Genomic DNA, 576,716 nt, shown 5'->3' with positions numbered 1-576,716 from the left:
GGATGGTTCCTGAATTAATGCTTTCATCTCCATCAGGGTTATAATTTCATTTATCTGTAAATGGAGATAATATTTACATTGACGTCACAGAGGTCTTGCAAGGTTCACTTCATTAAAATTTGCCAAATGTCATAGAAACATAGAATTATAGATCCATTGGGTTGAAAGGGACATTTTAAGGCCATCTAGTCCAACCCCCTGCAATGAGCAGGAACATCTTCAACTAGATCAGGTTATTCAGAGCCCTGTCCAAACTGGCCTTCAGCGTTTCCAGGGTTGAGGCATCCACCACCTCTCTGGCCAAGCTGTTCCATTGTTTTACCACCCCCATTGTGAAAAATTCATTCCTTACATCTAGTCTAAATCTACCCTCTTTTAGTCTGAAACCATGACTCCTTGTCCTGTCACAACACGCCCTGCTAAGAAGTCTGTCCCCATCTTTCTTACAGGCCCCCTTGAAGTACTGCAAGGCTGCAATAAGCTCTCCCTGCAGCCTTCTCCCAGCTGAACAACCCCAACTCTGTCAGCTTTTCCTCACAGGAGAGATGTTCCATCCCTCTGATGATTTTGGTGGCCCTCCTCTGGACCCACTCCAACAGGTCCGTGTCTTTCCTGTGCTGAAGGCTCCAGAGCTGGATGCAGTACTGCAGGTGGGGTCTCAGCAGAGCAGAGTAGAGGGGCAGAATCGCCTCCCTCGACCTGCTGGCCACGCTGCTTTGGATGCAGCCCAGGAGATGGTTGGCCTTCTGGGCTGAAAGCACACATTGCCATTCATGTTCAGCTTTTCATCCACCAGTACCCCCAAGTCCTTCTCAGCAGGGCTTGCTCCCAATCCCTTCAACCCCCAGCCTGTATTGAGGCTGGGGGTTGACCCGACCCAGGTGCAGGACCCTGCACTTGGCCTTGTTGAACCTCATGAAGTTCACACAGGCCCATTGCTCAAGCTTGTCCAGCTCCCTCTGGATGGCATCCCATCCCTCAGATGTGTCAACCTCACCACTCAGCTTGGTCTCATCTGCAAACTTGCTGAGGGTGCACTTGATCCCTCTGTCCATGTCATTGATGAAGATATTAAAGAGTACCTGTCCCAGTACAGACCCCTGAGGGACATGACTCGTTACCAGTCTCCATCTGGATATCGAGCCATTGACCACTACCCTCTGGATGTGACCATGCAACCAATTCCTCATCCACCCAACCATCTATCCATCTAAGCCACTTCTCTACAATTTAGAGAGAAGGATGTTGTAGGGGACAATGTCAAAGACCTTGCAGAAGTCCAGATAGAAAACATCCATAGCTCTTCCCTTGTCCACTGATGTGGTCACTCCATCAGAGAAGGTCACTAGGTTGGTCAGGCAGGACATGCCCTTGGTGAAGCCATGCTGGTTGTCTCAAATTACTTCCATGTCCTCCATGTGCCTTGGCATAGCCTCTAGGAGGATCTGGTCCATGATCTTCCCAGGCACAGAGGTGAGGCTGATGCGTTGGTATTTCCCTGGGTCCTCCTTAATACCTTTTTAAAAAATGCATGCAGTGTTTCCTTTTTCCCAGTCTCTGGGGACTTCACCTGACTGCCATGACTTTTCAAATTGGCAGCTACATCGGCCAATTCTCTCAGGACTCTGTGATGCATGTCATCAGGTCCCATAGACTTGTGCATGTTCAGGTTCCTCACGTGTTCATGAACCTGATCTTCTCTCACATTGGGGAGGATTTTTCTCCTCCAGTCCATCTTGCAGTCCATCTTGCACCTCAAGAGGTGTGGGAAGAGACACTGCCAGTGAAGACTGAGGCAAAGAAGTTTTTGAGTAGGTCAGGCCCTTGGAAGGAAGATGTGATAGAATTATGAAGAATTTATTTTTAGTATTCAGAAATGAATCTTTTAACCTGCCAAAACAGATGCGCTGCACCTTTCTCTGTGCCCTCCAGGCTACCGAACTCTGGTGATTCATGAGCAGAAATTAGTTCCAGACTTTGCCTGCAGACATGGTAAGGATTGCATCAGACTTCATGGAAATAACATTATGTTCTCAAGACCTGTTGGAGTCCTTTTCCATCTGAAGACTGTGTTGAACAATTTCATAACTGACTGTGCAGCTTTTAAAAAAATTGTGCTGTTTGAAGTCTTCCATTGGAATTGACAGCTGTTTAGCCCACTGAAATTTTGCTTTGTTTTCTGAATTCTGCTGATTTTTCTATCGTTTTCCCATGTTCAAAATCAGTAATTTTAAAAACTGTGATTGCAGAGTTTTCAAATGAAAGGTAAAACTGTAGAGTCAACAACAAAACAAAATTAAAAAACCAAAAAAATAAAAACCAGACATGCCCTGAAAAACTAAAACTAAAGTAAAAAAAGAGAAAATGCTGAGGCTTTAGGGTATCTTAAAGGGAAAAATGCATAAAGAGAAAATAGGGGAAGATGATTGATTTAAGCTTCAGTTCTTTTTCTTAATTATGTTGTAAGAATGTTTCATTTTAATTATGAACATGAATCGTTCAGTAGCTCAACTTACAGACCTCAACAATTATAGATCAATCACATGCAAAAACTGTTCCTTCCACTATCTTTTTTTCTGATACTTTACCACTGCTGCTGCCATGTTTCAACTCTGCCTGTGTAACCAAAAATGGGAATGTTGTGGAGAAAAATGTCTGGAAACACTAAAATTTGCATTGCTGCACCATGGAGGCCTGCTATGAAAAACGCCACACTTCCAGTCGCTTACTGTACTGGCCACATTACAGAGAGCAGCTCTGTATAGAAATCTTGTGGACTTCATTGCTGCAAGCTGTCAGTACTTCTAGCTCAAGAAGACCCTGTGCCAGAGGTTGCCAAGATGACGTGATCTGAAATAACATCACTGTGTTCTTGCCCATTTCTTATACTCTTTGACTGAGCATCCACTGGCCTCTGCCATAGACATGCTAGTGGTCTAGATGATCTGACCCAGTCCACTCACAACTGCATAGCACCAGAAGTGGAAACACTGTGGTAGGGATGAGTGAAGTTCAAACCTGAGACCTGACCATCACACTACCAGGGATCACTTTGTTCTTCAGTGCAAGTTAGTGCCTCTGTGTAATATTGTGCTGCATCAGATAGACACAGCAGCTTTCTCAGAGTTAACTTGGCGATTTCAAGTATAGAGCTGCACCGTATTGAAGGTGCACGTGGCTCTGTGCAAGCACCACTATGCTGACACTACTGGTTGCCAATGTGGCATGCAACTGTAGAGTTACCATGGAACATAACCAGTCAGACTTTTCAGGTAAAAAGAGATAATGGAGACGTGGTTCAGAGAAGTGAATCATCTAATTTGCGCTGCTAAAATGTTGCTAATAAAATGTGATGACAGTTTCAATGTTAATACTGTGTGCACTATCTCTGTGATCAGAAGAATGTTTATTTTAAAGAACGGTGTTTATTTCTTCCATTGCCTGTCGTAGTCATTCAAGACCGAACAAAAGATTATTTGTGTAGCATAGAACTGGGTTTAATCCTACAAAGGGCTAAGCATTCTTGCAGCAGTGGACTTAATCACATGCTTAACTTTAAGCATGTCAATAGCCCCAGTGAAATTGGCAAGACTAATTACGCCCTCAGAGTTAAGCATGTGCTTAAGTGCACTTTTGGATCAGAGCCATGATACTCAGCACCTTGCAAGGCTGATATTCCAGTGACTGAATCTTGTTTTGGAAGGATATTTATTCAAAGAAAACAAAACAATAAAAAACCCCAAACCCTTGCATCTTGCTGTAAGTATTATCAAATTGGATTCAGGCCAAAACTTTACCATTCCCACCAGCACATGCAGCTGTTCTCTGAGAAAAGGGTGTAATTCCAACCCCTGGATAAAAGTGTACATTTCAGTGCATTTGCCATAAGCAGAAGTTTGCCATTTTTCACAGTAAAAGCAACTTTTCCTGGGTATTGGTAGTTTCCTTGTCTCCAGTGAAAATTGCCTCAATTCCCTAGGGAATGTTTACAGGCAGGAATAGGAAACAGTTCCATTTTGTTACAAACCCAAAGTATATTTCCCGTTTCATCAAACCTGAGAAGCACGCCTTTCAACCCTGCAGGATGACCTGTGGCTAGGAGAACACTGGGGACAAGCTTTCAGGTTCTGCAAGACTTACATCAAGACCTCAACAAGCTTAAAAGAGAGATTCCAAGAAGCAACTTGCATTTCCAGGGAGGGCAGCATGGTGAAGTGCTATGAAGTGCCACTGATGTACCTTTATATACTCTGCCTGCAGGAAGAGACCTTACCGAAATAACATTGAGCCCTTTTCCAAATGCAGTGAAAGATGTTCCTCTGGCTCGGGACTGCTCCTTCCTTGGTGACAGCTCCCAGGTTCTGCAGCATAACAAGACCGACCCACTGTGCTCTTTGTGTCTAATGCCCATGTATGTTAAAGATCAGTCTTCTGGATCTGTAAAGAGTTATATTTGCAGGCGCAGACCATTTTGCACTGAAAAACAGAGTAATAAAAAGTGAATATAGTTTAAATGAGATTCAAGCCCATTAACTGCCCTTGCATGAACTGGAGTATAGTACCCCAGCACATTTCTCTCCACCTGTGTCCCTTGTGCCTGAACAAACTTCCTAATACGCCACTGTTTAAGTGTGTATGGACTTTAGCCACAGCACAGAACAAAAATAGTATTTGCTACGCTTGGCATGAGTCAGAGTAAAAGTCACTGTATTTCCAGTAATCCACACACTAAAACACACCACTGGGGAACTGCATTTCCCCACTGCATGGCTTGCCATCTCTTCCAAAATGAATTTGACTTTCAATTCGTACTCTGATATCTTTTTTCTTTCAGTCATGTACACATTTTTTCCCATTTCAAACCAAAATTTTTCCTTAGGTTACTTAGATTCTCAGCTTTTCTCCTACTACTTGATGCTGCTTGTTCCTGCTCCCTTCCACCTCTGGAAGTGAATGTATCCCAGCACTCAATTTCTCATATATGGAATTAAATAACTGCTCCTGTGGAGAGCAAATGGAAGAGGGGAGGGAAGCAGGAAAGGAGTACGTCCCTTGGCTTGGGCTCTGTATCTGCCAGTGCTTTTCTAGCAATGCCCTCCCAACTTGCCAAAACCTGTCAGTCTAGCCTTCCTATTATCACTTCCACTTTGAATTTCTGCTGGAATGTACTCGTTTGTTGATTTCCCATTTGCTGTTCAGCAAGGTTAATGAGGAGCAGCTGCAATACCTGTCCTAACTCCTTCATCTCTCTTCCTCCCCCCTGCACCCCTCATTTGAAACCAGTCACAAACGTACAGCTGCTCTGGCTTGGAGACCCTACACAGAGCTTCCAAGCAATGTTTGTTAAACAGATCTTCAATTACTTCTGAAATCCCCAGGTTTAGCTCTGGAAACACTAACTTAGCATCTGAGTTTTCAGTTTAGTCCCCTACCAACTAATTTTTAAACCCTGATCTTTCTCTAAACTCTCAGCACTGAAGGAAGCTCTTGTTTTCTGCATCCACCTTTGCTAAATCACACAAGAGTGCATGAGGTGACATTGTTTGCTTTCTAAGAGGCCAAAAGACTATTTTGTTATAATATGTTCAGTCCTGCTTTTAATGCTTGCCACCTTCAGGTTCAAGTGACTTCAGAATCCACCCCTGTCCATCATCTCTCCAAGTCATTATATTAGGCCCATCACAGTGGTACAGGAGAAATGAGGTCACTTTCCTGGAAGGATAATAATTGCTGATTTATTGAATAAAAAAAATAGTCTGTAAGCACAGCAAACTGCGTAATGGAGTGGGATAGTGTGAGTGCCTCCCTCGCTTGATAGATATTCTTCTTCATTTTAAATGTCAGTGATTACTTTTTTTTCCCCCAGGAAATCCCATTTGCTCATTTATTGCTTGTATGTGACAAGACTAAAAGGAAAATCTGAGGCTCATGTTTGTATATGACTGTATTCAAGATTTTACTGTTTTACTGTGTTGCTATGTCCAAGCATAGGTCCTCTTCAGTCCCATGTAAACAGGTCTAATCATTTAAATATGGAGCACAAATTCAAGCAGTCTGGAAAAAACAAGACTTTAGCGGTGTAAAATGTTGCAGAAGGTTGTGTGTAAAAGGCAAAGAAGTAAGGTAGTAAAGGCAAACTTGCTGTAAGACAGCACTCTTTGAGCTATTTACTTTCACAAATGCACACTGGCAAATATTTTATTTCGCCATTTAAAAAAAAAAAGCATAAAATAATTTCTACAGCCTACAAACTTGTTTATCTAAGTTGCACAGGCTTCCTAGGCATTCTAACACTGCTAATGCTATTTCCTGCAAACTCTAAGGCTTTAATGTTTCCTCTATCTTAGTCAGCAGTAGAAGGGTGCATAGTAATCTGCAGATTTTTAAAGGAACAGGAATCTGAAATCATTTTTTGTTGCAATGAATATTTTCTTCTAAGATTCAGCATGCTCCCTTCCTCTACACACATCAGTGACTGTGTCCTCATGCTAAGCAGAGTGAAACACTTGCAGTTCCTGGACAGCAGATGCACACAGCATTTGAACGCCATGAGATATCTGAAACATTCAAAGTCTATTTAAAAATAAAGAGAGTAATCATGAAAAATGTGTGTTTACTTCCCACTGAAGGAATTTGAGACAGTTCTGAGGAAGTAGCACTTAATAACAGTGCAACATTTTTGCAGTCACTGTGACATGAACTCAGTTTTTCTTGAGAAATTTCATGGTCTGGTAAACTATCATTGCAATGGGACATGATAGATCTTTTCCTGTTCAGAAAATTATGCTTTTTAGTATGGCAGAACTGCTATATCACAGGGATATTTTAAGAGCAGAAGGTGTCTTTTAACAGAATTACAGTGAGGAAAATCAATCTAATTCATTATGGAAAGGGCAACAGTAAATGGAGTCAAACTTTTTAGAACTCTAAACCAAGAACATTCCAAACATGCTTGTAACACCATATTGTCATCTTTGTATCTAGTAATGTCACATATCCATGCACCCTCATTCAAGATGAACATCTCTGTTGAATTCAAGTAAAATTCTGGTGGCTTGCAGAAAATTTGCTTACAGAAGGAGAGGCCAACCTTGCTGTGTAAACTGTGGTATGAATTCGTTATCAAGCTCTATTGAAAATATTTATCAATCTTTGTTATTTAGGCACTTGTTATGTAGTTTCTGAGTGCTTTACATTTTTAGATCTTATCTATACATCTCTGCACAGTACATCAATTTTCAAGATGAGAAATTAAAACAGAGAGATTGTGGCTTACCTTTACAGAGAGCTTGGAGGCTACCATAGTCATCACTGCAGGATCTTACAGGCAGGTGCATTAACTCTTGCAAATAGGAGCCACAATAATTTTCTGTCACCTAAATTTTCTAGACAATATATCTAAAAGGATTTCAGTGCTATGATGTGGGATCACTTCAATTCAAGGCCACTTCACTTGTATGGGAAGCCATCTAAACAAGCATATAAGGAAAAGCCATGGGAAGGAGTAAGCTGTAAGTCACATACAAACACAGTTGACATTAGGGACGGAGAAGGTGCTTTGCTTCGCAGCCCTGAGCCTCCTCAAGAAGAACAGGTACAAACATACAGCTGCTCTGGCTTGAAGACTTTATACAGAGCCTTTTTATTCAAACCTGATGATGGGCTACTCTTTCTTGTGAAAGGGCAGCTGTAGGATGAATATGAAATTACAGTGGTACCTTGTGTCTCTTTGCATACAGTAACCCCTACCTGAGGGGTTCCAAAGTCCATCTCCTACTTTCTGTGAGAGTGTCTTAATCACCAGCTATAAACTAACTATTGGGAAGTGAAAAGGCATCCAAGGCTCTCCTACAGTAGCTGTTCCACTCTGGTTCATAGCTCTCAGTTCCCCTGCTAGCTGGTAGGTTTCTCTTTATACATTTTATCTAATGTGAAATATAATCAGGAAACAGACTAACAAGATAAAAAGTCATACTCTGCCTATGTATATATCTCTGAGCTCAGTGAATTTTCAGTTCTTTGCTATGGACTGCCATAGGTTTTCCAAGAGTGTTTTCCTTGTACTTGAAAAGCTATACACAGCTGGATGATTAAGATACTCTGCTGGGAAGTTGCTGGGTCAAATGCTGTAGGGCAAACGATGACATTCATCTTGGGTTTTCCACATCTGGGGAGGGGAAGCTCTAAAGCACTGAGGTCCTGAACTGAAACAATGAGCAGCAAGAACTAACAAAATGTGTTTTGCCATATAATGCTACAGCTACACCTCATCACTACAATGATTTCAACTCTTCCCGCTATCAGTTCTGTTGTCTTCCAAAGCATTTTTGAACGTTTGTGATACATGCAAATGATGTCCTTTACTTTGAGATACGAACTGGAACAATTTTTGTGGGATAAATGGATCAGGACTATCCAAATCAGATCAGAACAAGTACTATTTCTTTTCCTGGCTTAGAAGATGTGTCACCTTTTTCATCGGATCATCAAGTTGAGTTGTAAAACCCTGGCTCATGTTAGAGAAATTTGACTTGAGGCCAATTTTTTTTCTCATCAAAACTGGGGCTCAGTTAGCACACAGGAAAATAACTTTTTAAGGTGTTTAGCAGCTGGTGAATAAATAAACCAGAACAATCAAGTCTATGAATATAAAATGTTAGAAAGCTTGGACAAGATAACCTCTTCTTAATTACAGACTGTGAAACATCACCTCTTTGTGGTTGTAAATAAGGGTGACATTTGACCCTGAATCTGAAGGAATATGGCATCTGCAGAAAGCACATTAGATACCTATTTTTCTTATTTATTTTTCTTCACTTTTGCTATGACTAGTAAAGCAGATCTGGTATATTCTTGGGCTTGGTTCCTGTTCACTTAATTTTTTACCAAGTTTTCACTGTCTCTGACATCCTCTACAAATTTCTTCAGATATAGTTAGGAGTGGCTTGTTATTATTGTGTGTCAGGAAAGCTTTGGTGATGGGGAAGCCATTATGTTCTTGTACTCAGTTGTTGAAAGGAATTTGGTCTGCTACTGGCCAAAGAACTAAAAATTACTATCTCAGGAAATGAATTGTATATGATTACTAATTTATCAGGCAACAGAAGAAATCCATCTCCCATTGATTCTGGGACATCTATAAATGGACTTTTGCTATTCTAAGTAGTGCTGAACACTAACCATTTAAATTGTTTACTATATTGATTACCAGAGTAATATATGATACTGCCAGGCTGGTGAACTGGCAGGATCTCTTGCCACAACTCTACAATTCAAAAAAAGCATTCCAGAAAGTGGAGGAAGACTCAAGATGAAACCAGAATCCCAGGTGCAGAAAACCGGGAAAAATGGTAAAACATACAACCATCAAAGACATGCTTCTGTAACTCAAGAGAAGCAACTGAAAGAAAGAATGGTATCCTATTCTTCAGAAAATAAAACAAAAAAAACCCCCAACCTTTACATTGTAATTAAGAACCTAGGCAGTTTGGTTTTGCAGATAGAGCAATCAAGAGGCATACATTCTCTTTCAAAGAAAGAGATGACTGAAGACTTAAATATGGGGTCATAGGAATGGGAAAACCAGTGGAAGCTAGGGAAGGAGCAGAAGGAAGGACTACATAACTTCCTAGGCATTCTCAATATTGACGAAAAGTCTGGTATTATTTTCTAAACCTCATTAAAAGGGAGAATTTCCCAATATGCTAACAGAAACCATATCTTTCAGTAGGCAATGCCTTATCTTAGATTTAAGCTACGTTGCTGTATATTGATTTGTTGACTCTAATCAGGATGTTCTTCTAAGCAATTAAATCTTGTCTGAATATGTAGGAGTTGCTGCTTGCCTCTACTAATCCCGAGATTTCAATCATTATTGACATACTCAATCCAAACACTACTAGACAGAATGTGCTGTTACTGTCCGTTTTAATGGACACTCTGTCCATTGTAAGACACATCCACTCCCACACAAACTCTTATCTTCTAGTGTAGTCTCCTGCCTTGAATCATGCCCTGGAGGAATCTGTCCTCCTGCACAGACTGCAGAGGGAACATGCACTGCCTAGTCCCTGATTCTAGTGCTCAGTTTGATGTTAGTCATGCCGCTTCTTTTCATCCCTAGAAGACTACCCAGAGCAAGTCCACATGAACAGTGATGAGGGGGAATCTTTTGTTTCTTTGGCTTCTGTAGCATGGTGGGAATATTATCATTTACGTCTCCAAGGCACCAAGCAGAACATCAGTACCTCCCCTGGCCAGAGGAAGGGGAGGGAGAAACTGTGACTCAGATGTGCATCTGAGTCACAGTCCTCGCAGAAAACATTAGGGTGGTGCCGCTTTCTTCTCCTCTCTCAGAGCTGCACTTGTACTCGCAGCCTTGCTTGCTCCCTGTCTGCGTGAAACAGTTCTCATGAGGGAATGAGGTACCTGCCCTTGTGTACCCGATTTTAAAATTTGGACCACATTCTCTAAGCCGTGGAATAAATGGATAATCATTTCTTTGAAAGAAAAAAAAATGTACCCAATAAATCCTACTAAAATGTACAAGTCAGCCCTTAAGCTGAGTCTGGCTAGGCTTCAGGTACTAAACAAACACTTCTGCATGCCAAATAATCCTCTTTCAAATTGGAAAGAGAATGACACAGAAGAATTTTATTTAAAATTGTTGGAAAATCCAAAAACAGAGAGCTGGATGTTTCCCAAACTGTTCTTTCCCTTTCTTACATCGGAAGCAGAGAGTGACATAGTGACATTCTTAGACAACAAATAAAGACCAAGCAGGTGGTCAGTATAAAGGCAGTGGTCATCCTCACACTGTCTGCAATAGCATGTACTACAGATAACACAGTTTTTATAGTAACTAAAGGCAAGAACTCTTACAGTTACCCATAGGACCTTATTTTCTTTTCATGTTGAGTAAAATTAAAAAGACATTTAAAAGGTATAAGCCAGGCATGAAGGATACTTGTACTGCCTTAAAGATTGCACTGTTTCTGCAGCATTGTTATGAGCAAAGCTGGGAAAGACTTGGATTTGGATCAGACCCATTAAAGGGAGAATTATATTTAATGCAAGAAGATGTTCACATCTGCCATTGATCTCAAGGCATTCAGACCCCTATGCAGAGGCTTGTACTTCTAGCATCTCTAGAGCCAAAACATCCCTAAGACCCAGGAGTGATTCTGAGCTTTGTATGAAGATTCAGAAGGAGGATAAAAGTAATAATTATTTGACAGCTTGCTGCAATTCAGATGTGTGTGGTTCTGGTGGAGTTTGAGGTGCTCCTATAGGAAATAGATTTATTTCTGCCTCAGAAGACTTCTGTGTGTATTCTGAGATCTGAACAGAAAAAGGAAAACACTTGCATACAAGCACCTTTGACAGCAATTTCCTCTGTTTTCATTGCAATTTACTTTAGGAATTTATATAAATTTTTCTAGTTAGTCAACCATTACCATATCCCCACAGCAATGTTTTTATTCCCTCACATTTTGAAATAGTCTTGAACCAACATAAACATGAAGTAAATTTAAAATAGCAATTCTGCTAAGATACCATAGGTTATGTATGATAGGTGAAAAAATGCTGTGTTGAACTGAAATTATTTTCTTCATTAAACTAATTTAATTTCCTGTGTTGTTGCTGACATTATTAAAGAAGAGAAGAGAAGAGAAGAGAAGAGAAGAGAAGAGAAGAGAAGAGAAGAGAAGAGAAGAGAAGAGAAGAGAAGAGAAGAGAAGAGAAGAGAAGAGAAGAGAAGAGAAGAGAAGAGAAGAGAAGAGAAGAGAAGAGAAAGGAAGGGAAGGGAAGAGAAGGGAAGAGAACAGAAGAGAAGGGAAGGGAAGGGAAATTCAGAAAGTTCAGGTTTATAAGAATCAGTCTGCTGCATCATCATCTTCAGAGTCATTATGCTTGGCTTTTCATTTATACAATACAACAATATTTACAGTTAGGTCATCCCTGAAATGTGTATTTATTCACATGTGCCCCCTTTTTTTTGAGCAATATCAGTTCACATGCTAGCAAGAATATGTATTCTGAAAAAGAAGTAGAAACAGAATGCATCCATGTTTGCACCATTTGGACCCAATAGAAAGTGTATTGAAAAGGGGACTGCCAACATTCTGGATTTCTAGAGTCATCTGAAGACAATTTTTTAAGCACCTGAGGGATGACATGAAATGTCGATCCTACTGAAAGCAATCACAACAGCCCATCAGCCACTTTGGAAGTCTTGCTGATGTGCAGGAGATGCACAGAAATGCCAGTGTTGGCTCCAAGTGTGCTGCTGCCTCGTGTAAGTGTCACCACGCTCCACTGGGAGGGGAGGCTAGCTCAGTCCTGCAAGTAGCGTGCCAGCAGCTGCGCGGCCCAGTGCCGTACCCATGGCACTCGTTTCGCCACAGGACTTAACGGCAGCGGGGTGCTGCCCTGCTGACCCAGCTAACTTGCTCCAGCTCCGGATGCCCATTAGTCAGAGGTAGTTTAGGGGTTTCTGCAGGGCACTCAGCAGGAGGTGGAGACGAGACCCTGGTGCTGCACAGGATTGTCGCTGATGCGTGTCACCAGAAAGATCAAGTTAGGCCATATAAGGATTAGGCTTGGGACAACCACTTGAAAAGCAGGACCCTTGTAAAGCAACTGGTGAGCCAAGATTCAAGACAAGACATATGAGGGGGAGGTTAGCCAGGCCCAGGAAGTCTGTATCAGATCACATGTGTATCCCTCCTAGTTCCATGTCCTATTTCTGACTGCAGGCAGTGCCAGTTATTTCAAAAGAAATTCAGCTGTAGACTATTGTAATTTATCCCTAGGGAAAGCCTAGTTTTATATTTATGGCTTGTGTCTTGAACAGAAGATTTATATCTTTTTGAAAAAAAGCTTGATAAACATTTAGGTTTTTGGACAAGACACTCTCCAGTCCCTGGGGAGAAGCATTTTGAAAAGCCCTGGAAGGGGTGATGGGAGCCTCAGACAGACTGTTTAAGACCCAAGCCTCAGGGGTATGGGAGGAGCTTATGCAAGAACAAAGTCGCTTTAGACTTTGCAGGCTTAGGCTGGAAACAGGAAAATTTCCAGGGAGATGTGAAATTCACATCTTCTACCAAGGAAAGTTTCTTTTTCAGGCAGCATTTACTCCACTTTCAGCCTCAGGACTGATAACCACCTCAGTACCCACTGGTCTGCAGTGCTCTGCACTTCCCAGTGGACACCCAGCAACTACCAGTAAGTTTGGTTCACAGTCTGTTCCTCTCTTCCCTGCCAAACCCCATCCGCCCCTGTAAAGTAGCAGACCTGTCTAATCCACAGCTGGATGAATGGTGGTACGCCTCAGATGAATCCTCTAAAGCTGCTTCCTCCTTCAGAAGCACTCAACTAACTAAAGATTTACTAGACTGTCAGGGGAAAACAAGGGATTCAGGAGACCCTCCTGATCCCATCCTCAATCTCATTAACTTTCTGCTTTCCCAAGTGCCCTGGTGGCTGCGTGTTAACGAAGAGCTGTAATTGATAAATGAAATTGATTACACAACTCTTTGAATGAAGCAAATTGTCCATCTCTAGAGAAAAGGTATAATTTCCTACTGCGCATAAATCAAATGCAGGTCTCTTAAAAGCACTAGTTAAGTAGAGAGCATTTCAAATTGGCTAGAAAGTGCTGGACAAAGCACTTGGCAGAAGGAAGGGCATGGACAAAAATGACCTTAGCAGCTCTTTTCTACCTCCAGTTTCTGTGATTCTATGAATTTTAATTCTATGTTGCACAATTTAATTACCACTTGCAAAGAGCTGCGGAAAATGGATAGCCATTTTCTACTGTAGGCAGACCTTTTCTGCCATCTGTTAGCTGTGAGGATGCTTAATTATTCCTACAGAAATGTGGACGTAAAATTGATTCGTGTCTGTCCAAAGGACTGTATATTAGGGCATCACAGCTAGAAAAAGCTCTCCGAGGTAGTCCTAAAAAAATCTAAACACTTCTTCAGTAAAACAATCTGAATCCTGCCACATTGCAGGACTAGTCAATATCTTGTCATTTAATCATCCTAGTATCTTCATATGTCTTGTTCTGAATTGCTGCAGAGTAAAGGAATCAAAAGGGAATCGATTCCTTTACCCATTTACTCCATTTGTAATAGCCATTTTACTAATGCCTAGCTTTGCCTTTTCCTTCTTAGTTAGAGGAGAAATGTGTTTCTAGGCTATTTTTGGAAACAGGGAATAATTCTCTATCCTTGTGACATGCCCTTGCAGCAGCATTAATGTCACACCTTCCACTCTCTACTATTCTTAAAGAGGTCCTCCAAGCCTGGTGTCACTTTTGATCTGAATATTCTTCATATTATGCAGTTGCTCCCGAAGCTGTAATGACAGTATAAGAAACAAAAAGGTCCCAGCGTCTGGTTATATAAAATCCTAAATTATTACCCCGTGTATTCATGAGTTCATATAGTTTACAGTTTATTACCTGTGTATCCCTTAACATTTCTGTTTGCTGCATCACGATTTTCTGATTTTTTGGTCATTTTTACTGGTTTCAGAATTTCAGATGTTGCTCTTTGCTGTTGTATATTTGACAAATATCTGCCTTGTCTATTCCAGTGCTTCAAACTTGGTGCATTCTGGTGCACAAACCTGATGTAGTCCACTGGCAGAGCTTTCATTCCTAGGCCAGCCAACATTTCTTTCGTAAGTGACAGGTTTAATTATTTAACATTTTTTGTGCGTAAATATGCATCTTATTCTCATGCTACACCTGGGAATTTTCATCTCACAAATTCTCTGTTATGGCAGGAATTAAGGAGCTGGTGGTATCTTTGATCTTCCTATGGCACGTCATACTTTTGGGGTTCGGTCTGTGCTTGTTGTAAGGTAACAGAGTGCTCTGCAATATGTGATGAGTAGTGCTTGGTGATTCATGTTTAGGGTGCTATGTTCTTTCACTCCCGCTAAACTAAAAGCCTATCACTTGTGACAGTTGTGAGATAGGTTTTACAGCCCAGATGACACCCCCAATTATTATCTGATTTTTTCCAAATGGAGCTATTACTTTTAAATGATTAACTTGTGCTCAGCAAGAGCTTCTTATATTGTGCTCCTGTTGATAATTTTTTCTCTTGTTTGCATTGCGTTGAATTATGTACTGTTTGATATGTTATAAAACCTAAAATGATCCTAGACATAAAGTCCCTTCATCTTCCAAGATTTCTAAAAATGCCTAAGGATGGCAGGTGTCTAAGATTTTCATCAGTATTACGAGTTTAACTACATTTGATAATCCTAATAGAAATTATTAATTCATCATGATTCATTAGTCCATAAAGGTAATCATTAGTCCATAAAGGTAACTACCCCACCATTCATTATAACACATATTTAGACAAGAGGATTAGGACCTTAAGTAGCTCAGATTAGCTCGCAGGAAGATAGAGTGAATAGTTTTTGCAATGAGGCAACAAATAACCATTTGTATTCAAATGCTCTCACTTCTGGTGGCCTGATTTATTCCAACTCCCTGCACCAGAAAGGAAAGCACTATGTTCTGTGAATGTTCTGAATAATGAATTCTTCCTAAGAACCTGGTGTAACAGACAAATAAACACTTTAGCCATGGGAAGGCAGCAGCAGAAAGATGTTGAGACTTGCCTAAAGCCACACAGGGTGTTAGTGTCAGAGCCCAGATTAGGAATTTGCAAGTCACTCATCAGCAATCTGACTTGACTTGGTATCTGGGAGTTACTCACGAAGAAACTTGGCAAGCTTTACCAGTGCTCCTACCATTGGCATCGAGGTAGGTTCTGAGGACAAATACATGTAGGATAAAAATTCTGCCACAGCTTCCTTTCCTTGAAGTGTGTATGTGAAGACAAAAAGGATCTGGCAGAACGGTGCAAAAACTTTAGGTAGAAGCTGTAGCATACATTCTGTGAGACTGTGAAGTAAAGTAAGTTGTGATGGGTGGGGACTGCGGTTTGCCAAAAAATCATGGTGAGCAGGGACGTGGCTCTGCAATATGTTATTGCTACCACCCTGTTGTTTTGTTTCTTTTTTGGTTTGGTCAGAAAATGGATCTCCGGGATCCATCTGAAAAAGGCAAAGCTTGCCAATTGTCAGTCACTCTTACTCTCTTTTGGACAGGATCCCAAATCTTATTAGTCTAATAAGTTCCCTGGAGCTAACTAATTACCATCATATCAAACTTGCCAATACAGTTCCTATCTCTGATACCACTCCTGTATTTGGGACATCTACTCCCTAATTGCCCTTCAGGAAGACCCACAGACCTAGGCTTGCCAAATTGGTTTCTCAGATAATTCCCTCTAACACAAGAGGGAACCAGGAGAATTGACTCTGGGTTTTTTAGTTACTTTTTCTAAAGATATTGTGCCAGATAAAATAATGAAGATAAGGATTTCTTATCATATCCACATACCTTCACACACATATACCATACCATTCCTAGAATCCCTGAAGAAAGTTACCAATCAGGTGTAGGGGGATAAAGCAAAACTTTAAGAGCATTTCTGCCCTCCTTCATAATTCTTGTAACTCTTAATGACCTATGGATTTTGATCAGTATCTTCAAGACAAAAGGCAAAAGTCCCTTTTCATTTCACTCTCCAGCATTTGGTAACAGTTCAGTACTTGTAGCTGAAGAACATATGCCATTTTTAATGCCTATTGCAATGTAATTTTTCTCCCCACATTGCAATAGTTTGTTTTCCCCAGCTCTTTTTGTGGATGAGTGGGCAAGGATTGACAGCAACGGTTACCATAACTAGTGGCATTACCCACTATCACACCAGAATAGCTTGAGGTTCATGAGGCACCATTCCAGACACAGGACTTTGAGACCTGCCAGTTTCATGCTGCTCAATGAATGATTTAATTCACAGTATGTGCAACGTCTAAAACAATCTTCCCTAACCCAAGTGGAATTCATAATTGGACACAGACGTATTCCCCCAGCTGCACAATTCCTACAAAAGCACTATTTAAAACTAATGGGTCAAAGTAATTCTCAGTGTAATTCCACTGAAACTGATGGTGTGAATCAATCTGAAATTCAGTAAGTGGTGCCTAAACCCCTTCCAGCTATGAGCATCAAAGCCTGTGATGTGGTACAGCAAGTGGGAAATAGAGGCAGCAATGAGAGTGTAGGAGCAGAAAGTCTAAATGAGGAAAATCTAAGCCTGATCAGCATTTTTCTTTGTGGTCCAGGAGTGTTTGTCACACATATATTACATATATATATTATAACTGCATATCACAATGCAATTATACTGTTGCACATAAACATTTGGAGGGATTTTTGCTTCATTTCAAAGGTTTCCAAAATGCAAACCTGGGACCCATTACAGATATGTCATGCATATTGGGAGCCACCATAGTTTTGAAAATCCTTACAAATACCTTTATGAAACAAACACTTTTTTTGGCTAGATTAGATCAAGAGCCATAATGGAAATCTAGAAATACTAGATAATCAGAGTGCATTTCAAATAACAAATGTTTTGTCACGTCTACTCCAGCACCTGTGCTCATTGTCGATATTTAGTTTGTTTGGAACTAGGTGCATTTTACTCTGGTGGCACGCACTCTGTGCACTGACACAATGGGCACGTGGAAGATAAAAATGAAGCTGTTTTCACCACTAAAATGACGCTCCAGTGAGAAAAACAACTGAAGCTCTAGAGAGTGCTGAGATTTGTGATTCATGCCCAGGGACAAGGTAAGCAGCAAATGTCCCCAGGAGAGACAGTGGGGACTTAGAGAGTGCTTTTTCTCAGAGTCATTCCACATATGAGGCTGAAAAATCTCAGCAGCAATTCTCTGACAAGGTAATAGAGTCATCGATCACTTATGATCGCTAAAAATCTACTGCCAGCTTTCATAAGACCGGAGTTGGCAAAGAGATTTAGGAGATTCAGTGTAGTTAATTATATTCTACCTGCTTAAATGTAGATAATTACATTCAACCTTCTACTTTACATTTCCAATATTATGCCGTATGATATTTCTGCAAATTGCTGGGTATTTGTTTTAGGAACAATAAGGAGAGCTACTCAGTGGTAGATGACTATCAATTGTCACTTATAAGTTGAGGATAATGTTTATATCTGCAGCTGGGCAAATACTGCAGGATATTTTTAAAATTATATTTCGATTAAACATTTTAGGAGCAATCATCTGTTCTTAGATAAAAAGAAAGAAACAAACATATAGTTGTTCAGCTATATGTCAGGTGGATATTTATATTGCTCTTTTGAAATTTATTTCTTTTTCTGCTTGTAAAAGTTTTCATTGTCCAACCAAGCATATTAAGTGCCCTTTTGCACAACAGAAAAATAGATAACACCAAACACTTAGACATTAGAGAATTTAGTGGTAAATGTAGATGATTAAAAAAATTCTCAACATGTTCATTGAACAATTACGAGCAAAAAAGAGAAATCTGAAAAACAATATACAAAAGGCTACATTTGTCCAAAAAAAATTGCAACAAGATTTGCACGCTTGTTTCCATGCATGATCTTGCTCTGCTTGTAAGGACTGTAGAGATCCTATTGGGATCAAAGATATGACATAAGTCTGAGGATTTGAATTAGAATTAAAATTCTAAGACTTTTTGTTTCAAGTGCTGCAATGTCTCAGTGACAGCACTAAGTAGAAAATCCGCCTCACACAAAGACTCAAAGGGTCCTCCCACAACAGTGTCACAGAGAAACACAGCATTATTTCGCACCATTATGTTCGCTGTCTGGAATCTTGCCACAGGGAGCTGGGTAGTCTTGTCATTGCCTTAGCTTTGACCCTAGTAACAAAAGTTGTTGATATCACATACATGCTTAGTCCTACCAATCAATCAACTGAACTAGCAGCATGCAAGTTACCAGACCAGTTTGGAGTTCCAAGCCTACAGAGCTACTCCACTGGATTTTTTTTCCACGTTGTTCATAAAATGTTGATAAAATTCCCCTGATTTGGCGCTTTCCTAGGCTGGATACTCATTTAAGCAGTTTAAGCTAAGACATATCATTACATTACATATTGTGTTGAATGAATCAGGGCTTTGGTTCAAACAAATATAAGCAGCTGTGTGTAGTTCTACTTTGAGGCTGATCATTCTCTAGGAGGTTTGTGAAGGCAGATGAATCACTGTGGTTTGAAATATTTCTCTTTTTTTGTAGACTTTTGAGTTTTATGTAAAATGCAATGAAACATCAAGCAAAGCCAAGTCCTGGGTGGAATCTCTACAAGCAGAAACTGGAAAACAGTGCCTTTGAGCCAAACACAACTTTGCTCTGGTGCATTCAAAACCTACACATAGGTCAGCGTTTTGCTTGGGACTCCTCTTCTTTGTAGAAATGGAAGCAAAGTCCCAAACCTACATGGTCCAGAGTGTTGCCTTTTTCCAACTTCCATTATTTTTTAGCTTTGGCCTATATCTTCAAGGCTGGTATACACAGCATCACAGACTGTTCCCTCTGGGGTATTTTAAAGTGGAATAGCTAACTGTGTGGGTAGGTTGGTAGCAGATAGGTAGATAGGTTGACACAGTAGTCAAGATGTGCTTGAGAAAATTGGGAAGGCAAAAAATAAAAACAGCCCAGGACACTTGCCTCAGAGACATATCATGGCTGTAAACCAATCAGTTTCCAATGAATGTAGATCTCTGCCAAGCGTTTGCTTGAATGTTTGGTCCCACAATCTAGGTCTACCTTGAAAAAAGTTTGCCATTAGGAAAACTTTTTATCATCCAACTGCTTTATTCCTTCTAGTCTTTTATTTTGTTGCTCCAGTTAAAGTTGTTTTTCATTTAAATGTGGTAAACATAACAAACCCTTTCATGAAATGTTAGAGGTCAAGTACACTCCCCATTTTATTTAGTATATATTTCTTTACTTCATTTAAAAGAACAATAGCAAAACCGCAAACTGAAACCAAATATCATCAAGCAGTGAAAACAAAAGGGTGTTTATGGGATTGGAGTGCTGGAAAAAAATCCCACATTTTATTTCCCAAAGCATTCAGAAACGCACATTTGACCTTCTTATTTCATTCTTTGGTGCCTGATATTTCAACCATCCATCCTGGGTTTAATTCTGTGTGGTTCTACCAGCAAATCTGGAGTCTGTTCCTGATTGTACTGCCTATCTACTGTGTGACATGGATTAAAGCATATATCCTTGTGCTGCCTAGAGACACTTGAATTTAAAATGGCTGTAGAAGTGTATTTAAGAATATAGCTTGACGCCAAAAGGCTTACACATAAACAGTCATAGTACCTAAATGGGAGATGGAGTGGATTCACTTTGTCTCAGGTGCAATTTTTGGAGTTTGGTGAAGATGCAAGGTATGTTCTGGGATTGTCCAATTCAAGTTACTCTGCATCCACCCTTAGGTGTTGGAGCAAGAGCTGCTCAGACTATGAGCATCACTTCTGTGGATTCTCCATCAGAGGAGTCCCCACTCCTACTGCGCATGGAAGGCAGAAGGCACCCTCATTGTCACCAAGCTCCTTAAAGTAGGTCGTGGTTTAACCTGGCAGGCAGATAAAGACCATACAGCTGTTTGCTCACAAGGAAGGAATAATAATAATAATAATAATAATAATAATAATAATAATAATGAAAAAGGAATATATGAAATAAGTGATGCATAGTGCAATTGCTCGCCACCTGCTGACCAGTGCCCAGCCAGTTCCCGAGCAGCAGCCCTCCCCGGCCAACTCCCCCCATTTATTTACTGAGCATGACAGCTCCCCGTGCGCCCCCAACTTTCTTGCTGGCAGGCCAGCATGGGAAACTGGACAGTCCTTGACTGCTTAGCAACAACTAAAAACATCAGTATGTTATCAACACTATTTTCATTCCAAATCCCAAACACAACTCTATACCAGCTATCAGGAAGAATATTAACTCTATCCCAGCCAAAACCAGGACACAGTATCACAGACACTCAAAGATATTCTGCTCGTTTTTTCTTGCTTCCTCCATCCTCCATGCCTGAGCTCAGACCTGCACTTTGATTAAGTACTTTATCAGGTGTTCCTCTGCCTTAACTTTCCTCATTTCCAGATTGTAAGTATAATTTTTCATGTCTCCTCAACATTTCTGTCTCCAGACTTATCATCTCACACTTGCAACCATTACTTTTAAACAATAATTCTAAATGAAAATAAAAATACAGGCCCCAGGAGGGGGAATAAAGAGAAATCCAACCTCCTACAGCACTAATTCCCGTCCTTTTCTGGTTTTGTGCTTCCTAAGATCTGCTGTATGTCTGGACTCTGTGTTCTGTTTTGTGTTTTGTCCACTCTAAGTCTAAATATGGCATATTTATTTGTTTGAATTTTGTTGTGCTAATTTCTGGTAATACTTTCAAATTCAATTTTTATCTTTTTAGAGCCCCCAGTTCTGGAATGTCCTTTGGAACTATTTCTGCAGGAAGGACTGCTGGACTGCACTGTTCTCTCACATCAGAAGCCTCTAGCGGATATAGCTACTCCATAAATCAATGAAACAAATAAACAAGATGAAGGATGTTTTGCTATTATAACTGTTAATTAACATGATATACCATGTTTGATGTTTTATAATTTTAATTTGTGGTGACCTTATATGTATTCCTATACCTTATATATTCAAGACAGGGATGTTTATGAGTTTCTGCCATTGTGTACTTTTTAATAAAAAGACATCAATTCATAAACTTTCATATTTCAAATGTTAAAATACATTAATTTAAAAAAATACATTTTAATGCTTTTTAACAGAACTATATCTTTAAAAAATAGAAACATTTTAATTATCCAGTATGTTCCTTTATAATTAGCCCTAGAGTCAACCGGAACACTACAAGGAAGACATTAAATCTAAGTCAATTTTGGTAGTTTGCTGTGTGAAAATGTATGTTATATCCACAGAAACAAGAATCATCCAAACTTTTTTGAGTTAATGATGAGGTGGAATTATTCAGCATCTTGAGAGTTGTAACTGCGAACCACTTCTATGTCCTTGCTCAGGTATTGTCTGGTGTGCACCATTGGAGGAGGAGCTTTACATTTCTCTTTCAGGGGTAATATTAAATCACCAGAAAAGATGAACTGCATCTGGATAAGTCACAGTGGAGAGATACTAGAGAGCATCAGGGATAACAAGCCCTTCAGAGAAGAAATAACAGAGAAGATTAATAGAGAAGGGTTTGTCTGGCCCAGTAAAATGAAGACAGAGAGGGATTGTGATTACTGGGTAGAAATATGAAAGGAGCTAGAAAGCCTGTGGGGGAATAAGAGGTATCTGAGCAAAGGGACAGAACAACAAATGAATTTTAAGAGGCGCTGAGGACACTGAAGCTACATCAATAAAGAATATTTGTAACTATTTGAGCACTTAAGTTTTTAGCCTTGTTTCCAGTAAAGCAAAGTAGCTATGAAAAATGAATTATTTTTGAGCTAGACCATGGTCAATTTATGTAGAATATTACATGTAACTGAGTTGCTTGCAATAGGAGAGGACTGGGCTGTTGGGCCAACATTTCTATAGACTCAGTGTCTTGAAAAAGCTCGTAGCTAATGATGAGAAAGGATGGGGAGTTAAGTGAAGAAACACCTGAAGAGTTAGATCAGATGCTAACAGCAAGCTGCTTCTCTCTTGTACTCAAATGTTTCCCATTTAGACCTTTCCGTAGATGACTGCTTTGAAAAAAAGGAGGAAAAAGATTCCTCCATCAGCCTAGTAACCACAAATTAAGACCAAGAGGACCAATAGCAGCACCTTAGTGTTCTGCTCTGAAAATATGGTAGTACGCCACTGTTATTTTCCAGCAGCTTCAGTTCCACATTTATGGAAAAACAATGTTTCTTCATTTTTTTCCTGCCAGTTCTGCTATGTATCAACTCTGACGAAAAAGACCTTAAAGTCTGAGTAGCCAGTAGGAAAAGAAAGGCAAAATTATCAAGCAAGGAGGTGCCAACTACTCACCTAGGATACTGGAACATGCCAGGAGTTATCCTGTAATAACTACTGAGTATGGAAAGATGCTTTCTCATGGGAAAGGAGTCGCCTACAAAGAAATGTTGGCAATAGCAGCTGAGGCATCTGTTGAATCATTTCCAGGAAGAAGGAGAAAAAGCGCACAAAGACTATAGGTCCATTGTTTCCGAGAGAAAACAAAGATGAGGAGAAAAAAATGGACAATAACACATTTTGTTAATGCTCTAAGAAGTTATATTATAATTTTTGATAATCTAATTTCCTAAGGAAATGAAATGCAATAATATGTGTTAGGAGTTCCTGAATCTGGAAGCCGAACAAAGGCAAAGCTGTCACAATTGGATGACTCCAAATCTAGCCAGCAGTAAGGCTGAGCATGTATTCTCATTAGGCACTCTCATATGTATGCATGATATACACATACATACACATACAGACATATGCACATATACACATATATTGATGGCTGGCCACACAGATCAACACAAACAGCATCCATGCAAGTGCAAACAGCACCAAAGGCCTCATCCAGTCATCAACTTGCCAGACATCTGCTGGAAATACAATGCAGTGGAGAGGAAACAGACTAGGAAGTTCCTGGAGTGTGTGTAAGGCAACTTCCTGCACAGCCAGTGAGTAAGCCAGCTAGGGAAGGTGCCTAGCTGGACCTGTTGTTTGTGAACAGAGAAGGACTTGTGGGTGATGTGACAGTTGGAGGCCATCTTGGGTATAGTGATCATGAAATGATAGAGCTTTCGATTCTTGGAGAAGTAAGGAGAGGGGTCAGCAGAACTGCTACCTTGGACTTCTGGAGAGCAGACTTTGGCCTGTTTAGGGGCCTGGTTGATGGAGTCCCTTCGGAGGCAGTCCTGAAGGGCAAAGGATTCCAGGAAGGCTGGACATTCTTCAAGACAGAAATCTTAAAAGTGCAGGAGCTGGCCATCCCTATGCGTTGCAAGACAAGCTGGTGGGGAAGAAGACTGGCCCAGCTGAACAGAGAGCTTTGGCTGGAACTCAGGAAAAGAAGGAGAGTTTATGACCTTTGGAAGAAGGGGCAGGCAACTCAGGAGGACTACAAGGATGTTGTGAGGTTATGCAGGGAGAAAATCAGAAGGGCCAAAGTCCAACTGGAAATTAATCTGGCTGCTGCCATAAAAGACAATAAAAAATCTTTCTATAAATACATTAGCATCAAAAGGAGGGCTAAGAAGAATCTCCATACTTTATTGGATGTGGGGGGAGATAGTGACAAAGGATGAGGAAAAGGCTGAGGTACTTAACGCCTTCTTTGCCTCAGTCTTTTAATAGTAAGACCAGTTGTTCTCAGAATACCCAGACCCCTGAGCTGGAAGACAGAGATGGGGAGCAGAATGAAGCCCCCATAATCCAAGTGGAAATGGTTAGCAACCTGCTATCCCACTTAGACATACACACATCTATAGGGCCAGATGGGCTTCACCCAAGGGTGTTGAGGCAACTGGTGGAAGTGCTCACCAAACCACTTTCAATCATTTATCAGCAGTCCTGGCTAACTGGGAAGGTCCCGGTTGAGTGGAGGTTAGCAAATGTGACCCCTACCTACAAGAAGGGCCAGAAGGAGGATCTGGAGAAGTACAGGCCTGTCAGTCTGACCCAGATGCCAGGGAAAGTTATGGAGCAAATACTCTTGAGTGCAGTCATGTGGCGTGTGAAGGACAACCAGGTGATCAGGCCTAGTCAGCATGGGTTTATGAAAGGCAGGTCCTTCTTGACTCACCTGATCTCCTTCTAACACAAGGCGACCCGCTTAGCAGATGAGAGAAAGACTGTGAATGTTGTTTACTTGGATTTTAGTAAAGCCTTTGACACTGTTTCTCACAGCATTCTCCTGGAAAAAAAAAACTGTTCATGGTTTGGGTGGGTGTACTCTTCTCTGGGTAAAAAAATGGCTGGATGGCCAGGCCCAAAGAGTTGTGGTGAATTGGTCAAGCATTGGAACAGGCTGCCCAGGGAGGTGGTGGAGTCACCATCTCTGGAAGTATTCAAAAAACGTGTGGATGTGGCACTTCAGGACATGGTTTAGGGGACACCATGGATTAATGGTTGGACTTGATGGTCCTTTCCAACCTTTGTGATTCTGTGATTCTGTGAATGGTGTTAAATCCAGTTGGCGACTGGTCACAAGTGGTGTTCCCCAGGGCTCAGTACTGGGGCCAGTCTTGTTTAATATCTTTATCACGGATTTGGACAAGGGGATTGAGTGCTGCAGTAAGTTTGCAGATGACACCAAGTTGGTGGGACTGTTGATCTGCTTGAAGGTAGGAGGGTTCTACAGAGGAATCTGGACAGGCTGGATCAATGGGCTGAGGCCAACTGTATGAGGTTGAACAAGGCCAAGTGCTGGGTCCTGCACTTCAGTCACAACAACTCCATGCAATGCTACAGACTTGAGGAAGACTGTCTGGAAAGATGCCCAGTGGAAAAGGACCTAGGGATGTTGGTTGGCAGCTGGCTGAATATGAGCTGGCAGTGTACCCAGGTGGTCAAGAAGACAAAGAGCATCCTGGGTTGTATTAGAAATAGTGTGGCCCACAGAAGTAGGGAAGTGATTGTCCCCCTGTACTCAGCACTGGTGAGGCTGCATCTCAAAGACTGTGTTCAGTTTTGGGCCCCTCACTACAAGAAGGACATTGAGGTGCTGGAGTGTGTCCAAAGAAGAGCAACAAAGCTGGTGAAGGGTCTAGAAACCAAGTCTAGATTGCTTCTAAGGAGTGGCTGAGGGAACTAGGGTTGTATAGTCTGGAGAAGAGGAGGCTCAGGGGAGACCTTATCACTCTCTACAACTACCTTAAAGGAGGTCGTAACGAAGTGGGTGTCAGTGTCTTCTTCCAAGTAACAAGTGATAGGACAAGAGGAAATGGTCTCAAGTTGCACGAGGGGAAGTGTAGAATGGATATTAGGAAAAATTTCTTCACCAGAAATGTTGTCAAGCATTGGAACAGGCTGCCCAGGGAAGTGGTTGAGTCACCACTGGAGGTATTTAAAAGTTGTGTAGGTGTGGTACTTAGGGACATGGTTTAGTGGTGGACTTGGTAGTATGAGGTTAACAGTTGGATTTGATGATCTTAAAGATCTTTTCCAACCCACATGATTCTGTGATGCTATGGTTCTATGATCCTGTTCCCCACTCTGGCTGATCAGGATGAAAGTCCATTAGTGGAAAATATGTACTTGTACCCCTATAGTAGCTGGTCCTGGACACCCAGTCTTTCTTGTAGCTGGCCTCTGGATCCCCAGGTTTTCCCACTTAATAGCACCCGGGCAGAAAAGCCCTAAGACATGCATCTCCACTCCAGCTGTTGGTACTCAGACCTACACACACACAGACACACACACATGCAGGCACAGGACATATCACACCAGTAACTGCCCTCAGGCAATCTGCGTATCCAGCAGCTGGCCCTTGCATCCCCTTGTCTTCCAGCTACATCGTGTACAGACACACACACACGCAACATGGCGCTCTGCTAGCTTGTCCTGACCTAGTAGCTGGCATTCCCAGGAGCTGTCTTTCAGACTCTCCGGTCTCCTCAGTATGAGGCTCAGACTTAGGGTCACTCTGACACGCCTGAGGGACGGGGTGGCATCCAGAAGGTCCTGGACAAGCTTGAGCAATGGGCCTGTGTGAACTTCATGAGGTTCAACAAGGTCAAGTGCAGGGTCCTGCACCTGGGTCAGGGCAACGCCCTGTCTCAATACAGGCTGGGGGTTGAAGGGATTGAGAGCAGCCCTGCTGAGAAGGAGTTGGGGGTACTGGTGGATGAAAAGCTGGACATGAGCTGGCAATGTGCACTTACAGCCCAGAAGACCAACTGTATCCTGGGCTGCATCCAAAGCAACGTGGCCAGCAGGTCAAGGGAGGTGATTCTACCCCTCTACTCCACTCTGATGAGACCTCACCTGGAGTCCTGCGTCCAGCTCTGGAGCCCTCAGCACAGGAAAGACACGGACCTGTTGGAGCGGATCCAGAGGAGGGCCACCAAAATGATCAGAGGGATGGAACACCTCTCCTGTGAGGAAAAGCTGACAGAGTTGGGGTTGTTCAGCTGGGAGAAGGCTGCAGGGAGAGCTTATTGCAGCTTTGCAGTGCTTCAAGGGGGCCTGTAAGAAAGATGGGGACAGACTTCTTAGCGGGACATGTTGTAATAAGACAAGGGGTAATGGTTTTAAACTAAAAGAGGGTAGGTTTAGGCTAGATGTAAGGAATAAATTTTTCACAATGAGGGTGGTGAAACCCTGGCCCAGGTTGCCCAGAGAGGTGGTAGATGCCCCATCACTGAAAACATTCAAGGTGGGGATGGACAGGGCTGTGAGCAACCTGATGTAGTTGAAGATGTCCCTGCTCAGACCTCTTTAAAGGTCCTTTCCAACCCAAATTAGTCTGTGATTTTATGATTCTATGAATACATATCCTTACATAGACACCACAAAATAGGAACACTTTCCACTTTCTCCAGTTACTAACACCAGAGACAAATGGGACCGTGTATCTTGTGGTGTCTTCTCCAGTGGCTGGCACTTAGGCCTCCATAGACACACATGCACGCAGAATAGAGAGCCCGTTACTCAGGAAAATGGTAAGAAATAGACTTTACAAGATGATGGGACAGAGTGTGGTGACCAGGAACAGGGCGCTGACCAGCAACTTGTTTACATGTGACAGCTGCTTTTATAATCTTTTCTGTTTTCCCGCACTAGTTACCAAAGATCCCGAATGACCTTGATCCTTCCATTTCCCAGACCTCGGTTTTTCCCCATCCCAAAAATGCTCTTCCTGGCATCCCATGATGATGGCGGGTTTTGGTGGTTCTCCACACATCATTCTGCTGTGGTCTGCGTGTCTGTGACTCTATGTGTCTCTGTGCATCTGCTTTTTTCTTTCTGTCCTTTCCCCTTCCCTTCCAAACACAAACCTTTTAAACCAAAGATTAAATCTCAACCATATTTTTCAGAGACCAGAGATCTCAGAAATGCCGAGTCCTGAAACATTTTGTAAAAATGTTGGACAGCAGAAAGAGACTCTATTAGCTCTTCACTCGGGGAAAGGATGGAGCATCAGTCCAGCCTTTATTAGCTACAAGAAAATCCACACCAGGGATGAAAGGATATAAGGCTATGGGAAAGTGGACTGTGTTAACTTCACTATAAATAGAATGATTTTGAGCAACAGCTAGAGGCTCCTTGACAGATTGAAACATTTCATGCTGTATGCATGAAGTTAGGAGCTCTGGAACCAATATTGCCATAGTAAGAAATGTTTTTCCTTGCAACTAGAAATAAGAAATATGAACATAGATAATGTGATAAATAGCACATTGACTGGGAACCTTATTGCTTGGGAAGCCTGTGATTAAAGGAAAAAAAACCACAAAAGCTGTAACTGTAAATGGTATAAAATAAATTTGTGTGTGTAATAATATTAATGTAAACCTAGATACATCTAATAAAAATATTGAGCACTGAAAAGAGAATTAGTAACTTAGTCTGATAAAATGTTTCATGTGTGCTTCAGTGTCACATGATAATAGACCAAATACCATGTCTCTCACTTTATTTGAAGCCACATAAAGCAAGTATTGCTTTTAAAATGTAAATTCTAAAATAATCAGTTTAATACTTCAGGATGTCCCTTTCGGTTTGTGTAAAATTATTCCTGTGTGTATTTCTGTATTCAATGATAAATTAAAACAGTACATTTTAATACTTATGTGCCATATATGCATTTTCTTATTTGTTCCATTCACACTGTTTGGAAAGATTGAAGGGGATAGTACAGAATGACAAGATACTGTGTTCTTGTTGTGCTATGATTTTACCTGAAGAAGCAAGATTTTCCACAGCAAGGAGGATTACAGTAACAGAGGCATTTAGAATTGAATTCAGAAAGGATGTGTACAGATATGCTTTTATAAATTTGATTTCAATGGGACAAGTTCACGTGCAGGATTATATTAGATTCAAAGCAGTATGAGCACATCCTTATATGTCAGTGTTACAAAACCTCCACAGATCATTTCCTACCACACAGCACTGATAAAAACAGCTAAGTATGGTTGGAATGCAACAAATGAGAAGAGTTGTTTTTAAAGGCTGCTTGCTATACATTAAGTGGGAGAACAGCAGTTTTTCATTTATTCCTTTGTAGAATTGCAGTGAAGAATTCCAGGGAAGGATATAGATTTAGGAACAAATAAATGAAGTGGTTGGGATGTCTTGGTCTAATGATATTTGCATGATTTTTTTTTTTTTAAAGTAGAGGAGTGTATTCAAGATCCTTATCCAAACATTTATTTGTTTAATCAGTTTCCACAGTAATTGGCCATTGCAAACACACAGAGTCTTCTAGGGCTGGCATAATGGGCTTGCTCTTAGTTTATAAAAATAAATCACAACTTAGATGTCACTTCACAATTCCATGTTGGGAACTGATAGGCAGCTGGAGAATGTTAACAATATGGTAGTTCACTTTTTGTTTTTCATACAGTGGCAATGAAATTTGTTTTCAAGATTGACCAAAACCCTAAGACAACATAACAGAATCACAGAATCACTAGGTTGGAAAGGACCTTCAAGATCATCAAGTCCAACCATTAATCCAGCGCCACCATGTCCCCTAAACCATGTCCTGAAGCGTCACATCCACACGTTTTTTGAACACTTCCAGAGATGGCGACTCCACCACCTCCCTGGGCAGCCTGTTCCAATGCCTGACCACTCTCTCAGTGAAGAAATTTTTCCTAATATCCAATCTAAACCTCCCCTGGTGCAACTTGAGGCCACAGCATCAAGACAGGTTAGTACAAGCCAATACGCCGTGTCCTTCTTGTTTCCAGTCTGGAAAATGGCTTTTGGTGAACTGTACACCACAGAACTCTTCAAATTACATACAGAGATGCCATATAGTTAGGTATCTTTCCAATGTAAGGTTATTACCTGCTGTTAATTTCCTCAAGCTGTATGAGCATCTTCCCCAAAACTGGCAACAGGCAACAACTAGAGATGCCTGGAAAACAAGAATTTCCATTTTTATTAACATCTTAAAGGCTTCAGCATTTATTTTATCCTGCTGTTTTTGGATGAAAAAGCACATTGGAATAAAAGTTGCACTGGAAAAAGATTTTCCCCTCTTAAGAGAAATAAGAAATACCAGCCCTACCATTGCAATACTGCAATACGTATTGAGGGACAGACAGTACAACTGTGTCATTGAGGGAGACTAAGGTTCAGATCCCTGCTTTGTCTCCTTTGGCCACCTGGATGACTGCTGTGGCCTCTGGGCTACCAAATCAGCCTATTGTGCTCATTAATAGACTTTAAATTATTCATATACTAGCAAAACCAATGCCAATCAAAACAAATGTTTTTTGTTGAAGTAGTGATTTCCCAACCTAGTGAAAATACTCCCACAACCACAATAATTAGTAGTTGCTCACAACAGAGCCACAGAATCCATGAACCCTATATTTGTGCATGTAAAATAAGACAAACTTTATCCAATACACTAAAAGCTAGTTAAAAAAATAAACTCCTTTGCACCAGAATGAACTTTTAAACAACAGGTAAAGGATAGGAACATCCATTATTGACAGAACATTTTTCACTAAATAATAGTTCTATTTCTGAGCTGACAGAGCCGATTTTCCAGGGAAGCACATCTTTAAAATCTGCATTTGGAAAACTGACATTTGTTATTCTATTAGATATTAAACCACCCTGGCCTGATACAGATACTGGTTTTATAGCTCATTACAATCTTGTAGCCCACATGTTGATCTCTCTCTGTCACACACATAGCAAAATAACCCTCGCTTCTAAACAAATTAACTACTTTTTTCATCTCAAGTCAACTGAATTATCAGTCCAAATGGAATGATTTAAGAACTTTTAAAACCTATATTTGGCTTTAAACTTCATGCTTTTACAGACCAAATTATATGAATTTTTTTCAATAGCTTGTTTCTCTTTTCCATCTATGCCTTCTGGACTACGAAGGTACTATATTTTCATTCAAAAACATATGAAAAGAAAGCCTGCTGCTGTCTCTGCACTATCATGTCTCCCCCGTTACCCTTGCTTGTGTTTCTCCTCAGAATATTAGTTACAGCATTCCTACTATTAAGTTGTATTCTTCAGATGTCTTTTCAATTTCTGATTGTTAACAACAAAGGTGAAATCTAGTGTTCGGAGCAGATTATGCTGTATCATCCTCCTGAAAGGGTCTTGCAAAGCTTTTCCATCGCTGTTAGTAGTTGCTGTCATGTTTAAAACACCAGAAAATGCCACGTAACTTGTCTTCTATGTAATTCTTGAGTACTTGGCTAACTGAAATGGTCTTTTAAAAAAAAAAAAAAATTAAAACCATCTGCCCATTCTGCTGCTGCTCCAAAGATGCTGTTCTCAGATGTACCTCCTCCTACTGCATGTGACATGTTATTGCTTGGAAGGCACACCGTCAACACCTTATTTTGACACTTGCAGAGACAAAGGGACATCTGCAAGACAGACTGGAAATATCTAAAATAAGTGGATTTTAGAGAGGTGAATGAGAACAAATGCACCAGAAAGGACTGGCGTAAGGAATGCAAACCATCCAGGTTTGTTTATTTTGACCTATAGTTCAGTAGCAGAGAGAAAGCAGTAGAACTAAAAGTCAGTAAATTTAAAACTGGTAAAATGGAAGGGATATTTCAGCTTAAAAGAGTAAAAACCAGGAACAGAATACTACGTTCTTTTCGTGTTAGTATAACTGAATATACCACAGAAGTAGCTATCTTGAGAAAAAAATGTAGCAGACTTATGAAGCTACTTTAAAGCTTACTAAGACAGTTAATAGAATTGTTCAATTTTAAAAATACATATTCACTAGTATTTAAAAAATTTGTTGCATAGTTTATAGTTACTATGAAGAGACAACTCTAAGTCTAATATAACCTTTAAAGTCACTTGTTTCTGGACATAAAATGTTCAGAATAAGGAACAGTCAGGATAATAATCAGTCAAGACAATGATGGTTTGCATGCACTTATATGCATGTAAGTGGGAATACTGTCTGTGAGGAAACAGAGGATTAGGCCTCATCCACTTTTAAAGTATTTTTAAAGATTAAAAACTGTGATTTTAAACAATAGTAAAAAAAATAAATCACTCCCTCTTTGAGTGTAATTGAGATAAGAAGTAGGCTGCCATAGACTTTAAGAGGTCATCCAGTCTGTTCTCCTACCCTAGGCAGGGTTACATATAAGCAAACTTCAATCTCATAACTCACCTGGGAAACATTTGTTTAAATTGCTCTTTAAATCTCCAGTGAAAGACTCCACAGCTTCCTGAAGCAAGCTAATCCAGCACTTCACTATCTCGCCATTAAAAAGCTTTTTTTGCTAATGCCCACCCAACCCATTGTTGAGGCAATTCAAACACATCATGTCTTGTCCCGTTCATAGTGGCTATTATCATGTCTCTTCACATTCTTCCCTCCCGTAGACTAAACAAACCCAACTCTTTAGATCTTTTCTGACAAGTCATGTTTTCTGGACCTCTAATAATTCTTGTTGTTCACCTCTGGTTTCTTGCCAGTTGGTACAGACATTTCTCAAACTATCATCTGCCCTTAGCTGGACACAGTATCCCAGATGAGGCTTTATTCATACGGCGAAGTATTACTTCCCATACCTTATATAGCACACCCTGATTTATATAGCCTGTATGAGGATTCCTTTTTTGCAGCATGATGAATCTGCTGACTCACATTCAAATTCCCTTTTGTAGGTCTGCTGCCTACTCATTTTTTCCACACTTTGTATTTGTCCCCTTGACTGTTCCTATCAAGGTACAGCACTTATTTTTCCTCACATTTTTCTTCTCATTGGGGCATTTCTTTGAACTCCTGAATTTAAAAAAAGAGAGCAATTTCTGAATTCAAAAGATGAGACACTCCAATCTAAAAGAGGAATTGTATATAGTTCTATAATTATGGAAAGACAGGGAAAAAATGTTGCCATACAAAATTAGATGCAGTTTCACTACTCCGTGTTTGTCACTAACACAGTCTCTAATCTGTTATAAATGGTGGCAGTAAAGTGATCTCTGGTACAAATTACTTTATTCTGGCAACATTTGTATTTTGACTTAAGAAAAGGAATCTGTAACTTCTTACTTGTCATTTGTAAATAAAAAAAAGTATGTGATCATTAAGCAAATGAATGAGTATAAGGACTTCAGAGAAAGGTGAATGGATGTGTGGGATTTCCAGTATTGTCGAGAAAATTCAGGAAAAAACCTGCATTTTTTTCACTTCCTCTTAAGTTTTTGGAGTAAAAGTTTTCATCATCTTCAAATAAAAGAATGAAAAATAGTCTGTATCAAAGAAATACTTCAGTCACAACTCATTTTCTTCCCCAGGGACACAAATTGTTCCATGATGAGCAGAATGCATGAAGGCTAATTCTCTGGAGCTGCAGGTTTCGTGGTTGAGCTCTCCTCTGAATAACAAATTCTGGCCAAAGCTGTTTCATTACTCAAGCACTAGCATTGCCTTGCTGCTCCATTGCTGCTCTGGTTTCAGATATTATATCTGAGCTTCTGCTCCAGATTTTCTCTCAGTAAAGACTGCTTTGGATCTTCTGTCCCAATCACCAATTTATTGATTTTTGCAGTTTAGTGCCTCTGAAAACTGGAGTTGTCTGTCAGATCTAGCTGAAATTGGAAAAGGATTTAAAGATTATGAATAGAGAGGATAATAACAGACACCAAAACTGGTTGTTAACAATCTTATTTCGATATGAAATAAAGCTAGAAAATCTGCTGCTGTCTATGCATTATCACATGTCTTCCTACAAAATACAAACTGCTTTGTTCAGGCTTTCTAGAAATAAATGGGACAAAACCAAAGTCTTGCTACAAAAGAAACCTTTTGAGGAACTGGATGTGACACAAAACCAAGGAAAAGGTTCCTGTTGGCTGGAGAGAATTTGGTTAAAACTCATACAAACACTGAGAACAATGGGTAAAATGAAAACTGAAATTTCATGCTTAATTGCAGCTGGCATCAGTGAAATCCCCTCTCCTAATTCACTCTGCAGAAACAGCAAAGACTTATAATGACACTGTCATTTAAATACCAGTGATAATAATGCAGAAGAACAGACATGTTAGAATTTGAGCTGGCTAAAGCTTTTAGGTTTTCCATTTAAAAAAATTTACACATTTCTTTTACTTTCCCTTCTTCATTTAGAGCTATTGGGAACTCCTAGGTGTCAAAAGCAAACTGTGGAAAACACTATGAAAATTTATGTGATCTCAGCCTAGATGTTTTTTATAGTCATATATCTGAAAAGTGAAGCAATAGCCTGCTTGTCAATTTTCAGTACTGATGTATTTTCTTTTTCAAAAAGTAAACAAAACCCAGTCCTCCTCTCCTCCCTTCCAAACCAAAGAACTAACAGGGTCATAATTACATGTATTTCCACTTAAACATTTTTTAGGAGAAGGATTTTTAAAGAGAGAAGAAACAAACTAGTAAAAGTATCTCTGATCTGTTTTGAACTTGATCATCAAATTGATAATTTTTCCTACCTTCTTGCTTTTCCAAGGTTCCCTCTGTCTTTCCTTCAGAAATTCCTTGCATTGTTTCAACAGCAGTTCCTAGTTCATTAATTCAGGCTTAGGCATCCAGTTCTTTTAAAACGGGGTTCCCTCAATCATTTACTGGTCATGCAAGTAACCTTCTCTTCAAATAGTACTTTTTTTTCCCTCTCAAAAACAAATCCACCAGTATTATATTTCCCTATCAGTGAACAAATATATGAATTACAAATTCTTCCTTCTCCCCCCACCCCGCCAACAGCCCATTGATTTCATGCACACTTTCCCAGAAAATCCAGCAGCTTCACATTCTCCCTGCCCCCAAATCCACCAGGTTTCCCATTCCCACAGTCTACTCTGGCCCCTCTGAACACACCATGCTTCTTATTCCCAAGGACTCAATAACAGCCCAGAAGCGGGGTTTCTTCTCTGGCAGCTCTTCCGTATAACCACACCAGCATGACAGTGGCAGCAGATGGGCTGCCTTACAAGCCTCTGCTAACAGCACAACGTGACAAACCAGTCTTCCTGTGGGGCTCTAATTTTTGGCTGGTTGGCAGGCTAGGAAGTGGGAGAATCCAACCCCCCTCGCTTCTGTACATTAGACAGGAAAAAAAGTCTTCCCCTCCCTCACTGTTTTCAGAGAAAGGCAGGCTTAAGACCTCCACATTGTGCAGACAACATAGAGTGCCTCATCCTCCTTTACTGAGCTGGAGAAGGTAAATTCTTCCCGCTGCTACATCACCTGCCTTCCCATGGCATGCCGGAGGGATGATTCCTGCTGTATGCACCTGCCTCTCTTGCCTCCAAACCACAGAAAAAGGACAGATTGCTGTTCCCTTGCCTCAGTGATGAGCAAAGTATAGTGTGTGTGTATGATAAAGCTCCTCAAGCCTTTTCGAGACGCTCTGTTTGAAAATAATAATAATTTCTATCGTGATACCTCAACTATAAGTAATTAGTGAATTTCCAAGTGTTCCATTTCCTTAAGTTGTCTGCTTCTTGGATTTATTATATTCAGCCCTCTAAACATTTACGAATGTTTTTATGTTACTAACGTTATTATACGGAAATCAGTTCAGGCAAGTTCACACAAGTCAAAGAGAACAGGTGTTAGGAAATTTGCAAAAATCAAAGTTATTACAATGAAAGTGGAGCTCTTTCATTTACTTGCATGTCAGAAACAAAAAGAAGATCATTATTTGCAACGTTACTTTGAGGAACAACTCCCAAAAGATGCCATTACAAAGTAATTAACTTAAAAATTATTTGGTCATCTAAATATAACATATGGGACTCCATAATAAACCAAGGGTGATATATTCTGTTAATAAATATAACTTAATTAACATTTATATCACAGTAACACTAACTACTTAAAAAATGAAGAATTATTTAGAGTAATACCCTAAAATAAAAATAACTGATTTCTCACAACAACTGATCTATTACAAGTACCAATTTGCTCTCTTCTTTCTCTGCTTTGGAAATACAGTCTAGTTTTAATAAACTGACAGCCCATAAAATAGTTACCAGCTAATACCTGTAAACTGAAAGCTTCCAGGATTTCTTGCTCCCCTCCCCCTTGGCAAGAATTAAAGATTTCCTCTTTCACAAGGCAAATCTCCTTTCCCCCTATTTGCTATCAAAGCTGTTTCACTAGGCCTTTTACCTTACAAATCCAAATTCTTTCTGTTCTTTTATTTGACTGAAATATGTATGTACAGGCAATAGGAGTAGTAAGCACACACAGACTCGTCCTCCTCCTGTCCTCCTCTTTCAAGGCACCCATCCCTCCCATGTCCAGAGGTAGTTGCATCCTTTCCTTGCATCCAGTACCATACAGAAAAGAACTAAAAGCCTTATAAGTTCATATATACCTTGCATACATACAGGAAAAATGCTGCGATTCCTGTCAGATCACTCATCCATGTCTCCTCTTCCCCCACAGACCATTTTAGCTCTATGCCTATTTCAGTTGCTCCCTTGCTGCTAGCCCCAAGGGAGAACACCACAGATGGGGAAAAATATGGGGTGGGGGTTGTTTTGCTTCAATGGAGGAAATACAGGAAAACCAGTATTACCCCTAGTTTTACATTACTTCAGAGCTGCTAGAAATCCCCTTGTTCCCTCAGTTGACACCTCCTTGCATCAGTGAGGCTTAAAACTCTAACAGTCCACCTTGCACATGAAATCCATCTGCAAACATTATTTCTTCATGAACATAGCTCAACAGTTTACTTATAGCACTTCCCATCCTTTCCCTTGGAAAAATATGCTCATGTGTTACCGCTCCCACTGCACATTCCTAGTTCTCCAACTGCAACCTTTAAGAATCCAATTATGTACAGACCTATATAGCTTCATTATACGTTGATTCAAAACTCCCCCATAAAATTGATCACAGTGTTTGTAATGGACTTGCAAAAATTTCTATCAAGTTCCTGACTTTTATGGTGTAAAATGTGCATTAATTGTTTGCTCCATGACTCACCTCTGTTGTGATGAAGCTGGGTAGAAGTTGAAAGCTTGCACCTTCTGCCACTAACCTAAAAAGAGAAAGAAGAGTCCTTCCAAAGCAGCTTTATGAATGGGAACCAGTAGAGATCTTAAAAGGGATGTCAAAGTTGACACGTCAGGTGGGAGATGTTACCCTATCTGATTGTAAATGCCAGCCCTAATGTGGAAAAAGCCTTGCCTTGAGGCTTTTTTTCCAGGCTGCTACTCACCTCTTCAGTAACACTTTTGTAGAGAGTTTGACCTGGTGTTAAGACTGCACTTCTTTCAGAATGGGTTGTCATGTCTAAGCTAACAGTGGATTTTGCTGTAAGAAATTGCCTTACATCCTGCCTTCTGCATTAAGACTCTCACAGCCAGCAACGACAGAATACCTCAAACCTCCACCTGGCAGCTCTGCCACACCAGAGCTGCTCTGTGGATGTGTCCTGCACAACATGCTCTACAAACTGTGAGTGAACTCATTAGCTGTAACATAAAGATGTTGGCAGGGGAAATCTTCAGTTGCACTTTTTAAAGGACTATGGCTGTACCAGGGCAGGAGCCTTAGGATGGAATACAGTTTAATCTGTCATTGAAATGTCTGCTTTTAGCCCAGTTGTTTCTTATTAGAAAGCACTTTCATTTCTTGTCAATCATCAGCACTTTTGTTCGAACCATCGACTTAAGACATGAGTTTTTTTCTATTAAAAAAAAATTCCTTCTGCATTGAAAGAAATAGTATGATGTCTGAATCTTGAGGATACATTTTTAAAAGCAGCATTTTGTTTTATGTATTTTTATGCACCTTAAAGCTGCTTGATCAGATAATGTATATCCACTTCATGTGTTGCTCTCCAAGTGATATGTATCTTTACTAATTCAGGTCTCAAAAGTCAGCCAAGAATCCTGCAGAACTATAGGCCTTAGTCCAACTGTTGTCAAATTACTAAGGACTTATGTAGATGAGGATCAGGACACTTTTGCAAACTGGTGCATAGATTGAGAAGATTATAATCTAAGGATATAATTCAGAAAATATTTAAAACTCTGCTTCATTTTATGCGTGTAGGCAGTCTCAAACAAATCAATGGGATTATTCATGTACATAAAGTTAAATGCACCCATAAATCTCTGTGAAACTATGACCCAAGGGTCCAGTCTTGCATTTATCTTCAATATAGATTTTTGTACTGGAAGCAATTTCATTGATGACTTGACTTAAATATGATCGTACATAGTAGTATCTCATATTCATGGCTGCATGTATCTGGTTGATCACGTCCTTGGATAATACATGGAGTGGCAGAAAAGAGAGAATTTTTTTTTTGTCTTCTCACTTTTAGTGTTGTAACCCCAACCAGCTTTAAATACTTCTCTTTCCTTGCATTTTAACTCTGAAAAGACAGAAAATATTCCTTAATACTAAGTTAATCCATTTCTTCAGTCTTCGTCACGACTCCTGATTCCATCACCCATGGTCCTTAACTTTAGTTTATAATTAAATTATTAGTCATAAATTGGTCTCCCCCTTACCCATGTTTGGACTAGATCGTATTTGATTCTTTTATTATGGTTGGTTTAGTGTTCCCTTTCTTGTAGGAATTCCCTTTCTCTTTATCTTGGCAAATATGATCTACCCTCACGGAACTGCTTTATTTTCGACCCTTTGACACTCACTGATGTATATTCAAGCATCTTCAATTAAATATAACTGGGCTAAACATAGGGCTGACCTCATATTTTTACAGCTGTATCACAATTTCTAATCCCCAAGGATTTCAAATTACATGTGTTACTATTCATCATTTCTCATTAAAGATACATCAGAAAAATCTTTTTTCTACTTATTGCAGGTCTCCTGAAGTATACACTTATCTGCCCTAAAATTCTAAAATTTCCACTATGTTTATTCACTCTACCTATCTTCAAAGAATTAACTGGATTCTGATCACCCTTCTTTGAAGGACTGTTGTCTGAAAATTTTCTGTCTTCCACATTCTAATTCTGAAAACCTGAAAGATAATTTTTCCTAATGAGCTTCTTCATTAATACTGATTCCCCACTCTGCCATTGAGTCTTAACACAGTATAGCTCCACAGACTACAATAAAATGATGCTAATATGAAAACATCGTAGAAGTATAGGAAGAGACCACATCAATTTAAATCATATGGTTTGGAACCATGATTCTAGTTTTCCTTCAGGAGTTACACAACAAATGACATTACATAACAGCAGTACAATTATATTAGTCCGATAACTGTAGAAGATCAGAATCAATCCTTACATAATATGGTCAGACAGATGGAAGCTGGAAAAAATGTAATTGTTGAAACTTACAATTATCTGCCAATCCCTGTATCCTCTGAAAAACAGATAGTAACCTGAGTTTAACCAGTTAATAGACGTCTACATATGTTTGGGCATATATTGTCCACAATGCTTTAATGCAATGACATATTACTTTCTGAGTTAGCTAAGCTTGACTTCTGTAACATTACTCACCACTTTTAGCTAGTCCTTCCATTCACCAGTGTCGTGGTTTAACCCCAGCCGGCAACTAAGCACCATGCAGTCACTCGCTCGCTCCCCCACAGTGGGACGGGGGAGAGAATCAGAAGAGTGAGAAAAGTGAGAAAACTCATGGTTTGAGATAAAGACAGTTTAACAGGGAAAGCAAAAGCCGTGCACGCAAGCAAAGCAAAACAAGGAATTAATTCACAACTCCCCATGGGCAGGCAGGTGTTCAGCCATCTCCAGGGAAGCAGGGCTCAATCACATATGATTTCTTGGGAAGACAGAGGCCATCACTCTGAACGTCCTTCCACCCCTTCCTGTCCCAGCTTTATATACTGAGTGTGATGTCATATGGTATGGAATATCTCTTTGGCCAGCCTGGGTCAGCTGTCCCAGCTGTGTCCCCTCCCAGCTTCCCGTGCACCCCCAACCTTCTTGTTAGCAGGCCAGTGCGAGAAGCTGGACTGTCCTTGACTGCTTAGCAACAACTCAAAACATCAGCACCTTATCAACATTTTCTCATCCCAAATCCAAAACACAGCCTCACACTAGCTGCTGGGAAGAAAAATAACTCTATCTTGGCTGAAACTAGGACAACCTGTTACAATCTGGGTTTACTATAGCAAGGAGGCTGCTATTGCAAAGGCTCAATGTTGAAATGGAGATCGGTGAGAAGTGGTGTTCCTCAGGGGTCTGTACTGGGACCAGTACCCTTTAATATCTTCATCAATGACATGGACAGTGGTATCAAGTGCACCCTCAGCAAGTTTGCAGAAGACACCAAGCTGAGTGGTGCGGTTGACACACCTGAGGGACAGGATACCATCCAGAGGGACCTGGACAAGCTTGAGCAATGGGCCCACGTGAGGCTCATGAGGTTCAAAAAGGCCAAGTGCAGGGTCCTGCACCTGGGTCAGGACAAGCCCTGGTCTCAATACAGGGATTGAAAGCAGTCCTGCTGAGAAGGACTTAGGGATACTGGTGGATAAGCTGGACATGAGTCAGCAATGTGCACTCGTAGCCCAGAAGGCCGACTATATCTTGGGCTGCATCCAAAGAAGCATGGCCAGCAGGTCGAGGGAGGTGATTCTGCCCCTCTGCTCCACTCTGGTGAGACCCCACCTACAGTACTATGTCCAGCTCTGGAGCCTTCAGCACAGGAAAGACATGGACCTGTTGGAGTCGGTCCAGAGGAGGGCCACCAAAATGATCAGAGGGATGGAACACTTCTCCTGTGGGGACAGGCTGAGAGAGGTGGGATTGTTCAGCCTGGAGAAGACAAGGTTGCGGGGAGACCTTCTTTCAGCCTTCCAGTACTTCAAGGGGGCTTCTAAGAAAGATGGGGACAGACTTTTCATCAGGGCCTGTTGCGATAGGACAAGGGGTAATGGTTTTAAACTGAAAGAGGGTAGGTTTAGACTCAATATAAGGAAGACATTTTTTCCAGTGAGAGTGGTGAACCACTGGCACAGGTTGCCCAGAGAGGTGGTAGACGCCCCATTGCTGGAAACATTGCAGGTGAGGATGGACAGGGCTGTGAGCAATCTGATCTAGTTGAAGATGTTCCTGCTCATTGCAGGGGGCTTGGACTAGGTGATCTTTAAAGGTCCCTTCCGACCCATAGATTCTATGATTCTATGAGACCAAGCATTTCTTGTACTATTGTACAATCTGACTAAAAGAGGGAAAAGGCAGGTACACCTAGAAGTCATAAAATGCCTGTCTTCCTAGTGAACATTTCAGATGCCCAAATTATTGTTAGTTGTGAAGAATAGTATTCCTTTTTGACTAAAAAAACCCACCTAAAAACCACAAGTAAAAAAGAGAGAGAGAGAGAAATTGAACAAACTGATCAGTGATAAAACCCCAAATCCTTTATAAATACACAGTTAAGCCTGTTTGGCAGTTCAAATCACACAGTTCAGCAAAACTCAAGCCCACAAGACCTAGGAAATTAAGACTGATGGTACACAGCTACAATTTTGCTGTTCCCAAACAATCTCCCTAAATCCATGTGCTCTCCCTCAGTGTTCATAGTGCCTAGACAGTTGGGCATATAGCCACAAAGAACAGACACAGTGTGCAGGACCTTCACCATGCTAAAGCAAAGCTGGTGTTTGAAAGAAATGCAATGAGCTGCATTTGCTGTACACTTTGAACACATGCTCAAATAAGAGCTCCTTTCCTACTCCATTTTAACACCCTTTCATACAGGTTTCCATCTTTACTTGCTCACAGCTGACATCTCTGGTAAAATAACTCCAGGCATCACTACTGAAATGGACACCAACAACATCAAAACACAGTAAGCTGAACCTCTTGCAATACCCATGCACCTGTTGCTTTTTATTCAGTAGCAGTGAAGGGTTGCTAGACATGACCCCACATAACCTTCCCTCACAATCCAAGCACTGTCAAGGTTTTGCCGTTAATGCCTCCCTTCACCGTCAGTCCATTTACACTTAACTCAGTGAATGCAACTGGGTTACATATTGGTAGTTTTTAGTAGGAATTGATAGCTTCTAGGTTGGAAGAACAGACTTATGGTTCATGGAATGGTTCATGGATGTAATATTGCACTCCCCTGCTTTCAGGGGAATTTGAATTTGAATTACTGTAGCTGTTAAGTCCTTAAATTAGTATGAAAGGAAGGAGGGAGGAAGTTTATTTACTTCTTAGGAGAAAAAACTTCTTAGGAGAAAGACAGACTGTGGAAGAGACTAAGATTTAGGAGAAGACACCTTAATGTTTGGTTCTGCTGTAGTGTTTTTGTAGTTTGCATCATTTACCTTCATCAAGTCACCCAGATGTTCAAGGTCAACATAACCTATCTTCTGCCTGTTTGTTATGCCTGCTGCTGACAAGGAAATATAATTTCCACCCCTAACAATCAGTCCATGGTTCAAAATTTGTTTCAGAATCTCAGTGAGGTTTTAATCTGATGAAAAAAAACCTCTAAAAACTGTCAAGTAAGAAATAGTCAAGTGTTTCAGTTGGTTAATGCCAAATGCTTGTTTCCAAAAATAATAGGTAGAATCACATTAAGAATTGCATTCACCTCACATAAATTCAGGCATATAGGTATGGCATTTAGGGCACACTGGCTGCAAAGACTTGTTCTGCAGCTGATGGAGAGGATACCTAAAGAGGTAGCTTATTCCATTTGCTTGGGATGAATGAATGTATTCCTGGAGGTGCTGCTTTAAACACAAGGGGTGCCTAAATATCTAGCATTGACTGGATACCTGTAAGACACAAATGTGAAATAAAGTACAATCTACACCAAGAGAACTTAAAAAGCTCATGAAATGGAACATAACTAGAATATGAGACCTCCAAATTTTGACATTATGTGAAGGAATAGGAAAATTGACGGTTTATGTCTAGATTTGAAATGCCATGGACATGCTTGTTTAAAAAAAATAATAAAATGCTGCATCTTCTTCAGTCACACTGCCAGAAAAGGGTTTGACAACATTTTTTGTCCAGTTCTAGTTACAGCCATGTATGCTGGCTTGACAAAGGTCTCTGGTCTTTTCATGCTCAGCGCTTTAAGAGTGCCTAGTCCCAGGAGCGTTATTGTTCAGCAGGGTTTGTAGGGCACTATAGCTTTAAAACACTATTTAAGTTTCACGTCATTGCTTCTTTAAGCAATTTTTGGATGCTGTAGTGAGCCAGGGAGGCACATGCCTAGACATTTCAGGAAAAAAGCTCACATTGTGCAAATTTTTCTGACTCACTGTCTTATTAGACTATAGCTGAGGTTTAATGTGGTCTGCTTCTCTTAGTGATGCCAGCTGTATTACTATTTTAAACAACTGTTTCATAAAACTATCTATCACCAATGTCCTATGAATCATTAACAATGTTGTCTGCAAGATGACTTTCATCTTCCTCATGTTTTGGTGTAGTAAATTCCCACTTTAATACAAGCCACAACTACATCCTTAAGTAGACATTCATTACCCTTAAGCTGAGTGGAGATAAATGCAAACACAGCTTAGCTTTTGTACTTGATAACTATTAACATTTAATAGGTTCTGACAACATGTTTGACCAAGTGCAAGACAGAACTGAAGACAGTCTTTTTACTCTTAGTAATTAAAAAAACAGTGACAGTAGTATCATGTTAATTCAGACATCTAGGGACAGAACCTAGAGTTACAAGTACCTGTGGACTTCATTCAGATACTGATTCTGTAGGTGACAGGATCCTGAGAGAAGCAGAGATAATAAAGCTGCGCTTGTGGATACATTTTTATAGCTCCAAAATGTGAGAAATAGTGTGAGAAAATCTCTTCGGTAGCACAGAGGAGGAAAACTGGGATAGGGGCATAACAGGAATAGACAAGTCCATAAAGTGATCCACTGAATTACTGGTTCTGAGTTGGCCGCATTCGTGTTTTATAGATGCTTGGGCTGCCAGCCATGATTGATGGCTACTTATGAACCGCACATGGAGTAAGCTATGACTGTGGGCTTTTCATCTAATACTTTGTCTGATGGCTGAAGTCACAGCCATCATAGATAGCTGCTATTGTGTTTTAGACTATATTGTTTGGTCTGTCTTTTGCTGGCATCATACCATCCTTTCATTTTACCCTGCTGACTGGATTGTAACAAAACACCCATCATCAACAAGCCCAGTAAAGGGTGAATGCTCCCATTCTTAATCCTGAAGAAAGATTCTGAACATTGAAGAGGAGAGATAGTGAGAAGAGAAATTGGATATGGCAAGTAAAGGGATTTGTGTTGAGGCCACAGCAATTCTATATTTTTGAAATGTTAGCGTGTCTTAACAGAGAACAAAGGACAACATAATGGCAGGTAGCTTAAAGCAATGGAGGAGCTTTGCAATAATTTTTCAGGCGTTTCTGCAATTTCACGAATAAAACACAAACTACAAGCAAATCTGTAACTGGTTAAAAACAGTTTCTCCCATTTATTTTTCTGAACTTGAAAAATCAGTCAAAATGTAGATAATTTGAAACATTTTACCAGCTTTCGCCAGTACTCTTACTGATGTCCTTATTATTTGCATTACAGCACTAGATAGGAGTTCGAATTATGGACCTGACCACACTGTGTAAATGCAGCCTTACCTTAGTTCTATTGTTTCTGTATAAGACAAAAGAAAATACCACTCAAGAAAAACAAGGTGCCACAAGGAAGGAATGCAGCAATGCTGATTAGTGTAGCAGACAGATCAGAGTGTTGACCACTAACTTCCCTGTGAGGATCACAGCAAAGGAGAGGCTAAAAGTGGAATGTGAAGAAAAGTGGCAATATTTTGCTAGAGGTAACTCCACCAAAATGGAGGAAACTTTGAGAGAAGGATTAGGGATGATTGTCAGCCAAATTTTATTAATGTTTTGTGGAGACTGGCATAAAGGAGAAATGGAAGAGTCAGAACTTACGAGAAAATAAGAAAAGAGAGTCTGAATGGGAAAAGGGCACAAAATGCACTGAAAAAAGTAAATTCAACACTTTACTTAGGAAGACAGGAGATGAAAATAAAGAAACAACATTCTGAGAACATGTTCTGGGGATTGAGAATCTCCAGAAAAGAAAAAAACCAAGATTTCCTACAACTCATTCCCCAAAGAAAACCAAGGAATGTATTGCTGCGAGACATGGAATAAATAAATGACCCAGCAGAGCATGTGCACTCAGTGGTTAGTGCAATATAAATGCCTGGTTTGCCTTAACCAAAAGCATTTACATTTGTCACTTCTGAGAGAAGTTCTGGGAGGAGTATCTGATAGCAACCATTTTTTGAAGTTGGATAGCATCTTCCAGGTGCTCCTAGCAGAACCAGACTGTACAGTCTCTCCATACACAGGTTGGAAGATGTTTTTTCATAACACCAAGGGGCAAAAAGGAGCACAGGTATTATAACACTACTGAGCTCAGTTTGCTAAGTGGGTCAACGGAGGGATAGGCTGCCTCAGGAAAAGCTTTACACACAAACACACAAACACGCAGTTACAGTTAAACCGAGACCTTCCCCAGTCACTGCTCCCGTGAGACCGCACTGTCAAGCCTGAGCAAAACGTGACACTTCCTCTGACTGGTCTCAGTGTTGGGATCTTGGATGGTGGCTTGACCCCAATGTGTGGTTCCACCTTCACCTTCACCACTGCTTCTATTCAGCATCAGACATCTAGGTAGCAATGTTCCCCCCACTGAATGCTATTACCTAATATGATTTCTTAGTCTAGCTGATTTAGAAGAACCATTAGACACACCCCCATACACTTTAGCTTGTCTTCTGAGTAGAGCCTTCCTTCTAAGCTAGAAAAGTTTATAGTCCCTCTAACTTTAAGAGTCACTCCATAGTTGCAACATCATGAACAAATGAACAAACTGACAGGCAACACTTGGAAGAATCCTTCGAACTCAAAGCAAAGGCCCTGACAATCTCTCTTGTCCATCCAAGACTTTTTCTTAATGATTTTAAACTTGTATATTTACATGAAATTTTATTTTCTGCATCTTTCCTTGTAGATATCCTTCTTAACTGGGGGGAAATCAGGTGAAATAAGAGATGTTCCACTGTGCATTCACAGGACAGATAGAGATAAGGTTATGGTCATTGAAGCTGTACAGTTTGGGCACTTTTGGGCACACATTCGTGTTTTTTATACTTTTCCTCATTTGCATTCCCTCCTTTTTCTGCATTCAGTTGGCAAGTGTCAGAACAGGGATGCTTCTACTATACTTCAGAACTGTATCATTCTGTGTGAGATTCACCTTTATTGCATGTACCATTTTCAGGGTCTTGTTCTGTGATTCTTCTGCACTCCAAGGCTCCATTCAATGCAATGGATAGTTTGGCTTTGCAAAGAATTTAGTTTCAGGTTATAGATGTTTAATATCCTACAGCAGAGTGATGACAGGCATTGCTGTAGATTCTGCAGTTACCGGTCCCAAGCTTCAGAACAGCTAAACCACAAACTGTCATAACCATTCACTTTGAGTGAATGAAGGCTAGAAGGCTAGATGTTTTTTTCAGGTTTTAAATCTTTGGGGCTGAAATTCTCAAAATATCTATTTTAATCAACAGAAAAAATGATTCCCAGTGAAAAATTATTATGAAGAAAAGGCTTCCTCTTGTCTCTGGTCATGACATCAGTTAAGATCATTAGAAGAACCTCGGAAATTTCTTGCATCACTGGCAATTTCCATGTGTTCTTCAGAAAAGGGAAGCAGAGAAAGGATAAAAAATTTGTTTAGTTCCAAACAACAGTTTGAAACACTGAGGTGCATTACTAGTGTTTATTAAAAAAAAATAGATGAAAATCATTCTTCTGATGTGTCTCTCAAATATTCCATAAATTAATATATTTCAGGTAAAAACAATACAGATAACTAACACTTGTGATCTGCCTCTTATTCCATGGAAATATTTTGGTGAATATTTATAAAGCAAGCATATATTTGATGATGCGAATACTTCATAAACACTTCATGAGTAGCCATAAAGAAACTCAAGCTAGACGTAGGTTTTTTACTTAAAAAAAAAGGTAAAGCTTTTTTTCAGCTAAAAGTTTTGTTAAAAGGAAATGCTACTGCTTTACTCTATGCTACTATTTAATGAACAGGATATTATAAATCTTTCTTTCTGAAAGTCTTTTAAAAACTCATTTTATATTTCAGAATTTTCTTATGAAGGCCTCAACATATTTATGTCTGTAGCCAAAGTAATAATAACAAAAAAGACATAAAATTGTAGAAAGGACATTTTCAATTTAAAATAGTTCTAAAAGTCTTTTAAAAATTCTATCTAAAAAGGTGTGTCTGTCAAAATTTTGATTTGAGGTACACTTTTCAGCCAGGCACATTTGTATTCATATAAACCCTGTGTGCCCTATGTTGAGTTGTATATAACCTGAAGGATGGAGTGTCAGATTTAGCTTTAACATTCAAATAAACTCTGTGTAACGGCCTTCTTTCATACTGTTTTCTTGTCTAAGGTTTCTATTCTGAATTTGAATATAGCATGCACAGGTTCCTTCTTATAAATGTAATCAAGAAACAATACTAACTGTACTTTCTGGGGTGAAAAGAATTCAGACAAACCTGTAGGATGGGATGGATTCTTTAACTTATGTCAAGTTTTAGCACTCATCTTTCTCTGTAGGCTAGGATAGGCATTGGATTAACTTCAGTGGCACCACTTTTAATTTAAAACAGCGGTAAAACCAAGTCAGGTGTCTGTGTGCAATGACTCACCACAGCTATTATAACACATTATCCTGCAATCTGCCTGTTAGGTCAATAGAGTGGCTATTGATTTAAGTTGAACAACAGTCAAATTGGTCCTTACTGAGTTAAAAGTTGTTGAGTGCTTTTAAGAAAACTGTCTGATACTATTTAATATTAGGGGAAACATCATGATAGCAAGAGAGACAAGGAAACACCCAAAACTTCTCACATTATAAGTTTCTGTCATTCATTCATTCATTCATTTGTTCATCTTTCCTTTAATATAGTCCTCCTGGTTTTAATTATTACTTAATTTAAAGGCAGCAAACCCAAAATAGTCTACAGATGAAGGCTACTGTGTTTATTAGCTAGCTTTAACCTGGAACTTTGTATGAAATTGGTCATGAAACATAAATAAGTATTATTTAACTGTCTTTACAAATCACCAGCTATAGTCAAGGAGATTACTGTTCTTTCACATTAACTTGTGGTTAGACTATAATCTGGTTCTACTGTGAATGTCCCACAGCTTTGCCCTGAAGGAAATTTTGTTCACTGCCACAGACAGTAATCCCAAATCTCCTTGATTCCTTTTTTCCCCAGAAAATTAGAGAAAAATAGAATGGCTTGCAGTCAGGTTTGGTGTTGGTATTTAGAAAGGGGAAAACTGTACTTTAAAACCTAACACTGCAACTTGTACATATGAGTAGACTAATGTTTGTGCAGAAATGAACCCTAAGCCCTGCTCAGCCTGAATATTTGGCTGGAGGTAGTTAAACAGAGAAAGAAAATGGGATACTGACTCTGTACACATAGAGAAATCTCCAGTAAACCTCATTTACCTGGCAGAAGGAGTACCTGCATGAGTAAAGGCTACAGTACGTAGACTATGAATTATATACAAAACACAGGAAAAAAAATAAGAGGAAACTGTTAGATAGTAAGACCTGAAAAACTTTTTTTAATCTACACAGAGACCCAACTCGGGCATTTCTTACAAGTCTTCTGAAACTAGCCTCATGTACACAAAAAACTACATGAAGACATGTGTGAGAAAAGGGAGCTCAGTTTCTCTGTGAAGACAGATGTGCTCAGGACAATGACAAAGCAGGGGCTGAGTCAGCTCACAGTATGTAGCAGCAAGAAAGGGGAGAGCCTTGCTGGATTCCCAGATGTGTCACTGAGGTATTCTCAGCCTACAGGAGTCTAGATTGGCCTCAGCAGTTTGTAGTCTACAAATAGGTTCATTGCGCTGTTAGCTTGAATGCTTTCCTGTAATACGTTGAGACCAAAATATTTCCTTGACTACAAAGCGTATGCTTCAATTTGTGCAATTGTCCAGATTAAAACTCTTCTGTTACAAACTCTTGTTTTCACATTTTCACTTCTTCCTAGGGGAAGCCTGTTTAGTATTAACTTTTCTTGGAAAATCTCTATGTGCAGTTTAAGCGTAACCAATTTTGAGTTCATTGTGTGAAAAGAAAAACTTTGGCTGCAATACTGCATATAGCCTGACAAATTTTTATTCTGATAAGTGCAAGAACACTGAATGTGGAAATATGGAACTGAGCTTGCTTGTAGTTCTTAGACGGCTGGTCTATATTTGTAACCGAACTGGAAAAAAACACTGGCTAGGCATTATAAAATTCTGACTGTTTAAGAACTATGTACCGAGTAGTTACAGCAAGAAATGCTAATTTGAGAATTTGCATTGGGAAGACCATACACAAGAGACATTTCCATTCAGCTGAGTGAAAGATGCAGGGATAATCTGAGGAGAACCTTCTTGGGTTTGCATATGTGAGGGTCTAGGAGCTGAAAGAAGAATGTGGGGGCCAGAGTGATTTTCCAGTGAATTAAACATGACACTCTTAAAGTGGCACACACATTATACTCCACAAGAACCAAGACTTCTTTCCTGTGGCAGAATAATCTGCCCACTCTAATGAGCAATGGGGGAGAGGGAGGTGAGAGAGGAGGAATCCAGATATTCATGGACAGATCCCAAAGAAGAGCTTTTCAGTATCTTGAAAGCCTGTACTGCTCCAAAAATCACCCAAGGCACCAGAGGATGAAAACTGTTTCTCAGTCCACTTTAGGAAGTGAAACTGGGCATTTAACAAAGGGCCAGTCCTAAGCTGCCAGAGCTTTGAGATAAAGGACATATTAGTCCAAAGTGTCAAAGTGTAGGTTATGAGCTGGCATGCTCCACAACAGGTTGACTAGTCCAATCTTTCTTGTCCAGAAAGGCTGGACACCCTTGGTGTTTTCTCCGGCTGCTCCAGTGCCTGTTCATGTTTGGAATGACCCTGAGGACACACCATGGTAAACAGGCAATCTGATGGATAGGGTACGTCTGTGAACCAGCGCACTTGTCTTTCTGTAAAAGTAGCTACAACCTTGCTCACTCCTCAGATCCAACTGCCGGTGTATAAGCAAGGGCGAAACAGCCAGTTACACACCGTAAACATATGAAGTACAGCCATCATATCACTTCTGAATTTGGAACTACTTAGAGCTGCTAGTGGCCCTTTTCCATGTTTCCTAGGCACAGTGATGCTGGAGTTGCTTTTTAAAGTTCTAAGTAAATGTTTCCTTTCTTTTTGTTGATCAAAATAAAAACAGAGCGGAGTGCAGCCAAAGCTAACAACAAGGTCTTTGTGAGCTCACTTTACCCTGTACTTGCTTTTTGTAATTGAGAAGAGCTGTAAACCTTACCTAGAAAAGCTTGCCTAGGAAGAAAGATTTCTAAGAATAGTGTTCCTCAGACAATGCTGGCTGTGGTTTTCCCTGTGGGATGTAAAATAAGCTTAGACGTTGCCAAACAAATAGGGTTAACAGTGTTGTGTGTTGCATCGTACATCCAGTAAGATTTCTCGTCTCCAAAGTTCGGAGGCTGGGTTCTGATTCAGAAGTCAATGGAAAAATGCCACTGATGTCCACAAATACAAGCACATTCTACCTGAGGAGAAAATTAATTGTTCTAGTTGTATGTAAAAAATTCCAGCCAGCAACAAGATGAATATACTCCAGTGACAACAGCAACAAATATCAATTCAGTGATTTAAGACAATAAAGCAAGCTGTGTGTCAGTCACAACAAATACAATATGCCCGAGGGGGAAAATTAGTTTCATGAGCTAAAAAAGGACAATTCTATTGGATGACAACAATTCTACTAGTTGGAGGTGACGATGATGCACAAGAAGTTTGAAGTAATAATATGCTTTAATCACTGTTCTGATTTTTTATTTTGTCATTTCAGTTTGGATTGGGTATGTAATTTAAGTTTCTAATATTGACGGCTTCATAAACTCACTTGACGTAAATCAGCATAGCCCTACTAACTTCAAAGCAGCGAAGTTGATTTACATGAACCAAGGTGGTGGCCTAGCCTTTTTTAATGTGTTTACATAACCTTGTTCCTGCACATCTCCAGTCTCTGACTGCCTGTCCGTGTTACATACACAATAGATTTCAAGCCCCAAATAAATGTTTATTGAGAGTAACATTAAAAGGTTTATTAACTTAGAGCTTGTATCGGAAAATGATAACCACAGACTACCCAAACAAAATCAGTTGAACTTCATCAATTTAAAACAGTGAAAAATCTGACAAACAGTGACCTCTTTCTTAAAAAATGTTCCAATTTTTTTCCATTGAGAAATCTCTTTGGTTTCTGTTTCTACTTCTTCCTTTAAATATAAAATCTCTGAGGACTGCACAGTATAGAACTCTGTTATGTTAGAGAGATTTAAGTTCTTTTTCTTTTCTTCTTTTTTTTTATTCCAAGTACAAAGGCTGAAGTGCTAAACTTTATGAGGCCTATAATAGGTTCTTGGCCTGAAAAATAGTAAGGAATGAAAATAATTAATAATCATCTAATACCAAGCACTTATGTCATGCCTTTCATCTGAGGAAGTCAAACCACTTTATAAACAGCAATGAATTAATAGAGGAATGTTTTGCCACAGGCAAAGAAACGAAACAAGAAACCATCCCTCTACTCCCTGACGCCTCCTGAACTCCACAAAGGCAATAATTCTGTGAGTGAAAATTATACTGCTTTTTAGTGCTTATTTCTTAGCACTTCTGGAAACTTGGATCATGCTGTTCCTCTACACAAAGCCTCTCAGTATGCAAGGAGCCACATGGCAGGACCAGCTTAAGTAAATGTCGGGCCTCTGTAATTTGCTTTTCCTAGTTTTTCTGTTGTGCCATCCAATACCAGGGAAGGATATACAAATCACTGATGCATTGATTTGTTACTGGTTTGCTCCTTTTTTGCTCTTAGTTGCACATGGGTGAAAATAACCATTTCGTGCTCATGAGAGAATGGGGGGAAATTGAAGAAAGTCCAGAGTAGAACAGTAAGAACAAGTGGATGCCTAAAAGACATGACCTGTGAACAGAGACCGAAAGAGCTGGGCATGTTCATCCTAGTGAGGAGTAAGGGCAATCATGGCAGCAACCTGTAAAATTTAGGTTACTGTGAAGAAGACAGACATAACCTGTTCTCCCTGGGCATTGTAACTAGGATGAAAAATAATGGACTTCAAATACAGAAAAGGTGGAACACTATCAAAACAATGATGAAGTCTACAATAACTAAGCCCTGGAACAGACTGCATTTACTGTGAAGTCTCCATTATTGTGAGGTTCTTCAGATTAGACAAATACCTCTTGTGAGGTGCTACTGGCATTACTAATCTGGCCTTTGAGCAGGGGAATGGCTCAGGTGGCCTCTTGAATACCCTTCCAGGCCCTGCTTTCTATGAATCAGCTTTTAGTAAAATAGTGAGTTTTGCATCCGCGGTCAGATTGAACACAAGGACTCTAGAGGCTGTAATCTTCCAATTTCAGAGTGCTGAAGTAACGTAGGGAGATTTTGTTAGGGAGCCTTTTCTGGGACTCAGGAAAAAAAGCAGAATTTATCACCTTTGGAAGAAGGGGCAGGCAACTCAAGAGCAGTGCAAGGATCTTGTTAGGTCATGCAAAGAGAAAATTAGAAAGTCAAAAACCCAGCTAGAACTCAACCTGGCCATGGTCATAAGGGATAACAAAAAATGCTTTTACAAATATATTAACAACAAGAAGAGAGCCAAGGAGAATCTCCATCTCTTTTATTGGATGTGGACGGGGACATTGTCACCAAGGATGAGGACAAAGCTGAGGTACTTAATGCCTTCTTTGCCTCAGTCTTTAATAGCCAGACTAAGTATCCTCAAGGTATTCAGCTTCCTGAGCTGAAAGGTAGAGATGGAGAGCAGAATAAACTCCCCATAATCCAGGAAGAAGCAGTTAAGGACCTGTTAAGCCACCTGGACACCCACAAGTCTATGAGGCCTGATGGGATCCACCCAAGAGTACTGAGAGAGCTGGCGAAGGAGCTTGCCAAGCCACTCTCCATCATTTATCAGCAGTCCTGCTTAACAAGGGAGGTCCCAGACGACAGGAGGCTTGCCAATGTGATGTCCATCTACAAGAAGGGCAGGAAGGAGGATCCAGGTAACTACAGGTCTGTCAGCCTGACCTCGGTACTATGGAAGATTATGGGGAGGTTCATCTTGAGGCCTCTCACAGGGCATGTGCAGGACAACCAAGACATCAGGCCCAGCCAGCATGGGTTCATGAAAAGCAGGTCCTGCTTGACCAACCTGATCTCCTTCTATGACCAGGTGACCTGCCTGGTGAATGAGGGAAAGGCTGTGCATGTTGTCTACCTGGGCTTTAGTAAAGCCTTTGACAGCATCTCCCACAGCATTCTCCTGGAGAAACTGGTGGCTCGTGGCTTAGACGGGTTTACTCTTCACTGGGTAAAGAACTGGCTGGATGGCCAAGCTCAGAGAGTCATGGTGAACAGTGTTAAATCCAGCTGGCAGCTGGTCACAAGCGGTGTTCCCCAGGGCTCAGTTTTGGGGCTGGTCTTGTTTAATATCTTCATCAATGATCTGGATGAGGGGATCGAGTGTTCCCTCAGTGAGTTTGCAGATGACACCAAGTTGGGTGGGAGTGTTGATCTGCTGGAGGGTAGGAGGGCTCTGCAGAGGGATCTGGACAGGCTGGATCGATGGGCTGAGGTCAGCTGTATGAGGTTTAATAAGGCCAAATGCCGGGCCCTGCACTTGGGTCACAACAACCCCATGCAATGCTACAGGCTTGGGGAGGAGTGGCTGGAGAGATGCCTGGCGGAAAAGGACCTGTGGATGATGGCTGACAGCCAGCTGAATATGAGCCAGCAGTGTGCCCAGGTGGCCAAGAAGGCCAACAGCATCCTGGCCTGTCTCAGAAATAGCGTGGCCAGCAGGAAGTGATAGTGACCCTGTACTTGGCAATGGTGAGACAGCACCTCAAATCCTGTGTTCAGTTTTGGGCCCCTCACTACAAGAAGGACGTTGAGTTGCTGGAGCGTGTCCAGAGAAGGGCAACAAAGCTGGTGAGGGGTCTGGAGCACAAGTCTTATGAGGAGCGGCTGAGGGAACTGGGTTTGTTCAGTCTGCAGAAGAGGAGGCTGAGGGGAGACCTTATCGCTCTCTACAACTACCTGAAAATAGGTTGTGGTGTGGTGGGTGTTGGACTTTTCTCCCAAGTAACTAGTGATAGGACAAGAGAAAATGGCCTCAAGTTGAGCCAGTGGAGATTTAGATTGGATATTAGGAAAACTTCTTTTACTGAGAGAGTGGTCAAACGTTGGAACAGGCTGCCCAGGGTGGTGGTGGAGTCACCATCACTGGAATTGTTCAAAAAAGATGTAGCACTTCAGGACATGGTTTAGTGGGTGTGTGGTTGGGGACTTGATGATCTTAAAGGTCTTTTCCAACCTTAACGAATCCGTGATTCTGTAGATGAGAATTAGATGCTAAGTCATTAGAAATTTGGGGACATTTGTACCTTTTCCATATGAAAATGCTTGAAAACACCAGAAGCACTTTTGAAGATGTTGAACAAAGTTACATTGAATCATAAAGCAGAACAGTGCCCATGTTTTTTTGAAACATACAAAGTTTTTAGCTAACAGCTTAACAGAAAGGCTCTGAACATACTGTGTCTATGGACCTTCCAATAGGCAGTCAGTCAATAGAGTATTCAGCACATTTTGTCCAGTGTCCTGCAAAGACAAATGAATCAAATCTAGGAAGATGTACTGAACGCATGTAACAATGCTTCCTTCTTGCACAGTCAGAAAAACAAATCTCCCGGTTTCACAGAAGGGTGACCTTAGTTCATATTGCACTTAGTTCAGTGAAAGTCAGGTGAGTTTTGCTTGCTTATACCCTCCATATCTAGTGAGGCTCTTTCAGGGGCAGACAATGATCATCTTGGTAATGCTAGATAGTGAAACTTTAGGTGTAGTTTTCACTTCAGACAATATAATACCTAAAGTGTTGCACGCAGCTAATCACACTGTTAGAATTTTCTCAGGTGGTTCTCTTGAAAATAAATATCTCAATTATGCCTAATAAGCTACTTAGACTCTGCTGAAACTTCATGTGTGGATATTGTATCTGATCTATGTTAGATATGCCATACAATTTAGAAAAGAAAAAAGGCAACGTTACAGGAAGGGAAAATAGGGCAAGAGATGTACATAGCAAATGGAGACATTATTGTTTAACTAAATGGGAAAAAGTAGGACATGATACTGGGGTTGTTTAGTCTGGAGAAGAGGAGGCTGAGGGGAGACCTTATCGCTCTCTACAACTACCTGAAAGGGGGTTGTGGCGATGAGGGTGTTGGCCTCTTCTCCCAAGTAACCAGCGATAGGACAAGAGGAAATGGCCTCAAGCTGCGCAAGGGGAGGTTTAGATTGGATATTAGGAAAAATTTCTTCACTGAGAGGGTGGTCAGGCATTGGAACAGGCTGCCCAGGGAGGTGGTGGAGTCACCATCCCTGGAAGTGTTCAAAAAACTTGTGGATGTGGCACTTCAGGACATGGTTTAGGGGACTTGGTGGCGCTGGATTAATGGTTGGACTTGATGATCTTGAAGGTCCTTTCCAACCTAGTGATTCTGTGATTCTGTGATACTACGTTGCTTGGGTAAGTATAAAGGATTCAATCTAGTGACTGATTCCAGCCCTTTTTCTCCAGTCTACTTGGAGAAGTTCAATGTGGCAAAAGGTTAACTGAAATTTGTGACTGCAGAGTTTGTGTGTGCTTAATCTGCCAAGGAGCAAGAGAGTCAAACCCCTTGTGTAGCCTGTATAAAGCAAGGTGTTTATTTAAGTACCACTAGTTTCCTCTAGGTCCTCTGCTTAACGAGTGGACAGATTAACACTTTCCCAAAGAACGGTTTGGAGTATATAACACCAACAGTTGATGTAAGTCATCCTTTAGGGGAGCCTTTTTCTTTTTAATGACTATGGAAGAAGAGATGACTAGCTTCCTATTTTAAACACCTGAATGAGGGAGAAAACCTAAGTCTAAAATCATCTTTGTGCCTGTAAACATGACATATCACAAGCAAATTTGCTACTGTATAATTAAAAGAATTAGCTAGATACAAACATTATTTTTTGCTCCTAGGTTTGATGAGAAGTTTATTGCCTCAGCAAGCTTGGGATACTAAGCTGATCACAATGCATGGAACTAGGACTATGAAAATGTACTTGTGCTTTAAGGGGTTTCCAGTCCCGAAATCAGGCCTGCTCCTTTTGGAATCTTTTATCAGCTTATAAAAGCAAGGAGAATTTAAAGCTGCATTTTCAAAATCTGTTACCCTGTTCAGAAAGTGAAATATACATTCTTATTTGCCACTTTGTGCCGTGCTGTATGCCATACACAGACATTAGGGAAACTCCAGATACAAACCTCAGTGGTATAGAATTTTTTCTGCTCACTTGTAAGAAGTGAGGCCCTGATCCTGTCTCTCAAATACACTAGCTCTTAACAGACAAACTAAAGAAGAACCTGTTCGGACACTGACAGCCCACAGACTGCGAAATGCTAATGAAATATTTCCATTCAATAACAGATTGAGTGCATTTTTACCTAAATAATTTCCATATATGTAGCTTCTCAACGCATAGAGTTTTTTCCTTTCAGCGATTCTAAGAGCAACTTGATTGTGATTTCTAACATCTTTTATTTCCAATGCATGCATCCCAGCACTTCCTACCAGCTCTGAGATAGTCACGTTTTCTGAATTGCTTAAAAATTCTTCTAATTATGCAGACACATCTACATTTTCAATATAAACTTTTATTTTTTATTTCCTCTACTGTTGCATGCTTTACAGGAGACATGTTTGAGCCCAGTTGTCAAGGCTAAGACATGCATTCAAGATGTCATTAATTTCCATGAGAATGAAGGGTAAGGTTAATAAGGGAGTTGCTCATGGAAATTAACAAAATGTTCTTTTTTTTCAATATTTAGGGGATTTTCATTTTGTCTAAAAAGTGCATGATAAAAATTTGTCTTGGCGGGCATGGCAAGAACTGCACATAACCTGAACCTGAAGATGTATTTATCTCTACCTTTTCCTTTGAATGGCCATGCTGAAGTCAGTAAGGATTTTCAGACCTAAACTTCAGTGTTATCAGAATACATAACTAGTACAAAGTCACTTTTTAATAGAACAGAAAACTCTCTAGATAAGACAAAATCAAAATTTAGGGCAGAATAAATAAACCTCCCTTGGCAAATTGACCAGTTCTTTATGAGGCAGATTATTCCCTTTGGACTTGTTCTCAGACCAGCAGATATTGATATCTTCCTGAGTTTCCATAAACTCTTCTCAATTCCCTGGAAAATCTATGCCTTTTGACCACCTCTGAGGTCAGACTGCCTGCTGGTCCCTGCCTTCCTCGGGTTTTTCCCACCTTTTTCCTCCTACTTGAAGCTCCTTCCCTCTCTTTCATGGCATTATAGATGACTTCCAGCCATAGACTTGTCATGCCTCTTATCAAGGTTTCAAATTCCTCTCCTTTCCTCTGATACAGAGTGCAGAGGCTGAAATAAGATGACCAGAGTCATGTCCCTACTTCCTGCCATAGTCTGTCAACACAGCAGGTCATACAGCAAATGGGTGAACACAGAAATAAAACAGATACCATTTCACGAGAAACAAAACACAATTTTTATGAAAAACTTCTTATCACAACCCTCACATTGCCATTTGTTGGGGTGATTGTTGAGCGTATAAGTTATTTAGAGAAAACTTCCCACTAGTCCTAATCAAAAGTGCTCAGTTCCCTGCCATTCGTGATATGAAAGTGGGAATGTCTGAGGCCCCAAACATGTCATGACAGATTTTGGAAAGCGTTGGCTAAATAAGCCCGTATAGAAATCACCTCTAACATTTAAGAGGTCCATGCTTTCAGCACTTTCAATTATAATATTCAGGAAATGAAATGAGAATTGAATGTTGCATATCACAAAAAATAATCCTCCAACAAAACGTCCACATTTAGTTAATAATGGGCAGGGAGATATTTAGGCACTTTTTTGAGCATAAAAGTCAAGCCAGTTGTATTTGTTCAAAAGGCAGGATGGAGAATTAGTTTGCTTTATGACTAATATAGGCTATCTCCAAAGGATGAAGTGTGCAGAGCTGGATATTTTATCTCTGATTGTGGTAAGAAAGGGTCCTGAGAAGGGCAGTGAAAAATCCCTCGGATTTACTGGGAACCTCCCTGAACAAGTCAACACATGTGTCTGAAATGTCACCCACTACTCAAGGGTTGACACACCTGAACCAGCTGTAACCAGCCTGTACTGAAGATTTTTTCTGGCACTGTTTTCTTCCAGATGAGCAGAATGTTTGCTCTATTCAACGTTCAGCTTTCATTGACATAAGAGCAGTCCTCCACAAAGTAGTGGAGTGGAGTTCTCTGCTTTCAATTTGTATTTCTCACAAATGCTTCCCACTCATCAGTTTAAAGGGACATTCTGTCCCATTTTCAGAATTATCTTTGTCTTTTGCCAATTGTCTTTTACCAATTCCATGTTCAGTGTGGATAGAAACCATCCATTAGCCAGACACATGTATGAGCAGGAGTCTCTAGAGTCTTGTTCCCTCCTGTAACAGCCTGAACCCTATAAATCTCTGTACAACTACAGAGCTTTAAGAGAACAGAAGAACTCATTCCTGCCACTGCTTATAACTTAAATAGTGCTCTTTTCTGAGCTTGTGTGGGTTTGAGTCTCTTATGTTGAGGCAGGCCTTGGAGACAAGTCTTTGGCTTCCTGGGTCAATGTGCTACTTACCTGCCTATATAAACCGAACCTCATACCACCGCCTTTGGATGACATAACATTTTGATAAGGGGACGTCTACTCCTGTCAGTGTTTGGAATGTGGGGTGTAGGAACCACACTGCATGTTACCTGGACCTTAGTAGTGCTCTGATGGCAGCCAGGTCCGGACTGTGGCAACTTCAGCTCCATGCAGACCAGCCGTATGCGTTGGGGGTGTGTAGGAGGTTTACACAATTTGGCATCTGGACACCTGCACCCTAAGATTAGGGTAGCTGTGTTACACCACAGCTAGTTGAGGCTAGGCAAACACACAAAGGTACTCCTGCTGATACCACCTTTGTAAGCACAGAGTTTTTCAGTGGTATTTTCTAGCACTTTTATTCCTCCTTCTGGCTATGTGCCCCAAAAACACGCCTTACACCACAGAAAGATAATTTCACTCTGCCATCAATAAGATGTGTTTGTTTTTTTTTTTTCTTCCAGGAGTACCAAAGCCTACTAATCAGGAAGCTTTGTTCATCTGTGCCTCAAGCAGTGAACAGAGGTCAGATATGAAGTAGAGTATGTTGAGTACTTGATAGCTGTCATTGAAAGACAGACTTAACATCACCCAGCCAGCCAGGATCTTGACTTGACTAAACATAAAAAGGTATTTCACCTCCCCTCCAAATCTTCTTTAAGGCTTTTACTCAGCAAAACACTGAAGCATGCCAGCAAACTCAGGGTTGCACTTGATCCCATTGACTTTACAGGGATTATTCAGGTGCTTAACACTGTGCACATGGTTGAGCACTTTGCTGCATTGACACTTAATTCCTATATAAGCATTTCAAGAGCTCATAAAATGATGTTCTGAACTGGTGGGGAATAGAGTGTACAAATATCTTCTTTTCCATGATAGCAAAAGTAAAAAGCTTTATAAATAAATCATGGTGTGCCAGAATAATTTCTCCAAGTTGGTTTCATGGGTTATGAATGGTCCTGTTTAACTAGCTGACTTCCTGGTTTTGTATGAGGAAAAAAAAATTAAAAATTAATTTTTGTTTTCCTGAACCTCAGATGATTTTTTAAAATTTTCTCCCCCCTCCCTAAAAACCCTGAAATTTGTTTACTTTAGTTAACCTAAGCTGCTTTGTTAATCCTGAAATAAGGGATTTGTCTTCCAGTTTGGATATTTAACCATTTTAAAGGCTCAATTAAATTCAATTTTCAATGAAAAAGCCCCTCAAGAAGCCAAAATATTTTCTATTAAAAAAAAATCTCAGCAACACATATTTTTACAAATTTATTTAATTTTATTCAGTTCTTCATTCAGAAACTAGTTCTTATGTATTACATTAGTTACATGTTACTATGTAGTATATTTTAAGGAAAAAATCCCTTCTTTGCCCTATTTTTGCGTGTAGTCCTCATTCTAAGTACTAGCAATTTCTTTAATGCTATTTAAATACCATATAAACAAATATTTTTCCCCATTCATGTAAATATTTACAAAAACAGAGGCTGTCTTTATGGTTTTCCTTTTGTCACAGTTTTGATGGCTTTTAGAATTCCATCTGCCACTTCAGTCTCTGCAATAGAATTAAAATGGGGGTTTTTGTATAATTATTATGGGATTATTACCTGTCATTCATGGACATTCAGATTAGGATTGTTTCTTTATTAATTTATAATGGTATTTTTCAAACTATAGAATTATTTGGTCTGCAAAATGCCATTAGTACTACAGATACAGGACATGTTTTATTGGTTTTTTTCTCACTCAAGTGTTCTCATTGAAGCTAGAAGGGACTGCTCACACAAATAAAATTTCACAGCACCTGCCTTTTATGTGTAAGGCACATATAAAATGATATATAAATGCAAAGAACACAGACATAATGCGCAAGAGAATATGTAGAGATATGAAGAGGAACTCACTCTATTTGTCAGATGTTTTTTTGATTTTGTATCAAATCTTATACATGCGCTGCATACTTCAACTGCATGTAATGTCTCACTCGAGTGAAAGTTTCACTCACTTGAAATATAGTTTCATGAAAGAATCAAGAGGCCAGCAGAGTCCCTAGTAGCTGTGCTGTGCAGTAGGTTCACAAATGATCCAGAAGTGAGAAGGCTGACAGGGAGAAAGGTTGAAATTAAATTTGGATAAACACAAATTAATGTACATGGGAAAAATTACATTCGGGATTCATAAATCAAGGTAGGCTCTTACCTGGTGTGACCAACATCCCCTGCTCCTGATCCCAGGTGAGATACCTGGGTGACACTGAGGGCATTATCTTGAAAGGAACAGAGAACACCGAGGCGGAAAGAGAAATTTTTATTCCACCACTGTGTATGTATCTGATATACTGTGCACCATTCAGGTCACTCCACCTCAGGAGGAACTCCACAAGGACTAGGACAGCTCTGGAGAAGGCTGGCAAGGGTGGTCAGAGAAATGAAATGGCTTCTGCATGTGTAAAGATTGACCAGACTACAACTCTTCAGCTTGGAAAGCAGATGTCAGAAGGGAGTTATGACTGAGATCTATAAAGTGACGAATGATGTGAATGAGGTGGCTGGGGAATGATAATTCATTATTTCTTATAGAACAAGAACTTGGGAATACCAGAGGCAGAATTCAAATGAAAAATAGGAAAGGCACACAACACACAATCAAATTACGGAATTCCTTATCACAGCAGATTATGTACACCAAATATTTAGAAACACTTAAAAAGGTACAAAAGAAATTCTTGGAGGCTAGGCAGATATTAACCACCATCTTATAGATACAACCTCCAGATCTGGAAGTTTTTGCTTATGGTTGTAAAATAATACAGCATCTCAGAGTAGAAATTACTGTACACATCACTGTACTTAAACACTTTCCCTGTATATTGGGCCAGATGGATCCTTGGTCTCCCTTAGCACATCGTATCTCATCTTTCATGAATATCTATCATCTAAAGTCCATTAGCCAAAATACAACTTCTGGGCTTAACTGATGCTTGGATTGCCTAGTTTTAGAGAAAGTGTATTTTATTTGTTCAGGAATAACCTACATCCTTTTATAGATTTAATATAATCTTCCAAAAATTCTATGAAACCTTGTATGAAAATATCTTACCAGGTAAATTCTCCTTTCTGATCATGTATCTGTCATCAGAGGATGTTTAAAATAGGTTAAATCATCATGCAATATAAGGACCACTAATATATTTTTATTGCAAGTTGTGATTTAGGAAATTGTTACCTCAATAGATAAAGTTACTATTAACACTGATACACCAGAAATTAAGTCTACCTTTTTACGGGTTATACCTCAGAGAGTTAGCAAAAAAAAGTCATTGCCATAGTAAACCATTAAAAAAATAAAATAGCCAGGAATGTCTTAAACCATTAGATTGTAAACTGGAAGACCTGACGTCAGTTCAGAAGAAATTGCTTAGCGTTATCATCTGAAAAAAATTTCAAAATAATTGTGTTCCAGAATGAACAGGAACTAGGCTTACTGCATGATTATACTTTGATAAGTGATGTGGCTGATGCTCAGCATTGCTTTCTGTTAAAAATACCCAAGACAGGCGTAAAAGTAAGGAATCCAGTAAGAGTAAGGTAATAAATCTGTCTGGGAAAACAAACAGGCTTGCCTAAACAGAAGTAGAACTAGGTATCCTGACAAAATGAGATCTAAGAAGATCTTGAGCATGTTCACTATGTGCCTGCAAAAATGCTGCTCTAAACAGCTGCAGGCACAAAACTGCATGTGCAAAAATGGAGGGAAAATTAAGAAGCCTTTAAAAATAAAAAGAAAGACGCTGAGACTGCCTCAGGCCGTTTGATGCTCCTAGCATTGTACAAATTGTTGTGAACAAGACCCATATTAGTACTGGGAATCTTTCTTGGCATAAAACAAGGACCTTGCAGCTATGCCAGAAAGAAGAGAGATGTTTGAGGAAGAGGACAAGCGTAGGAAGAATTTGGTTACATGTCACATTATAGCTTATATGACATGGTTTGGCAGCAATTCCCCAGGTGACCTCCTAAGTCAGGGTGAGTTAGAGCTGGCCAAATGAGTTAGGAATAAGAAATAAGGCAAGAGAAGAAGTTTACGTAAAACCTGATTCAGATATCAAGCCAAATCAAGCCCCTTTGTAAAGTGCTTAAAATATAATTGGAAGTCAGAAGGAAAAAAAAAAATACATCAAGAAGCAATATACAAAAAAACCCAGGAATTTAACATTTTTTAATTATTTGAATATAATTAGGGTTATAAACTATTCCCCAGGCTCTGGTAATCATTCAGGGAATGTCACTTCCATTTCTTTTATTCCATTAGTTTGTGAAAGACGCATCAAAACATAATATGTCAAATCTACCAGATATGTCCATTTCACACATGCAAAATGTACAAAGCCTTATGAGCTCTCGCACAATAATTTATCTTTACTCATACAAGTAATCCTAAGGAGTTTGATGGAATTACTTTAGGGAGTAAAGTTAAACCCTGTGTGTTTGGATGGGAGAGGAAAGTTTTAAACATCCTGCACATAAGGTAAGATACGATTGCTTATAGCAATCTTCAGCAAAATTAGTCATTTCAATCTTTTTTCTTAATGTATTCCAGCTGCACAGCATTCAGACATATTTGCAAATCTGCAGTTAGGTTCCTTTGTTAGTTGCTGGAACCTCAGTCTACCAATGTACCGGAGACGAACTGGATGGAGTTCGGAGGGAAAAAACAACATTGATCAAGGTGCTGGAGATACTGACACATCATGAGGAGATAGATAGTTTAAGTAAAAGTTGACTGAGGCAGAGGTAATGGCTACCTGAAAACACAGAGTTTACCAGAGACTGAACCATAATTCAGGATGCTATAATTGAGGGGAGCATTCCACAGAAAAACAGAAGTCAGTTAGGTTTTCTATTGCTTTGACTGTGTTATATGGAGATATCCAAGGTCTTCCAGAGATACACTTTGGATAAATAGTTGTCTCCCAATTTTTGGTGAAATCTCCTTACAAACAAACTTGTAATTATGTACCATTTAATTAAGAAGCGAAGCTTGTTATTTTCTTTCTGACTTTTGAAAATCCTGTTTTAACAACTGACTTTCAGATAATTTTCTCCTTTTTTTCTCTCTGTTTTCTATTTTTCCACTTCCAGTCTGCATCAAAAAATGGCATTTGGGGAGACAAAAAACTAAAACAAGCAGAAAATTCAAGCTGGGGTTTTTTTTCAGCTTAAACAGAAATTAGTAAAAATGTCAATTTAAACATACACACTCACACACCAAGAAAAATAGCAAGTATAGAAAATCACCAGAAATTCTATAACAAAACTAATTTTGTACTGCTTTCAGTATAATACTTCTGATTTCAATGAGATTTTATCTTTCCAGTTTTTGTGGATTCAAGTTTTGCTCTGCCCCTGACCTGATGCAAGCAGAGCTGCACAGCTGTGGTTCTACTGGAGCAGGCCAAGAGCAGGTCTGGGCTCTCTAGTCATAACCTGCTCCCAGGTCTCCATTAGCTGTGATGGGAAAGGTCTCAGCACATCATTGATTATCCTGCACGCTGAGCTGTATGGACTTCCTTTCCAACGTGTTAGGGAAAGAGAAGCAAAGCCTTGCCTGTACCATGTTCCCATGATGTCCAATATCTAGGAAGTGATACAGTAGGTCAGCTGGATCCATTTTCCTTTCCACACTACACTGCCCAGCAAACAGTGAGAAAAGAGTAAAATACGAGGAGAGTGTAGTCATTGCATTCAGTGAGTGTCTGATATCAGTATCTGACTTGGTTTATGCAGACCAGTGCTGTATTTGTTCCTGATCATCAGCAGAAGATGCAGCACCAGCAAGCAGAGTGACTCAAACTGCCATAGGAAACCATGATTTGATTCTGTTACAAGTTGTTGGCCTATAAGATCAATTTACTGTTCACTATTTTTTAAAACGGTTTGTTGCCTGAAAAACATGTGGTCCAGCAGTAACTCAGACAACAGCATGCACAACAAAATTAAAAGCAGAAAAGGCAAATCAGGTCTAAGAACCCAAAGTATTTTATTAACAGAGGTGTCTGCCTTTTGCTGAGAATGGGGATTGTCAAGCAGTGATTTTATTGTTCTGAAGCATGTCAAGTCTCTTCTTTAAAGTGCAATTTATGGAGAGCAGCCCAATGTATTTCCAACACAGTCTCTCTCCCCCTCAGCCCCTCCTCCCCATGGCTAAGTGGATGTTTACAGCTCTAGAAGAACTTTGGCTGTTATGTGGTAGGTGATAAGGTTAATGGAAAAATCAAAGCCTGATACATGCCCAGAGGGTACAGGAGTGACGCTGGCCAAAATTTTCCTCCAGCTGCAGACAAGCAATTCAAGCCAGTAGGAATTCCTCCCTTTGGCTGAACATCAGGATTGAACTCTTCCCTGGGTAGCACCTTCCGCAAGCCACTAGCTCAATGATATGGCAATTTCATCACAGCTTTGCAGCTTTTACAGAATATTTAATTACTTTCCTACGCCCTGTCTCTGTTTTAAGATTTGTTTAATCATTTGTGTCTCTATTTCTAATGGGGATTTCAGTTTGAAAATGGGCTTGAAGCCAGAGATGTAAATGGAGGGCACAATATATTGCTTCCTGAAAGACGACATGGCGTGGAAGGGAGGAGAAGAGAAGAGCACAGAAGGAGAAAGGAGGGGGGTGTAACATGTGGGAAAATATGTGTTCTTTTCAAGATTCAGGCTAATTGAACACACCAACAGAAGAAGATAGATGATCCTCCTGGGCAATTAGCAGACTAAGCAATATTAATAAAAGAGTTTCTCAGAGGAGACCTTCAACAGAGATAAAGTGGCTCAGGTGGAGGAGCTGAAAAGAAGAGCTCTGGAGAGTGATGTGGGAGGGAAGTGAGAGGCACAGAGGAGCTGTTAAATCAAAATAGCTAGATTTGTAGCATTAGAGCAAAGTAAAAAGAAAGGTGATGCTTGACAGACAGGGTGGCCCTTCTGACCATTACAAGGATGCAATTCAGGAGGGCTTAGCCTTCCTAGAGATCAATGGCTTCCAACACGCTGTGCCAAGATGCAATGATAATGGTAGATTCGGAGTCAGCATCGGGTGTCTTTACTTAAACAGTTCTTCCAGTAGCATTTATTCCTGCCTGGAGCCCACCAGCTAGTTTTTCACCTGTTCTTTTTTTTTCTTTTTTTTTTAACTCTGAATTCCCTTTCTTTAGAACCATCGGACAGAGGATTGAAAGGGATTTTCCAGGGTCATTGAGCCCTAACTACTGCAGTCTCAGCGAACATCATGCAATCTCAGTAACAAACCCATGGAACTCTATCTTAAAAAGAGCTTGGACTATTGCCTCACTTCCCCTTTACTCCTGCTGAATGGCTGTTGCAAGAACCTCTGTCCTTGAAAACTTAGGAATGGTTATCACATTTCCAGCCTAGATGTATTCCTGTCTAGGTAATACCCATTTGTTCTTGTGCCAATGTTTTCCTTTAGTTTAATCACTCTTCTCCCTCCCTGGTGTTTACTTAATTGCTTTTATCTTCTTGATTTAAGAGCTTGTTATGAAGTGGTTTTAACTGTCTTTTAGTTTGTTTCTAACTAGACTGTACAATGCCCCAAAGGGTTTGGCAGGGGCTTTCTGTTGTCATAATTCTCCGATTATTTTTAATCCCATGAGCCATTCCTCTATCAGGGATGGTTTTGATGTAATTAGAAACAGCACTGTCATGATGTCACTGCTTGGACCAGGTTACTGAATATTCTCTCAACCAAAACCCAGACCCATTTACAGCCATGAAAATTCAGAATGCAGACTCATTGGGGTCTATGGGGGTCCCATAGACATGATTCTAAGACATTTTTCAATTTAAAACACATGGCTTCTTGGTCCAAGGAATAATTGGACACTGTTCAAATGGCTAGGGATATTATTCAAATATGACTGGGGTCTAAGTAAAGTGTTAGCTTTCAACAGATAGTTTCAGAAATAAATATTATATAATAGATAATATTCCTGCAACTGTTTAAACATTTATATAAATAAATATACACTTAGATCTGTTAGTGTGTACAAGAACCTCCTGTTCTTTTCTCTCTCCATCATATTGCCATTTCTTTATCAAGCAGATTTTGTACCAGAAGATAAATACCATCTGTCATATTCATGCACATTTTGAAATATAATTCCTACAGCTAGATGGAGATGACTATGTCTTTTACACCCTGCGTACCTAACCCAACAGCAATTTAATGGAAGTGTTTTACATGTGGAAAGCATCAAAACTATAATATGTCTACAAGACTGGTGTCTGCATTGAATTGTTAGAGCAGTTCCCCGCACAGTAAGTCCCTGGTTGCCTCCCCTTTGCTGGGACCCTGCAGACTGACAACGCTCGGCTAGGCAGCACCAGCAGGTGAGAGACAGCTGTAAGCTTTCCATGTACCTGTTTTGCTACTTCCGAGCCAGCAGACAGCATCTGTATTTGATTTATGTAATGAATGGAAGTCTAATTATAAAGCAGAGGAAACCACCAAAGCATGAATTTATGGGCTCCTTGCAATCACCTCACATGTTGACAGGAATTAGTGATGGGAGATAATGTTGTGGCAGCCGCAAAGAAATAAGGAAGGAGGTGTTTACCTGCAGGCTTTCTGTGACTCCTGGGTGGAGGGGGGACAGGGCTGAGGATGTGCCAGCAACAGAAGAGGCTCAGCTGGCAATGGCTTGCAAGCAAGCATCTCCGTGAGTCCAGGATGTTATGACAAGTGAAATATGGAGACTTGGATAAAAAGTCCAGCATGTTCTGACACAGCCTTTCCAACTGTTTGGATATAACATGAAAAACTGAGTCATAAAGGACTGAAGCTATACAGTGCAACTTTGTGCCCATTTTTGGCTACATCTTGAATTACAAAAATTACAATGACTTCTTAGAAAGGAAAACCTTTATTTTCTCCTAATACGCTGTAATATTCCTGGAAGGGAGCCAATGTGTCAATTTAAGTACCCTCTCAAAGTGCGAGGGACTGTGATATTTCCAAGTCACAATGTCAGCTTGAGCCCTTCTGGAATGTGTGCCAAAGTCTTTCCACCAAGAAGAATGCCTCGCATTAAGCGTGTCATCCCTGGGCTGGCCCTCTGCTCCCTCCCTGGCCCTGGGGTCTCAGCTTTAACCTTCATTCTCATATCCCATTTCTCAGCCCCATGGAAAAAAATGCTGTGGAAACACCCCCCACCTTCCTTTTACACGTTAATGTGAAACAAAAAATTCTCATGGATGGCTGTTGAACACGGACAAGGCAATCCTGCATGGGGAATTTTAATGCCACATTTTTTTCATAACCTGGATGCTGTTGAGCATATGCAGACTGTACTCATCAGTACAATTTATAATTTGTAGGTGTCTAAGGAACCAGCCCTGCAGAGGCATTCAGGACTATGCAAAGGTCCACCTTTGAGCTGTCCCGATAGAAAGCAGCGCAACTTTTGTCTGGGTACGACTTGATTCAGAAAGGCTTTCTGAGACAGGAGGATATGTCATACACAAGAGTATCTCCAGGCTTGTGTTACTTTCATTGATACATCAGTTATTTAGAAATCCAGCTAACCATCATGCACTTGTAGTTTAATGGAAATAAAAGGACAGGCCATTTCAAGGCCCTTTATCTATAATTAGATATATTTTCAAATGAAACTGAATTTTTTAGGAGGTCAAACTCCCAACAACTGATAATTTCTGACTTGGACATCAAGAAATTTAATCTACTTTCTATGGTTTTTAAATACAACAAGATATTAGTCTGCGTCTTGGGCCTCAAATATTGTCAATTTTTTCAAAAACACTGGAACCAAGGTGTTTGTTTATGTGTGAGAATAAAAGGAAAGAGCACAAAAGAAACATCTTGCAAGTACACAGCAAGGAGATTTTATGCTTTTCCTGTAAAAAGGGGAATGGCAATTGCCCTTCCAGATCACAGAGCTGTAAAGATGGAAAGGCACAAAGGAAAGAAGCAAAAGCAACCAAATCAAACCACTGTCACAACTGATGTTTCTAGTGTCCCAATACTTGAGCTGATCCTTGGCCACTGTCATTACAGGCACTGCTGATTTCCTTGATTTCAGTTTCAGTTTCCCTAACAGTCTGGGTGTCTGTTATAGTAAGAAGATAAATTTGAGAATGTCTTCATTGGCAATTAATTTTAAGTAACTTTCTACAGTACTAAAGTGGGGAAAAAAAACCCAAACTGCTCTAAAAAATTAGAAGACAATGACTAAAAACAATAGGCTTTTAAAAATATATATTTTAACTCAGTTTACAATTTAGGGAAGAAGATTTTTAATATTTTACTTGCTGCAAGAGTGCTGCAAGATCAGTAGTTACAGAAGAGAAGAAAGCCTTGATCATTTTTTATCTAGATCTTTCTTTTTAAAATGGATTGGGGCAGGAAATGATTTTTCCAACCCTACACATAGTGTAAGAAAATAACTAAAGAAAAGACCCGAACCCTACTTGGTATTAGGGGATATGTTCAGATTTTTCTTGATTAAAGTGAGCTGCATTACTCACTAACTTTAATTTGGAGACTCACCTGAAAAACAGGAGACCTTGATCTGAACTCTGTGCGTTTCCCACACTCCAGGAGAGTCCCCTAACTAATGGCCTATGGGCTGTATTGCATGTTTTGATTGTTTTGATTGCATTCCTGTTATAGCCTAAAATATAGTCACCAGTAGACTGCTTTTTTAACTATAAAAATTTAAACATTCGTCGTATCTGACCCTTCTAGGCTTCAGCAGTGATGTTGTAAAGAATTCCTGTTTGAAAGTAGGGTATGCAGTTGTAGGATCAAGGTTTCTAGCATACATAGAGAAACAACACCTGTTTCAGTAAGCAGTTTCAACAGTCTTGCTGTCAGAACATCGTAGATTTGGAAAAAAGTGCAGGATATCACAGCTTAATAGCAGTGGGAAATTCACAGAAACGTCACGTTGGTGTGAAATTATTAGATAGGTAGAAGTCTCCTAGGAAAATGGGACTAGTAATCCCAATCTTGTAAAAATCATCAGTTTAATGGCCCATTTGCCCCCCCAGGAAGGCCCATGTGACACAGAGTGCTTATTTTCAGCTTGAGTGTACATGTTCTGAGGTCTGAAAGGTGAGACCCACCACAGACATCAATCACTGTGATGTTTCACCCCATACTTGGCCATGATTTTATTCCCAAGGGATATGCCTTGTTCTTTAGAGTACAAGGGTTTTTTTGGTTTTATTTTCAGAAGAAGGAGAATTTGGAAAGAGAAAGAATTAAGTACCCTGGAGCTCTGATACCATTATAGACACACATCTTAAAGGCAGAGGTTATTCAGACGAGATGAGGAAGGATGCAGTTCTTGCTTAGTTCCCAAGTTCCAAACCTTGAATTCTGGTCAGCTAAGTCCCACCTAGAAATGCTCTGCTGGGGAAAGGGGTCTTGGTAGGTCTCATCAGTCACTTTTCTCAGATAAAATTTTTATAACACAGGGACAAAAGCTAATTCTGTACTGGATTTTGCACATACAGCCCAGAAGAACTGATTTCAGGTGTTATGTAAAAGATTAAAAAATCTAAATCTCATTTAAACACACCCATACCATATACTCACATTTGCATAACTCACATATTCATGTGACTCACAGCATTTTTACTACCTCTGTTGAAAGAGCTGTGAAATCCAGGCAATTTGCATTGGGTTTTTCTGTTTTGTTTTGCCATTAAATCTATCGCTTTTCTTTTACAATCAACATGGAAATATCAACTTTCCCCCTTAGTTAGATGTTTGGAGATTTTTGTTTCGTTTGTTTGTTTTTTTAATTAAGATATACAATAAAGGAGATCCTCCACTGCTGTAAATGAGGATAATGCCAGTGATTTAAACAGTCTTTTTAAGATTGACTTAGGACCTAGTGTTTAGTTCTCTTTTAGCTGGATATGGCATAAATTAACACAAGCAGATTTCTGCAATTGCTTAACCTCACAGAAAGATAACAGATTATGCTGAGAAAGAATACATACATATATACATATAATTTAAACGTAATATATATGCAATAATTGCATGTTTAAAAATAAATATAATAAGTAATAAGTAACATAAAAACATTGTTAATACATTTATATTTCTTAATGGTTGAATTTACTTATTAATAACATTTAAGTTTATTAACATTAATATTTAATATATGTACATCAAGATAGTTGCTTATTTGCTGGGGGGTTTTTAGGACTTAGGAAAAAAGGAATTTAGGCTGACTTTATAGGCAGGAGAAGCTAGCCAGACTAACACAGATCAAAATTTGGAAACCCCCATGGGCACAACAGGCTGACCATGAACAACCTTGGAGTGTCTTTTGTTGAACTTTCCTCAGGCATAATTTGTGATCAAGTAGTAAAATAAAATAAAAAAAAGTATATGTTGTCAATTAGAAATCTTTGCTTAGAGAGAAAAAAAGTCTTCCCTTAGCTTGGCTTCTCCTTGTCCTAAGGATAACTGCTCTGAAAACTGACTTGGGACTCACCCCTCAAACATATCACAGTCTCAGGATTAGGGCTCCTACAGATGAGGGTCTGGGAGAACCTTTTCTTTTCAAGTGAGAGGAGCAAGTTGCTTGGAGCATCCACAGAAGAACTCTGAGTGCATTTCCCACACATTTGCATTGTTCCCGTCTTTAACCTTAGGCTGTCATAGACATCTCGCAGTCCCTCCAGAGAGGGTCGAGCTCTTTTCTCAGTTATGCCGGTGAAAATCCAGAGACCGATTTGGACGTACGTTGGCTTTTAATCTACGTTTGGCTTTGGCTACCACGGGAGCTGATCCCGTAAGACGCGGAGTCCTGCTATTAAAAGTAAAGGTCTTGGTTGTGGTTTTACGCATGCTGCTTTTTCCCTACCGCAAACCCACTGGTTTAATTGGGCTTGCTACTGTTTTACACCTGCGAGGGACCTTTACACAGCCAGAGCAGCAGCTGAACGAAGCGACCTCCTCGGAGGACTGGGCCTGCGGTTTGTTTATGAGAAACCGATACGGGGCTGAAAGCCGGAGCGGTGGTTGCAGAAACCGCTCGCCTGCTTCGGCTCCGTCCCGCGTGCCAACAACAACAGTGTCACGTGCTTCCAGAATCAAACCTGCGCCTGAAAGCTGGGGGTGAAGGGAGGCGGCAGCCGACGAGCGGGACTCCTGCCAGCTGCCGGCCGGCGCGGGCGGTCTGCTCCTCTTTAATTCACTCGGTAGCCAGGTCACTCTGCGCTCTGCTGCCGGGTGCAGTTCTGAGGTGCCGCAGGAAACCAGTGGGAACGTTTGGAGAGCTTTGGCACTGTCCCCGCTGGCGGCAGCTGAAACCAGGCACTCGGCGTTATCTCCTTCCTTTGTTCATCCCCACGAGGTTTCCCAATTCCTCCCAGCTCCTAATTTATTTTTACCACTGAGTAACGTACTGCAGCTTATTCGACTATGTCTTCACTTTTAAAATTCGAATGCTTGCAGCTCCTTACTTATATCGATTCATGAGCGTGAGACACTCTTAATTTTGGGGGGAAAAGTCAGGAATACAAATAGTGGAGATGATAGTATAGAAAGATAGAATTAAGCATAGTTACCTTTAATAACTATATATATATATTTGCTTCTATATTGAGAGAGAGAGATGTATATATATATATAAGGTCCCTATAAGTACTGTCTAGAGAGATGGATGTTTTAAAATACATAAATGCTTGTTGAGGGACCATACAACACTTAGGTCTTCATCACTGAAAGATGTGATAGAAATAGAAATGAAACTTTGAAAATCAGTGGATAATTTATATGCTATACTGCTCACCTCTAAAAGAAAACAGAAGTCATTACAGTAACAAGGAGTTCAGGGGCCAGCATGTTAGAAAAGCAAAGATGATAAAGGCCAGATCCTCACCTGCAATAAACCAATATGCCTTTGACTGAATCAACAGAGCTTCTTTAATTCCATGCTCTTCCTGTGAAGTAAGTAAGTGTTTCTTTGTGAAAATTCTCCAATGCATTTAGGGAGGGAAAAGGTTAGACAGGTTTTTTTTTTTTAGAGAACACAAACAAAAAGGTGTAAATTTTAATGTTACAAATTCTTGTAGTTCCACTGAAACAAAAGAAACAGCTGCTTACACCTGCTGTTGATCTAACACAGGTTAGCAGCTTTATAAAACATCTGTTAATGTCTCCAAGCACTCGCTTCAGGTTTTGTCATTTTGTTTTAATTAGATAGGGGAGAAAAAACAAACGAGAAAGATAAAAGGAAAGGCTTAAAGGAATGGAATGCAAAGATCTGTGGGCTCAGAGGACAAAACCAGATTAAATTAAGTTTTAGGCCAAGACAAAAAAGGCAAATACTTAAATTTAACTTGTGAATGTATTAAAACTATTTAGAAATTGCAAAACGCTTGAAGTGTAAAACTTGCTAAATTCTGGAACAGATCCTAAAAAGGGATAAAAATAAATATATATGGAGAAATGCATCAGAATTACTATTATTTGCAGGATTTTAAGAGAGTATATGATTTTATAAAGGTGGCATTCATAAGATATGTTTTATGTTTTTGCAAAGAGACAAAACACTACTCACCATCTCTCATACAGAATCACAGAATCACAGAATCATTAAGGTTGGAAAAGACCTTTAAGATCATCAAGGCCAACCACCAACCCAACACCACCATGCCCACTAAACCATGTCCTGAAGCGCCACATCTGCATGTTTTTTGAATACTTCCAGTGATGGTGACTCCACCACCTCCCTGTTCCAATGCTTGACCACTCTCTTGGTGAAGACATTTTTCCTAATATGCAGCCTAAACCTCCACTGGCACAACTTGAGGCCATTTCCTCTCATTCTATTGTTAGTTACTTGGGAGAAGACACCAACATCCACCTCACCAACACCCACCTCACCATAATGCTGCTCAGGTAGTTGTAGAAAGCGATAAGGTCTCCCCTCAGCCTCCTCTTCTGAAGACTACACAACCCCGGTTCCCTCAGCTGCTGCTCATAAGACTTGTGCTCCAGACCCCTCACCAGCTTTGTTGCCCTTCTCTGGACGCACTCCAGCAACTCAATGTCCTTCTTGTAGTGAGGGGCCCAAAACTGAACACAGGATTCAAGGTGCGGCCTCACCAGTGCCGAGTACAGGGGCACAATCACTTCCCTCCTCCTGCTGACCTTCCCTACACTATTTCTGAGACAGGCCAGGACGCTTTTGGCCTTCTTGGCCACCTGGGCACACTGCTGGCTCATATTCAGCTGGCTGTCAGCCATCATCCACAGGTCCTTTTCCGCCAGGCATCTCTCCAGCCACTCCTCCCCAAGCCTGTAGCATTGCATGGGGTTGTTGTGACCCAAGTGCAGGGCCCGGCATTTGGCCTTATTAAACCTCATACAGCTGACCTCAGCCCATCGATCCAGCCTGTCCAGATCCCTCTGCAGAGCCCTCCTACCCTCCAGCAGATCAACAGTCCCACCCAACTTGGTGTCATCTGCAAACTTACTGAGGGAACACTCGATCCCCTCATCCAGGTCATCAATAAAGATATTGAACGAGACCAGCCCCAGAACCAAGCCCTGGGGAACACCACTTGTGACCGGCCACCAGCCAGATTTAACGCCATTCACCACAACTCTCTGGGCTCGGCCATCCAGCCAGTTCTTTACCCAGTGAAGAATACATCTGTCTAAGCTACGAGCCGCCAGTTTCTCCAGGAGAATACTGTGGGAGACGCTGTCAAAGGCTTTACTAAAGTCCAGGCAAAAAACATCCACAGATAACTAGAAACTAGATGCAGATAAATAGCATTTATTATGCTTTAAAGACTGTTCAAAACTGAAATTCATGTGCTAATATTGTGAAAAGTTTGTCCTACATGGACATACGAAACCAAAATATCAGTTTTTCATATATATTTGTCACTTAACATTCTGACCAAATAAAAACAGTCCTGAGCAAAGTATTTGGGAACATATTTCTTTTCAACTTTGTTCAACATAGTCTTCCTTTACTCAAGGTCTCCTTAGGATTTGTAGAAACTGTATTTTAAAGTCTTCCTGTCACCATTCTTTTGCAGTCTTGGGTTGAACGCTGTTTCCTGAGATTCATTTTGCTCCTCTGGCATCTGTGACTGACACTTTTTAGACCTTGAGATTAAATGTGACCCGTCATGCAATGAGTTTGGCCTGCACAGGAAACTAGTATTATGCGACAACCTGAACTGCAGCTCCCAGGAATATTGTAGAAGAAAGAGAGAACCTGGTTAGTGTGAAACTACCCCAAAAGAAACAATTCTACTTGAAAAATATTCCAGTGTAACTGATATCAACCCAAAAGGAGTTTCTTAGTTTCCCCTCCCCCCTCCAGTGAACAACAAAAAAATTCAGGGAAAACTCTAACTTCTTTCCTAAAAAGAAATACAGTGGTTTTTATAGAATCTCAGACAAGTAGTCCAAGGCAGGAGTCCAATTTACACTGCAGTCACTTCTATATCACTCTTGGGTTCATCATCTTTATTCATTTTGTATTCATCTGGATGTAAAGCAATTTTATTCTCAGTGGGTTTTAAACACTTCGACGCTAACATTGGAGGATAATGAGAGTTTCTGAACTGCCTAAAAGCAGTTAAAGGATCAGTATACATACTCAATGTTCACAAAGCTGGAAGATTTTCATAATCATATCTAGTGGAAGAAAAAGGTCTTTTTGCTTCATGTCTTTCCTCCAACAACCCAGAACAAAAGCAAGGACATTTCTCAGCAAAACAGCCACCTACCAGCAAGGGATTGAAATGTTTATCCACCTCTCTGTGGGCTGAAGTGTGCTTTTCCGTTCTTGTTATGTTAACCCCTAGCACCAAGTGTTAGTCTTGCCTGCCTTGTGTATGACGTGAGCAGGCACAGGGGAGTTACCAAAAAAAAAAAAAAAAGTTTTTGGCTCTTCAGAGGAAAACAACAAAGATAGACCATTTGTGCATACTTTCAGATGCTGTTCTGTGATAACTAAATGTTTTCTGGCTGTGCTGTCTCAGTCATATCCATCCACAATACCAGGTCCAGTATTTAATCTGTGTTTGTAAAGTTGTGGATATTTTGTTTGAATCTTAGATATGGCATGCCCAGGAGGCAAGGTCAGAAGAATCATTGTACAGGCCAGAAAACCCCAACTGCACTTCCCTAGAAGTTATAAGCAAAAATATTCAGGATCAGATTCCCTACATCATTTGCACTGTGTTACACCAGAAGACAATCGTCAAAGGGTGTTAATGTTCTCACGCAAGCTGGGTGGAAATCTATTAATCAAAATACAATTTTTTCAGTAAATATATAAATATAATGTAAGTATTGCAGTAACATGTTATTGTCATTTAAGTTTTCCAATTTTTTAGCTTGAAATAGTCACTGAACATTTTTTGAATATCTAATCCAAACTGTTTTTACTGATAACTTGTTTGTTAAATGGACTTTGAGAACTTTTCAAGTACAAATGTTTCAATACCAAAATTATCTTTTAAGTAGAGATTTCAGTGTTTTTTCATCAGACCTCAACATACATTTTTCTTCAGTTAAAATGTTAATAAAGTCATTTTAGTGTTTCTTTTTCCCACAGAAACAAAACTGTTGTACATTTTTGTTAAAATATATCTCATCTGAGATCTTGGAAACTTTCAATACCAGCACCGACCGTTCATAATAATCTGGGACCAGTGGCAAAGGATTATGTTTTCATGTCAGAGCTAGACTCTGGGTGCATTTCTGTGTACAGAGGATGACTACTCAATTGTAGCTTTTAAAATTGGCCTGAGTAGGTGGTAGTGTGAAATAATTGCAAATGGGATTGTGCCTCAGGCCACTGTAGAAGCAGTGAAGTCACGTCTTATCACCTTCCTCTGCCTGTTGACATGATTTTGTACCCTGTGTGCACAAAGTGTTATCTTTGTTCCTCTAAATTCCTCTACCTGCATTTATTCTTGTGCTTTTCAGTACTATTTACTTTTCCAACTAGCTATTCTATTCCCTTGTCTTCTTGTTTGCCTCCCACTTCCTACACACTACTGCTGTACTTCACTTTTTTCACAAAAACCCAGAATCAGTCTTATGAAAGGGTAGGTGATGTGTTAAACACCTGGTTGGGACCACAGTATGTGTGTTATACACACAGTCCCATGTGTGCAGAGCACAAGGAGGTGAAATTGTTTATAAATAGGAGTCAATGATAGCAGACTGCACACTGAACAGCAGTTGCAATGATAGACCAGCACTTTAGAAAGAAGTCACTGTAGATCACACAGTACTGGCATATCCAACTCACCTCTGTTGAGAGAGGAAAAAGAGTCATGAACTGAAAAGCAACGAGGAGATTTTAGGCCAAGGCACCAATTAAGTGCAAGCAGAAATTCATAAGCACGGAGTGCACCACGCAAACACCTTAAAAACACAGACCATACAAGCCCACCAGGCACCTGAGCAATGAGGACATCTCTGTTGGCATGCAACTTCTTAAAAAATTCATACTTAAATGTAAACTCCCATCTTTGAATGATTTTTATATCTTCCTTTCACAGAGGCAGCATGACTATCCCCTCTTTTCCTGCCCCACACATCAATCTCTGCATCCCACACAGCCATACACGAGACTGTGATACAAGCATTAATTGCTAACCAAGCTCCACAACAGTAGGGGATATTTTGACAGCACAAACCATTTATGTGTGAGCAGGGACATGCCTACTGCCTTTTAATAAGTAACCCAAGGATAATTCCATAGAAGTTTTGAATGTTCTTCATTTTATTAAGCTGATTCAAAATACCATCCCTGGGAAAAACACAATGAAGCATGGAAATTGCCTTAAAGAACTTGAGACAGGACTGCAACAGAAATGACATGTGGCATTTCTCTAAGTGCGGAGTAAGGCATGTTGCATGGTTATTTTTTTCCAACTGAAACAATTACAACTTGCTGTAGGTATCACATCACAGGACGAAAGCCTCTGTGTGTGGGTAGGACTTAGAACTGCATCGCATGCTAGGAAACATGTTGGTCCTAGCTGGGCATTTTTAGGAAGATTTTCTGAAATGTATTCACTTGCACAGTCAGAACCCATGTCTGTTACCTTTTTAGATACTGTACAACATCCATTCATGTCTTGACATATTTTGAAAAAGAGAAGTCTTGCATGGAAGAAAGGAGGAGGTTGCAAAAAATAAGGGAAAATGCAGGGAAGGTATCAAGATACGATGAAGAAAGTGAGCTAATCACTGAGGATGTGGAATTTGGTATGGACAAATTTAAACATGTGACTATTTGTTTAACATTCAGGGTCTGGCCCAGTATAGCTATGCTTCCATAAAGAAATCAAGGATTCCTAGAGTTTTGCTTTATTTGGGATTGATGGGAGCCAAAATATTTGTCTTTATCAGCTGCATTTTGACTGCAACACTGACTAATGCCTTGCTGCAAGCATAATCTGTAATTTCAGAAGAACTAGCCATGCAAAAAGTTTTATTTGCTCTCAGGACAAAAAAATCATCTCATTCACTTCATAATGTTTAGGCAGAGATCATGATAATTAAGGGAAAGACAAGATGCATACTTAGACTATAAATAGTGTCACGAAAACTGTTATTAATACCTTTAGACTGCAGCTACTTACACACATTTCAAGCCATTATACAACATAATGACGTCTTGCTTTATATTAAAAGCAAAGCCTGCAGGGATAGAGCCTGTCTTCAACAAACACTGCTGGCTACTGAGAGAAGCCATCCGTACTGGGGAATTACCTTCAGATGGAACTTCTCAGCAAGGAGGAAAAGCGTTGAATTAAACACTAAAGCAAAGACTAAAATTAAACACAACATGTGTATTAGAGGGAACATGCATGCAATAGACTTGTAACAGTCGTAAAGTCCCATAAAGTTTCCTATTGTTGCTTGTGTGACCAAGCTTGCATGACTCATGCATTAGGTTTTGCCAGTCATGGACAATTGTGTGACCATGCCCATCTTGCTGTAATAAACACTCTCTGTTGTCCTCTGCTCAACACATGGTTTCTTCATTTTCCTTCCTTGCAGGGCATTAACCTCAGTTGCTATTCTGGTCCTCGTGGTGCTTGATAAAGAAATGGCTCAACTACAGAACTGGAATGAGACACATGACAGACAACAAAACATGTGAGTAGGGACCTTTTATACAATCACAGGCACGGTCAAACATGGATGGTATTTGGGAAGAGAGATTTGCCATGACCATGTAGCAGAACAGTACTTGGCATGAGCTGCCTTAGAGGGTAGAAGGAAGTACTATTCAGAGTAAGTTATAAACTAAGTACTTAACTTGAACTTAACTTCAGGCATGGACAGCCTGAAGCACAATCAGTCTCAACTGTCAGTAGTACCATTCAATCGAAAGAATATGCTGTATTTTTCCATGCAGCCTCTTTTTTTCCCCCTCCTCCTATGATGAGAGATGGGGTCAAAAGCCTAGCAATGCCATGTTATAAAGTCTTCAGACTGAAATGAAATTATAATTTTAAAATCCTCTATGCCTTTTCCTCTTTCATTCTTCACCCTGATTGCTTACAGCATGAAATTTTCCTTCTCTCCTTCCAATTAAAAGTGGGGAAGGATATATCCTGGGGGAAAATTGTTCGTCCATTTACTTGGTTGAGAGACACATGGCAATGGAAAAAAGGGATTCTTTTCCTTTGAATTGAGATTAAAAAGGCTCTGAGCATGCAAATAACTCTGCTGCCTGTTCACACAGCTCCTAATGAGTGGTCTTGACTGTAAAGCATAGTGCATCCTTGATCGGCCATCCTCATAGGTGCTTCTTACACTGCATACAGACCACCAGCAGATACCTTGCTTGAGCTCAGCACTGCATGATGCCACCAGGTTCTGGTTCTTGGAGCCCCACCTTTTCCAGGGAACAATCTGTGGCTGTGCTGGAAGCTGTCCTTACAAGCTTGCTATCCATATAGAAAATGATTCTGGGCTTAAGAGCAGGCTCTGGACTTGCATGGTACCATTTAAGCCCATGCCACTTGCTCAATCAGGACTCTTGCAATAGTGCGTCTCAAAGAAATCGCTTTGGGGTCCTGCTCCTACAATGCATGGAGCAATCCTACAACCTGTTGAAGTCACTGCTTACATCTAATAACAATAAACTACACATTCCTGGGCACTGAGGCCAATGGGCAAGGAGCATCCCACGTCCATGCTAACGACCTGCCTACAAGAGGGTAGGGGCATGCAGACTGCCTGCTGGGGATGGGCTCTGGAATGGTCCAGCTGCCAGACCTGCCTGGCAGCTGCCGGGGAGACCATTGTTTGAAACAATCCCAGTTCAATCTGGGGACTTCCTAACAGTTCACTAGCGCACACAATCACAGTGAGCTTAAACTTGTTATAGGCAGATACGTTAAATGTTTTGTCTGTAGACATTTAAGGAGTATTTAGGCAGATAGATGAGCATACTGCTTAAGATTGGAAAATATCCTGTTTTTTAAAAAAGATAGACCAGGATTGACAGAGAGCATAGTTTGTCCCAGAACTGTTTAAACCCCCCTGCCTGTACATCTGCATTAGCTCAAATAGGACTTTCAGTTTTAGGCTGCCTGAAAGTCGATCCATGCCGTATTTGCTGCTCTGCCCCTCCTCCAGCAGATGTGATTTCACACTAAGCTTTTAGAGAATTAAAATGTAGAAGCTCAGCCAAATGGGCATCAGCATCCATCAGATAAAAAATTTGAATTTAAATTACTTTAATTCAAATAAAAGTGACTTGTAAGATCAGAACACACAAATATTAACCACAGGATATACAAGCCACTGCTGAGAAAAATCCCACTGGCTTCAAAAGCTGACTTCTGTTACTAAACACACCTCGTCAGCTGTACTTTGAATCAAGACTTTTTCTGTTCTAGCAAACATCTAATCTCAGAATGAAAAGAAGAACCACAACTGAAATAGTTTAAGAAAAATGTCATTGCTCAATTATATTTATACCATTACACCGACATTTATTGCTGCTTGCAAGTGAGTGAGCAAGGCTGGGGAGCATTTCTTTTCACAGTGTTTTGCTGTTTTACCTTCCTTTCTTTGCTTTGCTTTCTTTTCTATTTCTTCCAGCAGGGGAAACTAACAAATGAGAAGAACACTTATTTTTGACACTAAGATTAGGAATATAAACACAAAAGTCAAGACACATTTTCCTGTGGTTGGACTATTATCAGATGTATTGCGTGGAACTGTGCCTTTCATTTCAGTGATGGGTTACCTGCTTGAATTTAACAGACACAGTTGATGCCATGCTGGCAAAGCACCAATGCTCTGAGGCCCTTCAGTTTGGAACTGCTTTACTTAATTGCAGATTTTTTTTTTTTTTTTACAAAATATATTTGTCTTCTCCTTTTCCTTCATTCTCTTTCAACTTGCTTCAGATATTATACTTGCACTGGACCTCACAGATACAGAAGCTTCAGCTGAGGAGAAAAAAACAGTACTGAGGTTTACCTCCCTGCTGGGGAAATTTTATTGTGTACTAGTCTTTTAGTAAGCAGCTCTGTCATGTGTATCAGTCAATTCCCCTAGTGATGAAGTCCCCTAAGTGTCCCAAACCAAGGCATATGGATATCTAAAAGAAAATTCCTGGGGAGTTTTCTTCAAAAGCTAGGTCAGAGCACAAAGTACATGATGTTCCAGAAAATACTTGTTTTCAAAGATGATGTAAGTCAAACAGTCATGGGAAAGATGACTACCTAGACCTTCCCTTGTCCCAGTGTGGGATCAATTACCGCCTTGTGGGTCCTGGCAGATTTCTTTACCCAGCTGGTGAGGACCTTCAATGAGGCAGATATTACAGCAGCCCCAGGCAACCAATTCTGGAGGTTGGGCTCTCCAGTTTTTCCTCATGTCTAACTTGAACCTGTCTTGCTGCAACTTATCGTGTCCCAGAGTTGGTCTTTTCTATGCAGAAGCTTTTTATGAGCCTGAAGTATTCAACCATAACACCTTGCAAGTTCTCTCCTCTTTGGTAAGCAATTCTGATTTTTCATTTTTCATCATGTTTTAAACTATATCACACACTTAATCATTGCTTCTGTCATTTTCCAGGTCTTCCCTGACTTGAGCTTGGTCAGAAATGGATCCTATATCCCAGCTGCTGACTTACCAGAGTACTTGCAGGCTAGGGGACTCTTCATATGTCCCAGTGTGGAATTTATCTTCCATGCAGAAGAATGGTGCTGTGATTCCAAATATCTACTTCCTCATCTAGGATCATTAAAAGCTGAAGGTACCTCTTCCCAGTTTCAGCGTAAGTACTGGAACCAAACTTCTTCATGTAGCTTTAATTTGACTTTTTTTCTTAGCATTTAAGTAAGTAAGAAATAGCTTTTTTACTGATAGTCATGAGAGTTCTCTTTAACTAATTTGGTAATCATAACAAATGAGTAGCAGCTAAAGGTATGCCTATTGTTACGAGGAAGATTTTTTTTGTTTCCCAAAATGGTGCCTATCATCAACTTACCTTGTTCTGCTGCAAAAATTCTTAATTAGTCCTGCAATAAAGACTGTCCCTGGGAAAAATAGATGCCATGAGAAAAAGGTAAATACTACATAAATCCAAAATATATACTAAACTGGTAAGTAACGTAACATGTCAGTATAGTAGAGAGATTTGTAATGACCCATAACTCTATTGCCAAAACATAGGTATATATTGGCAAGTGTGAGTGCTTACTTTTATATTACTTAATATATAGCTTTATTTTGATATGGGAGAACAGATCCCACATTTCATTAAACAGTGAAACCCTGAAATGAAAAATATTTGTAAAACTCTTAAAATTTTTGACTGACTACTGCTATGTTGTGTGTGTGTAAAATATTTCACACAAGACAGTGCTAGTAGTTGTACTTACCAGGTACAAAATAGCCTGTTACTTATTATTTTATTTAATACTATAATTATAATCCCATTTAATCTCACTTTGCTAATTCTCAGTCAAGGAAATAGGTTTGCAGATGAACTACATAAAAGCTAACTCTGTAAAGTGTATTGTTTTTAGGAATAGCTCTGAAGAACAATGACTTTCAGGGTGTGGCCCTAATTCATGGTTATTGCCCTGCATTTTTTCCATCCTGCCTCTTGGAATGTCTAGAGCTCTGGGTACATGTTTTTCACTGTGTCATCTTTGATCTACCATGTTAATTGTTATGAGCTGTTGTAATTATTTTAAGAAATTATCAGATTATTTTTTAATGAAAGAGGAAAAACTGCAGAAGACAACTTTCGAAGAATTGTGTATCATAACCAATTTTCACCTCATTTGTGAATCTCTCTTAGAATGTCTTTTTAATACTTCTAATTTCTCTATCCTGGGTGCAAGAGTGCAAGGAAAACTCAAATGTGAGCATACATGAGGCTCAAGTTCAGCACTAATACGAGTGTATGGAAGGTCAATGCCAATGAAGTTTGAGCAATTCTTTCAGCTCTGAAATGGTACCATTTGTATTCCTAAATCAATATTTAATTAATGTTTAAATAAACAATTTCTAAAATAACCTATTCTTTCCCAACGACCATTTTCACCAACTAAAGCAAACCATACTCGGATTAATTTTTACTTTTAACAAAATATTTGCAACACATGCCAAGGAAAGATCTTTTCTAGAGATATTGTCAGACCCTTTATGAAACTCTGGAAACTTGGACAAAAGTGATTTTGACATTTCAAAAGCAAACAGCATCCTGAATTGAAGTCCTTAGCCAAAATGTTCAGAGCTAGTCTTCTGCTTCCACTTCTTCTTCTTTGTCTTTACTTCAAAACTATCATCTCTCAAATGGAAGACCATATGACTGAAACATATTTCCATCGCAGGTAAGTGTCTTTGTCGATGTATATCAAAACCACCATGGGAATAGCACAAACTTGCTGAAGCTCATGTGGTGTCCCTACAGACATTCCCCCTTTCAGTACCTGTTTGGGACTTCAACCACAAAGTGGTGCTGTTGCAAAAGCTAACAGTTAATGGGGAAAACCAACTCCCTGCTTTTATAATGACCCAAGGCATGCATTAAACCCAATAAAATTTTCATACATTTACATACTCACATGCATATATTCTCTATAAATATTCAATTGTTTAACATCAAAGGCCATTATAGTGGTATCTGTTAATACATGGAGAAAAATGCTGGTCTTCGAAGTATATAAAATGTTACATATTTTGAAGTCTGATCAAGGGCCTAATTAATCAGACCGATGTCTAGTAATTATTCCAATTAAAATCCCCAGAATTTAAAGATGATTTTCTACAGCATGCTTTGAGCAATATTTCAAATTCTTCAAGACAGAGCAGAGACTTGTTCAAAGTAACTTTTTTGCCATGTCAGAACCTCAGATCCAAAAGCTACATGTGAAATAAGATGACCATTTGAGGGCTTTATTGTTTCTCATCAAAAACTCAGACACATATTTAAAGTGTAAAAAAAATCACTTGTACTGAGGGTTAGCATTAAAAAAACCCACACATCCAGAATAACAGACAAAGATGTACAAATATCTAGAAAAAAGCAGTTTCAGAACAACAGGAGGAAAGGTCGGAAAACTGCAAGGACCAAACATGTCTCCATTTTCTATAGCTGCGAAAACATCCTGTCTACAATGCTTTTTACAGCACACACATATTTGGCAAGATTAAGGTGTCACATATCAAATTACAAGGCGTCTGATTGCCCACAGACCCAGACACAAGTACAGGGCAAAACCCTTCAACTTCTGCAAACTGCCTGGCTCTGGTAGATTTGCCTCCCATCAGAGGTAGGCAGCCCCTCGCCTAGGACATTTACGTGTAGCCTGCTTGTTTTCCTTCTTTTTTGCTGGGCTAGCTGCAAATGCGAAGTTCCCGGGCTAGGGCTGCCTTTAGATGCTTAACCCTTTGCCTACCTCTCGGGGACCATTCACCAGCCACAGGAAAATTTTCTATTCCTAGCACTGTTTGTCTACTCTAGGAGATTAAAAGCTGAGTCATATTCTAGGCATTTCTCAGATCTGACTACAGTGCTGGGGCTAGGGGGGACAGGATTTAATTCTGATTGCCTCCTTTTAGCTGAAAAAGCTCTAAAACTGCATTCAGGCAAATGGGGAAGACAAAAAGGCGCTAGAGTTATTCAAGGTTTGAGTGGTTTTTTGATTGGCAGAACAGCAAGTTTTAGTAGAGAATTCTTAGGAGGCAATGGTGGAAGATGACTCTTCCCTTCTCCATCTGGGAAGTTAGAGGAAATAAGCAGCTCAGGCAGAATTTATGAGACACATACAATTTGTAGAATTCAGAGTTTCCTAAATAGGATTATTTTATGGTTGAAAAAAGTCAAGTAAATGACAACCACAATAAACAACAACGACCATATTTCAATCCACAGTGGAAAATATTTCAATAAAACTGTGACAACTATCTAGGTAGAATACAATGTCTTAAAGAAGGTGGTACAATGCTTTGACAGCATGAGAGGTCTAATCGTCCTTACACAAGGAGGGGAAAGAGGAAAAATTACTTGGTTAAATAACAAAAGAAAAACTTCAAGAGCTAGTAAAGGAAGTATACTTTAAGGAAACAATCTGGTGACTCTTAAGATTTAAGGTGTTGTATCATATCTTACGTGACCACGTTCATATGGTTATGACTTGCTCAATTATGCTTGAATCAAATAGAAAAGAAAGATGACTTAAGCATGTAAATTTAGAGGGAGACTTAGAGGCATGCAGCTAAATTTATCAGCCATCTCTGTGAGCGATCACTCTAAATAAAAAGTTTGGAAACCAGTCGCTGCTGGTTGCTGATGAACTTTCCATGTTTTTGGCACTCACCATCCTTTACTTAATGGACTAATCTGCAAATCAAAACAGGAGGAGTATCTGAGCACAAATCTATCCTGAGGTCTGTTCTTAACAGTGTATATTTCTCCCAACACTTATTTTTTGTGTCATGGGGGGTGACTTGGTTGACAGAAAGGCTGACCAAAGAAATAAATTTGCCTAAGATTTGGAAGTAATGAAAAAAAAGAAAAGAGAAGGCAGAGGGAGAGAGCAGAGGCTTATGGCATTCTGGTTCTGTGTCTGTATTTCACCTGTTTTACATGTCCTATAATGACTTCTGAATATGGGTAAGAATAGCAACACATGCTGGCAGTTTGACCAAAGGGTGTGCGTGTGTATGTGTGTGAGTGTGCATGTGGGAGACAGAGGGAGTTTGGGGAGGGTGGGGGAGAGAGAGAGGGGAGTGGATGGACCATTAGAGTGCAAACACAGAGACATTCCTGCAATAAAATACTTGTCTTCTGAGAATCGCAGTCCGGAAGAGATGGTTATGATTTAACAAAAGAATTCTCTAAAATGTTCCCCGGTGCTAATACTGTTCTTAATAATATGAAAAGATTTTGCCAGGAAGAGGAATAAAACCATCAATCGGATTAAAAAAAGAAAATAGGCACATGATGGTTTTTTTAGAGCACTCAGGGGAAAAAATGACCTTTACAACGGTTTTGTCATTTTCAAAAAAATGCCTCATTCTCTGAAATTCCCCAACCAGGCAAGGTTATTATAAATGGTAGGTAGGGAGAGCAGAGCGTGGCAATAAAGGGGTTAATGTGCAGAGCACAGAGCCATCTGGCTGAGCTGGTTTGTTATAATCGAGCAGATTATGTTCACGGGACTCAGAGTTTAAGGCTCCTCTCCCATAGAGCAACTCTGCACAACCCAAGCAGACCAACTTTGGGACTTTGAATGAACATATTTACATCCACCTTTCTCTTCATGTCGACTTTTCTGGAAACATTCACACGGATGCCATGGTTACTCCTACCACGGTAAGGGAAATTTGACGTTTTCTAATAGGGTCCTAAGAGGGCGGGGAGGGGAGGGGGGGGAGAGGGGTCCTTTAAAGAAGTATGGGGGGGGGTCTTGTAAGCAGTAGATCTGTCCCAAATGTTGTTGCCTTTCCCATTGTGCCTTCTCCTTCCCCTACCCCTGCTTGCCCTATAGCTTGCTTTAGTCCTGAGGTACCTCTCTCCTCCTGCTCTGCATGCTGTTGTTCAGGTCCCTGGCAAGAAAACAGCAGAGGAGAAATATGAGGTGCTAAAGGAATCTGACTTAAGAGGCAAAAGCAAAGGAGACTCTTGATTTTATTCTAAGAGGGAAACCAGCAACTTCAGATATAACAAAAGGGGTTGCAAATCTTGAATGTGGATTGCAAGAGCCAGCCTCAGCATACGTAGCATGCTTGCCCTTAGGGAAAGTTAGAGCCCATGACAAGCAAAGTCAAAATTCCCAACTCCCAGTCCTCGCCTGCCTCAGGTAACTAACTTCACTGGAGCTTTCCTTTTTCTGTGTGTGCCAGACACTGGAAACCCTATTCATGACCTTTGAATCAATCCCCATTCTCCTTAAACCCAAACACTAATTCTCTGGGAGGAACTGGAGATCAAAGGATTCCCTGCACATCTGTGTCTAGGTGAAAAAGAGCACTCACTTTGTGCTGGGATGGCAGGAAAACTATTCTTACGCTGCAATTTCCAGCGTTTGCTAAGTGCCTTCTAGGAATGCAGAACACAGAACTAATCAACACAGACGCACATATAGAGAGCAAAATAGAAAGCTGTTTCTCATCTAAACAGCTGAAATGCAGCTTAAAGCGTCAGTTACTGGCGAGTCCTTATGGAGACACCAAACTGCTATTAGCCAAGAGGGGAAAAAGTCCTTGAATGGTTTAGATAGTTTTCTGATCAGTTCTTAATCCTTCATTAAAATAAACGGGAAAGCTCTGTGTTGGTCCTCTCTCTTGAACTATAAATATGCAGTATCCGCAGAGATGGATATTTTGGATTGAATAGGGCTGCTATGCACACATTCTCTGGTTCCTATATTGCAAAACCAGTTATTTAGAGATGACTCTGTGTGTGTGAGGGGGGGTGCTCCCCCCCTTTTTAAATAGACAGGGATGTGTGCTATATGGTCCAGTCAATTGTTATGAGCTACAACCTTTCAGAAAGCACTTTGCTGTTAGGCTCATGTGATTTGTTGCATGAGGAGTGCAAATGGTATGTAAAGTTTGCCTTTACATTGTGCCTTCAGGAAAATACCCAGACAAATAGGAGAGACATTCACAGGCACAGAAATACCTGATCTGTGCAAGCCTGTAAGTGGAGGAGTGGTGAAAGAAACACCAATAAGTAAGACGTAAGAAAAAGGAAAATCTAATAACAAAAAAAAGAAAAACTCACTTTGTGGCAAAGCAGACAAAAGCAGTAGAGAATGGAAGAGAGTTCGGCATGGTTCCAGATGCTGGTAGTAAAAAGACTAGTCTTAGATACACGTGTCAGTACCAGGAGCTCTGTGTGTGAGCATGGCGGGGGGAGGAAAACTAGACATGATTGCAGGTGGTGGACCCAAACTATGGGGAGAAGAGGATGTACCAGCAGAGCCAGGAGGGGAGTGCTTTGTGTAGAAGGGTGCTATATGTTGAGTTATGCAATACGTGTAGGTTTAGGATTATTTTTCTTTTACAGGGAAAGAAGAACTAAATGGTACGTAGATAGATATAAAGAGTTTGGAGGGAAAGTGTTATACACTGAAAATAAACTGCTATGTATTGTGTTGTGCATTGGGGTAATAATGGCAGGTGAGCCACGCAAAGGTGATCAGCTTAAAAGGGGAACTGCTGCAGGTCAACTGGAAAAAGAGGATCTTTGTGGGTGGATAAAAAGTTTAGGCGCTCAGAAGGGGAAGTAACACTTGAGAGGGATGGGAAAAGGTGCAGCCCGGAGGCTGGGTGAGGATATGAAAGGAACATGGACGCGTGCTAGGGTCTGCCACGGGGACGTAGGGTATGGAGTGGGAGTGGAGGGAGAAAGGTGAAAGCACAGGGCACAAAGGATGTTTGGAGGAGGAATAAAAAGGGGAACTTTGTCTATTCGGGAGAAGGTATGGAAAATAATCAGCTACGTGGTGCTTGTGGGCGATGTCTAAAGGAGACACCTTTGATTCTGTCAAGAAATAGATATGAGGATGTATTTGCGAGGAAGGTGTTAAAGTATGAAAGGGAAAGCTTGTGTGGTGATGGAAACACATGCCAAGAAGAGGAATGCAGAGGAAAAAATGAGCTGGATGGAGATAGGGTGTGGTGATGAGAAAAGGGTATAGGGACCCATAAAGGTATGTGAGGGTGTAGTTGCTTAGAGAAATTTCAGAGGAGGTTGGAAGCCTGCTGGAGTGTGCTGCCTAGCTGCAAGGGAGAGACAGAAGTGGGGAAAAAGCCATGTGAAGGTACTGTGAGGAAATGCAAGATAGCGGAAACCATGGGGGCAGAGTGAACTGTGACAGAAATACAAAGGTATGGCAGGTCTTGAGAAGCATGAGAATAAGGAAAAATGAAGAATGTAGGAGGCAAGAGGATGAAATTAAGAGCTAGGTTTTCTGTAAAGATGCCTGGGCAAAAGGTGGTTTAGTAGACATATAGGTCAAGAGAGCACAGGGTGAGAGGAAATTTAGTTTTGTATTGCTTCATAGGCCAACAGAGAAAGAAGTGCAAAGGTGCAGGAGTGGCTTGGCCAGCAGAAACGGAGGATGCCTCCTTACTGGGTAGTTGGGATAACATAGGGGAAGAACAAGAAATATGTTACAGGGGAAGCAGTTGAGGAAAATAATGGAAAGCAAGGAATAATGTGAGGGATGTGGGAGGAGGAGAACACATACACAAACATAAAGGAGTGATATTTTTGTTAAGAGAGATGTAACAAATGTGCTTATATCTCCGTGGTAGGTACTGGCTAAGTGAAGCAGCAAGAGGGAATGGAATAAATGTGCTAGTGGAGAAAGGACTAAAGATATAAAGGGGTGGGAGGAGAAGGAATGGGAGGGATAACTACCTGGAGGGTTGTATAAGCCACATGGCTGTACTAAGGTCAAAAGAAAAGTGTGATGTGTGTGGGGAGGAGTGTGGAGTTAGGAGCTGTAGGGCATGAAGTGGAAGGCAATGGGAATGACAGTTCATGTATGAGGGGTGAGAAATTTATCGTGGGTTGACAAACGATGGTGTGTAAGTGAGGAAAGTACCTGCCAGTTCATGCCTACTTATAAGAGCTGTGGAAGAGAAGGTGAAAGGAGTGAAAAGTTGTGTCTGATAAGAAAGAGTTGTGCACACAGCATGCTCAAAGTAAATGAGAGAAGTACAGGTAAGGATTGCAGACCTGGGTGTGGGGCCTGGGAGAAAGAAAACAGCTTATTGGGGAGGGAAGAGTGATGAGGAGTGGGAAAAAATTTATGATGGCTTAAGCCATCTGTAGTTATCTGACTCTTAGTTTAAGGGAGTCTGTTTAAGCATGCAAGTGGCTGTACATACATGCGTAGCAACATAAGAACAGTTAAGTGCAAGGGGAGAGCAAGTAGGAGGCACAGGTAAATGCATATAGTCAGTGAGGATAGGTGCACAGGTATATGAGATACTGGCTTTGTGTGCAGGTCAGGGACAGATGTATTCAGCGAGTGTTGTGCTTACACGGAGAATCACATGTTCATTGCATCGTGGTACAACTCTCCGTGTTGAAATAAGTTATGTGAGACACACAAGAGGTGAGTTTCAGGACTGCTAAGAGGCAATGTTTGCATTGAGAAGTAGGGTAGGGAAAGATGACTAACTGAGAAAATGGTCTGGTGCGTGGGTAGTGATAGGACCGAACGTGTGCTAAATGTGCTTGCCTTCGTGATGTGAGCAGCTGGCAGACTCTCCTTTAGAGATTTTGCAGGCTTTTTCTAAAGAGCTACAGAATAATCCTGAGAAAATCCCAGGATGTCTGACTAAAATATTTACACCAGCTTCATTTGGAGCCTTATCAATGGACCTTATTTTCATGCCTTAAAACTTCAGTATACTACTGCTGGCACACAGTGGCAAAGAGATTTCTCTAGGACCATTTAACTTTAACAGGGCTACTAGGTAGTTAACAGGGCTGTTGGATGTACAACCATCGAGTTGAAGTACACATAGGGAATTACAGATGTCACTCAAAGCTTTCTCCATGGCTTGAAGAAGTACTGGAGTAATGTACAGCTGGTTGAAGGTTGAAAACATAAGATACACCTTGGGTGTGAGAGAGGAACACTAAGGATGTCTTGCCCATCAAAGCAATTTCATATATTGATAACTGTTCTTCAAATCTCTTCTACAAACATCTTTAAAACGTCCCACTTGCCTAGGCCTTCAGTGTCTTTTTAAACACTGTCCTTGTGCTTGTTTCCATCCATAGCCGATCAGGAGATTGTGAGTAATCCTGCTAAACTTGCACTGGGAGAAGACAGTCTGATCACAGCAAACTGCTAGGCTTTAAGGCTGAAGCCTCTGGGCCCAGACCTTACATGGCATCAGCCACATGGACGTTCATGGATCACTTTCTTGTTTATTCTAGGGATCAATTCCTGCCAAAGAAATAGGTAGCCTGTAAAATATTTAGCTAACAGACAGTTATGGCTTGTGCAGCCATGGGCTGTGTCGGGAACCCGTTGTCCTACTTTATGCACTGGTTTCTCACCGTGGAGTCCAGTTTAAGCTCTCCAGTTGGATAATTTTTCCAGACAGTGCTTGGAGCTGGTTGTATTCAGTGGAAAGCCCCTTTCTCCTCTCGTGGCAGTGAGCTTCCCACTATGGCAGGCTGCAGGCGGTGGGGACAGTGAAACGGTTGTCCATGAGGGGGAGATGCATGACCACAGCCAGCGGTCGTGGCCACTGGGATTCAGCTGGGCTGAAACCACAGACCGCAGCCTGCTCAGACCACTGCCACCAGCGCGGCCCAGGATAACGCCCTGGAGCCTCCGACCGCTCCGTTTCCTCACCTCCTAACCACTGAGAAAATGAGAAAGCAAACGGTGGCATCAACCTGCCAGGTGGCTGGGAAAAGAGAAAGGGATTAATGGGTACAGTTAGTGCTAGACTGCTGCAGGAAGGGGATCAAAGCACGAGCGACCAAGGTGTGTTCAAGTGCAAAGAACACGGGGTATTTGTGCCCACCTGGACTCTTTTGTAGCCATGACACAGCCAGAGAAATGTGTTTGCAAGTGCTGAAACATCTGGGTGTCCCTGCAGATGTTTGCTGGTGCGGGGCCATGTGTGTGTCGCCTCGTGGTGACTAAGAGCGGACAGTGGAAAGAAGCGGCGTGTGGGTAGGGATGACAGAGGTGGATGGCAGCTGTTTCTGTGTGGGAGACAGCTATCCCTGTTCGTACATCTGTTGGTGGGGGATGTGGGGATAAGTCGCTTTCTGAGGGGACAGATGGGATGTGCGTGTGAAGAGAGAAGCGGTAAGGGTGGATATGGAGTAGTTTCAAGGTTGTAAAATGAGTGCTAGAGGGAATATACAGGGCTATGCTTTAAGTAGCTTTAAGTCCATAGGGGAAGGGGACTCCTCCACAGGAAGCCTCAAGGAAGATTATACTTCCCCACGAATTAAAAAAAAACCAAACACACCCAAGCATCCAGTTCAATTAAAACTCTCCTTCTCTCCTTCATGTGGTACAAGCATCTTGCTGTGTGAGCAAGATAAGCAAGGTGGCCTTTCCCTTCAGGGCAGCAAACATTTGGAAAGATCAGAACAAGGCCGTATACTCCTCCCTCTCTTATCTTTCTTTACGTCTCTCTCCACCTCTTCACGCACATGCAGAAGGGTCTTTCCCAATTTGGCTTCTAAGTTTGCATTTGAAATTTCCCTCTGCAGAAATGTGCAATAAAGATATGTGTATGAGGACGCTGGTGTGTTGGGGAACGTTGTGTGTCAGTACGTGTTGGAACAAAGTTCATTGGTAGTCATCTGGAGCTCAGAGAAGTAACGTGTTGGTTGCATTTCAATGCACATGGAAAGGATAGCTGGCAGTTCCACATTTCCATCAGGCAGTGCTGGGAAATCGGTGTGCATGACTCATTGCCACTCTGCCTGTACTTTAGAGGGAGTCACCGCCTGCCTAGCAATGTAAATATACAGATTCCATACAACAAGCTCCATTTTTGTTATCTGTTACAAACCTGTACCAGAGGTGATGAAAACATTCTTGGGGGATTGCATCCTATGGGGTAAGATTTGCAGCACTCCTCTAACATTTTCTGTGCTTCAGTTGTGTGTTGCCCATAACTGAACCACAGCAATAAATGTGCTTCTTCTCAGTTATCTTTTACACCTTCCAGCAATAAGTTCCTTTATTTTGGGTTTGTCCCTGATATAGATTTTACATGTTTTATCTTACATTACCTGAGTTAGCTTGTGAGAAAGTGTCAACCTAGTTAACTCAGAAATACATATTTCTAGACTATGCCCTACAAAAATTGACCCACATTTGCCAGAAGTTTAAATCAATATCATCAGAGGTAACTGACAGTTAACTAGACAATTACAGAAGGAAGAAGTACATTGCAAGCTACACCTATGTTTACAGGCTCACCTACACTCAGAAGTGAATTCAGGTTCTAAGTATGAAATTTAAATCCAACAGCTGCTTCTGAATAGCTCTGTGGTTAGACCAGTTCTAAGATAGCATCCTCTCCTGTGGCTTCTGCCTCAGCCAGGAGGTGGACAAGCACATTTGCAAGACGAAAGCAGCTTTTGTCCCCTTGAGAGATGGGATTTGGACAGTATTTGGTTTCTGCTCCAAACCAAGATCAGATATTATGGCTTTTAGCTATCAAATACAGACTTCATAAATCTGATGGAGGCATTTAACCCGCTTCCCCAGGATGCTGTATTTGAGGTAAACTTGTAGTACCTCTAGATGCTGACATCTGCGATGAGCTTGGTTTCAGAAATACTGAATGATAATGATAAAACCAATGCCTTAGGAGAATAAAATAGATAACGTATAATCATCTGAGTGAAAAAAAATTGTTCCTTAGATGCAAAAGCTATAGTGGAAATAAATTTTAAGAAATGCTTTGGAAGAATATGGAAACATGTCTCTGTGTGTCCTCTCTCTGCTCTTCCCCACACTTTCCTACCCATGCCTAGCGCATAAGTGGTATGCACAAAACCACACTGCAAGGTAGCAGCAAAAATAAAGTCCAGTGACACCATCTTAGAAAACGAGAAACTTTACCCTGTTGTGGATTAGGTAACAAAACCATGGTCATTAAGAGGGACAAGTCATTTCATGTGCTGGGGGTCTTTCCTGGATTTGAACATTCAAAAGTTAGAAAAGTTTATTCAGTTTATTCTTTTCAGTTCCTGTAATAAGTACAAAACTATTTCCTCCACCCATTTCTCAAACAATTTGCACAGTCTGATTTTACATCATCAACTTCCCAAACAGCTGATGCAGATAACTCCATAGCATAAAAAATCTTCCTGAAAGGATAGGTTTTCTTTGGTGTTTATTGACATTTGCATGTTCTCCCACTTAGATCCCCCAACACCTTGAGCAACTTTCCTTCCTTGTTACTGTTTACTAAATATATTCCTCAAATACTTGACATGAGTTGTCCTTTGTTTAATCCCATTGTTTTACAGAGTGCATATGATTTTTTCTTTCTTTAAGCTTTTTCTTCTTTTTTCAATCATGCTTTTTTCAGTTTTCTGACTTCCCTCAATTTCATTCACATCTTTGTGGCACTAGAACATCCAGGAATAAAGGTGATGTTGCAAAAACAGGAGACCTCTTTCATCTCTTTGTCTGCCTTCTGTAATTATACTGACTTTTTGCACTCTCTAGTTCTTTCTTCTCTTTCTCTCTTCTACTGTAAAAGAAATTCTGTGTAATAAATCCAGCACTAATTTATTGTTTAAATCATGGCTAGCTAATTTTCAATATTATGCCTTTCCAACTTCCTCCCCGACATTTAATAAAGGTACTTTGAATTGATTTTCCCTAGACTTATTATCTTAGGTTTTTTCCCTCTGAGTCTCTTATTTTCTGCCCATTTTTCTAACCACTCTCTGTCCTTCGAAATAGCAATTTTTTTTCTATCTTTTCCATCTTTTCTATCCATTTGCAGCCCATTCCTTCCCTACTGTTCTATTTTTCTGCAGCATTACCCCTTAATGCTTTCAGACTGTTCAATGACACAACTGAGAAGACTGGTAGGTCACCAGACACTACCATCATTTGCCAGCATCCTGTTTTATGGCTTACATCCAGTTTTCAGACCAGGTTTGTTTTGCAGCGCAGGTGGGAGACACATATAATTTGAATGTACATATGTGTGGAGATGATGCATGCATGCATGTGTGCGAATGGAAGAGGAGGGGTTAATATGTGACTGCACTGTGAGAACACTGCATCCTATTTATTTGTCCTCCTCTTTGTAGCCTTCCTAGCACTGTCCTTGCCCTCCCTTCAGGCCATGTAAGGCTGTAATATAATCACTCTTCATTGCATTGACCAACTCATTGGCCCTCTTGGAATTTTTCTACAAATTTGTGCCCACTTTTTCCTGTCAGGGAGTCAGGCATCTCATCATCACATCAGTGTGCTGAGTAACTCCTTCTCCACTTCACCTCTGCCGTTCACACAAGCAGTACCTGTTCACAAGCCCGGCTCCCTCATGGTGCTTCCACCTCATCCTTCCTGACCACTATGGACCCTACCCATTAGCCCTCTACTTTCAGTTCTCTCTTAAGTAGCAATTTCTTTTGTAAGAGGAGAATAGCTGACTTAGACTGGGAGAAGTGAGATCCCTCAAAACTTTGGACAAAATATACTTCTTTTAAAAAAAAAAATAAGGAAAAGAGATTTTCATGTGATGAGGAATACATGTTATTAAAATATTTCCTGCTCACAGGGACTACCAAGCAGCTTCTTCAGAATTATACAAAGTTGAAAGCATCTATAGTTAAAAACTCCTTGGTACTAGTACTAATGAGGTTTTCGAATTTTTGAACCTGGTGGCCCTAAGGCCCAGAAAGCAGGATTTTCAGAACGAGAGTTGACACAGCTTTTCAGAAGTGAATGGAAGTTTTAGCATCAAAAGTAACAGAAGCACAATTAATTCAATAGTCTGAGGATCTGAAAGTCCTACAAATTAGAACACTTTTAAATATCCTCAGCCTTATAAATAAGAATATGAATGCTTATGGTTTACAAGTCTCTGTGTTAAAGAAGAGTAACTGTTTCTGCTGGGGCATGTGTGGTGAGTACCACCATCTGCCAAACACATCCCTCTGTTCTTCTCTGTGGCACCTGCACATAAAGCAGCCTACATGAAGCAGGCTTTGCATGCCGATGCTTCATGCCATATCCTGGCCCTGCTTTATTCATTAGTATAGATGCCACCTGAAAGTCAGCCCTGGAGGGACTGTATATTGGTGGTATAGAGCAGCTGGTATAGTCTGGCTGCTCCTGTTGGCAGGAGTGATTTGCAACACACAATTTTACGTAGTGAAACTCTTTCTGGGAGGTGGCAAATACCTCACCATATCAGAACACCTTTAGGAAGTATTGCCTTAGTATGGCTTTCCTCCTGGATGGGTTCTGTATGTGCTTAGAAAAAATGTTGAATCAATTTATCAATACAAAATCTATTCATGAAGCAATCTGGACAGAGACTTTATTTTTCTTCTGAGAGGTTGCATTTCCTGTATTCAAACTGCTTTTACAGTTTTGAAACACTCAAGAACAATGAGTACCTTTTGTGTTGAAAGGGTAACAATTACAGGCTCTGAGAAAAGAAAAACAATCTAAATATTACTACAAGAAGAGTTTGGTTTTTTGTTGTGTGGTAGTGTTTTGGGTTTTTTTAAACAAAACAAACCAAAAACAAACAAAAGCTTCATGGAGTTAAATCTTGCCCTCGGAGGTTAAAGCTGCTATCCACATCTGCTAGGATAGGGAGTAGCCTCCCTTGGAAGAGTTAGCATTTTGGGGAAACATATGTTTTTGAAGTCCAGTGAAATACTCTGATTTTTCTCATTTTTTCTGACTTTCCTCTACTAGGAAATCTTCCTTTTCATTTTGCTTTTTTTATCTCTTAGTTTGTTCTCATCTTCCTCATTCCTCTGAGATAAAAGCTGGTGACTTTTCAGTGTTTGCTGTCCTTTGAACATTAATTAAGCAAATCTGATTGGTTTCGTTTTCTTTGGGGAGTTCATTTGTTTACCTTAATCTCTGTGTCTCTGGTTCAGATTGTGCCTTTGCTGACTCAGCCTCTGATGACAGGTTTGACACCAGCACCCCCACTGGACTCAATGCATTTATTTCTGATTTACACAGAAGCGGGAGTCCCCAGCTGAGCAAATGTGGAAATCCACCTGATTGCAGGCGAAGTTCTAACCTCAGTTGTACCCAGACAATCCTACTAAAATTAGTGAGACTGTAACCAAACCTTAAATTTGAGTCTTGTTGTTTGTTTTTTTAAAAACCATGGATGCACATCCAAAGCATTTTAGTATGTTGAATCATAGAAATCAGAGAGGGGAAGAGAATATGCCTATATTAGATGACTGCTATACTTGATTGGAAAAATTGTAGAAAATCCATTTCTTTGCTTAAATTTTCCAGTTCCTCAGAAACAAACCATTCCCCTCTTTGTTCTACTAAATCTCAGCTAAGTAGATTAGTTAAGCCCTGTCTCCTTTTTGACCCCTCTGTTGGCTGCTAGAGACACCAGCCATCCACAGACCAGAAAACTGGTCCTTGCAGCTACAAGGACAAAGCCAGTGAAGCCTGTTGACCTGGAGCAACCCAGGGCAATGATACTGTCCCCTCACAGGGGACTCTGAAAGCTGATAGGCTTGGGAGGTCAAGTGGAATTCCTCAGAACTGCAGAATTAAAACCAACAAAATCCATCTCCTAGCACAGTCTAATATCTCCTAATATGGTCTGTGGTCCTAAGGTCCCAGGCAGCCAGCTAGCATATTCTTCAAAGCTCTGTCATGTCTAATTTTAAATTCATCAAGTGACTGGGCTTCCATCACTACACTTAAAATCTTCATACCATTCCTCATCCAACTTGAGTGCCACTCATTACTACAGCATTGAGTGCTTTTCCGTGTAAAAGTTTTTAGTAACAACACAGTCCTGGGTGGTAGTAGAACAGCTGGCTAGAGATGTTTTTAGAGTAGAGGTTTGGTTTCAATTTTACTTTTTCATTAGTTTACTTCTAGTGGTCATTTTTTATGATGGCATTCTTTAAGGAAGAAGTGAAAATAAAGGCTATCGTTGAAAATAACAGAAATATTTTAATAAATAATGTGTTCTTGGAGAATACCTCTTTTTCAAGAGAAAGGTTTAGCAGCATATCCCAAAGATATGCCTGTCAGTAACCTGTACAGAGATCTGGAAAGTAACTTTATATAAAGTGGCATGCCTAACACAATACATCACCTTGCTCAAGGAGAGTCTCCTAATCCTCTAATCAGTTAGCGAAACTGTACCAGGATAACCAGCCTCATTTCTACTCGGATGGCATTGCAAAGGTCTCCAGAAACAAATTGCCTAAAGACACTCCGTAGATTGGTGTTAAGATATCCTCATGTATGAACAGGCTCAGGTGGAGCATGAGAGACAGCACTTTATGAGCCAGCACCCTGCAGTGCTTGCAGCGCAAGCATGGACAGCCACTCGCTCTGTCGTGTCCCTGCAAAATACTGAGGCTCCTCTCAGGTATTCAGGCTGTTTGGTGGGGCAGGTGAACAAAGATACAGCCTTTTTCCAGTTCCTTCAGGAACTTCATTTTAGGATGACTGGAGTAAAAAATCTTCTTGGTCCTCTAAGCGAAAAGTGCCAAATCATTGGCAAGAGAGAAGTTACAGACTTCTTGCTAGTATAGCTACTCAAATGTATGCACACAGGTACCACAGCCTTCCTTCAGCCAGGTCCATAAATCTGATTATTTTAATTTTCATTCATAAATATCCCTAGAAACTTTTTTATTCTAACTGCTTTCTGCATTTTCTCCAGATTGGCTGATATTTTTTAGTAACACATGGAAACTTATAGACTACAAAGTAGCACCCAAAATGACTTCCTGGTTACCTGGCAGATTTCCATTGATGGATTTCAGTTTGGTTTTTTTTCTTTCTTTTCCCATCCATCAGCCTCTGTTGTCCTCCTACTGAATTTTCTTGAATAGTCAGTTTCTAGCTCTGGTGACAACTGTCTGAACAGAGGCCTAATTCTGACCCCACCTATATGGAATAAGCCTAATGGACCCCCAGAGAGTAAGTTCATACTGAGGCAGTGAAAATTTAGGCCAGAGTAAAGACCTGAGAACCCATCAGAGAAACCATTGGGGGGAAAAAAAAAAAAGTAAATGAGAGTGTTTTTTTCTGCGCAAAAATGTTTTCTTAATGTAGAAACAGTTTTCCAAATATGAACTAGCAATTTTTTACCTGAAATTCTGCTCTGACCTGTCTACTGCTAGATGGCATCAAATGTTATCTAACCACAAATCTGATACCACTCCTGTTTGTTTGATTGCTTACTTGCTTTGTTTACTCTTTTTGCAAGTATGTGCCGATGTGATTACTCCGGCTCTTTCAATTTTTCCATTTGTGATTTTCATCCAGATTAATTATCTCAGGCAAAACCTGAAAAATTAAACCTGGCATTTTACCTTTGATCTGAGGCAAATAATCGTAGGTGCCATCACCAGCCTTCCATTGGAACATGGTCCAGAATAAAGGACTTGAAAAGAATCTCAAAGATCCTTCTAAAAGCCATGAAATGTTTTAGTGATTTCATTTTTTCCTTCCTTTTTCTTACTTAAATGGAACAGATGGGAACAGAAGTGAACTCTGCCATCTGGAAAGACTGATAGATTAGCATGAAAAGGACCAGGTGTCAAGTTTGCTCAGCACCAGCCCATCTTTGCCAATTATCAACATCAAAACCTAGTCTCAACAAGGGCTAAATTATGCTAAAGATAAATGATTTTGGAAAGCCACTTTTTCAGTATCTTTCTGTCATCTAATTGTTCAACTGTCTTGAAAATGACAAAATTATGCACAGAAACACAAAAGAAATTAATTTGAAGTTTTATCTCCTACATCGCAGGAAATTATGTGCCCTGGTCTTTCCTACACTACATTTAACACTGCAGTCTGGATTCCAGTTAAAGTCCGTTAGCTGTGTCATAATCTTTTAATATTATGCTAATTAGATTTTGTTTATGGGTAATTTGGACCTTGTTCTTATAACAATTTGAAATGGAAGTATAGCACCTGTAAATCTTTGAGTGGGAAATCAGAAACCTAAAATCCATCATAGTTCTGCTCAGTCTCTCAGTGGTGTCTGATCCACTGACTTTTCTGCTTTAGATATTGGAAATGACATGCCAATATTTAATACATATATATATATGTCTTATATATGTGCATATATATGTGCACTGACTGTACATAGAACAAGACTGAAGATGTCCTCTTCCTTATCTGAGTAGATTTTCTATTTGGTTTTTTTATATTACAATTATGAGAATTCACAATGCCTGCGATTTTAATCTTATGATTACATAAGCAGGTATTCTTGCTTTAAACTTTCCACTGAAGGACATTTGAGCAAATAATATAACTTCTCCATACTAATGAGACTGGTAATACAGACTCCCAAAAATATATTTTCCCCAAAACCAACCTGTGTCATCTCTGGACCATGGATCTAAGTTCTGGCAAATCACCATCATTGGTGGTGTGAATTCCATTTTTTAAAGATTTTTTTGTTTGTGTTTCAATCTTTCTACAGTCCTTTAGGGTAAACATATTGCACCTCTGTCTCACATCTTCCACTTGTGTGTACAGTATCTCTTAATTTAAATTTAGGGACAGCCTTGGAATAAAACACTGTCACATAACACCATAACATTCCTTGATGCTTTCCCATCATTTCAAGTTTCACTTAAAAGTGGGCACAAAAACATAATACATGTCAGAAAGTTTTAATTTGGATTCAAGGTAATGTTCCAGCTAATATATATAAAAAGCTATTCAACAGTTCCAACCAATACTTCTTTTCTTCAGCCATGCAGAATGCATACACACTGAGTTTCTTGGTAAATGTACTCAGCCCTGTTTTGCCATCTTTTGCAGAACAATTTTGCTTCTTAGTTGCAAAACAATTCTTTCCAAAAGCTAGAGCTGCATAAAGATGGTACTTTTTCCATGCATAATGCTTCTTTATGCTTCTTTTACAAGTTGGCTCTGATTGCCATTTGTCAATTTTTGCTTGTAGTCCTCAATTTTCTCCTGTGTCTGCATGTTCCTGTGGGTTTGTGGTTTGGTAACCGAGTCAACTGTGGCCTTCTCTTGCTTTTATTTTTGCTGTGCAATTTTGCAATTTTTCTTTTTTTTTTTCCTAACATTATATCAGGAATTCATAATTTTTTTTTCTCAGTTTGACACCTTTGTGCCCCATCGCCATCTGAGCAGAGAGGGTCCACAAGCTCCCCTGAAATTGTTTGTTTGATTGAAAAATTCTCAAATATGTTGTGTAAGAAAGTTTTGTCCCCATTGTGTTTTTCTTTATATGATACTGATGCCTTTCAAAATTTCCTTACCACAGTCTGCTAACAGCCTTGCTCTTCCTCTCTTAATGCCATGATATGAATCAAATCTAGGAACTCTGACCAAGATATAAAAGACAAAATTATTGTTGCTTATCTTCTTTTTCAATAACATTCCTCTTCTTTGTGGAAGTCAAATTCTTGTTTGAATCTCTCCTGCCTGACTTCAGGAAAGGTTAGGCTCTTTTAGGACCTTTGGCATCTCTATTTTCTCACTCATCATCATCTTTCTGCTCTTGATACTCTACATATATTTTTCTTTTTCTCATTTTTCTCCTGCTAGAATGTACTGTACCTTGATGATGATTAGACAACTCAGACAGAAAAAGGAATTAAGGGAAAACGCATCTCCTCATCCCTATCCCAGAAAGACAGAAAATGAAACTAGCTTTATCAGAACTTTTTAAGCTATTTAGAGGTACAGAAAAAGGATAGTTGCATCAGACTTCCAAACCACATGTCCAGTAGTGCATCATATCAACCTACAGTCATGATTCATCACAACAGTTTGATCTGAGGGACTTTAATGAACCAGCTGTTGGAGATGTTATCCTTCAGGGGGCTCAGCCCAGAAGGAAAAGCCATGTCTGTGAATAAAATTACTACAATACAATGTTGTATACAGAGTATTGTTGTGTAACTTTCTATTGAGTTGAGGGAAATAAAATGTGTTGAGTTTGTTAAGAAAATATAAAGGAAATATCTCATTTGATGCAAATCACATGGAGTGAAATGTTTACTGTTAGCATTTAAGATTTAATGGTGCAAATGAAAAAAATACTGCCAAATCATAAATATCTGATAGAGAACATAAATTGTACAGGAAGAAAGTTTTACATAAGCACAATGAGAAATTTTCAGCCAGTTCTATTTCTAGAATTGCTGAACACACCTGGCTACAGAGCTTTAACCCTTAAGGATAGTTTTCAGTCTGTATTAATCCACAATTTGATTTGAGAGAAACGGGCAAAACCACACCGCATCATTGCCATGCAATATGGCTGTACTGCTGCAAATATATTCTCTGCTGTATCTGGTTCTAGTTGTAAAGGAACGTCAATATGCTTCTCAACGTCAGAATCGTAAACTAATCTTCTATGAATGTGCTATTTTCTTTGGTGTTGGGGGACATAAAATAAAGGAGATGGAAAATTCCCCCCTGTTGTTGCTCTTGCACTGACGAGTGCTGTAGATGACATCAGCCACATCACCACTGTGTTATCTCACCATATTTAGAACACGTGGAGACAACCTGGTGGTGAAAACAACAATGACTGATCTAAATTAATCTTTTCTTCATTGTTGGCACTGCTGGAATCACTGCTTCCCTCCCGTATGTGAGGGATTTTTTGTGCTTTTCAAGAAAATCAGTTTCTAAGAGATTCAACTGTCGCTGGAATCACTGATGCCATTTCGTTATAAAGTGGAAGAACAAAGCCAATTTCAGCCCCTAAAAGTTGTTTTCAGTTAAAATCAAAACAGTTAACAGTAAGGTTATTTTAATTTTCTTTTTCTTTGTTTTTTTTTTTTTTTTTTCTGAAGGAAAGGTTGTGAACATTGTCATGAGATTAATGGTTCATCTCAACAGCACACTGGTACGACATCACAATTTGCATCAGAAATCCTAAAAGTACCGTTCTAAGAATTAATATAAAAATGCCTTTCACAATTCCTCTTCAACCGAATGGGTGTTCCCAATTATGATTTTTTTATGTAACTCATTTACAACTTGCTTTATTTTTTGGCAGACACAAATTTTAAAGAGTACCTCCTGCATTTATAAGGGTGATTGTAATCATGTTTTTTTAGTAGATGCAGTTCCTACTGGTAGTTCCATCTTTCTTTGCTTCCCAGCCATTCCCACATCTCATTTATGTCCCTAATTTCATATTTTATCTAAGAATGCAAGCAGGTGAAAGATTTTATGCATGCAGACACCTCCTTATCAAGAAGGGAAGGAGGCTTGCTAGGTTTCAAAGTCAGTGTCCCACTATAGCAAATATTAGAGAAGTGGAATCTGCAATAAAGCAAGCAAGAATCAAAATTTAGACTATGTCTCACTGACAAAAACAAAGAAACAACTTTTGCAAAATGATTCTAACCAATTATAGGGAAAGACAACTCTCAGGAGCACAGGCCTGATACTTCCAGCTGTCCTGAATTAAATTATATTAAAATCTGTATTCTGAATACATAACCTTGATGTTATTCAACAGCTTTCAAAACAGAAGACATGTAGAACTTCATCAGATGATGATTTAATTGTTTTGTTTACTTGCCTTCCCCTTTCTTAAAAGGCTTCAAGTAGCTCTGACCTTTGTTAGGCGTCATCATTTGTACAAATTTAGTATAATTGCTATGTCTTCACTACAGGATTAGAGTAATTTATCCACAAACAAAATTATGTCACCTTTTCTTCAAACTTTTTCTTTGCAATATCTAATTCACATAGAGTCAAAGTTCTTGTTCATGCAAAAAAAAAAAATCCCAAAAACTTAAAGAAATACTTTATTGTAAATCCTAAAGTGTGACTTTAAAGCAAGCTATGAATTTACCAGCATGTCCATGTGTGCATAATCTGCTTCTGGTGTATAAGTGTCTGGTTTTGAGTTTAAGACAAAGTATTTTCCAAGTAACAAATACGAAACCAAAACAAGTTGTTTGCTGGCAGTTACATGAATGAAGCCTGGTTTCTTATGAACTTGTGTCTTGTGCCTGTACTCCCTCCCGGAGTTTCACTCCCTTTCATTCTGCAATACCTCAGCTTCCCCCCACTCTCCTACTCTTACCTCCCTATCCCGTAAGCACCTACACAGTTTTTTATCTCTTTTCCATGTTCTCAGACTACTAGCTTGGCACAATTCAGCATGCGCTTTCGCTATTTGAGTGCACTGCCTATGCTAATGCACAGCCTAAAACCTACTGAGCTTGCAACACTTTGCTCTTTATGAGACACTCACTAACCCGAGTGTCTTCTTCCACCAATTATCATGAAGCTTGTAGGAACTTAAGATTTTTATGAATATTGCACATCTACAAATTTGTTTAAAATAAACTTGCAGATTTAGAAATTACTAGAACAGGCTAAAAAGGCACAGTAGGAGTACACAGGGCGAGTTGCAGGGTAAGACAATACCTATATTGCTGAAGAGTATTTCTGTTCCACTAAATATTTTTATGTTTATTCTGTGATCAAACATAATTTTTTACATTTAGGAGCAACTGAGTGTCAGTCCAGACTGTCTCTGAGTTAGGGAGTTCTGGAGAAGCAGCAATCTCTTAATTCTTTTTTGTTTTCTGACATTTACTTGCCCCGAAATAATTGAGAGATGGCTTTACCCTCTAGTTCACAAACAAGGTCAATCTGTCCTCCTGATTCATTTTTTTTCAATTGTACATTAGAGTACTGGAAGCACTTGATCACAGCCTAGACTAAGAGCTTCAGTGCTGATATCCCAGTTCATACAGTTGTCTCATTCAGTGTCTCTGTAAACCCAGTGAATTCAAAGATTTATAGTGGTGCTGGGTATTGCTCTGGGTCCTAGTACTGGAAAAGAAAAGTAATTGTCTGACTACCTGGTCACTACAGCTGTTTCAGAGGGATCAGCAGTCCCTGAGAGTACATAATCATGCTATAGCAGAAAATTGGGACCAAAGCTTTCAGGCCTTTCCCCCACAACAAGTAGGAACTTGTACTAGCACACAGCTTTAAGTTAGTAAATTCCTTTTATTACATGATTGTAGAAGGGCGTGCACCTGAAAAATGCAACCCTTCTCACTGGGTATGGGCATGCATTTTTTCCCAATTGTGTGCATCCCAAAGAGGAAGGTACTACTTGAGAGGCAGCACATTGCATCATATTATAGTGTGAGATCTTGTCATAGGACTTTGACATCTGTCAAACAAACATCAGCTAAGTATCCCATTTAACTGGGTGAGAGTCTTCAAGTCATGGGCTGAAGATACCACTTGATAGACAGTTAGTGAAGAAGCCCTGGATTCTTTAAAAACAATTGGATCAGCTTGTTCATGACTTTTTAAACCCCTAAGTTCTACTAATATCAGCTCACTGGGATACGTATTTTCCTGTTGAACTCTTGCCTTACAAATATTTTGGGGTGGGAATTTGTCAGGCAGGATGCATTCACATCCAAACCAGTTTGAATGAATGCTTGAAGGAAGATTTCATGAGCTGTTACTAGTAATGCATTGCTAGAACCTAGATACTGCATGTTTTAACACTCTTCCATTGGCTCTTGGTAATGCATTGCTAAAACCTAGCACAGACTTCTGTCATTCACTCACTCATACATTTGTTCATTCATTCTTGTTTCTTTTATTCTTTGGGTTAGGTTAATTTCTTTCCTTTATATTTTTCCATTAATTTGTTAGATACTCACCTTTTGGGGTATAAGCTGATTCACTCAGATGAACAGAAAAGTTTTGAGTGATTTCATTTGGAACAGATTTCTTCTTTCATGTAGCAAAGTTCTCTTAGGCCTCTCCAAGAATATAAATTTTGTGGACTCATTGATATGCCCCTTCTTGCTTTTTTAGATATAAAAATGCCATTTGTACTGGCCTGTGTAATTTCAGGTTATAGATGATGCATCTACTTAAAAAAATAAAATTAACAAGTACAGTCTGAGAGAATAGAAACATTTTTTCTTGAACAGAAAGAAAAATTGCCTATCAAAATGGTTTTCTCAGTATTCAGTACCCCTTTCTGTTTTGTTTTCTATAATCATTCCTTCAAGTTCATTCACTTTTAAAGGAATTTTGGACTTCGAGCCCACAGTGGTTATTGCAAATTCGTAAAATAGTATCTGCATGGGCACTTCTTGAAAGTAGAGTGTCTGTTGGAGAGAATGGGACAAGCCCATTCCATACGTGAGTGATGCATCTAGCAGCACAGCCTGACATTTAAGCAGTACGTATACAGCCAAAACAAGGGGCGGGGTGAGCAGGGCCATCACTTCAGAGAGGCACCAAAAAGGACACATGTTAGAGCTGTTGTTTTTCTCCAAAAGGAGGGCCTGCAGATCTCTGGGGATGCAGGAGTCTGCTGGCAACAGTTGGAAGGAGCACAAAGAAGAGAGAAGGGAGGGTGAAGGGTTGCCAAAACAGGCTCCAACGTGTCTTGCTGTGACTCTGACCAAGTGCTTACAACAAACTGTCCAGGAATGAGTTCCAGCTCAAAAAAAGCAGTCACTTAGTGGAGGTTATTTGGCATTCCTGAATAACAAATACGCTGGGGTGGGAGCAGGGTTGTTGTAATCCACTTAAAACTAGTTCTCAGAGGCTGAACCTCACCCCTTACAGAGAGCTGGCAATGGGCACTTCCACCACATTGATCGCACTTATGTTCTATTATCCCGAGAGCTTAACCTGATACCAGCCTCCTTACTAGTCCTCTGACAGAGTGAGTTTCAGACAGAAGGAAGAAGGGAAATTCATTGAATATGTTCCTTTTTTGAACATATTCATTCAGTTTTCCATACCTTAATGTTCTGCATTGATCCAGTGGTATCTGGGCCATGTGAGGTGCTGCCAGCAGTATCCAAATTTGTGCAAATACCCATGAAACATGGCTTTTTATGCATAGTTTGGCAGTTCATTGTAGATAGTCTGCCAAAATGAGACAGGAGATAATGGAGCCTTATCAGAAGGAGACAGGAAATTCTCAAACAAATTTGGGAGTTGACTTTTGAGTTAGGAGTGTTGACAGCCACAGATCCCTCTGTCTGGCAATTATCAATTCTCCCTCTCATAGCTGCAGAGCAAATCCAAGCGTCTTCAGATTTTGGCTGGGAAGGAGTTATGTTCAAGATTTGGTTCTCCAGAGCCATTATAGTTCTGCAGTTCTGGTTCTGACTTCATATTCCCATGCTCCAGAAATCTCAGAGCAGCATCTGTTGCTCCTGAAAGATTTTTACCCAACATGGTGGAAATTTCAAAACATATCTGATAAGACTGTAACATTGTCAAATCAGAATATAAATTCAACTCCAGACTACATTTAATTCTGACCCAAAAACACTGCCTAGGAAGTATTAAAGGTGCTGCTGCAAATCAGTAGGCTGTTTTCCCTCTCAGGTATCTGCGGTATTTTTTTTTCTTTTTCTCATGCGTGCATCACTTGGATCTGCCAGATAAAACTAACTATCTGTGATTAACTCTAATCGTGAGGATACTCATGTCTTTGTGTTGGTAACTTGTATGATTGCTTCAGCACCAAACAATACATTCAGATCCTAGTAGGAGTATGATCGGACACAAGGTGAATGACAGTTTTTCTTGAAGTGGAAAACTTACTTGATTTTCTGCTAAATTATTCTGTCCCTATTGGCAGTTTGTTATTTCCACAGACTTGGCTCATAATTATTGGATGTCTGCCTAGCTGGGAGATTGTATTTCCATTCTCAACACCTGCTATGTGCTAGACTTCTATGAGAGGTCTAGCTAGTTTTCTGCGAGGATGGGATACTTACAGTTAGAATTGTAATCCGGGACTATTGTTAAAAAGATTAATGCTCATCCCAGTTTTACCTTTCCTGCAAGATGACTTCAGTTTGCTACTAATTTTGAAGTATGTTTGGGATTCTTACTTGATTTTGTTGTTCTTACGATGCAACCACGTAACCATATCCCATGCAGTCATAAAGGATTCTACATTCTTCCTTATAACTTTACGCTCTGCCTCATATTGGCCTATGATTTTCTTGGCCAATATCTCCCTCCACACCTAGTCTTTCACAGTGTGTTTGTTAGTTACCGTTTAGCAAGATGCAAGCATTTGCATTTCATGGCACTGTATCTATAGAGGCTGCAGATCTACTGAGGTGTTATGTAAACAGAGGACATTTTTGATAATTGTAATTATACACGGTTGCACACAATTATTCATGGAAGCTCTGAAACCTTTGTTATATATTTTGTTTACTAGATCTCAATAACTATTTTAGTAAGACAGACAGATTCCAGGCTAAATCTAGTCTCTGTCAGGCTGGCAAACCGGGATTTCTGCCCATACACAGCATGGGTACAGAATCAGTACAGTATCTTGAGCTTTTCCTTACATAATGATGCATAAATATGTAAATGATGAAATATTTCCCCCCAGCCTTACCAGAACACACTGAAGGACAGTGTACCCTTAGTGCTATACACCATGAACATATCCTTCCCTGCCTCCTACTTACCTTTACCCTAAGGCTGAGACCTGCAAGGGCAATACAGGGGCATTCCTTCACAGTCTCAGTAGTGTCGTCTCGATAAACGAGACAAAACATGCACACAGGCACGTGTTGTATCGTTAACATGGCAGATCAGTGCATACCTTGTAGCCTAATGCAGCCTAAGATGCTGTTTTCCTTTCCTATAGTTTAGGAAATCTAGCAAACTTAAACAGCTTGTTTTGGTTGGTTGGGTTTTTTAGGATCTTGAACACATGTGCAAGTTGTGTCATCTATTAACCATAAGTCTGTGAACAGATTCTCATACATGAGATACACTTCTCTCTCCTCTTGCAGCAGCCCTAGATTTCTCAAAAAGAAAAAGATCCAGTCAAGAAAGTCACACAGACTCATAAATGGACATGAAGAGATCACCACTCTTGGTCACAGACTCTTCCCTGTAAAAAAATATTCGTTTATCTATCATGTTCTCAGTGGCCTCCAGTGATGAAAACTGTACATGTTTTCTAAGCAATCTGTTGCTGCGCTGTAGCATTAATAGCTGTTAGAAGGACATCCTGTGCCTGTCTGACCCTTCAGCCAAACACTGCTGATCTTGCTTCACTGTCATGTAAGAGGGTCAAAAATCTGTTTTGGCAATTTGAGCTCATCATCAGTGGGGGAAACCCACATGGCAAGATCTGGAAAACACGAACTATGACTTTCCTCATGTAAAACACCTTGTCAATGCCGCATGTATATACTATCAAACCATAAAGCAAGAAGATTAGATACAGGCTACTCGTTGCAATCTCACTGGGATTCCTCATGAAAAGGAATAGACAGGAGGCGACAAATTCACTTTTCTCAATATCTTAAGAGGCATTTGAGATGCATGAAACATCTTGTCTTAGCTTATCAAAGACTGGATGGCCTTCTAGAGCAGTGTGCCTTATTGGAGCCTATGCAAAATTCCTTTGGGCATGTCAGATGGAAATAGACACCAGTGTGTGAGCACCTGAGTAAAGCCCTTAACTTCCTGTGACAGTTACAAGGCAAGTGCTCTTTACTAAACTGTCTCCTGTGTTGAGAGGCTTCTGTAAATATCTACACATATCTACATGATAAATATTATCATGTTTTCTTGGCTCATATCTTATTTTTTCCTCATGAAATAACCATTTAGAAACACAGGTATAAGTACAGGTCTTAGTGTGTAGCCAGATTGTATTAGTAACAGGATTTGGCTGGAAAGATAACACAAGTTTTCTGGACAGGTCATTAATATCTTTTTCTGCATCTTATGATCTCTTATTCTCAATTGCAACATTCAGCTTCGTCCTCAGGTAGGCACTTGAGGTTTTTCTCCATTTCTTAATGCTTTAGTAGTGTTGGTACCAACAGCACTGTGCAAAGCCTCACCTACTAATTCTCACAGTTGCATCATGTAGGCAAGGCTTCTCAGCCAAATGGTACAACTGTGGAAAATAAAGGCACGGAGTTAAAATGACCGATGAGAACAGCGGCAGGAGAGTCCTGTGTTTAATGCATTTGTTGGTACAGCCTTCAAGTATGGGTTTAGCTTACAGCTGGCAGTAGAATAAAAGATGAAAATGTAATTCTCTGCCTCCCAGACTGAGTGAAATGCACCTGGGAATGAACAGGACTAGGGAACACAAATGTCCAGAGTCCTTGAAATGGAGGTTGGATGGCATATAAGTTTCGCTGTGTCACTTTCCATAGAAGCACATTTATTTGCTGTGTTCATTCCTCTGAACTATGCTAAAGGTTATCACTGTTCTAGCTTTTATATTAATTTCAAACATTTACACATTAATCAACAGACATATGGCACTGAACTTTTCTGCATATTTACTGTCTTGCATGACATATGTATATATCATTACTGGATGTTGATAAGAACAAATGAGAAGGAAATATTTAACAGACGCAAACAAGCACTATACTTAGTGTATGATTTATAAGTTTAAAATGGAGTCCAAATGCTAGTGGTGGGAGCCTTGTAAACTGCATATGCAGTATTATGTTCTGCATCACCACTTAAAAATGAAAAATTAAACATTACTTCCATTTACTTAGGCTACAATCAATATCTTCAGTGCTTTATGAATTACTGGGATGTGCTTTCATGTCAAACTAAAAGCAAAAAATAAAAAAACCCAAACACCCACAAGAAAACTCAAATCTCTTCACTTTACAAGGCTTTTCAAGTCAGCAACCAACATGTGCTTATGCCATCACAGTGCAGTCTGGCCCAAGACAAGACAAAACAAAGCATTGCAGAGTACATGAAAGCAAATTAATTCACTGGGAAAGTCCTTTGCAGGTCACTCCTGGAAGGCAAAGAAAATGATCTCCATTTTCAACCGTCTCCAAAATAATCATTTAGCAGCATTTCAGAAGGTCGGGTCAAGTGGTCTCAGTAGGAGATGGAACTAATGGAAACACTTTCCAGTGTCAGACTTCCCTCTATGACATTTAAAAATGGGGATTTTGGTGCAGAACAGCAGTGAAAGAGAGGAAAGGGAGCTTTCATATGAAAAGAAAGCATAAACAGAGAGAACATTCCTTCAGAGAAAGCAAAGCAAAGAAAAAGTAATCAATTTTTTCTTCCCACTCTTAAAGTGAAAACATTAGGACTCATAGACCAATCCAAATGAAGTTAATTGAGAGATTCCTAAGGACTTTGGTGGACTTTGGAGTTATATTGAACTTGTGCTGTTTCATGGACATGTGGGTAGGAGGGATCCAGTCCTGTCCATCTTATTCAAGAAATAACACAAGCAGTTTATCACAGACGCATGGGGTCATGCCCTGCTTGTCCCATGAGAAAAACTAGGTAGGCTTTTGTTGTGGTGACAGTTTTCTTTCTCTCTCCCCTTCACAATAACTGTGAACTGAAAAGCAATCATACAAAGCAAGACATCACTGTTGAGGCAGATGATAGAAATCAAGAGCTCAAACAAGCTATTGCTAGCTGGTGAAGTTATGGTGCTTGGGGAGACATGAAGCATTGCTGAGATGGAGTGTTTACAGAAAAAATCCCACAGCTCATATTTGTATTATGTATTTATAAATTCCTGGAACTCAATTTTATAGGGTTTTTGATTAATGGCTGTACTGAAGTTTAGCTCCAAGCCTATTGAACTTACTGTACTGGAACTGAGCAGGACACACACTAGCCAAATATGAACACTACTACTGGACTGTGATTTAAAGGTGGTTCATTGCTCAAAGGCGTTGCTGTGGAGGCTCTTCTTATTGTACATGTAGAGTTCAAAGTTAAAGGAGGCCCTCAGAATCTTTCTTAAAATCAAAGTCAGATATGTGTTTGTGTCTGATATCTCCATGGCAGAAGAGGTGAAGAACAATGAAAAATGCTGTGATTTCCCCATCGCTTTTATAATCAAGTGGGTGCAGCTCTTGTTGATGTACAGATTCCCCTAATTATATATTTATGTCACTTCAATGACAGTATCTTCCAGGAGCATGACCAAATACTCAATTTTCTTATGCTGGTGGTGTACGCCAAGTGTTCCCACACTGTGGTATTTGACATTAGTGCTGTTTCTCCCACACTTCAAAGAAGACATCTGTGGTTATGGCTGGCAAATGCCGACTTAATTGTTGATTATCATAATAATATAGTAAAAGCAGTCTCATTCTGTTGAGGTGGGAGTAACTTCATTAAATACAGGCCTTATGGCTATTATGATTTGTGAGGCGAAACTTGATGCCTGTAATCTCTTGGTGTGCCAACTGGAGTCAAATGAAGGCAATGTTAAAAAAAAAAAACCTGGATGAGAAATCGGAAGATTTGCCAACATTGAGAGAAACTTCTACAGTCCCTTGGGTTGTGGTCTTCCCAGACAATGCAACTGTCAGCTGCAAGGTGGAATCACTTTAGAAGGTACAAACTGTTCGATTCCAGAGCTGGTATGTGAGAACAGGATCACTGGGATATTTGACCCACCCTCTTACAATCACTAGTGAAAAATAAAACAGGGGATTGCTAATCAGTGTTGATAACACAAATCTTTAGAAAACACAAGGAACATTTATACTCCCTTTAAAAGTGCAGGAGTTAAGGCAACTAAATCTGTTTCATTTCACTTCTTTCTGAGTATAGGATAAAGATGAAGCTGCATGTGAAATTTGGAAATGCTCAGACTCTCTCTGTTAAGAGAATAGTGTCTTCTTCCACTCACTGTGTAACAACAACAGCAAAAGCATCCCACCCCTCTACACACAGGGTAAATCCTGGAAAACTGAATTTGCAAGTGAAAATTAATACTGAAGAACTGGTTCTAAGAAAAGTAGATTTATTTTTAAATTTAATAATTTAAATTACTCCTTTAGTAGCTTGGCTTTGTGTTTTTAAAAACACAAAAGAGTTGCAATGATGCTGGCTTATTAAATAACCCCAGTCCAAAAAAATGAAGAGGTATAACGTTGCTGAAATTCATTTAATTACACTTTTGCAGCATAATGGACTTAGTCTGTTTTTAATGAAAATGTTACTAATTGTTATGACTGCTTGTATTTGGATGAATGTCCTTTATTTCTAAGTTTAAAGTATTATACATAGGCAATTAACATGATCTATTTATGGCAGAATTACATCTCTTTTAAAATTTTCATTGTACTGGGTTTCTTCAGTATTTGTCTTCAATTAGCTTCATTTTTACTTACCTCTTCTTATTTTCTTTGAGCTTGCATGGCATAGGGGCCGTCTTTTCTTACTCATGGCACTATTTTGGAAGATAACTGTTTGGAGTGACTTGTGTGTTTCTTTTTAAAGAAAACTTTCATTCATGTCTGTTGAAGCCCTTGATTTCCAGATGGTTCAAATATAAAGCAGCATTTTTCTTGCTGTGCCACATTCTCTCTTGCACTGTTGTGATGGTTTAGTCACAACTAATGGCTGTCAAGAAAATGAGACTCTGATTTGTAATTTCAGAAATCCCTGCTGCATGATTTAAGGGTGCGAAGTGGGTCAGCCACCAGTCAGACATTGCAGCAGACGGTCAAGCTCCAACAGGAGTGACAGACAGTCATAAAGTTGCCATTTTAATGGGTGAATACTGGAAAAAAAAGTTACAGTCTGATTATGTTAGCTCTGGAGAAAAAAAAAAGTAGTGCTTTAAAGAGGAAAGGCAAAGACATCAAGAGCATGTTTGTATATCTATGGAACACCAAGGTTTTACATTCAGACACATTCCCGGGCTTCCCAGGATCTAGGAATGATGTGAGGTAGTGTGAGTGTCTTTGAAAGTATCAGAAGTTAGTGTTGAACCTAAGGATTCGGATGAATGTGGTACATAGAAGACCATTCACACTGGAGAGTTAACTTATTCACAAACTGGTGATCTGGCCATCTTGGATGTAGTCATGTCTGGGAGTACCAGGGACCAAAAGGGTGGTGGAAGCCATGAGTGACTTCACTCTTCAATTCCCAGAACTAACATCTCTTCGACACAGTACTTAGATGAACGGTGTAAAGAGGCGACAGCCCCCGCTGTTTAGTATAGCTGTGGGTATAGTGGATTTAGAGGATAAACCCTGGTCTCCAGTGTCCTGACATTCTGTATTACTGAAAATATGAAGGATTAGGGAATACCAGATGGATCATGTACTTTCATCCAGACTCATTAAGTAATTTTGAATTAAGTATTCCCAAAGGTTTCCCCAGTGTTTCTCACAGCTTTATCAGTCCAATTCCATCTCACCAAAAGGAGACAGACAGACTCCCACTGACTTCTTTTGGAGCTGGATTGGTCCTGAAACGTGCTGCATACAGTATATACATCTATTTGTTTAGGAGCCCAAAAATAGCTAAAAGCATATTAACAAAGTGCATGGGTGATCATTAGTTTAAGTTCTTTTTGCATAAATTGTGTGCATTTCATGGTTCATATTTCTGTCTGTCAGATTATAAAACAATCACCAGTAAAAAAGGCATAAAAGATTAAGAAAACCACAAGGTCACAGCCTCTGATTATGTCACGTACCCTGTGTGAAAGGAGAACAAGGACAGTCTGCCTTTGGGACCAGTGAAACTATGACCACTTGACAGTATTCATGCTTGTAATTCACTTCTGTATGTCCATTTTTTAGGGTGGTACCTTTTTTCTTTACTAACATATTTTAGCAACTAGAAGCCACTTTTATGCTTTCTTTTGTGAAGTTAGTGTGAAAATTGGAGGAAAGGACTTTCTGACATATATTACAGTGATTCTACACACTAACCAACAAACGTATTTGTTTTTTTGCATAACAAAATTATCAACAGAAGGTAATTCTACAGAAACTTCACATGCTAAATCTCATAGTGGTACAGTTTATCTGTGTAGGGAATATCATGCCGGATTCTAGTTTTTATCAATTCCGCATTGCAGGAAAGCTGTGTCTTTGTCAGACAACGCAGTATCAGGACTTGTCCAGATGGGAGATGCAGAGCACAGAGGCAGAGCACCCATCTCATTAATACTCCTCGAGCATCTATACTGTTTAAAAATGTTAAGCCATTTTCCAAAGTCCATCAAGGGACAGGGACTCTAAAATTCTTGTCACTTTCTGAAGTGTTACAGAGCTCTTTGGTAAGCTATTCTGAGATCTGCAAAGATATCAAAACGCTTTTGGCAACTAAAGGAGTGGACACCTCTAGACAAGTTTGAAAATCCTACCCATGGTGCTGGTTTTTCCCCCTTGTTTTCAGAAGTGATGACTCACTGGAAGGAACTGAATACGTTTATGTTCTTTCTTGAACTCGCATTTTGGCTAAGTCATCACTATGATGTTTCACTATGTGTAGGAGGTACACATCCACAGTTTTCACTTCACTGATATTATTGTGATTACCGCAAACATTTTCTCATTGAAAACAAAAAGGAGTCAACACACATTGTTTCTAGTGCTTACACATGGTCATGTAAACACTTACTGAGAATTAAGACAGGCACATTTTGATTTAGCTGTAATTGATTCTACATGTCCTTATGTAAAATCAGATAAGGATCTGTGATCAAGAAGTAGTCTCTGGGTAATTTTTATTAGCAAAATCAGTATCATGGTTTATGTTAACAAGCCCAAATACATGATCCACCACACCATGATCGAAAAACATTGTTAGTATCCCTCTGGAGGTGAGGGGTGAGTGGGTTCACACCTTTCCCAAGCACTGTTCAGGCTACCCACAGACCACTTGATCACTGTCTACATCAATCATGAGTCTACCAGGTCTGTGTCTAGCAATACCATTTACAGCTATATTCTTGTAAACCTTTATCACAGATATTCTGCAGCTAAGAAAATAGTGGCAAGCAATAACCTAGCTTTCCCCAGGTTTTATTTTTAGTTTTTGTGACACAGATGAGTGAAATGTGCAGTTGAGACAAATATCTAAATATATTTTTGCCCGTACATGAAGAAATCCAGGGAGCCTTGGGTACAAGAGATGTCTTTGTCTCCCACAGCAGCTCCCACAACAAATAATCTCAGTTTTTACAGTATACTCAACAGTATCATTGAGACAAAGGTAATTAGTACTATCATTCCCATGTAACAGGTAGAAAAGTAACTTTAGAAAGCTGCATTATTCTTTTACTTCAGAACTACTAAATGCACACTAGCTACCCCAGGTCAAAACTACAGTGAAGGTGAAGCAAACAGAAAAATTCAGCTGTGCTACTAAGAGTCAGCTTCAGCAAATACTAAAACTAACATGTTTTGTCTGTACTGGCGGCAGCTACATGTTAATCAGTAATGTTACAGTAAAAACATGAAGTTAATTTTAGCAGCATAAACAAGTTCTTAATGTCTTTCCCAAACTTATAAAGGCAATTCCCAGGGGAGTTAGGAACTGAACACAGGTTAGTGACCTTAATAATCAGACACTTTTTTCTGAATAGCTGAACACTGCAAAGAAATCCTGAAAAATTTCTGGGAACTGTCAGCTTTCAGTTGGCCTCAGCAGTACTTGAAGCCATGAGCATTTGCAAAGCCACAAACACAGTCTGCATGATGCTGAAGGACAGTTCTGATAAGACTGCAGATGAATATTTGCACCGTTTTTTCTAAAACTGTATGAAAAAACAGATTTTAAATGTATTGTACATTATTCAGTTAGTTATGGCAGATTTTTAATTATTATTGCTATTGCAATAACATCTGGAGGCCTTCACCAGGATCTGGCCTCACTGCCCCAAGACTGTGTAAGACACGACTTTTCTGAGTTATAGTGAATGAGACCCCGCAGACTTCATCCTGTAAGGGGAGAGGAAGTGGGGACATGTTTCTGGCATCTGGGGTTGGCAGGCAACCAAGATGCTCTAGGATTGTCCGATGGGCAAATGTCCAGTCAAGAGAAGGGCCACAGAACTAGGCTGCAGCTGAAAATAAAATCTTCTCCTAACGCTGCTTTCACACGCAACCCCATGAGGTGAAACACTCAGCTGCAACGCAGGCACATGACGTTTCTCCTGCTCCATGACCTCAGTTAATCCAGCGTGTAGGTTCACAGAGCAGAGGAGAGGCCACAGCGGTGTTCGATAAACACAAGAGGTTTGGCCTTCCCGGCTCAGGAGCGGTAGGAGCCTCATGCTTAGTGCTCAAGATCTGACAGAGCTTACGAACAGGCATGAGGTAAGATGTCAGTCTCCATCCCACAAAGCTCAGAACCCAATGGATAAGATTTAACATGTGGCTTAAGAAAACAAGGCGGGGAAGGGGAAAGGCTGACAAGAGAAAAGGATATATTTATGTACGTAGCTGGGTGCTCAATTCACAGACATGCCCTCAGGCAGTCTGTAACAGCAAACACAGCAATAAGATGTACTTGTAAATATATATTTTTGCTTACTCAAACTGTAAACAGTGATGACAGCTGGGAGAAGAGCAAAGACGGGTAGGAAGGAGGAGAGGAGATTTTTTAAAAAATTTCTCATGAAGAAATAAATTTGTCAGTCTCAGAACTGGTGAAAAAGTGCACTGGCATCAAACCTTGAAACAGTTTCTGCACCACACATGCTGACAATCAAGGTTTGGTGTTTTTTTTTCACTGAATGATATTGTTTCACAAAGCACTGGAATATTTTCAGTTAAGGGCCAGATCCTCACACCAATGCAGACCAGAGTAATGACACTAGTCATGATGCTATACTACAGACGATCTGTCCATCTAGGTAAAATTCAGATGCCAGTATTGACAGACAAAAAACACTTCCAAGGTTTTTAAATACTTTTCCCTCGCATCTCTTGAAAATATTGTTCATTCTTATGATTTTACTGTAATGATATTATCCTTCAGGCGACTGACTTGCTATTATCTAGCAATCAGATGAGATTCTCACTTTGTAACAACCACACCATAACATCCCAGTCTTCCCAAATTCCTGAAAACATTTTGAATCCAAAAAGTCCAATAAATCAAATTCAAACAATGTGGAAGGAAAGCCTATTCACTTCAAATAATTAAACAATTTGTGTTTCTAAACATATTTTTTGTTTGTTTATTTCCTTTAAAGTTCAAGTCAAGCAAGCTGTTTTGATCTGTTGAACACAAAATATTTTCAGATGGTCAATTTGTAAACTTTTTGACATTGCCTCATGTTTTTTCTTGCTGAATTCATTCCTTTTAACTCTTTGAGACTCCGTCAGCTTTTGGGATTCCTCTCCTCAATTTTAAATAGTACTTCAAACCCCATTTTGTTTCATCTTTGCAACTGAAATATGCTCCAGTGATTTTAAACATTTTTGACCTTTTGTAATCCCAAGACTTAGCTTTAAGAAGAAGTTACCACTTGCTTTGTTTATTTGTTCTATGTGTTTAATCTCGTTTCCTTCTCTATATACAGTTCTACTCAAAATAGATTCCTACACTCTCCTCATCAGCAGAGTATGTGACTGCATTTTGATTTGGTGGGATTTTTTGAAATATTCTTTTATTTCAAATTTCTACTCTTTTTATGTTAAAGACAACTGGGGTGTGAAGTAAGCTTTTTTCTGGGCTTAAACAGGCTGACAGGGTCCTGCAGCCTACACAGAAAATTTGGCATTGAAGTAGACATTTCTGCTGAGTATGAAGAGAGGATTTCTCAGCCCTTCATGAAGGGTTTTGAATCTAATGTGTTATAGAAACAAAACAAGATAATGATATAGAACAGAAATGCCCAAACACCAATTTGTGCAGAGTCTGATTATTACACCATTCAAGCTGGAATGAAAGTGCTAAATCAAAGCACAGGCTCTCTGTACCATGGCATGCTGAATTCAAAACTGAGATCCTAATACAAACTTTGGCTTCTTGATCTTTATTTACACCAGAAAGCCAATCTGCACTCAAATGCAAGATGTGCATTATTCCTGAACACTACACAAGTGGTGCATCAGAGATCATGTTTGAGGGGATGTCAGACTGTTGCTTTCTCACTACCAGAAAAATTTTAATACAAGTAACTAAAATCCTAACACCAATTTCTTTTGTACACCTTAAATAACACCATCTCACCTTTGCAGAGCTCTAAGTGACTACACATCAGCTCAAGAGCCTGACTTGACGTATAAACCTCAGTTGTTCCCCTTTGCTCACCTGGGCTAAGCTTTTCAGGAGCTTCTTTGGAGTCAGAAATTACCTGCTTAGCAACACGGGAAGAGGGGCTTAGGTTCTGCAGCTCCTATCCTTCCCTCTGGAAGCAGTTCTGCAGAGATGGCAGAGAGGAATGTTTTCTACCGTTTCTCAGGAATATTGGTAGAGTAGACGTCAGGAGGAACTGAGGCTGTGGCAGAGAGAATGAAACAACAGTTGTGTGCTACAGAGACACAGAGGCTACAACAATGATGATGGGCCAAAACCAGAAGTGCTTCTCCACGTCTTAACCACACATAGCCCGTTTCAGACAATTTCTGTCAATCTTCATAATACCCACTCACTCCCCCTCCTCCCCTGGTGGGACAGGAGAGAGAATCGGAAGAATAAAAGTGAGAAAACTCGTGGGTTGATATAAAGACAGTTTAATAGGGAAAGCAAAAGCCACCCACGCAAGCAAAGCAAAACAAGGAATTCATTCACCACTTCCCATGAGCAGGCAGGTGCTCAGCCATCTCCAGGGAAGCAGGGCTCCGTCACGCGTAACCGTTACTTGGGAAGACAAATGCCGTAACTCCAAACATCCCCCCCTTCCTCTTCTTCTCCCAGTTTTATACGCTGAGCATGACGTCACATGGTATGGAATATCCCTTTGGCCAGTTGGGGTCAGCTGTCCCAGTTGTGTCCCCTCCCAACTTCTTGTGCACCCCCGGCCTACTTGCTAGCAGAGCAGTGCAAGAAGCAGAAAAGGCCTGAACTCTATAAACACTGCTCAGCAGTAAACTAAAACATACCTGTATTATCAATGCTGTTTTCAGCACAAATACAAAACATAGCCCCATACTAGCTACTCTGAAGAAAATTAACGCTGGCCCAGCCAAAACCAGCACAATAACTGCAGACTGACTTTAGCCATCAAGAGCTCAATGTGCAAAAATCTCAGCAGGTCCAAACCCAGAAGCTGCTCTGGCTACTGCTTATATTGGCTCATTTCAGTCCAACTCGCTGTCATACCACAGGCCTCCTTGGTCAGCTTGTCCCTTTGCCTGACAGTTTTTCACCTGCAGAACAGGAATAATTGGAGCATAGTTCAGGTCCATGGGATTATCATGAAAGTAAATACTATAATGATACCAAATCACAAGTTTTTTAAAGTTGAGGAGAACAGAAGGGGTTGCCTAGAGCCACAATTCTGCTGTTGCCTCTGCCAACAAAGCTCTCTAATGGGATGACAGCACATGACAAGAAAAGGGATTTTGCTACCAACAGAACCATGTCCTTTCCCAAGCATAAGCTGTATAACACAAGGACTTTGCAGCAACTTCTCTGTGTCAGTGCTGTACAGGTAGAGCTTGCTTTACAGATACTTTTATGTTAAAAGCAAAAGAATTATGCAGGAAAATCTTTAGTGTAGATCTGGCCCAGGCCTACAGTTGAGTGTTTGCCAGGTTGACTCCATCAGCCCAGTACTCCTCATAGTCAACAACCAGGAGAGACAAGACCACACTTTGTATAGATATAGCTACCTTCCACAAGCAAAGCAGACTAAAGGAGTAAGATTCTATTTTTGCCAGGACAAATTCAGAGAGTCTTCTGCCCATATGGTTTTGTCGATGGCAAGAAGAATAGTGCAATCCCTGACTGATCCTGCTATAAACCAGTGCATTTTTGAAATAAGCTCAGTCAAAATTTCATAGCTGAACTGGTGCAACTTTTCTACGTGGTCCATTTTAAAATTGTTTCTTTACATTTTTTTCCACCTGTAGAATATGCACAAGCTAACTGAAAGCAAGTAGATTAATGCACTGAAAAGACATTGTGTCAGGATTACAAATTTGACTATTTCAAGAACGTGAATATTGGGAGAACAGAATCAAAAAGAGAGGGCCCCCTTTTTTGTCACTCGTGCTTGGTTTGCACAAGTTTAATTGCCACAGCTGCAGTGGAGTTTCCCCTAGTCTAAACTGATCTTAGAGAGAGAGGTGAGGCACAGAGAACATTAAGAGTTCATTGTGAGAATTTTTGAATTAGCTAGTGAACTGAACAGTTTGGACAATTTTTAAGTGCATGCATTTCTTACACAGAAGTCTGATGGGAAGACATAAAGAAAACAATGTTTGTGAAGATGCTAAATGCAATTTATTTCATGTAAAAAGTATCAGAGGGACTATTTTACCAGGAAGAAATTTATATTGTATGCAAAGCATAGAAAAATACTTGGGAAGCCACTGTTAACAAAAAAAACCCCCTTCTACTCCAGAGAATAGCAACCAAGAAAAAAGTAGATAATAAGCTTCTGTGTTGCATTACTTTAAAAATTCACTTGAATGAAAGCATATAGTATAATAATGAACTGAGTCAGAGAGCACTGTTCAGTTACATGTAGAATTTAGGGGAGTTTATAATAGCAACACTTACAAAGACTTGGTTGGGCTTATTGTTATGAAAAGGGGAAAAAGTTGTGATGAGTTAAATGACATTTATAAAATAGGAGGGTCTGATCAAACTGATCCAGGTTAGTCCTCCACACCAGTAAGACCTTAAAATTAGGTCATGGGGATGAAAGGAGAATTTAGTCTAAAGTATTTCATACGAAGGCTATGTGACATATGGAACATGTTACCCTAAAGACTAACTAAATCAAGGAGCATGAATGTTTTCAAGAAAGAAAATGACAGGGAAATGCATAAGGAAATTTCCAACCATGGAAGCTTCAAAAAGAATACAATTCCTATGTATTTTTTAATTTATTTGGGATGGTCAACCATTATCTGTGTTCTGAAAGGAAATTATGATAAGCATTATGTCTTTTTCTTTCCCCCTTCCTAACTGTGGTGTTTGTGGGATTTATTTTGTTTTGTTTTCATTAGAAGGGCTGCAATTTTGCCTTCCCAGAACACAAGGAAAAAGAGATAAAATGTTAATGGTTATGTATTTTCTTTCAACATTTAACAGTTTAAAATCTTCATTCTTTGTATTCTCTTTTGCTTTCACTAGAAGTTTTATGAGTGTGAAGATTTTTAGTACAAAATTGGCAGTTTACTTCTTTTTACATATCTGGAAAAACTTCATGTCCTGAAAATGGCTTAGTCTGTCTAGAATTAGACATCGTCAAGCAATCACCACAACAAGCCATGGGACAGTTTGTGATAGTACTGCTGGTCCTATCCCGCTGTATTTGAGTTCCTTGAACAAGTCCTTACTCAACTCCCCTGCTAGGTATCTCAGATACTGTCTCCTGCATTACACATTGGGCTAAAGAGGTACAGTGCTTTTTTGATTACTCTATATCCAGTGCCAACCTGCAATGTAATGTTTTAAGACTGATGCAAGGACTAAGTAGAAAAAGAGAAAAGCCCAAACCAGGCCAAAATAGCAACCTCTTATCTGAACCCCTTCAGCCTGTAGGAGAAACCAGATTTCAACCACAGTCTCAGAATAGTTAATTCACAGTGGAGCAGATTTACCTCACCTAACACAAAGCATATCATTTAGACAACTCAGCACAGTTACGCAGGATGGATATTTACCTTCAGTGTGCACACTGGAAATGATTTAAAGTTAACCCTCAGTGATGTGAGGGGTTTAAATCCCTTAACGTAACTGTGGGGTTTTGGAACTGAAATTTAAGGAAAATATTGAAAATTAATCCAGAAATTTAATTTCAAATCTTGAAATTAAGACCTTATTGTAGTATGAAAATTTCTCTTCAGCTAGAATCAAATAAAAGGAAATTGAGAGATCATTGTCATTACACTGTGAATAAAACTCTCTTTTCCACTGCCAAAAATTGCAGATTAGGAAGAAAGCAGTGAAATTACAGTATATTTTTGTGGAATTATACTTGTTTTTAAAAGTATTTCTTTTGCTAAAGTGTAGACAAACTATCCCCCTTCCTTGCAGTAATGTTATTTTCTTCCTTTCACGTAACTGTAGACCACATGAGCCAGCAAAACAAATGACTCCAAGTTTCACAGAATAGACTCATGTTTTCCCAAAATTTAAGGGAAATGCAAGAATTTGGAGAAATTACAATCTTAGTTTCAGCTTGTACATGGAACACAGAAAAAGAGGACAAGAAGATAATTTCGTTTTACCACCTTGTTCAGAAATTTCCATATGCTTCTTTCTTTCCCTTTTGTTAGAGATCTGACATAGAAAGATCTTCTAAACACAGAATGATATTTTCTTCTAATTGTACCAAGGTAAATCTGAAGTAGCACTACGTAAGTCAATAGAGTTATTTTAAGTCTAAACAAGCAATTTAATCATAAGACACAGCATTGTTTCTTAAATTCCTCCAATTTATTTGGAATCATGTTTATTGTAAGCATTAACACCTGACCCATTCCCTATTGGATTTCCCCATAACAACTTACCAGTACTGACATTAGCTTAGTAGAAAACGGAGCCAGCTCAGACACTATGCCAGATTATGACCTCAGTTATATGCAACTCAGTCTGCAGTCGCCTGCTTTCTGCGTGACCAAAAGCAGAATTTGGCCTGGAGCTTTAATTTTTAAGAGTTGCATATGCACAATTGTCTCCAAGCATAATACAATTTAATAATTTAAAATGGGAATAAATGTTCTTTGCAATTTTCCTTAATTTCTAGCAGTCCCAAAATATGTCTCTTATCTTTTCTAAATAACTCTAGCACAGGGTTTTGCTTGTAAATCCAACTTCTGCACGTGCACTTGAGTCCCATAGTCCAGATGATCTGAATCATCCAGTCTTGACCTGCCACGTCCTTTTCTGCTTTTCACTCACCTGTATCTTAATTGAAGCTACACTGAAACTGAAGTCACAAACTGTACCTCCATATGTATGCTGACAAGAAAGACGCCTTCATGACATGATCAAAGAAGACATTTCAGAGGCTTGATGTGCCCTCAGCCCAGAGATGTAGGTTTAGGGTGAGATGATGGGAGCATGGGACAGAAAAAGAGGTATGTGTGTGCTTTTGCCTTTTTCTGGGAGGGCACAGGAGATATTTCCTGAGTATGTGCAGGCTTCCCATCAGTGCCAGACACAGGAAATGGTGCCTTCCATTGGAAAAGCCCTTTACTCCTACTTACAGCTCAGCAAAGATCTTTATGTTCCCATTGCCAAAAAAGGCCTGAGAACTTATTATCCCCTTTGCATCCAGTTATGCCAAGACGTTGACTGACCTCTCACCTTTAGTAAGGTTTCCCCACGTTTGCCTCCCAAAAGTTCCCAAGGATGTGATTGCTTTGTTTTGTTTTCGCAATGGGGTCCCTTCCGTATTTTCTTGTAACAGACTGAGATCAGGTCAGGAAGATGCTGGTCTTCCACAGGTTTCAGTGAACATGCTCCCCCATTTCCTAGAACTGGTAATATCCTGTATCATTTTAACATGGGCCTTTAACTCAGAATCTGTACAGAATTCACTTCCTAGGCTAAACTCACCACAGATTGCCAGGGGCAGTACCTAGTCAGAGAGCAATATAAAAGTGAGGGAGAGGTGTCCCTTCCTCCCTTACCCGTGACCACCCCCCCCCCCCGGCTTTGTTCCCATGAGTGTTCAAGTTCAGCTTGCTCATTGCAACTCTGCCTGCAGCAAGGAGAGCAGGGGCTGCTCACCCAGTACTCCCTGTTGAGAGGAAGTGGGTGGAGGGGGGGTGTTAAGATGACAGAAGCGAAGAGAGCCCAAGCTTCACCCCGCTCCCCTTCCTTGCTAGCCAAGGTAGCTGGCTGGGAGCATGGGAGAGTAAACTGCTCCACACACAAGAAAGAAAAAAAAAAAAGAAAGAGAGAAAAAGAAAAGGATGAAGTAATTGACTCTTGTAGCAGAGCGAAGGGAGTGCTTTTGGTGGTGGAGGGAAGATAGGGAGGAACTGTGACTCTGAATCACAATATATTCTGTACTCTGCTCCTGGGGAGATGCAGCTGTGCATCTCCCCTTGCATAGGCTACACTGTAAGGTTACACTGTCATCCAAAGTAAGCATCCCTAATTCTCCCACTTCCTGAAGCACAACAGCATTTGGCTCCTTTTTAATCAGGGATTTCTACTGTGCAAATTGAAGCCTAGGACTAAGCTTTTCCTATGTGCAGAATTAAAAATCTCTCCCTTGGTTGTTTTGTTGGTTCCTGGGGAAAACTACTGAATGGTTATGGCCGATTTACATTGGCCTGCTCCTTTTTTAAGGCTGATTCCAAGTTATTCTTAATCCCTCAAGGCACCTGAGCTCTTCTACATGGACACCTTTGACAGTGTTTTCTACATCCTTTTCCCTCCCTCTGCTTGCTTCCCAGTTACTTCTGACTTCGCTAGAGTAAGGACTGTTTCCCTTTACTACTGCTTCAATAGGAATAAATATGGCATGGAAGTACTTCTGATTTTGGCCAGATGACTCAATGGACTTTGCTTGAGGCCAGCAGAGTGTTGGGAAGAACCAGAAGGAAGAGGCTAGTCCGGTGGGTAGAAGAAACCACACCCCAGGCCTCAGGAGAGGAAGGTCTGAATGCCCTCTCTCTCATTCTCTTCTCACATGACCTTGGGCTCGTATAACCTTGGAAAAGTCACATAACCTGTCTGGGCTTTAGTTTCCAAACTGTAAAACATCATCAAAAGCACTTGATCACCAAAAGCTTCATACTGCAGTGTTGCCACCCCTGCAATAAGGCTACCAGCAGCCTTCCCTTACCCTTTGTCAGCTCTCATGCACTCACAGCATCGGCTCTTGCAGCGGGGATTGTGTGTCCAAGCGTGATTTCTTGCCTCTTAACAGCAGTGAACACCTGATCTCTCACAAAAGGAGTAAACTGCGGCAGTATATCCATAGCTCTGTTCTAACCTATGAGTCCATTATCCAGTGATGTAACTAACCTTTGTGGTGATTAGATGTCAGTAGCTTTCTTTCATGAAATGTATAAAGTGTGCATACAACAAGAGGTGAACAAAAGTCTATTTAAAAAATCACTGTTTCTATTCCTAGTTCCCATACCCTGACAGTCACTTTACTCCTGCCCTTCTATAGATAAACTTTCTCACAACCAGAATTTCTTCACTAGGAAGAAATTTTCTAAAAAAACATTCTAGTTATTGACTGTATAAGGAGAGGCAAGGCCAGCTGCTGTACATTTCATTTGTCTCCTTCCCATGCCCAGCTTAAAACATTGCTTTTTCTATCAAATATCTGGAGATTATATGCCTGGCCAGAGACAGCATGTGTTAAAGTACTCCCAGTTCTAAAATTCTTGTTTCAAAGATTTTTGGCAAGAAGGAGGAGGGAGGCATTGTGTATCAACAGCAAAATGGCATCTGGATCGAAAGATAAGAAAAGCATGGTGGTTTCCAAAACTCAAGGCAGTTTTCAGATGAGTTTTGGACCTGGCAGAGGTGCAGAGCCTGCATTAGAGAAATAGGAGAACAGAGATCACTCTGACTTTGGAAGGCAGGGCTCAGTTCTGCAGATTAGCAGACACTTTGGATGCAGTTTAGCAGAGCATTCAACCATGAGCTTAACGAGCGAGCATTTCAGTGGGGGCAATTCGCAAGCTTAAAAAACATACATTCTGCCAGACTGGGGCCAGAATACTCTCACCATACTTGAGCATTAACCCCTAAATATAGTTGAACTCACAGCAAAGTATTAACCGAGAGTTAAAATTAGAAAACTTCTGTGTCTCAAGAAGAACTGCATACTGGAAATTTTATCCACATGAACGTTGATGAACTAGGGGACTCACAAGCAAAGTTCCACTTCAGGCAAATTTTTACAAGGAAAAAAATGCGGAATAGCTAGATTTACCGGAACAGTATTTACCCTCAGGACAGGCCTTCATGTAAACAATTAGCTATAAAGTAATGCCAATTAGTAGAATGCCTTTTTTCTCTAAATGGACAATGACTTTTTAAAAGATTCATATTCAATGGGAAAAAGCACAACAGTCTTTCATAGGCACACACTATATGTGTGAGCTCTTCTCCATAAGAAGGATTCAGGTGTCTCACTGTGCAGCTGGGAGCAGTTCTAGGAGAGCCATCATGATTTCAGTGTAAAACCAAGCAAGGTTTTTGGGAGAGGTGATCTCTCATATTAGGTAAGTTTAGTGAGCTTTTCAGAATAGACTTCTAGGCATATAAGCTCTTTTTCATCTAAAGGCTTACAGTTTATATAATGAAACAAACTTCTAACCTTACATTTCCCATCAAAATCCTTACCTGTTATTGCATCAGAAATACAAGACTGCTTTTTATCTGAGAATGACTTTAAAAACATAATATTAAGCTTGTTGCGAGCAAGCTATTGCACCAGTCCGAAGACCACGGAAAAGGTATTAATTATATACTGCAATGCTAATTTCTCACTGTGGTCCTGATGTGAACAATTCAGTTGCATGCTACATGTGTGATAAAATGCAGATCAAACATCAACTATCTCTAGTCATATTGTCGTTCCCTCGCAGCCCTTACTGTGCAAAAACTTTGTCCAATTCATGCTGAATTCAGTGAGATCCTACTGGCGGTTTTAAAGTGTTTGGATCAGGCCTGGAGTCCTGTTCTCCGCATCAGATCCTTTGCACCTGCCCGTCTAACAAGATCTTCTATTTGGAGGTTTGTGAACCTTTGAGGACAGGGACGGGCAATGCAGAAAGCGAACTCTGGTTCACCAAGTGGCCATGGATGTATTTCTGTACGGCTTTAAAGAAACCTGGAGTCGTGGGCTTTTGCAAAGTCAACAGAGGTGCAGCTTTGGCTGAAGTGAAATGGGGCTTCCCCACCAAGCCTCTCGGGCCATGGCTGGCCACAGTCCCAGCCCCATGGAGCACGCACGGGGTGGCAGTGCGTCGCATGTGGAGGCGAAGCAAGGCTCGTGCCTGGTGCTCGGGGGAAACTCCCAAGCAGCAGTGCTGTTCCTTCTAAGCAAATGGTAACTTAAAATTTCGCCTGGGCCTCTTAAGAGGCAGTGCTGGCCTAACGGTGTTCCTATTCTCAAGGCAAACATCTGTATTCAAGGGTCACGGTAGAGCTGTCAGAAAACCAAAGAAATGCTCTTTTTTTCAACAGAAATATCTCAGGTTCTCTTCAGGAGGGTTTTTTTTTAATTTATTCAAAACAAACAAAGCTCATTTTTATCTAGCGTTTCCTACAACTGTATTTCTGTTTCCTTGTGGGTGTGAGGTCTGCCTATACCCATAAACTAGGTTTAGGGATGCAAGATTTTTCATACTGAGGCTACATTTTTGAAGCTGTAACCCTTATTTTCTTCAGTTTGCATGCTTGATTTCACTATTTCCTTACTTCATAAAAGAAAAAAGATATTGGAAGGTATTAAAAAAGATGGAAGAGGAAGTTTTCAATTTCTAAACTAAATGAAATATAAACCCTTTTGTTTTCAATATAAAATCCAGTAAAATAATGCTCTTGAAATTCAGTTTGAACCAGCTTTCCTCTTGAGTTTCTTAACATCAGAAAAACTAAAAAACAGCATTTAAAAAATCTCTCAATATTTTTCTAAGAAATTTTTCTCCTACAAAATGAGTTGTCCAGTGGGAATGTGAATGTAGAAACACATCAGACCATCCTACATCACAGGGTCTCTAGAAGACTGCTCTTCCATAGCCTAACAGGAGAGTGGCAAAATTCTGATGATCTGAGAGTTGTTTCCCTTTCTCCTCCTGCTACCAAGTTAGCGAAAACCCACCTCTGGCATTGAAAAATAGAATCACCAGAGTAATTTGTTATAAATGTGGACCACCATTTGTTATAAATGGACCACCATTTCCTTTCCAAAAGGAAATCACCTTTCCACGCTCTTCCCAGAAACATATACCAAATAGAGTCACTGGCTTTGATATACCCAGAGGCCAGGCTTGAACCCCCCAGAATTGTGGGGAGGTGAAAGAAGTGAGTTTCATCTGGAGGACTGCTCTCAACTTTAATTACGGAGAGCTTAAGCCCTCAAAGCATCAATCTGATGAAAATAAGAGGAACTGCAACTATTGCCTGACTTTAATACAAAACAACCAATCAGCCCTGGTTGAGCCAAAGTAGGTCCAGGTTGACTTGAAAGGTTAATGGATCTTCAAACTGTTTTAAAAAAAAAGACTTGGATGGAGTTTCAGGGCTGCAAAGAAACATGAAACCAGGCCTCTTTGGTGTGGCTTTGGTCTTGTTACAAACATCTTGCAGAGCTTGAAAACTGCTTTTGATGAGCAGCGTAACTTCTCTTTCCTTAGTTTAATCCCATTTTTCCTGATTGCACTTCTTTTTGCCCCACCCTAAAGTGAATGCTCTCTTTCACCAATGCTTACGCTTTCCAGATCTTTGCACTGGGTTTGCTGTTATGCCCTTTCTGCCAGCTCATAGCAAAGGCTTGCATGTTCAAGGCAATTTCCTCAAAGGTCAGTTATACAGCCTTTCTAGTAATTTTTGCTGTTCTTTCCTAATATTCTTTGTGTATGACAATACCTTCCAGCTGTCAAGCAGCTTTCCTGATTTTTCTGCTGGGCGATAAAAAGCGACAATTCTTTCCTAGCACTGCAATGCAATGCCCCAGTATTTGCATTTATTAAATACTATGCCTTTACAAAGTTTTAGATCATTCCTGGGTCTGATCAGGTATTGCTCCTTTCTAAATTTCTTTTCCCCTCTGCATATCATTGCTCAATACCACTATTCCCCCAGCACACTAGCTTGTAATTTCTACTTTGACTCTCATTTTGTAATTTTCTGCCAATATTTTATGTCTCCATCTCCCCAGCAGAGATTGTATTTCTCTTTGCTCACTGCTGTTTGCATCCCCTCCAAATTCAGCTGCAAAGTTAATTGTTTGCTGCTGTCCATGCCGCTATTAACAAACAGTAATGGAAAGATTAACTAAGACACGATCAGTTTATCAGCTTAAATTGTCCACTACCACAATTTAGTTCTGGCACTTTCTACTCTTCTGTTTGCAAATTACTTTAAAAAAAAAAAAAAAAGTGCAAAGCTCTGGACCAACTTTCTGTTTTTGTAAAATAAGGACAGGTCTAGTCAAGTCATTGGAATTTATTGATTTAGCTAAGGATATGACCTTTAGATTTCTTGTTACTTTGGACAGTTTTCAGAGCTACACGGTGAATAATATGTAGAAATACTTCAGCTTTTGTGGAAATTGGTTACCCAACTATGGCTTTAATTCTTTGTCATGACTGAGATGTGGATAACTGCTCATCTCAGATGGCATTGTTTTTATTTCCTTGCATTTCATGCTTGTCACAGATCAATCAAACTTCCATACAGCATTACAGATGAACTTTCCTGTTCCATGCAATGCAACATGAAAACTCAGGGGCTGTTCCCCAACTTGCAGCAGAATACCTGTATAACCTTGCAAACATCATCTGACTTCTGTGTATTCCAGTCTCTGCTCTTTGAAATGGGAACAATGGCACTCTTCCTACTTTGTCAGTATTAACCAAGATAAATACTTACGGAGTGCTCAAATATCAGTGACATGAGAATAGTAAGAGAAAACAGAGGATGATTTACGCTGAGAACATTTATGGAAATACATTTGTTAAGATGCCTCATTATTCTCAAAACAGACAGGCATCTCCCACACAGCATGCAGGGCATTGTACTGCAATGCTATCGTGCCTTGTGTGGAGAGAGGAAATCTTTATTTTTGCTTTCCTAGTAGGGCAACAACAACCAGGTCTTTGAGGGAGAAACCAAAGGATGTCAGGGTATATATCTAGGGTAATAAAACCCCAACACCATTCCACAGAGTTCCTTACTTTGCAGATGTAAAAATAATGAACAGAGACTTTGAATTCACCAAACTCTTCCAACAAAACAGAGGAATCAGGATCTCAGCCTCCCAAACCTTGCCCTGATCTTCTCAATACACAGATTAATTAGTCAACTGTTTAATGCAAATTACACTATGGCAGTCTGGGAAGAGACAGAGAGGTGTAAATATCATGTCAGAAAAATACTAGTGAGGAAAGGAATTAAAATAGAAAAAGACCTAATTGTGACTGAGGAAAGCCTGCCTACTTCTGTAGTTGATTATAGACCTGGGGATGCAGCTAGTGCGGTTGATATTGTACCGGACATTATTAATAGTTGAGTCCCTCAACGGGATTGCTAGAGGATGCTGGGGAGTGTCAAATGCCTCCAGGGGGGTCTCGAGTGCCCTGAACTCCAGACAGTGTCAGTGGCGGGGGAGGAAGGTGCAGGGCCAAAACCTAACAGAATTAACTTTGCACAAGGTGTGAGAAGCAGCTGCTGTTCCAAGTAGTGAGGTAAGCACTGAGGAACTGCTCCTGACCTTTCTCTTGGAAGCGGGCAGGTATATGTAAGGCGATCACATTTTGATCTCCAAAAAGATATATTTGTGGAAAGATCAAATGTAGACACACATGCCTTTGCAATCAGCTGTGTCTGAGATGAATGGACGTTGCCGCAGTTTTACACAGTGCATTTAACTGTTCAGAAAACAGATTGGTCCTTACAGCAGATGTATTATTACAAAACTGTCCCTCAGAAAGATGTCACTAGTCAGGAAAGCTGTCCTCAATGACTAGTAGGGTCATGGTCACAACAGTAATCATAAATAGTAATGCATATTTGTTCGAAGTGTAGATGAGGTTTTCATACTTGGATGAACAGCTGTCTTACTGTGCTGTGCTCAGCCAGTCATTTAAAGAGGAAAAGGAAACGTCAGTGACTCAGTAGGCTAAACTCCATGTCCATAAGAGATTAGGTATATACCATTCACTGGAGGCTGTTGGGGCTCAATGCTTAGATGTGTCTTCTCTTTTGAACATGGCCTTGAGTAATGCATGATTAAAAGCAACTGACCTGCTGCAGATACTTAAGAAACTTTGGTGGCCTCATCCTCAGATATGGTGTGTAGCTGCGCTCCCCAGCCCATCTGCAAGAGGAATGAATTAATTTCAAATTCATTCACTCTAACTTATGGTATGGCCCCAAGGATGGGAGGGTTAACACTTAGAGCTGACATAATGCAGTCCCACTTGATTTTTTCTCTGAATTCTTCGGCTTCTTAGTGGGTCTGGCTCTTGTGAAAGCTTTAGCTTCAATCGGTATGTGTTGAAATTTCTGTATCTTGAGAAGTGGAAATGTTCAGGACGGTCATAGCATCTCTAGGGTCATTCAGCCCTCCGCAGCAATCTAACTTAATAAATTCTTCTACAGGCATATATTGTACAAATAGTCTATTACTATTCCGAAATATAGTGCAAATTTTCATATGCAATTATTTCATCCTCCCATCTTTCTGAATATTCAGAATGCAGTGATATTTTTCTTGTTCTGTACTTTTTCATTGTCCCCCTAAGCAGAGAGGAGAAGGGCTGCATTTCTTCTCAACATAGTTATCAGGATGAGGGAATCAACAGGGCATTCTGCTACTTGTTGCTTTCTGTGAGTTTGTGAAAACAGTGCTTAGCAAGCAATGAGAATAATTACGCTGTCGTCTTTGGCAAAAGCCTGAATAAGCTGTCAGCCACCACAAATGATCATTAGTTGCTCGGTCTGAAGAACAAAAACTGCTCCTAAATTTTTCAGAAAGTGCCAAATAGTTCAAGCTGACTTACATAAATCATGTTGGGTATTACAATGCTGAATGTAAAATTCACCAGTCACTTTTCCTTCTATGCCAGTTCCTTTTAGCAATGTCTTAAAAGTAAATACTTAGGAAGTATCTCACAGTACTAAAATTTAATTATTTTCACAGAACATATTAAATGACACTTTGCTTTTCGGCTGTGTAGACTGTTCAGAGACTGATCAAAATAAAACAATACAGTTTTTTTTTTAAATCACCACAAACAAAACAAAACTAAAAAAAGCTTTCCAACACTATGCGAAGTGTTGAGTCTGTAAAGAGCAGAAAGCAATTTGCCAGAGTCTGTTGGAGATTTCATTTACTGATGGAAGCAATAGGTAAGTTTATCTACTTTTAAATTTAGGCCTTCCCTGAAACACTTAGATTAGACAGCTTTAATACCCCGCTAACACTGCAATGATAGGCAGGAATGCAAACTATTAAAATAAAGTAAAACTAAGCTACAGTTGAAAGATCAAAAAATTTTGCAATGAGTGAGTTTTTCTTTCCTATGGTGTTTGTTTTTACCCACTGTGCCACAAATGTCAGTAATCCCTAAGTCAAACTTGTTTAGTGCAAATTAACAGCTGGCTCTGTATTACCAGGATATGCTGGTTTTCCTGCCATGTTGTGATGTGTGTTCCCACAAACCCTCCGGACCATTCATAATGCCTAATTGTCACTTAGTTCTACTCCTTGTTCCTTTAAGGATCTTCTTAGCTTCTGTTGCCATGTTTGCAATCACTTTTGAAAGCTGGGGTAGTATCTCTGAATAAGGGAGCACTATCACTATGCAAAGGGACCAACTTGAAGAGAATAATATGTCTTCCTACCTGAATGTCCAGTGCTTTTCCAAATTGCACATAGCAGAGTGTTTTCCAAGCACATTTAAAGACTTATTTGAAAGCCTTGCACCCTCTGACCCTTTTTTAATTACCTCTAGCAGGAGCTCAAAACATCAAAGGTGCATCCCAACATTTAGAAGGACACACAGAATAGCACAGCACAAAAGCAGAGCTGGTCCAAAGCTTCTCAATCACTCAGGAAAAACAGCTTTCTGGAATATGTCAGCAGCCCTTGCTGAAGTCCCAGTATATGGAATAGAAAAGGAATTGGGTGATACAGGAGGAAAGAGACAAAAACCAGGAGGGATATCCTAGCAGCAAGACCTTGTCAGGCTGCTAATCCCACTTTAGGTAGCTGTGTGCTGTCTTTGTGGTACAGGCACAAAGTGAGACGAGTAATCCACCAGTCCAGCCGCTGAGTCCCCAATCAAATGATGAGTTCGCCATAAACAAGTAGGTCAACAAGGGACACCTTTTGATGTGAATCCAGAGAAAGTGCTGGATCAATTCTTCTGGATTCACACTATGTAAAGTGTTCTACAACCGCATGGCTTGGAGGACAGGTGTGTAGTAGGTACTACACAGTAAGGTGATTATACCGGTTCAAATGGATGTGTCATTATAACCAATATATACTGAAGACCCATTTAAGTCATGTGCCATCACAAAACCTTAATGTTGACTAGACTGTGTGTCACAGCTGACCTGACAGTCCGTGGAAACAGAAACTGAGTTCAAGTAGCAGCGTGAACACTCTCACACAATTGAGTATCCGTCAGAAATGAAGTAGGAGCAGTCACCAATTATCGTCTTCTCTATTTGTATCTAATAACATTACTTCAGCTGATACTGGACCAGGGAGCGTGCTGCTGGGCTGTGCTCTTATTCTGAGGTCACCATGGAAATGTTTGCCTATGGATATTTGGGACCCAGACCCAGGCCCCAAATATAGTACCCTAGCCTGTAATTCCTGTAGGAGTGTAAATAGTATTGTGTCCATTTCTAGGACCATTCATCACACTTACTTGACTGCAAACAGTCCACAAAGACAGATGAAATGAACCTTTTCAGGGATTTACATGTGGAAAGAAGAACCTTGAAGAACAACAAAAATTTCTCACAATATACAGCTTACTAGAAAGTTTGGCTTGAAAAAAGTCTGTTTTTCTAACTGAAATGAAAAATTTTAATTTTAAGAATTTTTAATGAGAGAACAGAAAAATTAATGGGAAGGACTGAACTCTTGGGGATTTTTATACCATTCTCCAAAAGGCTGAAGAAAGAGCTACTGTTACATGTGCTGGCATAGTTTCTGCTAAGGTCCATACAAGCCTGTGCCCCAGGATCCTGGAAGTTAAGTCAGTCTTCTCTTGGACAGGACACCTCCATTGATATCTTGCCTCTGATTGCAAGTCTTCTCTATAGATAACTTATTCACTACCTACTCACTCGCTCTACTGAGTAAGCACCTTTTCTGTTTTGTGAATTACATTGTGTGACTTTTGAAGCATGTCCAGAAACATCAGAGTGATTTGTTTTGAAAATATGAAAACATAAACATTTCAATGTTTTACATTTTTCTCTCCTTTGTATTGCTTTAATAACAACAAAAAAAGAAAGTAAAAAGTACAAATTGCAAATTATCGTCAATGTATACAGGCACAAAGTTCCATTTTGGGCAAAGAGCCATTTATCGAAAGCAATATTGCCCAGCCCTGCAAACCAATACACTTTTAAGGTGTCATATTCAAAATAGAGCCAAGGCCATAAACCAGCTGCAGTTTCCCAGTGACGTCCATTTCTCCTAGCTACAATAGTGCCTTAGGTGTACTCTGAGGTGCTGAACTTCACGGGTGGCCTAACAATTTCAAGTCATGAACTGGAATTTCTGAACAGCCCACTTATGAACTTCCTAGGTGAACTGTCTTGGAGGGACTCCCTGAAACTGTAATCTCATCAAGCCTTTGCTTTTTCTTTACAAAATTTGCACCCCAAAACATCCCAGAAAAATGTAAAGATTGGTTCTGAAACATTTTTATTTTTGCAGAAAATAATTTGCCAAGTACAAATCAAACTACAAGTCAAATTTCAGAGTAGTTTAACACACTTCCCACCAAATCTACAAGACGTTTTATGTTGGGTTCAGAAAAATACTTTTGAATAATTTTTTCCATTAATGGGGTTTCTCCACGGAATGAGGAAAAATAGTTTATTTGAACTGCTGTAATTCTGAGGATCCTAGCCGTTCCTTTTTGTGTGCAGCATCACATTAAAGAAAGTCTGCAGGAACTCCAGTCTTACTTTTCCCACCTCATCACCTGCTCCAACTTGTGTATTTTGCTAGTGCCACTTAGTTTTGAAACTAAGCAGACCAGTGATTACATGCCGCTGCATGTTGGCATGAATAATGCTTTCGGCTTTTGAGCTGAGTGTTGTCAGAGCCTTGCTCACCATCCTATGGACTTGTGTGTCATGCTGCATGTGGGTTAGCCTTCTGAGTGCTGTGAGAAATCTGCTGAATGACGTGTCTTTTACAATATTTTTATTGTTTTAAAAAGCATATAATTTACTGAGCGAAGACCAAATTGCACAAGAAGAGGTCTTCGCATACAGCACAGTCTGGGCTCTGAGATCCATCTACATTAGGTTAGAATTTGTTTAGGTACGACAGTAATTGTATGGTAATTGAAAATCTTATATTTTTTTTTCCCAAAGCATAACATTGCTGCAAGCAACGGTCTAGATTTAGGTGAACTCATACTGTGACAAACTGAGAATGGCGAAAACACATTTCTTGTCCATAAAAGGACAGATCACACATCCACAGAGGGTAGCTCTCATTTTGCTGCAGTTCCAAACTATGAAGTGGGGACTCACTGTTGCTAAAAGGAGTTTTGCTTAGAGCAGATAGAAGATTCTCCAGTAAAATTTTTTTCTTTTTTTCTTTGCCTGCTTAAACAAAAAAATGGTGATTTGAAGAAGTGGAAAATTTTCTGTTTAAGAGGTCTGTCTGGTTTCTCTGCAATTTCGTCTTGGAAAAACACCGAGTACTCAGAGCATCACCAGCAGGTTGAGAGAGGGAATCTTTCCCTTCAACTCAGCACTGGTGAGGCCACGTCTGGTGTGCTGTGTCCCAGTACAGGACACGGACATACAGGAGCGAGTCCACGAAGATGAGTAAGGGACTGGGATATCTCTCACATGAAGAGAGGTTGAGAGAGCTGGGTCTGTTTAGCCTGGAGAAGAGAAGGCTCAGGGGGATCTTAGCAAAGTGTAGAAATACCTGATGGGAGGGAGTAAAAAACATGGAGCCAGACTCTTCCCAGAGGTGTCCCAAGAAAGGACAAGAGGCAATGGGCACAAATTGAGATATAGAAAATAATACTGAAACGTGAGTTGGTTTTTTTCATTGTTTGGTTATGTTGTGTTTTACTGTGAAGGTGGTTAACACTGGAACAGGTTGCCTAGTGAGGCTGTGGAGTGTCCATCCATGGAGACATTCAAAACCTGACAGGGCACAGCCTTGTGCAAGCTGCTCTAGCTGATCCTACTTTAAGCAGTGGGGTTGGACAAGATGACCTCCTGAGGATCCTTCCAACTCCATCTATTCCGTGTTCTGTAACTCTGTGCCTTCAGCCCAGAGTGCTAGTGGCCTGACATCTTTGCAGTGCAGGAGAATCCAGGTCAAGACTGTTTTGAGTCACTTGAAGCAGTACTACAGCCAGGGCTTCCCACGTGGTATGAAGAGTGCTCTAACATGAGTTTAGTATTTTCTCCTTCAATCCACTGCTTGTGCAACAATTTCATTAAAATAGGTATGCTTTGAAGTGATGCTTTGCTTCTATGATTTTGTATTTTATGTTGAAAATTAATTTAATTTATATGTCTATATATGTGTATATACACACGGGAAAAAACACCTCCTTAGACAAATGCTCACAGTTCTCAACTACACAAACAGGATGACAGAAAGATTTAGCCAGAAATGACAAATGAGCTTCTAGAAGATGTTCAGAAGCTAGACTTACAAGGACACTACAAGAATCCATAGAGAGCAGTTCATGGCAAAGTACAGTACAGAGAAGCAGCATACTTTTAGGTCCGATTTTCAAAATCTTCTTCTTGAGTTCATTTCGATCGTTTTGAATAAGATTCTTCAGTTTTAGGGTAGAGAGGTCCTCTGTTTGTCCTTGAATATTTCTAACCACAATCAGTTTTGTTCCACCTCATATAAATGTAATGAAGGAACTTCATTAAAAACAACAAAAAAAACAAACCCCAACCCTGCAAACAACCAGTATCAAATGGTCTGTGGATCCATCTGAACTTCTCACTTGTATTACAGAAGTCTAACTACTGCTTTCTGAAGTTCAAAATAGAAGAAGCCCCATTTTGCTGCTTGACTGCATCCTTTTCCTTCAGGAATACTTTCCCTTATAGCACCAGAGAGAGAAAGAGAGAGAAAAAACTACTGAAACACAGTATTTATTTCCCAGTGTATGATGATGCTCCTAGGGTAAAGTTAAACACAAGCCATTCAATGAAAAGGGATTTGAGGGATCCATGAGATATCAACACACAAAAATTTACAACACTTAGCAAAGTCAGAACATCTTCATTTTACAACATTAGATAATCTGTTATTCTGCATAATCTTGCATTTTTGAAACTAAACCACTCTGTAGAATAGACCCTGCGAAAGTAATTTGGTCACTCTCTGTTGCCAAGACCTGGACATACTATCTCAAGAGTAGCTACCTATGTCTGTAGAGAAAGGACCTAACTGACATATCTGCCTCTATATGTGGAAAGAGGAGAAGCGAGGTCATCCTGAAAAGTGCATGAAATATAGATGAAACATTGGGAAAAAAAGGCAGAAAATGATTGCATTCATTATAAAATATAATTAAAATTATCTTAAAAGAAACACATGGCCTATATGCATCTATAATGTGTGGAAGACGTAAGGCGTTAAAAAAAAATCCAAATTTTCATGTCTACAGCATCTAGTAAACTTCCCTATTTAATTGCCTTTATGCTGACTTTCTGTTTCTTTGCAGGTCTTACAGGTGAACAAGGTGATGTCCATCTTGTTTTATGTGATATTTCTCGCTTATCTTCGTGGCATCCAGTCTACCAACATGGATCAAAGGAGTTTGCCAGAAGATTCAATAAATTCTCTTATTATTAAACTCATTCAGGCAGACATTTTGAAAAACAAACTTTCTAAGCAGATGGTAGATATTAAGGAAAACTATCAAAACACAGTGCAGAAAGCAGACGCTCAGCAAGACATGGATGGAGATGAAAATGTGAAATCAGACTTCCAGCCAGTTATCTCAATGGATACAGACCTCTTAAGGCAGCAGAGACGCTACAACTCTCCACGAGTCCTCTTGAGTGACAACACGCCACTGGAACCGCCTCCGCTGTACCTCATGGAGGATTATATTGGAAATTCAGTGGTGGTGAACAGAACCTCCCGGCGGAAAAGGTACGCAGAGCACAAGAGCCACCGAGGGGAATATTCTGTTTGTGACAGTGAAAGTTTATGGGTCACGGACAAATCATCTGCGATCGACATTAGAGGACACCAGGTAACTGTGCTGGGAGAAATTAAAACAGGCAACTCTCCAGTTAAGCAATACTTTTATGAAACGAGGTGTAAAGAAGCCAAGCCTGTAAAAAATGGCTGCCGCGGCATTGATGACAAGCACTGGAACTCCCAATGCAAGACATCCCAAACTTATGTCAGAGCACTGACTTCAGAAAACAATAAACTGGTAGGCTGGAGATGGATAAGAATAGACACCTCCTGTGTGTGCGCATTGTCAAGGAAAATAGGAAGAACATAAATCTGCATCTCTTTGCTATATAAATTATTACTTTAAATTATATGATATGCATGTAGCATATAAATGTTTATATTGTTTTATATATTATAAGTTGACCTTATTTATTGAACTTCAGCAAATCTACAGTATATAAGCTTTCTCTCTCAATAAACAAGAGCAAAGGGTGTGTGCCTCTGCTGTGGGCAACTCCGGGTTTTTTTAGACTATGTTTGTGACACTGCTTGTTGGCAGCATACCGTAACCTTACTGTAAAATCTGTGTAAAATCAGTATTTTTCATTCAGTATTGTCAAGCCAGTGACTGTCATTTAGTAAACTTGTTAAAAATCAGATCAATGTCAAGAGTTGTGTACATATTTATATTCCCCACTCTATACATCCACATTTAATTGAATGCAGTGTTCACTCCTTACTGCCAAAACAAAAATGGATCAAAATACGTGTTGTAGCCTGCACTCGATGTCAGTGTTACAGGCATCAAGTAGCCATAAAATACAATTTCTATGAATTATGCCAGTTTTGCCAGTTAAATAACCCTTTTCCCTCTGTTAGCATTTCAGAACAACTGCTAATAATCCAGCAACTTTCATTTACGTTTTTGAAGCACATTTGTTTCACAAATGTTTCTCAATGCTGCCAGTTTGTCGTAGAAAAAATATGAAAAAAATCTAAAATATTTGTAGAAGTTTACTGAAGCCAAGAACCAATCTAAATTGATCATTAATATAATATATAAAAGATGATTTCTTCAGAATTTACTATTTATTGTGATCAGCATCTTCCTTCTCACATGAATCAGTTATCTTCTGTTTGCATCGTTACATCATTCCCCTCTGTCTGGGTTTTTACAGTAGAAACAAAGCTGGTAGTTTCTTAACATTAAAAGAGTCCTTGTCTTAAAAATTATAGTTAAAGAAAGTTACGATATCCTGGAGTGGATTTCAAAGCCACATGCCCATACAAAGCTGTTCTTCTCCTCAGCAATCCATTCTCCATTTTTCACAGAGGGAAAAATGTGTAGATCTGCTCAATAAACCTGTTAGCTTTCACAGGGACATGAAATAATGCATCTTTTTGAGCAGTATGGTGGCTAAAATCCAGGTAGTCCATAGTTATAATGCAGTTCCTCAATTATACAGGTGAGTTGTTACCTAGGACAGACAAATGTCATATGTATACCTCAAACTCTTCTTTGTATTGTTATATAGCTCCACTGGGTACAACAATAATTATGCTACTTGAAGAGACAATCTATTATACATTAGCTGTATAATGCCCTGGATGGGATCCCACTCCCATAAAAGTAAATGAGAGTCTTGTCGTGGATATCAACAGAATTAAGACTGGACAGCATATGTTATCTATGTCTAGCTAGATCTTAACACATAGTCAGGACTGAAAAATGCCAGCCATTCAAAAGGCATTACAGCTGTAGTGGTTTTTACAGTACAGCTTTCACTGTTGTAGCGTGTCCAGCATCGCAAATGAGAATATCAGAGCACTCAAAACCAAGGTTGCAAGATGCCTTTGTTCATAGAGTTTTCACTACTGGAGAACCAACTTCAGATCTGCAACAGGTCGTCAAAGGCAGCAAATTGTGTGGTCTCTCCTAATCCCTTACAGAGAGCGTCACACATCATAAAACTACCGGAGAACCGGACAGGTTGCTCATGAGGCCAAGCACTGGAATAGCAGTGACTCTGAAAGCCAGGTTAGAGTATAATTCTGCAGGGGAGGCCATAAACAAAGGTTTTGGTACTTTTAAAAGTCCTGTCGCACTGAAAATTTTTTCAAGTTAAAATCTTGATTTTACACCCTGAATTCCCAAATAAAGATCATTTTCAGATGATGTGAGTAATTGAGAGTAGATATTGTCATGGATCACTAAACTTAGAGATCATGCTTCAGTATGCCGGACAGTCTATCTCCACATGAGAAGAGGAAGTAAGAAAACTAGCTGAGCTTGGTTAGTCACTGTTGCTTACACACCCTATATCCCATTAATTGGAAACTACTTTGTTCCTACGGTGTGGGTGCCGCGCACTTGTTTACATCACTGTAAATCCAGAGAAATTCTATTGAAGGTGGGCAACAAAACGTAGGTTTATAGCAATGTAAACAACATCAGAGTCCATGCGAATGCATTTATTTCTGCTCACTGAAAATCAAGGGAGGTTCATTATTTATAGGTTCAAAGAAAAAATTTTGTTATTTTCCACTGTAAATCCAGTAACAGGAGGAACTGGTCTTTGACTCTTAACTTTACCAATGCACCAAGTATTTTACGTGTCCAGCAAAAATGTGTCAGAGTAAATACAAGGTCCGTCATGTGAAACACGTTAAACAAGAAAGAAGCATGGTGCATCAGGTTATTAGATCGGCTGCCTCTTTCCCGCACCAGTATAACAATGAACGGAAGTGTTATGCTCTGGATCTGATCCAGTTTCCACTAAAGTCAATAGAAAAATTCTCACCTTCTCCAGTGGAAGCTGGATCAGGCCCCGAGTGAAGAAAAACCTGCAGATCTCAACCAGAGAGCGGAGCAATCCCACGCATCAGTTACGCGTTCTTGTAAATCCTGTGTACGCATAAGATGCTGTATAATTTTGTAAGAAGTCTGTAAACAAGCCTGTAATAAATTTGTTAAGGCCTAATCCTTTTTTCGCTGTAGCTGGGGATGGTTTTATTGTCAACTTCGGTCATGGCACAATGAATTCAAAGTTCCTATCCAGACTTTTTGTACGTGTTTTAAGTAATTAAGCAAAATATTCAGTTCACAACCCTAGCTTAATTTCAGTATTCTAAAACTCACTTCCATTAGGCAGCTCAGATGCTCTGTCAATACTGTTTTGCCAATAGATCATTATAAACACACATTTTATTTAGCTTTTCTCCCAAACGAGTGAATGCTATTCTGAAATTGCCTGTCTGTGTCAAACTGTATTTCCTCCATTTTTACCCTATTTTTTTTACAGTCCATTTAGTAACAGTAAAAAATGCTCCGCTGAGGTTTTGGGAAACCATCTGCATTTATTTTATCACCTTTGAACATGTGTTCAGGAATGAAGTCTGTGCAGCTAGTTTACTGCTACCAAGAGATTTGTGTGGCTGCACCAGGAAGAAACTTTGACTGGACTATACAGAGTGTGTGCTCGAAACCACTCTGCTCGTACTCTGTTATTTCGATGATTTAGCAATCAGAGTCTTTCTCTCGGCTACACATTGTGTATCTGCAGACAATACCAAACAGGAAACGAGTCTGATTGGGAGTTCCAAAATTAAAAATTTAATGATAATGACCTGCGATTTCTGACCTTTCAGCAAATGCGGTTGCACAGCGAAGTAAAGCGCATAACCGTTCATTTTGTTTAATAGAAACATTGTGGCAAAATCAATGGGATTCTGTGTTCTTCAGGCTTGGTACGCGCATGTAATTCATCACGCCTGTGGTGGGGGGGCTGAGGGAGGAGGAGGCGGAGGAGGAGGAGGAGGAGGAGGAGGAGGAGGAGAGGATAATAAGCACTACAGCTTGTGAGAAGTAAAGGGCTGTGCTCCGGGTTGGAGCATTTTAAAGTGTGGAGGGGTTGTTTTCTGAAATGCTTTGCCTGTATTTTGTTACAGCAGATGGCGGAATGACGAGGCAAGCACAGATGTGGTGTAAAAAAGTCGAGCAATATAAGGATAACAAAAAAATATCCTGGGAGAGTCGGCCGTTCGCTACCGCTGTAGGTCTGTGCAGTTCTGTGCAGGTTATTGCAGAGCACAGCAATGACATTTCCAGTTAAATTATTTAACTAACCTCTGTGGCAAAAAATATACTTTTTCCTGAAACTTACTACATTCATGAGCTGGATAATTTTGGGGTTTTTTTCTTTTTTTTTTTGGTAATTGCTAGCTGCTTTGGTACCTCTGATGAACAGCAAACAGTAATGCTTTCCATGAAGGTCCCCAAATACAGATTTCTCCTTTGTTTTACTGCTGAGCTTTGAAGCCAGCAGCACCTGAAAGACCTACTTTCACTACAGAACTGGCCTTTTGATGCCATAATGTCATGTTTCTGGACATTTTCATCACAGTGTCCTATTTTGGAGCCATTAGCCCCACAGTTAGGTGAGGTCATGAGCAGGCTGCTCTAAATCATGCTTGAGAAGTGGCTCTGTGCATGGCCAAGGAGCAAAAAGAGAGTGAGGCAGCCCTATGCCATCTTTACATCCACCTTCCTAAATCTCCTGCTCTGCTCTCAGTCTTTAGCTGCAAGTTGCGTGATCAAAGGCTGCATAATCAAGGGTTGCTTCCTGCATGTCCAAGGGTTGAGATGCCAAGTAGACCTTTGACAGAACAGTTTCTCAGTTAGGATTTTTTGCCTGCCTAGAAGCATGCCTTATGTGAATCTGGATGGACCTTCTGTAAAAGGGTGCTGCAGCTGCAACATGTCAGTTGTCCCCTCTCTAAAATACAGCATGTTGTTACCATTTTCCTGTGTCCCAAGGAGGAGAGAGCATCATTGGTAGACAAGCTCCATTATTTCTAAATCACATTGACACCATTTGACAGAAAACACTAACGCGTTCAGGGAAGGCTGCTAAGGAAGAAGGTAGGATGATCCTTTTCTCTAAGAAAAAATATTTCCATGGAGGGTGAGAGAAAAGGAAAGTGCTGAAAAAAACAGGGAGTCACAGCTGTTGGGTGGTAAACCTCTTACAGAGATTTAGGAAAGCAAGGGAGAGAGATTGTTTTACTATAATCTCTGATGAAAGACTCTTTCCTGCTATGTTAAGGGTTAAAGAAATGCCATTAGATCATACTAAAAATGAATTCAAAAGGAAAATGAACCTCTATTAATTGGGGTCAAGCCCACTGCATTGATTAGGGATTAACTATACTCACTGAGGGCAGATGATGAAGTCTTGCTCTTGGTTAGATCTATGCAGCCCCTGTTGTCAGTGCTTAGGACTGTGAAGCTGTTAAGCGAGGGCAGAATTTGACTTAGAATGTATTAAATCCAAATTGAATGCAACCCTGAGTTGAAAGCGTTATCCACCACACAAAAGAAGACAAGGTTTTAACATTGATGTCACAAAAATTGTTCATTACTTTGTCTAGTTCCAGGGATTTAAGTTTTAAAATATGTTTTGAGCTGTCTGATATGACCAATGCACATATATTTAGCAGAAATTTACAAAAGAAAAAAACCCATCAAACTGTAAATTGAAGTATGCAGTAAAATACTGTGTGTAGCACTGTAAATAACTTCTGTTGATTCCCACTTATGTTCTCAGTGTCTGAGAAAGGAATCTTAATACAAATATTGGGTTTGTTTTACACATAGTATTTTGTATAATAAGCACCTCAACTTACTGCTTGTGCAGATTTGCCATGTGCAATCTTTGTTGATAATGGAGCAGGAATATGGCTCTAAAGTTTCTGGGCAATGTAAAAGTTTTAAGTCTCACATTTGTGCAGTGGATAGTTAAACCAAACATGTGACTGTGACAGAATCTGCTTCTCAAGCCCAGAGATTAACTGTGTTTTAAAATATTGAACAGCAACTTTTGTCAAGTTATTACAAATACCTTGAGTCAGATTCATATGTGACATAACACACTGCTCATATGGGCTACAATTGTTTTTAATCTTTGTTATTGCAGAAAGCTACTAAATGTGATTCCCATTAAGTTCAGAAGATAGAAAATTGTTCATTTCTACACTGCGGACAGAGCATACACCATAACTCCAATATATGAGCCAAATAACAGGTCAGAGCATGAACCCTGAATTTATGTCCTGAGGAAAAAACTTCCAGGAAGAAAATTTTTCCATTCTGCATAGAGTGAGAGCTCAGTTGGCACAGTCACAGTGTCTAAGCCATGATTTCACAAGGACCTATGTTTGAAGTCTTGAGGAGTTAGAAACTAGCTGACTGGAGGGCTGAAGGGTAGAAGAAGTAGGATGTTGTGGGCCAATAATTATTACATTGGTTCCTTGAAAATTAGACCACTCAAACACATAAAATAGACTGTACAGCCATCATGGTCTTCCTGATCTCAGGATCTGACTCAGAGGCACATATGCCCTAGGTCAATAAACTTGGCCGTCTCCAATTCCTGAGACTTGGCGTCAGGACATGGTACTTGTCCTAGGCGGGGGTAAAGGTGAAAAAAAAACATTCTCCCACCATAATCAGATAATGGTAATTATGCAGAAGGGAGTTCTCATGGGAACAGTTTTGTCTCAGACTCCCATAGTTTGTTGTTTTTGGTTTTTTCCACAGAAATGGAAGACATGGGTTCCTGAGAAAGGCCTGCTGCATGTAGTTTTCTCAGAGGGATATGAGGATGCTGCAGAATAGAAGCTAGACAGAAAGAGGAAAATTCTCCGTTAGTAGATTCATTCAGCTATCTATTTTCCCTACAGATTTCCTCTTACCATGTTGGTGGTTCACTACAAAAATGCGTGGTGAGGTCTTCTGACGTAGATCCTGCTGCAGGGAGCATTTGTACGTGAGTGGGAAAGAGAAGCACCCCAGTATCATGACAGGATTTGGGAGAGGGGTTCAGCAGTCTCCGTGGCTCCTTCCTCTCTTTTTCTAAATGCCGTGGAGACTGGGGCGTGTCCGTGGCACAACAACGGAGGGCACTAACAGTATAGCTGCACAACACACTTCCCCATTCACAATAGCCAGGCAAAGAGAGCATGAGGTCAACTCCACCATCTCACAGGTTGATCCTGGGACAGTTCCTTCATCTCCTCCTGTGGAATCTTTGAGGAGAAGAATCCATGATGACATTTCCTAAATCACGTTTAAGAAATATCAAGGCAATCCTGCAATGGCTTGGACCTGAGTCACACAAAGTGAATGACTAAAAGAGGAAGGCAAAAGTGGATGGAGGATTTTTAGCAATATTTACTCTTGAACTGTTTTAGTTGCATCCAGAATATACAGAAAAAGTCATTCTGAAGAGTAGAAAGTGTTTAAGTTGCCCATATAGTTTTAGGGGGAACCACTACAGACACAACTAATAAATACGTAACTCTGATCTGACACAGGTTTACTGTCTGACTTCAGTAGGATTAGTCCCAGTTTTTACTAATACAATAAAGCTTGGAATTATGCCTGTGACATTTTAAAGCAGGTGGTGAGCTCTGTACTTGATCAGACTCTCAATTTCTATATATCATGTACTGCTGCCTGCACAGCTACATGATGAATACCAATCAAATTATTTAATGTGATAGATTACAAGAGACCTACACTTCTGTGCTATAGCAGCTTTAAACTACATCTGCCTTGCATTCTTGCCAGATATCAAATTGATTCAATGCAGTTGACCAGGTAAACCCAGAGGCTTTCCATGGCACCAGCTAAATAGTTTCCTCTGAGAACCATCATGCAAAGCATTCAAAATTAACTTTAATTTTTACTTCAGATGTAACTTCACTGGGCCTTGTTTTACTTGAAGAAATTATGAGAAAGAAGTAAAAGCAAGATTTGCAGGTACTGACATTCAGAATTAAATTCTGAAATCCGTAACTATTGTCAACACAAGAAACACTGGAAAATTATGATAGCATGTGCATGCTACAAGCTCTGTGAAGATGCTTTTATTCAGAAACAAAGCTGACCTAGACAATAACAATCCAATCTCAGCTAAGATGAAGAACTCAGTCCTGCTGAACAGAGATGCCCACCTGAGTTTCTTTTTAATTCACCAGAAACTTCACATTTTGGTTTTCCCAAGCATTTTTCAGTAAGCAAATACTGAATATAATTAAGACAATAACTTTTACTGCATCAGAAACGCTCCAGAACTACAATCTGAAATCAACTGAAATGATTAATTTTGGGTAAGCATCACATACTGAATTTTGTAACCTTTTTCTGCCTTCAGTAATGACTTGATTTGTGAACTAGGGCATACAGCTTGACTTTGTTGGCTTGGAAAACTTTGAGATTTTTCTCTTCGTCTGCTTTTCAATAAAGTCATCATAAATGCCAAAGATTTTACAATCCCTAAACATAATCTGAAGTGTCTGCCTCTGTCAGCCCTAAGGTCATTTATTATTCCATGAAGTGTTTACTAAATAGTCCATTGCCCCAAGCAATGACCTACTCAGTAGGAACAGTGTAGGCTCCAGAAGTGAAGGACTACAGCTCAGGAGGTGTGAATACAGCAAATAGCACAGAAGAGGATACCAAGAAATTCACTGGAAAGCCAAAACTGGAGTTTAACAGGGACAACAATAGGCGAGAAAAGCAGCAACTGAGGCAAAAAAATTCCAAAAGTTTGTAATCTGAAGAAAAAAAGATCATCTGGCCTTTGATAATAGCAATAATCAATATTTTTTTTCTCATACGGATCATCTTTCTCTGATTCTGATTACTTTGTTGTAAAACCCATTCCTTTCCCATTAAAGTAAAATATAATAGTTTGAGCTGAAATTCTGCTGTCAGGGAGAAAATGTTTAAAACATTTAGTGGGTCTCTGCTAATAATCAAGGTAACCACTCCTAACAAATTCCTTGCTTAAACCTGAAATCCCACTCTATCCATCTGGCTGTGGGAGTGGTTTAGAGATTCATTCTTAAAAAAAATACACTATCAGGATTTATTGAGAGCCAGTTCCATAGCCTGGGTTGCATTTAAGTGGATTTAGTTCACTCAGCCTGCTTGCAGAGGTCTTGATCCAAAACATCCCTTAAGCATATGCCCAATTTTAAAGAGAAGAATAGCTGTCCTGAAGTTGGTAAGATGAACCTTGTGCTTAAAGCTAAGCGCATGTTCAAATATTTTTATGGACCAGGGCAATAATAAGGTTCCTTAGTGATTTTATTACTGGAAATAATAGTGATTCACTAAAAAAAAAAAAAGAAAAAGAATATGAGCAATACTAGTAATTCCCGTCCCATAAATTTTTCTTAAATTTCCTAGGAAAAAAAATGCACAACAAGTAAACTGTAAACATTTGAGACCTGTTCCAAGGTCCATGGAAGTTTGCAAAAAGCTCCATAAATATCCAGTGGGTCCCGGATTATGTGCTTAATAATTGAACCATGATGAATACAATGTCATGAATTTATCGGATATAGAAAAAACACACCAAAAATAAAGAACAAAATTAACAGATAAAGTAATATCTAGAGTGCAGTAAAGGATTTGGCAGTACTTCACACATTTTTACTTGAAAAAGTAATTCAAATAGACTTGGATATGAATTCAGCTACCTGGACGGGGGGCTGGAGAAAGGAATATGAATTACATGCAAAGATAACTGGAAACATGTTGAACCAAGGGAAGAAGTCATTCAGTGGGTAACTGTAGAAACAGCTTTAGATCTGGGGTGAAATTATAAAGACCACCTCAGTGACTTAGGTGCCCACGTTACTTGTTTGAAGGCACATGGGACACTTCCCTTCAAATGAGGGGCTTGAGACCAGCACTCTCTAAATGATGCTGAGGAAAGAGAAGACAAAATGTTTTGGGTGATATTTTGAGACTACTTTCTCCTTGCTTAGTGACTCTTACTCACTTAGCTGCTCAGAAGGTCTAGTCATATGCCCAAAGAAATTTCCTTGCAATTTCCTCTGTATTTATCCCTCCTACCATTAATATACCCTATTCAAGTTTTAAGCAAGTTGCTACATGTGAGGTTCAAGCCTTTCCAAGTCCCTGGTAGACAGCTCCAGCAATTTATGGAAGATTTAAAGCAAACCCATGAAGAGATGAGGAATTCCTCAGCTTAAGAAGGCCAACCCATATCCTGGGCTGCATCAAAAGCAGTGTGGCCAGCAGGTCAAGGGAGGTGATTCTGCCCCTCTGCTCTGCTGAGACCCCACCTGCAGTACTGTGTCCAGCTCTGGAGCCCACAGCACAGGAAAGACATGGACCTGTTGGAGTGGGTCCAGAGGAGGGCCACCAAAATGATCAGAGGGATGGAACACCTCTCCTGTGAGGACAGGCTGAGAGAATTGGGGTTGTTCAGCTTGGAGAAGAGAAGGCTACAGGGACACCTTATTGCAGCCTTCTAGTACTTAAAAGGGACTTTTAAGAAAGGTGAGGACAGACTTTTTAGGAAGACCTGTTGTGATAGGACAAAGGGTAATGGTTTTAAACTGAAAGAGGGTAGATTCTGACTAGACATAAGGAAGACATTTTTCACAATGAGGGTGGTGAACCACTGGAACAGGTTGCCCAGAGAGGTGGTAGATGCCCCATCCTTGGAAACATTCAAGACCAGGTTGGATGGGGCTCTGTGCAACCTGATCTAGTTGAAGATGTTCCTGCTCACTGTGGGGGGGTTGGACTAGATGATCTTTAAAGGTCCCTTCCAATCAAAAATATTCTATGATTCTATGATTTACCACTTATCTAGAATTTGGACTATAAGGGTCCTTGGCATAGAAGTCACGTTTCTTCTCCCAACATAGTAAGTTACCTAGGGGTACAGTCGCCCCAGGCAAGGACCAGCACTTTTGCCCTCTCATACTACTTTGTTCAATGTACATTGTATCCAAAAGGGAAGAAACTAAGCATCATCCACTTACAAATGGAGTGTCTTATATGCAAAACAGGTCTTATTTTTCTGTCTTTTGGTAGCTGGGACCAGCATTGCCTTAAGTCAGAGTTAAAAAAATTTATTGCTTCCACTATTAGAAGAGATTGTTGGTACAACCTGGGTCGCAGAACGTGGGACACATGTCTGCAGTTTGGCCACTCCAGTTCATATTCATGAGCACTTTGCATCAAGGTGTTTGACTAGGTGCTGTGGAGCAAAGGCACATGCATCCCTTCTAGAGGGAAGTGGGAAAAGGTCTAAAGTGGCCTCACAAAGTAGGGTATCAGTTGTGCAACACGATTGCTTGCAGCCCCTCTCCCAGTTTCACACATATGGGAGAAGTTTTACAAAAGTGATAAAGTAAATGTAGAGATCCTTAAATCTAGATCCACTGCTACAACCAACAGGGGAACCCTGCCAAACACGTCCTAGAAACAAGCAGTGGTGTGCCACCACTTGCACTAAAAATAGCCGATGCCAGCCTTCCGTCTTGCTGGAAGTGAGTACCACGCAGACGATCAGTGCAGACTTAGTTCTGTGCCCAGTCCTTGCTCAGCCACAGTTCTCGATGGCTGTTGGAAGAGGAACATATAACTTGCTCTTTAGGAGCAGAAAGGCAAGTGCTCGTTAACGTGGCACTTTGGAGATCTCCCTACCCAGGGCAAAATACTCCAGCTCAGACTTCACTGGCAGCAGATGGAGGAAACGGGCAAAAAGACTTTGCAAACATTGAACACAGAATTTGGTTAGGATCATGACAAGAGATCCTGGGAGATTCATGGTTCTTATCAGCAGAGGACACTAGATACTGGGAGAAATTGATGAACACTCACCTTCTTCTGTCTCATGTGATCTGACTAGTAGTCCAGATGCTTAAACTTCATGTGGGATAATGAAAGTACTTGGGCTATTTCCTTTCTACATCTTCCTGTGTGGCTCCTTTCTGCACTTTTGACTTAAATGCTGTTTTGTGTCATCCTCTCTGTCAGGATAGATGAGCATCCTTCACATGGAGATCCAGAGGTGTTAAAAGAAAAGGACTAATAGCTGTCACTGAAGCTGACAAACTGCTCTTAAGATAGCACTAACACTTGCTTTCACATGTCTCTTCCCTCTGCAGTTAATTTCTGGTTCTGGATGGAAGTGTCTGTTGTCCTGGCTGCCTTGGAGAGACTGGACAACTGTCACAACTAATACAGGGATCTCTATGAGATTATATGCCATGTAGTTAAAGAAGAAATTACTATCTCGGACATAAGTAACAACTGATTCTCTAAAAAAAGCCAGCCAATTCTAAATGAAATTTGAACTATAGGGTGCTACTCAGGGTGAGGCAGATTGCTCTTCCTTTCCTTCCTAATTAGTTCTCCAGATTCATTTATTAGTCTGTCACCCACATGTGAGGGACTCTAAGCAAAGGTGGCCAAAACCAGACTGTAAGATGAATCATTTGGCCAGCTGGAAACAGCTTGTTTCAGGCTGGGCATCCCTGTCTTAGGGAGTGATGGATTCCATCACAGACTTTAAAAGAGGGACAAAATGAAGTTATATTTCTTTTCTGCCAGGATCACAACCTCATTTGCAGACGACTTTGTTTGTCTTCCAGCCTGATGTGCACCAACAGATTAAAAGTAGGAACTACGTATGAGGAGAAAGGGGATTGGACTAACTGAGGATGGACTTGGCACTGTCAAAGTCAAGGGCTCAGAAAACATGAATTCAGCCCATGAAGAAATGAGTTTTCCCTTAAAATAATGAAAGATATAATAGCTCATCACAGGTAAATATACATTTATATACTTATTGATTCCCATTTGCCCTTGGTGCTAGACTGACTGAGATGTCTGTGATTTTATTTTTCTTTACAGATGTATTGTGCTCTGCAATTCCAGAAGCCTCCCATGGGCTGTGAGACTTGTCCCTAGTATAGTTTACCTTCAAATCCCAGCTAGGTAAAGGAAAGTGGCATGGATTGAGAAGCACAAGACCAGCATTTTGACATAAGGTGTTCTGTGAAGAGGAAGTCCCAGGTGTTTTCAACAGAAGTGTGAGCTCTGAAAAGGAAGTTAAAGCTGTCAACACTGACCGAAAATGAAAGGGGTCATGCGACAGCATACATAGGAGATGAAAATCCTAGGCCAGACAGCTTCAAAGAGTGAAAAAAGAGAGGGGGAGAGAGAGGGAGGGTGGGACAGAGCAAGGGAGGAAGGGACAGCTTCTTTGGACATTTTGTAGTGGGGAGAAAATGCCAGTCCTCAAATAAAAATGTGCAGTTTACAATAGAGATGACGAATTGGGTACAAGGCAATCAACTATTTCTGGGCTGGGCAGGGGACAGGATAAACTAGCAAGAAGATTGACTAAGGTTAAGGAATAGTTGAGGCCAAAAAGCTGAAGGCCACCCACGCAGATCAAATACGAAAGCGCTAATGGGAAAGACATTTTGCAAGTTAAAAATATAACCGATTCCTTAATCTGGGAACACAGAGCAGTAAAATAACAGCTGTACAGCAAGGCAGAACAAAGTTTTCTTCGGTGGTTGAATGAAAGGTGGTTGAATGGAAAGATACCCTCTGCTTTATCAGAAGAAAGACAGGGTCGCATTCCTCTGAGATGGCAACACAGCTCTGTCCCACAGGCCAGTGCAGCAGTCTTCAAAGTAACAATGAAATATTAGACGTTTTAAAAGGATTTCCCACTATATTGATGTTGTTCCCATAACACAAGCCAAGGAGTAGGAAGGCAGCACATCAAAACACATTTGCATGCACTTGGAAACAGGCATCTCTTCTGTATCAGATAATGCTTTCTACTGCCTGTAAAAGCAACATTTGGACTGTGAGTCCATGGAAAAGCTTCCTACGGCACCTGCACCAAAGGCAGGATGCTGAGAAAGCAGCCTCCATTGCTGATGGTGTTTGAAGTATTTAACAAAACCCACGGGCATGTCAAACCCTGTAGGGATGAACACTCTGGTTCTGCCCCAGTGTCCAGCCTAACCACTTCCACTGCTGTGAGGACAACACCTGCCTGGCCCTACAGTTTAGGATTGCTATGACTGCAGTGGTTGACCCAATATGGAGCATAGGCATGAAATATACTATGATTCAAACTAATTGCATTACACTCGTGTACTTCAGTTCAGAAGTACAACTGATGCAGTGCAGGCAAGATGTTGTGACGGCTGTTGCAAGGAGTTAATTGTTCATCTGCCAGTACCACCTCTGCTTGAGAGTGACCACGGATAACACTCAAAGCACCACAGAAGAACCACAGATCACAAGATGCAGAGACTGCAACCTCAGGAGCTGAAAACACTCTTTGCACTTCCCAGCCACCACATTTTGTAACAGCACAGGACACTGTCTTCCTCTCTGCACTCTTCTTTCTGTGTTCCCCGTTATTACAGCTCTTAATTTTTTCTTTCAAGCTGCTGTACATGACTAATGCAAAACAGTGACAACTTGTGCAGTTTTTTATCTTACAGTCTTATCAGCTCTTCCAAAATCCCCTGCAGAGCTTGGAAGAGTCATGAAGCAGAAAAAGACCATCATCTTGCAGCATAATGACTAACTGCTTTATGACGTAGTAGCTACTATTCACTCCCCTGGGATAAGGTGTTGGCATGCTGGAAGAGGAGAGTAACTTGCTGAGCTTACTTATGAATTTCCTGCAGACTGACTGCATTCGTACAAGAAGACTGTGTAGATCCCTTGCTGCTTCATCAAACATTAATTTGTAGACAAGCCTGGCAGTTCGTTCTATTAAAACTTCTGATTTGTGATGGAAATCAGGCTTCCAAATTTAGTTCCTTGTCTTTTAAAATACTATTCTTTATTATTCCAAAGTTATTATTCCAATATCCTTATTATTCCAGTATCCTTATTATCCCAGTGTTATTCCATATTACTCCTCAGGAACTAGTTCTAAAGCATTCAGTGGCATCCAGAATTTTAGCTGACATAATATGATATATTCTCAAGGGTGGAAACATTTACTGGTACTGTTTGGTGAATAGGTGCATGACAGAGATCTGCAAAGGGCATCCACTGACATCTGAGACGTAGCACATCTTTTAGCTACCCTGCCTCTTACCACCTTCAGCTGCTACCTCTGCCTTTTGTTTTCAAATCCAAGAATACTGCAAAATGCAATTTACTTATGCAATAAACAGGGCACTTGTTTTGCACCTGTTTTAAGTATTTACTAATGACAGTGAAGCACTGAACTGCCTGAGCTAGAGAGAAAAACAAAATTATTACTTAAAATTGCAAGGGAAAGAGCCTGCGGAAGAATGCTTAATCAATGTAATCTGGCAAAGTGCTGCATACTGGAACAGACCCTGCTCTTCGGTACTGGCTAAAGAATAGAGATAATTTTTCAAGACTATGGACATTCTTTTAATACTAGCAAATGATGTGTTACAGCATTTTCACCATGATCAAACATGAAAGAAAAGTCAGACTTACCGCTGGACGAACCTTTTTCAATCACGTGTGTGAGATGCAGGGGTAAGAAGAGGGCTGTGGAAAAGCATAAGAGGTATTAACCAGTTAGGAGGCAGAACAGGCACCCAGCAGTCAGCAGTTGCAAAATGGCTACGGTAAGACTGGAGCAGTTCGGCTCTGTAAAACTTAAAGGGCCAGATTTATACAAGCACACTGAGGGAAAAGCCTGTGTAAGAGCATAATTCTCCACTGGGAGAAGGCAGGCCCCAGTCCCGGAAATATGTAAGCATGTCCTTAACTCTAAGCATATGAGTACTCCTATTGACTTCAGTCTGCGTATTCCTGTACAAACAATTAAGCATGTGTATAAATGTCTGCAGGACTGTGTTCACTGATATACAAAAAATTACCCAGGAAGGTGATGCTCTATCATAGTGCTTGTTACAGCTTCATCACAAAAGGAGTGGGGTACACAGTTACTTCCCCCTCTGCTGAGTTAACTGTGATCGCTGAACAGTGTTAACATACATTCTAGGAATCCAGAAAGAAAAGAAAAAATAAAAAAAAAGTGCCCTAAAAAATCTCAGATTGTTGCAACCAACACTGCTCATGTGTTAACTCTAATGTTTCTATTTTATTCAGTGTAAATACCCATAACAGGCCCCCATCTAATTGAAACAATTCAAAAGCACTTTGGACTGGTCAAAATAAGTGAAAGTAACCTCAACTCCCTTCTCCTCTATAACTGAATCACAGACATGCAGTCAATAGAGTGTCAATGTCTTTGAAGTGAGAGCAGAAACACCCCAACAATGGGGTACAGGTATCCTTGTATGCTTACCGTTGGCAAAGTGATATCGTGCATAGCCGTGCTCTGCTTCGATTTTCTGCTCTTTATCAAAGGAGCTATAACTTTTTCCTCACTTGCAGCATTCAGTGACTTTCATGATTGATAAGCATTTCAAGTGTTAGAAAAGCAGAAGACACTGAAGCCGTATCAGAGGGTTTCAAAGGAGGGCTCCCTCTTGTCCTTGCTGCCCAAGATCATCACAGCACGGCTGCATAGGACAGTTGGAGCCTATACAGTGTTCCCAGCCCTTCCTGCACTGCAAAGACACCCTAAACAACATATCTGAGGTTTCCTTTGAGGCATGCCAGGTGGCATCATGACTTCAGGACAGTCAGTAGGGTATTTCTGCAGTTATCTCGTATGAATAGGCAACAAATTTTGAGTCAGGCTTACTCTGAAGTGACTGTTCTATGTGGCCACAAGGATGCAGCTATTGGGTTGCTGATGGAAGTTATTTGCTTATATTGAATAATATGTGCTGTTAAATGTTGACAGAATTGAAACTCTTTTTTTTTTTTCCTGCACATTTTTCCCTGTGATTAGAAGCTAATCTTAGCAGTTTTCAAATGCCGTCATTATCCCCCTGTCACTGAGTTTACTCTATACTCTGCTCGGGTTTCCACAAAAATGAAATCAACATTAGAGTCTATTGGAGATATTTTACTTCATAAAACTTCATTAAATTCATATCACCAAATAAAACCCTGTATATGCAATAACTCTGACTTGCACAGAGCCCATAAACCACTCATCTTTGATTGGCTCCAGACATAAGAGGCTATGACCTTCTCAAACATCTTAGCACCAGCAGAATTGCTTTGCAAGTTTCATTTTCTACAGTATGTTTCAGGAAACGTGGTGAGTTTTTCCCCACTAATTGAAATGTCCTGAAATGTTGTGAGGCTCATTTTGCTTTTACTTACACCACTGATTTGTAGTATTTCACAGTCATCTCAGACTCCAGTTCCCTATGCTTAGATCCAGTAGTTCCCACTTCACATTTTGTGTAGCTATGTGGGTTGTAGCTTTTTTACAGTGTGTCATTAGCATGATTGATTACATATTATTAACATGTCATGAAAATTTGCCAGATGTAGCTTAAAATTGGAATTTTAATGAATATCTGGGCCTGAATCTGTTTTTTCTTATACTTTGTTCACTCTGGAGCAGCAACCCTGAAAGTCAATGTGCATTGGAGTGAGATTAGAAGGAATCCATGGGCTGAATCCTACACCCAGGAACAACTCTGAAGGTATTGGGGTGGGGTGACGGTCGTTGAACATATCGCAATTGGAACCTGAATTTTGCTTTTAATATTACACAATGCAAACATTACTAATATGGTAAGACTTCATGTATTCTGTAATGAATTAATGGGGTTAGGTTTATTGTTGCAAGACTTTTTAATAACAGAAACTCAAAGGTAATCACTTAAGGGGACTTCTTTATACCCTGCCATTAAAACAAAGGTTCCTTGTAAGGCATTAATACAGGTGGGAAGAATTTACCATACAGGGATAAGAAAATTAGACAGGAAATGTTCCAATGATTATTTTAAATGTCTCTGGGTGAAGTAGCAGATAAACAGGGCTAAAGAACTTCACAGAGTTTGAAACCTTTTGGTTTCTGAGCCAGACTGCCCTTTCCAGAGACATACTACTAAAAAATTAGGTACCAAAAGATTTATTAGCTGGAGAGGGAAAAAGTTTTAAAATATTTTTGTTCATTGCTTTAACATGAAGCAACTCAGTGTGTGTGTCCCTAGACGTGAAGGCAGGATAAGATTATTCCATGACACAACTATGCTTTGATACAACAACTCACTTTATAGCTAACTATAAAGTGTGGTTTAATTGTTTAAAAGCTTGATTTGTGCTCCCTTGAATATATGTAGATGTAAGAATTTGGTTAAGTAGGCACATACTATTTTTTTTTCTGAATTTGAGCTTAAAAATTCATCTTTTGGTGTATAAAATGCTATTATATCCCATATTAGATGCTTATACCACACATACATACTGATGCCTGGTGTGAAGCTTCCTGCAGCCAGGGATGTGTCGGGCAACGCTCTATACAAAATGGAAGTGCTATTTAGCGTACAATTGTCTGGTGGTTATTTTACATTATGTGAAATTGCCTCTTCACTGGTATTATTTCCAAAGGTAAAAAAGGTTTCTGTAAAGACTGTTGGCTGAAATGCAATGTGATAAGGAAGGAGATAAAGTAGTTGACAGCAGAAACCTGTTATATTTGCAAAAGGAAAAGTGAGGAAGCAAAAGAAGAAGCCCTGATGGAGAAAAAAAGAGAGACTATAGAAGAGATTTCCTGTCTAGTGAAGACAATAGGCACTTGCTTGCGAAAGCAGAGCGGAGCAGACAACAGCAGGAGTTGTTTCCAGTTTCCAGTGATTCTCACAGAATTGGAACACAGAGTTTTCTTTGGCAAATGAATTTGCTGCAAGAGCCAAATGTCTTCAGAAACAGCTTATCCTCTGGTAGCTGTCTTTTGCTTAAACTCTCTAAAAAAGCATCTGTAAAGCACTGTGAAGCATGAAGCCATTCCAAATGCAATCAGTTAGATAAGGCAGTGTCCATTCCGACTTAGCCACTTGTTCTAACAAACTTAGTAATTCAAAGCTCTGTGGAGAAGAAACTTCAGGCTGCCTGCTGCACGGCAGGACGTCATGGATTAGGTCCTTATATACAGGCCAAGCGGTTTATCAAGAACTCAGCCAAAATGCAAAGGGCAAAGGGAAAATCCTGCTCTCAGATCTGTAGGGCTGATCTCAGACCCCCATGTCTATGAAACCAGAGCACAGGTCTACTGCTGCACATATTTTCTCCTGTCTGCATTCCAGGGAGAAAGCACCGAGTGGAGGAACAGCGGTTGCCTGCTGGGAGTTCACCCACTTGTTTTCTGTATCTGTTGTTTGATGGGAGGAGGGAAGAAGTCAAGGGACAAGAAACATTAGTCTCTAGCATTCCCCAAGAAAGAGCTTTTCTTCAAGGGCATACATCAAAGTTCCCAGATAGTCACTTTTTAAATCCATTCCTTACAGGGCAATGGTCTGATAGGAGAGGAAAGTCTCTGGGGACTCTGGCTCATGAGAGGAAATTAATGACTAGCATACAGCTTATACACTGCTGGTTCTGTCCTTGTTTGTCGGCTACCAGCAATACAGGCAATTAGAAAAATTCAAATCCAGTTGAAGCCTGGATACTGGTTGCTAGCTTGGCACTAGCTTCCTTGCTGCCAGCTCTCAGCTGACAAAAGTCCCAGCTTTAGAGTGACTCAAACATTTTATCTCTTATATGTTTTATATAAATGATGCAAGGCACCTGAAACAAACAAAAAATTGCTAGAATGTCTTTTTTATTATCTAACTGGAGAGGGGTCAGGGTCATGTATTCCGGTTAATTCAGCACTGAAGTATAATTTCAAGAACATAAGAGGAAAAAAAGAAGTTTCATCTGAACCAGGATCCTCAGGCTCCACTTATATGAGGACTTACCCATGTGCTTAGCTTCACACAGTGCAAAAACAGTATATGGTGATACTGTTCAAATGTTTAAAATGAAGTCTGGAGATTTTGTAGGATTAGACCCCTCATTAACTACTTCAAACGAAACTTCTGTAAAAGCCTTCTTATGTTGATGCATAAAAATGAAATACATTTTTTAAATTGTGAGGAATTTTACAGTACCATAATGAGTAGAAGTCTTTTCATCAGACGGGCAATAAATAATAGTTTCCTTATTTTCACATGTATTATAAATTTCTCTGAAATAGAGAAGTGTAAAATTTATTCTCCTTTTTAAGGTAATATTTTGCATCTGTTTTATTTCCCCTCTTTTGTCTTAGCATTTTCCACCTCTAATAAGAAGATTTTTCAAATATGAGACACAATGATTTATGCTCTTTTTAAAGATGGAAATCCATGGAAGCTTTGTTATTTGTTATAAAGGGGCTAGGAATTCACCTGGAATGTATTTGTTTGGTTGATTTAATTTAGGTACATCTAACATTTCATGGGAAAGAGACAGTGTCAGACAGGACAGGGAACTAGCTCAAGATGTAAGGACTGTCCCCCTCAATACACCTCAGAAGACCACGTTTCTGCCTTCTCAGCATGTGCAGTTATCAGAACAGAAGATGTGTTCCCACTTTGCGTATTCTAACTTTCACCACTTCAGTTTGATTCCTTTTCTCCACTCCCCAGGGGACTTCTTATAAAACAATCATAACAATAATCATACATAACTATTGTTTTTGGATACCTCTGTTTCCAAGCCATGAGACTGTTTTGGTAGATAATGCAGTGTAACTGGAATGACTCCCCTGTAACGTTGTTATAGTCAGATTTATTCATCCGGCACACAGCGTGAGTGTTCAGCTCCTTCTTACCATGCACAGAACTGACAAAACAATTCCAGAAATAACAGAGGTCATAAACACTTATATATGCTTCACTCTTAAGGTGAAGATGCTCTGTAAAGGCTTTCAATCAGAGTTCTGCTTAATATCCTGTATGTTCTGCCTCTTGGAAGTCAAAACAAATATTTAGGCTTGAAAAGAAACAACCAAATATGCACATCTTGGATCATTGGGCCAGTTCCAGGTAACGTGGAATTCAATAGAAAGACTATCCCTGGCTTCGATAAGGTTTGGGTCAAGATGGAAGCCAAGAAAGAGTACAAAGGATTGCCATAACAGTTCCTCTCTTCTGATGGACAAGCTTCAGAGATGATAAGGGGAGTTCTGCAGGGCTTTTGGCTTTCCTGCTCAATTAAAGAGTCTATATTTGGCAATGGAAAATAGCCCCGTTTAGAGCATTTTGTAAACTATGTTAGTTATAGGCAATGCATTTTTTCCACTGCCTATATATAGTTATCTGAAACACTGTTATGTTCAGGTCAAGAGACAAAAAACTATTTAATCTGACTTAGGTTTAATGACCTATTGAACCGCTTTAACTCACCATTGAGAAATAGTTGTGCTCCATGAGCAGTTTTAATGTACATGCCCTTACAGTATGTTAAGGGCACACCTAGTTTACCAAGATCAGATTGTCTATTAGTAGTCAGCAAACATGAAAGTGTAACCCCAGGCATAGTCAGAGACCACCTTTGAAATACATGTGATTCTACATCCCAAATGAGGTGCATACAGCTTCATAGGTTGTTGATTCTCAGGTAAGGGGGTACATCGCAGGAAGACACAGACAGGATGTAAACATATGGGGCATCTGCATGGCCACAAGGCTCATCTTAGAGTGCGTCATGCTCTTGGCTGCTTCTCAGACTGTGTTTATATATAGACAGCCAGTTAGAAATTGATACTTGTTGCAAGATGAGATATACCTTGATCTGTGTAAGGATGCCAGATTTAGTGTTTTTAATGAAGAATGTTACTCTTGAAGCAGATTGCAAAGGAATAATCATATTCATAATAATGAAACTACATGAAATTTTCTGTAGTCCATTACCATGACTAATGGGTGGTTACTCAAAGGTATTTGAATGATTGCTCCTTTGTCTTTAGTCACACCAAACAGGAGCTGGTATTTTCATTGTCGAAACAGTAAGTCAGTCAATGTTTATTAGTAGGACCTTAGGCCTCAGAACTTGAACTAATATCCAGGACACAAGCATAAAAGCCTGATATAATAAATTTCTTCTATGACCAGGTGACCCACCTAGTGGAGGAGGGAGAGGCTGTAGATGTTGTCTATCTGGACCTTAGTAAAGCCTTTGACAGCATCTCCCACAGCATTCTCCTGGAGAAACTGGCCCCTTGTGGCTTAGGCAGGTGTACTTTTCACTGGGTAAAGAACTGGCTGGATGGCCAAGCCCAGAGAGTTGTGGTGAATGGAGTTAAATCCAGTTGGCAGCCGGTCACAAGTGGTGTTCCCCAGGGCTCAGTTCTGGGGCCACTCTTGTTTAGTATCTTTATTGATGATCTGGATGAGGGGATCAAGTGCTCCCTCAGTAAGTTTACAGATGACACCAAGTTGGGTGGGAGTGTTGATCTGCTGGAGGGTAGGAGGGCTCTGCAGAGGGATCTGGACAGGCTGGATCGATGGGCTGAGGTCAACTGTATGAGGTTTAACAAGGCCAAGTGCTGGGTCCTGCACTTGGGTCACAACAACCCCATACAATGCTACAGGCTTGGGGAGGAGTGGCTGGAGAGTTGCCTGGCAGAAAAGGACTTCGGGGTGCTGGTTGATAGCTGGCTGAATATGAGTCAGCAGCATGCCCAGGTGGCCAAGAAGGCCAACAGCATCCTGGCCTGTATCAGAAATAGTGTGTCCAGCAGGAGTAGGGAAGTGATTGTGCCCCTGTACTCGGCACTGGTGAGGCTGCGCCTCAAATCCTGTGTTCAGTGTAGACCCCTCTCTACAAGAAGGACACTGAGTTGCTGGATCATGTCCAAAGAAGGGCAATGAAGCTGGTGAGGGGTTTGGAGAGCAGGTTTTATGAGGATTGGCTGAGGGAACTGGGGTTGTTTAGCCTGGAGAAGATGAGGCTGAGGGTACACCTCATCATTCTCTACAACTATCTGAAAGGGGGTTGTGGTGAGGTGGGAGTTGGTCTCTTCTCCCAAGTAACTAGTGATAGAATGAGAGGAAATGGATTCAAGTTGCACCAGTGGAGGTTTAGATTGGATATTAGGAAAACTTTCTTTACTGAGAGAGTGGTCAAGCATTGGAACAGGCTGACCAGGGAGGTGGTGGAGTCACCATCACTAGACGTGTTCAAAAAACATGTGGATGTGGCACTTCGGGACATGGTTTAGCGGGTGTGGTGGTGTTGGGTTGATGGTTGGACTTGATGATCTTAAAGGTCTTTTCCAACCTTAACGATTCTGTGAAATGTAAAAGACTCAAGATGGCAGGAAAAGAGCAAAATTTTCCACACCATTATACTGAATTATAAAACTCATTGCTGTAGGATATCACTGAGGCAAAACCTACAGATGTATTCATGTAAGAAAACTATTCATGGAGGCTGACAGATATGTAGCTCAATGACTTAGATGTCTGTTCTGGGTCATGATGTCTCCAGATGCAAGGAAAATGTTTGTGTTTCTTTTTCATCTCCCAAAGTATCCACTAAGCCACCACTCAGTATGGTCTACTGGTGTAGACAGGGTTTTTGGGGGGTTTAGAGTTCAGCAGTCAGTTGTAAGTGAAGTGACTTGTTTGGAGAAACACCAGAAAGCTTAACAGCAGATCCAACTACAGAATCACAGCCTGAAAAATCACACTGTTTTGCTTTTTTAATTATCCGAGGGCCCGTGAGTGCATCTAGGGCTTTGGGAATCTTTTATGGATGAGTAATTGTTCTCCATTTGGTTACTTTACTGAATTATCTTAGTATTTGATGGTTCTGATACTCAGAGTCAGAATTAACATTGTCCTCTCTCTTCTGTGAAAATACAGAGAGAAGTCCTTTTCAGTCAATATGTGACTTGTTCTCTTTGACCCAACAGGAAAAACTTCATGTGAAGTATCTGGTAAAAAAAGGGAAGGTAGGGAAGAACTAGAGCCACAAAACCACCGTGGGAAGATATGCACCTGCTTTGGTTTTCTTCCGGTATCTCATGAAGTACATGTAGCTTTCAACTAGGATGTGAAAACAAGGGTTCATTACTGCTCTTCCCACGCCAAAAGCATCTCACAGAAAGGGTCATACCCATTAGGCTACAGAATGATGAAGAGAGGAGGTAGTGAAGGGAAAAGAATGTTCCTCTTCTTAACTCTGTATTAAATATTCAGAAGAATTGTTTATGCAAAACAAATCATTGTGAGCAACAGAGTCACATCATATTTGCCCAAAATTTCATTGTAGCCCAAAGTAGTAGGGTGTTTTGGGTGCCATCCTGAGGAATACAGATGAGGAACATCTCCTGAAGCAGAGTTTAATGATTTTTTAAAATCTTTACTCTGAGCAAATGCCCCAAGTGCTAAACACACCACAGCAGATTCCCAGCAGCAAAATGCTGTTGAACTCCTGATCTTCTCCTGCACCTATTCTGCTTTTCAAGCCAAGTTTTTTGACTGTTTCTGATGCTGAGTCTCTTTGATGAACTGCACCTGAATTTGCTGAATACATCAGGGATTATGGAATAGCATTTTTCACTACACTGCCTATGCCCAAGAACAAAACCCCACTCATTTGGAGATTTCTATTAAAAAGTTAACTGCATTAACAAAAGTGTGTCTCCTAAGGTTAAAGACCCTTGAATTAGCCAGTAAAGTAATAGTGTCATCTACCGTGGCCTATGATGCTGGTAACCTCTCCTCCTCACATGCCAAAGTCCAGCTGTGGCAAACACTTTCAAGGAGAAGTTCAAGATGTTTTTGTTTCTTTCTAATTCATCTCTGTGTGTTTGCTCTGGGCATTGCATGTGTAGGAGATGTCAGGATTTGCTATTTCCTCTCTTGCCTAACTCTGCAGTGGGTTTAAGGTTTACTTAAGGACACGCTGACCAGTTAGAAAAGACTGTTTGAGTTAAATTTTGTCAAGGTGCCCAGAATCTTTCAGAGCAGTGGGTGCTGGGGGGGGGGGAGGAGGGAGGGGGAAGAAAGGGCCACTGTTTTTATTTACGCACGCACTCACAGCTCATTTCTGCTGTGCCTCCCTTCCGTCTTTCATGTCTGAAATGGACACACACTCATGGCCTGTCTTTCCTGGAGTTAACTCAGATGCTTGGCATGTGAGGCTTTAAGATAGGCCAATTAGCTTTGACTGAAAACACCACTGAACTGTGAAGCGTGTGTGCACATGGAGGATCACACCATCGATTATAATGATCTGTAATTTATCCTACCTGTGAATGCATAACCGACTTCTCTTCATCCTGCCTATGCAGGTTGTTCTTGAGAACTATGCATTGCTCCCATACGTGAACTATTCAATGCTTCTGTACTTGTCAACCCATTAGGGATCTGAAATATTTTGTATCAGCTTCCATCTATGCTGCAGTACCAAAAGATCAGAGCAGACTCTCGTCTGATATTGTAGATACATTCGTCCACATTGAAACTCCAGATCAGTACATTTTAAATATAATTATAGTCACATCAGTGGGAATAGCAGAATGACAGTACTGTCCCTCGCATGAGCTGGTGTAGAAAAAGTAAAGGCAATCAAACTACAGTTTCTTGTAAAAAAGGCTGAATATGAACCTCTGGCCACCTGGAAGGGACAATAATGAATCCTTTTGATATCCTGGCCATGCAGTGCATTGAGGCAAGGGGCAGATGTCTACCTCAGTCATCAAGGACAGACTAGCCCTCCAGAAAGGGTGCTGGCCTGGTTCTGTGAGCATTTTCTCAGTGGGAGTGCCAGCTTCTTCTTGTGCCACCAACAGATGTATATGGGCCCGCCAAGTGAGGTGGGCAGAGGAGCTCAGGTAAGTTTGAAAGAAATTTTTGGACAGCCCTGCTCAGTGTTGCAGGCCAGTTAGCCATGCAACTGCACAACCAGCACCTGGAAGGAGAGGAATTGCCTGAGTCAGCACTGCTGCCAGAAGAAATCTCAGTGGAGTCATGGACAGGAAGAAAAGTGCCTTGGAGACCACATTGCTAATGAACTTACTCTCTCCTGGGAATGGTGAAAGCAAGTTCTGCCTCAGTGTCTTTAAAGTATGGTACTCAACCCTGTTTAGGTGCAACCAGTTCTCCAGTCCGTTCCTTTAATGTCTCATTCTCACTCACTCTTTCATCCCAGGGAAGAAATAGATGTTGTACAGACTCTGCCTTTTCTCTCTGAAGAAGACCTCTGCAGTCATACAGAGGTCCAATCTCATTCTTTTATCGCCTATATCCCATCTTCACACAAGACAGATTTGTAATCACTAAGGAAACAAGCCACCACAGGGAACAAAACTGCGCTCCTCCTTTCTGGAAATTGTAGTGGAAACACGTCAAATTACCACTTCCCTTTCATGCCTCCAATGGATGAAAAGCAGCAGTAATGAGAGCACCAGTCTGGGAAATGAGGGACTGAATTTCTAATACAGCAGTGATGAGATGGATGGCCTTGACTCCATGTCTCAGTTCTGCACCTGTGAAATGGGAATAGGATGACGTACAACTAAGAAGCACTGTGTTAGAACTGAGCATTGCTATGTGACTGCAGGAACAGAGCATCGTAGGCTCCATCATCCGGTTCTTTGGAAACCAATTCCTCCCAAAAGAAGACACCATGAGAGAGGAGAAACTTCTGCTGCCCTTTATCAGGCAATTCAGTGACACAAAGAAAACCTTATACACTAAGAAGGGCTGCAGCTTTGGACAGGTTTTAAAAAAAGATGAAAGCAGACACAGAGCATGGAAATACAAATGACATCCGTTCAGAATTAGCTCTGCCCCTTTTATCTTCATAAGAAGCCAAGCTGAACTCCAACCTTTGGATTCTCTTGAGGCATTAGCTTTTCATTGTGAATGACTGGCTGATCACGTTATGACAGACAAATGATCAGCAGCAGGAGGGTTTACCAACATACCATGCACTCCCACAGTGACTGAGGGGAAGTCTAATGAGCAAATAACCTGCTGCAACTTTCTACACATTTCCTGTAATTGAGAACTCTTCTGTACTCGTCTGGAATGCAGATGCCTGTCAGTCACGGGGTCATAAATAGGATTAGGGGCTGTTTCTGGAAAGGCAGGCAACTAGCTTTAGATGCTCAGTTGAAAATACAGATGTTTTCTGGCTGCATGGCTGTTAAGCGGTGGTATCTCCAAGTCTGTTTAAGCAGGTTTGGCTACTAGCTCTTCCCTGAGGCCCCAGTCTTCCAACTGGTGCAGATCCCTACTAAGAGTGCAGATCCATACTAATTATTGCCTATGCCATCAGTTGCAAGATCCAAGCATTAAAAGTTCTGTTTAAAGATAGACAGAATAGAACCGACTCTCCAGCCTCTGTCAAAATGATCTCCAGCATCTAATGGGCACTGAGACCTTTTTTCTGTTAAGAGGTTTGTTCCAGACCATTGCACAAAAAGGATTTAAAGTATAATCTCCCCATAAGGAGAATCCCTAAGTAACTTCCCTAAGTTACCCTGAGAAACCTGATAAAATAACATAGTCTTCTGAGAACTTTAACCTCCTCCATCCCAATTATAGCTGCTGTGTGTGACAGAAATGTCCGAGTAATTAATATTTGCCAATATTTAGTTAGATCTTTTTGTGGCACTGACCAATACATTTATTCCACCACTACTGTTACAAAACCCAAACATTTCAAGAAAAGAACGTTTTTTACCAAAAATGTGGGTGTTTTCATTCAGGGTTTTGTGTTTGCGCGTGTTGTCTGGTTGGTTTTTTTAAACGCAACATCTTATTACCAGCTGAATTGTTTGTGCAGAGACTGTGAAACTTGTATAACTTTTGTCAAAGTAACATGACCACATATGGTAACTGACAGGCTCTGCCTTACAGCTTTGCTGTTCTTCTATTTGTCCCTTCACTTCCATATCTATATTAGAACTTATTACTCTTGTCATTAGAAGCTGTTTCTCTTGTCAGTAAATCTTCTTATTTTAGGAATGTTACAAAAGAGTCTTAAGATCCCAACCAGGAGCAGAGTTGGTGAGCCACTTCATAAGCACACAGAAACAATCCTTGCCCCAAAAAGCACTTCAAATCTCAATAGCCAGGATACAAAAAGTATAGGATGAGAGCTACCGCAGTGAAGCACCTTCCTCAAGGTCACACAGGAGATCAGTGACCAGGCCAGGAATAAGAGCTTCACCTCCCACACCTCTCTGCTGTGCTCTGTTTTTCTTTAGTAGAAAGGAGTGAGTGTTGAAGCTTATTGGTTTCATCCAAGGAAAATTCCATTGGATTTTACCATAATGAATGTAGGGAGAAGAGCTGCATCCACTTTAATCAGCCTACCAAAGCTTACAAAACCCTTGCATAGAATGCAGCTGAGTACAAAGCCCTCCCATTTCAGCAGCTTATTCAGGATATGCAAACCAGATGGAAGTCTATGTATTGCATGATTAAATGTACTCTAGATCAGAAAGGAGCAATTGTCAAAATCATTCGAAGTAATGATATGAGAGAGGTCATTGTCTTCCATTCATCTATGTTAAGGTCACAAAAGCCTCCACATAGATAAGGTGATGTGGTCAGTGGCCTGGAAGGCTGACACACTAATTAGAGACGGAACAAAGGGGCCAGGGGATACAGCACAAGCTAGAGTAAGGGAATGACGTGGGGTGATGAGGCTAAGGGCACAAGGTTATTCAGCAGAGACATGCACAACAAGACTGCCCACGTCTCCTGCCAATGTTGGGTTGATCCTAGTGCAGACAAGGTTCTGCCTCTTTGAGGATATCGTTGCGAAGCGACCATACCCAAATGCACTCTTTTGTCACAGGACACAGAATAAGGTTTCAGGGGAATAGTTCATTCTGCTGAGCAGTGTTCTCATATTCTGAGATCATTGCCTATCTCTAAGTCTTAGCCCATGTCTCTCTCTTACATACACAGATACATACTGCATTTACCATAAAAAAGGTGTTCTATCTAACTGCCAGCCCTGCTTGTGGATTTTATTTCCAGACAGTGTATCACCCTCAGCACAAATTCATATTTTTCAGGTAAAACAGACTTAACAAATACGTGGAGTTGGCAGCTGAGAGAGGAGGTGGGTATTACCATAAAACCCTTGTATTTTACTATATTACATTTTACATTATGAAATGTAAAACTATTCAAATTTTGGAATCTGAAACATTTGGATGTTTTATCTTGAAACAAAAAAAGAGACTGACATGCTTGCAGGTTTTTCTCCTCACAACAATTTTTTGATATAACATCATTCAAACTGCCATGAAGCATGCCTATATTTTGTCCTCTAGCTACATTAAAAGTTCTATCAAGGATGCACCAGTCACCACACCAAACCTAGTTCAGTTTAGTGTGATGTTTCTCTCTCTTCCCCTAACATTTCATTTGCCTCAGCAACATCCTGCAGCAATGACTTCCACTTGTCATGCGCACTTATGCAGGCAAAAGGGAGTCTTAAATAAGTACAGGACATAAAGTACTTCATACAAAGTGACTTTACTGATTAGTAGTCTTCTAGGTGTTTCCAGCACACAAGTAACAGCAATGAGGTCTAAGACATCTCTGAATTATTTTTATGTTGCCAATACCAGAATGGGATTTACACTTGGGTACCTCAACAAGTAGTTTCACTTCAAGTAGTGAAACATCCAAATGTTTCAGAGGTTTTGTGACATGCCACGTGATAGGCAGCAGACCAGACCAGCCCCAGCCTCAGAAGCCCCCAGTCCTCATTGACAGATTCTCAAATTTCTCCAAATTTCAACATTCTCTTTCCTTTGCCCAGCTGGACTCCCACAGCAATGACAACACTGAAAGTCTATTACTTTAAGTCTGCCAAAGCCCAACATTGGTCCCTTGGGTTAGGAGATCTGTGGAGTAAATAGGCGTCATATTTGTCCAGTCACTTTGTGACCACAGTAACACTTTGTGATAATGGCCATCAGGTCTGTAAAAATATTTTGATACCTAAAGACAGACATGGAATTAGGTAAAACTGCCAAGTCATCTAAGATCCAGTGCCACAAAAGCCATATTCCACTGTCTTTGGGAAGCTAAATAACTTGAGAAGTTTGACTTAGAAGAAAAAAAATAGCACATGACCTTCTCTGATTTTCAGTCTTGAGCAGTGTTTGGGTTCATTGACGAGAGCACTTGCAGAATTTTTAATCTCATTGGTTTTCTCCTGTTTATGGAATATTTGACTCTAAGCTTTCTTTCCCTTATTCTTTTCCTCAACTTTCTGTATCAAATATCGTAAGATTATTCATCATCCATGTCCGTGCACCACCTGGCTCACATCTGTATTGAGCTACATTGACTAAAAACCCATAGGCATGCACATACCCACAAGCTCCTCAAATACCCGCTCTCCTCCTGGGGTGGCTGTTACCTGAGGTGATGTACATGGGCAATCATTTAAATTCTTCCTTCCACCTCTGCTGTGAAGCCATATCTGCTGCAGGAGAATTAGCCCCACAGAGAAACAGCACTCACCATCCCCATACATTTCTCATCCCCTGTGACATCAGTCTGGAAAACCCAGTTTTCCAGGGCTTTTCTCCTTTTTGCTTCCTCCCAGCTCCCTCATCTTCCTCCCTTCCCTCTCTTCCTATGGCAGAAGCAGCCATTCTGTAACTTCTCACCTATAAGGCAGTAAAATTCTGTTTTGGGCAATATTGCCAAGAAGCTGTCAGCTGACTCAGACTGCAAAATACGTTATTTACAGCACTGTGCCCCTAGAAAATTGGGCAAAAAGGAGAGACCAACAACTTTATTCAGTTGCCTTAGGTACTTGTCTCTGTCCATTTGAGCTCTCTGAGCATAGTACAGCTCACTCCCAGCTGTCCTTATGGAAAGGCATAAGTCTCCCACAGGACTTGTGACAAATCAGACAGCCCCACAAGGATGTTTCCAATAGCCCAGAGCATCTCCAGGCAGAACTTGATTGTATGGGGGTAAGTGAATTGATCTTCAAATGAGTCTTCTTACTTCTCGTAATAGCTAGGTGTGAACCTGTGCTTCCCATGCCAATGCCTCAGTCATAAACCACTGGGCAAAACAGGAGTCCTGAAGTAAGGCTCTTTTTGAAGAGATGCTTATTTATTTGTGTCAGGTAGACAATGGAAATCTAATGACTCAGCCATCAAGAGGGATGAACCAAGGTAGAAAAGATTGGCGATAGTCACCAAAGTTGCGTCATGAAAGTACATGAAGGAACATAAGAGGACAAAGCGAAAATTAATAATTTATATATTTGATAGGAACAGGACCCAGGGGCAACACAGCTCTTTCATCGGTCCTGCTGAAAGTGTTCATGAACTGTCTGTACCAGGAGACAGGCAAGTAGTAAATACGTTAAATCTCCAAAGGACTGAAGGTAGCACAGACCTCAGCGTGTTTGCTGGCCTCCAGGCAACACATTTTCAAAATCAAAAGTGTTGCCTAATGCCAGTCCTGCCTGACTGTAGACTTGGGTAAAAGCCCATTGAATTTCTTTCACAAGTCTTTCCTGAGCGTGGGTGTGTGCCATGAAAGTGGATGACTACCCTGTTTTCAGCTTTCCTACTTGTGAATACCAAAACACCTATTACCACTTTAGAGGCAACTGGGATATAAATATTACTACTGATACTCAAGACCAGCTGGAGGGCCTTCAGGGAGTAGAGTGAGGTATTTGGGAAGGGTATTAGATGAAGCATTCTCTCTGTCATATCAGGGACATGGAGAAAATGTGTCCATCATTAGACTCATCAATGGTCAATAACCAGTTTGGGGCTGTATAATTATTTTGAAAGGACTATATAATTATTTCGGAGAATAATTCTCTGCTCCAGAGGAAAAGCCCATGAAAAATCACAGAGGAGCCCAAGCAATATATGCCATTTTTTGAATTATCAAAGGAAAGAAAAAACAGTGAAGAAAGATCATAGAATGATCCTGGTATGCTATGACTTCTTTCTAGTGTCTGTAGCTAGTGAAAACATATTCTTAGTATATTAAAGAAACACACTCTTTGTGCAGTGAAAAATATGGCTAACGTTAGAGGACTGTTTCCCTAACAGTTTGGACCCCTTCCTCAGCCTTTTTACCCTCTAGCAGGCTCTCTGAGTTGCACCGTTGTTCCTTAATAAACACAATATTAGAGCACTGAGCTGACACTGTCTGTGTTTCCATTTGGAGCTGGCTTGAGTACCTATGCTTGGCACTGCACCGCAGGGTTGTACCTACAGTTTCCTGTGGGGGAAAAAAATAAATTTTTTGTTATCATTCCCTGTTGCTTCTTGGTTGTAAAGTCACAGCAAGGACTTTGTTTGGTTGTGAGCGCAATGTACTTCTAGGCTAAGTTCACTGCTGCCAGAGAACAAGTGAAAAATTGTCCCAAAAATGAGTATGTGAAATATCACTCAAGGATCTCCATTTCCCTGACACTCAGATATAAACACAGAAGACTTAAAGCGCAAGTAGTTTTGGAGGAGGCTGAATGACCTCATGAGAGGTAAAATGAACTGATAGAAAGCATGATATCCTACAGCGGTGAGCTTTATAGAAGGGCATAGAGAGGTTAAAAGTTCTAGAAAATCCAAAACTAATCATTCTAACTGTCCGCCTGGTAGGAGATTCTTTTGACCATTTGAAAAAATGAAATAATATAAATGAACAGAGTTGTTCTCCATGCCTTACATCTAAGGTAACACATTTCGCACAGCACTCACAAAATTTTCCTTTCTAGAACTGCAGTGGATACACAGTTAAGCACTCTCAAGGGAATGAAAACTGGATGAAGTACCACAAGTGTTGGGCAAAAAATTTATCTGGCACTTCTTCAATCTGAGAAGCAGCATGTAATTAGCTACCAGAAAGGATTCAGTGTTCAACTTGGGCTGTCTAATTTTCTAATTAATTAGATATAGCACACATTAATATTATCTGGACACATAGTATGAAGTTAGATTTTGATCTTGGCTCCAGGGTTTCCCACATCTGTACCACTGCGTTTTCTTTTCTTTTTCTCCCCGCTGGTTGCCTGCACCGGTAGCTGGTAAATTTAGAAGTGAAGAACAGCTCAAAAGATTCAGGCGGTTCTGCTCCATCCCGCCTTCAGCCCTTACAATACTTTGTCTCAAAATCTGTGGATTTTGAGACAGGTGGCTTTCCTTCCTACTGCTATGCACTTGCCTCACTAAACCAGGAGCCAAAGCCCGTACTCTTTTATACAAATGGACAATCGAAAGCGTGCTCTCTCGGGATGTTTTGCCCGAGTCCTGATGCATCTGTTCCCCATTTTTATGCACATCTTTATCACTATAGCTCTGTTCTGATTTTACCAGTGACTGTCACATATTCTGGCCACCTGGCACCTGTTTTCCTCCTTGGTTTCAACTTGGGTCACTTTACACAGCTCATAATCTGCATGTATCTGGGGGAGGCTGGTGGTTGTGGGTGGCTGGGAGGACAAGACTGTAACTCAGGAGGAGAAAATCTTGCAGTTGTTTGAAGGATGGAAAGGCGGGCCTTTATCCTGCATCAAAGAGGATGGCTTTGAATGGAAACTCAACTTCTCATTTTAAGTATTCCTTTGAACTGGGGAATGACACGCATAGTCCATTCCTAAGAATAGCATCCTTTTATTTTTTTTTTTTTTAGTTCTGAAGAAAACTATTTCTGCCCAAGCATGGTATCTCCTTCACTTTTAGCACTGAAATTTATTTATAGCAGAAATTCAGATTCAGGAAAGAAAAGAGGGAATTGATCTCACTGAAATAGATTCCTAGGTGTATATATCTACTGACTTATTTTACCCCCTTCATTTCAGCTCTGTGTTGAAGATAATGTCCTCATTGTCTCTCCTTACTGCCCTTTAGTTCACACTGCGTATGGTCTCACAGCACACACAGAGGATTATTTTCAGAGGAAACTAACCTGGAAGAGGCATCCAGAACTATACCTAGAGGGCTCCAGCCATGAATTCAGTCCAGAGAGCCGGACTGGAAGTAGTCTGAAGGAACCCACCTCTTATATGTGTGTAAGATGGGCATCTGGGCTACAGCTCTCACTGCTTCTCTCTCTGCTTCCATTCCTACTGCTTGCTCACGTAGGCATAGGCACTGTCACCCCCCCTTCTTACAACATTTTACATATTCCTAGCATCACAGACTTAATATAATGTCTAAGGGTTTTGCATGGCTTAAACAGTAGCTTATGGAATCAAATTAAAATTTACAGTAAGAAGTCATACGTAACCTGTAGCAAGACAAGCGAAACTTACTGACTACCAAATAAAAATGCTGAAAACGCCCTAGCTAGAAAGGTTTCCAGTGGAAATGACTGGTTCAATGCTAGTACCAATGAAATCTATATATGATAACAACATTCAAATGCTTAAAACATGCTTGTATTATTACAAAATTGGCCAGCTTTTGTGGTATCTGAGTGTACTGAATGACCACATGGTCAAAATCTTCAAACTACAGTTCATAATAAACTTTCATCCCCTTCACTAATATCTATGCATGTGATACCTATTTTTTCTCATCATTCTAGTATATTTTAAGAAAATATGATGGTTAATTGAAAATAGATATTTTTTCCATATGGCTTGCAACAAAGTTTTGGATAAATAGAAGACTGAACCGTCTGGAAACAACAGATGGCAGTGTTTTAAAAATGAAGAGATGAAAGCTTGGATAACTCAGTGCTGAACGTCAGTAGTAACATAATGATGGAGGCAGCACACTTGTATCTGGGAATTTAGCTCTACCATAATTCAATGGGACGGACATGTGGTCAAAATAGAGAACTTTTTTAAAGTGAGAAGGAGGTAAGCGAGCTACCTGTCGTATTCCAGCAGCCAGACACGCAGTCTCCTTGCATTTAATTCCAATAGTATCACTTATGGCTCGAAATAATGTTCCCAGATCAACTGGCAGATGCGGAGAAGTTTATACTACCAGTGCAAAGGCTTAACCAGTTTTTATTACCTATTTACTTAAAATCCTGGGAGAAACATTCAACAGAGCATGTTAACGGGAAGTGTAAAAGAAACATAAAAAGGTTCAAATGCATGTATGCTGGTTTTGGCTGGAAGAGAGTTAATTTTCTTCATAGTTGTTAGTACAGGGCTATGTTTTGGATTTGTGCTGGAAACAGCGTTGATAATAAAGAGGTGTTTTTGTTATTGCTGAGCAGTGCTTACACAGAGCCAAGGCCTTTTCTGCTTCTCACCTCACCCCACCAGCGAGGAGGCTGGGGGTGCACAAGAAGCTGGGAGGGGACATAGCCAGGACAGCTGACCCCAGCTGACCAAAGGGATATGCCATATGACGTCATGCTCAGCATATAAAGCTGGGGGAAGAAGGAAGGGGGGGACGTCCAGAGTGATGACGTTTGTCTTCCCAAGTAATCGTTATGTGTGAGGGACCCTTGTTTTCCTGGAGATGGCTGAACGCCTGCTTGCCCATGGGGAGGGGTGGATGAATTCCTTCTTTTGATTTGCTTGTGAGAGCGGCTTTTGCTTTACCTGTTAAACTGTCTTTATCTCAACCCACAAATTTTCTCACTTCTACTCTTCTGATTCTCTCCCCATCCCACCGGGGGTGGTGAGCAAGCGGCTGTGTGGGACTCAGTTGACGGCTGGGGTTAAACTGCGTCAGCATGTAACAGCTATGGTATGCAATAAATAAATAAATAAATAACCTACCCCATCCCTTTACCTGTACCACAACTGGTCATTTCTCTGTAACTAGTTACCATGTAATATAATATATTTACCATGTATTTAGCCACGATAAAAAAGTATACTTCCTTGACACATTGAGATGAGTGTCGATTCATTTGTGTAATACCACACAGGGCAAAGGGAGGTTTGTTTCCAATTTTTACAGCAAGTTATGCTAATATTGAAAGGAAATCCCAAGCTAGCTCAAGGGCTGGCTGGAATAACTCTTCCTTCCCTTGATATAATGCTCAGCACCATTTCTGAATATTTTTTGTGGGTTATGTAACATTTTACAGAGAAAATTCTAAGGCAGAGCAGGAAAAAATCCACCTTTTATACTTCTCTCTGATAATTTCAACAATTTGCTGCCCCCAAAGTGCCACATGCAACACCCCTGGCAGCCCTCCTGCGGATGTCCAGTTCTGCTGGTGCAGATAACACTCTCCAACCCCTTTTCTCAGATGCACTGATGTCGGGATTCTGGGGATAACACCAGGCAGATGTGCAAAGTGGAAGGAAAAAAATCTTTCTGTGCCTTTTTGTGCTTTCTTCATCCGGGTAACGTGGGATCGCTCTGTTTCTCCCTCAGCTGAGAAGGGCTGGACACAAAATATCCTTTTGAGCCTCGTCCTTCTGGGCAGAGGCAGAAACAAAGCTATCATACATTACTGGCATTTCTATTCCTGTTTTATTATTTAGGCTTCACTTTCAGTTTCGAGAACCGATTCCTTCCTCCGTCTCTATACACCGACTGTTAAAATACAGTCCGTCACTCTCATAGCTGGATGCTCGAGTTAAACCACAGCAGGAGATCTGTTCTCACTCTTATTTTAAGTACAGAATGACTTTCTTGAGAATGTGCAAGTTCGTGCAGTTACATTTTTATGTAATAGTCATATGATTGTCATGAATATATTTCAGTGTTCACATTAAGAGAAATTATCTTAAAATGCAATATCTCATACATATTTTTCTCTAGTAGAGCTAAGATTCTGAAGATGTTTTAACTGTATTTTTCATTAGCATTCTTTGATTTATTTTATATTTAACAGTAATTTTTTAATTTCCTGGACTCAAAATGCATGGCTTTTTTGATCATTACAGCGTTTTCATAATACCTTTTATTTATGTGTTGCTGGTATAGGTTCCCAAACCTCCTCCCAGCTTCATGTAGCTTTGTGTCTGGGAATCATAGAAACCATGGATATGCACAAGCGTATGAAAAACATCCTTCCTGAACAGTAATGTTAGGAAATTCAGTAACAGTACAGATTTACTGTTAGTAGCAAACTGTACTGTGGATTGAAGTAAATTTTGTATTTTAATAGAAACTCATGTCCAAGCACAGTGTTGTATGCCAGTTCTGCATTTAATGTTCACCAAATGCCACACAGGCATTTTGCACACTTATATCTCACCTTCTCTTTGGGTTTTGTTTTATCTCACTTACAGAGCTGGAGTCGTTCTTCAAAGTTAACTGAAGTTACCCTGGGTTTACACAGAAAAGGAGCAGGAATGGGTAGGGAGTGTGTCTCGGTTGTGACAGAGAGAATGGGATCTGGATTTTCTTACCAGATTTTTGAGTAAGAGTCTCCTCTCACCACTGCTTTGTTTATGCAGCTGATTTACGGCAGCATCTGAGAGAGGAGAACAGGTGGGCACTAAGAAGGGGTGTCTGGTCTTCATATCCATGATGCTGTACTGAGAAACCATGCATTGCCTTCAGCGTATGCATGTTTTAAGCCATTTACTAGCTGTTGGAATGAAACCCATTAGGCTTTAGGCAAACCTTGTTAGCAACATCGTAAGGGCAGAGGTTCCCCTGGGCTGCCTGGATGGTTTGAAGAACAAGACTGTGACTAATAGATTTCCTCAGGATCAGATTAGAGATGATAATTGCATCTATGAAGAAAAAAATCTTCCAGCAAATGTGGTCTTGCCAATAGAGTTGAAACATCTAAAATTTTTTCCAGGAATCAAAGAGCCTTTTCCTGTTTCAAACAGGTAAAATCAGGTGTAAGCCTCTTGCATTCAAAGCAGCTACACCAGCAACAAAGGTAGGTAATTGTAAGATAAGGAAGGCCCCAAACATCAGGATTTACAGGGTATTACTGCTCAAATGACATTCAGACTTTGCATTAGCATCAACTGTATCTCCTTTTATCTACTAATTGTGTAATTCATTCAAAAGAGCAACCAGATTGGTTTCGTCTGTTACATGTTGTGTAGGCCAAACCCCAGGAAAATATTTCCCTTGGCTCATCCCAAGAAAAATGTGCACATACACTTTATTTTTATATTCTCAAATATTACTTTTATCTTATGTTTTAGCTAGATATGGCCTTAAACTTGCTCTTCTTATACCTTGTCCCTTTGGTATCTCTTAATTAGACCTGGTGACTAATTCAGAAGGAATTATTTATTTAACAAAGCCCACCCTTTCCTATCACAAATCATCTCCAAGCAACATATCTGCACTACACTTTTTTTTTCAAGTCGATATTAATTAAAAATTATTTACACATATTCGGAGCAGAATTCTTGTTCTGTAGCTTTCCCTTTGTGTTACTTCAAGATGTACCATCAGTGCTCTGCGAGGATGCGCTCTGCCAAGACAGTGATGCCCGAATGACTGACATGGGTAGTTATGCGACAACTTGGAATCGAAAATGCTTATGTCCAGATAATAGGCTCTTTTGCAAATATAGACTAATTAATTGTGTCAGATGTCTCTCTTCTTCACACAAATCTCTTGCTCACTGTTTTGCTTTCCCAGACCCGGGAAGGTCTCCATGCAGTTGTTTGTCCTTGCAGTGGCAACCAACAGCTGCAAAATGTGATGTGAGCATGGTCTCCTATCTCCCTGGCTCTCTTCCTTTGCTCATATGCTGGCTCTTGTCACTCAGATGTCTTCTACTTTTACTGAAGGGAAAGGGGGAGGGCAAGAGAGTGGAGAGCTGTGTTTACTTCTTCGTATCAGGTGTCCAGGCTCCTCGTGTTGCCCCTGGGATATACGAATGTGTATGAATACATATCTGCATGCATACCTGGAGAGTGGGCTGGTATGTGGGAACGTCCCTATAGCCTTCCACTGACTTTCTTGTACACCCTGCTCCAGATGATGCAGGTGGAGGGGAGAACAGACCTCTCAGCTCGCTCTGCCCATGGCAGACACATGCTGGAGGACCACATTGGACCTCGAGTGCACACCTGAGTAAAGGGTCGTTTTGTGGGAGACAAGGGAATCATTGCCTTTTCCCAGGGTTTTGAACATAATGAAGGAGAAGAAATTGTAGAAAAGCAGACCTTTTTCATCAAAAGAAAGAGAAAATAGGAAACTGTACAAAACTGCTGGGGCTACATGTAGCAGGAAGCACCACTGCTGTCTGTAATGCACTACAGGAACGGACCCTTCTATGCTGAAGCTGATGCAAGCCTGACTTCACATGTGCATACATCAACGTGTCCACACGGTCAAAAATCACAGCAGAGTATCTTGAAGCTGAGGCAGCCCCAGAAGCACATCACAGCACAGGAGCCACATTTCCACGGCTCGTACTCCAGCTGAATTGCCGGCCACAGCCTGGCCAGCCATGGCTTGGAGGCATCCTTGCAGCCAAACACCCCCACCTCTCCCCATTAAGGTCCTCCCATCTGACAAGCACAGTCAGACAAAAAGTCTCCATCCAAAATGGCTTTTAAAAAGGAGGCAGTTTTAAAAGGGTTTAGCATCTTTGCAATATTTGTCTCATTGGTTTCTTTTCCTAAATTATTTTTTAAGGAAATTTTTTTGTAGTTTTCAGAATAGCTTGTTCAGCTCAATTTTGGCAAAGAAACTCAGGAAACTGCAGAGAGATGAAGCTGGAACGTGATGTCAAGCTGAACATTGCTGCCAAAAGTTTTCTGTGGAAATTGCATAGCAAATACCTGCCAGTGGGGATGATCACATAGGGCTTAGAGATGATCGCACAGGGCTGAGTCTGAGTTAAGTCCTGAGTCCTGAGTTTTAGGAGTTAAGGAAGAAGCAAGAAGAAGAAGGGTTGACACCCCACAAGCCTGGAAGAGGAAGGAGACCCTCCTCCTCACTGTCAGCAAGGCAAGGAACCACGCTCACAGATGTTCCCCTTTCCCTTAAGCTGGATGTCACAGATTTCCTCGGCTGGTGAGAGGACACAGGCCTCATGGATGTTGCTGGCTGGCTGCCAGAGGCCTCTGTGATAAATAGGTCCCGTTAAAAAAAAAATTAAAATGTCACTGTTTCAAATGGTAGCTCTTCTCATTCATTTTCATCAAAACAAGTGTTTTGGTTTTTTTTCCTAGATGATGTTATCTTGGGGGGGAAATAAAAAAAAAAAAAGAACAGTCTTTTCATCCCAAATGAAAAGCTTGGTGTTATTTTGGCTCCCAAGGTGCCACAGTGTCTCCCAGGAGCTGCGGCTCAGCTGGCTTGCTCTTGTGCGGGGCCTCCAGCCGCGTTTTCTGCAGCACGTGATGCTGGCCGTGGTGCACAGTCCATTTGTAAATAAGGTAACACACAGCACATACGGAGTCAGAAGAGAGAGGCAGTGGAAAATAAGAGGCTGAAGATCATATGGGATTTGTAAAGCTTGTCTTATTTAATACTTCTTTACAGCATTAGTTTTTGTTGAAGGATTAAGCTGTCCTAATCTCCACTAAAGCCAAGAGAATAACAAGCCAGTTATAATTAATCTATTTTCTTGGCTTTGGAGAAAATCCCAAGTGGTTATTTTTCTTCATCTACTAAGCCAATTCCAAGGAAAAACTTCTGTCAGTGTCAGTTATGTGAAAAGTATTTCTGACTGAACTTGAATCCATAGAGTAGCTTTCGAAGTGCTTTCTCCTCTGATGGTTTGAGGCGTGCTTTATGAACGTGTGTGCATTTCATGTCCTGCCTTCATGAACATGTCCACTTCCTTTGAGCACCCTTAGGTATGTGGCATTGTTTTCCTTCTGCTTTCTTGCTCCATCTACTGGAACCAGTTCTACATGGCATTTGAATGAACAAATCATATGATGAGTTTTCTCATCTCATAAATAAGCACAGAGTGATAACGGTTCTGAAAATCAAATTTACTAAAGCCAGCCCTAACAAGATATCAGTATGAACGTAGACAAAATTGCTGGTTGGTTTTGAAGAGTGATCCAATCTCAGGAAAATGTAGGGTCAAATCCCAAACTGCTGATTGCCCACATTTCAGTAGCATTGACATAGTGGGACTCATTGAAGACCATAGAAATGGAATGGTTTGCTGTGGATGCAGATTTTTTCACTGATGTCACACTTCCCTATCTAACTTTCCTATATTTGGTTGAAAGCTGCGTGCAGAGTTGCACAGAAGAAAAACTCTCTCAACAAGGCGGCACTGAAGCCAAATGAAAGTCTTCCACCAATTCCAGTGAGGTTTGAATCTGGAGATCTTGTCTCAGGTGGCCACATTAGAGGCAGACATGATACAATCCCATGATAGTAATCATTTTGCTCATTAAAACTGCATCTGTAGAACTAGAATATCAATGGGAATAGCCTAGAAAACACTGTACATGTGAGTAGAAGAGTCTTTTTTAGTGACTTAAGAAAGAGGAAAAGCAAAGCTGCAGGATGACAAGTAGATTGAAAATACACATAAAAAGATTTCATTAGATCATTAAGCGTGAATAAAGTACATTATCGGGCTGTCTCAGGAGTTGTTAGGGAATGTGATTAATTTTAACAATTCCATTGGCAGTGTGAAAGAGGCAGTAAGGCAGACGGTTAATTAATGCAATGATTAATAATGCAATAATCAATTAATAATTAAGTACATTTGCAGATGATGGGTAAAGGATGGGAACTGTAGGGAATATTCGGAGGTTTGGTAGTACTGAGGGATTTGAGAAGGGTTGAAACACATTTAGAAAATAACTAAAGCAGAACCTTCCTCAAAAATGTTGCACATAGGGCATACAGAATCTATACTAATTTTCATGCTAGAAATATACCTCAACTGCCATTGCCTGTGGGCCTTTCAGATTAACTATGTGCCTATGTCCTTTACAAGATAAGAACAGGTAGTTCAGCTGTACATCCTCCTCCTCTCTCCATACCTCTAAGTGCAATAAAGGCACTTTCTACTGGTATATCTGAAAATCTTGTGTTATTGGGCATGTGGGGTGTCTTAACCAGTATACAGTGTGGAAGAATTTACCTACAAGAATAGGTCACAAACAAAACTGGTTTATATTTTCTTTTCAAAAGCAAAAGAATTAGACCAGACGGGGAATAGAAAGACCATCTGTGCCTAATTAAAGGGTGAGACTGCATAACAGCAACAGATGTTATATTATTGTAGTCAGAAGAGTTTATTGCTAACAGTGGTAAATATTGTACATGTTGAGTTGGGTATTTCCAAGCAATAACTTAGCAGACATGCTTCCACATAGGCTACCCTTTTCTTCCTGGACTACATTTCATTAGTTTTTAACATCTTGAAAGGTCAAATTGCAGAAGAACGATATTTTCTACATACTGAGAATGCTGAGGACTGAAAAGACGATGATACCCATCACAAAAAGGCATCTAGTGTTGATGATAAAAAAATGGGCAAGTTTGCATGACAAAGGACTAACATTCCTGCAGCTTCATTCAGTTCCTGAAAGCCGTCTTTAAACTAGAGATAACCACTGTGGGAAAGTTCATCTGGCTGTGTGGATTGGATGGATTCTGTAAATGAATGGCGTTTAAGTTCATAGCATGACTCAGGACCAGGGACTCTCTTCAATGTGGGTCAATTTCTTCTCCTGAGTTAACTTCTGCAAGCTGTTTGAAACTACCCTGCACCGATAGTCCAAAGGAGAAGTTGTGGTACATGGAGCAGCAAACTCTTTCAGTTGCCATGAGCTTCTGCTGGCCACAGAGGTGGACGCACCTTATGTTGCCTGATAATTACAAGGTTACATCAAATTCTACCTGTGTTAAGGCTTTATACAAGCCACATTCCTCCATATTGTTACTTCCTATTCTCACTGTTCTGATTTGATGTGCAATTATGTACATTCCTATTAATGCAACTCCATATGAAGTGGAGATGTGTGTTTTGCGACTACGTGTAGTACTCAGTGCGGTATTAGCTACCTGCATACAAAGGGATGTGGGGCTTTGCTTGCTTGCTTGTTTGTTTGTTTTAATTGGGCTTTTTACTTCAGAGTTGGAGCAATCTGAAGGGCTATGAAATTCTGAATTAAATGTGGAGGAACATCTATGCAAATTTTTTTCTCTGTTTAGTTTTTCCTTTTCTTTTGCAGAGATTTTAGCTCGTTTTCATTGCTAAAGCAAGGAATGACAATAGCTCACAGGTTTTGTTACCACTTTGTGTTTCTGCTTGTATCTCTGTTCTCTTCTTCCCTAGAGAGCGCTTTCCGTGCATGTCTCTTCAAACAGTCATTCTCTGCTTCTGAGACACAAGTTATGGTAAAGGGGCACTTTGTGGTTAGACTTACAAGTATCATACTGATAAAAAGGGATCAGATAAAGTATTGCTTTGTCCGAAAGAGGTAAGTTAGAAACTGGGAAGGAATGAATGCCCAATCAGTGATCTACAATTACAGGAGCTGATGGGAAGCAGTGTCAGGAGAATCCAGAGGTTGCCATAGAAATGTAACAATGGGTGGAATCCGCAGGGACTGCACCTGAGTCAAGTACCAAACATGCAGGAATCTCGGTGAATGAAACTCTCAAGTTTAAGAGAAAAATAGAAACCATATCACAGATAAAGATAATTGAGCTGTCTGTCCTGTTTGTGATACCATGGTAGATTCGATCTGGACATCAGCCGTGATTGCGGCTATGCTGCTTTCCCAGCCTTGTTTGGGTGAAATATATAAACCTCAGGAGAACTTTCAGAGCATCAGTGTACGTCTGCTAGCTTCTCTAGTTCCTTTTGCCAGGAAATCTAGAAACACATTATCATTTTTGGACCATAGCAAGCATTTCTGTTGCTTGTTATGGAAATTCTGTGTAACAACAGCCTAATGCATTCAACTTTGGGATAGCATGTTTCTGACCATTTTTGAGAGACTCAGAGTTTTTAAAAAGACAAGAGGGTATATCCTGGGTAGAGGGAGGGTGTACAAAAACGGTTCTCTTTTAAGAAGAGCCTGAACTCTGAATATCCCCCATCCAACAAGCCCCTGGAAGAGATGCCATGCAACCTGCAAACCTCTTTATAAATCCATTTATGCATGCAGTCCCACATACCTGGAAAAAGAAAGGGACCATTATGATAATCTAAAGGTCTGGCAAGACTGATATTTCTACTGTTTGGAAACATAATGTTTCTCCCCATTAGAGGCATTTTGGAGTGAAGAATATTGATTGCCTTTAAATCAACTAGAGTTGTAAACAACAAACATAGACAGTTCCAAATCCACCACCAAGATGATACCCTCTTAGTGTAAATGAGGGAATAGATGTCATTAATATTGACTGTTTTGATATATTAGACCTTGTAATCCCTGACAGGGCTTGTTGGTCTTCTGGAAATGAAGTGAGACAATTTGTTTTTAAGCAGATATAGTGCTCTCATTTAAATGTTAATCTTAGAGAGGGAAACCAAGGCTTATGTCTTAGCCCTGTCACAGATTTCCATCAGGGATCCAAATTCTTACAAAAGATATTCATTCAAGCACATAGCAAAATTAAAACAAACCAAGCATAGTCAACTGGGAGTCTAGCAGTCATGAATCCTTTCAGTGATCTACACAACTTAAGTGCTCTGACTCAGGAGGTTAGGTGCTGGACTTCTGCAATCAAAAGCCCAAGTCCACAATCTAAGGCAGATACCAGGACTTCCTGTTGCAGTGCAAGGATGGAGACAGGCATCCTCTGAAGGGATTCATCTGCCCACCTCAGACAGCAGTGTCGAGATGGGCTGAGTAGCTGGCTGGTGGTGCCTTTCTCTCTCTGGTGACTGCAAAGGCAACTTACCTAAATACTAATAGTTATGTTTTGGTCATAAAAATCCCATCCTCTCAGCCTCCCCAAATGCAATAACATGACTTTTGGGCCTGACAAGGGTGTTGTTCACATGATCACAGGTGACTGTGAGGTATTTATATTAAGAAAAATTTAAAATTTTATTAAAGACAACAACTGTTTTCCTATAACTTTCCTACGTATGTCAATCAAGTAAAAACACCCAATATATAGCTTATACCCAGTGCATTGTGTCAGGAACTCTTCAAAGAGCTTGTTTTAGATAATGTATATATAAAAAAAGGAGAAACCTTGTAATACTACACATTCTTGTACATTTACAAACTGCTTTTGCAGTCCTGAACATATATAGTCAAATTGAGATCTGAGCAATATCCCTAGCAAATTGTTATTCATTAAAAGAAAAACAGTTTCAGAAGGGGGCAGAACTCTCTCTGAATTAGTTCAAAATTCAACAAATGAGTTTTGACAGGGGAAAAAGAAGAAAACATTTGGAGAGGTCAGACTTTTGGTTCAACAAAGTTAAACATTTTAAATTTTATTCAATTTGATGTTATCATTTCAAAACTGATGTACTATATAGAAGGGATAAATAGCCCTAAATGAAACTCCAGAATGAAACTTTTCATTTCAGCCCACCCTGAAACAGTTCTCCCATTTTCATTTTCTTTACCTTAGGCACTGAATGAAACAAAACCATATTCCTTATTAAATTACCAAAAATTCTTACAGAAAAAGATCTTTCCATCTAAGGGAACAGCAAAATTCTTAGGCTTCAGAAATATATAAAATATCATTATAACATTAAAGAGCAGTCATATTGTATACAATGCCTGAAAGGGAAGCATTTCTTTTAGTTTGTGTTTTTGATGGTTTTGAAAGCATTGTTGAGAGGACAAAATGTAGATAAAATCTTTTATGCAGGCTCCAAATTTCAAGTTAGGAATAGAGACAGAATCTACAGTAAAAGAAATAGATCTTTAAAGAAAGTTTTATCTTCATTCATAACAGAATAAAGTTATTCATTAAATGCTTGTAGATGAAAGTTTGGGTAGTGAACATGTTTATCTTCCAGTTGAATACAGTTCTGCAAGATATTTTACTTTACAGTAAATGCATAACAGCAGCAACTTTTTTTACTTTGCACGCAATGTACATGAAGATGCCACATGATTTACAGGGCTTGATTCCATTCTCACTCGTCAGCTTCCCACTGGTGTTGGTTTAGTGGTGCGATTCCTCTTGATACTGGCTGAATACCCAGTCTAAGTGAGAATCAAACATGTAGGGTTTTATTTTGTTCAGGACAATGAATAACAATGAGCTTCCCTAGTTCTAGAAGCTTTACTTCATTCTGGTGCATATGTTGTGGCCTCTGCTCATTAGCACATACATTCAGGCTCCTGCTAAGCAATACACGATATACCTGTAGATGAAAGTGCTCAGTGATTTTTGTTCCTTCTGTTCCCACAGCTCTGTGCCCTTTAACAACAGCCCTGCACGCTCTACAGAGACAGCACCAAGTGGCAGCGTACATTCGGAAGGCACAACGGCTCCTGGAGACTCCACATGGTTATAAGCCATCCGCTGGCAGCTGCAAGCCGTGAGACCATGCATTGTGTGCACTCCCCTGTGGTCGGTCAGATCTGCCAGAAGATGGAAACTAGGGCAGGACTGTCCCTTCTATTCCCTGTGCCTCACAGGGCATCTGCAGGAAGAGGGACTGTTGTGGTCCTACCGCTGAGACTGCACGAGTGAGGAGAATTCCTGCGTGCCTACCCCAACTCACACACATTGCCACAAGGACCAGCTACAGCCACAACATAGCCCTTACCTCACACTGATAAAGTCTGAAAATGCTGCAGCCCAAATGATAGCATATAAATTGTAACGGAGACCCTCGCATATGGAGTTTCTAAGGAAGCAAAAGAAGCCTCCCTTTTGCTCCCTGTCTCTTCTTTGACTGTCTCTCCCTCCCTTGCTCCAGGTTCAGAATCACATCACACAGTAAGCAGGTATTGCAGAGGTGAGCACAGTACGTTTCCCTTCCCTAAGGAGTCACACTTCTGTGTGCTGTGAGCTAAAGGAGGCCAAGCTGCCTTTCTGACTTCGGTTAAACTGGCAGGAGCTGGCAGCCCGGATCCTTCCACCTTTGGTCTCACTTTTGTGTTTCTGCTTGTCGTGTGCAATAAAGCTTTCAATCAGCTTCAGTTTTTCATGCTCTTCCTTCAGGAAGAAGTCAACAAGCACACTCTTCTCCTTTTTGATCTGTTCACTGATGTCCTTGGGGATGTCAGGAATCATCCAGTCAACCAGAACACTGAGGGACATCACCAAGTTCTGCAAACACAGCAACAGATATGAAGAAAGTATGAAAAATAAGAAATACAACCAGAGCAAAACCAAACCTTTGCTATAGCTATGAGGCAGGTATTAAACACATTTTGGTGATGGCATGTAGTATTAACCAGTTGAGTAACGCCTTAGTTCCAGAAACAGCACATGTTTGTGCACAACTCCCCCTCAGTTGAGCGGCTGAATTAAACACATGCTTCAGTCAGGTTTGAAATGGGAAAGGACTTGGATTCATCAAATGATTCATGGCCTAAGCAAGCAAAACAGCCTTATTCTTTACAGACATTCAAAGGTGATCAGTTCTCAACATCAAATTCATTGAGACTGAGTTCAGAATCCATTACTATAAGGGCAACATCAGTGAAAGCATCCTCCAATGCAATCAAACCCATGTGTTTCTAATTTGGCCTGAGCAGACAGCCGACAACTTTCGTGGTCATTCTGTCCTCAAATCCTTCTGTCTGCTGACAAGCAGGATTTTTTCACACTACCGCAGCGTGCAAGTCACAACCCTGAACCTCAGGTGCCCAGGTCATTACAGGTGATGTTTATAACACAGAGGCACAAAGCAGACTGGGCAAACAGTTTTTCTTGTTTGTGCAATTTGTAGGTAAATTATACTTTGGGGTTTATATTATCATGACAATGCTTTGAAAACTGCTGTGTTGCGTAATGCCTCAAAATGTGTGAGAATGTTTGCTGACAAGGCTACTAGAATGAACCCTCCGTCCCCATCTGAGACAATGGAGCTAATTAACCAGGGAATGTACTCTGGCAGAACAGCAGGCAGGCTATTTGAAGCCCAGCATAACCAGTTGGTTTCAAATGTTTTTCAGCCAGTGGTGGAAAATTACTGAAGACAGAGCAAAGAAGCAGAAGAGGGCAATATAAACCAGGCAAGACTCACAGTCACACTTAGGAATATTGGGCAGGTGAGGAGAAAAGACAGGCAGATTTCAATATGAGGGGTGGACCTAATTTGACTGAGGAGGGATCCCAGATCATGGAGGAGAGTGGGCGGCTTTTGCCGTTCAGAAGGCAAACTATGATAGCAAATATTGCTATCATGCCAATGAAATATCCACACTGGGGAGAATTTACTCCATTTACTTGTAGAAAGTAGCAAAAGACCTTGGAGGATTTATTACTTCTGTTTATTTCTTGCTTTGGGTAAAGAATAGCATTTCACAAGGCTACATAACATTTATGTGCTTTTCACAAGCAGTGCCCCGAGAGTATAAAAGCTGACAGAGTCCACTTAAACGTACAACAGCCTGGGGTACTTTGGGGATCGCTGCTAGTGCCAGAGGCTAATGCAGGCTGTGGGGCTTCCCTTCCATGAAGGGAGAGGACATCTCTGCTGAGGAGGTGGCCACAGCGCTCCGAAGGGAGAACCTGTGTTGCAGCCCACTGACACCTCAGCAGGCTGAGTGCAAGCGCATCGGGCTGGGTATCTGCAAACAGAAAGGCTCTAATCGGACATGGGCTTCTTTGGCACATGCATTTCAATTCATTTATTATGATATTACCATGACTGAAATTGCAGCAACTCGGCAGACTTACCTGAAATAGAATCACAAAAGCCAAGCGAGCCGATAAGACCGCCCAGTACTGTTTAGAAAACTCATACTGATTTTGGGACCAAGGTGGTTCTCTGTAGTCTTTGAACCTGTTGACGGAGACAGCTCAGTTATCACACAGTTCCAGCAATCTCCTCCTGCACCAAGTGCTTTGATTAACATGGTTTTCCAATCACAAAACCTAAAGAGTCAAATCTTCCAGATGTTCCTACTTCAACCCTTATTATGAAATAAAACTCCAGAATTAGAGCTGGACTATCTCCACTGAATTTAGCAAGCTTAGCCTGGTTTTCACAGTTGTAACCAAAATCAGAACACTATTCTAATGTCAGAAATTTCCAGATTTTCCAGGATTTACAAATGACCCCTTTTTTTCTGTTAATGTTAAATTGATCTCAGTGTACAGGGAATAAAGTGTTGAAATTAAAGCACAGCGATAGTCCAAGGCAATTTCAGACTAAAGGACACAAACCTGCTTTCATCTCACCTAAATTTTTTTTAATTTAGGGACTAATTCAGCCCACGTAAATCTGACTCACACTTCGGTGGTTCCTGTCTTTGCATTAACGACAGGGGGAACCATGGGAAAGGCACTTCCTAAATTAACTGTCTAGCCTTAGACAGGATAAAACAGAGCCTTAGTGGTTTGGTGTAAAGACTGATGCTTTTAGTATTATCATCAATCATTTGGAAGTAAACAACAAGCTAATAAAAGTCACAGATGCTCCTAAATTGGAAAGTTTTGCAAAGAGCAGGAAACACAGAAAGCAATAAGAAATACAGACAGGAAACACAATGAGAATAATCCGGGGAAATGGAAAATAATTTAAAATAAAACAATTGAAGGATTTTTGAAAGGATAGAGTTTGAAAGAAAATGCAATGAAAATAGCCTGGAGCTTACAGTGGCCAGCAAGTTAGCACAAGTTTGAAATACGGCAGCAGGACAGTATGACTTGTGGATGTATAAACAAAAGGCACGATGGTGCTGGGGGGCATTAGCCCTTCTCTGAACAGTACAGGTAAAGCCACACCTGGAATGCTGCATTCATCCATTCAGCTGTGGGGACTTCAGAGGAAAAAGAAAGGGGGAAAAAAAATAGAAAAAGAAAAAGATAGCGACAAATTGAAAGCAGTTCAGCAAAACAATCCAGGGGCTGAGGACAATGACTCACCAGCAAAGATTAAAGAAGAGCACATGTATTGCTCTACTTTGGTAAATAACAGCCAGAGTTGGACATGATAACCATGCACAAATTGTGCCCTTAAGACTGAAAGGGATAATTTAGTGCTGTTCACAGTGTTTGACTAGGAGTAATGAGATGAAATTAAGAAAGGGAAAATCTGTTTTGAATATCACAAAACCCTTCCTGACAGTAAGATTCATTAGACTGTGGAAAAGCCTCCATTGCAGGATAATGGAGAAGGTTGATACATAAAATGTCGGCTTCAGTTTGCAGGTGTGCTTACCAAAATTACCTCCAGGTTTTGTCCACACGGCTTTGCACGTTAAATTACACATTTACAATCCACACACTCCCTACACCCTGCCTTGCTCTCCCCGCCTCCGCCGCCCCAAGAAATTCATTCTGAAATGCTGGATGTAATTCTGTGTTGCACCTTCTGGAGACAAAGGACACAAGGTACAACACACGGTGAGGAGAGGGAGGAGGGAGAGGAGGAGAAAACAACTGTAAATTGGGGGCTGTATTGATTTATGGAAGCACTACCAGGCCTATGTTAGACTCTGGATTATTTATTTTGTTCAGCTGTGCATACACAGCAGCCGAGCTCTCCATCCCGTCTTACACAGGATTCCTGTTTGGTCCTATGCTGTGCCTGCACCGTGAGATTCCCACTCTAGTACTTTTCTGTACAACGTGGACTCCCACGTGCTTCTCAAACCTGTGTACAAGGGCTGCAGCGAGGGCCAGAATCAGTTCCCTTGAACTTAATCTGCTTGAGCATCAAAGCAAGGAAAGCCACTGAGTTTGTTGTGGATTTTGCCTGGCACTATAAATCAATCCCAGTCTTGAAACAGAGCCCAGGTTCACCTGGAAGGGTCACCAACTGTGGTGGGTTTTCTATTTAATGTACTCTGAGCTTCACAAACTATGCAAGTGTGCAGATCTTGTGGAAATTTCCACCTGGCTCAGCTGGTAATCACACTGCTTAGGATGCCTGAATCTGCATTCAACAGAACACTAGCTAATGATTTATGGTGAAGGGAGATGTTGTCAGAGCTACAGTCAAGGTAGCTGGGCCCCTCCCCACCTTCCTTTTTAATTATCGTAAGGCACATGGGACTTCAAAGTACAATAGCCTGGGTCTTTTCTAACCACTATATTCTACAGGTAGTTTCTTTTTTAAAAAGACCATCTTTTCCCTCATCTCTTCAATTCTTCATTCTTAAAGTAATTAATTCAGCAGGTATGCAAGGAACAGCAAACGACCAATGCTACAAAGACTATTGTCTTTCAAAACCAGCAAACAACTCTAATTCCACTGAAAAAGGGCAAGATTATGAAATAGTCAATGATGTGGTTTAAGAATAGAGCACAAAAAAGTTCTGAGGGAAAAAAAGAGGAAAATGCACCCTGAAAGTAGAGAAATGTTGTGGAAGTGAGGATGGATGGAGAGGACCTGGCAAGACTTAGACAAAACTGAACTGAAGCCAGAGCTAAGAGAAATATGCTAGTATATTTCACAAGTATATTGTGTGGAGAAAAAGAAAGACTTGTATAAAAAATCAAAATGTGTATGTAGGTGGAACTGCAAATCAGTCTAAATGAGCTGATCTGTTTCGTTTCGTTTTTCAGCTGGTCTTTGACAAGAAATTGAAGAAAACATGATCGAATCACAAGGAAGTAGTGTTTCAGCAATGCAGGAGTATATAAAAATTGTTCAGGGAAAAACATTAGAATCCACCACTGGTCACTGGGAGTAGATGGGATGAATCCCAGGGCATTAAGAAAATTAGTTCATTCAAAAACAGCTTATAAATTTGCTGAATATTGGAGCAGACTTTCACTAAGGGAAAAGTCCCTCTAATGACTCCATATCTGCTGGTTTCTCCTTTTCAGTGCGATCAGCATGCTTTCATGTACTCCCTTATCATACCAGATTATAAAGATTGAAAGGGCAAAACCAATAAAAATGTCATATAACTTAGCAGGCTTTGCTTTTAATTTGCCTTCAGCTACACAAATGTCGTTTTGCTCTGAAAAAAATCATTACAACTAATGCTATGCGTCAGAATGGCGTTACAGCAATGTTTATTTGGAAGCAGTGTCAAAGAGTTCACAGCATTGTAGAAAATGCTGCTCAAAATATTCAAAGAATGTATTCTGGATATTCGGTGGGAGAGTTGTTTCTGGCTTGTTATGGTTATTTTTAAGATACCTTAATCTCTGGCAATGCCCGTAAGGAGAAAAATGCAAGCTTATTGTAACCACATTTATCTCCAGAGGTCACAGAAATCTAAGAATAAGAGAGGTCAGCTTGTTCCCAACATATTTGCCAGAAACAGAAAAGCAGATTTTATTTTCAGCTTAAGGGACAGTGTTTGTTGCCTGTCTCTTGGGACACAAGCTAGATACCCCGTATTTTATCACAGCGATAGTTCTGTCCAAAGCTGAGATTTGATAACATTCAAATGAGGCGGGTGATAACAAGAAACAGTGATGTGGATGCTGACATTTTTCCTAATTGTTCCCTGATAATGGAACAGAAATGCTCTCACAGTTATTTCTTGTTCAGACTAGTACATGGTCAAACATTTAGTATATGCTTCTTGTTTGCAATAATTATTTTTTTTTCTCGATGGCATAGACTTGATATTATCAGACAGGGACCACTTTTATAGTGTGGATTGCTCCCTTCTCCCTGTATTTTGGCTCTGTTGAATCCATGCTCAACTGAGGAGTGCATTTCATTGCTGCTGCTAATGCACACATTTCCAAATAGAGTGCCAGTCATACATCATAGCGGCCAGTGACCAAGACCAGGTAAATAGTAGCAAAGTGAAAGTAGCAAAGTCACAGTGAAGCAGGAGATCCATATGGATCGAGATGCTTGTTAAAGGAAGACACAGGCTAATTTGGGGATAGAAATGAAAAAGTGCCAGGGACTGAGAGCAGAAAAGCATTTCACAGACTTACAAGTCCATCAGAAAGTATGGAGATGCAGCAGAGCCTCACAAGTAACTTTATACTAAGAAGTAGCTCCTAGCAACGTACTGAAATGAGGAACAGCAGAGCTCACAGGGAATAACATCTTGAGAAAAGAAAGAGGACAGGCCCCAGGTTTAAAGTGCTTTACCCTGTCTGCCACAAACAAAACAGCATGTAGAGGACAGCGTGCAACTTTAAGCACCAGAGAGCTCTTTTTTTGCTTTCTGTCTGGCCTCAACTGCCATCCGACTGCCTCCTGAGAGGTTCCTTTAACAAAGCTCAAAGTTCCTGACCCCAGGACATGGCTGTGCTATCTGACTTACATTCTCTCTCCTTACCTGCTGAAGAGCTAGGAGTCTTATCTGTGCACCCATCTAGCCCCCACGGCAGTCAAGGTCAGAAGGTAGGCACACCCCAACGGCAGTGCCTGAGTCAGAGGGCCAGATTTCTCTCTCCATTTTCTCTGCTTCCAGTGAAGGAACCGAGATGTGTCATTTTTGTGGGTGATATACATATACATATACATATACATATACATATACATATACATATACATATACATATACATATACATATACTCTGCTTAAAATCGGTGGGATCCTAATTATGATTAAAATTGCTTGCACAAGAGCAGGAGATAAACATGTGCAAGCTACACTGAATAAGGCCAACTTTAAGACTTCTTTTGTGAAAACTATTACATTATGATATTTACTATATTCTCAGAGATGAGTATTGATTTGTAAGCCTCATTGAAGAACTTCCATCTACCCCTTCTCAAGTTATTTGAGCAAAACATCTTGTTCCCTAATAAAATCAGAATGGGAAAAAACCCTGATTTCATGGGAGATAGGTATGTAGTCTACATTTAGAAATGTGAAGTCATTTAGAAGCAAGGGGAGGTTTTTGGCTTCAGGAACCTAGCTAGAATATGATCCCTTAAATAATCAGTGAAAAGAAGTGTTCTGAAGGGCAATTTACAACGCCTGTTAGAAGCATAATTACAATGTTAATTTCTGTCTTTGCTTTTAAGTGGCTGCTTGTTTCTAAATTTATTTTTAGAAAAGTAAAATCAACAAATATTTAAAATTAATTTAATTTTGTAGGTGTTTTAAAAATAAAAATGTTTGATTTATTTGAAATATTTTCTCTTCCCAACTTTAACATGAAGACAAAGATTTTGGTAGGATAAAAATGTGCACCCTAACTAACTTTAGTTACAAGCCTTCTATGTCATGCTGCAAGCTGCTCTTGCAGATTTATGAAAGAGACTAATAATCATAACTTAACAGTAACCCTATAAAAAATTTCCAGCTGCCTTAGCTATTGTTATCTGCTCTGGAAATACAATTTTTTTAAGGAACTCTGAAAGTCAGGTATACAGAAATGTAGGGAACACTGGAACTAATAATGAAGAACTCTCCCTGTATTTTGAATAAGATTTATCAAGGACAATGAATTCAAGTGAATGGGAGGAACAGAGAAAGAATTCTGAAGCTCTAAACAGAAAACACTACTTGATATTTACAGTATCTGCAATACTAGCAGTATTTTCTGCCAGTATCTGAGCATTCAATAAACCCGTATTGCAAGAAAAGGCCAGTCTGATGCTAGGTGGTATGTGAATGTCATCTGTAAGATTTGCCTCATCATTCTGCTCTGCTTGGTAACTGATTTTGTGCCCTTGCTTTGACACCGATGCTGAGAGAATATGGTGAAAGATTTCGAGAATCCCACCTTTAGCACTTTAGCCCAGATTTGATCTCAGAATAAAACCACACAACGAAAGCATGAGAGCGAAGACCTGAGCTTAAGAAAGGAGACTAGGAAGTCTTTCCTTTCATCTAGAGGTGAAACTAGTTTTTGAACCAGGACAGGTTCAGATGGCAACTATCAGGAGTACTACATTCAAAAGCCTTGCCACGCATTCAGAAAAAGACAGAGAACGTATGCAAATATATTATGCATAAAACCAAGGGAGACCAATTACAGACCTGTGTATAGTAAAAAACATATAAATGAAGGCTATGCATCTGCACTACAGGAGCCATGGACTAGACATTTTGGACATAGTTTAAAGGAAGTCGAGCTTTGTTTCCCCAGTCTGAAAAGATGAATCTGAAATATAAGACATGTAAATGGGGAATGGTGCAGCTTTTAAAGATGGGCAGAATATATTGAAAACTCAGATCTCATCAAGAAGTAAACACTGAACAACATAAAGAAAAAGAAAGCCTGGTTCTAATTAGTGGGTGTCCCTTTTAAAAACTCCTTGTTTTTAATGAAAGTTATGTCTTTCAATAAAGAAGGGATTTTTTTTTATTTGAGTAAGTCTACCTAAATTGTTTATTTTACCTTTTAATGCACTGGAAAAACCCTTCTAAGAACCTTTTAACATAATGAGAATACTCTAAAAACTGTACTCTTAAAACCACTTTTTTAAAGGCACAAATATTATCAGTTCCTACTTGGAAAAATTTTGTCTGACAACGGCCCAAAGGAATTACTTCACTATGCAAACTGTCATTAGAAGTACTTTACCTGCAGAATAAAACATCCTGTGCAAATGGGGAATTTTCTGGCTGTGTTCCAGCCTTGAGATGACTGACATTGAAGTATGAGAGCGTGTGATTGATGAAGCCATGCATGGTTCCATTTTGACTGTATGCATATTGATACATAAGGCGTGGAACAAAATCAGATGTGACAGCAATTACAAAAGCCTGAGAGACAAAAAAAAACCAAAAACAACCAAACAACAGCGTCATGAATCTATGTCTAATGTGTTTCAGGTTAAGTTAATTCAGGTGATAATTTTCATGTTCGAGTGAATTTAGAGTGGTGATGAAATGAGAGTTTAATGGCCAGACCTGGTGCAGAATGTATACTTATAGGAATGCACAGTAACCTGCTCTGTCTCTCCAGAGGAGGGGTGTAGTTAGGGAGGTGGAATATTTCTTAGACCATAGAGCAGCAAAAGCAATTAATGTACTGTACATTTCTCCAGCTCTTTCCATCCCTGGAGCCATTACGAGTTTTATCACTAATTTTAAAAAGCTACAACACCACGTAGTAGTTAGCTGGTATAATTTGGAGTATGACTTGGTGTAGTTACACAGTGTTATCTGAGATAAACCAGTTGAGTGTAAGGTAGTCATCCTCCATTTTCCCTTCTGCATCTGGATTTACACATCTGACACTGGTGGATCTCATGCTGGTATAAAACTGGTATAACTGTGAAGTGAATCAGACACAGAAATATCTAGATCATATCAATAAGAGTTCATTATATTCATTTTAAACTACATTTTGCTAAACAGTTCTTCTGCATCAATATTATTCAGATGGAGAAGCAGAACTGGGCATTCAGTATTTTTTTTAAATTGGGTATGCACATATTTTCGTTTTTGTCAACAAAAAGTCGCTCACTGATATTTTAAAGGAATCCCCAGGAAATAAAAATATTTAGAGTTTTTTTGACACAGAAAATAACCAAGGATCATGAATTTGCAAAGCGTATTCAGATAAAACTGAGAGGTTGCAGAGTGCTCATCTGTGCTTATCCAGCACAGGTCAGTGCTGGAAATCTGAAATCTATGCCTGACTGCAACATCATGGGTATGTGCAGGTCTGCACAGATTTCATACCTTGAATCCTGGAAACTGCCGAGCCATAAGTGAACAATGCTCCACCCAAGTCAAATGACACTGCTTCTCTGGAGGCACTATATTTCTCCCAGTTGTAATGATAGCTTACATACTGCTACAGAATGCTGTTGTGCTGGCTGGATGCTATTGCACTAGATAAATTGCATAACACCTCTGCACAAGTTTCCCCTTCAGTCGTGACAATCATCTGCCTTTCTACAGTGCATTGATACCTTTGATATTTTATGGTTAGACTTGATGATCTTAAAGGTCTTTTCCAATATAAATGATTCTATGATCTGTGGGTCAAAAACCCACTTGATAGTATTATGATTAAACTCCTAGGGCATAAGTTTTTTTATCTTAAAGAATATACAGGAAAATTTTACTTAAGGAATACATGTAGAACAATAAACATAATATATCTGTATACCAGACATGCATTATGTTCATCTAATCGTTGTTCTATGAAAGAATGTACCTTTCCATTAAGATTTTGTAGCTTGGGGAGTATGTAACCCAACTCAAAAAAAAAGCTACTGTTACAGAAATACTCATTCTTTGGGAGAAATTATGTTTAGGGATATAACCATACCTGCATATATCAGAACAAATGTTAAAGCTATCTAGCTAAGGACTTTCTGCTCCTAGAATCTAGGATGTCATATGTACATCTTTTTTATTCATACCAACAGTTATATTAGAAGAGTAACAGAAAAAGACATGGGTATGAATAAGAAGTAGATCTTTGCCAATTATCTGGGGTGTTGCCTGCTTACATCCCCTTCATTGACTGTTCTTATATGAATTAGTCTTCCTGTCCTACATAACACAAGGACAGAGAGAATGAGAAGAGTGAATGGTCATCTCATTTGTAATTAAATCATGTTTTACACTTCCACAAGAATGAATTGGATAACTTAGATTTTATTGTCTTTTATAGCAATTAGGAAAATTAGACATTACTTTTCAATTATGTTGGAGGAACAATATAAGCTCCCAGTACCATGGTTAGAAACTGGTGTAACCAAATACTTACATTAATGATAACTGAAAGCTTTCCAATACCACTCAAAATGTTATACCAAATACCTGTAAGTGAAAAACAGAACTTATTAATGAATTTACTACCATTTTTCTTCTTCCTTATTGAACTTTTGGTGTTATCATCACTGCAATGTTTCTTCATTGCTTACCTATATCTTTTGCTCTTACTGTGTCTGGCCTCCTCAGTTCAGTAACAAACTTTTTTGCATCAAGCCGAACTTCTATGATGTTGTTCAGAAGAGCAAAGAGAGGTGCCAGAGGGAAGGAGGCAACAAAGAGTGTGACAAAGCCAAACTGGATAACTGGAAGAGAAATATGCAATGTTTTTTGGTATCTTCTGAAGGGAGCTGGTAAGTGCAGCTGACAGCAAATCGTTGATGAGCTTTGTGAGTTACCAACAAACCAACAAACCAACCAAAGAAAACTCTCGCACTTTGAAGTGGATGGAACACTCTGTATCACCTTGTTCCCAGTACTAGACTACGAGCACCACAGAGTTCAGCTCAGCACCCATACTATAACAATATAAACAAAAAGACCACGTTGGTTTCTGAGTGCATTCTGCCTCTTCTCTAGGGCATAGGATGACCTGTCTTCATGCAAACAAATGGTCTTCTAACAGCTAAGGAACCAATGTTACTCTGCAAAAGCACAATGCTGACACAACTGTGTTTTTCTGACAACTCTCAGTGCTCTAGAGATGTTTGGAATAATGTAGTAGAAAACTAAGTCCCTCCAAGCAAGCTTCTTCAGTTTTCGGGTGGGCAGAGTATCCTTAATTCCTGCTTCTTTCAATGGCGCTTCAGGATCTACCTCATCTGGGTGAATCTCATTTGGGTACAACTAGAGTCTGAAAAGGGGTAACTTTTTTTTTTCCTCCAAGGTGCTGAGGAATTAACAAGCTGCCTAAAAGTATGTGTCTTCCATGGAAAGCAGGAAGCATGAGTGGTAAATATTACTCATGAGACTGGATCGTTTCCTTGTAAAAATGCTACATTATTTTAAAGTAATACTTCAGGGAAGTGAGAGAGGTTTATTACCTCAGAAAACTAATGAGTAGAAGAAAAGGAAAGAGACCAAAAACATGCTGCCCAAATACAAAGGCAATAATCCAAATAAGATTAAACTAATAAATCTAACTTTGACTTACACTCCAGAATTAAATAAGCAGTACTATAGAAAAAACGTTGGTGTGTATGAGGCCCCGTTTATTTATTTTGCATCTTTTTTGACAAATCCTTGTATAAGTTGTCTCTCCACTATGGGATGAATCTGTTGCACTTTTTGTGAACATCAGGGGTTTACGTAGCACAACTATTTATTTAAAATCATTTCCTTACGCACTGCTGTCACAGCCTACAAATAACTGATAAAACAGCTTTCTCCAGGATCTTCTCTTGCACGCATCTTTTTTTGTGTGCAGATTGCAAGTCTGACTGACATTCCTGCTTTTCTCTTCTCAGTGACAATATATTTGCACAGTAAAGTATTATCTCTGTATTATATATATGTCCTTTTGATTTTCATTCTTATTGTCTTGCTTTAAATATATCCTAAGATACACTAAGATGGAGCTTTTTCAAAGCATACAAACATCCTATCCTTGAAATTATACTTTCCTGAATATTTTATGTTCAGAGTCAGGAAAAGGAATTAACAAGGAAATAAAAACAGATGTTAATGTAAAAAAAAAAAACCACCCTGTTAAATTCTTAGAAAACTACATAGCACCAAAATATGCCTTATTTGGTTTTAAGTTAATTTAGCAGGAATAGAGCTGGGAGGATTCTGTTAAAAAAAAAAAAAAAAGATATATTTGCAATGCTTTAAGCATAAACCACACACGCATTTGCTTTGATGTTGTTTGCAGCTCCTTTTATTCATTGCCTGGGAAAATGCAGTTTAATTTTTTTTCAAGTTCATGAAAGAATGTTCAAAGTATGTAAAGGACTTCTGGACAAATGTGTAAATATGTCTTCATAGAAAACTCTATGCCAGAAGTGTTTGTGTGGCCATCTTGAAATCTCTTCAATCTTCTAGCCTCCTTTTTATGAAAGTGTGAATGATGCAAGAAGCAGGCAAAAAAAATCTGAAAACAAAATCAAGCATGCCATAATTTAGATGGTCTTGTGTAGTAAACTAGCAAACAATAATTCAAACCAAGCTGTCAGTGAACAGGTATTTGTTTTAGCTCAGTCAATATTTGTAGAAATGAATATGTCAACAAAGTTGCATGGATTAAAAAGAAAAGAATCCTTGCTGTACAGTTCAGGTCCTAGAAGAAATCTAAGTTACAGCATCCTGGAGTTCTGTGGACACCTGTCCAGTCATAGTGCAAACACGTACAATACTTAAGGGCACTCACAAACACTGTTCCATGAAGGACCACTGATGCCAAGACATACTATTTTTCACTGGAGGACTTGATGGCAACCCTGGAATACATTTTTTATGTTCAGCTTATGCCACAAGGTATACTAGGTCTATATATATTATACAAAGGTCTTCTAGTGTTCACATACAATTCTGTGATCCCACATAGGAGCCCTACCTGGCATGGGTGATTATTCTCCTGTGCTTTGAAACAAAAGGCTAGAGACTTGTGCCAGGAATTGGACCTCTGGACATCCAGCCTCTTTCATAGCTTTCCTATTTAGCTGGTAGGCCAGCCTGGAGACAACAGAGATGAACATCACCCAGCCTCATGGCACAAGCTAGTGAAAAAAATGATTGAAGGTTGTGTGTCAGGGGAAGTCAAGGACATGGAAAATAACTCCTTCTCCTGGGTCATCAAAGCAAGAGTGCTGATGACAGATGTACTGTCAGTGACACAGACTCTACTTCTGGTGAGTGAAAAAACCCAAACCACATACTATTTGTGTCTGGGACAAGTCACCTTTACTGCCTGACTTATGCAGGAAAGAGGCAAAGGCCTCAGGGCCAGCCCATGAGTTTCTCAACACCTGACGCCACACCTGCAACATCTCATCCAGGCTTAGGCTGGCTGGGCCCTGAGACAAAAACTATACAAGGCAAACAGCCTCAAGAGAAGTCTTTCAGACCACAGTGCTTCTCAGAAGTCCACTTTTCACAGAAGCTGTTCTCTGTGCACAGGGCCTGAACAGAACCCAAACCCAACAAAGACAGACAGAGAACATGCTGACCCTCTAACTCTGGCCCCCAAATTTATGATCAAGAGCACAGATCGAGGCTTTTAAATTGCGGCTCTGGAGAGTGCTGGCAAGTGTTCTTGTGTAAGGGATACAGAATCAGTTCCCAGCATAAAACCTTCCACAGTGAATATCACTCAGGTTCTACCAGATTTACACACTCACTAGTGTGAGTAACCCTACTATCTAGTATCTATCAAAACGTAACCTAAGAGAAGGTAATTGGTTATGATTCAGTTGCTTTTTTTATTACTTCTGTGTCAATAACATCTGTCATAGGATCATGTGTTACTGGAAGTAAACAATGGAGGAATCACTCCTGTGCTAAGTGACTTTCCAAGTCCTAAGAAGAAAATTTCAATGTACAGCCAAGCCTGGCTGAGAAACTAAGGAAAAGGTATAATTTACTACTTTTTGGTAATAAATGTACGCAACAAGCCTACACACAACAGGCTGAATTGGTATTTTCAAATCCATCCTCATTATAGAGATTATAGAAAAATGCACATTTCTCTTCAATGATTTTTTTTTTCTCTTGCTGCCTCACACATTGCCTTTTTGATGGCTTTTCCTGCTTTAGGGGAAATTCTTCCAAATCTCTAAGATTAATCCTTATGGTAGTCAGTACAGTCATTGGATCTGATCATTTTCTTCTTAAAATTCAAAAGGGAGTTTTGCCATTGGATGACGAAACCCTTTATTATCATTTCTATTTGAGAAAAAATATTTTCAGTTAATTGCCACATGAACCTTGGACTCTTAGAGGGGTTAGACTGGAGAAGGGAAGACCGAATGAAATGAGAATCTGAAAGTCACTGCTGATGTAATTTTCTTCTCAAGAAAACAGTAGTGTTATAAATTTCACACATGTAGCTGGTTTTGGTGCCAATTTCATAAAGTTTGTTTCATTAGCAATATATATTGCTACAATAAACACCAATTTCTAGCCAACTCCTGTCACTGCAGGCTAGTTACACATGTTGCAAACTTGCTATCAGCTGGATGAGGAAATGGATATACATGCTACCTACTTTGGGAATGGATATGGTCTGGTATATTGGGCTGGGTCAAAAGTCATTGCACAGTTTTAGAAACAGAAAATACTAATGACAAATTTGAGACATGTTAACAACAACCATTTATATTTCAGGATTAATTCAGAAATATTTTCTGATCACTCAGAAACATTAGGAGTGTCTCTGCTTAGAAATGCTGTCCCTGCTGTCTCTGCTTAGTAGACACTTAGAGTACCTGCTAAGAAATACAAATATATATCAACTAATAATATCAAAACAAAAGTCATCAGAAATTTCACTGGTGCAAATCAAAACTATGTGCAGACATGTGTTGACTGACAAGGCCTGTTCAAGAAAGAGGTTCAGCACAGTCTGCTGACTAAAATCAGATTCAGAGTTCAGCTCACTGAAGAAATGACCCACAAAAGCTTTCCTCAGACCCACAAAAGCTTTCCTCAAAGGAAAACTTGGAGTTTATTTTACATGGCGAAGTATTGGTCTCTTCCTCCCACACTACTGGTATCTGTAAAATGCCACTTAAGTCAATGGAAGACTGCCTGACTTGTAGACTTTGGGTTTTACCCTCTCATGTTTTCTTTTTTCTTAGATTTATATATGGCTTCTACCTTAAAACTAAATGCCTTGTTCTTGATGTTACATCAAAGTCATGAACTAAAATGCTTGCTCTATGTTACATCAAAGTCATGTACTTGATTTTGCTGGACCTGCTCCTAGTTAGATGTTTCACTTTCGTAACTAATAATGGTTGAAATACAACTTTGTGTAAGAGTCAGAATCCATGAAACCATCATTCCTACCACTGGCTGCCCTGAATTTACTCCAGTGTCTTGCTTCCACGCTGTAGCTGCTGACTCTCCATCAATCATTCAGTACTATTGTACCACAATTCTTCACAAAAACTTGCATTACAATTTACGAATAGGAGATTTTATCCATGAAGAGCAAATAAATGTTTGCCTCATATTTCCCAGCTCTGTCCTAGCTCCTTATTTCATTATCTTTTTAAAGCCTTAGTTTGAGAAAATCTCTGAGTCTTTATTTAGGGCCAGGAAACCTTCTAGTGTCACAAGTTGTTAGCCCAAAGCCTCAATATATCATCTTTCCTGTCTAAAAGGCAAAATGACAAGTTGCCTTACTTCTCTGGTTCTGCCTTCCTGGGGCAGAGAGAGCTCTCAGAAAATTCATAGGTTTGTGAATGGGGAGGAGGGATGTGAAGTCAACAGGCAAGTGGAAAGTACCATTTCCCCTTCCCATGACATCTAGTCCAAACCGTGAGAAAGCTTCCTACAGCCTCTCATTTACAAGGCTTCAGGCTTCCTGGTATAATAAATTGGAATAAAAGGAAATCAGAACAGCTTTAAAATGGACATTCTAAAATTGAAGTGGGATAGTTATAATCAAAAACTCCTTTACCTGTGTCTTATTTTACTGCAAAACACATCCTGACATCACTCCAAACACTATCCTTCAGACAAGTGGTGACTCACCAGGACTAATCTGTTTCATAAGGGAATGCAAATGATTTGCCGCATGGGGAGTGGGCCAGACAGGTTTCCTTCAGAAAGGGCACATGTCAACCCTTTTGAGAGAAATTAGTAGAAGAAACTCTAAATGGATGCAAAAAGGCAAGGACTGCCTGTGATTAGGGTACATCTTAGCAAATGGCAGACCTGGAGTCAAGAGTCTCTCCTTGGTCAGAGGCTTTCCGTGTAGCCTTAAAGGTGTCATCCATCCTTAAAAGTAGGAGCATTCTAGCAGGACAAATCTGAATGTGGTGAATATTCACACACGGATACATAATCTGTCCATGCCTGTCTCTGCATGAAAACCCATGATCATCTGGATGGGGGAACCCAAAGATTACAGTAAGCCCAGTCTACAGTTTTTTATTCAGCTGCTTCATTCTTGGTTGATCGGATAGCCACTGATACCAGTGGGAGCTTGCCTGAGTAAATCAGTGTGAAAATGAAGAACTAAGTTCTGGAACAGCAGTCAGATTTCTCTCTTCTCTTTAATGTCATACTTCTTCTTTCCATATCAGTCATTCTGCCTTTTTAAGCAACTCAGGAAAAATGAAAAAGCTTCCTCTGCACTTGCTTCTTTGTTTCCCTTCCCTACCCCTCTCAAATCAATTTAGAAAAACAGGTAAATAAGCTTAAGCTGTGTAACTGCCTCTTGCCTCACCGTTCCAGCTTGATGCCCTTCACAACAATCCCAGCTGACAGGTTCAGTGCTGAGCTGCACAAAATGCTTCCTCTTGGCGTGGGTGGTCTGAGTCACTCTGCAGTGAATCTGACAGCTGAGTGCAGTGATATGGACCAGGGGCAACAAGTGGGTTGGGGAGGTGCAGCTTGGGTTTCATTTGCTGCACATGTGTCTTGAATCCCATGGGCAGGGCATAGCTTGCTGTGGAAGGCTCAGTGAGCTATTGACTTCACTTGAGAAGCTAATTCTCCTGTTGTAAACAAATGTTTAGATTAGTAATTCATCTATTTATTTGTGGAGCACCTATCTAATTACCCCTGAATGACTGCAGGATGAGGGACTCAACATTGTTTATCATCTAAGCACAAGGGACCAATCTAAAATACAGGCTTAGTGTCCACTGATTTATAACATCAGTGGCTTAGACGCTGATACTACAAGTTACTCCAACAAGGCAGACCTTTCCATCTAAGTTGTGTCCTCATCAATGAATCAAGAGCGATCTCCTACATAGACGTCTTGAATCAGGGTGACGGCATCATCACAGGGGCTATGGGAGTTTGCCACGGGTAATGGAGAATGGAAAGAGCTTCCTTCCACACCTGGATGCTTTGCATTAGGTCCAACAACAATCAGGAGAAACCACCAGTATACAATGTTTGGAAAGTGGGAGATTCTAGTTCATAACATGCTCAAGGCTCCATCCTGCTTCTGTATCAGTCAGACACACTTCTGGGTTATCACAGAGTGTACTCAGCAGTCTCTGGGAAGAAGTCTGGCTGCTCCTTACCCTGCCAGTGGCTTTCACTGTAATTAGCCATTCATGCTGCAACAAATTGCGTGCTGTAGCTCCCAGAATGAATATTATCAACTACTACAGATGTGCAAGGACAACAAATTAAATATTTATAAACAGTTGCATTTATTCTGTTTGTTTATTACCAATAACCAAAGATCCTTGTCCTTAGAGAGAAGTAGCTAACCAAGAAATTTTGGGTGTGCAGACATTTCTGAGTTATGCCTGAGCATAAAAACGTATGAAAATATTTACAAGGGGAAATATCTATATTTTTTCACCATTGGTTAACTCAAAAATTGCAAATGAGTTTGCTTAAAGTTTCCAGGAGGAAAAGTCATCTTGGACTGAAGTAATGCATGGAAAAAATCAATCATAAAGGAGATTTTTTCAACAAAGTGTCATCATGTGCAGAAGGGGATAAGGTAGTATAGACTGCAGCACACAACGAGATCCTAAAGTGAGTTGAAACAATTGAGAGAAAGATGATGGCAGATGAGGACTTCTTTATGACAACTTAATGCACTACAGAGGGTAAGGTTCAGATCCATAAATATATCCATAAAAGAGATCCCCAAATCTGCCTTCATATAAAATCTTTATATACATATATATACTTCATACACATATATATTTACATATATATGTATAAATTTATATAAACCCACTATTATATAAAATACCACATATGCACTTATAAATATATGTTATATAGTATATATTATATCTATAAATCAATATAACTTTTTATATATAGATAAAACATTTCACTTTTTGTCATAAATGCATTCTATTTCAGATGCTTTGAGAATAGTGGCTTGTTAAAACAGGAGTTGTCACATACAATATTTAACAGATGTCTGGTTTTAGATAACATGCCCATTGACAAGCTGTGGTTCTGTCCTGAATACTTTTATGCCCTAAAGCTTGGGTTTGCCTGGATTATTTCCCTTCTTCCTCCTCCCCCGCTCATACCATTCCCCTTTTCTCTTCCCTTGCGTCTCCAGGGTCTATTCATGAGGCAGCTACAGGGCTGAAGGGTACACTGCAGCATTGGTTTGCATCTGGTGTGACGGGCCTGGCCTCTTACTTACTCCCTAGCATCCCTGTGTGCTGCTTCTTCTCAGGTTCATTCCCTGAGGACAGCTGAAATTGGATTGTGTCCCAGGGCTGCAAGACAGTATTATTTGGTGATTTTTTGCACCTCTGTCCTCCTAGGTTGAGGCATAAAGACACTCCTTGAAGTTTATAACAAATACACTTTGGAATAAGAAAGGCAGCATGTATATATTTCACTCTGGAATTCTCTATCAGATGGTGATGTTTGTCTTCAACTAATTAATCAGTGGTGTACTCCTACTAGAGCAGTGGATGAATAGAGATGGATGCATGGAGATGAATGGGATCAAACTATCTCAGTGAAAACTGAGAAGAAGCAACAGAGGATTCCTTACAAGGCAGAATTATACAAAAAAATGCCTAGTTGTTGGGTTTGCTCTCTGCATTCATTTATACAGCCCAGATACTGCATTCAGAATTTCAAACATTATTTCCTAAGTACCAGCACAGCTTTGGACAACGGAGTTACATTTTGCCTTGAGCAAATTGCAATCAAGATGTCAAAGGCACCAGACTTCCAAATTATAACTACTGAGGACAATGGAACAGTGCCAAACATGTTAAAATGAAAATAAATTATTAATGATATTTTATTTGAATGAACTCAGTGCTTTAAAGTTTCTTTCTTGACTCTTGACTTCCAGATAGCAGAAAACACTCTAATGCTACATCTCAGATGACTTACAGTGGCCACACTGACCTCAGATCTTAAATCAGAGGGCTTTTTAATGATACGCAAATGATGGATCAAGTCACTAAGATGTCAACCATCCACTCTTGAAGATAAGAAAAAATGCATACTCTCTGATGGACATTGCATCTTGAGAGAGGCATTTCTGTGAAGCAGCAGATCCAGTTTCTGGATCCCACCTAGTGGAAATCAGGAACTGCCATCTCCCTGATGTGACAGTGTGGTTAAACCACGACACAAATACATAACTGGTGGCATCTTGCCACTTCAAGAAAAAATTGATCCCAGTTCCATCTGGGTTTCCACCAACATACTTATCTCCTTTAACGTGGAAAAGCAGACTGTGGAGCAACCTTGAAAAAGTACTGCTCTCTGCCATAGTTTAACAACAATTTAAGCAGTGATTGTGAAAAACAGCAAACACACACATACACATAGATGATATATACATGGCAGACACAAACTTTATAAAATTAGAACACTATTGACTTTAATAGGGTTGCTCCTACTTTACAAGGATTTGAAAGATGACACAATGTCTAGCAGAGCATACCACTAGTGATGTCAGTCACTCCAGCAGGGTGATGCGTGTAGAGGAACTATGCAAATGCTATTTAAAAAAATAGAGAATGTGCTGGTTAAAGATCTGGTATGAAAGGTTGGAGGCTGAGAATTAATTCTCAAGTGTGCCCTAAATTTCCTTAGAAAGTGTGGCCAACTCAGTATCTGCATGCTGCAGCTTGCCATGAGTAAAATTAATAAGATCAGTAAAATAAATAACAGTCCTCCATTCCACTGTCTCTTTCATCTGATTTGGAGAACCATGACTGTGGTAACAGTGACTTTCCATTTCTGGACACTGAGTTTGTAAGGGAACAGCTATATCAGCCGAATGTTCACAAGTCATGGGACCTGATGGGATTCATCCCAGAGTACTGAAGGAGCTAGCAGATGTTACAACAAGACCCCTTTCAATTACCTACCAAAGGTCTTGGGAGTCTGGGGAAGTCCCTGCTGATTGGAAGCTAGACAATGTTATTCCAATTTACAAGAAGGGCATGAGGAAAGACACAGAAAACTACAGACTTGTTAGTCTAACCTCAGTACCTGGAAAAATTATGGAGAAGATCATACCAGCTGCTGTTGAAAGGCATTTAAAGGACAATGCGATCATCAGGCATAGTCCACATGGGTTCACAAATGGAAAGTCCTGTTTAACTAATTTGATATCCTTCTATGATAAGGTCACCTGCCTACTGGATGAAGGGAAAGTGGTGGATGTGTTTTTTCTGGATTTTAGTAAGGTTTTTGATACTGTTCCTCACTGCATCCGTCTTGACAAGCTGTCCAACTGTGAGATGAACAGGTACACGGTGTACTAGGTAAAGAACTGGCTGAATGGCAGAGCTCAAAGGGTTGTAGTGAATGGGGTTACATCTGTCCAGCAACCGGTCACCAATGGTGTTCCTCAGGGCTCAATATGAGTCAGCAGTGTGCCCTGGCAACCAAGAGGGCAAACCACATCCTGGGGTACATCAAACACACCATAACCAGCTGGTCAAAAGAGGTGATTATCCCACTGTATACAGCATAGGTGCGGCCTCACCTTTAGTACCATGTGCAATTCTGGGCCCCACAATTTAAGAAGGATGTAAGGTTCTTCAATGCATCCAGAGGAAGACAACAAAGCTGGTGAAAAGGCTGGAAGGAGTGTCCTATGAAGAGTGGCTAAGGACTTTGGGTTTGTCTAGTTTAAAGAGAAGGAGGCTGAGGGGAGACCTCATTGCTCCCTACAGCTTCCTGAGGAGGAGAAGTGGAGAGGGAGATGCTGATCTCTTCTCCCTGGTTTCCAGTGATAGGACACATGGGAATGGTTCAAAGCTGTGCCAGGGGAGGTTCAGACTTGACATTAGGAAGCATTTTGTTACAGAGAGGGTGGTCAAACACTGGAACAGGCTTCCTAGGATGGTGGTCAATGCCCAATGTTTGTCAGTGTTTGACAATTCCCTTGATAATACACTTCAACTTTTGGTCAGCCCTGAAGTGGTTGGGCAGCTGGACTAGATGACCATTGTCAGTCCCTTCCAACTGAAATATTCTATGCTATGCTATGCTATGCTATGCTATGCTATGCTATGCTATGCTATTCCATTCCACTCTATTCTATTCTATTCTGTTGGTCAAGAAGCTCTTATAGGCTGAAGGTCCTCTCCTGTTGTATATGAGTGTGAATTTTAGTTTAAGCATAGCTGGGAATGCTGTGTACATGTTTCAACCTCATGTAACTGTCAGTCATGAACTGAGTAATTTAAAAAGATATTCCTACAGTTTTCTGTTGTAAAGGGTAATTTAATTCTATGAGAAAATACAGATTTATTTTTTTGAATCTACATATTTCTACTACATTTGAAATATTAGTGAGCAATTTTTGGGAGGAGTTACCCCAGATGGTTGTGCTGCCTTTGAGAAGGACCTTAAGAGGCTGGAGAAATGATCCAAGGGGAATCTCACAAAGCTCAGTAACAGAAAATGCAAAGTCTTGCACCTGGGGAGGAATAACCCCAAGCACCTGTATGTGCTGAGAACTGACTGGCTGGAAAGCAGCTTTACAAAAAAAAGCCTGAGGGTCCTGGAAGACAAGAAGTTGAACATGAACCAGAAATGCGCCATAGGTACAAAGAAAGCCAACAGACTCCTGGGATGCATTAGGAAGAGCATTGCCAGCAGGTCAAGAGAGGGGATCCTTCCCCCTTACTCAGCACTACTGTGACCACACCTGGAGTGCTGTTTCCAGTTCTATGACCCCCAGTACAAAAAAGACATGGACATACTGCAGTGAATCCAGTGAAGAGCCATTAAGATGGTTAAGGGATTGGAGGACTTGACATACAAGGAGAAGGTGAGAGAGCCAAGATTGTTGTACCATGAGAAGGCTCAGGGGGATCTTACCAATGTATTCAAACATCTGTTGGGCAGATTAAAGAAGACAGAGTCAGACTCTTCTCAGGGATACCCAGTGAAAAGACAAGAGGCAATGGGCACAAACTGAAATAAAAGAAATGTAACTTAAACTTAAGAAAAAACTTTAAAAAAAAGTTTTTCCTTTTATCATGCCATAGAGTCACATGATATATATGGTAATTGGTCCTATGAAAAACTACAGTTGTTGCAGAAAGGGAATTCAGAAATCTTACTCATTTCCATGTATTCTGGAGCCAGTCCAGTGAAAGGTTCCAAGATATAGTCAAGATCCCATTGCTGAGGGTCCTTTGATTGGTTGGTGTCTATTTCCTTTGGTTCAGTTCTTTCATCCTTGAGCTTCCTGAAGAGCTTCTTTAACTTCCTGAGGAACAAAAGTTCAGATTGAACCAACTCTTTTTTTTCCATACAAGATCTGGCCCATGTCTTCGCGTGGCAACACAAAATGTATATCATGTTACTTCGGTGCCCCACAGGCTTAGTTTACACCATCCTCAGAAGTTCTGAAAAGTATATGTATCGCAAGTTTAACTATGCTGATGAGTTTTTGCTGCCCCTGAAGCAGAAAAACAAAAGTGGCTTCCTACCACTTCTTAAGGAAACACAAATCAGTTATGTCTCCCAGCTCCCATAGATCAGAAGCGGTTGTGTCAGAGGTCTTCATTTTGACCCTGTTTTACAACAATATGGACAATTTTGGCCAGACTGTAAATTACTTACATGGGTGAGCAATTATTTGTGCAAGTATTTCTTCGGGCCTTGGTAGGAATAGTAGTATCAATCACTGTCCCACTGAGATAGGGATCCAAATTTCATGACACTGACAAATACAGGAATTTCATAAACAGTATAATCCCAGTGTAAAATGAATCCATCTCTAAAAGAGCAAAGTATTCCCAGTGCCCCTCCCGGATGACATTTTAAATGCATACACATCGATAACATCATGCTATTTTACACCTTGATAAATTCCCATGGAAAAATGTAATAAAATATTTCTTCAAAATCCAGGAAGTGATATACAGTTGAATTAGCATTAAACATTAAGTTTTATACTTATTGTATGTCTTCATTTTGCATATGAAACTTATCTTTCACAAATATGCACAACGTTATTTTATAGTTCTTCACATATGTGCCATATGAGTGAAAATCCAGACTAATTCCAGTGATGTTTTGCCAGTAGTGTAAGCAGGGCTCTCCCACAAACTTTTCCCCCACAGCTGGTGATAAATCCTTTGAACTAGAGGTGTGTGGCCTGGAGACAGGAGTGTATGGAGAAATGGTGGGGGTTTTCCTTTTTACCTCCAGTTAAGAAGAACCATTTTCTCAGACCCTAACTTAAGTAGCAGGGCAAGGCTAGCTGGCAAACAAACTAAAGACTTTGCTGGGTAGGTTTATTGCTTAGTTCCTGAATATACACTGAGCCACACAGGAACACTGTGTCTCCACATAGCACAAGGCTCTATAGCAGCCTGGAGATGACCACAGTGGCTGCAGAATTTCTACACCAACAAGTGTTTACAGGACTCACTCAATTTCATCACCAGTACAGAGGAAATGGGGATTGACAGCCAGTCTTAAAAGAGATCTAGATTGCATCAGGCCCTGTCAGTTCCAGGATCACAACACTGCAAAAATCAACAGGTCAACTCCAGCGTTTTTTCCAGGTGCAGCTGAGACATAGCTCATAATTCTGATGGTAACATGCTCAGTACTTTGGCAATACCCAGATATATTTGTGCTAACCAAGCACTTTCAGTACCCAGAACATTCAGTTTACATAGTTTTAATAGAAAGGTGGGGAGATTTAAAACATTTCACAAGAAAGAATTACATGGATCCTTACAAAGACATTTACCTCCTACATCATGTAAACTCAGCCGCTTCAAGACACTAAAATTTCCTTCCCCCCCCTCTGCTTTTATGGCAATCAAGGGAACTTGACTGTGACAGACATGATGTAGTATTCAGAGAGTAGAAGGCTGGGGGCAGGAGTTAAAACAATCAAAGAATTCCCAGGATGCTCTTCCAGCATATCCCAATTAATTTCCAAATGTGAAGGACTCTTAGAGGACAGTGAAGAATAAGTTCAAGACAGTTGATTTCTGTTCCAATAACATGATATGAGCTAGAAATGTCCCTCACATTTCTGTGGGCAGATGAGATTGAAGAGCATCTCGCTGTCACTGTGCAGCAGCTGAGATAAAATTTGGGTGTGTTTAGATGTGAAGTCTGTACATGTGTGATCTAATCCTCTGGTTATAGCACCATGGAGTCGAGTTATGGAGTTTAATGCATATACATAACTCCCCTGAGAACCCAGTAACTAAAACAATAGTTGTTGTTTTTAATGTTTGTTTGGGAATACACTAAATCCAGGGCTCAGTTACTCAGAATAATTTTTAATTTTTCATCTGGCTATCTATAAGCCAGGCATGAGGAGTGGCACCTTTAACCACTTTGAGTTAAACTTTGAAAAGTGTTCTTATTTTGATGTAGTTTTTTAAAGGATCAACTAACTGAAGGACAGCCAAAATAATTCTTTCAAATTTTCCACAAAAAATGTACATTTGTGTCATATCCAAGCATGTGAAGTTTTAGACCAAACAGAAATGTGTCAGAAAGTTAAAGGAACAGAGAACAGGAATTTGCACAGTGTTATTCTCCAGCTATACAGCAATAGGGCAATGAAAATGGGTTTTGCAGAACTCTGTAGCTGCACATATGATTGTGTTATTAAAACTGAACAAGCTTTTTAAATGCATTTGTGTGAAACCTGTTTTTTAATTACTTAGATCAACATTTTTAAACAAAGTTGACAGATGATGATAATCAAGATCTATTTCAGCTTCTGATTTCTGCATGCCAGGCAGCCCCACCGGTGAGAAAGATGTAGATTTGCCCATTCAGGATGAGTCTCTGTGAAGCTTTGTGTTGAAGAGGCACACGCAGCGAAGTTTTATGACACCACTATTAGCCATATGAATCTGGACAAACAGAGAAAACTGTAGAACTGTGGAATAACCATTATTTCTTGTCCTTTTGCCAGTGAATATCAAAAAGCAAGAAAAATTCTTAGGACTGAAAAGCATGGTAGAAGAATGAATGTAGGATCAGGGATAAAGAAAATGACAACAGGTTTTTATAAGAAGGATATGTCTGGAGAAGTTAAAAATGATGCTGCAGTTTCTCACAAGGGATTGGCACCAAATTGTTTTAGATAAGAAGCGGGAATATGGTTTAATTACACTGTTCATAATTCTTTATATATTCTGTATTCTGAATATGACTAATAAGAATCCCATTATGCAAGGCAATCCACATCTGAAGAGAGCATAAAATCACTACAGGAAAATGTCCCATCCCTGAAGAACCCACAAGCTTTCAAGAAAATAGATGAGGAAAAGAAGAGAGAAATTAAAACCAAAGTAATCCTGAGTGGGCTGCAAGCAAATGGTGCACTTACAGAAAGACTTCTTTTAAAAAAACAGACAGATGACTCAACAGTTGCTCTGTTTACACAGTAAAATATAGTAGCCAGAATTGGGGTATCTAGAGGAAGACGTGAACCTGACTTGGGAAAAATGAGACATTTCTGTAGAGAGGATATAGAAGCAGGGCAGGGCAGATGCAGGAAAATTATTTTGTTGGCGCAAGTCTTTATGTCTTCAGTGGCTGAGCAGTCCTCACTATACATCTCCACCGGAATTTGCCAGAAAGATTGGAACCAAGGATCAGTTTACCATTTTCTCAAGACTCTCAGTTAATAAATGCCATTGGGTACTGTAAAAGTAAATCATCTCTGACAGTCATCAAGAACTGGATTTGAAGTATTGCAAGGCAATACTTGCTAGGACAAAAAAGTAAATGGAGACTTTACATAAAAAGACAGAAAATCCTTAGAATCCAGCTGCCAGGGATGAATGCTTACTTATATCAGGTGATCTTTATGGCTGTCCTTCCAGTTGATGCTTTTTCCTTTGTAAGCGTGATAGAAAAGGGTACAGGCAGAAAGCTAAACAGAAAAGACTATTAGGTTGAGTAGCTGGAGCCCTTGTGTCTAGAGAAGAGGAAGTACAGTGACTCAGATTCTTGTGTCCTTGCCTTTAATTTTGTTTGCTGCTTTGGGGAAGGAGCACTGAAGGTCTAGGATTTTCTTCAGTCATTCCTACAGTCTGTTCACATAAGGAGAGACCTTATATTCACAGATAGGGGGTACAAGAAGGAGGCAGAGGGAGAATGAAAGGACTTCAATCTCTCATTCTGTTACTCAAATGTATGGTATAGTCATGCTTCCTTGCAACACTCAGACCTCCTGGATTCTATGGGGGTTTCAGCTGTGTTTGGGATTTATTGATTTCTCAACAGCCAAAAACAGGAAAGAAAAAAAAAAAAAGCAAAAAAATACCCCATTTATTAAGAATAGCTTATTAAAGGTGAAAAACAACATAAAAGATATCCGGTATGAAAAGTTGATTTTGTTAACTCCTGGTATTCTCATTCAGGATAGTTAAGTGCATTTTGAAGCAAGTGATGGAAACTGATATTGAATAAAAAGGCCAAAATCATGGCCCCACTAAAGTCAATGGGAGTTTTGCCACTGACTTCAATAGGGCCAGGATTTCACCCAAAGGGTTTATCACCAGGATCAAAGACAGAGAGTAATAAAATAACTACATGGAGTTTTTTCAATAAGTTCAGAAAAACAGAACTGAAGAAAAGGAGTCTTAAAGGAACTCTAGGTTAAGGCGCTCAAGTCCTGCAGCCTTTTATGGTCAATTCCTGTGGCAACAGTTTAAGAATTATGGTATGTGACACATCTGAGTGACCTATGGCATATTTACATCTGTTAAACTTGTGAATTCCAGCCCCACAGAACACACATTTCAATTCAAGAAGGCCTAGTTTTCCATAATACAAATGTTGTTGCATTTACCTAGCTGTTTTGATACTCTTGGGTGCCAAAATCGAAAAAGAAATCACAGAAAGGTTTAGAAGACCAGAAAGTCACATCTGTCATAGCTGTGCAGCATTTTCTCCAGAAACATTGAAGGAAAAATCAAGGACGTGTCCCAATGACCCCAAACAATGCAGGGCTGCCAAGAACTAATCACCATTTATGATAGTCCCTTCTGCCTCTCCATACGGGTAAGGTTGATTGCAGCACTTGTACTCTGCCCTCAGTGAAAATATAGGGAGCCAGTGTAAGAATCTGTGTTATTCACCCAGAATCTCGTTCCCTCCGAAGAGGCACAAGGAAAGGGAGAAAAAAATGCGGCTGCTGAAACTGGAGATAGAAGAGATTGATCTATCTTTCTGCCACAGGAGGACTGTTCATTGACAACGCATAGCCTGTGCAAAAGTAGACACTGGAAAACAGAACAAGGGCCCAATGAAGAGAGAGACATCCTGGGAAGGAAAATAAAAAGCTTACTGGTAGAAAAAGGATGACATAACAGAGGAGATGAGCTGACTGTAAGACATTATCAAGGAAAACAGGTAGCAAAGAGAGGGAATAGGATACAGTCAGACAAGAAGGCTGGAGGGCAGAGAGTGACGGTATGTTTACCTATACATCTGTCACATCTCCTAACAACAGCATCTATAGACATAGATTACGTGTGAGACACAGACACGCCAGAGCTACTACTTGTGCAACACATGCATGTTTGGAGCCCCTTTAGGTCTGGATTTATATCTGTCCAGCAAACCTATGCACAGCCCTCTGAAAATGTGATTGATCAGTACTCAAAGTGTGTCTGTGTGCCTGTGTATGTGGGGCACATGAGATAGAATAGAGTACCATTAAGGATCTAGTCCAAGTCAGTAGAGTGGTCCATGCAGAAATACAAGGCTAATTCTGATAACTTCAGTGTTCAGTAAAGCACTGTGCTTCCCCTGGTACAAACAGGTCTGGTGAGAAGGGTCAAGCCCTACATACATACACGTGATTTTCCTGAGAATGCAGATGCGCAAAGGAAAACCAGATGTGCTTATTTCAGGATGACAAGATAGCATTGTGACTGAAATGAGGTATACCTCTGGGAAGGAGAGGATGAAAGTAGTTTTGGTTTTGAACAGTTATTCAGTTTTAAAAACTGAAGTCACTATAGGTTGTTGGCAGAAATGAGGGAGAAAAATGGGATGAAATTGTCACATTCTTGCACCAAGAGTTGTAGTGAAGAAATTGAGAAATAACTTGACAGGAATTTTCTGTTTGGACTGGATCAGCTTCTGTTTTCATGAATCAAAAATAATAAATACAGTATTTCTAACATCATAAAATCCCCATTAAGGAAGTCCAGTAGCAGTAAGTTTTTGGAAGACAGGATTTTTTTAAGTCACACCAGGTTTACACTAAGAGAGCTTTAAGTCTTCAACATGTCAGATATTTTGGGAATGATTTACCACCCTTTTCTCAAAATAAACTGTAAACTCAATGAGGTGTAGACAGAAAACAGGCCTCCCTAGTGAACTTTGACAGAAGAATAATGAAAAGATCCATAACCCACATTTTATTTGTTTGGGATTTTTTTTCTCTCTGTATTTAAATTACTTAAAAAAAATTCTTACTAGGAAAAGGGACAAAAAGTGTTCATTTTAAAAATATTTCATAATCTTTTAAGCATCACTCTTCTTGGTTTCTAGTTAGCATCTTCAAGACCTTCCTTAGGGGTGTGATCCAAAAGATACTGACACCAGAGTTGAAAGATTCTGACTAACTTCAGTGGAGTTGAGGTTTGCATCTAAGCCAGACTCTTCATCTAGTACAACATTTCACAGACCATTACCACCAACAAGGACGATTCAGTTAACAGAAACAAGAGCAAACCTCCCAAGAGACAGGAGCAGGACATTCTCAGTTGATTCTCTTGCCTGAAAATCCCCTTGACACTGGAGACAGACCAAGAGAGATTTCTTGCTGTATTTGGAGTAGAGGACGTTGTGCACTAAGCTTTCTGTGGCAGAGAGCCACTGAGCAGCATGTCAGCATCTCTCCCATGCTGTAGCTTCTGCATCATACAGTGACATACTGACATACAGACACCTTAGAAATATGTGGATTTCATCTGTAAACCCATAAAATAGTAATAGATCAAGTAATACATTTTAACATCTTTTATGAGCTATTGCTTTTCTCCACACCATCTCTCCTCCACTTTATACTAATTTGTATTCAATGTTACTGCTCTGAAAGCTTCTCTAAAACTTCCCAAGAGATCTATCATACCTTGCCTGTTTTCCCAGGTTTCTAAAATTAATTTAGATCAATTATTAAATATATTAAATCACTTTCTTTAAGCCATTTGCTGCAGATATAGCCAATTATTCAACATAAAATACAGCCAGATCATTTCATCACAACCAAAAATGTGATTTATCATCACATTCAATTAGAACCCACTGAAGTCGGTGGCAAAAGTCCCATTCAGTTGAATAGGGATCAAGGCTTTAATTTACAGTGTCATAGGAATAATGCATGGTAATGGAGAAGGCTGGGATACATACGGGATTCCAATTTCAAACAGATTGTTTTGAATCAGTTGTTTTCCAAGCATAATGATGCTCAGCTGAATACAGAGTTCCATCAAACAGCCTCCTGGAGCACACTGTAATTAAACAAAACCATAAAGTATGAAGGGAATAAAAGAATTAATTTAGAAGTACCCACTTGGAAGAGCTACTGATGTCTATATGTGCCTGTCACCTCAGCTGCCAATTTGTGCAGGAGCACAGAGCTCATCAATCACTGCAGTTCTGTCCTTAACAAGGTATTTCATCTCCACTCATAAAACTGTATTATGGAAAATATGCAGAGCTCTGAAATAACTTACTGTGCCCTGGGGCTACTATATTTCCTTTTAAAATATTTACTATATAATCAATGTAATAAACATAATGCAATATCACCAATACTCTTTCAACCTGATGTCTCCCAAGAGGGAAGAAAGTCTTCAATCTTGCAAAGACTTAAGCGTAATCTTTATTGTATGTCTATCGATTTTCAGGGGAATATCAGCAGCAGTTAAAAGGAATTTTGAAAAAAAAAATATTTTTACAGATTTAGCACAAAATGGCTATAGCTTTTTAGGCTATTAAAACTTCTAGGCTTCTGCTGATCTACAGAGTGTGAAGCCAGATTCAAGTTCCAGCTCTGCCATAGGTTTCACAAGGGCCTCAGTCAAATCATGTAATGTTTGTGCCTTAGTGTTCAGTTTTAAAACATAGAAATGGTGAAGGTTCACCTAAGAAAGAACACAAGGTACTCAAAACTGCACAAAGAAAGAACATACAGGTGCCTCAGATGGAAAATTTGTGTTTTGTCTATTTATATTAAAGATTTAACATCTTGTTTTAACATGTTTTCTATTTTTTCCTTATTGTCTAGACACCACTGAAGTGCACTGTACACATATCTTATTTTGGTAAGGATGTTTTTGTTTGAATTTCATATGTACTTACCTCTTCCATTCGATAACCATCAAACAGATACACATAATGACCAGGACGGCCAACAAATCTAAAAGCGATAACAATATATGAAATAATATAAAAAAAGGAAAAAAGTTAACTTTAACAACAAAACTGTTCATTCATATTAGCTAAAATATTTCAGAACTAGCTACTTCAATATGAATTTTAAAAGACTCGCCGCCTATTTAACTTTGATTATTTAAAATTATTTCAAAGTAGTAGGCCTCTAGAAATATTTTTCTACTACATCTTGATAAAATAGCTTTAATAAAATATTTTTCTGTGCTAAAAAAAATAATAATAATCTCCCTCTCTTGATTAGTGGTCACAAACAAAACCGAGAACACATATCGTAACTCACATTCTCTTGCATCTGAGTAATGCCATGAATGGAGTTATTTACACATCTATACACAGTCAAGGCTTTCTGACTACATAGGGAGAAACAGTGAGATTGACTTTATTATAAACATAGAACACAAAAATATTGTTAAAAAAGGAAGAAATTGGTGATATTTTTCATTAATGTCTTACAATAGTTACAACTGCTGGTAAAATGTGTCACTAATTCTTACATCAATGATGTTGAATAGGATTAGCGAAGAGTATAGATTAACAATCTTTACAGCCCCCAAAAGGAAGAAAAAATGGTATGGAACAGAATCCAGAGGATGTTTTAAACATTTTTGCCAAAGTTTTAGCAAACAATCATTTTAAGTTTCCCATTCAAAAGCATGTGTTATACTGTGGATAACTGGGTCCCGAAAGACAATGATCCTGAACCCACAGGAAGTCACACTTATTTAGCAGGACAGCTGAATTAGCTTTTGGTCAATCAGTTCATTTGCCAAAACATGCAACTTCCACTTGACTATAACCATGTCTTAATTTAACTTGATAGGGGCGAATAGTGCAAAACGTTGAGAAAGTAATAGAGAAAGTAGTTCCATAATTTTAAATGAAACAGGAAAATTTTTCTTTGCTAAATGATGCTTCAAGAAAAATTTGCTAAAATGTGGAAAGTGAAGACCTGTAAACAATAACATTCACTCACAAGTGCAACACCCTTTTTTTAACTAAAAGGAATTATTTTCTGAAGTGTGGATTATACTTATTTTAGAAAGAAAACTAAAATGGTTGCATTTCAGAACAATGTTCTGCTTAGAAGAGAGACTGGACAGTACTCAACATCATGCCCTGCCATTCAAAAGCAAGCTTCAGACAACCTTATTTATGATATATTTTCAAAGCTGGTGGAGGTGGCGAGTCCCAGACTTAGTTAGGTAGTCCTTTGTGCCCATTTTTAAACACAGATCCACTAATATAGACATATTTATATGTGTATATATATCTGTATGTAAAAGACATTTATCCTACCTTCCTTTAAAAAAGGCCACATAAAAAATTGGTGCATAAGAATTCACAAACTTCAGTAGGAATGCCTTCAAAATCAGTCTCTCCTCAAAGGTTTTCTCTGTTTTTGGTACCTCTGGGGAAAAGAAAAGCAAACCATAGAAATCTGTTAGTAAATAAGTAAACATCCCTGATATCCCCAAATACATCACCAAACTACAAACTTCGAGCTCATACTGTTTTTTCTTTTGTAGATTTAATTTGTAACAATGCACACTAGCTCTGCCACTGACTCCTGATTTCCAGGGAGTCCAAATTTCCAGATGGAAATTGAAGATTCTTTGACAGAAACATTAATAATGACAACATAATGAACTTGATTCTCTGATCATCCTCTGACAGCTTATCCCAAGTTGCTCATGGCTGTCTATCCAATACCCTGGTGGCAAAAAACCTGACAGATCCTGACACATGCCCTGGACTTGACAATACTTCACTTCTTTTCCAGTCTCTTTCATTGCCTTGTTGAGAGACCTGGACACACCACATCACCTTCCTCTGCTTCAGGCCACATCTGTGAAATCTTAGCGCAGACCTCCTCTGCCATTTACTCTGACACCTATTCTATTATTAAATATATAAAATTATTAAGTATGATTTATCAACATAATATATTATTATTAATATATAGAAATAATTATTATATATTTACATTGTTCTCCTACTATCTATCTGGAGTTTGAAGAAAAAAATAATTGGTTCTTGATGTTCAATTGCATAAAGCTAAAGCAGTACAAATGCCTTTAGTGTATATAAACATATTCATATTAGCATACATAAGTATATCTGTTACACAACTGAAATAACAAAGTATTAATATTCTCAATTCATGAATGATGAAAGCAAAGTACAAAGACTTTCATCCAGAAAAAAACACCCTAAAAGTCTTCTTAACTTTGTGTGTCTTTTTTTCTATGATGAGATTGTTAATGTGCTTAATGCTAAACACAAGACTAAATAAGGCATTACATGAATTGTGAATTGCCATGCAAAATAATAGCACATTTTTGCTAACGTTTCTCCATTCACTATATATATTCTACATTTCTAGACCTCTTTATAGAATTTGTAAAAATATGTCTTAAACATTTCAGTATTCATGACTCTCTTCCCAGATTTAGTTTCAATTTCCATGGAAATTTTCTAGCAATGGAACACATAAGTATAAGACAGAGGCTTTTCAAATTGACAGTAGGATCCTCTTTTAAAGGTTGTATATGGGTTAAATTTTTGTATTGTCATGCTCATCCTGAGCTGTTAACTAATGTGAGAGCAGATAATTTTATTGTGGTACGTCCTTGACTGAATATTTGTAGCTCAACAGAAGTGTGAAATAATAAGGTAAATCCAGAGCTCTGGCTTTAAGAACTTCATTAAAAGTGCAAGTGTACTTGTACAGCTTTGTTTTGGGGCACAGTTTGGGTGTTTTGGTTGCTTTGTGGTTTTTTCTTAAAAAAGAGGCATGGTGTTTATTTGAGAACTAAAGGAATAGCAAAACTCTAATGAGTCCCTACTGCCCAGCTTTATTTGTGAAACTTTAAATCATATTTTTATCAAAGGACAACACACAATCTGATGAGACCTAAGCCATCATTCACCTATACATATAGAAAAATCTTAATTAAACCTTCAAAGGACTTAAGCAATTTGTAGATTGAAGGGAAGGGAAGGGAAGGGAAGGGAAGGGAAGGGAAGGGAAGGGAAGGGAAGGGAAGGGAAGGGAAGGGAAGGGAAGGGAAGGGAAGGGAAGGGAAGGGAAGGGAAGGGAAGGGAAGGGAAGGGAAGGGAAGGGAAGGGAAGGGAAGGGAAGGGAAGGGAAGGGAAGGGAAGGGAAGGGAAGGGAAGGGAAGGGAAGGGAAGGGAAGGGAAGGGAAGGGAAGGGAAGGGAAGGGAAGGGAAGGGAAGGGAAGGGAAGGGAAGGGAAGGGAAGGGAATCTGTGATTTCAAATCATTGAATCAGCTTCCAATTGTCAAAAAGTTTCTAATTTGGATGCCTAAGTTTAGATGTCCAAAACTGACAGGCAGAGCGCTTAGTACAGTCAAAGGCATCTGTATTTGATTTGATACGATATCTGATATGATTTTCAGTGTTTTGAATAACTGACTTTATGTTCCTAGCCTGTGAAGCATCTAAAATTAAAGGTGATGCATAAAAACAATACTTAACAACAACTGTAAGAATCTTATGTCAGGGTCCTATCAGTAAACATCTTTGGCCTAACTTATATAACAAAACAAAACCCCAACATAAACCCCTATAGCAGTCAAAGACTGACTTGCCTTTAAAAGACTTAAGTACATTGCCAGGCTTGTTACAATATAACATTTAAAAAAAAAAATCAAACTCCTAACTGAAATAGATATTGTCATAAAAAAGTCCAGCCTAGGCATGCCCCTATAATGGCAAAAAAGTCATTTGAGTGGTAAGGACCTGGTAAAAATCACATCAACAAAACAACATGGGAAGGATCTGCCAGCGTAGCTTTGACAGGGCCAGCAACATCTTTGAAACAACCCAATGACTTTCAGTAAACCAACCTCCTAGAGGTAAAGCCATATATCAAAATACATACCAGGTCAAAAATTCTCAACCAGCTCTAAATAAGTGGATCTTGGCATAGAGCCAGTGCAATGCAGAAATACCATCTGAGATCCTGGAAATAGCACAGTTGCATTAACATGGCATTATGGCCAGGCTAATTAGTCCTATTAGTGGCACACTGCATGTTGTGGCTTCGATCCTTAGTTCACAGAAGCATGTCTGAGCATCTTACCCCATAGGCCTGAATATTTTCACTGGCACACTTCAGTGGGAAATATTCCTATTAGAACGTCCTTGCATACTCTCGTGTCAATACATGTAATGTACTAATGAGGAATGTGGTGAGATAGTTTTACCAATTTCTGTCAGCCATTTGGCAACAGCTCCATAAATTTCATCAAGTACAAGTATCACAACGAGGTTAATGATGACAGCAGTTGCAGTCACAGTCGCTCGAACATTTGACCTTGTTGTCTCATTTGTGCTGAATGACAAAGCTGCTGCTGTAGTTATTCGGTATACAATCACACCAAACACTGCTGAAAACGTCAGCATAATCTGCAAAAAAATGTAGACAGATTAGTTCAAGTTTGATACTAGCATTTAAACAGAAGCTTTGACTGATATGTTGGGTTTGTTCCATGAATTGGCTTTGTGTGGTTATTTCTTAGAGCAACACAGTAATATGAGGATAATAAAATTAAAATATGAGAATTCAAAAATCTAGAACAGGGACATAATAAAGAAAATGGATGCAGAACCTTGATCTGGAACAACAATTCCTGAAGATGTGCATGTCCTGTCTGATTAAAACTCCACACATTATTCATGCAGTAGTGGTCAGTCTCAGGTAGTTTAGGTTCTAATGCAGGTATTAAACAAGGTCTTTTACCTGGCAATAGGTTTAGATGTCTTGGACTGAAGGGCCTACATGTACATGCAGACAAGGAAATGGGCTTTACTGGCTGAAACACCTCCACCTCTGCACAGCAGAAGTGGCACCTTACTCTCTTGTGTTTGCTTAACTGTTGCCACAAATGAAAAACAAATTTAAAAAATAAATGTTTCCCTTGTTATTATTCTTTTAAGACTGACCTAAACAGGGTTACTAGGGCTTCACTTTATTTTTCTGTCCCAGAAATCAGTTGGTATCCTGGCGTCCATGGGCTGGCTTTGACCCATGAGATGAGGAAAGTTGGCCCTGCTACTTAAGGTCAAGTTCCCACAAGATGAATCTGAATTGCACACGGCTGTGGTATTCTGGTTTCAAAAAAAACCACCACAACACAATGAAAAAAAAATCAATAAAATAACAATTAAAAAATAGCAAATTTTCATAGCCATAGCAGGAAAGGAGGAGAGGGTACATTTTTCTATTTCATTTTTGCCTTTGGCAAGAATTCCAATGTACATTCATTATTTTAGGTAAAATATCTTGAGATCCTCAGATGAAAGAGACTACATAAATGTGAAAGATTAGACTATTGCAATTATTTCAATGGGCCTAGGGGCCCAGATTCACAACGTAGATTTAAGGAAATTTAATAGTTAATTTTAATGACCCAGCAATAGTTTGTTGAATTCCTGTGTACAGAGGAAGGTTATCTCATGAAAAAGTACTATTGCAAAAGAACTAGAACAAGAGTCAGAGCTATATTAAAAGTCAAAGATGAAAACTGGGCACATTTTGTTTTAATGGAGAACTAGTAAACATACTAAAAAATAATGATTTGGAGAAACTCCTGGAGATACCAGATTAAATTCGCAAATACATTTTGTGAGAAAATAGTAATAAAATGTTACAGCTACTAAAACATGTAAATTCTACTTTTAAAAGAAATGTTACATTAATTTTAAATGAAATGTACGTGAATGATGAGTTTTTGTTCCATGCTAACATTTTTCATTGAAATTATGGTCTAAAGAAAAAAGTCTAAACATGAAACACTTTGAATTGAAACATTTCAAATAGCATAAGATATTATTTCCTTTCCTTTCACGGTTTTCATTCTGTTGAGAAAACAGTTCTATTTTTTCTGCCTATTTTTCTCTTTGTTTTTTGGCTTACCTATCAAACATGCAGACAGAAACCTGATTCATGTTGAACTATCTGCTCAGCTCTTGCTATCACAGAATCATAGAATCTATGGGTCAGAAGGGACCTTTAAAGGACATCTAGTCCAACCCCCCCATTGCAATGAGCAGGGACATCTTCAACTACATCAGGTTACTCACAGCCCTGACCAGCCTGGCCTTGAATGTTTCCAGGGACGGGACATCTACCACCTCTCTGGTCAACCTCTGCCAGTGTTCCACCAACTTCTTTGTGAAAAATTTCTTCCTTAGATCTAGTCTAAACTTACCCTCTTTTAGTTTAAAAGCATTATCCCTTGTCCTTTCACTACAGGCCCTGCTAAAAAGTTTGTCCCCATCTTTCTTAGAAGCCTCCTTTAAGTACTGGAAGGCTGCAATAAGCTCTCCCTGGAGCCTTCTCTTCTTTAGGCTGAACAATCCCAATTCTCTCAGCCTTTCTTCATAGGAGAGGTGTTCCATTCCTCTGATCATTTTGGTGGCCTCCTCTGGATCCGCTCCAACAGGTCCATGTCTTTCCCGTGCTGAGGGCTCCAGAGCTGGATGCAGTACTCCAGGGGTTCTCTCAGCAGAGCAGAGTAGAGGGGCAGAATCACTTCCCTCGACCTGCTGGCCACACTTTTTTGGATGCAGCCCAGGATAGGGTTGGCCTTCTGGGCTGCGAGCACACATTGCCAGCTCATGTCCAGGTTTTCATCCCACAGTACCCCCAAGTCCTCTCGGCAGGACTGCTCTCAATCCCTTCATCACCCAGCCTGTACTGAGACAGGGGGGTGCTCTGTCCCAGGTACAAGACCCTGCACTTGGCCTTGTTGAGTCTCATGAGGTTCACATGGGCCCATTCCTCAAGTTTGTCCAGGTCCCTCTGGATGGCATCCCATCCCTCAGGCATGTCAACCGCACCACGCATCTTGGTGTTGTCTGCAAACTTGCTGAGAGTGCACTCAATTCCACCGTCTATGTCACTGACGAAGATATTAAAGAGTACTTGTCCCAGTACAGACCCCTGAGGGACACCACTCATCACTGATCTCCAACTGGACACTGAGTTGTTGAGCTCTAACCTCTGGATGTGACCATCCAACCAATTCCTCATCCACTGAACAGTTCACCCATCAAATCCATCTCTCTCCAATTTAGAGAGAAGGATGTTGTAAGGGACTATGTCAAAGGCCTTACAGAAGTCTGGGTAGACAACATCAGTAGCTCTTCCTTGTCCACTGATGTGGTCACTCCATCATAGAAGGCCACTAGGTTGGTCAGGCAGGACTTGCCCTTGGTGAAGGCTTGGCTGTCTTGAATCACCTCCCTGTCCTCCATGTGCCTTAGCATAGCTTTTAAGTGTATCTGTTTCATGATCTTCCCAGGCACAGAAGTGAGGCTGATGGGTCAGTGTTTCCCAGGGTCCTCCTTTGCTACCTTTTTTAAAAATGGATGCAATGTTTCCCTTCTTCCAGTCTCTCTCTCACCTGACTGCTGTGACTTTTCAGATATCATGGAGGGTGGCTTGGCAACTACATCAGCCAATTCCCTTAGGACTCTGGGATGCATCTCATTAGGTCCCATAGACTTGTACATGTTCAGGTTCCTCAGGTGGTCGTGAACCTGATCTGCTCTTACAGTGGGAGGTACTTTGCTCCTCCAGTTCCCTCTTGCAGTCCATCCCCTTGAGAGGTGTGGGCATAGACACTGGCAGTGAAGACTGAGGCAAAAAAGTCTTTCAGTACCTCATCCTTCTCCTCATGCGTTGTTACCAGTTTGCCAGTCTTGCTCATCAAGGAGGGGTTACGCCTTCTTTGACCTTCCTTTTCTGGCTAACGTAGCTATAGAAACCCTTATTATTATTCTTTGCATCCCTTGCCAAGTTCAGCTCCAGCCATGCCTTGGCCCTCCTGACCTCATCCTTACACAACCAGGCAGTGTCCCTATGCTTTTCCCAATATACCTTTCCCTGCTTCCACTGCCTGTGAATTTCCTTCTTGCTCTTTTGTTTGCTCATCAGGTCTCCATTCAGCCATGCCGGCCTCTTGCCTTCCTTTCCTGATTTCTTACACATGGGGATCGAGAGCCTTTGTGCTCTTTGGAAAGTGTCCTTAAGATCTGCCAGCTCTGTTCTCCTCCCTTGTCCCTGAGGGCAGTTTCCCAGGGGGTCCTATTGACTAACTCCCCGAAGAGCTGGAAGTTTACTTTCCTAAAAATCAGGGTCCTGACCTTACTCTTCACCTGCCCCATATCCCTCAGGGCTGCGAACTCCATCCCTGCATGATCACTGCAGCCCAGGCTGCCTGCAATCATGACATCACCCATTAGCTCACATGTACTGGTGACCAACAGGTCCAGTATGGCATCCCCTCTGGTAGGGCTTTCTATTACCTGGCATAGGAAATTGTCCTCCATGAACTCCAGGAGCCTCCTGGATTGCCTACAGCTCCCTGTGCTACTTTTCCAGCAGGTGCTGGGGTGGTTGAAGTCCCCCAGGAGGATGAGAGCCTGCAAGCATGACGCCTCCTGTAGCTGGAGTGAGAAGGCTTTGTCAACAGACTCCCCTTCTCTGGGTGGCCTGTAGTAGACACCAACCACAAGGTTCCCTTTGTTGCCTCAGTCCCTGGTCCTTACCCATAAGCTTTTGACCTGCTCGTGGCTGTTCCTCAGAGACAGTTCTTCGTACTCTGTCCATTTATTGACACAGAGGGCAACACCTCCACCCTTCCTTCCTCTCCTGTCCTTTCTGAACAGGCTGTAGCCATCAATAGTTATAGTCCAGTTGTGGGATTTGTCCCACCAAGTTTTAGTAATAGCAACCAGGTCATAACTTTCTAGCAGCACAGTGGCTTCCAGCTGCTCCTGTTTGTTGCCCATGCTGGGTGCCTTGGTGTAGGGGCGCTTCAGCTGGGCTGTTGGCCACAGAAGTGTTGCAGGAACACAAAGATCAGAACTTTTTCCTAACTTGCCCATTGCAGAGTGATAACTAACAGTGCAGAGTAACAACCCCAATAGAGAAAACAAAACAGCACCACCTGGCAGTGATCTAATTCACCTTCCACTTATACAGTTACCTTAAGCTCTTTTCTTTTTCTTTGAGTCACAGATTCCTTCCTCTTAATCACCTTCCAAATACTCTTTTTCTGTTTCTTTCCCCTGTGGATTGAAATTTTTACCATGGTAGTGGACAAGGAAAACCAGCAAAGTAAACTCGTATGTATCATTCTGGAGATGATGAGCTCTCTGGGCCTCCTTAGACAACTATCTCTATCACAAACTTCTGCTTAGAAATGATATCTTAAGAGTTCAGGAAGCAGAGTCATTAAGGACAGTCATCACTAAATAGAGAAAGATGATATTTCAGGTCACAGGAGTTAAATAGTAAACTCTTAAACCTGACCAAAGGATTTAAGGGATCTATAACAATGAGGAAAATTACTGGACAATGAGATACTATCAGAGGCTTGCACTACTGTGGCCTTTTCAATTCATGCAGTGCCATAGCAAGATTTACAAAGTTACCTGGAAAATATGTTTTATTTGTTTAGAGAACAAAGATACTGCTTTTGCAAAAGCACTAGGGTTTCAGAAACTCCTCATTTGCCCAGTTGTTTTTAAACATCTGCTTAGACACAGATGGAAAAACACTCCTTTAGGACTCTTCATTAGCAGTCTTCATTATCTGTGTATCCAGCAACAAGAGAAAATTGAAGAGGACTTGTAGGACTGTACAGTAATTGAGAGCATAGTTCTCACTCCCCAGATGGTCACTGAGAGGGAGTGGTTCCTGTATCTTTACAGCATTTCTCTCATTCCTGAAAATACCCCTTTTGCCCAAATTCCAGATCAGATGGTCACTTTTTGTTCAGGTGCCTACTTTGGGTTTTGTTGTAATTATCAACATTTCATTTGATCAGTTCTATCCCTTATTATGGCAGACGGTTTCTTCACTGAATATATATAATCTCGTCTGTCAAGGACTGAATTGCTTAGAAACAGATGTGAAAATTGGCTGCAGAAAAGGTCACCTACTGAGCCTGGTATGAATGAAGACAAACAGGAAAGCATACTAGATCTGAGAAGGAAGCTATAAAACCCCATGGGCTAGACTGATACCTTCATCCAAGTAGGATAACATTTTAATGTCCAGATAGTTCTTTGACTCCCCAGTGGGGCTATTCTAGAGACAAGTATTATGCCATGTGAGTAAGAATAGAGCAATAGGGTCCAAAAGGAGGAACAGGCTGAACTCTTGTGCCATGACACTAATTGATTTTCTTCCTTCCTCTGACTGAGACAAACACAATGAACACAAAGAAAAGCTCCAGTGATGGCATTGCTCCATGCCACCTTGCTCTCTTCCAGCAGCTACCAATGTTTTCATCACATGTTTGGAAATCTTTGCTGCAACATGTACCTTCTAAATGTGGACTTTCTAAACTGTGACATATGTTATTACTAATCACACACAAGCCAAACTTGTATATGCCCAGCTGAGCCTAGACCTCCTGGTACCACTGGTCTTACTGGGCAAAAATAAGGCTTGTGAACTTCTGTTCGAAAATCCCTGCAAAAATATTGCTTAAATCAAGGTTGGATTTTCTGTCCCCTCTGCAGTCAAGTGAGGCTTTGTGTGTGACAGAAGAACTGTTACCAGATTTTAAAACATGTGTAAAACAATAGTTGGAATTATTTGGTGGCGTAGAACACCAAGACTGATTGGGCAAGAGAACCAAACTCAACACATTTTTCAACCTGTACTTTTAAAGAAACAAACAGCATACCTATCTTAATAAAGACAGAAGAAAAGCCAGAAAGAAAAAAAACACAACACAGTTCTTGAAAGAAGATTCACAAAAATGAAGTACACAAAAGAAGTACACAAGTAAAAAATAAAAAGTCTTACAATAAGAAAACCCTTAGCGGCTTCAAGAATCATCAGGGAAAGTATAGCATGTAAAGGTGGGAGAAGGAGGGACAGAACACAACAGCAAAATTCTATAGCAATGTAGAGATCTTCATGGAAAGTACCTATGGGTTTCTGCCGTCAGACCCTTTTTGCCTGGAAAAGGTAGTATTAAAAATTCAACAATCACTTCTGCAGCACTAAAAATTGCAACATGTGTGTGTACATATCCGTTTCTGAGTCTTCTATGTCTGTGTGTTGTATATGTACGCACACACACGTAAATTAAATATTTCATCACCTATTATTTATGTAGTCTTTACAGCTAAAAAGATTAGTCTGTGTGAATAATAATAATAGAGGTAGATGAGAAAAATTTTGTTTCCTCAGTGCAATTCTATTGCACAGTGCAATTCTATTGCACAAACTTTAGTCTGGTGTTTCCAATCCCTGTTTAACTAATCTAGCAGGAAAAAAAAAAGAAACATCACATACAGTAAAGAGCAGATTGTAATCTCCACGTAGGAAAGCAGAGCTGGCTCGCTCTCATCAAGAGCTCACTTGGATTTCATGCATGGCTTGTAAGTTGTCTCCTGTAGGTATGTACATCTTACTAATGCTCTAATTATTCTAAAAAGATAATTATGGCCACTTCTCCAAATGATGAAAGCTAGCGTAGTTCCACTAGTCACTAACAGAAATAGAAGAACTGGAACTCTACATTTTACCTTTATAAATCTCTCAGATGTTACAGTAAGCAGGGAGTGTAATACATAGGCTATGACTCAGGAAACAACTTAAAGCTCATGCTTATGGGAGATTTAAACCTATGGTTAAAGTCAAGAGCACATGTAAACACCCTGTCTGCAAAAAGAATGACTTGTTAAAACTAAACCAAGGTTATATGCTTAGTTAAACTCAGTATTCACAGCTTTAAGCAAAGTTCCAACTAATGCCAGTTAGAGGTTCTGTCTAAAAAGCAAATCACAGAATCATAGAATCATAGAATAGTTTCGGTTGGAAGGGACCTTTAAAGGTCATCTAGTCCATTGCAGTCCCCCTGCAATGAGCAGGGACATCTTCAACTAGATCAGGTTGCTCAGACCCCAGTCCAACCTGACCTTGAATGCCTCAGGATGGTAAACTCACTCAAAATGTTGTAAATACAGACATATATATGAATGACACACCTGATATGTACAGAAATTATACTTAATATACAATGCATATATTTTCATAAATATATACACATATATTTATAAAAATACAGACATTAATCTGACTTCAGTGTGAATATAACATGGTTTTGATTGTCAGAAAAAGAAATTAAATCTTCACAGGACATCTTTTGCAGTATATGCAAATTCCAGTAAATTAGAAATACACTTTGGTATTTTAAAATCATTTAGTCCCCAAGTAAATTTCCCATGTCAGATGCTCCTGTGGTGTAAACCAGCATATTTCATTGCCATTTTGTACTGGCTCTAGATGTTAATAAATGCTTTCATTCAGTAATTTCTGTAACCAGAGGGATAATGGGATCCTTGACAATGTAATTTAAGATTTATTAGTCAGGCTTTCCTATCGCTGTTTACAAAGTCTAGCAGCTTGATGATGTGTTTATGGTCTGTTGGAAATTTTGCTAGTACAGCAGTGTCCACACTTTAGAGCTGGCTGACCTGCACATGTTAATCTTGTTCTCAAGTGAGGATTGTATACCATGGTCTTCATTGACTACAGCATAGTCCATCCCTGCATGTGTGTTGGACAAATACTAATCAGCAACAGGTTTATTTCACCTGCATGTCACCTGTTCAGTAGGCTCAACACTTCTGAATGTCAGTCTTACAGAGCAGGCACAACACTGTGCACGCAAGCAAATGCACAGCGGGCTTCCCTTCATCAGCTAATGGAGCATGGAGCAGAAACCCCGTGGGAGAGACAGCATCTAGTAATGAACTGCTGCTATTAAAGCAAGTCTTTCAACCAACAGCCCTCTCATAAGTCCTCTCATTCTCTTCGGAAAAAGAGAATAAATCTGGAGGTAGGTATTGAGCTCTATGAGTTTTCCTAGTAGGAAAGGTATTTCTCACAAACTGTAGGTTATAATCCTAACTTTCTTCAAATTTTTAGCATCTTTGAGAACACTAATTCAGGATTCCACTCAAGATGCTCATTGCAAAGTTTCTCACACCAAAAAAATGTGGAGAAATGCAGATTATATTACCATAAATAAAATCAGTCCAAAGTTTGCTGCATATCCAGGCATACGGTCACTCCATGTCAGCTTCTCCTTTTCATCCTGTGACAAAACACACAGATAAAATAACAGACATAATGGAACTGTGCAATAGCAAATGTTAGTAAGATCTGTTATTGAAAAACTTTTGTGATTCCCTACTCCTGTTGTAATTTTAAAGATGATTATAAGATTTAGAACACTGACATTTTAAAGCAGACTTTAGTTTGAGAGAAAAGAGGACAAGAGGGTAAAAAAGACTAAATGGAATATGTCTGCAAAATCAGAAAATATGATTTTAATATTTGAAAAAATGTATCCAGCTCTTACAAAATTTCATGTCAGGAGAAAGCCCTGAAATTCACCTAAATTTAGTTTTACACAAGGCAAAATTCAACTGTTTACTTCTAATTGCTTCCTGTAAAACTTCAGAAGAACAGTGCTTGAGACAGAAATCATGAAAAGAATGCTTATTACCATTGAACCCAGATTTTTTGTCTAATGGTTGCCTTAGGCAGATGTGGCCACTAAGATAATTCTTGCAAATACACCCCAAAATCTCTTCTACAGAAGAAAGAAACTTGGTGTTATAGATGAGAGAAACAACAAAGGCAAACCCCCTCTGCCATCTCTGCTGCCAACCTTGCTTTCTTCATATGCAAATGGAATCTTTCTCTTCATTGCATAATTTAAAGCAACTGTGATCAGTGAAATATAGTATGCTTTACTCTCGCCACACAAACTCAACTCCATCTCTAGCAACATGTACAACCAAAGAAGATATTTGAAAATGAATTTATATAAGAAATATGATTCCCTCCTCTCAAAATAGGTTTCTTAAAATAATAATAAGGTCACTACTTTGTTTAAGTTAAACTAAAACTGTATAATCAAATTAACTCAGGACACAGAGCCAGCTGCTGTTTGCATTTCTGTGAACCACTGTTGCTATCCCATGGACTAATACTTCACTGGAGTTAACCCAGAGTTATTCTACATTTAAGTGAATTTAAATCAGATTAGAATTCAGATCAAATAAACAATTTCTAAGGCACAATTGTCCTCAGATAAAAATAAAAATCTGGGAGTATTATGCCTTTGTAGAAGACTTTCCCAAACTAGCACTAGGAATACAAGTGCAGAAATGCAGCCATGAATTTTCTCATGGAGTTTACTGGGATGTGGAATTAGACCAAAGACATAGTCCTGTCTACACAACCATTGCCATTTTGGTGGTGCCTCAAACACTGTGGGACGTAGTATTACTCAGCATCCCCTCTTCTCAACTCAGCTGTTCAAACAGACAAGTTAACCATGTCTCCTTTGGGAGAATGCTGTAAGGACAGGGTCATAGCAAACCCAAGCAGAAGCACAAATAATTTGGCCCCATGTATGCAGTACATAAATACTCCATACAGTAAATAAATGGAGTCCATCATTTAGCTGGAAGGCTACTTTGAAAAGCAGTTCTGTGAAAGCACAAATGCATTTCATTTCATTTTGGCTTTTACCACTCAGCAATTATACAGGTCATAAAGAATGTCTAAGTGATTATAGTCCAAGAAGGCCTGAAGGACACCTTGTCTATAATAATCATTAGAGGAAAAACACTAAAGAAACAAAACAGCAGAATGAGTTAATGCTAGCCAAAACAGTTAAATGAAAGAAGAAAATCTTTTATAACCATGCTGATATGGAAAGAGGAAATTGTGATTTATACCGAAGGGCCAGGAAGAGGAAAAAAATGGCCAAGAAAATTACTTCAAAAATCTCTCTAGTAGTAAGAATCTTGGAAAATAAGAAATGATAAAATCAAGATGAAACCTGCACATATCATGAATTCGCCAAATCCTGAGTGGCAAAGTGACTAAGATTTTTCATGTTTTGGGGGGTTTTGTTCAATATTTCTTGTTATGTAAGACATCTACTGTATTTTGAAACATCATCCAGGATTCTGACAACAGCTACTGGTTTTTCAAATCAAGAAAAATATCACATGCTGGAAGACTCTTGATAATACCTCAGCAACTTTCAAAATTGAGAAATCAGGGAATAAGTTAGGAAACAGTTGTCCATTACGAGAAAGAAATAGCTATTTGACCTGTTTGTCCTATCCCCCTCCCCCTTTTTTTTAGTAAAATAGAACTGGAGAGTTACAGGAAAAAAGAAGAAAAACTAGGAAAATCAAGCAATGATTGACAGGTACTTTTAGAGACTAATATCAGTATCTAAGGTGTGCCTAAGCTTACATTTTAAGGCATTAAGAGATATTAGGATTAACACATTTAAGGATCCCGACTTCAGGAGAGTTTAAGGACTGCAGTTGTGAGAGTACTTGCCCTCTTTAATCTCAGCACGTGCATTACAAACACAGAGGCATCTTAGCATCACCAGTCATTTTGGAAGCCTTAGGTTTAGCACCTGAATACTTGTTTTATATAGATTGTTATTTTTCAAAAGCACTTTGTGCCTGATGAGCTCAATAAAATAAGTTCCTGGAATAAAGATTTAGAAGCATAACTGATTTTTAACATTTCAATTTATTACTGGGAATAAGTAAATGAAATATGGATTGCCTCAAAAAAAAATAATTTACCTTCTTGAACAGGACAAAAATAGTCTTTTCCATTGTGGTGGGTTGACCTTGGCTGGCTGCCAGATGCCCACCCAGCCACTCACTCTCTGTCCTTAACAGGATAGGGGGAGAAAATAAGGTGAAAAATCTTGTGGGTGGAGGTAGAGACAGGAAGATGACTTACCAATTGCCATCACTGGCAAAGCAGACTTGACTTGGGGAAAATTAAGTTAATTTTTCACTCTTTAAAATAGATTTGGATGGTGAGAAATAAAAAAAAAAAACCAAAAAATTCCTTCCACTTCACCTCCCTCCCAACTTCTTCCCAGGACCAATTTCAGTCCTTCATTCCTGACTCCTCTACTTCCCTCCCCAAGTAGTGCAGGAGGATGGGGAATGGTGGGTTATGGGGTCAGTCCATAACAGCTCCTCTCTGCCACTCCTTCCTCCTTATACTGTTCTCCTGCTCCAGTATGGGTCCTTCCATTGGCTGCAGTCCTTCAGGATAAACGTGTTCCACTGTGGGTTCTCCAGGAGCTGCAGTTCCTTCAGGAAATACCCACCCACTGCAGCATGGGGTCCTCCACAGGCTGCAGTGTGGGCATCTGCTCCATGGTGGCCCTCTCCACAGGCTGCAGGGGAATCTCTGCTCAGGGCCCTTGAGCACTTCCTCCCCGCCTCTTGCTCTCACCTTGGTGCTCAGAGGGCTGTTTTGCACATTTTTTTCCCCACTGCTCACTGCCAGGCAGCATTTTACCCTTTCTTAAACACATTTTCGCAGAGGTGTCACTATCTTGCCAAGGGGCTCAGCCGTGCCCTGCAGTGGGTCCATTGGTGCCTGAGCACCAGCTCCCGGAGCATCTATGGTGTTGGTGCAACAGCATAAGGAAAATTGTATTTGCTTTTGAACACTGACAAAGCAATACAGGTCGAACAGATCTCAGTGGAGTGACAGACACTCTGGCAGTGCTTTCCAGTCTTTTCTTGCAATGAAGGATACAAAGGGGGCAATTAGGAAGAGGAGAGAGGAGAGGGTGTGCATGGGAAAGGACAGTGGATAAGGGAAGGAAGAGGTCAGCATGCCACCTAGTCAGCTTTCTCTTTCATGTGTGTGGTTCCTATAACCTTAGGTGACTTTACCATGAGTCTGCCATTCTCTGTAGCACTTAGCCAAAGGGAGATCTAACAATGTGCCGGAGTTGCTATGCCATTATGAGGAGAAAGAAAAAGCTGAATGAAAATATTACTGAGTTACTTAGCATGCATGGCACAAACTGCAGTACCAAATCCTGAAATTTAAATCAATATAGTAGGCAGTAGAAAGATGCTTTCTGTTACAACTCCTGCTAAGAAAACGAAATCTGTACATTTGCTTCGTATTTTGTATCACACCTGATTCTACTGTCTGGCAATAGTGCCATCTAGCCGCTAAAAGACTGTACTGTGAGGTATCAAGAACACCTTGTCTGTGATCAAAATACTATGCTGGCACACCGCAAGTAAGTGTGGTTTATTCTAAGGTTGTGGAATTCATTCATAGATTGCTCCTGGAATATGGCACATACCCCATTCTAATTAATAACGTGCAATACAGGACATTGCCTGGATTTTAGCCAGGGGCAGGCAGGAAAGCTTTCCTAAACGTTGATGAAAAGTCAGCCAAGCAGGCAAGAATTTTATCTGGAGTAGTCCAGCAGGTGTATGAATTTTTTGACATAACAAGATGAAACTGATCATCTGAAGAACAATCTCAATGACAGATATGTTACACTGTGGAATATTCCCCAAAGGAAACTGAAGTGCAGGGAAATATTTATATGCAGATAGAAAAACTCACAATAGAAATTATGTTTTTGGTGTGAACAAGTTAAACTGAAATATATATTTTAATAACTTTCAGATTATTTAAACACAATGCTGTATTTTCAATTGTATTAGAGGAAAAAACAGCTGTTGTTCTGAGTGTAGTGATGCATTCTTGCTTTAATGTTTAAGGTGGTGATGAGTATGTTCCCTGCATGAACAAAATTCTTAAAAATCTTAAAAAATAAGAAAAAAAATTAAGCACCATCTAGGTTTTAGTGGATGGTTTATTTCCTTATGAGTTACCTGATATGGCAACGATCTAACATTCAGCTCTGCATCCTCAGGTGGGCCTCTGGAGCTGTGGAAGCCTGGAAATATACTGCACTTGGATAACACCAAGTGAAAACAATTCTGTTTCTCTGTGAATTAAACCACAGCCAGTTTGCTCAGATCACAAGTATCTCATTTATTTATAATTTCCCACAAGAGAACACCTCCTCAAGGCAGGTATTTCTAACCATCAGCCATGCCAGCTCAGCCTGCACTCGGTGAGTAAAGCAACATACTTTCTCCCTTCTGCATGCTGCTTTGTAACTCCAGCTCTGAAGTTCAGGCTCTTCAGTGCGGTTGCACCTGGGTAACACCAGTGACTTCACCAGACTTGCATAGAGCTGCAATACTTGACTGGAACTTAGTAAAAGATGCTCAGGGAAGAACAGAATCCAGGACCCCTCTCACTTGGTTTCCGAAGATCTTGCACAGCTAGCAACAGCAAAAAGCTGTAAAATTATATTTGTGATGACAAAATCCAGAATTTCATCTCTAAGAATGCCCAGGAAGCATCAAACAAGTAAATGTCATTTTTATAACTGCGCTTTTCTTAGTAGAAACAAAAGTTTTAATTTGTGTAAAAACTGTGCCGTCAAAATGAACATCTAGAATTGTGGTATCAAATATATCTCTTCTGTATTTGTTTAGTACTCAAAATATTGCATATGTATTGCAGGCTCAGGACAAGGAATTGAAATGAACTTCTGAAAAAAAAGGACCCTATCTTTTTACTTTGGGCATGACATAAGATAAAGGCAAGGAGAAAGGGATACTTCAGAGCTATTTTGAGGTTAAAAGAAGCTAAGAGCCAGAAGGAACCTGCAGTGCAGGCAGTTTTGGAAGCTAGTAGATTCCAGGGTAGTGACAACAAAAGGAGGCACAATCAAAAGCACACCATCATTTCTGGGATGTTGCAGTGGCCTACAGTGGCCATTACAGCTAAGAAACTGTTTGGACAAGTTTGTGGGGCTGTTCCAGCCTGTTTAGGGACCGCTGGCTCTCAGATTTCTGAGAAGAAAGACAAAACTGCTGCCACCCTGGGCACCTGCCAATGCTTGCACTTATCCCACTCTGAATCTGTCCATAGAAGTTCTATCTTCACATTCACACAGAAACTGGAAGAGCTTCTGGGTTAAGATCCACTAAAAGAGAGAACAGAAAAACAGAAAAGAGAGAGCTCTTCTCACTTAGAAAGCAGTAAGGGCATTTTAACAGTAAAGATGGCTCTGTTTTGTGAACAATGTTCTGTTTCAGGCTTGCACATGGAAAATGAACTGCCAAGATTCATTTGGATCCAGCTGAAGGACTGAAAACATTTAATTAAAAATTTTTTGCTGTCTTTGAAACATGCAGAATAGCACAGACACTCCGATAGATTTCAGTGGAACTTAATGGACACACTAAATCATTTGCAGAAGCAATGCAGAGTAGAGAGCTATGAGAAGTGTGTGCAAGGCTCAGTACTAGGACCATGGAAATTAACGGAATTTAAGGCTAAGCAAGGTTATTGTTAGCCATCCAGTCTTGGTTTCCTTTGTAAAAACAGAACTTCCTTGAGATGATTTTTGTTGTAAGGCTAATAAATGTGTTTTAACTAACTTTTTTTTTAGAGAAAACTCTAATCACAGCTTGAGCATTTCTGTGATGAATAGTCAGTCACAAGCCTTATTAGGTCATTCCAGTTGCTAATTATACTAGTTGTTGAAAATACATGGCTTATTTCCACGCTGAATTTGCCTATCTGTATCTTCCAGTCTTGGCATTTATCTCCAACTTTGTCAGTTAAGAGCATCTACTGGCAGATTTCTTGTTTTGGCTGTAGGTTCTTACAGACTGTGATCAGGCCATCTCTTGAATTTTTTGCTAGCTTAGACCACTCACAATGGGAAGAATCAGTCAAGCCCACAGCTGTGTCTCTTCCCCAGCAATGTGGCTGGAAAAAATATTACCCACGGGCTACAACCCTGACATGGGCCACTCACTTGGCCTTTCACATAACAAGGCTTACGAAAGCATGTGTGAGTAAAGAGAAAGCCCTTGAGACTCAAGATAGATACACACGTGCACATCCTTTCCTCAGGACCAGACATATGATGAGATGGTTACTGTATTAGGTGAGGGTCATACTTCCAGTCATGGAGCACAAGAAGAAAAGTAGAGCATAAGTAGAAAAGACGACGCTAGGATCTTCTTTGTCAACACTGCAGAGGCACTGGCAGAATGGAGGAAAGGATCCACTAATCCAAGTACTTTCTAGTCCTTATCAGTCTTAACACTGTATTCTGAACTTTCTCAAATCACATATTTATACCATTTATCAAATTTATACACACATACATATTACACACATATAAAGTATACCTTGACAAAAAATAGCTCTGATTATTAAAATAGATATGAACTATAGTTCATAGATGAAATATATTATCAAAGATCTCCAAAGCGTAGTCAATGTGGCCATTTGGCCAACCATGCCAGTACTGCTGGAACAAGGGTAAGCTGCAGCATGCCAACTAGATTTCTTACTGACTTTCCCTCTGTAGCAACAGCATATATCTAGACTATATCATAGAATCATAGAATCGTTTAGGTTGGAAAAGACCATCAAGTCCAACAGTAAACCTAATGCTGCCAAGCCCACCACTAAACCATGTCCCTAAGCGCCACATCTACACATCTTTTAAATACCTCCAGGGATGGTGACTCAACCACTTCCCTGGGCAGCCTGTTCCAAAACTTGACAACCCTTTCAGTGAAGAAATTTTTCCTAATATCCAATCTAAACTTCCTGTGGCACAACTTGAGGCCATTTCCTATTGTCTTATCTCTTGTTACTTCGGAAAAGAGACTGACACCCAACTCGTTATAACCTCCTTTCAAGTAGTTGTAGAAAGCGATAAGGTCTCCCCTGAGTCTCCTTTTCTCCAGACTAAACAACCCCAATTCATAAAATCATAGAATCATAGAATCCAACTCAAACTAAGAATAGTTTGGGTTGGAAGGGACCTTTTAAGGTCATCTAGTCCAACCCCCCTACAATGAGCAGTTCCCTCAGCTGCTCCTCATAATTACTTGTTCTCTAAGCAGTAGCTGTTAAGGTATGTAGACAGGTAGCATCAGAAGATCTCAAAATCACATACACATGTGACAATGTTACTGAAAATTCTACCTTCATTTAAAGACAAAAAATGAATGTTCCTTGCAGTAGTTTCAAGGAAGTATTTCAAGCTGCTTCGTTCACTTAGAATTAATGAAAAAAGGCTGGTGGTCTACCTCAAAGTCTACCAAGTCTGCTAGACTTGGTAAATTAATACACTGTAGTTTATTCAGAAATAAAAACACTTCCTTTCTCTGCTCTATTTAAAACTTATTTTGCCTTTGATACTCATCTTAATACATCTAGTGCATTGTAGCATATTGCAATCGTTGTGTAACTGGCATTAAGGTGCTTAGTCTTTATATCACTGTTTAAAATCAACTTCTTGATATTTACATATGGTTCAAGTGAAAACTGGCAGCACTTCTTTTTTTACTATGACAGTTTAACATATGGCTTACAAGTATGAATTATTTATGTAAACTTGAAGCCATTCAGAACATTACCAGAAAAACACTATAATTTCCACAAACTATAGGGTTACATCTGTAGTCATAAATATTCATTGTTTATCAATGCTCTTTGTAGATGATTAATAAATCATAATGAGTGTGATCCTGAGAAGGCAAAGGGCCAGATGTAGAAATACGTTTAGACGTCCGGTGGGACTTCCAAAGCAACTGACTGACAGTGGTACACAGGTCTGTCTTAGTAGAGAAGGTGGTAGTTGAATGCCATAATTGCTGGCATGAAGGGATATCCTGTCACCTGCTCAAATTTTTTTTCTTTTTTTTTAGTGTAACTCCTGAAGTTTCTCAAAGAAGGTAATGGAATGCTGCACATGGCTTTAAAATATAATTATATAAACATAGTCATGCACAAGCAAGACAGATTCTGAGCCAGGCATGTGCCTACTTTAATTTGCCTGATTAGATCTATTTAATACGCTTTGATATTTACTAGACACAGACCTATCAGGCACATTAAACAAAGGGAGAACAAGGTGAGTTTCAAAGACTGGCTTTATAAAAAAAAATCAGTTATCAGCAATACTCACTACCTTACATTGCCCTGTAGTTAATTGGATTTGTAACCCCTTTGTACCTTAAATCCAGAGCACCATTACTCTAATACTCAATCTGGTTTCACACTTTCTTGTGTAAACTGTGAACATCTGATGGAGAAGTTAATGGAATAATAAATACTGCACATTTTAAAACAATGTATCCAGTGATATTTTTCAGAAAAAAAAAAGACTTTTTACTGGTTCCCATAATTCAGTGCCCTTTTAATATTGGCAGTGATTTTAAAAGTTTCTCTCTGTAAATTATTTTAAGTATAGGACTATCTTTTCTGTGTAAATCCTTATAAAAGGTGTTAGTTACATGAGCAAATACCCTACCTCTTGCAGTATCTCTCCCTAGAATAAAAAAAGTTCAAAATTATGTTATCTTTCGTAACTTTGAGTCTATTTGCCTCAGACAGATAACAGTTTACCTAAAATTTATCTGTAAAATCACTCATTCAGTCACCATTATACTTTAATACAAGCAGCTTGGGCCCAGTGGAACTAAGCCAGTTGGCAATTTTGCAATTTGCAAAGCTTGAATTACAATTCTTTATGTGGGAGTCTCTTAGCAACATTTAATAGTCTTGTTACTTCTCTAAACTACACGTATTAGTTCCCTTAATGTGAAGGGAACACAATTAAAAAATTTAACTGAGCATATGAATTCAGTTCTGGATGAGATGTATTTAGTGCTAGACTCTGAGGAAAGATGTCCTTTCTATGTTTCCTTGAAGCTTGTCTGGCCCAAATCTGGATGAGTGTCCTAGCTTGAAGAATCTAGGCTGAAATTCTTGCTCCTGTGAAATCAATTGCAAAATTGCCAGTGGCAACTGAAGCAGAATCTCAGCCCAAGGCTTTGGCATTGCACACTTAAAACCAGATTCTCCACTGTCTTACACCATGTGCAGTCACACCTCACAGAAAGTAAGTGGGAGAAAAAGGCATGCAAAACATTATCATTTTCCTTTGGTTGCAATTTCAAATTTAGCTTACACAAACTGTGAGTGATCACACCAACAGCAGAAGAGAGTGCCGTGGTGTAAATTTCAGTAACATTTTTAAGTTGGTAATTAAACATTTGAGAAGCAGGAAAAGAATTATGAGGGGATGTGGCTATGCTAGATTCTTTCCCCGACTCCAGAGCATTTATTACCAGCTGTAAAATGTTAATTAAATTTGTATTCTAACATTTGAATATAGTATGTAAATTGACGTTGGATTGCAGAACACAATCTATAAAGGCAAACTTTTGCCAATAATATACAGATGACATGCAGAGAAGAGTTCTGGGTAAACAGTCAACAAATGGAAGACTGGAAGGATGGGAAGAGGAATAAGAAACAAAGCAGCCTTCAGCTCTCTCCACGTCTGCTCCAAAAAGGACACATTTCAGAGGTACAGGAGTCCTGTTCGTGTGCTTTCTCCTGCTGAGCCACTCTACCTGACTGTTTAAAGCCAGACAAAGAAATTTATTGCTGTACCATTTCTGCATTATCTCTTTAACCAATGTTAGATATGCATCACCATACCATTAGCGCACAAAATGAACAAGGACTGGGAGGTGGGAAAAAGAGACACCAGATGTGTTACACAGACAGAAGCAGTACGAGGGGAGCAGGTGCTCACAAAGCCTCTCTTCAGTACAGCAGGAGTAATTGTTACCGGCTTCCAATGCAGTCAGAGCAGAAAGAGCCACTGCCAGAGGGAAGAGTCAGAGAGTCCAACCTGGCTCTTGGTCTGAGGCCGGTGTCTAGGAAGAATATTTCTTTTGTCTGATTATGGAGAAGGTCTATACTGAGTAGATATCCATAATCAACACCCCCGTATCTTCACACACAGACACACACACAGCCTCCCCTTAAAACCTGATGTAAGAGAAAGTGTATAGAATAGTAAGAAAGAGATGTCCATGAAATACCGGAAGGCAAAGACAGAAATCAGAGATTAATGGATTTGGAAGAGTAATGAGGGACATACATTATGGTACTATTAGCATTGTCTTTAGACTTTTGAAAGCTGTGATTTCAGGGAATTAGAAACATCAGTGTTTGTATCAAATTTCATTTTTCCAAAATATAAATTCAATGATAAATTTAGTTTTGTACATTATAAGTATTTCTGATATTGTAAAATTGGCAGTCACTTCTCATGAAGTACAATAATACCCAGTGCTCCCAAAGATGCAGTTTCAAACCACCAAATCACAATGCCTGGTCACTTGATTTTTCGGTGGTTTGGTTGTGGTTTTTTGCAACACAAGGGGGTAGACATAGTAGACCAATGTTGACTGACAAGCACATAGAATCATAGAATCATAAAATCATTGAGGTTTGAAAAGACCTCTGAGATCTTCAAGTCCAACCATCAACCCAGCACCACCATGCCCACTAAACCATGTCCCAAAGGGCCATATCTACATGTTTTTTGAACACTTCCAGTGATGGTGACTTCACCATCTCCCTGGGCAGCATGTTCCAATGCTTGACCACTCTTTCAGTAAAGAAATTTTTCCTAATATCCAATCTAAGCCTCCCCTGGAGCAACTTGAGGTAATTTCCTCTCATCCTATCACTAGTTACTTGGGAGAAGAGACCAGCTTCCACCTCACCACAACCCCCTTTCAGGTAGTTATAGAGAGCAATAAGGTCTCCCCTCAGCCTCCTCTTCTCCAGACTGAACAAGCCCAGTTCCCTCATAAGTCTAGGCAGGTCACCTGGTCATAAAAGGAGATCAGGTTGGTCAAGCAGGACCTGCCTTTCATGAACCCATGCTGGGTGGGCCTGATTCCTTGGTTGTCCTGCACATGCCTTGCGAGTGCCCTCAGGATGAACCACTCCATAATCTTCCACAGTACCGAGGTCAGGCTGACAGACCTGTAGTTCCCGGGATCTTCCTTCTGGCCTTTCTTGTAGATAGGTGTCACATTGGCAAGCCTCCAGTCATCTGGGACCTCCCCTGTTAACCAGAACTACTGATAAATGATGGAGAGTGGTTTGGCAAGCTCCTCTGCCAGCTCTCTCAGTACTCTCGGGTGGATCCCATCTGGCCCCATAGACTTGTGAGTGTCCAGGTGGCGTAGCAGGACATTAACTGCTTCCTCCTGGATTATGGGCACTTTATTCTGCTCTCCATCCCTGTCTTCCAGCTCAAGGGGATGAATACCCTGAGGATAACTGGTCTGACTATTAAAGACTGAGAAAGAAGCATTAAGTACTTCAGCCTTTTCCCATCCTTGGTGACAATGTTCCCCTCTCCCCCACATCTAATAAAGGATGGAGATTCTCCTTGGCTCTCTTTTTGTTGTTAATATTTTTGTAAAACCATTTTTTGTTTATCCCTTATGACTGTGGCCAGATTAGGTTCTAGCTGGGCTTTTGCCTTTCTAATTTTCTCTCTGTGTGACCTAACGAGATCCCTGTACTCTTCTTGAGTTGCCTGCCCCTTCTCCCTAAGGTGATAAACCCTCCTTTTTTTCCTGAGGAAAAACATCTTAACTACTTTCCACTAAGCCAACAACAACTTTATACAAAGTTGTTAGAAAATCTCCCAGATCTAAATATAAGATGGAAAGCAAAAGTTCCGAGCACTCTAACTCCAAATTCTTTCTGACTTTTAAACAGGGAAATAGTGACTACCCATACATTAGGCTGAAGTAAGTAATATTTATTCAAGCTGTATATATGTGCTAAAACTGTATAGAAAACATACAAAGATCTCTGGGGATCTCCTTCCCACCAGCATCCCAGATCATTCAAATCTTTTTCTTTAAAAAATATTTGTGTTGGTAGTTAGCAGTAAAACATAGATCTACTGAAAGTTGCCTTGAAATGCCCAAGTCAGATTTAATATAAAACAAGTTGGCAAAATTGGAAACAGTGGGAAACAATGTTCCACATTTAATTCTCTTGAAAATGCTTATGTGATTCTTTCCTTTTGTTACCAGAAATGGAGTAGGTATATAAAAAAAATAAATTTCTGTAGTCCCATAAAAGAAAAATGTTGGAAGTAGTGGCAATTCATACATGAAACTGTGATCTAGTCAGAGATCAGTATACTATTTGTCCTATATTTAACATAGTAATGACACTGAAAGTCATGTCAATTGAATTTGCGGGTGATACTAAATTAGGAGATGTTGTGAATAGTGAAGAGGACAGAGAATTAAATACTGGGCTGTTGAGAAGTCAGAAATACAAGCATGAAATAGAATGAGATTCAAGTATGACAAATTAAGGCTGGTACCACTAGGAAAATAATTAAAAACCGCAATAATGCTCGACAAAGAAAAAAGCGCTATTAAATAGATTCTTGGGGAGCAATGAGTTACTGTGAAAATTAGTCTGGAGAGAATAGAAATACTGGTAATTCATACCTGAGTCATCCTCACAGGTAGTGAAGAAATGGATGTTTTAAAGCATGCACAATCTGCATGGGAGTAAATTCAACATACTTGAATTCCACAGAGTGAACTAAGTGAGCAGCATGCAAAAAATCAGCCCTCTAATGCACTAGGTTAAAAAAACCTCTGTCATTCACATATAACAAGGGTTGAGGCTGCATTTATGGCAGTTGTTTAGACACAGGAAAGAGCAAGAATAGTATGGGTACATAAATACCATTGGATGAGCACAGAATTGAGCTGACCCTACCTGTGGTGTTCCTAGAATTAGAGAAAGGATCCCAAGCAGACTGAATATGAGGTCACAGAGGGGACCTCTGGAAAGAGTCATGAGTCATATAGGGTGATTTGAAATGTTCCATTTCCCCTCAGAGATTTGCTCAAAGTCCCCATACCAAGCTGAAGATTTTCTGAACTTCCGGTGTTGTCACAGAAAGTGAACAAGATCCTGTTACTAAGATTATTCATAAACTATGTCATTTAGTCAAGCTGTGGGAACAGGGACAGAAATACTCCAGGAGAAATAGACACCTTCCAATCAAAGCCAAGGGAGGCCTCTCACACAGCATTTTGTTGCTATGCACCTCCTGTGGTTTTAGAATCCTGAAATGTCTTTTGCATCCTGGGGCATCACTACTCACTGCACTGGCCTGTGAAGAAGGCTCAAGCTCCTACTGCAAAGCACAGAAGAATGTAACACCGCTACGTAAACAACACTTATCAATATCTCTTCCTACTCTGTCACGGTCCCAACTACATCCCGAAGGCTGCAACACATTCACAGTGATATGGAATCTTGCATTTAAACCCCATGTTATAACCAAATTTCAACAAAAGTTAAGAAAAATAGTTTCTTCTGGAAAACAGTTTTCAGTATGAAGTCATCGATGTAGTATTTCCTCAAAGTTCCCAGAAATATGCAGACTGATCCTCTCATTTGCTGCAACTACTTTGCTCTGGACTGCTGGAAGACTTTCAAGGTAGACTCTGTCCAAGGGAAAATTGCAGGGATTTGTTGTGAATCCTCTGTTGACACAAATCTGGTATAAAGGCTTCTTCTACATGTCTCATTCCTCTGACTAGCATATGATAGGTGGCTGAAATGAAGGTGACAGATATGGTCTAGGCCACCTACATTGCTGGTTTATCTTTGGACAAAGTTTCAGCTAAGTGGCCTGTGATTTGGGCAACAAGACCTGTAACAGGCACCTGCTGAAATGTTGGAGCTTAACATTATAATTACATACACACACACACAAAAGAGCCATGTTTCCCAATGAGAGAAAATAGTACCAAAATAAATAGTCTCCCCAAATTGTCTCCTTGCGTAGTACAGTCAGTCTTTGAGCTTCCCATTCAACCATGAGTTAATGGGAGAAAAGGCAGTACAGGGACAGAGAGAACTTGTGTAGAGACCTCACACTTGTGTTTCATTCTACATGCCCAACCTCTTTCAAAAGGCAAAGGGCACGTTTGTTTTTTATCCTTGATAAAACATGCATTGTTCACTGGTACACCTGCAGAGACAAGGAAAGGAGGAAAAAAGGTCCTTGGAATCTACAAATACTGAGGAATTCTCCATTATTTGCAGTTTTGCAATCAAGGCCTTATGCTTTCCCATAATTTTCTATTTTAGTTTAATCAGTTGTTACGGATTTGTTGCAGGATTCATTTAGTGAAATTTTATAACTTGGGTAACAGAGGAAACCACATTATGTCAAAATTAAAGCAAAAATGTATTTTAAAAGAAATTTGTGTAAAGGAAATAGATGAAGAGTCTCCATGCCTATTGCTGAAATGGGTAAAAAGTAAGTAGGGGCTGGGATTGCTACCAGGAGGACTTAGATTGGACATGAAGAAAATTGTTGCAACAGTAAATCTTTCTATCCTTCAAACAGGCATAGGTAAGGCCTGCGACAAGTTCCCTAAGGACACTGTGGCATCTGCAGAACAGGTTACAGAAAGAGCTGTCAAACATGACACTGAGTATAACTGGTCCTGCTTTGGAGCACAGCGGGGGAACTAGATGTCTTCAGGGATTCCCTTCTAGGCTTAATTCCTGCATTTTTCTTCTGTGGTGCCTATGACCTTTGTGTCTTAAACTCATTTAAAATACTGAGAACTTTTTCTATTTCTTTTTCTTGTTTGTCAGAAAAATAACAAATGCTGATAAATCTCATGTATTTTCCTCAAATTAACAGTAAGAGAAATTAAAAATTGAAGTTGTTACCAGCGGTTACTGATAGAATGTGAGTAGAGGTACTATCACACATAAATAAGTGATTTTGTCATCATGTACCCACACACTAACTCACGTGAGAAAATACAACAATCTTAGCAATATTTCAGGGAAACACTGGCCACTGAAGACAATGCTCCTTATGAAATGAAAGAGAGTATTTTTTATATGATGATTATCTACAGAAATCTATACCCAGAATATAACCAGGAAATTTGGATATACCAGCGCAATGACTTCACAGCAGCCAGCGCCTTGGCACAAAGCCAAAGAGCTAGAGGTATAAGCTGAGCCAGCACCTCACAAAACTAGTTTCACTTGTCCATAGCAGGGCAACCCAACAGAACTGCTAAACCACACATTCCCAGCAAAATCTTGTATCTTCACATGACATAAATAGCAAACCCAACAGTGGCCTGCCCCTTGACATCCAGCTGGGAACTGGGACCTAATTCTTGAGTCAACAGACATATAATTTGTGACCTTGACATCAACAGGCAAAGCAAGGAGAGCTGACCTGTGGACATGACAGGCAAGAAAATATGCCTTCCAATAAGCCAAGATCCTGAATCAATGATCTAAGGCATCCTTTCACTTGATATCAGTCCAAAAACCAGAAGTGCTAAGTCTATGAAGTCTTGCAACCTAGACAGCACTCTAACGACATGATTGCTCGGGGGCCTCACAGCTCCATGTCCTAAACACAACTATGGCTATCTAGAGGTTCAGACCTAATAATATCAGCCCAGCTAAGTCCGTCCAAATCAGCAAGCTCACAAAACTTTGTTATCTGTAACTGGCTGATGGAAAAAAAGGAAATGTCTGATGTCTCAGACATCAGCTCCTGCTTTAAGAGTTGTGTTTGCTGAGTAAGTTTCCCATCCTTCTTCTCCTTCTGAGGGAGCTGAATTCTCCATTCATCCTTCAGTTTTTCACTAGTCCAGGACTCCTCAGGAACCACAGGACAGAGATGCTGAAAGAGATGATGCTCACCTGGAGGGTTTATATGCACGAAGCTTTCCCATCAAGACCCACAAACTAGATATATACACACACATGCAAGTCAGTGAGTTTAATTAACGGGATACAGTTTCAGGCTGGAAGTATATTCTTTCCGACTTCTGGGGCTTGTTCTCTGATTCTTTTATGCAAGATACTGCAGTATCCTTTCCCCAGATACAACTGATAACTAAAGCTGAGTCTACCACTGTGATTAATTCAAATTCCCTGAGGTCCTGAGGAGATACATATTACCTGGGCTCTTGCTTCCCTTTTTTTCTAAAATTGTGCTACTACCAGTTCAATATCTTATGGGATTGGCAGTGTGCAAAATTCACCAACTGCAAATAGATGGAGGTATTATAATTGCATTACCTATTTCTTAAAATGCATCAATGCCATTTTTATGATGCTTGTAGTAATGATAACTGAACTTATAGGATTGTAACAAAACTAAGGCTATATATTCATGTGAATAATAAGATGGAATCATTCTTTCAGAAATAAAGAAATTTCATTTAAGTCCAAACAAGAATGAACAAATTAGCAAGAGATTAAACATCTGGAACCTTTCAAATAATTTGACTAGATGTGCAGGATTATTAAGAAAAGATGTGTTTTCTTCTGTTGGGTTTTATGTCTACTCTTTATTTCACCACAGATGAGCTTCATCAGGCAGCAGGAGAACCAGCCAAAGGAAAACAGTTTGCTTGTTTGCTCAATAAATGAACTATTTGTTCTGTATTTTACAGGAGGTGAAAACTAACACTGTGCTAATCCTGCCAGGCATAGCCTGTGTGTGGTTGGTCAATTGAACCCTGAAATCTGGTTTACAAAGGTCTGGAAGTGATACAACTCTAACAGGTTCAAAGGAGATGACTGAGCTCAGTGAATTCAAACTTCCAAGTCCAGATTTCCAACATTGCACTTTGAGGCCTTCAGAGGCCGAGCAAGAAATTTCAGCTCCCACTTTCCTATTACTATCCCAAAACATGGAACCTGGCATATCTAAGGTAGATGCTTTTCATAGAAATTTCATGAACACCCCTCACATCCACCCCTTTCTCTTTTGCTGAATTATGCTATTGTCAGTACCTCCAGGGATGCCAGGTGGCTATTCTTCATGCAAAACAAGTTATTCAGAGATGCTATTCAGTATAGATTGCCAACCTTTGAATCGAGAATGTCCTCTGGGGACAATGAGTGGGTGAGGCATTTTCCCATCAATTACAAAAGAACCTCTATCATCATTTCTAGCCCTGTGGATTTCTGCTACTCTAGAAATAACCAAGACACCATAAGGCCCCTTTGTCACAGAACTTCTGTAGTACAAATTTCTCCATTCTTGCTTTATTATTTAGCGAGACAGATATTTCCTCTGCTCTGCCTCCCACCTTCTCTGGAGTGAGGAGTGAGCATCTATGCAGTGGCACCTTCCAGTGACTTTGTCTATATCATCCCTTTCGTAGCATTCTTCTTCTGGTTCCATTTCTCCATATATGCTATGTGGCCTCACCTTAAAGAACCTCCAGCATACACCTCAGTCTTTCTTATCTAATCCTGCTTTGCTTTGTGACATCAGCTTCTGCCTCTCTTTGCAAAGGTCTCTGCCTTTGCTCCCTCTTTTTCCCAGTCTTCTTGCTCTATTTGCAGAATCACAGAATCACTTGTTCCACTACGATGCACAACTACAACGCACAACTACGACACACAATGCTCTTTCATCTCCAGTAACCTGGGTGAGATCATAAGCATAAGAATAAACAGGAAGATGGACCAAAGTGTCAATATCAATCTGAAAAAGGGGGCAAAAGATTTGTTCTGAAGAGGCGTCAATTTAGGCTTCATAGGCACTTAGGCAAGCTAAAAAGGGCAATAAGTGATTTCCTCCCCCCCCCACAATGAAACCTTTATAGCATTACAGGAAAGGAAAAAAAGAGGAGGGAGATATGTCCCAAATTAGGATGAAAAGTTAAAATGTTTGTTTTCAAAAGTGTTTTTAATTACTCAGAACCAAATGTTTTACGTCAACAACTTAAAATATTTTGTTTTGATTTATTCTATTTTTAAAAACCCTCTAACGTAAATTGCATTTTGAAATAAAAGTCATTTAATAACAGCACTTGGAAACTCCTCACTCTATAAAAGTTGAACTAAGATATTTCATTAAAATCAAAACATGTTTTAAAAAAAAATAGCTTGAGTAAACAATATTTTCCAGTGGAGAGGGCATTCAACTCTAGAATTTTTTTAACAGCTCTGCTCTCAATTTTCTTCCAACACAATGCCAACAGGTGTCTATAGAAAGAAAATGTCATAGGGGGATTTCTGGAGTTTTGTGGTCTGTGAATATCCTGCTGTTAATGCTTATCATGCATGCCGTGTGTTGCTGTGACTCCTACTGGTAACAGTAACATTATTCATAGTGCATACTTGCTGGGATTGAAGACACAAAAAACTACTTCAGCTCATTTCACCCTGCAAAAAAGGCTTGACAGACCTGCAGTCTGTGTTTTCTTGTATGCTGACATACAGCATTCAACATACTCCACCTGCTTGAACAGCTGCTGGTGAAAAAAACACGTCAAAGAGCAGTGAGGACCTGTGAGGACCACTGCATCCGAGGTGTTTCCAACCTGAACCCCAGGCCACATCTCTCTGGTGCAGCACTCTGTCCTTCCACACCTTGTAGCTTTGTGAAAGACTATCTTGCCCTTGACTAGGTCTCACAAAGGTGGAGATAGTATAGTCCTGAGCTATATTAATTTTCATGTTTATCTCTGGATAGAAAAGCGATGAGACATTAGACAATGTTGTTCAGATGTGTCAATCGCTTCCTAATACCTGTTTGCCTTGAAAAGACTGTTTGGTAAGCAGAGAGGGGGTAAGAGAAAGGAAAGAAAAACTCGCAAAGAATTTCTCCCAAACGTGTGCATGTACGGTGGCAACATACTGAGTGAAAATTCAGCATTTGAAAATACAGATATATTTTCTCAGAAAACCTTTTTCAATTTTTATCAGAAGAAAAAAAATAGTCTCTGCATCACCACAATATATGTGCATATTTGTATAGAGAAGCTTGAGAGAAAAACAGCAAAAAGTCAACCACATGCGACAGTAATAAAAGACCAGGTATTATATTTTTATCATAACTATATTAAGATGAAACATCTTGCCAAACATTTGTAATTACAGAAAGAAAGAACATATCATGATAAAGCTGGCCTTTAAGTTCTGTGGATTAAAATTTTATGTCATATTAAAAATGGTACTGTAAAGGCCAGACTATGGCTGAAATTCATTATCACGCTTTTGAATAGAGAAGTCCAGTCCTTACACTTAAATTTGAAGCCATAACACTGTTTTGAGGAAACTGGAATTTCTGTGTTTAACAACTTTAGCTGTTTCATATAACATGCACTATTTAATAATCACAGAATCACTAGGTTGGAAAGGACCTTCAAGATCATCAAGTCCAACCATTAATCCAGCGCCACCATGTTCCTTAAACCACATCCTGAAGTGCCACATCCACATGTTTTTTGAACGCTTCCAGAGATGGCGACTCCACCACCTCCCTGAGCAGACTGTTCCAATGGCTGACCACTCTCTCGGTGAAGAAATTTTTCCTAATATCCAATCTAAACCTCCCCTGGCGCAACTTGAGGTCATTTCCTCTTGTCCTATTGCTAGTTACTTGGGAGAAGAGGCCAACACCCTCGTTGCCACAACCCCCTTTCAGGTAGTTGTAGAGAGCAATAATTCAGCATTCTCATTGTGTTAATGCAAGTTCTAATTGAACTCAGAGTCCTGAACACTCAGTAGCTCACTCAAGATAAAATTACATTCAATGACAGTCACTGATGCAACTCAAAAGGAGCATACTGGGACAAACCCTTTACCTGCAGGGTCATGTCATGCTATTCCATAAGCAGATATACAGAAACCTCAGTTGTGTTGCAGTCATACTCCTCCCCATGTGTTACAGTCCAGAAAAGCAGAAAGACACAGCAATTCATCTGGCTGGTGCTTTCATTCTCTTGCATACTTGGTATCAGATCCTGTTCTGCTACTGTGTGGGGAATTTGGACTCCTATTGAATTCTCTGCATACAGGAGGATGCACACTTTGCCTAGTCTCTGTTCACCATTCGTCCATTATACAGACAGATAGCCACAGAATAATACTACTCATCTGAAAGGATCTCCTTAATTTTTTTTATGTTTTCATAGTTGGCAGAATCTGTAGCCTAAAGTAACAATTAACCCTCTGAAGAACCTCTGCTGCAGAGCTCATACACATCACAGTAATTGATACATTTCCTGACCTTTTGGAAAGAGCACTGTGAACTCTGATATCATACCTCATCTGAAGCAAATCTTTAGTCCATGCTTAATAGTCTGATAACACTTGTATTAATAAAGAAGTGGATCCTATGCCTAATGTTCAATATAGGAAAGGTGTTGAGTCAGCAAAATGTTAATTGTAATAATAAGTTTCTTTTCACAGTATCAACTAGTTGCTTATCAATCTGCCTAATCATTACACTTCTCAATTGTACTAGATTTCTGGGGGGTTTTCCCATAGAGAACCATATAAAAGCTGAGTATTTAGGCACAAGTCAGAGACTTGAGCTGTTTAACACCTGTGCAAAAGTATTTGCATGAGGCAAAGAAACACACAGAGTACTTGAGCACAGGAGCAGTATCCACAGCAGCATCACATACTGGGGAAGAGTCAACAAACTGATAGGGATAAGAGGTGTGGCCTCATATAGAAATTACCATGATATAGAAATTTAAGTATAACGAAGAAAATGACTAACAGCCGCCTTTGAGATGGTCGTTCACAGCTCTTATCACCTACAGACAGGTGTCCTCTGAGACATTTAAACATAGATTTAGAAGAACCTGATATGAGGGTAGAAAGAAAGACCAGCAACCAGTACAGAAATGTAATATTAAAGAATCAAAATTTTTGTAAACACTACAAAATTTTGGTTTTATCAGTTTTTCCTTCTGGGTTTGGAGTCTTCACTATTTTCCCATTTCCTTCCTCATCAGGATATCTGAAAGCAACAATTTAACAAAATAACATGATGCTTCTTATCTATTCACATGACTTCAGGAAATAGGGCTTTTTAAAAGTATTAGATATTCTGAGGTATGTAATAAAACTTCAAGAGTTCATAAACCTGGAAATTTTTGTGAGGATTTTAAAGATGCTGATCCTTCATGGACAGAAGATTAGAATATGCTTTGGGTCCAGCGTTGCTTCTGACCCAGCAGCTTATTTCACCATACTGACTTTAACAGTGTGTAGGTCATGTGAATGCTACAGGTGACTTGGACATTCCAGTGCTCTTCCTTCAAGGCTTGAGCCTGGGCTATGACAGTTACAGATGCTGAAGTCCTGGGAATGGGGCCAGGCCACGGGAGTAGATCCTTTCCAACCCAAAGTCTTGAACGGAAAACTATTTTTTTGTGAGTGCATTTCGTTGTTCTACTGGTGTTACTAGGTTCTATATTTCAATTTGATTTTATGTTTTAAATGATACCTTCAAAAGACTTCTTTCAAATGACTGAGCCTGACGTAATGAGATGGTCCTCAAAGAGATGAACTGCAGGGAAACTAACATGGAGGTCCCTTGTGCTTCAACAATACAAATGAAGGAATTACAGCTGTCACCTACAATCAGAGTTGAAGAGGAGGGAAAGTTTCATTCTAGTTTCTTTCTTTTACCCTGAATTCACACACTTGGGCAAACCAGAAAATAGATCACAGATTGCTGGAAGTCTAGCTCATTGGACTTCCAGTCTACAGGAAGTAATCTACTACTCATATTACTATGTGCTCCCCTGAGTTATGGACAATAGGAAAAGGCTTCTGACATTTTTCCACATGTCAACCGAAGGGTGACACTGTGCTTCTAAATATACATCAATTTGTTCTGAGTATGTTCACCCTTTCTACTTTAATAAAGGAAAATAACACAACAGAAATTCAAATTATTCTTTAAAATTCCTTTCCTGATGAAAAAAATCTGGGCCATGCATACTCTGTTCCCTCTATCTTTCTTCCATTTTGCCAAAGGCTGCTGTCGAAATCCTTGTTATTTTTGTTACTGCAAGAGCCAACTACTCTGAGTAAAGCATCTACAATTGGTTTACATTTTCTTTGTAAATATATGACAAAAGAGAATAGAAAAAGTATTTTGGCATTTTGTTTGTCATTTTCATGCCAAAATGTAAAATTTAATAATATTCATTTAGTTTTTAAATTCATCAGAGCTTGGGAGGAAATTTGAATTATTCCAACTTATCATAAGCTTTGGCCAAGTGCTGAAACTGGAGCTGAATGCTGTTGAATTTGGAGTTAGGGTTGGTCTGTGCTTCTCCTTGAGTATTTGAAAGCAATACTGAAAATGAAAACATATCATTATAATTAGAATAAAAGATGGTCCTTAGTTTTTGTTCAAAGCTATTTTATCCCACTTAGAAAAAAAGAAAAAAAAAATCTTTTGAGCACATGTATGTATATTCTAATGCTGATAGAATGGGTGTTTATACACCTCTAAAGGCAAAACCTGTGTCTGACCCTTGAAATTCTATTACATTGGTTATAAATTAAGAGAAAGAAGCAGTGATTCTCCCCCAAGAACAGTGCTATGTGGAAAGAGGCAGGGCAAGATCCACTGTGATAACAGGGGTGGAACATCAAAACAGCAGTTACCTGAAAGAGAAACCACTCAGCGTAAGAGCAACTGCAAGTAGACGCTTAATGCTGCAAGAAATCTCTCTCAGTCACACAGTTCAAATGTGACACTCGCCATGAAAAATTTCGCAAATAAATCGTTTTGTATAATGCAGAGCCGCCAATGATAATTTTCCTCCCAAATGAGGAGGCACAGCACAGTGAATGCTCCCCAGCAGCATCACTCTTTGCAACAGCAGGGTCACATCAAAGCACAACTTATTAAGGAGTTCCACACGCCCTAATGGAGTTCTAAGTATCTGATCTAGTGCTGCAGCCCCATAAAGCCACTAACAATATAAAGTGATCAGTACTATGAGACATTTTTATACGTATAAAATCAGCAGGATTAAAGTTCCACGTAAAGCATTGGATTCTCTCTTATGATGAAGGGCAAGATTTCACGGCACATATGGTTACTGTCAGTGAAAACAAAATACCTGTCACTGTCACCGATCATATTCTATTATACTGCGTGACATTAATTGGTTTAGATTGTATCATTATACTGCAGAAATGTAGACCAATGCTAATATCTATCAAAGTAGGCACACTGATGTGCCCAAATAAACCAAAAAACGCTTTTATTTAAAAACAGGTGCTGGTACAACAAGACACAAGGGGCTATCACATAGTCAGGCAGACTGGGGATTGTGGCCTACTAGCTAAGTGCGCTATTTCTGGTACAAGTAACCAAACATATCTACTGATTTTATAAGAACACCAGAAAAACATACCTGACACACAAAATGAAACACAGTTGTTCGCTAGAAAAATGCAATAAAGACTAAACTAGTGAAGGTTCCTGAGCTAACCCCTTCTGTCAGAACTGTTCGCATGTTTCAAAATTGATTCAATAAACTTGTATTGGAGGAATCACCTCTGCACAGCAGAGCTATCTCTCTGAAAGAATATGCATCAGAAAGCTGATTTAGTAAATGGTTAGCAATCTAATATTCTTCTGCCTAAATAATACAGAAAAATCTGGTTATAAGTGAAGTATTTCAACCTCATAGAGCTCTCCTTCGACTTTAATTTAATGTATTAAGAAGCAATTAATAAAGTAGTATAATTTCTAACTTTCCAGGTTTACATGTGAAAATTTTGTCCCTGTTTAGTAGAGAATTACTGACATACCGGTTTTTGGCAAATGCTTAATAATTGGACCCAAACATAAAATGTACAATTAAAGTGTACCATATGAATTGGAAACACCTTTTGTGGAGCTTTGGATTGTTGACTGCATAACTTGCTAACTTGACTGGACTTTTATCAGTGAAAGAACTAATGTGGATAATATCAGTATAATTAAGTAATAAAAAGCTGTTTAAATCAAGCTATTAAAATATTCTACTAACAAGACATCAAATTTTAAAATCTTCACTCCTATATGTATAAACAATTCTGGATATTCAGGAACTTTTTTTTTAATTTGTTTTTGACTTTTTAGGAAGAAAACTCTTACCCCAGAACATGAAAACTGAAGAATGTAAGGCATGAAGTATAAAGTTCACATATGAAAGAAATCTTCATTATTCACTGACAATTTTGTTTTGTTTGGTTTGCTTTCTTTTGTTATACTGCAACATATGCAGTGGGTCAGATTTTTATTTCAGTTCTACATATGTAAATTAGAAGGACTTTCAACTAAGCCTTGTGAATTACTCCAGATTTATACTAGTTTAACAGAGATTGAGGTCTTCTTCAGAAATGGTGGCTTTATCAGTCAGGAACAGGCTGTGATAATTACAGCTAATGGGACAATTGTAGTTTGCACGCACATATATTAGCTATGATTATAGGAACCTGCAATTTCAGGAAAGCCAGTATATTCCTCACATAATTCTAACCTGCATTACTACTGGAGTTTATGTTCAGTGGAGAACTCTGTGGTGAAATGATCATGGTTTTGACAAGCAGAATGAGGCTGCTGGCATGCACAAAGTGCTTAAGCAGAAGCTTAAGTATGTGCCTGAATATGTGTAAAATACAAACTCCATTTGCCAGAAGCAGGAATCTGGCGACAGCATCTAGGTTCAGACCAGCACATGTAGGCCTGCTACAACAGCAGGGATGATTTTAACCTCAAGGAAACAAACGAGTATTTTAAAAAAGAGGATCTCCTGCCAACTCTTCTTCTTAGGCAAGAACCATCTTAAAAGTGCATATCCTCCTCCTATACACATACACATATGCACAAAAATGCTGACACATGAGCACACCTGCACAAGCATATATTTCTAAAAGTATTCCAATGCTTAGAAATGATAGCAAGGCTCTTTTTAAATCAGGCTCTTCATGAAGAGTAAAAAAACTTCAATGGTGGGGGAATGTTTTAATGCTCAGTTTCCCCAGTGATGACATTGCAGAAGGCAAGGGGAATAAACACTCACAAGGCAATCAAGGTTGTACAAATAACTGTCACTTTTGTCCTCCCCTTACCTGTTAATGAAAATACAGCTGTAAGCTTATTAGTAGCCATTTCAATGGTAAATTACACTTTGCATTAAAGAGCTTTTGGGTATTAAAATAATTTCTGTAGTTGCAATTTGAAACTAAACAATTTGCTCTGACTTCCATTGCAATAGACAGATCATACTTTTCCTAGACCTGAGCTCTGCCTCTCATATTTATATTTCAATCTACATTCCTTCTAAACTAAGTAAGTTTATGCCAGCTACCGGGTATGACATGCAAAAAGGTCTTGAATACTTTTCACCTGAGGCTCTGAGCTGAACCATTCAAATAATCCATGGACCTTAAGGAGATTAAAAGGAAGTGTTTCCCTCAATGCTAAATGAAAAATTCCTTCTTATAAAAAGTAAAAGGCAGATTAAGTCATGAGTAGTATTCCTTCTATTTTCATCATCATTTCTCTTCTGTTAAATTCACAATAATACAAGTAAATTAGAGCTGTATGAAAGCACACTGTTGTTTCTGAAAATGACATCTTGAAGTTGCACCCGACTACAGATTTGTAATTTTTGGGATCATTTATACCTTGTCTTTCAATCTTTCTATCATCACCCCTACCTATAAGCCAAAATCATCTTGTTCTTTTTTCTGCTACAATTATTACATACATCTCCACTTCTCATTCTAAGTTTTATGATTCCCATGGCTATAACCTCCCTAAGTCCTTATATAAATCACAAACAAATCCAAAAGGTTATTTTGAGACATCTCTCCCAACAAACAGAAACATAATAACAGGTACAATTTTACCAAGCAAGGCTTAAGTGGGTTCCCCAATAATACTGCTCAGTAAAATTCCTGTGTTCACTGCTCACAGAGAGCATGGGAACACCTGTGTAGCTCCACAGATTCAAACAGCACCATACCATCTCCTACAGATCACTGTCTTATCAGTAGCATCTTAGCCAGCTGGTCTTCCTTTCAGCCCCCAGTACCTCAAATTTTCCACAGGTTTACTCTTCTTTTCCAGCCCATAACACAAGTAACAGTCATTCTTTAAAATTTAGAAAGGCCTTAACACCTTCACATGAGCACAGAGTGATTGATCGCTTGTCAGGTAATACTCGGTTCCCCTACTGTTCCATACACGAAATAGGATTTTATTTCTTTTTACCAGCCAGTACTGCCTGCAGAATAACACAGAGAAAGTAATTACCTCTTTCTAAGGAAAATCTGGCTAAGGAGAGGTGTGCTAGCCAAATCTTAGCAGCAGTCATGGAGCAACTCCATAAATCCCACTGCAGATCACCATTAGAGACTACAAGCTCATGTACAGTTTCAGACTCGCCAAGATGAACAGACTTTAGTATTCCAGAAAAGAATTATGTGCTGCTAGAAGGAAATCAGTCTTTCTTCTCTGCCTCAAATAAGGGGAAGAACAGCACTGCCTACATCCCCCCATACATCTATAATAGGTAAAATGGAACCCAGCACTGCACATGGAAAAAAGACAGAAACATTTTTTAAGAAGATTGGCCCATCTGAGAAGCCTCTCAGATACAACAACCCCAACTGCAACCTACACATACCTGCCTGCTTATCAGAAACTCGCTATCCCTCAGCTTGCCAGACATGGCAAAAATTAGACATAATGGATAATGGCGAAAATCAGCTATACTTTTTCATTCTATTCATGCTGTTGTTAGAGAATGTTAATTTTTAGTTCAATTCAACAAAAAAATTGTTCCATCTTCAGAGGGCGAAACACACTTCTGAACAGAGACTCCTTTGGTATCTCTGTTCAGGTCCTCCACAATAAAAACAAAACAGGTTTGACACCTTTATTTTATATTTTATTTATTTAAACACACAAGAAAAGAAAATCCAGCAAATCAGCAGCGTACCATTTGACTAAAAGAGTAATACCAGTTCGGTGGTTTTGGCACTGTAAATACCTAAAACTATGCTCACCTCCACTGTTCTGACTTCTGTCACACAACAGAAAAGTACTGCCATGAGCTGTATCACAGAAGTCTATTTTCCTGAGGATAATCTGTGCACAATTTACATAAGTAAAGCTACATCTCCTAATACCCAGAGGTTGTATTGTAGTCAGTTGGAGGCAATAATACTCCCTTCTAAATATGAAGTCATTCCACGATGTAAAATAGATGAGTTGAACCTAATTTCTTTCATGGTCTTGGTAGGAATATCTGAAAAAAACCCACCCAACCTATATTGACTTAATGTTAATATCATGTTAATGAATGTGGTAGTTTTTGTTAATAAACCAGTAGTTGTTTTCTCAGCTAACTGACATATAAGGTCTTAGGTAAGAAGCAAAGGCATTTTTGGTGAATTCACTCATAAAACCCTTTCCAAAATATTTTGTTAACTTGTGTTGATAAGGCAAATAATTTGGGACATTTTGGCAAATGTTTACATAAGAAACAAAACACCTAGCTTTCTTGAAATCTTTACCATAACTCTATCTAGAGTCGGAGGTATTTAACCAACTATATGAAGAAAAAGTTCAGATTTTAACTTAAAGGGTTATTATGAGACAAAATATACTTTTGCAGCATATAAATATGCAAGCCAGTTCACTATGAGCCCATAAATATATAGCAGTTATTTTGCATTGAGATACAAAGAAGATGCATTGGGTGTTCCAGAAAAGAGTAAATATACATTAGTAATGTTTTTTATATTTTGTAAAGCCATATACTCAGCTTTACTGAATACTAAATATGCATTTAATTATTAAGCCTTAGGATACAGGATAAATGCAGATAACTTTAAATTTCTGGGAGCCTGAAAGAGTTTTTAAGCATGGATTGTGCAGCTATGCAGTGAGAGAATATCTATACTACAAACATTATCTTGCATTAATACCACCTAACCTTTCTAACAGTAGAATTATCTAAAGGAGATTTCAGTACAGAAAAGGAAAGCAAGACTCATTATGACATTAGGCATTACTTGGCTTCTTTTTAGTGTTCACTTATATGTTCTAAATGGAATACGATCCTTACAAATTTGTTCAGTAATGTTCACGTATAGAAAAAGGTAATCATACACTTTAACTCCAAGATAATTCACTGCCAACACACTTTTTACATAAAATCTTTTAAAATATAGACATAAAATATTAATAAGAAGTACTCCTTCCCTTGTACTATTTCTGAAAAATTCCACATTCTCAGAAACAGCTCTTTAAAGGAAGGACATTGAGTAAAAAGGCTTACTTAACTAACTTTTAAAGGAAAATCTGAAATCAATACATTTGAAATCAAATGCATATTGATTTTGCCATTTTCCTCTTAAAAAATAAACTGGCTCAGTAAATTACATAAAGCTCTCAAGTCTTGACACAATTCTTAAAAGTCACAGATCTATTCCTTCTATACCTGGTTAATTTTACTGCTGTGACTAGTCCCCAGTTAGCAAGAATAGTTCTGGTCGTAAAATCATGCACGTGTAAAAGCTTTTTGAATATCTTCAAGTTTTAATGTTCTTTGTTCATAAGCTATTTTTTAAAAAATCTGTAACTGTTACAGCAGCTATATAATCACGATCTCTAACAACCTGACTCAAAGTCAGGTGAAATTAAACAATGCCTCCTCATTTCAATGGACTTTGGCTACAGAGTAATTCCTACTGAACAATTAAGGTAAAGCCAGTAACTTCTAATATATGGATAATGATGTTTTTAATACCCTGAAAACTCTTTATAAATACCTAATTTTAATGCTGTGAAAAAACCAGATGTTATGTGTCTGCTTTCTAGGATAAAGCTTTCCTTAATGCTCTCTCATGCCAGGACCTTGTCTTGTGAGCTTTCCATTTGTAGCTCTTCCTTTGACTTCAGTAAGGGCTCTGAAGAAAGGAATAGCATAATCAAGCCTTTAATCAAATTTATTAAAATCCTGATGATGTACAACCCAATTAAGGAATACCTCACCATTCTATAAGAGCTTTTTACATTCCCTATAAAACATTTTCTTCCTCACCACATAAAACTTACTATAGGCATTGCTGTCTGTCAATATGAAGTACTACCCTTAGAAATGAAAATGGGGTAATTAAATCTACATGCTATTGCTGATTTAATAATGAAAAGATGCTAATTGGCTGAAAAACTTTTGAGCAACTTTCAATCATGCTGTTAACCACATTGTGAAAACCACAGCAACCTTGTGATATGCCAGTTTCTAAAAGTAGGATCTTCTTTATCTCATTTGCTGGTACAGTACTTCTCTCAAGTGGTATAAGTATTTCTGCCTGTTTTGAAGTTTCCTGTATGATATCAAACAGTAAAAATGCATACCATGTTTCCTAACCATCTCCTATTCTATATTATTATACTCAACTTTTTTTTCCTGCTGCGCTGTGTTGCAAGTGCTGTGTTTCAGATGGGAAGACCTTTTAATTGTGTCAATCATAATCCTATGCAGTGAACATTATCAGCACATCTCTTTTTCAGATATATATGATGCATTTCAGAGAACAAGATCCCTACTTCCATTAAGCTGAACTTCACAAGAGGCAGCTCACCAGTTCTGACATGATCCCTAGTCCCATGCCTTAACCCACCTCCTAAACACCTTAATTCAACACTAGATGATCTAGATAAAATTCTGCAAGTTTGTCATAGAGCTCCATTTCCAGAAAAAAAAAAATTAACAGTTAATCTCTGCATAGTTAGAAATTTTTAATTTTCTGTATTGATATAGTCTACCCTCTTCTCCATAAGCACCTCTCTCACCTACAATCTTTATTTTTCTATGTTTTTGGCCACACCACTTCTGCACCTTTAAGTACCAATCAGATATGACTCAAAATGTATTTCCTTCATGGTGATTATCCTGGTTGAAAGCATACTTGAATGTTTTCACAACCCCATTTACATGTCTCTTAAACTTGTTTACTGTTGTGGGACTGGGTTTTCCACTGCTTTGTATCCAACTAGACATGTGTAAAGAGAAAAATACTATGAAAATGGTAGCAAAGTCCACGTGCTCTAACTATGCATACTTGTAAAAATAGAGGTAAAATGCAACAGAAGAGTGTGCTTCTAAGCCCTACTCATCTAAGCCCTAGTCATCCATACAAAATCTTGTTCAAAAGTTCAGAGAATTTTCTAGAGAAAGATATCTTTTCTCATAATACATGTAAAATTCTACAAGTAATCTCCATTAGGAACTCCACCAACAATTCTCTATCTGGAACTCCACCAGTAACTTGCATTCAATAAGCCTTTTAATATACTCACATGTTATAATTTCTCTATTTCTCTAGAGCTGTTCAGTATTATAGTCTCCAATGCAGCATCATATCAAATTCAGGTAAGGTGACTCCTCACAAACTTCTTTAGTTTCTAAATGTTCTGTTTTCAACATCAGATACCAGATAAGTCAGGCATAATCTACTTAAGTCAATCAATTATTTCATTCCTTTTCTTTTTTAACCTCTGCATATTTAATTATTGATAGCCTTAAATTTATTCTGCATCTGAGAATAACACGCAAGTAGTGCTTAGACAATGATGGCAGCCTGAGTAACTCCTGACACTCTCAGGGTACATGTGTCTCTGTGTTTGTGTGTGTGTGTGTGTGTCTGAAGAGAGCAGGAAGAAAGAGGTGGTTAATATCTGCACAATATTGCTTAGTTTTGATAGAGTTATTACACCCACTTGTTATGGTATTTGTGACTAGGGATCATGTCGTTAATCTCTTGGATAGTTTCCTCTTCAGTTGTAGAATTTCCTCCATTAGTTGCCATGCTGTGCTTGCTCCCAATTCAATTTTCTCACAACCAAGACAAACCATCACGGAATCTGTATATATCACACAGTAGCTTTATAGTCAAACTGGGCAGATACGGACTGGATAAGCAAACAATAAAATGGGTGGAAAATGGATTGAATTGCTGGCTCAAAGGGTTAGGATCAGTAGTACAAAGTCCAGCTGACAGTAATGTCCTTCAAAGACTGATACAGTTTAGTACACTCATTAGCAGCCTGGATGTTGGGACTCTTCACCAGTTTGCACATTATAACAAATTGTATAGAGTGATTCACACCTTGAGGAGCTGGGTTGCTATCCAGAAAGACCCCAGCAGACTGGAGTAATGAATCCACAGAAATTATTAATTTCTGCAAATGAAAAAGCAAAATCCTGCAGTTGGTTGGAATGCAATGGTACAGCCTGCGATCCAAGTGGTAGAAAGCAAGTTTGCCAAAAAGGATCTGGTGATTTTCCCAGACAACAGTTTGAACACAATTCAGCAGTGCACCCTTGCTGAAAAGGTGGCCAACAACACAGCAGGCTGTATTAGCAAAAGAATAGCCAGCAGGTCAAGGAAAGTAATTTTCCCACTCTATTTAGCTCTTCTGAAACTGCATCTAAAGACCTATGTCTGGCTTCGGACTCCTCAGTACAAGAAAGACATTTATATACTGGGACAAGTTAAGCATAATGCCATCAAGATGGTTATGGAGATATAGCTCTTACACAGAAGGAAAGGATAAAAGAAATTGACTTGTTCAGTCTTAAGAAGCAGGGACTAAAGATGCTATTGTTGTAGACAACTGCCTAGAAGGAGGGTATAGGGAAGACAGAGCCAGAATCTTCTTGGAGGTGAAGAGTGATAAGTTGAGAAGCAACAGACACAAGTTGCAACAAGGGAAATTCCAATCAGACATCAGACATCAGAGATCAGAGAAAAGCTCTTCACAATGAGGTCAGTCAAACATTACAGCTGATTCCTTAGAAAGGCTGGAAAGCTCCATCCTTGGGGATTTTCAAAACTTGACTGAGTAAGTCCTTAAGCGAACTGTTGGCCTTGCTTTGACCAAGGGAGTGGGCTGGAAGATTTCCAGAGATCCTCTCTAACCTATGTTATACTATGACTCTATGATTAATTTTAATATCATAACTAGATTATCTTCAATACCAGCCCTACTGAACAGTGCCCATACTACTTCATTCCTTTTTCTTCTCTGTATATGTGCACCTAGAATTGCTTTGCATTTTTTTCTTCTTTTTTTTTTATTTCCTTTGCAAAATTTAGCTCAAGCACAACTTTTCACAATTCTTGTTTATTCCTGCTCTTTCTCTGTCCCAAGATACAATTTTCTGTGATGAACAATCTATTTTCCTCCAGAACTTTTCAGTATTCTGATTGGTTTCAAAATCCTTCTTAAAGGAAAATATTCATTAACTTGCCTCAGTGATCTTATTCATTAAATCATATGGAACTCTTCTATATAAGTGCTTTCTGTATGTTTTTATAAATTTAATTTCAGGAAAACTGAAGCCTTGCCTACATTGTTGTCCCTGATCACTTTAGACCAGTTAATGTTTAAAAGAACTTCCCTACATTTCTCAGTTTTGCTACTAAAATTAAAAACCTCATCTACAGCCTCAGGAAAGTTTAGCTTACATTTAATTTGAGTTAAAAAAACTCAGAATTATTTGATCCAACTTTATCAACTTGTTGCTTTAAAAAATTTGCTACAACTAACATAGGCAGATATTTTCAGTTGTGGATATGCACCTCAGTATATGAGATATGTTTGTAAGATCATAGAGGGACACAAAAGAAGAACCATAAGTAAGGAAGTGATACCTACCTAGCTAGGTAACCAATAAATGGTGGTTTTGCCAGGTGAACAACAATAACAACAATCCAATAAGTAAAGATAAGTTAAAAAAATAAAAATTAAAAAGTCCTCTAACTTCAATAATTTTAGATTACAGTTAGCTTTACTAGCTACTTGTTTATTACAAACAGTAAGTGATTGCTACAGTTCTTTCCCCACTTCATCTTTTCTTTCCCCAGAATCTGCCTTAGATAAAACTGTGATGTTGTGATAAAGAAACCATTGTGCAATGGATGTCTGGAATGGCATTATTACTTTTTTTCCCTGCATTTAGACAGCATCCTTTCCCTTTTCCAAAACATCAGACTATGTTATCTCCTGATCCTGACTATACTTCTTTTGAAGGCATACACAATCCTTAGGCTTTTCATTTACCCTTTGCAAAGTTGTGATGCCTGGCATCAGGCTGTGGATCATACCAACGTTTTCAAAGGGTTACCACAGTTCCTTATAGAGAATAATGTCTTATTGTGCTGTTGTTTAAAAAAATCTGAGTTTATATATTTTCAGGAACAAAAAAGAATTCCAGAAACATTCATTGATAAATTTTGCCAAACTACAGTTTTCTATCCTTATCCAGCTAAAAAATATTCTGAAGTGCATTATTTATATTTAAAGAAAGCTGAGGAGTAATCCTCAGGCCAGAATGTTCCAACCTTTTCCATATGCAAATCACTCAACGATTTAGAAAAAACCAGCAGCATACCTCCCTGTCTTTTCACTGTTTTATCTGATAATATTTCTAGTGACTGTCAGCAGGACTCCATAAAAAAAACTACTTGAGTTCAAGAAAGCAAAGAAAGAATAGCCTGCTCTGATGTTAGGATGATCGAGCCATTTTGAACATGCTTATTTGGGGAAACTTTCTAAGGAAAGCAATAAGGAGTTAAATAAAGGTCTTATCAACCCATTGTGAAGCTGAGAGGCCTTGCTGCTATCATTGGGTTTTGCTGTAAGTTCTAGTTGGTCTGATTTACCTCTTTGTAAATTGTTCCTTATTCATTCACTAACAGTCCAGAATGCAAGCGGAATTGTTTTTTGCAAAATACCAAAAAATCCCTTTCATCCTTCTAGAGGTCAGCCTATGGTAAAATATAATAAACCAAAAGCAAAATATAGCAACTCATAACCTCAAAAGAAAAAAACCACAAAACCAAAAAAACAGCAACCAGGTTTGTGTGTTTTCTTTCTTCAGTGAAGTATTGCTTTCCTGTTAATGTGGTGGTGCACTGCTTTGACTGTTCATTACTAGTTCACCATCAGAAGACATTTCCGCACCAGGTTCCAGGCTCAAACAAAACAGAACAAAAGAAGCAGAATGTAGTAGCTGGGAGGCAGAATGAATATTCCTTACACTACTCACTTAATAAACAAAGGACAATGTAAATCTCACTCTCAGGAACCATCAATAATGCAAATCCACACAGAAGACTGCATTTTAAATGTGACATATTCTTGCTGCAAACATACTCAAGATGTTCAAGACTCAAAAGCATAACTATTGAAGTATTATTTTTAAATCTGGATTCTCTTTATCTGAGTTATCTACAGCAGTTAAATTCTCAGCAAATCTGAGGGAAGATGCATAGTCACAGACAGAAGAAGAACAGGGAATAAGAAACTTTACAACACAGCCTAGATTTTTTGATACTGCTATTGCAGTAGATAGCATGTGTATCTAGATAGCATAATGTTTCCTGAATTCCTAATCCCCACCCAGGACACAACCCCTAGTGCAAGTTTGAGAAGAAACGAGAATGTGTCAAACTGTAGGCGCTCCCTGCTAGTAGCTTGCTGTTCCTTGCTGTAGCGGTAGCTTCCTGCTTGACAATACATTTCATCACTCTGTCCCACCAGTTATGTACATGGGACCCTGCTGGCTTAGTTATAGCTGCATTCTCTTCTTTAACTCTATTTTCAAACTGATAACTACTCATTTTGAAAATAATAGGACATTTATCCTGGGGCAGTATTTGTAAAAGCAGTAGTTCACTTTGAGCATTTGCAATTCCTGTCCATCAAAGACTCAAAGCAAGAGGTGAAAACAAACAAACAAAAAAATTATAACATGGCTAGTAATGCTGGGCAGCATCTCACATTAGACCCCATAGATTTCTACAGGCTCAGGTAGGCTGTTAACACTTGTTGCTTGCTCCTTATATTATCTACAGTCAATGAATAGTTCTACAGACAGTGCTCGCTAGGTTGTCTCTCAAAGGAAATAATTTTCTCTTCTTTTTATGAGGTATCTAAGGCAGAGAGACAACATAGCCTTCCCCCCTCCATTTACTTCTATAGAGAGGAGCACTCAATCCCATAGTTTATCCTCCCTGTAAGGTCTCAGTGAAAATAACAGAACCCTGAAATAAGGCTGGAAGGGATACCTTCAGGCTGTCCATGTGAGCTTTGAACATTACACTTACCTATGGGCACGGCAGAGCTGACACTTCATCCCTGGAAATACCCCAACCGTCTCTCCCCAGTGGCTCTGGAGCCTGTCAGTGATGTGGGTACGTCTGCATCTCATAAGGCCATAATCACTGGCCAGACAAAAGAAAGGCCAAAGCACTCGAAAAAATGGTCCTGCTCCATTTTTGGCTTTTATATACAAATTTTTGATAAGAGCTTATACTTTCAGTCCTTGCAAAAGGAAAATTTAAATATGCTTTTTGAAAAGGCACAGTTGGCCAGATTTTCAAAAGTACTCAACTCCCAATAGCTTTTACTCTTCTCAGTGGGGGCTATGGGATGGTAAGCCCTTTTGAAAACATAACCGTATATAAAATTAAAGCAAATTTAATTCAATTTATCCTCTGGCCTTCATTCCTGACAGCTGTGATAAGAGTATTATACCTCAAGCTTGTGGATCAATGAGCAACATCCCTCCCTGAGAACAGCCCATCTGATACTGTAGGAAGAATGCACCATCCTCCACAACAACTCCTCTCTTAGCAGCCACCTCTGCCGAACACCTGGGCTCCACCAGCATCAGCACTGTGCATCTGTTAGGGACTCAAGGTTTCTCTTCCTTATAAAACTGCAGCCAACACACTTGGATGGCTTAGCAGTGAATTGCTTTGGCATGCTGTATGGACTCCAATTACTTTTCAGCTGAAATAGAGCATAATTCTTAGTGAGTATCGTTGCATGCTGCTAAATTATTGCACTGGGCCACTCCTAAGGGCTGTTTCACATTTAGCTTGAGTGCTTGCAGAACAGCACCGTGTCTGTACAAAGTTCCAGGAGGAAAATGGGAAACCTGAAGAAACTTGCTTGCTGTAAACTTGGGACTCTCAAGATTTTCAGGGTAGGCTTGCCAGGGTTCATTGTTTAAGTTTCATCTGGCTGGCTGGGTTTTATTTCGATTGCCTGAAATTTCTACCTCCTATATATTCACCAAAAACCATCCAGGGATTTAAAGCAGTCTCCAAAGCCCAATATGGTCATTTTCCCTACCAAACAACTCTGCCGCTGGCTGATCCACTTCCCATTCAAAATGATATTGCCATTAGGTATCTTATGAAAGATGATAGGTCTCCTTGCCAACAACCAGCAGTTTCTCACCATCCTGATGGCTCTGTTGAACAGCTAGGATGCATGGAAATGGAAAGCTATACTAATGCCTCGTACTCTTTTGGGCATACCTCTATGTGAATATCATAGAATCACAGAATCATAGAACAGTTTGGGTTGGAAGGGACCTTTAAATGTCATCTAGTCCAACTCACCCTGTCCAACCTGGGACATCTTCAACCAGATCAGGTTGCTCAGAGCCTCATCCAACCTGGCCTTGAATGTTGCCAGGGATGGGGCATCTACCACCTCTCTGGGCAACATGTGCCAGCGTTTCACAACCCTCATTGTAAAAAGTTTCTTCTTTATATCTAGTTGAAATCTAACCTCTTTTAGTTTAAAACCATTACCCATTGTCCTATCACAACAGGCCCTGCTAAAAAGTCTGCTCCCATCTTTCTTATAAGCCCTGTTAGTAAGTACTAAGTACTGGAAGGCTGCAATAAGGTCTCCCCGCAGCCTTGTCTTCTCCAGGATGAACAACCCCAACTCTCTCAGCCTGTCCTCACAGAAGTGTTCCATCCCTCTGATCATTTTGGTGGCCCTCCTCTGGACCCACTCCAACAGGTCCATGTCTTTCCTGTGCTGAGGGCTCCAGAGCTGGACGCAGGACTCCAGGTGGGGTCTGAGCAGAGTGGAGTAGAGGGGCAGAATCACCTCCCTTGACCTACTGGCCATGCTTCTTTTCATGTGGCCCAGGATACAGTTGGCCTTCTGGGCTGTGAGTGCACATTGCTGGCTCATGTTCAGCTTTTCGTCCACCAGTGCCCCCAAGTCCTTCTCAGCAGGGCTGCTCTCAATCCCTTCATCACCCAACTAGTACTGAGGCCGGGGGTTACCCTGTCCCAGGTGCAGGACCCTGCACTTGGCCTTGTTGAACCTCATGAAGTTCACACCGGCCCATTCCTCAAGTTTGTCCAGATCGCTCTGGATGGCATCCTATCCCTCAGGTGTGTCAACCGCACCATGCATCTTGGTGTCATCTGCAAACTTGCTGAGGATGCACTCGATCCCACTGTCCATGTCATTGATGATATAAAAGAGTACTGGTACCAATATGGACCCCTGAGGGACATCACTTGTCCCTCTATCAAGTAGAATAGCTGTGTACCACTGACAGTTTGACCTAAAGCCTTTCTGCCTTGGACTTCTTCTAGGATGTCATAACAGCTTCTTCCATAAACTGAAATATTTAGACAAATTGAAGTGACTCATCACATCAGTCCAGCTACCACTGTAGGCAGTGCAGCTGTACATGTAATTGAAATGCATTTAAAGACCACATCCCATTACCTTTGTTTTCCTGCAATGATTGTCCCAAAACTCAGTCATAACTGACTCAAGAGAGGGACAGCAGGATATTCATAATTACTCCAAAGCAAGGGTTTAACTTGTGCTCCTAAACCCATCAGAAAACCTTAAAGCACTTTGCAAATAATTAGACATTCTAGCCACAAATTAAAGACAGTACTACAATGAAATTTTAACCTTCTGTGAGACACTGATTTTGAAAACAATATTTCAATGAAGTGTTTATTTGGCCACTAGCAAGAAACAAGAATATGAATTAGGCATTTGTTTAAAATTGTAATAATGAGCAGATATAATCACTGTTGTTAAAATTTGTCAGAGAATTGTAAGTTAAGCTCTAACAATTCAAGCCTACACAAACTTTTCTAAGATTCCTATTTGTACTGACTGGCTGCACTAGGATCTAGAAGGAACCAAAATGTCACTTAATATTTGGTAATGTCTTAGGGATGAAAACCTTCGGTCAAATGTTAAAAATACTATTGAAATGTTTGGAACTGCAAATAGCTGCACTTGAATTGCAATGGTAGCTTCATTTTTCATCAGTGGACAAGCTAGAACTGCATTTTAGAAATCTTATTTCCCCTTTCTCATTTGCAGCCATTATAAACTATGAAATAAAATACTTATGTCTCACACTGTTAAAAGGCACATGGCAAACATACACCAGTACCAGCCTATGTTGCAGCAATGGTCAACAAAGAGTGAAGGTAAACTTATGCTTTATAAGAATTAAGGAGTAGGAGAAGATGCAGCATATGCATTTTTAAGACAGAGATTGTTCCACATAAACAGCTTCTATGCTTCTCTCCAATGGATTACGTCAAAAAGCATGTTAAAGTTGAAAATTTGGACATTCAGAAGCTGGGAATTATGAATTCTATTCAGAAATGCATGACAGAAAATTCTGGCCTGAAGAGTTATGGTTTTATATAGCTGTAAGCTACTGAAAATAGATAAAATTTTACTAGACACAACATTAGTAATCCCACCTATAACAAATGCCTCAAATTAAAATTGTAATACTACAATGGAAAAAAATTAAATATCTAGAGGAAATGCACATATATTTGCTAAGAGCAGGTTGATTTTTTTTCTGTTGCTTACAGCTTATATTTACTTGCTTGTCTATGTATAGGTTATGCAATTCCTAGATATAATTTAATGCTTTTATTTTAAAGACAGTAAGTGCTACTCTTAGCTTCGGTGATAGTTAATTTTAACTCCACACAAAAGCAAAGGAAATGGCAGAAACTGTGAACTCTACTTAGCCACACCAATACCAAAATCTGTATTTCATGTACAGAACCTCTTAGGTCCAGAAGATGTTTCATCTTTGCAACCAGTGATGTGTATCTTCTCTATCAGCTACACTGCTTCATGTCAGCATATCCTTGCAGGTCAGTTTTTATTTAATTTGTATTTAATTCTTACATTTCAATGAGCAGCCTGTAAGTAGTCTTCATAATAGGTCTGTAATTCTCTTTCCACCAGATCCAAGGGCAACTGTAGTAGGTTTTAACACACTCTTTCAATGTTTTCTAAACCAAGACCAAGCATCTAGTTCTTTCTAAACCAGGTTCAGTAAATATTTATGTACATGCATAAGATTTCAGGTATGCATAACTGCTTGTAAGGCAGATTTGTGATGGAGAATGAAAGGAGATGAAGGAACACATCATGCACTTCCTAATGAAAAAGTAAATCCCAGATGGAAAGGAAGTATTTATTACTAATAACTACATTAAAACCCCATGTTACTAAAAACAAAAAAAGAACAAGTATGCGGGAAGAGGTGGAGGAGGGAACAGGTGAGGAAAAAATTACAATCTTATAACATCAGAGCCACACACAAAAGAGCTCTTGGACAAAACTTGGTTTTGGCACTATTAATGAAGGCAAAGTATATATATTGTTCTGCTGCTGCGACAATGCAACATGGCATGGTAACAAAATCAGCTAACAAGAGCTTTTCTGCAGTGCAGTCTTCCCCTTTGCCTCACCACCTATGACTTTCTTTTCTTTACAAAAAAATGGCATAAGGACATGAGGTGGGAGAATGCTATAGCAAGTTTTATTCACTCTTCACTACTTAAGCAACTATGGGTTTTGAACAGTTCGGTCTACATGGCTTTTGACATTGTGTTTCCTAGATGGATAGTTCTGCAAGTTGTTCATAACTGCTCTTTTCCTCAAAAGCCTGTGATTATTTTAACTTTTTCATATCCTTTTATGTCCTTAGATTTTACCCTTCCTTCTAATTCCACACCTTAATTGCTCAGGCTCCGATGCAAACCCATCTAGACCATCTCTTACCATGTAGTACAAAACTCAGAAAATAAAATTTTATTTTATAAAAATCCAAATGTAGTTTTAAGAATATGCTTAAATGTACACTTTATTAGTTATTCAATCTTAGCTATTTTGGAAGATATCCAAAATGTCAATTGTCTACTTTCTTTCTTCTACAACCTGTTAAAAAATCTAGTCAAATTTGTGCTTGATTTCATTTTTCTGATTTAGTTTTTGTCTCCCTGAGTCTGCTCTAGATTTTACATTTCATAAGGAGAAACTAACCAGCAAAAGCAGTCTTAAAATTCTGTGATATTCCCTGGCTTGGTGCTTAGGTGAAAAGGGTCTTAATTTTCATCAACAGTAATTTTATATTGGAATAAATTAAAGTGGATGAAAACTTGGCTTTTTTAATATGGGAGCATTCTAAATCTTGAAGAACAGAGTAGCAGAACCTGGCCATGCTGTGCTTGTTTCCATAACTGAACACCCCTAGGTAGGAATAATTAAGGAACAAATATTTTTGTTATACCATATATATTGGGAAACAAAATCTATCAAGAACAGAATTTATCTACATTCTAAAGCTTTAGAGCCTCAGATGTTTTTAAAATTATTAGATCACCCACAGATTTTCCCATATTCTCTACATTAACTTTTTTCTAGCAAGATTTCCCAACTCTGTAGCCTCTTTAGTCCCTTTAAAGAAACAGAGGAGGGGAAATATGTCTTGAAGTTCATACAGACAAATTAATCATGACACTTTTTCCACTACATAGTCTGATACTTTATCTCACTTCACCTGGCTGAATCAACAGATATGCACTTAAACACATTGAAAGATGAAGCACAGAAAGAAAAAGAAGCCATAACATACACTTAGACTGAACTGTAGGTTTGTGTGGAAAAGTAGATTGAGGGGGAAAAATGAAATATTAGGATCAGAAGGGACAATAACAATACAGGGAAAAAAGCCCTATGGTACACCACCTGAAATGTAAGCAGCAATAGCAATCACAGAAATAAATAAGAGTAGACCAAACAGACATGGCCTGAGTTCTAATCCCATCTCTTTCACAACTAGTCCTGTAAACTTTTAAAAACAATGAGATCAGATCATCTCCTCTAACCCTGTAGTGATAATTATATGCAATGAACCCCTTGCCATTTGTCAGCAAAAAGAGTAGGAAGGAGTATAGAGCGTGCAGGAGTCCCTCTCTTCAGTCACCCACAGAGATATACTCTTCACGTTGGACTGGGTCAGCAGCTGCCCTCCTTACAGCACACCGTGCTCTGTGTTTGGCATGTTAAAAAAAAAAAAAAGGGTGATGGAAAATCATCACATGAAGGACAGCAGAGAAGAATGAGACATGAAGCACCAAACAGCAGTGGCTGGAAGGCACTGTAGTCACATTGCCAAATTAACCATTTTAAAATTAGATTTTCTATTTTTCTTTTTCATGAAAATTCTAATAACCATTTTTTCCAGTCAGTCCTAGTGAAATATATTGATTTATAACCTACTAAATATGTGATATTTCCCTTGTGGCATAACACTATGTGGGTTTACTGAAGTACACTACATTTCCCTTTCTTAGGGAATAAATTATATCATTAAGGAAAGACACTAGTTTAGTAAACCCACATTACATTTTGTCCCATTTCTCAAGTACTTCTAGTAAAGCTCAGATTACATTTTCTTTCAAAATGTGCCTATTGCGGTCAAACCAATTTGTCTGCACTTGCTTGGATCATTCCTTTCCTGCATTTCACAGAATTGCACAACAGCTGGAGCTGGAAGGGACCTCTGGAGATCAACTTAGTCCAATACCCTGCCTAAAGCAGGGTCAGTTAGAACAGGTTTCTCAGGCCTTTGTCCAGTTAGGCTTTAATTATTTCCAGGGATGGAGACTCGACAAACTATCTGGGCACCTTGTTCCAGTGTTTGACCACCGACAATAAGAGAGCTTTTTCTTCTGTTTAAATGGAACTTCCTATATTTCATTTGGTGCCCATTACCTCTTGTCCTTCCACTAGACACCCCTGAGATGAGGCTGGTTCGATCTTCTTTAATCCCTCCCATTCAGATATTTGAACACATTGATAAGATGTCCCCGGGCCTTCTCATCCTGAGGCTCAACAATCTCAGCTCTCAGCCTCTCAAAGGCTCACACAACGGCATGCCAGATGCTGCAATACTTCATGAACCTAGTGACTCTTCACTGGACTCACTCCAGTATGCCCATGTTTCTCTTGTACAAGGAGGTACAGAATTGGGAACAGCACTCAAGCTGTGGTATCACCAGGACGGTGTAGAGAGAAAAGATGCTCTCTCTCAATCTGCTGGCAACACACTTTGTAATGAATCCTAGGAGGCTGTGGGCCTTTGCTGCAAGGGCACGTTGCTGGCTCATGTTCAACTTTTTCACCAGAGCACACAAGTCCTTTTTCAGCAAAGCTGTTTTCCATTCAGTCATCCTCTAGCCTGCGCTGGTGTAAATTTAAATACAGACTATACAGACAATATCCTCCCATTACCTTTTTCCAATTAGTTTTTCCACCTTTGTCTCTTGTGTTAATATTATCATCATACTGGAGAAAAAGTATAGTCTTTGGCAATTAGAATGTCATTTTTACTACATAGATGTGTCAGTTATGGGAGGGGGGGATTTGTTAGTATGTTTAAAATCCTTTCAATTGTTTTAAATTTCTTTTTAAAAACCTAATTCAGAACTCTTTTTTTGCAACTTTTTATTTCAACTTTACAGCTATGAAAACACTTTCTTAATCATTGTGAGCTGTCTTCTAACATCTGATGTCTTTTTTGAGATGATTAAGCCTAATTATGTCCAGAGTCCTTTCTTATTATTTTTTCATGCATGCTTTGGATGCAAACTCACAATAATTTTTAAAATTTTGAAATGTTAAGCCTCTTCCATGTTCAACTCCCAGAGCTCTTCAATCCAGCATACTTGACTAATTGACACCTTTCAGTTCTCAAATATTACCTTATTGCAGTAAAAAACTTAATTTATAGACTATTTTTCATTTATCGAATATGGCATATTTGTTGTCAGTATTGTTTCTAGAATAGCAGACTATTTCAAGAAATATATCTGAAACAGTTTGTTTTCTAGGATTTTGCTGGTTTGTTTCATAATGCCTGGCACTATGACTCACAAGCTTGTAAGGATACTTCCATAAACATAGTGCACTTTACTTTCTATGTACCAGTTAGTTGACAATGGACCCATTGAAAAGAAAAATAAAGTCTTCTATCTATAGATAGATCTTCAATGTTTATAGAAAGAAAAGTTCTTTGAAACTGTTTTAAGTGTTTGCTTTATCTGCATATAAAGACCATTAATTCCTCATGTCTTTCCTCTTTAAATAACGCACAAGAAGATCATATTAATTTTAATTTTCTGGTTATTCAGTGTAAGTTTTGTCAAGGGAGACAAAGTCTCTTTCCATATAAAGAATGATGGTTTGCATAGTGTTTGAAAGATATCCATCAGACAAGCATAAGTAAACACAATAAGCTATTTTAAAAAATAATTTACAGTAAATAAAAACACAGTTTTTCTGTGTTAGCAATATGTCAAAGGATTGATAAGGTAGTATACCTTACCATTGTTCAAAATCCACTATCCCAAAAGGGACGGTAAATCTCCTTGTTGATCTACCTATGTATGACTTGCATACACAAGGACAACATGCAAAATGATAGTAATGATGAGCATTTACCTCACAACAATTCAAGTAGAAAAAGGGTCTTTACTTACACAGTGTGTTTGGGAGCATCTTAAACCTGAAATTTCAACAGTATGCTGCATTATGAATCAGATAAACTGGATTAAATTTTTCCTCAGTGTTTTGTTAGACCATTGGCCTTGGTAAAATTACACTTGAAACCAGTAGGAGTCAGTTAACTGAGCACTTTTAGGGAACTCACAGATAGGATGGATTTCCTCTACAAGAACTTTAGTTTAGTATAATTTTACCGTTATCACCATCCTCAGCTTTAGAGAAGGCAATGGACATATTAAGGTCCCTCTGTACACAGTCCACAGCTAGTCTTCAGGCTACTAGATCCTATCAGAAATTAAAGCCGATATAGGACGGCTTAACCCATGCCATCAAAGAGCTTTCATTCCTTTCTGTTGATTTAAAATTAACAGTACACAGTGAAATCTGATCTCCTCTCTCTTGTGAAGATTCACTACTTTTGATTTAAGCTTACTTTCATTCAGTTAATCAGAGCTGACAACTGAGTCTGCATATTTCAAATTTAAAGTGCAAGCTTTGACCAAGCTGCCTCTGAACTTCAAACTGACAGTGATTGTCCCATATGTAAAGGTGGGATCTCTTCTTTCTTTACCAGCATAGCCACTGTACCTTGTTATACTGTCTATCCTTACTAAGGAAAAATAGACAGACAGAAAATATAGGTAGTTATGTGAAACTATGAGATGCAAAATGAGGTTGGAGAAATAAAGACAAATTTTTGGAGGTGGAGTAGAAGAAAAAGGTCTGGGGAAGAAGGAGAATAAGACTAGAAGAGGCCATGATATGAGCTGTAGAAAACAGGAACTGGTATTAAGGAAGGAAGGAAGGAAAAGCTAAAACCAAGCAGTGAGGAGGAAATAGATGCAAGAAATTAATTCACTGAGTGGACTCAGAATTCTGGGGAAAAAAAAAGAAAAAAAGTCACCTGACTAAAGGATGGCTTTTGCAATGCATCAACAAGAAGACATAACTGAAGTTGTATTTTCAATACAGCATTTATAAAACAACACAGTCTGAGATATTTTCAAATATTAAAATAGGTTAATTTTTAAAGATCTCTTTGCAATCTAAGAGACAATTATCAAGACTTTCAAAATGGTATTTAAGTTGTTTCAAGGGATGAGGTTTCACCTATTTTCCAGGCAATTAATCTCAATAAGAAAATCAATCACAGGACAGGAAAATCAGGCCCAAAAGAAGCAAAACAGAGTGCAACGCTTGGTCCACTAAGTTTTCTATGCTTTCTCTAAGCCACTGTAATTTGTTATGAAAGAAAGGATGGTAACTGCTGTCTACGGGTTAGGGAAGATTCCAGACTGATATTCAAAGGACCACCCTATTTTAAACCAATCAAAATGACTTTCACTGTTGTTTGGGAGGGAGAGGGTTTGGAGAGCAGGGGATTACACAAACTGCCAAGCCAATAAGTTGGCCATTTTAAACACAAGACAGATTTTAATAATAAGATTTTAGCTAAATTTGGCAATTGGGCCAAAGATAGCAGTAAACTTTAAAGCTAATCTTGCACTCACATCAGACAGTTGTAGAATCTTTGTAACATCTTCCTTTGATTTTCTGGTTTGATTTCATGGAACTTTAAGAATAGAAGAAAACCATGGGTAGGGTTGAATTTTGAATAGTTATGCTTACCTACAAAGGAATTGCTAAAGGCACATCATCTTTCAGTGGACTCCTTAGTGGAAGAGGAGGTGCACTAGATATTACTTTTCACTGTTTAAAAAGGTAAATTTCCATCTTTATTTATGTAATTATCTATGCACCAATCTCTGAGGCTAGAGGTGGAGTATGCCATTGGAAATTGTTAAATAAGTCCATGCATCCAAACAAGCTTTACATTTTTACTACATGAACAATAGAGATTGAAAGATGCAGTGAATCTGGCATCGCGTATTACTAATTAAAAGACTACTCTCCCTAAATTCAGTTGTACAATACCCAGGTAACATTAATAGGAGAAAAAGTTGACTTGAATAACCTGGTAAGAATTCAAGTTTATCTATTACATGAAATACCATGGTGTGAAGGAGCTTCCAAACACAGTGCCACCTTATCCCTAAATTAAGTGAATCATGAAAATCAGATCAGCAGGCAAGTGTTTTTCAGTCAAGCATGGTAATAGCTGCAAAAATGGAGGAGTTCAAATTGACTTCTTTAGCTCTTTAAGCATGGAGTATGTGGAATTTCAATCTTCATGGGATGGATGCCCAAGGGAATATAATGTAAATACAGTTTATTTCTTTAAAATTGCAGACAGGATTGCAGTATGTATCAAATAAAAAATTCTTGGCAACTAGCTTAACTGACTGTTGTTTCCACAGCCAATCTGTGTAAATTTTGTCCCAAATCTGGGCTTCTGTTTTGACCTTGGAGATTAATAGCATGAAATTTACCCTATAAATATGCTCAACAGAAGGTAAAAAACATACTCCAAGATACAGGAGTTTGTCACCAGCACACAGGAAAGGGAAAATACTCTAGCTTTTCTTAAGTTCAAGTATCTGTATTAAATTAAAACCCAGCAGAGTTCTGGAGATTTATTTTTCATCCTGAGACTTTTCTGTAACTCTCTAACCAGTTTTTATAGTCTTTGACTGGGTACAATGTGATAGTAAGTCATCTGCAGTAACTGCAGACTTAAGGACTAATACTTTTTTACTTACTCAGGCAGAACTCACATTAATTTCAAGTACTGATAAACAGAACCTGTAGGAATTACTCTTTCCATTCAGTTTAATAGGAGAGAAACCTGCATCATTTTAATGTTGTCAATAAGAAGCTTAAGTCTCAATTCAAAAAAGCACTTAATTGTATCCGTATTCAGGACACCGAGGCATGTGCTTAACTTTAATTGTATGGTTAAGTCCCAGTTACATGATTAAACAACACAAGCTATAGTACTGTCGTAGAAAGAATGCTTCCTTGAGCCAAAATCTTAATAAGTAACACAAACACCACCAACAAACAGCAGCCCTGCCTTCTTTTGTTTCTAGGTTCAAAGCTCTCTTCCAAAAAAGACCACTAATTTTTATTTTGTCAGAAAGAGTCTCACAAGCATAAGACACCTTTTTCTTAAAATCCTGGCTTTGATCTGCACTGTTTGGCCTCCAACAATTGAATAAAAAAGCACCCAGTATTCCTAGTTAAACACCATGTTGATGTCTAGACAAAACAATTATTTATTCCTTTAAAAAAGATAAGCAGTTATTTCATTTACATGTAACTTTGGAGAAGAGGAATGGTAGCTAAAGGAGCAGACTGATGTTATAGCAAGGTTGATCTCCATCATCTCTGGAAGGACACTGAGATCAGGGAGGGCCCTGACAACTGGAGAAAGAACAATTTTGCATCCATCTTCACAGAAAGGACAAAAGGATAATCAAGGAGTCAGCCTCACTTTGGTCTCTTGGAAAGTGGCCTTCAAACCCATTTCTGAGCACATAAAGGAGAAGTAGGTGATTGTGAATAGCCATTACAGATTTACCAAAGGTGAGTCGTTTCACATCGATCTGATTACTTTCCGTGAGAAAATGACTAGACTTGTGGACAAGAGGAAACTTGCCGATGCCATTTGCCTTCACTTCAGCAAAATACAAGTTCGATGCTCTGACTCAGAGGGTATTCACTAATGAGTCGTACTCCACCTGGAGACCTGTAACAGCTGGAGTACTGCTGGAGTCTATACTAGGACTGCTTTGTTTAACGTCTTTAAAGAAGGACTTGGAGGAGGTGATGGAATGCTTGCTTATCAAGTTTGCAGATGACATCAGATTGGCAAGAGGTCAGTCAATATGCTCAAGTACATGGCTGCCATCCACAGGGACCTAGACAGGCTGAAGGAACCAGTCTATACGAGCCTCATGAAATTCAACATGGACAAATGCAAAGCCTTGCCTTTGAAGTGGAAAACTCCTTGCAGTAGTATGGTCTCTACTGAAAAGGCCCTTTGGTCTCTGTGTAGACAGCAAGCTGAACATGAGCCAGGAGTGTGCCCAGGCAGCAAAGGCCAACAGCACTCTGGGCTGTATTAACCAGTACATAACCAATGGATCCAGGGAAGTGATTACCTCCACTTCCCAGCATTCATTAGCTTGCATCTAATATACTGTGTCCAGTTTTGGGCCCTCTGGTATAAAAAATAAATTGCTCAACTTATGTGAGTCTAGTACAGAGCCCTGGAGCGCTTGTCGCATGAAGAGAAGATGAGGAGCAAGGCTTGCTCATCTTGTTTAAGGAGGTCATCAAGAAGACAGATCCAGGCTCTTCACAGTGGTGCATGCTGGGAAGATGGAGACAATGGGCATAAGATGTAATAGGGGTGGTTCACATTGGATATAATGAGAACCTTTTACACCACGAAGACAGTCAGGCAGTGTCCAGAAAGGTTGTACCGTTTCCACCCTTGGAGGTTTTAAAGACCCAGCTGGATAATCCCCTGAGCAACCTGGTTTGATATCATAGCTGACATTCTTTTGGGCAGGAGTTTCCACTAGATAAAATCCTGAAGGCCTTTCTGACCTAATTATTCTATGATAGTATATTTCTAAGCATTTTCTTTCTTCCTATAAAGAGTATTGGAAGAGCTACCTCCCTCTGAATGCTGACTGGAATATATATTCTAAATACTGGAGCACAGAACTGTGGATATACATTGGGTTCTTTAATTTGATACAAATGAAGATATCCTGCCTCAGATTTTCAGAGACACAGGGAGCAAGTGGGGCATTTTTAGCTGCATTTTTTAGATTAGTCCATACACAGATAACTAAATTCCAAGTCAGCAATAGGGAAGAGGTTTGAATACACATCATATACCCTATAGTTGAAGAACTCACACATCTAAATGAGAACACACTGAAAGACCATGGCAACAGTCTTTTGAAGACATAAATTCTGCTTACGAATACTCTGGTATAAAACTGTTGTAACCCAGAACTCAAGTAAACATTATAATAATCAGAATTGTAACATTTACCCTTCAAATGTGACTTGATCTAATTAGCCTACCAAATATTGGTACAGTAAAGAGAATGAGAGCTCTCTCATAAATGTCCTTATTCATCTTCAGTCATTCTCCATTTTTTATTTTGAAAAGTTAACGATGCAAGGAATACGTTGAAAAGAAAAAAAACTATCAGTTATTACATATTCTTCTTTTTATCCCATATGCTTGGCAAGTGAAGTTATTTGTCAAAGTAAAGCAATGAAAGAGTCTGGAAAAACACTGTCTAATTTAAGAAATACTGCATCAAAATTGGTGCTTTTATCACATTAATAATAAGGTCAAATAAATGCTAAAAAATTATTTTCTCAACATTTCTGATTCAGGAATTCTGGGTTTATTCACAGTTCTTATACAGTTCTAATTGTTCAAATTAGTATTTATGAGCAGTTATCTTGTTTTCTACTACAGAACTGCAGCTAATGTAGATAAAAAAAGAGATTTTCTTCTTTAGTATCTTATCAAGGACTGACTTAATAAAGAGGTGGGCTCCAACTTCTGAAGTGTTTCTTAGGCCTTGTGGGAGATTTGCTTATGTGAAACTGGGTAAGGAACCAACTAGTAGCAAGATTTACTATTTCATGTTTCGCAATGTTGATTTTTTTTTTTTAAACATATATAGTATTCAGCAGCAGTGTACAATTCCACTTTATGTTTACCTGTATCATACTTACACTGGTGACTTTCCTCTTCAAACCAGCTTGCTTTATTTCAGTTATTAACTGAAACAACGGTATGGAAAAGAATATTTATTTCTTTTTTTTCAATTACCAGCTGAATTAACAATTTAAATAACTTATTCTGCCACTTTCATATTTAAAATTAATTAAAGGCAAGATAGAATGCCAGATTCTATTATATTCCCAGGGTTTGCTCCAAGTAAGGACATGAGCCAAGAGACAAGCCCTTTTTTCTATAAAGAAAGATTTCCTTGAGAAATATGTGGAATGAGTTATTCGATTTCCTGCCAAATGGGAAAGATAAGAATATACATGATGTTGCATCATGTTTGCCAGATCAGCTGGACATTTAATGAAAAGGAGTCAGGGCCTGATCCATCTCTCCCAGAAATGACTGGATGTCTTTCTTTCCATCAGTTCCAGTGAGAGCTGGATCTAGCCCCATCTGCATGTTTTCAGGCACAAGACCAATTTTCATTTCCTGACCTGTATTTCCATTGAGAACATTACTGTTGCAGAGAGAGAGGAACAACTTATCAGAAGATTACAAACATCCAACACCTTTTTTAGTTAACATTCTGCAGATACAGTAAGTTTACTCTATTTGTTAAATATTTCTATCCACTTCACTGTTACAGTGTATTAAACAAGAATGTCAAGAAATAATATGAATTGCTTTATTACAACAATTACATCTGCCATATTTGTATGAATATATTATCATCAGACATATACATTCATGCATGCACACATCAGCATTCAGCTCTGCTGCAAGGACACAGAAGCCTTTTGATGTACATGAATCAAGAAGCACTACATTGCAAGCCTTTATTTATGTGACCAAAAAGAATCAAATAATGCTATTGATTATAAGCCAGATCATTGCATGTTTCCAGAATAAGTCCCTTAGAACTTGTCATTTTTCTAAACGAATACCATAATTTATAAGGACTATTTGTTTATGCATTTGTTACCGGCATTTCATGTAAGTGTTTCAACTCCTTTAGCTTTAAATTAATTCTCTTCTGAAACAGTAGAACCTTAGGGTGTTATTGTAAGAGTAACTTCACACCAATCTTTTGTGAAGTGCTTTGAGCCCTCACAGTTTCTTTCCCACTCTCAAAATAACTGATAAAATATTTATTAAAACAGCCTGAACCACACAAGGTTGTGTAGGCTGAATTTTTGTTCTTTGCTATTACAATAACGTAAATATCCTAAGTAGAATTTGTATGAAAGCCTTATTCTATAACACAAGCCAAATTGGGCAAGTAATACATTAGATCGGTAATACTTTCTATTGCCAGTCTCATCAAGCTGATTTGGAATTTGTTGCTTGGATAGAGTGACTCATATGTTTACTGGGCCTGACAGGTGCTGGGCATCTTCTGTACTCATTAAATTAATGATTTCAACAGCTGACAGCAAAACCTGTACGTTGAAGTAGGTTTTCTCTTAACAGGTATTCCCAAGCTATCATTTAAGAGAGTATGCAAGTGGTGTCAATATTCTTCTGTAATCACAAAACCAGTCCATAACCAAACCCATACCCTTCACCGCAAAAATAAGCCAATTATCTTCACAGACACTCCTTGTTGGAGTAAGGCAAGAAAAAAAATTGCACTGTACACAGAGCTTTCCACATAAAAGCTTAGTTTCTTGCCATAAAGCTAGTCACATCCTCACCGGAACAGAGGAATTAACATACTGGAAACAAGCCAGTAATTTTATAGAAATATAAGGCTTTAAGTAAGCTCTAAATCAGTATTCACACAATAGCAGCAGCTTTGGCATCATTTCTATCCCAAAAAGCCACAGCTGCTGAACTGGAGACTTCTGACTTCATATTAGATAAGTAATGAGAAGTTTTAGGCAGTGGTGCCAGAGCCTGTCCTTTGATATCAACACAGCACCCTACAGTTGTTGACCAGATACACCCAAAAGATATGCCTTTAAATTACACTAGTTAGCTAAAAGTACTCAGGCAAGAACTTCACAGAGACTTATGCCATGACATTAGACTGTCAACAAAGATATGATGAGACAGAGACCTCACAGGCATCTGTGTATTCATACAAAACCAAGAAATTAGGAGGACTGAATCTTTAAATGCAGAGAGAACTCTACTTTGATGCAAGTCCAAACACTAGATCTGCACTATTAATATGACAAAGTCCTGTACCCTGGCTTCCACCCAACAAGACAGAAGTAGTGAGCCAGAGACCTCACAGAAACCCATGCCTTAATATTAACCTGCCATGCAAAAGCTCCTGTGCTAATGATCTTGCAATGAATATAACATTCAGCCATCTGAAGGAGAAAAAAGAAAAGATTAAACCTCTAAAAATTAGGCAGAAGAACTATTGCAGTCTTAAGTACTCATCACTTTTAACATCTAACTTTTCAGGATCTTCCAAAGTAAAATGTAATGGCACATTTCCACAGTTAAGTTAAACATAATAGTTAAAGAACTGGCATTTTTCCTCTTCAGCAAGTCTCACGCAAACATTTCTTGCCCTCATAATATAAGACATTGAGGTCCAAACCACTAGGCCACACATCTTCCAAACCCGGACTAATGTGTTTGCTGGAAAGAATTTGAGGGAAATAAAAAAATGTGATTACAACAGAATTAGTAAGCAAAATGTTGACCGATGGAAAACTGCTCAGAAGTTTGGGATATTTTTCAGTAATTTGGGGAGAAATGGTAGTCAGTAAGTTGCAGGATGAATGCCTTTATTAGAAATTTATGTTAATGAACCCAAATGAAATGTTCTGCCATATGAATAACTATTTGCTCTCTATGAGTAACTGTATGATAGCAAATGTCAAAGTACTTCATTTTTTAATAAAGTTTAGAAAGTAGATTGAGGACTCAGGGAAACTTTTCAAAAAATATTTAAATGACCCAAGAATTAAAATCTCTTTTTTTAAAATTACTTCAGAATTAAAGATTACAAAAATTTATTTTTCCAGTTTTGCAGTTTGCAGTTCAAAATACCTACATCAATTTCCAAAATAGGATTTTGTCTCCTGTAAGGACATTGGAGAAAGTCTGCATGTAGATGCCCCAAAAACTTGAAGCAAATGTTTTCTTTCTGAGTGCTAATTTTCCATCTACATTAGCACAATAAGTAATTGGAGAAAAAAAAATTCCAGGAAAACATTTCCTTTCCTGAAAGGAGTTTTTCACATTTTTATAGTGCTGCATCTTTACATTGTTCCTCATTTTCATTGCTTTCTTTTACCTTAAATTCATTTCTAATTCATAATGCTGTGATTTCTCTGTGTTTCATTTATGCAAGCTGATCATCTAATGCTGCCTCATGACTACAAAAGTCTAATATTCTACAGCATCAATCACTGACTTGTTTCCAGATTTCACTTACTTTAAGTCAGAAAAAGCTGAACAGCAGCAGCTGCTTTATCCATCTTTTACGATCTTTGATCCCTCACTTGTAAGGCCTAGAGAACTACTTAATGTGTAAGGGAAGACCTCCCTATAGTGCTATGTCAGAGTCCCTGCTCATATTGGGTGAGATCCAAAGCCCATTAAAGTAATTGTGAATCTTTTAGTTGTCTTCTGTGGAGTTTGGTTGGGCCCAATAGGTGAAAGGCAGACACTGAGATGAAAAGTTCACCAGAAACTCTTCACAATCTTGATGGTGGTTGGTAGAAGAAAGGGATAGTTAGGTTCTTTCATAAGCTGCAAGGCTAAATTGGTTGAACCAAACCTGGAAACTGAAGCATTCTCCACTTCATATACTGGTCCCCAGCATTTAAACAAAGCAAGCTGTTTCCTTCTACCTGGGAGCTGGACATGGTTTTCGAATGCTTTGGCTTTGCTGCCACATGTGGCATATGCAAAATAAGTAATGTCCAACCAAGCCTAATGGACAAAGTCTACGGGGGCTTACAAGTGCTTAGGAAATAGACCTCAATCAGCATTTTACAAGAGGAGATTGAGAAAAAAAGTGCTTATTCATAGGTTTGAAATAGCCAGAGAAAGCCTAAACACTCTTAAACCTAAAAATTATACATCAATTATTTTTCCATTTACACTGGAAATGTTATCAAAACTGCACAACTGTGTAACTGCAACATGACTAAAGAGGTCAATGTTACCATGTACAATGAAATAACTACACGAAAAGCTGTTTTTTTAATTGTCCACAAATTAATGGAATCCTAGGTTATTGTGTAAGAATTCCTGTGGTGATTATCTTACTAATCATTCATCACTCTACTGATTATATCCTGAATCACCTGTCAACCATATTCCTATGCAAAATGCTTTACTTTGCAATGCTAGCAAAGTGATGATCTTAAAGTCTTTCAATGGCACTGCAGGGCTGCATAACAGCAGAACCCTAGCAAGCAACTTAAAAGGCTGATTAAGAGCACCAGGAAGTATCATTTGCAAACTATCCATCAGAGACAGACAAAAAGATAAACACGGTATAGCAAAATTCAAATCCAATATAAGTGAAAAGAGTAAGTTGCATCTTACTTCATTTGAATTTTCTGTTGTCATGTTTTTATTTTTCAGCTTTTTCTGCAGCAGTTTGGTTTCATACTCTGGTCTGGGATGCTCCTGAAAAAAAAGGGAAAAAAAAAGTCACCACATACATGTGATTATGATTAAAAGAAAAAAAAAAAAACAAAACAAAACAAAACATTTTTGTTCTGGCCATTGATTCACCATTGATCCAAGCCATCAAGATGATTCAACACCTCAGCATCTTTCAGACTAGGGGGTTCACTATATGGGATACATCAAAAGCATTTAGGGTTTGCAGAGGATTCATTATGGGATGCTTAGGGGAAGAAACATAGGTGGGGAAGGGAGGGATCTAGGTCACCTGGGGAGGAACAAGTGTGGAAAAATAGAGGGAAAAGGGGATAAAAAGGGCCAGTCACATGTAAATATTTGCTGGTCTCTATTGGGGTCTGACCACCAGCAAGTGCAGGTGTGAGACTAAGTGTGTGAGTGGAGAGCAAACTGGAGCACCTGGCAAGTAGGTGAAGTGTCTGAAGTCTCTAAGGGTGAGACCTTGTTGGAGTTGGCTATGAAATGAACCAGGGGAGTCCCAACCAGCTGCCAGAGAGACCACAGGGTCTGAGAGTATCTAGGGGTGAGACTCACTTGTGTGCTTGTCTCTTTAAGGTCAAACCAGGGTAAGTTGGCTGCAGGGGGACCAGGGAAGCCCCAGCCAGCTCTGGGGGAGTGGGGTGTATGTGTGAGTGAGCAACTGGAGAGGGGCTGTAGCCTCGCAGGCTTGTACCTCTAGGTGCGCGCAGCTGGGGAGACTAGGGTCCAGGGGCAGAGTGAGCGTCTGAGCCCAGCTGCTGGGGGGATCTGCATTGTACATATATGCACGTATATATTCTTACTAGCAGAACTCCATCCTGCTCGGCCAGGGAGAGGAGCAGGATGAGGCCATTGTGCTGTCTGTGTGTGTGTGTCTGTGTGGCTGGCCATGCATATATGCACATATGTGGTGTATACATGTGCTCTGTGTATGTATGGCTGCTGAGAATACATGCCTAACCTCACTACAAGGGTGGACCTAGGAGCATGGAGATGTGGCTGCCCTGTGTCTCTTGGGCTGTCAGATCTGGCCCAGTTTCCCTTATCGATAACCTTTCAAGGTTTGCTTTCAAGTTACATTTTTATCTTCCAAATTAGAGCATAAATTAAGCATGGTAGCACAAACTTACAAGGATTTCTAAGACAGCAACTCATAAAAAAGACAAATGCCATGTATCTCCTCATTCCTGCCAAGTTCTGAATTCTTTCAGAGCCTGGAATTTGGATTTGACACCTCCCACAAAAAGTTTATTCCTACCATGTACAATTTTAGAACCTCTCTTTGAATTGTCTTTGGTACCAAGTGTCACAAGAAGACTAGGAATAGTGTATAAACAATATCAACCATGCTTTACAAATAGCCACATCTGAACAGAGCCTCTCAATGCTGTTTGCTTCATGCCACAGAAAGTAGCTAAAAAAATCACCTCATTGTATCTAAACATTGAAACCTAAGTCTTGAGTTCTACAGGAGAGTAGGCCAAAGATGTGCTGAATGACTTCAGACATGTAATGGGAAAAACACTCACTGCTCATGGCTTTTTCAGAAACACCAGTGTACCACGACTAAAAAAGTTAACATTCCTCTGTCCCTTTCTGAGCATGAGAGTACACCAATCTCACACATTTCAGAGGTATGATATCATTGGTCGTGCCATCCATCCTTACTATAATTACAACATATGCTTATCAGCCCAGTCACAAAATTGACTTTCTAACAATTTTAATGAATCTGATAACCCTGAAAAGAATAAAAGCATTTTTTTAAATCAATTACTCCTCATAGATAATAGAACAGGGGTTGCATGGAACTTCAGCAGTCTTCCTTGGGTGACACATATGCTGTTCATTTTCTGTTATCTGTAACAATTTCATTATGTCAGACACCATCTTGAGCATTCTCAGTTGCTCATCAGTATGTAGGCACAGTGAGACTTCCAATACATAGTTTATCCTGATCATGAGATTTTCCTGACACATTGAACAGGTATATGAACACACTATCATTTAAATAACTGCGTTAAATGAATATTTCTGTATCTTTTTGAACTTTATAAACAAGTCATATGCATGACCCACAAATGGTACATGTATTCCACTGCTCCCAGGGAGTCTGGTACTAATATGGGAGGCTTTTCCCCTAAAGCTCAAGTACAGATGTGCCTCTGAGACTCTAGCATGAAGATGCTATACCAAAAAATATAATAAAACTGTGACCATGACAGCTTGTTTTACACTTGTAATTTCATAGAATCATAGAATCACAGAATCTTTGGGTTGGAAGGGACCTTTAAAGGTCATCTATCCCAAAGCCCCCTTGCAATGAGCAGGGACATCTTCAACTCAACCAGGTTGCTCAGAGCCCCGTCCAACCTGGCCTTGAATGTTGCCAGGGATGGGGCATCTACCACCTCTCTGGGCAACATGTGCCAGCGTTTCACGACCCTCATTGTAAAAAGTTTCTTCTTTATATCTAGTTGAAATCTAACCTCTTTTAGTTTAAAACCATTACCCATTGTCCTATCACAACAGGCCCTGCTAAAAAGTCTGCATCCATCTTTCTTATAAGCCCTGTTAGTAAGTACTAAGTACTGGAAGGCTGCAATAAGGTCTCCCTGCAGCCTTCTCCCAGCTGAACAACCCCAACTCTGTCAGCTTTTCCTCCCAGGAGAGGTGTTCCATCCCTCTGATCATTTTGGTGGCCCTCCTCTGGATCCGCTCCAACAGGTCCATGTCTTTCCTGTGCTGAGGGCTCCAGAGCTGGATGCAGGACTCCAGGTGGGGTCTCACCAGAGTGGAGTAGAGGGGCAGAATCACCTCCCTTGACCTGCTGGCCACGCTGCTTTTGATGCAGCCCAGGATACAGTTGTTCGCCTGGTCTGTGAGAGCACCTTGCTAGCTCATGTCCAGCTTTTCATCCAGCAGTACCCCCAAGTCCTTCTCAGCAGGCTGCTCTCAATCCCTTCATCCTCCAGCCTGTACTGATACTGGGAGATGCCTCGTCCCAGGTACAGGACCCTGCACTTGGCCTTGTTGAACCTCATGATGTTCACATGGGCCCATTCCTCAAGTTTGTCCAGGTCCTTCCGGATGGCATCCTATCCCTCAGGTGTGTCAACCGCACCACGCATCTTGGTGTTGTCTGCAAACTTGCTGAGGGTGCACTCGATCCCACTGTCCATGTCATTTATGTGGATATTAAAGAGTACTTGTGCCAGTACAGACCCCTGAGGGACACCACTCATCACTGATCTCCAACTGGACACTGAGTTGTTGAGCTCTAACCTCTGGATGTGACCATCCAACCAATTCCTCATCCACTGAACAGTTCACCCATCAAATCCATATCTCTCTAATTGTCATGGTTTAGCCCCAGCCAGCAATTAAACACCACACAGCTGCTTGCTCACTCCCCAACCCCAATAGTGGGATGGGGGAGAGGATCAGGAAAAACTTGTGGGTTGAGATAAAAGCAGTTTAATAGGACAGCAAGAGAGGAGGAAACAGCAATGATAACGACAATAATACTTACAAAGGAATGTACAAGAATAAGTGATGCCCAGTGCAGCAATTGATCACTGCCCGGTGACCGATAGCCTGTCCCTGAGCAGCAAATTCCCACCCCCGGGCTGACTCCAGTTTACGTACTGGGCGTGATATTATATGGTAGGGAATATCTCTCTGGCCAGTCTGGGTCAGCTGTCCCAGCCGTGCTCCCTCCCAGCTTCTTGTGCATTTCCTCACTGGCAGAGAACGGGAATCTGAAAAGTCCTTGACTCAGTATAAGCACTACAACCGCTCAGCCACAAGTACAATTTCAGTGTGTTACCAGCATTATTCTCATACCAACTCCAAAGCACAGCGCTATACTAGCTACCGGGAAGAAAAAACAACTCCATCCCAACTGAAACCAAGACACCAATTTAGAGAGAAGGATGTTGTGGGAGATTGTGTCGAAGGCCTTACAGAAGTCCAGATAGACAACATTGGTAGCTCTTCCCATGTCCACTGATGTGGTCACTCCATCATAGAAGGCCACTAGGTTGGTCAGGTAGGACTTGCCCTTGGTGAAGCCTTGCTGGCTGTCTTGAATCACCTCCCTGTCCTCCATGTGCCTTAGTATAACTTCTAGGAGGATCTGCTCCATGATCTTCCCAGGCACAGACCTGAGGCTGAAGTGTCAGTAGTTCCCAGGGTCCTCCTTCCTACCTCTTTTAAAAATGGGTGAAATGTTTCCCCTTTCCTAGTCTCCAGGCACTTCACCTGATTGTTACCCTGACTTCACTGGGTAAAGAACTGGCTGGATGGCCAAACTCAGAGAGTCGTGGTGAATGAAGTTAAATCCAGTTGGCAGCCAGTCACAAGTGGTGTTCCCCTGGGCTCTGTTCTGGGGCTGATCTTGTTCAGTATCTTTATTGATGACCTGGATGAGGGGATCGAGTGCACCCTCAGTAAGTTTGCAGATGACACCAAGGTGGGTGGGAGTGTTGATCTGCCCGAGGGTAGGAGGGCTCTGCAGAGGGATCTGGACAGGCTGGACCAATGGGCCAAGGTCAACTGTATGAGGTTTAATAAGGCCAAGTGCAGGGTCCTGCACTTCAGTCACAACAACCCCATGCAATGTTACAGGCTTGGTGTGGAGTGGCTGGAGAGCTGCCCAGCAGAAAGGGACCTTGGGTTGCTAGCTGACAGCCAGCTGAATATGTGGCACTGGTGAAGCCACACCTTGAATACTGTGTTCAGTTTTGGGCCCCTCGCTACAAGAAGGACACTGAGGTGCTCAAGTGTGTCCAAAGAAGGGGAACGAAGCTGGTGAGGGGTCTGGAGAACAAATCTTATGAGGAGCAGCTGAGGGAACTGAGGTTGTTCAGTCTGGAGAAGAGGAGGCTGAGGGGAGACCTTATCACTCTCTACAACTACTCGAAAGGGGGTTGTGGTGAGGTGGGAGTTGGTCTCTTCTCCCAAGTAACTAGCGATAGAATGAGAGGAAATGGCCTCAAGTTGCACCAGGGGAGGTTTAGATATTAGGAATATCCTAATATTCCTAATATTCCTAAATATTCCTAATATGGATATTAGGAAAAATTTCTTCACCAAGAGGGTGGTCAAGCATTGGAACAGGCTACCCAGGGAGATGGTGGAGTCACCAGCACTGGAGGTGTTCAAAAAACATGTAGATGTGGCACTTCAGGACATGGTTTAGTCATCATGGTGGTGTTGGATTAATGGTTGGACTTGATGATCTTAAAGGTCTTTTCCAACCTTAATGATTCTGTGATTCTGTGACTGCCATGACTTTTCAAATATCATGGAGAGTGGCTTGGCAACTACATCAGTCAATTCCCTTAGGACTCTGGGATGCATCTCATCAGGTCCCATAGACTTGTGCATGTTCAGGTTCCTCAGGTGGTCATGAACCTGATCTTCTCTTACAGTGGTAGAGACTTTGCTCCTCCAGTCTCCATCTTGCAGTCCATCCCCTCAAGAGGTGTGGGAAGAGACACTGGCAGTGAAGACTGAGACAAAGAAGTCTTTCAGTACCTCATCCTTCTCCTCATCTGTTGTTACCAGTTTGCCAGTCTTGCTCATCAAGGGAGGGTTACACTTCCTTTGACCTTCCTTTTCTGGCTAAAGTAGCTATAGAAGCCCTTATTATTATTCACTGCATCCCTTGCCAAGTTCAGCTCCAGCCGCGCCTTGGTCCTCCTGACCTCAATGTACTCTCCACGTACCATTCAGATTAATAGAACTTGTTCTAAGGGTGCAAGTGTGACAATCCTTGCATCACAGAGTTATTTTACATTTCTTATGCCTCACATAAAAATCAATACCACGATGGATGAAGTTCAGGAATCACTATAACACCTCTTGTCATAACGGTCACTGTTGTTATTACTTACAAAGTGCTATGAGTGTATATGGAACATCAAGAAATAATAAGGTACTCAAGTTGATTAGCAGCAAAAGTAGTAGTAGGCAGGATGGGGAAAGGAAAGACAAAGATACAGCAATAAGAGTGTAAAGATGCTGTGGTCTATGCACATATCTTTATATTTTGCAAGTTTTCACTAGCTTACTGATTTGCATTAATTTGTATCACACTTCCTTAGGTAAGGTTCAGAGGTCAGATGAAAGAAACATCTTTAGACTTAAATGAAGAAACGATGAAGGCATGAGTTATGGCTCCGATGGCTACATGAAAGGAGACATTTTGGTGAAAGTAGGGAAATGGGATAAATGAAGCTGTAAGAAACTGAGGAGATCTAATCATATGGGAGCACCTGCAGAGCTGAATTGGCTTTTTTCCTTTTGTCTTATTTTCTGCTAAGCAGAAAATTTTTTCTGGGACACCAGAGATCAGAGCAACTTTTGAAAATTGTCTTGAAAGGAAACAGAGTGAGAAAATAAAATTCCAAACAAAACATTGCACTGTAACTTACTTTTTGCTATTGATAGTTTTGCTTTGAGTGCATATTCTGTTCAAATTTGGTCAAGTTATGTTTTGTTTTCCTAGTAAGTATTTCAATGGCCTTTTAACTGCATTTCATACACCTACATCTGGATTGGAAAGTTAGTCGATCTGTCTTCACTGAATCTGCCAAGTTATCTTACCCTTGACTGAACAGACCACAGCACCTCCTGGAACATGTGTATCAAGGTATTCTTTTTATGAGTACATTGCATGAAATATTTCTTTACAATACAGATTTAGAGATACTTGATCCTGATCAAGTATACATGGATGTGAAGGAACAATTCCACTCTGCTGTAAAAAAGACTGTGATTCAGAATCAATTCTTTGTCTGAAAATGGGAAGAGTTCTACACTTAGGACAATAAGCTAGAAATAGTTGTGATGACTTGAAGAAGGCCAAATGTCCATGTAGGGATAAATATGAATCCCACGATGCTGGAAGTTTGCCAGTACAGCTGCCAGACACTTATTGAAAACCATGTGAGCCAAGGTACTTTGAGGCCAGATGAGTGTTCAGAGTAGAAAACGATAATTCCCACACTGAAAACAAAGAGCCAAATCATGAAAATTTTACTCAGACAAAACACATATTGATGTCAGTGGGAATTTTCCCTGAAAATGGTCTCCAGGATTTGCTTCAAACATACAACATGTGTATCCACTCTATATTGCAAATTAAGGCTGTGTAGGTAACAATCCAGTCTGATAAGAATGTATAACACAAACTGATCTCTCCTTAATTTCTCTGTGATTTAGGAAGAAAGTGATAATGGAATTTTACAAAGCATGCATAACAAACATATCTGGGTTGCTAAGAAAAAATAGAACCTTAGAAACTATCCCAGATTAACAGACCAAAGGAGTTATCAGCAAAAAATAATCCAACATACTGCTTCATTTTTACACTTTAAAGAAAGTCAAAGAAACTCTGTGACTTCATCGAACAGCCTTATCCTAATATGCTGAACACAAACAGAGCAGCAAAGCAGTGCACACTGGTAGGAAGGAAGGTTTCAACAAATGAGAACTGGAATGACCCAGCTGCTGTCCCAAATCAAGATGTAAACTTGGAATGAACAGAACAGAGAACCCAGCTGTTCTCTGCTGCAAGAGGGGAGGGTTAATCATTACAAATCAAGGACTAAACCTCTCTATTTCATATGATGATGACGCAGTGGGTAGTGGGGGAGATTGTCATTCACACCAATGATCCGTTTAGACTGTCCTAGTAATGGGATGTTTATCCAATGAAAAGTGCTTTTATATCTCAGCATGTATGAAGAGATCACTGGTAAATGTTCTCAATCTTTTTAGTCCAGATCACTTGCACAATAAATTTTTTTTATGTAAAATTAAAACAAAAGCTTAAATAAGTCATCTAACATTATTACAAGTTTAGGGATGTTAAAAGACGACAGCCAGCGTACAAGTACTCAGCCAGCAAAGGTGTTGTAAAGCAACATAAAACCAAAGCATTCAAAACAAAAGAACCCATAAGGTATCTTATGGAAATATATTTGCCAGATAGGTAGATAGAGATAATGCCTTTGTTTGCTCCCATAGAGCAAGACCATTAGTAGTGCTTTGGAGGATTACCTTCAAAACTAAATTTTGAAATGTGGCCTCAAATTTTAAAGTGCCCTTAAGACCAAACAACCAAATACTGCCATTTTAATGTCAATAGATCACATTTTGTGGGTAACAGTAACAGAATATAGCACCACTTACTCTTGTTCATTATTCAATTCAAATTCAACACATTTAAATACTCCTACATTGGTAACTGGAATTGTGTGAAGCCAGATGTCCCTTGAACTAGGATATTGAAAATTTTGCTTAAAATTATTCATTCTATTGCATGACAAGTCATTGCTGAAACAAATAAGCTGACAAACCTAAAAAAGAAACCCAACTGTAAAGCTGGATGTTAGCCCATTAAAATGGGGCATCACCCAGCTTTTCAGTGGAACGACTTCCAGCTTACCTTATTGCTCTAACTTTGATAAAATATTACCCAGACTCTAGAAAATTTAAAATGTCTGTGCATATCACTGTCACATTTATTGTTTTAGGTTGTCTTATGGTAGTATTGAGTAATTGCAGTCACGGACTAGATCCCTATCACTTTAGCCACTATATAAGCATAGAACCCCTTCTCCAAATAAATGGTCTTGAAGAATGAATTGTTTGCCCTTTGGGCACTGGTTTTTTTTTTTTGTCTGATAATGTGTAACAGTGGGAACACTTGGCTGTGGAGGCACTCTCTAGGGGAGTGTATTTATGGAAATTTTTCTCTGTCAATATTTAAGACTGAGTGTACTTTGGATGGATTACAGATTTGTAGCTCTTACAAAAAGAAATACAATGAACACTGCAAAATCCTTTACATTTGGTCTAAAATAGTTTTTTCACAAATCGTAACATTATGTTCTCAATATCCTACATATCCTTCAAATTAACAAGGTTAGAAACCAACAGTTTCCTCCAACTGGGACAAGGTATTTTTCTTCTAAGCAAGATCAAAAATATGAGGCACTGGGCCTTGTACTTGTCATTGGTCCAAGGTTACGTATTGCACATTATACACCACAGTGATACCAAGAAACTTAGAAAGAAGGTTAAAAGAGAAGGTCACTGATGCATGAGAGAGGCAAATATTTTGTAGATTCATCCTATTACAGCTTGTCAAAGGTAATAGATTTTAGACCTATGATTAAGAGGGCAAGTAAGTAGCTGTCAAAGTTGAATGCTAAATCAAATTACAACGTAGTACTTATATCAATTCCATGGATAGAACTACTGCAAATGTTGTTAATTTCCCGGTCTTGCCCTTAGCAGAGATACATAAGTGAATATAAAGTAAGAACATTTCTAGCATGCCAGATCTCAATGTCTCTAGCAGCCACTCCCATTTTAATGAGGTTGCCTCATAAATAGACCAGTTTTTCTGCCATGCAGGAAACTCTCTTCCAGGTAATATCCAATCAGATTTCTGTTTATGAAATAGTATTTTCTCAGCACTGGCTATTTATGATATTTCTGGATTTTCATTTCACTTGAGGTTTTTTTCCTTTCAGCCTCTGTGCACCTGGAACCCATTGCTTACAGGCAACCTGGCTTACTAGGTAAAAGCAATGGAACTCTAAACTTCCTAAAATGTCTTGAAGCACATATATCAGAGGCAAGCTAACAAAAGCTTTGTAATACCCAGAATTATCTGGTTCAAGAAGGTGTATATTCTGACCAGCCATTGTCTTTCCAAACCTTTCTGAACTTTTCAAGCACTGGTTCCTCTCTAATGTGGAGAAATACAGATACTTCAGCTAATCTGAACTAAAAATTTGTCTTTGACCATAAATATTTGTTCAGTCTTTATTAATTTATTTCAGCCATACCAGTGCCTCTTTTAATTGTTTCCCATAAATATCTCAATGTCTGGATTTACAGCCAGGAATGCTCATGAAAACAGCTTATTTGAAGCAAACATAAATGTTGAATTTGTAGTCAAAAGCTTTTATACTTAAGGCTTGATTTTAATGGCTTGAGTTTCACAGCAGCATAAACTAATCTAAGCCTGGGCTCCCATACTCTCAGACTCAACTTCACCTTGCTCTAGCCACACATTTCGATTTCTGTCCTTACATTCACACCAGTGCATGACACTTCTATCAGCTGTCTGAACTGTTCACCACTCAATTGTATGATTGCCAGCCTGCATGTAAGAGGAAGAACAAGATTGCATGGCTGGTATAGTAGCACCACGGTAGTGGGGAGTTAGATTGGCTCAGGCTGTTATGCAGTTGCAATCTGTAAATGAAGTTGTATGATACAGATGAACTAATTTAATGGCTCACCATTGTTGCAAGTGCCTTCCTAACCCACACATTCTTCCCTTACCCTGCCCAATGCCCTGATTATACTATGTGAAAATTTGTCTAACTAATTGCTTCCCTCAACCACAAACAATTTCCACTTTATTTCTGGAATTACTTCTCCACAGGTTTAATCAGTAGGTTCAGGTAATGGATGAGACAGTAGAATTAGTACCATGAAATTAAAGAGAGGATCTCTACCTAGTGGTATCAGTGAACTATTGGGGTATTTTATGCAACTTCACCCTGTGACTCTAGACCTTCCAAACACTTCAGAGAAAAACATGGCCAATACATTAAAAGAAAAAAGAAGAAAAGGAAAACCTGGCTTCTTAATGTTATAAACTGAGGTAAATAAATCCATAGATATCACCTCAGCAAAAAATCAAAACCCTTCCTCTTACTTTAATGGGGGATGTGATTTTCTCTTTTCTAAAATTCATTGTCTCATACCACATATTTGATGTAGGTGTAACATGAGAGATTTTTTACAAGCATGAATTTGCAACAACGTTGCACTACTCCTAAGTGTTTATATGCATGTGAAAATGAAGGCAATTAAACAAAATGAAAAAAGCCTAAAGCAAAACTAAAGACTAGAAAACAATTCTGACTGCTGAAATATGATGAGTTCTGAAATTCTGCATTAATTTTAAATGATTGATAATTTTCACTGCTATTAAACAATAACACAAATTATTATTCTTAAATTTTAAAAGTCTTTCCCAAGTTCAAAAGTACTTTTAGAAATAGCCTCCATTGGGTTTAGTACTCTGTGCAGATTGAAAGAGCTACTTCTCCTTCCATCCATTTCCTCTACCAGTAGCTCCTATTTTTCATCATCTGTGCCATGACCACGCCCTGGGTAACACAACCACAGTAGGCAGCTCTGCTGCACAGCCTGGAAGAGCCCGTTCCAGCTCCTCCTCCATAGCTTCACACTCTAGCAACTGGCCACCTCTACGCTTATATCAGGGAATGTGAAGATGTGAGCCTCCCCTCTGAACTCAAGGGACTGCAGAAAGAAAGAACTCATGCCACCCCAGGTGACACAGCCTTTGAGTGGGCCATCACAACACCCTGAGAAATAAAGACTACCTGTAAGGAAGCAAACGGGTTTGAGGCTTGTTGAAAATTCAGTCCTGTAAAGGTCAGGAGGAAATTGCAATGGAAAAATGACAGAAGGTCATTGTAATGGAAAAGGAATAAAAGAAACGAAACACAAGTATGTTGATATGTCTGGTAGAAGAGAAATAAAAGAGGAAAATTAACTAGAGCCCAGGCATATTGTGGCACATCTCTGGATCAACAGTCTTGGAATGAAAAAATTGCAATCATATATCTTTACCAACTTCTTGGCAAGCAAAGGAATTATCACATGCTTTGGTTCTTATAGTTTACAAATTAAAACATGTTTAAAGTGTGCCTTCGTGTGTAATTTTTTAGCAGAGCAACAGCTGGTACGAAATAGTTTCCCTAAGGCCTGAGGGATAACATCCGTTTTTTAACATTCCTTCCCTAATTGGGAATCCTTCCTCTTTTCAGCATTCCTATCCTAATAAAACTCTCATACGTCTAAACATAACACTTAAATCTAATGTTGAAAGGACTTGTTCAGAAGGTCACGGCTATCCTAGGATCATTAAATAATTCATATTAACAGGAATTTAATGAAGATGACAGAAGATTCATTGGAAGTGATGAAACCACAGTAGTAAAAAAAAAAATTACAAAGAGATCAAAAGTATTTGGAAACATGGGCCCCACAGAAAAATCAGAATAGGCCTGGGGGAAATGTGAAATAATGCATCTGGGGAAAATAACCCAAAAGGAAGATCTCATTGGCACAAGAAACCTGAGAAGTAGTGAGGATGAAAGGAGAGAGCTGAGACAACACAAAATATTGTAGCTACACATTCCCATTTTACCATTACTGACCATTTTTTTCCCAAGAGGACTAAGCTGTAAATACACAGTTATTTTATTAGATTCTGGTTTTCAGTCCTCCATTTTTAAGCAAACATGTATGTCTTACACTGCCTGTTTAGTAGACACAATTAGAACTTCAGAAAAGGAGTCTGCTCCTATAATTTGCACGGTGGAAGATAAGCTAAAAACATCAAATTAATCAGATCACCAAAAAATTTGACAATTTAGTAAAGATCGAGTTAAACCATGATCAAGTTAGGATAGAACTGTGACATATCTGTAATCATATTTAATGTCACCAAGTCTGCTCGCTATTTAATTCTGTCTTTACGCAATCTACCTTCCTTATTACTTTACCTTCAGTGATAATCCACAGAGTATCTTAAAGTCTTCCCTTAAGGGTTCAATAATTCTTTTTTGAAGCCATCAAATAGCAAAAGGAGGAATGAGACTTTGGGAATTAGAGTTTGCAAAAAAAAGTTTGCAAACATTTTACAGAGCACAGTATTTTAACTTAATATTGTAATTTACCAGACATGTTTCTAATGAACACCTGAATTCCTCCTTGTTGTACTGAAACAGTGTAACAGCATGACTATTTGAACAATAACAAGACCTCCACTCGCTGATATTTCAGTTATTGTGGACTTCCTGTCTGTTTATTCTTCTGAGTTTGGCTCTAAATACTAAGGTTTCATCTTTTATAATTGCATTTCTATTTCAGTTTATGCAGGACTGTTGGTAAAATGAAGTAAAATCTCTTCCACCCAGAAAAACTAAAGCAGGAACATTCTGGGTCCTAGAAATACAATCTCTGAAGATTCATGGGAGGCCAATAGTATCTATTGCCCACATCAATAATTCAAGTCCCTCAATATTTCTTCACCAGCTTCTTCACAAGTAGAAGACAGTGTGGATTCTCTCACCTCTACCCCTGCTTTATTGATGGCTATATCACTTATTTACACAAATAGAACAAAAAACAAATGCACAACCTATTTGACTGGGTTACACAAGCACACATCTGTTTGACACGGCATGACACGTTGAGTGCTTATTCATGGTATTTCCATGGTTTTGTCTGTTTTCATGGTTCATGGTTCCATGGTTTCTGGGCTGTGTTTGTTTCTTTTCTTTTACCTTCCCATTTAGTTATCAGTTGCTCAATTTCTTTTCAGAATTATGTATTTTACAGTCTAGTACCCTATGCTACCTATTATTTTTGCAAATTTCAGATGTACAAATGCAAATCCTCTAAGTCTGTACAGCTGCCAGCTGCAAATATACATGGAAGCCTTAGGGAGTCTGTTTTCTCAGACTGCTGTTGCCAAGTTATTTACAAGTAAATGGACTAAAATAATATCTCACGTGACTCTTTCGAAGTAAAGAAGTATGGCCCAGTGTCTTTAAAGAAAGTGAATTTACTGAAAATTTTGTAGTCAAGAGTCCACAAAAATTACACTGAAGGCATTTACTTCAATATCATTCCCACAATGTACTTCTCAGCTCTTTAACTTTTATGTTCTTTGCCTCCCTATTTTGGTTCTGCGACTTCCCTTTTTAAAGAAATTAATAATAATAAATAACCCCATCTAGTCCTAAAATTGTTAAACCTCCTGCCCCTTTCCTTCTTGCTCTGTTAAGTGATCCTCTGTATTCCACTGCTGTTTCTCTCTGGCCTAACCTGATCAGACAAGATTTTCCATTTTCCAACATCATTTTCAACACTTGTAAAGACTTCATCATCACTGAAACATGGTGTCAGTAGTTATCTTACAGACAAATTTATCCTCATCATTATGAATCTAATGGATAAAATGTGAACAAATTTTTGCTGAAGTACCAAGAGCTGACAGAAGATGATATGGTCAGGTCAAGAGACATGTCTATTTTAAGCATTATTCTGCAGGAAGGAGCTGGACCAACTAGAAATGTCCAGAAGGGAACAAGAATAAACAGGCAGCTAGGAAATTATTTAAGAACAAAGACTGGATGAGCAGAGGCTAGTTCATCTTAAAAAAAAGGCTAACAGAGAGATATGACATTATGTTGAATTTTGCTGAAAAGAGGACAGAGGTAATCTCTTTATCTTTGAAAAAAAGAACAAGACATAAATGAACATTTAGCAAGCAGATTTAAGTTAGACACTAGGAAAAGCTTATTAGGAGTACGGATAGATAAGTATTAGAATAGATTGCCTAGGGAGGAAATGAAATCTCCACTGCTGGATTTATTTAAGAACAAATTATACAAACATCTTTTCATAATGATTTAAGTAGACTTGATCCTACCATGAACAAGGGATGGCCCCTCAGGGTCTATTTCAGCCTTATTTTTATGATTCCTAATTCTTCAACTTGTCAATTCTTCAAATCTCCTCATTCTTATGATTCCTAATAAGTTCTTAATTCTTTGTCTTGTGCTGAGATCTGTCTGGCACTCTTTCACTTGTCATAAACAAAGGATTCTTTCTGATACCATAGTTCCTGTCCACAAACTTTTACCACTTCAGAGCTCTTCATCATAGGACCTCACAAATCTACATATTCTTTCACAGCATTTTGCAAATATTGCACTAAACCTTAGGATTTTGTACTGCAAGTGATGAACTTAAAATTCAGTAAAATCTGGTAGGTTCATCAAGTATGCTGCAGAGCCAAGTTTGCTCTCCAGCCTCTCAGTTTGTAGTGTAATTAGTACAAAATTGCTGTTCTCCCAGGTAGCAGTATGACATTTCACACAGGACAAGCAGTAATTTCTGATGTGCTGATGCAATTGGTTTGCATCATAACTTATAAACTACAAGCACTGGGTTATACTGTGAGTATCATCTACTTCATAGCTGGATAGAGAGTAGTGAAAAAGCTGAGAAACCAGAAGCAAAATAGGGGAGGTTATAGTCAAGTCATCATTGAAGGAATACTTGGGAGGTCTCTCTTACGCTAAAGGCATTGCTAAAGCCTGCATTTTGGGATAGTGATGGAAGAAGAGGAATACTGGAGTCTGCTGTCTATTGTCAGGGTTATTTTTTCATTTTATCCAATGATTCTTACCTGAGGAGTAGACAAAAATGGATTAACATTATCACTATGCTACATCATGAAGTACATGATGTCAGCTTACTTTTCTTCTAGGTTATTTGCACTCTGCAGCCTGTTTGAGCTGAGCTCAAGTATAGAAATTATAGAATCATAAAATCATTAAGGTTCGAAAAGCTTAAGCAGCCAGGTTGGAGGCTTGTATGTGCTCTGTTGTTTAAGGAACTGTGCTGGAACATGAAAAAATGGATTCAAATCCTCCCATCAAACCAAGGCAGGCATACAACTCACCTTCCAGGAACCTGACCACATTTTATTAAGTCAATGAAGGGAGCAAGGCACACTGAATTGTTCCATACAGGTACATCATTAAAGACAAAATAGAATCTAATAGCTGCAATTCTGAATTACTGAATATGACCCTGTTCTAGAGCGACATCAGCACCTATTGCTAGGGGATATGTAATGGAAGCTCCAAAGTCTACCTGTTCTTAGTATGATATTTAGGGCAAGTAACTGCGCTTTCTTTAGTCAGAGGTAGAAATATTCTTCTGGTGAAAGTCAGTAATTTAAATAGACCATAGGCCATGACATGTGAAACAATGCCTAAGAACAGAACTAAAACAAATTAGTAAATACTAATAAACAAGTATGTGTCATTTTTTCGTGAGCTCAGGTACAGCTAGAAGCCTCATGGGCTGATTGCAAAGCACTTAAAAACTGTTCTCAAGAAACCAGCTCAATTTGGTGTTTGTAACAGCTCTGTGGGTGAGTACCTAGAGCTCTGGAGTTGTACCTAAGGCATCATAGATGCAGAACAGACCTGGATGCAAATATTATTTATGTTATCCTGACATGTTACAATCATTGTCATGGAGAATTTTTGCTATACAGAATGAAGTAGTATCCATATGACAAAGTATTTATTCTGTATCATTCTGTTATTGCACGCTGTACAATGGCATATGGGCATTCTCTGCAAAGAATGATCTGCTGTTACCTTATGATCCTTTCCAACATTAATTATTAAAATTAGAATGCTGACTAGTAAGATATAGATGATGATTTCTTTCATGGTACATTAGTATTCAATACTGTATCAGTTATAGTCATTAAGAAAACGTAGCTATGAACTGCATTGCACTGGAGAACACTCATGAGAAATCTAAGTATCAATGCATGTCTTCAGATATGGAATAATTTATACACTAAATGAGCACAGGGAGAGGAAACTTACCTCTTCTTCCTCCAATACAGTTAGATCCCAGAAATAACTTAACCTCATCTGCAAGCGCTTCCATTGTTCAAGGAACATAGTAGCTTCAAAAAAAAAAACAAAAACAATTTTAAAGTTATAAACCCAATGTACTATGGTGAATGTTTGTGTTACTTATAAGTCCAAACTGATATTTGAATCCTATTATGCTAGGCCCTTTATAAATAAACACTAAGAAACAGCCTGAGGCCCAGTTTTAAAGAAAGAACACAAGCAAAGCATGAAAACAATAATTCCTGTTTTTTTACAAATAAAATACAGAAAAATACAACATGGATAGCCCAAAGGCACTGCTAAGGTCTTGTCAGAGACCAGAACTGAACCCGTATCTGCTGATATCCACCCCAAGACATCATCTCTCTTAATTTACTGTGAGTCATTTGATAATTCATTAATACAAAGCATATAATGAAACAAAATCTAGGTGTAAATATGAATCTGTAACACTCTAACTGGCCAAACAGATTTTGCTGTTTCAGTGTTTCTAATCAGTCAGAAACATGTGAAGAAGGCAGGTGTAGTCTGCTATTAAAATAAGTCATTGATAGCTATATGTATACTAAGAACCCCAGTAATATGTAGAAAATAACGTTCTTTTGAAGTATGTTATAGTGGTACAGTTTAATTTTTTTGTCCTGCATACATGGTGACTTTGTCCTAAAGCACTGGCCAGTAGTTCAGTCTCCTGCTTTTCCTTTTCATTAATATGAGGGAACAGATGCTGTACCGTTGTCTCATATTTACAGTCTCCTGACCGTCCTATGATAATTGCTGTTTTGTCTAGATAGCCCTTTGCCTAGGTGGTCATGATTTATGGACTTACGGATTTATTAGAAATAGCACTTCTTACTCTTGACTTGTGAACACCTGTTTTCAGATGACTATATCAACACTAAACCAGTATATACCAACTAAAAAAAACCATTCTATCAGTAAAAGCTATATGTAGAAACAACTGTGGGCACTGTTTTCCATTTTCTTATGCTTCATTTCACCTTTTCAGTTGGTGAAAAGTGGATTGTAAAAACATTGTTAGATAACAGCAGTATTTTTATCACTTTGAACATCTTATAGATAGCTCCACAAGACACACAACAGTGGAGAATTAGATCCAGCTTCCTTTGACTGCATCTACACTTGGTATGAGCTGTAAGATAACACTGGGAAAAGTTAGACTACTGTTAAAATAACCTGACTCTCACAAGACAGAATTTATTCCAACAGTTAGCTGCAAATATTTTCTGCACAGGTATCCTCCCATAATGAAAGAAATAAATATAATTTAAACACCGGACTGGCAGTACACTGAAAGTAAAACCAGACATTAAGCCATTAAGTTGCTATCTCTGCTCCTTCCTTACAGGAGAGAGGACATTTAAAAGCTATATTTAGCATGTTTTGAAAGCTCAAAGGTTTTTAGATGTCCTAAACACAAAAACATTTGGTTATTTTATAGGGTGCTGTTACTCATTCAAAATTTTTTTTTATGTCATTCAAAAAGTTGGTTCCACATTTAGCCCTGTAAGAACTTACTTGGCTAGATGCAAAAGCTGTTCTGAAGTCAGCAAGTTTGCACTGATTACACTAGCAGAAAAACAGTCTCATTATATTCAACTATCCTTCTAATAAACACATCTGACAGCTGAAATTCAGCATCCCAGAACACCAGTGTCATTAGGCACAATTAGCCAGGCATTACTTCTTATTTTGTGAATATGGTCATTTGCAAACAGTATTGCTGGAAATACAAAGATACATTATGAGACATCAAGATCATCTAGTAAAAGCATGATTCCTTTCAAGATACCTGAAAAAGTCATCTGCCTTTTACAGAATGGGAGAGGGCAAGTAGGATGAAAGACTTCTTGTACCTAGCACTGTCATGAAATGAAGCCACCTCAAATTACCATACTCTGCTCTTTTAAGTATACAAATGTAAGTCATAAGACATGCCAGTTTCTACATCCCTATACTATTTCCTACGAAAAAGCATTCAGGCAACGTTTACTGAAGATACTGTGAGGCAGGCTGTTCAGGTGTGTGAATGAGATCTGTCGTTCATTGGAATGAGCTCTAGATATAAATGGTACAGTCTCCTAATAGTAAAGCAGCAAAATTGGTTGCAATTTATTATTTAATAAGCAAGCTGGTCAGAGTTAGTAAACAATACTTTATTTCATTTTCCTGTTCTTTGTATATGATGGCTGTATTTTCTTGCACTGACAAACTTAGTTGTCATGGTCCCAAGAACAGACTTTTCCAATCTGTGGGAAACATTTTTTGGAGGGGGGCTACAGCTCAGAAAGAATTTTGTTATTCTTATATGCCTTTTTCAAAAGCAATGCATAAGGAACTTTTTGTTCCTTTCTGTTCCTTTACAGATTCTAGTAATTTATCTTAGTGCAAGGATGTATCAACAATTTGATTTGCACATTGCATTGCTAATGCTAAAATATATTTCTTCTGGATGTTGCTACATGAAGTGATCATTCGCGTGGATGCAAGTTTACAGTACAGATTCTCTGTCAGGAAAATATTATTTATCATTCTATAACTATTTGTTATTCATACACACGTACTCCAAGCACCTACACTGAAACTTGGACCAAGGCAGTGTATTGCATGCTTCATGGTAGCAGGTAAACTGTGATACTTTATCTGCCAGTACACTTTGTAAATGACAGCAATCTAAAGTAGGAAAATAAGTCATTGTGAGAGTCTATAAATTCATCATCTTTTGCCATTTCTTTCAGTCATAATGCTTACAAATTCCCTAACTTCCGCTGAAGGGTTTCCAAGAACTGGTAAACAAAAACTTCTTACTTCCATGATCAGTTCTTTCTGAAAATTTCTTAAAAACCCTATGCTATCCATACCCAACACCAAGCTACCAATTAGTCATTTCTAAAACAAGCTGTAAAATTTGAATAGGATTGCAAAGTATAACAAACTGATTGTTGAGGGATGGCTATAGTACAATAATATATTTTCTCAATTTCATATTAAGAATGAAAATTTCATTTTGTGAACAGTGAAGAGGGAAATAAAAAATAATTTTACAGTAGCAATAACACCTTTAATTTTCGCAATAAACAAGATCTAGAGTGAATGAAGGCATAACACCAGCAATAACACACACAAACACAGTACATACACTTTTCAGGGCAGGGGTGAGGACAGAAACAATATGAATAATACTACAATGCATTCATTAGTGTTTATGAAGTGTTTTGATATCCTCCATGAGACAGCGTATATTTGCCATTAAAGAAAATCAAGTTTGTTTAAATGGAATACTTTAGAACATTTTATAATTAAAACAATAATAGACCCATTGTTCTTGGAATCCCGTAAGTTTTGATAAAATTATGTGACTAAGTTGTCCCACATGGAAGTGCGCTCTGTGCTTAAATTAAACTCTTTCAGCTGCCTGCACCATACCAATCCCCAAATACATTCCTGCCCCAAATGCAGAAGGTGTTAAAGGGATTTGCCATGTTGATAGAAAATGAGGCAAAACATGGCAAATCTTAGAAGAGCCATTAAACAAGGCAGTAGAGGGGGAAAGGACACATTTTTCTTCCATGAGCTGCCCAATTCTTCTCCATTTATTCCAAAGCTTGCTGCTGACAGCAGAAAGTCTTGTAATACTGCTTTCTCTAGTCTCAGCGCCGACAGCCCCTCACTGGCCCTCCGAGGCTTGCCAGCTGCATAAAGCCACGTGTATCCTGCTCAGTCTAACAGCACTTTGTTGTATGTAAGGCTGCTGCGTTGTCCTGCTGTGCATCGCAGCTTTCATTTCTGTCGGTAGCCCACAGACCAAACAACACTGTTAATGCGCAAAGCAATACTCACCCCAGAGAGCCATAAAGATGGAGAAGACGACTGTGGCAGGGTTGTCAAATAAGTGGCTAGCTCGAGCGGTAGCACATGCAGAGCTGAGGTTCCAGTAATCGCAGAACTTGTCACACAGGGGGCACATGGTGAAGGCGTTGTGTTGGTCGCACATTTCTTTGCTATGAATGACAAGTGTGCAAGTCCTTAGGGTGTTACTCAGAAATGAAGGATGTACAGTAGTGGTATTAAGCAGCACCTCATAGCTATTACAAGGTATTTGCCACATAGGTGGCTTGGAAGCCGCAGAGAACAGAAGCTATGTGTCTCTTCAAGGCACATTTTCCTGCCCTGGAATACTAAAATACTTACAGGCATCTTACCAACAGAAAAACAATGCAACACAGAAACCAATCTAATCACTACACTGTATTAGTGAATTAGTGAAGACTGCATCAATGAAGACTGAGGTTAACCCACACTAAAAGAAAATAATTAAAACACAGCCAAAGTGGAATTTGCCATCTCTACACTCAGTTACATTATTTGATACAGATTGGGTTTAAATTAATGAAAAAGAACTCTTGAAAGGCCATAAAGGAAATTCTGTGCCCTTGACAAAACACACATTTTTAACATGGTAGCACAGAAATCCATGTCAAATACCGTGCTACTTTGTGTATCTGGACTGGGCATATAAGTCTTCATAAAAGCCAGAGCCAGCACCCAGGTATGTTTGTTGGTCTGTGTCACAGGCAGAATAAATCTGCAACACCATTTGTAAGATACACTAAGTTTTGCTATAAACTGACATATGTGCACTGAATTTAAAAGACCAAGACTCTTGTTCTTAGCAGTGATGTTATATTTCACATTTACTTTGAGATTCACCTCTACCCTGCATTTTATTTGTGAGTTATTTATAAAACCAATGGTTGTTTTCCCAGCATAGCACTTTAACATCAATTCTCATCTGTACCACCATCTGCTATGAGGTTTTGGCTAAGTTCTTCAAGTGTGAGCCGTTATTTTAGGCACCCATACTAATATGTTTTAAGGGTGTTCAGATGTTGTGTGCACAGTGGTTTCAGGAAATCAGATACCTTTACATTTCAGAGTTCTCAAGTTTGAATGCTGAATATGGATGTGCTATTCTTGGTCTCCGTAGCTCCTTGTTTTTCTAGTACAGGGTGCTAACCTAATATTCAAAAATAATTTTAAAAAAGGGGGAAAAAAACCTCCTTCCCCCCACCAGTAGATCTTACAAAAACTGGAAAGCTTCCACTTCTGCCTCATATATTCAGATATTAAGTTGCATTTCCTTTCCCTCAGTTTACACCATTTGTTCAGCTGTCCTCTGGAAAATGTGAGATAAGAGACTTTCTAACAAATTTTAAAATCTTTACTTTAAAGTTGTTATTTTAATTCTTAGTCTTATTTGCTATGCACTTACTCAGTTTCTAAAAATCTTTAAAAAATCATTATCATTATCACTTTAACAAGCCAAACCCTACTTGACACTTCTGAGTATGCTTTCTGGTTTTTTTGTGAGGTTTGCATGTGAAAGACCTTCATACCTGCACAGTCTTACTCAGGTGAACTGAGTAGTGCAAAGCTCAAGTCTCTTTGCCAGGATTGTGAGCTAAGGAAAGGCTTGCAACATTGCTTCATTAATAGCTGGCATATTGTGATTATGATTGTTCCTATAGTGACCATCATTAAATAGCATTTTTTTCTGTTATTTAAAATGGCAAAAGAACTATTCGAACTGTAGTATTGATATGTTTAATATTGTATCATTTGAAAGGCATATTGCTGTTTCCACCTATCATATCATTAAAGTAATGCTCCCTTCTATTTCAAAAGGCAGTAGAGGGTGCTGCGGATACATCTTAGCCATAAATCTGGCAAGTTTAAATGTTAGCACAAGCTTTCCCACAGACAAGCACAGCCCATCAGGATTCATTCAGATCAAGCTAAGAAAACAAGCCCTGGCTCAGATGTTTTTTTATTCATCATTTACCTATCAGTAATAATGTCCTACTGCAGTGATCCACTTTAAAAGTTGCCAATTTATTTGAGAGAATGCAGGAATTGCCACAACAAGTGTGACCAACAGTACTAGTAATCCAGTATCATGTCTCCACCAGAAGTCAGACACAGATAACACAGAGGAAGTGTCCTTTTTTTCACTGAGAAGCAGACATTGACATCATGGTGTCAATCTGGCAGTTTTTGTTTAGTATAACACCCTCAAGACACAGCACAAAACTCAACATTTTTCTGTAAGTGTTAAAAAGGAGAATACTGTGGATACCAAATATGCTAAACCTGCTAACTCTTTTTCATCTTACTTGTGCAAATAAACTGATTTTACTAAGAAGAATAAAGTAATCCAAGAGAAGAGGAGAGTGTATTTGTGAGTTCTGCACAATGTCTTTCTGGATGAGCATGGAGATATGTGTATTCAAAAAAAGCAAATGGATGTCATATAAAAGAACTTACAATAATGCAGTAGACTCACTGAACATTTCTGTTTCAGGAGCTGCAATAGTGAGCAGCCAAATAAATGTGTGTCATTCAAATGTCTTATTTACTCAATACATGCATATTTCTAATGCTCACAGGGTTGTTAATTATACATCACTGCTCTTCAGATATGTTAAAAGCAATTACTCTCACTAAGGATTACAAACAAAAAACACAGTCTTATAATTTTCAGTTAATTAATTATTAATCACAGAGAAGCTTACCTAGGAATGTCACTCTCAATGGTTATACATCCATAAAGAAATACAATAATCCCAATTACTGAAGATGGAATGAGGAATTCTGTATATAAACCCAGCCATGCAAAATAAAGTCCTATCTTTTCTCCAAAATACTTTCTGAAAAAGAAGAGAGAAAAAAAAGGTATGTGTCAAGGGCATAATTTTCAAATGTGTTTTATAGCTTCTTAACAATCCCTGAAAATTAAAACACTAATTGTCAAAGACATGGATGAAAACCTTGAGTATCTTGAAGTCAGAATCACCAAATGAAAGGGGTGATCTGAGCAGTTTGGTGTTCTCGGTTCTGAGGAGTTAAAGACTGTCCTGTATCATTATAATACATACTTAATACTGCTCAGGGAAGACCGCTGCTTTTGCATCTCTTAAGAGATTAAATATCCCTCAATTCCATCAAGAGTAGCAAAATTTCAGTCAAATATTTGGCAGAAAACATTGGAAAGGATTCGACTCTTCAAAAGGGTATCTAGATAAGACATTATTCTTTGCCTCTGTAGTCCTCCTGGATTCAATTGGTTAAAGTAATGGAAATTACATCTATGGGAACATACTGAAAACATCCTGGGATATCTTAAAAGACTAGTAATCTTGAATCTTTGTTAAACCAGGAAGGTTTATGTGCACACTTAGCACTGGCTTTTCAGAAAGAATAAATATTTTTGACAAATTAACAGTCTCTGGGCAGCTGGTTTGAAAAAACAGTTTCTGCTCTGAGGAACAGTTCATTGTAGACGTTGATAAATATGTGCTAGAACTCAGCCCAGCATCTTCATGAATCACAGTACAAGAAGTAAACTAAACATAGGTGAAACTCACTGATCATTCCACTCCTATTAGGTGCGATTACAAATATTGCAAAACACCAAAATCTTCTGAAAGCTCAAGAACTTACCATTTTTAAAATGAGACTAAACTTAGATAAAATGGAACACAGTTAGAAACATTGCACAAGCCAGAGAATGAGATGGAGGATTGCTGCACAGGAAGCAGCTATACAGAGAGAAATCAGGGCATGACATTGCTTTTGAATTAGTGAGACATACGTTCACGCTGTGGTGGTAGAAAGAACAAAAAGCATGTCAAGTTAACATGTCTGATAAGAGAAAGACAAGACTTGCTCCTCATAAAGGCCAAACACAATCCCACTTTGAGAATGATTCTGAACTCTCACACTAGGAAAGTTTTACCCAAGCTTAGCACCCCAGATTTAAATTATTCCTAATTAAAATGGTTAAATGAGATTTTTGGAGGCGCAGGATTTCTTTTGTCAGATATAATTCTATTCTGACAGAATTTAATGACAAACCTCCATGTCTGTAGAGTTGAGCTCAAGTCCTTTCAACAGCATAAGCAAAACTGAAATTTTCTACTCCAGAAACTAGGTCTCAGGGCCAGGCTTATCCTGCCATAGCAAAGACAGGGACAGGAGTGCAACCAAGGCAGAGGGCCATGGGACAAAGAGACAAGCCTCACAGTCAAGTTCCTGGCTCAGATGAAAGGAATAAAGGTAGCAATAGTGTTTGGTTTTTTTATTACTACAGTTCCTGCTGTTGTTCTCACACCATCACAGCTGCAGCTAACTTCACATTCCTAGGCTCTCACATAGGAAAGTGGGCAGTGCAGTCATGCCTATTTCTGTGTTGCCTTACATGGGTGCCTATTTTTGATTATGTCTAACCAACCTCACTTATCCATTAGGAAGGGCACATGAAATCATAAAAGGGAAAACAGAACAAAAGCACTTTAAGTGACACACTTTGCATTTGACAGTAAGGCAAACATCACTGAACACATCCTAACAACATGGAACAAGGAGGAGAGGGGGATTATTCTAATTATCTGACTTCTCACTCTTTTATTTGTAGAGTTGGGCAATATGCATCACTAGTGCTCCAAAGAGGTCAAAACAGACATGAAAAATAGTCCACAATTTGAGCTGTTCTAAACTGACTATTGTTTTGACAAAGGGCCACAAATTAGCACAGTGTTCAAATCCCAGAAGCATTAAAGACCATCTGACCAGGGTCAATAAAGTTGAAGCTTATGGTTCATAAGGCTTTCTCTAGAATTTTTAAGCCTTCCAGTGATAAATGTGATCTGCAACCTATAAAGCAAAGGGTTGCTATTTGCATCCATGCCAAGAGAAAGTGAGAAGAGCTCAAAAATGTCCTGGCAGTATGGAAAAAAACAATTGCCAAGAGGAAAACTGCACAATGTTCTGTGGCTTAACTGTTTTGAAAAAGAAAAATAATTAGGACTGCTGTGCCCAAGTTCAGTCCACCAGTGTGCCAGAAAGTGAAATAATCTAAGGAGACGCATGACAGTGCTTGAAAGCATAATGACTAAATTTAAATCTGAGTTTATCAAGCTAGCAAAACACAGGATGTGGACTTGCTCCTTCCTTTTTTGACATGTCCCAAGGTCTGTTCTCCCATTGCTCTGAACAGGAGTTAAGCGTCCGCAAACACCTGTGACCACCTGTGACAACACCTACTGTAGCCACAGCTGGATTCAGCAATTTTTGGCTCAGACCTTAAGAATACTACGAGGTGGGTTTCTTTCTAGCACTCCTGTAAAGTAGTTATGAGAAGGCATACTGGCATAGTTTTACAAGGTTTGAAAACATTCTGCCCCTACTGAAGTCAATAGTTTCATGCTAGAAAATTGCAATGTTATTTCACTTTGAAAGAAGGATGATAATTCTCCTCAAATGTGGAAATACTAGCCCCTCTATATTTTCACACTAAAAAGAAAAAAAATATAATTATTGTAGTGAATAAACGGGGAAAAAAGTGTTCTTAAAGGGTAGAGTAAGATGTACATCAAGAAAAGGAATTTTCACAGGTTTTTGTATTTTTACACCAAGAACTTAGCATCTTCTCTCATTTAAAGTGGGATAAAACCAGTCTCACTTTATTATATTCAAGGAATTACCCATGATTTATGCTGGCATGGAAAAAGAGAATTGAGATGAGAGGTTTTTTGTCCTACTCCATAGCTAATTCACATCCAGTTAACATATATCCAGACAACACTAAGGACTAATCCTTCCCAACGTATGCTTATGGGTGGTCCAGTGCAGAGTGCCACAAAAAAAGTATGCCTTTTACATTGCACGAGCTTTATTTCCACATTAGCTGTATCCTAATGGAGAGAAATGACCCTTTATATACACATATGCAATGAGGATAGCAGTTCTCATCCAAAGCAAGAGGAAACAGCTTTGATAATAAATGTGTACTGCTCCTACCAGAAGCAGCAGCCAAGCAGTTTTTTCTGTGTGTTGTTAAAGTCTAAGGCAAAATTTTGCACCTTTCACTTTGGAAGACTTTTTGAATACTGGTTAGATGGCCACCTACCAAGCAATAGTCTCTCTTCTATAAGAACCATACCTCTAAGGAAAGATTTGGCCAAATCATCCATAACTTCTTCAGAAGCTGAACAAAATTCACAGTTTCTCATAACTTCCCAAGATCAAGCAAATGATCAGAAACAGCATTAACAACCCACAACAACATCAAAAACCACCAGTAGAAAGTATATTCCCTCTCACGGCAGAGTTAGAATAAGAAGTACTGGGAGGGTCGCAGTGAAAATGTTTGCTCAGTTCCCTCTGCTTCACCCATATAACACTTGAACCAGACATCTGCAATGCACTTCTGACTGTCTGGTTGCCAAACCAACATCAAAAAGCATAACTGATAATTAAACCCTATGCTTGCACGTTGGTCACAGTGTTTCAATGCCAAGTTGTGCAATTTATAAATAGGCGAAGAATTGGGGCAGGGGGAACAAAAAGAAAAGGAAAAAAAACCCATTAGTTTTTGAACGTGAAAACAAATGTGGGATACCTGGAATGTGAATAAAGCATGTGGTGCATGACACATGCTGGAAAGAACTCTGGAATTCTTCAGGAACAAAATTTTAAAAGCAAGGAAAAGATGCTGTGGACACTGAGTCACCTAACTGGGAAATCTGTTCAAAACTCTTCAGTTTTTTAATTTCCATACCCCATTCTAGGCCAGCTGTTATTTCATGTTTGCCACAACTCATTCCACCACCCCTATGGTGGTGGAATAGTTTCTATACAAAATTAAATTGATTTACAGTTACTTATTGGGTAGGCTTTCCCCTGTGCAAATGGTAAAACAAATCACATGTATTACTTATGCCTTCAAAATAAACCTATTCACACAGATTATGAACAAAATTCTGGCGTTTCTACTGTTATGAGAAAGGACAAACAGTCCTCTCAAAGTATAGTTTCATGTCAGAACATCTCTGCTACCAGAGCTAGTTTAAAAACTGCTGAAGTATAGAGAAAACCCCAGTCACTATAAAAGAATTAGGAACAGGACATAACATCTCTTTATACCCCACAATTTCACTCCAGGTAGCATTGCCTATGTCCAAACTTTTCTGGATTTGTCATTGTTTCTCTACTTGAAAATTTTCTCAGGGCAGGATTCAAGGATTTATTACAACCATCTGGGACACCTGGGTGGAATTACCACTCAGCAGCAGCACTGAGACTGCTGTGCATCCAGAGATCTTAGAGATTGCTACCATGTTTGTGCCTGACAGCATATACGCACATATTCTGTCCAGACAGTCCCAAGAAGAAACATACCAGTGCTAAATCCAGATATACAGAGAGTACACCAAATGGAGCAATATTGAAGCCAAGAAAGGCTCCTGGCAGATGACAACGCCCCTTGGAACAACTGGCCAAGAAACTGAAAATCTTTTTTATTAAAATTTTAAGAGGAGAGAAAAAAACAACTACAGAACCTCAGCTAAATTACAATGCAGCTGAGTCTGAGGCAGGAAAGAAAAAGTCCATTAGAAAGGCCAACTGGTTCTGCATACAGAAAACAAAGAAAGGAGCCTCTGTCCAAGGTAAGAGCACATGGTTTTCCCTAAACTGGACATAAAGATCAGGACTGTCCAGTACAGAGTGATTATAAGGGTGTTTGTGAAAATAGTTAATAAGCCAGTGCTAGAACCCTAAATCGAACCCTAAATCGAACCCTAAGTGCTGAAAGCTAGCTCTATCATTCATGTTTGTGTCCACATCTGCAAATGTTGCTCATTCACTTTGGAACACTTGGTAGCATATCGGTAAGACCTGGAAATAAGTTCAGAGCCACAGCCTGTCTTTTGATTTCTATAAAAGGCTTCATACCCTGTGTATTTTCTCTAGCAAGTAATGCAATGAGTCATCAGCAGTGCTTCTGACTGAGAGCATTCACCAAAGACCAACAGAGAAACTACATATCTAACCCTTTTTGCCTGAAAGTATAAGGAAGCAAGATGCCACAAGAGCCATTTAATCAAGCCCTTTTAGTTAAAGTTCTTGCTTGAAAACATTAGTTAACAAATATTTGCTGTCTCCTCCAATGGTACCTGAAGTCTATAGCCAAAATTACATTTTATACCAGCCACAGATACATTTTCTTCCAAGGCACTGTGAAATATTATTTGTGATGCATTATAGGACAAAAAACACTGTCAAAATATTGCAACTCCTTAGAGAACAGAAATTTTGAAATTCACTTAAATGTAGATCTACATTTTCCCCTAGTCTCTTGGCTCTTAACAAAGAAGTAATATTTGACACAGTAACAGGGTACTGTTTAGGGAGAATGTGATGTGTGTGGAGGAAAGGAATCTTCAAGATCTCAAATTTTAATGTATTCAAAAACCTGGGAAAAATATCTAGAATAAAAACCATAGAATTTGTGCATTAACTGCAATTTAAAATAGCAAAAGATCAATCCTACTCCATAAAAAAATAAAACCAGGACAAGCCACTCACTGAGCTTCATAGATTCACAAACCTTATTGCTTCCATTCCAAGAAATGGTCAGAATACAACTGAAAGGGCATAGTTTGTGGTGATGGGCTATAAACTGAAAAAAAAGCGCCTTCGTTTACTGACTGTAATACAAAGAATAAAGAATAATAAAAGCATGATAAGTCGACATGTAATGTGACTGAGAGAAATTAAGGCTGACTACCTATCAATTGTATAAGTAAGCAACATGCTGCTGATTAGTCAGAAGCTCTGTAACTGCATTACTCCTTCTTTTATGGGAGAATACAAAGTTCAGTGCTTCTACAGAGCATTTTTTTTATTTTTGCATGGCCTTTGTAAAGTGTCCAGATCCCCACAGTCAAGAACCTTTTATCAGAAAGCTAGGCACAAAAACAATGTGATTTGCAGGAACATAAAAATAATAATGTACTCAGACACAGCACTTTAGGTACAGTAATAGCAGTCCTTAACCTTATGTAGTGTTTGAAAGTATTAAGTGCCTGATCACATTATTCTGTTGATGTCTGCATTCGCCTGTCATGTTCTTTGCCTACAAATGTTCTACATGTCTCTGAGACTGCAGTAGCCACAACACACCTTACTAAAGAGAGACATGTTTAGCAAGAGCAGTAATGCAGTGTTTGTCCTCTCACTTCTAAGAACTTGTGCATGAGATAACCTACATACACTCAGTGTCTCTCTCTAGGTTTCTTTATTATACTCTTTAGCATACTTTAGCATTCAAAAATGTCAGTAACCCTCCAAACCTAGCAAATTAAAAATCCATAGCAGGTAGCCTGGCTACCTGAGGCTGGGTCAATATTAATGTAAGTCAATAGAAGTTACCTATGAGGAAGGGAATACAGTTTCACTTCATAAACAGCTCAGCACACCAAGTGATGCTCTATATAAGAAACAAATACTTCATTCAGTTATATATATAAAATTTTCTCTCATGATAAACTCTACAAGCTCTTACAAATAAGGCATAACCTATTTAATATTATACAGTGAATCAGCCTTTCTATTAGACTGGCAGGGATGTTACCTAGTCTTTTTCTTCCTATTTTTTTTAACACCTATTATGACTTGTTTTTCTGGTTTTTCTTTGCTTGCAAATGAGAGGTTTGACCAAGTTTTTACCCTGAGCAAATGTGAGGTCACTGATATTTTATCACTTTCCTAATTTTTAGTTTTCATAAGATAATTTGCACAATTTTTATCATCTAGGTTAACAGAATTTTAAGCTCAAATACTAACTTATTTTCATAAATAACTTTGATTTATAATAACTAATATTTCATTAGAGCTTTCTTGCTTTTCAAATTAATATAGTTAAGCCTTACTACAGAGTCTGAATTAATTTCATGTATTTGCTTTAGCAAGTACTTGTAAGTACTTACACTGTAAGTATTACTACTGTCAGACACCACCTAGTGGCTAATAAACAGATGTATAATTTCCAATAAAAGACAAGTATGATAAATTCTTTTTTAGTCACAGTGTTACTGCACACCTTGAGACAGCAAGGCTTGCCTCTTGGCATTTTGAGATAAGAAGAGAGTTACAGAACTTTCTTAGCTAAAATTTAAACTGCTAGTCCTCAAGGCTTCTGAGACTGTGACAAATGGAAAGGCAAACAAAACACACTCAAATATATCCTCTAAACCAAATGCATACAAGAGCTCCTGGTTCATTATCTTTCAGGCCTTCAGGAATCCCAGGTCCCAGAGATCAGGGGGAAAGGTTGGAGCAAGGAAGATGTAGCCTTGGTGGAAGAGGATCAGGTCAGGTAATACTTAAGCAAACTGGACATACATAAGTCCGTGGGCCCTGATGGGATGCACCCACCAGTGTTGAGGGAGCTGGATGATATCATTACAAGGCCCTTCTCGATAATCTTTGTTTGATGATGGAAACTGGGAGAAGTGCCTAAAGACTGGGGGAAAACAAATGTCACCCCCATCTTCAAGAAGGGCAAGAAGGAGGACCTAGGAAACTACAGGCCGATCTTCCTCATCTCCATCCCAGAGAAGGTGATGGAACAGCTATTCCTGGAAACCATTTCCAGACACATTAAAGATGAGAAAATCATCAAGAGTAGTCAGCATGGCTTCACCAAGGGAAAGTCGTGCTTGACCAACTTCATAAACTTCTATGATGAAATGACTAGCCTGATAGATGGAGGGGGGAGCAGTGAATATTGTCTACTTTGACAGTGTATCCCATAAGATCTTCATAGAGCAGCTGTCGATGTATGGGCTGTATGAGCAGATAGTGAGGTGCATTAAAAACTGGCTGAATGTCCAGGCCCAGAGAGTGGTGGCCAGTGACACAAAGTCTGGTTGGAAGCCAGTAATTAGCAGTGTACCCCAGGGGTCAATACTGGGTCCAGTCTTGTTTAACACCTTCGTTAGTGATCTGGAGCAGAGTGTACCCTCAGCAAGTTTGCAGATGACACAAAACTAGGAGAAATTGTTGATATTCCAGAGGGTCATGCTGCTACCCAGAGGGACCTCGACAGGCTAGAGGAATGAGCTGACAGGAACGTCTTGAAATTCAACAAGGAGAAATACAAAGTCCCACACCTGGGGAAGAACAACCCCATGCATCAGTCTTTGCTGGGGGCCACCCAACTGGAAAGCAGCTTAGCAGAAAAGAACCTGTGGGTCCTGGAGCACACCAGGTTCAACATGAGTCAGCAATGAGCCCTTGATGCAAAGAAGGTGAATGGTATCCTTGGCCACTTTAGGCAAAGTATTGCCAGCAGTCAAGAGAGGTGATCCTTCCCTTTTGCTCAACATTGGTGAGGCCACAGTGGCAGTACTGTGTCCAGTTCTGGGCTCCTCACCACAAGAGAGACATGGACATACTGGAAAGAGTCCAGTGAAGGGCCACAGGGATGATTAAAGAACTGGAGCATATCACATATGAGGAAAAGCCAATGGGGTTGACACTGTTTTGCCTGGAGAAGAGAAGGCTCAAGGGGGATATCAAGGAGGATCATATTAATGTGTGTAAATACCTGAAGGGAGGGTGCAATGAGGATGGAGGCAGGCTCTTTTCACTTTTGCCTAGTGACAGGACAAGAAGCAATGTGCACAAATTGAAATACAGGAGACTCCCTCTGAACATCAGGAAACACTTTTTTACTGTGAGAGTGACAGCACTGGAATAGGTTGCCCAGGGAGGTTGTGAAGTCTCCCTCCTTAGAAATATTAAAAAAAACATCTAGTCACAGTCCTGGAAAACTGGCTCTACATGGCCCTGTTTGAGCAGGGGTTTGGACCAGATGATCTCCAGAGGTCCCCACCAACTTCAACCATTCTGTGATTCTGTGATCTTTGAGCACTTCAGTAGCACCTATTCTACAATGACAGTAATACACAACAGCAGTAATCACCTGCACAAATATTGCATTAAAATGTTCATCTTTCTGCTCTCTGTACTGACTGTGGAAGTTCGGAGATTTCTCATGTTGAAACCTTTCTTTATGCAGGTGTTTTCTGGGGATAATTTTTACATGGTGCTCAGTTCTTAATCTCTTCCCTTGCTGTCTTGGTTTTGTCCGCTGTTGGAGACAGGTTACTGGATCAGAAAAAGCTATGGCCTGCTCTAATGTAACTGTTGTACAGAGACAGATAGGATCCTCATACAAAGCATCTTAATATTAGGATATACCTTTAAACCAGATGACAAGGGGTGATGTTAATCCCTGGTCAGCAATCAAAGAGTCAGTAGAGGACCTTCTCTCACTCAAATATGCCATAGCCAGAACTTTCTACTGAGATTAAGATATCAAGAGCGATTTTACAAGAAAGATCAGCAGAACTGTAACCACACAAATGCCGCAACTGTTTCCTACTCCCTTCAGTTCCCAGCCATATATACCTCTAGATGCCTGCAAATATTTGTATGCATGTATATAAAAATGTGCAGGACTTTCTCTTTTTTTCAGTGTGGCCTCCCAGCTCTGGCTTTTGCTTCTCCAGTTTAAAACAACAAACTTTCATTTCCTATCAAAATACACTGGTATTGCCTCCAAAGATACTTGTTGGATTGGGACCTATCACTTGAGTCCATTAAGAAATATAAGTTTCTGGCTGTGAAGTTTAGGCATCATACAAGCACTACAGAACTTAGCCTGAGACAGTTCTGCACAGATAAAACTGAACTCTAGCTGCCTGCAAAACTACAAAATCCAAAGGGGAGGCACCAGGAAGCTGTGCAGAAACAACCTCAATCTTCAGAGCCTTGGCTTTTCAAAAGTCCTGATGTAGGTGTGCACATCCTTTGCCGGATCTAGCTTTTGAAAACCCCAGCAAAGGAGTGAGGAATCTGGATGGTAATGAGGATCTTATTTCTCAGTGACCTGAAGCCTAGGGATTATGTTTATCAAAAAGCAGGGATCTGGTCTTCCTCAGCACTGCAATACAAGCCGACTAGTTTAAAATTCCATCTCTCATACAAGCACCAATAAATAAGACCAAGCTCTTGCCAAAACAGACCGAGAAAGAACCACTTCCTACAGGACTGGCAAAGTCTGTGAAATGCAGAGCTGTAAGTAAATCATCTCACTCCAGTCACAGGCCTGCACCCAGCAGAATAATTCAAAACAATTTCTCAGTGATTTATGCACCATGAGTAAAAACCCTCTGCAATAAACACAGGCTGGAGCACTCGTGTAAGCCCTGTGATGAGAAGTTCCAGGGGCAGAGGGGAAACTCCCTACAACTGCAGATTAAAAGTGCAGTTCTAGCATCAAGCATCTAATATGTAGTCCATGTAATGGCTTTATGACATGATACAAAACCCCATTCATAAAATAACTGAGTTCATGAGGGAATTGAATCACACAGACACTGGAAAGAGGGAAAGATTATAGTGATGGAGAAAGTGTTCCTTTCTCAACAGTTAGGACTCTGCTCCAGGGTCCCACCTGCTTCTGACTCCCTCCAGGAAGCTCTCTCCTGTAAAAACTGGCACAAAGTACAACATCAAGGCTGAGTGGATGCTGGCATAGCACTTCCCACTGTACCTAGTGCTAGATGATGAACTGTAAGTTGAACTTACCCCATGCTGGGACTGAATCTTTGTTGTAGAGCTCCTTGGAGCTATAAAAAGATGTTGAACTCAAAGTGCAAAAGGGTTGTAGTAAGAAGATATGCTGAGATTTTTGCCTCAGGCACATGCTTAGAAGAGGTTTGGAAAGGAGCTAGATGGACTACTGCCAAAGTTACTGGTAGAGCTCATGGGCATTTTTCTACTTAATGCTATATTTGTTCAATTACTGCACTTTCCCAGGCTTAAAGCTGTTTTCTCTTTTTCCTAATAAAGAATTCCTTGCATATAGCCTCAGCATCTTTGTGAATGTTGAAGATATGCCTGCTAAAGACAGTCAGGGAAGAATTGCATAGTGTTTCCATATTTCTGTATGGGACCTGAGTTGTTTAGTTATTTATCAAGAACTGGTTTTTAGTATCATTACCCACCTGGCATAAGGGGACCCTCTCCAGAATCCCATGAATAAGTGTTATCTCAGAAGAAGGCTACAGTAATTCACCAAACTAAGAGGGAAAGCACACCACTTTAAACATAGTGATCACTAATACCCAAAAAGAAAGCAAGCTCACTCCTCCCTCAAATGGAAAGGGAACCCCAAAAAATGAGGAGCACTCCACTGGCACACAATGAAGAAAATGGGCTATGAAAGAAAAGAATCAGTGGCTAAGACTGAAACACGCTTGGTTTCCACTGAAAAGACATTTCTGTTAAATAAGGAACCAAACTGTCGGGTTGATAAAAGCTCCTCATTGTAATAGTTTACAGACCCCACTCTAAGTGATGCCTTACTCAGAAGGTAGTAAATAACCACCTGGCCTAGCAGTTGCTTCAGCAGAGAGAAAAGATCGTAACATAACCATTCTCTAGGCATTAGGAACTGCATATTACCCTGCACATCTATCATGGTGCATTTTTCTTTTGTCTCTGCCACCTTACAGAAGCTGGTGATAGTCACGAGAACCTTGCAGAGGGAGGGCTGTGCTCACTGCCCTTGGTCTGCTGGCTGTATATGGGAGGCAAGCCTCACTGTTCCCTGCTTTGAAACATGGCTTTCAGAACAGAGATAGGTGTTTGTTGCAACTCTGGGAACTGAAAGGCTGACGAGATGGGTCAGCCAGCCCACTACAGAGCGGGGCACTGTATATCTATCTATATACATATATATCTATACCAAAATACTGGTCTTGACTGCTCAGGCTTAGTCATGCTTACTTAATGCTTACTCTGAGGCAAGCATTAGAAGAGGGTTGTTCAGTCCCTGTGAGAGAACCACATATTAGAAGGTTGCTTTCTGCCAAAGTAGTTACACTGCATAAAAAATAAAGATCAGATGTCTGGTTAGGTTAATTCACAAGAATAACAGAAGAATGACAGGGAAGCAGAGGAATTAAAGCATACAGGAGAACCTGCACTTGAGGATCAATAACCCTGGAGTCTGTGTTAACAATGATTGAACAACATTTGAGTGTACCTCTGGAATTAGGGAGGGTACCGCAAACCTTTATTTTCAAGTTCTTAGAGTTCTAGTCAGCATGTGGAGGCAAATGTTCTCTCTCCAGAGATGAAGTTGTGGCTACATATAATGGTGGTGAAAGAAGCAGTGATTTGCTAATGTATTAAGCAGGATTGATGGCCACAGTTAGGGGAATGCTGTACCAGAAATTGATCTTAACCATGCTTTGCCAAGGAAGAAACACTTATCTCTAAAGACAATAAAAACACCATTTCAGCAGAACTCCCCTTTTCTTATTTTATTGCTCCTTTAAAACTATGCTGTCATAAGTAGGGTAAGCTATCTATGATACCCGTTTTGGTTTCTCTGGTGAAGATTGATGAAAGAAGAAAAAAGCAAAAAGGCAAACCAGTAATAACACTTTTGGGGCCTGATTGCTTACATTGAACACTGCACTAGACAGGCTCCAAGACATTGAAAATGAAGGCAACAGTATCCAGAGCCAGGACAATCAAACTTCGGAATATCATAGGTCTGTCATCACTGTAAAAACTGCCAGGAAGAGAAACCTACAGGCTGCTGTGCTTTAGGAAGATAGCATTCAATTGCGGGGAAAGGAGGAACTGATGCCTGTTTGATCAAGAGCAGGTTCAACACGGGCACACTGTATTGAAGGGCCAGAATTCATTACACATGAACCTGAAATAATTTTCCACACAAAAGGAAAACATAGTTAAAAATAGGAAGGAAGAAATATATTAGGCAGACAGTTTGAGTAACAGAAACTCCCAAGTTTTGATTTACATGCTATACACTATAAATAATATTTTGGTTAACTCACTTTTCCATCTACTCCTGCAAAAAGAGTTACCGTATACATAGTCTTAATCTTTGCAATGACCATGTTTTCCCATTTTTAGGCTTTACAGCAAGATAAGCATATACAGGCACTTGGACCTTTGAAAGTAATCATGCTATAGATAATGTAGCCTGTTAGTTATTAAAAAATTAGGTGAAGTCCTAGCAATAGGAAATAGAAATTAAAACATGAAAAAAAGGTAAGTTAGAAGGAGCTTATGAGCTGGGACCTTTTAGAAGCACTAATATTAAAAAGTTCTGCCACAATTAAAAAAAACTAGCTCTGCTTGACTGCCCGAGGGCAAGGTAATTTTGTGTTAATAACAAAATAAAAAAAGGGGATCTTCTCTCTGAGATGATGGTCCCCTATCTGGAATGCCAGTTCATGCACGAGTTCCCATCTGCAGGTGCTTCAAGATGTCCATTAAGAAGATAACTTGCCATTTTTCCAGGAGTTAAGTTAGCTTTTGTCTCACAACCTCTTTGTTGACTCGCTGGAGCGTGTCCAGATAAGAGCAATGAAGCTGGTGAGGGATCTGGAGAACAAGTCTTATGAGGAGCGGCTGAGGGAACTGAGATTGTTTAGTCTTGGAGAAGAGGAGGCTGAGGGGAGACCTTATCACTCTCTACAACTTCCTGAAAATGGGTTGTGGTGAGGTGGGAGTTGGTCTCTTCTCCCAAGTAACTAGCTATAGAATGAGAGGAAATGGATTCAAGTTGCGCCAGGGGAGGTTTAGATTAGATATTAGGAAAAATTTCTTTTCTGAGACAGTGATCAAGCATTGGCACAGGCTGCCCAGGGAGCTAGTGGAGTCACCATCACTGGACGTGTTCAAAAAACGTGTGGATGTGGCACTTCAGGACATGGTTTAGTCGACATAGTGGTTTTGGGTTGATGATTGGACTTGATGATCTTAAAGATCTTTTCCAACCTTAATGATTCTATGATTCTGTTACATCAGTAACCTTAGCATACTCACTTCATCTGTCATTTAGAGCTCCTAAGTGACAAAGGTTGCATTCAGCAAGAAATATCATCCATTATAAATTCTATTGCACTTTATTCTTTCTGTAATTTCTTGACCTGCTATAACTCATTAGAGGCGCACATCTAAAAGATAAGAGGCAATGGCTGTAAATTGTACCAAGGAAAATTTGGTCTGGACAGCAGGATAAAATTCTTCTCTCTTGAGTGTGGTGCAGCACTGGAAAGGTTGCCCAGAGAGACCGTGTGAACGCCATCCTTGGAGATTTCAAAACTTGATCTGCCTTTCAAGACAGCCCTGCTTTGAGGAGAGAGTAAGTCTAGGGACCTCCAAAGGTCCCTATTCACAATGTATTCATTCTAGAGTCACATAGTTAAAACTTTGATCAACACACTGTAATATTTATTAAAAAATCATAAAAACTTTTTTCTTTATGCAGGTTTATAAGACTCCCAGGGAGTGCCCTCCCTGTCTCTGGATCAACAATAGTATTACCCTGTAGGAAACTAACAAATGCATAGACTGCAAAAATTGCTAAAAACTGTGTTTGAACTCACCTTCATCTGAGGAAAGAGCATCGTCAAAATAGAAAAAAATCCATAAACCACAGATATGTTTTTATAGCACATTTTAAATTGCATTACAAGGATTGAGAGGAACTACTATTGACAAGTGCATTCCTACAAGAAAGTTACACTAGAGAAACTCTCTAGTAGAAATTAATACTGAAATTAGGATGAGAAAAAAAGTATATTTTATAACACACAAACATCTAGAGCCCTGCACATCCTAGAGCTGCAACTTTTCATTCTCTACTTGTTAATATATGACTCATGCCTTCCAATCTAAGGGTGACTGAAAAAGGAAGTAAACCATTTTCAGTACTTCAACCTAAGAAATTTGCTAGCAAATAATTTGTAATTTCCCTCTCAAAAATGTTTATCGTCCTCTTCATCTGAGTTGAAAACAGACATATATGAAAGGCAAAAGCTGAATTCATATGGGTATATTTAGACATTCATATGCTTTTGAAAATAAAGCAGTGCATTAGCCAGGCTTTGTTTTAAGCAATGTTATTTAATATCTGCCTGTGCACTGAGACACTGGGTGTTACAAACATTTTACAAACCAACCCTCAATTCACTCTGTACTATCTGCATGATCTATTCCATATATTCCCTTGAGGTTTTTAACTGTAGTTGTTTTGCTGTAGAATAGAAATATCTAACACCCACCATACGTCCTTTGACAGGGTCCCGCACAACATCCTTCTCTCTAAACTGGAGAGGGATGGATTTGATGGGAGGAATTGGTTGGTTGGTCACATCCAGAGGGTAACGTTCAACAACACAATGTCCAGCTGGAGATTGGTGATGAGTGGTGTCCCTCAGGGGTCCATCTGTACTGGGACCAGTACTCATGACTTAATGACTTAATTAATTAATATATTCATCAGTGACAAAGACAGTGGGATCGAGTGCACCCTCAGCAAGTTTGCAGAAGACACCAAGCTGAGTGGTGTGGTTCATACACCTGAGGGACAGGATGCCATCCAGAGGGACCTGGACAAACTTGAGGAATGGCCTGTGTGACCTTCATGAGGGACAAGGCCAAGTGCAGGGTCCTACGCCTGGGATGGGGCATCTCCTGGTATTAATACAGGCTGGAGGATGAAGGGACTGAGAGCAACCCTGCCGAGAAGGACTTGGGAGTACTGCTGGATGAAAAGCTGGACATGAGCTGGCAATGTACGCTTGCAGCCCAGAAGGCCAACCCTATCCTGGGCTGCATCCAAAGCAGCGTGGCCAGCAGGTCAAGGGAGGTGATTCTGCCCCTCTACTCCACTCTGCTCAGACCCCACCTGGAGTCCTGCGTCCAGCTCTGGAGCCCTCAGCACAGGAAAGACATGGACCTGTTGGAGTGGGTCCAGAGGAGGGCCATCAAAATGATCGGAGGGGTGGAACACCTGTCCTGTGAGGACAGGCTGAGAGAGTTGGGGTTGTTCAGCCTGGAGAAGAGGAGACTCTGGGGAGACCTTATTGCAGCCTTGCAGTACTTCAAGGAGACTTCTAAGAAAGATGAGGACAGACTTTTCATCAGGGTCTGTTGCAACAGGACAAGGGGTAATAGTTTTAAACTGGAAGAGGGTAGATTCTGACTAGACATAAGGAAGAAATTTTTCACGATGGGGGTTGTGAACCACTGGCACAGGTTGCCCAGAGAGGTGGTAGATGCCCCATCCCTGGAAACATTCCAGGTCAGGTTGAACAGGGCTCTGTGCAACTTCGTCTAGTTGAAGATGTCCCTGCTCATTGCAGGGGAGTTGGACTAGATGGCCTTTAAAGGTCCCTTCCGACTCAACTATTCTATGATTCTGTGATTCTATTGAGACAATCAAATCTTACTGAGGTTCTGCAAGGCTTTGAAACGTCCTCTTTTTTGCTCTAATATTTTTGTGCAAGATTTACGTACTTTCTAATACCAGTTATTCCAGGCCAGGTTACTGTATGGAATAGGTAAATCAGAACAAGATTACAACACCTAGTATGTTGTTAGTAAATATTACAAATGTTAAGTTAAACTGTGACTGGCTAGAGGAATTCTCATGTTTTACCAGAGCTGACAGCTCAGCTGAATTAAAAATAGAGGTACATCTGCTTACACTCCATCTTCATTTGTATTTTGCTGTGTCCATTATAATGTTTCACTATACTGATATGATTTCATAGAAATTCAGTGGTTTAAACTTCTGTGAGAAAGAAAAAAAGGACCAGACATATGCAATTGATTCTTTGTTCCCAGAGATTATTTTTCTTGATTTTATCTTTGCTTGACTGCAAATTTGACTGTTAACACTAAAATAAATGTGGTTTTTATTTTCTAGGTAATGTAGAGCTTTAGATTATATATATACTTGAAGAATTACCACCCTTTTCTTTCTGCAGCTGAACTAGGTTTTTGCACCTCTGTACTGTGGTGTGGATTTGAGCTCAGTCTCAATATGGATGCTTATTCCCTTGGCAAGCATTAGCCACACTTCGTGGATTTTCGTAATTTACTTTGATACTTCTTTCTTAGATTGATTAGATTATACTCATTTTTTTTTTCTGGTCATGGGAGCATGGTGTAAATTAAAAAATTTATATTCAGGCTTTGATGGACAGAAGAAGCAGCGTTTATTTTGCTTTATATTCAAAGCTTCTTCTGACTGAGGTTTTCAAATATACTAACTCTGTTGAAGCATGTTGCTTAAATAACATTCATATCACCAAATTAATTAGACTTTTTAGTTTAACTTTTAAGAAAACTTGCAACAGTGCACATCTTTTCCACTATTCCTGTTTCACCTTTATACAGTAAGAATGCAAACTGAAATTCATTCTTTAACCGAAGTACCTATGCTGAAAGATTAGATATGGCACTGCAGAATTACTATAAGTCATCCTCAGTGCCTCAGTTCCTTGTTTCTGGCCAGTTTCCAAGTGATTGTATACCAAATCTAGGAACCACATGTTTGTTATGCTCACTCTTGGCACAGACCAGGGATTCTCTGAGCTCCCTTCTGAAGTCTGTCCCCATCTTTCTTATAAGCCTTGTTTAAGTACTGGAAGGTGCAATAAGGTCTCCCCAGAGCCTTCTCTTCTCCAGGCTGAACAACCCCAAGTCTCTCAGCCTTTCCTCACAGGAGAGGTGTTCCATCCCTCTGATCACTTTGGTAGCCCTCCTCTGGACCCACTCCAACAGGTCCATGTCCTTCCTGTGCTGAGGGCTCCAGTCGAAACATCTCACTCCCAATAAAGCGCAATTCTGCTCATGTTACAAATTTTTGAAATTTTTTCAAGTTTTTTTCACGTAAAGTCTTTGAAAAACTGTATGCAGTATTTTAACTTTAACTCAAAATACAATAAATACATTTTAAAAAGTTTATTGATTAACTGTATTACTAATATGAGCTTTTGCAGGTAATGATGTAGGGGTAACTTATATAATAAAATGTAGTTGGAGTTTGATTATTTGAAAGATAAATGCTAATGAATGTCAACCTTCTTATGTATACAAATCATCCAGAAACAGATTTTTTCCTATTGTTTGTTTGTTAATATCATTTATTCCTAGACAGATATGTAAGAATATTTCAAGTCATCAGTTTTCACAAATGTTTCCTTTTCTTTATTCAGTATTTATAGTATACAAGAAAAATTGTTTTGTTTTGGTTTGTCTTTCTTGTAGAGGTATTGTGGAAATTCCTTTAAAAGCATGGTTGTTTTATTTTTGTCTTATTTTAAGCCCAACTTCTATGTTTGTAATGTCAAAATTCAAAATATACAAAAACCACTGGGAACACATATGGATGTGTTCAGGTGAATAGAACTTGTAAAACCAGGACTAAAAAAATCAAAATACTTTCAAAACTGTCAAATACTTTTACACTGATTCATGATGTGAACACCAGCTTCTGATTATTCACCAGACGTTGTGAGTATACTCTCCAATAAAAATTCATCAATGTAAATGGCAATTCACCTTTTTTAAAAGAACTAATGCTTTAAAAAAAAAATAAGCCAAAGTATGACACTCTTCCAGGGATAAGCACCATACAAAAACAAAGGTACTTTTTGTGTGTGTGTATTTTTGTTACAGTAAACTATGAACAGAGCTACAGAAAAGCAGTGAAAGCATTATTTTTAATGGTCTGATTAATCAAAGATTTCATTTGCTAAAATAGCTGGAAGCAACTTAATTAATCTGCATCAACTAAGAACCAGTTCCCATAGTGTTTTATAGAAGTCCATGTTACCTTATGAGATCAATAGGCTGAAACTTGTAAAATACTCCATATCTTGCCCATTCTCGATACAGCAACTAAAAAAAAAACAAAACAGAAAATTAACTTGAAATGAGTGCTCCATTCTGTTTTTACAAACATCTTCTAAGATTTAAAAATATATGTACCAAAAAAAGCAGTTTCACATACTTCAATACAAACTTCCAAGTACATTTGTCACAGTTATGGCAGACTCCAACCAAGCCTGCAACGCAAGGATGGTGTACACACATCTTTCTCCATTTACCTACCCCCTCCTCACTGCATTTATTAGATAGTGACGTTAAATAGAAAGGCTCGACAGGAAAAATGAAAGATGCAGTAGTTTTGCGGAAATCTTTAGAAAGATGCTATAAATAATCCTACTTACAGAGTGATATTCTTCTATGATGTAATTTATTTAATGTCTGGAATCACACCCTAGATAAGTACTGACCAGTGTTTCCAGGTCCAAGATGATCTGAGGTAAGAGTTCAAAAATGTTAAACTGGTATGTACAAACATACCAATCGGTAACAAACATAACCAGACTGCTCTCCTGCTCAGCTCCTGAGGCTACTATGCCCAGTAGAGCCCGTATAAAAGCCCCTTCTCTCCCCTTGCTGCACATGGCCACACAAGTTCACATGTTTACTGTTGGAAATGCAAATTCGCAGCTTGCAGACAGTACAAAGGAAGGCGCGGATCCTACAGAAACTTCTTACAATGGGAGGAATCCAGTGGGAACAGAGTCAGGGATAAAAGGAAACATTTCAGGACCTCTGGTATATTAACCACGATAGACTCAACTGCAATAGGCAAGGGACTCGGGATAGTCTTCCTCATTCCCTCTTTCATTGCTGTGACCTATGTGACACAACGTTGTTGAACTTTCAAAAAGAAAACACTCTTTTACAAGAGGCTGTAAAGGAAACTGGTGATTATGGTGTGAAAGATATCACACTGTTTTGAAAACAAAGCCAGCTGCTAGATAGAAATTACCACACAATTAACAATTTGGTAAAAGAGTTAATTTGATAGTGGGACATTTTATAACTGTATGCATTTATTAATAATCCAGAAAGGACATTCAGAAATTAATCTTTCCAGAATTATATGAAGACTGAAGGAAGCTCAGAGGAAACATCAGCAGGATCTAACAAAGTTAGATGACTGTTCACCATATTTTGTCTTCAGAGGAAAATAAAAATCAGGGCAGTCCTGTGCAAACGAGTAAAATTTTCTGTGTAACCACCTGAATTGTTTGTGTTCCTTTCACAGTTTTAGGCTGTGACAAGGCTGTAGACAGTCTAAGGCAACATGCTCATTGAAAGCTATTTCTTGAAGCACAGAGTGCATCAAAATAATAAACAAATAACCAGAATATGATGATAAATGAAACTAAATTAACCACATCACACTCTACAGATTATAAATCTGTATCATCCAAAAAGACAGGTGTCAAGCCTTTTATCTCTATTTTCAAAAAAAGTGGAGGGGGTCCAGAAAAAGAGTAACATATGAGAGGTGCAGTCAGCTCCTTTAAAATAAGGCACCACACCATTTCTAGTAAAATTGGAGTAGTGATGAAACTGTGTTTTGAGAATGAGCTTCTGTGTGGAGTATCTGCTGGCTCCAAGAGATGACCTCATACTTCAGTTCCTCCCTTGCTGTGAGTACTAACTGACAGTCTCTCGCTTGCCTCATGGAAATTGTAGTTAATGTGAAGCAGTGTAATTGCTGAGTTAATACCATGGAGACTTCTATTCTTCTGTAAACTTTGGCTGGGATTGGGCAATAAGTTTTAAAGCTGTTGGGGAGGAAGACACAAACCAAGAAATACACGAATACACAACTGGGTACATACAGAGGAAATTCTGCAGAAAAGTTAAATTAAATATGTTTTCTTTTTTTCTTTAACAGGAAAAAAAGGAACTCCAATGATAGTCAAAATCAGTAATTTCAAAATGGTAAGATTTTTTTTTTTCCAAAATGTGTAATATGTGGAACTCATCAGCTTAGTTGCAGACTAGATTGCAAACTGTTTAGTTCTATCTGCAAAATAGATGCTCATTAAGCATGGCATTTTTTTTCCAGTAAATAATAGATTATTGCACAACGGAGTTATGTAAGTATGCAAGAGCTGGAGAGGATGTCAGTAACAAAGTACATATAGTTTTTGCAATTATCACTAAATGCAGCTGTCAGATGGTCCATTTTGACAGCTAGAAGCACGCTACACCATCTTATGAAGTTAACAGCACAATTAAAATGTGTGGAGAAATTTCAGATGCTGTAACTACAGAGTTATCTTGACATATTTTGAAGTTTTCCAGTCACATTTTTCTACTGTTTATAATGCCTCTCCTCCTGCAGGTGCTATCTGAAAGAACTAAATAAATATGAAGTGAGCAAGTAAGACCTGGATCCTGCAAAGATGCACCCAACAAAGTATTATTGTTCAGAATATGGAAACTGATTTGCAACCGTTTAAATGAACAGGGCTATGCCATTGCATACTCATTAAAGACACAGCATAAAGTGTTTTCTGTTCATAGATCAGGGAGTAAACCCTATGCTGCTGAAGCAATGGGGAATTCGGCAATGAGACTCAAGGAGTGTGGAGTCTTGGCTTTTAGAATATTGCTCTTACAGAGCACATTCTTGCAAAATGCTTTGCAATTGTGGAAAGAAATGGTGAGACTAAGTTTGGTTTTCTTTGTCTTCAACAGAAGTTGAAGATTGCCCTGTCTGCCATATTTATATTTTCATATGAATACTTGTGTTTACCTATCCAAAGTCACCCGTTGCCATTACCCCACAGCATTACCTACGATTTTGTTTATTTCTATAAATAATCATACTAATAAATGCATTCACTGAACTACACAAAACAATAAAGCTAAAGCTATCAAATTATTAGAACTACTTCAAAGCTGTTTCAAACATAGCTACAGAATGGTATTTGAAGAGCAAAAAAAAAAGTCTTTCTAAAATTGCAGTCAGTTCAGGAACAGGCTCCTGTGGCATTATGTCAGACTACAGAACCACACTGGTTATTCTGATTCTGAAGCACTGAAGGTGAGTTTATGGCATGAATATTTTCCATTCACGTGTGTTGCCCACACTAAACCTCAGCCTCAACACTGCAATTTTACAAGATTAAGCTTAATGTGGAAGCTGGAATGTGCTTCCTTTCATGATATTTATTAAATTGAAAGCAATTCTAGGAAGAGTTTTGTAATATAATTTATTGTATTTTATCAGCATCACTTAAAAGCAGTACTTTCCATAAGTTTATAATAATACTTTCCAATCTGCTTCTAATATTCTAGGGATGTTGCTGTAGCATATGAGAACAGCATATTTCCCAGATAGGTAACAAAGCCCTTATGTATTTCTCAATGTCAAACATATTGCTAAAAATGAAGGGTTACAAGTTGCCAGTGGGCTAGAAGCTTAAAAAGACCAAGTCAGTGTTTATACTCATGGCGAATTATTACCATACTGCTGTGTAATAACTTCCTTAAAAAGACTTTTTCTAAAGCAGAAATCACACTAAAACAGGGAAATTCCTTTACTCCAATCAACAGTCTTAGGAAAAGAGTAGGTTTCATTGACTACAGATATATGTTTCTCATAGGATGTGACAAAAGTATTGTTTCACAGTGCATTTTCTCCAAGGAAAACCTGAAGAGGTTTAATAAGGATTAACCTTTTATATTATGAACTGGTACATAAACCTTAATTACTTGTACTGCCTAATTGGCATAAGTACCCCAGACAGGCTCAGTTCATCACTTTTTGGGCTTATACAACAGAGAATTGAAATAGAAGATACAGGTAAGTTAAAACAGACAAAATAAAAAGGGGCAGAGAAAAATAAAACTGAAAAATGCCCCCCTTCCTTTAAACCTGATCAGGGCTTTTCAGGAAATTAAACACTGAGACTATTAGATTCAGATAGAAAACAGATGATGTTATGCATAGAAATACTACAGCAGATTCAGTGGCTAGGCAGCAGAGACATATGTGAATAATCAATGAAGTATTTCTGGAAAGAACCTTTTATGTTTTTAATACTTAACACTTCATAACTGAGCCTAATAGGCAGTATAAAAAGAAGGCAGCACAAAATAAGATGAGTAGGGTGAATATTTTTCCAGACACTAGTCCTTCCAGGCCCTCTTCCCTCTTTTTCCACATTACCCAGTCTTTCTCCATTGACTAATGTTCATTTACCTTTCTTCTCTAAAAATTTTGCTAACCTTATAAGTTAGTAAACTATGTAGCTGATTTTCAGAGTCCATTACTGTATCACTATTATCACTTAGAGAAAATTCTGAAAGTGCAGAGTAGACAATCTCTTCATGAACAAGACATTAAAAATAATGGACATTAATATACAAGCTTCTTTATAGTTTGTTTTCCAACCTTGTTTCTTTTGCTTATCAAGGTTCATATACTAAATTAAAATTGTATATAGCACATGAAGACATCTAGTGGCTGAATGTTAACAGTATTTACCAAAAACTACAGAGAAGATTACGTTTTCAAATTTTTACTAACCCAGCATTAGAGAAATCAGATTTGTTTATATGACCTATGAACTCAGTCTTCCTTTCAAATGCTCAAATAATCATAATTTGTGGCAGCTATACTCTTGAGAACTACACTGTGTTTTGCCAAATTAATGGCGTTTTCTTACCTCTTCTTCAAGTAATAGTGACATATACCAACATGTAATACCACAGAGTTAAAAAGAATTATGAAATTATTTACAAGTCACCATGAATATATGCAATTTAATTTCTAGTATTGTAAATATTTTAGGCATCCAAACATCCTCTTTTTCTTCATTCTTCCCTCCCTCCCTTTCTCTCCCCACAATTTTTCATTTTCATTGTCTGTCCTATCATTTGTATATCAAGAAAAAAAAAGAGCAAACATTAGAGAACAATACAGAATGGATCTTAATGGATTATAGTAATTAAGTGTTTTTGCTTATTTCTAATAGTAAGCATATATATTAAAAACAGTCTGAATTCACATAGTTTTTGATTATGCATCCGTTTCTCTTGTGCAGACAGTTGGTGGGTGATAACTTTTCAAAAGTAATTTTTATTTACAAAATAACGAGAAGCAGATTTTTTGAATTGCATGTAATTAAATTGAATGCAGAATTAAATGAAAAATACAACTATATTTTATTCTAGTAATGATTGTTCTATAGTACCATTTGGTTATGAGAATAAAATAATCATATAAGTTATTTAAAAACTTTTGCTTCCTGACAGGTTGAAAAATCTTGTCTATGCATGCGGATGGAAAATTGAAGCATCTCAAGATGCAAATATCAAATTAAATTCACTTAAATACTTCATAAGAAGACTTTATAAAGAGGCTTCTGAAAAAAATTTTATATGCAGAAATAAAGAGGTAATGAAAAAAATATATGCATTTGTAAAAACATTTACTTGATTAAACATTGGCTAATGCTTTATGATAGCATTTAGGACACTAATTCACATTTGTCACACTAAATCTACAATGAAATTAATTTTGGAATGTATTCTACCTTTCTTTCATTCATGTCATCATTTTGGCCTTCATATTCACCCTAGAGAAAGAAAATAATTTAATAACTGATGTAAAAATAGATACAATTCAATAAAGGTTTGCTCAGCTATTCCTACATTGTTGATTTTACTTTTAGGTCACAACTTGAAATGTAAGAGTTTTCATACTAGAATCACACACTTAGAATATATTTTCATTGTCACAGGCAATAAACATTAATGTCTATGCACTATTAAGTGATACCATCAGAGAACTAGATTTTTAATAGTATATACGTACATCATGAAGTGGGTATGCTGCATCATAAACATTGTTTGCTATTAATGTGCCAATGCCTAAAAGAAAAACATTAATATGGTCAACAGCTGGGCACAGTTAAACAGAAAGGACTATTACAGATTTAATTTCATGACATTAGAATGGGGACTTGAGCTGTATTACTGAAAAAATTCAAAATCCTGTCAAGATGAGTATATACTCATCAGCGTAGAAGTACCTGGCTATGGAAAACATGTTTTCACAGAAAGGCTCATTTACATATAGTGCTTTTTCTTGCATGAACTAGTGTGGTACAAAGATTGTTTTGACCAATTTCTCATCCTGGTAACAGAGGCATGTTGTTGAGGAGGAAAGCATTTGGGAAATCCTTCTTGAAGCTTGACAATGATCAGAACCATGGATCCCTATTGACGCACCCAAACAATAAAAAAACCAACATTTTCACAGAAGTTTGTGAGTGAACAAACCCTTATTCTATATTGACTAATATTAGATTAGGTCTTGTTTTCACTGAACCAAGTGCTGGGTTTTCTACCCTTCCTCATCTCAATACATAAGACCATCCTTCTAAGTCTGAAACAACTCTTCTTTTTTTGCAGGAATTAAATCAGTTTGTGCTCACCAAATCCACGATTAAGTTAGAAAGCTGGATGAACTAGGCCAGAAACTGCCAAGTCCTAAAGATTGCAAATAGGAAGTCTGGTGAAAGGTACAGGAAGATACAGGGACATGGCACTATCACAGTGACCCCATAACACAGGGCTTTAGCAACTGAAACGACAGCTAATGAGTACAGTACCCATAGACATACACAAGAGCACTACTGGCTCTCAAAACCTATGACTCTTATAGCCATTCTGTCGTCAGTCTCTGCAGGTGAAAACAATTGTTCCATAAAGTTAAGATTAATAGTTTATTCCAGACCTCTTTGCTTTCAATGTCCAGTGAAAAATAACCAGCTAGCTTGTCCTTAGGCATGAAAAAAATTCCATAGTTAAATTACACAAATATCGTTCTGGAATGTTTGGGAAAAACCCTCTGGTCAGAGATCCTAGATAGGCATTGACAATAAATTTCTTCCTTGGTACAAAGAAAAATACCCTTACCACTACATGCATTAATAGACTTGGGAAATCTTCATGTTTGGAACATGTTAAGTCCTCTATTGAAAGCATTCCATGTTTGGAAAGTTTACAATGGTTCAGAGTTAAGCTAGAAGAAAATATACCGTCCTTGTGTAACGTTGCAGAAGTGGAATCAGATTCAGCCTTACACAGATATATAAATCAAGAAGCAAATGTTTTTTAAGTGTTATTTTCCTGCTATTATATTATGAAGTATATGTTTATGAAAACCAAAGACTGCTAGAAGTACTTCCAACATCACTGTCCTATCTCTTGGTCAAAATAAGCAATGGAAGCTTTTAAAAAAAAAAAAAAAACACCACACAAAAAAACCCCAGAATAAACAAGGATGCTTAAAGAGATCTTTTAAACCACTTATGATGGGTGGTTTTAAGTAACAAGACCAGTGAGAAGGGAAATCCTTAGCAACATATGAAGCATAGGACTTTTGGGAGAGGATCTCAAAAGACCATAGCAATCAGTGAATTTAGGTCAAATATGATGCATAATCCTGCCAGAAAAATGGGAAGGACAGGAGGGTTAAAATATTTACTTCATGTCAAATGCGATCTTGAGATGACTTGAGCTTGAAGTGAATCAGCCTGTATTTTCATGTTAGAGTAAAAAAAACCCTGAAAAATCACTATTAGTGCTTTGTTCTCTAATGATGGCTTTTATTACAGTATAAACAAGATCAAGCAATTAAAATAGAGAAAACATTAAGTAAGAAGTAAAAAAAACCCATTGGTAAAGTGCTCTTTCCCTTCCTACTATGTCCTTGTAGGATGGATTGCTTCTTTCAAGTTTTCTCTCCACCCAACAACTTACAGTCTTAAGAATTTCAACAGTCTCTCTGGTTCCCTTGGGAAAGTGTCAGGTCCTGGGAGCTGGCTTTTTTCAACAGGCTTAGTGTCCCTGCTGCACTTCAGGCATCACATTTTATATACCTTACACTGCCTTGTCTCTAAAATCCAGCAACTCTAGAGACAGCTACTTGCGCAGCCTCCACAGCTCCCAGGGAAAGCATGGTCTCCCCAGTCACCAGGAGGTTTCCCTGGATGTGAGCTGGAGGAATCCAGTAAAATAAGGTAGCATTCTTCTCTACTGCCCCACAAGACCCTTTGAGCAGATCAATGCGTGGAACAACACAGCAAACAGTGAGCCAGACACCAGCTGAACAATGTTTTAGAAATCAAGAATGCCTGACATTTTCTCAACCATCTTTTCATTTTTTTAAAGCAAACAGTGTAATAATCATAAATTTAATAATTTATTTTTTACTTGGCAAAGCCAAGTATTTTTGCTTGAAAATGAGGAATTAGTTTGTTTGGGGTTTTTTTCATGTAATTTGAAAAAAAAAATCTCTATTTCAGGGAAACTAAATTAATCTGTTTTCCACTCCAGCTCCTGTACCAAAGAAATCCATTACTGCAGCTTCGCTGCACAAATTTACACTAAGACTGTGCAGGAATCTGATGCTACAGCACACTTACTCTTTGCAAGTACATTACCCTAGGATGTTGTGACCTGCCCATAAATGGTCAAGCTTACAGAGGACTTCCAGAAAACATGCCAGACAAGGACTCTTATCACTTCCTCGCCACCAGGGAGATATGTGTCATGATATCACAATGGATGAAAGAAAAAAGTGAAGAAAAGAGAATAAGTACATCTGTATATGTTCTGAACCTCAAGAAAATAAAGCTCCAAGTATTTCAAGGTTACCCCAAAAGTATCACACACTATCTTCAAAATAGTCATAGTTAAGTCATGTATTTGATTATGCAGCTCATGACATAATTTTTAAAGATGCAATAATAAAAATAACCTGGAAAGATGTATTATTCTATTGAAAAGGCAAGAAAAATCTGCTCATGGAAGAAATAATACAACATACTATAGTTGACATCTGAATTTTCAAAATCAGATCATATAACAATCAAATCCAATTTTATAACAATTCAAGAAATGCAAGTTATGTGCCAGATTCTGCACCTGTAGAAATGAAAAACAAGCTCCCATTACCATGTCCTATCCAAACCATAGACCAGAAAGTCTGATTTTATTCCTCAGAAAAAGCATTTGTTTCCATATCTATTTTTGGTGGAAATGTGCCAGCATACTTTTGTGTTCTGCTAGAAAAATAAATATTCTGTGAGATACTTAAACAATTCCTTGCAAACAACATATATAATTATCTTTCCTCCTTCTTACCCATGCTGCTTTTGGCCTTTGTAGGTGTGCGCTTCAAAATTTCACGTACCTGTGGAAAAGAACAGTGTTATAAAGCACAAATCCTCTTTTAGCATTTAATAAAAATTTCAAATAAGAGGCTTCTGTAGAGTTAATTAGCACATACATTTAAATCATATGTTTCACTCATACATAAATATATGACTTCAGGCCACTAGTTAACACTTAACAATGCTATGGCAACTCTTACTAGTAGATTATCTGCCTTAACGTTTGTATTCCTGCTGTATCACACCCTTATAAAACTATATGAAGTATAATGACTTTAGGTGGAATGAGAATTTACACTAAAGAAGATCACAACAAAATCTGACTTGGTAAAAAACATTTAGCTTTCACATTTAGAAGTATAACATCAAGATGCACATAAAGTGAACAGTAAGTATGCTCCGTCTATGAAACCCAAGTGTGTATGGATGAACATAGCGTGTTAGGGAGGAGCTGGCATTGCATATGTAATGAGAAATCTTGTCTCACCAACCTGGTGGAGACCTAGCAGGATCTTCGGAACATGATGCAACGTTTCTCACCAAAGACTACTGGAGCTAGGAAGTTACTATAGGATTGTAGTAGTGATCCTTTTATGAAACAAAATCTAGTTAAAAGTTTGGAAGCAGGGCTTAATAACAACTTTTAACAGGGGAGAGGAGTCAGTAGCACTGTTTCCCTACATATCATCTCCTACTCCTGGACCACGGGGCAGTTCCAGAAGGGTATTTCTTACGTACCTATGACTACTTACTGTTTTGCAGGAACAGGAAAATGCATAAACTGATGAAATCAGTGAAGTAGTCACCAACACTCGCTATTAAAGCAAATCCCATTCAGCACAAGATGTCAATGATATGTTACTTTTGTTTACTTACTATTCGGCTGCGGGTAGCATTGTCAAAAAAGGTGTCTTTGTCTTTAATGTTATACCTAAAATGTTGAGAGAAAAAAAAAAATCAGTTCTGTTTTCAGGCGTGGTAGTAATGAGTAAGATAACATTATATATAATATATATATGCTATCTTAAACATATCGATATAAGATTCTGATTTAGAATTCATTTAGAAACCACAGCAAGGAAGAAAAACAGATGTTTAAAGGAAATATAGTTTAAATAGTACAGCATAATAGACTATGCTATTTAAGACCTAGTCAGAGTTCTACCTGGATTGCAATCATGGTGGCCATAAAAATGCAAAAATATTAACCAAGGTGAAATGTCTTTCGGTTAAAGAGAGCTTGTTTATTGCTTACACAAGATGACCTTTTAATCTTTTCCTTATAACATACCCTCAACACTATAACATTCTGAGGTTATGTTATTAGATTTCAGCTAGCCTGATGCAGATGTTCATTACTCTTTTCCTGGTGACTAACAAGTCAACATTTTATTTGCTTTCAACTAACCATTCCATTGGAATTATGCATTCCCTTAAACCTTAAAATCATAATAAAATCAAAATTAGCCTTCCCAGTTTATTCCCTCAATCAATTTGACTTGTATTCAATATTAATTCAAATTGTCAGAGAGGACAATAAATGATTTGATGGTTCATTATATTTGTTCCTGAATTTTATTTATCAGACATAAATACAAGGAGACACCCATGAGGAAAAAAGGAGTGTTTAATGTCAAACTGGGCCCAGAAGTATTATGCTGAGTGAAAGGGCAGGTGTCAAGAACTACTTATCTGCATATTATTAACCAAGTTTTAATTACTATAATAAATCTATCAAGAGGAAAAATATCAGAAAAATATTCTACTAGCTCTTTCTTTTTTCAAAAGAAATATCCTTAACCAAATAATCAGGAATTTGGTGCTAGCATTTTTACAGCTCAAGTTAAAAACATAGATATTTTATTTGTTGCACTGCTTCCAGTGCCTTATCCAGCAGAACGAAGTAGGACACTGGCAGAAAGTCTCTGTAACAGACTTCTGTTAATCCACTGAAACTGAACTCAGTGCCAATGCATGTTCATTTACTTTAGATCTATTTACTTGGCCTTCAGTAAATTTAGTTTTAAGCAGACATATGTTTTTATCACTTGGAAATATTACCCAGGAATAATCTGACAACTTGAATATTTCCTCAGGATTTCCACAAATACTCAATGCATTTCTGCATTTTGATTGAAATACTCATTCAAAAAATGACAGCACTAAAATCATAAGTTATAGATGTCTTCACTGCTCATGACAATTTAAAGTACTCACAAATATATCTTCTCTCTGGAAAATGGGTATGACAGGGTTTTCATGTTGGTATTTTCTTGTTGTGGCACCTGGGGTTGCAGAGGTTCAGTCAATTTGCACCATATTGCATTTAACTTTTTAAGTATTCCCCCTTCTTCTGTGATTTCATACATCTGAGTAGATAAAATATTGTACATTAGCATGTCACTTGTAAAAGTCTACTAAAATAAAAAAAAAGAATTTGCTATACACATGTTTAAATTTGTAATTAAAATAAGTGCCGTCTCTAAAGATATATTAGCATGAATCCATAATGGTTTCAGTTCCAAAAAGAAGTCCTCATCCTTCACAAGCTACTTTCAGAAGAAAACTCAGTGCAGAATCATTAATACAAGACACATCCTCACTAACTAAACTAGGAGCTGCAGGGAGGTGGCAGAAAGGCAGAGTAATTATTTTGACTTTGTAACTGGAAATAGAGGGAGAAGACAAAGCAGGAAGGGCCTTTACATGCTCCCAATTATACTGCCCCAGCAGAATACATTCTTCCTGGGTAATAATTTCTAGTCTGGCCTGACAGCACATGGCTATGCAGCAGTTTTAAGAGCAAGGACCTAGCTTTTGCTGGTGGCTATGCAGCAGTTTTAAGAGCAAGGACCTAGCTTTTGCTGGTTCAGATTGATGTTGAGTGCTAGAGAGCTTCCCAGAGATATAAAGGGTTTTTTCCTGAAACACAGACAACCTTACCAAACATGAGTTTATGTCCTCCTCACAGGACATGCCTTTTAGCCCTTTCCCCAGCTTTGTTGCCCTCCTGTGGATGTATTCAAGTACCTTAACATCCTTCTTAAATTGTGGGGCCCAGAACTGCACACAGTACTCAAGGTGAGGCCACACCAACACTAAATACAGCAGAATAATCACCTCTTCTGACCAGCTGGTTATGGTGTGTTTGATGCACCCCAGGGTGCGGTTTGCCCTCCTGGCTGCCCGGGCACACTGCTGACTCACACTAAGCCTGCTGTCAGCCAGCACCCCCAGCTCCCTTTCTGCAGGGCTGCTCTCCCAGTGTACACTTGTGCCCAGTGTTACGCCATCCCAGGTGCAGAATCCAGCATTTGGACTTGTTACATTTCTTTCCATTAATCATTTCTCAATGCTCTGTTCTATGCAGATCCTTCTGCAAGGCCTCTTGACCCTCAAAAGAGTCAACAGCACCTCCCAGTTTGGTACTATCAAGCAAACTTGTTAAGGGTGCATTAAACTCCTGCATCTAGATCATTGATAAATACATTGAACAGAACTGGACCTAGAATTGAGCCCTGAGGAACACTGCTGGTTACTGGTTGCCAACCAGATGTAGCCCTATTCACTACAACCCTTTGAGCTCTGCCATTCAGCCAGTTCTTCACCCAGCAGACCATGTACCTGCTCATCTCACAGCTGGACAACTTGTCCAGAAGGATACTGTGAGGGACACTATCAAAAGCCTTACTAAAATCCAGAAAAAATTACATCCACCACATTCCCATCATCCACTGGGCCGGTAACCTTATTATAGAAGGATATCAAATTAGTTAAACAGGACTTTCCCTTTGTGAAACCATGTTGACTGTTGCCTGATGATTACAGTCCTTTAAATAGCACCCAGCATGATCTTCTCCATGATTTTTCCAGGTACTGAGGTTAGACTAACAGGTCTGTAGTTTCCTGGATCTTCCCTCTCACCCTTCTTGTAAAACTGTAATAATGCTGGCTAGCTTCCAATCAGTGGGGACCTCCTCAGACTCCCAAGACCTTTGGTAGATGATTGAAAAAGGGGTCCTGCTGTAACATCTATTAACTCCTTCAATACTCTGGGATGAGTCCCATAAAGCCCCATGGACTTATGAAAATTTAGCTGATACAGATAGTCCCTTACAAATTCAGTGTCCACAAATGGAAAGTCACTCTTCCCACAGTTGAGATTGTCTGACTCAGAGGACCAGGCAACCCAAGGTCTATCATTAATATTAAAGACTAAGGCAAAAAAAGCATTGAAGGCTTCCACTTTTTCTTCATTCCTATTTGTCAGCTAACCATCTTCAACAAGTGTTGGTCCAATATTTTTCTTAGACCTCCACTTGCTATTACATATTTTAAAAAGCCTTTTTATTGACTGACACAGCACTGGCCAGTCTTAGGTCTAGCTGAGCTTTGGCCTTTTGTGTTTTCTCCCTGAATATGTGAACCACAGCTCTGTAATCTTCATGCAAAGCCTGACCTTGCTTTGAGAGATGATACAATTTCTTTCTCTTCTTGAGCTCCACAAGGAGTTCCCTGTTCAGCCAAGCTTATCTTTTGCCCTGCCTATCCCTCCTGAACAGCCCATAGCCCTCCATCTCAGCAGTCCAGTTGTGGAACTCATTCTACCGAGTCTCACTAATACCAGAGACATCATAGCTGTGGGAACAGACCAGTGCTTCCATTTGGTCCTACTTGTTTCTCATACTGTTTATTTCTCATACTCATATTTGAGTGTGGCCCATTCTCACTTGTCAAAAATAATTGTGTTGCCATATCCAGTAGTATACATATAGTTAAAATTGCGCAGAACGTAACTTTTCCCAGCATGCTATTTGTCCTGAAAAATGAATTAAGATTGAACATTTGAAAAAAATGTTTCTGCAACTAATTCATCATGTTTAGAGGTGGATAAATACTTTCCACTGAAAGTGCTTTGTTTATGGTTTCATTGGATGTTTGAGTAAATAAAAACAACATCACAGAAAATATTCAATATGCTTTGAAAACAACCTTTTATCTCTCTGAACAAAAATAGAATTTGCCAATTCATATTGCCAAATCCCCAAAATACAAAATTTCAGTTTTTCAAAGTGAATTTTTTGCTTTCTTCACAGGAAATTCCTTTTCCAACTGTCTTTAATTGCAAAAAAACTTAAGGCATAAACATAGATTTCCTGTCATTCTTGCTTTGTGGTAGTGCTCCATTTCTGCAGTTGAGATAATCGAAAAATAATGTAGTCAACAAGAGTTGTCAGCAACCTTCTCCTTAAAAATGTCATATCACTTTTAAGTTATACAAAAGAATTTATTACCCTAGGGTGAATCTTCAGGAAAATTGAGATCTGGTTTCCTTGTTGGTAGATATATTTCATTTCAGCATCTTCTACATACCAAAATAAATTACAGGTACAAAGCTGAATACTCTTTTCATAATTGTCTGATCAATGACTCCACGTCTGTTTGCTCTTTGAGTATTTGTCATGCTATTCAATAAATGTCAGTTATACAGAAATGTCATTCAACATGAAGGGTGCACAGGCCTTATTGGCTCATTGAAATATGTTGCTTTAAAGAAAAGGATGCTATAAATAATATATAAATAATATATAATACATAGCAGTTAAATGAAGTAATTTGTCAATATTTTCAGATGTCTTTACCCCAGATGATTCTGTGTCTTTAGGGCTTTATGATTTACTGTGCATTTTTTCTCCCATTCAGAGGAGAGAAGGGGATGCGGAACTCTTCATGAGTGACTAGGGCAGCCAGTGGAGACTATTAGCTCCTGAACAGACCTCAACTCAGAACAATATGATGGCAACATTCCTCGATTAAAGTAGTGTAAAATTTGCTTTGGCATATCTGCAAAAGCTAGGAGGTGAGAATTCCCATGAGGGAAGAGGGAGGGAGAAATGAGCAGGTGCTAAAAATGCACAAAAGGCAAAGAGCTGGAAAGGGATTGAAGAGTTGAATATGTAGGTCTATTTGTAGAAAGGGCCCACACATCCATCAACATGCCAGAAATGACAGAGGTACTGTAGGTGTCCAAAACCATTTTCAAAGACTGATTGCAAGTAACCAGAGGGGGAGTTTTTTTGCTTTTTTTTTCCTGGGATGCAAACACAATACAGTAAGAGTACACAAGATTGGCTTAGCCAAACCCCTGACAGTGACAGATTGTCACACCGTGAGATATGAACAACACCGAAGCTTTTGCTGGGTGAAAACTATTGATATGAAGAAAAAAACCCAAAACCAATAGCAACCCTGTGAAAGAAAATAAAATCTGTCTGTTGTTTAATTCTAATGATAATGCAATGAAATAAGTGTTCAGTAGTGCAATTGATGAGTATCACTAACTGAAAGCACAAGGCAGTTCCACTGACTTCAGTGGAGTTGTTAACCAACGTGATAAATCATTGCAGGACCACAAATTTGGGGATCTGCTCCTTAGAATTTACAATGTTTACCAGCAACTCTGCTGAAACCTCTAGGTATTGTCAGCTACTATGACTGTAAAGAAGATAGACAAAGTTTTAATGACAGTGGGCAAGTCTTAACTCACTAAGTCACTGATATCTCCAAAACCGACTCTCTCGGCATCCCCAGACTTTAGAGAAATCTTAAGGCAATAACCAGCTGTCATAGTATTTCCCATACTGCGCCTCACCTTTAAGCCAAGTTCCCTGACAAAAACCTAAATAAGTACTGCCTTCTCAGCTTTTAAAGCCCTCCTTAAAACTCACCTCTGTCATCACTCTTCTGAACACAGTCTGTCAGCCAGCTACCTCTGTGGCCTTTGAAACCACCTTTGAAAATTCCATCCTAAATCTGACTCTGAGTACTAAATCATCTCAAAATAATTAATAATGTGAAATAAGAAGCCTGGTAGTTCATTTGCTCTGATTTTGAAATAAAGTAACTCTATGGGTTTCTATACATTTAACTATTATTCTGATCCACCCTTATCCAGTCATACAACTAGCTGATAGAAGATGAAAGATACTTACCTTTTTAGTGGGCATTTTTATTTTAAGGAGTTCTGCTTCTCGACTAAGTACTTGCCAAGGTGCATGTATACGGACAAAACTCAATCCTTGGCTCCTATTCTGAAACATAAAATAGTGAAAACAATGTATTTCAATATTATTGAACAGTGTATAGTAGTAAGGTTTCAAGATGTCAACTCCAATTAAATCATGCAACAGTAGGCAATCACAGTGAATAACCAACTTCTGTTATACCTGGGCTTAAGAGTGACCTTTTCTTTAAAAGCTGAATTTTCTAACGCTCTAAAATCCATTAATCTACTGCCTACAGTGTAGCTGTGTGTGTACCATGAAGACAGAAGTCTACAGTTCCAGGTTTTGGAATTGTGTGAACCAGAAACCCCCAAGCTACAGTTTACACACTCAGATATTTTGTAAGTCATCTGACTTCGTTAGTGGGCTTTTGTGCCCATCTGAACCAACAAAGAAAAGACATTTTTCTGCTCTAGGTGTGCTTTGCTTAAAGTTCCCATTTTCAGTTTTGCCCCGTTTTCCTGCACACTTGATCAGATTAGTTGTTCCTTACTGGGGATCAGGCCCAACATTTACTGCCCTAAATATCTGCAGTTAGAGTAGCAACCCTAAAGAAAACATTCAAATTTAACTTCTGAAGAGAAACATGAGCCTAATGTTTATGTAAATAATTGGTTATGCTGTGCAGAGGCAGAAGACTACACAAGAGAGCCTCTGCACAGCCAGTTTACTGCGGTCTGGCCTGTTGAGAGGGTGCTGTCCTGGTAGCACACCTGAGCTACACAAAGGCTCTCCCACAGCAGAAATCAGCACCCCTGGAAAAAGCATGAAAATGAAATGTAGGCATGTTGATACAGAATTTTCCTCAATGCACACAAATAAATTATACCAATAAACTATACAGATGAATACTTATTGTGGAAATGAAGGGAATAAAGGTTGTGAGAGAGATTAGAAGGAGAATATGAGGACATATTTTGGGAAGGACATGGGAGTGGACAGGGGGAGACTTTAAAGGCTTAATTAATGCTAAAATTAATGGTCTTTGTGTAGCTATGTGCATTTCAGGGCTTTGCTGATATGGCACACTACCACTTTGCATTTTCCCACCCATATGTGTGTAAGGATCAGGACAGTTCCCCTCCCCTCAGGGAAGCATGAACCTCTATTTGCACTCCCTCATGTATCCTGGAATTTAGAGGTGAGACTAGAAAACTGAAGCAGGGTGTCCAGGTTGATGAGAAACATAGCTGGGTTACACGTTGTGCTTTAATGCAGAACTCAGGTGCCCCATCTGTGAGTAGATGCCTGTTATATGTACAAGCAGTTACATATATCTAAAGAAACAATGTTAATGGACATAGCTTAATGACACTGTCATCAACAAGCAGCATAATTCTATAAAGATGGGAACATAGGGCATATCCATGGAAACTCAGCATCTTCTGTTGGAAATGGACTCCAAGAAAGTTCTCTTTCTCAAAACGTTTGAGTTAAGAAAAGTTTTAAACAGAAATATGACTCACAGTCTAAACACGTGTAAATCTAAAAGTCTATTGTAGCACATTTACCTCAGAAAAACATCCCCTCTCAGCCACAGTGATATTTTTTGTTGTTTTGCATACAATTTATACCAATTTCTAAATAAAGCTGTATCATACCACATTGTTATCAGCATTTTAGAACAAGTATTTAATCTTTTCAAAGTGTATAAATGCTTACAGCTTCATGTAAACACCAAAAATGCATTTGCTGAATGTTTCATAATGCTTCCTGATTTAAAAAAAAAAAAAGTTAGCTGAAAGTCCTACTATTCTTATTGCAATCATTTTGCTCTTATTTCCCTTATAGCTGCAATATGAACTACAAAGATCACTACATCACTTTCAGCTAATATTTCCTCAGTGTACTGATGTTATTTTAATGACCAGAATGAGCTGCAGAATGTCTCTCTCATCAGCCCACTGGGGAAGTCAGCATTAAGAGAAGGAAGTAACAATTTACTGGGCATGAGCAGATGTTCTGGTAATCATTTGGTGAAAATGTATTAATAACAGATGAGAGTTTAAATTTCAGTGGGTGAAGATCAGGAGGCTTCTTCTCAGCTTTTAGCTAAAACCAAGCTTGTCCTCTCTGTCTGGGGGACTATATTCCACCTTGGCAAGAGGAGGGACAGTCTGATCTAATTGGTTGTTTCCAGCTCAGGCTCGTATGACTTACAGAGATGGCAAATAAAATCAGTAAGATAATTTGAGAGAAAAGACTAGATTAAGAATATGACCTTTGTATATTTGAAAAAAAATATGTTGGAAAGTTGTGCTGTTCACAAAGCAATATCAGATGCTGAGGAATCAGAGCCTTAAAAATCTTTAAAAGCCTTAAAAATCACCCCACGATAGGAAATTGAGATCATTTTGACAAAGACTACTGCAAAGTAAATAAAAGTAGGAAAAACAGGACCATGTGATTCTTGTTGCATGATAAAAAAAAGTGCAGAACAATAGCTGAATATTTAGCTTGGGATTACTAGAACTGTGTTTCCCACATCTTCCTATATTTTCCCAACATTAAAATTAACCAAAGAAATTTAAAATAAATTTTAAGTTGTCAATCTCATATCATATCTCAAGAGATAAACCATATACCTAGTTTTCTATTGAGCCACCAAAAACCTATACCAGCTACTTCTCTGATAAGGCTCCTTTCCTCACTTTCCAAGCCTTCACCTGCAGTAGTTCCAGTTTGTTTGCATGCCCTTTTTGTCTTTATCTTTATGATGACTGTCGAAGATATGTTCAAGTGACTTATTCCCAGAGTGCTTATTGTATTGCAAGCATTACAGAAAGTTAGAACTTTTTCTTCTCGTTGCCAGAGTGGGTTTATAACAGTCTACTGGAGACATCCATAAAATGGTGTCATTTGGTTATTCACCTGAAATGATCAAGGTACATGTGTTCATGAATACAATTTAATATTTGCTCTAATGAAATTCTATTTTGAATACTCATAATCACCATTGCTTATTCATTGTACTCTAGATGTATCACTAAAGCTAACATGCCGTGCTGACTTATGTTATTTTTGACTGACCATTCACTTGTTATTTAATACAGCCGTCCTTAATCAAGTCTTTTTTCACTTACAGCTGATGTCCCACAGGAATTTATTCTTGGCCCTGCGTTGTTCTATGTCTGTATCATTGCACTCCCTGATTATGTTACTCAAATGACTAAGCATTGCTATGCAGATGACAAACAGATTTGTTGCTCTCATGATCCTTTTTTTTTTTAATCTATATTCCATATTACAGGGTTCTTCCAGTAAGTTTCAAGAGTGGAATTTTTTCAATAAGTTGTTTTTGAATTTTTCAAAGTATATTTCTATCTTGGCTTCTTTTCTATTTTGGACCTTCCCATTTCAATAGGAAAACTCAGTATTAAAGTCAAATGGAAGAAAAGCTGGAAGGTCTGGTTTTGCTTTTCAATCAGCACATGAAGAAAAATACATCAGAAATTTCTTTCAGTCTATCATGTATTCTTAGTCATTTAAAGCAGGACTTTAACAGCAGTCTATATTGTATTTTTTTCTGTCTTATAGTAGAAATATATAGACTGAATGAAACTCAAGTTTCTCCAAGGAGACTTTTTCTATCTTTCATGCCTTAACAGCAAAATACATTAGCACCTGTACCAACTGCAACTCTAAGTTTTATTGCAAACTTATCATCATAAAGGCCATAGCAGAAAAAAATGCATTGTAACTACAAAAGCTCTCATATAGATGTATATAAAGAATGTACTCCTGTTGATTACAATTTGACTAGTGAAAACTAAAAAAATTATTATTCTTTTTAATTAAAAGCTAAATGTTCTGAAACATAGCTATACAAGCATAATAGCTAGACTAAGTAGAAAAGTGCTCTCTGCCCAAAAATTTAGATTTGTCATTGAACTTGGGTTTCTACAAAAGTTAGATATCAAGTGAGAAGTTTGTCATTCTAAAGTTAGTGGCACATCCGTATTTCTCACCCTCTTGACAGTAACAGTTATCTAAATGTAGCATGGAATATTTTTGAACCGCTATAACACAATTACTGTGCTTTTATTAATCTCTTCCAGTTCACAGTTTCTCAATTCCAGCCCTTGCAGGGACAGGCCACAGATTTAGGAGATGCAGTGTGAAGCATTCCCTATTGCACCAGGAGTTTGCGGAGAAGTCCTGTTGCTCCATAAGAGTACAGCACATAAAAGGTGGAGTATTATGTGTCCAGCTCAAAGATTTCTCATAGTGCCATTATTTTGTCAAGCTAGTTTGACTCCCACCTTACCTCATTCAGACAACCCATTAATCATGTGTCAGCCATGTCACCTCAAGATGAAGTATTCTCAACAGTTTATTTAGATGCCTCTAATATGAAGTAGAGCATATGATGCTAAAGATATCATATTTTTCAGCCACAGTCAAGACAACAAAAAGGACAAAACCAGTAATTATACTCTGGTAGAGCCTCTGACTTTTTTGTGGTTACCATATTGCTCCTATCAACTCTGCAAATATTAAATTTATCGCAGAATGATAAATTTTAGTTAAGTCTTTCTCATTATTTCCTTATCACGAAATCACTCATCACTCATCCTATATGTTAAAGGAATATAGTTATATATAACATAAAATTAAAAGAAATAGTTAGTTTAAAATACTTGTCCAAAGAAATAGATTTCTGCTGTGTATTTTAGTAGGAAGAAAAGAGAAACACTGAAGGGTAGAAAGAACCTGAACAGAAGTGATTAATGTCTAAAGGCATCCAAGGGAACTGCTTCTTTCTTATGATTTTAAAAAAATATACATAGGAAATGGAAAGGCATAAATTATAAAACCTGAAGCATGTAAACTTCCTTCTTAAGAAGACAAACTACCTGGGCCTTAAACATTTTATCCTTCTGTGATTATTAAATAGACAGAAAAATACCAGACACGTACGGACAGCAAGTTGCTAATGGCTTCAGTTAATATAATCAGACATCTCTTGCTGACATTGGTAATACCAGCCACACTAGGAAAGCAACAATGAGACAGTTGTGGGGGGGAGGTGGAGGAGAAGACAGGTCCCAGTAGCTCAGTAAAAGTAATCATCTTCCCATTTATTCCGTCACCAAATGAGTCAGTCATGCCTGCAAATGCAATTGTTCAAAATTAACGTCTACTCTCCTGATACCAGCCCTGGAAATTGAGGCAAATAACAATATGATGTGATGTGAAAGTGCAAATAAAACGTGATTTCATGTTACTATCATAGAACTCTGATCACAAAGATTGTACAAGAACCGAGCCAAATACTGAGATGTTGGCCACCTGCAAGGGTAGCACATGATGGAATGACATGGCATTGCCAGATTCAGACAGTGACTGTGAAAGTGTCTGGTTTTGTGCCAAATGTATTGAATCTCTATCTGTACACGGATTGGTGTTCTGCTGATTTTAATGTTTTGTATCCAGGATACAAAATCAGTTTATCGCAAAGCATACATATTATAGTGTATGTCAGTTGCATTATAAAAAGGAAGGGCAGTGCACTAGTCCAGGCGAGACATTAAGACCCAGGATGTCTTTACATGGAGATGTCAGTCCAGAGGAATTCCCTACTCGTTATCTATTCTGTTGCAGGCAAGTAATTTCTTTCTGTCGCTGATTGAATGAAGATAATGGAACTTCCCTCTATCAAAAGACGTTTGTGAAGATAAACACGTTATAGCCTGAGAAGTGCTCAAATAGTAGAGTAAAAAAATAAGATTGTATGCTACAGACAGTAGCCATACTACGCATCTTATGATTTTCACATTTTCCTTCAGAAACTGCAGTCCTTTTACCTTTTGCCAAATTTCCCCTTTTTTTTTTCATTATTCTTCTGGGGAACAGATCTACCCTACTGTATGGTTGTATAGTGCCTAGCATAATGGGACCGTCATTAATGACTTCAGATCCTCTTGCAACAGTATTACAAATAATTAGCAGCAATCCCCGACAGCTCCAAGAAGTTGACCCAACCCTGACAGACAACCAGTCACACGTAGCACAAGTGTAAAGATGCAAAGCACAGGCTTGTTCACTGATGGCAAAGGTACACTCCGTGTAGTTCACAGAGTTACATTTATTTTTAGCTGCTCAACAATATACAAAGCAGACATGTTCAAGTCCAAATTTCAGACGTTAAGTAAAGCTGCAATAATTTACACTTTTTTACAGTTTGCCTTTCTCTCTGTTCATTTCTACCAACAGCCACGGTGTTAATGTCCTGTTTATTTTACTCTCTTACTCCCACCTCTGAACATAAACAGTTAAAGAATATACTAGTGTATAAGCAAAGAACAGAACACCTTGGAATGAAAGATCTGGCCAAAACACTTTAAAAGAAACTATATAACCTTAATTCCTTAGATAAAGCACTGTGGAGTGAAACAGTTGACTTCGCACATCCTTTGCAATGTTTCTTCATGGCATTGCTACTTTTCCAACCAAAATCTTCCTGCTCATCTATAGACAGAAAGTATCTCTGAATAGAAGATGATACAGGAAGCCTAAAAACACAGGCGTGCTTCCTCTGAAGATGGAAATATTTAATGGCACAAAACAGAATGAAAATGAGCTGTTAGAAACTCAAGCACAAATGTAGAATAGATTGTTAAGTCTGCCAAATACAAAAAAGGCACAGACCTCTGCATTGCTGCAGCACTCAATGCAGAACCTATATGGAGGTGGGTGACAAACATGTCAGGATTGTCATTCATTTTTAATTCCTTCTTAATGCACATTTTGGATTTCAAAATTAGTGCATTTTCCTCATTATTTTCCAAATATTTATCTAAGGCAGGCCACTAATTGCTATAGCATGAAAAATGTGACTTTCAAATGTAAAGCAAAATCTTCCCTATTTGTTTAGAATAACTTTATCAGCAAATTTCTCCTATGTCAATGACACAGAGTTCTTGCTACAAAAGCATATAACAATTTCAGTAGATCTTCTGAGACTGAAGAATACCAGAAATAATAATAAAATGTAAAAGCCAAAAAAACCCACCCAAATCAGACTTCCTCAAAGAGGAAGGGAGGAGTGTGTCTACTCTACCACCTCCTGTATTTTGGCAGTGTCAATGGAAAAACACGTAATCAGCTGGCCTGGATACATTCAGTGCCAAATTGGCTAGCAAATAAGCCAATATTCTGTAAAATACATCATATCAAACTTGATTATCAATAATAAAATCAACAAACTTCTTGAAGCCAAAGAGTTAACATTAAAAAGGGCAAAATGTAATTCCTCTCGAGGGAATGAGACACACTAATCTGCACAGAGATTTATACCCTAAATAATTTTCCAGATGAAGCAGCAAGATCACGGAAGTCAATCTTTAGACCAGATAACAGGCATGTTACCAGTAGGGGGATTAATGAAACAGAGACTGAATCCCCACTCTAGCAGACTCAATCTCAAGAAAAAAAATTTAGAGGGAAAAAAAAAAGAGTGGTTAGGATACCAAACTGAAAACTGCAGGAATGGCACCTTAAAATATCGCTTCATCATTCAATACTTGATCTGGGATATTAAAAAAGAAGCATATAAAGAGATGATTCAATTTTGTGTTGAAAGATTTTAAATTTCAATTAATTCTTAGGAAAAATATTTTGGAAGGTTTACTTTTCTCTAATTTAAAGGTGTTAACAGATGGTACAAATGTATTTCATTTACTAAGTATGTTCTCCTAATCATCTGGTACAAGCCTTTCCAGGATGGTGTCTCAGTTCTCTCACCAAAGATGAGTAGAAGTAAAAGGAAGGTTGACTGTATTTGCAGAGGCTTGACTGGGAGGGGATTAAGATGAAGATAATCGAAGTGTTCTGGCTGGCTTGTTGGCTGGCGAGGAATTCAAAACCTGCCTGGACAGTTACAGCCTCAGTGTAAACAAGGAGAGAAGGGGAAGAAGCCCTGGCTGTCACATAGTAACACCATGTGACACATTTTGGATAAGGCAACAGGTCCTGGGGTGGAAAAATAATTGGTGAAACAACAGGAAACTGGGTAGGACGAGATCCTGCACTGGTGAAAAAAAAGTCACTGAAGGGTTTTTGCAAAGTCAGCACTGTACAGCATCATCATAAGTGGCCTGGAAAAAGAGATAAGCAGTGAGAAGACAAACAGTGTTGATGAAGTTTTCAGGGTAGCAAGGGTAAGGACAGACTGTGAAAAATTGTGGAAAAGCTTTATAACAGTACGAGCCTGAACAATGGCAAATGACTTTCAATGTAAATAAATATAAAGCAATATCCATAGGTTAAAACCAGTTTCACCTATAACATGCTGAGCTCTGAATTGACCTATACCAGTCAGTAACGACATCTTGGGGTTGCAACAGAAAGTTCCCTGAAAATATCTGCTCGGTATTTGTAAGAGCTAAGAAGTAAAGCAAATATTACATTCCATCAGGAAAGGAATAGTGTCTAAGAAAAAAATATTATATATACATATATAGCAATCCGTGCTATATTCACACCTTGAATTCAATGTGCAGCCTCCATCTCCTCAGCTACAAAGAGATAAATTAGACCACAAATGGGTTCAGAAAAGGGCAACAACCACCATAAAAGCCTTGTTATGACAGCTATATAGGAATCACTGAGTAGACTGAGACCCTTCATTCTAGAAAAGATCAATCTTGAGGAAGACATTGTAGACAACTATAAAATCATGTGTGATACGGAGAGGGGGTGTGGATGACTGCCTACTGTCTCTTTCAGGGCAAGAACTAATGGGCCTCAGACAAAGCCAGACTAATCTATTGGGAACCAGACCCAAAATAAATGAAAGGACACGGATTAATGTGGTGGGTAGTAGCTCTGCCTTCCCAAAAGACATCAAGGGTGCAAAAACTTTATGATGTTTCAAGAAGAAATTGTGACAGACTTTGGAAGAGACATCCACAGAAGGTTACTAGATAGACAAACTACATCAAGTGGGTGAAATTACCTGAACTGAGAGTAGCTGCCATCAAGAGAACATTAGAGTAAAAGTGTCATATAAGATTGTACCATTCCTATCTTTTCCAAAACATTTTCCATTGCAACTGTTAGATACACAGTACTTCATTGATGGACTGTCTCAAACAATAGGACCATTTTATGGTCATTATTACAAACCTAATAGGACAGAATTTAAGCCTGCCTTTCTCCCCAGTATCTGACCTCCTACTTCCTACTATCATCTCTTCTTCAATTAACTGCATAGCCAAAGAATACACAGTAATCAATCTAACTGCCTCCCCCTTGGACAGATTATAGGCTGCTATGACTTACTATTGACACAGGTCACCTCCATGCCAGTTAAAAGAGGGGCTGGTTAACTGCTCTCTGTTCAGTGGTGGAGTGGAACCTGACTGAGAAAGGCGACTCGGTAGATGCTCACACCATGACTGGGTTCCCTACCATATTGCACTCTGCAACGCCTCAAGTCTAGAGAGTAATGAGGACTCAAGAGCTGTCATTAGTTCATAATCTCACCACTGAGCAGTTCCTCTATTTTCAAGTTATGCTACAATACGGTGATTAGTTTATAATAAATAATACAGATTATGATACAATTGCTTTCCTTCTGACGTTTTAATGAGACTATCAGGCTAGGCTGTCAGATGATGTAATTTGGCACAGCTACACCAAGTTAACAGAGCTATTTAGATGGGCATCATTAAAGGTTATGACCTGAGAACCGAACACACTTGAGTCTGTGCGCATGCAGGTTTATCAGCAAGGGAAAAAGATCAAAGTTAATTTGGAACCTGCAGGCACTGACTGAAGGAAGAACAAATCCAGACAAAACTTAACACATGGAAAAGAATTTAAATTTATTTTATTGTTGAGACGTAGGGGCCAGAAATACTTTCATGTTCACCAGTCGACCAAAAGAAAGCTAATGATGCTGTTTTGTCATGTGTCCCAATACCCTGGTTACTTGAGAAAAAAAACACTTCTCTTCTTGCACAGTACAAGGGAAATTATTCTGTTCTCAGTATCTGTCAACAGGAATAAGCAGGAGCAAGACTGAAGTACAACATACTCCATGACTGCTTTGGAAAGTAATTTCTCTTTTAAAGCAAAAGATCTCAGACTGGGTGAGTCAAGATACACCAATGCTCAAAAACTGATTTGAAAACTACAAAGACTAGTGAGCTATTGTGTATTAGGTGGGATTGGAAAACTTGGGATTTAACTTTAGATTGGGAAAGTGGGTGATGAAAAAGGTCACTATCAGTATATCTCCTTTTCCTACATTTTGGCACTAAAAAATCACAACACTGAGTATAAAAAATAACTTTTCTTATGTTGAAAATGTTACAATTTAAACTTCTTCAAAGCATGTGTTCTTTAAGGGAGTTAAATATCCAGACTATAGTACCTGACTGCAGTTAGCTGCAACAATGATACATTTTTGATTGTTGTTGGGTTGTATTTACTATCCTGATGCTATTGATTTTAGGTTGTACAGCCAGATGTGGGGAAGAGCAAAAACAGATTGCAAGAGAGTACAATGGCATTTCTTGTACTTCTTCAGCAAATGAGAAAACTAAATTCAAGTAGGAATGGCTCTTTTTCTTCTACTAAACACCCATAATGCAACGAACCAGACCACATTTCCAACTGCCCAGCATCAGGAGGGGTATAAAAGAACCACACTGACTGTGACTAGTTCCTTGTATCCAAGGATTTCCTAAAGAAGCAGCTCCCAGACAGTGAGGCACAAGCATGCTTCAGATGAAGTGTGGAGGCCAAGCTGATAAGCCTGCTGGATGCTTGCAGGCTCTGCAGATGATTAGAAGGCAGCAACAGCAGCAAGCAGCCCTGCAAGCTGAGCAAATCATCAAGCAAAGAAAAATAATTGCTTTAAACATTGCAGCTGAGCCTAACATGAGAAGCTTGGCAAACAGGCTGTGAATCAGTGTCCAAGAAATACCTCGTTCATAGATGGAAAGTGCAGTATTACAATATTTCTGGAGCTCTAAGAGACCCAACTCTCTCAGTTAATGTGGTACCTAGGCTGGAAATAATATCTTCCCACAGAGGCATGACGATCACTGCTGAAATCAGACAGTAAATGGACAATATTAGATTTTCAGAAATGTTAATTAGCCAGCACTCTCTAGTCAACTCTCTAGAATGTGCTGAATTATCAATAGTTCTGAAAATCGACCCTCAACACACTCTATCAGGTATCTTTCCCATCTCTACTGCTAATCTCAGCTCCCCAAAAATTATGGTCCAAAAGATGGACCAAGCAGATATCAGTAGAACACCTATTAAAATACATGCTGCATTCATCCATCCTAACAGTACTGCTTGTACATGCCATAACCTAATGTTGGCCAGATTTAGCTCTCATCTCCATCACCACAAATTTGGAGTCACTCTGCAGAAAAAAGAAAAAGGCAGCCAGTCAGGATTTACAAGTGTCAGTTTGCTCCTTTGTAACATAAAAATTGAAGAGGGATTAGCTATCAGCTATATTGCTTATTTGACCAGCCATCTGTCAGGTAAAAAAAAAAAAAAAAATTCAATTGCCAAGTCATTGTAACTGAAATGTGAGTTTCAATTTCTGTTACAATTCTAAGAATAAACTGTAGGTAAATGTTGTTACTATAACAAAGTTTGATAAAACTTGACACATTATAAAGTTGTTGGTTCTCCAATAAATTTCACAACAGCATTCAACAAAAACATGTTTTAGTAAGATTTTATTTTCAGGTTGACATTGAAATATGAAGATTTATGTAGGAAGCTGAACAAATCAATTCTAGAGATGTAAGGGTCAGATGGGCTGTTAACTTTCAACTATGAAAAAGATACTTAGCAGATAGAATGTAGAATATGAATATTAACCTGATACATACCAAAATTTTTTGTGCCTTGAGAAAAATGAATTAGCAAAGTGAAAATGTAAGATTTTTTATTCCAAATCTGGTGGTATAACACAAATTGAAATTTACAGGAAATCACTACCAGATTTTTGAAATAAATATGCTGCTATTATACTGATAGCAGTAAGTACCTTCATCCACATCTTAAAATCCATTTTATGCCTCATTAGTACTCTTCATTTTGTCATTTTCATAAATCTTTTTGCTTGTTTTACATTAGCACACTCAAAGAAAATCACATAGTACCTCTGTCTAGACAGCCTTTTAAAAATGTATCTATATTGTATCACATTGAACATTTTTGTACCTTTGCTTTGGCATGTTTCTACCATATTTTTCCTATATTTCTGCCATACTGAATAGTATTAGCAAGTACTGTTATTTTCTGATAAACATTAAAAGTTCAGAAAAGGGAGGCTATGTAACAAAGCCACATACACACTGTGCTAGACTGTGACTTAATAATGGAGAGATATGTTCAGCAACAGAATACCCAAATCTTTCATGGCAAAAGCCAGTTCCTCTCAGGAGAGTTCTGCTCAGAGACTAAGGATGCTCAAGGCAAATCTTTCCTGTAGGTTAGGCACTGCAATCCTTAGACATGTCCTGTAATGCATTTACTCTCCAACGTATTTCCTTCCATACGTCATGATAGCTATTTATGAGCACTAAGTCAAAGCTTTCTGAAATCAATGGGGAAAAAAACTCTCTTTATGCTGGTGTCATTAAGGCCTGCAGAATTTAGCCATCATTTTAAAGCCCTGAAAGGGTCACACACTTAAACTTGCATCTTAAGGGGATACTTTAAGACCATTCACAAACCGAACACAGAGGAAGCCATTCCTGTAGCAAAACCTCATATTATGCTAAGTTTCAAGTGCCTCAGTAGGGCATGCTCCTAAGGACTTCAGTGACTGCTTGCTTGAGAAAGGGCCTCAGGACACTGTCTCATAACAGAAACTGCTACAGCATTCACTGTCCTCACATGTCTGGCGTCGCCGGATAAGTGTTAACATACGTGAACAGTTCAGTGGTGATCACATGTCAAATGATATCAACTCTAAGTTTATAAGAAAAGATATATCAGGATTGAGATCAAAAGTAAAAAGTGTGGGGTTTTTTGTTTTGCTGCTTTTTTTGTTTTACTTATTTTGGCAGTCTTCAGTGAACATAGCTGTCTCAAGCAAAACTCTGGTCCATTTGAAGGGGGCAGCACTGAATCTCTCTGTTCAATACTGATCATAAGATACTTTTTGTTCTTGGCATGCAGTAGGGAGAGTATTCTCAGATGAGAGACTCAGAGTTATTGTCCAAAACTGGGAGCAAGAAAAACAAACAAGCAAAAAAAAAATCAGCAGCTTTAAGCAGTAATTGGCAAACAATAAGAAATGAGAAGACTAAGGTATGACAATAAATTAACTGCATATTTTGTCTTACTAAAGAAACAATACAGAAAATTGTGTCTTTGCCTTCCATTACTACATAGCCTTACTGGCATTTATAGTACACAAATATTGCATTAGTGGTCAAGGATAGTTTAAATACATTATAATATCTTTAACCATAAAGTCCTTTGGTCAGATCAAGATCTCATTTACACAAGTTTGAGAGGATAGCATATATTACTGATTATTTGTACTCCCACAGCAATTTATCTTGGCTATTCTGTTCTATTTCCTTACACTCAAATGATAATCTTGGTAACACAGGATCCATCTTTTTCATCTGTGTTTATTCAGAACACACTGGATTCTCATCTGTCATACGCCCCAACAGTAGTATAAATACACAGAGATCCAGATCTGGTTATATAACTTCTGCATATGATGTTAAAAAATTAAAAAAATAACTTTAAGTTTATAATTCACTATTAAAAATATTGAATAGGGCTTTTGCCAAAAAATTCACACATCAATCACAGATAACTGAACAGATGTTTTGATTGAAATAGCCTTCAACTTGAACATTCGCACATATACAAAATGACCTTTTAATGCTAGTAAGATATTATTATTTTAAAGCTTTCTTAAATTTTGTTTCAACAAAGACTGTTAACTAAATATTTGCAACATGTGTTACCTCTTTTCAAATATTTATAGAGATGGTTTACAAAAAAAACCCCAACAACTAATTGCAATGCTTCCTTTTGACTAAAGCACAAACACATATACAGAGTTTATATAACTCTGAAAGTCTAAAAAGTGCCTTAATTCCCCTTAAGGCCACAAGTTAGTATAGATATACATATACACATACACATGCACAGTATACATACACACAGTTTTATATATGTACCCAAATTAGAAATGCCTGCTTGAACTCTGACCCTCCAGCTAAACTGCCTTAGCATTCAAACCTTCTCCCCCTGTCCCCACCAAAGGAAAAGGCAGCCCTTGGTCTTCTCACAGAGCAGTGCACGAATACAGAGAGTAGCACTGAGAGCGAGTCCCGAGCAGGAGCATCACACTTTGTTACTCTCTAAGGCAGCTTCTGCTCATCCCCTTTCTGTGATCCACGCGAGCACCTCATCTGGTAGGTCCACGACTCCTGCAGGCACTTGGTAGGTTGCTATTTCACATTAATTCACGCTGGTGTAAGTTACAGAGGTTGTGGTCCCAAATTCCTCCCTGCCCCTAACCATGTGGCTACAGACCCACCCGTCCACCCCTTTGAGCCAGTAGTCACATTTAAGTAACTGGTTAGTGAGTTTCTTTACCCAGAGCAGTTCCCTGAAAACTAAATCCTAGTTCTAAAGAGCTATTAATTTTCAGCTGGATCCACACTTTGAGTGATCAACTCCTGGCAGCAATGCAAGACAGAGGAATGGGCAAGATACATTGTTAGGTCTGTAATAGGCAAACGGCCTTCTTGCTCTTGCATTTCTTTCACCTTCCCACCTGTTTCCTAGGTCCAGGCAGCTGGGAGATGCCCACTGCCTGACTTCCTGGATTTATCTTAGTTTTTGATGTATAGTTCCTTGGCTACACTTATTACAGTGATTTTAATTACACTGGAGTGCACCGCAATTATATGCTAATTATTTTCTTCGATAATTACCACTGACAAGCACAAGGGAAGGAATATGTTTTAGAGCTACCTATTAGTCTTTTGTGGTACTTAGTTAAAATTCTACAACATTAACAAAATTGGTTTTACATTATAATTACATCTTTTATGAAATAATGGAAATTGAGAATTAATTACAAGGAGCACAGTACATAACTACAGAATAGCTATACTGATACTGGGAGGGTTACCAATCACTATATTATAAACTACACCTACTTTTTAACACTAAGATGAGCTGTCTTTAATAACATAATCCAGCAGGTGTCCTGATATGTGGGGTTTTTCCTGCCAGGGAGTGAGTCTGATAATACTAGTAGACCATTATGAAGATCTGGAAATTAACAACAATTTACAGCTGAATCTTGGAGCATTTAAAAACATTCTTCATCCTGACTTTTCTGTGAAGAGACTTGCCAGTTGGTGTCCAGATGTGACACAACACCCCTAAACCAACAAATACTTTCCAAATACCTGTGAACTGTGGCTCACAGGTGAAAAACAAACTGGGATCCCTTGTGGTGCAAGCTGTGATTTATGTCATTGCCATGGGGCTCTCAAATGCCTCCTGCAACAGATCAGTTGAAAAGTAAAGCAAGTCCTCTAATGAGCAAACTTCAGTTCCTAACTGAATCTGAGCTTGGCCAGCTTTGGGTAAGCAGTTTCTTAAGGACAGTGTGTTAATTTAAAACAGGAGAGAAGCAAGGAGAAACAAATCTTTGCACAGAAGTCTTTGAGAGATAAGTAGTTGTGAAGTATGAAGTCCTCGTGTATGTAGCAGTCCCCAGATTTTCACAGAGGAGCAGATATCTTGGACATTAAAACTTCACATGGGCTTGTGACTGACTGTAACTGTTGGACAGCAAGGAAGGGTGAAGGACTGACTTCACATAGACCAAAGAAAGATACACAGTCATACTGAGGAGTGGCAGGATTGCTACAGGTATAGGATAAGAAGATGAAAGAGCATCATGGACAGAAATGGAGAATCCTGGAAAGGGCAGTGGTCTGTGGTGGATAGGCAAGCAGTCCTGAAGAAGACTGGTGTGAAGGTACAGTGGTGAATACACAGAGACCAAGAGATAGGTGAGCAGGTCAAGCACTGGTGAGGTGAAGCAGTTACCATGCATTGACCTGTGAAAACTGAGCAGTGCCACTGGAGGTAGAGAGCAAACTCTATCCAGTGAACTTGCAGTGACCTATGACAAGCAAGTAGGGCTTGGCAAAGGTACAGGGTGCCACAGCTTATTGATCTGTCCTGCAAGAGCCTGAAAGTATACCTACATAACAAAGACTATCATATGAAATTTATAGGTCCCACTATCCAGTGTGGACAATGAAAGGATGCAGTAGCCTTCCAATGACCTTCCGTAGGTGCACAATCTTTAGGATGCTACTTTGTCTCGATTACCTAGCAGGGTTCAGTGGCAGTTGAACATGCGTAAGTGTTAAGACGCAAGTAAAGAATGATTATTGAAAGCCTGTAAATTGAAGTATGGAATACGAGAGTTGAAAAAAAAGAGGAGGAACACCAGAAGTTTTCAAGACAGGCATCAGGGCTTTACAACTTAAAAATGAGTGAGGATAATGGGAGGTGACTAAGGTGAGAAAGGGGTAGAAACAATTACACATAAATCCAGAAAAACTAAAGATGACCTACAGAACCTGCATTGGAGTTGAAACTTGTTTCAAGCATTAGGAAAGAGAAGTAATCGTTCACAGCCAGTTTCCGAAACCGTGGCCAGTTTCAATGGGAGCGGAGTTACGACTCTTGAGTGATTTGGAGAAAACTCCTAAGCATAGGATGGGCAGGGATATCCTTCCACATTTTGAAGAGATTAATGAAAAATAAAAGTAGTTTGAACCAGCACTTTGGATGTGCCAGCTTAGAGTTCTGCTTAAGTATGTGCAAGACCTTGAATATATCCTCTATCTCTAAGATGCTAAATATTCTTTATATTACTAAACTACTCCAGTTAAACCATGACTGCATTTGGTGAACATGTAGACAAAGCCTGCAGACAAATTCCCCATCTCCTAGATGATAAAGTGATACCATGACTAAGGGAAGTGCACTGTGCTCCTTTGGAAGAGAAAGACATTGGTATTCTTCCACTGCACTCAATGTTGGCACTAACCTACAGAAAGCAATGGCCATCTCTACATTTTAAGGAGAATCCTTCTAAGTGGTGTCTTTGTGTTCCCCCTAGAAAGGTTGTTGTTTCCGAAGATAAGAAAGAATATCAGTTTAGATAGCTTCATTTTCCCCCCAACTGCTAGTAGCTTGTTCTCTCTCACATACATCTTCTTCATTTGCTTTACCACTAGATATCTTATGAAATTCCAAGGTCATCTACCAAGCTCCACCTGAAGAATTTCCTTAAAAGTATAATATATAGATCGCAATCTTTTCAGTGAATTCAATAATGCTCTAAAATGAGATCATGGAATTGAAGGGAGAAGCCAGCAGTGACCTGATGACTTCATTCCTAGATGATAGAGCTTGAGTATAGAGCTAAAGAAAACACATCCACCATCTCCATAAATCAATTTTTTAAAAAAGAGAGAAACAGCCCCACAAAAAGAACAAATAAAAACCCACAGCTCTGTTCAAAATAAATGATGTTGCCCAGCTGTTTTGTTTCAGATGATGAGATCAGTTACATTAATGCTAACCTGGAATAACTGCACAGAAATCAATATCTAGCTCCTACATGTTTTTTTCTTTGGCCTATCACCAAATGCACACACCTGTACACATAAGAGAGTCTCACTAGTGTGCATACAGTTATCAGTCCTGTGTATCAAGAAGATAATTCAGCCAGAAGGGTAAATTTTCTGTGCTGTGCATGGGGATTTAGTCACCTAGCTCCTATTAATGTTAATGGGACTTGTGCATCCTGATGCCACTCTGCTAAAATTTCCTTGTTGTTCTATTCATGCCAAAGTAATTCCTGATCTAGAACAACAGATACAAATATGTGATACAGTTTTCAATGATTTGCCTTGTTCTATGATTTAAAAGACCTTACAATGACTGGCAAAGATACTGCAATCTGATTGCAACCTCCTGTATGGCTTATATATCACAGATTCCATTTTTTCAGCATGTAGGCATTAGAAGAACCATGGTTTATACAGAGAACCAATCTCACTTTGACTAAGCTGTAGCTAAAGGTCTTTTCTCCTCCAGAGTATACTAAATGCTTATCAAGCCAAGCCCCTCTGAGGGACAGTTTGCTACAGTACATAGCCCAGACCACAGTAGAGAAAAGGAAGTGACCCTGCTTCTTGCAGAATCACAAGAGATCTGCCTTCATCTACATAGATATGCCAGGTCATTGTGGAAGGGAGAGAAGAACTTCTGTGAGCAGTTGCCTGAACGCGTCATAACATTGTAACAATGCAAATGCCATCATGGTGGCTATGAATTATGACAGTATATTGAATTTTTTTCAATTTGTACTTAAAAATGGAAGACATAAGTGCAAAACTTACCAGATTGAAAAGGCAGCTTCTTGAAACTATTTTTAGAAACATGAAGTGCTGCAGTGTTCCCAAGTACCATACATCCAACAATTCCTACTGTTAAGATCAACTAGATGCTCAACATTTTTGAAATTTGAAGCAATATTTGGAAGTTGCCATTCAGGTACCATCAAACATATTCACTCTTACATTGAAGGAAAATATATCAGGCCTTCGAAAGCATTGTGTGGTTTCAGAATTCTCCTATTTCCCCTTGGATGACATTGTCACTCTGCAAATCCATTCATTAAAATCAGGTCATGCCTACCAATTCCCGCTCCTTTTCATCAAAAAAGTTAAGAAGTGAGATAGTATTTGGTTCCATAATGCTGCCTCTGATGATATAAATAGGTGCAGTTCTCAGGTAGCACAGTGTTTGCACAGTAACTTTGTGCCATACTTGAAATGGACAAGAAAGCTGGAGAAGAGTTTGACTGGAGAAGAGTTGTATTTCTGCTGTTTCCAGTGTCCAAAACAGATCTTTTAACAGCTGGAAAAAAGCAAAAGCATCCCCAAGCTACAGAAGCTATAGATGACCCCAGTGACCACCAGCACAGTCCAAATATAAGCAAAAAATGGACTGCTTGTCAGCTCCTATACAGACCCAGCACATAGAGCAGTGAACCACGTTCTTTACTTCTCCCTCCACTTACATACATATATATAACTTCAGATTCTTTTCAGCTTGCAGTAAAAGTGGAACACTTAACTAATCTTTCCCTCTATGACAACTTCCTCCCACTAAATCTGTGCTCATCCACACAAATTACCACCGAGTTGTTGGAGCTCAGCCCCTACCTAGAACTTAGGTCTACAAAGGATTTAAGAAACAGTTTGTCTTGAAGAGGACATTCTCATTTCTAAGAGAAAATTACTTTTTTCTTTCTTTAAAAGACCCTTCCACTATTCATGCTTAACAACTTGAATATGAATCCAGTGTTCATTCCAAAATGTCTCCCTCTCATATACAATATAATGTTTTAAAATGTACACACCATAAAAAGTCTATTTGTGCATCTGGAAGGGAATCATTTCTTCCCTATAGTGGCTGCCTTCCTGGAGAAATATGCTTGCCTGTCTAGTCATAATGTCACAAGCAACAGACCTTTTAATAACTTTAGTTTGGGCAGAATGACATGCACAGCCATTAGAGTTACCAGTAAAGCAAGATGACCTTAAGAGTGGACTCTTAAGGACTCTTAAGGACTCTACATATGAAAAGAATACCACAAGCCTGAGTCATTATTTATGTTGCCTTTCCCTGGATCTGCTAAAGGACAGCAAATTCCATCCACTCATTCCACAGGTACAGGAACAGTTGTTTTTTTCCCATAAGACAGTCCTATCCTTCAAAGGCTAATTTCCATAGTCAGATACTCCCCAGCCTTTTCTCTGCTGGAATTTGTTCCTGAATCTGAGAAGGCAAAAGCTGGGGAATGCCACTTTATGGCATTCCCTTGGCATAGGTGCCACTATACCATTGGCTGGTTGGTTGGTTGAGAGGATTTTTCTTTCCTTTTCATGTTCTTGCAGCATTTTTTTTCTTCTCTCTCTCTCTCTCTCACACATTCCAATTTTAATTTGTAACTCTTTCTCTATCATTGCCCCCAGCTAAGCATTCAAGAGTATTCATTGTCACTTCCATAAAAACTAACTGGATTATACTCTGATTTGTGAGCTGAGAAAAATTTATCACTGACTGATGCTTACTATGACAATCCAGAAGCTCTGGACAGTGAAGGTTTTTCCATAGCCAGTTGCATCAGAGGCCAAAACAGAAGTAGCAGAGGTGGAAGATCCCTTTCTAAGAAACCATTCATTGCTACACTTGAAACTGTTCTTTTGGTCTGTGGTGGGAAGGCATGGCACCTCTGGCTTGCTCTCCCTGGCTCTGAAAGAGATTGCTGTCTCTGCTCACTGGAAGATGTGCCCTACTCTCATCTTCCATAGAGAAAGAACTGACTCAAGAACAAATCCTATCCCCTATTTTTTCCATCAACAAAAGCAAAATCAGTTTGCCTCTCATTGTTGTCCTTGTTTCTCCTTTTTTGTCTCTGAGACACAGAGTTTTCAGACTGAGAATGCTTTTTAATCTGCTTTCACACTGGCCAAAAAGCACGAGGGAAGAAGAGAGAGGCACCATCTTCACTCGGATATTTTATAACAACATAAAACAGTACATAAATGAATGTATATATGTATAAAAGCAACATATTTAAAACAGGGACCACTTATCTACAGTGTTGCATCCACTCCCAGGTAGAACTCTCAATGTCTCTCACTTACGCAAAGGAGTTGCAGGCAGACCTCCCTGCTTTCCTATTCATGAGGTGTGAAAACATGACTAAGAAGCAATGCCTCCAAAAAAATAACAAATTCATACAGCAACTATTCAACCAGCAGAAATGCAGAAGTGATCACTCCTTTGGTGTGAGGGATACTTTTAGGGCTGTTTACTGCTCTAGACTGCTAGTTTTGGTCGGGATAGAGTTAATTTTTTTCATAGTAGATAGTATAGGGGTATGTTTTGGATTTCCGCTGGAAACAGTGTTGATAATACAGGTATATATTTGCTATTGCTAAGCAGTGCTTGCGCAGAGTCAAGGCCTTTTCTGCTTCTCACCCCATCCCGACAGTGAGTAGGTTCGGGGTGCACAAGAAGTTGGGAGGAAACACAGCCAGGACAGCTGACACAAACTGGCCAAAGGGATATTCCCAACCATAGGACGTCATCCTCAGCATATAAAGCTGGGGAAAGAAGGAGGTGAGGGGACGTTCAGAGCTATGGCATTTGTATTCCCAAGTAATAGTTATGCATGATAGAGCCCGCCTTTCCTGGAGATGGCTGGACACCTGCCTGCTGATGGGAAGCGATGAAAGAATTCCTTGTTTTGCTCTGCTTGCGTGCATGGCTTTTGCTTTCCCTATTAAACTGTCTTTATCTCAGCCCACGAGTTTTATCACTTTACTCTTCCAATTGTCTCCCTCTTCCCATGGCAAGGGGGAGTGAGCAAGCGGCTGTGTGGTGCTTAGTTGATGGCTGGGGTTAAACCATGACAGACAAAGTAGGCAGTTGCCTGGGGACAGCAAAGCAAAGAAAGTCCCATTTCCCCTACAAAAGAATCTCTGAAATTTCTTCTTCTGCCAAAGAATAGGTTGAGATGCATTGGGCATGTTGGGGCAGTCCTCACATAGCACCTGTAGGAGCTCATTGATTCTTCACCCCAATCAACAGCAGCATGATTTCTGTCCTTTAAAAAGTCAGAAAAGCAACAAATCACAGGAACAAAACCCCAAAACTACCTCATATTTTACTACTTTATTTTAATGAAACTACTATTCAAGCTGCACTGGCCTAAACAGCTTACAGAAATTTTCACTACCTCAGCCTCCAAGTCTCCTCTGCAAGAACTCTAGTTACTGCAGCATCATCAGCGCAGGGCAGCATCCCTCAGGGCTTCCTGTATTGCTCTTCAAATTGTCTCCATGGATTTAATTTGCAGATTAAAATTTCTACTGAAAACAAGACCACTGACAATTAAAAAATGTTTTCATGGATTCATCTGTGAACAAGCCAAGCAGCTGATTTTGTTACTTATCATCCCCTATCCTACAAGTGTCCAGTTCTCTCCCTGCTACACCCTAGCAGAGATTTATAAGCCATTTCTGTGGGCCTCTCATCTATCTGGCAGTTTGTAGAAATGGAAGTAGTTCCTCCAGCAGGTGACAAACCTCAACAGGACACAGTGGAGACACAAATTCGGCAGGCCATTTGCCATTTCTACCAGGCAAGTCTGATAGAAACAGCATTATGTAAAAATATATGTAAAAATAGGATGCTTCTTGCCCAGCTCCCATTTAAATATCACCAGAATGCACACCCCATATCTACCACCATCTGAAATTCAAGATGTTGATTCCTCCATTTCCCAACTTGCAGAAAATTGATGAGATTTATCATTGCTGGCCCAAGAGCTCTATAAATATTATTGATAACATACAGGCCTATTTTTTTACATCTCTTCAATTTTCTCTAAATCCCTGGGAAGCCATTTTGACTAAGGTACCTAAAGCTGAGCATTAAGTGTCTGGTTGTTAATTAAAATACACAGAGTGTGTCTGTCTGCCCATTCATCTATTCAAGTCACAACACAATCATTAAAAAACAGGATTCATAGTACGGACTTTTCAGCTTTGACGGCACAGCTATTCTTCCTCGCCACCTGTTACCATGGATCATTATTTTAATACTGATTGAACCACACCTAACTCCCATGGGGCTACTCCAAAATCCTCTCTAAAATGGAGACGTAATTTCCTCTTAAATAGTTAATCAACTTGCCAATATTTTCATCACTTTCACTTCACTATCTTTGCCTTGCCTGTTCAACTTTAATTTTATAAGAGCTGTGTATTATGTTTCAGCCCCATATAAGTAACATACAGGAGCAGAACAAGTTTTAGCTAATTAATGCTTCTGTAACTAGAGTTGTTGAAAAATAACCATCAAATATTTATATAATTGGTACACTAAGAGGCCCCCAAAGAAGTATTGCCTTTTTGCAAGTGCTGTACTAGGAGAGAATGAAATACAAAGTCCAAAGACCTAGAGCACAAAAGACCCCCGTATGCTTCTATTACTACATTACTCTGTATGCATTCTCATTGGCTTTGGGAGGAGTTCATTAACATGGATAAGGTCTTGGGCACATATTAAATTTCCTTATCCTTTTAAAATTAATGTTAGCAATTATTAAGCTTTCCTCTGCACTTTAGATGAATGAACATTTTGAGACAACTATAACATTCACACTGAGTACCTGCAAGGTGTCTTGCATGTACTAAGGGCATGAGATACTTTTCCTGGAATTATCCGCATATCACATTGATAGATTTGGGAAAAAAAGACATAATTTTTTGAGGCCTTTAATTACTACTAAATTAAGCAATATCCATAACCTTTTAACTAAAAGTTTAAATATTTTATGCCAAAAAAGTGTTTTGTCAAGGAAAAAAAGGTCTATCCAAATAAATTAAACCCTTGGCCCTTGGAATTCCACTTTTCACGGTGAAAAGTATTAGCATTAGAATAAGCTACATATGACATAAATGTGATGTTATGGAATATAACACACCCAAAACAACAACTCAGATAGCAAGAACATTGATGGCACTGATCAACAGAAATGTCCTCAGCTAGAAGTGGGGATAGGAGGAGACAGAGAATGAAAAAGTCTTTCTGCATTGAATAACTTACCATTATATTATTTTGACTACTCTTGACCTTTACAGCTGACAGAAGATAGAGATAAGGCCTTCTGTCACTGGTAAAGGGGGAGCACCTTAGTGTGACAAAACAGTGCAATTTAATCCTATAGATAAAACCTAGCTGCAGCACTATAAGTTTTCATTTGGTTCAGATTGGGGGGGTTGGTCAGTTGGTTGGCTTGGAGGTAAAGGTTGTTTGGGTTTGGGGTTTTGGGGGGGAGGTTTGTTTATTTGGGGTTTTTTTTTACGTTTGTTTTTTGTTTGGTTGGTTGTTTTGGTTTGGAGGCAGGTGTTCACAAAAAATCAAAAATATGCCTTGGAATATCGAGCAGAAAAATCCAGTCACAACCACCATCATCAGTAGTGTTGTTATCAACAATACTGCATAAGCTGATACGTTGAGGGCCTTAAGGACTTCCTTGCCTCAAAGTGTAATGTAGCCAACAGAGTCTAATAAGACATCCTTAAAACTATGTTAGCTCTAAAATCCAAGTTAGATGAGCTTCTTGGAGGGTAATTTACACTTGGTCTTACAATTGTCATCATCTCCCCCTTAAAAGATATTTTCACCTCCTAAATGCTATTTAGCAAAGTACATTTCATTTCCAGTGTGCTTGAAAAGGATCCTGCTTTGTCAGAATGCCAAGTGCATCTCCAGTGCCTTCTTATTCTATTCCTATTATGCTTTGCCATACATAATACTAATTGAATACAGTACATGTTGCATTTGCAGTCATTAGAGAAGCAGTACAACTCAAATTTAAGTGAACTACTGGTGTTCCACATTAGGTGAAACACAACAACCAGTTTCATCAGGAAAAACAATTGAAAAAAAAAGTCAACCCCAAGAACTGCCTGCAATGTCAATGATATTTATTGCCCTTCCTAGGAATCAAGGCCGAATATTTGAGGGTACTCTTAAAGTGGCCCTATCTCGGGCAATTCTTTGTGTATCCAATGCAGAATTTGATTTGTGCCACTAGTGTTAAATAGGGTTTATTTGGAGATGATTGTCAAGCCTTTGGCAGCTAGCTCACAAGGGTGAATGTGACCCGCTGGCATTTCTTTGCAGTTTACAAAGAGATGCCAAAGAATCTGGGTTCTGGCATGGACATCTTGGAAAAATAGTTTTACTGTAACAGTGTTACTTTGAAGCAGAGGAAGCAAATCCTGCAATGTTTAACACTATGCAGATTAACATAAGTGTTTACAGGATGTGTATTAGTGGGGTCTGTATTAGTCACTATGTAACATTGTAAAATACAAGGTAGTTAATTCTACATACACATGCAAGAGTCAACACCAGGATTATTTTATCGTAGACTGGTCAGACAGACCAGTCACAAATGCAAGCATTATTTTCACTCATTGCAAACTACGCAAAACAGTAGTTCTCTGTCACTATGCTACTGTCATCAGATGCGAATAGGGAGTTTCCTCTTCTCTCCTATTCTTTCCACCAAATATCCATTCAGTTCTTTCCATGGGAACAGGCTACACTGGACCACCCAACAGTTTTGCTGTGACAAGAAGATAATCAGTCAGAGAGCTCCTCAAACTTGATGTCTTGGTTTGAGCTGGGATAGAGTTAATTTCTTCACAGAAGCTAGTATGAAGCTATGTTTTGTGTTTGAGATTAAAATAATGTTGATAACATACTGATGTTTTTATTTGTTGCTAAGCAGTCAAGGACCGTTCAATGTCTCATGCTGGCCTGCCAGTGAGTAGGCTCAGGGTGCACAAGATGTTGGGAGGGAACACAGCCAGGACAGCTGACCCAAACTGGCCAAAGGGATATTCCCAACCATAGGATGTCATCCTCGGCATATAAAGCTGGGGGAAGGAGAAGGAAGTGCGGGGACATTGAGAGCTATGGCATTTGTCTCCGCAAGTAACCGTTACGTGAGATGGAGCCCGGCTTTCCTGGAGATGGCTGAACACTTGCCTGCAAATGGGAAGTCATGAAATAATTCCTTGTTTTGCTTTGCTTGCATGTGCAGCTTTTGCTTTACCTATTAAACTGTCTTTATCTCAACCCACGAGTTTTCTCACTTTTACTCTTTTGAATCTCTCCCACATCCCACCAGGGGGAGTGAGCAAGCAGCTGTGTGGGGCTTAGCTGCTGGCTGGGGTTAAACCATGGCTCTCGATCTGCCACTTGTGATCTCTGACACTCAGAACATCAAGATTGAAAGTTGATGGTGGCAGTATTTGTTATAACACATGAATACATGCTGTGGATCAGCTATGACTTTACCAGGGAGCATGGTAAGAAGGTTGCCAGATCTCGTTAAGGCCACTCATCATTATGGGTACTCAACATCACTTTAGAGAGCAAAAATTTGTAGCATTCAACTTCGTGCCCATTGCCTTCATTGTGCACTTTGTCTTCGACATGCAAAGTAATACTTCAGTTTAAAAACACAAAAACAAAAAAACCCAAGGTTATATTAAGAGAGAACAAAGTTTCTCCGGGGGGAGAGCAATTACAAATGATAGAAAGTTATAAGGAAGTTGAAAACTAGTCAAAAATTCACAAATAATAACTGCGTGGATATGGAGACAGACCATAATCTTGCCCATTTTCCACATATTCAAAAAGGAGAAATATTCCCCTCTCCACATACAGATTATTTTTCATTTATTTTCTTGTCTCTATTCTTTTACACAACGAATTGACAATGCAAATGAGAAAGGTGTTTGTCCCTAGTTATTCAGCAAATAACAACCATGTTAACAAGTATGTTAACAAACTTATTAACATTATTATTCCCACTTTTTCAAAAAGATAGTTGTAGAAATAAAGATTTTTAAATTGTCATAATGCTATCCTGGGTTCCTAGAGATGAAATTCCTGACATCTAAATAGTTTTAGCCTACGAAAGCAGCTTCTAGAGGAAGTCAAATATCCTATGAGGTTAGTAGACTGAGTAGCCCAATTCAAAAGATGCTGTGCTTAGTTCATTTAGGTTAATCAAGCTTACAGTCTTTACAAAGTAGGGTTAACCAAGATCATACATAAAGCAACTTTCAGCCACAAGAAAGCAGATGCCCTTAGAAGTCATTAAATGCTGAATCAGCTTTATTACTCAGTGAATATATCCTTTATGACTGCCCCACAGTAAAAAGATGACAATGGCTTGATCCCTTTTTTTTTCTGGGTTTTTTTTTTTGGGGGGGGGGTGAAGGAGTGGAGGAATGTTGAAGCAATAAGGTTAACAAGAACCAGAACTACATAGGCCCTGTCAAAGATAATTTTTTTTAGCTGTATAGCTCCTATAGGCTACCTAATAAGAACAGTGAAGAGATGTTCATTGAAGACCACAGATATAGCAGATACCGTTTTGCCCTCTTACTTTCTATTGCTACTGTTTCAAGTCAAAACTGATGTTGTTTTAGGAAAGAGTTTGTGTTCAGAATACCCTGTTGTTCTTAAATGAATCTTTTTATTTGCAAGACCGTATGCAGGTAGAAAAAACAAGACCAAGGGTCCAAAAGTGGAATCCCTCATAGAGAAGCTGCAGCACAGAGGACTATTTTGAGTTACCTTTGCTGCCAGCCCTCTGAGCAGGAGATCAGACTCATTTTAGGACCTGGTCCAGAACACATGGCAAGAGTGAGATATGTATTAGAGATTATGTCTCAACTTCCAACAATACTATATGAAAAAGATCCACTTGTTACAGTAGCACCGAAACAAAAAATCCCAAACATGCATGTTCATCAGACACCGCTAGAAACGTAGTAGTTGAAAGTCCACTGTATTATACACCAAAAATATAACATGCTGTGATTAAAACTGTTCTGAGTTTAATGAACCTATAGACACATATTTTTCCCAGGACTAAAATCAGAAGGTGTTCTCATATCAGCTCAACATACAGTTTTAATCAACATACAAGGCCAGCTGTACCCTTCACATGTGCCTGATCAGCATGTTCTATGAAATTCACAGCAAGATAACAGACAACAGCTTCAGCATGTTTTAACAGGAGTTAACTAACAGGAGGGAAAAAAACAGTGAAGTGATAAAAAGAGAAGGAAGTAAAAGCCACATGACTTGGGCAGGGAAGAAAAAGGATAATGGATAGTCCCTTGCAGTTCCTCAGGAGATTCTGGAAGGAAAATCACTTTGCACCACTTTCGATTAGATGTCTTGTGTGTTGGGTGGGGCAGGAGTGACTATATACATACACATATACAGATAGAGAAGTGATGGGATTACATTTTTTGTGATTTTCAAAATCCATTAATTTTTCCCATAAAAGAAACTGGTCACCAAATAATTTCCTCAGAATTTTCTAGTTAATTTGCAGAAAGCCTTTTCCTCTTCAGAGGGAAAACCACAACAAAAAGTTTTTTCTTGATCAGCTCTCTACGACATCATTTATTACTTTGTATATTATTTAAGAGCTCATGTCATCACTTGGAAGGGATCCGAACTAGAATTTGAATCCAGATGGACTTTGGGTAAGTAATGAGTCAAATAATCAAATCCAAATCTCCTGCTAGACTTTTCAGGTTCTGATGAAATTCAGAACTGAAAGAAGCCTCCAAAAACCTCTGTTCTCATGGGTTTTATGCAATTTGGTTATAAAAATTATAGCAGTAAGATAGTCATGTGTTAGCAGTATTGAACCTTAACCCCAATGCTTAACATAAAAGAATCAGGATCTGAGATCACTATTTTCTGTTCAGTGCAAGGATGGCTCAGCCAGGTTGTGCAGTGAAATACAACCCATAGCCACCTGCAACTCAGCAAACTGAGCAAGGAAAATGTTAAGAGTCAAAAGGCCTTTTTATTTCTTTCTATTCCTGCCAGTGATTTAATGTGTATACGCTATGCCAAGTCAGCAAGACTCAAATTTTCAGATGCAATCTGCTATTTGGTCCATGTTTTGGAAGTGTTGACTGGTTTCACTGAAAGCAATACGAGCTGTAAGTTCTCAGCACCTCTGAAAAGAAGCCCTAAGTTTCTTAAATTTGGTGTCAAAAACAATAGAGCACCTAAAACAAGAATCCAGCAGGGACTTCCCTTCAATGAATATAAATATCCATGGCTTTCAAAGAGGTCCAGAGGGATAGCACAGCGTTCAGTGCATCAACATGGGATTTGGAAGACCCGTGCCCAATTGACTAGCTGCAGTCAAGTAACCTAACCACAGCTCCCAGCTGACATCACGCTATCCAACACCATGCACATGTGGTGCGAATAAATACATTAAAGATTGGGAATTCTCCTGCTGCAGTGTAGGAGCTGTTCATTTTGTGGGTGGAATGAAGGAATGACACAAAACTTATGAATGGCTGGGATGAAAGCTAAGTCACACTGAAAATCACTGAGTTATTCTGACGAAATATTAAATTTCTTAACAGCGGTTTTTATTCCAGGAAATTATTTAAGATAGCCTTTCTTCATTTTAACAATATTAAAATGTAAACACTTTTTTTTTTTAAGAAAAGTGTGTTCACTGCATGCCATAAGAACATTTAGATAAAGAACTATGTTTTCTGCTGAAGTAAGACTGACATTGCTACTCAGTAGTGCATTAAACAATAAAAACCACATATTTCCCAGGCAGTAAGAACCAAGCAACACAGAAACACCCCTGCCACCCTCTTCTTGGCTTCACATATGCTTTTAGGCATGTATAAAATAGCTTGTACAACATATTTCTGCAGGTCCCTAATTGGAGGTTGCTGTGGCAGCAGCATTTGACCCAGGGATGTTCAGTACTGAACTACTGTTCAGCAGTAACAAGCTGCCTTCAGGATTAACTCCTCAAGCTGCCATGAAACATACCTCCAGGATATCCTACACTTGTTGCAGCTGCAGAAGCAATGGTGGAGGAGTCAACACGGCTGTGTTAAAACGAAAGTGGCACATACTCTTATTTTTAAGAGACGGCACGGGTGTGATTTGGCTCTCAGTTAACATTAATGCAGGGCAGGAATGAAGGCAGGCCAGGCAGGGCCCTAACGCATGGCCAGGGCCAGGCTCCTGGCCTCCCCACCAGCAGGGAGAGCGGGCAGCCATGCTCTGGGCACCCAGTCACTGCCGGGCTGCCCCACCAGCACAGCCCAGTCATGGTTACATCCTGCCCATAAGCCACCTCTGACACCAAAGTAGCCACCGGTTGGAGCACGTAGTGCTGCGCATGAGGAGCAAGTCTCTCCCTCTTACCTCCGGGTCTTTCTCTATCTCCAGCCCTGCTTCCACCAGGTTGCGTTCGTACTCCTCCCGCTGCAGCCGCTTCTCCTCTTCCAGGGCGTCCAGTGGGCCGAGCTCGATCACTTCTGGCCCCGGCGGCCCCGGCCACTCCCGCAGGACACACTGGCCACCGTCCTGCCGCTGCGGCTCAGCACGGCCCTTCCCGGCCCCTCCGTTCGAAACCAGGGCCAAGGAGGCGGATCCGCGCCTCGGCTCCGGTGAGCCCGCACCGGGCGGGTGCCGAGCAAGGCGTTTTCGGTAGTGGTAGGCCAGCACGTAGTCGACCTTTCTCTTGCTGTTCCTGAAATGCATGCCGCTCAGGGACGCTTTGTCCACGGCCTCTCCTTGTGTCCCGTCCAGGTAATTGTTTATAATCTGGGAGAGAAACACAGGAGCCTCACAGAGAAGAAAGCCAAAAAGCCCAAAAGAGGGTAGGCCCAGGGTCTCTCTCCACACAGGCACGTAAAGCTGCACAGGGTCAAAATTGGAGGTCAGCTGGGGGTAGGTTATTACCGACAGACCTGCACTCTGCAGACCAGATTAAGCCACGCTGACCTCCTCTGACCTTAAAAAAATGAGAATGGCTAAAGCTAGCGGCCTTATCCCAACACATGGGTTACCCACCTGATGGGCATGTATGGAGGCCCACACCAACACTGCCTCTCTGTCCTGCACATACACTGACCACACAAGGAGAAGACGCCCACATTTTGAAATGGGATGGAGAAGTGAGAATAAGGATCATATTACAGATTGGGATATGAGAAAGTATGTGCTGTGGAGCAAAGCTGAGCAGAGGAGGGAAGCAAAAACCTGTGTGTGGGAAGAAGGGGAAGAAACTGATCTGAACTAGAACAGGAGAAATATCCTCACTGTAGTACAAGGGTGAGACAGAAATGCTTTAGAAAATACCAGGGATTAGAAAGGATATGCCCCATGGATGGCTAACAATGCTAGCTGACCTGTATTTTAACATCTTATGAAAAGACTATGTGACTGACTGGCAACACTGCAAAAGGAAATCAATTACTAAAATCATTCAAATGGCCTATGTTGTGCTAAGTCACCCTTTCGGACCATCCCTGCCTCCTCATCTCCACTCTCCAAACCCTTCTGGGGTGAAGCTGCTCCAGTACTAACCCCTGCCATCACACCCCAGCCTGAATGGCAATTCTGTGACACCTCTGATACCAAATGTAAGGCATTCACTTTCCCTTCTCGTTTGCTAAGATAGCCTGTATGTTTTCCAAAACTGTTACCACCCACCATTTCCAGCTCAATGCTGTAGCTTAAAACCCTTCACAGAGCTCTCTACAGTGTCATTCATTACAGTGGCACCAGCCCTCCAGTGGCTGGGGAATGAGGTACAAGCAAACAAATAGGGTCAAGTTGATCCAAAGCAATCAGCCCATAACCTAATTCCAGACATTTAGGGTTCCCATAGGTGGTTATACAAGCAGAATCTTGACAGATATCAGTTACAGATTTCTTTCTCTCTCTGCTTCCCCTTCCATTACATGCACCGGTATTCCTGAAGGCAAAGTTAACCAAGCATGCTGTACAGCAATTTTCTCATTTGTTAACACAACACAATTTTTTGAAGGTATTATATAAATGTGCATATTATTATATTCCCCAACAATTCCCAGATTCTTATTTTTCATTGTTTTGCTTCACTTAGTTTCCCACAAAGTAGCTTTCAGTCACCATATCACTAAATAAATCCTGGTTTTATATGCATACTACATCCTTCATCTTTCACAAAATTATCACCAAATAATCTGTTCTGCACATTACACTTATCACACACTTTATTTGTAAAGTGTATATATAGTCCCTTTAGGCATATCTAAACTAACACTCAGCACTACATTCTGGCAGAATATAAAACAGCTTGGGAGACAACATTTTATTGCAATTCCTCATTTCCTAGTTAGATAGATTTTCATGTAGTACTCACAGGCAGTCCATGCAAACCTCCTGGATCCATCTCTGTCACAGTGAAGAAAAACCCGTTGCAGATTTCTAGTCTCCCTTCCAGAGAGTTTCACGCTATAGAGCGCAAAAGTAATGATGTCACCACCACCACCAGGTCATTGGCACAACACAATGCATTAGCTGACTCTAGAGAAGATGAGCTCTAAGCATCCTCTTCTCCCTTACTGGCAAGTGTGGGCAGAAATGAGAAGCACAAACAAAATGTGGGCAAGGGAACAAGAAGGTTGTAGAACATAAAAAGTCACTAAGAGGTTTTCCTGTTTATTACCATGCATAGCCAGCTGCCACATCCCAGCCACCTGAGAGAGCACCATAGCAACACTTGATGTTGCTGGAGTTACACAGAATAACAGGATGAAGAGATACAACAATGCCTCTCTCTTCCTCTCTTTTTGTTGACTCTTTTCCTCACTCTTGGCAGCGAAGTACCATCCCCATTATTATGGGTGTCTATTGCACAGAAAACAAACCAAAATTCCCACAGGTTTTGGTAGGGACATTTTCTGGCCCTAAATTTGCACCAATTTCCTCACCATGTGACATACTGGCACAAGAAGACCTTATTAGGGAGGAGCACAAATAAGATGCAATTTCCAAAACATCCCTGAAGGAACTATCAATATCTTTCTCTCTTCCCTTCTCACAGCCATTATAAAAGTCAGAATCAGTGATTTAAATTACCATCTTCAGTCCCACATTCACTGTTTCTTGACATTTCCAAGACAAGTAGCCAGCACACCAAGCAATAAGAAAACAAGAAGATAGGATCAGCATTTCATAACGATTTTATTCTAGTCCTCTAATAGCCAATATATCACTACAAACATATCCCAAGAGGTCAATCCTCTAACAACAGCTGTGCTCTGAAGACTACAGCCACACTACACTTCCACCTTCCAATACAGCCCACACCAACACCTGGGCACATGCTGGCCCAGGGTTTGCAGAGGGATAGCAAATTTAGTCATCAACCTGCAGATCTTTTCCTACACTAGGGGTAATAGTAACCCCTCTATTCCTGCTCTGAAGGATTTTGGCTAAAGTATATAATTAAGAAAAGCTTGGTGAGACGTCTACAATTAGTTCTTGCTGTACACTAAGAGAGCCTACTGAACTACCTAAGGTTGTAGTATCCATTTACTTGCATAGCAGCTTTTCCCAGTACAGTGTGGATTCACCTAACACACAGAAGTGCACCACGCTCTGCTCATCCTGCTTCAAGCCTCTTCCTCATCTCAAAGGCATTAGAGTCAATGAACTCTTAGAATCCTACTTACAGAATTGCTGAAGGACTCCGTACGGCTTGGTGCTCCAAAAGCTCCATTGATCCCACTGCTGTGCAAAGAAGTCCAGTTTTGAGGAACTGTGAGGTATTTGCTGTTGTATGCTGAAAAAGAGTCCCTTGTTGATCTTGCTGTCTTTTGTCCATTCAGAGTTGGGTGTGAGGGGGCTAGAGGAAAGTCTGAGAATGAGAGATAAGTATTGTTAAATAAAAAGGGCGGTTGTGCAGGTAGTTTCCTAAAGGAATGGGAAATATTGCCGTTAATAGGCACTATTCAACTTCAGATGCTGCGCTTCAGGAAATGGAGAGGGGTGCATACAACTGCAGAGGAACAACAGGTACTTACCTGTGTCAGCTGTTGGGGAAGGGAGAACAATGATACGACACTGCACTTAGCTCAGCAGTACCCTCGCTGGTCAAGAGCATTTTTGCTCCTGCACTTCAGTCACGAGGTTAAGAGCTGGAAAGTCTGTGCTTTGCAGCTAGCCAAGCAGCCCCAGGATGTGAGCAAGCTGCATGTCTTCAGTGACTGTGCCCTGGTTCTCTGGGTGCAGCACTCATGCCAGATGGAAGCCAAATCACCACAAACAAACTGAGGCACATTTGTTTATGGCTTACAACTAGGCCTGAAATGGACTGTGTTTTAGTTCCAGTGTGATGTGACCAAATCTATTGGCATCAGCTACAGACACAAATTTATGGCTAGAGGTCATTCTCCACCAAGAACTCCAAACTTTTGGACATGTAATGGTGTGAAATTCTTGTACAGTACATCTAAGTTTATACCTACATGTTTTGGCCTGGGGGACTAATGTCTTCAATACTTAAGTTTTAGATGTGTTCCCCATCTCTTGTATTAACAAATTACATGGTCACAATGAAGCATAATGGAGGGGCTGGAGGGATGGGGATTTACATGCCATCCCCTGTTCACCAACATTAGTTAGCTGTATACCTTCCATAGCACAGTGTACAGCAAAAACAGAATAAGAATGCTTGGTCACAGGTAGGAAATGCAGAAAGTTAATCTCATACAGGCAGTAGCACAGTGAAAAAAAAAAGATGATAAAAAGTAATGGGTGCAGAAACTCTTTTGACATACAAATGTTCCATACTCTTTCCCCCTCTAGCGGTGGCATAACTGAAATGGGGTTGATCTTTACCCATAGTTTCTTTGAGAAGCTTACTGGGGTGAAAAAGTATGTCTTGGTCCTTCAATCATTAGTATTTTCTACCAAAGAGAAGACATAGGTGTAGCAGACCCATCTGCCCACATAGTTAGCCCTGCTACCACTAGACACAGCACCATGCCTCTCCAGTCAGACTTTTGTTTTCCCCGGGAAGAAGAAATAACTGGAACATTCATCAGCTCCCATATATCCAGGGAGACGTTACATCCATAGTATCTCTTCTTGCCTTCTTACTTGGCAATCCCAGTAATGCTGCAGTTCTTTTCCCTCACCTTCACCTTTTTTCTAAGGAAACAAGAAGCTTCAACAGCATAGTACAGTTACTTTCTAGTCTTGGAGACACTGCCCTATGAGATTTGCTGCACTGTGTTACGAGAAAGCAATTTCACCCTTTTCTGCCATAAGAAAGCACTGGAAAATTTAAGCAGTTTCCTCCACACTTTCCTTATGATAATGGAGACAGGGGAAGAGGGAAGGCAAGAACAATTGTGTCTCTTGCTTAGTGTTCATGTGACTGAAGAGTGTTTCTCCCACATTGCTGAAACAGCCAGCTGGTGGCAGAAATACCAGTGCATCTTGCATTGCATCTCAAAAGACAGAGCATTGAAGGAGGTATGCAGGAAACCTATAGAGTTGTGCAGTGATCATCATCTTCAAATAATTCAAGGCAAATCTAAGGATCCATTCTTATAGATGGTGATAGCAAACTTTTTCTCTCTCTTTTTCTTTCTTTTTTTTTTTATGGCTGGATTGTATTGATAAAATCTGGAAGTCATATTTCCCTCTTATTTAATTGAATCCTTTCTTCTTTTTTCAAGAGTCTAAGGCAGACATTTCATCCTACTGCTAATCTTCTATGCCCTCTACACAGGATGAATCTACTTACCCGCAATCATGTGCTAAGTGAGGAGCCAGTAAAATGCTAAAGAAGGAAATGCACAGACCTCACCCCTAAATGTTATTATTATTCTTATGTTTCTTATCAATAATAGGTTAGGGTACTGAAGCACTTGAACAGTACAGTAGATTGACACACCAGTCTTCCTTTTCTGATCTCTCAAGGAGACTCGCACTTAGTTTACTTTAACGAAGCACATAATGATGCCACAAGGGAAACTCCAAGGAAAATAATTAATAAGTGAAGGTTTCATTCCCAAGGGCTATACACAGTGTTTCTCCAGTATTTTCAGACTAAGCCTGGGATATCTTACAAGACCTTTGTGCAGTCAATTAAAGACCTTTTTTTTCTTCTCAGTCCTTTTAGCTGAGCCTAGGAAAAAAACCTGCAGTTCATTTATAATACAATGATTTCATTTCCATTACATTTCACAACCTTCAGAAACTATGTCACAAACCTGAGGATAACACTGGTAAGCAGGTGAGGCAGTCAGGGACTTCCAGTCAAAATCAGTTTTTAAATGGAAATGCAATTTCCATGTCTGAATTTGGAAGACTCCTGGTCTCCCAAAAGCTTTTCATCTTCCCAAATCAAACTGACTGAACCAAAATGTTTGGTTCTGAATGTGTTCCACATCTGACAGTGCTTGCCTGTGATACTGCAGCACCTCAGGGGCTTCTGCTTCAGATGCTGCCTGACCTCATCTACCCCATAAGCCTTTATGACATCTGGCCTTACATGTTCTCATTCTGTAAATATTCTAGAAGAATTAGTAATGATAGAAACAAGCTGTGTGTGTGTATCTATGTGCATATATATGTAATTTTTTATACATACACACATGCATAGCTTTAGTACATATATATATCTATATATCTCTATCTCTCTCTCTCTCCCCCCCCAGAGAACAGCAGTAGAGTAAATCTTGAATTCAACCTGGAAAGCAAATGTTCAGAACTATGCTCATTCTAGGAAAAATAGCCTGGGAGTCTCCCCTCCAGTGAAACTTCTTTAAGTTGTAAATAGCTTCTAAGGACAAGGTGCCTCCAGGACAGAGCTCCGTGACCAGCTCTGGTTCCAGCACCAGTTCACAACCAGTAATCATTTACTTGCTCACTCAGTCACTCTGCACTCCTTTGCTTCAACTTTTTGTAAACTTAAGGGTTGGCCACGTGTGCACCAATTGACTTCACCATTTGAGTTTCCAATTCCTTGACTGAAGTGCAATGATGAAGAAGCTGCACATGCTGCCAAAAGTTGAAGGACTGAGAGGGTGTATTAAAGGACTATACTGCTTGTGAAATATGCGTTACGGGAGTCTACCTAATTAGGAGCTCTGTATTAAATACTGAGTAACAGCCAATTATCCGATCTGAGTGGTCCAGATGGTCAGATTATCATAGGCACAACTACTTGCAGAATGCCTTGTAAAAGGTTTGGCCCCTCAGGGCACAGACATTGCCTTTCCAGTTAGATGTCAGAAATGGCCTGCACTTCTGAGAGACACCACAGTGAGAAGTGTACCTGTACTCCCAGATTCCTCTGCAAGGCTGTTCGAAACATCTGCAATTTAGGAGCACTGTTGGGCAAAATTGTTTTTCCTTCCACCCTCCAAGTAGGTATGAAAAAAGAAGTACTTGAATTTACTGTTTCCATGTAGTTTGACCTAAATATATCTTCTCTGAAATGGATATGCATAAATAAAAAGATGTACCATGATTATACATGTTCTTTAGGTCCTCCTAAGCTAATGATTTCTCAGTTCTGAACAGGCACATCTAGAGTTTCTGATTTCAATACAGCCAGTCACACCTGTATAAGTAAGCAAATATTTTCATCGCACTGAGGTTTTCTTTTTTAAGCTGCCACCTTTGTCTCTTCAAAATACTGCTTATTATTTAATATTTCAATTAAAAAGTCTTAGACACAATGGTCTGCTAGCCCAGGGCATATGGCTGGGACAACGTGACAAAGATGGAAAGTAGACAGGGAGTTGTATGGGGCTGTGCTGCCTACCTTATTCTTAGCAGGACTGTTCCATCTCTGATCTTCTCTTAACCCTTGTTACTTCCTCCAAGCCACACTTACACTTCCATTTCCCAGAAGCAGCCTCTAAGTTCCTCCTCTCCGTGGTAAGCTTCATATGCTCTAACCAGAAATTTGCTTTGATTCATACCATGCTGCATTAGAGAGCATTAGAGACCATCCAAAAAGCCTTGTGTGTCTTTAATTCCTACAGTGCTTAAAAGGCACTAATGGTAGTCTTGAAAACACAGTGGAGGAAATCACACTCCACTGTAGCTGTGTTGAGTTTGGTGGCTCTGTGCACAAGAAGTAATTCTGGCAAAAGTGAACTTCTTCCCATATCACCATGCACTTTGAGACTGTAATGATTCAGGAAACTGTTAATATGTAGTAAACAATGTGACTTGTCCATAACCCTCCAGACCTTTGTGTGAATGCATACTCACTGATTCTTTAAAGTAAGAGTTACTGGCACAAAGGATAATAACAATCCTCATACAGTCATTTTAGGGAAAAGGAGGCCTATGGCCATCTGCTCCACAGGGAAAGGTGAGCCTGGAGCACAGCATGACAGAGCAAATCAGTCAGTGACCCCGCTGACAGGGAGCCCAGCTGCAGAGCAGCAAGTCCAGGTCAACATCAGGGCTGGAGGCGTTATCAGGGTCTGACACAGTGATCCTCCAGCAAGGCAGCAGTGACGAGGCAGGTCCAAGGTCAAGCCAGGAAGCAGAGCCTCTGGGTCCAGGTCAGGACCAAACCAGCAAAGGTCCAAGTCCGGGTGCAGATGTAGCTGCTGCTCAGCTGCCATGCAGCACAGGCAGGGGCCAGCGGTAAAGCCTCAGCTTAAAAGCAGTTCCCAAGGGAAAGAAGGGCAGGCCCCCATTTCCAGATTTTTTCATAACAGCTCCGGTTGGTGAAGGAGCTGGCCTTGGACTCAGCCAGCTAAATTCTTTAATGTGGCCAACTAAACACCTAGAAGGGGGATGCACTCTGGGCCCTGACAGTCTGGCCCTGAACAGCTGCCGGAAACAACAGCATCGCAGCACCTCAAACTGCTGGCAAGGGGGAGCACGGCTCCTTGCTGGCTTTGACTGGCCTGAATAGCTGTGATCACATAAACAAATGTAAAAACCTGTGGCTGTGCTCCTTTGGTAGCCTCTTGTACACAGGAGTCCTGACCTTCAAATTTAGGAGTAGGAAGAATGCACCTGAGTTAACAGAGGTGCTCACTCACCTCTGGCACATGCCATAAGCCAGAGAGTCTCTTAAAGGGGGGAAGACTATGTACCTGAATGGTCAAGACTGACGGAAACAGAGTAGAGCTATGGAGATATATGGGGGAACCACACCGTATAAAACAAAAAAACTGAGCTGCCTTATGAATGGTTGCATTATCTGAAGACTTCATGGAGCTGTAGCTACATAATACAACTGTGTGTATAACTTTACAGGCTCGCCTCCTGTTTTGTTGTTTTTTTTTAATTCTACTCTACATGTAAAGATTAGAGAAAGTACCTGATTTTTCTGACGTAAAGTATGTATCAGGACTAACTCCAGCAGTGAAGGATCAGGGATAGAAAAAGGGCACTGGAATAACTCAACAAAGATCAGCAGTAGGCATTAAATCTTATGGTTCTTTGCACACTGTGGTCTGCTATGCAAATAATTTTAGGAAGGGGACTGGGTGAGAGGGCACAGAAATAGCAGGGTTAGGTGGGCTGCATGATAGTTCGCAGATCACAGCAGAGCTACAGCCCCAGAAACAATGAGATAATGTAGAAATAACCACAGAGCTTTTGACTGTAGCAGTGAAGTAACAGTGACACAATATCAGCACTGAACATTGTTTTAAACTTGTATACTGTGAACTCAAACAAAAGGTTTTATGCACTGAGCAGATTTGTTCCTTGCATATGGGAACTGAAAGCTCACTGCTGCACATCGTTTTCTGAAAAAGGATATTTCTCTTTTCCCCCAATTGCACAGCAATAAGGCAAATGTAGATGGAAACAGCAGAAGTCCAGCACAAGACATTTGACTAGTGATTGTTTTTTCCACATGGATCACAACACTGACCCACAGCTTCACATCTGAGGCTTCAGGAGAACTAAACTCTGCGTGTTGTATGTCTGAGCTGTCTGTACGTAAACCTGGGCCACAGAGTTTTCTTTTTTTTTTGTGTGTGTTGGGGTTTTTTTTTAATGTCCTGAAAGAAGACACAGAAGTCCTTTCAAAGTATTTCTTTCTCTGTTCCCCACCCCCTTTCCACCTATTCAACTTCACAGACAGCAATTAACAATGAAGCAGAGAATAAACTTACCGAGTGTGTGTGTTTCCATGTTACCTGAAGGTTTGGCTGGAAGTTGCATCAGTGCTAATAGGATGTGGCTATGCTGACCGTGTGCACAATCTGCTTCTGCACTGGCTTAAGTAGTGAACAGCACTAGCAGCTATTTCCATCCTGGCTTGATCCTGCTTTAAGCAAACCACAAATTGAAGTTAATTAGCAAGACCTTCTGTTTTCGTGATTACCATCATGGAGGAAAGAGAGGGAAAAAGGCAAAACTCCCATGACCTGCGAGGCCATGGCAATTCTCTTCTGGAACTTCAGCATCTTGTCTTCGTGCTCCATAATGCCTCAAAAAGCAACATAACAACAGGCATATTTTGTCCTAACTCCCCAGAAGGCAGTGGAGGGGGAGTGGAGGAGAGGAATTAAAAAAGCTAATGCAAAACCAGGGCTCTACAACAGAGCCAGCTCTGTTCAAACAAAACCGTTATTCAAGGATTAGACTATCTTGGAGGTGATTTGTGCGGGGAAGAGTACCTTTATATCTGCAAAGCTTTACAGTGCTTCCAGGTAGGAGGTAAGTGCAGAAACCTTTTTATAAGGCTCTATCTCAACTACTCAAGTTACCTTACAGCCTGGATGTTGCCCTGTCATTCCTGCATAAAATATTCAGGGGATTATCTTGTAATCAACTGTCTGATCAGAACAGGTGATGGATCCTGCTTAGCCTTCAACCTTACAATTTAAGCAATGTACTGGGAGGAAAGGTTGTTGATGACTAATACCATCTGAGAAAGGACTTTTTTTTGCTGATGATAATTGGATGGAAGTGTAATTATTATTGGAGGGAGTTCAAATCTTTTTCTTCCTTTAGCCTGTTTATGACACAACAGTTTCTCTTGTGTGAGAGCGGGAAATGGATTTATTAAATGACTGAATAAAGTACAGTGTTCCTACTAGTTTGTGAATTAGGATCACGCACTGTGTCATGATGGGCAAGAAGAGCAGTTGTCTATATCACAGAGAGATGTACTGATGCACTGTGGCTAAGCCATCAAAGATACTGAGTTTATACAGGGAGCAGTGTGGCTGCTATGTCCCAAAACTTGGGTATTGTAAAACTTTACCAGCAAGGCTGAGAAATACATGTGCTGTTTTAAACTTTGGGCAAATTTTCACTGAGTAGTTGCCTTTTTAATGAAATAGCTATAGGCAGACCAAATAGAATAAGATTATATTAGATTGTGTTCATCTGCTTACTTTGGCTCAATTGAAGTGCCAAACAAGGAATTTTATATGTAACCTACACTAATGTTATATGCCTGATTTTACTCAAAAGGGAGAGGGGTCAGGAGCCCTGACTCCATCTTGAACAGTTTTATACAGGTCAGTCAAACTTTTCTGCACTACATTTTATCTCTGACAAGAGGGGAAAAGTAATGATAAGGTCTTTCTTCATGCATACAGCATGCTTTAGTATTCACATAGAATAATGTCTTCTGATAGGAAAAGTTAAATCACCCCATTCTTCTTAGTCATTCCTTTGGGATGGCATTTCCTAATTTCTAAGTAATGTATCAATAGGTATCAAATACTTATCCTTCTTACCCTGCTAGTATCTTATGTTAATCTCAGAACTTCATTTAGAAACTGCCTCCAGTTACAAAAGAGGGAACAACCTGGATGCCACAGCTTCTGGACTGACTAATTTAAAAACTATTAGATTGCAGAAATTTAAAACAAAAAATATTTTAAAGAAGTTGTTCTCAGTTGATGTGCATAAGCTCTCTAGCAAGGGAGATGCTACTTCATATAGGCTTTTGTTTGCACACTAGTCCGTGCATAAAAGTTTTGAGGCAGTGTGCCTGTAGGTTTTTTTGACTGCATAACCACCCCATCCATTTGAACAGATGAATTGCTCTTTGCTTGATTTGCTTGATCATTTTGCTCCAATGTCCATGGCTGCACAGATCTCAATGTAATTTATGCTTACTTGGCATAGGGCAATGGTGCAACCACATAGAGCTCCTGGTAACTTTTTGCTAATAAAGTGGGATCACAGAATATTCCAAGAGAAGCAACTGTTGAACTGCTTTTTGCCATGATGCTTTACAACCAATTAATCGGCTCCCTGGATAGATAGCAAACCCACTGCTTTGTATACACTTATCTCTGGGAGAGGGGAATGAAAACTTGATGAAAATTATGCTACTTTATATCCACATTACATGCTGCACCTATTAAATGCTAAAACAGAAGTGCATACACACTAATTTTTGAACAGTATGGGAATGTAGAGCCAGGTCCCGCTGGGATCCCTGTGGACACAAAGCTCTGCCTGCATGGGCTCAAATTACTAGCTCCTATAAGCTATAAGGATGGGTCCATTACAGGTAATACGTTAGCTCAGGTAATAAATAATATACACAGGAGGCAATATGAGGAGGAAGCAATATCCAGCTGGTTAAAATGGAGCTGGGTCTGTAGCCTATTTTTAAGGACATTTTCCAATAGACAAAATCATATCTGGGCATCACGGTGTTTCCTGAGGTACCTAGGTATGGTGTTAGTTGATAATGCAGAGCTGTAACAAATAATGCCAATATACCAGATTATGTTTCACCTGCAGTAGAGAAGTGGCGCTTGGAAGTCTGTAAAAGTTAGCAGAGAGATTAGATGCTTTTAATAATTAAGAAGTTATGTAAGACTCCGCCCCCAAATCCATTTAAAGTTCATGTAAATCTATCCTGTACCATGCTCAATGATCCAGCTGGTCTGAAGTGGTGGGACGCATTCCGAATCATTGGTGGAAACGCAAAGACTAAGGTAGCTCAAAACCACCAAGACTCACAAGCAGCATGTATAAGCCGAAAAACAACATTCTTCAAAGCCTGGATTCTGCTGGTGAATGTTAATGGAGCAATCTGGCGTACAGCACTGTATGATGTGCTAGCACACTACTACGGTTTGTGTGCACAGCTCTCTACTAAGCAGGTACTTGATTACAGGCCTGATTTGTTCTTCACTTCTGCCAGGAATGAATGTATCTGAAAATAGCAGAGGTGCACTAAGTGAAACTGGGCTGTGTGAAAGGCAATCAGGACCTGCATGGAGAAAGTCCAAGCTCATTGCCTTACTGGCACCACCAGAGCCTTAGACGAAAGACAGATCTCTTGGGGCAGGCTACCTGAAAATCTTGATTCTCATGCCAGCTGGTCAAAACCAAAAATTTATGTACCTTCTCAGTCTGTTGAGGGAGATGTTATAATGTTCCCTTCCTTTTTCTCTTTCCCTCTTGTCTGTTTCTTCGACAGGATTTTCAAGGAAGAAGATCCTTCTGGCCTTTGAGCACAACAGGGCCTTGTCTTCACCTGGAATATATAGGTACTAGCCAGGTCTGAATAACAACTTGTAGACCATATAGAAGTCTACAGAACTCTATTCTGTAAAAAAAAACCCAGTAAGTTCTCATGGGATATACTGTGCACCCACTTTAGTCCAAATACTGGCATAGATGCCTGAAAGCAAAATTATAACCAAAGAAGGTGAAGAAAAGCCATGTAATACGAGACGTATTCTTGAACCGGTGTAAAGTCTTAATACAGTTCTGCTTATCCAATTACACTGAGCTACATCTGCTGCATTTGATCCCATAACCAAGCAGTTTTCCAATAAATAATCTAGAATTCCTTAGGAAAAATACTAATTGCTCTAGTGTGAAAGCCAGTATCTTTATTTTAGTCTGTTACTCTCTTGAGACACTTAGATCCACAAGATTTTTCTTGTTAATTGAGGTAGAAGTAATGAAAGCAGGAATGTTTGCCCCCCTCTGTTGGTCAGACCTGTCCATCCACTTTGTTGCTGGTGGAAAATATTAGCTGTGCATGTCTGCTTTTCAGAAGGTCTGAAAACTGTGGCTCCATCTCTGCCCTATGGATGCTCCTGTGTGTCTTCCCCATGTCAATAAGCTGATGCCTGACTCATACAATTAAGTGATTAGAAGACCTGTTTGCAGCCATGAAGGCTGCAATCCTCTCAGCTTTCATGAGCTAAGAGAGGTCAGTCCGGGTGAGGGCACCGATGGAAATGAAGGGGCAGTCCAGCAATGGTAAGGGGAACAGGAAGACATTGCCTTTTACCACCTATCCACTCCTTTTCTCTGGTCCTCTCTGATGTTGCACGCTGCTGTTCCAGCTGTGCAGCTGATTACCTGGTCACCCAAATCCGTCTGTCAGGAAGCTTAATATCTGGTGCTAGCCACAACAAGGAGCTAGTGCGAAGATGGAAGAAAACTGGTGAGAGGTATCTGCTGCAGTGGATGGGGCTGCTGCCACTAAAAACTTGGTTTCTCTCCCTGGGGTTATTGTGGTCCCATAGCAGAAAAAAACAGAGATGCATGGAAGGCCTGTGCTTCTCCTAGCACTGTCCAGCAACAGAGGATGTCTTGAATGAATAATAAGGGAAAAAAAGGACCTACAATTCAAAATGTGTTGAATCCACAGCTGAATGGCAAAAGAGAAGAAGCAAGGGTCTGCCTGGTTCCTCTCAAAAAGGAATACAATTTGCCTTTTTAGTTGAAAGCAGAGAGAGTTTTTGTTTGCTCCCAAAGGGAGCCATTCATGCAGATGGGGACGTGTTTTGACCCATTTAATCGTGTGACATTGGAATTCATGTGAGGAGCAATAACTCTTCATCTCAACACTTTCCTCCCTTTAACCCAGGGGCAATGGTGACAGTGTCCTCTGAAATGCTTTCCATTTATATACATGCCAACCTAAAAACTGCGCAAGGATAATCTGATTTCCTGACCTTTTCTGCTAGGCTTCTCAGGAGCACTCTTACCCTTCAGAACTTCTGTATATGTTTTTCACTAGTTCAAGAACACTTCTGCTAGAACTGGAGAAACTATGATTTTTTTCACCCATAACCTATTCTTAAACCTCACTGATTCCATCACAAGCATATGGAAAGTTTGAGGTGGTTTTGTTTTGTGTTTGTTTTTTTTTAAATACACTGCCTACATCCAATTTATATCTATTTTTTTAAAAAAAGGTTAGCTCAATTCAATAGGAGGATTAAATATTTCCTGTCTTGCAAACATGAAAATGGAATGAATGCTTTTTCTCCTCTCATTTTTTTTGAGAAATTAGTACTTCCCAGTGAAACAGCTTGACTGGCACTAGATTACATCATGACCAAGAATCCTTTGGAAAATTTTTTGTCTTCCATGGCTTGACCAGTCCAAGTGGAATTTAAATTCTGCTAATTTAACCCTGGCAGCAGTAACTAAATTAAAACTGCCACTGACAACTCTGCATTTGAAACAACTCTTTTGTAGCTTTTGAAAAACTTTTGTAGCTAATGCAACACATGAAGTTCTGGTATCTGGAAATAAGTGAGATTACTGATGAGCTTTCTCTTCAAGTTGTTCTGTGGAAGTGCTGAAGTAAATAGGTAAGAGCTGTCCCTCAGTCCCATTCACAAGTACTGAGGACCTGCAGAAGTTACACAGCCTGTCCTCAGCACGCAATTTCTTTGCATTCAGCTTCAGAAGGAACGTGTATATGCATTGCAGGAAGATAACTGGCTGAAGACAATGCTAAATGTTTTGGGATATGTTCTTTAAGTAGAAGCAACTGTTTCTGTTGCTGTGTTGTGGTTTTGCAGGGGTTTTTTTTTATTTTTTGATAATGTGGATTACTTTCTGTGGTGAAGATGAAGGAGAAAAATAGAATCTGCAATATCTCATCTACAAACAACCCCAAGAATAATCAGAAAATGCTCCATTGTGCTAGTAAGTTTTATTGTTTGCTATGTTGATGCAATTAGTTAGTCAGAATTCTACTGGATAAAACAGTCTACAGAGAGAAAATGAGGCTTGCACTGTAACGTTCCTTCATCATAAAACTTGAGATTACACAATTGAGCTTCTTAGAAACAGTCACTCTGTACACTTCCGAGAAAAGCATTCACACTGAGAGGCAGAAGGGATGTAATGTTGCACCACTGTCCCGTTGGCACACTGGAGGGGGATCGTGACTATAGTTGTTTGAGTGGCTGTACAGCAGCTGCACAGGTCTTCCCATTTCCCCGTCTGAACAGAGTATCTGGTATTGCTTCTGCACTTGCCCTAAATGGAAAAAAAGAGATACCAAGTTTGAACAGTGCCAGACCTCAGTGCAATCAGAATCCAGGTTCTTTGCTTCAAAACATCTATGGGCAACTTCACTTGGAGTTCAGTGCTCTGCTGTAAAATCACAAACTCAGAAACAGGTGTCTGATTCCAGAGTGTGGGGTGCTGGTCTCACGAGCATAAGCATAGCAAAGGAGAGGTGAAAGAACTGGTCACATACAAAAAAAGCCTATAATTTAAAAGATCATAGGTGATATCTAGGGCTGTTGTGTTGGATTCTAAGCACATGTGGTTATTGTCTCAGCTGTATGAGATCATTCAGAAAGTGCTTTAGCCCAAATGTTGCAAGCCACACATCCATTGTTATCCTGCTGTTTGCTATTTTTCCTTGTTCTACTTGTCTGCTTACTCTACTAAATTAGACCAAGCTGTCAATGTCTGTAGCTATATGCTTTCATCATTTAAAAACAAATGGCCCCACATCAAATTCTGCCAGAGTCCATTTCTTTTTGTGGTTCTGCACTCTTATTTCTGAGATTAATGCAAAAAAATTGCATAGCATTGTCAGGGAGGACTTTAGAAAAACTGCACTCAATACCAGCTATAGCAGGAGCATTTAGTTTACTCAATATATGGCCAGATTCACAAAATAAAATCTACTTTTGCAGGGGAAACTATAATATATATGACTTTACGGCTAAAGACCAGATTACCACTGATTTTGTGCACAGGACAAGGGGTCAAGAATTTTTTAAACTTTTTTTTAATGAAAGGTAAGCATTTTTGTTGTTGCTCTTAAAGCTTCCACTCTTAATAAGACTTGTGTAGAAAATGAAGGCCTTTCACCAGGTAGCTATCTGAAAAGCCTGAGCATGTATGCTTTTAATACTTTTCCTCCCCATTCCCATTCTTTTCCCAGCAGCCATTGGAAAGATAGAGTCTCATTCTGCCTACGGCCTTAACTAAAGGGAACACTTAAGAGGCTGGGTGCAAGCCACCTTCTTGACTGCCATCCTTGCATGCTATAGTTTGGATTATGTACAAGGGTTGTATACAATCCTTGTATGAAACATGGTTATCCTAGATTGAGCAGCTGTCCTGCTACAACCCAGTCTGGGAATAGAATGTCATCTTTTGTCCCTAATCTCAGAGAGATGGGAACATCCAGAAGCGAAGCCATGCTCCTGTTTCAAATGGAAATTGCTCTATAAGATGTTAGCAGTGATAGTCAGGAAATTAAACTTTTAATCTGATTATAGAAGAAATTTACAAGACATGCAGAATATAACAGTTTAGTGCACAAACTAACGGAGGAGTCATAGTGCTTATAAAGCACAGAAGTCAAATCATAGTGCTCAAATTTAAATGTCTGTTAAAGTACCATGCATCTAAATAACTATTTACACTGTCCTAAATCAACTTCAGAGCCTGAAGAGGGATATGCTTCTGATGGAAGCAAAGGAGAGTGGTATGAACAAAGCCTTTATGCCTTAGTGTATGTGCCTTTTTTCATGCTGGCTTGAATAGGGAAAATTCAGGATCATCAAATTACTTTAGGAAACAGTGCCAGTAAGGTTTACACTGTCTGAGTGAATCAATGAGAAGGACAGAAACTGGTGCCCCACTTACTGAAGTGAAGACATAGTGGAGGCAAAAGTTTCGCTTGTGGAAGAGAGAAAGAGGGCAAGGGCAGTTCTTGGGGCAAGAGAGTTGTTTTTGTTATTTACCTCACAATGGGAAATAGGCACTTCCTTTTCAGCCACACATCCGTTGATATTCCTATACTGCAGTCTGGTACTTACTGGTCGACATTCCACTTCCATACCTACCAAGTTTAAAAAAAAAAAAGAAAAAGTGTTTGATAATACTGCCAATTGTTTTTTTTAACCTCCCTTCCCATTATTACTGAAATTGCTGTTAGTGAGATGTCATTACTGGTAAGAGCCCTAGCAAGAGAAGTAGATGTGTCTCCTTAGAATAGTTAATGTAGAGCTGTGTGACTGTATCATGCTACAGCCCTAAAACTCCACTGAGAACAGGGTTTCCCTCATCTTTCTTTTCAGTTGACTGCTTTGTTTTGAAGTCACACAGCCACCTAATGTCTACCTTTTACCTGTTGGCTTCTGTGTGAGATAAGTCTCCATTTCTAGATAGTTCAATGGTACATTGGGCAAGCAAGTGCACACAGGAAAAAGATGACACACATAGGAACTCCAACAACCTAATCAGAGAAACAGAACACCTTGACCTGGCTATTCCTGGGGATGTCACAGGAGAGAGATCCCATTGTCTTGAGATGATGCCCTTCAAGACAAGCAGCTCTCCAGATCACCTTACAGACTGAGGTGGGTCACTGCCTACACGACTGTATGGGACTCATTATGGGATGCTAGGGAAGAACATTTTGGGATTTTACAAGACTGATTATTATGGGATTTTTAGGGGAGGAACCAAAGCTGGGGGAAGAGAGGGATCAAGGCGCTTTGGTGAGGAACAAGCACAGGAAAATAGGTGGATAAAGTCATAAAGGGGGCTGCTTGCATGTTAAACATCTGCTGGTACATACATTTGTCTGACCTTGCCCTGTGTTTGATCACTGTCCTGTCTTCTTATTAAACTTCACTTCCAACTATTTGACCTGGGTGATGGACACTGTTTTGTGTGGATGTGTAAGTATGGAGGCTTAAGTGCCAAGAACTGGAATTGGACCACATAAGTCTAGGTTAGTAGGGATGCAGGGCCACTTACTGAACAGACTGACTAAGACCACTAAGGACCTTCATCCTGATCAGCCAGAGTGGGAATCAGGATGCGAATGTGGGTGCTGTTTGTGTTTGCTGGAGTACTGAGTGTTTCTGTGCATGTGTGTACATAAAGAATGTGCGTGTGCATATTGTATACATGTGTTTGCATGTATTCCTATAGGGATACATGCTCAGCTTCACTGTTGCCTTGATGTGGCAACATGGAGCTGTGGCAGCCTCACCTCTATTGGGCTCCTAGATTGAACATGTAGTGGATTTTGCAGAAAACTAACGTGGCAAAAAATAAAACTAGGAGAAAAAAATGAGAAAACTAATTCTGCAAACTTTGGGTCAATGGGAATTTTTTCACTGTCCTCAGTAAGCCATGAAATACTCTAATACTTGTTTTCCAATACTTTTTGCTGCTAACAGTAGGGTTTTTTCCATCTAGCAAAAAATCCACGCAGGAGGCAGTAGGTCTGGATTTGTTATGAGTGGAAGGTGGGAGCTCAGGGAATCTGCTGATCCCTTTTTGTGTAGTGAGGTTGGTTTGCTATGATCCATTAACTGCGGTAGTTGACGGTGACTCTGCTCCTCCACTTTCGAACGGCACCTTACCATTGACATCCTCAAATGCAGACTAATCCAGAATATTTTGTTCTCAACACTCTTGTCTGTTTTGGTCCACATCTAAAGACTTGTGAAGGAGCTAATGCTTTTTTAAGTGGATATTTTATGCACTGCAAACTACAGTCCTTTGTAGTGTTAATGTAGTGCTATGCCTCTGTGTAAAGACAGGCTCCTACTACTTCTACTCACTTCTAGCTAACCAATGGAATTGGTTAGTATCAAATTGGTTCTGTGCCTTGCTAAGGCTTTATATTTCATTTAAAAAAAACAAAAAAACAAAAAAACAAACTTGAAAAGTGTTTCTTGCTCCAAGGCTGGAACTGCCATTTCTCTTTTAATGATTTCATCACTTCATTTCATAAAACTTGTCCACCTGGAAGGAATGCACAGTTGCATCCAGACAACTGAAAACCCCAAACAAAATAATTGTCATCAGACTCAACACAGTTTCATTACCTTTTTGATCCTGACTTATCGACTTGTTCTCAAGTTACTTTACTACTTTTTTTTTTTTTTTTTGGTAGACTGTGCCTCCTTTGCAAAGGCAAGTGCCTATAACTTAACAAGACAGAAGCAACTGAGATCAGCAGGGAAAAGAGGTAATAAGCGGAGATGTAACTTCTTTGCTAAGTGGGAAAATACGGACTATCCTTTGCAAATATACAAGTCCTTTGCAAGCATCACAAAAATCTAATGAGAAAATAAGCCTGTTCATTTATGTGCTCCTATGTACTTAAAATATCAAACAATGCCCTCAGACACACTAACAGACTCGAGTTGCCAAGGCATAATATAGAAAGGGAAACTGGCTTCTTAAACAACCATTGCTCAAAGCCATGTAGGACTCTGCTGAACCAAAGGCATCCCCCTGAGCTATGCTTTGAAGTTGAGAGGACAAGTACTTTGCCCAATTCTTTATGGTACCAAGGTGTCTGAAAGAAACTCTCTCAAGACCTGAGAAGGCAATGTAACCTGTATCTAAGTCTCTGCCTTCATGAAAAACTGATTATTCTCGTGTGTGACTTTTAAGAATAATTACATTTCTCTGGTTTTACAGTAGTTTTGCCAAGTCTTGGTATTCTCTGCAGAGTATGTAACAGACTGCCTGTTGCTACCACGTGCCCTGGTGGAAAGACGTAAATACAGAGAAGAGAGGAAGAGAGTTTGGTATCTAAAAGTATCTGTTCGATTCAAAGCTATGTATTAATCACCATCCTTCAATTGATAACCCATGGCTAGATGGCTGGATGCAGTATGTTTGCTTTTTCCTTATGAAGGGCACTGAATAGAGAAGCGACCAGAAATAGGACTGCACTATAATACAGGACTTTTCAGTTTTGAGCTATATCCAAGCAAACATCAATATGAATAAGGTTTTGAAGACCTATACAATATGGGTGGTTTTAGCCATACGATATTTCACTTAGATCAGTTTGCTTTTGCTGTTGCAAGGAGGTATCACTCTTAAATTGGTATAACTGTTAAACAAGTATATATAGCTGTGCTCATTTGGAACAGGGTTTCTCCTCCCCTCAATTGCAGTGATCAGTAGAGCCTGCCCACCACTCTGTCTTTTAAATCTTAAAATCTGGTTTTGTTAATAAATAATTTTCAGTATTCCTTACTTGAAGCCTGGTAGATTAACACTCTCTTAACTAAATTACCTGTTTGAGCCATTTGATGACAGTCTGTCTCAATAGCTTTCTGACTTCTATTTCCCAAGCCGGAACTCAGCGATTATAAAGACAGGCAATGGCTGCAAACTCTCTAGGAGTTAACATCCTTCATCAGGGGTATTATTACAGCAATTACTGTGCCAGTGTGGTGATGGGCTGCTATGCTGGCCATCTTTTATTTATTAGCAAATGCATGGGGGGGGGGGGGGGAAGAGAAAGATAACAAAACACAGGCAAGATGTTGATATTCTGACCTTAAGAAAATATCAATCTTTTGATAGTATTTTTTTTTTAAATGACCTACAGTATTATTCATTTTTTACTTACAAAGGAGAAAACTGAGAGGTTATCTGCTCACAATAGCATCAGAGATTAATTTTAGAAATGAGAACCCAACCCTGCAATCCTTCCTCATGTAAGTAAAACCTTCCTACACTCACAGCCTTGACTGACATTTGGATTATCTACACAAAGATGCAAGAAATTAAGAGTTGCAGGACTGAATCCTAAACTGCTGAATTTAAGATGCAGTCAGGCTGTTCAGTAGGAATGCACTTTTAACAAGCATTCTCCCTACCATTTTTTGTTTACTACATTATGGAAAACAAATCAGAATTACGTTACTGCCACCAGGGGTTTTTTTTTGCTAAATTCATTTTGAGTTAATTGATTATTCATGAAGTAGTTTCCTAACTAATTCAGTATCAGGTTATGTGACTTCTCAACCTGTTAGCTTCAGATGAACCATAAAATAACATATTCGTAATTAACACCTGCAGAAAATGTGGAGAGTACCTATTTCCTCCTAAGCACTTGTGAACACTGTCAAAACATGTGTAGTGGACAAAACATGATAGCAGTATCCCAGTCAGAGGCCAGACTTTTTTGATGGTTTATTTTAACCACATTGTTTAGCTCTGTCTCATTAAACTCCATCATATGCAAAACATAGCTCCTTACCCAGTAGCTTACACTCTGCAATTTCCATACAAGACTTTTGGCTTATTTACTTACATGTGTCACAGCAATTGCCAATTTTTGCAATTCTGCCCTAAAACAATAAAAAAAGAAAACTTCTATTTTGGCACGAGTAATACACATTTGTTCTGCTGGAAGAATACAAAGAGATGTTTAAAACAGTGTACTAGACAAGACATTTGTATTTCTATATTGTACAAAAGTATAAACCCACGTTCATAATCATCTCTATTTTAAGGTTTTGAACTTGTGACTGTATTCATTGATAGCTGGTTAAAAAGTAAACTATTCTTCATTGATTTATAATGAAGACCTTTATAATATGATAATGAGACTGAGCCTGCATAATCAAGAATTTTTTTTAAATATTTGTATTACACAACTGTGTGTGCTATAGTGATTTCACAAGGTTAGAAATGCACTGTAGAAGCTTTATTATTCCTGCATTATACACATCAAATCCTCCACTTGCTTGATGTGTATGTTGAGAGAGGTTTGGGCACAAGCTTTGTTAAACGTTTCCTGCACCCTGTCATGCCCAGGAAAATGGGGACAGGTGGATATAAACACCTATGTGATGCTAGATCAGCAAAAACAGCACCCCGCGTGCTACACCCCAACCTGCACTCTCTTCCTCAGTGTATGGCTAACCTCAAATCACAGGAAAGATGGGTGGACACGTTGAGCAGGGTTTTTATTATACCATTATACCAAACAACTGCAAATGTGCAAGTCTGGGCTCTTCCTACAGCATTGTCAAAATTCCCTTCCCTAACCTCATACGAGGGCAGAGAAAAAATGTCTGAGCATTTCATAGAAAAAAGGGGCTGATCTAACTGTTTTCTCAGTTGTGTAATTAACCACACAGCTTTGCTCTGGGTACCTTGCTGAAAACATTGTGAGAGCAACCATTTTCTTGTGTTTGCTGCTTCACATGGAACAGAATTACTGCAAGCTCAGCATCTCTCTTGCAGTATAGTCCCACAGAAAACCAGCATATATTTTAAAATAAAGAAAACTACTTTTTTTCTGAATTTCAAGGAAAGTTCAAATTCAGCTTAGCCAAGGTGCTGGGAGGTGGTTGGGTTTTGCCACCCTAATACACATGAGGTACCTATATGCAGAACGATAAACATGACAGAGTCTATTAGGAAACCTGGAAAAAGGAGCCATTTCACTACTTACTCCTTCAGCCAAACATCTTCTGGAATCAAATGGAGGACAGCCAGTGATTCTCCTTTCCCAGATAAATTCCCCTTTCTCATTGACTTTACAGGAGTGATTATCACAGCCATCCTGAAGTGATTCATTTGGCTGTAAAGATTTAAGGGCTGTTAGCTTTACACAGAAACAACATGGGACAGTAAGTTTTCAGAATCCTATACAACCTGACTATTCCTTTACTGATATTTAATTTAATGTACCATGGTGGTGAAGTTTATAAGACATGGAAATCTTTAGTAAACAGAATTGTTTATCAACAAAGTCATCATCTTCTATTTAATTCCATGGCCATATCGATTACAGCTCAGTCAATACTGCCAAAACCTGACCTTTTTCAGCTCTTAACAGGGAAAAAATTTCCATTAACTTAAAAGAGAAACTTGTCTAAGTGATAAACTTGGGATTTTGGCCTATGAATTGCCTTTTAAAGAGACATATATATGAATATTTAATTTCTGAGTCGGGAGCTCCTTTTAAAAGAATACACAAAACCACACCCATCCCCCCCACATCGAATCATAGAACCGTTTAGGTTGGAAAAGACCTTTAAGATCATCAAGCCCAACTGTTAACCCAGCACTGCCAAGTGCACCACTAGACCATGTCCCTAAGTATCTACACATCTTTTAAAATACCTCCAGGGATAGTGACTCAACCACTTCCCTGGGCAGCCTGTTCCAATGCTTGACAACCCTTTCGGTGAAGAACTTTTTCCTAATATCCAATCTAAAAGTCCCCTGGCACAACTGAGGCTGTTTCCTCTTGTCCTATAGCTCGTTACTTGAGAAAAGAGACAAACACCCACCTGGCTACTACCTCCTTTTGGGTAGTTGTAGAGAGCCATAAGGTCTCCCCTGAGTCTCCTTTTACCTAGACTAAACAAACCCAGTTCTGTCAGCTGCTCCTCACAAGACTTGTTCTCTAGACCCTTCACCACCTTTGTTGTTCCTCCCATACTCTCCCCATCTAAAACTTAGTGCAGGAACAAAATAAAAGAGAATGTTATATGCTGTTTCTTGTGACAAGCTGATGGGTTTTAAACAGAAAAATATTCACTCCTATTTAAGAGCCTATCATGCTGGAGAAATTTTTCAAAATTCACATTTTCAATTTAAATTATCCAATTCTCATTTAAAATGAGGTTTTTAATTTCCTCTAAGTAGTTCGAGCTCATATTCCAGTTAAAGTTCCTTGATAATATTTATGCTTGCAGATGAATGTCCCTTTAGAACTTTGCACTGTGGTCTGAAGTCTCCTTTTTTAATTTACAAACAACAAAAAAATGAACTTTCTTGAGAAACCATTCTGAGATATAAAAGAAAAGGCACTAGTAATACCAGGATGCCTGACCAAAAAAGAGGAAAAAATGCACTTTCCTTGGGTTCACCAGAAGTCTGTGATACATTTACATTTACTCACAAGTAAAAGAGAGTGTTTCAAACTTACCTGAAGGTATTTAAGTCTTCCATCTCTCAGCCTGATACCACATGAAGTTGGTACACATTTTCCACAGCAAGAGCCAGGGATTTCCTGCCTTCTGTAATTCTAGAAGGTAAAGGGTATTTTTCTGGGTTAATTTTGTTTTAAGCATGCTTCCTACCCTTATTTGTAGAGGGTATTTTAAAAAAACATTCAGTGGACAAAATGATAGCAAGCAAAATGTTTTTTAAACCATAGGACTAGACTAGCTTAATCTAATTAACCTCATGAGGTTCAGAAAGGCCAAGTGCAGGGTCCTGCACCTGGGTCAGGGCAAGCCTATCAATGCAGGCTGGGTGATGAAGGGATTGAGAGCAGCCCTGCCAAGAAAGACTTGGGAGTACTGCTGGATGAGAAGCTGGACATGAGCTGGCAATGTGCGCTCGCAGCCCCGAAGGCCAGCTGTATCCTGGGCTACACCAAAAGCAGCGTGGCCAGCAGGTCAAGGAAGCTGATTCTGCCCCTCTGCTCTGCTGAGAGCCCACCTGCAGTACTGCATCCAGCTCTGGAGCCCTCAGCACAGGAAAGACATGGACCTGTTGGAGTGGGTCCAGAGGAGGGCCACCAAAATGATCAGAGGGATACAACACCTTGCCTATGAAGAAAGGCTGAGACAGTTGGGGTTGTTCAGCCTGGAGAAGACAAGGCTCCAGGGAGACCTTATTGCAGCCTTCCTGTACTTAAAGGGAGCTTATAAGAAAGATGGGGACAGACTTTGTAGCAGGGCCTGTTGCAATAGGACAAGGGGTAATGGTTTTAAAGTGAAAGAGGGTAGATTTTGACTAGACATAAGGAAAAAATTTTTCACAGTGAGGGTGGTGAACCACTGGAATGTTGCCCAGAGAGGTGGTAGATGCCCCATCCCTGGCAACATTCAAGGCCAGGTTGGACTGGGCTCTGAGCAACCTGATCTAGTTGAAGATGTCCCTGCTCATTGCAGGGGGGTTGGACTAGATGGCTTTTAAATGTCCCTTCCAACCCAAACTATTCTACGATTCTATAATAGTTGCGTACTTTTGTTGTGTTTTTTTAAGTAAAGGCTAGTATTAATCCTTGTACTGATTTATTATACAATAGGGAGAGAAGTTTATTTCCAAATACAAAGCTTCCTGCGTCCACCAAATTCAATATTTTTTGCCTGTAACAGTTGAAAGGTGAGGTCCACTAAACAACACATGATAGTAGAAGAGGGTAAGAAACTTATTAACATTTTTTGAGTGAGATACAGTTCACATTTATAGTGTCCATGAGCTTCTCTGTAAAGGTAATGAATACTACACAGTGCGACTTGGAAAAGTAGTGAAACTCTGAAGTGCTTAAACTAGGAGAAAAAGGCAAAATAACCAGTAAGCATCAGGGAGGGAAAGGGGAGAATAAGGCTAAGGTGGAAAACTTGGACTATGGAAAGAAAAAGAAAATGGCCTTATAAAACAAGAAAATGAAAAGAGCATCAGAGAGGGTACGATATAATAAAATTTACAAAAGAGAGAAAGAATGAAAAGAGGAATAATGGAGACCTATAAATGGCACAGGAAGAAAAAAACAAGTGGCAGGGAAAGGAGCATGGGAGAATGAGCAGCACTAGATGAAGAGGAAGAAAGGTATAGAGTGGATAATTGAAAGAAAAAAAGAAACAGAAAGGAACTGAGTTAACACATGAAGTGTCCCACAGTAATGTCCCCAGCTGCTACACATAACCAACAGCTGCTTATGATGAGATGAACATTTTTAAGACAACAAACACACTCTGGTTGTGTGAAGGCATGCGTGTTACCCATATGTTTTTTATAAAAAAAAGAATTTGGGGAAGGTGGGGGGTTACTATAAAAGCTTTGGAAGAAAACATAGTTCATTGTTATTTAGGTGAACTTGCTCTATTAGCAAAAATGTAAGCATCTAAAGTATGTCATAAAATGACCAAAAACAATGACCCTGATGAGCAGAATATGCTGCAATTTACTCAACTTCAATTACCAGTGCATTTACTTTCACAGCTTCAGCATCCAATAGAAAGCAGGTTCTCCTGAGAGAGAATATACTCTTAACCCATGATTTTATCCATTACGAAGGAATTGTTTTTAATCTGGGTATACCATGAAATCAATGACTCTGAGACAGGAAGGATCCCAAGTATGTGCATGAATCCCACTGGCCTTAGGAGGATGAAGACATTGGGTATCTTATTTGATATTCTTTCCCCTCAAGCTCCACAGATTCATTATAAATGGCTATAAAGGGATACATACACCTAGACCTGCAACCGCCCTTGGGTAGCTGCACATCTCCTAAACACAAGTCGATAGTGCTTAATAAGCACAACTGGAAATTGCCCTTTCTTGAGGGTTTTTTGTTTAGTCTGTATTTTTGTGTCAAGTGGGGGAAAGGAGCTGTTTGGGAACTGTGTGGGTGGTGAAAGAAGGAGGAGAGGAATGTTTCCCCATTTTTTTACCATGTATTTTATTGATTCCTCTACCTTTAATTTCTACAGCTGGCTTCTTGCATTGAAAAGCAAGAATTGATGTTTGTGTATTTTTCTGTGGGAACATATATATGCACACATGTTTCTGGCCACAGATTCATTCTAGCGTATCTGGGTTTTTTTCATTGATCTGCCAGGTTATATTTTCTGGAAGTGAGGAAAATGCTCAGCACTGAGCTTGGCCATTTATTTCCCTTTCAGAAGCCTGTGTCTATAATCATATGTTACAGGAGGGGTGATATTAGGGTCCAGAACCATGCAAAGATTCTCCCTTTTGTCACAGGCTACATCCATACCAGCAAATAAAGGGGGTCAAGGCCAGTTTTCTGGCAGACAACTGGAACATGTTTGTATGTCAAAACTGCATTCTCCCCACAAAACAGGCTGGCCTTGGGTTGTCCCAAGTGCCCCACTGACCTGTGCCCAGGCATTATTTGGAAATTTGCTAATTAGAACAGGCTGGCTGGGACACTGCTGATAATTATTCAAGTTAAGTGTTTTCGGGACGTAATTTGAGCCTGCAGTCTTGCTCTGTTTAGTTTATCAGTACAGAGGAAACCACAGAAACTTGATTTACTACATTGTCCTTTCCATTTCTACTGAAATTGAAAACTGGACTCATCCAAAACTCTGCTTCTCTCTTTTGCAGGGACCCTATCAATGCACGCCTCTCCTGGACATCAGCCAGGAATCCCACATGATCATGTTAAAGATGTGGCTTTTTGGTGCAACAGCCATTGCTTGCACAGACCCTGGGTTTGGTTGAGCCCATTGAGCTCCATCCATTATCCAGGGAAAGGCAGAAGAGGAAGGGGCATTTAAGCCTTTTTCCATGAAACTTAGCTACTGGTCTGTGCTCTGCAGACAGGAGGAGATTAAGCCAGTCTCTGCAACTGGCTTAGTCTCCTTCTACTTGAGTTATTGGTGCTAAGAGAGAAAATTACATGATTGATCAGAACTAGTCAGGCACTCCAGTCACACTGGTCAGGGAGTAAAAATGGGAGCTATTTGCCTCTGGCTTTCCCAAACTCATTCCTGGCAGCAAAGCAGCAGCAAAGACTTCAAAAAGGTCAGTGGAACTGATGGGTACAATCACCTTAAATCACCTAAGGCATGGCTGGGAACCAGAAAGAAATATTATTGAGTTCAGCTATTAGGCAATTTGGAATAGTCATAGGAAAGCCTTGATGCATGGAGATCTGGCTTAGTTGCCAGTCCCTGGAGGGGCAGATAATGTAGGAAAATGTTCCTGTTGCCAATGATTTGCCAAACCTTATTTTTCCCTGAAGGCAGGTGGTCTAAAATACACAATAAAATGTGCCTGTGGACCTGAGTACTATGAAAAGTTACCTTTCATACACTGTGGATTTAGATCACATTTGGTATAATACATCTAATTCACATAAAAAAGAACATGGGGATATGACTTCTCAGAAAGGCGACAGGTCCCAGAGTGGTACAGAACATAAACTGGTATATACAACGAAGAACATGACCTTCTCATCAGACACTTCTTAACCAAGACATCCAGATCACTTGTACTTACTGTTGGACATGCTTCACAGCTTATTTTTGTACATGTCAGAGTATATCTCCGAGGTGTTGACTGGAGGGAGCAGAGACACGTTGTGCATTGATCCACCATCAGGTGTCTCCATGGCTAAAACATTAGAACCAGTTTGTAAGTCAGCGACTGTCTCTTCAGCAAAACATGTAAATGAGCAATATTAGCTGGGTTAAAACTCTTTCATTAAATCTTGCGTTGCAATTATTTTCAAGAGAAAGCAGAAAACTGATGTCCCCACTTTCCAGAGAGCCAAATTTTTGCATCTGTAATTCCAACAAGCAACAAGCAGTATAGCTTGAGGTTATTTTTCAAGTAAGCCATCTAGAATTCTTAATCTGCGAAATGGCATTGGCATTTCTTACTTTGTTGCTTACAAAGCTAGCAAGCAAGAAAGAAATCCTTGAAAGTAATGAGGAAGATTTAGTCATGAGCTATCCTACTTATGTGGCTGCCACCAGTTCATTTTTTCTGAGTGTAGTGAATTGGCTTGCCAAGCAGTTTTTATTCTTGAGCCATGGCAACCCACAGATCATGGGCAAAAATTACGTGTTATTGTTCTTGTAATATCACTGCTTAGAATCTCTAGAAGCCTAAAAGCTTAAAATTGAGAAAGGAGAAAGAAAAAAAAAACAAAAACCAGAAACAGAATTACTGTGTGAAGTGTCTTGTCCATAGTTACAAGCAAATCAGTGGCTGAGCGGGCACACAATTCAAATTCCCTGAGCAATTCCCCAGCTGGGAATTCCCCACCTTATTTGCTGGATCCCATCACTTTTTCAAAGCAAGCAAAAATGGGGTTTAAAATGTACAGAGGAAAATGCCAAACTATTAAATGGGAAACAAAAGGATGTGGATTTAGTAATTGGATTCCTAGCATTGAAAGGAATTTTAAATACAAAGTCTTCCTGCTTTCCAAGTGCACAGCCTTCATTTCAACCTCAAAATATTAAGCCACTATGGCTGAATGGACAAAATGGGAGGAGTCTATTAAAGATTTTCACAAAGAACTTCTAAAACTTCATAAATAAAGTAAGCAGACACCAGATATCGCTAGATTATGAAGCTTTTAGTAGTGCAATGGAATTTCACTCTTGACTTCATTTAGAACAGGAATTTCCCATGGTACATACTATGCCTATCTTCAGTTTCCTTGTTTTCTTGTTTCACACTAGTTAACACTCATGGAACAACTGGAGCAAAACCAAGAAGTTGGCCAGAGTAACAGTGTAAAGGTAATGGGTTTGTGGGTCAAAAATAGCCAATGCTCTGACATACATACTGAAGGACAAATGTTCTGACTGAAGAATTTTAGTTAGATTCTTACTCTGCACCCCAGCACAATGAAGCTCCTCAGGCATCAGCAGTTTTCTATAAAGCACCAGCAATAGCAACAACTTTTTTCTTGTTTTGTGGAGGTCTATAAAAAAAGATCCTCCACAAACAACATGACAGAGTGGTAATACCAATGGGGAGATCCCTGGCATTTAAAAACCGAAGTTGAGACCTCAACACAGAACCCTTCAACTTTCTTGGTTTATCCTTTTGTAGTGAATGTCAGGTCATTAATCTGGAGTGTTAAAAGACCCCAATGGATGCAGGCATGAGGACAAATTCATAATTCACAAGAGAGGGATGAATAGCAAAGGTCACATGGAACACGAGACTTCTTGTTTACTCTCAGCATTGGAAAGTATTCAGACACCACAGTGATAGTTCTGGTACAGGCTACATGTCCTCACAAGGGCATTCAATCCACTGACACTAGTAGTGCTCTACTGGTTAGTAGCTCCACACACACATGTGCATGTACACACACAAAAGCCTTGCAAACATGGGAAATGTCCTCATCATGGTGACCCATTCCAAAATATATTTGGTTTTGTTTACTGTCATAATCAGGCCCTCTAAAAGTAAATGCATATGACAGAATGCCTCAGTAGCTCTAGGCTTTCACATCAGGAAGAAAGCATCTATAAAGCCACAACTGATACCCTCACTGGATCCTCTAATACTGCTAAAATTCCAATTAAATAAAAAAAAAAAGATAGATAAAGTTGAGTGTATACTAAAATCACTGTTATGGGCAGGAACATAGAGCTTAGTAGAAACATGTTGAAACAAAATCCTCACACATGAGTGCCTTGAACTTTTGGGAGAAGGTCTTACCTCAATCCAAAGTTTGCATCACAGCTTAGTTCTACGATATTTATTTAATATATTTAGGGATCAGCATGCAAATGGCTTTAACAATAGCTTTCTGTGAGCAAATACAGCTTAGCATGACAGAAATTAGTCAAATAATGGATTGATACATCTTTTTCCCTTTATATAATACACCTATCGTGTTTTCTTGGCTAACGTAGAATGAAATGTCAACATCTGCTAACCCAGTGTTAGTCAGTGCAAGCAAAATAACCTGCATAAAGCTCAAATCTACACAAATCTCCTTCAAAAATGCCACTCAGTAAAAGCCTGGGAAAACGGATGAGTGATACAGATAATCCTTTTGGTAAATACAGCCACCTGCTTGGAAGTCTGCAGTTAAAGCCCACAGCATTGTTAAGAACAGCAGAGTGAACGCAATACACCAAATTACCGGAATATAATATTGGTAACCAGATACAAGACAAAAATGTAAAGGGATTAAGGACACAGTCAGTTAACAGAACTGCAGTAAATGTCTCAAAACTTGGAACTACTCAGTGAATGAGTTAATAGAGCAAAGTTTTCCCTTGATATAAAATGAAATTTGAAACCTATTCTTAAAGGACTCAGAATAAAGGTTTTGAAATCCAGGAAGCATAAACTCCTGTGGACACCACATCTTCCTTCCTGACCAGAACTCTGGAACAGTCATTGAAGTAGAGAACAGTGCAAGATAAAGCTGGAGTAACAACAGCTGCTCAAAAGCTTTCAGACATCTAGGTAATTAGCTTAAAATAAGTCATTAAATGAATCTAGTTTAATTGAAAAGGTCATTAATTTAAGACAAGTTCTAATATAAGCTCTAATTTATTTTTTTTTAATCAAAATGGCCACTTTGTTTAGAAAACTTCCAAGATTATATCTCAACTTGAATTTCACACTCTCCATCCTGAGAAAACATTTTGGTAACTGCATTGTTGAATGCCAACTTCAGTAATGCTTGACACTTGTGACAGCAAGAGCACAGAAGCAGTATAACAGCTGGGGCCTACCTACACCCTCAAAATCTTGCACAGGCAGTGTTTGATAAAATGACCAATTGTCAGGAAGAACAATAACACATTTGAAGAACTGTTTTAAAAAATAAATAAAATTCTAAGACAGCTTTTATAGCCAGACAGCAAATAAGAATGAGTCAAAGTTTTGTGTCAGCTGAAACACTTTATGACTTCATTCCAAATTGGGAAAATTTTATTAAAACAGGAATTTTTTTCAGTATTGCAGAAGCTGATTTTTTTTTTAAGACTTCAAAATACAGATTCTTCTTATTTGTCTTCAACATGACATCTGTTTCAAAATTTGCTTATTCTTCATTTTAAAATATTTTAAAACACTTGACAATAGAACAAAGACTTTACTTGACAGATCAAGTAAACATTTTGTTGGAAGAGAAAAAAAAATAGTTGTTCACATAGTTGTTCATAAAAGAATGGCATGCAACTGGAAAGACAACATCTTTTTGCGACACTGAATATATATTTATATGCATATCATATATAACAGAAGGTAGCAAGACCTAGCAATTCCTATACTGCATAACATTCTCTACAAGTATGGTCTTTCAAAAATGCCACAACTAGTTTTGACAACATACTATGAGAGGACAAACAGAGGAATCAAAGAGAAAGCAGATTATTTCAGATTTTACCACTTTAAAACGCTACTCCCAGCGTTCTGACAAGAAAGGCAGAGTTACTCCTTGGATTTAATTCTACAGGGAAATAAACCCCACACAGAATGATGGGTGCTTGATGACAGGGCTTTAGCTCTAACAAACTGATAAACTTATGCCGATTGACTATGACAAAAATCAAAACCAGAAGAAATAGATGGAGAAAGGTTCTCTTTGCCATACCTCAGAAGTCCAAAGAGATTTGGGTAAACTTACCTTTTAAAAAAATGAAAAAAAAGAGAGACATACATTGACAGTGCAGGAATACGCAGATTAAAAGTTAGGTTAAAAGGCTAAAGAGGACCTGTTTCCCTGGGGTATGTTGAGAATATTTAAAGCTCTTTGACACTAGAGATGCTGCCAGAATATGGATTTAGGGAAACAATGGACAATTGACAGAGCTCTCCAAAGACAAATTTGACATAAATGAGATCAGGTGCTTAACTCCCATCATTCCCACTGTCATGAGCTGTGTTAAACATGTCTTAATCTATCCATTAAATATGCAGTTGAGAAAAAATTTCCTCTGAGGGCATAACAACAGGGATCTTGAAAGGTGACAGAGGTCAAACAGTGAGGAAGCTCAGCTTTCCTGTTCCTGATAATAGCCAAGGAGGGATACCCCTCCTTCCACACAGGTGGGGCAAGAGTCTCCATCCTTTTTTTAATCTGCTTTATCCTCTAGGTAGAATAAGGGAAGTTTTTGCTTCCCCAAAGTGGGCAAGGATAATTTTTGAGATTATCCCTTGCAGATAGTTTCCTGTGTGTTTGGTGGCCTGCAAGTCATTACACAATGCAGATTACCACAGTTTTGAAGCACTTTTCTCAAGCATCTTTTCAAGATGTAAAGAAAAAAGGAAACTTTACTGTCTCCATTTTGCAGAGATACTCATTGTCATATAGGAAGTCTGTGAAAGGGTCACCAACTGGACATACACATGCTGAGCCCCTTGCCACAGCTTTTACCCCAAAGTCTTACTTGCAGAGATTCCATCTGAAGAGACCTGCCCTGTACGCTTATGTGCATTCTGGCAAGTTTGTGTTCTTCAAAAGCTCATTCATATATCTAAATATCTTACCATCACAGCAAATAAAAGGAATTGTGTCTTACCCCAATAACAGTGCCATTCAAAGGACAACCATTCAGGGGTACTGAAAAAGAAGATAATACTCCATTTAATATTACCATCATCATGACATTACCAAGATTTAGTAAATCACAGGTGTGCTTTTTTGATTTATTAGATTTCCAGCTGAGGGCATTTAGATCCAGTTTTACTGTAGAGAGGCATAATTGAGCCCTCTTACATTATATCTTGCAAGGCAACAATTTGTCAGTTATCCTGAATTCCACCTCCAAATATCTCTTGCTGAGATATTTTTTAACAAGTACATGGCACAATATAAATTTTCCCCTCCAGTCCAAACCTTGCACTCTCAGAAGATACACTCAGGTTTTTCTTCAAGTTACATTGCATATTTCTCCTCCTCCTCCTCCCGCTAGCTCCTTACCCTGTGGTTGTATATCACAGAATCACAGAATCACTGAGTTGGAAAGGACCTTTTAAGATCATCAAGTCCAACCATTAATCCAGCGCCACCATGTCCCCTAAACCATGTCCTGAAGCGCCACATCCACACGTTTTTTGAACACTTCCAGGGATGGCGACTCCACCACCTCCCTGGGCAGCCTGTTCCAATGCTTGACCACCCTCTCAGTGAAGAAATTTTTCCTAATATCCAATCTAAACCTCCCCTGGCGCAACTTGAGGCCATTTCCTCTTGTCCTATCACTAGTTACTTGGGAGAAGAGACCAACACTCTCATCGCCACAACCCCCTTTCAGGTAGTTGTAGAGAGCGATAAGGTCTCCCCTCAGCCTCCTCTTCTCCAGACTAAACAACCCCAGTTCCCTCAGCCGCTCCTCATAAGACTTGTGCTCCAGACCCCTCACCAGCTTCGTTGCCCTTCTCTGGACACGCTCCAGCACCTCAACATCCTTCTTGTAGTGAGGGGCCCAAATCTGAACACAGTATTCAAGGTGCGGCCTCACCAGTGCCGAGTACAGGGGCACGATCACTTCCCTACTGTATACTTGTCAATTAAACATGACTGTGAGTCTTCCCACACTGAGGCCAATTAACCAAATCTTCTGATTTTGACCCAAGTCTGTGCTAGGAAATGGTTACAGCCACAATGCTCAGAGACACACAGAAGACAGCATGGCTGCATGCAAACTCCCTCTTCATAGTAGGCACTGGGGAGAGTGTTGAACCTTCCTAAGCCAAAAGCATCTCAAGACCTCTTTTAAATGCATAACAATGCAGGTTAGTGCTGTAGAGAGATAGCCTGCTATGTCTCTCTGAAGCAATACAAAATAGCTTCAACAGTAAGTAGTTCAAAAGGAGACCGTGAACAGCAGTTGGAAAGAGAAAGTAATAGCAGCAGGTGCTACTGTACTCAATGTCTAAATTATACAGGAGAGCTTCAAAATAGTACTATACATGCATAATACGCCCTTTTGAAATTGCTATTGAGAAACAGGAGATCAACACATGAGATGATACACTCTCTAGTGATTCTGTTCATTATACACAAAACCTTACCACATCTGCAAGAAGGACAGCAGTCTATTATTTGGTCACAGCGTAGTTCAGTTCCCTCTGGACAGTCAGGCACATCCATTTGAGAGCAAGAACGATTCTTTTGCTGCACAAAAACCTCATTGTTCACCTGGACACACTCATTGATAATGCAATGGTTGAAGGGGGATCGCCACTCTGTGCCAACCTGATGGGAAATGGTAAAAGGATTAAATATAGACAGCAGTTTTTGCGCCACTGGATCGCGGGAAGACCAACCACAGCCAACACGCTGGTTTTCAAAAAGCACGTTTACTGTGTCAGGAACAGTCTGTCACTCAATAGTTCTCCACAAATCCTTACTGTGACAATCAGTTTGTAGAGCAGTCTGCTGCTTGGTTTGTAGAGTACAGGAGTTACAGGAGTATCCTTAAGATGAAAAATAAAGGGGCAGATGAAATAACATGTGAAGAAAAAGCACTCTTGACTAGATTTAAATCTACATTTGTTACCCGCTAGCTGGCTGCACTGCATTGTGCTGTAGCCAAGCTGTCCCTCTTTCTGCTGGAACCTGCTGCAGGTCAGCTCTAAGCCCAAAGGAGTCTTTGGCAATAGGTACTAGATCTGAAAATAATTTCAAATGTAAAAGAGACCAGATCCTGTTGACAGCTCTACTGATTATAATGACCCATGGATCAGAGAAGGCAGGAATTTCACGTACTATTATGGGAAGTGACATCACCATAGGCCAGAAAGAAGATGCTGTCACAGTTCAACGCTGGGAGGAGCTGATCACTGCTTGGAAGCTGTATGCTTCCACTGTTAACACTCTTTGAATATACTTCAAGAACAGTGAAAGTGAGGATCAGACTCCAAGCTCCAGTAAATTCAAACATCTGCTCAGAAACTTAAGGATTACTTTTCTCTCATTTGTTAAATAGTTCTTTGTTAATGACAGAAGAATTGAAAGAGGACTCAGTAGGAAAGGAACAGCAGAGTATAAGGATCTATTACTCCATTAGGACAACCAAAATCAGCAAGACATGGTGGGATGTTAATATAGGCCTTCTGAAGTCTTCATTTATGAGGCAAAGCAGATTATTGATCCACATTAAGAAATGCCCTTGGTAAAATCAGGGAAGAGGCAGGCTGCAAAATGTTACATTAACTTTTAAAAAGACAGCAGCACGCTGCCTTTGTAAAAGAAATTATTTAGAAGTTAATATAAAACATGTGAAAGTGACATGTAGATGAAAATGCAGACACACTATAACAAACAACACTTAGGGAAGAAAAGATGAGGAGAAGGTCTATTATTTCAAACTTATTTAACCTACTGTTCCTGCCTTTGTTGAATCCACATTCTGCATAGGATTAAGCAGTTTAATGCTACTAGGGCAGGCAAAGGCTTGCCAAGGGTGATTGGGTTAGGGACAGAACAAACTGAATAGCCTGAAGGAATGATAAAAGTAGGTAAGAAAAGAAACAAATATCCACCTAGCTTTCCAGAGTGGTAGGGTATCTGCAGCACATTTTAAATGGCTATTGCATGCACTCACTTCCCATTGGGCTCTTTGAATCATAAGGGAAGAAGCACACTGCTGAAAATAAATGTTATTTTGAGCAAAGAACAAGGGTGGCCTGGACCACTGAGGTCTGATCTGACATGCAGCAATCAACTTTAGCAACTAGAGAATAAATCATGTTTCTATCCTCATTTACTTCCTGATGTTTCAGTGTGTACCAAGTAGGATATTCTATCTGAATGGGACCAGGAAATTCAAGCAATCCACTACCCCACCTGCCTTTTATCCATAGAGGCATTTAATACAAATTAATTTGGAATAATTTAAACAAATAGCTTACAGCCAGAGAATTATCTCCTGTTAATATTTTTTTGAACTAGCATTTTACATAAATTTTACATGAAAAGATTGCTTCCTTAGAGTCTGAAAATGGAAGAGAGGGTTTGCTTGTTAGAACCAAGTAGTTAAGTCACAGGCCCCCAAAAAAATTGTTTTTCAGTGCTGCTTGCCATATAGGAGAAATAACACATAGCTTCCTCATCTCCTTCCATGGAATACAAAATAATTCCAGGGCATTTCAGCTAGAAGAGGAAGTTTCCACGCCACCACCACCTCACCTCACCTCATGCAAACGAGGATCTGCATCGCCCCGAGACCTGAATAGCTGCTCCTCACAGGCAGTCTTCTGGCATCTCCCACAACACTCCCCTTCTTGGACGATATACCTGTAGCCCTGTGGGAAAACAAAAAAAGAACTGACTAACTGATCCAGGAATAGATGACAAATGAGAAGATTAATCCTAAAAGAAAACAGTAAGATAAATGCTTAATGTTAGCAATTTTTTATGGAAAGGGGAGTTTGAAAACAGAACTGTAAGGCCACGCATTGCTACTACAAAACAAACAAGTGGTCCACCAGATCAGCATCCTGTTAAATGGTTAACATTATCTGTCAGAAAAAGTAAACTAAAATGCACACAACATTGGAGTACAAATTCTTATCTCATTAGTTCCTCCTTAATATATATTTTGAAGACATATTAACTTCATCTACATTGACTAACTCTAGGTACTATACTTTTACAGGTCATGCCAAACAACTGATGGGCCTTGTGAGGATATCAGTTTCTCTAGTATTGTATGGAGCACCCCTTCTTGGAGTACAGAAAATGTTGATGATGCCTAACAAAAACAAACAAACAAAAAATCTGAAATCACACAGAAACACCTTCCTTTTGCTAGGATCTGCTCAAGTATGTAACAGCAGAGAGATCTGCCACAAGACAAAAAAAAAAAATTACATAAATAGGCAAAAATGGAAAGTGAAGAGGTAAAAGAAAAATGCTTTCAGAGGACCTTGAACTATTTCAACAGCATTAAGCAGCAGTCGTTTCCAAATATTGGTTTATTGTATGTGAGTGGTTTCTTTTATGCATTAGCAAATTGTGAAGAGCAAGTCTTTCCAAGAATATGGCCCTACAGAGGACTGCAAAAGAAAAAAGAAGTAAGCTCACTTCTAAGGGTGGCTGTCACAACTGCCATGAGATTTGACAGAGAACTGCATGTGAAAGTTAAGAATCCAGTTTATAAAAATATCACTACATTAAATCACCTTTTTTTTACATACAAGTCATGCATAATTATAAGAATTTTTATTTGCTATTTCAAAAATCCTTTCTTTTATATGTAATACTATTATACAAAAGAAAGGTTGAAATTGTTCTAGTAGCGTTTTGGATGTTAATCAGCACTCACAACTCCCCTTCCCAACCCTAAGACTTCAAGGTTAGGAGCACAGGAAAGACATGGACCTGTTGGAGTGGGTCCAGAGGAGGGCCACAAAAATGATCAGAGGGATGGAACACCTTGCCTATGAAGAAAGGCTGAGACAGTTGGGGTTGTTCAGCCTGGAGAAGACAAGGCTCCAGGGAGACCTTATTGCAGCCTTCCCGTACTTAAAGGGGGCCTATAAGAAAGATGGGGACAGACTTTGTAGCAGGACCTATTGCAATAGGAAAAGGGGTAATGGTTTTAAAGTGAAAGAGGGTAGATTCTGACTAGACTTAAGGAAGAAATTTTTCACAGTGAGGGTGGTGAACCACTGGAATGTTGCCCAGAGAGGTGGTAGATGCCCCATCCCCGGCAACGTTCCAGGTCAGGTTGGACGGGGATCTGAGCAACCTGATCTAGTTGAAGATGTCCCTGCTCATTGCAGGGGTGTTAGACTAGACATCTTTAAAGGTCCCTTCCAATCCAAACTATCCTATGATTCTATGATTCCATAATTCAGCCTGAGCACATTCAGACATCTGATTGGCCTGCGCTGAAGCAGAGGAAGGGATTGGTCAGACATGTAGTCTAGGGACCAGTTCTGACTGATTATTTCATCTTTTCATCTCCTGAAGCAACTAGACAAATATTCAAATATTGGAGTATCTAAATGAAAGAAAGAAAGGAGCTTCATTGTAATTAGAAATAATATAGTCTATATTCAATAGTTAGGCAGTCTCCAAAGGCCAAAGCATAACTCTGATTTCAGTACAGCATGGAAGGAAAGATGTTCTGTCAAAGAAAATACTGTTTGTGTGAAAAATGCCAATGAAAATAAGCATCATTTTATTTTGGTCAACCCCTTTGAACTGAAATTGCTGAAGTATTCCCAGCTGCTCCCTCCCTTCATGAACTGTTCTTGATTTGCAATATGAAGCACATTAGCTTCATGTTGCTCAATAACCAGCAGACTTTCACATGGAAGCATATTTTGTATAATGTTATATGATGTAGTATCAGACTTAGCTTTGTGGGGAAAGCTGTGCTGTTGAACATTTTGTTTTATGGGATTTTTATCTGATAAATATGTGTTTGAGGCATCTGAAGTAAGGGATACAAATTTTTATTTTAGTGTCAAAGTCACAGAAATAAGAATGCATAACATGTTTGTGCCCACAATAAACTCAGCATCCTGACTAAGCAAAATCTAACTGCAGGACCCAAATTTCACTAAGGTGCTTTGAACAGTCCCCACAGTGCAATCAAAAAAATGCTACGCAGCTGACTCCAGGTGTGATTTGCACTCCTAAGGCCCTGACAAAGATGATGTTGATGATGCCTAACAAAAACAAACAAACAAACAATCTGAAATCACACAGAAACACCTTCCTTTTGCTAGGATCTGCTCAAGTTCAACCTGCCTGAGTGGCCCTGAGTGGGTTCAAAATCTGGGTGCTCTGATTCCTAAGGGGAAGAAATACAGGAGATCACAGGTCAGCACCTGCTGAGCTCCTCCTAACGTAGCCCCTGAACCACTGCAGTGTACAAACCCGTTTCAGAAGAAAAATCTGCAAACTGCAGCTGTTCATGAGCTCCTCAAAAAGCAGAGGAGCCACCTGTACTTGAGGAGAAGGTGGACAGTAATTCCCCACTGTCACAGATCCTCCACAGCATGAGATTCCCTGATTCACCATCAGAAAAGCCCACCTTTTGTACTCAGATCATGGAAATTTGGGCCCACAGGAATAAAGAAAGCTTTATTTTATGTTTAACTCTAAAGGTGGTAATGTTTAAGGTTACATCTAAGAAAAGGAAAATGTATTGTGCATTTTGAGGTGGCTTTTTGTTGTGGGGTTTTTTTCCCAGTTAGATAATTCATGTACGAAGAGTATATACTACCAGGATTATTCCTGAGCTGCACAATCTACGAACAGGAACATCTGTCAAGTCTCAGATACTGGGCTGGTGAAGGTTAATGTTAGATAGAACTAGGCAGAGTAAGTAGTACCCATTTCTTCCTTCATTATTTTTCATTTTCTAGCATGTAGACACTAGCGTATAGAGATGTCAGTGTTTGCTATGGTTTGTTCAAGGATCCACTTACAGTCAATATTCTGCCTGTCCCCTGCTTTTTCTGGACTGGATCTGCTGCTTTATTCCTCCTCCACATCTTGCCTTTTGTTGTGTTGTTTTTTTTTTAAACACAGAATTCAAACTTCAAACAGGGAAACTCAGAAGAAGCCCTTGGTAAGTGTCTGACTGTCTGTCACACTGAGAGGCAGATCACAGTCTATAGGACCAAAAAAAATCCCTGAGCCCCGGGAGGTAAGACATAAGGCAACACAAGGCACCCCTCACATTTGAACAGGTGCACGTGGCTGACTTGGGAGTGATAATCAGCAGCTGCGGAGAACCTGACAAGTGCTCAGTTACGCCAACGGATCAGGCTGTTTTATAAAACACAAATGGGGAGATCAAGCTGATCTCCCACGTGGACGGTGAAAGCGTACATATTAAGACATTCTACATGGAGGGGGGAATTTTGCCCACTTTTGAACTGGGGCTTGGCTTGCAACAAACAAAAGAGGAATGCGGATTAATTCTGTAGCATTCAGAGAACGCACATGTTGGTTTCAACGCCTACTCAAGGCTACCAGAGGGATCCGCATAGGCTATAGCTTGGCATATTTGTGCACTCCCTCTTTTGTTCTAGTGTTGCTCAGAATACACAGTTCATCTTTTCACCGGTGCTAAGGTTTTGGACAGAAAACTGTGTCAGCTGCCTTTTGGCCAACAAAGCAGGAAAGAAAGAACAGACATTATTCCTCAACATAGTATTTTTAAAACGGCTCCAGTATTTGCCTTTTACATGCTGAGATGATAGTACCTAGAAAGGGATGGAGGAACCAAAGAGAATGTAAATGGCAACAGTAGACTGAGAAAAGCCCAGTAGGATGGACATAAGTCAACTTGAAATGCTGAAAGCAAAATCTTCAGCGGCGATGAATCGGCACAATTCTAGAGCTTTCACTGGAGCTACGCTCATTTACCCCAGGTGAGGACTTAATTCTCCATTTGCAAGTCTCTAGAACATGAAGGTATCATTTCCTAATTTCCATAATAAATTATGCTTTAAAATGCAAGCAGGATGTTTGAAATTACCTCCCACCAAGACTTTCATAGTTTTAAATGGCATCCTGTGCATCTAATATTCAAACAACAGTCTCCCTTTTGCATTAATTTCTTTGACCTCCTCAATACACACTACTAAGCAATTTACTACCATGTTTCACAGGCTACTTCAAAGGAAATATCCATTTGAAATATTGGAGATTAAAGCCATAGGTTTTGTAGTCAGCATCTATTACAACCATCATTTGCTATGCCTTTGCACATATGGTGCAAATGTTCTTTATTTTAATTTAACACAGTCATCAAGAGGCTTGAAAATCTAACCTAATTAACTTAACTTACACACACTTAGCCAAATGGCTTTGTCTTAAACACTTATCCCAGAAAATTATGCTTCATTCTTCTCATAATCATCTAATACTTTAAATTATCCAATACTTTAAACCACAATATTTTATATCTCTTACAAAGTACCTAACTCCACGAACATTGACAGAAATTAAGCAAGTGCTGCCTTCACATTAGTATACTACTTATTTTAAGATGTTTTGAAAGCCGTTATCCATTTTATCACTATGATTCTCTGAAGATATGCAGTCTGATGTACTGTGAGAGAAATAATTTCTGAAGAAGCTCCAAGAGGGAGTCACCACTCCTCCTTGTGGCACATGCAATAATTGCAGCAATTATCTGCTTGCTTTCTCAAAACTTTAGTAAGAGAAAGATAGCAGAGGACAGAAAAAGCGAGGGGGCTATGACATATAATGAAGCAAACCCACATCTGGTTTGAAAGTGAGAAGTCTGTATTTGCTGTTAACCTCCTCAGAGAACTGTGGGATTGGTTCATTTAAATGAAACATCCACTCTTTTTCCATAGCATTTCTGTACATTTTAAAACAACAGATACAATTTGAGCTTGATTTTGTCATTAAACAAACAGAGAACAGTAGCACCGTTCATTCAACAGGGTGAAGGAGCTACTACATGTATTACTTTTTTTTTCTCTTTTTGTGTAGCTAGATAAAAAAACATAAGCTGTTTTCACAGGTCAGATGAGACAGTCAACTATGATACTGCACAGCTTTAAGATCTAGCAATGAAATTAATAACCATGTACAGTAGAGTTTGAACATCACCTTGGTAATGATCCAGGATTAAAGTGTGTCTTTAATGTTAATACAACTTTCAATGCCATCTGATCTGAACTGAAAAATAATCTTTAAGACCGATTCAAACTGGATTACAGAACTTCTGTGGTCGTTGATATGTATATCCACTGAATCAGGAATAAGAAAAGGAAAAAATAAAATCCAAGCTATCCAGGTTCTCCAACAGCTATGATTGTACAACTTTGATAACCATTAAAGGAGCAGAAGAAATGGCAGATGCCCAAAAAGAACTGGCATGTTTTCCACCAAGACTTTTTGTTTGTTTTAAAAAAATCTTTTTGACACTGCAATGCTAAGGATGATTTGTCAAGAATTTGTAGCTTGGCATTAATGATACTTTATTAGAATAACAAATTATTGATAAAGTTTTGTCTATGAGAAAAAACACAGTCAGATACTTTAGATCTAATATTTCATAATAATTGCCATACTAGAAACAAGTCTCTTCTACAAATGGAAATCAAAATCTTGCAAAAGCTGAAATCTCTCACATCTACCCTCATGGTTTGCGCTGCATTGGGCATCCTCAAGCTTTCTCACCAAACTCTACTCTTGCAGAAAGAGCACTAGTTTGCTTTGTTTTTGTGGTTTTTTTAATGGATTGGGTTTTTGCTCTGGTCCTAGGGAACTGTGTAAGTGTTTAAGACACAGCAGAGGAAAATATTATTCAAAATTTTATATTTTGTTCACATCTTCTCAAGTGCACATACATATATGCTGTCCAACCTTGTTCTGATACCAAGGCTGTAAGTTAAATGATAGTGAAATACAGTAGTATTAAGGCATTTGAAATTCTTTGAAAACCAAGGCACAATTACCTTAATGGAGTTCAGAATAGAGAATTGCTTTTCAGATATTGGCTTGCTTAACTGAAATATTCATAGTCAAATTTCAATGCATGATTAACTGTTTTAAAATATATATTAGTATAAATTCAAATGATAATCTAAAACAAGTCAGACAATGCAGGTTTTCTACAACATTGATTCAGTTGTGAGGTTGAGCACATATATGCTCTATGCCCAAGGTCAGCCTTTGACTCCCAGACACATTATTAATGATGTCTTTCCAAAAGCAAAAAGAACACCTCTAATTTTCCATAGCTGTATATACAAGGTTTGCTAATGAAGAGCTTTCTTCCAAATGCAACTGAACAAAAGCAAGGAGGAAGAAGAGATATCATGTGTTCTTTTTTCTTAGCCTCCGTTCTGAATGCAACTGCATAAGTGGGGCTCATTCCAAAAAAGAGGCAGACTTCTTAAAGATGATTAAAAGGTTTGAGAAGAACAGTGGGAAATAGACTGCAAAAATTTGGAGACTTGGCAGGGGGCGGGAATGTGCATGGCATTTGTTAGGAGATTCATTGTATTTCCAGCAAGAAGAGAAAAGCCTACTCCCGGAGCAGAAAAAAGCAAGTGAATTTTGTCTCACATGCAGCATTAGAAAACCCAGCACATCACAGTAGCATCACAGTCAGCACAGTTAATCAAACACAGAAGCAGCATACGTCCCTCTCAGTCAAAAGGGTTTGCAGTTATTGCTGTAGTATGCTCTCCTTTGCATTTCCCCCAGCAAATTCCAGCTGGTCACCCGTAATGACAGCAGGGCAGTCAGCTGAGTCACAGGCCAACATGCAGACTTTTATCAGCTACTGGACCACTGAAAGCACTGATGTTACAAGACACATTTGGAAACACTTGCTGCTTGGTCAACTGTTTGAATTTTGTGTGGGCTAATGCAACATATAGCCTAATATAAACATTTTTAAAGCAACTTGGAGGTTTGAAGAGCATTAATTAGCTCATCTTTGCTTCTGCACTGAGGGAAAAAAAAAATTGGCGTCTTCTGGGCTTCACTTCACAGTTCAGGGAAGAACAAACCTATGGGGAAAACCCTGGGTCAGCAACAGACATGCAGAGAATTTTCTGAATCCCAGACAGCCACATCTATTTGTTCCACAATGGACCCTGCACAGCCTACTGAACTTGCAGATTGTGAGCAGACCAGACCATGGACTAAGGAGGAGCTGCTTCAAGTCAGATGTGCCTTTTCCCAAATGGAATTGGCTAATACCATCAAGAACAATCTCAATTAATCCTTGTATATCCTGAAAGCTTTACAAAGAGGCAAAATGTATTTGTGGTAGCCTCTGATGTTTGCAGCACAACTTTTCTGGCCACATGGCAGGTGGTAAGGGGTGTGGGTTGTCAGCACTTGGCTGAGCTGGACAACTTCTTCTGCCATCTGCTTTTTCTGCAGACCCAAGCTGTGTATTTTCACTGTCCTCACTGACTGACCCATCCATGCTAACCTCATGAAGCAAGGACATTGGAATGTTCAGGGATTATGGGTACAAGGTGCTAGATACCAGAGCAAAAAGCAACTCTAGGGCATCACATTTAATTTTACAGTAATGTTTTACTTCCTTATTCTCCACATTATGTTAAGGTGAGGAACATTAGGGATGTAAATTGGTAGTTTAAAGAAAATATAAAAAACATTTTGAACTTTAGTTTGCACAAATCATGTTATGGTCAGTCTTCTAATATATGACACTGGCAAGTGCTGCTGACTTCTAACCAATTACTTTGACCCTTCTGGAATTCTTCTACCAACTTTTTGTACCCAGTATCTGTCTCCTCTGCTTGACCAGCTATGTCAATATAACAAGCAGCTCATGCTTCCTTTGTGGGGTTCCAAAAGTAGACCACATCATTTTATAGCATGTAGCAGATGTCTCAGCATAATAAAGACCGCAGCACATGGTGTTATTACTGCTATAATAGGCAGACCTGAGCAATGGATAGATCTGAAACATTCTCTTGAATGTTCACTGTCTCTGAAAGTGAACTTCAGCTAGAACAAAGTCATTTGAAATTGAACTTCAGACACTACAAGTACTTATTGTGCAAGTGGTGTAAATGATAGAAACTTCAGGATGCAGTTGTCCTTTTATTGAAATATGAAATAAATTTGTCACTGATTTCCTTGGCAGCAGGATGTGATCCTAAAACAATAACCCTAAAATAAAGTCAGTAATGCTCAGGCCCTCTTAGGCACTGTTCCCAAGATAATTCGTTGCTACAACACATTTTCTATTTTTCTTTGGTTTCTCTAAACACACAGGTTTAAAAGTAATCATTTCAGATCCCTGTCAGGGTTCTGTTGGCTAATGCACTGCTTTAAATGTTACTCACCCGAGAGCAGAATGTGTTACATGCTTTGTCATGACACTCCATCATCTGAAGTCCTGTAACATCATCCCTCATACTCGTGCAAGAGCACTCCCTGCAGCCATCTTCCCAGGTTGTCCCAACGGGGTAGACTATGTTGTTGTGCACACACACCTGTTGAATGCAACAATTAATACATGAAAGAGCACACTGCTGCTGTAAGGGCACACTGCTGGCTCCAAAAGGCTCCTTTTTAAAATGTGAAACCTACCATAAATTTTATGGAATCTTTTGAAACTAGTAGAAATGCTACAGATCTTAAATTGTGGCCATTCTGTTGAGGAAAGGAAAATAAATGCAGCCAAAGCTGCTGTTTTATGAAAAATAAATCGGAGATTTTTAACTGCAGTCGGTGGAATTGACCAAGGTCTGACTCAGTTTCACTGGAAGTGTCATGTTACACAATATTTAGAGGTAATAAACAGTGAGTCTTGTAGGAGCCATGCACACAAAGCTTCTTCCAGCTAAATCAGCTGATCTGAAAAGATCCTACTTTGAGCTACAAGCATTCATTCTCTTCTATCCTTAGGCCATCACAGCTACCACAAAAGTAATGCCATGTCATATTGCGCTTTCTATTAGTAAATTTTACAGCATGTTATTAAAGAGATGAACATAATTTATCTTTAGAGATATAGCAAGTAAGTCACAAAGACATAAAATGACTTATGCAAGCTCATGAACTACTGAAGAACAGAAAATAAAGGCTAGATCTCCTGGGATGCAAGACGGCATAACCCTATGTTAGGTAAGGTTGCTTCAATGAAAAGGTTACGTTGCCCTGCAACCTCTCCTCTAAGCAACCCTATCTTAAAGGTTAACATAATATAAGAACTTAACAAAAGGTTGGCAAAATAAGGAAAAATATATCCTACTGAAACTCTAACAGAGTCAGGTATTAATTTGGCAAAAATTTGAAGTGGCAATATAGTTCATATAAGATACAATGCCTCCTCAGGCAGAGGGAAAGGTAATCAATGGGCACAATGAGTTTAGGTCTAGGGTATCCCAAATATTTCAATAAAGGGTAGGATTGAAAGAATATATAGCAACTATACTGATCCAAAAGCATGTAACTCTGTTATCCAGAAACAAATTAAAAATTTTTAAAGTACCTCTGAAATACCTAATGCTTGAATGTCCCTGAAGTTACATGTGTTTGTGTGTGTATAAAACCATCTGATTATCTCCAAGTGACAAAAAAATGGGTTGGTTATGTCAGAATGAATGACTATAATAAAATAAGCAACAGTGTGATGCAACAGTGTATTTCTCTCAGACACATGCAAATTAAATGCCCTAGCATCATTATCGACTAGTTTCTTTGGGGGCTTGTTAATATCTTGCTACCCGCTCACTTTGGTGCTGTGACTCCATATACGGAAGATACTCTCATCTGTGGAAATGACACTTTATTTTCCTTACCGTGCCTGGAACACAGGTGGTAGATACGCAGCCGCAGTCATTGGTGAGAGATCTGGATAGATACCCCAGAGGGCAGCTCACTGTTGAGTTAGTGCAGCTGCAGGTACACTCATATTTATCACAGCACTCGGTCTTCTTAACAGTCAGCTCTCGATGTGGTGGGCAGGAAGGTCTTTGAACTAAGCTGCATGCTTCTGTGTTACACGCTAGCAGAAAAAGGTAGGTACCATGTCAAGCACACAGCATTTCAGAGTGCCACGAGTGAACAAGACAGTTCTCTGGCAGCAAGGCACTAATTGCTACTGCAAACTGCTATAAACCTACTTAAAGAAGTAATGCAGATACAAAAGACTCAGGTCAAAGATTGTGCTGCAGGTTCAGAAAAAGTTCCTACCCTGCCAAAAAATTTTTGTCTCGTATGCAATCAGAAAGATTTATAAAATAAGCATAAGGGTCAGAGCACACATGTCCAAGAGTAGTGTTTCTCTTTTCCTTAATTCAACAGGGTACTTAGAAAATGCCAACAATACCCTTCTTCCAAGTATGTGAAATCATTACATGGCTGCTGGCTTCAAAATTAAACCTTTCTGAGGGAAAAAATAACATCTAAAGGAAGTTGTCAGTGTTACTCAAATGCAATGCTCCAGTGTCACTCCCTGCTAATAGGAATATCTTACCACATGTGTAATTTGGTCTGCATTCTCCAGGGTTGGTCAGAGCAAGCTGCATGCCAAAGTCACAGGCAGGGGCAGGAGGCAAATCACAGGAAACCAGATCACAGACTAAGAAGAGAAATTGAAACAGTGTTTAAGACCATGCCTGACTAGCTAGTCCTCATGAAAAGGCACAGGCACACACACACATGCACATCCCCATTAATCTTTTTTTTCTACACTCAATTGCTATCCTAAAATATGAAGTAAGTTAGAGTTCAGCAGGTCAGATTTTGTTTTCAAAATAGCTTAGAGAACAGTTCAAGTTTGGGTTATGAGGATTAAGGTTCTAATGTTATATTTAATGTGCAAATATAGACCATGCAAAAATAGATACTTGAAAAAAGACTATTCTAGTGTCATTTAGACAAAAACAAATTGCTCCATTCCCTTCTTCATCTCATACAGAAAGAGGGGCAAAGTCAAGTTTGAAGTGAATGGAGATTCACATCCTCAGGAGTTTATTTTTCCACATAGATGGTTGTACAATCATTCAGTGGTTTAAAAACCAGAGTATTGCATTAAATAAAAACACAGATTGTATCTCTTTGAAACATTTGGTAGAAATATGTACCAGGAAGACTCCAACAGTTTATGAGAACCTACCACACTCGTACTCAGGGCAGCACTGGATGGGGTCCCTGCGCAGACGAGGGACTTCACAAGGACCACACTGAACAGCTGGAGTAAGAAGAAAACATCCATAAAACAACTTTGGATAAGAACTAGAAAACTAGGTAACAAAAACATCTATTCAAGTCCAATCATACTTAGAACTAAAACAATTTACATTTGGCAGTAGGGCAAGGTCGGACAGTGCAGTTTACTTTCTTGTTATCAAGACACGTGCAGATCTTGCAAGGCTCATTGGCGGGAATCCATGTTTCCATGTGCTGCACGAAAAAAAACCACAACAGATGGTTAGAAAGAAATTAAGTACTCTGGTCACTGGCATGTTGGTGATGGGAGTGGGTGAGTTTGAGCAACATTAATTTGGAAAACCAGAAGACTATATGCAGGACTGGTTGGTTGCTCTGTTAACAGTAAGAACCTAAGGAGATACATAATTCTGAAACGACCGTAGTGTACCAATTTAGCAAAAGATGTAAAGAATGCATGAATGGGATGAGGAATTACTATTGTTTTAAGCATGAAAACTGTTCAGATGTTAGAAATGAAATCACAGGCTATTGTGAGTGGACTCATGCAACTACATACCATAACTGGATGTTCAGTGGTAATAAGGGAAACAAAGATATTTTGAGAAATACATAGAAGTGGCTGCTTTCCCAAATTAGTAGTACTTAAACACAGAGAAATAAACAGTGCATTTTTTTTAAGAATATATGGGGTGTCATTACTTGATTTCCCAGTGGACTGCAGACTGGAAAAGCACTCTAGCAAGCCCAAACCTGAAACCATCACTGCAGTGATTACCTGAAGCTATTAAGCGCATTCAGAAATTGCCAGTAAAGTATATCATTATTCAAGCACTGCTTTCTCTCTTGAGAGAGAGGGAAATCATTTATTTTAAAGATGTAGTTACCTATAAAGAGCTACCTACATTTAAAACCCATGTGAATAGGTAGGTAAGAGTGAAATGATGCACTATGGGACAATAACGTAAATTTGCACAATCGATCCAGGTTCTGGGTGAGAACATGTAGAGTAGGTTAGGATACCACAAGGGGAAAAGGTGTCATCCAGAAAACTCTGGAGTGCTGTTTAAAAACTACAGTCTGCTGAGATATTTAGTAATAAGAAGAAAGGAAGGAAATATCAAAGCATACTGCCACCTGCACCCGGAGATACCTATGTACTTTAAGCCGTCACAGGAGTCTGAAAACACAGTAAAAGTGGTATTTTACTTTCAAAGGTTAACAGCATGGCAGGCATGCTAGAACAAGCCAACCACAGGTTTACCAAAGATTAGGATCCAAATCGCATAGGGTCGGTTAATCCATAAGAAATCTCTTTTAGTCAAAGAAAGCTTGCATCAATGTACTGCTAGTAAAGAACATTATCTCAGGGCTTGGGAAAACAACTCAGAGCCTTCTGCCAGAGCATTCAATGGCCTCAGGGTTAAAAAGTCCTGAGAAGGCAGCTGATAGAGAATGGCTACATTTGCAGGTGGTGATGTGAAAAGCATGTGGACATTTCAAGACACACAGAAAGAAAATCACAACATTTACTCTAACATTTTCAAGCAGCCTCGATTTTCTGCCAGTTTTTCTTCAGCATAAGGAGGAGTCTCTTTCTAATACCAGAAGAAATGACAAGAGATAGCATGGCATTAGTAGAGCTCCATATGGGCATTGGTATCAAGAATTCCATAGGGCCAAGCACTACCTGGGGTAGAAAGCAACAGAGGAATGAACACCAGAAGGAAAGAAGGGGGTTAAGGATATCATAACCCACCACCAGTTGCACTGCCTGTTGTATTGCTCACACAGCTAATCCTGCAGTGGTGGAGACACGAAACGGCTGCGTGAGCTGATCCTCCTCTGCCCTCCACCTCCCCATCAACACAGCAGCTGCATCTAAGCCTTGCCATTGGGGTACAGACTAGAGGTTTTCAGAGTTAAAACCCCATGAAGGGGCATGTGACAACTCATGAATTTCAGAACTTCTGCAGAAACAAGTAGATATCACGTAGACATTATTCCCAGGATGTGCGCTGAGCTTTTCTCCATGAGGGCTTGAAACAATTATTTAAGTGGAAAATGCACTGCATTGGCTGAGGATTCGGGGATTTAAGGCACACAGAACCTAGGCTTTAATCTGCATTTGCAATAACCATTTCATATAGAATCATAATATAATAAGTAGAGTTCTCAGGCTTACCGAGAGTTGTGCACAACTGATCTGTGTTTAGAGCAGTGATTATATACATTGCAAGGTATTTTTTCCTTCAAGAGAAATAAGAGGTTTGTCTATTCCTTTTACCGCAAAAATTACTGTTTGGGGTTTTTTTTCTCCCATTTTACCAACTCGATAAGCACTACACAAATCCAGTGATAAAGTATTTAAAACAAAGATCCAAAACGGAACACAAAGGAAAAAATGTGGCCATATGTATGGAGATACTGTAACCTTAAATTAAAGCTCACACAAGGTCCACATGCTCAATCCTTCAGAAAACTTTAACCTTTTGTTTTGAAAAACATCATTGTGATAATGCAGTCGTGGAATGAAAGAACACACTTTCCCTATGTCTTCCCTCTCGCTGCCAAAATCCATAGGATATGTACACTTGAGGAGGGGGCTTAATGCTGTTAGGCTTCTGTACCGGCCCCTTGCTCATCTGTAGGAAATTTTTCCAGTGCACTGTGCTTTGACAGTACCCACAGGCAGCACTAAGACACACACTAAGGCACAAGCCAGGGCAAAGCGGGATCCTTGGACCTGCATGGACCTGTCCTGTGTGAGGGCAAGGCTGCACTGACCCACGCAGGACTCCCGGTGCAGACCTGCAATCGGTACAATGTTTGCACTGGCAAAAGCAACACCTGAACACCTGCTTCACTAAGTCAAGTGGATTGCTCGCTGATACCCTGTCATCTAAAGAAAGGTGTTCGCTCTGTTAAATGTGATGCTTTTGTCATTATGCTAATCAATGCAAACAGTATTTAAAAGAGATGTGTCGGCCACAAATAGTCTTTGCTTCCTTTCAGTTTAACTGTAAACATTTATATCCCATTTCTTGTGGAATGAAAAGCGAGTCTAAATTTTTGGATGTAAAATGAAGTTATTCAGAGTAGAATACATTCATTTACTTTTTTAAATCTATGTTTTTACTTAAAGAATAGACTATGCACATACACACAGAGACTTCCATTATTTAGAGAAGATCTATGTTACAAAAATGATTATGTCTTTGACAGTAGGTTTGGTGAGGATGATAAGACCACCCAAATATCTCATTAAGAATATGAAGTCCATAAAATACTGAAATTAAAGCCCCTTTTTCTTAAAGTCCCATAACAAAACTGCAGATTTAAGAGGACTGGCTGACTTAGGTGAAAACTCCCAGAGTTGAGTAGCTGGGGGTGAAGAGGAACAATCCCTGCTACTTGGAACAGGGGACGTAGGGAGGAGCTTGTGCACCCACTGTGTGATGCCGAAAGGGAAATCAACAGTTTCACTGCAGTCCAGCACCCAGCATCTGTAGCTTTTCCCAATCCCATTCTGCCACAGAGACGTCTGACTTGACTTAGCTGAGGGAAGCAGATTTTCAGTAAAACCAAAATGATGAATTTCCTCAAAGGAATGATTCTCAAAAAAAAAAAAAAAAAAAAAAAGGAGGTAGGCTAATGTGACTTGACATAAGGTCATCTTGGTCTCACTGCTCCACACGAATCACTGAAAATATTTCAGTAAGCTTTGCAAAGACAATATGACACATTTTAAGCAAGGGTTGCAGATTTGTGATTAAATTGTCATTACTGGTAAAAGTCTACTGAATGAAGGTGTTTATCTTAGTAAATGTTGACTTATGCCACCCCTCCTCTCTTCCCTCTATACCTCCCTCCACACAAATTTGTCATGCATTTCCGGGTCTGTACAGCCCCAGCTGTGAATTTTATATCCGTCCCAGCCAATTTCACACTAGGGGAGCTACATGGGGCTGACAGCCGGCCGCTTATGAGGAACTGAGAAAATAAAGTATCCAAAGGCGAAAACATTTAGACTTACAAGACAGACTTACTTGCAAAAGTACAAACCCCAACCACTTACAAAGGTAAACTGCTAAGTATATCGTTACCTGATGGTGCGTGCCATCTTCACTGATGCATTGTGTGCAGACTTCTTCATCAACACAGCTGTCATTAAAAATCACCTGTCCGTCCGGACAGAAGCAGCCTTCTGTGGGATAATCCTTGCAGACACTGAGTTTGGTACTATTCTCACAGTGCTTTATGCAGGCTTTGTGGCAGTGATCATATGTCAAATATGTGGGACATTTCATTGCTGAGGAAGACAGAAAAAAACTTAGATAAAGAGGTCTGAGATGCAGAGAAATGTTTCCACTCACACTTTCTTTAGAATCCTGTTCACGTTTCTGAAAGCCATCATCTGATGAACATATTTTGTCCTCTGCAGCCACTAGCATCTTTGAAAATACATTTAAAAATGTAAATGTACATTTTAAAAAACCTAACAAAATCCACAGTGGAAAGCGATTGAAGGCATTTGTTTAAGTTACAGTCCATGCAGAAATCATCAAGCCACATTTTCAGGTCACATGAATCAGCAAAAGTAAGACTTACCCTGATACTGATACAACGCTTACATGAGCCTAACTTTCTTTTCAACACTGGGCAAGAGACATAAGAACTTGGAACCACCTTCACGTGTATTAGAGAAGCACTGGTAACAGCACATGGTTAAGAGAAATCCAGGACAGACTAAAGCATTGAACAAAGATTTTTTTGACAACTTCATAGGTGGCTGTGTTCCCAAGCAACCAAAGAAAGTTAACAAACAGAACATTTTGGTACTTCAAAACTGAACCTACTGAATTTCTGGATCTTACTAACTGAATTGCCTCAGTAACTGAATTAACTGAATTAAGTCAACACATAAAATTTTTCCTGATGAGTTCACAACACTGAGGGTATTATCTCTAAAAGTAAGCATAAATCTAAGGCTCTAGCTATTCAAGAAACCTATGGACACAGCTTCCATACTGTGTACTCCCTTAAGTCTACTTTATTTTTCTCTACAGCTTCAATTAGGAAACGTGTTTCTTATTTCCCAGTTTGTGACTGCTGTGAGGTTTATAAAACTTTCTTCAGTCCCCTGACAAAAAAAAACACTGAAATAAAATTACTGAATGAAGACCTGAGCTCCCAAGAAAGCAAGCATTCATCAGCTGAACTGTCTACACACACCCCTCCTAGCCAAAGGAAACAGAAAATAAATGCCTTTAACATTATCCCTTTTCTGTTTCAAGCCATGCTAAATCCAATTATTTCTGGTGTGTTGCAGTCCATGATTGCATGTGTGGATAACCATCATAGTTCAGCAGATGTAGAGGAACTTGAAAAGCCACAGGAACTTGATGGAGAGTCCAATACTGTTATGAAATGCTTTGGCTGGATTCTGAAAACACAAAAAGGTCTATCCAAGTAAAACAGGAGAAATTGCCTGCTTATAAACCTAGCTACCTAGACTATACTGTTTTCCAGAAAAAACTTATTCACAGAAACAGTTCTGTAAACAAGGTGACTACATCACGCTTATTGCCTGTGATGGTCTCATGTCAGCTGTAATGAATGTGTGAAAATACATCCATGGTAACTGTTAAGGTAGCATGTCATTCCCTTTTTTATTCCAGTGTCGTAAATATACTCAGAACAATGGCTTTCATCTTGTTTATCTACCACTAGCCCTAAAGCAAATCTTGTAAACCTTCTCTTCACAAAATTGGATTAATTTATTTCAGAGTTTAACGCTGATGCCCATCAGTGTAGAACCTGGACAGGTCCCAAGCAGAATCAGTACCAATACTAAAGCCTCTAATGTACTTCATGTAACATAGCCCCTTCTCCTTCCTTCTCTTTTGCTGGCATTAAGGAGCCAGGTGTGTGAAAAATGCAGTGAAGAACCATGCCTTGGACTCCAGATATGCTATCAAAAAAGCCTGTGTTCCTGTGTAAAACAGCAGTGTTTTTTTCAAGGAAGGAAGAAATGAGGTGGTTATGTTTTGCAAAAGAAATATAAATGAGATCACGTGAATGCCCTTGTTTTGAAGTCACCTGTGTCCTTGAGGTCATGGGACTGAGATGTGCATAAGCAGTGTCAAGAGTTGGCATAAAATCCATCAATGTCCAGAAAATCACACTAACCACCTTTTCATCCTTCTGGCACAATGACAACCAGGCAATCGTAAAAAAGCCACCTCAGACACATTACTGCCCTTGTGCTCCAGGAATCTGCCCAGGTCCTACATGACCTTCGGGTATCTTTGCTTTTTATATGGAAACTTCTGCCAGAGTTATGGAATGTGAGGAGGCATGAAGGAGTTCCCACAGCCAGTCTCAGAAACAAGTATTTTGACAAGCCAGCCTCCCCGCTGACTATTTCAGTGCTCACCTCAAATGCCTATTGCTTCTGAATGAAAAGACTGTGAATATTAGCAAAAGGGGAAAATAAGTCTGACAACCAAGTAATAGAAGAGTAATTCTTCCTCCAAATTAGTTTCAAAAGATATCTACCTCATACCTACATAGCCTGTATGATGCTACTATGATCATGTATTGATATTATACTCTCAGTTTGTTGGCTCCATTGAAAATGACCTTTCCTTTCAAACAGGGAAGAGAATAGTAAAACAAAAGTTGAGATAAAAAAAACAAGTTTCCTGTAAATCTATGATAGTACATTTCAAAGGGTCATCTGGCACATTTAAGTATTGACATTTCTTCAGCTGCTTATTTTTCCTTTAAATTACAGTAGCTATTCCCAGCAGATACTGGTTGGGAGAAAATAACCTCTGTGAGGATCTACAGAATGTACAAGTCCATCAAAATAAAATAAACCACCAAACAAGTTAAGAGTGAAAGATCTAGAGTGAGAGTTTGCACTGAGATTCACTTTGAATTTGTGGCTTAAACAGATCAGACAAGATAGAGCATCCTTGGTTAAAGTACTAAACGGATATTTAGAAGAGGGATGTTTTTCAAGCCTGTCATATGTGGAGAAAGGCACACCTTCTCTGAGGCAACAATGCCACTCCTTTCTTACCAGTAGTACCATTTAGCACAAATTTAGCATCTAGCTAGATCCTGGGGACACATACTGCTGGCTTGCCTTTTGCCTTACTGTACTATCATGTGCAGCTGAAAGGACAGCTAAAACCCCAGTGCCAATGAAGCTGGAGTGAATAATGCACCAGGACCAAAAGCTCATCGGCTGCCAGCCAACCTCCCTTCACTGCTCAGGCACAGTTTTCTTAAAATTCCGTTAACAGTCTTCTTTACCCAAGGCAGTATGTTTAAGAGGGTTTTTTCCATGTTCTTGGGAGTGGTTTCAAGGCCACATTAAACCAGTTTAGATCATTGCTGCCATCAAAAGGAGAAGTCCCCTCTCTTCCTTAATCTCCTCACTTCAGCTGCTCTTTCCTGCTGGCACTATTTTCCCCGTTACAGCTAGTTTTCCGAGGAATGCATGGCTAGAGATGGAAGAGGAAGAGAAAAACTGTCCCAGATCAGCTGAAGGCAGTCATAAAGCCACCCCCATACTGTTGATTTCCTAGTCATGGTTTAAATCCTTCAGCTGTTATGGTCCTCACCAACATGCCTTGCCTACACAGCAAATGAACAACAAGCAGATAATCTCAGTGTAGCTCCACTACCCATTGCTTCTCTCTCCTCCTCCTGACCCTTGTTCTTGCTCCCTGCCAGATGTCACTGCCCCTCAGTTGAGCAGGCACAGCCTGTTATGCATTTGCTTTCTAACCCAAGCCTGCAAAACAACCCAAAGAAAGACAAAACACAAAACCTTCCAACAACCAGCATGGCTCCGAAAAAGGTTGTTTCCAAGCAAGTATTTTCCAGGAATCCCTGCAGCTGCTGAGTGCCACCAGCATCCTCCTTAAAGAACCACAGCTTCCTTGAGCAGCACCAACTAGCTGTTTGTTTCATACACCATGCAGGCATCAACTACCTCTCTAAATTTAATTCATCTGCAAGCTAGTATTGGCAAGTACCTCAGAGGGCATGTCCACATTGCATATAAATGAGCTTTAGGAGATCTGCTGAGAAGCACTCATAGACACATTAGCATATGAAGATTAACAACTGCTACTTCTGCTGCTGTCATTTATCTTCTGAGTATTTCTGCTTTCTGAGCAAAATTTGCTAACTGCTACTGTTACTTGAGCTACATAGTTCAAAGCTGACTTGCTCACCTCCACGTGAGCCGCCATTTTTTTGTAACTGCAGAATGAATATATCTCAGTCCATTCACTAATCACTATATAAACAATCTTATTTCCAGCTGAATAAATCTTCCTCTCCACACAAAGCTGAATCCCAATACGTGTCAATATTAGCAATGCAGTGATTTGTTAGAAATCTCTATCATCTTCACATTAAGATTAAGCTTGTTCTGTCATTGAAGTGGAAACCCTATTCAGCAGATATTCACTGTGAGGGTGAACCTGCTCAAGGGGTGCATATTCATATTCCTCAGGGTTACATGGCTACCAGTGGAAACTACAGGCTGCTTCAGTACAAGTCTACTAAGTGTGAAGTCTAGAAAAAATAAAATTAAAAAAAAAATATTTTCCTCACTTTGGATTCCCACCTTGGAGTAAAGTTTCCTTTCATCCATTGACACAAAGCTGGAAGTCTACCAGATAGCACTTAACACACCCACCCTCCCAAAAAGGAGTAAGGAAAGCTCAGGCAGTGGAACTGAATGAGCACAAGATGGAGAACAGGTTCTGTCTTTATCAGATATTCCAGTGAGTATATTTACCAATCCAGGCACAGAAGTCAGGAAGGACCTGTACTGCTTGAGATGTCACAATATGGCATGACAAAAACCCAAATCAAACCCCCAAAAATGACAGGCATTCACTGGTGTGGGGGGAGTGAAGGAAGGTACTCCACAACCATGCCATTGTTATTAAACGTGTAGTGGTAGAGTGATTAAGCTGCATTGTCTATTTAGTCATTAATGTAATCTGTATAACATCCCTGTAATTGGCCATTTTATTTTTGGCAGTTGTACACATGCACCTACTTAAAGGAAGAACATGATGCTATTGTTAGGACACTAATCACTGCTTTAAGCAACTAGTTTTAAAACCATCAACTCTTTGGCTATCCTTTGTACATGCTGTGTAACAAGATGGGAATTTGAAAACTGCTGAGAATTATTAAGGTACTCCATTGACATTCAGCCTTGGACATTACAAATTCTCACTGAAGCACTAAATTTGGAAAATGGCTGGCAGTATTCTCCCTCTGTTTTCTAGGACTATATTCCAAATAGACTGTGTTGTTTCTTAAAAGACTCCGTCTGCAACAGCAATATGTTCTTCAATAACCTATCCTGAAAAGGTATCTAAAACACTAACTGGAGGCTCAGGCCAAATTCAAATTCACATTCTTGACTTCCTACCCCATCATTCCCTCAGTCTGGGTTTAAAACATGAACAAAACCAAAACATTTACTCATTTACTGAGTTCTTCCTGTATCATGCCTTTAGGATTCTGGACCTCCAATTCTGAAATGACAAGTATTTGGGCAGCAAGAGGGAAAGCAAGCAAGGCAACAAGAACAGACTAAACTGGAGAGTCAGGAGATGTGAAAAACATCTGGGATATCAAGACACTACATGAGGGGCTATCTGGGAAAGAAAATGCCTACGTACAAACACACATGTCTCAGATTCCTGACTAAACCAAAAACACTGTGAGTGAATATCTGAACGTCTGTAACCATCGCTGCAGACAAACAGCAGAAGGTGTAAAATAAGCCACCTCAAGAGTTATTTATTTGTACTTAACTATATGTTGCATTTTTGGCAGATCTTTGGGTATGCCTCATAATAGGGCTGTTGGGAGAAAAAAGAAAAAAAAAAAAAAGAAAAAAACCAGCAAGATAGAGCAGAACTTCTTATGTCTATAAGGATTTAGGGGAGTAGGTATACAAAGCAATAACCCATAGCACTAGCGTGCTAGCATGCTTGTCCTGCTTCTGTTGAGCTCTGGGCAATTTGCAAGACCCACATCCTGCTATACTGCTTTCTCACAGCACAAACTCTTCACCTACAAAACACAAGCAAAACACAGCCAGAAGGAGAACTGGATTTGCAAAGCAAATTACATCTGGTTTGATCAGTGGAGTTGGCATGTGCTGGCAAAAAAAGACACCACAGAGAGTGGCCATTTCCTTATTTTTCACTGCAGTAGAAACTTAAAATCACAGTGGCTTTTCCATCATGGTCTGAAAGGTTTAGGCTTTGATTGCAATGTGGGGAATTTGCAAAACTACTACAGAGAAAAGTCTTATTTTGTGTCACTATGTGCAGCTACAAGAGTGACAGGCTGGGGAGCAGTTCCGCTAGTCAAAATTGTAAGTTTCCCTGCCTGCCTTGTACAGATCCTCAAATGTCTGTACCAAAGTAATTATATTTGAAGATAAAACTGCCTGGCAGAATCAGAGCAGCCTCTCAGTCCAAATCTGGCCCCACAATGGTTCGGTGGCTGCAGAGTCAGATACTGTCGCATAGCTGTGCTTGCCTGTGCATAGCTTTCACAGTATTTTTATTTCATAGGTTATCCTTCCAGCCTTGCATAACTACCTTGCATTTTACTAGTTAGCAGTTTACTAAGAAACACTTTTTCCGTAATATGCAACTTAGTGGATGACAAACCATTTACCAGATCTGCAATACCACTTATATGGGAAACTTGATATGGAACTTCTGCCCCACTACGTGGTATTCAAAAACTAATGTTACATTGACAACATGGTCCTTGTCAGCACCATCACCATTTTAGACAGTTTCTATATCAGTTTTAACATATCATAAACCCCTTACGACAAAACTCAGGCGTTCTCCAGTCTACGCAGACCCCGTTTTCCCTGCAGATGTGAGCATAGGAAGTTATCATCTCGCAGGCTTCATCCTCATAGCAGCTGCTTTCTGCGCAGGCCTCGTAGAACATGTTGGGGGAGATAACCCCGTGGCACTCTGCAAATCGATCAGAGAGCAGAAGGCGGCAGTGGCTCATTGCGTGCTCAGAGCATCTGTCTTCTCTCCGGATTTCACAGATCTTCCCCGGCTCTTCCACTGTCCAGTCTTGAATAAACACACTGCTGTCAGGAGTAACAGAGCCATCACGTAATGTGAAGTCATTGACGTGGTTCTGGTCACACACCCCTAGGAGGGTGAGTAAAAGGAAAAGAACGAGTCTGAATATAGTCAGCAATAAAATAGAAAAAACAGGCATGGGACAGATAGAGCTGGCTGGGGCCATTCAGTGAATTCCAAGGGGAAGAGGAATGAACGATATTCCTTATAGCTATTATCAATAGAGGCATAAAAACCCTGGGTCTTGTTTCCCATTTCCTTATTACAGGAGGTATAGGTTAGGCCACAGAGGTATAAGCTATACAATAGATTATACCACTGAGGATACCATACAATTAATTCTCCTAGGTAGTAGTACCCCTCACAAACCTTTCACCTCCACTGCAAGCATAAGTCGTGTCTCTCACATAAAAGTATATGTAAGAACCTGAAGTTAAACCCTCATCAAAAAAAATCTCCTTGAAAACATAATGTGAAATAAATAAAAAATGACAGATGTCTAGCTTGTTCTTTCTAAGGTATTACTGGGAGTCAATGAGCAGTTACATTGATGGCCATAGTAGAAAAACCTACATAGATTAGCAATGTGCCAACAATGGGGGAACAGTTCAGCCAGAGAGTTCACAGGTTCAGGGTCACACAAATTACAATAACATAAATAGTAGTTCAAGCCCAAGTAGGAAGCTGTTAAAATTACTAGTTTTCAAACTTACCACAAAGCCCTTGTGTTCCTGAAGAAAAGCTCTTTGAATTAAGTTTAAGAATAAATTCATTGTTTCTTGGAGTAAATGTGAGATTATGTCCAAGATGGGAGAACTTGATTTCGTGCATTATTGCTCCATAGACAGTGACTTCAAACAAACTGCTAGAATAGGGGATGTGAACCCTTTCACCATTAACAGCCACCTGTTTTCAAAAAAGCAACATCATCACATCAATTCTAGCAAGGAGTTAAGATCTTCACAATCTTACAGTTGAAACACATTTTGATTTCACAAGTATTTGGAGATCCAAATGAATCTTGACATAAGAATCAATTTTGCAAGCTGAAACTTTCTACTGAGTCTAAAAATGTACAGAACTAATTTACCTTCATTCTGTGTATTATATGAACAACTCTTTCAGCATTTTCCCATGAGTGCATTCCTTCAGCATCACGTATCTACTGACTAGCAATCTAATGCTATGGAGTTAAAATGCCACCTACAGACCCTGGTTATCAATAAACCTCAGTGAAAATCAAGGCTGTCCATCACCATGCAGAACTGGGTGCATGTATTTTGGTCCATCCGATTTTGCTACACACAAGTCGGAAGAGATCACCTATGCAGGCTAGCTAACTCCTGTATGTCTGAGGAACCCAGAGACTGAAAATGTGTCATACTGAATTTGAAAATTTCTCTGCCTATAAAATAGCTAATGCTGAGGTTCACCTACACACAAGGTAAGAACCAACTCTCTAGTTCTTCAACGAGCCAGTCATGCATAGGTTTGTGAAGAATAGAAGCTGCTCTCCCATGCACCAAATGATAACACTGTGTAAAGGACCTCTGCCAACAGAGGAGAATCAGAGTGCAGTATGTCCTGTCTATAATCCCTGCCTTTCTGGCAGAAGTGTCAGGGAGACATTGCCAAATCCCATGTTCTTGACGTCACACCAGCACAACGGGGACAACAAGAAGAGAAAAGTGTCTGGCTCATTATGTGAACATAGATTGTATCATGAAATTGAAATGAGGCATTTGCTCAGAAGCTTAAGAATAGGCTGCAAGGGGAACAGAAACTGGATAAAGGGAACAAATTTGTCCTCATAACTTGAATTCTGTAGCATAAGCAGGCAACACACAGATCACTTCATTGTGTTTAGCTTACTGCCATGTCGCTGAAGAGCTGAACAGATACACCATGATGTTTGACTTCAATGGAGTCCATACAGTTCATCTTCGGTGTTGCTCTGCACGGTCCTTCATGGAGGAGAACTTCAACATCATGTTGCACGTCTCGAAACAAGGTGTAGGAGCAATTGCCAGTCAGCTTAAAATTTAGCCCATCAAAAGTGACAATATGTCGAGATGAACTCCCTATACAGACACCTGCAAATCAATGAAGAAAAAAAAAAAGCCATGTGGGCATTCACTTTGGTTCAAATTAGACTATTTCTTCACAATTGATTTGGGCATGTGGAATCAATTAATTGAGAAAGCTAGGAAGGTAATGAATTGCAAATGCTTGCAGCAAATCATTGACAAGAAACTTTGGTAACCACTTCATCATGTGGGGATTTTTTTGAAGTATCTTTGTATGGAGCAATGAGTTTTACAAAAGATTTGGATAAACTCGTAGAAAACCCCTTAGCATGAAGTTTACTCATGTTGAATGTGAACTATTAATAAATTTTACCTGCAAAATAAAAGCAGGGAGAATGTATCTCTTCTCTATTTGTAGAAAGACTGTAACATTTTTTTAATTTTTGCATTGCTTTTTTATTATGGTATTGCATTTTATTTTCTACAGTATTAGATTTGAAACAAAATAACACTATTTAATTCTTATCAAATACATGTCACCAGTCAATATTAGGGGCCTTTTTTTTTTCAAGTGGGAAACAGGAAAAGGGCACCAATATAATGAACACAGGACAAACCAATGGTCAACTGACAGCTCAGTCTCCTGGTCATTAGGTTACAAACACTTCCTTGTCTTCACAAACTGGAAAACAAGGAAGATCATAATCTCAAAAGTACCAAAGCAAAACCTGAGCAAAAGGATGCTTCTGACTCATGTGTTTTCAAATCTTCTGCTTAGAGATGATAAGGTCAATAAAAGCAATGTCAGCTGAACACGTAGGAAGAAAACTCTCATTGCTAATAATTCAGCTACTTGGCTTCTAATTGAGATTTGAGAATAATCTGTTTACCATTCAATCCGTTTACCTTCAAACTCAATTTTCATGGAAAACAGCAAACACAACGGGAGGGAGGGAGGGAGGGAAGAAGGGAGGAAGGAAGGAAGGAAGGAAGGAAGGAAGGAAGGAAGGAAGGAAGGAAGGAAGGAAGGAAGGAAGGAAGGAAGGAAGGAAGGAAGGAAGGAAGGAAGGAAGGCAGGCAGGCAGGCTCTCTTCTGTACTGTCAGGCACTGAATTGTCAAGAGGTACATTCCTTTGGAGCACCTTCAGATAGTCTACTGTACCTTCTTATAAAGTTCACATATAAGCAACAATGAAACAAGTCAGCAATAAAATAATGTTTCTCAAACTTTTTTTATTCATGGACATCTAAAAAAACTCTAAGGATAATGAGTATCCTTTTAAATTTCTCATAGGTATTCTGTAGCATAAAATGTGTTAATGCAATCTATTTAAATCCATTTAATTGTCCACAAACATCCAAAAGTCATGAATCACATGTTGCAAGTCATATTGCTATAAAATTTATAACTAGTTCAGCAAGAAAACACCTTCATGGTGTAACTCCTGATCTATTCTGTGAACTCAGTTATATGACATAAGCAGAACATTTTTTCAAGTACTTCCTCTTTGCAAAAGCATTTGTCATAGCATTCGCACTGTCAAGCAATTTAGCTCTCTAAATAACTGAATGGTACTTTGAATCATGAGTAAATTAAATGTGCGCTGCCATGCTCCTGCAGCACAGATTGCTTAACCAACCTCCATTCACAACAACAAAGAGATGCAGAAGCACACTGACCTCCTACAAAGCACAAACATTTTGTTATGCCCACCTCTAAAGTTAACTGGTGGGAGTTTTGTCTCTGACTTCAGCACATATGGCATCAGAATCAGCCTTCCCGCCTGCTACGGATGTTGCTTTAGTTGACACAGCATCACCCTGGTTTCACTTATTCACTGAAACAAGGGTACTTTACCCATGGGGGTTTGATCAACTAGATTGGGTTGGGATTTTTTCCTCCTTTTATAACATATGAAAACTTACAACTTTTCATCACAAGCTGTATCTCCTTGGGGAAAAAAAAAATTGAATTTTATATATCATCACTCACTAAATGCATAAAGAGTTAACTCATGTTAAACAGCAGCGATCTCAAGTCAACTATAGATCTTTTCATGATAATCAACTAATGGTATGAACGGTAATTTTAATTTAAAACTTTCAGAAAATCTTTATTAAGAGATATTTTGCCACATGTATGCCAAAAGGTATGTCAAAAGTAATACCTTCATGTTGCTATTAATGTATTTAGGATTGAGAAAATTATTACAGATGCACTTTTCATGGGTGGACATCATTAAGAGTATCTTTTAAACTTTATAAAATATTTATGATTATTCATCTTTCTACCTTTTTGAAATATTTATATCAAACAGATGTTAGCTTTAAAGGGTTTGGATAATCAAATGCAATTTTAGGAAATACTAAAACTCAGGGTGTTAAAATTTTGGATGTCTAACAGTTCAGGGATCAAAATCTAGCTACCCAACTTACCTATTTCAAGCAGTGCCTTGAAGAAAGTGGCCTTGAACAGCCAGTTCAGCAAAGGACATTTTAAATTGAGATTATATATTATAAAGAGAAGATATATATAGGATTCTGATTTACTTTAAAAAGTAATCATATGAGTTTAGATGTAAGCCAAATTTTCAGAATTATGTTGGGGAGTACAGTCCTCTAAGCTTCATCAAAGCCAAAGAGATTCAGGCTCTGAACAGGATTTAAACACTATTGAAAATAACACTTACAAGTTCCTGTTTTGGAGATTTCTGCAAATTTTAGCTGTAGTAGCATGTATGATTGGGCTCTAGAAATGCATTCTTTTGTATAGCTACAACTTTTAAAAGTTACTCGATCTGATCTTTTGGACATTCAATTCAAAATAAACATCTTGACTAATTTTTATGGAAATCAATCATATGACTACAGTGCATTTGGCATGGAGAAGAGGTGAGGCTCAGTCCCCAAAGCCAGGCTGAGGTCTACCAAAAGACCCAGTGGCTGAGCCTGCCCCTCATTCCACTATGAAGTGCTCTTCCCTGTGAGAGCTGTGGAGTGATGTTCTGTGCCATGCTGCATGCAGCCAGGCATGACTGCCTCCTTTATCCCAGACTGCCTCCATTTCACTGTTCTCAGAGCATATGTCTGGGCACTGAGGTCATCCAGAGGCTCTGGCTCATTTTTTTGCTTTAAATGATCATTCTCCCTCAAGTCTTCCTTTCACATATGTGGGATTTTCCTAAAGAATCTCTCTTTTTAATCATAGAATCATAGAATCTTTGGGTTGGAAGGGACCTTTAAAGGTCATCTAGTCCAACCCCCCTGCAGTGAGGAGGGACAATAAATAATAATAAATAATAAATGGATCACCAGTCACAGGGCTGAATCCCTCCACCCTGTAAATGTGAGTGGGTGCACTTAATTTCTGTTCCTGTCATCTCAGCCTAGGCACTAATCACACAGTGTTCACCATTTCTGCTCAAATACTCAGTGTGAGGTTTTATGGAGGCAGGGAGCATTTGCTGTTATTGTTCCTTTAATACATGCACTTGACTGAAGTCAGGCCAAACCCTCATGCCTAGAGATACACCAAGAATGCATCACTTGCTTACAGCACACTGAGATAAATTTCTGTCTTCTTCCACACATCCCCCTTCCTGGTTCACACAGCTTTGGAAATTGAGTGTGAGATTCTCTGATAAAGAGCTATGTAGCTATGCTAATGCAAAAAATAAGCTTGCAGTGGCCCTAAATTTCCAAACAGCATCACACATTCCAGGCATCAGTGAGATTCTCACACATCTAGCTGTTTATTTAATTGGTGTACAGCATTAATTCTTCCCACCTCAGTCATATTTGATGTGTACAATGACCAAGCAGCTCCATTCAGCATTACATTTCTGATAAACATTTAAAGTGATGGGGAGGGGGGGCATACATGCAAAGATAGATACTTACATGGACACATCCATCGGCAGCCACAAGTTTCTTCAATCTTAACAGCAGGAAGATTGCTGTGACATACTGGTTTTGGCATCCTCTCACAGTTAATTTGGTGGCTCTCCAGAACTGTGTAATCTCCTGGAAAGCATGTCACAGTGTGGCACTGGTCCGGCAACGTCCATTTGTCACCAGGCTAGATAGGGAGACATGGATATTTAACAATTGAAAAGAACATGGGCGGAGGAGAGAAAAATGCAAAACTTGGCTGCTGCCACACTCCTACAGCTAGCAAATAAAGTGACACTGGCAGCAGTGCTACTCAAATTAGACTTGAACAATTAAATAATAGAATGCAGCATATTAAGGACTTCATGAGGATGAGAAAGTTGAAATTAGCAACACTGTAAGAAACAGACTCTGAAATTCCAAGCAAAAGATAATAATCTAGAATAGGAGATGTTTTGTTACAGCAGAATGAAGTATCTGGTACTCCATCTATTGTTAGCTTAGCCATCCTACAGTATGCATGGATAGCATAGTCAATAAAGAATTCCCCTTAGCTTTTCTTGAAATGTCAAAGATTTTAGTTTTCATAAGCCATAAAATTATTTTAGAATGAGCTCTGAGCACAGATGGTTGTGGCACAGCAGGAATTAACAATATTTGTTCCAAGCTAGAAAGGCATGGAATACTCTAGTTATTTTATCCACAGCTCTGAAACTTTAAAACAGTTCCTCCCTTCCTGAAGGGAAATTGTTCCTTTACCAGATTAATGTTATTAGATATACACAGTGGTTTTGAAAAATAAAAAATAAAATATAAAATATATTCTCATTTTCTAAAGGACAGTCTAAATTTTAAGGCACCAGGATTACACACTACTAAATGAAAGAGAAATAGATGTGGTCACAATCTGGAATACCTCAAGATTCATATCTGCAAAAAGCTAAGCTCTCTGGCCTCAGTCCCACAGAGCTCTGAAGTCCATAAATAGGCTCAATGAATTTCAAAACAGAGTGTTCATCCCCAAGGGCTGCATTCCCAAGTATATCCCCAAATGTGGGAAATATCCCTTTCCAGACCTATCTCTACAGAGGTGAGTCCAGAAGCACTAGCAACAACTGAGACAGTGGTTCTATGAACTGGACAACATTTCTTGATATTCACAAGCAGAAACATGTGGGGAAGAAAAGACGATTGCTATTGGGCAAGGTTATCTCTCACCCTCTCCTTTTCAGCTTATCTGTAATTCCCATGAAAGAGAAGAGCAAAGTGGCAAAATACCTAGGTAACCACAGCATAATTCACAGATTATTCTTGGCAGTAGTGTGCAAACCAAGAATAGTGATGTAAAAATACTGCTCTGTATCTCTGAGCTACATGATACCGTCAAGTCTAAAAGAGAACTGCCAGATTTGCAGCCACAAAAATGTACACATTAAATACAAGTTAATTTACTGCTTTAATTTACAAGTTACATACTGCTTTGTATATTTCAAGACTGTGAGAAGGGAACTTGTCCTGAACACAGCTTAATACTTTTCAGGCTTGTGAGCCTAAAGGAAGCTGTGAAAAAGTAACATGAAGAGCTTTAAGTATAGAAAAAAATATTTAGATGGGAAGAAATTGAATGGTTTTTAATTACAGTTGTCTCGCCTACAACTCACTGAAAGTGGAGCACCTGGAAGGATATACATACAGCTGTGCAAGTCTGGCAAAGAACCCTCTAGCTTCCATACATATTTAAATGTTTTTATTTCACCCTTAACAGGACATCTATTGGAAAACTTCTAAGAGCTGGGCAAGAAAAGCAAAGCACAGCACATTAAAACAAAAATATCCATTCAATGATCCAAACAAAGCCAAGAAACCTGGTGCAAAGGAAAACCCGGGGACTCTGAAGACAAAGAAAGCCTAAATCCCAACTGATATGAAATCGTAGGAGTAAGAATAAGACAGATAGGAAAGCAAAAGCAGAGGTTTCTAAATCATGGATAAGTCTGCTGAAATGGATGAGCCTGCCAGCACACCGGAGGAAGCCTCAGACTTCCTCTCTAAGGGAGCTCTGAACCTATGGACCTGGACTTGCACACTCTTCCTCTTACTGTGCGTCTGCAGGAGAGAGCCATGTACCTCAATGGGTTCATCAGCTGGCACCTTTTAATTATTTTAGTTACTGGATATTATAATTTAGCCACTAGCTATGACAAGAACTAAAAACTTACACAGATTCAAATAATGATTGAACAAATTCATGGAAGAGAAAACTATTGAGCACTATGAAACACAGAAAGATGCCACTCACAGCTCAGGGTGTCCCTGAATCACAAATTGTTCAAGGCTGCTTACATTCTTCCTTAACCTCTATTTTTGGCCACATAATACAGGGGGTTGGATGGATTTCTGGCCTGACCTAACACATTTGATTTGTCCTTGTGCTACTGACCTTAGCCATGAATCTTCCTTCAGCAGTCATTTCCAGGGTAGAGGTAATTCCAAAAAAAATTTAATGAGTCACATCACTCCTGATATTAGATAGGATTTAGGCTGAGTTTTTTGATCCTGAAAACTCTGATTTTCTTGCAGACTGTAAGAGATCAGTTCCCACCATCTCCAGGTGCATGACAGACATCCCGCTTGGGGAACTGAGCCTCCTGCAGTAACTCTGAGTAACGCCTGAAATATTGTGGATCTGATGTAAGAGCCTGTGTTTTCTGAATTAGGAAAGAGCCTTGATTCTTCATCCCTGTGGATTTGTGGATTACGCTGGAAGAGGGTAACGGGCCAATGATGGCACGTTACTGGCGGTGAGTCAGCAGAGGAATTCAGAGTGTGGGTGCTGAACACCAGAAGTAGAGCATTTCCACAGTGTCCTGTAGGCACCACGGGATGCTCAATAGCCTACTCCAAAAGGCAATGGCTACCATGTTGGCAGTGTCTTCTAAAACCCATTTTTTCTGGCTGACAGAAGAGGTAATACAAAATCCCCCTAAAGCCTAACATTCGAAAGCGTGATTCATTTTCACAGGAACTGAAGCCTGGCCTCTTCCAAAAGCTTTTCAGCCAGAATGAAAATTGTGCTTTAAGTTTATCACCAAAAAAATGAAACCTGACTTTATCTGAAATTCAAGTTTACACTTCGCAGCACTTAACCTGCATGTACCTGTGTCTGCTTCTAGGAGCCCAGAGGCCTGGAGACATGCAATTCAAATGAATAAACAACAAGAATCTGATTATTTTTTTGCTTCAATTTAAAAAAGTTTTTCAAGTTTAGTTTTTATTTGTTGTTTATTTCTTAATTAGGTTGCCAACCTTAAAGCCACCAGGTTATAGCTAAAGCCTGTGTTCTGACCAGCTGACCGAGGCCAACCATGTAAGCCAGCTTTGATATATTTCCTCTGTCTTGACAATTCATAACAGTTCTTTATTAGCCACATCCTTCCTTACAGTCATGCCTTCACATGGGAAAAATCAAAGGAATATTTTTAATGTACTGGAAATTCAAGATAAATCCTAGGGTAGAACTCATAACTGACCCCTACTAGAAAACGTGTAACAGGCTAATGCTAATATTTTTAAATGCATGAAGTATCATAGTCTCACTCTATCAGATCACTCAAAAACCTTGGCATTTCACCTGAGGTGAAGGAACTGAACCATTTATAACATCTACATCACTCTTTTCTTAGAGCAGATCACTTTTGAGAGATCAGACAGGCTTACTAACATTTCTGAGCATTTTCTCAGGATTAACAAAAGCTTTTCTGCAAATGAGCACTAAGAACTTTGATTTCATTAATTAAGAGATGGTTTTCCCTAGAGAGATGACTATCATACAATAATTATCTTCTTATAAAATTTTCATACGGACAAGGTATTTGTATTTTTAGCAGAAGGAGAGCGTCTGAACAATGATGTTGTCTCTTTCTATACATGCACCTTTGTTTTGGCCATGTGTAGCTTTCCCAGAAGTTCTTTCACCAGGAGATGGACCTACATTCTTCATTGTCAGGGAAGACACACACTGTCACGAGTTTTGGCTCTGCACTGCCTTCAATAGTATTCAACACACTGCAAGATCAGGTGCCATTGCAGGAAGTCTCCTTTGTGTGCAAAGTTATCCCATCAATTCAAAAGCCAACACTTTCCTCCTCCAAAATAATTTTTATTACTTAATATTGTCCATCATTTTTTGCTTCAGATTATCTACAAAGGTATTCATGGTCCTGCATGAATTTTGTAACTTCAAAGCTAGTTGGATGACGCAGGCAATACACTTACTTTCTTTTTGTTTCCATCCTCATCTATACATTCTCTGATGGGGTCTGAAAGGAAAACAGACATCTTTTAGCCATTTCACTTCCTTATCCAACCTTTTAAGTGGTGGTCACCAATATACAGATTGCTTACTTAAAAATGTGACTTAGGCTGTAAGAAGGGGGGGTGGGGGGTGTTAGAATCTGAGAATCCCTACCTGAAGACTGCAGACATTTGTCCAAAGTGTACAAGAGTAAGTCAAAGAATGCATAAACTTTGTTACTGCTAGCATTACCTGACTTCTGCAATGATGTTGATCCCAAAATACCCTGTGCGCAATAGGTAGGCTGTAATTCTACAGCAATCCTTTTACTGACATACAGTTCTGCCCAGGTGGTACTTAAAAGAAGATCATGGCTTTAGCTATGAGGCAGGGTCCAGCCTTATTTCTGAATCTTTTGATGAATTGAGAATATTTCCGGTAACTAGCAGGTAATGAGAACTTACACATCCATGCACGTACACATTTATTAAATGCAGAAAGATAATAACAGTGAGTAACCCCAAGATAAGATTTGTCAGCAACCAGTACAAATATGAAAATAGCTGCAATAAGAATACTCAAATTCAGTTTCATTACATTCATACATTACTGTGATGGGCAGTTTTTTATATAATCAGTTAGATGGTCACAAAGCACCTGTTGAATTGCAGTTTCTATGTTTATGTGCTCTCATAACACACCTAAAGATATATGGAAAGTAATTTCATATTAAGTACTGAGGTATGACAATGTGATAAGCATGTGTCTAGGAAATTAAAACACTGACTAGCAAACTCTTTATATAATACTATACTATGCTAGCATATATGCGCTATATACTCTGCCTTTTCCAAGTAATGTATTTTGAAAGTATTTAGGAAATCTTTTAAACCTTTTTAATAGTATTATTTTTGGTACACTTCCATACATAAAGTAAGACTCCCTCCGCACAACAAATCCAACTGTGTGAGTCTGGAGGGGAAAATTATACTTTACAGATTGTAAGAAACTTAAATAAAACAAAACAAAACAAAAAAATAATAAAAAAAAGAAGATAGTTTCCCACCCCATAGCAAAGGCTTTACCACCAGCAAAAGGGAGAGCTAAATTTTTCTAATATAAGATAGCTGTCATTCAAGTTTTTGAGCATATGCTTTTTTGCTGTTGGAAAACCTTTCATAAAAATGCAAAACCTCTAGTACCAATAGGTTATAGCACAGACTGCAGTAAGAAAATAATTACTGGTTTCAAATTCCTGCTCCCCATCCTATATCTTGGATCAATATAATTTAGGGGAAAAAAACCCACTATTTTACAGTGTGAAGAGAGGAAATGTATCTTTAAAAGCTTATTTTAAAAGAAAAGAAAGAAAATGGCAGCTGTTTAAATCTAGAAAATGGCAGCTGTTTGATGCTCTGGAGAGATTTTAAAATGCCAGAAGTGATCCCAGTGGAGACTGATCGGATATCTCTAAGCTGGACTGTGCACACTCTGCAACTTCCTCATTCTCAGTGGTACTTGGCTCTGCAAAAAAGTCCACTTATTTTAATGGAGATGTAACTAAGCCCTAGTAAAGCTGGTGAAAACCTGTGCAATGACTAACATAATGAGAGAGTGGTTTGTGGAGAGGACACGTAGATGCTATTGTAGTAGAAATAACAACAACAATAAGAGTAATAACTATCTATATACACACAGACCAAGGAGGCAAAAGAAGTAAAATACTGGGCAGAGTTGAAACAAGTTTCCTTAGATGGGGAACATTGCTATCTACAAAAAAATGAATGTTTGTTTAAAACATTTTGCTTTTTTTTTTTTTCAGTATTTGTTTTCCTGGAAAAGTTAATTCTTTCTTACTCTTTTTTTTTTTCCTTACACTTCAGCTGAATTCTGTGTAGACATACACATAACAATGCTTCGGTCTGTACAGAAAAATATATAATTTGAAATCTTTAGTCACAACTAATTTGTACCATTTCTGAAGCATGCCCCCATTCAATCATGACAGCTCGAGCCTTCCTGGTATCCTTCAGTTAATGATGAGCCCTGATTATTAATAAGATGATAGCTTGAAAGTTCAAGCCTAAGCAGTTTTTAAAATCTTACTGAAAGTTGGTTAATTAGAATAGCAGTTGGCTACATGCTGAAAGGGCTCAGATTTTGTTTTACCCCTAAGTGATGATGGTGGTCTGGGTTAGCATTTGTGATGATTGTTGGTGAAACACTAACAAACAAGCATTGGGCTGACTTCTCAAATCAAGAATAATCATTCTGGTTTTGGCATTTCAGTTTTTGGGGTTTGCTCCAGTTATGAGGCTACAACTATATTGGACTTACCCATGCACACTTTTTTGATAAATTCACTATTCAATGTGATCATAGTGGATAAGTCTTCAAAATTCTGAAGCTTCATGATTCTGTTAGCAGCTGATGGCCCAGTTAAACTCCTTAGTTGCTCTTCATCGTACCTGTTCCCAACTCCAACTGGAAACAGGGATACCCCTAGGAAAAGAGAAGAAAGGGTTTTTAATAGGAAATGCACAGGAGAAGGAAGACTTTGCTGTGTACTTTCTTTAATTTGCTTTTAAAAAAAAAAAGAACTGGGAAAAGTTTTTTTCCAACAGTTAATTTTCATGTTTTACTTGTGTCACTTCCTCCACATAGGCTAAAGGTAATTAAGGGAAGAAATGGTGACGTCTTAATCACAGTGTTAGCTAAGATGAGCTCTGTTAGTCCCAAACATAATAAGATCATGCATGGTCAACATAACGCAGCAGCAGACTTAATGACAACATCTTCACTTCTTTTCAAATGTAAAAAATCTCAGTATGTTGTTTTCTTTCTTCAGTTACATGGCAATTGGATTATTTTCAAGCCATTTAAGTAGAAAATAATAGTTGGTGCTTAGTCCATGACTTATTCAATAGCTCCCAAATCAACCTACAAAGGAAGTCACTGTTCCTCAGCTGAACACCTGAGGAAGCTGAGGTACAGACACCACAGCCAGAAAACTTAAAAAAAATCATGATTTTGCTAGTTTTTTGTTCAACACCACATTAATACCAAAAGCATATTCCTGTATAGGTCAGTGCAGAATCTGATCAAATCCTCTCTCTATTTATTATTACTATTGCAATGGTACTGAATTTGTAACATTAGACCACATTTCTGTCATGTCTGTCTATTCACAGGAACTGGGAAAATTAAATGCCACTAATTTGCGAAGCCTATGGAAGCTAGTTCAGCTTAAATTGCAGATTCATCCTGAATTTACCAGTAATTCAAAGTCACCTTCATCAGCCAGATTTTGTTCAGGTCTGTTTCTTACCAGAACATTACGCACAGTAAGTCTGTATCAGTGAACTTAACATGAACATATCAGTGTCTTAGTTTTTCACCCTTTGTTCTAGTGCATTACTTAAAAATCAACAACTCTGCTTAAAAATAGTGACAGCAAAACGAGATTTACTGTTCATTCTTGCAGAAAGTGCAGCAGCTTCCACAGTGTCTTCTGATCTCCCCGACACGATGACTATCGCAACCTTTGATGCGCTGGGCCTCCCTCCGTGGGATTCCGACATTGCATTCTGAACTACAAAATCAATGGCTTTTCCTAAGAAGAAATTGAGATAAATGAACTAAACTAGATCTTACTTTATATTAGTAACTTATACAGTACTGGAAAATACTTCTTCTTAAATTACTTTTAATATGTGCTTTATTGTTGCCACATTAAAGGTCTCAGCTATTGAGAACCTACCAGTACAATTATTAATACCTCCCAGCACAGAAGGACCATCCTTAGCTCCCCAGTTATCTGAAGTAATGTGAATTTTACTACCTTTCCTTAGCCACGAGGATAAAGTTATGCTCCTCACTTTAGTAGTTACCTTTACTATAAGTATTACCACTGCGTTACACAAAGGGAAAGAAGATATTTTGGAAGAGGTACTTATTTCCCAATTGCGGAACAACAGTGACATCCAGTGGCTATCTGATCTACAACGTCACACCACTGAATTGCATACACAAGTTGCTCAGTTCCCAGAGAAGAGCTAGTCCTTCCCTAATTTGGTCAACTTTTTCTACAGGTATGAAAAGCGTATCTTGCCTCCCTACTACCAGCAACCTTTCTGAAATCTAGACTCAGGCTAACCCATAATATAACTGGGTGATCCATATGAAAAAAAAAAAAAAAAGAAAAAACAAAGCAGCAAACAAAACCCACCAAACCCCACAAAACACATGAAGAAATTCTACCTTAGCTCAAATCATGAACTGGCTTAAATGGGTAGCTGCTGCCCTTTCATTTAACATCTGTGAACACTCACACAAATTTTTGTTCAAAATCATAAACTCAGCAAGAGAGCACTTCGCTATTACTTATATTTACATATGTATTTGCACAAATATTTATACTCAGAATGATGATATGGAGCTTTCTTAAAAGTTCCTTTGGGCTTGGAAGTTATCAGGTGAGAAAGTAGAAATGATACCGTGTGACTGATGTGACATTCAGGGCAAATAGCGAATAGTGAATAATATGTACCTGAAAAACTAGTTTCTCTGAATAATCTGCAAGAACTGTGGAGCAGAAATATGTTTGCCTGAGGAATTCACTGAGCAATTTTAAGTAATAAACACACTTGTAAAACACTGGAAGTCAGATCGTAGATAATTCACTAGCACACCGCCAAAATACCTTAGCACACCTGAACATTTTGCAATACATGTCTTCATTCATCATGCCACTCACCCCTTTTCATTGGCAGAAGCAAAGATCCTTTTCCCAAGCTGCTGCAAGCATGGACAACCTCTAGGAAGCTCACTTAGCACATTGACTGTTGGTAACGTGGCTATAGCAATTGGACATTTTACAAGGCTTTAATTAGGCTTTCAGGAAGAATTTATCATTTGGAAGAATCTAGCCTAGAATAGGTATCTGGAAAAAGCCTGTGTTTCCTCTGCCATAGTACTCGTTTGGAGGTGACGTTCCCTTCTCAAATATTGTTGCTTTCCTCATCCTTTCCTGTTGCCTTACACACCTTACAGTCCATGACTGACAGCCTCGTATCCCCCTCCCACCTTATCCAGACACGTCTTCTTCCCTGTTAGCCCATTATCACTATTTTCACCCCAGAGCCTTAGCCCCATCTTCATGTGCCACCCCTCCACACAGATGCCCAAAACTAAAGAGAAGAGCTGAGTCTCACCAGGAACTGCTGCCAGGCCCTGTCAGACCTACCACAGGCATAGGATCCACATCAGCTTCTCCTACAAGCTTCCACCTATCATGCACCATTACCTCCACTACCAGTCTCCTGTCTAGAGAGGGTCACATATTTTTTTCCAAGCAATAGTTTTCAAATAGAAACATGCATGTTTTTTTTAATCAGAATGCTTTTTGGAAATGTCAGTTATAATCAGAAGAGGGGAAAAAAAAGGAAAAAAAAGAAAAATAAACAGAAAGCTTTCAACAGTATTTAAGAACAAGATGGGATGTTTCTCTTGTTTCTTGCTGTGTAATGATTACCTTTTATTTAGTTCTTCCAATTGTGTAGATTCATTCTGTTCTTATAATTTCATTTTCTTTCCCACTTTAATTTCGAATTATATTTTATATACGAAATGAAAATACTTTAGAGTTTCTGTTTACTGAAAACCTCAAAATTTTGAATGTTTTTGTACTTGCAACAAAACATATTTTAAATCATTATTAGTTGGTGATGGCAATTCCCTTTCACAAACTACTATTCCTGACCAGAAAAAATTAATGAACCCCAGGAATTAACTCATGTCCTATACAGTTGTCTCCCAGTCATTGCTACAAATGGGTTTGTTTCCTAGTAGTTACTCTATATATCTGTAGAGGTAGATGTTAGATGCAGAATGGCATGTTATCTATAAATAACTAAGTAAAAAAAAATACAGAAAATTAATATGACTATATTCCAATTCCTAGGATTGCTTCAGGATGGTCACTGTGCCAGAAAATTAACTCATTTCCCTTTTGTCCTATAAATAATTACTAAAAAAGTATTTCAGGTTTTAACTTTCAAATATTTCAGGTTAAACTTTTGCACAGTAAGAATCGCAAATGATTTTTCATTCATTTGTGAAAAGTACTTGGAATTTCTGTGTTTGTCTTTCTTTAATGACCCTTTGACTTTTGTGTGGTTGGTGTGGTCACCAGCTGCTCCAGCTCCATTTTCCTTTCTCCCATTAATTCTGAAAATTGTCAGAAACTTCCACTCACATCTGTAAACTGGAAAATCCATTATTTTTATAATTTCTAATAAAGAAATCAAGTTCCATTGTAATAGAACCAGGGACTATTTCAAAGTCCCCAAAAAACAATTACTCACTTTAACGCATGGAAAATTTGTTTTAGTGTACTAAAAACTCTTTGGATTTCTCTCCTTACTTCGATGCCAGCTCTAGAGAAAAGAGCCAGGTGTCTGAAGACATGATCAAATGAACATGTTTGTCCTGCTAGAGAGATTCAGAAAGTCAACCATCCCAAGCTAGAAGCTGTCACTTCTCAGCTGTCCGTCTCTACATCTCATCAGGGAGGGTAATACCAAACTTGTCAGGGGCCATAATAAAAAATATTGACTGCTGATGAAACAACCAACTCAAATGTTTTCTTACTACTAGACAGCAAGCTGCCATTTTCATACCCGTAAAGGAAATTTTAAATGTTCACACTGAAATAAGTATCGCCAAGCACAAGGCTATATTAAGACTGGAAGAAGAGTGCACAGCATCTTGGACATAACTAAACTAGACCAGGTCGGAGCCACACAGGCTTCAGCTTTTATGAGACCGCCTTAGGTCTTGCACTCCCCCCTCAGTGGCTGACATCTGGGTCACTGCTGCTGCTGGCACCACTACAGCTTGCTCTGACACATCTACATGCAGTGCAAATGCATCTCTGGCTGCACTGCTGCCTTGCGAGCTGCTGGCAGAAGGAAGGGTCGGCTCCTCCAGGGGCACCAGCTGGGCATGCCCTGCCAGTCCCCTGCGCTCAGCACTGCTGCCCACCTGGCCTCGCAGCTAGCTGCCTTGGGCAACTCACCGTGTCTGAAAAACAACTGTTCCAAAAAAAGTGCATCGTTTTCAGCCATTTTGGTCCTTCCCTCAGCTTGCTGATGGCCCCTTCCCACAGAAGTGCAAGTGTGCAAGCACTGAGGTGTCAGACGGCCGGGCCCTTCTGCTTTAGCTAGCTCTTAAATCTGTTTAGCTCTATGGGACCGGACTATCAGCTATTTATTTCAGTGATGGACCCTAGAGAAAACTGAAATGCCCTAAATACCCTAAATCCTGCTCCATGAAACAACAAAACTTTTTTTTTTTTGTCTTTAAAGAAAATCTGGCACTGGCCAAAACAACATTTGATAGCATTGACAAAGGGGTATCATATAAGCCCCAGCTAAGTGAATGGGAAGTTTGCTATGGGCTTTAATGGTTACACGTTTTTAAGGATTTTCTCTGTGTGTGCATGTGACCCTAAGCGCAGACTAGCAGCCAACATGCTCCCACATACTGAACACAGGAGTAAATTATGTTAGTCTCATGTATTATTGTTACAAATGGTATCTGTTTCTCACATACACAATGTGCTATCAAAAAAAAAAAAAAAGGCAAGAAATGATCTTTGGAAGCAGAATGACTTCTATACTTACATGTATTTTAGGCATTAGACATACAACCCATGAGAAATGAAGATGGAAGTCTCAAAGCCAAAAGCCTTCATCACATACAGCAGAATAACAGAGCTGAGAGCAGCATGACACACAATAAAAAATCTGTTCCCAAAGGCAATGGACGTGATGGGGAATGCGTGCCTGGTCGTCTGTCCCTGACCTCCTGCTCCCTCTTTTCCTACTGCCTCCTAGCACATTACACTTATGCTGGTCCAGGCAGGCATAACAGCCACAATTAATTTCACACATGCACACTCACACTCCCTTCCCAAAATTGACCATCTAAACATTTATCTGGATAACTGAACAAAAAGGCCTAGCTTGCAGGAACACTGAGCCCCCAGCAGCCTTTCAGCTCAGTCAATAGGGCATGATTGTTAGTCACTGGGCATGTCCAGGGAAAAAATACAAATAAATAAAAAGAAAAAAAAAAACAAAAACCAAAAACCCATTGATCTATATGGGCTACTTTAGAAAAGGCATGTTGGTCATTCCAAAGGCTGCCACCACAGCACATCACGTTCTCCCCATTTTTCAGTGCTGATACACTCCTGCCTACACTATAGAGTATAAAACAAAAGGCATGCCTGGAACAATCATTAAAGTAAAAACAACAGAAGATATCCTACAAAGTCGGGGGAAAAAAATGGAGAAGGGATGGCATCACTGCACAGTCTTCTCCTCTCAGCTAAAACGATGAACATTTGATGCTGAACTTCTGACAGTCAGAAAAGGCTTTGTAAGAATCTTTTTCTGGTTGCCTTGAACAAGACTATTCAATAAGGGGTAATTAGCTGCAATTTTTTTTTTTTAAATCACCTGATGCACATTCAAGCCAGATTCATACTCTGAAGTAATAATTCAGAATGGTTCATGTAGAGGTTCCTGCATGGACTGAAAGCTGATTAAATGGACATAAACAAGCTTTAAGGACAAAAGACAATCTGTTGAGTAGGGTTGGAGGTGTTTACTGGGAATCTACAGGGAATTACACTAGATTCTGCCTTATTGAATAATTTCATTACTGATTTGGATAAAGGAGAAAAATGTGTAAAAAGGCATGATAATCTGAATCACAGATATTAGATTGGGAGCAATTACGAACAACATGGAATGAACTGAAAGAGCACAAGGTGCCCTAGAAATGTTTGAAATACATCCAAGAAATAAAAAATAAGATTCATCCCAGAATAAGCCAATCTGGAGGAAAATAAAGCAATGCACAGACATTTAATTTGTTTGGTGGCTGCCTCAGGGAAATCAGGAACTGCTTAAAAGCAACCTTTGCAATTATTTTCTTTAATTTTGTCTGAAATGAGGAATAAAATGTAAAGCCCCCGTGAGGTTCTGTGGAGTTGTGACAGACAGGGGATTCCAGTTAGGTGGAGGCTCCTGCCGGGAACTTGTGAAACAGTGCCTTAAGTGGCCTCAGTGGTTTTGCTAACACTTCTGCAACATTTTGACCAAAAAAGCAAAAGGTCTTAATCACTCACAAGTACTGAAAGCTGCCTGGGAAAGAAGCAAAAAAGAAATGGTTCCTCAGCACTTGAAGAGGTATAGAAAAAGCCAACACTATCTGGATTGTGGATAGTTCAGATTGCATGTATTTAACCAAGGATTTACCTAATCAGGAACAACCCTCCATGATGATAATCCTGAAGCTGGTCTTTATATCTTAATTTAGGGTCTTGACTTGACATTGAATTGTTTTTTTTTTTAACTGAAAATAACAGATTATTTTAATTTTGAAACAAATTAGCTATTGCAAACTGAGCCCAGAGATAGATGCTTTAAATAGTCAATTCTTAGCACACTGATATTCTGGCATTAACATGTGCCAATTAACAGAACGGCTGAACTCTTCATGAACAGCGCAGACCTGTCTGAAAGGCGCAGGCTAATAGGCCCCAAACCCTCTCCTCTGCTTTCCCGGCTCTGCAGCTCACAAATCCTGCATTTTTCTTACCACCAAGGCATTCTGATGATCCCAGGCTCCACATCCAACTCACAAACCTTATAAGAAATGAACTAAAAAACCACAAGCAAGCAAACAAAAAAAAACCTGCCAGGACAGTGAATTAAAATAGCTCAGGGAAGAGACTAGAAGGCACCCAAAGCTGGGTTCAGAAAGGAGCTGACAGCACCGATTCAGAAACAGTAGTGGGGGAGCAAGTGAGAAGACCTTTGCCTTTCAGTGGATGGGAGCCCTGAGATCAGGGCAGCTGCTGGCAAAACCACGGCCTTGGCTGGGTGATGGGGGACAAGATTTTGAAAATTCTGCATGGACCACACCACTCAGGGCAGAGATCTGAATAAAGAAAAGTACTATGGTGGGCCTTTGCTTCCTAACACACTGAGGGGCTTTAGAAAGGAAACATTTATACCTTCTTAATCATGACAGGCAAAGCTGAATGCTGCTATTCAAATATGTTAATAATTACAGAAAGCTTCAGTAAAAATATTTAAGATTTTTTTCCTAAAGTGGGAGGTGGGGGTAACATACGTTTCATTCCCTAAAAATGCTTCTAATACAGTTGAGCCACATAGACCATACTTTCTCCAAATTTTGAGTGTAAGGCAGGCAGTGGGCATGGAAAACATCAGCCTAAATCAGCTACTTTTAGTAAAGGTATAAACAAGCAAAATCATGTTTTTATAAAGCGATAAGCAATAAGTATTTACTGTAGGGATTGTTCAATGTGCTCCCTATGACTCTTCTAAACACCCATGAATACTGACCAGAGACATGTTTATGTGATTCTCAGTTCTCTTGCACAGATCACTCTTTTGTCTGAATGAAGTCAGTTCTTGCTTGCAGTTAGTTTTCTTTTTTTTTCATTTATTTCTTATGTGAAGTTGTACACAATTTCATGATACGTGAATATCCCCAGAGCTTCTTCTCAATAGATTTCTTAAGCCAAATTTGCCTGATGTTATCTTACTGCATAAACATGGGAAAGATTTCTGGTATAGGCTGATCTTTTTTGTTCTGCCTATGCCCTCAAATACTCTGTAAGTTTTTTTATTATTTCTTACTGATAAAATGTATCTCTCTCCTGGAGTTTCCTTATGGTTAAGCAAAACAGAAAATGGAATGCTTTCTGCAATAAAACTTTTGCAGCGATGGCAACAGAGCCTACACTTGCTCTCTGCACATACAGTTTTTTGACCGAAATAGGATGATTTGTATCAGCAAAGATTGAATAAGGATTACACAGGATCATGTTTCTACCATAGAGAAGCCAGCACAAATGAGACAGTGCTGGTCTGATGGTAACAGTATTTTTGATAGGTAAATCCTGATCAAGGCCTCTACAGGCTGGAAAAGATTTCCAAAGCTACCTAGGGAACTGCAACATCCAGACTGAGCCATCTACACTTTTTAAGCAACCTCTGCACTTCCAGAGGCCCAAGCACAGACAGAATGACATGAATGACCATGCTTCCGTGTTTCCCATGGATGCTGAGTCTCCTACACAGTCAGCTGAATTCACACACATTACAAGGTGCAGGACAGGACCACATTGACTTATTTTCATTACTTCATTTGGGAGGAACTACTTCTACTCTATTCCATTTTCGTTCATTATAGCACATCCCTCATCGTGGTCTCTGAGCATTTTCCAATGAGACATAAACAAATCACTAACGAGTATGTCATGTGGCTGCCTCTCCCATTTCATTTCCCAAAGGCCATGTTTTCGCTGTTTATCCTGTAGTTCAGTGTGGCTTACTATACACATTACATGGAAGGCTTCATGAAACTTATCTATTTGTATGTAACAATTTATCCCACAACGAGCCTATAGAAGTCTCATCAGCCATCTGGTATTTTTATTTCTCCAGGCTGAGAAAGCAATCATTGCTAATCCTCCTGCGAACTATGGAAGTCAGGTTTTATTTCTCACTTTTCTCTACCAATAACTCTTTACAGTCTGAAGTAGGCCAAAGAACCTAAAAATCTGTGTAGTCCTCAACTCTTATAGGACTCTAATGCTAGGTGGCTGCCAGAGCAAATGTGGTTCCAGTCCAGAAGAACAAAATTCTCAGGGTATCTGGTGAAAGATCAGATATGCTGTAGGAGAATCGTTTTTTGCTGAATCCTACAACTGATACATGTGTGTGTACTGAATTTCCACAGACCCAATGGGAAATCTGTGTTACGTTTTAGCACATGAAAACTGAAGTGGACATGTTTTTCAGGATGCAGTTGTCTGGAACAGAAGATGATGTTTCACAAAGTAACTCTTCAGCTAAGGTGTCACCTTAAGCGATCCTTTGCCCCCTGGCACCATCCCCAGCCTTGTGCCAGCCCAAGTCCTTGTGGGACCAGCACGACAACTTGGATGTGGGAACTGAACCATCCAGAAAATAACTACTGTTTTGCTAAGTTATTTTTCAACCAGATTTTTCAACATCTGGCAAGGGCAGCTATTGAAGTCACTATTAGCAGTTCTGCTGATAAACGTCTAATCAACTAATTGATGCTGAAAGGTTAATGATCAAAGTCTTTACTACTTAATTATGTTTTGCTTGTTTGGAAGCAATGAATGCGAATCTCAAGAATTACTTTACGGCTAGAAAGAAAGCAGTCGTCTTCTTTCCAAAATACATTAAGATAACCCCTAATTTGAGTAACCTATGGATACATTTTAAGAGAGAAAATTGAATCTGTACCAAGAAATGTACATATAGTAAAGATATGAGTGAAATAAAAAAACTCAGAGTCCTACTGCACAACACTACCACAATAGCACTGACATAAACTGATGATTGGGGCCCAGGCTTTATTTAGTATTTTCTGAGGGTTTTTCCCCTCTTCATTGAAATTCAACATCCATATAATCACTCACCTAGTCTGGTAGGACCTTGCTCTCTTTGTTGAATTGAGTGCACCATCTCTACAAGCCTTTCAGTCTCTTGAGGCATGTTCCACGAAATTTCTAGATTATTTTCCCTGGCATACTGGAGAACTGACACATGAATTGAAGTATTGCCTGAAGCAGAAAGCAGAAAATAAACATTTTAAGCAATGCATATGAATGTCTTACAATAAATCTCAAGGATACTTTATGGTTGTGTTTTACATTAAGCACAACTAGACAGTGATTTTCCATCAGAGTGTGAAAGCTGCATTTTCAATCAAAAGATCAAAATTGAACTATTCACAGGTGAAAAAATACACAAGTATTGCCGGTAACAGTTGCTTTTCTGTCAGGAATCGGCATGCAGTATTTTACCTCATCTCAGTTTGACCATGATTGGAGAATTTCACTTTATTGATGTCTAAATATTATTTCTTTTCCATTTTAAAATTGTCTAAACATTCCTTTTATTATATGCACATCGTTTTGCAAGAGTGGCAGTTTGATGCCTCATTTGTCCAATGGGCCAAGCTCCGCAGATGACTACATTTCATTCAAATTTCCCTCTGTCATACATCACTTGAGTGACATGCACCAGGCTGCAGCATGGGACATAGTGCACCCAGGGAGCATGACCTGCCAAGGGAAATAAAGAGAAAATCCAAGTTCTGCTATTCTCTGACATCCTGGTTCTGCTTGTACATTATGTAAGAAGTATGAATAAAACTATGAACAGAGGGTTGATATAGATATTTAATAAATACCAGACTTGCAGAATTGAACTGGGCAATACATTGTATATAAAGATCAGCTGTACTCTTCATGGTCTTAGAAGGACTGCTGCTGTATACTGAAGATACTTAAGTATATAGCATATCATTCTTTATCAATGTTTCATAAAACATTTATGAATAAAGTTGTTAATAATTGCGATTTCATGTACCCAAATGTTGCAGCTCTATATTGGTCTGAATATCATCTCCTCACTACACTCTACAATTTTTCCATGGTCGTCTTAAAGATTTTAAAATCAAGGCCGTAGTGAGGCGTCATGTCATAGCTACATTATTATTGTCCTGTTGTTAATGACAGGCTTCAAAGTTAAGGAAAACAGCTTGGCTAAAATAAATTGTCTGTTGGTCTATTGTTTAGTTTGTGTTTATTTCACTTGACTTGCTTCTCTACATCATGCATGTACTCAATTTTCAGAAAGAGAGTGTCTTTCACGTACAATCTCTAAAAAACCTAAGTTATTCTAGACATACAGAAATGCTATACTTTTCTTCTATGAGTTCTGTAATTAGTACAAGTGCTGGTAATCACCTCTTTTGGAAGCACAGGTATAATACCAACATGTCAACACCCTGTGGAAAACACCAGCAGCAACAGCAGTTGCTCCACAGAAATGGTTTAATGCTGAATTGAAACAGTAAAATTCTGATCAAAAAATTGAGGTTTGTTAAAACAAATGCTACTGGCAAAACACAGGATCCTGTGCAGCCCCGGCCATGAGGATGAACTTGGTGCAAGGGCACACGATGTCCTAACTTGGTGCCAAATAGTCCCTTCATGTATGTGCAGGATGCCTAGCATTCTGCCAGGGTGGCTGCACTGGTAATATCTGTGCTGAATGACCTAACTAGAGATGTACCTCCCATGAGTACATATTCTGCAAGCTCAGTGAGTCTAGCACTCCCAAAAAGTGTCTGTCATCCAACATGGGTCAGGAAATAAACCTTAAAAAGTCAGTTCCAGCACCCTAAGTTAGCCAAAAAAGGCTGGTCAGAACCAGAAATGCCCATCCCAAAGAACAAAACCTTGCAGTCGGACGAAACCTGAACCAAAAACCCTCTGAATTATCCATTGTTACTTGAACCAGAACTGAACTTGTAGTATTATTTTCAAGTCTGTTGAACCTAATCCAGATTTGAACCAAAACCAAACACGTATTTTTGCTCTTCTGACACAGAATAACAGTTCAGCTAAACCTCCATCCTATGACAGGGACCTCTTAGCCTGTTTGGCACACACACTTCTTATGTCCAGTACAGTATAAAGGGAAGCGCTCATCAGAGCTGATGTCCAAGCTATTTCTCATCACACAATTCCCTGAATTGGATGTCAAATCTTTACTCACCTGAACCAGAATAGCTTGGTTTTGGAGGAAACTAAACTTCATCTGAACCAAAAACTTTACTAGCCTGATTTCCCCAATATAAACGTAATTTTTTTTGAGGTATTGGAATACCTCAAATGACCTGGAATAAGTCACTTAAAACTAAAAATTAAACAAACCTATACTTATCAGCTCTTTTGTCCTGTATAAGCAAAGGAATAAAAAATGTTTTTATATGTTTGAGTTAAAAGGCAGATACATACTGATGTCAGCACTTTCAATAAATGCCCGTACAAAGTTTTTCATTTCCTCAAACTCTGATGCTCCAATATTGGAACTTCCATCCAGAAGAAACATGACATCCATTGGTTTGTTGCACAACTCTGAGGAGGGGGGGGAAAAAGGTTATTTAGACATGATAACCAGAAGTAGCATTTGCTAATCTGTTGGTAAGAGCAGAAAGGACAGATAGATACACCTGCATTTGGGGAAAACAAAGCAGGATAATGACCAGCTGAAACAATAAGTGATGCCCCTTTAATGAAAACCTTGAGATTTGTATTCAGTGGGATACATTGGTATTTCAATTCCTGCTTTTCTACTAAAGTTATTTTACTCTCAGCGGACTAAAACAAAAACAACAGCAAACAAAAGAAAACCAAACCAAAACAACAACAACAATCAAACTAAACCAAACCAAACCAAACCAAACAAACACAATTATGCCCCACCCCCCCAACAAAAAAACACACAAAAACAATTAAGTATCTTCAGGAAAGAGGAAGTATAATTTTAACTTGCTTGAGGCAGGCAGATGAGAATAACTTTTTTCTTCTGTCACTCCCTGACCTATCTGAAAGCTACTGTACTTTACTGACAAATGGAGCCAAGGACTTCTGAGCCTGCAGAAGGCTGGCAGCAGGTCTGCACTTGGTACTGCTGAACTGGAGCAGCATCCTCAGCCTCCAGTGAAGATATGTGGTCCTTCTTTGGCATTTGGACAACAAGATTCCGAATGAGATATGGGAACCGTTCAAATTTCAGTGATGTGAGGGGGAAGTGGAGAAGAGAGGACAGAGGAAAGAGGAAATTACACAGAAAATATGTCCAACTTTACCTGGAATTTCTGTCCAAAGTTTACGAGAGCAGCACGACTGCAGCACTAATTCAGGTGCTTCTTCAATAAGTGTACTATAACTATGCAAGATAATTGGGTTATTAGGCTGACTGATCTTTCTGAGCTCTTGGATATTTGCATTGGGGGTTATGCCTATGGGAATAACATTTATGCTCCTGGGCGGTCGTGTGATAACATCAGTGGAAGGACTGGATGACACCATATATACCAAGTGAGGAACGTCTTGCCTGCCCCCATTCACTGGTGTAAATGTGTGTTTGGAAATATAATCGATGGCATTCCCAGTGTTGGTAGCCTTCCCTCCTTGGTAGGGTATGCTCCTCACCTTCTCAATAATACTTTCCTTTGACTGTATTTCCCTAAAGGAATACTCCAGAGTGACAGTCTCCGAATATTGCATGACTGTAACATGAATATCTTCCTGTCCCACATTCATTTCTGTGATCACACTCTCAAGGAACTTCTTGACAATATTGAAATTTTCCTCCCCTACATTGTCTGATCCTTCCACAATAAAAGCAATATCCAGCCTTTTGCGAGTGGGCTTTTCTGAAAAGGGTGGTGGTGCTGTGAGTCCCCAGGGAGGAAATAAGACACTGGATATTGTTGGAGTGGATGTAGTTTGTAATAGAGAACTTTCTTCTGGTCCAAGATCACACAGACGATCAATAAGGAGATCCCTATTATCCATTAGCTCTAACACGTTGTTCATTAGGAAGGCTCTATTATCTGGTGACTGCTTTTCAATGAACCTGATTTGCTCCACATTAACATATGGTCCAATCCCCACGGGTATTACTGAGATTTTTTTATTCTTCAAAGCTGTGAGGATGCTGCGGAGTTTTCCTGGAGACTTGCTTGCTATAAATAACACTGCGATTCTGGCAGCATTGGTCCTTTCTGCTTTTCCAAACACGTGAAACACAGTGTATTTAAGGACTTCAGAGGCGGATGCTACTTCATCACCTGTGTATTTTATGCTTTGGACAATTTTTCTCATCTGGGACTGTGTTTTGATATCTTTAAGGCCAAGATAGATTGTGGGGCCAGCCCTATACACTAGAATTGACACTCGGATTTTCTTTTGGGAGATGTGGAGTTTCCTCATCATGCCAGTTATGAAAGTCTTCAGCTGTTCAAAGTCCTCCTCTGACAGTTTATTGGAGCCATCCATTAGGAAGGCCAAATCCATCATCTTGCTGCATGAGTATTCACTGGGTGGTAATTCAATATCCTCCTCTGGAGCAGGCGTTGTTGGTGTTAGGGCATCCTCCACTGGTTCACAGCCTACACAGGTTAAGTTCTTCCCTTCACATAGACTACAAAAAGCACCAAATTTAACTGTAAGAAATCAATGCTTATAACAACACAACCCAGAAGAATGCCCACACAGAAACAGTTAGGTATCTCAAAAACAACAAAAACAAAACATGATGTGAATGATATTTTCACTGCCCACAATTCCCCACATGATATTGTACAGCTAAATCCTATATGCTTATGCATATTTGTTTAGATCCAGGAAACATATGACAAACTATGATATGTTTGTCAGAGGAAACTCTCCTTATAACAGCCTTTGGCAGAATGTGCGAAATCTGTGTCTGGAAACTGTCTAGAAAGCCACTAAGCTTCAGCAATATGGCTACTTACAAGCCACTGGTGGACTGAACTGGCAGATCTGGTTTGCTTCACAAGGTAGCAAAACATATGAAAAAAACCCAAAGTAAATCCTCAGGTAGGAAAGATGCTTTTAGCTCTGATATGACTTAGCAGACTCTGTGAGGAGGCTAGGTTTACGTAGCTTTTAACCTTAGTGAAAATAACAAACAGCCTCTTTTCTACCTCTGAAGTACACTATGTTCCTTTTCTTTTACCTGACTTCATTTCATTTTGAATACAGTTTTGGCACATGTTCATCCTCCGTTTTTTAAAGGTCTCTCTTATCTTCCTCTTATTTACCATATTCTCTTTTTCAGTCCCTTTTCTCATATTAAATTATTTCATCTATAGCTGTTAAATTTTTTTAGCCCTGTGTCTTCCTTGACCATTTCTACTCACATCCCTTAGTACATTTTTCTCTTCCCCTTTCCATCTCAGCTCCCATTCTTATTTTTCCCCATCTCTGCCTTTTCCACTATTCATCCTTCTGTACCGCCATGTCAGCCTCCACCTTTTAGGAACTTCTCTATAATTCATCTCTTTCTATCTTCAGCAAGGCTTTAACATTTCCACCCTTCTAATTCCTGGTTGTAAGACTTGGTTGTGACTTTACACAACATGACTGTACTCATGCACAGGGTGGTACAGACTCAGTCGATATATTTTCTTCATCTTAGTGGACAGTCCAAGACACAGAAGAGTAAAAATATATGAAAGAGGAAGGACCAAAAAATGTTTGTGTTCACTACCAGAGAAAACCCAGGACCTCACTTTACACGTGGCATCTTAGTTTAAGTTCTCTTAGTTTAAGCACTATGTTCTTTTCAAGCTGCTTTTAGTGTCTTCCTAATTGAAGAATGCACAGCTACTTTTGGCATTAATGTATAGCAACAGAAGATTTATTATTTTAATCCGAATATGAATGAGCCTCTTCTAGTTTCCAGTTTCCTTTGGATATTTGCTATAAAATTAATTTTTGTGCAATATTTTCTATTGTTTGTACAGATGGTGTAGGCATCTAAATTAGGTGACAGCTATGCAAAAGGATGTTTCCCTAGTGAGGTAAGTTTTCCTAATGTTCCGAAATCTTTTGTGAGCAGCAGCCAGAGCATCAACATGTAAGATAAATTATTATTAAGGATTACAAAAATTAGGGAACGGAGACTCATAGAGACTCATTTATGAAGACTCTTTTTTGACCTTTTGATGGAATTCAAGTCTTTTTGTGTATACTGTTAAAAATATATAATTAATTGATTAGCCTAACAGTCTCATGCCCTGGGTTTATAGCACAGACATAAGCTAGCCCTGGCCAAAGGCCAGAAATTCAAAGTTCATACCCATTCAGAGCTTCTGTGAGGTTCAGAACATTTGGAGCTAAGGTGTTAGTCTGGGCTAATAGCTGCTGCACTTTTACAACTCGGTTTCTACTAAATGTGGTCAAATTACAAGATGGAAAACTCTTGTATTCATAGCATTATAAGTGACTAGTGAAAGTATCCATCAAGGGTCTAGGCATCCAGAGAATGCCAAACTTTCAGATACTATAGGCCATGCCATAATATGCCACTAGGCAGTATACAGAATGAAAATCAGTCTCTGCCACATTGCAGCTGAAGGCTCTCATCCTGCATGATGCACAGCATTGTGCACCCTGCCATTAATTTCCTCATATTTGGAAATGCAGGCATGCAGGATCAGGCCATGGGATATCATCTTAAAATCTTGGTGAAATTGGTTTTCCAGTAATAGTACACAATTCCAACTGTTAATAATGTCAGAGAGTTCTAGACTGAGTGCACATTCAGATCTTGCACTATACATAGGATTGTTTTAGTACTGGCAGAAGGAAAGAGTCTGATGGCTTTATTGATATTGAATCACACCTTACACAAAAAAAAGTGGAACATCCGAAGCCAGGAGGGCCACCTACACATGGGAAAAGGGCTTTTATGAAAGGAATTTATGAATTTCACTTGCTTAAATTCAACTGACATCCTATAATCCCTACTGTCACTGAAAAACTTCAGCTTCAGATTGTATGTGAAGGGATATTGACATAAAAGATGGTTTCTGAGCTTCATCTTCAGTGTTATACTTAAAATTACATCAAAAACTTATTCATGCAGATGTTCTTCATATCTCTCCATTCAATGTAGCCAACAGGCATGCTATTTTACTGCATAAACCCATCATACCAAGATTGACAGCGCTGTGGATCATCTCTGTTCAAAACTATTCTCCTTCCATGTGGGATCTTGACATCTCCAGCTGCACAGACAGGACAGTCTTCTGGACTGACACAATCCAGGGACAGTTCATCAAGTATTTTCCCTGTTACAAAACAGCACAGTAGTATAAAGATGCCAATTTTCATGAATTGTAAAACTAATCATTGCATTTACCCTCCTACAAAAACATAACAATGCTTCTGAGTTGGGCTCAAACATTCTGAATACTGTGCTTTTGTAACAGCCACTGCCAGCTAGACACAGAGAAGTATTTCCTTCCTTCATAACCACTTTTATTTAGATATTGGAAGTACTTAACCCAGTACATAACCTGCAACAGCCAGTACCATACAGAAGGTGAATATATCTTTAGAACAAAGCACTGAAGATGACAGGAGAAATGGCATTTTCTTTTTTACACATATATTGTTTATTTCTCCCAGTATTCCCTATCTCACTCTGGTCAGAGATACCAGGGCCCACAAAATAGCTATTTTGGGTCTTAAAATACCTTCTTTCTTTGCCTTCATGTCTTCTCACTCTACCTTTAGGAGCTATTTATTCATCTGAGTTTTCAGTCTCCTTTTGGATCTTGCTTGTCTTTCACTCTTTCCCTTCCTGTCTGTCTTTCCTCTCCCCGCCCCATATTTCCTATATTTTTTCCTTTCCCCTTTCTACGAGACAGTTGTTGGGAACAGTTAAGCTGAAAGCTCAGGCTCACAGGAGGATGCCTGCTGGGCACTCTCAGGAGCATCAGAGCCTTGGAGATAGTAAGCAGGTTGGGGCTATAGGTTTCCCCCACTGCAGTAATTGCTCTGAAGGAGAGAATTTTATGAGTGTCCAGCACAAATTCATACCCTACCTTAACCACATAGTCAACAATCTCTGTTGCTACTAATCCTCCTATCTTCCTCTCTTATCACCCCAGAATCACAGAATCATTAAGGTTGGAAAAGACCTTTAAGATCATCAGGTCCAACCATCAACCCAACACCACCATGCCCTCTAAACCATGTCCTGAAGTGCCACGTCTACACGCTTTTTGAACACCTCCAGTGATGGTGATTCCACCACCTCCCTGGGCAGCCTGTTCCAATGTTTGACCACTCTCTCAGTAAAGAAAGTTTTCCTAATATCCAGTCTAAACCTCCCCTGGAGCAACTTGAGGCCATTTCCTCTTGTCCTATGGCTAGTTACTTGGGAGAAGAGACCAACACCCATCTCACCACCACCCCCTTTCAGGTAGCTATAGAAAGCAATAAGGTTTCTCCTCAGCCTCCTCCTCTCCAGACTAAACAATCCCAGTTCCCTCAGCTGTTTCTCATAAGACTTGTTCTGCAGACCCCTCATCAGCTTCGTTGCCCTTCTCTGGACACGCTCCAGCAACTCAATGTCCTTCTTGTAGTAAGGGGCCCAAAACTGAACACAGTCTTCAAGATGCAGCCTCACCACTGCCAAGTACAGGGCACAATCACTTCCCTACTCCTGCTGGCTACACTATTTCTGATACAGGCCAGGATGCTGTTGGCCTTCTTGGCCACCTGGGCACACTGCTGACTCATGTTCAGCTGGCTGCCAACCAGCACCCCCAGGTCCTTTTCCACCAGGCAGCTCTCCAGCCACTCTTCCCCAAGCCTGTAGCATTGCATGGGGTTGTTGTGACCAAAATGCAAGACCCGGCACTTGGTCTTATTAAAACCCATTCCCATCCTCTCTCATTCTTGCTGGCAGTGTTTCATTGTCCTCTTCTAGACACCACTTCACACTCTCCACACACTGTGCTCATTTCACAAGCTCAAACCAGGATGCCTAACCACCCTCCTCCTCATGCAGTAGGGAATCGTAGTGAAAACACATCAGCAAGCCTGTTAAGGAATTAACTGCTATATCTAAGTCTTTTGCAATCCCCAGCCTTACAAATCTTTGACTATTTCTGCACTGTAAGAACTTTTTTCCTGCAATAGGAACACTTAGAGGGTGGAAAAAAAGAAAAAAAAAAAAAAACTACAGCAATACCTACAAGTAACAGAAGCATAGCAGAAAAAGGTAAGTAACTGCTTAAAGCAAAAAATGGACTTACCTGCAGGACAGTGTACATGGCATCCTTCCACACATTGCAGAGGGCACTCCAAAGGCTGTGGGTGCTGGCATGTTACAGGACAAACAGGTCCACAGCTATTATATCGCCATTCACATTGATAATCTAATTCTTGTTTATTCAGGTCCTCACAGCTTTGTGCTATGGAGTGAAAGAATTGGATGCAAAAAAAATAAAACCAGAGTGTATTCATCATGCTTCTCAGAACTATGACACCAAACTTGGTACAAAGCCGACCACATACACATAGAAAAAGAAAGATTTTCATCTTTAAATAAAAATATATTTATTTTACTACATTCAGGGCAGGCCACTTCTTCACACTTAAATTTTTTTTCACATAATGGACTACTTTGTCTAGATCAGAGATATTTGCCTTTGATAAAAACAATTGCAAAAAATTATTTTTAAATTTTAATGAAAAAAAATGTACAGAAACTATTTCTTTCTCTACATTTGTTTGTACCACGGACTGTTATATCCCCTTATTGAGGGAATGTTTTTTCCAGGTATGGCCCTGAACATAAATAGAAAAGGGAGAGGAAATGTCACCATGAGCTCTTAGCCCAGTCCCATTAAACTGAACTTCTCCAGACATCAGTGGGAGCAGAGCTGGATAAGAACAGTTGATCTATCTGAGACAACAGCTTACTAATTAAAAGCTTGAACCTTTTCACCCAATTCTTGCTCATCTACCCTGTACTTACGGCACAGAGCTGGCGATCTCCAGTGGACAGCAACACCTTTTTGTGCGCAGACATGTGCATAGGCTGCTATAGCGTCACAGAAGCAAGCACAGTCCCCAATAGATTCACAAGCACAAGTGTCATACATGCAAATATCTATGTAGGGCTCAGGATTCACCTACAAAAGAGAAATACAGGGTACACTCACTGATCCCCCTTCATCTCCTTCTTCTAGGCACATTTAACCTTCAGATAGTTTGCCTGCTTCATTCACCAAGAGTTGAGGTGCTACCTAAATCAGTGCAGATCTTCAGGCAGAAGTTATTCTATAGCTTTCTACTAGGAGTATCCTGCATTTTCCCATGAAGCATCAGCTACAGGGCAGGGTCAGAGATGAGAACGTCAATTAGTCAGCCTCCTCAAAGTCCTGTGTGCTGTCAGCACAACCATACTTTTCCCCCCAGCTGTAATCAGTGTCAGCACAGTTCATGCAGAATTGAAGAATGTGAAACACATGACACAATACTCACAAGTTTTTTGCATTCTTCAAAGAGGTCCCCAGACAAAATGCTGCATGATGTTTCTACCATCACCTGCTTCACTATGTTTCCATTACACAGTGGAGACATCAAGGTCTGTTCCCGGTTGGGCTTAATATTGTAAGAGACAAGCACATATTGCATTAGTCTTGCCTTCAGGACCTCAGGACTCTTCAAATTGAAGACACTCACTAGCAGTAGACATTTTTCATGACAAAGTAAATTGTCAGGACAAAACCTGCCACAGCAGGTCACAGAGCAGAGCAGGTCACCTCCTACATTTTCTCCAGCCCTTACTTGTTCATTGCAGTTTTAACATAAATATTTTGATGACAAAGTCCCACTGTACCAGACATTCACCCTGAAAAACAGTCATTCACAGGTCTAAGGAAGGCCCACGAGGCTCACAAATATGATTAGTCTTCAGCAGACAATACCCATGGCTCAGTAGTCTCCCCCTCTCCCATTTAATTTATCTAAGAACAAGAAGCACCAGTATTGACATGGCATTTATCATGGAGACAGTCTGCAGGTTCTGTCCTGTGCCTATTACACTGAAACGAGGAGCTACTCCTCCTCAGACTTACCCTGTGGTCTCAATCCTCATTATTGCAACTTTTTCTGTGCTGCAATCAAGTCATATCTAAAAAGTGACATTCAGCAAGGTAATACTGTGGCTATGTCACACTTGCACATAATTTATCAAACTAACCCAAAAGATTTCATGTGCTCAAAAATAAGTGCTTCATTTTATTTTCTGATAATTTAAAAATTTTAAGGAAAGATCTAAAAAAGGCCTTTCTTCCCCTTTCTTTCTGAAAATCTAGATGAATTTTCAAGAGAAAGTTTTCAGCCTCAAAAGCATCATCTGAATGAAATGCTTGATTTTACAAATGTCTAGACAAGTTGTTTCTCTCACTTTTTGATTTGGAAATACTTTTGGTCAAAATTATTGTCAGGTCAAGACAAATTTATTATTCAATTTCATTCTTTCAAAACTCTGTATTTAGAAAAGAGGAAGTATGTTCTCATGTGTAGCATAATTAGTCCCCCTTGAAATCACATAATCTCCGTCACCAGGACACAGATAACACTTTTAGATAGTAGGTAACCTCCTCAAAACTCAGAAGCAGTGATAAAATAGCAATAAGGTCTTATATCCGCTCCTGTATCTTGCTTTTTCTGTTCAAGCCTCTCCAATCTGAAAATAAAAACTCAATGCTTTTTAAAAAAGATTGAGAAGCATATAGAAAGAAATTAGTATGTGCATTTAGTTGGGATATAGAACTTTGGATAGGGAAATATGAAATTTTTATCTGAAGTCCCTCTGTCTGAAAATTACACCTGTTTTTTTTAGATTAAGCTCTAAAATGAGATTTCCAGTTATAGGTGGATTTCAAGCATCTGGGCTGGAAAACTCTAAGAACAGCCTCTACCGTACAGACTAGCTATTTTAACATTCAGCTGAAGCCAGGCAGCACAGAGGCCTTAAATAAGTTAATTGATCTTTTATCAGATTCAAGAAATAATATTATTTGGCAAAACCATGGGGAAAGGAGTTAATTTCTATTTACTTTTATCCTTTCAAACCTCTTTGTCCACTCTTGAGTGATACTGTAACCCATATTAATTAGTTTTCACAGTTCATTTGCAATCACCTTTTCAACATCAGCACAGTATGGATTAACTTTCCAAGAATTCCCAAAGTCAACTGGATCTACTTCAAGATGTTCATTGCTGCTGGTCAAATCATTGTTTTGGATTCCATCAAAATTTCCACACAGACCACACACTTGATCCTTGCAGGGAAAGAAACACAAAATACATAAATCTTACATCTGTAGACTGGCTTAAGGTTTTGTTAAGTCTTTTTTAGCCTAGTGGTTTAATAGCATGAGGCTTTAAAACTGAATTATCCCTGGCCTTGCCAAGTTCAATAAAATAGACACAGTCCCTCACAGAGAAAGTTTAGCTCCTATTCCCATTCTGCTTTGCTGAAAGTAGGACCATACTGTCTCCAAGGACTCCGGGAAGCAAGACAATAACCCTGATGAGTGGTGCCTGTTAGAGTGTGTCCCTACAATCCCATTTTATTTCTGGAGATGACTGTCCTAGCGCCACCACTAGTAAATCTGGCTCCTTATACTGCTCTTCTTGAACGCAGAAGAAATCACTCAAGGCTTAGTTATTCTGAGGCACCACAGCATTCATCCTTTCTGTCATCTCCAATGACCCAAAATTTACCCCTTACAGCTGGACTACTGGGAAAGTAAGCAACACTTATGGTATCACAAAAAAATCCCTTCATTTTCAAACAAGTGCCTAATACTCCATAGAAATCCATCAGCATGTCTACATAAAAAAATGCTATTCCCCAGAGTCAGGGCAAGTGCATTCTTTAGTGAGAATAAAAAGTAAATCAAAAAACACTTACTTTGAAATTGCCTTTTAAGATGACTGAGACTCCCATGGCCAGATCCCAGGTCACACTGATACTTTTGCCCAGTAAAATGATGTAATAACGGCCAGACTTCATGACTTCTAAATCATTGTCATCTTTAGGAGGCACCTTGATGTTTACCTGAACAAGAAAAGCACACTGTGCTATCGACTGTGTCTCTAACTCCTATTTCACGCAGGTCACCTTCCCAGTGGGACACATGCTGGTAGGTTAACAGTTATTTTCAAATACGCTATTCTCCAGAGAACAGAGAGTTCCCATACACTTTACAGATGCTCCAAAGCACTTGCAAAACTGTAAGCAAGGTATGGGTAAGGCACTGATTATAGGCTTGTTTCTACACTGAAAAGTTGCTGTGGATAAATTACTGCCTTAGAAACAACACTTCTGAACAGCAAATTGGGATACAAGTACAGTATTTCAATCCCATCACATTAATTTTGAATGAGGCAATGCCCCTTGCACTCTGGGGGTATAACATACACTCACCACAAATGCTGACACACAAAGCAATGACTGCTAAACGGAAGGAGGGCTGATAAGGAGGACAGGGTATATCCAACTAACAAGCAGTTTAGTATTCGGTCAATGCTTCACTGAATAATTACAATTTATTTTTCCTTCATCTTTTTAGGAAACTAATAATTCTGTGCTCTTGACGCAGGTAATGACAAAAGGGCTGGCTAGATTTAAGTGTAATGTGAACTGGGAGAATGACAGGTGGCCTCTGAAGGATCAGAGCCTGACTCTGAAGTCAGGAAGGACTTTCTTCCCAACCAGCTACACCAACAGGAAAAATCCTGAGAGATTTCTTTTGGTGTCTTCATTTTTCCATCACTTTCACTTCCCCTAGGTGCCTCTTTCTCTTTCCATCTGGCTGCAAATTCACTGCCTCCAGTCACTAAGAATTTAAGAGATTAATTTAAAATGCTTTCTTTCACACCATAATCCCCTTTCAATGGGAACGCTAATAGGATTATTAACCACATTTGGAGACAAAGGTCTGGCATGGCTGTTACTTTAAGCACCACTAATGCATTAACTGAAAACTGCTTAATTCTGGAAGAGGCAGATGAAAACTTTCAATCAGTACAAACAGTGATTAAAACAAGGGAGAAAGAAGAACCCACAAATCATTCACGCACTCCCTAGTTTGAGGGCAAAATATTTCCTCATCCAACTATTGTTTCTTGCTCAATTCAGTAAAAGCTCAGCACCGCAATTCAATTCTCTTCATCTCTGGGCTATTATCAGCAATATTTATACGAGAGTTTACATCCTCCAAGTATCTTCTAGAGATGGCTTTCAATGTCTTTAGGGAAGACTATATTAAAAAATATTTTAGGAACTGGAAGCTTTTTCATCTTCACCTATGACCAGTGTGTACAGTCTAGTCACACCTGGTCACTTATCTTCTACATATAGTAGCCTCTGTCTTTCCAAACTCAGGCAAAAAACAGAGGAAGACAAAGCTGAGCTGGGAGGTTGACCCAAATTACAGAATTTCTATGCTTATGGAGGCTTTTTGCCCAACCATGAAGTCATAACTTTTGACCTTACAAACTGGCAGGTTTATTTGTTTCAGAAGAACAAAAATTATTTCACAGTATTTATTTTTTTTAATGTGAGCCAGAACTGTAACATGTAGATACTTCAATTAAGCCCCTACTTACTTAAAACTAGAAGCTGCTTTCAAAACAATACCATCTTAAAACAATGCTGTTTGGAAATATTTTAATAGCCAAAAAAGACTTGATTCTCCTGCTTACTTCTAAGGATTCTTGTGGAAAAAGAGTGTAGGAAGTCATCACTGGGTGAGAAATTGCCTAAGAGTCTTCATATCAGTTCTTTTTCCTTAATCTCTGCTTTGGTTGCAGTTATTTCTAAGAAAATCTTCTCTAGATATTACACAGAGCCTTAAACTTTCTAGAAAGATAGCTAAAAATTCAGTCAAGGTCATGTGGACAGCCTTGTAATACAGACCTAGCTCTTGGAAGGACATACTCTCTCAGGAACAAAACACCTTCTGTTGCTGGAGTTGCTGCATGCCTAATAACCTCCTGTCTTTTCTGGCCCTTATTTATGTGTTCAAACAGAATCACAGCTCTTCTGAAAATATGTCCCCTAAAGAATTTTTCAGACAAAGCCTGGCTCTATGGACCGATCCCTGCACTACTATTCACCCTCACCCAGGTGGTGGATTCTTTAGTAGTAGAAATAAAGTATTGGTTGAGCAACAAATATGTCCTATGTTCATTCCTCCAGCAACCAAAAGCCTACACGGATCATATGCTGTCAAGATGCATTGCATAGACACTATTAATAATGGCCATGTTTTACGTCTTCCTGTCAAGCATCAGTGGCATGCAGCAATTTGCAGGCAATTTGCAGGCTATGCAAAACCTGGTTCAGCTTTGTCTGTTAACCCAAAACAAGGAAAATGTAGAGTGGTTTCACATTTCACTGGGAACATTTTTGCAAATCTCTGGTCCAGATGCCAGTTCAGAGCACAGTACTTCTGAAAACAGAGCAATTGAAACACTATAATCCACTGTATCTCTGTAATGTTTGAACACACAGACGGTCTTAATTGTTACAGTGCCCAAGGCAAAGAGCTGAACTCTGCCCTTTGGAAAGCTTGTTTCCTGCTGTGGAGAGACATGGGAGGTGGAAGTGATTCTTGGTCAATTCTTCAGTGTTTGTTCTTATGAAAATGGGGAAAAAACAAAGAATCCAGTCATCAGATTCCATCTGACAGTTTAACAGGGGAAAGGATAGTGATATTTGCTTCTACAGTATCAACTTGTTCCAGCCATGACTACTTCTTTTCCTGTGTGCTCAGTCCTTCAGATGGCTAAATTAGGTCTGAAGTTTTACTAGTCATGGGACAGTCACTTCTTAGCTCTTCCTTACACTTAAGCTTGCTTGAAATAGACTTATACCTTCCAGGGCATTCCTCATAGGAGCTTGCATTGAACAGCATTCTTATCAGAGATAAATTTATTGTCATCAACCAGAAATACCAAAATGGCATTATAGCTCTGGGTGCAAAATGGATAATTATAATCCTGCTAACCTGTTCATTTTTATGATCTAATTTTCAGGAACCACTGAGCATGAGGTCATTCATGCCTCATCTAACTAAACAACCTGAAGTTCTTTTCCCCAAAAAAGGCAAAGAAAGAGAACAGAAGTGTACATACATTTCCATTAAACAATTCTATTTCCCCACTTTCATACAGAATGATAACCCTTTTGGTGCACTTTTCTCCAGTGAAGCCACAGCCTTCATTTGAAATCAGTATCCGGAATGTCCCAGAGTCATCCTTGCAGAAATCCTATCAGATGAAAATAAATTAATGGGTCATTAATGTGGAACATTTGAGAAACACATACAGCTCTCTGGAGAAAAAGGAAGCCTCAAATAATACCCTGTGTAATCTGTGGCCAGAAGGATATATGCTGGCACGCCAACTGTTCCCATGCTAATTTAATTTATGCTTAGCATTGATATTCATGTGGTCTACCCCTTAAAGAAGGGGGTACATTGTGCCAGTGACACACACACATGTATTTTGCAGGGTATCCTTCACCAGGGAGAATCCATGCTCTTACAATATATACATATAATATATATATAATATGCATATATTTACATATATAAGTATGTATAATTATATATATTGTATGTATAATATGTACATATATATGGATATATGTACAATGGGCACAGTGTACATCTTAATACACATATATTAATTGATTTTAAAATGAAAACAAGACTCTGAAGCTTTAATGATAAAATTAAAATATAAACCTAGAAGTTTACTTTAGAAAGAAGAGTTAGAAAGCAACTTCCTTCAGTTTTGAGCAAAATGTTTGATGTCCATGTTTTCCAACTTGTACACGAATAATAATTGCAACAATGTCAACCTATTTCTTGTGGGAAAATTATGTAGTTTTAATTTATTGATTTTTTTTTAAGTCAAATATTTCTGAGATGCATGGAGAGTTAGTACTACATTTATGTGATTACTCATGACCATCAGGCCTTTTAGGGTTTTTTTCAGTATACACCTTTTAAGAAAAAGACCCTGTCTATAGTTCTCTGTGTTTGTCATCTGAGGAAAATAGATCTCATTTAAATTTTAACTAGTTTTGCAGTAATGTATGTTATATAAGGCCTGTAAGACCTTTACACAGAGCTCTCACTCATGTTAGAGCAATCAGTCTTCTAAGGTAATCCAGCGGGCATCAAGGTGAGAGCATATTTCAGACCTAGCCTGAGACAGGTTGATCACAGTTTCCTGCTCAAGAACTGCAAGGAAGAACCTGCTTCATGAAAAGGGTCTATAGGGAAAACAGTAGCCCACACAAGAAACATGTCACTTTGTAACTGCAGAAGACTGTTGTTAGCAATTAGCAGTGGACCCAAATTTGCAAAGAAATCTTCTTCTTTTGCACACACATTTTTACATACACAATGATTTGCATCTGTGGATGAGCCTTGATCTTATTTAACTCTAAATTTCTGGCTGCTCCCACAAATCACAAGTTGATATTACTGTGCTATGCCTTTCTCCTCTTTGCTGTGAAGAAAATGGATATTGTCAATGTACTACAAACAGGTTGGTGTATGGAACAGGACAGTGACTTTGCCAAAGTGAATGAGCAGAGTCTGTGCTCTGGATGCATTTAGAGAAAGTTCACCAAGCACTTCTTGCCTCACTCAGGCAGACAGTAAAGCCATCGCTACAGGATAATGAGGCTAGTGGAGGATGAGGTAAGATTGATTTATGGGTATCTACAGTTCCTTGTTAGTGATGAGATTCAGACAGCTCCTCTCTGTACCATGTTGCTATCTTATGTTTTATGACTACCAGTTAGATATATGACAACCTAACTCATTCTACAGAACACAATGCAATCTTCAAAGTTCTCAAGGCATCTTTGAAGTCATTAATAAGCTCTGCTTTCCTCTACCACACATCTGGCTTAGTAATTGAGAACACTTTACTGTGATTTATCCAAACATTGGCTTTCTCTCCTGGTATAAAACATCTTATATATTATCAGACAGCTTTGGTATTTGACATGTTCTTACCTGAACTAATACATACTGACAGTTTCCTGGAAACTTGTATTTCAATCCATCAAATGTCAAATAATGAGCTGTACCAATAACAGTGCAGGTGCCATCACATGTATGTTTGGTGCATTCCCACTTTCGACCATGGCACACACTGTAACAGAGAAAACAAGTCAGTGACAGTTATCATTATTTCCAATGCATATAATAAGCAAGAAAATGCAAGGTGCTTTAGGCAAAGTGAAAGAGCAAAAGTATCTGCCTCCAGGAGCTCATGATCTGAAGCATCTCCAAGAGACACATAACTGGTGATAAGATACTATTTTGCTTTATTCTGCCCTTTTTCCTCGGCCTGGGTCAGGGAGTAACCTACTGCAGACCAAACAGGAACATTGTTCCCCTGTGTGTCTTAACCCAGACAACTGCAGGTCTGTGAGGAACCTCTGCAGCTTTCTGTGTTGCTGTCCATCCTCAGGTATGTCCCCACCAGATCCTCTCTGTTTGGCTTTGAGAAGGTACTCTTAGAAGGCTCCTGGGCTGCTGGCATCCTTCTCTAGATAGATTTCCATACCTACATTACACTACTGTGCAGCAGATGACAATCTCTTTCATTAATGTAAATTAGCATATGTTAACATTGAGTGCATAAATCCAAATAGCATATTAATGTGTTCAGTGAATAAGGAATATGCTTCCCTATTTCTTACAGGCTGCATGTAGGAGTATATGCTTTTTGAACTTCCCTGTTAAAGATAGTTCTAGACAGAGCCTGCTAGAATATTTCATAATACTATTAGTATTTTATTTTGGATATCCTGCTCTGCTCAGAAGTTCCTTTTAGAAAAACAGATTGATTAACCTCTAAGGACCATTACAGGTTAAATATGAAGTATAATATCAGCAACGCTGTTTTTATTTGCAGTATTGTCCATTTTTTCTCATTGAAAGCCAAAATAACAGTAAATTTAATATCCAACTGATGCCAAAGGACATGCATTTACTCTCATGACCAACTTTTGGGACCAAGTAACCAGGACTGTCATTCCATTTCCCAGTGGCTTTTGTTCAGATTATATACTTAAGTATAATTCCACCCCTCTCCAAAGAGGTCTCTCTGTTCTTAAATTCAAGTCATTCCTCATGATAGTTTATCTGACCTAGCAATTGGAGACATTACCTCACAGTCTGACAAGAACACAATGTGCATAGAAATATTTCCTTTTCTGTACATAGGTACACATATACACACACTCTCTGAGGAATGTCCTACTGTGTGATACTGTCCCCTGAGGTCTCCTGTGGTGACCGAACCAGAATGTCTGCCATACAGGAGAATTCAAGTTTGGCGCCATACAAATGGTACTCCAAGCTAAGTCTCAGGTTATGCAACAGGAGATGTGATGAGACACCTGATCATGAAAGGAGATACAGCAATGGTTCAATGCCTGTATAGTTTGCAAGTGATGTTGTCGAGGACACCTCCTAGACTTCCTCACAAGCACAGAATATGCAAGAAAAAAAGGGGACATCCTGACATACACAGCAAAACAAGATGCTGCCTTGTTTTTCCTGGGTGAAGGGAATTCTGAAGAGCAATCAGACACAGGGTTAAGATCTTGACATCATTATACCCACATTGCTGCAGCGGCTGTACTACATCCACAGGCTTTTGATCAGTGAAATAAATTAATTGCTAACTAGCAAGAGACTGAGGAAACAAAATAAAAAACAAGGTCAATTAAGTATAAAATCTGCTCACTCTTTTCTTTGTTATTAATTTTTGAGAATTAGAATAGCATCTGATACCATATCTAATAATCTAATCTAATAATAAGAATTTAATAATCTAATAAGTAATAGTTTGCTTGAGGTGAAGAAACATTCATCTACTAAATGCTGTATGAATGCAGATGGACACCATCACTGCCCCAGGGATTTTCTAATCAAGCTCTGTAAGGGCAGGGAAAGGGGAATTCTATCCCTGCTTTATAGGTGTAAAAACTCAGGGATAAAAGACCTGAAGCACTTTCCGAAGATCAAATTGCTAACCAAAAAATTCAGGTACTGAACCAAGTTCTCTAGTAATGCCCTAACCCAAGCATAAGCATTGTTTAATCTTGATAACACTTCACAGTATAATAAATATTGTGCAATACATTTTCTTCAAAGAATGAAATTTCAGTAACACGAAACCTGTTGCACGCTCTGCTATTAAATCTCTGCTAATAGGTAGAGCAAGACCAAGATTTTGTACATATGTGCACGGACAGATTATAAAGTATAGGGTGTAGCAAAATTCAGATTAAAAAATTTCTGCTGTGTACTGCTTCATAAATGTTATTCCAAAATTTTCACTGAGCTCTACAATGAATTCCCAATACATAGCATAACAAAAGTTTTGCCACTAGCTTAGACTTGGAGACATTCCGTTGTTCATGAATTAGGGTCTCCCATATGTCAAGTTGAATGTAAACGCCAAATCTGACACCTCTGGCTCATATATTGCATTTGCAGGTGTTCACATCTGGCTAAGAACAAGTGAGAATGAGAACTCCTGCAACAGCAGTACAAAAAGCAAAAACAAAAGAAAAGGAAGATCTGATCTCCAAAATGCAGACTCTCAATTCTTATTAATTCTCAAAGCAATAGTAATTTCCTATATCACTTCCTAAATGACATTTCACTGTATATTTGCTGAGAACTATGATGAAACTTTTAAAAGTCATATAGTTCAAAAAAGCTTGAGTGACATTTTTGAAGGGACCTTATTTCCAATTTTACTTTCACATTCAAGAAAATACCTAAAACAAGAGGAAGAGCTATTTATCAATGAGAAAATGGATGATTTCTAACACTTTCTTGACCCTGATATTGAAAAAATTCTATGTATTAGAGGAATGTCACTGACAATGGTATTGCCAGAAACAAAAAGGCAGTTAAAAGAACGAAGCAACAGGGATATGACTACTTTAAGATTCACAATTATAAGCATGACTAAAATAAAAAGACTGTGCATGGTTATTTTGAAGAATCTTGCAAATCTCATAAAAACGCCTAGGAGTTTTACACCTTACTGTTCTTGTTTCAAGAAAATTTTCACTGTGTCTGTTCTTCAGCTGAGTCACTTTTACTGAGTGACTTCTTGGTAAAACTTGAGTGACTTTTAAGTCTCCTCCATCTTCCTGCCTTCAAACCTACCTTTACCCAGATCTAATTGTAGTGCATGATTCACAATGTAATATGTAGCTGCAAAGGAGAAAAAAAAAAACAAAACACTGGAAAGTCAATATTTCCATATAAAATCATAAAACTTTCTATCCAGGTCTAACTTACACTACTTAGGAGCAGTCCCACTAGTTTAAAAATACAACACTTGAAATCACTGTTGCTCAAAGATCAATATATAAAACAAAAACCAAACCAAATGACTCTTCAGTGGTGCTGATTCTCTGATCCAACTCCACCCAGTCATACAGAGGATAACAGAAACACTGCTCCTGGGCAGGGACATTTAGGGTAAAATGTACAACAGATCCTGAAGTCTAAGTTCAAAGATCTTCCACACTGGTGATGGCTGGATGTCCTATACCTTGGACTCTTCGACCTCTGCAGCAAAGGGCCACCATTCCTTCCACAAGCACACATGGAGAGCAAAGAGCACCTCTCCAATGCAGAAGGAGTGCTGTGCAGGCACAAGCCAAAAATTGTACAGCAGGCAAATACCTTATACCTTACTCAAGCCTGTGCCGAGGGCTTCCCTGCATGTCAGTCTCACAGCCCAGCACTTACTTTTGAACCTACAAATTCTTTTTCAAGAACCAAACAGGACAGGTGGAGACATGGGTAAAAGACGCGGAGCACTTACTCTTTTTTTCTAAGAAGATATCACCAACTTCCTCTTTCTCCTGCCCCACACCCTCTCTTTTTTAAAAAAGGATATCAATCAACTGAGCGCTCATTTAAGATATAAGAGGTCAACTCTGTTTCTGCCTGATTCTTTAACATTTTTCTGAAGAGCTTTTGTCAAATTACAGCTGGCATATCACACCCTTTCTGCTGATGCATGCGTCTGATTTGAAGGGCCCTGGACAACAAAAAAAGGGAAGCATGACAGCAGAGCTTAGCGACAAAATTCAGTCTCCATTCCTCCCTCTCCAGAGGAGCTCCTACATTGTTATCTTGCTTTGCAAGATCAAGGAGCAAATCCACTAGCTAGTGGCTACAGAGGACCTGCACAGACTTATGGACTATTTGTAAGGTACCAGGTAGAGGTTGCCTGGTCTGCAATATTAAAACATATTGCACTGGTCTGATGTGACAGACATGTTTAGAAACACGTTAGGCACCCTAGAGAAAAACAGAAAAATGCAGTTCCAGTGGCTCACCAGGTGTTGCAGTCATTAGTCACTGTCTCTCCCTTGGCATATTCTCTTCCGTTGTGAAAACATGGGCATCTCTCAGGAGCAACACACTTGTTTTCATGTCGCACCTAAGCAAAACACACAGTTTGTCAGCATGCAGGCCAGGTTTGTCGGTATGGGCCAGTATGCAAAAGAGTAAGCACAAGAAGATGTGGATAAAGAATAAAGGAAAGGATAGAAGAAATGGTTCAAGACTATCTAAGGTAAGAAAGGTACAGCATTGCTAATATTTTTTCCCATTAACATAAATAGAGTTACAGGTACATAAATTACAGTCTTGCTTCAAGGGCTGAACGCCAGCTTAAACTGCCAGGAGAATAGATTAGATTATAGAAGAATGTCATGATGATAAAGTCCAATTTGGCAAAACCCAGGATGCAGTGAAGATAAAATAGGCTAACGTGAATATAGAAAACAGGTGAATAGCACATGTTTCTCACACAACAAACTGAAGGATAGCCTATCAGAAAAGCAGCCAGACCTAGGGCTCAGCTGGGTTAAAACTGAAATATGAACACTGAGGAGGAGATAAGGAGCCTCAACGTCAGAAGAACCCACACGCAAATGCAAATTCTGTTGTCACAGACAACAGCCCCCAACAAAGCCCACCCCCCCCATCAACTTGCCTCTGAAAATTGCAGTAGTCACTCATTTTCTTTCAAATCCCTACTTATTTCCTAGAAGGCAGGATAAATATCAGTCCACTTGAGACATTATTTCACTCTCACAGGCTCTGTTGCTGGGAAATAGGTCATTATGTTCTGTCTACAATTTTTCCTTTTTTAGTTTTACCATACTGATTTTAGTTTCTCTTTGTATGACAACAAACCATTTGTCCCACTTAAACAAGAAGAACAAAAAAAACCCCACAAACAAAAAAACAAGTAATACCTTTAGACTATTCAGTTTTTTCCATTCCTTTTCCCTGTTTTTTTCTGTGATTACTCCCTTTCCATTTTGAAGACAGACAGTTTTAGAGAATCAAACAAAATCAGGGCTGGTTATGCTGTTTTCCTCTTGGACGTGGTTCTGCAAAGCCAGGGGTAGGTTTGGCTCCTGCTTCATAGACTACAGAGATGGAGCACACTTCCCCTCCCTCTCATTCAAAAGTCACAAAATATCACTTTCCCACTTTAAACTCTTTCTCTAAAATCATTAAAATAGTTTCTTTTTTACCATTAAATATGGGCCAATGAGATCAATGTAGTCTGAACGCCAGGTTAATAACGTAGAATAGCTCTGCCTTTTCCTATGGGGTCCTAGAATTGCCACAGGGAACTACTAATAAAAAAGATTTCACAGCCCAGAGACCCTTTATTCATATTCAGATCCACATGCTCTGTGGCTTATGGAGAGCTATATTATGCCAAATAAACTCATGCCGATAGAAGCAAGATGGAAACAAAGAAATGTTTTTCTACATGATAGTGCTGGGGCTCTGCTTCAGACTTAATCTCCACAAAACACAGGGAGAAAACAGGCCAAAGAATACCATATGTTTCCGAGGGTGTTTAATACCTTCCTTCCTTCCTGGTGGCATTCATCAAAAAAAGCAATATATGACTTCACACTTACGGCTTTATTTCTGAATTTTTCCACATTGTTCAGCAACACAGGTCACAAGAGACTTGAGGGCTAGCCTCTGGATACAAAACTTGGGATTAGGCATGTGGTTAGTAAAAGAAGGATTAGGACCTCTTCTACTTCTTCCCTCACACATCAACATGAAGGTAGTCACAGCCTACCCCGATTCTAAAAACTGAAGAGACTGGTATGGGTATTTCCATCACAAACTACCATGAAGCTACTGTGAAGCAACTGTTAATCCACTGACAAAGAGGGAAGACTACCCTGTCTGAACACTGCAGAGTGGGTGGGATTTAGAGAACCGGATATAAATACCCAAAGTGGAATTTGACCAGAAGACTAATTATTTTTGCTGCAAAACTCAATGGGTGATAACTTTGTTACTATTAACACACAATCTACTGGTCATATTGATCTCACACCCAAAAGTTGGTATATCTGGCAACCCGATGCTATGCTACGCTACATTACAAGTTTGTTGAGTGCAGGACCATAATGGTACTACTGGGCTAGTGCCTGCTCACAAGCAGATGGGTTTTCTACAGAAGTCTCTCAATCCATCAATAGATAGCATTTAATACAGGAGATCTACCAGTCCTGAGTGCCTGAGGTGGTGGGATGCATGAGTGTTGGGGAGGCAACCACAAGAAAAGACACAAGTTTGTAACGAGGACAGCTGCTCTTCACACCATCTCACACCTGTATGATAATGCTCCTGAGAGTGTATCCATGGGATTATAAGTGGTTGACTAGCTGATGAAACTACCCCTTACTTGGGGATCTGACAGAAATAGCCATCATTTCCTTGCCCTGTCTCATTAATTGTTAAGCCTTGACAAATCTTGCAAAAGGAAGGACAATATTACAGATTTCAGAATCTCTAAAATTCTTCTCCCCTAAACTCTGTCTTGATGAGGCTGAATTTTAATCACTTATGGTCAACACAATTTTGATGACTATCTCACTGTCAAGGGAAGCTCAGATTTTCTCTCTGTTCCTCCTGATACACCTAAGGGCTTCAGCACTAAGTCAGCCAAAGGTAGAAAGGAGTAAGGGATTAAGTAAAGGAATCTAAACAAATTAGAACCTAATAGCTGATACCTTTTAACTAAAACAGTCTGTCACTATTTGCGTGCAGACAAAGACAAGACAAAAACACGTTGGGACAGACCACTCGACATGTGCTGTTTTACAATTGACTTTTCTTTCTTATGTTAGCTGTATGCTTTTTATGCTTGTTTTATGAAGTATTATTCTTGGGCAGGTGCACATACCAGAAAGTTGGTACGCACCTCCTCGTGAAGACTCATGTCATGACTCAACGTCATCTTGTTATATAAGGTGTATATATATATATCTCCCATATGCTTATGTAGTAAGATTATATTGTTATATTGAAGAATATACAACAGACCTAGCAGAAAAATCAAAATAGCACTCTATTAAGTTTCTGTTGAAAACATTTTGGAAGAAAAAAACATTTCTAACTTTTCTGGTTAAAATGTTTTTTCCTTTTTCTACTAACATAGCATAGTTCTAGAAATAGTTTTATTTCAGCAGCCAGAATATAACAAAATATTTCATTTCAATTTTAAACTTTAATTTTGCTTCAGTTGTTGGAAATTGAAAGAAAGAAGTTTTCTAGTTTTGAAGTGTCTAGTTTTTGTGCTTTCTGATTGTTCTGCTTCTCTTTTTCCCCAGAAAGGTGGTTAACACTCCATTTGTATATTTATTAATATTTTCCAATGGGAAAAAAAAGGAATGCAGTAAACTAATCTGAGAAAGCATATTTTTCCCCACACTTCTGCACATATGTTATGATTTATTTTTTCTGCTCTGCAAAAGGGTGACAAGTATGGAGAATTTCCCACCCTCCAGATGATCAAAGACAGAAAAAGAATTACTTTTCATAACATATTGAACATTATTATTTTCAAGAAATCAAAATTATATAAAATATTAAGTCAAGATGAACTGGAAAACTTATTTTTCAGTTGAAAGAAATTAGTTTTCATCTGCATTTTTCTGACTGGGGAAAAAATCAATTGATTGATTGGCAACTTCTCACCCCAGCAAATTTTCCAATTCAAATCTAGGCAACTGCAGCATCATGTCCATGAACAACCCTTGATTATTGTTTTTTATTATTTTTCCAATACGTAATTCAAAATTGAAGGTTAATTTTGTGCATATAGATTTTAGACTATGGATTCCTCTGTTTAAGACCTATTCCAGCTAACTGATCTGTAAATATCTCTTTATATACATAGGAATATTACATATTAACTGCTATATAATTGCAAATTGTACTGGAGAGTTGCTTATGCAAACTACATATCTTTGTGTTTCGTGATGGTATGACCCATTTTAGAGAAGCAAAAAAATGAATTTTTTTTTGCTAACAAGTTATCCAAAACGATTCATATTTTTATATGCTACTGTACTGCAAAAGAAAAAAATCTTCAGTAAAATGGCACAATTTCTTCCAGGGTGATGATATATGCAAATATTTATTCATATAAATGTTCACTAACCTGTTATTTCCCATAAACATTCCTACAAACAGTAGCTCACCTCCGTAAGTGCTTGTAAATTAAGCAGGATTGCAGAACACCAAGAAGGGAGACTGACTAGTAAAAGAAATAGTAATACCTTTTTCCGATCCCTTTATTGGTCAGGTCTGTTGGTAGAAGTCTGGAAAACACAGACTTTGTGAATTTGCAGTGCTTTCCCTCAGTGTGCCCAGAGTCTTTAAAGGTAGAAAGAGGCAGGGTGGAATGGAGAACCTGGTCACCACCCCAAATCCTTCTGTCTTTGGCAACTGATGCTGGGAGCACATTGCAGAGTGCAGAAATAAGGAAAAAGCCTCCCACAAACCATCCTGGTTAGGTACTACGGGTGAAAAGGAGGAAACTGCTCTTTGATAACAAGCTGGCAGGTCCCCCTGAGTCACACGTCAGGAGTCTAACACATGGCAAAGAGCACCCACATAATGAAAACACCAAGCTTGATCGTGCCTTCACATGGCTGTGCTTACAACAAAATCGTCTATATACTGGCTTCTCCCACCCTGGCTCCGAGAAACGCAAATCTTGCAATCTTTATTCCCTGCCAGACGGGAAGCTAATGAGAACGAGCAATCATAGACTGAGTTTACTGGAAGATTGAACCATACTGTCATCTAGTGGACAAAGAACTTATTTTATTAGTTTCTTTTAAAAATACTGTGTCCAATTCTTCTATTCAAAACCTGGGAAACCATCATCTTTATTTCAGGAGTGTGTTTCACATCACTGCAGATTCAACTGGAGTTTCCAGTTCCAAAATGCCATAGACTGCTTCTCCTGGCAAGAATTTTATGAAACAACTGTTTGAATGATAGTACCAACCTACTGAAACAGAATATGAGATTCCATAATAAACGTGAAGGTTAATTACTAGGAAGTTGTTTTGGAGGAGTTTGGGTGGGATCCCCCCCTTTTTTTTCCTGTTGAGTAGTTACCATAATTTGTTTTCTGTGATTATCTCTAAAATCTGGTATTACCCTATCCTGGAACTGAAACCAAATCTCAAGCCCCTTCACCAAATCAAAAAGATTTGATTGTTGTGTACAGAGAAAGACTATTCACACTGTAGCTCTTGAAACTTTACAGGTACACAAACTTTTGTAAGTTTACTTATCACATTATTATTTATGAATATTCTTCTCTAAAAGAAAAGACTTAAAAAGTGAAATGTGAAAAAAAGCAACACTTGTTTTTAAATTGTGGTGAAAATTGGCTCAGTGTTGATATGAATACCTTCAAATTCACTCTGTATTTTTCACTTCAGACCTATAACATACTTCACAATCCTGAAATTTTGTCTACAGCTGTCTTTTTATGCTGCAGTAACATCTATTTACATAAACACCCATAAACACCCCCTTTTCCACCAGGCAGCTTTCCAGCCACTCTTCCCCAAGCCTGTAGCATTGCATGGGGCTGTTGTGACCGAAGTGCAGGACCTGGCACTTGGCCTTGTTTAACCTCATACAACTAACCTCAGCGCATCAATCCAGCCTGTCCTGATCCATCATCAATTTTTTCTAATATCCAATCTACACCTCCACTTGTGCAACCTGAGGCTATTTGCTCTCGTTCTATCGCTTGCCACTTGGGAGCAAAGACTGACATCTACCTTGCTACAAGCTCCTTTCAGCTAGTTGTACAGAGCAATAAGGTCTCCCCTGAGCATCCTTTTCTCCAGGCTAAACAACCCCAGTTCCCTCAGCTGCTCCTCACAGGACTTGTTCTCTAGACCCTTCACCAGCTTCGTCGCTCTTCTTTGGACAGGCTTCAGCACCTCAATGTCTTTCTGGTAGTCAGGGGCCTAAAACTGAACACAGTATTCAAAGCGCAGCCTCACCAGTGCCGAGTACAGGGGGACAATCACTACCCTAGTCCTGCTGGCCGCACTATTTCTGATACAAACCAGGGTGCCATAGGCCTTTTTGGCCAGCTGGGTACCCTGCTGGCTCATATTCAGACAGCTGTCAACCAGCACCCCCAGGTCCTTTTCTGCCAGACAGCTCTCCAGTCACTCTTCCCCAAGCCTGTAGCATTGCATGGGGTTGTTGTGACCCAAGTGCAGGACCCGGCACTCAGCCTTGTTCAGCCTCATAACAGTTGGCATTGGTCCATTGATCCAGCCTGTCCAGATCCCTCTGAAGAGCCTTCTTACCCTCCAGCAGATCAACACTCCCTCCCAACTTGGCATCATCTGCAAACTTAACTTCATAAGAGTGTACCATGTGCTCCGCCTCTGTCCTATTCACATGAGACTATACCCCAGCCCCCAGTGAGATCCTGCGCACAACTCTTTGCCTGCCCAGAGAGTGCTGCACAGCACTGAACACTGATGCTTTTTTTCTATTGCTCAGAGAACAACAGCAGCAATCTGCTGTCTATTCTACTCCATCTGCTCCTTTTCAGGGCTCTAAATTGACATTGAGTTCACAGTCACTAGCTTTGCAAATAACTATTTTTTATTTGCTCTATTTAAAAATTACTAAACTAATAATTAAATTTGAGAGTTGCTGGGGAACATAACCCTGGACTCCAGAAAGAATCTTACCAATGAAAAAAGCAAGCTCAACACAGTGTCTACAACTCCAGGACACCCTCTGGCATCACCTTAGCAAGTTTCATGTCCCATGTTCCTTCTCGTGGGGAACTCTCAGTTTGGTACACCACACAGAAGGCAACAGTAGAGATGGAGACTTGACGAAGAGGCAACTAGTATCAGTGGGAGGGTTTGGCTGGATGTGAGGTGAGTATTTGGGGTATGGGTGCCTGTGTACTTGTGTCTCTCTGACTAGGGAAGTTCAGCAAGACTGAGGAAGAGTTTGGGAGGAGAGATGAAGGAAGACAAATTGATCTTAAAAAAAGTGGGGTTTGGCTTTTTTATTATCAATTATTACAAGCTAAATTTCATCTTCTATGCAGATATACTAATATACATATTTTAAACCAGACACAATTTGGCAGAGTCAACACTTCACAACCGCATATTTCCAAGCTGCAAGAAGAGTGCTGGCAGGAAAAAATGAAGGCAAGAAAACAAAGAGGATCCTGCTTACCATCCCTCTTGGGCAGAGGCATCCAGACACACAGCCATGGCTGATGCACTCCAGGTCGTAATTCTGACAAGTCTTGGCACACTCTAACCCTTCAGCTCTTGGGTTGTTTGCAGGACAGACAAATCTTTCCATGGGCGATCTGCATGTCAAGCTCCTTTTTACTTTAAAAAATAAATTTACAAAAATTTCAGTTAGAACTCAAATATTGTTAGCACAGTATTTTTCTAAAGGGTAGATCAACATTTTTATTAGAAAACTAGTTTAGGATCTTCAATGGAGCAATGCCACTACACCACTATGCATGAAATCGTAAAGGTAACAGTACCCACTTTCCATGAAGTGACCTCAATTAGGCTGTCATAAAAGCATGTAATCAAATACAGAAGCAAAAGGAGCTGCACAAGGGTTCAATTCCAGATTGTCCTAAGACCATGAGCACACTTCAGTGTGAAACGTATTTCAACATGTAGGCAGTGTCTACTAGCAACATCAGCACAAAATCAACGTTCTGAGAAGCAACAGCACTATGTATTATTGTGTTTAGACTTAGTTCCAACACGGAGTATAACTACCTGGGTGACTGTTAATAAGAATGCCCCTAGCTTAAACATAAAGTTTTCAAATTCTTTGAGAACTCAGGTTCTGAGAGAAGATCAGGATTTCCCAAGAAACTCCATTATTTCAAGTGATGCTAGAAACATGTCTCTCTGAGGTTTTGCAAGTCTTAACACATTATTATCAGGAAAATTATGTCTTAATAACATTATAGCAAGAGTTTGGTGAGATATACACCTAGAAGGCTTCACCTGAAGGACAGTGGGGGCCAACCAGTGTCACTGTTACTGGTGGTCTACCACGACGTCCTCTCTCATCACAATCCTGTAACTTCCATCCATACATCAGTGGGGAACCTCAAAAAATCCCAGACCACTGATGTCCTATTTTCCAATGCAGTGCTTAGCTCTACAAGGCAGTTGTCAGTCTGCAGGAGGTTTTATGGTGAGATGTCTGGTGGCTGGAAGGCACACTCAGCGCCTGGCAGCAGCCTAACCCTCAAGCCACGAAAACCTTTGTCTGCACCAGAAAGGAGAGCTTTCAAAAGCTAGTCAGAAGCAGGAGGTATAAAGCTGGCTAGTTACTGATGTCATGTGATCCTCAAATAGCAACTGAGGGACTCAGATCACTGCCAAGGGGCCCCATAACTTCATCAACTAAAGAGAGACTGCAGTGGCTAACTATAATTTTGAGAGGTGGGACACAATGAGCCCTGCACCCTCCCATGCAAACATTTTGTTTCTACCCTGTATTAAAAAAAAGTTTAGAAAAAGACTCACAACATCACCAGCCACTGCAACCTCTGGTAGTTCTTCCCTATTCTAGATTAACCAGAGACTAAAGAGGAAAAGAAGAAAAAAATCAGAAAAAACCTAATTTTTTTAAGGCATACTAACTTCTGGCAGATGGCCTCTCATCAGCGAAAACATCTGGCAGGAAGGCACCAGGAACTCTGTTTGTACTGCAGTGCATGAAACCATTTTCACAATAGCTATGAAAAAAAAATAGAGCTTATATTTAACAAAGTGACATTTAGCTTTCACTCACACTGTTGTTTTAAGACAGGCCTGCAGGGAACTTGTCAGAGTACCAAAATTACACTTCTCACTAGGGCTAATCTAGTGGTTGCTCTCCATCCAACTCTTCTTATCAACCTTAAAGGCAAACCTTCCTTAAGACAGTTGCAGTTCTATACTAGCACAGTAATCCAGCTGTATGATAGCCCTGAATGCATCTGCACAGGCATAAAGCTGGGCAAGGCAATAGTCTGCTTTGGAGAGAGGTAAGGGACCACTTAGTGCCTGCAACTTACATCTTCTGTGGTAGAGGAGAAAAGGAGAAGACACTGTTCCCAAAACCGGACTTGCCAGGAGCCACCCAGCAATTACATTCCTACTCTCAGTGTACCACTACTCAATTTAACAATTAGAAATGCTTTTTAGTATTTGTAACTTTCATAAAGGTAAATAGGTTCTAATGTTTAAGAAATGAATCTCAGTACATTAAAAGTGATATTTTAAAAGCCTACAAAAAGTAGCTATTGTCAGTAATTAAACTCCATTTCAAACTGGCACAAACTTTTCATGGAACAGGGCTTAGTGCTGTTTTCTAAGGTGGCATTTTAAATTATATGGATAGAGATGCAATAAAACTCACCATTTGGTTTGTTGGAGGCAAAATCTTGCCTTCTTTTAAAGTAGTTTCAGTGGAGGTAAAGGAACTGAGGAACTGAACCAGTTAACCACTCGGGCTATCCAAAAATTTGAGTCATACCGTGTAGGGATGAGTTATGAACATTGCGCTTACCACATGGTGTAATGATCTGAAAAGACATCCTCTGGCTGGAAGATCTCACCGTCATAGTAACAAGAGCAGTGGGACTTCGTCACGCACTGCTCACGCTCATCCAGGTAGTGCCCAGGGGGACAGTAGCATCCTTCCACGCAGTGTTCATCACAGTCCTCATCTGGGTAGGACAGAGATCTGCAGGTCTGGTTGCACGGCGTCCCACACTGCCGGTACACTTGGCCTTCAGGACAGGTCATTGCTGTTGAATGATGTGCACATCAGGGAGACTGGCATTTGATCCAAAGCCAACTAAAGGAAAAGCTGCCTAAATCAGACTGGGAAATTGGGGATTAAAATGTATTTACTCAATCTACTCATTGATGGAGGCCTGTATTATACGGTCTCTCCTTAACTCTGCAGCACCAGTGAAGTCTAAGGCACTGCTTATATATACACTAGAAAAACCTTACTATGTGCAGCTCCCAATGAATGTCAGGATTGGATTGCAACCCCTGCGATGGAAATCCATCCACAAAATTTAATCCAGAATGGAAAACACAGGCTCTGTCCAACCTCTGTTATTACTTGGATCTACAAGGTAAGAGCATTACAAGTGTCATAGAATCATAGAATCTTTGGGTTGGAAGGGACCTTTAAAGGCCATCTAGTCCAACCCTGCTGCAATGAGCAGGGACATCTTCAACTAGATCACGTTGCTCAGAGCCCTGTCCAACCTGACCTTGAAGGCTTCCAGGGATGGGGCATCTACCACCTCTCTAGGCAACTTGTTCCACTGTTTCACCACCCTCATTATGAAAAATTTCTTCCTTCTATCTAGTCTAAATCTTCCCTTTTTCAGTTTGAAACCAATACCTATTCACACTTCTCTTCCTTTGCAACATGCCTAATGGGCAATTTGGTCAAAATCTGTAGAAATGTAGGTTTCTGCCTTGAAAAGCAAAATAGTTTAAAGTTCACATCGCAGAAGCTTGCAGTGATTTCTGTGGAAACAGGTGCAAATAACGAAGTAATTTAGTGATTGTGGAGGCAAACTTTGGGTACTAACGCTTTTTTATGATTAATTCATTTTTATGGAGACCTAATTATGGCCTTTGGAGCCATTTTGGCTTCCTTGTTTATAAAACTTCCACTTGGTTCTACAGCGCTGATTTTGAGGCAATCTCCTCTGCATACATCAGCATCGGCACTAGGTGGCAGCTATGACAACACCTTTCAGAAGACGAGAAAAGTTAGTATTATCAAGGGCTTTTAACAGGCCTCCTGATAACCAGGATTTACAAAACCTGTGGTTTGTAGCAATCTTCCAAAGCAAACGGCCAGAGTTGTAAGGTGATTAGGTACAATGCTCAGCGGAGTGAGAGAAGCAGCTGCAAATAAAAGTTGGCACATTTGCACTGTGCTAAAACCAAGATCAAGGGGTTACAGAAAAAGCTCTTCCTCTTGTCATCCCTGCAGAATGATCCGATAATCCCTCTCTTCTGTAGCGTACACCCCTGGGAACTATAGCAGCAATGGCAGTAAAAGAAAAACCAATGCAAGGCTACAGCCCTGCAGCCTTACACAGCTGCTAGTAGGGCTGAACTAACACTGAGGCAGACAAAGCAAGGCCTACATGCTAACCAACATCTAATGCTTACCATCACAAAATTGTTCTGAAATTAAGAATTACTTCTACTTACTGAAGAGAGGTGTGGTTGCATCAACATCTCCCCAACTTCTGTTGAGGCATCTGAAGTCCCATACATGGGAGCGTAAGCCCCTCACTTGAGGATCTAGCCCAGAGGCATCTAAGGTGACTCGAAGCCATCTTCAGAGCAAAGATGTCCCAAGTTTGGGACTTGTGCCCAAATTATTTAACGTACCTTTCACAACACAGGCCAAGAAATTTATGTGTGTTCATCAACACAGTAGGCAGAGTAAATACCTCCTAACTCAGAAACAAATAGGTGATAGATTCACTCACAATTATAGGAGTCTTTGGCAGCTATTCACAGAACAGTGCCTCTAATTTACATAAACATGATCTTTTCAGTAAATAAAATACTGAACAGGCACAGCCCAGAGCTTAGGACCATTGTAAAAATAACTTTCATCACTAAAGGCATATGCAAGCACGACAACCATGAAGCTTCAGCCAAAACTATGATTTGCTACACAGGAACCTCTGGAGACAAGGAACTGGTTTGGCAGATTTCAGGCAGGCACACCAGATTACTAGAGTTTCAAGATTCAAAAAGGATAGGATAACTGAGCCCAACATCCTGCCCTACTTTCTTGTCAGTGGTAACAATCTCTGCCCACAGGAACAACTTTGCAGTGGATCCCTTTCTCACCTAAAGCTTTGTAACTCATCTTACTTGCCCATGCACTTCCTAAGATTTTAGAAACATCCCCCATTTTTCCAGTTATACTACCCCACGCCATGTTCACACTCCAAGTTCCAATACACAGCTCCATCACCTCCCAGCAATGTGTGTTTTTAACAGCAAAAAGGCAAGACAACTGACCTGGGAGGGGACTGTTGTCTGTACACTTTGTAATACACTGTCACGAAAAAAAAACCCATCCCGTTATTGCCTGGAAAATGAGAGGAAAAGGCGAGGTGCATCTAGTCTCTACGGATGCCTGATATAAAAGCAAAACATCTCAATGCTGTGATCTGAAGCTCAGCCTGTCCCAGGGATAAGACTGGAAATAGTGGGAAAGCACTGGAAAAATGTGTATCCATCAGATAGTTCATCCAGCTTCTTATGGGTGGGTTTTCAACCAAGAGTGAGAGAGACAGAAATCCTGACCAGTGAAAACACAAATCACACCTAGGTCAGAGGCTCTGGGGTAAGATGCACCCTGTCTTTAACATAGCTGCTCCACTAGCACCAGCTGGCATGCTGAGCTCCACCATGCAATGTAGCTATCCTCAAATGCAGCTCAGAGCCTGATGTTAATTCCCTACTCCCCAGTCCAGCACTCTTGGACCTATCCCATACAAATCTTCTCACAGAAGCCATGCAAAGACAATAAACTACCCCAGCACCACCACATTAACGAAAATAGTGGGCTTATCAACAGGTCCTAAAACCTGAAGAAAGATCTAGGGACCTGTTGACTGATCCCCTTTGCCACAAAGCAATACATACATATATACACACACAAGACATAGAATTGTAGTATCATTTAGGTTGAAAAAGACCTTTCAGATCACCAAGTCCAACCGGTAACATAGCACTGCCAAGTCCACCACTAAACCATGTACTGGTGCTTAAGCGCCATATCTACGTGTCTTTTAAATACCTCCAGGGATGGTGACTCAACCACTTCCCTTGGCAGCCTGTTCCAGTGCTGGACAACACTTGTGGTGAAGAAATTTTTTCTAATATCCAATCTACACCTCCACTTGTGCAACCTGAGGCTATTTGCTCTCGTTCTATTGCTTGCCACTTGGGAGCAAAGACTGACATCTACCTTGCTACAAGCTCCTTTCAGCTAGTTGTACAGAGCAATAAGGTCTCCCCTGAGCATCCTTTTCTCCAGGCTAAACAACCCCAGTTCCCTCAGCTGCTCCTCACAGGACTTGTTCTCTAGACCCTTCGCCAGCTTCGTTGCTCTTCTTTGGACAGGCTTCAGCACCACAATAGTAGTCAGGGGCCTAAAACTGAACACAGTATTCAAAAGCACAGCCTCACCAGTGCCGAGTACAGGGGGACAATCACTCCCCTAGTTCTGCTGGCCAAACTATTTCTGATGCAAGCCAGGATGCTGTTGGCCTTTTTGTCCACCTGGGTACCCTGCTGGCTCATATTCAGACAGCTGTCAACCAGCACCCCCAGGTCCTTTTCTGCCAGACAGCTTTCCAGCCACTCTTCCCCAAGACTGTAGCATTGCATGGGGTTGTTGTGACCCAGGTGCAGGACCCAGCACTCAGCCTTGTTCAGTCTCATACAGTTGGCATTGGTCCATTGATCCAGCCTGTCCAGATCCCTCTGAAGAGCCTTCCTACCGTCCAGCAGATCAACGCTCCCACCCAACTTGGTGTCATCTGCAAACTTACTGAGGGTGCACTCAATGCCCTCATCCTGATCATTGATAAAAATATTAAATAAAACTGTCCCCAATACTGATCCCTGGGGAACATCGCTTGTGACTTGCCACCAACTGGATTTAAGTCCATTCAGAACAACTTTCTGGGCCAGTCCATCCAGCCAGTTTTTTACCCAGTTTTTTACATGCATGTGCATGAGAGAGGCAGCCCTTCACAGTATGGCCTATCTGCTCCTTTCTTGCAGCATGAAGGGATTGGCTCTGTTGCTTATTTATGGTGGGCTGCAAGGGTACAAGTCAGCTCCTAAACAATCAAACTGCAACTAAAATAATTTCAGAGACATGAGGGATGATTGTGCTTGTTAGCTTGACATGCAGCAGAAATGCTGGGCTAATGACTTACCTCCCCGCTGCTTACCCACTTTAAATCAAGCAAACTGGTTCTGTCAAGTCATTTCCCAAGAAACTGAATCTCTGTTGACCAAGGAAGGAGCAGAGCATGTGTTCAGTGCACTGGGCCATCAGCACAAATTATACAACCTGCACATTCACGTCTCAAGCCCATTAAAAGAGGGATTGTTCTCCTTCATGTGACAGGAGATGTCTGGGGCATCAGGATTATTTAATGGGGGCTGATGGATCTGCAATCAGGGAAATCGTCACTTTATGAGAGCATAAAGCCCTCTGTAATGCACAGAAAGGAGGAAGCAGCTCTGCACTATTAAAGATTAATTGTGAAAATTGACTTGTTCAATTACAGAAAGAACGATGGTGCATTATCGCTGCTCGCTCTTTCAGCCTCCAGACCTGCACATTTTTAAAAGGATTTTTATTACATTACTGTTCCACTATCTGAACATTTACATAAATTAGCTAAAATATTATGAAACCATGCAGCAGTTTAACATAAACTGGTTTTGTTCTCATTCGCAGTAAATACTCTCCAGACTTCAGAAGCTGTAGTCACTGACTTTATAGGTACAGACCATACCAGGTGGAAGGCCAGTGACCTCTCTCTCTCTTCCAGTTTCTGCACATTCAGTTTATAAATGTTTTTCCCACCCCCAGTTTGGGAAGAAGTAGCAGAACAGATTTGGAGGGCTGCCAAGCATGCACGCTTTTCCCAAAATTTGCAATTGTCTGCTTTCCTTAATAGCAAAGTTGCTCAGGAAAATGGAAAAACATCCATTTCACAAATATTTATGGGGAGAAGTGTGTCCATGTTCCATCAAAATTCCATTGCAATGGATTTTTTCCTATAACATTGACCTAACAGAGAAAGAAAATAAATAAAAGATGTTGGCTTCTTCTCCTCCAGCTTCTTAGTAAGTTTGACTATTAATCTTGCACTGGATCTATGAAAAACATCCTATTCTTTCTGTTACCCTGTCAGTGTAACCCAAACCTGCAGTCTGAATTCTCATTCTATCCTCTTGCAACATCTCATCTTTTAGACTGCAAGCTTTTGAATCCGGGTTGCATTTATTACAGGTGGCATCGTGCAAACAATCCTCAGGGGAATTTAAAACTCAACTCTTGCTGACTCTCATAGGAGTTACATGTCTACACAAACTGCCACAGACAAAGCTCTTGTTTGCCTAGCTCTGTGGTGCCACCCACGGCCTGTTGATCGAGGTTCAGGATCTCATCTTGAACCAGCTGCCACATCATACTAGAATTTACAAGAAGAAGTAGGAAAGGAGCTCATACGTGGTTAGAAAAATGATGTTCACCCACTAGCTGAATGGTGAGAAATGAGATCTGACAGATCTCAGACCTCTGCATTGACAGGGTGATAATCAAACTGCTAAGAGAAAGAGATGCCAGAGAGGTTGTGGGATCTCCATCCTTGGAGATATTCAAAACTTGTCTGGACAAGACCCCAGGCTATCTGCTGTAAGTTAGCCCTGCTATGAGCAGCGGTTGTACCAGAAGACTGTCAGAGGTCCCTTCTGATATAGGTTTGTCTATTCTTGTGTAATTCTGTTCTATGACACCATGTGACTGAGTACCTGCCTTTGTGCTTCCTCCATACCCTCAACTTCAGCTAAAGTCAGGAGTCACTGACAAAGTCAGGAGCTGGGAAGCTTGGGCCTTGAAAGAAGGTACCAGAAAAGGAATTAATACATTACTACAAATCTCTTGGAGATTCCTACCCTGGGATATGCAGAAAGTTTCCAGCTGAAACTTAAATGCAGCTGAAAATGGAAATCCAGTCAAAAGCTCTGCTGAGGTATGTCAGATGATTGTTTCTCTCCCCCAGTGCTGAGCAGTCTCCATGAACAGTTTTTGTGTCCTTACTAGAGTGGAGGAAAGATATACTCTCCCATCATTTCCCATAAGAAGTATTTGGCACCTTGCAGAAATCATCTCATTCTAGATTTCTCATCTGACATTGCCAAGAAATTCCTTCAAGACAAGGAAAATAAGTGGGCTTTAGGAGCATTTCACTTACGGCAGAAGTTCTGTTCTCTCCACTGCACCAGGACGCTCTTCCTAGCACAGGCTGCTGCATAATTAGCAATAGCAGAGCACAGGCAATCTTTGCCATTGGAGCAGGAGCAAACATCAAAGCGGCAGTTCTTCACATAGGGAGTGGGACTGACTTCATGGTGGCAGGGTTCAAATGCAGAAGACATCAGAATTGAGCAGGAGTCCTCAGCATATTTGGCTAAAAAGAAAAAAATTACATGCTTGCACTGAATCAATCAGTGGCTTTCAAGAAAAGCTAGAAAAGCCACTGTAAGTATTTTCTTTTTCTTTTGTAAAAAAAAAACAACCACAACACCCCCCCCCCCCCCCGGAAGAATAATATTGGATCAAGTAGGCATAGATAGCATCATATCTCATAGGTCATGAGCTCCACTAAAGGAATAATGTTTCACTAGTAAAACAAATAAAGGAAAAGCAATGCTTTTATATTCTGTTACCACTATTTCTGGTGGTACTGTACTTCCTTTTATAGGGCCTCTGCTTTCTGCTGCTTTTTATATTTGCAAAATTAAACCTTCTAGACTGCACTACACTCACGAATCACCAGTGCCTGCTCTGATCTACAGCCATAAAATTTTCTGTGTGCTTGCTCCCCTCAGAAACCTGAGTTTGCTGTAACACCTGGGACAAGAAAGTTGCTCTGAGAATTTCTCCCCGTGTCCAGCCAGGACAGCCAAGCAGTATGGAGGGAGAGAGGAAGGCTGTCTGTTCAGATGCAGTAAAAGAAGGGAGACAAGGGATCAGGAAAAATGTTTAAGGTGTAAGGACAAAGGGGTGAAGACAATAGGTGTTCTGTCCGCCCAGAGGATAAACATAGTATTGCTATCACTTGTAAGAGTAGACTCAGTGGCACAAGTTTGTGCTGTGGCTGTGAGGGCCTAACTCTGACTGTGGTCCAAACTGAACAGCAGCATGGTCCCACATTACTGATTTTTGTTCTCAATTTTCACACAACATTACATTTTCCTTAGGAAGCCTGCATCAATCAGTATCCCTCGTTTTGGTCGGGGTTTTTTGTTGGTTTTGCGGTTTTTTTTTAACAGAGATTACAGCCACCCCATTGGTAATGTAAGCAACACTAGCTTCTCCTTTTTGTCTTTATTTTTCCTTTATTCATTTTTATTTTTTATCGCTATGTAAAATGGAAGATCACAGTTTGCTGCACATGTTAATTTTGGATGGAGTTCAGTACCTAAACGAGGATTGAGGTTGCAAGGGTCACTGTCTTGTTTTAACAAGTCTTGGCAGTCTGCGTTGAGCTTCCAGGAGTTTCCAAAATCTTCCAGAAGAGCTTCCACCATGCCAGAAGGTGTAAGAAAATCATCCCCTTGGTTACCATTATAATTTCCACATAGCCCACACATCCTCTCGGAATAGACTGGAGACAGCTAAGGAACACAACATTAGCCTGGTCATCCTCCAGAATAGGTTACCACTGTATAGCAAGATTTTCTAAAGAATGAACCATACACAATTTAACAACCAAGAAAATTCTCAAATACACATTAAAATACTATAGACACAATTTCATTGTACTACATTTTTAAACTTCTAACAAAAATGCTACTATTAGTAGCAGCAGGACAATTTTTGCATGGCACAGTGGTAATTTCAGATGATAACTGAAGGTAACTAGGAGAAAAATGGCCTTCTTTTGTGCCTTGATTAGCACTCCAGTTTAGTCTTCCCTATTTTTCCCCTTCATTCATATAAATGAACTGGGCAACAGTGGGGTTGCATTTTTATTATAGTAAGATGATTATATTTCCAATGGTAATTTGGGAAAAGATACTGCACTTGAAACTGTTTCACATTTTAAAAGAAAATTTGAAGATGAGGAAAATTTAAACAGATTGTTTTGTCACAAAGCAGATGCAATGTTGGAGGAGTTGTTTCCCTCAATATTAATAAGGAAAAGAGTACTACCCCTAAACCTACATTACCTCATATTAGAGCTTCCTCCTGCCTAGAGAAACTTATGACACACTAAAAGCAGCATTGCAAACAACCCACATAGCAGATGTACTTTTCACCCTGTCTTATTCTTGCTGCAAATCAAGGGACAGCTGAAATGGGACCCTAAACTTAGAGGTAAACAGGGGGAAATCTCCTAAGCAACGTCTGCAACACAAAGGCGCCAATATCTTTTATTCTGGTAGGAACTGTCAGTTTCTATTAGAAGTAAAGATGTGGTACATCACAGGTACTACCAACTGTCCTCAGGAGCTGACTCAGTGCTTTAATGCTACAGTAGTTCCCTGTATGCATTTAGTAGAGTGCTACTTTAGTCAGATTGGCAGGAGTAACCAGTGAAACATAACCAAAAAAGATAGAAAAACACATTTTTTAAAAAAACTGGCTTCTGTATAATTAAAAATAAAAATAAAAACGTCCTCCAAAATGTAATATAATACTACCCTCCCTTCAAACACAGTGGTCAGAGGGTAAATATGGAGCATCAAAAGGAACAGCCATGAATTATTAAAGGTCACGTATCCTTATTACTCCAATGGCCAAGGAAGCTACTTTTTCACGTACTCTGCAGACGGACAATGACTCATACAAATCCAAATTCCAATGTATTTTCAAGTGGAAGGTCGAATCACAAATGTCAAGTGGTCACAGAAAGGGAAGCCTCCTTGAGGAATATAGAAAGAATTTTTACCAGAAGCCTGGCCAAGATAATGGAAGTGTATCACTTCCCCCAATTGTCAGAAACACTTGGCAACAGGTCAGTCTACAAAACCAGCATGAATTAACTCTCCAAAAGCAATTAAAAAGATGCTTTAGATACCTAGCAAGGGAAGGAGCTCAGAGCAGAACTGAATAGGTGCAGGTGATTGGAGAAACTTCCACCAATGTTATAGCAGAGAGTAGAGGATCTGGAGCAGAAAATAACATTTTAACCGTAAGAAAGAATTTGTCAGGCTATACGGGACTCTGACCAGGCAGTAAAATACTTTGAATATTGAGGAAAGCCAAAACTTCTGAGATGTGCCAAGGGACTGAAGTGAATTATTCTCAGCCCAAAAACAACTTCTAGGACCCTTGGAGCACAGAGATACAGGCTAGATTGAAACAACAACAACAAAACCACAGATGTTTTTTAAAGTTATTCTCGACCTTTCTTCTCTGTTGTCTTTTCAACTCTTGTACTCACTTCTGAACTAGCTTTCATGAACCTTTACACTGTGCCAGACATTTAAGCCAGACTGGGGCAGGCGAGGAGAGTACAAAAGCAATGCCATGGTTCAGAGAGGGCAGCGCTCACTGCTTGGTAGAAAATCCCAGGAAAACTTGCTTTCTTGGCAAAACTCTCTCAGTGAACAAAAACACCCCACACAGGGCCCAGCTGCAGATCCCTTCTTGCAAGTGGGTCTCAAAGGCAACAGGGCTGTGGTTAAGCACCCATCCATGCAAACACAGCAGGAGTACACAGGTCCACAACCGCCCAGCACCACACAGGAGCACATCGCTCTGACTTAGCCTGCAGGTCATCACACCAGGAAGCAAGACTACAGGTGGGCTCACACTCCTGCAGGAGCAAATACATCATCAGGGACAACACTCGCAGTCTCCGAGACCTACCGATCAAAAGAAAACAGCCTCTTGTACAAGCAAAGAGGGCAACAGATGGCTTAGCTGGAGAAGCTGTGATGGTTTATCTCCTATCAGGAGACTATTCCACAGTAAATAATCTTCCCCCCTTCCCTCACAGGCTTTTCTGAGCTGCAAATCATTCTGCACGTTATAAAACACACACACACAAAGTGGTTTACGTAAAACATTCTGTTGTTGCGGCTAGACTGCTTCCCTTATACCTCATTTCTTTAAGCCTGGTTTGGGTATTTCTACACTCCACTGCAGTCTGCAGGGCAGACAAACCCTAATTTTTAATCAAGGGTGACTTTAAACATTCCTCACAGTAGAAGGAGCATGCAACATATCTTCTACAAGTTAATTGACTTTTCCTGGAAATTATGAGTAACCATGTCCCTGCAGCCATATTCTTCCCTTATTTTAAGTCATACAAATCCATTGCTTTAGACATTTGCTTTACAGTTAAAGCAAATGAAAGCAAAAAATCCAGTTTAGAGGGTATCTGCTGAGCAAAACACAAAACTATTCATGGTTAATAATGTGTCATTGCACAAAAAAAAAAAAAAAAGGAGAGAAAAAAAAAGCTACCAAGCTGCTGTAGGATGAAAATGTTTGTTTCTGGAATACAAAAGGACCTGTATATTGCTCCGGGGGTAGCAAAAGAGAATGGAATTTCTAACATGCAACACAAAGCAATTTCTCACTTCAGACAAGAACATCTTTGTACATGTTTGGGTGGGATGAGAGAGGGGGCAAAAAAGGCAGAAATAAAACACACAGAAAGAAAGAGTACCTTCACTAGGAGTTCACCATGACCATCCCAGTCAATCTGCAAATCTTCCTCATAGGTAAGGCGAACTGAAGTCTTCACCGTGCGCTGGATACGAAGAGCACCTTAAGACAACCACAAAGTGTTAAGTCAGTGAAGCCAGGATGCAGTGTTTAATTGCATGGGACTGCTCTGTCACACTGAACAGGCCACAGAGTGGGTGCCACAGAGCTGGGGGCATGCAGGTCTGCCAAAACAAGGGTTGCCAGCAATGTTCACTTCACACTTCCCAAGCTTTACGCATGCTCAGCAGTTTACATCTGCATGGACTGATCCATAGGCTCTGTTTTAACGTACTCAGGAGCCCTAGAAGAAGATATATGTGCATTCTGCAAAAACTCAGGTATTAACTGTGACATTTTGCAAGATAACTGGAAGGATTTCGAGCTCCTGTATAAAAAAAAATAACAGTTCTAAAAAGCATAGACCAGCAGTGGTATTCAAAACCACAAATCCAGACCAGCTTAATTATCCTGATTTTAGAAGAACTGAGCCAAGATGTGTCAGCTGCATGGAGAAAAGCTGGAATGACAGAGCTTCTAGAAGAGGCTGCAAGTGAGAATTTGGTATTGAAAACACTTTTTGACTGAACTGGGCTACAGCGTGAGAGAAAACACTAGTAAGTAGGACCCCTTCAGTGGCTGGCCAGAGTTAGGCCATGAAGACGCACCTTGTATCAAAGGGATCTGTATGTCTTGTCCATTCAGTGAAACTCCTCCTCCATGTTTCATTTTAATGAGACTGTTGTCCATATCCCGGATTCGGACAGAAGCTGAGCGAGTGCACACGGCATCAGGATCATCCGCACACTACAGAGAAGTGGAAATTTGCCTTGAACCTCAATCTTTCACTTTATTGGTGATGTAGCCCCAGGCCCCCGAAAGACATTTCAGCATCTAATTCAGGAGGTGTTAAGTGTCTCAGTGTTTTTGTGGATCTAGTTTCTGCATCCCACAAACACCAGGCTGGCAGCCTTTCTTCCATTATCCCGCTAATCATGCACCAGGGAGCTATCTGCAGCTCCTCATCTCAGAGCCTGGAAAGCCATCTGCGGGCATTACACCGGACCCCCGGGAGCAGCCCATGCCGGTGACCGGCATCCAGCCCCAGTGGCTGCAGCGAGGGCAGGAAGGGGGCACGCTGCCCCACGCAGCCCATCAGCCTGGGACACAGCTGCGTGGTTTGCACCGCCCGAGATTCTTGCGCTATTTATTTTCCCGGCTGTGGGTTACGCAGATGAGGAACCGGGATTGCAGGCCCCCGGGTCTCCTCCCTGGTTTCGAAAGGGAAGTTTCAGTGGAAACTCGTTCTGCAAGTTCTCAAGCACAGATGACCTCAGAGCTGTATTATCAGAGCTTTCTAACGCAGGATGCAGACATAGATGGTGTGTAGCACCCTCACACCATTTCTTCAAAGCCTGTGACTTTGTGGCTCGTGCCCTGCAAGGCAGGCTGATACTCCCCTTCACTCCTGTTAGTCTCCTGACTCCATTGTACCTCTCCCTGCCTTCAGTTCCTCCGTCCCCGTCCTCTTTCTTCCCCTCTGCTTGATTCGGTACCCTTTTCAGTCCCCAGGTTAGTTCACCTATTCCTACATGCAACCGGTCGATTAATTTCACGACCGGGTTAACCTCCCTGTGACACATCCTCCAGGGTCTCCTTCCCTCCCCGTGCTGGCCTGGCTCCCTTTTGGGCCTCTCTCCAGCCATCTCCACTCGCTGACCTCCAGCTGCCTCTCTCACATCCGTCAGGGGAGACGGTGAAGGAGCCGCTGACCGGCCAGCGAGCAACAGGAAGCACCAGCCAACATGACTTAATGGAAAGCAACCCAAGGCACTACTCTGCCGGTGCACCCTACTCAGTCTCTGAGGGAAAATGTCTTTTCCCCGGGGAATTAGTGAGGCACCAGCCTTCGGGGTGCTTTGCACTGGGGCGCACCCTCGTCTGCACTTGTTTGTTCAGCTGGCAAAGAGGCGGCGAGGGCTCGTTCTCCAAATCTCATTACGCATCTCAGTCCCCAGGTAGGCTCCTGGGAATGGCAGTGAGGAGAAGCAAAGCATTTATTAACTAAGGAGAAAGACTGCATCTGTTATTTAAACTAATTATTTCACAGGAAAATTACTTCTGTTGGCCTGTGCATCTGCAATTTGTGTCATACCCCCACAGCCCTTCCCGCTCGCCCAAGAGCAGGCGCAGAGGCGCATGGCGCCAGCCAAGGCCGCGGATACCTGCACGGTCTCGATGATCACGGAAAAGGAATTTTCCACACAGTCCTTGGCAAATAAGTACTGACAAATCCCGCTGAAGGTGAAATACTTGTTGTCAAAGCTTTTGAAATGGGACTGGCCGGTGACAGAACATTCTCCTGAAAAACGCAGAAAGCCATGAATCACCCCAGGGCCGACTGCGAGCAAAGTCCTGCCCGTCGCCCCCCACAAGCCACTGAGGGGGAAGAGCGGCCCAGTGGAGCAGGTTGCACAAGGCCCACGTTCCCTGCAGACCAGAAAACACCGGCAAGATGCTTATCTCACTGTTTATTCCTCTAAGTCATTAGAGTCATTATTACCAGTAGTAACAGAGGCGCCGACAAAAGCTGGGGAATATGGTATAAATCGCACTCAAGAGATGAAATTCATGCCTACGTAAAAGCCTATATAATGTTTCACATGGAGGGTCATGAGGACGTCAGCGAGCAGATCAGCTCTCTGCACTGAAGCTGATTTGATTCTTCTGTAGTATATACCTCAGTGGCCCTGGAAATTCAGCACAGTCACTGAAGCTAGGTCATACCTAGTACTAAAGCGATGGGTGCCGGTGGCACTAACCAATTTTAAACAGCAACCCACACTATCTTATGTAGGAACTAAGTTTCCCTCTTCATACAATGGGGAACCTGAGGCATGGAAGGTGGAAGTACTAATGCCTAAGACTGCAGAGCTCGGAAAGACACTCAGGATTACCCAGCATTAGTCACAGACTCCATACACTGGGACATGTTCCCTCTTTATTCCTTTGTAGGAGCTTGCAACATCTTGACATAACACACTTTAAATCCACTTCTACTTAGCCCAGTGGGGCACATCTGCATCCATGGAGCTGGCTTCAGAATGTAGGCATTTTTACAGAGTTGAAAATCAAAATTTGCAACAAGACTTGTAGGACTCTCACTGCTGCTCTGTTCTTCTTCTGCAGGGGTCCCTCATTCTTAGTCTGTGTTTTACAGTTGTGTCTTGGCAGATTGTGAGCCCCCTCTTTGTCTCTCTACTGGTGTTTTTAGAGCATTGCAGTACAGTTTTATGAAGGCAACAGTGTCTGAAAGCCTTCTTCACAATGGCCTGAAGCACACAGCACCCAAAAAGTGTTGATTCCTTTGTTGGGCTGCCTTGAATACCAGTAAGTTATTAAAACACTAAAGTAAAAATACCTTATCAGAATGAAGACCTGGAAGATAATCACCGTTGGAGTTCTTCCAAGGGCAGAATTTATGCTGGACTTTACTCTGAACCATTATCTTAATTAACTGGCATAAAGTTAAAAATAATTCTATAGTTAAAATAGTTACATCTAAAGTCCTTACAGAATAATGCAAAAGTCTGGCTTTCCCACCCTTCTACTACAAAAAGAGGCTATTTAAACATAACAACATCTTAAAATGTTTTGGTAAGTTGTGGCTTTTCATTTCCAGGAAGGCAGTATTCAGATGCCACAACTGGGATTTAGTACCCTGTTATGCTAGGGTGTCTGCAAACACTTAGGGAGGCTCCAAATCCACAAAGCTTGCAAAGAAATTCTTTCATATGAGAAGACTACCAACCACACTTAAAGATGGTCCCACAGAAAACAACGTGGGCAGAGACCTCCTTGTCCAGAAGAAAATTCAGGTGCTGGGCCTACATTGGCAATCCACTGACAAAGGATGGAGAAAGGTTAAATGTTACAAGCTGGCAGGTGAACCCCATGAGTTATTGTCACTTCACTGCCTTTGAGTCCCACAGAAGATCTGTCTATTGAACAGATAGAACAGTGGAAATTTCCCTCTTCAACATATTATTCAGTGTTAACCATCTTAAACCAGCCTAAAGCACAACCTCACAGATCCTGAGGATTCTCAGCCTTGCACAGCTCTGATTTGCCCTAAGAAAAGTCCAGCACACGCTGGATGCTTGTCATCCTCTGGAGAGTAAAGTGGCTTGGTATTTACTATGTCACCCTGGAAACCCTACTTTCTGTTCAATTAAACTTGGACAAAGGTAAAACAAGTGTTATTCTACTGAATTTCTGAGACAATTAACTGGCTATCAATCAGATGTGGAGAACAGATTTAAAGAAAACTAGGCATAACACACTATATTACATGCAGTTTGATTTCCAGGGCATTCCCTGCAACTAGGAACCAAGAGGTTTGCAGCATGGAGAGCTAGCCAATACAAGTACCAGCCCTTTGGCATTGCTCCTGGAAAGGAAATTTCTTTCCTGCAGCAAAGTCTCTTTGTATGGGTCCCTCTATCTACTCCATTTGGTGTAATGAATCTCGTGACATTTACTGAAGCCTACTGCCTTCATAATTAATTTAATTATGATATCATCTTGAAAGCTTATTGCTAGCACTAGCCAGCTATTGCTAGTTGGCTGACACAGCACTGCCTTCTGAAGCGCTACCTCCAGCTGCGTACCCAGCTTTATCACCAAACTTACAACTAGGCAATTCATTCCCACAATATAAGGGAAACTTTCCCTGAAAAACAAGTTGGTAAAAAAAATAATGGAACTACCTTGAGCTTATCTAAGTACATAAACTTTCTGTGACACATGATTTGAGAAATATTTGTTGCAAAAATATTCAACCAACAATAAAAATATGCTCCAATATTGATTGAAATACAGACAAAACAGGACAGGTAACAATGGCTGTTATAATAACAATTGGCGACTGTTCCTATCAAGGACTGCTACTTTGGGAGGCTTTGCTGCCCTCCCACACTGTCTCAGCACAGTTAGTAGATGTTAGCAGGTACATGTACAACAGCTGCACTGATACAACCTTCAGTCTTGCACAAGCCTAGCTGAAAAGTGACTTGGATATATTGGCGGAAGATACAAAAATAAGCTGGCTTGTCTTTCTGACTTCTGCTCATTCAGCACAGCTTCCCAACTCAAAAAAGGCAGCAACACTATTTTCCCTCTTGCACAAAGCTGTATATCAGCATCTGTTTGCAAGCCTCCATATCAGGCTTATCTTCCTTTCTATAATCACTATGAAGAAAACATGGCTGGAGTTGAGAATAAAAATTTGGCCCACATAGTATTCATAATAGCCCAGAAAGCAAGGACATTAAGAGCTATAACCTAGGTAAAAACTGAAGTTAGAAAAGGACCTATTTCTTGTTTGTAAACATGTTGCTGCCCATTAGCTAAGAGACATAACAAACCAGTTGGGGCTGTGTCCTTGATTTAGATGGTGAGAAACCCTGGACTTGGAGAGATCTCTAGTGAACACCTCAAGCACGGGGCTTTTCACAGTTCTGCTAGGCATAACTCACTAAAATGTCATTTATATTTTTAACATTTGCATACCACCCCACTTTTTTTTTACTGCTGACATTTGGAGGCAAGTGCTCTTTCAAGTCTGAAGCAGGAGGAAATAAAGCATTGATGGGTCAGGCAAGCTTAAAGTTACTAGAAAGACAAACTTTTTGATATCCATTTTAAGACTGTTGTAATTCTCCTAATTTATGAGGATTTCATGGTCTCATCTCAAAAAAACCCAAAACAAAAACACCAAACCCAAAAAACCTGCTCTCCCTTTTCCTGTCCTGCCATAACCCCAGTCTCTTTCTCATCCCTTCCACTCTCAGTTCCCAAAAGCAAGGAGAACAAACAAGATAAAGAGCCGTGCCGTCTCCCAGCAGACTTCTATGCACAATGCAAACAGAGTCAAATACTGTTTCAGGTCAAGCAGGCCTTTCCATGGCTGAACATAATGCAAGAACTGAGACAGGGGATGGGCCACAAAACTAGCAGGTCCTGCTTGACTAACTTGATCTCTTTCTATGACAAGGTGATCCACTTAGTGGATGAGGGAAAGGCTGTGGATGTTTTCTACCTGGACTTTAGTAAAGCCTTTGACGCTGTTTCGCACAGCATTCTCCTGGAGAAACTGGCTGCTCATGGCTTGGATGGGTGTACTCTTCGCTGGGTAAAAAACTGTCTGGATGGCCAGGCCCAGAAAGTTGTCATGGACTTAAATCCTGTTGGTGGCCAGTCACAAGCAATGTTCCCTAGGGATCAGTATTGGGGACAGTTTTATTTAATATTTTTATCAATGATCAGGATGAGGGCATTGAGTGCACCCTCAGTAAGTTTGCAGATGACACCAAGTTGGGTGGGAGCGTTGATCTGCTGGAGGGTAGGAAGGCTCTGCAGAGGGATCTGGACAGGCTGGATCAATGGACCAATGCCAACTGTATGAGACTGAACAAGGCTGAGTGCTGGGTCCTGCACCTGCGTCACAACAACCCCATGCAACGCTACAGTCTTGGGGAAGAGTGGCTGGAAAGCTGTCTGGCAGAAAAGGACCTGGGGGTGCTGGTTGACAGCTGTCTGAATATGAGCCAGCAGGGTACCCAGCTGGCCAAAAAGGCCAACAGCATGCTGGTTTGTATCAGAAATAGTGCGGCCAGCAGGTCTAGGGGAGTGATTGTCCCCCTGTACTCGGCACTGGTGAGGCTGCGCTTTGAATACTGTGTTCAGTTTTAGGCCCCTGACTACCAGAAAGACATTGAGGTGCTGAAGCCTGTCCAAAGAAGAGCAACGAAGCTGGCGAGGGGTCTAGAGAACAAGTCCTGTGAGGAGCAGCTGAGGGAACTGGGGTTGTTTAGCCTGGAGAAAAGGATGCTCAGGGGAGACCTTATTGCTCTGTACAACTAGCTGAAAGGAGCTTGTAGCAAGGTAGATGTCAGTCTTTGCTCCCAAGTGGCAAGCAATAGAACGAGAGCAAATAGCCTCAGGTTGCACAAGTGGAGGTGTAGATTGGATATTAGAAAAAATTTCTTCACCACAAGTGTTGTCCAGCACTGGAACAGGCTGCCAAGGGAAGTGGTTGAGTCACCATCCCTGGAGGTATTTAAAAGACACGTAGATATGGCGCCTAAGCACCAGTACATGGTTTAGTGGTGGACTTGGCAGTGCTATGTTACCGGTTGGACTTGGTGATCTGAAAGGTCTTTTCCAACCCAAATATTTCTATTATTTTGTCATTCTATGAAATAAGGAAGGCAGCATTTTTCTGGACAATGTATAGCATGAAAAGTCACATTCCACATGTAGGATAAAAAACTGGGACAGCATCCACCAGTACTGGTGAGTTTGGGAGGCAGAGTACTAGGAAGGGGAGGAAGAACACCTGCAGAGCTGCCTCCACCCACAGAAGGCAGGGTGGCCACCTTCTTCCTGGGCCTGTAGCTTCTTCACCTGTAACATGACTGTTAGGACCCAAAGCCACAGGGTATTAAGAGCGATCCAATCTACTCCCAGTACTTCGAATTGTCCGATCAACAAAAGTATGCCAATTCAGACAATCAGATAGGGAACAGTTCCTGGTCAAAGAAACCCAGCAGCGTTCCTCTGCTTGAAAGTCAATCCTCTGAACATCCAGACCCTTATATCTTGGTAAACTAAGCAATCAAAAGACGAAGCATTCTTCTCACCAAACAGGATTTTTCATTGCTACACATAAACCATATAGCATGATGTCTGGCTTTTCTCACAAGAAGAACTTAGAAGTATGACCCCATCTGGATTGCACTGGAGCAAGCAAGTAAGAACAAAGACAGACTCATTTTTTGTGTGAAAAAAAATAAGTGGAATGTAAATGGGAGGCATGTAGGCAAGGCTTACTTGTCAAATCTGAGGAGTAGAGCCAACATACCTGGACATTCTCCATTGCTGCAGATCCAGGTGCCACGTCGACAAATGCTAGGAAACATGTGACAAGTTAGGCAAGAGTACATGAATCCAAATCTTCTGTTGCAACTTTTTCACAAATAATTGAAACATGGGCCCCTGTTTCAGGGAAATTAGACCAGTACCTAGTACCCGTTCCATCTCCCATAACCTTGTTTCTTAATATATCTATCCCTTTTTACCATCATTCGACAGCAATTGCTGGTAACATGAGCTGGAATGGTTGCAAAACTCGAGAGCTTCTGTTTTCCTCTGCCAAAGCTCTGGGTTTAATAGTTTTCAACTACATTCCACTGATGTGGAATGAGTTTTAAATGCAGTTCTGAAGGTATGACTATTAATATGGCAGAATCATGGGGACAAAAAAAGTTTTTTTCTATTATTTTTTTTCTAACTCCGGAAAAATCATATACTACAACCTCCAACTCAAAGAATGTAACTTCAAAGCTAGATCAGGTGGTTGAGTTCCTTGTCCATTTGAGTTTAGAAATCTGCAGGATGAGGTCCCACAGCCTCCCTGGGCAGCTGTCCTAGTGCTGCACTGTCTCAGGGGAAGAATTTTTTTCTTCTGTCTAAACAGAACACCTGCTACAACTTGTGCCGATTGCTTCATGCTCTTTCTCTATTTGCCTCTGAGAAGAGTTTGGCTTTGTCTTCTTTACAACTTCCCTTTAGGCAATGAAAGTTCCCCCAATAGCCTTTAAATGAATCTATTTCCCTTTGGTCTCTTCACGTCATAAACTCTCCTGCTGTGATCACCTCCAGTGTCCCCCACAAGACTCTCTCCAGTCCGTAATCCTCTCTCTTGCACTGGCCACACTACTCCAGTCATGGCCTCATGAGTTCATCACAGGAGAGCAATAATCCCTTTCCTTCACAGGCCAGCTAGACTTCTGCTAAAGCAGACCTTCATCATTCTGATGGCACACTGCCCACTCAAGCTCCTCTTGCTTAGCTTCCTTTCCTCCTTGCAAGGAGGTGGATTATCTCTGCTTTGATGTCTTTGGGTGGTGGACTTAGTGTCATCCCCCATAGGCACTACTAGTAACTGGTAACATGCACTAAGATGCCTGTCATTCCTGGGTCTGTGGGATACCATGCCAGACAATCCTAGAACCTCCAAAATCAATTACGTTTCAAGAGGTGCTAGATTCTTCTTAATTATCCCAGCCCTTGAAAACCATTTGTGGGTAGTCAGTTTATTGAAGATGGTAAATGCAGAGCTGATGGAATGACATCAGGAATAACAGGAATCATTTTCTAACAATACAGTCTATCAGGCAGCACTGATCTCCCAAGAGCACTAAGGTGGAACAATACGGACGATCTCAAAGCTCCAGGGAAAAAGACAAAATGCTAGTCATGGTTATGGTTCATATTCTGTGACACATGGTGCAGGTAATGAAAAACTTCTGATTAACAGTGATGATGCATAGACCATTTTTCTTCTGCATATGGTGGCCTTCACCGAGTCCTTCTTCTGTACTCTAATTGGAAACACCTGGGCACAGAGTTGTCTGAACTCCTTCCACAAATATGTTCACACTTAACCGGATCAGGAATACATTATTCATTCCCCTTCCTTTCTTTATACAGCTAGCCTTCCCCTTCAGGTTGGCATTTGTGAGTGAAAGAAAAATTGAGCCATACAGCTGGGAAGGTTCATTAGCTTTGCAAGAAGTTCCAAGGACGTGCCTGAGCTAAAATCTCTTGGAAAGAAATGGTGTTTAAAGGTTAAATAAATGTAGGAAGTGAAAACAAAGACACCACCGCTGACACTAACCAGACATGGGAACCTGCCGGTCTGTCTTATCCACAGGAAACAGGTAGTTCTCTATGTTTGAAGGAGTATGACCCTCACATTGTTCTATCAGATCAAATATCCCTTTAAAAGCAGAGCTGATTTTGTCTTTGTGAACAGCTCACTTCTTGGAAGGGGCTGGCATTTCCAATAAGAGAGCAGGTCCTTTGCCAACGAAAGGAAATTTTTAAGAAATAGAGAGACACATTTCTAGAAAGATCACCTAAAACAGTCACTAACTGGTGTGCAGTACTTATCTAGAGCAACTGCAACCACACCAAAGTAACACGGAGTTTAGTTTACCATGAGTTGCAGTCCTGGGAGATGGTGAAGCCAGGAGGATAATGTTTTCCAGAGTGGATGCAGGAGCAGTCGGAGCTTTCAATGCAATGTTCACCATCAAGGAGCTTCCCCTCTGGATAGATCAGGTAGCATGAGATACACATGCCACACACACAGAGAGACACAAACATAAATACAATTAGATTGTCTAGTTCTTCATATACTTTGGCAAGACTTCATATGCATTATTACACATAGTTAGTCACAGCAGCAATAAAATAGAATGAGGCCTGCCAAAAAGCCTGCCAACGGCTGATGTCTACTTTCCTTCTAGTGCTGCCTCTCCCCAAGATGTGCTGAATGGAGCATTTCTGGTGCTCCCAGAAGAGCTCTTTGCTTAATGAGTCCCCTGGTCCAAAACATACATATTGGAACATACGTGAATCAAACACAGGGAGCATGATCAAGGTTGATCAGAGCTGGTCTACAAACCTGACTGTTGGAAAAATACATTCACTTCACTGACTGCAGTAAGGGGTGTCCATACAGGTTTTGTATTTGTTGTAAGAGAACAGAAGAGGAGACAAAGTAGGGAATGCAGAAACAGAGTTGGACACCATAAAAGTCTAGCAGATAGGGTCTGAGAGAAAGAAACATTATCATGTGGAGTTGTGGTTTCTCTTCTCAACTTCTGCAGAAGCAAAAAGTGAAAGGGCCAACATCCCAACTTGGATCCAACTGCCGAGGTTTCCATATTATACAACTATAATTACCTATTCTATATATAGAGTATTTTATCTTACACAGATAAACGGAGGCACAGAAGAGTTAAAAGACTTGTCTGAAATTGTACTATAAGCTAGCAACAGAAGAAAGGACAAGTTTGTTTCTCTTAGATCCCCATGTTGACAGGTAGTTGGTATTCCTCCTTTTTTAAAAGAGCTGCTGCAGCAAAACATTTTGTTTGATGAAAACCCCTCTCCCTCCTCTTTGAGAGTCTCCTTCCTGTCACCTGCAGAGATTTTGGCCTTTTTCCCTGGCAGCAGCAGTCACAACTGAGAGTGAGACACAGGTGGGTGTCCCCGTTCTCCCATTCTTCCCATAGATCTGCCTTGGAAAGATCTTTGCTGTTGAGAAAATCCTTCCAGCAAGAGATATTCAAAACAAGATCTGAGCATTTAAGATTGGTGTGGCTCTCCAGAGAGCACAAGAAAACAGAACATGTGCCTTTTTTCCTGGCAATAGTAATTCCATTTACAGCAATTAAAGTAACTGTGTGGTGCATTTAAGGAAAAAAAAAAAGACGTATTTGTTGAATAGATCCTTTTTACCCTTGGTGCACTGGAGGGAAGCTAAGCAAAGGCATAACCCTTATCCTAAATCCCAAATCCTCTATTCATCTGTCAGATCCTCCCAATTCTCTGTGAAACTCAAATCAAAGTTCTTCCCTGTTGACTGTGCACCAAATAACAGTAAAAGTTTTGAACTGCTGATTGTTATTTCTTTTTATGCAGTTCCTTCTACCCATCTACTTGTTCCTCATGCAGTACCCTTTCTGTTGAACTCCTGTTACACTGCTTTTCAGTTCCTGTCCCCTCAAACCTTTCCTACGCTGAACTGACCAGTGCAGCTACCAAAGGAAGAATATAGCAAGAGTCCTTGTGCAGCCATTGGATTCATCTCCTTCAGCTTTTCCCAACACCCCCAGGACTGCACAAATAGATCCTAATAGCTAGATCCTTCACAATAAAATAAGCTCCTGTGTCTAGTTATATCACCCGTCACCCTCCATGTGCACTTTCCCAGGTCCTGACACAGAGTGACAGCTTTGAACCTCCAGTAAGTCAGAGACTGGCAGTTAAATGGGAAACTACTAAGATCTGAATGCAATAACAACTCTACAAATCACTACCCTGTTTTGGAAACCATATTAAGTTCTCAGTAAACCTCCATCACACTTGGTGTCTTGTACAGGGGGACAGTAAATACCTCTCTGTATTTGCACAAAGTACAGATTTGAAGGGTGAAATGCAGAAATAGTCCTATTAAAAACAAATCAACATAAAAAACAAACCAAGAAAAAACAACAAAAAACAGCTAGAAGCTGGGAGCATATGGAGCTTTGCAGCCAGGAATAAAACTCTCCTCCTGCAGTCAAGAACAAATGACAGAGGAGGAAAACTGTGGTGGTTGGGCTGCTGCCTTTAAGCCAATCAAATCTCCTGTACAAATGATTCAATAATAAGTGAAATCATTCATCTAAAATCATTAATATCTTTGGAATTATAGTGCAAGCTCTACACGTACTGTTTTTCTGTAAGAAACACCATCAGCACATTCTCTGCTCTTTCTGCCTCTAACCAGATGCTTCTAACCACAAGCAATTCAAAAGGAATCCAGAAACGTCAATGGTAAGCGGTCCCTCACCAAGAAAGGAAGGCAATCCTAGAGTATTAGATGGTGCTGATTTTCACAGAAACATTTACCTTTTAGTCGGGTCTGAAAATGGCCTTTTCATGGAGTGAGTATACAGGCATTACAGAAACTGGTTTATTCTAGGGCATGGTCCCAGAAAAGAGAAGTGTTTCTGATTTCAGGAAAATGTAAGGGAAGACACATCTTTCCTTCTTCTAATAAAATAGGAGGCATCATTGCCAAATGTTTCTCTGTAAATAACGCAGTAAATAAATTACCAGGGCAGCTGCAGCCATCAACACATTGTCCGTGACACACTTCATTGATATTCAGGCTCTGGCAGGTTTTGACACAAGGGGATACACATTCCTTATACTTCATGCCAACTGGACATCTTGGCCCTGAAACAATTAAAAGAAATTAGAAATGCAAATTCCTCAATAACTCTTAAATAATAAATCCTTTAATTATCAAAGGCTGAACCATAGAGACACCAAAAAGGTCATATCTTCTCCAATCAACTAATTTCTTTTTCAGAAGCAGAACGTTTAAGAAACACTTGATTTTCAGTTTGCTGCAATATCAGCATCTGTCAGGCTGTGTAGTAAATACTTAGAGGTTAAAACCAATTTCTTTTCTAATAAATTGAGTCTTAAAAACTAAAACCAAGCGCATTAAGAACAATCAAACATGGGATGAAGCTTTGAAATAACATCTAAGAAATTTGGAGAGACAAGCATGTTCTTTACCTTTAAGCTATGCAGTTACTCCACTCATTTGTGAAATTATACTGTATTGTGTTTCCAGAGAGAGCTGGGAGAAAGTTAAGACTCTGAAATCCCATTCTCCTTCTTCCAGACAACTGCCAGCACGGGATAACACCCATGCTGTGGTATCTTCACTGCTGTCATTATCTACGCTAGGCCATCATGCAAGCACACACCATAGCGATTCCTTCATTTTGTGCATAGACATACCCCGCAAGACTGCATGGGCATGGAGTTGGAAAAGATTAGAGCCTGCCCTTTCCCAGCAGATCCTCTATTGAAGGAGATGGGAGGGTAATGAAGGAGCGGTCTTGCCCTCTCCAGGGCAAGGGCTGTAGGGCTTGGGCAGCAGCTAGCACCAGTACAATGTGCCCAGCGCTACAGCCCTTCAATGCAGCAGAGCATTTCATGCCTTCAACGCAACTATCGTCATCATCTCCTGAGAAAGCATCACAGCATAGATGAAGGGTGATGGAAAATTAAGCTCCTGATGTGGCAGCAGGCCACCTCTCTTCTTCCTGACTCAGAAAAAAAAAGTGGTTTGTGAAGTCAAGGGTCACAAATGAGCTCTAAAACTCCTGGGAACAGAGAGGGGTTCATTTCACTCATGGCTTTAGTTAGACTTAACGACAGCCCTAGCAAAAACGGGTTTTCTGGCTTGCACCCTGAGCAAGGAGACAAGTTTTCATAAGACCCCTTTTATGTCACAATGGAAAGGTAGCAAATTATTGCTAGAAATAAGGCTCTCCTCTGGTGCACAATCTCTTGAACAAGTGGTTGGCAGTATCCTTCTGCCCTAACCATAATCTGAAGGCACAGTTTTCTTCAGTGGTAGCCAATAGCAGAATATCTTTACCAGAGAAGAAAATGTTGTCAGTACAAATCAGTCAGTTACCCCATGAAAACAATTTACATAAACATCATGAGAAAATTGTCCTTCCTGTGTAATGTGAAAACATGAGAAAAATCATTGAGAACATGATATTACAGGATTGATTTTTTTAAATTATTATTCGTTTATGTGCTTATGTATTTAACTGGGGCTCTCCAGTGGAGGTATATGCGTATATCAACAGTGGGTGCAAACATGACCTTTCCTCTATAAATGCAATCCATCCCACTAAATCTCTGCACCTCCTTGTTACAAAATCTTAGCAGAGATGCAATCAGGACATCTGACCTCAGCAAAATTGGGCTAATAAAGGCAACATTTCAAGATGCAATCAGGATCCCTAACCTAGACAAAATCTGGCTTAAAAAAGGCAAAATCTCAATTTCAATGTAATTGGTTCAAGCAAATAAAGGATGAAACAATTGTCTTTACAAAAAAATGTTAAGGAGAGCCTTTCACAAGGATGCTTACAAGTCCAGTCTGGATAACATCACATATCTGAACCATATGTGAAATAGCTCCTAAACATCCTAGTCTATACCTTTGTGTATCAAATAAGTCTTCACTGACTTTGTATACCATAGTGGGACCTGTAACAGCTCAGAATCTTCTTCATATTCAGTTCAAACAATACTGCCTTAGGGACAACAACTTCTAGAAAACCGTGGGTGATGGAGAGCTGAAAGAGGGGGCGAGAAAAGGCACTTCAGATAAGCAAAAGTGACCGGCACTTCAGATTTTAACCTGCCTGAAATAAGACCCTAAATAAGCACCAGTTGCTTTTAGCTGCAGCACATAAATCTGCAAGACGGGCATGATCTCATTTGGGATAAACAGCCTAGGAATAATCCTGTCAGCTTACTGCATGAGCTCTCTTCAGGCCACCCGTCCAAAATCACTCCTTCATGAGCACAGCTTCTTGAGTAATCAAGGAACACCGAGCAGTGACAGTCCATGCCCTGGATACAAGCACAGATGTCTCTTTCACAGAGATCAATGTATGGCTCTGGATCAACTCGATGGTGGCACCGGGAGAAGGTCAAAGATGTTCTTAGCAGCTGGCAGGTTTCCATGACACCCTGCATGACAAGTGAGGAGCAAAGGTAGAAAGAGAGAGAGAAAAGGGGACAAAATGAGTTACTATAGTCTCAGGAAGAAGGGAGAAAACCCAACTTTTGCAAACACTGTCACCACTGTTGTTAAATAACATCATGGTTATTAAACACTACCATGTAGTTAAAAACCATCATAGTCAAAAGCTAGTAGCGAGCTACATCCATTTATTTACCACATCCATACATACACAGAGGTACATTAATATACTGATTACTATAAAATAGAATGTCATATAAGGGGATGTTTCACACAGAAACAGGTCAGTCAATCAGTCAGCAAATGGAGGGAAGCAAAGAACTGCTTCCTACCCAGTGAAGAACCAGATGGTGTCTGGAGTACCAGGAAGACATGCACAGCAAGGGAGAGGAACTTATGATTGAGGTACTTAAGAAGAAAAATAACCAGACCATCTTTTGGATAATGAGGGAACACAGTAAGTTTCAGAGTGAAAGATCAGGTCTGACTGGAATCCGAGGAATCAAATTTGTTTCCCACTTCTGGCCATATGTTCCTGTCACTCCTGCTGGCTTGTCCAATGCACAACAGGTCGATTTAACTCAGTCAAATGGCAGAAAAGTAACCCAGGGAAGAAAAGCAATTTGTTCTGCTCTTCTCATCAGTTAAATCAGCATGGTGACAGTTAGTATAAGGAGAGTACTGCACAGTGAGATAGCGGGGAGGGTACCAAGACCTCTCCTTTGAGACAGCAGCAAGTGAAGATGAAACTTAGCTGTATGTGAAACAAAACCTAAGGAAACCTTAGTTCATGGCTAAGTTCTCCAAGGGAGGCTCACAAGTAGACCTTCTCTTCCACATGCATTATGTCACAGTTCAGTAAGTCTGAGGTCCTCAGTGCAACTTTCTGAAGGGATGACACTGAGTTTAGAGAAGTGGAAAAATTATTTTCTGGTACAAACCTAGCACAAACAGTTGAAGCATAACGTTCTTCTACTTATTTGTCAGTGTTTTATATAAGCAGATGTACCCATGCTGTATATTTCAGGTATTACACATAGCGGTTGGGAGCAGGGTGGGCATGTTCTTCAGAGTAGTTCACAGTAATGATGCATTACTCCTGAATGCCTTAGCAAGTACCTGAGGTGACAGCACATACAAGTTGCTGGGGGGAGGTGGACAGAGACACAGAGAGAGAGTATTGTTTGCATTTTTGGGGAGGTGAAAAATGGGGAGGAAAAAAACACACAGAGTTCAGCAGATGTCTAGATGTCTTCTCCGAACGGCAGATGGTATACCTGAATAGGAAGACTGCTGAGTAGAAAAGATTTTTTTTTGCTAAAGGGTGTTTTGTCCAGGTGATCAGCTAAAGCTAGTACATATCTGAACTGAGAGAGAACTTCTTGTTTATGAAAACAAACCAACCAGAAATGTCTGGCTCATTGGGAATATATTCAGGGTTTAGCAAAATGCTCAGTGAGCAACTGCATACACGAAGAGGTTTTGAGCTTTCTGAGCAAGGCCTCAAGGAACTTAAAAAATGCTAACTGAGCACCATTAGAGAGCTGAACATGACTGTCCTCCAGAAAATCAGCTCCAGCGTGGAGTAATTCTGATGCCCTGACAGCAGTCACCATGCTGAACCAGCTGGAAAAAAAGACTAGAAGGAAGGGAGCAGGAACAGTATAAATGGTGGTTGGTGCTGCTCTAAGACTACACAGAAATAGGAGAAAGCTGAAAAAGTGCCCTAAGAGTGGAAGTAACAACAGAAGCAGCCAAAAAACCTATTAAAGCAGTGCTTCAAGATGAAGCTGATATAACTGAAAGTGAGCTCAGAGCCATTCAGAGGATGAACCGTGCAGCAACTCTTGGATCAAAGCCTTGATCCAGATACTTGCAACAGAAAAACCAGTATATGCAATAAGCCCGTTTAGGGGCTGTGTTAATAAGCTTCTTAATAAGGTAATGACCTTGTTAAAAAGGTAATACAACTTAACTGTTATGTTGCACTAGAACTCAGACTCCGTATATTTCACTAAACAGTAAACCTAGTAGAAGCAATCTTTTATGACCATGTTTATTACATACCAGTAAATGTTAGATGTGAAAGTGACTTTAAAACTAAAGGAGATTCCACACAGGGGAGAAAAAAAAAAAAAAAAAAGAGCCTCTTTTTTTCCCCTATTGTGTTCTTTGGTCTTAGTCTTGTTCAATAACAACACATGTAATGACTGAGCTCTAGCTGATTACCAAGAAAACAAGTGATACATGTTAGAAAGCAACAAACAGTTCATTTTCTCTGTGTAAAGGTTTTCTTGACATTTAAATTGCTTCAGATTTTCTAGTGACTTCATACAAGAAATCATAGCTGAAATTTTCCCATCTTTTAGACATATCTCTTGTGATGAATTAAAAGACATGAGCTGAAATATGGGTAAATCCAAATAGATACAAAGCCCAAAACCAGTTTTCACCATGAGGGTGGTCAAAGACTGAAACAAATCTTCAGAGAGGCTGTGGAACCACCACCCTTGGAGACATTTGAAATGTGAGTGGACAAGGACATAAGCAACCTGACCTAGGATGGCCTTGTTGCAAGTTGGGTGTTGGCTTAGATGGCCTCCAATGGTCCCTTCCAACTTAAACCATTCTGCAATTTTTATTTTGTCTCCTTTCTTTCTTTAAAACTCAGTGGTCAGGTTGAACTAAGAGTGGTCTTTGTTCTTTAGTTTAGGGCACAAAGCACATATGTGGTGAGCACAAGATATTGGCATTCTCACCCACTGCTGTAGCATTCCTGCTCATGGAGCAACAGACCTGGAAGTGGCTCCACACAGACAAAGAAACATATAAAACCAACACACCAGGGAGTGAAGCCTCAGGGTGAAACAGTGCTTAGAGTACAGGTGGCTGTAAGATTAAAACTAGCAGAAATGACTGCAGTATCCAAAATAAAGGTGAAGGTCTTGAAACTTCTCCCTTGACTTCTCCATGACATCTATTTTAAGTGTTTCTTTAAATGGGTTGGTGGTGTCCTGGCACTAACAACCCTTAGCAACTGCAAACTTGCTGACCTTCTTTCTGTCCCAGTCCCACCACACAGAGCTGTAGGTGGAATTTTGTACATTCTTCCAATTTCTGTGGCACTGCCTTCTGCTGCTGCATGAACTCCATTAACAATTGCTTAATAATTGCCATTAAAGAGATATAACCTAAAAAGTAACAGAAGAAAGCAGAGACCTGTTCTCGTTCCCTTGAATTTAAACTCTATGATATATAGATACACAGAAGTGTTTCTCCAGATCATTCAGGAAGTGTATATTTCAGTGCCATAATTGGGTATAGCTTCTCAGAATACAACTTCTCTTGGTTCACTCAAAGGGAAAATGATTTAGCCTCCCATCTTTCCAACTTAGCCTCTCATCCAAAGCAATTACGTTTAGCACACCAAATAGTGGCTGTATGTTTGAGTAACCATAACAACAACCGACAGAAGTCACTTAACTTGAATGCTGATTCAGCTAATGTGTATATTTCAGGAGCAGAAAAATGAGATTTAGGATACAGAATCATAAAACCTTTGGTTGGAAGGGACCTTTAGAGGTTGCCTAGTCTACCCTCCCTGCAGCGAGCAGGGACATCTTCAACCAGATCAGGTTACACAGAGCCCAGTCCAACCTGACCAGGATTTTTGCCAGGAACGGGGCATCTACCACCTCTCTGGGCAACCTGGGCCAGTGTTTCACCACCCTCTTTGTGAAAAATTTCTTCCTTAGATCTAGTCAAAATCTACCCTCTTTCAGCTTAAAACCATTACCCCTTGCCCTATCACAACAAGTCTGTCCCCATCTTTCTTAGAAGCTCCCTTTAAGTACTGGAAGGCTGCAATGAGGTCTCCCCGCAGCCTCCTCTTCTCCAGGCTGAACAACCCCAACCCTCTAAGCCTTTCTTCATAGGAGAGGCGTTCCATCCCTCTGATCATTTTGGTGGCCTCCTCTGGATCCTCTCCAACAGGTCCATGTCTTTCCTGTGCTGAGGGCTCCAGAGCTGGATGTACTACTACAGCTGGGGTCTCACCAGAGCAGAGTAGAGGGGCAGAATCACCTCCCTTGGTCTGCTGGCCACTCTTCTTTGGACGCAGCCCAGGATAGGGTTGGCCTTCTGGGCTGCAAGTGCACATTCCAGCTCATGTCCAGCTTTTCATCCACCAGTACCCCCAAGTCCTTCTCAGCAGGGCTGTTCTCAATCCTTCATCTCCCAGCCTGTACTGATACTGGGGGTTGCCTCGACCCAGGTGCAGGACCCTGCACTTGGCCTTGTTGAACCTCATAAGGCTCACACGGGCCCATTCCTCAAGCTTGTCCAGGTCCCTCTGGATGGCACCCCATCCCTCAGGTGTGTCAACCGCACCACTCAGCTTGGTGTCATCTGCAAACTTGCTGAGGGTGCACTTGATCCCACTGTCCATGTCATTGATGAAGATATTAAAGAGTACTGGTCCCGATACAGACCGCTGAGGGACACCACTCATCACTGATCTCCATCTGGACATCATTGAGCACTACCCTCTGGATGCAACCATCCAACCAACTCCTCATCAACCCAACAGTCCACCCATCAAATCCATCTCTCTCCAGTTTAGAGACAAGGATGTTGGGGGGGACTCTGTCAAAGGCCTTACAGAATTCCAGATAGACCACACCAGCAGCTCTTCCTTCATCCACTGATGTGGTCACTCCATCATAGAAGGCCACTAGGTTAGTCAGGCAGGACTTGCCTTTGGTGAAGCCATGCTGGCTGTCTCGAATCACCTCCCTGTCCTCCACGTGCCTTAGCATAGCTTCTAGGAGGATGTGTTCCATGATCTTCCCAGGCACAGCGGTGAGGCTGATGGGTTGATAGTTCCCAGGGCCCTCCTTGCCACCTTTTTTAAAAATGGGTGCAATGTTTCCCTTTTTCCAGTCTCCAGGGACTTAACCTGACTGCTACGACTTTTCAAATATCATGGAGGGTGGTTTGGCAACTGCATCAGCCAATTCCCTCAGGGCTCTGGGATGCTTCTCATTAGGTCCCATAGACTTGTGTATGTTCAGGTTCCTCAGGTGATCTCAAAACTGATCTTCTCTTACAGTGGGATATATATAGAGTGGGCCTCATTTTCACCCCTAAAATATATTATAGTATTGTTTGCCCATGTCTTTGCTGTACCTGCTTGTGACCTCTACCATTACAAATGACAGTCCAAAAGTTGAAAATCTCTCCCATTTGCTTTCAGATCTGGGGATAAATGCTATTTCTTTATTGCATATGGGATATTAGTTGGACTATTTCTTACCAATCACAGCAAAAGGTGAATTTCAGCAAAAGCAGAAATTAGTTGAAATCTAATTTCAGTCATTTTCACATCTAACATATTATAGATATAGTTTCCTAAAAATAAAGAAAAAAAGAAAGAATACAGTGAACTGTTGGCCTCCATGCACCATTTCTATTAGAGGCGAAATCCAAAAAATAAGGTAACATCTAGGAACACATAAATTAATTGTAATGCTTTATAGCATACATACTTTTGTTTTCAAGGCTGCCTCATTACCACAGTTATCCATGTCACTCCATTTTATATTTCAAGATCCATGTTACCCATGCTATTAGTCATCTGAGAAGCTATTAAATTGCAGTACTTCATTGAACAGGTAACCTGAATCATCACATCCAAGTAGTGAAAAATTGGATCAGACAATGCAGAGAAGCTCTTTCTTTCTGGTAACTATTTAAACAGCAGCCAGAGAGGGCAGGGCATGGGTAGGGAGGCAGTAGCTCCCTCCCTCCAACATTACCCAGTTTGGCATGCTCCACTGTGCAGATGCCAAGCTGACTCTAGCCCTAGGAGGAGAATACATGGTTCTAAGAAGAAAATGTATCTGCAGGCAGAGCAGTAGTCAAACACGTGTAAGCACGTAAGTGTTTTAGAGATGGAGGGCAGGGAGAGGCCCAGAGCAACAATAAGGTAAGAGTGTGAGCTGGGTCAAGACCTTCAGCTGATACATGGAGCAATTAATCAAGACAGGAGCTCTTCCTTAGTAAACACGATGTAACTGCCTGAGTTTTCTATGATTTGAAGATAAAAGCAGTTGGGAGGGATTCCATGGGAAGCTTCCATGGAGGATAAAGGAGCTAGCAAGTGCTGGGAGTTTTTCAAGAATGCTCTCCTGGAAGCACAAAAACAGTTCATCCCCTTTAAAGGTAAGGGAAATAGACAGAGCAAGAGATCCCCTTGGCTTAACTGCAAGCTTCTGAGTCTGCTCAAAACCAAAAGAGAAGCACACCAGTGATGGAAAAGTGAATGAATACCCATTGAGAACTATAAGGGCATTGCCAGGGCATGCAGAGATGCAGTTAGAAAAGCAAAAACTCAGCTTGAATGGAAATTGGCCAGAGATGCCAAAAATTACAAGAAAGGGTTCTTCAGGTACATGTACAAAGAGCAGAAACAGAAAGAAAATATCAGCCCACTGTTAAACAGAAGACATGAATTAGTCACCAACAATGCTGAAAAGGCAGAGGTTCTCAACACTTGCTTCACCTCTGTCTTTATCAGCACTATTGGGCCCCAGGCCTTGGGAACAAAAATCCAGGTTGGTGCAAACACAGACCCACCATCAGTGCCGGAAGAGTTGGTGTGTGAACTATTACAGGAGATTGATGCCTACAAATTGATGGGCCCTGGCTATACCCACCTGAGTTGAGCTGGCTGACGTTGTGGTGAGGCTGCTCTCCATAATCTTTGAGAAGTTGTGGAGATCAGGGGACATCCCAGAAGACTGGAAGAAGGCCAATGTCACCCCCATCTACAAGAAGGGCTCAAAGGAGGATCCAGGAAATTATAGGCCCATCAGTCTTACTTCAGTCCCTGGGAAAGTTATGGAACTAATCCTCCTGGGGGCTACCACAATTCAAATGAAGCACGTGACTGGGAAAAGACAGCATGGATTCACCAAAGGCAAATCATGCTTGACAAATGTGATTGCCTTCTACGACAAAATAACCTGCTTGGTTGATATAGGGCAAGCAGTAGACATTGTCTACCTGGATTTCTCCATGGCTTTTGATATGGTTTCCCACAGCCTCCTTCTAGAGAAACTGATTTGTTATGGTGTAGACAAGTGATCTGTGTGGTGGGTGGGGAACTGGCTGACAGGCTGCACCCAGAGGGTGGTGGTAAACAGCTCCTTTTCAAACTGGCAACCTGTCACAGTGGGGTCCCTCAGGGATTGATATTGGGCTCAGTGCTGTTATCATCTTCATAAGTGATCTAGATGATGGGATCAAGTGTACCCTGATGAAGTTTGCCGATGATACCAAACTGAGTAGGGAAGTGGACACTTTGGAAGGGAGAGCCACCCTGCAGGAAGACCTCGATAGGCTGGAAGAGTGGGCTAATAAGAGCCTTATGAAGTTCAACAAGGACAAGTGTAAGGTCTTGCAGCTGGGAGAACATAATCCAGGAGTCCAGCACAGGCTGGGATCTACCCAGCTGGGGAGCAGATCTCTGGAAAGGGACCTGGAGGTCCTGGTGGACAAGCAGCTCAACAGGAGTGAAGAGTGTGGTGCTGTGGCAAAGAAAGCGAACAGGATGCTGGGTTGCATCAGAAAGGGCATCACTAGTAGAGATAAAGTCATCATCATCCCACTCTTCAAAGCACTCTTCAGGCCACACCTGGAATACTGCATTCAGTTTTGGTCCCCGCTATGCAAAAAAGATGTGGGCAGGCTGGAAAGGGTCCAGAGAAGGGCCACAAAGATGATCAAAGAACTGGGAAGCCTGCCACATAAGGAAAGGCTGAGAGAACTGGGTTTGTTCAGCCTTGAGAAAAGAAAGCTTAGGGGAAACCTTATCACCATGTTCCAGTATTTAAAGGGTGGCTACAAGGAAGATGGAGACTCCTTTTTTACATGGAATCACATGGAAAAGACAAGGGGTAACGGGTACAAATTACTCCTGGGGAGATTCTGACTGGACACAAGAGGAAAATTTTTCACAGTGAGAGCAACCAGGCATTGGAGTAATCTTCCCAGGGAAGTGAAGGATTCCCCAACTTTGGACACTTTTAAGATTCAGCTAGACAGGGTGCTGGGCCATCTTGTCTAGACTGTGCTTTTGCCAAGAAAGGTTGGACCAGATGATCCCTGAGGTCCCTTCCAATCAGGTATTCTATGATTCTAGGAAAAGAGCAACAGGGCTTTCTGGCTTCACTGCATCTTGCAAAGAAGTCAGAACCCATCTCTCCAAGGATGCTGGTGAGGGTAGCGGGGCAGAGCAGAGCAGAGCGGGCAAAGAAAACCACAGATCTACCCTGAGTGGAGGTACAGGGGCAGGAGGAGTGCACAGACCCAAAGCTGTTTTCCTCACCTAGCAGCTGACCGCCTGGCAGGGAGGGAGGCTGGGCGACGGAGGAGATTTACATTCCTGAAGCTGAAGCAAGCAAACAAAGCACGCTATTAAAAAGCCCTACATTCTTCAGCAGGCACTGGTTTGGCTGGACTTCTATTAATAGTGCTGTGTTTATTCTTGCACAGTGAATAAATTAAGCCAATGTTAAATGCTCATGAACTCAGAGACAGAAGATAATTTCATCCAGTTTGCGGGAGAGCAAACTTCATCCAACAAAGCATCAATATTTTATGTGAACTGTATAAAACTCGCATTAGTTGCAGTCTACCCATTAGACAGAATTTTGCCTTGCATGCCACTCCCTGGCCTCAGTTGCAATGTTGAATTTTCTAAACATTAAACTCACCTGAACAGATAAAATTCCAGCAGCCACAACCAGTCACAAGAACTAGCCCTGCTCTAGAGCTGTAACTAGGTTTAAAATGCAGTCCGGTCCCTCAGAAGATGTCTCAGCCAGGTTGAAACCTCTCATGCTTTGGTTACATCCTCGGCACCATGCACCATTACTCAAGTCAGGTGTTCAATCAGACCCGACCCCGACAGAAACACCCTGCGCACACTGGCTCAGCTCAAGCAAGAAACATACACTGGAGATTTCCAACCTGAAATCCCTGCTGCACTTCCTCAGCCAAGTTTGCAGGCTGTGAGGCTGAAGTTATAGTGCTAAGGGGCAGGAGCATGCTTCACTGAATTTCAGAACATGTCTAATTACAACCATACCCATCCAAAAGCTTAGTGGAAGTATAAATAGATAAATAGTCAGAACTTTGTAAGCTTGTCCGAGTCTTGGTTAGCTTTTTCTAGGTAACTAGGAAACCAGCAGTTGAAGTAGCTGTAGAGCAGATATGTTCCAGGAAGTGCTACTACTTCTTGAGATACTGTTTGAGCCTAGTTTAACAAGTATCGGTCTACAGGACCTGTATAGCAAGAAACTGATGGCTAAATTTTGGCCTCAATTACTCTGGTAGAAATCTAAACCTCGCACCTGCCAGATCATTCTGATTTACAACAGAGTACATGAGATCAGATGCAGTCCCTCAGTGGATGAAGGCTTAATTTACCATGACAGTCATAACCTGTAATGCCACATGCAGTCAGTATATATTCAAAGCTACTTTCCTCCCTGAGCTGGTGACCACCTCTGTGTGTCTGCCTTATGTCTAAGGGTAACAAGGAACATGTTTACACTTATAAAAGAGGAGAAAAAAAAAGGTTCATGCAGCAAAGGGGGTCACGGAGTTGGCTGAGACAAGCAGTTCTGTGTTTCTTCAACAAATCAGAGCTACCATCTATATGCATAGCTGAAGGAATCTCCTCCTCCTGGCTAGAAAAATAGCCTGGTGGCACAAAGCCTTTGCAATACCTACAGAGAACATCTCCCTGGTAAAAAATAGCCTGGCTGAAGCATCTCCCCACCCTGGTGACTCCCAGGTGTATGAACTGCAACACATTCACAAATACTATTTGTGGTGGTGGTGCCCACCAAGCCTTCAGAACTGATGCTTCCCTGCTGGCAGAATCAGAGAAGGAATTAACTACCTCATCTTACAGGCACCACTTCAACACACCTTTCCCAAGCAATACCAAAGTTTCTTTGGCAGCAGCTCACACTTCAGGCTCAAATGAGCTGTTGGTTTCTTTGTTTATCTGTTTGATATTTGTGTGTTTGGGAGTTTCGGGGGTGAGAAGGAGGGTACATATGTACAGTTTCAGAAAGAATAGCAACAGGCAAAGTGCAGTAGGAGGGAAAAGTTGCATTCACTAACTAGCAAGTAAACCGTTCCTTTCTCAACACTGCGTGTAAATAAGACATCAGCCATAACATGCAGCTTCCAAGGTCACTTCTCTATAGCACCAGACAGCCCAGTACAGAAATCATCCAGCCAGAGTCTGAGGGAAGGCACATAGTTATCAGCTCAGGAACCGCAAGCACACAGCTGCATCCTGCTTCCAGCCCCACGCCAGCTCACGGAGAGGCTGGGAGTGCCCACAGACAGCACAGGCACATGCTGCGGATGTGTCACGTCCACCTTCTGCCTGCACCTGACCCTGCTGCACCACAGCAGGGACCTGCCTACAGCCACCACCAGCCCCCGTGGTTAACGCCTGCCAGGCTGGACGAGGAGCCATGTACCTTGTTCCAGTGCGGTGGCAAGGTCAGTGCCCAGTATAGCTATCTCAGACCACACTTGGACGTCAGAAGCCCAAAACGGGTATCTTCTGCACCTTGCATCCTAACCACTTGCTGTGGAAGGACCACATTAGGTACAGACATGGATTCAAGGAAGCATTTGTGGTGTTCTGCCAAAGGGCAGGCAAGCTGCTTTCAGGAAGGGGAGGACCAAAACCAGAACGGTATCTTGCAGCACCAACCTTCTCTGCAATATCAGATGAAATGTTGCAGGTGTTGCTTGGAGTCTGCACTCTCTTGCACGGCTTGTTTTCACTGTGCAAAGCCCAGGAGTTTGCAAAATCATAACTGTTTCCCACAAGAGTCCCTGTGAATGAAGAAGAGGAGAAGCACATGGCTGTTCAGGGGTTTGAGCAACAAGTGGTCATTATCGGCTAGTAACAGCATGATAGTTTGCTGAAAGCTGTTTTTAAAAATAAAAATTGTTCTATCAAATGAATTTCTATTCCAAACAGATTGACTGTAGAAAAGCCACTTCCAGTGATCTGCACTGAGTCCTGCAGAAGACCTCTCTGAACTCAAGGACAGATTAAAGCCTGCAGAAAGCAGCTCCCAGCACTTCTCACACCTGCATGAACATGGTAGGAGTTACTTGCTGGTCAGCAATAATCTGCAGAAGCCTAAGCACGCCTTCACATTTTGCTACTATTTAAAAGTTGACAATAAAACATGAGATATACTAGAGAGGCAAACAGAATAAAGCTGCTTTCCCTAACCGAAGAAAGTATTAGCACTCCTGATCCCAGCTAGCCTTGATTTTGTCCTTCTCTCTGAAGAAACTTAACATACACCATGACCTTGGTGTACGTTAAATCTGATCTTATTGTGTAAATTGTCCAGAAACATGCCTCTCTGTCCTATTACAAGCAGCTCCTGGCCCAGGCTTAGTAAGATTTGCACCTACTTTGCAAAAAAGCAAAACTGCAAGAGTTAATCTGTATGGCTGCCACTTCCTGGGAGATGCAAGCCACGTCCCTGCTTCTCTTGCTCTATCCTTCTGACAAGGGGGATCCTCCCAGAAAGGGAATGTTCCCTCCTCCCCCTCTTGCCTCCCATGGCCTGGATGATTCCAGGACTACCTCTGCTTCCTTCTGTGGGTACCTGCTACAAAATAGTTAATTTCATAAGTCTCAGTTCTGTAACTTTGCTTTTTGAAACCCTACTGTGTTGCATGTGAGAATATCAATTGCCACTGTTAATGTATTCCCAAGACCTTATGCAGAGAATATATTGAAATATGACCCTGACTGTATCTGGAAAACAAAAGAAATGCTTCCAAAATATATCTATATAATATTCCATATTTCTTATTTCTATAATAACAATTTCATTGAGCTACCTGCTGTACATTAAGTACAAGCACACAGAATATACTGAACACTAAAACTGTTCCTAAACTAAAAGGTAGTCATGAAAACTACACTGAGAATTCTAAGGCAGATGTAATAAAGCCAGTAGCCTTTTGTAGAGTTTTTTTTTGTAGACTAGAAATTAGAGGCTTATAAATATCACATATGTTAGGCACACAGCAAATGTCAAAGGAGGAAGACTCCAAGGAAAGGATGACAGGGAAAGGTGGTAAAAGGCATGAAATTTTCATCTATGCAGCCAGAACTCAGCACAGGACAAGAAAAAGAGCAACAAGAATGCAATCCTTTACCATACCACAGATTGTAAAGATTTGAGTAACAATGAGGAGCAAGGCGCTAAATTAAATACATCCCCTTTTACTTGCACTAATGAAGCCTTACACTAAGTTACATAATAATAGGAGATGGGCTCCGCTCTGAAGTGGTGTTCCTCTGGCTCTGAATGCACGTCCATGTTGAGCTTCCCACTGGCAAGTATCACCAGATCCCCATTTGCCCACAAGTTAAGATTTGGAGGTTGGGACAACTGTTGGCCCTGAAATGCTGGTCACCTGTTTTTAAATTTCTCTCATTCCATTAGATTTTTTTCTTCTGTGATGCTTGTAAATTTGTCCCTCTTAAGTAGTTCTATGCAACATTTGTATTATACTATTCTAATTCTCCTGCTGTATTCTATGTTTAATACTTCCATGTAAAATTTTTTCAAAATAAATAATTTCAACATTTTTATGGGGTTGTTTAGGGTTTTTTGGGGAAACTGCTCTTCGAACCCTCTTGTTGCCAACAACTCTCTGTATATTAGCAGACCATTCCAGAGGCACGAGTGATTTGCCAGCAACTTGGCAGAGCAGTTGTTCCTCCTTGCAAAGTCCTGGGGCCCTTAAACTAAGCTACAAGCTGTTTGGAACAGGCAATACTTGATCAATTTGGGTTTGCTCAACAGCTCAAGATCCTGCCCCAGGTAAGCGTCCTCAACATACAACACTAAAAACCTAGGACAATAATGAATTAAGAGAGATCAGTTGACAGTGTATTTTTCCTGTGAGTTGTCCAGTGTAGCCTTAAGTGACCTATGGCAACAGATAAAGGGCTGGAGACGCACTTTAAAATGAGAGTGCTGCAAAACTTTGCATGTGCATTTGCCAGCCTGCTTTTCCCCAGAAGCTTTGTCCTTCGATGCTAAACAACGCCGTCACTGAAGATGCCCAGTATTTCACTGAATATCATTAGTTATTACTCCCAATAATACAGGTTCAATAGAACCTGTATTTTCAGAGTACTTGTGCTTTCATTGAATGAGCAGCCTTACAAACACACAGTAAGATGCAAGCCATAGTCTTGGAAAGGTAAAAAGCAGCTGGACATGAAGGTTTCGCTGACCATCAGAAGAGCTCTAATGTGAAATTATGAAGTGACTCTAGGGCCACTGAGCCGCTTAACAAATTGGGGTCATTGGGATAAGTTATTTCTGCAGAGGGTAATTTTGGAGAGAACTCTTCAACCCATACTCTGTGCTACATTCCCTGTCAATCAGTGTGGTGGTTCTGAAATACTGCATTTACTTGGTGAAGCTTCAGGAAGAAAAGCAAGGAGGGACAATTGTCCCTGGCACATCTGACTGCTCCGGGAAGAGGGAAGAGCAGCCACCACCACCATTGCCTTTTGCCCAACACCTCCGTTTCCTTCTTCTGAAGGACTCGAGGTGGTAGGAAAGGTGGTGGAAGGGACAATACAACAAAAACAGCCTAAAAACCCTTGATGTTTCTTAAGTGCATAGGTGACATTATTAATAGAGCAGCCAGGCAGCTGAACTGCCTGCTCTGGCACTGCACACCCACCACGCAGCACGACTGCCCTCCTCTCCTACACGGCAGAGTCTTGTTTTCCTTCTGTTCCTCCTAAGTTTGGTTTTTCTTCTTTCTCTAAGCAGCCAAGATTCTGGAGAAACAACTCCTAGCCAGGACTTATCAGAGTCCTACACCCAGAAATCCTCCGTATGGCCCAGGTAGGATTTTTGCTAAAGCACTAGTTTTGGCTGTCTTGCAGAAAGCATGTTGAAAATATATACTGTCACAAAATATAACGAAAACAAAGCATTTGGAGACAAGTGCTTCAAGAACCAGTGCCTGATGTGGACCATCATACAGACTGATGCCAGTGTGCAAAGTGGCTGCTCAACAGCCCAAACCCCCAGGCACCTAGTTAGCGTGCTGTGTCCTTTTAGGATGCAAGATGTGTTCAGGAGGTAGCTGTTAAAGCACAACCGAATTTCACCTTCTCTCGCTGCATCCCAGAAACATCCCACCACCCTACTAAGGGCCTCCGGGAGAGGGCCATGCACCAACCACCTGAGCAGCAGGTAGGTCTTCCAGGGGAGTTCTGTTGGACTGTGATTTTAGTGCTGTAATTGCTGCCTGCATGTCTCTGTCTCTTTGGAAAGAAAAAAAAACCCAACAAAAAGAACCCAACAAAACCACATACCACACTGACATATTTTGGCCAAGACTCTCTGCCACTCCCGCCTCCCCCTTTTTTTTTTCTGAACAGTTGCTTTCACTTATCTGATTTTCAGACAGATGATGTTTACTCCTGACAGAAAAATCAGTGTTCACTATGATATCTGAGTCTCAAAATCACCAGTTCCTTTTGAAATCGGAAACTGGTATGCTGCTTGTTTACTTTGAGACTGATGGTTAGGCAAGGTGAAGAGTTGGCAGCAACCTCCTTGCACTCAAGGCACGCGAGTGGGAGGCAGGAGCCCCGACCTCCCTCCCCGGATCTCCTGCGGATTTTCCCTATGGCCATGGGCCCATCAGGTTAACTCTCCCAGGGTCTGTTAACTCTTCTGTAAAATATATGCAAGAATTTGTGCAAGACACTACAATACTGTGACTAAGAGGTGTGTAAACTTTCACAGGTTGGTTATTTACTAAGCAATAGGGGTTTTTTGTTTATTAGGGGTTTTTGTTGTTTGTGTATGGTTTATTTTTTTAAAGTTTTACATGGTTCCAGACAAGGAAAATTATTGCAAGGTTGACCAAAAATCGATCCATAGTTTGGACTAAATTAATTATATGCAATATTGAATCATGAGGTAGAAAGTCTTTCCTGCCCTCTCTAGTTCAATGAATATAAAACTGATAATATTAAACACAAGAGAGGGAAAGAGCCATCTCCAGAACTCTACAGCCCAGTGATGAAGGCACACTCCTCACAATAAAAATGTTTAATTCGATTCCAAACTTTGAATAAAGCAGAGTGGGTTATGAATGCAGGTTTCTGGTATCCCAGGCAGATGCCATATAATGAAGATAGATAGGTACAAGGCAAGTTGTCTTCATCTGTATTCTTTGTAATTGACAGCTAAATTCCCTTGTGAATCTATCCCATTTGCTTGTAAGTTAAAATGCAGGAAAAAGAATTAGATTATTTACTTGGGACAAACAAAAATGTTAAACTTGCCTAAAATTAAGTCACTGATATCCTTTAAAATGCCAAGAAATTTGGATTTCAGAATGACAAAACTTTTGTTGATTTTTTTAGGAAAAGAAAAAATTACCTGCACTACCATTACTGTGAGTTTGGAACATGCTTTAAAAGCTTCTGATAACAGGTACCACACACAGGGAAGTTGCATATTCAGTCATATGCATATGCATACTTTTGGAGCAAAAACATTACCTGAAATATCAGACTTTTTCCTTGCAGATACTGTCTGCTTCTACCTGTTTAACCTATATTCGCTCTCCAGTGGCATCACATATTCTGTACTTCAGCAGCTTAAAAGGCTGGAATAGGTTGCTGACAGCTGGAACAGGCTCAGAATATCAAGCCTTTATCCAAAATTAGCCATGGGTATTGTTTTATCATTAATGTCTTTGTAATTTGGAGACGGATTCCCAGAAACACGCTTCCTGCCAGTGCCAAGAAAAGCATAATGGGATGCTGGATTAATTTGGGTTGGGTTTTTTTCCTTCCATAATGCTAAGAGCATGTAACATGCACAAATAACAAAATGATGGATTAACATCCCTGTGTTGGACTTGAATGAACTCTTTTGCACAAATAAATTTTAATGATGACCATCCAAGCACCTATCGCAGCCATATCACTGTGAGACAGCTTAATGATAAGGGTACTAGGCAAAGACTGGGGCTTATGGGCACACAAATGAGCTCCATGAGCTTGCACTGCAGCCTTTCTCGTTGAGAAGAAATTACCTTACACTTTCTGCAGCGTAAGAGCATGCCCTTTGACCACTAATGTGCTGAAAGGCTATGGGGTTTTGGCAACTTGCACATGTGTGCATGCCCTGAGCTGATTTCAGGATGGAGTTGCCCATGTTGTGTTAGATTTTCTCTGTAGTGTTGAGTCATCTCTTCTGGGCTGTGCTTTGGATCCCCAATTGTAAAATGCTCATGACAATGATCATGAGACACTCAAATGCCATGGGCTGAAGGATGACAAACAGATATCTGACTGACCACTAAGAAAGGACTCAACCTCATGTTTCTCGTAAGAGCAAAGACTGGCAACCAGTTAGAAGTGTATGATGATGTCAGAAAGCAGAGCCTGTTCAATTACCAAGTCTTGGAAGCATTCACAGGATGGCTATAAAAGACCAGAGCCTAGCTGGCAAGAAAAAGCAGAGGAGAAATTAACTCCTTCATTAGGATCTAGGGAAAAAACAAACAAACAAACAACAAATAACCCTGGAACACTTCCAATAACTTTATTTTTATATTTTAGTTATGCTTAAAGTGTGAGAACAAACTCTCAAGGGGCATCTGGCTTGTTTTTACTGCCATATTCAATAAACAAGCAACCACATACAATATAATCAATCTTGCTTGTAAGTCTCGACAGGACATGAGCACTTCTCCGCAGGATGAACTAGTTTAGTAACCAACTATGACAATGAGAGTGACTCAGCACCCCATCCTCTGTCTGAATGACTGTGTCTGCAACTCTGAAACCTACCAGGGAGACTTATTTTAAGTTCAAGACCTACTGCCTAAGGCCACTACCTTCAAAGTTGGGTCCTACCCATGTTAATTTGCCAGGGTATCATACTTTGAGTCACACCACTTAGACCTCTAGGACCTCAATAACTGAGCATCAAAAGTGTATACAGAAGAAATGTGTGTTATCCTCTCATCAGACTACCAGTTCTCAGTTTCCACACTGAAACAGTGAGGACTTAAAATTGAGTGCCATGACAATAGCACATGACTGGATAGATTATAGAACATGAGTAGAAATATATCAAGAGAAAAGTTTAAACACCCTTTCCTTCATGCCTCCTTTATTTACTTGCTCTAGGTGGTAATATCCAGTAATGCAGCAGGTGCTTTGTCTCTTATTTCACCACCACACCAAAACAATCCAAATATAAATTAATGAAGTTCTATATCGTAATCCACTTTCTTTGGAGCAAACCAAACTAACCCTCTGTGCCATTAAGGCACAATAATTTTTTTCTTCTAAAATACAGAAAAAATCATGTTTTCATTTGTTTTCAACATAAACATTGCCCTTTTGTTGAAACGGTGACAAAATGTACGATGCTACATGAAAGACAGAATTTATGGGCTAGAATCTATCCATGACAACTCTGACTTCTGCACAAATTTGGGATCTGGTCCTCTGGTGCCACAAAGAAGCCCTAGAAACAGGCCATCAAATCACATGAGTTTCCTCCTATGCAGACAGATACGAAGATGACACAAAAGCACTGCATTAGCTTTCAAATCGTGTGAGTTACAGTCTGTCGGAGACAGAAGCAAGCATTCCAGCTGCAGACCTCTTTCCATCACAGAGGTTCTTATAGGCTGCCCTCCTACCAGGCAAAGACTGTTAGCAACCAGACAGGTTACCATTTCAGTGTAAATCAAAGCAGTTTAAAGGATAGTACATCTTGAGGTTCCTGCCCAGCCTTTAAAAAACCTGGAGGAAGGTTTAACACAACTCAGCTATCTGACAAGCTCATTGGCTATAGCACCATACCCGACGTGTAACATCTAGCATCATCTCTCTGTCTCTGACATTTGGATCTGCATAGTGCTCCTCAGGGGTTTCCAGGTGAGAGCCTATAACTTGGCAACACTAGATCATTGTCTTTTTCCTTTGTGCACTGTGCTTCCATTGCATATTACTCTGAAGATCAAAGATCTTATTGTATTTGTTATCAATACAAATCCAGCCCAGAAATACATCTAATGGATTAGAACTGAGGGCCCAATCTGATAAATCAAATATGCCCAGATTTTAACAGGAAGCAATGGACACATCAACAGGAGAGTTCAATCTGCCAGAAACCTTAAGGTAACCCTTCAGTGCCCTCATATCACTAAGTCCTTACACTAAGCTCACATCCTGGGTTGGGTTGACCTTTATGAGATCTAATCAGGTTAGGAGGAGAGCAAATAAAAACAACCGCAGTAGAAAGAAACGGGGAAACTGTTTCAGAGGCTACCAATAGGCTGCTTAGATCTCTTGTTTAAAGAATATTACCTCTGTCAGCTGCTTGCATTGCCCCACACCTGGAAGTTAGCTTCAACAATTTGAAAAAAAAAAAAAAAGAGGTCTGAATTAATCAAAAGATGGTGTTACTTGAAGCAAGTTAAGAAATGCTTATAGGAACCACCCTACCAACAGAGCTGCCAAGGAGACAAACAACCTGTGGGCGTAGTGACGTCCATCACTGACACAACAAATTCAAACATAATTAATTCTAATTTCATCTAAATTAGTTTAAATTAAAGGTCTATCAGAGTAAAAAACTGGCAGAAATGCTAAGATACAATTCTATTCTTCAGACTAAAGTCACAGATCTGTAAATCCATGCAGGTTACAGAAATCAGGGCCTTCCTCATACACTAAAAGCTATGCATGCTCTGTCACCCTTTTTCAGCTCTTCCAAGCAGTGACGCTGTCATGGACTTCATTACATCCAGAAACCTGTGGTTGTGAAAGCACTGCTTTTTTTAAGAGGGAGGATACAGTCTCCACCGTGTTAAACAAATACAGCATGAAACACATTTAAACATGAGCAGCAGAACGGAATCTCCTACATCTGAAGAGTCCAAGGCAATACAGTCTCCTTTTCTGCTCCTGCTTTTTATAATAGCCTCACTCCTATTTATTGTCTCAAGAAAAAGCTGTAAACTTCAGATCTCAACACATTTAGACATCAAGGTATCCAAGCCCTGCCAAGCGATTCTGTGAGCTGAGTTTGCTTCCTATTATTTGCATTGCTGAAGGACTGATCAATCATTTTAACATACTATGAAATCAGGTTTTTTTCTGTACCTTGAAGCTACGTTTCTGTATCCTAAGTGTCAGTAAGACACATCCCTGGAGCACTGCCAGGCTCTTCTCCAAGTTGCTTTGTCTCCCTTTCTATTTTATGTATCATTTACTTTTAATACATACTTTACATTATCAATTTAACATATTAATGTATTAACTAACTTTACTCTAAACCTTTCCTCTTCAGGTAAGTGCTAAGAATTAAAAGACATTCCGAAACACAGTAAATCAAGATTGGTACTTCAAAGTCATACTCAGGGCTTTTCCAAAACACTTAGTCTTCACCCACACTGGCAGACTTTGCATACAGGTATTTAGAGCAGCAAAAGCAATCTTAGAATAGAACCTTTGGGTTGGGAGGGACCTTTAAAGGTCATCTAGTCCAACCCTCCCTGCACTGAGCACATATATCTTCAACCAGATCAGGTTGCACAGAGCTCCATCCAACCTCACCTGGAATGTTTCCAGTGTTGGGGCATCTACCACCTCTCTGAGCAACCTGTGCCAGTGTTTCACCACCCTCTTTGTGAAAAATTTCTTCCTTAGATCTAGTTGAAATTTACCCTCTTTCAGCTTAAAATCATTATCCCTTGTCTTATTGCAACAGGCCCTGATGAAAAGTCTGTCCCCATCTTTCTTAGAAGCCCCCTTTAAGTACTGGAAGGCTGCAATGAGGTCTCCCCGCAGCCTTTTCTCCAGGCTGAACAAACCCAACTCTCTCAGCCTGTCCTCACAGGAGAGGTGTTCCACCCCTCTGATTATTTATGTGGCCCTCCTCTGGACTCACTCCAACAGGTCCATGTCTTTCCTGTGCTGAGGGCTCCAGATCTGGACGCAGGACTCCAGGTGGGGTCTCACCAGAGCGGAGCAGAGAGGCAGAATCACCTCCCTCGACCTGCTGGCCACTCTTCTTTGGACGCAGCCCAGGATAGGGTTGGCCTTCTGGGCTGCAAGCACACATTGCCAACTCGTGTCCAGCTTTTCATCCACTAGTACCCCCAAGTCCTTCTTGGCAGGGCTGCTCTCAAACCCTTCATCCCCCAGCCTGTGTTGATACTGGGGGTTGCCTCGACCCAGGTGCAGGACCCTGCACTTGGTCTTGTTGAACCTCATGATGTTCTCATGAGCCCATTCCTCAATCTTGTCCAGGTCCCTCTGGATGGCACCCCGTCCCTCAGGCGTATGAACTGCACCACTCAGCTTGGTGTCATCTGCAAACTTGCTAAGGGTGCACTTGATCCCACTGTCTATGTCACTGATGAAGATATTGGAGAGTACTGGTCCCACTATGGACCGCTGAGGGTCCATCCTCTGGATGGACCATCCAACCAATTCCTCATCAACCAAACAGTCCACCCATCAAATCCATCTCTCTCCAATTTAGAGATAATGATGCTAGGGGAGGACGATGTCAAAGGCCTTACAGAATTCCAAACAGATGACATCGGCAGCTCTTCCCTTGTCCACTGATGTGGTCACTCCATCACAGAAGGCCACTAGGTTGGTCAGGCAGGACTTGCCCTTGGTGAAGCCATGTTGACTGTCTTTATCCCTCTCATTAGGAATTGACATGATATAAGGTGCACCTCCAATCTAACAGCCCATATAAACAGGGAAATGTCATTAAAAGGTAACCACTTTATAGAACAGCATCCCATGCCAAATCCAAGTACAAACCTGCTAGTAGCAACCCCCAGGATTTTATATTCTGCTATTGCAACACTATCTATTCTTACTCCCACTCATCTAACTGATGAAAAATTAGAAGTTCAATCAACACGTACTCCTCACATCTTTTTTGCTGGGAACATGTAGAAACATGTTGTTGGATCAGCAAAATCTTTGTTGAATCAACTGTCAGGAAAAGTGTGTACAGCATATGTTAAAATACAATCAGTTAGTCATAGTCTTACCTTCCTGAGTTCTGAAGTCATCTTCAGCAAATTTATTAAAGTTGCCACACAACCCACAGGTCTTATTATAGTGCTTTTCTTGAAGGACTATCTGAATATTCCCACTGATATCAATCTTCACCACAAAGCCATGCTCATCGCTGGATATTTTATAATAACCTGCCTCCTTCTCTATAAATATGCCATTGGAGACAAAAGGTATGGAAATCCTGTGAAGAAAAATTGGAATTTCTCAGAATATGACACACAAAAAACATTGCTTTTTTCCTGCTGGAACACTTGTTCGTACAGATACCTTTTGTCTTCCTGCATCACAACTCCATCTAAAGAGAAGCGAAGACTGAAATATTCTCCAAGATACACAGAGAAACCTATTTTCTTCCCATCCTGGTAGTCACCTGAAGAGATGAGACATAGGCAAATATTGTTACTTCTGGGACTTAGGAGGACAACTTGTAAGTACACATTGCAGTGTTGGGAGCGTATCATCTAACTTGTTCAAGAGTCATCCATCTATTTCATCCCATAGTTGTTTAATGTGAAAGGGACGGATAGTTCCAGGATGAGGGCTGGCATCAACCACTGGCAGGCACATGACCTGGCATTGGACTCACGCTCTCCCCATTACTATCTCTAGCCAGTGAATTCTCCATCCTACCATGTACACTGGAGGAGTTTCCACAGGAGATGTGCCCAATGATCTGCCTTGCTCTTTCCCTTTCTGGATTCCTCCCAAGCCATAGCTCAGTAGAAGAAGGGGGTTGAATCCATTGAACTGATGGAACAACTGAGCCTGGATATCTTCATTCTTGATAAGCCCTCTAACCATCTCCAGCTGGTCTTTAAGGGGTGTATGCCAATATTGGCTATTCAACTGCAGGGGCAACTCACTCTGAATTTTTCAAAAGGAGCAGCACATAGAGATGGAAACAACTTTCTCAGGCTCTGAGAGAGAAGAGGGGTTCAGACATAGTCCTTTCTCTGCTTTTGCCCACTGTCTAGCTTTGATTTTACAGCAGCTCCTTGTGCAGTGCGCCATCTCTTCTGGTCCTTCTGCTCTGAGGCAGCCAGCTCTGCCCAGACCTAGATGTTTTACCCAGCAACGCAGATCGCACTTCACAGACAGGTATCCAAAACCAAAACAAACCCACACATGCATACAAAGATAGGAATAAAAAATAGATTATGCCATGCTTATGTGCCCAATATAAACATAAAACGTCTGCTCATGGGGTATTCTTTTAAGATTTAATTGATTACATAAAATACTGCAATCAAGTCATACTTCACATATGCTGGTGGGTTCTTCTACATATAAAAAAATTTGTACCAAGTTGTTCAAGTTGGAAAAGAAAATTATTTCAATTGATATATGTTTCCTTTTTAATGTGATGGGATCAGTTTACCTCAGTTTACTTGTAGTCAGTAAAAAGTTATCTTAAACTATGACTAATACAGAACACTTACTAGTGAATATAAGAATATCTATGAAAAGAGTTTGGTATGAAATTAATACACAGTTTTGGTTCTCATGTCATCTTTTGCCCATCCCCAAGAACAACGCTGCAGAGGCTCATGTTAATTCAAAGGTCTTTTGTCCTGCAGGATGGGATTTTTCTTACTGGGGGTGGATTTAGCATACAGGCAAAATTAGTTGTACGGGGTCATGTAGTTCCTACTCCTGTACTCAGCTTTAACAGCCACATTCCCCTAGCAAATTCAAAATTAAAAAAGGTCTCACTTCCCCTCTTTAGAAGAACCAGTGAGAAAACCTCCATTCCTTGGCAGATTAGCTATGTCTGAGCTATATTACCAAGGTATAGCAGAAGTCAAAGTGACAAAATTTCCTCATTAGTCCTACTTTCAAAAATAAATTAAAAAAAAAAAAAAGAAAAACAAGATCCTTTTACGCAGTGGTCCATCCTGTCTGACAAGGGGCAACTATTTGTCTTTTATTCTCAGTGATGGAACCCAGCACAAGTGCAATGCCACATCCCTACAACATTTTGCATTTGTTACTTCTTGGTATTTTGCTCAGACTCACCTAAGAGTGTGAACGAGTGCTTGTGACAGTCCCCAGCAAGCAGGTAACTGCAGTCCCCAGCAAAACTGTAGAAAGAACCATCAAAGGTTTTGATGTGATCATTCCCAAAAAGGCTGCAACGGGAAACTGATGACTCCTGAAGCAAAGAACCTGGTGATCCTGCATATCAAAACACAACATAACTTGTAATGTAAAACAATTCATCTGCTGGCATTTACACATTCTGTGTCCTGGACCTTTAGCTCTAGCTTCTAGGCAGACTGTATGCCTGGCACGACAGTCCATAGGTTCAAGCACAATTTTTTTTTTTTTTATTATATGCATTAGTGAAATGGCTTTTTTGCTTTATTTCTACTGGCCCAAACCTTGCATGGGACTTTTCAGCCCTGATCCTTTGAAGAATGCCACGCGTTCGTTCGTTTGTTCCTGCCTGCAATCCCATTAAAATCAATAGGGCAGTAGCAAAGCCCCATAGTTTGTTCAGCCAAACGTATCTGACTTCAGGGAGCCTTTGTGACTCAGCACAGTGCTTGTTGCAAGGTAAAGAGCCAAAAGGAGTAACCTTATCAAGGTCTCCAGCATGATGAGAATATTGCCTGTGATGAGAATATTGCCTGAGCCAGGATCGAGGATTAGATGGGCACAAAGCCGGGGGGGGGGGGAGGAAGAGGGGGGGGAGTGTGATGGGGAATCTCACAGAGGAAACAGTGAGGATGTGTTATAGTTCCTAGACATCAGAAAATAAACATGTTTTCCTACCTGATATTACAGCGGACAACAGTAAATTTGTTAGCAGCACTGCCAAGAGGAGCATCTGTCAAAAATAAAAAAGAGAGAGATTAGAATATTCTTCCTTTGGGGTGTTTAGTCTGTTTCACAACAACTCACCATTTTCTATCCTTTTTTTATGAAGTTATTTTTGAGGTTCTACAACATTTTATAAAAAACCGTAATCCATGCAGACTTGCACACTAATTTAGTTACTCACCCATGCTTCTTTAAATAGGTAATCTAGGAGAATAACTATTCTTTGTTCCTGTTTTCAGTTCTCCTTGCAGGGATATGTGGGCTACCTCCACAGGAAATCCAGCCGAACTTACACACATATTCCGATTTACCCGAGTTACTACATTGCACACACAAAGCCCTTCAATATGTAGCATTAGTTATCAGATAACCTGACATGAAGAAGCACACCAGACTGGATCAGCCAACTTGGCTCCAATAGAAGTCACCTCTGCTGCACAAGATTTGCATCCTGCCCAAACATCCATGAAGGGAAAGAACATACAGGTTTTGCACCAGCCAACAGGTCTGGCTGGCAGTCCATTATAACCACATGCTTCTAATCCACGGATTTCAGGGTGATAATATGCTTGGGATAAGGGGCAAGAAGTAAAGGGAGGGAATTGTGCAGAGATTAGAGACCCAGGGTGAAAACTTCCATTCACCAAAATCAGTTTTAGCGTTGCCTCCTGCTTTCTACAACCAAAACGTCAGCCTTTGTGCTCCATATGTCTATAAACTACCTCCTGTACTGCCAGGCCTTTCAAAATAATAATAGGATACGAGTGTCATGCAGGTGGTGAATTATAGATGCGTTCTGTGGCAAGACATTAGCAGTTAAAGGATGAAAGCTGTAGGGAGCTCCATCTAAGTGAGTTAATTTCAGCAATCATGTAAGCAACTAGAGAGGCTTAAATATACCATATTTAATATATTAATGCCAGAAGACCAGACACACCTTTCCCTGAAAGAACCCTTCAATTAAAGGCTGGAATACATTTCGCAAAGACAAATTCTGATTTCAGTTTACAGACGCACATTTCTTATTGATGTCAGTTATGTAGGTCCAATTCACAGCCACATAAATAAACACTGAGTTTACCTTATTTACAAGAGATGGGAAAAGAAAGAACTATTATAAAGCTGAATTTAATATAATCCTGCAAATGCGAATCTGACATAAGGCTGTTACTGCTGCAAGATAGCTAAAAAGTGACAACTGCATGGGAATGTGACTACAAAGTAATGATAAAAAAACAATAGGCATTATTCTCAGATTACACACTTGGATAGTGTAGTTTTAGTGCATGCGCTATGTCATTGTGACTGAATCAGGTATTGTTTTTCTTTGTTAACCCTTCAGTTTTACAAAGCAGGCAAAGCAAAAAGACAGGGTATAAAACCCTTCTCTTCAGCCCCCTTCCACCTCCCGGTCTGTTCCAAGCTGCAGACTGAAGCTTCCCCCAATTCTAATCGAGCAGGTGCCACTAACAAATCAGAATACAATCCAGTAAGATCTGCCAGTATATAACCCTCTATAATTTTATCACTGGCTTAATTAGAAATGAATGTACCTTCTCCTGTGTGAGATTCCTCCTGCACATGATCAAGCAGCTCCTCCAGTTACCACCTATAGCCTACAACACCATTGTTCCTGTGTTCCCTCAGAAGACAGGACTGGAAGGGCTTTGGTCTGAAATTTCTTGTTTTTGTACAAGCCAGGAACTCTTGTTCATTTAAAAGCAAAGATAAAGACCGAACGTCACATCCGTCTGATTCTCAAGACAATAGATTAAATTGCTATCGTGTAAATCAGTAGCCTTAATTGCCAGAAAATTACAATGAGGGGAAATAGTTTTAAAAACTTACATGACAGATAAGTCTTTGAAATATATTTTGCATGTGTATGTGTGACAAATCTCACTGTCTGAGCCAATAGGCAGCGTATTTATTTGGAAGACTATTGTTAAAGAGGAATAGTAGGATGCTCCATACCTCAAAGTCCACAAAGCCATGTAGTATTTTTTCCTGTGAACTGCTTTAGAGGAGAAAGAAGAAAAAAAATTCAGAGCTAGTAGTGACCTGTTTTTGTTCTCCAGGTACAAACACATTTGAATTTTCTCACATTCTACTAGATCAACATATTCAGTCCTTGAATTTGCAAACGTTTATAGAGGTACCCTCAACATGGTACACATGGTAACAGGCTAATAATGACGTACTTGTTTACAGAGGTGGGCACAAGCTTTATGGGCATATGTGCAGCACTGAGCAAAAAATGCAGAGCAGATGACACCTTACTTTACTTTCAATGTCCTATGCTTTGTATTTTCAGTAGCTACTAATAACAACAAAGGGGTTAGGAGGCAACACATTTCCCCGTAAATCGTATTTTGCCACTAGTTCAGAGAATCAGGTCCTTACTTTACACCAAGAAAAACAACACAAAACAATAAAAATATGCCTCCTGAGAGTCCTCAGCAGGCATGTCTGTCTTGTGCACAAGCAATTCTGAGAATGAAGTGAGTATAATCCCTGCACACAGTTCTAAGAAAACAGAAAAAAACCAAAAAAAATTTAAAAACCCCACACTGTAATATCATCATTTCTTCCTGCAGGCAATTTCCCTTATGATTTCTACTGATGACTAGGTTGATACTTGCAGAATGGTGATGGATTATTTTTGAGACAATTTAGGTGATGAGTCTGCTTAGGTTGAGGAGCTACAAATAATACAAGTAATAAATTTTTAGCCATACTTACTTTGTTTTGTATGAACCCTTCACGACATCTGCGTGTTAAAACACTATAGAGCTGCACTACAGCTACTGAGTGACAGAAAGAAGGAAACACAGACCAAACTGTTTCTTTCCATGTGAAAAGCCAGAGAACAAGATTTTAAAATGAACACTTTCCGTCAGGATCTTCTCATCCAGATGCTCCTGCCTTTTCTCCAGCAGCAGTAAGGTCTGCCCCGCTCACGTTCACGGCAATGCAAGGCCCACAACTGACAGCAGCTGGGAAGATCCTGGGGAACATAGGAGAAAATGTCGCACGTGTGCAGAAGCTCGGCGTCCACTACAGTCATGGCCTTTGCCGTGCTCCACAGGCATCCCTCCAGCTTGGGGCGATCCGGGCAACCCCTGCCGCTGCCGTAAAGTACCAGCAAAGAGCAATCACGTATCTCCCCAGCTTCTGCCCAAAGCGCTCCTCTGCATTTGCAAAGGAACAACATCTATGGGAAAAAATATGCAAGTTGAAGTTTTATAAACTGCTTCTTTGGCATTTTTGCATTAGAGGGTGCAACAGCAAAACCTCTAGACAGAGGAATCAGTAAGTATGGAGGCTCTGACCCTGCTGTAATCTGCCGGCCAGGGGTTTAGCCAGTCTAAACCTGACATGACTCTATAGAGAAGGGCTAAAAATCTTTCACATGAAACTGCCTTCAAGGCTGAAGTTACGGCTGAACAACAAGCAGAAATGGGGCAACAGTAGAGACAACAGGCAAGATGCCTCTTGATTTTCTCTTAGTCTCACGTCTGCTTCTGGTTTTGTATGAAAACGGAGGAATAGTGTTGACTGGGAATCATTCTCTCCTCTTGGGTCCAGCTGCCAACTCTCAGCAGGTCCTGCATACGTCCAAGAGCCTGGGCATTAGTGATCACAGAAAGATGTTCTCAAAACCTTTCATTACAGGAATCCCAGTATTATTCATGATAAGGGGAATCAGATCTCCTATCACCACGGTCTTTTGTCTTCTCAGTTTTAATCCTTTCTGTGCCCGAGTCCCAAAGCAGTCCCTTCATTTGCTAACAACTTGTTGCAAATCTAAATCTAAAAGGTAGCTTTGATTCACATTTTTTCTTGGGCACATACAGAAGACTGAGTGAGAGTCCCTTAAAATATGCTTTAAAAATAGAAACATTGATGGTTCTGTTCCATAGCCATTTCTTTACCGTTATTACAAGAAGGGGCCAGTTCTTCAACAATACAGGATTGTTTAGTCTGTAACTGTGATGGATGGCTGAGGTCCTCCTTTATTAGCTTTTGTGCCGCTGCCTTCACACCCTGACAAGCTTTATCTGGAGCGCCAGCGAGGGAGAGAGCGAACCGCATGAAAGTCTGAGCCCATCAAAAGGTGCTTTGGAGAGAAGCAGGCTGCAGGTGGGCAGGTTACCCGACTTGGACTGAGCCTCTGAAGTCCACGCACGCTTGTCTGTGTGATCAGAGCCTTGGTCGACACCGGGCGACATTTTGTGGCTCGCACTGCCAACGTTTAATAGGTAGTTCAGATAATCCAGGCACCACGACACCTCTTAAGTGTCTTAGGGACCTTGGGAGACATAACAAAGAAAATTAATTGAGCTAGACACCCAAAGAACAAACTTCCTTTTTCCCTTCTGGCTCCATTTTCTCAAAAGAAAAAAAAAAAAAAGGAAATGGTAATTAAAGAGCACATTTATTGGCTGATACTGTACATTGTTCCAATACAAAGCTTAGTGATGCTTGGATAGATCTGACATGTAATTTTACAAATAATACACCCGAGACACAGGAGGACTATACGAAGGACTATGCACTGCTGCTGGAAAGCCCCTTACAGCCAGTTCCTGGAACAGGATAGGAAGGACTTCTGAGAAAAATTATCCATAGTACTGCTTTTCACTGCTTTGTTCAAGTACTAGCTCACGTGCAACAAGTCCACTGTTTCCTAACAGTTATATGATAACATGTACTGAGGCATTAGACAGCATGACAAGTTCGTCATCGATTTTGTTACACAGACAAATACATATGCAAAGTGCCCGTGTAATGAAACCTGCAATACTGAGTGCAGGAAGAGTGATGAAACATACAGGGCCTGAAAAACAAAACAATGAAAGTTCCTTGATGTAGGTAAACTGAAGCCTAGCAATACTGAATTTTGATTCTGCGCTTAGGAACTGGCAAATTAGATTAGGCTATGGAAGCAACACAGGATGTCACTTGAAGACCATTTAAAAGATGCAAGCATCTGCTGTAAGAGAAATTAATCTTATTTAAGGAAAATATACCAATGAGGTTCAGTAACAAAATTTTCTTCAGAATTGTTTTTTAAGAGGGAAACAAGCCAATCTAGGATGTCAACACATAGATCTTAATAGAGCCAACTAACCTGATGACTCCAGCCTGATTCTGACCCCGCTGTAAGCATGTTGAGCTGAAGTACTCTATTCTGGACAAAGTTTGTTTCCCTAAGCATCACTTAATTTCTGCAGGCAAAGGCATTGATTGATTTTCTGAGGTCTGAAAAGTGTTCTTAGCATCTTGAGTAAACTGAAGTCCCAAATGCCATATCCTCAGATGCCACACAAAAATCAAATGAAGGACGGTGTACTTTGAAATGCAATAGTTGGAATAGAAGATGTGCCTCATGAATTAACAGAAAGTTCTTTAGCAGAGACTCATGGGAAGGTAAGTCATGCTGCTTCACTGCCCAGAAGTAATCAAAAAAGTGAAAGACTTACAGGAAATGGGCAAGAGAAAAAAAAACAACAATCATTGTGCAATTATAAACACAAAGCACAGTTTAATCTTGAATATCGTCTGTGCTCTCGGCCTCAAAAAACACTTGAAATTCTTAAGGATAGAAAAAGAAGAGACACAATGATGGTTAGAGGTTGGGAGCAACTTCTCTGCAAGGGGAGGAAATTTCCAACCTTAGAAAATCAGAGAAAGAAAGTGAGGAGCATCTACGATATCACAAATGGCATGGGGAAGGTAAATAAGAAGTAAGTATTTATCATTTCTCCCAGTGTAAAGGCGGGGAGCAGTCAATGAAATTCTCGGAGAGTTGCCTTTAAAGCACATAACTGGAAGGTCTCAGCACAGGTCACTGTGTCAAAAAGGAGTCAGACAAATTAAAGAAGCACTGGTCCATCACAGGGATGGATCAAATCACAGGGATCAAATGATGAATCAGATAGTGTTTGTGGCTTAGAAAGTTTTACCCTGTTGAGTGTTGGAAGCAGAAATCCCATCCCTTAATGTTATACTTCACTTCTTACAACTCTTTTACTAAGCAACAGCTGTTAGCCAGTAGAATCCTATTTTTCGTTCCAAAACCAAACCACGACAGCTTTCCTTACCCCAGTCTGAGGGAAGGTATGTCTCAGTGGTTTTTCACAACTGAGATTCATATTAACTTTTCCATTAGTGACCCAACAGTGAAAGCATAAGCAACAATGAATAAGCTAAAATAAGAATCATTGCAAATAGTTCTGAAAAAAAAAAGAGCATCCCATGACAGTTCCTTAAATTCCAGAGCAGCAGGCTAGAAATAACACAGGGAACAGGCTTAGAAAAGTTACTTCTGCATTCCCTCCTATCTTCCCCATGTCCAAGGGGAAAAAAAAAAAGAAAAAAAAAAAAGAAAAAAAAAAGCCACACACACCCTGAAACGCTCCCATCAGAATATCAGCTGGAAAAGCCCACATAACCCTGTATTTGAACACTTCCCTTTGGAATATTTAGGCTACTGTACTCCTTCGAGGAAAAAGCCAAGCCAAATGAACAAAGTACTCTAGTACTGAAATGGAGTATTGACGTTCCCCATGCAGAGAAGCCTTGAATGAGATTTATACTGCATAATTATTCATTGACACATTTTAAGGGCATAAGGAAGGGTGGGGAAGACAAGCCAGCTACAGCTATTCAAGGGAAAGGAGGACAGGCGGACAGCTGTGGGGGCCGGAACGGCAAACGAGACACGCACTAGCAATGCAGTACCGTCCCAGAAGTACGGGACACTCACGGGGGCCACCCAGAAGGCTGCCCCGAGCCCCTGAGCAGGGCAGCAGCAGTGCCCGCTTGCCCCTGGAGGGACTCCTCGGCCAGGCCAAGGCGGACAGCGAAGCCGTGTCACGACAAGAAAGCCGGAGCCATGGTCTGTTCCCGTGGCAGCTGCCGGAACGGGACTATATTTGCTGCACACAGCAGTGTAAAATAAATTTCAGCAAGAAGTAGCAGAATTTCTCTGAATCGCCCAGAAAGCCTATGTGGAAAACTATACAGTGCTATTGGCTCTAGTCCTGGATGAATTGCAGGGGCTTCAGTGCATTTTTGGGGTCATCAGTTCCTTCTCCTAGCACAGCTAATGACAGATGGTTTAAAGAAAGACACTCCTCAGAGAGGACAGGAGGCACCAACCACCCATATTTTGTATTTGTAACCCCTCAGCCTCTGGCCATCCTTCCACATGCTGGGAAGTTCACAAGGCAAAACACACTTGGGTGCTCTCCCTCCAACTACGGCCACCCATCAGACGAGGGCAGTATTAGAGATAATCCGTCTTACCACCAGTTAACTCCTTCCCTGGTGGCAAGTTCATGGGATTTCCAATTTCACAGCCTTCCCTGGGGTTAATCTTTTGAGTCATCCGACCCAAAAGGACATCGGGCTGTAGCGAATGAAGAAAGGCTCTTTGGTGCTACCCTGTATAAAGCTCTTCAGCGTAGCTGCCAGACCACCAGACTACAGACCTGCCACATAGCAGCCTGACAAACCTGACAAGCATTTGGCTTACAAGCCAAGGTGCATCCTGTAAGACCAGCGATCTGTCCCACAGCATCAAAGCAAAATATCCCCCCCTCCCGTACAATGACCCTATAACGTCTCTAGGAAATAAAAATACTATAGCTGAAGGATGGTGTCTTCAGCTGGTGCCAACTGGTACTGCTCTGCCGAGGTCAGTGGCACTACTCTAGCCTGTGCTAGCCGAAGAGCCAAAAGCCTCAGAAATTTGCATTACATTACAAAGAGTTACCAGAAACCGAATGAAAGGGCATAGGAGAGATTATTCTTGTCCTGGCCTGTGGACAATTTGTCCCTTACACAAGTCAGGTATCACCTTGAGGGTACACGCCTGACTGTACTTTTCTCGGACGCTAACGCAAGTCTCTGCGTTCCCAGGCAGGGAATGCTCCTGTGGAAGAGCAGCACAGCCTGGGAGGCGATCGCTCCTTTTCAGTCTCCTCCTGTAAGAGTGTGGAAGCAGTTGCTCACTGACCTTTCTCTTTTGCTTGTTGATGTCCTAAGCCTCCGCCCCTGGGTTGGAATTCCCCGCACACAGGGAGTCAGCCAAGGCCAATTCAACAGTTTCCCTCCTCCCCTGGAATTGTGGTTTTCACATTCCTTTTTTTTTTCCAACTAGTCAACACTCTAGCCTTATTGGCTTACACTTGTATTTACATGCACAAGATTTTCTAAGCAGGGTCATCAGTGCATACATGCTATTCACTTTACCAAGTCCACTATTACCCCGTGGTATACTTTCTATTCATCTAGCCTCTTCCAGATAGAGGAAACATTTCAGCATCCTCATCATACCTTAAGACCAGCACTGACATTAGACACTAACCACTCAACCACTACAGTATCCCCATTAGCCTGCTGAAGAAAAAAAAAATATATACAATGCGAGGGAATTTTTCCATTAAGATAATAAGAGAAAATGAGAGTCTGAATTCTGCGTGACGTCATGCCAGTTTTCAAAACCCATGCTTTAAAAGTAGTTATTCTCTCCCTCTGGGATTAAATTTGTCCAAATGCCTGGCTGCTAAAATGACTTTAAATGAAACCGTGAAAAATATGACTCGCTAACACTTCTGGATGTGGGCCTGTAAAACAGTTGCAGTAACAATTCACCTTATAACACCATATATACAGTAGAGTAATTCATTACTAAATTAGCCAGTGTCACTCTCAGATACACACCAAGATCTCCAAATCTCATTTATATGGAAAACGTCCTCAGTTGGTCTTTTAACAGTAATATCTGGGTTAACAGTTACAGTGTTTAAAAAAAAAAAAAAAAAAATCAATCACCCTTCATTGAGGATCCTGGGCCAAAGGTAAGAGGAGGCCAACAGATCAGAAAGGTACTTTTGAGTGGACATCAGACAAAACAGCCCCACCACCGTGCTCCTCATTCAGGCAGGATGGGGGAGAATCAAAGGCTGTTAACCCCAAAGTGATTAAGCACCATGAATGTGCATGTACAAACGCACACCGATATATGCATCCATTTGCACATATCCACCAATACATCTGTTCTGCCAGGAAAACATTAATGTACTAGCAAGGAGCAGAAGTAAACAGGAATGACCAAAAGATGGGAAATACCCTCTTAGGGTGGGTAGACAGTTGCAAAGGCAGCTCACGAAGCACCAGGGAAGCAGGCAGCAAAAGGACCTTGGAATTTCTTATTTTTTCAGTTAAAACGCTTGTAGCCAACACAATGCAAGAGGGCAGCTGATCCCTTCGGACAAGCAGGTCTGTTTAGGAAAGAATCTGCACTTTTCCTGTGCTACTGGTACGGGACGGTGACCACAAGCCACGGGGCAGCACTGGGAAAGCCACCCGGTGAAACTGTGCTAAGTAAAACAAACCATTCTGAAGCAAATACAATAGATCAGTAGTTACAGCCTTAAAAAGCACAAGTGGTTATTTTTGCAGAGTGAGGCCTTTCCTTTACAGAAGGGAGCAAACACAGACACCGTGCTGCTGCTCTACAGTTTGAGAAATTATTTCACCCCCCTCCCCTTCTGTAATAAGACAGAAACAATACTTTCGGTATTTGCACGTGTGTAAGCAAAGATAAACTAACGTCTCCTGCTCTGTGCACAGGGCTGCTCTAAGGTCCTAGGAGATTTACTAATGATGGAGTTTACTAATGACAGACTTCCTGAAATGCTCCTGCAAGAGCACAAGTTTCCATCCAGGGTCGCAACTGTTAAATGTCTTTCCACTGCCCGACTGAGACAGCATCCAGCACCAGCAGGAACTTCTGCGTTCAAGGCTGACCCCTGTAGGATTTTCCCAAATTAATTATTTTTTGAACTAGAATACCAACAGGGTTCATTTAATGTTTCAACCCAATACAACTGTTGGTAAACTGTTCCAACAATTAATGCCACACCACGATAAAAATACATGCTGTAACTCTGGTTTCAGTTAGCCTAACCGCAGTTTTCAGACAGCACATTATATGAAAGCTTAAGAAACACCTTTTATCACGTTTTCTCCACATACCTGCCCGGACAGTTCAAGCCAGTTCTCCACCATCCACTTATTAAGTTAAATCAACTGAGCTCCCAGAGTGTCTCCCTAAAGCATATCTCCCCCTCTATCTTAAATGGTTTTCATGGCTCATCTCTAACTCTCTCCAGAGACCAGAACTACAGCCAGGTTTAAATATCTAACACTGGCACTACCTCTATGAATACAACATTACCTTTCTGGTCCATATCCCTCCGTCCCCTCACCAGCATCTTCTACCAGCTCACCATGTTAAACAGCATAAGGCAGAGACAGATGCTATCTAGGACCTACGTTTGCAGGACAACCAAGGGATCAGGCCCAGCCAGCACAGGTTCATGAAAGCCAGGTCCTGCTTGACCAACCTGATCTCCTTCTATGACCAGGTGACCCGCCTAGTGGATGAGAGGAAGGCTGTGGATGTTGTCTACCTGGACTTCAGGAAAGCCTTCGACAGCGTCTCCCACAGCATTCTCCTGGAGAAACTGGCAGCTCATGGCTTAGACAGGTGTACTCTTCACGGTGTGAAGAGCTGGCAAAGATGGCCGAGCCCAGAGAGTTGTGGTGAATGGCGTTAAATCCAGCTGGCAGCGGGTCACAAGTGGTGTTCCCCAGGGCTCAGTTTTGGGGCCAGTCTTGTTCAGTATCTTTACTGATGACCTGGATGAGGGGATCGAGTGCTCCCTCAGTAAGTTTGCAGATGACACCAAGTTGGGTGGGAATGATGATCTGCTGGAGGGGAGGAGGTCTCTGCAGAGGGATCTGGACAGGCTGGATTGATGGGCCGAGGTCAACTGTATGAGGTTTAACAAGGCCAAGTGTTGGGTTCTGCACTTTGGTCATAACAACCCCATGCAACGCTACAGGCTTGGGGAGGAGTGGCTGGAGAGCTGCCCGGCAGAAAAGGACCGGGGCGGGGGAGCTGGTTGACAACCGGCTGAACACGAGTTGCTGGAGCATGTCCAGAGAAGGGCAACAAAGCTGGTGAGGGGTCTGCAGAACAAGTCTTATGAGGAAGACCTGAGGGAACTGGGGTTGTTCAGTCTGGAGAAGAGAAGGCTGAGGGGAGACCTTGTCACTCTCTACAACTACCTGAAAGGGGGTTGTGGTGAGGTGGATGTTGGTCTCTTCTCCCAAGTAACTAGTGATAGAATGAGAGGAAATGGCCTCAAGTTGCACAGTGGAGGTTTAGATTGGGTATTAGGAAAAATTTCTTTACTGAGAGAGTGGTCAAGCATTGGAACATGCTGCCCAGGGGGGTAGTGGAGTCACCACCACTGGAGGTGTTCAAAAAGCATGTAGACGTGGCACTTCAGGACATGGTTTAGCGGGCATGGTGGTGTTGGGTTGATGGTTGGACTTGATGATCTTAGAGGTTTTTTCCAACCTTAATGATTCTGTGATTCTAACACTCTACCAGAAACAAACTTTCTCAGAAGGATGATTATCATTTGGCCACCAATGATCATTGTGATAAGCATTCAGTTGTTGGGGTACTTCCATCATTCCAGGTTTTCTAGTCACACAAATGATGTTATGGCAAATCTTAAAGACACCTAAATGTGTTATATTAATACTATTTGTCAAAGTTGTGATCTCACTAAAGATTTATAAGATGTGTACAACATGATCTGTTTTTCATAAAACTACCAAAACCCCTAAAAACTGAAGTAGCATAATGTAACGACTAATCTACCCAGATCCTTCCACACTTTTAAGTATAAATTATTTGGCCTCATTGGTTTAAAATATCTAGCTTTAATTTACAATGACATTTAGCAAGCGAATGCTAGATGTTGGCTGCCCTTGTAAGCAATGAAAAAAAATCACATTATCATTTCCTAATGAATACTCTTCATATTCAGAACAAGTAATTTTGACATAAAAACAGGTTATATTAGTGCTGCCAAACTACAGGTGACAAATACCAACCAGCAAGGGGGATCTTAGCCATTAAAATATTTTCTCTATGGATTTCAACTTTGCTGGGACTTCAACTTTCATGTCTTTACCAGAGATTCAATCACAGTATTCATATTGGCCTCCACTTAATAAAATATTTATACATGCTTTCAGACTCATTGGCTTAATTCTCTCTTGAATATGGGCTACAAAATGAAAATTTCTCTTACTAAATGCTCCTATACACTTTCTATTGTCAGGAAACTTTTGCACACAAACAAAACAGTTGTAAAAGATTGGGAAGAATGCTACAAATTAAACCAGATTTCATAGAGATGCCAGTTCCCGTTGAAGAGGGAGTTTCTGAAGGTCTCCACTAGGAAGAGTAGTCCCCATGATTGAAGTCTTGGCCCATGGAGGTTTGTTACACTGCGCCAAGGGAAGCCAGGATTTTACCTTAAATATTTATTCCATTTTCTTAATCACTTTTGAAAAAGAAGCATTGTGTATGGATGTGACTTCTATTTAGCTCATTTTTCTAACTCTGAGCAAGAAACAACTCTAATAATAAGCAGATCGTTAAGACAAAGTCACGTGTTTCTCTTTCTGAAACGCCGATTTACCCCAGTACAAGACAGAGCATGTTACTCATTGTAGAGGACAATTAAGTCGCAGAAACATTCACTGCTCGCTGGGAACAATTGGCACCATTATGCAATCAACAAATCTATGTCTTATGCGCATTCCCCACCACCACCCTTTTTTTCCTGCAGTCATCTAATATAAGCATGGGGGATGGAGAAAAAAAAACACAACACACTCAGATTGTGAAAGTTGCCTCTATCTCCTGTTTTTTCCTCACATACTGGGATACAGTACATATCCTAAAATCACAAGACTAAGACAAGACCTATGAAATTCTAGAATAATAATTGGTTCTTTCTCATATGCCATTTGATTTTTTCCTAACATCCAAGATTAGTATTTACAAGGTTTTCTTCACGAATGTGAAGACTAGAGACTTATTTCAAGATGAAAAACAAAACTGAGATATTCACAGAAACTCCCAATCCCCGTATTTGGCATTCAAATAAAAAAAATAAAACCCTCCAAATTGTATAAGATTCCAAAATAACATCAAGCAAGTTGACAATGTAGATGCACAGATCGGGGGATGGGGAGGGGTGTCTCCCACTGAATTGTTCCAAAAATTATGGAATTTTATATAAATTGCATTACAAATTAAAAATACCCTCTAAGTTCAACTTGAGGACTCTGTTTTAACAAAAAGACATGGGTCAAGCAGTCCAATTTTTTTTCCATTTGGAGCAGGACAAAAACCTGTGCAAATATTGCATTCTAATAAAAATTTAGGTTTCTGAACAGCCTCAAAGTTGAAAGCTACCTTGGGCTTACTTTTTTGTGAGCCTACTTCCAAAGGTTTTATCTTTAGAACAACAACAAAAAATAGACTGTACTTTGCTTATCTAGGTTTGATCGCTTGACATAATACTGGTCATAAATTGTTCTGAAAACAAGAAACAGTTAAAATTTATGCTTACTTTCTGTATCAAACAGAAGTAATCAGAATATATTCTTTTTTCCTTCCCTTGCTTGGCAGAAGAATGCATGGTATTCAGAAGGAACAATGCCTGAGGATTTATTCAGGCATGGATGTGTCTGTATTTGTTATTCATTTGCTTTTTACTTTTGTTCACATCCTCCTTCTGTTTCACTTTTCCCTGTTCACAGCACAGGCTCAGCACCGTCCTTGCTGGTTTTGAAGGTGCGCGTAGCAACAGTTCTGGAAACACTCGGGTCCCAACACACAGAAAAGCTGGGCTACTGATCCCGGCAGTCTGACAAGCTTTCTGGAAGGTGAGATTCAAGCATGGGTATATAGAGCTCTCAGGAAGGTTAGGGCAGATTTCGTAGCGTAGATGAAAAAGGCAAAAGTCAAGTTTAATTTGAACCTAGCGGGCTGAGAGAAGTGTATCCCCGCCTTCCAGTCCGGGTGCTCAGGTTTCTTACCATGGTGCTGCAACCAATGTCTTCCTCGCTCTTTCCCATTTCAGCTTTCAACACAGGGCATGAAATCATCTTCCCTCAAGTTTCAGTTGGAAACTGAACACCAAGGGCCTCCAAAAGTTAACACACCTTTGGCCATTTTACTTTAATACAGACTATTTAATTAACGTGCTGTGACATACTTTCTTTTACATTCATCGTTCCATGTACTATTCTGTTTTTTCTTTCCTTCTCCCCCCAGTTTGAGAATCACACTCAGGTCATGTCATCGCTCTCAGACTCTTGGGAGGACAGGAAGGCAGAGATGCACGGTAGGTACTGTTATAATAGGTGTTACTACTAATTGCATAAAGATAATTTTGTAGCAATTACAGTGATGGCAGAAGCAGATAATACTGCCAAAACTGATTTCAGGGAGTTTTTGATTTTTCAATGATTTTTCCTCATTTATAAGTAGTAAACATTCACTACTTTAAGTAACACCATAAGCCAAATAAATTAATTGCTTCTTTAATGTGTAAAACCATCGATTACTCTATACAGGATAATGGCAAAAATGGCATAATTTCTCTGTAAGTGAAAAAAAAAGAAATTGAAAACATTTTTTGTCTATTATAAAACGTATTCTAGTATAGGCATTTCTTTGGGGGAAAAAAAAAAAAAAGAAAAAATACCTTTAAATTATCTAAAACACTGCATTTAAATAAGGAGCACAGCCACATCTTATTTATTAAAAGATAACATGAAACTTAGTTCTTATAAGTTCTTATACTGATTTTCTTCCAGACTCAAAAGCGTTGAGCCGGTTACATATAACTAGAAGTGGAAACACATCCTGCAGCAACTGTTTTATTTATAAAAGGGAAAGAAAAAGACTTCCATTATAGATCCCTGAGGAGTACCTACAAGACCACTCACAGACCCACGTCCCATTGTGTTAAGCCCTCTACAAACACAGGACAAAAAACTCCGTTCCAACCCCAAAGCATCAGTAGAAAGACAACAGAAAAGAACACTTGAGCGAAGCTGAAGTGTTTTCATGCTGAAAAAATTTTATGGATCATCGAGTAGACCTTAGTACGCTTTGCGAATTTACTAGCTTTAGAAGTAAATTAAGCTTTAAATATTTTAATACTACGTTTAGCTACTTGTAGCTTCACAGTCTGAAATTTGTAACTCGAGTTACAGCAAAAAGGCCTTTTCCAGGAAGACAAAACAAATACAGCGTTCCTCAAAGAAAAACTGAAAAGCACTGAATTTCCAATAACTAGAATGAGTGAGAATCAGACTAGCATCAGTAACTACAAAATGCTAAAAAAAACTACAAATGGGCTAAAACTCAGATTTAGTCCCTCCAGAGACTTAAAATTAAAAACATCCAGCTGCCATATTTGTTAAGCAACAGAAAGCAACTTGTACGGCATGTTTGTATGTACGAAGCTCTGTGTTACCGTTAAGCTACAGAAGGGCTCTGTCTTGAAGCGGTGGCTCTCAGGCACTGAACTGAAGTTCATGCTGCGCTCCTGCCCATGGGACCACGCTCTTCCAAATCTCTTGGCTCCTAGTTGAAGGCTGGGGATTAACAGCACTGGAAACTAAAGTTCAAAATTTCCTAAAGGGATGTACTTTAAGGCTGGTTTTCAGCCTGGTCTAAACTTTACTTACATGCATAGTTTTATATATATTTAATTTTTTGGCTAGTTTTAACCAAATGATGGTCTTATGTGTTTAATGAGTACCAGCAACCTGATGTTGGGGGGAGAGGGGGGGATATTGTCCCCAGCAAAGGAAAAACTGAAGCACCCACTCAGCACTTGTCATCATTGCCTCAACTACAGACCGATCGATGCTTTGTCCCTGGTGGTAGTTTGTAAACACGGGAGGGAGCGGGAAGTCCCTGCTCTGTGGGGTGGCTTAGGTGACAGCAGGAGAGGTGAAGTGTGGAGGTCAGCGAGGAGGGGAAGAGAAGCTGAGGTTATTACAGTGGGAACGAGACACAGAGGCAGAGGGTACATATCTGTAGGCAATTTAACTCCGCTATGCCTACTGTTCACAAAACTATTTTTATATATATACATAATAGACTTTTTTTTTTTAATGTTCTGTTTGGAAAATCTGACACGGGATTTGCAAAGTTCCTGTCCTGTCCCCTCACCCAAAGGATGACACAGAAGCTCAAAGCCTGGAATTTCCTGTTAGACCTGTAAAACTCCACACTCTAGTGGTAACTGAGCTAACTGGGAAACAACATTTTTGCCATGTAGGAAATTCTTCATTTCCAAAAAGTCTTCATCTGAGTTTGGGAAGCTTCCTAGATGCCTTAGATCCCCCTGCTCCACAACAGCCTAATCAAGCACCGTGATGAAAGACAAGGGAACTGGCCAAGGGGACAGGCTGATACCTAAGCCAAAGGTACCACAGGCACAACATACCTTCTGATGAATGAGCGTTTTCCAACGTCAATGCTGGAAAGCCTCTGACCAGCCGTACTGAAAACTCAGAACCACAGCTCCTGTAAAAACAGTACCACAGTGCCCTTCCTCATCAATTAATTTGCCTAACGGGTAATGCACCAGGAGAGAACAAGGAGGCTGCTTGAAGGGCTCTCAGTGGGGACAAAGGAAGGCTTGTGAACTTACCCAGAAATGTCATTCGGCCATGCAGGATGATAAATCTGACAAGGATGTTCTGGGCAGAATAATGTTCAAAAGAGTTTGCAGTCTGGTTTTATCTGGTCTTTGCTGAACAGTAAAGGAGCTGAGCAGTTCAGTGGCATAAAAGAATGTTCTCACACCATTTATCCTGATAGAGAGTGAAAAGTGTGATGGCAGGCTGATCTGCTACAGACCACCACCTTATCAGGGTGCCCATGAGGAGCAGAACAGGAGCTTAACGGTGGCTTGGCTGCAGGACTGCCAAGGGCATGGCTAAGGATGCTGACCAATATTGGTCCACTATTTTCTGCACTCCCCATATCTACAGGTAACTTTTGTCTTTTACATACACTGTAAAATATTTGGAGCTGTCACCTTATTGCTATTCTCAATTTGTACAGCCCTTAGCAAAGCAGGGACCAGGTCTATCACTCTGCATTACAAATAACACCAGCACCACACCAGGGGGAAAAAAACCACACAAAAAAAAAAACCTCACAACAAATCAAAACTGAGCTCTACCACATGCACTGAACTCATTGAGTTTAATCCCATGGAATGGAGGGAAGGTAAAGCCTTTGCAAGTGATGAAAGACACATTCATATCTAGGCTAGAGTTTACAGCGATCAAGGAGCTAATCACACAACTGACATAAATCCTAGTCTAGACAAAGCTTTGTACACTGAAAGGGGTAAAAATGCAGTGCAATAGCAAGGAAGAGTCTCACACCCTTCTGCAATGAACGTTAAGATCCTTTCAGCTAAAGTGAGAGAAGATTTTAAGCACCTGAGATTCGTGCTGACTTCCACTGTATTAAAATTTTACTGTGTCTTTTAAGCACACAGTCAGTTCAAAACCCCTCAGTTATGGATCTACCAAAACCACCAGTTATTTACAAAGGTCATTTTGCACATATGGGTCCCAGTGATGCCAGTGTTTATGTTAGCTACTACTCTCACAACAGTGAGAACCTGATGGTCCTCAGCCCTGTTTTCCAGAAGTCCTTCACAGCCTCATGCACCAGCTTGGCCAGATCCCTCCATTCTTGCTCTTCCCAACCATTTTAACCAACCTGTACATCCTGTGATGCCTCCTGTGGAAAATCACAGAAAACAGTGTTGCACTAGGTAAGAAGAGGGAGAGTAGAAGATTAAGAGACAGGGAAAGAACGTGCACACAGCCAAGGCGCCGCGTGCCCCACACGGTCGCTGCCAGAGACTCCAAAATCTTCAGCCAGGGTTAAACGAACATCCTGAAAAATTACTTTTAAAACTGTGCAAACCTCCAGAAACCAGGGCCTAACGAGGCCAGGCAGCATGAACACAAACTGCTGAGGAGCGAGAAAGGCAGAGTGAAGACTGCTTTGCGGGGAGGTGGGCACCTCACATCCATCCTGCTCGGTGCGAAGCAGGAATCGGTCTAAACTTCTATTGCTGTTGTTACAGAGGCTGCCCAGCACTTTTTTCTGGCCTTCAGACCGTTTAGTAAGCCAGGAGGACGGAGCAGATGGCCGCATGGTTAGCTGAGAGGAGCCAAGGACCAGAGGAGGCTGGCGAGGTATCAACGCGAAGAGGAACGAGGGGACGTGGGTCTTCCCAAAAGCAAACACACCGTGTTTCGGTGGGGAGCGACGTTGCGAGGTCCTTCACCCATCAGGTGCCATCGCCTTTCTCCCTGCCTGCCTGGCTTTCCTGCTCCCCAGCGCGCCCGCTACTCTCCTGCTGCGGTACCAGCCTTGCTGTGGTTACTATCCTGGCAGAGCTTCCGATAAAAGGAAAACATCCTTTCTGGCAGGCGCAAGACCCTGAGACACCACGAGATCAAGTACGGCGAGGGCCAGCTTAAATGTAAGCGTTATCAATGCCGATTTTGGGCAAAGCCTCTCCCCCCCACACAGTACCACCTTTTCCAGCTCAGGACGTGCCAGGTGGGGTTGTCTGAAGCACAGCTATATTTGCTGTAACCCCAGATCAGATGCGGGGGTACTAAAATAAATTTAAAAGTTCAAAGACAGGTTTATTTCCCTAGATTTGTTTTCGGTACTGATTCAACACTGATACTAGTATGAGTGTGAAAAGAGAAGGCAAGTTACATTATTATTCTAACTGCGCAAATACGATTCAAACCATTTGTCTCTGGGAAACGTTTTCTACGCACTTTTAAGTATGGAGACAAACTGACAAGGGCCACACCTGGACTTGCATCCAGCAGGAAAGTACCTACTGGGCTGCTGCTGCTATCTATGCTGAGGAGCCCTTGAAATGAAAACAAACCAACCGCAAATCACACTAATGGGAAGGCTGTCACTTCTGGATTCAACCAGAGAAATGAAATATAATAGGGGAAAAGAAATATTGGCTTTGTTCCCAGACGCAAAAAGTAAATCATCTGCGGAGAGAATTACATTCCTCTCCTCCCCTTCATCCCAAACCAGATATCAGACCTATGGAAGTGAGTACACGGAAACCTCCCCCCCTTTTGACAATCCAACTTAAAAAAAGAAAAAAAAAAATACAGAACAGCTGTACATTTTTTGGAGACTATACATACCTATTAAATAAGTGATAAAATTATCTACAAAATTTAACAGCTTCCTGAACGTAAACAACAAAACATGTAATCTCAGCAATACTAGGAATCTAAGTTCAGCCGTAAATTTCCACAGGTTCCTTAGCGAAAACGGGGCGGGGGGGGCAGCATATAGGAGGTGTTTATATATAAATAGATTTAATTTCACAAAATAAGTTTGAGGACCAAAATATTATTGAGTTTCCTGTCCTGGTGTCTCAGGCTGGACAGCTGAAAAACATTACCCATGAAGTCTCCCAGCGGCCCCTCGGGAAGCACAGTCCCCCTCCCTCCATCCCGCTGGCTGACCCCATCCCAGCAGCCAAGGCAAGGCAAAGAGTTGCCACCTCTCAGATCTGAGGTGACAGACTTTTAAAGGACTGGAACGCATTAATTAGTAATAATATCCATAACAAATATCACATAATTATAGGTTTTTAGCTTTGTTTTTGTATTGTCTAATCCCAGGCTTGAGCCCATGCTCTGTGAAGCCTCACTAGAATCAAGCACTTGAACAACACAGATTTGCAAGTGTCAGTTCCTATTTAGACACCAGAATGAATGACCTCGAATTAGAAGCAGAGACTTTCTGAAATATGCATTTCTAATCCAGGTAGTCGAACGGGATGTGGGACTTCTCCAAAACGCTTTGCTACCAAGTGGCAGCTGAGCAGTGGAAAACCCAGCTTTCACACGTTCGTTACCTCCGCAGTCAGAAAGAATCGTTGTGTACTCAGCTCTCACAGCCTTCTGAAGAATATATTCCAGTCCTCCAGAGCTCTGGCATCTGGCAAATTTTCAATATCGCATACTTGCTGACTATCCTAGTGTGCTCCAAGATAATGCTGAATTATGAACCCAGCCCTTTGCACAAAGTGTTCCCGTATTCTTTTCAAAAGGCTTCCCTCCTCCACCCAGAAAGTTAAAGAAGCGATTCAAGTCCTGCTGTGGAAATACCAAGTTTGTGTTTTAGCCAAGAGGAGTGCTAAGCAGGGAGAACCGAGGTTTACAGCGAAAGAAGGGACGAGCCAGCAGCCCTCATGAGAGGTTAGAGCAAGGAGGCTGCTGAGGTGACATTGAAAAAAGCTGCATTTCTCCTCTCTGTGCAAAGAATTGAGAGTAAATGATCAGGAAATGACAGTGCTCAGGTCAGAGATGAGGAAAAAAAGCATGAGTCTGGAGGAAGCAAAAGAACTTGAGGTAAGCAAGTATGCAACAACCAGGTTAAAAAAAAATTTAAAAAAAAAAAAAAAAGAAATGAGTCAACAACCAGATGGACATTTACTGCAGTGCTGCCTTTTACAGGCAGAGGGATGCTTGTTATGCCCTAAACTGCAATCTCAAGCCACTAATGTCTTGGGATGAACACAGGAGATTTCTTTTAATCTCAAAAAACGGCTGGTAGCCAACCCGCTAGCTGGGCTGGCCCATTCTTCTCTGGCATCTCTGCGCAGGGCAGAACCACCCATCGCGTCCTTGAAACTAAGTCAAGAGCGTGAGCAAGAAAAGAGTTTTCCTCAGGAAACCGTTCAGCTGCTACAGTGACCCGTCCTGGGAAGGCAGAAGGGTGCAGCCCTCCACAAGCCCCCCTCGCCCTCGCGGGGCAGCCTGCGCCGGGCAGCAAAGCACCGCACGGAGCCAGCCCCGGGCGCCTGCCGGCGGCGGGTGGCTTGCAAGGCATCAGGCTACTCATGCAGGACAAGAGGGTGCCAAGAGGGGCTAAGCATAGAGGTGGTCTCTTCAGTTCAAGGTTGAGCCGTGGTGGTTCCACTGTTACTGCTCATGCCACTCTTGATAGATCGGAAACCAATTTCCATTCCTGTCTGTCTAGCGTCTTTCATGATTGTCGAAGGCAGGAAGGTAATTTTAAAGAAAATCAAACACCCCCTTCTGATTACTTTCTGTGACTTGCTTTGGAATAAAGATACATGGCAAAATCTTCAAGCTTAGCAATTTAAGTTAAGCGCTTAATTCCAAGTTCAGAGACTTAAATACAGATATCCACACACCTGACTCACTGCTGAGCATTAATAAAAGAGACTTATTTTTATGAGAACAAAGCTCTGGGAGTTGAGGACACTGAGAATATCTGAGAATTACAGCTTAAGTCAATACTAAACTCTGAAACTGAACAAAATCAACCCTTTCTTGCTTTATATATAGCTGACTGGTTAGCAATTCCAGCCAAACATTTTCTCAAGTTTCCACGATGAGTCACACCAAACATTGGTTAGCTTCATGGCAACAAGTTTGTATACAAGGAGGGGAAGGTAAAAATAATTTTTAAAAATGCAAATCTGCCGTATTTATGTAAGATCTGTATCCACACTTAATATTAACTAGACATGACAGATTTTATACCACATGAGAGAGCATACCTAGACAAGCAGAACTGAGGTTTATTTCATGTATAGCTGTGTTCAGGTTAGGATACATGACAGGTTATTAGCATTTTTAGGAACAAGTTGATTTACTATAAATCAAACTCTAATATCGATTCAGCTAGTAAGGAACCATACAGAGTACACATGCAAGCAAGACCATTGTATTCTATTAGGAAGGTGATTTATTGCTTGGTATTTCTTGAAGTTTTGGGGCCATCAGGAGACTAGAGTCACATGAAGCACACCTCACATGTGTGCTGGCATTTGAAGACTGGTTGTTAAAGTTAAAACTTTTCCCCAAGACACTCTGAAAGGTCTACTGCTTCTACTTCTTTTTTTTTCTCATAGCTATATATTACCCAGGTTTGTGCCTGCTTTACTTCAGTTCCCTATCGTCCATGTAGTCGGGAGAGACTACCCCTGCCTTCTCCAGAAAGAGTCTTCACAGGCTTTAGTAAATAGCTATAATATTTTGGGGAAATAAGACTACTTAGTCTAGTCCTGAAAAATCATGCCTTTGGGTATCTCAAAAGATTTCTGAAGAGCAAATAATTTCCCCCTAGTTTAATTATGCTGATTATTAGCATTTTACCTTTTCAGTTTGGAGTCAAAATCAACTGCCTTCTAAAGAGATTTCTCCAGTCAGGTGTTACTTAGAGCTCCTAAAAGACGTTACAGCTCTTTTGGAAATACTCGCTGCTTACCTTAAAGATCACACTCCTTCGCACTGATTTGGACATTAATTCATTCATATGTCCATACCACAAGATTCATTCTAAAAACACTTGACAGTGTTCTGGCCTGAAAGCCACAAGGCTCCTTGATCAACTAAAAAACTGAAGCCACCTGGTATCCTGACCTAAGGTGATGAGCTGCTCACCCAGGGGAAAAATGGGAGTTAGTTACTATCTCAAAAGTAGAAACCAAAGCTACAGACACATCTTTTCAACAGTAATACGTGATATTATGGTTATGCACAACACAAATATGATTTCAAATTTAGTAGAGAGCTGAATAAGCTAACATATCAAAACCAAAGGATTTTAATGATGTCAGTGCAAAAAAAGAAACAAAATAATATGATGATGCGCATTTACCACCTCTCCTACTTCTCAGGTAGAGATTTCTTTCAGAAAACATTACATAAACAAGACTTAAAAGTTAGAGGATCCAACTCTACCCCTTCGAGAAGTACGCAGAATATCCAAAAACACACATACCAAACCCCATTTCTAAGGAGGCTTTCAATCTTTACTTCATGACTTGATAGGCATGGAAGAGATGATTTTCAGTTGTGCTCTATCTTGATCCCTGTTTTCATCCACCAGTTTCATCTGAGGTTTCATCAAAGGCGGCTGTGGCATGGGCTAAGAGAAGCTACAGTTGTTTGAGTGAAAGGTCAGTGGCGAGCAAAGTTAAGCTCACCTGTGGGCTGATCAAGCAATCACAAGACCTGTGGTTCTGCTCCACTATGAGAAAGCTTCACAAGTTAAGTCAGCATGAGCAGAGTAATGGTTATGGCTTATTCCAGAATAAAGAAAGATTTTCAGTTTAATGTAACACAAGCTGAAGTTGAGATGGGAGGAAATACAATGCTGTGGCTTTAAAAATGCACCTTACTCTTTGAAAACCTAGAGTTTCCTATGGAAACAAGCCTTCCTGAGTGACACCGCAGGGCATGTGCTGGCCCAGATTTCTTCAGGAGGGTTTAATTAATCATCACTTAATTAATGATGCTTTGAGGAGCAGTTGGAGAAACGTGCGCCCTTCATTTCAAGGCAGTGTGATTCACAGGAAGAAACGCGGGCGAATAGTTGTAAGATATAAAAAACAGTGCTCCTTTACTTTACCCACCACATCCTGTCTTCGATGAGAGGATGTTCCCTAGCCCCTAACAGTATCATATGGAAAAGGGAAAGCATATGCAGCAACATGTTCATACTGAAAATCTTACTTTGCTTCTGGATTTAACGTAAATACAGCCCTGTTCGGGTACTCACTGAAAGAAGACTAGGCAATCAGCTCAAAGTTGGTGTGACGTCCCTCTTCTAAACTGAATCACAACATCTGGAGTTTCCCCATCTTGGCTTTTGCCTCTCTTTTACCTATGTATACCTTTTACAATGTATATCTTCCCCATGCTATTTCTTAAACTCTAATTTTTTTTTTTTCCCCCCAAGAACGAAGGGAGTAGTTGTTTCATTTTACAATGCTTGAAATGCATGGGCTGATTATAGCAGCCTTTTTTCTTACTCCTCCTCTTGAAGACACAGATTGGTTTGCCTCAAGCAGGTCTTGATGATCTATGCTTCTCTGCTTCCATCACTGAAACGGATAAATAAATGTCCAAGTAAACAGAGGCACCAAAACTATCCAAGCAGATAAATTTCAACTCCCAAGAACACATCTATCACCTGCACAAAGTCTCCTGCAACAGCTTCCCAGCTGATTCACGTTTGGCAACAGCAATTGAGAGCGGTCAAACACCCTGCACTGCTGTGGACAGCGGGGGTATCTGTCGCGTCACGCTTTTCAGTAGCGGCCCTAACAAAATAAATGACATAACGTGTTGCATATGCTAGCTGGATGCCTGCCCACAATACTTTGCCCTCCACTCTCACACCTTTAAAAATATAAGTATGTATATGGCAACAGGCATTATTTCCCAAAGCCTGAGGAGATACTCTAGTACCTCCCGGTAACTTCAGAGACAAATGCTCACCTGCACTGTAAAAGATGGGTCCGCTAGAAGCACGTTTCAGGACCTTGTGAGCTGATTTTCAGGTGCAACGTAATGTAAAGTAGGTGACATGGTTAAATGCCTTCCTTACATAAAAAGATAAGCTGCAACCACACTGGCAGTTGGAGTCCTGTTAAGAGTTTTCCTACGAGTGGTAATGATGGGCCTCCTGTGACACCGGCCAGGATGACCTGTACGCTGTGGTATAAAGCAGCAGTTGCCGCCTGAGGACCTTGAACATTGTTCCAGGTCTGCAGGAAACATTTTTATGAAGTTAAAAAAAAAAAAAAAAAAAAAAAAAAAGAGAGAGATGCTTATGGAAAGGGGAAGTGATTTTTCACAGGCTTTCCAAGCTATGAAGCAATCTGTGGCATGATCAGTAGGAAATGACCACAGACCTGATGACAACACTAAGAGTCTGTAACCAGAAATATTTGAGAAACCCTATTCTTGCTCATTTGATCATCTCGCAGAAACTATTAAAAGTCAATGACTTCACTAGAATGGAAAAAAATAAACAGTTCATTCTGAAATACAGTTCCATAACACTTTTTCTCAGAGACCTCAAATGACTTCTTTTCAGAGCCGACAGGTTCAACGGAGCAATATTCACCATCCCTGCAACTTCTCCTATTCAACACTCTTTCCTCCTCAGCTCTCAAGACAGAGTTAGAAGAAACTGAGGGGAGAAAAGAAAAAGAACCAAGAAAATATGAGAATAATTTAAGAACTGAATTGGAGTGGGGAGAGGAGCATAGGGAATAAGAGAGAGAAAAGAAATTAATGGACTAAAACATAAATCTCAATTCTACACATAGCTTTTTTTGATCCACACGCTCAAAGCTATGCGTAGTTGCTCTAATTACCAAAGAGGGGTTTGCAAGCTTAAAATCAAATCCATGTGTTTGCAAAACGAAGTTGAGACCAGTACTGGAAAACAGAGTCAGCCTTATCTAGTCCATCACTAATTAAACCTGCGCTGGAATATCTATGTAGATCAGCTCCCTCAGATGAGTGCTACTTCAGAATTCAAAAAGAAGATTTCACTTCACCTGCAAGTGCTGTGCAGTTACTCAGAAATAAAACCCTCCCCGCTTCAGACAGAGTGCTTAGGTAGGAGTTTTCTCTGCAATAGCTAATCTGGAATAGACACTAGGAAATTGAGTCATGCTAATTTTCAGTGAGGACAGAGCTTATGGAGCCTTTTTGTGTTCCTAATAACAGTTCCTAATACTAAATCTCTACTGCTAAAAATGAAAGACATCCTCTGATATTTTTTATTATTTACTTTTTTGTTGTTCTTTTGGATATAACTTTTTTGTTCTTGGCACTTGCATAATGAAAGCTTATTTTCTTTCTGAGAAGACAGTGGGAAGAATCTCCTGGAACACTTCTGCATAAAATCGGGGGAAAATATCCCTGCTTTCTCCATTGTTAAACATCACTTTTCCTGCTTTCTTAAATTGAATGAAAGTTAAAAACCCAGCGTTTTAAAAGTCAGACACATAACTCTGGTGCATGTAGTTGGGTGCGAAAAATATTTATACTTATACATATAAAAGGATTTACAAACACGGTTAATTGAGATTCTGCCAGAGTGTTCAGACTGCTTTGCACCAGAAATTTAAATTGTAAAATTCTTAATGTAACCATGAATCTCAGATTAAAAATAATCTCTTGATGATTTCCCAATCAGCCACCTAACAGCACCAAGAAAAGCCCGAGTATCCCCCTCACCTGTGCTGAGTGGCTCTCCACGAGGTGGATTGTGTGTGAGAGGGACACCGGGACTTCCAGGGGAATTTGGGCAAAATACATGGAAATCCACCTCCAGCTGCCCCAGCGGAGCATCCCAGCAGACCTCCCATGGAGCGGGCAGGGGGGAACCCCGGGCAAATTTGCACTGCGGGGCGTGGGATGCCAACACCCGGGAAAGGGGCAGAAAGGAAGAACAGAGAGAAAGGAGGAAGCAGCGGGAGCGCAGGGACCGACAGACCCCGCAGTGGCGTCCGGAGCCCGAGGAGACGAAATGTGTACCAAACACCTTCTCCTCGATGCCACTGCTGCCTCCCAATCCACGTTCCCCAGACTTGGTCAAACAGATGTAGCCAACGTGCAGCCCAAGCCAAGCAGCCACAGTGAACGTCGACTACCAGGAAGAGATCCCTGAAAGATTATGGAGCTCCTCACGGGAAGAGAATAGAGACCAGAAATAGTTTCAGAATTGGGACCATAGCTAGTAATCGTTTTATTTTGAAGGGATTAAAAAAAAAAAAAAAGCCTCCCGAAAGCCTATTAAATATAGGCAACTGTTAGCTCTTGGTAAAGCACTAGTTGGAGTATCCACCCCGTTGGGGCTGCTGCACAGCACTGAGTAAACCACTTTGTGATCCATTCTGCTAACAATTTGTGTTTGAGACATACACCAGTGCCTGATTATATAGCGTAGTGTCCACATTTTAACTGAAATACTATTAAATGTAGGCAGGTAAGTTCCTCGTCACTCCCGCAGCGTAGAAGTGCTGGAGACTAGCCCTGGGGCAGCAGCATTTGGAAGAAATCCCAGCTGTTTTAAAAGCTCTGTGTATATGACTTATTTCTTCCACTGGGCATACAGGTGACAGCCAGGGGCAGCTTCGCCTGAAGTACAGAATAACGATGCAAGCGAGCACGTATCACCAGTTTATGCCAGCCACCCGCACCGAGGGAAGCTTTTTGTTTAGGGCAAAAATTTCGTGTATTCTAAACGGCACCTTGTCAGGCTTCCAGTCAAGGGTTACGATTTAGAGTCAGTCGCCTTTGGTGGACATTGGCACCTGTGCCTCAGAATAATGAGAAAAGATGCTGTGGTCTCCATTTTCTTGGGTATGAGACAGAGACCTCAAGCCATTTCGCTCTTTTTCTCATGCTACCCCTGCCTCTCTCTCATGCCACACGCAAAGCTTGCGGAGCTTTTTCCAGCTTCCACAAAAGTGCTTAGATGACCGTCGGCGACCTGAGTTTTAATCTGGCATGTAGAAAGGTTTGCCCTAGGTCACCACACACACTACAGTGCGAGGGAGATGCGGCACAGCGTGGGTCCCTGTGCTCAAGAACCCACCTAACTGCATGCACCTCGATAGCAGCCACAGCCTGTGGCCCCACTTCTGTCCTCTGATTTTAAAATAACCTCACCTGTACCGAGAGGTCTGATGCATACAGACATCAAAATAGCAGTAGTTAGATGAATCACACTTACAGCTGCATACGTGTTACAGTCATGATTTCCAAAAAGGCATTTTGCAACCCTTCATAGTCACAGCATTTGTCACTACCAACAGCATACTGTTTATTAAAGCCTTGGGCTCCTGTCCTATAAACACAAGACTGCTCACATACCGAACGCCAGATATAAGTACTACTATCTGCAGCATGAGGGTCTCGGAGAGTAATTTCACTTGAAAAGGAGTTAAACCGTAGGCTGCATATTCAATGGTGTCAAGCTGCTTCTATGGACAATTAAGGGGCACTACTTTTTGTATTCCATGACAATTAAAAAAGCGGGTGTGTTTTCTTTTCCCTAAGTAAAACTATGGCATTTTCCACATCCTTCCTTCCTGAAATGACCTGCTTTCATCGTTGGTAGTAGTAAGAGAGGGTCTGAATTATTTTGAACTGATGCTTATATTTTGACTAAAAGTTTAAATTTAAACAACTAAGAACAAAATATTTTTGCTTTTTATCCCACGCATTTTTATCTCAGAGTTCGAAAGCAGTAACTGATTATGAAACAATTTTACAAGAGTTTCTAAGCTCACGTTGAGATTTTCCAGTTGTTCTCCTGACATCATCACTACTGGGTACTATTGTACGCAAAGGTCTTATGCCAAACATTTGCAAGGATGTGCCTAAATCTCTTCTGATCTCTCTTCTAATCTCTTCTTCAAATCTCGGTTAAAAAAAGTGAATTAAAAACATAGAAAATTAAGAGGTCTGTCTTCAGGTCTTTACTTCCAGCTACATTTCCAGTTGTAGACGAAGACCTAATTTCTAGTGAAATCCCATGGGGCTTTGTGGATTCTTCAACGTCTTTCTCTCATGGCAGAAAGCAGACAAACTTCCAGGATGCACACATTTACTCACAGCATGAGGTCTTCCAGAATTTATCTGCTATGGATACCAAACACCAAACACTTTTCCTCCAGCAGTGGAAAAAGGCCAGTGCCTTTGACATAGTGTTATCAGCGTGACTGATCCTATGAGTCATTTTTGCAACGGAGTGAAAATCTTGCCTCTCCAGCTCCAAGACCAAGCCTCTCCCTTGCTGCAGCCCCAGATCCCGCAGGAACTGCTTAGATGCATCACGACCCTCTCCCACGTATCACGCCGTTCCAAATTATTGCTGCATTTAAAAGAACCAAAGTACCTGTAAAGTTTGCTTGAAAAGGTTAGGCCAGAAGGAGTAAGGCACTTAACCTGCAGTTTCACAGATGGACGCGGGGATGGACTTTTGAGAGGTGAGAGGAAATCGCAGGCCAGAGGCCCTACGCCACTGTCGTCTGGGTCATCCCACACTCAATTCCCTGGCAGCAGAGAAGCAATGTGGTCATCTGGGCTCACCGGAGAGCCGCATCCAGCCGTCCATAGTGTACCAGAGTCACCACTTCCACAGCAAAGAAAATTCACTGAAGCTAAAAAGCATGCAAAACAACCTGGTTTGTTTTTTGTGTTTGTTTTTTGGGGGGTTTTTTTGTGTGTGTGACTGGTTTGTACAGCTAGAGATGTTACTTGTATACAAAGAACACTGCTGTTATTTTTCTGCTCTAATCCACACTTCTCAAGAAACTCCCTTAATCCCTTATCCTTCACTGGGGAAAGCTTTGTACTTTATCTCTCTGCGGTTCGACTCGTTTATGCCTAGCTGTTTAACTGCGCTGGAAGAAACATTTTAAACGACCTGAAATTGTTTATGCAAAGAAGGCTGAAGGCATCAAGCTAGTTGACACTAGTCCTTCCGCATATCCGTAAAGGTAGAGATATAGGGGAAACGGGTCAAGGAGGCTGTGAACCTCAGTACTTCTGCGGTACTCACCAGTGGTTCCCCCCATCCTTTAATACAGGTAGGACAGAAACCTTCTCTCTCCTTTGCCTTGCTATATTAACCAAAGGATCAAGGTCCTTTGGATAGTGCAATCTGAGGGGAAAACCCTTCCTGGTGAGAAGCAAACGCTTCTCCTCTTCACTATTGGCCCAAACAAGACATTTAATTCCATATTAAAATAGGACAAAATAATTCAGCTTATCTGCATATGAAAACTGAGTCAGTGTCATGTCTAGATGATTAGAAAGGTAACTTTAAGAGGCTTCTGGTAAACTCAGATTTCTTCTTACCAGCAGTATCCTGAGTTTGTGCTTCTCTCTTGCAGCAGGACAAAATAACACTTTAACCATCCAGTAGCATTTTAAGTGCTGATAATAAATATTTCCCGCAAAATATTTTTGCCTATTATCCCATGTAAATACAAGGTTTTAAAATAATGAATCATTCTGAAGTACTTCTACACGGGTCATGAATTTCTATGAGTGATTTCTATTATGCAGGAATTCAGTGGATTGCTATCTCATTCCAATAGTCAGATACATTCAGAGAGATGCATCTACCAGATTATCAGACTCTCGAAGACTGAAATATGAATGTCCTCTCCAGACCCTTCATATGGAACTAAAAAAACCCCACATAAGCACAAATTCTATTTTCATTCTATATTCTTGAGAACACTAAAAATGCACAATTCGGTTTCACTTCATAAATTAATTCACCGGATGAATGGGGAGAGTTTAGTTTTAAGTAAGTACAAACTCACAGGAGCTTCTGATCCAACAAGTCCATTTCTTGCCTCTGATCAAAAGGCTACCACCCATGAATTTTAATGGGAGATGCTTTAACACAGCATAAGCATCAAAGTTTAATAATATCACGGTTGGGGGTTTGTTGGGTTTTTTTAATCCAAAGTTTTTCTTTTATCCTTAACTTTAGAAAGTTAAGGAAAGCTGTATTACTGCTATTAGCTACCAGACATAAATTCTTAATGGCAAAGTTACAAAAATAAACCCAAAAGCCATGCAGAAAAACAGTCCCAGATCAAGAGTGAGACATAGTACTTTCACTTGCTCAGCGTACAGTTGCCACCAGAATTTAGTCACGTGCATTTACTAATTTCAGCCTTGCCAGATCTACACTGCTGTGGCCAGCCTCCATCCCCCCAGTTCCCTTTACCAACTTAAATAAAAAACCAAAATGCTTCAGGTTTGTTACTCGAGTTTGCTTTGAGCCAAGCACCGTTCGCCCTCCTCTCTGGAGTCCAGCTCACGATCTGCTACCAGCCCGTTTAGAAAAGACAAACCAAGAGCAGCAGCAAACTTCTGATGGCAACATTTAACACGCCGCTCTTCTGCGTTCGGGCACTCCGACCATCAGGACACCTCGATGCTCGGCCACAGCCAGGCGCGATTCACAGACAGCGGCGCAGCTGCCGGCCACCCTTCCCAAACTCTCCTTCTCCGTTTCCAGCCGCGGCGCAGCAGCAGCAGAGGCCGCTTGGTTCGGCTGCGCTTGTGCCTTCACAGTCGCCTTTGCAACTTTCCTGGCTCTTCATTTTTCTGCCTTGCTTTCTAGTGGAAATGTATTAATGTTTTGCAACCTGCTCTGTGAAACTGCTGCCTGATTCAACGCCTCCTCCACTGTCTTAGCTCTGGTATGTGCTCTATCTTATCATTTATTTTGGCAACAATAACTCCCAACATGTTTTTATTTGCATTTCAGTAAGTCTTTTCTGTTCTGTTCTTCTTGGGGGTTTTTTGACTCTCGATAACTGCTGAATTTCTAGTCCCATTCTATTAAAGATAAACTAAGGTACAAGCCCTCCGTTTTCATCCCTAAGCTAAGAGAAGTTGAGTGCTGAGCTTCCCATTAAAATCAAAGGGAAATTCTTTACTACAATTTGACACGTTTTGTCTTACCACTGGGGTGACCTCAGGGTGCGTGCGCAACCAGTCACCGTGCATCAGTTGGCGGGCTGAAACTTATCCCGCCTGATTTTTCTAAATTGCCTGCTTCTAGCTTTGCACAGACGTATTTGAAAGATTAAAGCAGTTAAACTCGCCGTAAGTTTATCTTGCACGGGAAAAGACCCATTCAGGCTGGACTGATGTAGTTCAGTTACACTACATCTACGCAAGAGCCGGCAAAGTACTGGCCCGCACGCAGCGGCAATCTCTCCGGGTTTTATTCTGGTTTGGTTTTTTTTGCACATTACCCTGTTTTAGCATGAAATCATCTTCCCCCGGACGACGGCAGCCGGGCGCGGGGACGCAGCAGCCCCGCACCGACAGCGACGCCCGCGCCCAGGACGCGCGGGGCCGTGGGTGGACGAACACACTCCCCCCAGCCCCCCACCCCGCGCCCCGGGCTCCCCCGCGCCGGCCCCGGCGGGGGGACGGCCGCTCCCGGGGCGGGGCGGCGGCAGGTGCGGGGCGGCGGCGGGAGCAGGGCATTGGGCGGCCGGCCCGGGGCGCGGCCCGGGGGCGGGGAGGGGCCGGGCAGCCGCGGGGAGGGGGGAGCCCGGCGAGGACCCGGGGAGAGCCGGATTTAAGGAGAGGCGCCGGGCGGAGGTGTCCTCGCTGCTGCTGCTGCCGCCGCCGTCGTCGTCCCTGCCGTCGCGCGCCCGCTCGCCGCCATGCCCGTCAAAGGAGGCACCAAGTGCATCAAGTACCTGCTCTTCGGCTTCAACTTCATTTTCTGGGTGAGGGACCCGCGCCCGGCCCCGGGGGAGCCCCCGCGGCGGAGCCCGGAGCGCGGCGGCGGCTCTATGCCCCCCTCGCTCCCCAGCGGGGCTGCCCAGGAGGGAGCCCACGGGAAGGGGGGGGGGGGGCAAAGTGCCGGGAGCGGTGGGTTTATTCGGGTTTTTGTTGTTGTTTCTGGATTTTGCCTGTTTTCTCACTTTTTTTTCCCTTCCACATACCTCCCGCAGGAGTGTGGGGCCCCGCTGCCCCGCCCTCCCTCCCGCCGCTCCCGTGGCGGCCGCCGTACCTGCCGGGCGGGGCGGCGGCGTCTCCGCTCCCGAGCTGGGCGCCCCGGCCCCAGCGCTCTCGCCCAGCCGGGCCCCCCGGCCCCGACGCCGCCTCGCTGGGCCGCTCCCCCGCCGGCCGGGCGGGAGCGCACCCGCTTACCTGTTGCGGCGTTAAATGTGTAGCAGGGGCCTGAAAAATGATAGATACCCGGCTCGCTGCTTGATTTTTTTTTTTTTTTTTTTTTTTGGTAGGACCGTGGTTAGCGTAGGGCAGGCTGTGTGTCCTGCCCGCTAGCGTGTGCGGGGGGCGCCTCCTTCAGCTTTTTGGCTGCGCGACCCCCCGCCCCGGCAGTGCCTGCAGCTCGCCCAGAAACTCCTCGCGGGTTGCGTTTCTCGGTAGCTTCTCCGGCGTGACGGCTGCAGCGGCGGGGGGGGCGGCGAGCCGCTCCCCCGCACGTGAGCGCTTGTGGTCGCGATTGTCGCGTGTGAGTGAACTGGTGGCGGTGGGATCCTCGGCCGGAGCCGTGGCTTCTGCCTCCGATCTTCCGGGCCGCGTCTCGCAAAGGTTGATCGGCCGGAGCTCACCAGCCAGAAGCGGAAATCGCGCCTCCGCTGCAGATCCCGGCAGGGCTGTTTCTTGTCCGCCCGGCAGAAAGCGTGGCCTAACGGGGCGGTTACGGCCGCGGCTCAGGCACTCGGGGCGTGGGCAGCTGAGTCGAGTATCGTTTGCCGTGTGGAAAAGTACACGGGGAATGCGGTGTGACTGCCCGTGTGCCTCGTGCGTGTGAGGCTACGAGGAAAAAAAATACTCTCGGTTATCTGCTACGGTAGAGAAGTGTGTGCGTGTGACACCTTTTCACCCCCTGATGTGGAGGAGGTTAAGCTGGAGCTGTGTAAAGAAGCCGTTTCTGGAGTCGGTTACAGGATTAGGCGTGGGGTGGCTGGAAAATGGGATGCGAACAGATAAAGTAGTTGCGGTCTCGCAACTTAAAAATGGGTTTCAGCAAGGCTAGAACGTGGAACGGGGCTGCAATTGAGGGAACTTGTGCAGAGGAGCTTTGCAAGGTTACAGGAAAGCACGTATTGCTGCCTGAGACCCTCCAAGAGGATGAGGAGGGGGGTTCATGTTTGGAGGGTTATAGCTGGTAAGAAGCAGCCTAATGCCCTGGCTGAAACCGCTGGGTCAGTGAGGTGCTAAACCTCTTGTTGAAACATGAGGAAATAATCATGGCTTGATTTCTGATTACTTTTTAAAAGCTACAGACTTTCTACAGATTATTTTATGGTGCATCAATGCTTGTTGTGGCAAAGGCATTGCCTCAAAGATGCTCCTAACTGAGCGTCGCCACTTTGCTCTCCAGGGCCCGCTACTGGGACTAGGGAGCATCTTTCTCATGTAGTTCGGGAAGCATCTGCTGCTTGAGGGTTTCATGGTAGTAAAGCTAGAAGCTTTCCTGGCACCTTTGGGTGCCCAGTACTCCACAGATGTGGTGTCCTGACAAGTGGCTGGGAGCCCCAAGAGGCTGTAAATGCAAGCAGCTGAGGTTAGCCAGAGATAAACTGTGTTTGTAGACCAGCTGGAGTAGTCCCTAACTGTCAAGGCTCATGACATGTATCTGTGCCCTACCAAAACTGTCAAAGGCGAGCATCAAGGTTGGTGTTAGTGAACCTCATGTTCTCTGTGGAGGAAAGTAGCAATCTCTTGTGCTGTTTTAGGCTGTTAGGCCTCAGTAAGCAGGGTAAAGAGAGAAGGTGTCTTGGGGCAGGCAGCACTGGAGGACAGGAACAACCCTAGTAAGAAAGCAGGCTTTAATGTTTCTTATGGCATCGGAGATGTGAAAAGTCCATTAAGTAATGGAAGTAAATTGAGCAAAAATGTTATGCCCGAGTGTAATTCTGATCCTAAAATTGAAGGCACAATCAGTGACTGGCCCTTGGCCTTGGGAACACCATCCCCCCACACACACCCCCAAGAGGAGGAACAAGCCTTTTCTTGCTTCTGAGTAGTCAGTGGGTGTGAGGTCCTATTGCCCAAATGCTACTCGGGAATGGTGACAATGATGTAGTTAGATTTAGCATGCCTTCTGGAGCAAGGAACCTTAAAGGTCCTGTGAAGCTGTAATCAAGTTTATATATTAACCCCCTTTTTTTAAAAAGTTGCTTCAGTAGGGTAGGTGAGGAATTTAAATGGCCTGCAGCAAACCTGCAGGTATTTGTAGATTGTGTGTTAGGTGGCCTGTATTTGCCTCCATGCGAGACTTGAGTGAGGGCAAGAGGAAGCAGAAAGAATGAAACAGCTGAGTATAGGAGGCTATTAAAACAAAAACTGGAAAACTCTCAAAAAGTTGAAGCTGTGTCCAAAGGAAGGAGATAAAGGTTCATAAATACTGGCAGGTCAAATACAAAAATATAATAAGACTAACCAAAAGAAAGCTTTAAGTATAACTTGCAAAAGCAAACTCGCTGAACATGTCCCTCTTCAGACATATTAGGATCAGGGAGCCCTTACAGGCAGTAATCTGTCCAGGTGTAAATGTGTTAGGAGTGATGTTCTGTGGGACTTCCTCTTATAGGGTATGTTTGGGGAGGTCCTCTGCTGTAACCTGTTTTTGAATGCCTCACAGAGTTGACTTGACCTCTTGATGGAAAGGTGGTGAAACAACAACAGCAATTGTTCATTAACAACTTGCCAGGCTCACACAACAATTACGTCAGAACTACAAATGCATTGTGAATAGTTAAAACCTCCTGCTCAACGCCCGCCTTGGTGCCAGAGGGCTGGAACACAGTGAATTTGAGGCGGGGTTTTTTGCTTTATGTTTTTCTAGGTTATGTAGAGGGTGGCACATGTGGTGCCTCTGGAATAGGCAGAAGAGACCATTCTTTAAAAATGGTAAGTTGGTGTACACATGGAAGTGTGACACTGAGGAAGACAGAATGGCCACTGTAAGGGAAAGTCAGACTTCATGAAGCTGTTAACTTTGCAGCCTTCAGAAACCTGAATCTTGGAGAGCGAGTGAGTGCTGGTTAGTATTCATTAACTTGTTCAATGTCTCCTGGAAATCTTCATTTATCTAAGAGCCTTGAGCAGTCTTGGAGTGAGATGCTGGCAGGGATGAAATTGCTGACTGAGTGGAGGCAGGGCTGAGGTGAGGTGGAGCTCCCTTGTGGTAGACAGAGCCAGCAGAGTTGGCATGCAAGAACAAACTGTATGGTGGTCAATACAGTCCCACCTCATCTGGAAAAGCATGTGAGGTAACACTTCAGTGCTTGAGTAGCATCCATTATTTGGAGTGATAAAGATGGGTGCATGCTGACATAGCAGGCTGCGTGACAAAGTGGAGTGGGACACTTGCCAAGGGTAGGCACCGAGTAACGTGTGGGAGGCAGGAGCAGGAAGCAGCCTGAAGTTATGAACTAGTTGGCTCGTGGGCATCTGCTGCCAGGGGGATGAAATCTTGGGAGAAAAGGGCCTGTGGTAACTTCCTGAAAGCATCAGATGGGTGCTCAGCAGCAGATGAAAAACAGCTTCAAAAGTGAAGGACCTGCAGAAGTGGAAAGATGGTCCCACTGCATAAATCCATGGTGTCTTGCAGTGCTGTGGGCTGCTCTGGTCTCCTGCCTGCCTTGAGAGGAACGTAGTGAAGCTTGATAATGTTTGGGAAAGGAAGAGGAGGGTTTCTGCTATCGGGGACTGAGTGAATTGGGATTATTCAGCCTGGAAACAGGTGGGGGAAACATGCTAGAGGTCTGTAGGATCATGGTTGGCCTGGTACTAGGTAGGGCGTGACTGTATTGAAAAAGTCAGTGAGCAAGAACTGAAGGGTATTAAGTCTGAGAAGAGGAAATTTTGGAAAAGCTTGCGGTGGTGCTTTCTGCCCAGCAGGTAGTGTGGAGTATGCAGTTCAAGGAGTGCCTAATGAATGCAATGTTTGATAGTCCTTGGTTAGCCTTTCTCCAAAGGTACTATCTGTGTCTTTGCACAACCTGTAAGTGCTCAACCTGTGAAGTGGGAGATTAGTCCAGGGAAATGCTACTGTTAGACCTGTTCTGATACCCTTCCTGAGGAGCCCCCTTGTAGGATGCAGTGTGACCTTATGACAGTAACTGATTTGATGGCTTTCTCCAGTTGGTAAGGCTAGACTAGGCATGTATCTCACTAGCATGATGTCCCCCATAACTTTTGGGACTCCAGAGCTTTGGTCAAAATATGCTCATTGCCTGAATGGTGGGTATGGGGAGTTGTGGATATCTGCTAGAAATGCTTGTCATGCTTCTGAAGTCTGGTTTAAGCATTGCACATAACCATTCTCTGCAAGTTAGACAGATTTTACTGTTCTTAAGTAGATGAGTAAGTTAGGTGATCCTGTTACCTCTCATAGGGGTGGCTGTGTCTTGCCTTCAGTTCAAGTATCACAATGAACACCAGGTTCCTCACTATTGTGCTGCTTTGGTAGGGCTGGTGTACTGTGTTTGCCTACAGCTCTTTGGGCTCACTGGCACTGGCCCTATCTCTGGTGTGGTCTGTAATGAAATCTGTACTAGTTTAGGTCTTTGAAAGTTTGGTGTTTGATTTGGGGTTGGTGAGGGAGCTGTTGAGGCTGGTACAGAAGCAATATAAAGATTTTTCTACTGAACCAACTCAAGCTTGGCAAGAGGTCAATGGAAACGTAACATTATGCGCCTTACACCTAAGTGGTCTTCCCAAAGTTGACTTTGAACAACTTTGGTGTGAGCACAAGCTTGATTACCTTGAGTTGTGTGATGAGTGGCTACGTCTAGATGAGCTCCCTTAACTTGCTGGGTTTGCTCAGGCTTGTTGGCCCTGGTGACAAAGTCTTTTCCTAGTAAAATTGTCAGCTGCTCTGAGCAGCTTGGTGCATGTCGGGCAAGTGCTTGACATCCAGATGGAGCGTGTGCCTGCATGTTTCCCACTGGCTTTCTGCTGCTGAACAAAAGCAAGGGCTTGCATCATTAAACTTAAATGCCGGGTTTTTCCCTTGTGAATTCTGTGGAATACAAAGACATCTGCTGATGATATTTATAATTTTGTGTATTATAGGCAAACCAGTGCTGTAATATACAGTCAGAGTTCACGTTGAGTCCTTGAGCAATTATTTTCTTGCTCCTTTATGCTGTAAGGCAACTGTCTTGTCCAGGCTCTCCACTCTTCATAGTGTTTTGTGTTGTACGAGCAAATGCGTTTGTCTATGGGAGTGCCTGCTGAAGTCAGATTAGTGAGATAAGGCCTGCAGGGCTCTCTTCTTTCTGTAACTTGAAGATACCTGTGACTTTGTTCTGAGCCATAATCTCATCTGCTCACCCTGCACCAGGAACAGCTGGTAGCGATTCAGTGCTCTGACTTCTTCAGAGAGCCTTCCCTGCTCAGGTGGAAAAGAGGACTTGCAGGATGGGCAGGGAAGTTTGCATGTGTGGCTGCATGTATATATGCACACACATACAAAAGGAACAGAAATTGGTTGCTCTTGCTTTCTGTAATCGACTGATTCAGTTGCTGACTGCAACATATGAATCAATGCTACTTGGGCTCAGCTCGATGTATTTTAACTCCGGTAAGTGCTGTGAAGTCAGGAATGGAGTTGGAGGGTGTTGCCTTGAGAAACCTGATGTGAAGCTACTTGTACTGTGAGTTCCAGCAATCCTACCTCCTATTTGCCATTTAAATTGCAAATACAGTAGACTTCCTTCTGAATAGAAACTTGTATGAAATGGGCACTAGTCTTGGCAGTGGTTCAGGAATTCTGTAATGCTACTCCTACTGTACTGGAGCACCATTTTATGGCAATAAATGCTGTGACATTAACTTAGCCCACAACATTCTTGAAACTAGCTTAAGCAGAAAGAAAATACTTCCTTTCCAATGTATTTTTTTCAAAAGAGTTTGGAAATAGCTGCAGTTTCTTATGTAACTGCTAGCACTCCCTGCACATCTGTTGGGAAAGCTTTTTTCAGAAGTTTGAAAACCTGTGCTGTTGTGGATAACACTAATCCTGTAATTAAGGGTTCAGAGTGATGTTGAGCCTCATCTTTACTTGCTGTTTATGGGGGGTTTTTACAGAGTACCAGCAAGTAACAGGACAGAAATA

The 576,716-nt window shown here is 40.1% G+C and overlaps 4 protein-coding genes across 4 annotated transcripts in view; 2 read left to right on the top strand and 2 right to left on the bottom strand.

Moving 5' to 3' along the window:
* Nucleotides 1-138,916: 138,916 nt before the first annotated feature.
* NTF3 (neurotrophin 3) lies at nt 138,917-139,690 on the top strand (the record flags this gene model as incomplete). The annotated part of the gene is made up of 1 exon (XM_082013893.1): nt 138,917-139,690. One exon carries the CDS (start codon nt 138,917-138,919, stop codon nt 139,688-139,690), a length of 774 nt encoding a protein of 257 aa, XP_081870019.1.
* A 46,204-nt stretch (nt 139,691-185,894) lies between these two features.
* Nucleotides 185,895-373,655, bottom strand: ANO2 (anoctamin 2; the record flags this gene model as incomplete). The annotated part of the gene is made up of 23 exons (XM_082011641.1): nt 185,895-186,176; nt 187,755-187,860; nt 194,484-194,665; nt 196,629-196,681; nt 196,786-196,938; nt 208,849-208,997; nt 216,146-216,246; nt 217,100-217,157; nt 218,489-218,600; nt 221,423-221,624; nt 230,273-230,347; nt 284,808-284,891; nt 301,439-301,521; nt 305,333-305,493; nt 308,065-308,199; nt 327,078-327,142; nt 332,662-332,703; nt 332,943-332,998; nt 336,281-336,329; nt 337,186-337,240; nt 338,527-338,678; nt 343,302-343,400; nt 373,317-373,655. The coding sequence occupies 23 exons, from the start codon at nt 373,653-373,655 to the stop codon at nt 185,895-185,897; spliced, it is 2,793 nt and encodes a 930-aa protein (XP_081867767.1).
* Nucleotides 373,656-388,283: 14,628 nt separating this feature from the next.
* Nucleotides 388,284-539,811, bottom strand: VWF (von Willebrand factor; the record flags this gene model as incomplete). Its single annotated transcript, XM_082013969.1, has 52 exons — nt 388,284-389,156; nt 390,887-390,984; nt 395,224-395,260; nt 396,373-396,501; nt 397,858-397,956; nt 401,916-402,029; nt 406,925-406,965; nt 408,420-408,603; nt 410,544-410,654; nt 419,190-419,339; nt 420,651-420,856; nt 421,328-421,432; nt 421,970-422,044; nt 422,154-422,256; nt 426,129-426,334; nt 432,924-433,265; nt 433,910-434,102; nt 435,069-435,289; nt 439,124-439,301; nt 443,390-443,433; nt 445,746-445,910; nt 446,878-447,021; nt 455,968-456,111; nt 458,359-458,478; nt 459,213-460,552; nt 463,094-463,229; nt 465,207-465,365; nt 465,932-466,088; nt 466,441-466,560; nt 468,108-468,248; nt 468,884-469,030; nt 472,114-472,248; nt 474,015-474,153; nt 478,385-478,488; nt 485,628-485,788; nt 487,079-487,173; nt 487,989-488,229; nt 494,485-494,700; nt 495,715-495,910; nt 498,916-499,016; nt 499,622-499,760; nt 501,179-501,315; nt 506,878-506,924; nt 509,017-509,128; nt 511,689-511,811; nt 513,932-514,148; nt 524,966-525,090; nt 535,378-535,586; nt 535,673-535,775; nt 537,422-537,580; nt 538,181-538,235; nt 539,782-539,811. The coding sequence occupies 52 exons, from the start codon at nt 539,809-539,811 to the stop codon at nt 388,968-388,970; spliced, it is 8,442 nt and encodes a 2,813-aa protein (XP_081870095.1). The 3' UTR covers nt 388,284-388,967.
* A 30,465-nt stretch (nt 539,812-570,276) lies between these two features.
* CD9 (CD9 molecule) overlaps nt 570,277-576,716 on the top strand; it is a gene marked incomplete at both ends in the record, with an annotated part of 20,155 nt that continues 13,715 nt past the window's right edge. The window contains one exon of the mRNA XM_082014061.1: nt 570,277-570,342. Within this exon, the coding sequence (XP_081870187.1) occupies nt 570,277-570,342 (66 nt within the window). The remainder of the gene's footprint in view (nt 570,343-576,716) is intronic.

The sequence above is a fragment of the Phaethon aethereus genome (genome assembly GCF_964289735.1).
Source record: "Phaethon aethereus genome assembly, chromosome: 1".
NCBI classification, from domain to species: Eukaryota; Metazoa; Chordata; class Aves; order Phaethontiformes; family Phaethontidae; genus Phaethon; species Phaethon aethereus.
This window is presented reverse-complemented; position numbering and strand designations above follow the sequence as displayed.